The 480,942-nt window shown below is 42.0% G+C and overlaps 1 long non-coding RNA gene across 1 annotated transcript; it reads right to left on the bottom strand.

Annotated features, from left to right (window-relative positions):
• Positions 1-139,475: 139,475 nt before the first annotated feature.
• LOC122812174 lies at positions 139,476-411,784 on the bottom strand. Its single transcript, XR_006366347.1, has 3 exons — positions 411,711-411,784; positions 290,224-290,350; positions 139,476-140,005 (listed from the first exon to the last, which is right to left on the bottom strand). It is a non-coding gene; the product is annotated as an uncharacterized LOC122812174 (long non-coding RNA).
• Positions 411,785-480,942: the final 69,158 nt, after the last annotated feature.

The following is a 480,942-nucleotide window of genomic DNA, read 5'->3' as shown; positions in this document are numbered from 1 at the left end:
GCACATTTATGACTGTGGTCTAGCCAGAACTATTTATATTACATGTGCGACAAGCCTCAAAGCTTATAGCCTATGCATGTGGCCAGGCCATCATGCATGACAAGCAGCTCCTTGTTACAGATACAGCACAGACCCATGACCAAATCATGATAGATCACCCCTTGTCCAGATTAAAATATAAACACCTGAGGTAAACAGCAAATGTGCATAAGCATCTGTGGCAGTCATTGCAAGTTCACACTCACATACAGGAAAATTACACTGACAATATTTATGTAATGTGGAGTAATATATCATCAGAGAAATATTTAATGCAAGAGAAAATCTGAGGGATGGCTAAAGGTGCTGTAGAGGTTTCACTGAAGCAACATAAACCATTCTGAATGAGAAAAGAGTGCAAAGGGAAATGCCCAGCAAAGCAGGGCAGCAAAACTCAATGTAGAGCATGGTATGACAATACTTGACTGTAGAATAATGTGAAAAGTACACAGGAGAGGTGTGATACAAAAAAAGTAATGGGGATTTACCAGCCTGCACCAGTTTAGAAAACATCAGAGTATGAGCAGTGATTGTCATGAAAAAAGGAAAATATGACATCTTAAGGGAGTCAATTCGTCATTTCAGTCCACATGCCAGTATATCCTCAATTCCATCACAGCAGGATTCACTGAAGCAGTCAGAATAAAAGTGAGGTCATAAAAGAAGCATACCAAGGAACTGTAGAAAAACAAGCAGGCTGCAAACTAAACAGTGTGCACCAATATATAATATAACCCTTAAGGTGTCTGAACATACCACCCTTTGTTGGCATGTGTGTGATGGGTTTAGTTTTTGACAGAAATAAAGGTTGGAAATAGGAGTACAGAAAAGAGAATGCAAGTATCGGGTAGAACACAGATAAAGAATGAGCAGGATGGAGGTAAGGTATGAGCATATCTCTGAACTTCTCAGATCAATAATGCCAGACAAATCCATACATAGATTTGGTTAGATATGCCCAAATGGATTTAAACTCCTGTCTTTGTAAGTGATATTCTATATACCAGTACATTAGCAAGGTATGCCACAGCAGCACTTATTAGAATGGGTTCTGAAAAGAACATTTCAGGGCAATGGGATTCATGATAGCAAGAAAAGAGAAATGCAGTTAAATGTATTTGAAACCCTGCCTTTATCAATGATATTCCCTGAACCAGAGCATTAGCAAGACATGCCATAGATGCACTCATAGGAAAGATTTCGATCATATGGTCTCAACCATATGAATTTTGAGTTTTTGAGTTTCTGAAAACTTGATAAACTGAAAGTGATCCATGTGTTTGTGCGCGCACGCGCGCGCGTGTGTGTGTGTGTGTGTGCGCGTGTGTGTGTGTGTGTGTGTGTGTGTGTGTGTGTGTGTATATAAATATATATATATATATATATATATATATATATATATATATATAAATATATATATATATATATCCATATATCCATATATCCATATTTATAAACATGCTGATCACACAATTAAATATGTCCAGCACAGATGATAGATAAGACAGAGAATTCAACTGTATATTGTGTAACAGTCATCAAACCTATCTATGGATTTTATATATATGGACCCAGTAGTGCATTGACGAATAACCCTTAACCCATTAAGCTGTCTACTTAACAGATTAGGTCACGGCTACAATTCGTCTCCCAGAAAGCAACACAGTGTAAAGACTTCTCATATTCTCTTTGTCAAAGATTTAAAACTGTATATAGCTCATCAGATGAGGAACTAAAAACCCAACTGCAAGTAGTCAAAACTTTTTCAGATGATATAAGAATGTCATCTGGTCTTGATAAATGTGCAAAAGCAACCTTTAAAGCAGGAAAGCTGCAGCACCAAGAAAACATCAGTTTGGGACAGGAATGTGATATAAAAGAACTTGAGCTAGAGGAGCTGAATAAATATTTGGGAATTTATGAAGGATCGACAATAAAACATGAACAAATGCGAATAAAACTTAGTAAGTAATATTTTAGAAGACTTAAATTAATCCTGAAAACAGCACTGACATCTAGGAACAAAATTCAAGCTATCAACCAATTTGCTCTTCCTGTCCTAACTTATAGTTTGTAGTGACTGACTGATCCCAAAAGGTGTTGGACAGATTAGATAGGAAATCAAGAAGGATGCTTCATGCTCATCAAATGATTTATAAACATCAGTGCAAACCAAGATTATATATTTCCCATTCCAAAGGAGGTATGGGCCTCATTGAAATCGATTACATGTATAGATCTGAAATCATGGGACTGCATACATATCTGCTGACCTCAAAAGACCCAAACAAAGTGAAAGTTTTAAAACATGAGGAGAATAAATCTAAGATGACTTCCCTTCTTAGTCTAGCAGAAGCATATCGATGTCAAGCAGGAATGGAAATCAAACCAGAAGTAGATAAAAATCAGGCAGCAACTGAATGTGCCAAAAAACAAAGGAAAGGATATAAGGTGAAAGATCAGATGAGATAGCAAGAAATGTGGAAATGCATAAATATAGTTGCAAGTATAGAAAATTCCTGGAAGAACCTCTTGTTGAACAGGACCAAATGCAGGAATGATTAAGGAGAGGCAAAGTCAAACCAAAAGATGAAAGGTTAATACTGGCAGCCGAAGATAGCAGACTACATACACATTGGTTTACAAAGTCCATTGAACATGTGGGAGAAATAGACAAATGTAGGTTTTGTAAAACAGAATTGAAAACAGCTGCACACCTTGTTGTTGGTTGTGATATACTAATGGCAAAAGGACTGTATACTGAAAGGCATAATAATGTGGCAAGGCTGTTGAGTTGGGGATTGTGCAAATATTATAATACTGAAATAGCTGAAAAACACTGGAATCATGAGCCACAAAGCATGATAGAAAATAATGAAGTCTTCATCACATGGAATCACCTATTATCAACAGTTCAAAAGACAGGTGAAAAAAAAACAGATATAGTGGCCCATGAAAAAAAGACAAAAGTAGCATTGATCATTGAAATCGCTACACCCAGTAACTACCGTGTCTTGCGTAGAGAGAGACACAAAGTCATAAAATATCAGGATTTTCAGGCAGAAATTTTATTTTTATTTTATTTTTATTTTTATTTTACATTGAGAACAATGTGTAAGAAAGATACCCAGACAATTCCAGTAGTAGTAGGAGCAATGGGTCTTATAAAACAGAATCTACAATCGTATATAGATATGTTACCAATACATACTAATTGCAGAAGAAGTCATTACTGGGCACATTGCGGGTGCTGTGAAGAGAACTTCTAGCTGACATCAAAGACTGAAACAATACTAATCTCATGAATGTTAATCATACTTTGTCTTAGGAATGGGGTCCATTCCCACCATGGTAGTAGAAATCCAAAAGATTTGGAGAAATTAAAAAAGAGAGAAGGCTTGCAGAAGAGCACTTTTGACTTTGCACAATCATACTAACTTTCTTAAGCAATTATGCATAAAGGTGATACAGACTTATTTGTAATGGCTGCAACTGATACTATACAGAGACATTTCTCAACGATATATACTTACAAAAGTGCTCCTTTAAGTGCCATAGTTGGCTCCTGTGCATCTCCCTTTTCCTTTTGATCTCTACAAGAGTTAGAGATAAGAAAGGGCAAAATTAAAAATTGTTTATGGACATGCACTGGTGGGGGGTGGGTATTTGGTTAGTGAAAGGATTCTGTACTTATAGTATATAATGATGATCATGCCCTAATTTCAGCCAAGGAGATCAGATTTGCATCACTCAAGTCACTGTAGTGGTCCCAGTATTGTTATCTCGTGTGCTGGATGCCAGTAGCACAGATGTCAGCTTGGCCAAAGTATTCCAGGCATCAGTCTTATACAATGACCCAATAAAGCCCTCCTGCAGCAGTCTCTGACTGTAATGCTTATGAATAATGTCCATAAAAATCTTGGACTCCTCACACCCCATCAGTGCCCTAAAAGAAGCACTACCTCACCTTTTCCAACCATGATTGCCTCACCTTCAAAGATCTCAGGAAACATTTCAAAGAACTGGTACCAAAAACAGTTTTCACATGTCCCATCCTTTACACATTGATAGGCATGGAAGGGAATTTCATTTGTGTGATGGATGACAGACTAATAAAATAAAGGCACTGTATTATGACTCTTCCAATGGCACTTTAAGGTGCGAAACATGGCATTCCTCTATTCCTCTGTTTGCTGTTGAGAATATATACTTAATAGCAGCTCCATCTTCAGATGTTTCAAGACAGTATGATAATTCCCTCACCGCTATAATCATGGTCTTCCCATGGCTCTTTGCAGTCAGCTCCACAGGCTCAGGCATGGGTACGCATCATCTAGTAATCTTTACAGTTTTTATCAGGTTTTCTCATTGTGCAAATTGAGCGATTGAGAAACAATAGTAATATGAGCTCTAATCAGCATAAATATTGTGGCCAGCGGGGTGAATCTGCACAATATAAGCCTAAAGCATCATTGAGCTATGGAAGAAAACTACTTTGAAAGGGGTTTGAATCCTGTGAGTTCCTTTTGTCAAAAGCTTTCCTTCTTAGTCAGATATTTGCAAGTATAAGGTAAGTGTATATCACAGGCACCCACTGGCCCTGGTCTTTCAATATATTAGTACCCCACCAAGCAAGTTCTCACATTACCCAGAAATGTACTTTTTGTTTTGTTACACCTCAATAGCCACACTTGCATACTTCTCTGTGAATGATATTCAGTCCTTTAGTCCCTTCCCCTCCTGTGGAAATGATAATAACTTTGCTCTGCTCTTTGTACATTGATAACTTGAGTTGATGAACTGATGTCAGCCTATGCATGGTTAAGCACATTCTGGTGTTTATGTATGAATAATTTTTACTGTATGTACCTGCTTAGCTCTTGTACAGTTACGTTGTAATGTTATGTGCAATGTACTGCCTCTGCTTGCGTCACTGCATATTGTGTCCATCTCTGTCTGACATGGTCATCACCTTCTGCAGGGTCCTCATCTGACTCTTCATTTGTCTCAGTTACCAGTGCCTGTGGTACTGGGAACTACATTCATTGGAAGACACCACCCTGCTGTAACTGCTTCCTATCATTTCTGCAACATAACTTATGTGGTCAGTATTTTTTCACAAATGGTCAGGTCATACTGCAGAACATCACTGGATGTATCAAGACAGCAAAAGTATGACTTCAGCAGCCCAAACACATGATGTATATTTTGGTTTGTGACAGTGCACGTTTGTATCTCTGGTCAATTTGATTGTGTAGGTTGCTGATGAGTGTCGTGAGCCAAGGTTCTAGGGCATATCCAGCATCATCCACAAGATGGCTCTATGGGCAGGTCACCCCTTGCAAACTGTTGAGAAAGGTCATAGGTGTGCCATATGTGGGAGCTGTGAAACCTGCCTGGGTGGCCTACACTGACATTGTAGATGATGCTCTGTGCCTTACAAATCATCTGGCAGCTGCCCAGTTCACCAAGTAGGGTCTTTATTTTGATGTGGGTACAGTTTATGGCCACCAGAGCCTCAGGGAAACAGGCTATATCACAGAGCTCCTGTATGGTGTTTGCTCTATTTTTCTGGGATATATTCTTCTACATTTCTGAAGGTAGATGCCTGAGATACCTCCATTATGTCCCCAGTAGGTCCTTCAAAGGTCCCTGTAGCTAATATGCATAAAGCCACACATACCTTAGTATCCACTGGGGCAAGTACTCCACAACTCTCACAGGGCTGGAGATGAGGCTGACACATGTCCATGATTTTCTGTATCATGTCCATGTCCACAAGGTACAACTTTATTGACTTTGTGTCATGGAAGGATTGCAATGTAAAGAAGGTCAGACGACATGGCACCTCTGGGGGGTGATGGCACACACCATCTACTGCAGCAGCTGATATAACAACCTCTTGCAGATACACATTTATAATAGCTGTTGAAACCCCTAACATCGTACACTACTTTACTCTGCCTGAACACAAGCATAAGGCTGTGTACACATGTACTGCAAGTACAGAGTCACTGCATGGCATTTAAATATTTCTGAATTGTTTTGTGGTGTTGTTTTGCCTTATTATCATACATGGCACTTCATTATGTGGTCTTTAGCATATACCATGGCCATCTGTTTTATTTCAATTGGCCATATCATGTTGCTTGGGTTTCAGAATAGCACACACCCTGCTCCTTTTTGAAAATTCACTTACTACCTTGAGACAAAGTTTTCTGAATCTGGCCCATACTTTCCACAGTCTTGCAACATGTTGCTATAACTGTACACCATATTCCAGCATTTTCACATAAAACAATTCTGTTTTTAAAGGAGAAATACCATTACTCAACAAAGTTTCTTAAGAAAGCTTTTAAAAATATGTACTTCATAGGTTCATAGGTTCATGGGTTGGTACTAGGCTATCGGCCCCTGGGCCTATACAAGCCTAGCCATAACAATTCCCTGGCTATTTCTTCCCACACTATTTACTTCCCTGGACCCCTGTCTAGCAGGGCAACTGACGTGATCCCTGGGGTGAATTTCCTTTCTCCCATCCAGTTATCAAGGTTCCTTTTGAAGAGGGCCAAAGAGGTGCTCTGCTTGACATGTATGGGCAGTCTATTCCAGAGTCTGGGGAGTCTATGGGTCAGGAACCTATCCCTCCAGCATGTTTGGTTTATTGTGATGACAAGGTTTAGATCCCTGGAGCATGTGCTTCTGAGGGATTGGGATTTCTTTAAGTGTAGCATGTCCAACAGCTCTCGGTTTGACATGGCCTTGTATGTTAAGCAGAGATCGCCTCGGAGTAGACGATATGTGACAGAGTATAGCTGGAGGTTTTTAAGGCGGTCAGCATAGGGCATCTGCTTTAGGCCTGTGATTCTTTTAGTGAGGTATTTCTGCGGCCTTTCCAGTTGTTGCAGATGTCATGAGAGGTACATACCAAATGGGGCGTTGTTATCTATAATGGGTCTTCAAATAAAAAAAGGTGTAGGCAGGAATGAACCATGGGTTTCAGGTGACTATATTCTTGGCATGATTTCAGCACAATATTTGCCATAGTGTTCCATAAACTTTATAATTAAACATTTGTACTTCTTTTTAGTCAAGTATGACAACTTTTAGTCAAAATACAAAGTACAGAAGATTAGAATTTTTGTTTGGAAGTGTTTGCATAGGTATTTTTGTACCCCAAACAGACTTACTAAGTTAATTCTATTGACTACCAAAAATGAAATTACTACAAAATGTAAATAAAAATCTAAACCAACTGTATTTGAACTACTGTACACTGTAAAAAGAGATAAAAGAACCAGAAGTGGGATCTTTAGAAAAGAGAAGGAGTAAATATGGAATTTGTGGGAACAATACATACTGAGTAATTTTCAGGAAGAGTGAAGGTTAAAGGAAGGCAGACATTGAACAATTTATATAATGTTGGACTGAATGACAGTTGTTATAAAAAAAAAAACATACATGTAATGCATAATATATGTAAATGAAAAAAGACTAATGTGATTTGTTTTCTTTTCTATTAATGTATACGTGTCTAAGTCATGTCTGAAGAAAGATGTTTAAAAATTAGAATGTCTCTGAATCACAAAATAAAAATTTGGTTACAAAGAGAACACAAAGGCTACTCTTCATTTCAGAGTAATAACAAAAGCTGAAGTCAACAATTAATCCACCATGTGCTGCTATTCCTAATGGAAAAAGGGACACAAAAATGCTTATATTTCATAATCCTTTGTTCTGTCGTGAATTACTGCATTACAAGTGGTTGACCAGAGCAGAAGCATAGCTAGGGCAAGATGAGAGGGGCAATGGTCCCAGAAGCAAAGTGATGGGTGAGTGCAATCAGCCATTGAGCATCCTGATTACTCTTTAGTGCAATACTGGCATTGTGCATCCGGTCACCTGGTTGGTGTGCCATAGTGCCAGTAGAAGGAATGGCATTTTTTTTGCTCTTCAATTGAAGGGCTTGGGGTAGATCTAACTGGAATAAGCTGATGGCTAAATTGCCTTAATTCAGTAAACTGCTTTTTGCTCTTCACTTGAAGAGCTGACAGGGTGAGGTGCTGGTTTGTGATACCAGTAGAGAGCACAGATGGAGACAGCTACACCTCTGGACCAGAGGGATATTTTCTGTTTGGACACAACTGAGACTGCAAATGTCCATGTCTGCACTTGGAGTTTGACTGACTTCAGCCAAACATTACTTCACATGACATTATGGCCATCAGCATGAAACATGTTGTCTATACAATCTACCCAATGTGTTCAGCTAGCATCTTGGAAATGCCCCTCTCTGTTGCTGTTGTCTTCCTTTAGACAACCCAATGCCTTTTTGAATGCATCTGTTTTGCTTTCCACCACTCAATTTCACTGCCCATTCTATGAAGCCATCACCTTTTCCATTAACTAATCCTTCCTTGGTGTAAGAATGAAACCAGTACAGTCTGTTTTATAGGTCATGATCCCTGCTACTCCTCATCTTTCTTTTCTGCTGTAATTCCTCAAAGTTTACATTTATGATCTATGTATCTACATCATGTCACCTCTTCTGCGTAACTTCCAGCATGTGTTTTCTATGCTCTCCCAGATTTTCTGTATAGCTTTTTTTGTCTCTGTGTCACTTATCAGTTTTCTTCTTTCTTTTGATCCCTTTCTAATAGTGCTGCTTCCTGACCTCTCTACTGTCTTCATGACTGTATTCAGTGTCACAGCTCTGTCCATTTTGATCCATATCTATTACATGTCCCATACATGTACTCCTCTGTATGATCATTAAATCTAATTCTCTTCATTAATTATCAGGATGACAATGTCCATAGATGATAATCACTAAGTTGAGACCAAATTTGAATTAAGCAATTGCCTAGATATGGATACATTTGAATCCATTGTTTCTTTGAGCCTTGCCATTGTTACCCAGCAGCCTTTGCAAAGTTGAAGGGATGTGATAACTTTCCTCTTGAAACTTTAGGGATCCCCTTTGTAGATGGATGAATTTCATTTCTTGGAAGGGAAGGATCTGCAAGATAAAACAGAGACCTTATTCTTATTCTCCCAGTTCCAGTTAGATAGGCTAAACATGTCTGTTGTTTAATTTTTAAATTACTTTATTAATCTAAGTTTGGTAACTTTAGATTACTTACGAAGAAGTTGTTTTACAATTTATACTTACTAGCTGACAATTATTCACCATTGTTCACTTATAATTCTGAATCAAATGCCTAGCAGATTAGTAGATTACAAAGTATTGCAGACATGAAGACTTTGCAAATGTAATTTCTGATTTATAGCTAGAATACAACATTTGAAATACATTTCAATACATTTTTTTTATTTTATGACTGTTATTTTGATTTTAACTTTGTTAACATCTGAAATTACCCATATCTATTACTTTTTCAGAAGTAACTTTTTCCTTGTTCCTTCCCATGCTTGACAAATCATTAGATCTCCTGTGACCCAAATGGCGCAGTTCTTCCTCTATGGCAGCCATCAGGGTTATGTTGTTTTCCTCATCTCCCACTGACCCCTGGCAGCCTGATGCCTACAGATCCCTCAGTGCCACACAGATGATTTAGGTAGTCTTCTGTGCATGAGCTGATATGCATTTACTGCGCTGATGCACAGCTTAGTGAACATCCATGTTTTGACTCTTGTACTACCTGCTAGTCACCTGATTCTGTTAGGTGCAAGTTCTAAAGTATGCCGACCTGCCTGTCTCAGGATGACTGAAACAATGCTGGCTCACTTAAAGCCTCCCCAGCTATCTCCTCCAGCAACCAGATCAAAAACTGATCATGGATTTTCTGGGTCAGAGTCAGAGCTCCAGTCCTCTCCACTCTGCAGCCATTTGAAGTGACTGTTTAATGTAAAGAAAAAGACTTTATTTTGTATTGTTACATGTGGAGGTGTTATTAGATTTTTTATTCATGATTACTTATTTTAGTCATTTTTTTAGTTTCATCTCTAACTTCTGAAATGGAGTTTAAGACAAACATAACAATTTGAAACAAGCATTACCTTATTTTTATTTTGTCTGCTATATAGTTAGGTTATCATGGATACTCCCCTACTTATACACCTGTAAATTTGGAGAGTGTTTACTTTTTATTGTTTTAGGTCAAATATTTAAGCAATTTTCTAACTTGTATAACATTTGTAAATTAGCCCAGTGGGACACTTTAAGTTGAAAGGCCTATATAAATTAAAATAAATGGGGAAAAAAGGCAAAAAAGGATATTGAAGAAAACATAATGGAGCAGGAGGATGGGAACAGTGCAGGAGGAGGCTGGAGGAGACGGCACAGACAGTGAGAGATGGTTAAATGACTCAGGTTGTAAAGAAGGGGGCTAGTTCAGTGAGCTTTGGGGTAGCAGAAAATGTGAGGTATATAGGAAAATAGCAGAACATCAGGACTGAATATAGCAGCTAGTGGTGATAGTAAGTTGGCTACTTAGATGAAAAAGGGAAGAGATGGACACAGTTCTATGAACACGTCTGGGAGCAACAACATCTGGAAGCAGGATGTTATATGAAAAGAGGTTGAATGCAAAGTTTTAAGAGGACATGATAAAAAGTAATCAGATAAAAACAGGCAGGTGGGTCAGCAAACAGGAAATAATAGAAAGAAACGGTGCAGGAAAATAAAACAGGAAACAAGAAAGGAAGAGCAGAGGGGAAGTGGAAGAGGCTGCTAGAGAAGAGATAACAGGGAATAGGAAGCCAATATGAATGGACAAGGGTAGACAGTGGAGATGGCTGACAAAGGAATGTAGACAGAAAAATGGCCATGCAAGAAGCAAATTCTGTGCAGTAGGAGAAAAGTGGCAGGTGGAGTACTCAGAGAAATTAGGGAAAGATCAAACTGAAAATGAACATAATGGCACAACATAGTTAAGGAAAAAGGGACAAAGCTATACTGTCCACTCTAGTGACACAGGGCAGAAAGGATCAGCAGGAGGTGGAGGTGTAGGAGACAAGGAAAAGGAGAAGGGGTGGGAAGACTGCATAGAATAAGAGAAGACAAAGTCAGGAGGGAACAACAAGAGGAGGATGTGTAAGAAGAGAGCAGGGTAGACTGGAAAGTTATCAGAGACAGCACAAGGATGTAGGCAATGAGCAGGGGATGGTGTGGAAGGCTGGTTTAGTATGCACAAGGAGAAAGGGCCCATGTAGTTGGGTAGAGACAAGAGAAAGGAAGTGAAACAGGAGTGCATGACATAACAATACAAACTACAAGAAATCAGAGCTGAATTCTCTTAATATGTTGGCACTGGCATTTATAAAAAATGTAAAAATAAGAAAAAGGGAAAAGAAGAAAAAGATAAAAAAAATGAAACACAGAAACAGAAAGAGTAAAAAATAGGATAACTTTCAGCCAGAAAACACAAGAAAAAGTATAAACAAAAATAAAGAAGAAAGTAGTATTTCCAGTTATCAAATTCATGTGGCCATTAGCTTAACGGAAGAGTGGAATGTATATTCCAGCATTTATTACACAGAAAAAGGTAACAGAAAGGATTTCCAGGATGCTATAAATACACTGCTTTCTAACACTAGCAGCCAGTAAGATATTTTGTTTTTGCTATTTGTTGCTTCTGTCCATGCTGTCCAGCAGGCATCCCATTTTCCTCCAGCGTTAGGGTAAGAGTCAGCCAGACGAGGTGTCATCCAGGCAAGCATGTAAGTTCTTTGTGTCCAAAATGGCATCCCAGCAATGATGATGCTTTAGTTAGGCCCTAACCCAATGCCAGGTAGCTGATGTGTGCACCTATACCACTACTGTCATACCACTACAGGGTTCCTGTGCCCTTCACCTGCATGTGCATAACATCACCCCCATGTGACAGGGCTAGGGTCACTGGCTTGAGAACATCAAGTCCATATTCCTGGTCCTGGTCACTTTAATGCTTGCTTAATGGTACTTTGACTGAAATAACCATTCAGAGATGGGTGAACCAGCACTGCCCAGTCGGTTCCAACCTCCCTACCTAGTTCTTCTAGTGCATAAGTTGCTACTCAAACTTGGGCAATCTTGGTTGTAGTTACAGCTTCATACACCTGTGCCACAGGGCTGAGATATTTATCTGTATTTCATTAGAAAAAAAAAACGTTAAACATGTCCAACAAAAAGATCCTGTATCCAATGTCAGTTTTTGTTTCCGTATTGACTTTGACTTGGGATCTAGAGTCTATTACTCAGAGGGTGGCTAGACTAGAATTGGTGTGAGAACTGTGGTGAGGGAGAGTCTTTTGAAGACAGTGAGGGATGTCATCAAAATCAGTGACAGACTCATAGCAACCAGACTCCTCCTTAAAGCAAAGGTAGTATTCATAATTTCAGCCTGTGTTCCTCAGCAGGGTTGTGATGGTGATGAAAAGAGTGCATTCAAGCAGCCATTGCAGGACCTATTAGATAAATCAGGACAGCATGTGATGATAATGGGGGACCTGAATGCTCATACTGGGAAAGACAGAACAGTATTTGAGGACTCTGTCATTCATCTGGTCAGGATAAAACAGACGATCATTAGTAGATTCTGTTTAAGCAGCTTTATTATGTACAAACACATCAGGATTGAGGCTTAATAACTTTAATTTAGATAAACTTATAAACAAACTAGCTATCAAACTCATACATGCTCACTCTTCTGGCTGCACTCTCAAAATGGCACTGAAACTAGCATGTTGCTATTTATATGCATGTGCTGTCCTTAAAAAGCTTCTTAAAGGTACAACACGCATGCACTATTCTACATCCTCCCTCTTTGTGAAACAATCATGCAATATTGATGACATCAATTGACATGCAATTAATACAAAATAATTCTTTGCCATGCAATTATACAGAACAAAATACATACAGACAATTATGCCCAGGTTGCTGTATATTTCACACTAGGTCTGGAAATACGACCAAATCATGTGACATACAAAGTAGAACTAGTTCTAGCAACTGGGACTGTCTCTGCTGAATGTTCAACTTTGGGGACATCAGGAACAGCATCAGGAATGGAAGTAGAAGTTAAGACACGTTCTGCAACAGGAACATTGTCTGGATTGCACTGCTTCACCATTCCCTCTAACCAATAAATCATCTGCTATTATGGCACAAGGATAACCCAAAAAAATTTGCTCCCTTGCACACTGAAAGACTTCACTTGTGGAATTTATTCCAAATGGCATCATGAGGAATCTATATCTTCCAAATGGGGTACTGAAAGTAGTCAGTAGTGAAGATTTGCGATCAAGCATCACTTGCCAAAATGAACTTTTTGCATCCAAAACAGAAAAAAACAGTGGCATTCAGTATTAGGGCTGTAACTTCCTCGACTATACACATAGTATTATGAGGTCTCTTTAATGCTTTGTTCAAATTTCTTGGGTCAATGCATATTCTGATTTCGTCTGAGCCTTTTTTGTGGCCTGCTACCATGGACGACACCCATTCAGCTGGTTCTGTAACTGGACAAATTACCCCTTGCTGAACCATTTTGTCCAACTGAGCTTTGACTTTATGCTGCATAGCTAACAGAACTTTTCTTATCACTGGACTGACCTCTGGGTTTAACTTCATAGAATACACAGATGGAAGTTTGCCTAACTTGTCATCAAAAACATCAGCATACTCTGAGAAAATAGTATCACTGAAGCTGGAACTGGGACATGTGCTTATATGATAAACTTCTTTGGTAAAGGAAAGGAAATTAATTCTCAAACTGTCTCTGAGACCCAACAATTACTGCACATGTCTTTGGACTACATAGAATAGTAAGCTGTAGCAGTTCCTAGCCAAATAACATGAAAGCACTAATGAGCCTTTGGTTTGAATTTTTTCACCTCTATAAGCAATAAGTTTCGAACAATTGGCCGCATTAAGTTGCTCGCCAGCTCTCACCTTAGCAAATGTGTCTGCTGACATAACATTACACTTTGAACCAGTGTCTACTTTGAGCTCGGCGGATTTACCATTGATCTGGACAGTACAAAACACTTCATACTTTGCCAACAAATCTACTGCATCAACCTCACCAATTACTGATACACCATCTACATAGAAAGTAGGGTTGCAGCTCTCTATATGATCAACCTGCTGTTTTAAGTGACCCTTCTTTATAACTGTGTGAGATTTACTTGATTTGCAAAACTTTTGAAAATGGTTCCATCTTTTACACTTCTGGCATTGCTAACCAAATGCTAAGCACTTTTCTCTTTTAGACCCATGATTGGCACTACAGTTGAGACTGTTAACAATAAAGCTTGATTTGTGTTTTGCTGATTCACCCTTGTACTGCACTGAGTATGTCCTTCTCACTGAACAAGTCTTAGAACTTGCTAGAAAACTACGGGTTTTACCTGCCACAGTCGCAGAGGTTACAGCTGCCATATGGTCAGGCCTGATTCTGCTAGCCACATGTTGCATGCTGTCTACATTTGTTCTTTAGCCTGCTGAAACCATGCTCTTACCACTTGCAAGCATACTTGTGTGCCTTTCTGTAACTTCATGGATTTGACAAATCTCAATAGTTTTGCTCAACGTTAAATCACTGTCACGAAGCAAAATCTTTCTCACTGCAGCACTATTAATACTACACACAAGCCTGTCCTTTATTAACTCATCCTTTAAGTCACCAAACATTTTAGCTTTGTTTCTCAGGTCAGTAATATAAGCTGCAAAAGTTTCTCCTTGCTTTTGATTTCTTGTGTAAAACAAATGCCTCTCTAATGTAACATTTGCTTGTGGGTTGCACATTTCCCTGAATTTGTGTTTCAAACACTAGGGGTCCTCCCTTGATTCAGCCTGTACAACAATATGATAATTTTCCCCTTCTCCTTCATATGCTGTTGGTGCATACAGAAATGAATGCTGTCTTTTGTTGGTTTCTGACCCAGCTAGGTTTACCAAAATGAACACCCTGTTGCATGCATCCTTATTAGAATAAGCTGCTTGTATAAAAATATCATACTCTTGCTCAAATATTCTCCAATTCTCTGTAATATTCTGATCAAATACAAGTGGTGATGGTTTTCGAAACCCATCTGCAATGATAACAAATTACAGTAAAACACAATGCAACCCACGTCCACTGGTAACTACACAAACATGCACACTTATACATATGCCAGAAATTTATCCTAGTATTTGTAACTATGCCCAATAGCACAACAAGCCTTTAAATAACTGAACTTTGAGAAATAAGTCTCCTGGGCACAAGAATACTCTTGAAATCACTGTACTGAAAGAAATCATCTCTTATTAGTGTAAGAAACATTTCAAAGTAACTGCACTGTGCGAATGAACTGGGCAGAAGAAGCTCAGAGTAAAAAAACATTTCAAAGTAATTGCACTTTGCGAATAAACAGTACACAGCACACTGAAACTTTCCCAAAATTGCTGTACTTTGCTAAATAAATCTTTACACTGTAAGAAACACTCTGTAATGGCAACATTCTATGAATAGATATACACTGCACAAGAAACTTTTCAAAATGGCTGTACTTTGACTGCACTTTACAAAATAGTTGCACTTTGCTGACAAATAAACTCCGGAATAAATGTATCATAATAAACATACACTGTAAGCACTTTTACACACTTTGAGATACTTTGAATAACTCTAGTTATGCTCTGAATAGTTTCAATCAATGCAAAATAGTAATTTATGCCAAAACACAGTATCTTGCCAAAAAACATGCAATCGCCTTGCTTTATTTATGCTTAATGTGCCCTTTATTATATTCATTTTGTTAATTTAGTCTTTTTATGCCCATTATACTTTTCTTGTGCTCATTTTACTCTAAACATGCTTGCTCTTCAGTTCTGAGGTAATTCCAAACCCCTTCTGTGCTGATAATCATTTTATCAAATATCTTAATTTTAAATGTTTCATTTAATTAACAAACTTGTTATGCCTTTCACTTGCTTAATAATGCATTCTGCACCCTTGTAATGTTGTGCTTTATCTTTTTTAATAAATAAATTGTTCGTGCAAGTTTTCATTATCTTTGGTTCATTTCTGGTCCTTTTCTGTACTCGGTTCACTTAGTTTACCTTCACTGTTAACTCTGTACCTCGTAGCTTTGAAAAGCAGTCTCTAGAATCCCGATTCTGACACCATGTTGCTCTTCTGGTCAGGATAAAACAGATGAACATTCATGGTTTCTGTTTAAGCAGCTTTATTATGTACAAACACATCAGGATTGTGGCATAATAACTTTAACTTAGATAAACTTATAAACAAACTAGCTATCACACTCATACATGCTCACTCTCTGGCTGCACCCCCAAAATGGCTCTGAAGCTAGCACGTGCTTGCTATTTATATGCACATGCTGTCCTTGAAATGCTTCTTAAAGGTACAGCAGACACACACACACACACTATTCTACAGACTGCTGTAGTCCACATATGTGGGGAAGCAGGAATAAAGAAGAAGAGGCCATTCTAGACTTCTGTCTAGCAGATGGCTTGATGGTGGCCCGCACATTGTTCAGCAAGATAGCCAGTCACAAGATCACATACAGGAGAGGCTAACATATAACCCAGGTTGACTTCATCATAGTAAGGCAAGAGCACTTGGGTAGATTCAGAGGTTGCAATGTTATCCCCAGCGAAACAGTTGGCCCACAGCATAAACCACCAGTGGCCACAATCAGTTGCAAGCAGTTTCCAGAGATCATTCTATGGTCAGTAGCCACTAATATGAAGACCTGGAAGTTGATTGGAATGTAACTGCAATAATTCAAGGAAATGCTTAGGGCAATAACACTTCAAGTAGAAGAGGCAATGGGTGGAGTTGAAGTGGAATGGCATTGTCTCAAAATGGTATGTGTGAAGACTATAGTATCATAGGATCATAGGAGGTTACTAGGCTAATGGCTCTGTAGCCCTTACAAGCCTAGCCAAGAGTTTATCCCCCAAAATAAACCTCAGTCAGCACCTGTCGCCCCTGTCAATGAGGGACACAGATGGAACAACTGGTACAAATTTGGGGTTTTCCATCCACTCATCAAGGCTGCACTTGAAGAGGGTCAGTGAGGTACTCTGTTTGACGTGTATGGGAAGTCTATTCCAGAGATGGGGCAGCCTCTGGGAGACAAACCTGTCTCTCCAGCAAGTTTTGTTACTGCTGCATATCAGATTCAGGCCTTTCGAGTGGGTAATGCATGAGGAGTTAGATTTACTGATATGGAACATCTCTAGTAGGGCAGGGTCCAAGATTGCCTTGTAGGTAAGACACAGATCACCTCTGAGCAATCTGTACGATATAGAGTAGAGTGATAGTGATTTGAGCCTGTCCACATAGGACAGGTTTTGGAGGCCATGGATTCTCTTTGTGAGGTATTTCTGTGGCCTTTCCAGTTGGTGCAGATGTTTGGAGAGGTGCATACCAAACAGGGCATTATACTCAATTTTTGTTTTAATGAGAGAGGAGTATAGGAGAGGTAATAACCTCCTTTTTTCTAGATGCAATCCCTTTACCTATGACATGAACCAAGTAAAAGGCTTTTCTGACCACTGCCACTACATGATGGTCGAATGTGAGATTGTTATCAACCTGAGTACTCAGGTCTCTCACCACAGGTTGAGTGTTTAGGAGATTGTTGTTGTGGTGGTAATCAGTAGTGGCCGTGTTTCTGCTGAATTGTATGATGATACTTTTTTTTGTGTTTGGCTTAAGGCCATGACATTGGCACCAGTCGTTAGTTGCTGTGAGACCCTCTTGCAGTATGTTAACATCATTTGTGGAGTCAATGACAGCACCCAACTTGCAGTCATCTGAAAACTTGGTCAGCCACAGGCTTTTTGTCTTTGCTTGGACCACTGAGAAGTACATGCCAAACAGTAGGGTTCCCAGGACAGATCCCTGGGCAACTCCACTAGTGAGAGGTCTGCTATCTGAGGCGAAGGTGCCTGTTTTGACCTTGGGGGTCCTGTCAGTGAGCCAGTTGGCCACCCACCTGATGAGATAGGAATTTACACCAAGTTGTGTTAGCTTTTTGATGATGCCCGAGTGGGAGATTGTGTCAAAGATCTTGGCCAAGTCTAGGTAGGCTGTATGTATTGAATTTCCATCATCCAAGGCCTTGGTGACTGTTTCAAAGAAGTCAACCAGGTTCAACAGGCAAGATCTGTCCTTGATGAATCCAAACTGGGTGGAGTCAAGTGCTTGGAGATTGCCTATGTCCTTGTATATGAGGTCCATAATAATACCCTCCATGGCTTTACAAATCAGACTTGTCAACTATTGGGACAATAGTTTCTAGCATCAGTAGTGGCACCACCTTTATGCAAGGGGATGACAATGACAGTTCTCCACTCTACTGGAATGAACCCTGTACTTAGGCTGTGGTTGAAAAGGGTGCTCAATAGTGAAGCCAGATCTTGCTGGAGATGGTGCAGAATACAGCCTGGGATACTATCAGGTCCCATGGAAGCTGTGTTCTTTGCCTTGGATAGGGCCTTTAACACTTGATCTATGGAGATGTGAGGTGCAGGACAAGTATCGGGGATGTCAAAAAGGCCTTTGGAGGGGACAGGGGAGTGAAGTTTGCGCTGAACCTATCTGGAACAACTATGCATCCAAGCCAGGTATGCAAATAAGGTACATAAGGAATGCAAGTTGTAGAATGCAGAAGTCCAGGAAATTATGAAAAGAAAGAAGAAGCCCAGGAAAAAGAGAGGCAGAGAGACAGCAAAGACAGACCAAGCTATGAGGAAATACTGGTTGGCTAACACCAAGGCTAGTAATCACCTATTAACCTATAAGAGAGCAGTCACATTAGCAAAGAACAAGGCATCAGAAACATTCTATCAGCATCTGGAATATGACACAGCAGTTGGCACAAAAAATCTCTATCAGTGTGTAAGACAAAGACATAAAGATAAAGAAGATAGTCATTAGATACCGTTCAAAACCTGCTCACCAGTCCACAAGACATCAAAAGTAGTTAGATGGAGTGTTTTAAGCACATTCTGGCTGAAAAAAAAACATAGAAACTGTAGTTCCTTCTTCACAGCCCACCCTAGAAGAAGTAAGAACACACTAAGGAAAATGAAGTCAGAGAAAGTAGGAGACCCATATGAGACGACACCAGATATGATCTAGATGTTGGGTGAGTTTGGAAAGAAATGGCCCCTGAGGATGCTTATAGCTGTATAGTGAGAAAGGCTTATCCCAGATGACTGGAGAATAATCATTCTAATGCCACTGTAAAAGAACAAAGGGGGAATTTGCAACTGTTGGCAGTATAGAGATAAAAAATTCCTATAACTGCAATGAAGTGACAGAAAGAGTGATTGATAAATAAATACACAGATAATAGAAAGTAATGGGATGTGAGCAATTCAGATTAAGATCACGATGCAGTACAACTGGCTTGATATTTGCAGTGAGGCAGACAGTGGAAAAGAAGCTAGAGATGAAGAAGGGATCCAAATAAGCATTCCTAGACTTGGAGAAAGCATATGACGAGTTTCCCAAGGAAGCTGATTTGGGCAGTCCTGCTATGGTTTGAAGTCCCAACACATTTGTAGAATTAGTGCAGGTTAACCACATGACACAAATGCAAATGGTGTTTGGACTTACAGAAGGGTTTCCATTGCGAATAGTGATGCACATGGATTCAGATCTGAGCCCACTGCTGTTCATCCTAGTGATGGACTACATTAGCAAATAGGTTGGAGTGGACAGATTCACAAAGCTGCTATACGCAAATGATGTGGCATTACAAGCAGTCTCTGAAAAGGGATTTCAGCAAATGACAGACAAATGGAATGGAATGCAAAACTGAAGGCACATGGGATAAAACTGATTATAGACATGGCAGTTTTCATGGCAGAAAATCTAGCAAACTAGAAGAAGCTGGAAATTGAGACAGAAGGGAAGCTAGTAGAACAGGTTAACAGCTTCAAGTATCTGGGAAGGGTATTTGAGGAGAAGAGAACAATGAATGAGAAGGTCAAAGCTAGAGTCACAGAGGCTAAAACCAGCTGTCACAGAGTGTCAGGAGTAGTGTGTGACAGAAGAATGCCAATGAAGCTGAAAAGGAAGGTGTACAGAACAGTGGTGCTACCAGTACTACTATATGATGCAGAAACCTGGGCATAAAAGACAGCAGTTGAAACACATAGAGATGATGGAGATGAAGTGACTTAGATGTGTGGTAGGATGCTGACTGTGGGACAGACAAAGAAATTATGACATCAGAGCAGAAGCCAAAGTAGCTCCAAATACAAAGAAGGTCAAAGAGAACTGATTACGGTGGTTTGGGCACATGTGCAGGAAAGCAGAAGATGATCTGGGGAAGGAGATTTGGGACAGACAGGAAGAAGACAAGAGGAAATGATGTCCAGCAAGAAGATGGATGGATTGCAGGCGAGAAGACTTGTGGCAGTCAATCATGACTGTTGAAGAAGGTAAGACACTGGCATTGAACTGAAAGAGTTGGAGAGAGTTTACATAACACCCCAACCCCATATAGAAAATGAGAAAAAGGTGGTTGATGATTATGACGATGATTTATATCTTTAAATAAAAACTGATAATAAGGACTGAAGAAAATTGTAGTGATTTCTGGCTTGCACCTAATTTTGATGGAGCTGAAGAATTAACTGTGACAAGTTTTCTGGCAGTATAAACAAAACAATTGTTGTTTTTAATATACAGTAAGTTGATGAAGGCCTGTTATATAGTATAAAGATAAAAATTAGGAAGTCCAAGGCAACATTAATGTCTCAAAATTGTTGCTATTGAGCATGGTATTTAAGAGATCTGTCAAACATCACAATTTGACAAAGATATATCTAATAGTACTACTCCATGAAAATTAAATTGGAAATAATCAATTTGATTATTAAAAATAAGAAAAACACTAATATTTCAAAATATTATCAATATGGAAAACAGAAACATACTTACCAGATTTTAATGTATCTGTTATGGCAAGTTGGTAATATTTTAATGTTTCAGATACTGTCTGATGGTAGAAACATAGTTTGAATTTATTTGTTCTAACTCATTTATTGTATTATAAAAAGAAAAGTGAAGCAGACTTTGAGAAATTTGCTATTGCTTCTACAATATCTGTTAGGGGAATGAAAGCATTAAATGACTTGTATTTCCCATTGATAATTGTTAAGATTAGAGTCTACTCATCAGCAAAGAAAGCCAATTATTTTTACAATTATTGACTAGAATTCACCATAGTATATAAACTGAAAATATAATGATACTAGGGTAAATGAAAGAGCAAATCACTTTTCAGTTGGATAGCCGTGTTGGATTCATGTGAATAAGTATTATTCCAAACATATGTAAATATAGACATACTCGCATACACACACACACGCACACACACACACACACACATATATATATATATATATATATATATATATATATATATATATATATATATATATATATCCCATCAAACAGTAAGACTACTCCCCTGTCTACCCCATCCAACCTACCTGACAATCCTCCTTTCTCTCTACATCCTGTTTCCACCTCCTATATTTGATCTCTTCTTTATAAACTCAAACCCTGCTCTTCCTCCACAGATAATCTACCACCTACCTTCCTCAAACAAGCTGAAGACACCATAGCCTATCCAGTGTCCATACTAATCAACAGATCTATAGAAGAATTTACTGTTCCCACTCTCTGGAAATCCTTTTTCACCATTCCTCTGCACAAGGGTGGCAATTCTACTGACCTTTTATTAACTACCGACCCATAGCCATCCTATCCCCCCTCTCAAAGATTCTTGAAAAATGTGTCCACTCTCAACTACTCAACTACCTGCTCCAACATAATCTCCTCACCCCCACCCAACACGGTTTTCGTCCCCACCACAGCACAACTACTGCCCTACTATCCTTTACCCATACCATTGCAGAGGCCCTGGACAAAAATAAACTCCTATCCTGTCTCTTCCTCGACCTCTCCAAAGCCTTTGATACAGTCTCCCACCCCCTTCTGCTATCTAAACTTGCTAATCTTAACCTATCTACCTCCTCCCTTGCCTGGTTCTCTAGTTACTTAACTTGTAGGAAACAATCAGTAAGATGGCTCTCTTCCACTTCTCCTTTCATACCTGTCCCAACAGGAGTTCCCCAGGGCTCCTTCTTGGGACCCCTCCTTTTTAACATCTTTACCAATGACCTCCACACATCTTGTAAACAATCATCCCTCATCCAATATGCTGACAATTCTACCCTCATCTGCATGTCTGACAGCATCTCTGAACTTCATACTCTTACCCAACAGACCTTCCTCTTTACTGAACAGTAGCTAAGCAGTAACCTACTGATCCTCAACCCCAAAAAGACCAAACTCTTACTATTTCTTTGCCACTCTCTCTCTTATCACAAATCCACCTTTACTATCACTTCCTCAAATAACACTACTATCAAACCTGAAACTCAAACTAAACTTCTAGGGGTCATCATTGATGACGAACTGAAATTCAATACACACTTACTACACAGTATAAAAAAGACTCACTAGATACTAGGTCTTCTATATCGAAACAAAAGATATCTAACACCCAGTGCTAGACTGTCCCTTGCCCAAGCTTTTCTCCTTCACTCCCTTCTTTATGCTGCCTCTGTATTTACCCATATCCAAACTACTACCTTAAACAAATTCCAACAAACTTACCATAAGATAGCTAGATTTGTCACAAACTCTCCATATAATGCACGCCATTGCTTATCCCTTAATTCCCTACACTGGCTCGAATTCCCCCACTTATTGCAGCTATATCAACTTCAAATGCTACACTCCCTTCTCTACAAACCTTCATTCTGCCCTACCCTCTCTTCTCTCATCTCAGTCTATTCTACTCCTCGTACTCTTCATATTTCTAACCAACTGCTACTACAAACCCACCATCCCAAAAAAAAAACTATCGGCAAATACCTCTACAAATCCTCCATTGCCCAAGCCTGGAATAAACTTCCCAGGGACATCTGTTCCATCATTCACCCATCCTATTTCAAAGAAAAACTCAAGGCTCACCTAATAAACTCTAAAATCTGTCCATGCCAAGCTCCAACCTGATACCTTTCCCCATCCCCTATGTCATTTACCCCCCTTTTTTCAACCATGTTCAAATCATGCTAGTCTTTTTTCTCCCCAAATCCCTGATACCTGCACTGACAAATCAAACCAGTAATGTAAATATGTAAATATGTAATTACACTGTTACCCTGTAATATACTACAGGTATACTGCCTTTTAAATTTCTTCTTTTGTTTTGTTTAACATATCTATTGTTAAATCAGTTTTATCATACTCAACACTGTATAAATTTTCTTTAAGTAATATCATCTGTTATTGTAAACTGTGCGTTTAAAAGACCTACTTAATAATTATATAATTTCTATTGTAAATTGCTGTGTTTCATGGAGCTTTTCTCCTCGGGTCTCCACTGAAAATGGTTCCCAAGCCCAGCTGGACTAACCCGGTTAACAAATGTCAATAAATAAATAAATACATTTTATATATATATATATATATATATATATATATATATATATATATATATATATATAAATATATATATTCTACTTCTGTTAATCGAAAGCTCATTTTTCCGAATAACAGAAGTATGACCCCACTTCAGTGAAAGTGCACTTAACCAAAAGTGCACTTTTGCGAATACCGATTCACCGAACCGGACATAAACAAAAAAGCAACACTACAGACACGGTTTTGCAGGGGGGGGGCAAGCTGCCCTTCACTGCACCACTCACACCCCCGCTACTTATATATAGTAACGCCAAGATAGTACTACAGTGGGGAAAAAGGTATATTCTCTTATCCCTACTGCAGAGCGCTTCTGTGCTGCAGTGTTGCTTTTATTTTAATGTCCGGTTTAGTGAACCAGTATTTGCAAAACTGAACTTCGCGAAAGAGCACTTTCGGTTAAGTACACTTTCGCTGAAGTGGGGTCGTACTTCTGTTATTCAGAATATATATATATATATATATATATATATATATATATATATATATTATTTATTTATTTATGCATACAGTTGAGGAATTTTTAGTAGTAATATAATGAACTTGGTATATATGTGCTATTAATTATTTCAACCTCTTTAGAATCAGAGAATGTAATTGTAGTTGGAAACCTACTAGCAAAAAACATGTTCCTTTCCTCATATATTAATACAGCTCAAAACATCAATTCACATCATCAAGTCTTCCCAAGGATCACAGTCCAAACTGAGTAGGATTAATAATGTGATCTAAAACTGGTAATAACCTGGAATTGCTCATCTTGATAACTATAAGGTAGTATCTAATATAGGTACTGGCCTGAAATAGAATGGTTCACTTCTAGACTTACCCTGTTTTAACTAAAACTCTGTTCATAAACATCATTGTGATAGAAAGTATCCAGTTAAGAACTGTTAAAATCAGAGCAAACCTGAAAATTATATGGTGCCAGTTCATGAGCAAATGTTTGATGACAATTAGCTAGTTGCCAACTGAATCTTAATATTTTAATACATTTTAATAAATGAATTGTAATAACTTCTAAAAGATTTACTAGATTATATATTATATTACTTCTTTATAAGTAGCTTTTGAAAAACATTAATCAATAATATCAATATTATTGGCCCAGTTAACAAAATAATTATCTTGAAAATAATCAGGAATTCTCTGTATTATTTGTGATTCCTGGGTAATAACAATGCCACTAGTATTAAAGATATCTGGCATATGTAATATCAATGTTGTTCACATGACAAGGTTAAAGGGTTAACTTCCTTATCATGATACAAGAAATGTGTATCATTTATAAACATTTTATACCTTTCTAGAGATTGTTCTGCTATGCATTTCCCAACATTTTATTTATTTATGCATTTAGAAATGTTGACTGGGCTAGAGTGTTGATCCATGTGTGCCAATTTCAGGCTTAGCCTAGATATAAAAATGCATTATAATGAAATGTGTATAAATACAGTGTAAATAGCAAATACACATTTGATGATGACAATTAAGTGCAATGTGAACAACAGATACAGTGTAAGCAACAAGGCAGTATTATTAATATAGTTTCAGTTATGGGGAGAAAAAGGGGGAGTAACAGAGTAACATATAAAGTAAGGGTAAATTGAGATAAATATATCTTTCTTAGTGGAAACATCCAAAGTCACAATAACTGCAGAGAGATACAATTAGAAGGTAAACGCTTCTACAGAATGAGAGTCGCAAAACAGAAAGTTCATAATGAGAAGAGGAAGCAGAAATAAGATGACTTGTCCAAATATAATCATCTGATTATTCTTTCAAGTATAAATGCACTTTTAATCTTTGGAAGTGACTTACATACTGTATTGGTCCTTGATTTGCTGGGATAATTTTTTTTGTAAGACTAAATATAGTTACTCTGAAGACATCCCATTTGTCGCAATCAGAAACAGGTCTTGATAAATTACTTTGCCAACTGTCAGCTCTCTCCATCCTTAGGAAAACTTTAAACCTTGGATTCTTTGAACAGTGAAGTGAGAAAAAATCTTCTCTGTATCTAATTTCATTTTCATATATTTATGCATGAGATATAAACCAGGGATTTTAAAAAAGGACAATATTTATTTGTTATGGCACAATCACTTAAGTATGCATTTGATGACCTGTTTGTTTTAGATTTGGTATCTGATGTTATGTGCTTTGAACATTTTGGATCGACATGTAGCCATTTGATCATGTGCTCTGTTGATCATGTGATCTAGATAAAAATGTATATGGATGACATACATGTGTAGCTACATGAATATGACGTTGAAATGCCTTCTACAGATGTATCATGGATTATTTCCTCCCAATTGCTGCTATTCTTACAATGGTATACTTTGACTTATTGGGTAAGAAGAATGTAATACTGCTCTATCTCCATCACTTTAGAAATAACTACATTCTAGCCTTTTCCCTTTATTGACACTAGACAGCCCAATATTTGAAGACCATCATGTTCTCTCCACAAAAGACCATGAAAAACTAATCACAAAATATATGTGTTCTAAGTACTCATTTTTTCAGAAGTAAAAGTCCTATGTACTTCACTAGGAAATAATATATAGGATCATAGGAGGTTACTAGGTTAATGGCCCTAGGGCCCTTAGAAGCCTAGTCAAGTACAACCCCTGTTCCCAATAATATGAAGGTATTAAATGGAACTAAGTTAACAACTACTGCCCCTGTCCAAGAGGGACACAGGTGAAACTCCCAAGGTTAATTTGTAGTTTCCCATCCAATTATCCAAGTTATGCTTAAATAGGGTCAGCGGGGGGCTGTGCTTCACCTGAATTGGAAGTTTGTTCCAGAGGAGAGCAAACCTCTGTGAGACATATCTGTCTTTCCAACAAGTCCTGTTGATGTCACATACTAGGTTGGGTTCCCTAGTGCAAGTGCATCTTATACCATTTTATTTACGAATGTGCAGCATTTCCATTAGAGCAGGATCTGAGATTGCTTTATCTGCAAGGAAGAGGTCACATCTGAGTAGTCTATAAGACACAGAGTATAGTGACAGTGATTTCAGTCTGTCAATGTATGACATATGCTGAAGTCCCTGAATTTTCTTTGTAAGAAACCTTTGAGGTCTTTCCAGTTGATTATTCTTTCCATAGTCTTGCAGATTAGGCTGGTCAGGCTTATGGGGCTATAGTTCCCAGGGTCTGTGACAGCACCTCCTTTATGTAATTGGATGACGGTTGCTGTTTTCAATTCAGCAGGTACAAAACCAGTGCTTAGAGTGTGGTTAAAAAGAGTACCTAGCGGCACAGCTAGTTCCTGTTTTAATCCATTTACAATGCAGCCTGGGATATTAGGTCCCATAGATGCCATGTGTTTGGCTTTGGGAAGAGTGTTTATGCCTTTTTAATTGGTAACATACCATGGGTAAAAGTTTATTATGCTCATGTGACTAAAGCTCTGGAGCAAATTCAGAGGTTTGGTTCAGTGGAAGCTGTCAGGTATGCATTGCAGTCTTGGAAGTGTTTTGTAGTGGAATATTCTCTTTGCATTAGGTGAAGTTACTGTAATGATTTCTCAAAGTGTGACAAAGAGATAGCCTTTTAAGGACAAGACCTTGTGGCTTTAGTTCATGTGCCTTTTTCTGCTAATCTGACATTTTGGTTTATATTCACTTTCTACTGTGGGTTTTGAGGTTAATTTCTACTTATATTCTAAGTATAATAAGGGCCTATAGTACTTCCTTACTGAGTTGTCATTGCATCACATGTAAAAATCTTCCTGGGGGTTCACTAATGTTGGGTTCACATAATGTTGTAGCTAACATGACTGGCCATCTGTGTGTGATGAGTAGCATTGATAATCAAATATGCAGGAAGCTAAAGCATGGTGGATTCATGTACTAAAATGGAAATCTTGCCAGAAAACAATTATGTGGAGTTCATTAGCAAATGCATGTCTATGTATGAATGTGGACATGATTAAAATGTGATAGCAAGACCATCTTTGAAAGAGTTATCACCAAGGAGAAGCAATCAAAACACATGTATTAATTAATTACTATGTAGCAACAACTGCTGCATGCACTGCTTCATAGTATATCTGATGGAAGTGAAAAGCCTGTGTAACTATGTAGGAATTGCAGTATGTGTGTATTAGCTCATGCTGCCACACATAAACAGTTAACATACTAATGACAAAGTACACATCTGAAGGGTTTGTGACAACATTTTGTAAAATGAATAATGACCTGAGCATTGTGCAACAATTAATATCTGGATCACAGCATTCAACTTACCTTACAGACAGCTACAGCATCACATCAGGCTGTCAGTAAACTGTGGAGATTGCTAGAGTAGACATACATTTTTAGACAGTAACACTCAACAAAGCCTCGCTACCGAAAGCAAATTCTTGGCATTTTTTGCTAGAAAATGAGAAATGGTAAAGTAGTCGCTACTACTGATATTAGGGGACAGTACAGTAATTAGGGGATGAAGATCACTCAACTATCCAAAAACATACAAAAATATCAAATATTACATGTGCTGAATACGCCATTCCAGCATGTCACCAATGTCCATATTTTTGTTCTATATATTTTTAATACACTTATACAAGGTAGACAATGCCCGTTTAAATCAGTCTGTAGACTTATAAAGTTGGTGCAGATGCCACAAAAGAAGTAATGCAGTTGTAAGAAGGGATACAATTGAAGAGATAACTTGACCAGTGTGTTTGAATGCATATGGGCTGCCTTAAAAGGAGTGCATCAGCTGGGGATCAAAACACAACACCGTTGGTAATACTACCACAATGCAGCATTTAACATTTTTTCTGTTATCACTTGATTCTGAACACAGTGATACAAGTTGCACACAAGAGGTCTCAAATATCTGTCCATGTCCATCAACATTTTGTGAACCTGTGCACTAAATAATGATGCCACACAAGAAATAACACCACAGTTGTCAGAAAGTATGCAGCTGAAGGGATGACTTGAAAATGGTGATTGTATGTCAAAAGGCACAAAAACACCTTTACAATCAAAACCTGCTCCCTGCATTCATGTCACCCCTAAGTAGAACTGTACATAATCATATATGCTAAGTAAGCCAGTCCTGCCTATTAACATTTGTTTTTTGGGGGGTTTTTTGCACATTCATAGGAGGTACACACACTGCTGGATTCAAAAAACTGTATTTGTAATTCGTACAGCCTGAACACTAATAGATGTTGCTATGCAACTATTCATAATATAAATGTCAGCAAGTACACACTTGAAGTGTCTGCTTGAGCATTGTGTGAAAGTACATATGGCTTCCCTCAAAACAAAGTGCATCAAGTGGGGAACCATAACATTTTCCGTGTGTAAATGTTAACACTAAGTGAATTGTACAGATAATATCTGTGGATTAAGTCAGTCCTGCCTGCTACCATGTGGTAGTATATGTCATATTAGTTACGGTCTATAGGATGCAAACACATGCTTACTCAGGTTTACAGTGTAGTAAATGCTAACACCGCAGAAAAATGCCTATCACAGTAGTAAGAAAGCAAACATTAGAAGGGATATCTTGAGCAGGATGTTTGAATAAATATGGGATTATTTCAAAGAAAATGTAAATAAAATTGGAGGATTAAAAAACTTCCCCTGTGGTAATGTTACCCCTAAGATGAATGCCACATATCACATCTCTTGATTAAGACATTCATGTCAGTTAGTATTTACTTAGTATTGGCAGATTCAAAACCTTGTCTATCAAATTCACTTTGTATAAAACTGTGTATTAACTGCTGACACCATCAAAGAAGGCATAGCACAGTTGTCAGAAAGCACACAATAGAAAGGATACCCTGAGCAGTGTGTTTGACTGGATATGTTGCCCCTAAAAGGTGATATGATGGATCAAAATCTTGTAACCATGTAAATGTCCACACTGCGTTGAATTATCCACATTACATATGTTAAGTAAGTCAGTCCTGCCTGTCACTAATGTCTGAGACACTTACAGTTTTGTCAGACTTGAATGACTTCTTATCTAAGTCGACATTACATATAGTTGACACCACAGAAGTCATATCAAACTTGTCATAAAATACACACCAGATGGGATAACTTGAGCAGTGTGTTTGAATAGACATGGGTTCCTCAAAAGGGAGTTGATGAGATTAAAATCAGTCATGTAACTATTACAAGGAAGTCAAATTATTCATATCACTTCTGCTGATTATGCCTGTCCTGCCTGTCAGCATTTTGTTACATACTCATACTAGGTGCACATTGCTGGATTTGCACACTTGCCTATCTAAGTCTGCATTCCCTAGAACTGAGAATTAGCCACTGACACCATAGGAGAAGTCATTTCTCAGCTGCCACAAGAACACTCTCCACCCCTGGTTTGGTGGCTATCTCACTGATGGACACAGTCAATAAATCGCTCCATATATAAATCAAATTTGTGGTCACATTTGGGTTGCACAGCTAAGCTTATAAGGGCCTTAGTGGTCATTAGCCTAGTCAACCACCATGACCCTTTGAAGGGATAACTTGAGCTGTGTGTCGGACTGCATATAGCTTCCATAAAAGGAAGCTTTTCTCTCTCCCATTATAAATGTTCTCACTGTGTTGAATTCTACACATCAGGATACATTGTATAATTCACACCTATGTGTTACTATTCCTTTGCACATTCACAGTAGATACACTTTGCCAGAATTGAATATCTGCCTACCTTTGGCCATATTCTCTAGAACTGTGCACTAACTGCTAACACCACAGACAAAGTCATATCATAGTTGTCAGAAAGCACACATTAGAAAGGATAACGAGCAGTGTGTTTGAATGGATATGTTTTCCCCAAAAGGGGTTTTGGGGGATCAAAATCCTGTAGCCATGTAACTGTTATCAGTAGGTTGAATTATCAACACATCTGTTGATTAAACCAGTCCTGCCATTCAGTATTCTATTATACACTTATTATAGGTACACATTGCTGGGTAATTCTACGGTGGTACAGCGGTAGCATTGTTACCTCACAGCAAGAGGTTCTCCCGTTCGATTCTCAGCTTGGCTTGGGACTGCCTTCTGTGTGCAGTCTGCATGTCATCCCTGCAGTTGGACAGCGTTCGAAAGACATGCGTGTGTAAATGGGCATGCCTTCGTTGAAAGTTGAACGTGGAGCTGGCACCTCGGCATTTCGTAAAAATCTACTGCCAATCATTAGTGGACCGGAGTTCCGCTGTGGTGACCCCTTACCGGGAAAAATCCGAAAGACAAACAACAAAAACAACATAGGTACACATTGCTGGAACTGAACAGCTGTTTATCTGAGTCCACATTCTATAGAATTATGTATTTACTGTTGAAGTCCACGGGAGAAATCTTACTACAAGTGCCCCACAATACACATATAAAAGGTCAGCTTGAGCAGTGTATTGCAATGCATGTTTACCTTAAAAGGGAGTGCAAAAGCTGGAGGATCCCTCCCTATATGTAAATGCTACCACTAAGTGGCATCAGATCTGTTAGATGAGCCAATCCTGGCTGTCACACAGACCTGAATGTTACTATATTAAACAAACTGATACTAGATACATTGCTAGATTCAAACATCCACCTATTCAAGTCCACATTCTACAGAACTGTATATTACCCACTGGCACCACAGAAGACATTTTATTACACATGTCAGACAGCACATAGTTGTAGGTTACATGACATATGTTTAGAGGAATGGGCAATGTGATTTGAGGGACAACATCAATGTGTTGATTACGGCTCACAACATACTGTAGCGATAACTCCCAAATCACATAATTCACATTAATTGTTGTGACAGGGGAATTATACATGTATGCTACAGTAAGGAGTATTGAACAGTTAAGTGTTGGGGATAGTGACAGATGTCAAACGGGGGAGTGCCACCCAAGCATTCTTGACTGTCACTCTCCAGATCATTGCATGTAAGTCTTGTGTTTATGTATGTATCAGTGCTAAGTCTCCATGATTTGTATATAGTGTGCAAGGGAATTACAAGGCATATATGCAAAACATATGCACTGCACTCATTAACCAATCTGCAAATATGTTGTAATTCTAACAGTTCAATGGAACACACTTGGAAAGGTAATGCAAGACTGTGCCATAGTCATTTTCATACAGATGTACAAAGACTACATTACAATGGACTCCTCAGATCTGGATAAAATAAACTAATAAACCTCATACAACTGAGAGAAGCCACCAACTTCACTGTCAATCTGTCACAATCACTTACTGAAGAGCACTGCCGAGAGGCTTATTTGTGCAAATCATGGCAAAGTATTAGTGTATTAGCGAATGCATAATTATTAGTATTTTTTTTTTAGTTTTTTTACATAAGACAAAAACATGACTTGTAGTGGTCTTTGCATCTTGATGACAAGTATCTCATAAATCATGAAATCAGACATTGAGATTTCTGTTTATAAGCCATTGCTGGCCATGAGTGTGATTGTGACACTGCCAGCTCAGCTATCTGGAATTTTATAAATAATTCTATGTCATTTGTGAATATTGATATGATTCATACAGAACCGTATGCTATGCACTGAGCTTCAGGAATGTGGCCACAGTGCACCCTACTGGAAAAGAACAGAAATGTATATAAACTATATACCTGTGCAAATGTATGTTTTAATAGTAGAAGCTGGAACATACAGAGTTAACTTGCAAAACTTCAAGAAAAATAAGTTGAAATTAAAAGTGTTTTACAATGTGCTATAAAAGTTAGCTAATGCAAGGAGACAGGATGTCTATAGCTAGAAGTTTTTTCTATTCTCTTGGAGAAAAGTAATTGCTATGTTTAAAATGTAAAGTGTTTTTATTGCTCTATTACTTCCTAGCAGCTACACACTTGAGAGATATGTATTTTTGAAACAGAGATGTTAAATTCTAAGTATCTGTTTAGCCTGGAAACTGAAGTCAGGTGACAAAAAGTGATGTCATCTGAGCTAACCCAGCAGTAATGTTGATTATTAATTTAAGAACTCTCTCAGAGAAAGGCTTTGCATTTTGTATCTTGTCTTGGACCTAGCAAGAACATCCATTCAGCACTTCTGCATCTGCCTTGCTAATAGTAAGTAACTAGGGAAAAGTAATTTCTTTTAGATATAGCTAGGGATATAGTAAAGATTAGTTTAGATGTTTTCTATGTTTATTTGTGACTGTCCTGCAATGTTGTTTTATAATATTTCCTGTGATTCTGAACTCTGTAGTTTCTGTATTGTTTGAGTATTGTCTTGTTCTTTTATTATTTATTATTAAATATATTTAAACATTTTAATTGTGGCTGGTTTGTTTAGAGACATTTAAGCTCTTAGAGTACTTGGATATGTATTTGGTGACACTGTATAGGCCACTTCAATAGCCTTGCTCTTGATCACACTTACCATTTGGATAATAGTAACATTACACAGTATGATTGGGCAGCCTTTGTAAGGGCCTTAGAGTAGCTGATAAGTAGTGGTTGGTGGCAGTGATAACTACCTTATAGTCTGTGCAGAAGGAGGCATAGCTAGTAAACCTGTGCCAGCCTTCCCCAGGAGTGTCTGTATGTTTGTATATAAATCAAATCTCAAAGTATGTGTATGTCTGTGTGTCAGCTACTTGGGCAGGGACACGAAGCACTGATTGGACAGAGAGAGTGCTGGAGGTTTTGCCTTGACCACTCGGCTGAGATCTTAACCCTATAGCTGTGCCAGTGGGGAGTCTTATTGCGAATCTGGAGAAAGAGGCAGAAATCAGCCCCAGACTGACTGTGATCTCTGTGTGCTCTTAATGGAAATTGTACTTTACTGTGTGTGTACTTGTCATCCTCCAATTATGTATGTCCCTCACTGTTGCCAGTGGTGAGGATTGAGGCTCCTTGATTACTGGCCCAGTGCAGGGGTGTCACTGTTGATATATACATCTAATTTTTGACATGATTAAAACTATGAAATGGGGTTTTCAGGATAGTGTTGAAAGTAGCAGAGGATAGGATACTGGTAGAGTAATTAAGGAATAAGAAGAATGGTTGTGGTAGAGTGACATAGCTATGCACCTATTCACAAGATAAGATTGCATAATTAAAAAAAAAATCAAAATTTTACAGAAAACTGAACTCAAATACTTTCCGATCTCACTCAACATGACTGCTGCACAATCTGAGCACACCACAGAAAAAGTCACATTCAAGCTGGCAGAAGTCATACAGCTGAAGGGAGGATGACAAATGTATAGGAAGAAAAGGACAATGTGCTTTGTAGATCAGACAGTGGAGATGTGTGGATCACACTTCACAACATACTGTAGTGATAACTGAAATGTCCCATCAGGAGTACATTAGATCCTCTAACCTCTTAGACATATGCTATCAGAATGATTTTTGGTTGTTCATGGGGGGGGGGGTCCAAACAGTGTCACAAGGAGCATCATATGAATACAGCTGAAGGCAACATTTGATCAGTTTTGCCTTAGGATGGGAATTGGCAGTTACTGATAAGTAAGTATGTGTATCTGTGCTGCTTGATGACAAGTGTAACACAAATGCTGTGGACAGAAATAGAGATTTTTGTTTATGGTACATTTCTAGGCATATGAGTGATGTGTGAATCTGTTATTGACCAGATTGAAGATGTGAAATGGGGTTGATGGGATGGCAGTGAAAAAGGGGAGCAAGTAGAGGGTAGGACGCTGGGAAAGTTATTAAGGAATGAGCAGGATGGTTGTGGGAGAGCACCATATCTATCCACTTCTTTACAAGCTAAGATTGTATTTTTACCAGGAATTTATGACATTTGGATAGTCATATCATAAAGGATGTGTGATAACAACGTAATAATGTGTGACCAACTGGAGCAAATCAAATGTGTCATACACAAGTCATCTTTTTTTTGTGAGACAGATACCGAATTCCTTTTTTCTTAAGAGAGGTGAATGTTGGGGAAGGTTTTAAGAATAGGACGGGCATGTATGTACGGTGGGTTAGGTAGCAGGTGCAGACGTACAGGACATACAAGAAGGACAGATGGGGATAGTGATGGGCACAAGAGGGTGGGGTACACTATAACTGGGGGCTAGTTATGGGACTTTGGAGGCACATCCCCAATCTTGTGTGAATACAGTGGGAATCTAGTCCTTACCATCAGAACTGTCACCACTGTCTCTTGTCCTAGACAGGGCAGTACCAGATGAGGCAGCAATTGACTCCAAGAACCTTTCCATATGGCTGATGTGGGCATGGATGCCCATCTCCATAATCTCATCCACCAGTCCTGTCAGCTCCTGTTGGGTAACATAATAGCCACCTCCACTGCCAGTTCTACTGGTGGGTACCACTGTACTAGTCCCAGGGCAGAGCTATCTGATGTACATGGTACATGTATTGCAGAGGTTATGGAGGCAATACTGCATGCTTGTGCTGCCTGTGCATGGATGTCAATCCGAGCCACTTTAGCCAGTCTAACTCCCCCTACTGGTGGTCATATTGCAGCAGGATAGTTATATACATATAGACATCTATATATCTGTATATATAGCTATAGCTATAGATAAATATTATACATAAGGAGACAGAGAATGAGTGGACAGAAAACAAAGTAAAAAATATCACAAATGTCATGTTTGTGGTTTGTCAAAGTAAACAGTACTTACTGCCTCCAGACCTTCAAAACTTTAATACACAGATCCTTAGCAGGTATGCAATCATGGAGACCACAGAGGAAACTATCTCAATTTACTAAAAACCCCAGAGCACTGTCTAGCCAAGCATCCTGCTCAGAGTCATAAAATAGGCAGGTGAAGGCTTTGGGAGTCATACCAGAGACTAAACTAATATCTTGTCAACAGCTCATAGCTTCAATCCACCACACCAATCAACAAACCTTAAACTCCCAACACTCACATCATTAACTTTCTCAAGACAGTTAAAGTTCCATAAGCAAAGTCATATGCCACCCGCCCTGTCATCCAGAGTCAACAACAATCACTATTTATTTGAAGCTAAAGGTTCATAGATAGTCATCAGACAAGCAGCCAAGGAGACCACCTAAGAGAGTATCCCAGCCTGCCAAAACCCCAGTGCATTGCCTGGTCAGTTAGCTCACCGAGTCACAGAGCAGGAAGATGAAGGCTATGGAAATCAAGCCCTGGACTACAAGAAACAGCTTGCCAGTAGTTCATGGTTTCAATCCACTGCATTAACTGCCAGGCTTCATACTCTCAACACTCATTTTATTAACTTTCTTAAGACTCTTCCAAGTTCCATAAGTGAAACCATATGTTATCTGCTCTGACATCCAGAACTATTACCTACCCATGTTTATGTGAAGCCAAAGGTACTTATATAACAATATTTTACTAACCTTATCTAAATGCTTAAAGCATATACATTCTTGCTTTAATTGATATAAGAATCTTATTTGTTGGATGCTTTTTAACACTTGATCATTTATAACTACAGTGACCAGCCTTTGGTGTTATCCTAGTTGACTTTTATTTATCATATTTTTGGTGGGATCATATTGTTGAATAATAGCTGTGGGTTTTTGGGGTCATTGGTTGACACTAGGTATTTCACCCCTACACCATGATATCACCATCTCAACCCTCGTACACTCAACTCCTACTATATATCATTTGAATCACTTCCTTCACTCTGCTAACCACTGTTTACCAGTTACCAAACACCACTTACCTACACACTATTCATTCCTTACAAAAGAACATCCCCCAATACTCCAAACCCCATACCATATTTACAACTAACCCCATACAACTATTACACCACCATAATCCAGCACCTCAGACACAAGCTATGCCCATCAAATAGCCATTCCCACACCACTCTTAATTACACAAAACTCATTAACAAACTAGTCAAACTTTATGTACACCTGAAAACAGCACTAGTATGCTGCGGTGACATACACCCCAACCCAGGCCTACTCAGTCCAGATAGACCAATCCCAGACCTAAATACAACCCTCCTCCAAAGGCCCACAAACTCACTCCTCATCATAAATCTAAATATTAGAAGCATCTTAAATAAGGTCCATGACCTCCATGCCTTAATCTCCTTTTACCATCCAGATATTGTCATTCTGACAGAGACCTGGCTTAAGCCCCTAATTCAAGATAATGAAATCACAGCACCAGGCTACAATATAATCAGAAATGACAGAGTAGGAAAAAGGGGTGGAGGAGTAGCAATACTATATAAAACTTACCTTATCTTAGAAAAACTAGACATAATTATCCCAGACTTAGATAACACTGAACTCATCCTCACTAAACTGAAACTTAACTCACATAAACACATCAACATTACAGGATGCTACATCCCCCCAGGGAGCAATATTACCATCACAGAAAAACTACTAGAATGGATAACCAACACCCTTCCCCAAGAAAACATCCTATTAGGCGACCTTGATATTGACTGGGACAACTGTTCCAGTCTAAACCCTATCTCCCACATCAACCTACATGGACTAACCCAACTAATAACTTCCCCACCAGAACAGAGAAAAGAACCAAACATCAGTCTATACTAGACTGGATACTAGTATCTCATCCTTCCCAAATATCTCACACTGGCTGCCTGCCAGACAGCCTCAGCGACCACCTACCTACATTTCTAATAAGAAGCAAAACTCTCCAACTGGCCCAAGAAATTGTCAGGGAATGTAGAAATAGAAAAAACTTCAACCATCTCAACTTCAATAATGACGTAAAACTATGTAACTAGACCCCCCCCCTAAAAACTTTGGACCTTGATGAAGCAGTACTATACTTCAATACTATCTTCATTAACATACTTAGCCACCATGCCCCTCCTAGAACTGCAAGAATCAGAACTAAACGTGCACTTTGGCTAACTTTAAATACTAAAACATTACTACGAGATAGAAACAAAGCATGGACAAACTATCATAAAAACAAATCCCAAATAGGCAAACAAACATACCATCAGTTACGTAACAAAGTCAAACAACTTATTAAAATAGACAAAATCTCCTACTACCATAATATGCAGAATAAATATATTAACAACCCAAAAAAGTTCTGGGCTGCTGTCAACACTATACTACAATCAGGGAAAACAACCACTCCCACCCCAAAATAGTGAACAACCATGACAACATCCCCATTCAGCTCAACAAATTCTTCACAGAAACTATTCAAAACCTAGCCAACAACCAACTAGGCCCCAACAACCCATCCCCAACTAAAACACCCTCTTCACCCAAAACAAATCTCAGTTACCCCATCTTCATCTTCAACTCAGTGCCAACCAAAATCATACATAAATGATTCCTAAAACTTAGGCCAGCCTCTACAGCCACCAATAATCTACCTTCCAAATATCTGCAACTAGCAGCTGAAGCAATAGCCTACCCTGTCTCCATATTATTAAACATCTCAGAGTGCAAAGTACCCCATCTTTGGAAAATATCACATATTACACCACTGCACAAAGGGGGTACCTCTGTAGAACTTAGTAACTATCAACCCATAGCTATACTATCCCCCTATCAAAACTTCTAGAAAAGGTTGTCCACATGCAATTAATGAAGTACCTCTTAGAAAACAAATTACTATCCACTCAGAAACATGGTTTCAGACCCTTCCATTGCACCACCACTGCACTTACATCATTCACTAATACCGTCAATAACCACAGAAACAATGAATTGCTAGCATCTGCAACTCTCTTAGACTTATCTAAAGCCTTTGACATGGTCAACCATGAAAAACTGCTTCATACACTAACCACCCTAAATCTCAGCTTCTCTACTATTTCTTGGTTTAAGACCTACCTAAATGGTAGGCAAGACGTTGTAAAATGGCAAAATCAGCTCTCTCCCTTACTACCTGTCTCCCTAGGGGTACCCCAAGGCTCCATCCTGGGTCTTCTACTCTTCACCCAATTCACTAATCAGCTACCATCCACCATACCCAAAGCCTCAATAGTCCAATATGCAGATGATACCACCATTATCTGTGCAGCTAACTCCCTTGACCACCTCCTCTCCCTAACACAAGAATGCTTTTCCCTGGCAGAAACATGGATCACTAACCAAAATCTCATTATAAACCCAGCCAAAACTAAATTAAACCTCTTCAGCCCTCACAGAGCTCCACCCTCCTCATCTAACTTTTCAATCTCCTCTCATAACACTACCATCACACTTAGCAGTCACGCCAAACTGCTAGACCTCGAAATTGACAATAACCTTAAATTTGACATTCATATCTCCCAGACCATAAAAAGAGTCCACAGAAAAATGGGCCTACTCTATCGCAACAGTCAGTTTCTCACCAGTCACTCTAAGGTTACCACAGCCAGGACACACCTCCTATCAAACCTACTTTACGCCTCCCCCATGTTTACCAATCTCCGAAAAACTGAGCTCAACAAACTAGATAGCTGCTACAATAAAATAGCCAGATTCGCCACAGAATCACCTTCTAGAACCCTCCATTGTGAAAGCCTAAAAAACTCAACTGGCTAGAACTCCACCTGGCCCTTCAAGTCAACCAGCTAGCATTTGCTCACAAAGTACTACATCATCCAGGCAACACACCAGCCCTGCAGCAACTACTCCTGCCTTACACCACTACCAGATCCCTGAGATCAAGTATCCAACACCTCCTCAAGGTAACAAACTTTAAAAATGAGGCAGGTAGATCCATTTATAGCCACTTCATCTCTAAAATCTGGAATTCCCTTCCAGCACACATAATAAATAACAACTCCAACACCCAACTCAAAAACTACTCAAAACACACTTCCTGAATCACAGATTATGTACCTGTACTGCCCCTGGATAGTAACTCATATGTCTCTGTTTCTAGCAACTAGAGTAACAGCTTATCTACTGCTTTTGTAATGTCTGCATGGGATAATAGTATCACTGAACACTGTAAAGAAACCTAAAGGACATAGCATGTCTCTCATGTGTAGAAATGAGTTATGAAGTTATCTATTCTATCTTCCTGCTTTACCTGCTGTTAAACACCTCTATAACATGTATATATGAATGTAGCCTGTGAATGTTGGCAAATACACTCTTTGGTTAACTCACTATCTTATATGTACTATACTTCTATAAGAAGTATAAATATTGTGTACTCTATATATTGTTTATTACACCTTTTGGTTAACATGTCTTTCTCTTGTTAATGATTTTACTGCTTTGGAGCTTTTCTCCCCGGAAAATGGACATATATCCAGTTGGACTCTCCCAGTTAACAAATGTAAAATAAATAAATATAGCCTAGTTACTGCATATTCCACATACATGTTTAGAATGTTTACATCCAGATATTAACTTAATCACAAAAATTCTCTTATACTAAATATTAATCTCCATGGCTGTTACTGTTTTAAACATTATACAAAAAGTGTAACTACAGGAGAGTTTGTTTATGCAGAACATTTTATTAATTTATCTATGTTTACGTAACCATTGACTGCTGCAATACTGAAAGAGCTAATCATACAGCTCTATACAATTTGTAAATGTAGAGTATGCATAGTCATATATTTCTCTGACATACAGTTATGGATTGATATCCAAATAATTGATAACCTATTTGTAAAATCAGTGCTATAAAGAAATGCCATTTATGGATTAATATTGAGATAACTGATAATCAATTTGCAAAATTAGTGGTATTATAAAATGGAAATCAGTCATACCAGAAACCATACTTGCTCCATGCCTCTCTGAGGCATTTCAGTCTCTCCTGATGCTCAACTCTGTTTCCTTCAATCTCTGTTAAGTTACACATAACCAAAAAAAAAAACCAGAAAAAGTAATCAGAACTTGTTTGTATTGCCAAGTCATGATAATGTTTTCCCTTTTTATGGGCCAATACACTTTCACAACTGAGGTACCTCATGGTCCTGTAATATTCCTCCCGTTGGCTAAGGTGGTCCTGTTTTCACCTTTTTAAATCATGCCAGTAATGGCAGCATTGTTCATCCATGTATAGGATGCCAATTGTATGGGTGGCAGCCTTGGCTAATCTATTCCAAGCCTCAGCCTTCTACTGTGTTCTGACATACTCACTCTGTAAAAGCCTTCAACTGTAATGTTTAACAGGGAGCTCTGCAAAAAACTTTGACTCCTCTTGACAAACCTCTGATGGAACACTACCCTCACCACTGCATGCCATATCTTGTCTTAAAAGATCTCTGAAAAAATGGCAGGGAATTTGTGCCCAAATCAGATCTCCTGTGCACCAGCCTGTGCGTAATGATGGATAACATAGAGAACCACATTTGTACAAAAGAAAGCTAGAATTAAATGTATGTATGATTTCTTCAATGTCCAGTTTAGATGAGAAACATGGCAGTAATGCTTGGCTGTGTGTGCTGATCACTATAGTATATAGATGCTCCACAGGGACTCCAGCAAATGTTGCTAACTGTTAATCTCTCGGTTACATTTCAAATGATACAGTACCACCCCTGTTTATAGCATTCATATTGTTAACATTGTGACACACAAATATGAAATTGTTTCCATAATATTGTTGCTCTTTTGTGTTGTCCTTATGTACATTTTGTTTCAGTAGTACAGGATACCTTGTTGTGACATAGTTTAATAAAAGTCTGATTGCTACCACCTTGGATTCAAACCCAAGACAAAAAGCATAAACTTCTGAATTCTCTGTAGTAACTCTTAACACCACAGGGGAACTAACATTGCAAGTATGTAAGTTGAGGACTACAGATTTGTATGAAACTGGAAATATACCTACGTCTGACTATCCTGACATTATATCAATAAGGAGTAATAATTTGAGGTAAATATAATTTTCTGTGGAAAAAGTTCTTATTGCATTGATTTTTGTAATATCTTCAGTGCTGACATGTGCCAAAGCCAATCTTATTTCGTGGCTGATAGCAAAGTCTTAGCACATGCATAATTATTTTTTGAGTTTTTGCCATAATACATGAAATGCCAGTTGTTTACAGTCTTTCCAGAACAGTGACAGTACTCCATACCAACTATCATGCACAGAATAAGAAACATTACAGGTGTTCCAGAACAGTGACAGTACTCCATAACAACTATCATGCACAGAATAAGAAACATTGCAGATGTTGCTCCTTGTATGTGATGAGCTGTTGTTTTAACTGACAGATTTATGTTTTTTATGGGATAGCAAGCACTGAGGGCCACACAGAGTATATAGGAGGGGATGTCTTCCCTGGCAGCCTGCTCTACCATAATAACTCTATTCATTATAATGTCTTCCAACAGCTGCATGAAAGAACAAGTAAACCATACATTACTGGGTGTCACCATAGATGACCAGTTGAAATTCGACCATTATGTATCACATGGTTAAAAAAAAAATCACCAAAAATCAGACACATTATACAGAGTAAAAACCTACTGCACAGAAGCAAAAGATCTATAGCCTATACTTTCTTACTGCTATCTCTCCTCTATGCTGCTCCAATTGTTATTAACCTTCAAGTCTTACAACTGTCCAAAATCGAGCAATGTTATAATGAAATAGCCACATTTGCAGTAAAATTTAACTATAGAACACTAAAATCTAACTATTGCCTAGCCCTCAGTGAAACTACCATATCACATAGCTCTTTCTTATCTAACAACAGTACACAGATTTCTCTACAAACCAGAAAACTGCCAGCCCTTAATAACTTAATTCAATATTACTCTCTTGAAAAAAATTATGCTCTAGAGAAAAATCACTGATCACTATAACCAAATCATCTGATACTACAGGTGACACTTTATTCAAATATTGTAGCAATGAAATCTATTCAGAATGCAAACTCGTTTAAAAAACAACTAAAACTTCAGGTATTAAACCACTGGATCTTGTCCTGTATATCTTCAGGATAAAAGTTACTGTTATCGTCAGCTTGCCATATCATAAAACCATTTCTCTTCATTCAGAATCCTATGCCCCACAACCAGTCTTCAGAAATACCTGAATAGTTTCACTAGCATTTTCCAGCTATGTAGTGCATTGTTTTGTAACACTGCTCACCTCCACCTCTATACTCCTGATATAAACATTACAATAACCATATACATATATCTCTGAACCTGCTTTATACCCCACCTCTTAACTACAGTATTAACATTTTCTGTCCTACCTAATTCCTTTCTTCATCTCAATGTCTATGAATTTCAAAGCACTAATCCCATGATGTTATCTATCTGACAAATCCACTAATGCACCTCTACAAATGCTCAATTTTCAACATCTACTATTGCATAAGTATCATTATTATTGCAATAGTTGCCTCTATTTTGATATAAATCTACTCAGGGATTCAATAAACTTCATGTAGGCTTCGTGTGTTTACGTGTTAGTGTGATGAGCAGCAGCACTAATCGCATACTCGTGCTGTTCATCATGCTTGCATGAATACAAGCATGGTTTCATGGCCAGCAACAGTGTCACCAGCCAGGAAACTGAGCATAGAGAGGATGAATTCAAGTTTCCTTATGACCAGACTTGCTTGGCTAGTTTGCGTGGACAGCCACAATGACAAGCCACATGACAGGGGTTAAAATTCTGCAATACCAGCAGCATTAACATAGCAAAGGAAAATGTACTCAGTGCAATGAACAATAAAAAAATTATTTCAGTAATGAAATAATGGAGGGGGAGGGGGTTAAACAGGAAGGACAAATACAAGGAAATGTACACTGGGTAGGGAAAAATGTGTTGATGAAAATGGGCAGAGTCATGAATGATAGGAATGAATAAAGAATAAGAGAGCATGGTAAATATGTCACTGTCCCCAAAGTAGGATATGTTAATGTATGCACACTTCCAGAAAAATTCAGTAGCATAACATTAAGTACATATGTAGACAGCACAGTACGCATTGCTAATACCTCCTGAGTAATTGTACTATGATAAAAACGCACATTATAGTATATCTGCATACCTCTCAACTATCCAGATTTTCACAGACCACCCAGATTTTTCCCTCATATTTTTGGTGTGTTTCTCATTAAATTGTGTTTTTCTGGCGAATTATTGAGCACTGAAGTCCAAAAATAATGGTAAAGATTTGAGTTTCAGATTTAATATCCTTCATAAAATTCATTTCAGTTCAAAACCTGTTATTCTATCAGTCTTCTAGGTTTGCAAGATGAATATTTAAAAAAGTGTCCCTATTTTTGTGCCTTTGTCACCCATTATTTGTGGCTTTGTCCAGAGTTTTTGCTCTAAGAGGTTGAGAGGTATCTATATCTGTGAGGGTCACATAAGGTCACATGTCACTGGAGGTGAATGGTTGGGATATAAACATCACTGACATATTCACTGGAGAGAGCATTTAGCAAGAATGGTATGTAAATTAGGGGTATGTGCATACTCAAGATCTGCAAAATGACTTTCTTGAATATGTCTAACAAGCCACTATAACTTTCGACCAATCGGGGACACATGGCAACAGACTCTTGGATGAATGTAGACAGAAACAGGGGCAATCATGAACACTTTTACAATATTACCACCATTAATCAGTGGCATTGACAGAATACACGAGTGTAACTTTTTTATATGTTCTTCAGCAGCAGACATCTACAACTGTAATGATTGTCAGTATTCTGTAAGTACAATTCACCACCCTTTCCCCAAAATGACCAGTGTTTGGAGGAGGGAGATTGTTAAAATTGTATTTAAAATCAGGACCAATCATGAACAGTTGATAGGATTTCATGACACATAAGCCACAATCACCACCTGCAAGAATCAAACCCATGCCATCACTGTCATCATTGAGCTTTGTATTTACTAGGTACAACACAGAAAGACATATCACACAAGCATCTAGTAGAGCAACTTGAAGGGAGGTCTGCACTGTCAAATCCTAATGGGTTTACATCTCAAAGAATAGTTCTGTATGGCCTAGCAGATGTGTGGGAGCTCACTGTGCCAAATGTGATACACTTGACTAAAGCATCCCTGGTGGAGGTAGGCAGCAGCCATACAGATAAAAACACTTACAAACACCACACTATTATGAGTGGATTCCCTACACACACCTGGGTATAGCATGCATCTGACACATGTAATACTAATGGATATTGTCTAAAGCATCAGTAATTGATGTGGAATTAAGAAATGATCCATTATAATGAATGGTGCAACAGTATGTGAGAATAATGCCAATGCATCAGCTATGCCCATGTGCACAGAAAGTACAGCAGTGAAAAGTTAAGTGTCAATGATCGAGGAAGTTGTCACTGTAATATTATACACATACCAAATAATAAATAAAGCACCCTCTATAAGCACATGTCAAACCTCAAGGCATGTGCCATATGATCACTGTCCCCAGAAACTGCCAGTTAAAATGTTATATTGCCATGTAATCCTGACATACATCCATACATGTTCATGCAAACTATCAAGTGGTTTCAAAGGAAAAAACTTCAAAGACCAATTCACGTTAGGTTCAAGCAAGGCACCCTTTATTACTTGCAGCAAGGAGACAAAGCGTGTAGGCACAAGGTTTGTCATTTCAATTCATAACCTGTTATTCTATCAGCCTTCTAGGTTTGCAAGATGAATATTTAAAAAAGTATCCCTATTTTTGTGCCTTTGTCACCCATTATTTGTGGCTTTGTCCAGAGTTTTTGCTCTAAGAGGTTGAGAGGTATCTATATCTGTGATGGTCACATAAGGTCACATGTCACTGGAGGTGAATGGTTGGGATATAAACATCACTGACATACTCACTGGAGAGAGCATTTAGCAAGAATGGTATGTAAATTAGGGGTATGTGCATACTCAAGATCTGCAAAATGACTTGCTTGAATATGTCTAACAAGCCACTATAACTTTCGACCAATCGGGGACACATGGCAACAGACTCTTGGATGAATGTAGACAGAAACAGGGGCAATCATGAACACTTTTACAATATTACCACCATTAATCTGTGGCATTGACAGAATACACGAGTGTAACTTTTTTATATGTTCTTCAGCAGCAGACATCTACAACTGTAATGATTGTCAGTATTCTGTAAGTACAATTCACCACCCCTTCCCCAAAATGACCAGTGTTTGGAGGAGGGAGATTGTTAAAATTGTATTTAAAATCAGGACCAATCATGAACAGTTGATAGGATTTCATGACACATAAGCCACAATCACCACCTGCAAGAATCAAACCCATGCCATCACTGTCATCATTGAGCTTTGTATTTACTAGGTACAACACAGAAAGACATATCACACAAGCATCTAGTAGAGCAACTTGAAGGGAGGTCTGCACTGTCAAATCCTAATGGGTTTACATCTCAAAGAATAGTTCTGTATGGCCTAGCAGATGTGTGGGAGCTCACTGTGCCAAATGTGATACACTTGACTAAAGCATCCCTGGTGGAGGTAGGCAGCAGCCATACAGATAACAACACTTACAAACACCACACTATTATGAGTGGATTCCCTACACACACCTGGGTATAGCATGCATCTGACACATGTAATACTAATGGATATTGTCTAAAGCATCAGTAATTGATGTGGAATTAAGAAATGATCCATTATAATGAATGGTACAGCAGTATGTGAGAATAATGCCAATGCATCAGCTATGCCCATGTGCACAGAAAGTACAGCAGTGAAAAGTCAATGATCGAGGAAGTTGTCACTGTAATATTATACACATACCAAATAATAAATAGAGCACCCTCTATAAGCACATGTCAAACCTCAAGGCATATGTCATATGATCACTGTCCCCAGAAACTGCCAGTTAAAATGTTATACTGCCATGTAATCCTGACATACATCCATACATGTTCATGCAAACTATCAAGTGGTGTCAAAGGAAAAAACTTCAAAGACCAATTCATGTTAGGTTCAAGCAAGGCACCCTTTATTACTTGCAGCAAGGAGACAAAGCATGTAGGCACAAGGTTTGTCTAAATGATTAATGACTAGTAGGTTATACTTATACTGTTCTCTTCCTGTCACATAGAAAATGTCACATTCTATTGCTGACATAGTTAGACACAGCTTTCTGTATGTTCTACAGAAAATATTGTTAGACTTATTGCTGACCAAGTTAAAATATCTGTCATTCTGCAAAAACATTTTGAGAAAAACAACCTGGCCTTGGGTTTATGTCAGTCCATTTCAGCATTTCAATTCTTCTATTGTACTGTTCTAATACGTGTTACATTTTACCTAGATTCAAGGTACATTTCTAGCTTTAGTACAAGTAATGCTGACTACGGTTTAAACTTTCAAGCATCTATTGTTTTCTTTATCAATAGCTTCTAGCAGCTGCATGTTTTCTCATGGCATAAGCAGAAATCAATATCCCTTTGTTAATTTTCATGACATCAGCAGAAATGAATTACATCTTGTTATTTGCTGACATTAGCAGAAAATAGAATGCTTCTTGTTAAGTTTCTAATGGCTGTGCAGATTCCTGCAGTGTGAACAGAATAAATGTATTAACCCTTTTAAATCTCGAATGCACTAAATGCACTAAGCATGCATATTACTATTACATATTTTTCTAACAAGTAGTAATACTGATATGATGTAATGGCACATCCATGATGCAGTACAGTCAGACTATAGCTGTACTGGGGCTATAATTGCACTTCATATGTTCATAGGTTAATATGACAGTATTAGACTAAGGCTCAAGAGTCCATACAAGCCTAGACAGATTTAACACAAGTTTAACAATTTTCAATAAGTATGTGAATAAAGTTCGCAGAGATATGAGCCTATGCTATGGTATGTAATACCAACTGCCTCTGTCCATAAGTGACATGGGGCCCACCCCAGGAGTAAATTTTTGATTACACATCCACTGACTTAGGCTGCACTTGAAGAGAATCAGGGAAGGGTTTTGCTTTACATGAATGGGAAGCTTGTTCCAGAGAAGGGTTAATGTCTGAGAGATGTATCTATGTCTCCAACATGATTTATGTATGTCACAGGCTAGGTTAAGATCCTTGGAATGACTGATCCCTTGTGCAGTTTGTTTTACAAATGTCACATTTCCAGCAAGGCCTGATGGTACACTGCCCTGTAGGACAGACACAGATCTCCCCTTAGTAGTCTGTAGGAGACAGAATACAGTGATAGTGCTTTCAATAATTCTGTGTAGGACTTGTTTTTATAACTTGTATCTTCCAGGTGAAAACTCTGGGTTTGCTCCAGCTGTTGCAGATGTCTGGTGATGTACATGCAAAAGTGTACACTGGACTCAAATACTGGTGTGATGAGGGCTGAGTACAATGGAATTATAATGTCCTTTGATCTGGATGCCATGCCCTTACTTAGGAGTTGTGTCACACAGAAGGAATTTCTCACCACTGTTGACACAGGGTGGTCGAAGTTCAAATTGGTCTCAACATAAGTAACCACATCACGTACCACTACTCTTGGGAGGGGGTGTTCCTGTCTATATTGTAATTAGGTGGGGTATTTGCTTGACAAAAGGGAATAATTATGTTTTTTTTTCGTTTATTTTCTCTGCATGGCTCTGGCAACAATCATTTGTGTGTGTTAATCCTTTCTGCAGTATATCAGTATTGTTCTTGGACTCCATGATTGACCCCAATTTGCAGTCAGATGCAGACTTGGTCAGACAAAGACTGTCTATGATTTCATTGATTTTTGAGAAATAAGTACCGAACAGGAAAGGGCCTAGAACAGAAACCTGTGGTACACCCCTGTGACCGGCCTCTTACTAGAGGTGAATTCATCAACTTTGACAGTATGTGTCCTGTTGGTGATCCATTTGACTATCCACCTGCTGATGTACAGGTTTATGCCCAGTTGAGAGAGTTTCTCTATAATACCTATGTGGGGAATTGTGTCACATGTCCTCGCCAGGTCATGTTAGGCAGGATAAAACAGTCTTTCCCTCATCCATGGCTTTGGTGACCTTCTCGAGGAAGTCATCCAGATTTAACAGACATGATCTACCCTTAACCAATCCAAACTGGTTTGGTTCAGAGTTGTGAGATTACCCATTGTCCTTGTTGATAAGGTCCATGATGATTATGTCCATGGTCTTAATGATGAGGCTCTTCAGGCTTATGTGTCTGTAATTCCCTGGTTATGCTGATGAACCCCCTTGTGTAGAGGGATGGCTGTTGCTGTTCACCATTCTGCTGGAACATAGCTTGTTTGGAGGTTGTTGTTAAATAGGGATCCAAGTGGGTCTGCTAGGTCATGTTTGGAGTTATTTATATTCAACATGGGATGTTGTCAGAGCCCAGTGATGCCATGTTTTAGCCTTAGAGAGGTCAGAAACTATGTGTTCTCATGAGATAGGGTGAGGAATGGTGGCAGTTATACTTTGGGTGATGACTGGTGGGGAAAGGAGGTTGAATTTCATATAAATCTGTCAGCTAGCAGGTTGTCTATTTCCTGTGGTTGAATATGGGTGGTGCCATCCACAACCAGCTCTCTATGCATATCTGGGTATTCCCCTTAAGATTCCAGATGTAGTTACAAAATGCTTTGTGACCTCCAAATATAACATTGTGTATGAATCACATGCAACACAGTGGAATTGTTAACACGGTCGTACAACTCATTTAATGCCATTACATCTCTTGTACATCATATGATTATATGTTTATCAGTGGAAATGTGTGGGTGGGGGCCCTAACACCATATATGGACACATTACAACTGATGTGGATGTGATTCATGTAGAAAAGATGACACAAATGCTGACAGTCCCCCAGTGCTACTGTGTAACACCTGAATAATCCTTTTGAATAGCAAAATAATTGTGCATACAATGAATTCCTCAAGGTTGCAAGTGAATCTGAACATGTCATATGTTTCTGTATATGACAGCATGACAACATGTGGATGAACCCAGGTGTATGTGCCCATGTAATCAGTATGATGTAATATTGCTATATATCAGATAACATTTCCAGGTGCTAAATATACACATGCACGCCTGTGCCATACTGCAGATGTCACTGTGATGGTTAAATGTTAACTGTGTAGAATGTTGATATACTCCACTATACAAACACATGCCTTAGTAAGGCAACAATATACATAGCATCATCCCATGTCAACAGTCCTCAAGAGGCATATTAATGCAGCTATTATGGAAGGAACATGTAACCAAATGGCAGCAGCAGCCATCAATACAGTAGCTCAAATCCCAGATTGGAACACACTGTTTTAGGGCTACAGTACATCCACATCTCAACACAGCACATGTAGATGACAACATGGATATATGCAATCTACAGAGGGTCATAAGGCATTACCAGATTAATGGTCAAGAGCACATAAAATCCTAGCCATTATGATTTAATTTAAATTAAAATAGCTATGTCTATGTGGGGGAAGACAGAAGTTGTATGTGCATATATGTGTATGTTTTTTTGATTTTATTACAGACTGCATTTGTCCATGCATAACATGTGCACCACTCTATGACAAAATTAGCAATCACACATCCAGTGGTCTGCAGATGTCTTGCACAGGGTAATATAGGTGCTGTGCTTCACAATTTATTTATGCATCTTTGAGATGATGACATCCTCGATGTTCCATAGAAAGGCTGCCATGTGGACAGAGGAAACAGGGGCCGTTGGATATATAAAATTTTCTCCTGGGCTGAAGTCAAATGAAAAGGGGTTCAAAACACCATAGAGTGACTGTAATATACCAATAACCACACACCGCAGCAAACTGAGGTCAGATTCAAATAGAGCACCTGTGTAGATATACAAACTTGATTTCATACAATGAAAGACTAGCACTACTACAGATATCTTACTTTAACAGTCTCAGAGTGCACTTTATATTGAATGACAGCATCATTGTATACTGAGAAGAAAATGTTAGAAGGATTGTGTGACATAAGACTCACATCCCATTGTACAATTTTCCAGACTGGCAGTCGAATGAGCACACAATCAAGTTGACTGTTGTGAAATTAGAACCCTTACTTTTCTAGTTACACAAGCTACAGAACACAGCATGTAATGCTAGAGACAACACAGATAACTGAGTTTAACATGGTCAGAGTGCACGTTATAGGGGATGACATCATCAATGTATGCTGAGAAGATGTTGGGAGGGCTGTATGACATAGATCTCCTGGTGTACAATTTTCTTTAGACTGATAGCTGAAGGAACACACACTCAAGGTGACTACTGTGAGGTTAGAACCACTACCTAACTAGTTATACAACATAGAAGTCATAGTACTTAACACTAGCTCCAACACAGACACCTGAGTTTAATACTGTCAGAGTGCACTTTATAGGGAATGACATCATCAGTGTATTCTGAGAAGATGATGTTGGCTGTAGGAAATTGCTATGGAGTCATGTACCAGTGTAAAAGTATTTTCTGAATGATACTTGAGTGAGGGCAGCAGGACCTTGAGTCAAGTTCTTTTGACTATGCACACACGCACACACACACACACACACACACACACACACACACACACACACACACACACACACACACACACACACACACACACACACACACACACACACACACACACACACACATACATACAGACACACAAAAGTTGACTGTTGTGTGATTTGATCCCATACCTACACACTCATGCCATCACAGATGTCTGATTTTATTATTGTCACAGTGCTCTTTATAGAAGATAGCCTCATCATAGTGCTGCAGGTAACACATACAGTTATGAGACTTGTGTGCAAAGGCAGGACTTGGGATATGAGTGCAGGTTTGCAAAAGTACATTTAAATACATCCTGGTAACTTATTTGAAAGAAGCTGTCATGAATGCATCTTACAGAACTGAGCCATACATGTACCTATTTCTCAGGATGTTGTTTAGATAACACACTCACAGACACACACAGACACACACTTTGGAAACACCAATACTGCACGAGTGGTAGTATGTGTCTTCATATTCAGATGAAGTGGTGTCCACAGTAATAGAATTTACTGACAATATCAAAGTAATATAATCATAGATGACCAATGTCTAGTGTCAGTATAAACTCATACCAAATGTAACAATGCAATTATACTCTGTATTTCTGTAGTCTACTTGACAATGGCACAAGTATTACTACATCAGTTGCAAGTGAATTGCTGCAGGGGCACATAGGTTCATAGGAGGTTACCAGGCTAGTGACCCTAGAGTCTTTAATTATGAACACAGCAGGTCTGTGATCAACACTGGCTACTCCTGTCCATGAGGGACATGGGTGCCACTCCAGGGATGAATTTGAGGTCCCCCATCCAATTATCTAGGCTGCATTTGAATAGGGTCAGTGAGGAGCTCTGTTTTATGTGAATAGGGAGTCTATTCCAATGAAGCAGTAGTCTCTGGGAGACATATCGGTCTCTCTAGCATGATCTGTTAATGTCACAAGCTAGGTTGAGATCACTAGAGCGAGTAACTCTTGAGCCATTTGACTTGCGGATATGCAGCATTTCCATTAGGGCAGGGTTGGAAATTGTCTTATAGACCAGGCACAAGTCATCTCTCAGCAGCCTGTAAGATACAGAGTCCCTATATTTTTTTATTGAGAAACCTACTGCAGGTGTCTAGTGAGGTACATGCAAAAGGGTGAATTATACTCTACTAGTGGTCTGACGAGAGTCAAATACAGTGGGGTTATAACATCCCTTGACCTGGATGCTATGCACTTGCTACACAACAGGCTTTCCTTACCACTGTGGAAACTTGGTGGTCAAAGTTCATATGGTATCAACTTGTGTTCCCAAGCCTTGCACCACTGGGTTGGAACTCAGGGGGGGGGGGGTGCTGTCGTCAATATTGTAATTCGCAGGGAATTCCATTTTGCCAAAGGGAATAACAATAGATTTTTTTTTGCATTTAGTTTTAGACCATGGCTTTGGCACCAATCATTTGTTTGTGTTTGCATTTTTTTGTAATATGTTGACATCATTGGGAGACCCAATGATTGCTCCCAGTTTGCAATCATCAGCGAATCTGGTGAGCCAAAGGCTGTCTACTTTGGCCTGGACTTCTGAGATATAGATACCAAACAGTAAGAGGCCAAGCACAAACCCCTGTGATACTCCACTGTTGATGAGTCTACTGGTGGAGGTGGAATCACCAATTTTGACAGAGTGTGTTCTGTCAGTGAGCTAATTGGCTACAAATCTAGAAACGTAAGGGTTAATTCCTATCTGGGAGAATTTCTCAATGATGCCAGAGTAGGGAATTGTGTTGAAAGCCTTGACAAGGTCGAGACAGGCTGTGTGCACTGTCTCACCTTCATCCATGGCTTTGGTGACAATCTGAAAGAAGTCTACTAGGTTTAATAAGCATGATCTACCCTTAATGAAGCCAAACTGGGTTGGATCCAGCTTTTGGAGGTTGCCTATGTCCTTGTTGATAGGTTCCATGATAATTATTTCCATGGTCTTACAGGTAAGGCTGGTTAGACTAATGGGTCTGTAGTTCCCAGGGTCAGTTGATGCCCCCCCTTTGTGCAGGGGATTACTGTTGCTGTTCTCCATTCTGCAGGGACATAGCCAGTTCTCAAGCTATGATTAAAGAGAATGTCAAGTGGGTCCACTAGGTCTTGTTTTAAATTGTTTTGTAAACAATCTGGGATATTTTCTGGTACCATTGAGGCCATGTTTTTTGACCTTGGTGAGCACAGAGATGACCTGTTCTCTAGAGATACTAGGCAGAGGACTGATGCCAGGTATACTTTGGGACATGGTAGGTTGGGATATGGGGGTAAAGTTTGCACTGAATCTGTCAGCTAGCAGGTTGCCAATATCTTCCAGTGTAGAATGAGTGATCCCATCTACAATCAGTTCGGCACATAGCTGGGCATTTCCTTTTAGACTTTGGATGTAGTTAAAAATGCCTTATGATTATCCTTGGCTAGGGATGTGATTTTAGTTTTGTACTTTGCTTTAGAAGACTACAAAATTTCTGATTTTCCTGTTTAGGCTTAGGAGTGAACTCTTCCTCTGCAGAGTGATATCCCTCTTGCTTTTGGACTACAGTTTCTTTCTCTTGTATCCGTTTATACTTGAAGTCCACCATGATGGCTTGTTTTAATGGAAATACCTGGTTTTGATCCAGTCGGGTACAGTAGAGTTTATGCAGTCACTTAAGTGTTTGCACGAGTGGCAGAAAGTATGTGTTCAATGAAACACACATGTCCCAGTCCTTCTCTTGTGTTTATGAATGCCTTTCCATGTAATAATGGAAAAAAATAACAGCCCAGCAACCACAGTAAGGCATGGTAAACACCACTTTACAAAATGCATTGCCGAGAAACTGCTTTATTTGAATGATGGCAAAGTATTTGTGCATGAATAATTTGAATTTCACGAATTAAACTTGAACTTGTCAAGTAGTTTGCATGATATGTTACAGGGAAAATCTCTGTCAGATACTATGAAATTCATGCTGTAGTCTATGTCTGAAATGTTGTGGCCAAAGTTTTATGACATTAATAACTGTTGCCATTGTCTTCCCTGTTTGTGTGACGTTAAGCATGAAGCAAACGCAGCTCTATTCTTAAGGAAAAAAGTGTAAGATTTTTGGTTCACCTTCCTTCACATAAACATGCTCAGCAGTGAAGGATGGCCATCAGCACTCGGGATTGTACTGAGTGTGGAAAATACACCTGCTGCCTAGCTTTCTCTGTGACACAATGTGTAAGAGCAATAAGCTTCTGGTCAAAGTGCAGGTGAGCCAGGGTTCAAATCCACATTGTCCTTTTTTTTTTCTTTTTTTTTTTACAAATAGTTTCAGGATGGAATTAGCTGAGTAAATGTGATCAGAACTGCAAGTGTGACTGTCAATGACTACACTAAAGTACGTGTCTTCCCCAAATTTTATCTGTAATGCCTACCTCAATACATTTGTACAACTAATGGCTGTTTTGCAGGCCTCACTACAAATCACAATTTTATTGCGTGTACAGCTTCCTAGAAATAATAAGTGGTGTTACATTTTTTGAAATGATTATTATGACTCAGCAGATATTCAAACTATTTGTGTATGGCCAGATATCCTGAAGTGGGTTCAGTATGCTTCTTCGCATTAAGGACAGTTTCCACATAACATTAGATGAACATTTCATCCATCATCACCTGAACATAACACAAAGGGAATCCTACAGCAGATTTTATAAAACCTTGCACTACAACAGCGCTGATAAATTACTGAATCAAGGTAACGTTTGTATTATCCATCAGCAAGATGTCAATATGCAGAAACCATGAGATGAACTTTACATCCATCAGCCTAATAGATACACACACATAAAGAGGGGTGGGAATGAATGGATGACTACAAGGAGAGATGAACATACACATAACAAGGATTGGTTTAATGGAACATTCATGGACAGGTTTTTGGTCTGTTCTCATTATTAAGCTGCCATGCTGTGTGCATGAAGTGACTGACATAAGGGTAAAGAACAGTTAGGAGAGAGACAACAGGCTAATGACAAATAAACCAAGGTTTGATAAATATGTAATAGTTGTGGGGATGGGTGTCACTTCAAATACTCATTTTGGCCAGTATTCCATACATCTCTATGAGGACTCATAACTGTGGAATATGTTAAGATGTGAGTAATTACACATATCATACACATATAACCTCATACTAAGAAATGATGTGTGATGCATGTGGAATTGAACCCTTGATGCTATTGGCAAAAAAAAAAAAAAAAACTTCAGTCAAATGAGTTATGCCGAGATTCCAAATAGGAAGGTGCATTTTGTTACATTCAGCAGTCTAAATAACTGTCAGAGTTAACTGATTTGAAGCTGGTTTAACTCTGTGTTCCTTTAGCGCAGCGAGTGCAAGCAAAATTGCACAGAGATAACCAGACTAGTAAGACTGAAGGCAAAAACTCACCAGGTTTTGATGTAGGATGTACAGCGCCATTCACTGCCACATGGCATTGGTGCACAATGCAAACTATGCGCAAATGCGGAGAACAAAAATGTGAAGGCTTTTTTTTATGGGCCATTTCTGGCCATGTTAGTGGTGTGCAATTCTATTTTGTGACCAGATTAAAGGTGTGAAAATGGGGTTAATGGAAAGTGGTGAAATGGGGGCAAGCAGAGGGAAGAACAAAGGAGAAGAAATAAAGGAATATGAAGGAGGGCATTATGAAAGAACCATAGATATCCACTTCTTCAACACCATAATGTAAACATGTATAGAAAATTGGATGAATATGGATTGTCACTACAACAAAGATGGGTGACAACAACACAACAATGTTGTATGGCCAGTTGGACCAAATCAAGTGTATTGAGAAGACACATATGTAAAGTGGAGAGCTATGCATGGGACAGATTTTTTTTTGGCTTAGGAATGGGAGGATCAGGTAGGTAGGGTAGGTGATGAAGCAGGTGCAGAAAAACAGGACAAACAAAACAGACACAGGAATGGTGATGGGCACAAAAGATTTAGAGACATCATGACTGGGGATAGATAGGGGACATCAAAGGCACATGCCCATCAAGCATGGGAACAGTGAGAATCTAGTTCTCATCTTCAGAAATGTCATCACTGTCCCCTTCCTCAGTTCCCTATGAGACTGCTTGATGTGGGATAATGAGCAACCTATCCAGGTGACTGATATGGACAACAAGAACAGTTTCTATGACATCATGTATCATCTCTGGTATCTCCTGGCAGGTGACATAATCACCACCTCCACCAATACTCCAGGAGGGTACCAATGCACCAGCAGCCAGGGCACTATTACCTGATATGGATGGGTCAGGTAGTTCAGGGGCTGCAGAGACAGTACTGCCAGGTTCCATCCCAGAGGTGCTGGGTGTTGGTGTGGTAGCTGGTAGAGGTTTGGCAGGCTGAGCTGCAGTGAATGGCCTACCTACCTCCCTCTGTCGAAAAGCATTTGATTTGTTGGCAGAAAGGTATGACATCAGAATGGTGTGTTTCCATTTCAAAAAATGAGCGACAAGGGGTGGGATGAGATAAAAAAAAAGAGAGAGATGATTAGAATTATTATATGTCACATTCATGCCTTATTACAATAAATATACTTTTATTATTATATTAGCTACACAGTTTCCCAATCCCAGAAATGGTTGTGAATTGTTACAAGTAATTCTTGGAATATGCAAATATTTCATATTTGCTTTAAAAGATATTACAGATTAACTTAACAACATGACATTAAAGCCTATATTGCTGCAAGTAAAATTTAAAAATATTTGTTGAATGTGAAGGTATAGGTTAGTTGTGGGAATTGAACCCACCTAAATGAATACAGTACAAGACTTGCCTAATACAATTACCAACAGCCACAGAAGAAAGCATGCATGGTTGCTGTTACAGTTAAGATCTGCATGCTTAAGTTGCTACTGATCTATAGAATCCCAATATATTTAATACAGTCATGTTCATTTGTGCTGCACACATACCCCTTGCCTCTCTGAGTCTTTCCAATATCTCAGCAAGTGCCTCCTTGCCTGCTGAAATTATCTGTGCAGCTGTAAAATAAAGAGAGACAAAAAAGAAACATGAAAGCATTACACATACTAGTCTTGCCTATCTACACTATTCCATATCATTTTCATTTGTTTTATCTGTATACTTGCACAACTATGAGATGTCAGCAGTTCTAAACTCATCCAGCCACTGGTCGAGTTGTGCCTGCTTGTGCTATTTCGGGTCACTGTAATGGTGCCTGCACTGCTCCCCAGTGCACAGTATAGTTTCATAGTTTCATAGTTTAGTACTAGGCTATCTGCCCTGGGGCATTTGTAAGCCTAGCCATAGTGATGTGGCTTTCGCCACCCCATGAAATGGTACAAAAATGCACAGAATAGATTTAGAATACTGTGCCTCTGTCTAGTAGTGACACAGTGAAGGTCCCCTTATATAATAGAATTAGTTTACTGTGCCCCTGTCTAGTAGTGACACAGATGTGACCCCTGGGGTAAACTTACGATCTCCCATCCACTCATCAAGATTTCTCTTGAAGAGAGTCAGTGAGGGGCTCTGCCTAACATGAACTGGGATCTTGTTCTAGAGCATGGGAAGCCTCTGGGTTATGAATCTATCCCTCCAGCATGTCCTATTCATACTTGTGCGAGGTTTAAGTCTTTAGCTCTCGTGGTCCTGATGGATTTGGATTTTTGAGGTGGAGCATGTCCATCAGTTCCTGATTGGACATGGCCTTGTCGTCAGGCAGAGATCACCTCTGAGCAGGCGGTATGCTACTGAATAGAGCTGGAGTTTCTTTAGTCTGGCAGAATAAGACATATGTTGGAGACCCTTAATCCTCTTGGTGAGGTACTTTTGTGGTCTCTCCAGCTGTTGCAAATGCCGGGTGAGGTACATACCAAATGGGGCATTGTACTCAATCATGGGTCTGATGAGGGAGGGGTATAGGGTACAATGACATCCTTGGATCTGGATGTGAATCCCTTCATTATAAGGTGTGCAAGGTAGAATGTTTTTCTAACCACTTTGGCAACGTGGGTGTCAAATGAGAGGTCGCTGTCGACTTGGGTCCCTAGGTCTCTGATTACTTTTTCCGTACTCAGTGGGTTGCTGTCTATGTGATAATTTGTGGGTACTTTGTTTTTCCCAAAGGGATGACTATACATTTTTTGGCATTTAGTTTAAGGCCATGACTCTGGCACCAGTTGTCCATTTCTGTGAGGCCTTTTTGTAGGATGTATGTGTCCGCTGGTGTATTGACTATGGCGCCTAGTTTGCAGTCATCTGCGAACTTTGTCAGCCACAACCCTCCCATGTTTGCTTTAACATCTGAGAAGTAAATGCTGAACAAGAGGGGTCCCAGGACAGATCCCTGTGGGACACCACTTGTGACTGGCTTTGAGTCTGACATTGCTCCAGCGATTTTAACTTTATGGGTTCTGTCCTTTAGCCAGTTTGCAACCCATCTAGTGACATAAGGGTTTACGTTTAAGCTGTTGAGCTTATCTATGATGCCTGAGTAGGGTATTATGTCGAAGGCCTTAGCCAAGTCCAGGTAGGCTGTATGGACTGCTTTGCCCTCATCAATGGCTCTACTGACTGTTTCGAAAAAGTCAACCAGGTTCAATCTGCCCTTTACAAAGACGAACTGGGTGGGGTCAAGCATCTGTAGGTCGCCAATGTCTCTGTTTATGAGTTCCATAATAATTCTTTCCATAGCTTTGCAGACCAGGCTGGTTAAGCTTATGGGGCGGTAGTTCCCAGGGTCTGTAGAGGTACCCCCTTTGTGGAGTGGGACCACTGTTGCTGTACGCCAGTGTTCAGGTACATATCCTGTAGTAAGGCGAAGGTTAAATAGCATTTTTATGTGAGGGTTTAGCTCCTCTTGGAGTTCACATAGAACACAACCCGGGATACCGTCAGGTCCCATTGATGCTGTGTTTTTAGTTTTGTTGAGGGCGGCTCTCACTTGGATATCTGAGATGACAGGGAGATTACATTCAGCTGGGATAAGTATTTCTTCTTTTGGGGGTGAGGGAGGGGAGAAATTTGCACTGAACCTGTCAGCCAGAATGTTGGCAATATCTGTGGGTTCAGTGTATTTTTTGTTGTTGTGAACTAACTCTGAGCATATCTGAGGGTTTCCGCCCACGTTTCTAAGATAGCTGAAGAAGGCTTTGTGGTTATCTTTAGTGTCCTTAGCGATTTTTCTCTCAAAGTTGGCCTTGGATGTTTTTATGAGAGAACGTAGTTTTCTGCTAGTGTTGATCAGAGATGTCTTCCCTTTATGGGATTTTGCTCTGTCGTGCAGTAGCTTCCTTCTTTTGTTATACAATTTATTAATGGCTGAGGTCCACCAGACAGGACGCTTGCCTTTGGTGGAGAGGGACTTGGATTTATTTGAGATTGCATGATCCATGCATTCTTGGAGATGTCCATAGAAAGCATTTGTGAAGGATTCAGCATTGTGGGATGTGGTATCCACTGGCCCAGTGGGCTTAAAGGATACCATCTCAGTCTTAAGAAGAGTGAAGTCTGCTTTTGAGAAGTTTTTCACTGTGGTCTTTTGTGCTGGGGGTGGAGGTGGGATATGTATATCCAGGGTGATTAGTTTGTGGTCAGATCTCACTATTGAGGGGTATACCTCCAGTGTGGAGCATTTTGTCCCCATGTTTGTGATGATCAGGTTCCCTAGTGGGAGAGGTGACTAGTTGTTCCAGTGCATTTGAATTTATGAATTCCAGGAACCTTTGGGCTAGGGTGTTAGGGCTAGAATAATGTACCCAATCTATGTTTGGGTAGTTGAAGTCTCCCAGTATGATGGTATTTTGTGATACATTCATATCCTCCAATGTCTTCAGGAAGGCTGAGTGGGGTTCCTGAGATTGGGAGGGTGGTCTGTAACATGCTACCAGTTGTATAGCAGTTTTGCCTATGCTTAGTTGCACCTGTATGGTCTCCGATGCTTCATGTGTTGCTACTAACCTGGAGGTGTGGGTGTCCTTGATGAATATGGACACTCCCCTCCCTTTGTGGTTCGGCCTGGGTTTTGGGGCCGAAAAGTATGATACGAGGTATAGCCTGGTAGCGCTGGGGTGCTCTCAGGAGCCTTGAACCAGGTTTCAGTTACTGCACAGACGATGTTCTCCATACTGAGGAGTGCATCGAGTGCCTGCATCTTGAGATTTAGACTTCTGGCGTTGAGCAGCATTACCCTTAGTTTTTTCCATTTTGTTTTCTAAGGAGGTGGGTTTGTCTTTTGAGCCTTGCCTAAAAAAGGCACTATAGGGGTGGCAAGAGCCTTAGCCAATATCCGGAAGCCCAGTGGTGACAGGTGCAAGCCATCCCTTGCGAAGCAGCGTGGCTTGTCCAACATGTCATCCCAGGCAGACAGACATTGGATCCCCTTGGAATGACACCAGTACTTGAGCCAATTATTAAAGCTGATCATCTTGTCTTTGTATTGTGGCATCATTCTTGGTGAGGGCAAGATGCTGCTCAGGGTCAGGGTCAGGGTCATACCAGCCTGGGCTACATAATCAGAGAGCTCCTCTATGTCTCTTTTCATGTAGTCCAGGGAGGTACGTCTCAGGTCATTCACGCCAGCATGGACAATGACGGAGTCATATTTGTACTTGCTTTGGAGTGATCTGAGTGCGTGTGTTATGTGGCGGATCCTAGCTCCCGATAGGCAGCTCACAGTCACCCTCTCCTTGTTCAGCCTGGTAAGCGGGACATCAGTGTGTCTGACTATAGAGTCACCTATTACTAGTGTATCAGGCATGGTGTTCGGCCTTAAGGGCTGTGATTGATTGACACACTGATTTATTGAAGTATGTGTTGCATGTGTTTTGTTTTGAGGTGGTGGATTTTTGGATGTCTGCTTTGGGAGCCTCTGTTGTTTTGGTAAGTTTTTTATTAGAGCCTCCGAATATGTCTTTGTGTTTTTATGTGTTTGGTTTGCAGTTGTGGTAGGTCTATGTGGGACTGGGTTTGTTGTGTGTGTGGTTACTATCTCCTCCTGTCTGGTCATGCCAGCCTTGAGTTGAGAGAGTTCAGCCTCCAGTTTGGCTTTATAGTTGCATCTCTCACATGTATTTGTGTTTGTTGGGAGGAGGAGAGGGTTGTCTGTGTACATGAGACAATTGTAGCATTGTCTTAAGATACCCAGATTAACCAGCTGAACTGGAGAGGACGCCAGTAATCTGCCACTCGACATGCTAGAACAGTATAAGGGAGTGCTGTGCCTTTAAGGGAAGTGGATATTCACAGGGGTGGTAGGTGGATGTAGTGCTTACTTAGTACGAGAGTGCTTACTTAGTAGAGAAGTTTTGAGAACAAGTGCTAGGCTTATAATATAGTGAGTAGTCTGATTACACTAAGAGTATACACTGGAGACAACCATGGCTAGGATGTTCCAAGCCTCGTTCTTATACCGAGACTTAGTATAGTCCCCCTGGAGCAGCCTTCAGCAGTAGAACATCACGAGGAGTGCAACAAATATTTTTGACCCCGCCACACCCCACCTCTGTGTCCTGAATTTGGCACCATCCTTCTCATCTCCTGCCATGTCTGCAAAGTTCCTCCAACAACAGTATAAGTGTTTTCCTGCCAATTTATGATATTGCATTTTATGACCAGTGTAACAAACATGCACAACCATACTAACCACATTTGCTCGATGGTAAGTAAGCAGAAACAACGCCAAAAAAGAGGAAGGGAGTGTATGAAACAGCAATGTTAATCTGAGTCACGGCATGCATGCTTCTATATCTGGCTGTACTTTGTTCAGTTCTCAACACTGAAATACTAAATGATTTGACTTGAATTTGCAGGAATCAATGGGATGACTTGACACATATTTTGTTGGAATTACACACTGTTAAAAGTAATTTGTACAATGTGGGACTCAAATCAATGTAAAAAAAAAAGACAAAGCATACATTTCCACATAGGTGATTTTTCTTCATTCCAGAAAAAGTGTTTGGCAGTCATGGTCATCACAGATATACAGTTTAAAGACTGACTGGTGTTATAGTTCCATTAAGACTGTGTGTGATATTACAATGAACTGGCTTATGCATTCTCATCAGTGATACAGGACTAATGTTGATAATATACTGCAAATGGATACAATTTTATTACTTTAGTAATAAATTTGTGTTTTGTGGTACATACCTCACATAACATTCTGTTCTACAGCTATCCCTGCGTTATGGGAGGGTTTTAGATGATTGTCAGTAAACTATTCTGTCTATTCTGTCTATCACATATGTTCAACTGCATCTTTTTTTACATAATCATCATCGGCATGATAAGCTAGTTACCACATAATATATATGATGCCTACAAAAATATGTCTATGCTCAATAAAAGTGCTATGCATAGCTATTGGTATGTAGTATTACCTTTATAATCACATTTTTTTGAAAAATTGCAGTGGGACACCATAACAAAAAAGTGGATTGTACTGGATTAGAACACTGGCTCACCTGTGTTCTGAACATGAACTCATTGCACTTACACTTAGTGCCATGGAAACCTAGGCACCAGGTGTATTTTCCACACTCATTACTGTCCAGAGTGCTGACAGACATGCATCTACGCTTAGCCTGTTTGTGTGAAAGAAGGCAAATTAAATTTTATTTTTCACTTGTTTCCTTAAGCATTGAACCATGTTTGCACACAGGTAGGCAATGTGCAAATATAAAAAAGGCAATAGCTAACATATATTCTCTGTGTACTCATTATGAGCCTTCCTTAGTAAAAATAACTACTGTCAGACTCCAACCCTGATTTACCTATCGTCTCTCTTCTTTTGACGTAGTTGCACCTTCTGCTAGACAGACAGTCAGCTAACAGGTGGAATGTCTACAGTCATTACCATCCATGTTGCTGACTGCCACTTAATGCCACTGAGCATGTTTGCATTTCATAAGGCAACAGACATTAAATTTTCAATTTTTAGGCAGTTAACCATGTTGCGCTAAGCCACATGCTGAAAAAATGGTAAAAAAAAAAAAAAAAAAACCCAGAAAAGATAAAAAGAGAAACAAAGGTTAAACAATTAGATCTAAATTTGAACCATCAGAGTATTGCACTTACAAAACACAGTATAGCAGGATATCTCTCTTTGCCACAGTCACAGCTTGCTTTGCATTGCCAATAAAATCATGTGCATACAAGCAATTTACATTTCATCTCTAGTATTAACAGTTCATACACTTGGACATTCTCAGTTGAATGGACATGTGTTACTAACACATTTAGTGCAATGAGTGATCACATAAGCATTTATGAATATGTTTTCAGAAATGCAACTCTGTCTTCTCTTTGTATTCTAGTCATTCTTCCCTTATCTCTGCTTTATTATCAGACATGCCGTCTGTAGTGCATTTTCTATCATTTTGCTTTCAAGGTATGATAAAAATACATAACAGTGAACAACAGTTTTCATCAAAGGCAGGAGCTTTGTGCCATTATGGACAAAAATTATACACGTGTGGTGTTTTGCTTTATTTAAAAACTCACTGATGTTATCTCCACACTTTGTAAGTGTACCTTCACTGACACACCCACTGCAGGGAGGGGTGTCTGAATTGCTGTTGTGTTTTCCTTCACTCACACTAATCATCCACAGTTGCAAGCCATTAGCACCTAACAATGGTGTAGATGCTACAATATCTTTACATCTACTACATAAAGTCAAAAGTTTGATATTCAGCAATTCTAATGAGTTCACACCTCATTTGTATCTTCACAGTGCTCAGAGGGCTGAATAAACACTATAAAAAGGTAACAAGTGTAGGTAGGGAACTTGAAGGTTTGAAGCTGAGATAGCTTGTATATTCGTACAAAACATAAGATTAATATTTCTTTGAAGGTGATTTCTCTGCAGAGAAGCACGTATTTTCCTAAAGCATGCTTCTATTACTCAAGGACATTTTACATTTTGTAAACTTTTAGAAATGCATTTATATAGCCAGGAGAAAAATGCAGTTTTATCTACATGCTCTTCTTATAATTAATTGTTGGCATAGCCAGTTTTGGCAGGCATTTACATTTGTGAGATAGACAGGATATACTTTCTGCACAACTATGCTCTTAATATTTTCTTTTGCAATTTTATATGCTATTGGAGAGAAATGTAATGTACATGTAGCTGACACTGGTGTTATGCTTATCATATTGCCCAAGGCAAGATCCACTGGAGATTTGGGCAAAGTGCAAACTGACTGGCATTCATAAATCGACTTTTTTACTATTTAACTGTGACAACTTTCATCCAGTAATCAGTGATGTAACTTTTCAATCTTCACTATATGAATGTTGACAGTATGTTTGCTTCTACAGACCCTTACATTTTTTGTTGAAGTGTGTAGAGGTGCAACATACTATTTTGTTGTCCTAAAGTGTGTTTCAAGTGCTTTTCTGCTGAAAATGTATAGACAGCCTGATAATTTTGTGGAAAACATATACACATTGCTTAAGTGGTATTCATTGTTTTTTTAGAAACATTTATTTATTTGTGTGTGTGTGTGTGTGTGTGTGTGTGTGTGTGTGTGTGTGTGTGTGTGTGTGTGTGTGTGTGTGTGTGTGTGTGTGTCTGTGTGTGTGTCTGTGTGTGTGACTGTGTTTCAAGTGCTTTTCTGCTGATAATGTGTAGAAAACCTGATACGTTTGCTGAAATTATATACATTACTTATGTGGTATTCATTGGTTTGTATAAATCTTCATTTGTGTGAGAGGGGAAGGTGGGAGAGCCAAATGCCATTCTGTTGCACTAAATGAGAAGTGTGTTTCAAGTGTTTTATGTTGACGAAGGGTACACAGATTGATTATTTTTGTGAAGAAATATATTCCTTATGTGATACTAATGTGTTTTATCCTTTTCTGTTTTATGTCTCATAGGATTATGGCTCCCAAGCCTACAAGTCAGAGAAAACCTCCTTTATGTGTCTCTGAGAATTAGGTCATCATTCAGGCTCTGAGATGGCATGCAGCTTTCCATATTGAAAGAGTCTAGAGAGACATGGCTACCTGAAAGGAAATTTGGAAGCAAGCAGTTAGTTGCCAATGTGAACACATTTGGTGATCATGGCTGCAATTATGATCAGGTGCACCACTGGGCCACTGATATAATTTCAAAAGCATGGAAGAGGGTGGTGGCAGTTGCCTGAAAACAGATGGCTACAAGGGGATGGTCCTGCTACTGAGCCACCACTGACACCAAATGAGGAGTTCCTGTCCACTGTCAGAAATCCCAACAGCTTAGGGGAGCCTGTGCACCATGTGCTTGATGTTGGTGCTGATGTGAATGGGAGGCCAAGTGTGTCCCAGGAGCAGCTTCCAGGTAAGCTTACATATGGCAACATTTTATTGGCTTGTAGACAAAAATATAATTTGGCTGCTACTGCTTGTGATACACGTTTTCTCTAGCTGCACCTATTGATACAGTTATACAGCAGAGTTGTTCAGTAGACATGGATGTGGGTGGATGGCTCAGATAGGTTTCAGTCAGAGCTATTTCTTACAGGGCATAGAGGCAATTTTGTATTCCCTGTCCCTGTGTTATTCCTATTGTGATGATTATCTTTTCATTGCTTCATTTCTTCCAGGCCCATTCTACCTACAAAGTGTTGAAACATCTACACATGGCAAGCAATTTGTTTTGGTTTTATTCTTACTAAGCATTATTTAGATATATATTATCTGTATGTGTGAAAAATGTATAATGAGTGCCTGTATTGCTGTAGCATTTGTAATTTTGAAAGCAGTGTTACATTTTGTTCAGATATTTTGTGTTAATATTTATGGGAGTAGTAATTTTGTTCCTGTGTTATTTTCTTATTATCACAGGTGATCCTGACAGTGGAAGTGAAGGACTCCTACCACCTGATGTTGGAGTATCAGTAGGCTCTGATAATGATGGTGCCCAAAGAGAGGCACAGTCAGGGGTGGAGAGGTTGAATCTGACACTGAAGCTGTGACTCACATATCTCCTGGATTTCCTTCAGACACAGACAGTATACCTATGCATACCTATTCCACTAAGCCCACAGATAGTGGACAGTTTGAGGGTGGCAAAGTTGATCAGGTTAGTGTAGTTACTGCAGTTTTATTGCCAGTTGACTCTGGCCATAGCCAAAGTGTGGGTGAGGTGCCATGTAAGAGTGTTGGTAGGGGTGCTCAAAGGAGGTCTGTTGTCAGCCCTCCAGCTGATGCTGGTGTGTCATTATGTGCCATTCAACATATGTTTAGGGCCATCATGGAGCTACAGGCACATTCCACTAGGGCCTCTGAGGGCATGCTTAAGGTTCTAGATGTGGCACAAGCTGATGTGCATGACTACCTCCATCTTGTGGCTGATTCAATGGATTGGATGAATGCCACACAATGGAATAGGCAATGTCTGTGATGGAATGTCTGTTGTGAAGGGGGCAGCATCCATGTGGCTGAAGTGTGGCAACTTCATCTGGTGTTGCCCAATGTGGCCATGCCCAATCCCACTCACATAACTGCCTCCACTGCTCCATCAGTGGTTGCGGACCTGGGCATAGTTGTAAGGAGGGCTTGTCCAGCAGACATTGCTCGTGTTCAGGTAGCACCACCACATGCCACTGCAACTCCTGACAGAGATAGTTCTCATGGTCGAGGTCAACATCGATGAACTGATACCTCTACCATTCATGGTTCACACCTGTCTGACATGCCAGGTTGTAGTGCTAGCACAGAGCTTAGTGTTTTCATGCAGACACCCACATACATTTTGCATACAATGCCCATACAGACATCCAAACATATCAGCTACATGAGGCATTAATAAGGGTTGCAGGTCATTCTATCTCAGTGTCCATTTGATATTATCAACATTTCTGCCTACCTGTGTGTGTCTTACTCAAACACACTCACTACTTTGCTGTCAGCCTTAGTCTCATGTCCTGCCAGCCCCCCACCCTGTGCAAATGATGATAACTGTGTCATAACCTTGTTTCTATCCTTTTGATTCAGGGTTGCATATGTATATTGTCTGGTGAACAAGGTGAATAACTAAATGAGTGCTTAGGATATGTGTTAGTGATATTTGGATATGTTTTCAATTTTATTACAGCATTTTAGTGTTGTAATTCCTACCTTGAAATCCTTGATAACAGCAGTCATGTTTATTGCTCCACTTGTGAGAATGTAGGGATAAGTAGAGTTCAGACTGATTTTTCTATACTGGGTATTTTAGATGCATGAGTCATAGTTATTTTAGCTGATAAACTGCATAAATATATATTACATAAGTCAGTCATGTCACATACACACGCATTCTACTTTGGTATATTTTCACGTATATTTTCAAGTAACATTATGCAGGTATCTGCCATTCATTCATGTTCTTAAAAATTGTTTTTCTTTTAAACTTTCAGCACTTACTTGATAGTCCTGCAGTTACCAACGTTGTCAATCAGGGAAGACGCTGTCTGATGGAGCAGTACACAGCCATTACATGGATAACGGTTGTGAGTGTTGCTTGGCATCAGTTTTACTGTATGTATGTGTATAGGATGAAAGTTGTACCCCTTAGGTGGTCAACATGATGCTATCCATTGCCTCTTGACTAGGGCATGGACATATTGTGCATGCCTACATCTACTTACATCCACAGCAGCTGGTGGCACCCCCTCTGACTTCTCACCTGAGTGTGGCTGTGCTGACCTTGCCAGTGGTGGTAGAATGCTTGTTCCTAGCCACTGATGTTCTTGTTGCAGCTGTTTTCGCAGGATAATATTGTGTAGTATAGCAGATATTGTGATAATTTCGGCACAAGTACTGGTATTGTACTGCAGAGCACCTCTAGATGTATCTAGGCACTGAAGCAATGATTTCAGCAGCCCAAACACACTCTCTACAATATTTCTTGTTTGAGTGTGCCTCATTATAGCATTACTCTGTGGATGTGGGTGCATTTCTGATAGGCATCATCAACCTTGGTTCAAGTGCAACCCCTGCATCCTCCAGTAAATGGCCTTGTGGGATATCACCCCCTAGAAAACCTGTGGTAGAGCTCTGAGTTGTGCTAGCTATGAGAATTGTGGTAACTGCTGGGGGTTGCCAGCAGACACAGTCAGGATGAGTTAGAATTACACATGACCTGGCAGTTAATGGAGCGGAACTCTTTTCTGTTTCTGTATACCCTTTCCTGTTTCCTGGGTGGTGCTTTTATCTTAATGTGTGTGCAGTCTGTGGCAGGCAAGACTTCAGGAAAGTATGCTACAGGGTAGAAATCCTGCATAGTTTTAGCTCTGTCGTCAGGGGTATGGGGAAATGTATGCAGTCACATGCTGTAAAAAGTGAAAGTCAAAGTTAAAATGAACTTTATTGTCATTTAGACTACGCAAGGGTAACCTAAATGAAACTGCATGCATCAGGCTCAATACTGAGATGGCAATTACATGCATACAAATTATATATACCACATGCAACCTACATAGCATTAAGTTAGATTGCTATTTTTACTACATACTACTATAAATTACCATGTCTACATTTTTTTGCAGCTGAGTGATTGACTATTTAACATTTATTTATTGCATACTTATTTTCTGATGTGTTAGAATAGCTAGCAGATAAATATTGCACTTGGTTGACATTGTAAACAGATAACTATGAGCGAGCATCTCATAATTTCCATTGCACCATAATGGTTTGCCCTACACAAGACCTTGTCAATGACTAACATTCCTGAGATTGCTTCCAGAGTTTAAGAACCTAATTATCTGTGGGAAGAAACTGTTTCTGAAGCTGGTTGTTTTACAGCGCATGCTGAGTGTCGTCTGCCAGTCAACAAGCTTCTAAACAGACCATAGGCAGGGTGTGTAGGATCACTGGTTATTTTCATGGCCCAGTTGCAGCAACATGTCATATATAGGTCTATATTAGATAAACGAACGCTTAAATGTTCAAATTTCTAAAGGTCGACCTTTAGAGATCGAACAGTTAAGTGTTTGAATATCTACTTAAATATACCAACTCCAAGATCGCGCTACAGTGTAGGGAATGGGAAATTTTCTGTTTCCGCTCTGCCGTGCACTGAAGTGCGATCTCAGAGTTGGTATATTTAAGTAGGGGGGGTGTGGGGGTGCAGGGGTGCTTGCCTCCCTGCTAAAACCCTTTCAGTTTGCCTTTTTTTTGTTTTTTCTTTGTTTTATTACATTTTCGAACACTTGAATGTTCGATCTCAAAAGGTCAAGCTTTAGAGATTCGAACATTTAAGCATTTGTCAATGTAATACAGACCCCATATATAGACCATGTATCACTGGAAAATTGGAACCTGTTATTCTCTCAGCGGCCTTCACCACTCTCTGTAGGGCTTTTTGATCTGCAACTGAACAACCCTTGTACCACACCATGAATTTGCTTGTTAGGATGCTTTCTATGGCCCCTCTGTAGAAGGTGATAAGGAAAGAGTGTGGTAGCTTTCCTTAACCTCCATAGAAAATGCAGGGGTTGGTGGGCTTTCTTGACTATGTGACTGGTGTTTAAGGACCAGGATAAGTTTTCTGCAATGTGGACTCCCAGGAATTTTGTGCTGTTTCTTGAGGAATTCTTGTCCGCACATACTTTTTGTGGTATTTCAATCAAAAAGTCCAGTATTCAGTTGCACATGTGGTTACTGATGCCTAGATAGACATAGCATGTCCATCTAGGCATCAGATGTATTCTAGCATTCAGGAATTTGTGTAGGATCCTGAATGCTGATGCCTAAGACAACCCCAGCATGGCCCCTTTTTTGTCTCTGAAATGTTCCTGCAGCTAATATTGCAAGTGCTATACATACCTTGATCTCCACAAGTACTGGGTCTCCTCAGTTTGCCCTTTATCTCAGATGAGAACAACAGAGGTTTCAGAGTTCCTGGAGTTTATCTCTATCCACCTTGTAGAGTTCTACTATTTCCACCTCATGCAGGCCATGAAAAGTTAAACAGAATGTAAATACCCTTCTCCTCCTTCCCCAAGGTTTATCATCATCATCAGCAGCATAGACTTGAGCCTATTGTACATACGCATGAAGAAGATCAGCAGCAGGCCCTAACATTCTTTCCTTCCAATGTAGTTTCTGTAGCTGTATTCCAATAAGTTTTGGAATGCAAGGCAAAATGCTACACTAAATGTACGCAATTGCTTTATAGTTTGTTGAATAGCTCTACCATCTTGGATTGTTTGATAAGCATAGAATTCAGCTGTTTATGCAGTAATTAGCATGCCACAATGTTTAATGTGTTTGGGCAGCTCTACACATTGTGTATGGCCGCTTACTGAATACAAAACAGCCTACTATTGTGTGCGCTGCACACAGTTTTAGCAGCCATGTAGGGCTTATTGAATCCTGCTTCTGTTCATTTATATTATTTAATGTCTGTTGATGTATATTACTAAATGTCTTTCTAAGCATGTTTGTAATATGTTGGAGTTTTTCTCCTCAGGCCTCCTTTAAGAAGGTTTTTTTTTTGACTAAACACAGTCAGACAAACCCAATAAACAAATTCAAAATAAAGTAAAATAAATAAATACCATAGTCCAAGACAATGTACACTTGATCATTATAAAGATAAGCCACTGAAGCTGTGTTCGCACATTTTGAAAGCTATGTTGTTGTAATCTTCATATTGAACTAATTTATTATCTTGCTGATTTTATTACCTAATGGTATTGCACGTGTCACTTATTCCTCATCATGCATATACAACTGGGTTATTACTATAATTAGTAATGTGAGCAATGCAGGCGACACAGGTTACATTATCAGGTTTGCAGCAATAGTACATAATTATATTCAAACATTAACATTATTCATTGCATGTGTATTTTAAAATACAAAAATAAAATAATGAGCACATATATTATGCCATATAACAGAATTATATCCCTAATGTATATTCAAACCCTGAACCTCTTCCACTATTATTCAGAACATGTTTTATTAACATGTGGATCCATTCAGGAAGTTATACGATATTTATAATTTTCTGCATTCAGTACTGTCCAAATTGGCAAGTAAGTCACACCATTACCAGTCTAATTTGCATGACTAATAGGTTTTTGCACATGCAAAATTAAATTTTCATTTTCTGTCATAGGATGGGATCTGTCATTCTCTAAAGGCCATTGATGACAGGCACTTGCACAATACCAACCATCATACAAAGGATGCAGCCAAAAAAAATAAATAAAAAGTGTCATTCGTTAATCAGCTTAATGATTTCTCAACTATGTGGGTTTATACAAGTAAAATCTGTAAAGGTAGGATTCCTATTTTCACACAGATGGTACATTCACAAGATTTGAACACTGCACCTATGGCATTGATTGCACTGAGACATTGACAACATGAACAAGTTGTGCCACCTGAACATATAACTTTAAAAGCAGAATGTCAAGGTCTTGTATTTAGCATTGTACTTCTGAAATTTACATTCATTCTGCACTATGCTCATGCTATCAGACTGTTATTTTTCCTGTCAGAGTACAACATGTGACTGTGATCATTGGAGAAGTGAGGATAATAAAGGATGTGAGGTTACAAACAACTGTCTGCCAAATGCAAGAGTTTCTGATAGCAATTGTGCATTACTTCATTATATTACCTTTGAACATGGAAAGTCTGAAAGGTTTCCATAAATAAAAGCATTTATTTTTACATTGTATATATATATATATATATATATATATATATATATATATATATATATATATATATATGTATATACACTTTAGGTTTCAGCAACTTTGCTTGCAGTATTCAGTCCCTCTGTGAACAGGCACCTCATCCTTTTACAAAATGTTAACAAAAATGTGTATCAAAGTTCACCTTAACTCAGTAAATATAGCTTAATCCTTTTTGTAAGCCTTTTTTTTTCTTGGACACTGTCTCTCTAAGTGTACTTAATATTGGCAGGAATGCTGAGCAAATCATTGACCAATCAGTACTGCTAACGAGACAGACTTGCAATGCATTACCTAGCCAAAACTCCTAATACCAGCACTTATACTGCTCAGGCATGCACACATCATCATGTAGGAACATACACCATATTTACCTGCACAGCACATAAAGCAAATTGAGTGATTCAGAAATGATAATGAGTTGAGACTTAATTAACAAATTCCATATGCCCAGAGGGTTACACTGCACCAGATAAGCAAGATATGGGGCTATGGAACTTCCATCATGCTAGGGAAGACTGCTTGGTTCCAAAGTGCTGCCAAACAAGGCAGATGTTCTTTCCAGTGCCACCTGTAACCTCTGCCAACAATGTTGAGTAGCCATTTGTTAGAAACCATTGGTGGCCAGGCCACCTTGTTGAGAGCTAACTTTCATAACAGAGAACCTGAAGGGGAACTTAGGAATGAGGGGTGTCATGCCTCAGGACAGTCATAGTATGGAGGATTATCCTTTTTGGAAAAGGAACCCTTCTTGTTAGCCTACCATTCCTTTTGGTGGCTTTTTTGTTTGGCTGAGAATTCTGTTTGTTGGGCCTCCAAAATTATCTTGCTTATTGGAGGAAAACTTGGAAATATGAACCATTTTAGACACCTTTTGTAGCAGTTTACTTCTTTCATCCTAGTGTTTAATAAGGATCTGATAAACTGTTGCATCACGCACAATCAGCATCAAGTGTGTTTAAGGATCTCATAAGCTGCTGTACTAAACACACAATCAGCACAATGTGGAGCATTCAAATCCCTGTTTTTTAACTCATCAGAAAAGTTTTGGTTGTGCAACTAAGCATGCCTCCTTACCTCAGCTGAAGTCACTGTACTTCTAGAAACAGTATTGGCCCCATCTAAGGCACTCTTTAAAGCATGTTTAGACACTTGTGAAACATTAGAAACAGTCTCTTTAACATGCTCTTTCTGCTCCACAGGAAAATATGCAGTGAACTTGTAGAAAATATTCAAACACCTCAACACCAACTTCCACATAAACACTAGTAATTAAACACCTTAGAAGTTACTATACTGGACTGTGCCAGCTTTTTTCCCCTGAGACTGTAGCCACTTACCTAGTTTATCTTAATAGACTTGGTTTAATGAAGATAGTCTTTTTATTGCAGAAGGTCACTGGGGACACAGAAGCAAGTTCTACAGATAAGGGAACATTAAAGGAGTACAACGGGTTTCTATAATGCATTCCTCAACTTTTCGTCCCTTTTGCTTCCTATTTACAGTTCCCTCTATAAAGGAACAACAATACACCGTTTAAAATAAATCTAATTCACCTTACTTCTCTAACCGAAGCCTACCTTAGCGTACTGTGATGGCTTCACTTTCAAAAAGATTTTCTCGCATTTTATTAAAGTTTGCTGGAGTCACCCAATTACTTACATCATCGCGGCCAGGCAGTGCAGGTAATTTTTCTCACCAGTTCCCTCCCCCAAAGTGACATCACCACAGCCGGCCTCTGTTTCTAATTAAAACAATGAAACCCACCCATCCTGTGATCGCACAGCTCCCTTGTCCTTCCCTCCACCCTTTGAGTGCTCAAACACAGCTGCAGAAGGTAGGGAAGTTCTTTTTACTGGTTTTGTTTCCAGTACGCCGTGTTTTCTGATTGGAACTTGTTGTGCGAGTCTCTCTCTAGAATAGCTTCTTTTGTGGATTATTAAAGGAGTACCGCACCCACAGACTCAAAAAACATGTTTAAAACATCATGGCATGATGTTTCCTACACTTTAACAGCACATGACGCATATCTCTTGATCTATTTCTGTTTTTTTTTTTTTTTTTTTTTGGGTGCACAAGGGGTAGACTGGCAGGGCATCATATCCAAGTCTATCAAGTCAGGGACAAAAAACTAGCCAAAGCAATACCAAAGAATGCCTGCATGATCAGCCCAGTAAAATGGAAAAATCCCACTACCCTCCCTCTAAATAGCAATCCGAAGTTTATTTCTGTAGGGATATTATTTTGAAGACTGCACTGAATAAAAAGACAGTAGATTCAGTAACACAGTTTAAAGCAGAAAATACATGTCACCAAAGTCCCCCAATTTTAATAAAAAAAGATAGCTTCAGCCCTAAATAATCACAAACAGCATAAAAAGGTTAGGTACTCACCATAGCATTCCATCTGTGTTGTCCATTTTCATTCTTCCTCAACTGTTACTCGGCCCCTTCTTCCAGATCATAGAACACTGAAACTGTCAAACTCCTCCCTTTATACAGAATGCCCTAGTCACCCTACGTACCCCAGATCTTGTTTGCTGCCCATAGACCTACACAGTAGTAGAGAATCAAATAACAGAATTTGGGACTCAAACAAAGGAATAACAACTCCTCCAATATCCTTTAATCTTTCCAGGAGTAAAGCAAAGGAGGGGGTTGATGGAGGGAAGTTGAGGAAGAATGAAAATAGACAACACAGATGGAATTAAGTACATAACCTTTTTTATCTCATGTTGTCGTTTTCATTCATGCCTCAACTGTTGGGACACAATCTCCAGCTATCTGAATCCTGTGAAGACTCTAAGGAATGATACTTCTAAGCACAGCTGAGCCAAAGGCAGCTCTTCCTCTAGAGACCAGATCCAATTTGTAATGAGCAATAAATGGATGAGAATCAGCCCAAGTTGTAGCTGCACCAATATCATTCAAGGAAGTTCTACATAAAAAGGCTGAAGAAGTTGCCATAGATATGGTGGAATGAGTGTTGGTGGTTTTGTTAAAGGCAAACCCATATTTTTTTTTTATAAACAAAGGTAATACAATCAATCAACCATTTGGCTAAAGTCACTTTAGAAACTAGCTTGCCTAATTTTGATTCAGAAATAAAAACAAAAAATGTTTCTGATTTCCTCAAATCTTTCATTCTGTTCTGTGACAACTGGAGTAAGAAGCTCCAAGCTTGAATTAGTTGATGCCTGGATGGAGTGTTCAGATATGGAAACACTCGGAATCTCTGCGGTCTCAAGTGAGCTGCAACTACTGCCATACACTTGGTAAACACTTTTGGGGCTGTGGTGAGATTAAAGGACAGTGTTCTGAATTGGTAATGACTGGCTCCCAGCTGGAAGTGTAGATATCTCCTGGATCTTCTGTTCATTTTTACATGATAGGACACATCCTGAAGATCTATCGAGCACATCCAGTTGTCCTTGTGCAGAAAGGGCAGAATGGACTGAACCATGACCATCCAGAACTTTATATACTGAACTGATTGATTTAGTTTGCTGAGATCCAAGATTGGTCTCCAGTCTCCTGTCTTTTTTGGAACTAAAAGGAATCTTGAATAAGTTCCAGACTCTTTCTGGCCTGGGAGGACCTCCTGGATGACTTTTTTTCTAGCACCTTGTTTATTTCTAGTGCTGCTGCTTCCCTCTGACTGGGTGTAGCATCAGGGATTTTGTTTGATATTGGGGGATGGGAAAATGGTATTACATAACCTCTGGATATTCTTCGCACCCATGTATCTTTTGTAATTTCTAGCCAGGGTCCCTGGTGCAGGGATAAATGAACCCCAACTGCCTCCAGAGATGGACAGTTGGGCCTCCTTTTAGGAGCGCTGATAGGATCTGTCAGAGAAAGTATCCCTAGATCCTTAGTTATGTGAACCACCTCTGCAGTGGGGTCACCATCTTCCATTTAAGTTCCTCCCTACATCCCTAGGGGAACTGTCTCCACGTGGATCTTGGAAGGGACCTTTGGATTTTCTGAACCACATTTTCTGTCTGCCTCACTGGTTCCTAGAAAAGGTCTGTTAAGAGGTTGAAAAATGTACACCCACAACAGACACACCTGCTCACACCTAGACAGTGTGTCTTTTACTTTGGGGCCAAATAAGGAAGTTCTGTCAAAGGCAGCACTAATGAAAGAAGATGTGAAGGGTTCTGCAAAGTCACATAAGTGTATCCAGGCTCGTCTCCTGATGGAAATGCTTGAATTCGCTGCCCGTGAGATACCTTCAGCCACATAGGAGATAAGCCTCATGGATGAATTTGAAATACACTGAAGGGTAGCCAACTACAAGGAAATAATGCTTTCTATCTCAGAGGATATGGTCCCAGAGAGGGATTTGGAAAGTTCCTTGATCAAATCCCTCTGGAGACTTGTAAAATGTGCCAAATAATTCAGTGACCCGAGGGCGAAGGTCACTGAAGCACAGACACACTTCCCAAACCTGTCCAGCTCCCCAGACTCCCTGTTGTGGTGGACAGAGGAATTTTGCTCTGTCAATTCCTTCTTAGTGGCTGTTGCTATGACCCTGGCATCAATGAGTACTCTTTTACTCCAGTGTGAGCTATCCTTAGGTGGTGCCTGGATCCAATCTGGTCTCTTTGGGATTAGCTCAGTCATGTCAGGCTCCTTCCACACCCAACGAGAGACTAAATCAATGAGCTCATCAATGGGCAGAGTTGACGAGGAGGTGGATGGGCCAGCTTCAAAAACCTCCAGGAACATTGACTCCTCTAGGGAAGGGTTATTGGGTGACCAATTACCCCTTTGTTTTAGGAATTCTAAGATGTCCCTAAATGAGACATCATTAGGTTGTGATCTGGGAGACCCTTCCCCTTCATCAAAGTCAGTGTCCTTGGTGACAGACTCTTATGGAAAGTCTAAGTGCCTCCTTTTGCACTTCCTCTTCCGAGGAACCTTTTCAGTGGAATGCTCCGGGGAGGTATTGGAACAGATAACTATACCCTGCTGGGTGGACTGAAGATTGGTTCAGGCTGACTTTTTCTATGGAAGGGATGACTGAGCCTCTGGATGCAGAATCAAATGGGAATGGAGGGTCTGAACCAAACAGTGTAGAGTGGTCTGTACTGTTGGAATAGAGAAGGCTATTCCTACTACCTCAAAGGCAGAATGCCTGGGAGAAAGGGAAAATGATGGATCCAACAAGGCAGGCTTATGGACCATCAGCTTCCTTTGCCCCGCAGGCAAACTACTCAAGGAGGGAGTCAGAGCCGACTTGTCTAGCTCTGAAGCTCTGAAGGGTAGAGTTGGCTCCTATAACTTCAGAGTTGAATCCAACACCCCAGAGCCAGCACTGACATTACAGCTCAGATACACCATCAGAGTTGAAGATGTGAAGGAGTTAATATTGAAGGTGTGGTACTAACAAGGGTCTCCAGACCCAATGGGGTGGAGCCAGTAAAACTCTCATTTGTATCTGCATACTGAGAAACTTCCTCATCATCCTGTCCACATCAGCTTTGGATAAACACCTGGAAGACTGAAGGGATGATGCTGTGGATGAGGGCCTTGAGTGGTGATAAGGAAATGCCAAAAAGGGAGATGGGGGCTGACAGATAATTGGGTCTGACAACAACTGAGGTGAATGGATCCAGGGTGATTTGTAGGTCTCAGTGCTTAAACAGTCAGATCTGACTTTTTAATTTGTTTGATATGAGGCTCTGAGGACGGAGACTAAGCAGCAGCCATTGTCAGATCTGGAGATCTCGTATGAGATTCTTTTGAATGAGAATCTCCTTTTTTCCTAACCTTTTAGGGTTTGAGCCCCAGAGGCCACAGATGGAGGTTTAGCGAGCAGCAAGCCCCTAAGAATTAAATTAATTAAGGCATGGGAATTAAATCCCTTACAAATGTTGCAGTCGGAGTCAAAATGTGAAGGTCCTAAACAATATATGGACCTTGAATGTGTGTCAGAATTAGGAATTTTGTGGCCAGAGGCCATACATTTTTTTAAACCCTGAAGGTTTATCAGACATCATAAAGAAGATAAGAAGAAAGGTTATGGCAGCAAAATCCCCTTTTTTTTAAATATTACAAAAGTTAAAGGGAAAAAATAACAAACATCATAAGCCTTAGAGATGAAGTACTGAAACATACTAAGAGGGATACAGGATACCAGCAATGGTAATTAAAAGCTACTCTAAGAGTAGAAGGATATAAATATAAGTATAGATATAACAGCGTAAAGGGAAGAAGAAACTAGAAGATATAAAGCACTATAAGGATTATAGGAAAAAAGGTCTAACTCACAAAAAAGCAAATCTCACTCAACAGTTTTGCAACCTACATTCAGATGCTATGGCGGTAAATGAGATCTGAGGTATGTAGGGTGACTAGGGCATTATGGGTAAAGGGAGAAGCTTGAGAGTTTCTACAAACTGGAAGAAGTGGCCGAGTCAGATCTGAGGGTTGGATCCAAACCCAACTGATGAGGAATGAATGAAAATAACAACATCAGATGTAGCCTTAGGCAAGAAATAAAGCAAAAATTATGAAAAACTCCTGTCAGAAATGTTTAGCATACAAAATGGTGAGAAAAATCACACTTTAAACCAAAAAATGTTTAAAATGCTGTAAACCTGCTCAGTCACCTCAAATATTCATAACGCAAAGGAAAGAAAATGCAAAATCAGCAAGTTTTCCTGTCAAAACTTTCAAATGAAGTTCATAATAAACTGTATAATCCTTATACTGCAGGTAAAGTAAAACCTCAGGCACGTACAATTTTTGCAACCAGAAAAAACTGTCAAAGTAGCAAATTATACTATTCAAGCACTGAGAGAAAAAAAGACAGAGGAAGGGAATGAAAAAAAAAAGGGTTTCTTTATTTGAGCTCCATGGCTGAAGAGATCTAGACTAAGGAACAGTCTTCAAAGAGAATCTTCTGTTACTATGGCACTAGAAAGCTGAAAGAGTCCTGATGATGGTTTTGTAAGGCAATTCCTGTACTGCCGGGTGACTGGTCCATCACACTCACAGACAGGCAGTGGGAGGGACTTCAAGCTTTAGAAGACTGCCAGGGGAGAGTAGTAGGGACACTATTACTTGAACGCCAGAAAGGCAGTGTGTTTATTGAGCATCCTGGCAGTTTTGTTGAGATAACCTTTCTATTATTGTTGTCTTACTTGCTTTTCATGAGAGACAGGCAACATAACAACATTCATATGGCATGAGTTCTCTTCAGTAATACTGTAACGTTGTTATAAGTTCAGAAAGGTGTCTGATTTATATGAGTTATGTACGTTTTTTTTTTACATCAACTACCATTTCTCTGCTTATACTGTTTATTTGTTTAGTAGTTGTATATATTCTTGTATGTTCTATAGTTTGTTGTCTTCTGTAGTTTATGATTTTTATCCTTTAGGGGGTTAATGCATTTGGGATATTGCATTGCTGTTTAGACTTTCTATGATGATTTGAAGACTCCATACTGATACATGCTGCTCTATACGTATAACATGTTCCATTCCCTGGTGCATTGTGTTTGCCTAATATAAATGCTTTTTTTCTATCACAACAGAGATGGGGCTCCAAAATCCAAATCTAAGGGGTCATCCTCACTGAAACCTCCCTTCTCAGATGCTGAGAATAAGGTCATAATACAGGTACTCCATCTCCATGGGGCACGGCCCCTAAATATATGTGGGTGCAGTTTATGTCATTCCATACCTCAGGGATATGGGCTATGGCATAGAAATTTTACATGGTGGTAGCTCTCTCCTCTGGAGTATGTGGAAACCAGATATGCTCCCATATATGTTGAAGCATTACATTAGGGAACTGGTGGAGTACTCTTAAATGCAGACACCTTTGAAACCCAACTGTGTCCCCTGTAGGTCTCTGAAAAGTCCCTGTAGCTAAAATATACAAAATTGCATATACTAAATTATTGAATGAGACGGCTTCTCCATGACTCTTATGGAGCATCAGAAGGAGCTGGCAGATGTCCATGATTTCCAGTATGGTGTCCCTCTCTACCCTGAAGTGCTCTAGTATTTCAATTTCATGTTGTCCACAGTAGGTCAAACATCATCTAAACACTCTCTACCTTCTAGAGCAATGTCTGGCAGCAGCAGCAGTGGTTGCATCTTGTATGGCACCGTGTGGCTGATTCAGGTTTATAATGACTGTGGCAACCCCTAATATATCTGAAGTATTCCTGTGTCTGTATTATAGCATATGTTACAATTCTGAGCTACTCCACAATAATTTTTTACTTCAGTAGCATACAGCATTGCTGATTATGTAGTCATTAGCATATTATTCTGCTAACTTTGTTTTGAAGTGATAACTGGAACACCAACAGTAAAAGATCTATACAAATAACAAAGTTCCAACGTCAAGTTCACTTTATTAATAAAGCAAAGCTTTCGGGAAAACACCCTTTCTCAATGCTAACACACTTCCGAAAATACTTTCAGCTTTTTAAATGAGAGCACAAAGTATATCATGACCACAGCCAGCATATCACATGACACCAACAATTAAAATTTTCACACATTAAAATATTCTAAAGATTTTGCTGCTGTATTTTCACCAATACAGGTTTAATGGTGACAGTACTACTGAGACCTGGTTCTGTGTCTGCAGATAACCTGACTTTGTGCTCTCATTTAAAAAACTGAAAGTATTTTTAGAAGTGTGTTAGCATTGAGAAAGGATGTTTTCCCGAAAGCTTTGCTTTTATTAATAAAGTGAACTTGACGTTGGAACCTTGTTATTTGTACAGAACTTTGTTTTGCAGCCAGCCACAACATGTGCTGCTGTATTCTGATTTGCAAATTGCTCGGTCATTGCTGCTTATCACTCACATAAGCTTAGCGAAAATTGCAAGCATTCATGAATCCAGGCCATTATTTATTTCTCCTGAATATACAAGCATTTTGTGTATGTATCTTTAAAGCTGGAATGACCAGCTGTGTGCATAATTTATCTGATGGTCATGATATATTATTCTGCCATATGCAGTAATGCTTTGTATGGTTATTGAGAAAAAAAGAAGTTATGTACTTACCATAATGTTCCATCTGTGTTGTCGGTCTTCATTTATCCTTGACCTTTGTGACACAGTTCCAATCCTCGGAACTGGCATGGCCGTTACACAGCTTGCCCAAGCCAAAAACTTTTAGTTATGTACTTACCATAACTTCGGATGTATGGGATCCATCTCGCCTACATTCATGACAGATGGGTTCAGAGCCGATCCATCGGCTCCGACTCGGCAACTAATACACTAGCACGAAGTCTCTCATTGGCTGGGCTACTCCCTATCCCAGGATGCACTACACCTGCTTCCCCAGATCTTGTTTGTTCGCTTTCATACACCCATGCAAACACAGAAAAAACTAGTAGTCACTATAACCAACTAAAGTTCTTCAAGAAAGAACGCCAAGAAAAAGTGACTACAGCTCCTCTAAATCCAAATGGAAGGGGGAAGGAGGGTGGGTACTTATGAATGGCGAGATGGATCCCATACATCCGAAGTTATGGTAAGTACATAACTAAAAGATGTAATGGGATCCTATCTCGCCTACATTCATGACAGATGGGACAGCGTCCCTAGCACCTACATCCCGGGTGGCTCATTGGAAAACACTCCTGAGAACTGTGGAACCAAAGGAAGCTCTGCCTCGAGAAACCACATCCAATTTGTAATGAGAAATGAAAGTGTGCGGAGAAGTCCAGGTTGCTGCAGCACAAATATCATCTATTGATAACTTGGAGTGAAAAGCTACGGAAGTAGCCATTGCCCTGGTAGAATGAGCCTTGACTGGAAAGGGAAGGTCTTTATTGGCCTGTGAATAAATAAAATGATACAATCTTTAATCCATTTAGATATGGAGGCTTTTGTTACTGGTTGACCCAATTTGTTCACTGCAAAGGAAACAAACAATTGATTTGATTTCCGCGTTTGAGCGGTTCTATTCAAATAAAAACGTAGTTGTCTATGTACGTCCAATTGATGCAAAGTATATTCTGCGTTATTGGAGAATTCTGGGAAAAAGACAGGGAGTTCTATAGTTTGTTGCATACAGAAAGAGGAGGCCACTTTTGGTATAAATGCAGGGTTTAATTTCAATGAAACTCTATGCTTGTGAAAAATCAAATAGGGAGGATCAGAACAAAGAGCTTGAAGTTCTGAAACTCACCTAGCAGATGTTATGGCTACTAAAAAGGCCGTTTTCCAAGACAGAAATTTTAAATCACAAGTAGCAGCTGGTTCGAAAGGACGGGCAGTTAGGGCAGCAAGAACCATATTCAAATCCCAAGGGGGGACAGGCTGAGATAAAGGAGGCCTAAGGAGCCAAGCCCCTTTAAGGAAAGCCTTACAAAGTTTGTGAGACATCAATGAAGGTTCAAAGGAAGCATGAAAATTAGAGATCGCTGCTAACTGAACCTTAATGGTAGAATCTGAAGAGCCCGACTGAAAAAGGGAGGCCAGAAAATTCAGAACCTCCGATACAGGTGCAGTGAGAGGATCTATACCCCGTTCTTGAGCCCAAAAGGCAAACCTTTTCCATTTACTGGAATAAAGTTTGATGGTGGAAGGTTTATGAGAAGAAGACAGTATGTGGACCACGTCCGCGAAGAGCATTGTCTCGGACTAAGGATGGAAGTGGAGTAACCATGCTGCCAACTTCAAGGACCTGAGAGATGGATGACGCCGTCCTGACTGATGAGTCAACAGGTCTGGCACCGGATCCAGAAACCATGGACCTTCTATCGCATGCCTCTGTAGGAAGGGAAACCAAACTTGACGAGGCCAGTGCGGGGCAATCAAAATCATCTCGCTCTCCAAGTAAATGGCCTTCTGTATCACCCTCGGTAGGAGGGGGAACGGAGGGAAGGCGTAGAGAAGACCGGGGGGCCAAATGTGAGTCAGAGCGTCCCTGGGAATCTGTCCCTGAGAAGGAAACAGTGTTAAGAACTCTCTGCATTTCGTATTGTGAGGGCTGGCAAACAGGTCGCAGCAAGGAAGACCCCATCTGTCGAAGATCTTCGCAGCTATACTCTGTTTGAGGGACCACTCGTGGGGTAAAAGAATGGTCCTGCTTAATCTGTCCGCAATCACATTGGACTTTCCCGGTATGTGCATTGCCATTAGAAAGCGGTTGGTAGCTACCGCCCAGTGCCAAAGTCTCATGGCTTCTCTGCATAGTGGGTAAGACCTGGTTCCACCTTGCTTGTTTATGTACCACACCACCGACATGTTGTCGGATAGGATAGTAATCGGGCCCTGTGGGAGAGCGTGATGGAGAGCTTGGAGTACCAATAGTACCGCTCTCATCTCCAGGACATTGATATGCAAATGCGTTTCCTGGATCTGCCATGTTCCTTGGACCGACCTGTCCAGGTAATGACCCCCCCCACCCTACCTGGGAGGCGTCCGTAGTCACAGTGGCAATGGGACGTTGAGGTATAAAGGGTCGCCCCTGGTCGAGATTTGATTGGAGAAGCCACCAATGTAGATCTCGACGGCAACTTTCCGTGATTATGATTAAGTGGTTCAAGGGAAGTTCCTGATAGGACCATTGAACCGACAGTAGCCATTGTAAAATTCGCATGTGAAGTCTGGTCAAGGGAACTAAAAGTATGGTCGACGCCATCGAGCCCAACAGTTGTAGGATACGATGGGCCGGGGCTCTTTGTAGGGGGATACAGGATTTGACCTGATCTTGTAAGACCTGAATTCTTGCTGCCGGTAAATAGGCGCGCATTCTTTTTGTGTCTAAGTCTGCGCCTATGAAAATAATACGCTGAGATGGCTGTAGTACAGATTTTTGCAAATTGAACGTGATCCCCAAGAAACGGCCCAAGGTGAACGTGGCTCTGAGCGCTTGGAGTAGTAGATGCTCGGAGGTGGCAGTAAGGAGCCAGTCGTCTAGATAAGGAAACACCTGGAATCCCAGACTTCTCAGGTGAGCAGTTACCACTGCCAGACATTTGGTGAACACCCTGGGGGCTGTGGTGAGACCAAAGGGCAGTGCTCGGAATTGAAAATGACTGGCTCCGAGGCGGAAGCGTAAATGTCTCCTGGACTCTTGAGCTATGGGAATGTGATAGTAAGCGTCCTGGAGATCTATGGAGCACATCCATGCATCTTTTCCAGCAAAGGAAGAATAGATTGAAGAGTGACCATTCGGAATTTGGACTTCTTTACGAAATGATTCAATGAACTGAGGTCCAAAATGGGCCTGAAGTCCCCTGTCTTTTTTGGTACCAAAATAATTTTGAGTAAGTTCCTGATCCGATCTGGTCGATGGGGACAGGCTGGATGGCTCTTTCTAGCAGCTTTGAAACCTCTAACGCTGCCTGATCCCGCTGACTGGGTGGTACGTCCGGGATTTCCCTTAAAGAAAGGGGGTTTGTTGAAGGGGATGATATATCCTCCGGTAATAATGCGAAGCACCCACCGATCGCTTGTTATGGATTCCCAAGCTTGTGGAGTGCGCCGCAAAGCGACCCCCGACTGGCTCCGGAGTTGCACAGTCGGGCAACAACTCAGGAACGCTTGTTGTATGAAGAACCACGAAAGGAATCGCGGTCTCCAGAGTTACGTGGGCCTTTGCCACCTCTGGGGCGGCGTCTCCCACAATCCCCCCCCCCCTGCCTCTGGAGGGGGAATCACTGGGTGGAGTAGAGAAAGACTTTTGGGATTTTTAAACCACATTTTCCCTCCTCTCCCAGCCTTGGGATAAGGCCTGGAAGGAGCGGAAAAACAGGCCCCAACGGCAGTCAAAGTCTTGCCCTCCTGCTCGCACCGAGTTAGTGTGTCCTTCACCTTGGGTCCAAACAAAGATGACCCATCAAAGGGGGCGTGAAGGAAGACTTGAAGGCCTCCGTAACGAACACAAGCGTAACCAGGCTTGTCTCCTAAGGGCAACGCCTGTTCCGCTGCTCTACTCGCCTTCGGCCGCATACTGAAATGAGCCTCATGGACGAGTTAACAATAGAAAAGAGGGTAGTCATCTGTGCGCCAACAGTCGGGGCCAGCGCCTCAGGTAGATTACCAACAAGAGAGTCATTTAGCTCTTTGAGAAGATCCCTTTGGAGCCTCGTAAAATGACATAAGTAGTTCAGCGACCGTAAGGTAAAGGCCGCTGAGGACAGGGTACGCTTCCCGTACCTATCCATACTCCTAGAATCCTTATTAGGAGGATGAATAGACGTCGAAGCCTCTGCCACGTCCTGCTGTGTGGCAGAAGCCACCACCAAAGCATCTACAGGCACACCCTTTGTGAGAAATTCTTTCTGGGGGGGGGGCTGACAAGAATTTATTGGGCCTCGCAAACACCGGTTCCACAGAATCAGGGTGTTCCCACACCCTTCGAGAAACCAAATCAAGGAGTTCATCGAAGGGCAGAGACACCCAGGAGGCAGAGGGCTGGGCCCCAAAGGCCTTGAGGAAGACTGACTCCTCAGCTGAAGGGGTTTTGGCTTGCCAGTCACCTCTCTGTCTCAAAATCTCCAAGATATCTGAGAAGGAGATATCATCTGAAGATGATTTGGGGGACCCTTCTGCGTCATCGAGGTCAGTATCCGATGTAATAGACTCATCTTGGGAGTCTACGTGCTTCCTCTTACACAATTTCTTCCGTGGGGGTTCGTCCGAAGCAGTCTCGGACAGACCACCCGGAAGAAGGGAACCCCCGATGGGGGTATCCTCAGGCCCTGGGGCCCCGCTGCCGGAGGGCTGCAACACAACAGAGGCACCAGTCTCCAAATCTAGGGACGGTGAGGTAGAATCTAGTTGAACCGGCAAAGGCATGGCCAGCTCGCTCCTCATGGCCTCAAAGGCCGGACCTCCAGAATCCAAGGAAGTCACTGGTCTAGAGGCCACGATGGCACTGGGAATTCCAACAGCCGATGCTCCGAGAGGAAGACTAGGCACCGAAGCACCTAATCCCAAAGTATTCCCCTCGGGCCCGGCTGAAGAGGTCGCAGTACCAAACCCTGAACCGGAGGACAGGGTAGGAAGCATAGTCGGAGCCGAAAGGCCTGTAAGGGGTCTCTGCTCCGACCGTATGGCTCCACATTGCTCCACCACCACCGGCTCCAACGGCTCCGAAGAGGTTGGAGGAGGAATCAAATGCGTTGGAGGGGGGATCGGCTCTGAAGCAAACTGTGCTGGAGCCGAGACCATTTTAGTAAACACTGGAGACTGGAAAAGCCTCTGTAAAACCCTATCCAGGTCCGAATCTGACAGTCTCGAGGATTTAGAGGAGGTAGACACTTGAGAAGATTTTCTTCTCGGCTCCGAGAGAGAAGGGGACCGGCTCCGATACGGCTCCAAAACTATCGGCGCCGACTCCACCACATCATGGACCACCATCGGCACCGAAGGAGCCTTCTTCGGAGCCGAGGGGGAAGAGTCTGAGCTGCACACTTCCACCGGCTCCGAAGCCATTGGAACCGATGGAGGTGATTCACCTCTCGATACTCCAACTTGCGGCTCCGAAGGCAATGGAGCCGAAGTAGGAGGTATCGAGGCAGACCCTTCGACCCTCGGCCCCGAAGTCAGTGGAGCCGAGGAAGAAGAGGTCAATTTAGTCTTTTTAGAAGTCGGCTCCGACGGACTTGTCGGTGCCGACGATCTTTTCTTTTGGAAGCAACAGGAGGATTTAAAGCTTCCTCAAAGGAGGGTTTAATAAGCCCTTTCAAAATCAGCTTGTTCTTGCGTTCTTGAAGAACCCTAGCGGAAAAAGCATGACAGACACTACATGTCTCCTGCAGATGTTTCGGCCCCAAACAATAAACGCAAACTGAATGGCTGCCTGTGATGGACATTTTGTAACTGCACCGAGTGCATTTTTTAAAGCCTGACTTCTGCTCCTTTGACATAATACAGGCACTCAACAAGCAATAAGACTATCACAAAAAAGCGCCAATAAAGAGCGCGAGACACAATGGCGCGAGTACTGAGGAAATTTTACCTCAAAAAAGAACACAGTGAACTGACACAGACAATACAACTTCAATGACCCTAAGCCCTCTAATTTAAACGGGCCTAGCCCGAAGAACAACTAACCACAACTTAAGTAGCAGTTAAACAGCAGTCAAAGGTAGGGCAAAGGCCCTCTAACTTAAACGGGCCTTGCCCAACTGAAAAATATAAAGTACTAGAAATCACTCAACACAGACACGAGATATACAAATTACAAAGAATAGCTGTTAAAACAGCTGTTTGGTTAATATATAGAGAAAAACCCCAAGGTCAAAGACCAGTAAAAGGTAAAAAAGAACCACTTAGCTCCAGCCAAGTCGAGACCACGTCCAGTTTGTAAAGCGGCAAACGAGATCTGGGGAAGCAGGTGTAGTGCATCCTGGGATAGGGAGTAGCCCAGCCAATGAGAGACTTCGTGCTAGTGTATTAGTTGCCGAGTCGGAGCCGATGGATCGGCTCCGAACCCATCTGTCATGAATGTAGGCGAGATAGGATCCCATTACATCTCTCAAGCTAAGACTGTACCCACAATACCCCTCCTCAGATTAGCTCAGATTGAGTTTGCAGCTACAGAGAAAGAAGAATATATATATATATATGGAAACTAAGAGGCTATATCCAAAGTCAAACCTGATAAAGTTACCAGGACAAGTGTCCGATCTTCCAAAAAGTCTGCAGCAGGGGGAAGGAAGGTGGGATGCTGAGGATAAATGAAGATCAACAATATGGATGGAACGTTATGGTAAATACATAACTTCTTTATCTGATGTTGTCAATTTTCATTTATCCTTGACCTATGGGACAGAGTCCCCAGCTACTTTAGATCTTGGGTGGCCTAATGGAAGGATATTCCTGAGAACCACACAGCCAAAGGATGCTCTTCACCTGGAGACCAGATCCAATTTGTAATGAGTGATAAAGGTATGTGTAGTAGTCCATGCTGCTGCTGCACATATTTCATCCATGGAAGCCTTGGAATGGAAAACAGCAGATGTGGCTATTGCCCAAGTAGAATGTGCTCTCACTGGCGCTGGTAATTGGAGATTCTTTTTATTTTATATGAAAGTAGTACAATCTCTTAACCACCTTGAGAAGGTGACTTTTGAAACAGATTTCCCCAGAGATGGACTAGAAAAGGAGATAAATAACTGATTCGATTTTCTAAGTTCTTTAGTTCTGTTGAGGTAGAAATGCAATTGTCTGTGAACATCCAGCAAATGTAATTAATGTTCACCTTTGTTGGAAAAATTTGGAAAGAAAACAGGTAAGTCAATGGTTTGATTAATATTAGTTTCTGAGACTACTTTAGGAAGAAAATATGGGTTGGTTCTCAGAGAAACCCTATCCTTATGAAAAATCAAATATGGAGGGTTTGAAGTTAATGCTTGTATTTCAGAAATTCTTCTGACAAAGGTAAAGGCTATCAGAAAAATGGTCTTCCATGAAAGAAACTTTAAGTGACAGGTAGATGCTGGTTCAAAGGGGGAAGTACCAAAGACTGCAAAACTATAGTCAGATCCCAAGGAGCTAGAGGGTCTTTAAATGGTGGTTTCAACCGCAAGGCTCCCTTCATGAACACTTTACACAGTCTATGGGAAATTAGTGAATCGTCTTCAAAGCCATTGTGGAAATTGGAAACAGCAGCTAGTTGGACCTTAATTGAAGAAGGAGCTGCTCTTTGTCTGAAAGGCATAGCTAAAGATTGCAATACCTTTTTAGCTGGTGCAGAAAATGGATTAAGTCCATTATTGTACACCCAAATAGAAAATATTTTCCACTTGCTGTGGTAAAGTTTCCTGGTGGAAGGTCTATTGGAAGCCAGTAACATTTTTTGGACTGAAGAAGATAATTTTTTCTGCCTGGCTACTAATGGAATTGGAGAAGCCAAGCTGTAAGCTTGAGGTTATGAAGACTGGGATGCACCAGTCACTGTGGATGAGCCAGAAGATCCGAAACTGGATCCAGAATCCATGGACAGTGAATTAGATGAGGCCACAGAAAGGGGAACCAGATTTGTCAAGGTGAAAAGGGTGCAATGAGGATCACCTTGCTTCTTAACCTGCTGGCTTGGAATCAGTGGGAAGGGGAAAGGCATAGAGTAGTCCTGAGGGCCAGTTGTGAAATAGATGGCCTCTTGGGGACTCCCCCCTGAGGGGGGGGGGGGGTTAGGGCAAAGTAGCTGCTGCACCTGTTGTTCAGGGATGATGCAAAAACATCACAGCAAGGCTGGCCACAGTGATGAAAAATCTCCTTCTCCACTCTGGGATTGAAAGACCAATCATGAGGCAGGAGAATGCATCTGCTCAGTTTGTCTGCTATCACATTCAAGCTCCACAAGATGTGTGTTGCTATCAAAAGTGGTCAGAGGATATTGCCCATTGCCACACTCTGAGAGCTTCTCAACACAGAGGGCAAGACTTGGTTCTGCCCTGTTTGTTGATGTACCAGATTACTGACATGTCTGATTGAATTGCAATCATTCCTAGAGAGAGGACAGTTTGGAAGGCTTTCAACACTAAGAGCACTGCCTTCAGCAGATTGATATGCAGATTGGACTCCATTGGAGACCAAGTGTCTTGGACCGTTCTTCCCAGATAATGCCCCCCACCCCACCTGGAAGGCATTTGTGGTCACTTTTACCTTGGGTTTAGGTGAAACGAAGGGATGTCCTAATAGAATTTCCTCAGATTCCATCCACCAGGATAAGTCCTTCTTGCAACAACTGGTGACTAGAATGGAATGAGTCACTGGATGGGTCAGGATAGACCATTGGGATGCCAAAATCCACTGTAGTAGTCTCCTGTGAAATCTTGCTGGTGGAACTAAGGTAATGGTAGCTGCCATGGACCCTAAAGCTTGAAGGACTAAGAGTGCAGTTATCTTGTTTTTGGAGAGAATGGCTTGTACTTGGGATCTTATCTTTTGTAGCCTGTGTACAGGAAGAGAAGCTGTACAAGTAGTGGTATTAGGCAGGCTCTTTTGACCTCTAGATCTTAAATCGGACTTAGATGAGATTTTGAGTAGTTCACTGTAATGCCCAGGCAAGTAAACAGACAAAGAATGAAGCCTGTTGCTTGAAGCAGTAGATGCCTGGTGGGAGCAGTGATGATCCAGGCATCTAGCTATGCAAACACCCAGAATCCATGCAGTCTCAAGTGAGCTGTCATTGCTGTCAAACACTTGGTGAACACCCTAGGGGCTGTGGTGAGGCCAAAGGGAAGCACTCTGAACTGAAAATGATGGGCTCCTAGCCAAAAGAGGATGAACCTTCTGGAGCACTTGCCCATTTTTATGTGGTAATATGCATCCTGAAGATCTATAGAGCACATCCAATTGTCTTCTTCTAAGAAGGTTAGGATAGACTGAACCATAACCATCTGGAATTTTGTTTGCTGAACAAACTTGTATAAAAAGCTGAGGTCCAAAATTGGTCTTAAGTCCCCTGTCTTTTTTGGCACCAAAAAGAACCTTGAGCAAAATCTGGATTCTATCTGGTCTGGTGGGACATATTGGATGAATCTTTTTTCTAGCAGCTTTTGAATTTCCAGAGCTGCTTGATTGTTCTGATTAGGTGGAACACTGAGGAGTCCTCTTCTTGATCTTGGAATAAGATTGAAGGGAATGTGGTAATCTCTGGCAATAATCCTTTGCACCCAAGTATCTGTTGTCATTTGCCACCAGGCCCTCGAGTGCAAAGAGAATCTTCCCCTGACTGCCTCCAGAGGTAAGCAATCAGGCCCCCTTGCAGGAGCACTGGTAGGGTTTCCCAGAGAAAGACTCTCTGGAACCCTGATTTTCTGGGCCACCACTGCTGCGGGGTCAGTGTCTTCCTTTGGAGCTACCCCACTGCCTCGAGGGAGACATCACCACGTGGGTACTGAAAAGGCCCTTGGGATTTCTTGAACCACATCTTCCTGCTCCTCTAGTTCCTAGAATAGGACCGTTGTGGAGCAGAAAAATGTATGCCCACTGCAGATAAGGTCTTTCCATCTTTCTCGCACCTGGCTAATGTTTCTTTGACTTTGGGGCTGAATAAGGAAGATCTGTCAAAAGGAGCATTGACAAAAGAAGGCGTAAATGGCTCCACAAACTCACACAAGCGCATCCAGGTGTGACACCTTATGGGATCGCCAGAACCCACTGCCCTCATCATCCCTTCGGCTGCTGGGAGGCCACTTTATCTTGGACCTCCTCAGACACAGCTCCTGCTAAGGTATCTGATAATTCCTTGAACAGATCCCTCTGGAGTCTAGTAAAGTGTATCATAAAATTCAAGGACCTTAAAGCGAAGGACAATGATGCATACTCTTGATTAGGGGATGAACAGTGGAACTCTCTTCCACCAGTTCTTGTTGGCCACCGCAACCACCATGGTATCTACCACTAACCCCTTAGCTCAGTACTGGTGGACCTCTCAAGCTGAGAGAATTTTGTCTGGTCTCCTGGGAATTGGATCTATGGAGTCAGGGGCCTTCCAAGCTCACTGTGTGATTAATTTAATAAGATCATCAGCAGAAGGGATCACCTAAGAAGTAGATGCTCGAGCACCAAAATCCTACAGATACACCAACTCCTCAGAGGTAGGGTCTTTGGGCTTCCCATTACCCCTTTGTTTCATGATTTCTAAGATGTCTCCAAAAAAGGCATCTTTCAGGGGTGACCAGAGGGAACCCTCCCCATCATCGAAGTACATGTCTTCTGTGACAGATTCCTCAGGGGAATCTGAATGTTTCCTCTTACATGTCTTTTTCTGGGGTGGCTACTCAGAGGGTATCTCTGAGGAGGACTTGGAAGAACAGGGGCCCTGCATAGAGGTTTCCTGCAGTTTTGGTGCTTGCTGCCCAGGCATGGAGGTTGGTGGCAGATCTGGGCGAGAGGGGGTCCCAAGATAAAGCTCTGATACGGAAGAGGCCAGCTGAGAACCTGCAGAAGCCAATGCCCTCTCCATTACCTGGAAGGCAGGTCCCCCTGAAGAGGGATGGGAGCTCAGAACCAAGAAGGACAACCTCAGAACTGAGGTCACACCCCACTCAGAGAAACCTACCCCAGAAGTAGGAGCTGAGGAAGAGCCCACGTCAGCCAAAGCTCCAAGAGTCAAGGGTGACCTCGGAGAAAAAACTGGGGCCGATCCAGGAGGTTACAGGAGGAAGTTTTGGTGGAGTCCTGGGAGAAAAAGCCCCATCTCTAGAAGGGAGTGGGGAATAGGAAGAGACAGAAAGACTCCTAGCCACTAGGAGTTGATCCACCAACCTCATGACGTCAACTTCAGTCAGACTCCTCAAGAAATGGACAGAGAAGCCTGAGGGGTATTTTGGTCTAAGAATGGACTTGGGTGCTGTCCCACAAAGGGATCAATAAAAGGTGAATACCTTGTCCTGGGTACATCAATTATATTTATTTGTTTTTGGCACTGAGGGTGGTATGAGTTCCAAAATTTCTGGAAGCGTTACAGGTGGAGCAGGTACTGATGGGGAAGACAGAGGTGACCAGTACTGAAATCTGCTGTGCCAAGGTAGCTATGGCAGATGGTGCTGAGGAAGTTGGTTCCATAAGTTTTTTGATTTTAGTCTTGATTTCCACTGGAGCTGTGGGAGCTGAAGGTTTGTGCTTTTTGGCTGCCAGAGCCAAAGGGGACGCTGGCACCAAGTGCCTCCTCTTATGCCCAAGTTCAGATTTAGAGGTAGAGGAAGATGAGGATGTGTCAGACTTGGGCAGAGCCTCCTCAAAAGAGGACTTAATTAGACCTTTTAGAATTAATTTGTTTTTTCTTTCCACTAGGGCCTGGTGACTGAATGCTTGACAAATCATACAGTCTTGCTGAAGATGTGCTGGTGCCAAGCAGTACACACAAGAAGAATGCCCATCAGAGTTGGGCATATTCCTTCCACAACTCTGGCATTGTTTAAAGCCTGTGGTCCCTTTACATTAATATGCCATGTTGACTATGGCACAAAAAACAGAGTCAACAGACAGCAGTCTCTCACACACACACACACACACACACACACACACACACACACACACACACACACACACACACACACACACACACACGACACACACACACGCAACATACACACACACACACACACACACACACACACACACACACACACACACACACACACACACACACACACACACACACATGCACGCACACACAAGAAAAAGGAAAGCTACCAACAATGGTAGGCCTAAACTACCCAAACAAGTGTAGGGAGAGGGAAAGTACTACCAATGATGGCAGGGAAAGACTACTGCAAAGTAAAAACAGCACACTCACTCTTTGAAAGAAAGTAAGAAAGGAACTAGCTGAGGAAGAAACAAACTACCAGTGATGGTAGAAAAGAACATCAAAGTGTGAAGGAGAGGGATAAACAAGGGGAAAGGCTAAGTGGGTAGAAGGAACCTCCAAAAAAAAAAGCAGGAAAATATTAGAGAGAAAATATGAAAACTATGAAATTTATACTTAGCTTGAAAGAGAATCTGGCTGATGCATATTGCGACAAGAGTGGAAAATGAGATCTGAGGTAATCTTGACAGGGGTATTCTGGGTACAGTCTTAGCTTGAGAGTTTTTGGCTTGCATATGCCGTGTAACAGCCAAGCAGGTTTTGAGGATTGGAACCATGTCCCAAAGGTCAAGGATACATGAAGATTGACAACATCAGATTTATATATTTATAGCCATTTAGTTATTTAAAGCAGATTTTTCCTCACAAGAAGAAACTGAACATAAAACATTCCTTGTACTTTTACAATTTGCCAGAACAAACTTTAACATATGAACCTGACAGTTCCAAATTCTGAAAATCAAAGTTACAGAAGTATACACCTTTTCCCATACCTATCAGTAATTTTTCCAACCTTATTAGAAAGAGTTAGATTGAAATTAACTAGGTGCACAGCAGCAGTGGGATCAACTAGAGCTTTAGCTGCTGGGTTAGGTTTGTGAATAATGTATAAAAATGTAAAAGACTAAGGAACTTTATACATCCTAGTTGCCGTTTTTGGGGCAGCTGGCTGACTAACAGGAAAGTTACAAGCAGTAACACACATTCTCTAAACCAGACAAAGCAGGAGAAATGGGTGTAGGTTCTGGAAAACCCTTCTGTAACAACTCATAGTATTTTCCGAGAAAATGAGAAACCTTCATTGTTCTCCCACTGAAAACACTTGCACATTCTAGCAATAGTCACAGAGAAAGAGAACCCCCTCACATGGAGAATCAGAAACTGAGCTCTCTTCTGAGTTTGAATCAGAAATCCAAGAGAAAATGCTGTATCTGTCCCTTCCTCATTCTGTTCAGATTCAGAATCTTGAATTCTGCAGGAAAAGAGGTATCCCTTTTTTCCTAGAAACTACTTCATAAGAAGGATCGAAGTCTGAATTAAACCCTGAGCCAGACCCAGCAGATTACTCCTGTCCAAGTAAATTTGAGAATGAGTGGATACATGTTTTACTTTCTGCTTTTTTTGACAATAAAAAATGGGGTCAAAATTGTTACTGGCAGCAGCAGCAGTTCTATAGGGATGAGCACAACATTCTGACAAAACAGGGAAGCCTAACCTGCTCTCTTTCCCTAAGACTGACAACAGTGGCTCTCCCTTGCTGAATGAGGGGATCCCAACAGCTTCAGAGGGTGTGACTAACCCCCAGGTCCATAGTGGCTGTAGATGTTACACCAGAGGGATCTGGGGTAAAAGATGAGTGGTCTAAGGTACAGCTAATGGTTGTAGCAGTGTCACCCACCTGCAAATGAATCAAATTGCTAGCTTGCTGTGGTCGCAAAGGCTGCTTGTTTAACTTATTCTTTTTTGTGGCTGGAAGACAGAACAACAGTGGGATCAACTGTTTGTTCTATGGTCAAGCCAAAAATTGTCCCCCTTTCCCTGGGGAAAACAAGCAGCAAAAGCCAGTAAAAATGTAAAGTCTTTAAAAGCCACCTTTTTCACGCAAAAGTACAGTAAAATCATTTAAGTACACTTTGCTAGCCCTAAAAGTGAAAAAAAAAACACACTTTGTCCACAGAAAAATGTTTTAAAATACTTTAAACAACTTTCAATTTGTCAGAAGAAAAGAAAGCTCTCTTTTAAAAGTAAAATACAGTCTCATGACAAGCCATTAAAACAGAAACTCCTAACTTTAAAATAACTTTCTTGAACAATTTTTAAAATGGAAGTTTTCCCCAAAGGGTGTTTATCAGCCTAGCAAAGGACATCACAATCCAACTGTCGATCCTCAAAAACCTCAGAGGCAGGGAAGTTCTGAAGGTCTTGGATCCCAAACCTTTTAGTCAACTCAGCTTGAAATGACTGATGATTTTGGTATGTGGAAGATGCCCTGAAACTTTGGAAACTGGCTGGCTGTTATATCATTGGCAGGATATACCTTATCCAGTTAAGGCTACTGCAGCAGTGATCAATATGATGAACATCATAGCTAATTGAGAGAGATTAGAGTATTTATAACTGGCAACTTTTTTTAAGTTTATTTGTTTTGGTCAATCTTTTCTATTCCAAAGACTTTTAATTTTTATCACCATAGTCACTGCTCCCCAAGCAATGTCTGAAGTGTCTAGTTTAACCGACCATGCTTGAGTAGGGAAGGAGGGAGAATGGAAGACCTGGATTCAAACAAATTTGATGCGTCCATCACAAAATTACAAGTTATGTACTCACTATAAGTAGGCATCTGTATTGTCCATTTTTATTCTTCCCAAATGAATGGATTACAGATCTGACTCAGCCTTATACTATAGACTTTGGATCCAACTCTTCAGCTCCTCTCTCTACCCATCATGTCCTAGTCCATCCTCAATATCTCAGATTGAGTTTGTCACCATAAAATCCCCATTAATTAGATAGAGAAAGGGATAGCTGAAAGAATGGGGCTCAAACCCAGAACTACAATTTCCAATAAACAAACCAACAGGATTCTCCAGAAGATTTTAGGAAGGGGGGTAGATGGGGGGAAATTGAGGAAGAATGAAAATGGACAACATAGATGCCTAGTTATGGAGAGTATATACCTTTTAAAACTGATGTTGTCCTTTTCATTTTTCCTCAATGAATGGGACAGAGTCCCCACCTATGTTAATCTTAGGTAGCCCTAACGGAAGGATATTCTGGAGAACCACTTACCCAAAGGCAGCTCTGCTTCTGGATATTAGATCCAATTTGCAATGAATAACAATGGCATGATAATTGGAGCACGTGGCTGCTGTGCAAATATCATTAATAGAGGTTCTTGACCAGAAAGCAGATGAAGTGGCCTATCTAGATGAATGGGCTTTAGGTGGTTTTGGTAGGGAGATGCCTTGTTGAGAATAGATCCAAGAAATGCAATATGTAATCCATTTAGTTAATGTAACTTTGGAAACTGAATAACCCATTCTTTTTGGTGAGAATAAAACAAATAGCTGATCTGATTTCCTGATTTGTTTTGTTCTGTGTAGATAAAAATGTAATTGTCTGTGCACATCTAGGAGATATAGCATGTATTCTCCTTTGTTTAAAAATTTTGTACAGAAAACTGGTAAATGAATGGATTGGTTAATGTTAGACTCTGAAGCCACTTTAGGTAAAAAAGAATGGTTTGTTCATAAAGCAAATCTATCCTTAGGGAAAATAATGTAGGGAGTCTTTGTTTAGACAACCTGGAGTTCAGAAATTCTTTTTGCCAAAGTGAAAGCTACTAAGAAGGCTGTTTCCCATAAGAGAAATTTTAGATCATTTTTTGATGAATGATCAAAGGATTTCTTGAGTCACTCTTTGCTGCATGACAATCAGATCTCAGGGAGGTAAATGATCCTTTATTGGTGGCCTATGGAAAAAAATTGGAAGAAGCCAAACAATACTTTCTGTCACCTGTATGAAAATTTGAAATGGCTGTTAATTGCAGTTTAATCATAGAAAAAGTAGCTCCTTCTTTGAAAAAAAAGACAGCCAAAAATTCAAGAACAGCACAAACCAGGGCAGAAAAAGAGTCAACATAATTTTTCAATGCCCAAAGGGAGAATCTTTTTCACTTGCTCTTATAAACTTTCTTGGTGGAATCTTTTCACAAGGAAAATACAATGGTGCATACTGGGAAAGAAAGCCTGGGCTGTCTGACAATTACTGGAAGTGGAGAAACCATGCATTCAGTTTGAGGGCCTGGATTTTGGGATGACTCATCCCTGAGGGGGGGGGTGATAGGAGATCTGGGGTTGGGTCCAGTAACCATGGAGGATAATGAAGATGAGACCAAAGGAAGGGGAACTACACTTGTTGAGGCTAGTAGTGAGCAATGGGGATGACTGAGCTCTTCAACCTAGTTGCTTTCTGTAAAAATGTTGGAATCAAGGGAAGTGGGGGATTTGCATAAAGGAGACAGGATGGATAAATGTGGACTAGAGCATCTCTCAGTAACTCCCCCTGAGAGGGGGAATTAGGGAAAAATACCTGCTGCACTTGTTGTTGTGTGGGGATGCAAAGAGTTTGCAGCAAAGTTGGCCCCAATGACAGAAAATCTCTTCTGCCACAGAATGAATGACAGACCACTCATGAGGCATCAGAATGGACATGCTTAATTTGTCTATTAACATTTTGGTTTTCCTGGGATGTACATTGCAAGTAGAAAAGAGTTTGTGAAGATTGCCCATTACAAGACTCTCATATCCTCTCTGCAGAGAAGGTAAGATCGGGTTCCTCCTTGTTTGTTGATCTATCAGACAACAGACATGTTGTCAGTCTGAATTGCAATAGTCCCTAGAGGAAGAGCATCTTGGAATGCCTGCAATGCTAAAAGGACTACTCTCATCTCCAGTACATTGATGTGAGAATTGGTCTCTTGGGGGACCACTTGCCCTGGACTGTCCTTCCAAAGAAATGCCGTCCCACCCCAATTGGGATACATCTGTACTTACTATGGTCACTGGAGGTGGTAAAATAAAGGGACAACCTAGATAAAAGTCATCCAAGTGGCTCCACCAATGGATGTGATGTTTGCAAATCTGTGTACGCTTGACTGGAAAGGATAGGGGTAATCAAAGAATAGACCACTGAACAGCTAGAGTCCATTGAAGAACATGTATATAACATCATACTAAGGGAAGTAATACTACTACTACTGCTGCTGCCATAGATCCCAGTATTTGAAGAATGAATCTGGCTGGAGGAGATGGATGGGAAAGGATCTCTGATGAACCTGAGAACTGAGAATGTCTATGTGATGAGCTGGTAAGGATGCAGTTTGTGTTGCTGTGTTCAGATGTGCACCAATAAACTTCAGGCTCTGAATTGGTGTCAGCTTTGATTTGGTATAACTGATTGTTATTCCCAGTGACTGATAAATCTGGAGCAAATAGTCCCTGGGTTGTTGAAGGAGATTCATGGAGGGGGTGGTGAGGATCCAGTCATCTAGACATGGACACACTCAGAATATTTTGAGTTTCAAATGAGCTGCCACCACTGACATACATTTGGTAAACACCCTAGGCGCTGTGATGAATCCAAAGGACAGGACTCTGAATTGGCAGCAACTGGCTCCCAGCGGAATTTTGATGTGATATTATGCATCATGAAGATCTATACAGCACATCCAAACATCTTTGCAAAGAAATGGCAAAATGGGCTGTACCATAATGATTTGGAAATTTGACTTTTTCATGTAATGATTCAATTTGATCAGATTCAAAATTGGTCTGAGGTCCCCTGTCTTTTTGGGCACTAAAAAGTGTGAGTAAGGTATATATCCTATTTGGCCTGGTGGGACCTCTTGTATGACTCTTGTCTAGCAGCTTTTAATTTCTTTTGATGCTGCCTTTCGCTGACTGGGTGGAACAGCAAGAAAATGGAAAATGGAATGGAATAACCCCTGGATGTTATTCTTAGCACCCACGAGTCTTCTGTTATATTTGCCTAGGTGTCTGGGTGCAAGGGCAATCATCCCCTGACCGCCTCCAGAGGTGGACAGTCAGACAGCATTTCAGGAGTGCTGGAAGGGTCTATTCATTAAGGAATTACAGAAACCCTGATCTTGTGGGCCTCCTCTGCCTGTGGGTGATGTCTACCATTGAAACTGCCTCCTGTGCCTCTGAGGAGTTGTCCCCACATGGATCTTGGCAAGGTCCCTGAGATTTGTGGAATCACATTTTCTTACCACCTCTTTGATTACTAGTAAAAGTTTGTTGAGGTAAATTGATTCCCACAGCACAGTCTTCCCTTCTTGTTCACTGTGGGTAAGCGTTTATTTTACCGATGGACCGAATAAGAATGTACCATCAAAGGAAGCAGTGATGAAAGGCATCTTGAAAGGCTCTGCACCAGGCATGTCTCCTTATGGAAATGCCTGAACTAGCAACCCATGAGGTGCCTTCATCTGCGTGAGAGATCAACCTCATGGATACCTAGTCTTCCCCCTTTATAATTAGTACCCTTTCTTACCGTGCTTACAAAATGACCTGTAATGTATGTATATAACTTCATATACCTACCACATGATTATTGAACCATTTAATGGAAAACGATGCTACTCAACTTTTGTTTCTTTTACAATTAACTCTATGCATACTATACCAATATTTGTATACAATGTCTCTATATCTAATTGCTGTTCTGTACTTTTTGTGTATAATTGTACTATGCTTTACAAATGTACCACTGGAGCTTTTCTCCTCGGGTCTCCACTGAAAATGGGCCACAAGCCCAGCTGGACAAACCCGGTCAACAAATGGCAATAAATAAATAAATAAATAAATAAAATAAATAAATGGAAGTGTTGGAAATTGACAAAAGAGTGGCCAGTTGAGAGGATGATCTTTTGAAATCCTTTGCACACATGGACTCAGATAATTTGATAGTTTCCTTAGTCATATCTCTCTGTGGCCTTGTGAAATGTGCCAGGTAGATAAGAGACCTTTAGGCAAAGGTCACTGAGGCAAAAACTCACTTTCTAAATCTCTTCAGCAACTTAGATTCTCTGGCAGATGGACAGAAGAGCTCTATTCTATAGCTCTTTTTTATTGGCTAACCTCACCATCATAGCATCTACTGGGACTTCTTTGCTCCAGTGAGGTCTATCTTTAGAAGGAGCTATGAGTTTGTCAGGCCACTTCAGAATGGGTTCAACAGTATCTGTCTCCTTCCATACCCATTGGTAAACTAAATCAAAGAGTTCATCCACTGGGGGTGGGGCAACCCAAGACGGAGATGGGCCAGAACCGAAATCATCAAAAAATACTGATACCTCTGGAGAAGGATTGTTGGAAGACCAACCACCTTTCTGCCTGAGAAGCTCTAATATGTCTACACAGGACACATCATCTGATGATGATCTGGGGGACCGTTCTCCTTCATCAAAATCAGTATCCTCCATGAGAGATTCCAGCAGGGAATCTATGGGCCTCCTCTTGCACGTCCTCTTCTGACAAATCTCCTCCGGGGAATGTTCAGGTAGGGTATCTGAAGAAATGGGGAGTTCTTCTATGGGAAATGATTGGAAGCTAGCTGGAATTGGCTGTCCCTCTAGAGTAGGCCTAATCAACTCAGAGCTCGGAACCAAGGAGGGAAGACGGAGTGGATCTGAGGGGTGGGAGACTGGTTCTCTAGGAAGAGAAAAGGCCCTTTCCACAACCTTGAAGGCAGACAGTCCCAGAAAAGTCATGGCCACCCACACTGGAGTCAAGACTTCCAGTACAGATTCATCATGACTCCTACTGGATCTGTGCCTCGAGGACAGAACCAGACCCAAGCTGTCCAGTGATGAAGCTCCAAGGGTCAAGGACAGATCTGATAACATAGGAGTAGATCCGGGCCCTACGGACCCAATGCTGACACTTCAGCTTCAGAACCTATTCCAATTAGAAGGTATAGGAGTGGAACTCATCAAGGATGCTGCTGGAGTTGGAGAAGTGATTTTCTTCGGCTCCAACTCCGGACCTTTCAGGGCTGTTGGATCCTGAGGCTCTGAAATTGTAGGCTAGATCATAGAAGGAGACAGTATCATGTGAGAAGTGGTTAGAAGACTCATAGATCCAATAGGGATGGAGCAGGTATGACCCCCATCTGGCTTTGAGCTCTGAGAAATTTTTGAATCATTCTATTCACATCCGCTTCTGAGACACTTCTGGATGACTTGGAGTATATGGTGGACTGTGGCCTGGAATGCTTCTTGTGAGTCTACATGAAGGGAGACTGCAGTGTAGGAGAGATCAGATCCAGGATGAATTCTGCTGAGCAAATTCCTTGGTTGTGTGAACTGCCAGGTTTAGTATCCAAAGGCCTGGGATGGAAGGTTGGAGCCATAGGACTGGCCAATATGATGACTGGATACAAAGCTTTGTGATCTGATGATTTTGGATCTGAAGATTGAACCTTCAGATCTGAGGACATCAGATCTAAAGATTTGAAAAATTTTTGTGGTGGTTCTGATGAAGTTCTAGGGGACTTCAACAGAGAGCATTTTCTATGTTCCAAAGGAATAGATTTATAGTTTTGCCAGTTGTTTGAGCCTCAGAAGTAGAGAAGACCATTTAAAATAGGTTTACTGCATCTGTCAGCCAACGCCCTGGAATTGAAAGCAGCACAAATATTGCATTTAGTATCCAGATGGTCGGCTCCGAGACAATAAACCCACTCCTTATGGGCACCTGAGTTATGGACTTTATGACCACAAGAACTGCATTTTTTGAATCCTGTAGGTTTATCAGCCATGACAGGCAGTAGAGATTAGCATTCCTACAATAAAAGGGAACTTGGTAAGAAAACAAATAACTAAAGTATGATAGGAAAGATTTTTGTATAAGGTTAGAAAAGTGCTAGAAGTAAAGGAAAGAAGAATTACCAACAATGGTAATCAAGAATTACCTGAGTTAATGGATCAGGTAGAGAATACCAACTACAGTAAAAAGTAAATAAAATGCTATGTAAAAATGGTAAGAAACCTGATGCTGCATCAAAAAACTAAAAGGGAGGTTGAGAAATAAGGGGAAAAATATTTACTCAAAGAGAACAAAAAATGTCTTATAAATTACTGATGTAATCGCTCAAGAAATGGACCCTACATTTCAGCACAATGGCAGCAAACAAGATCTGAGGTAATGAGGATGGACTAGGGCATTATAGGTAGAAGGAGGAGCTTAAGAGTTGAATCCAAATTCTATGTCGCCAAGTCGGATCAAAGTATCAGATCAGTAACCCATTCACTGAGGAAGACAGAATAGGACATCAGATTCTCCATTTTTACAAGCCCCTAAACTGAAATCTAGAAATTCAGGGGATGCTGATGTTGAAAACACTGAGATTTAAGTTACTACTGGATTCTTCTCAAGTGGAGTGTTGCAAGATGTATCATGAGAATCATAGAAGCCAAAAGACCCAAAATTCTGAGAAATTCCCTGGCAAAGACCTCAATCAGAATGTAAAAACTCAGGAATAGATTTAGTTTCATATCTACTTTCACTTGTGAAAGAAAAGCTCTTTGAACTAAGGTTTCCAGTAGATACCCCAGGAAAACAATCTTATGAGAAGGAGTCAGACAAAACGTTCTAAGTCCTACTACAACCCCAGTCTGTGCATGAGATCTCTTACTCAGCTGAGAAATTTGACACTTTGAAAAAAAACTCTGCAAAAATAAGTGTGTTGTAGAAATATGGAAAATGTAACTACCTTGCAGTCTGCAGTAAGTTATCACAGGAGCTAAACACATGAATAACCTTGGAGCAGTGGATAATGCAAGGGGTAATGCAAAGAACAGATAATATGATACAACCACAGAAACTCTTAAGAAACATCTGAAATATGAACCTATAGGAATGTGATGATATGCATCTTTTAAATTTAAGGTCCCCAGAAAACTCAAATGGGGAATAAGGGGTAACAAGATGTGAAGGGATAACATTTTGAAGTTGGAAACTACCACAGACAAATTTAGAAAGAAAAGATCCCAAGCTGGTCTCCAAATATCTTGCTGCTTTGCACCAGAACATTCTTGAAAAAAATCTGTCTCCCTTTTTAGAATACATTTTATTCAAGAATAGTTTAATATAGTTTAATAATAAGTGAACAAGATAAACAATAGAAAATATAAACAACAATTGTAAAACAAGAGCTAAAACAATAGCTAAATACTATCTATGGCAACAACAGCCTTTTGAGATGAACTAAATAAACTTTCAATGAAAAGTTGCCTCTTTTGAGTTTAATGAAAAACAATGAGGTTGGAGAGGTGTTAATAGTATACATTATAATAAAAGCTTAGAACTAATTCCCAAGCTTTAAGTATGATGTTTGGCTTAGGATTAAATCTGGTGATTAAGGGCAGTGTAATATTTAATAGATATTTTAAAACAATTTAGGGCAGTTTATTGTTGTAAGAGAATTTCACTCAGTTGTAATAAATTACTTTATCATGAAGAAATAGATAGTAAGTGATTTTAATTTAAGTGAATTAACATTCTGTGGAGGTAAATGGAGAATGGCAAAGTGCTAAGACTGGGGTTGTAATTCTGGTAATACTGTTTGGGTTTTATCTTGTGCAGTTAACCAAAGGTTTATAGTAAAGCTGCAATTCCAAAATATGTGCAGAATATCAGCATTCGGTGACCTACATGCAGTACAGGTACTGAAAAATGAAGATTTAAAATGGGAAATATTAAGTGGGGTACAACAGGAATTGTTATAAATCATGAATTGAGTATAACAGAATTTTTTAAAAGAAATATTATTAATACTGAGGGTTATAATCAGTTTTAGAAGATCTTATTTAATAGCAATGTATACTAGTTTTGTCAAAGGAGTTAAATAAATAAGCATCTTGGAATTTAACATGTAAGAAGGTTTTACAAGATAAACAGGTAGATTTCAATGCTAATAAAGCTTGAACCAGTTGGTGATAATAGTTGGCTTTATTATTCTTTATTAAAGTTGAATTTTGTTTTAAAGTTTAGGACATTTACATGGTGTATAAGATCTGCAGTTGAATTAGTTTCACTTCCAATAAAGTCACAGACTAAGCAATGTTTTAATAATGTAACATTACATATAGCTATTAGTTTTTTTTATTGCAAATATTAGTGTTGTTAGGAATACACTGAAATAAGTAAAAAGAAGTTATGTCTTACCATAACATTCCATCTGTATTGTTGATTCTCGTTCAGTCATTACGTATGGATATCGGTTCCGACCTCGGAATCAAGCCGGCCATTTTCCAAGCTCGCGTCAGCTTCAAACTCTTGAGCTAAACTCTTACCCACAATCCCCCTCTCCCTGTTACCTCAGATTGAGTTTGCAAGTCAAAGAAGGTAGAGGCTTCCTCTGATCAAATAACCTAAGAGAACCGGATGGTGAGATGCAGTAGAAACTACAGGAGGGGGAAGGAGGGAGGGTCGTAATGACTGAACGAGGATCAACAATACAGATGGAATGTTATGGTAAGACATAACTTCTTTATCTGATATTGTTAATCTTCGTTCATTCCTTACGTATGGGACAGAGTCCCCAGCTACCTCTATTCCTGGGAGGCTCTCATGGAAGGACATTCCTGAGCACCATAGAACCGAAAGATGCTCTTCCCCTAGAGGCCAAATCCAATTTGTAATGATTGATGAAGGTATGAGGCGTAGCCCAAGTTGCAGCTGCACAGATGTCATGTAAGGAAGCTGTGGCATGGAAGGCAGCAGAAGTTGCCACCGACCTTGTTGAATGAGCTTTCATGGTAGTAGGCAACGAGATATTACATTGTGTATAAATGAGGTCACACAGTCCTTCAACCATCTAGCTAATGTGATCTTAGCAACAGTAGATCCTAATTTAGGTCCAGAAAAGGCCAAAAATAACTGGTCAGATTTACGAAAGGACCTAGTCCTGTTTAAGTAAAAATGGATTTGCCTGTGGATATCTAGGGTATGTAAGCAACACTCTCCTCTGTTTGAATGATTGGGAAAGAAAACTGGCAATTCAATGGTTTGATTAATAGACATTTCAGAGATCACTTTTGGCAGAAATGATGGATTAGTTCTCAGAGACACTCTATCTCTATGAAAAATCAAGTATGGACTCTTGATACATAAAGCATGAAGCTCAGAAATACGTCTGGTAGAAGTAATGGCGACCAAAAACAAGGTTTTCCATGACAAATGCTTGAGGTCGCGAGAAGAGGCTGGTTCGAAAGGTGGCATTGTCAGAGCTTGTAGAACTAATGATAAATCCCATGGTTGAATAGGTTCTCTAAAAGGTGGCTTCAGATGATTCACACCTTTTATGAAGGTCTTGCACAATTTGTGGGACACAAGAGAGGACTCTTGGACACCCTCATGAAAATTAGAAACTGCAGCCAAATGAACTCTAATGGTAGAAGCCGACAGACCTGATTGGAAGAGGTCGGCCAGATAGTCTAGTATTATCGACACTGGTGCTGAGAAGGAATCTACTTGTTTATCTTTCAGACAACAGGTAAATCTTTTCCATTTGCTCAGATAAGTAATTCTAGTGGAAGACTTATGAGATGCAATGTGAATGTCATGTACTGGTAAAGAAAGATCATTCTGCCTGGCAATCAAGGGAATTGGAGTAGCCAAACGGTGAGCTTCAGGCTGTTCAAGTTGGGATGAATCAGGTTCTGTAGATGGGAGTTCAACTCCGGGGTTGGATGGAGAATCCATGGTCGATCTAGTAGGTGAGGCCAAAGGAAGGGGAACCAAATCTGTCGATGCCAATATGGAGCTATGAGGATTACCTTGCTCTTCAACCGACGGGCTTTCTTCAGAAACTGGGGAAAGGGTGGGAATGCATAAAGAAGACCCGAGGGCCAATTGTGAACTAGAGCGTCCCTGGGTGACTGTCCCAGAGGGGGAATCAGGGCGAAGTAGTTACTGCATTTGTAGTTGGTCGGGGATGCAAAGAGGTCGCAGCAAGGACGTCCCCAGCGGTGGAAGATCTCCGCCACTATCAAGGGATTCAGGGACCACTCTTGAGGTTGAAGAATGCACCTGCTGAGTCTGTCTGCTATCACATTGGAACTCCTGGGAATATGCATTGCTAGAAGAAAACGGTTTGTAGCCATCACCCATTGCCATATCCTCACGGCCTCTTGACAAAGGGGGTAAAATTTGGTTCCACCTTGTTTGTTGATGTACCAGACCACCACCATGTTGTCTGATTGAATCGAAATTGTCCCCGACGGCAGCAGGGGATGGAATGCTTGCAACGCCAGAAGCACCGCCCTCAGCTCTAGAACATTTATATGCAGATGAGCCTCCAGTTCGGACCAAGTGCCTTGGACTGTCTGTCCCTGACATAGCCCCCCCACCCCATCAGGGAGGTGTCCGTGGTCACTGTGGCCTTGGGTTGATGGGGGAAAAAAGGGCGAGGCCATTGTGACAGATTGTGTGTCATCCACCAATTTAAATCCTGCTTGCACCCGTGGGTTACTTGAATCATGGCTGAAAGAGGATGCTGAAAGGGATACCATTGGGTGGGCAGTAGCCATTGCAGAAGCTTCATGTGAAACCTGGCCAGGGGGACAATGGTGATGGAGGCTGCCATGGAACCCAACAGCTGTAGAATCGAGTGAGCCGTGGATTTCTTCCTTGAAAGAATTGGAATCAGTTGTTGCTTTATCCTTAAAATTCTGTGCTCTGGAATGGCAGCTCTGCAGTTCTTTGTGTCCAAGATAATCCCTACGAATTCTGTCAACTGAGATGGGGTGTAATTGGATTTTTGCCAGTTTATAGTTATGCCTAGCCTTTGTGCAGTGAGGAGAGAGTATGCTAGGGCTTCTTCTAATAAATGTCTGGTGGGGGCGGAAATGAGGCAGTCATATAGGTATGGAAACACCTGGAATCCTTAAAGTCGCAAGTGAGCTGTGACAACTGCCATGCACTTTGTGAACACTCTGGGGGCTGTAGAGAGTCTGAAGGGCAGTACTTTGAACTGGTAGTGACTGGCTCCTGCACAGAAGCACAGAAATCTTCTTGATGGCCTGTCCACTTTTATGTGGTAGTACGCATCTTGAAGATCTATCAAGCACATCCAATCATCTTTCTCCAAAAGCAGGAGGATAGACTGTATTGTGACCATCCAAAATTTGTGTACTCTCACAAAGTTGTTCAGTACACTGAGATCCAAAATTGGTCTCCAGTCCCCGGTTTTCTTTGGCACCAAAAATAGTCTAGGGTAGAATCCGGATCCTATCTGGTCTGGAGGGACTATATGGATGACTCTCTTTCTTAGCAGCTTTTCTATCTCTAGTGCTGCTTCTTCCCTTTGACTGGGTGGAATGTCGGGAAGGTTTTTTGAAGGGACGGGACAAAGATCGAAGGGGATATGATAACCTCTGGTTATATTCCTTTATATCCCAAGAACTGGTGGTGAAGGTCAGCCAGGCAGAAGGGTACAAGGAGAAACTTCCCCCAACCACCTCCAGAGGAAAGGAGTTGGGCCGCTCTTCAGGAGCACTGGTAGGATTGGCCAAGGAAAGAATCCCTGGAACCCTGGTTATGTGGACCCGCTCTGCTCCAAAAGCAGCATCTTCCCTGAGAGTTTCCCTCTCTGCCTCTAGGGGAGAACTCAGCCTGTGTGTCAGGGAAAGGACCCTGAGATTTCTTTAACCATATCTTCCCACTCTTTTGGTTTCGGGCGAAAGCACGTTGAGGGGAAGAATAATGGACACCTATGGCAGAAAGGATCTTACCATCCTGTTCACATCTGGCCAGTGTGCTTTTAACTTTGGGTCCAAACAATGAGGAGGGCTCAATGGAAGCATTAAGAAAGGAAGCCTTAAAGGGTTCCGCGAAATTGCACAAGCGCATCCATGCATGTCGTCTTAAGACCGCAGCTGAACCCATTGCTCTAGCTGCTCCTTCTGATGTGTGAGATATCAGTCGCATAGAGGAGTTAGATATTGACTCAATGGTAGCCACCTGAGAGGCCACTTTGTGAGGGACCTCATCAGACATGGCACCAGCCAAGGTTTCAGAGGGCTCAGAAATCAGATCCCTTTGAAGCCTGGTAAAGTGTGCCATATAATTCAGGGACCTGACAGTAAACATCGCTGATGCAAAGGTGTGCTTCCCTATCCTGTCCAGGGCCCGGGACTCTTTGTTAGGCGGATGGACAGTCTGGCTTTCTTCTTCTGCCAGATCCTTTTTTGTTGCGGCTGCCAACACCAAAGCATCCAGAGAAAGACCTTTTGACCAATGGGGATCCATAGCAGGAGGGGACAAAATCTTATCTGGCCTCCGGGGAATATCTTTGACGGTGTCAGGAGCCTTCCACGCACACTGCACGATAAGCTGGACAAGTTCATCGGCAGGTGGAGTAACCCAGGAGGTAGGGGGCCGAGAACAAAAGGCCTGCAGGAACACAGATTCCTCAGAGGTCAGATTAGAGGACTGCCAGTCACTGCTCTGTTTCAGGATTTCAAGGATATCACCAAAGGATACCTCAAAGGGTGACCGAGGGGATCCTTCCCCCTCATCAAAATCTGTGTCTTCAGTGAGGGACTCCTCTGTGGAGTCCATGTGCTTCCTCTTACATAAACTTTTCTGGTGAACTTCCTCAGCAGGAGAAGCTGAGGAAGACAGCAGAAAAGGAGTTTCCTGTGGGAATATGTCCTGAGGCCCTTGCACCTGGTGTCCGCTTGGTGCGACTTGTGAAACCAGTGTATCAGAGGAGGGTGGAGGGATAGACAGTCCATTATCACCAGCAGCAGCAAAAGCCTTCTCCACCAGTTGGAAGGCTGGTCCACCTGAAGAGGAGTGAATGTCTAGGACAGGGGTCACTCCTCCCCTAAGTGGCTCAACCTGCCGACCCGGAGTCCCTGGATGGCTGTGGAGCAGCAAACTATGTGTGTCACAACTGACATCTTGGGTCTTAGCAAAACTTTCCTGCCACAAAGGCAACTGCGGTTCCTTAGTGAGATTCATAAAAGGAACCGCAGAAGGGGAAGACTGTGCTATATCCATGGACTTCAAAGGCAATGAAGGAGGAGAATAAGAAGGGGTCTTTGGAGATGGGTGATCACCTCCCAAGGATAGTTCCAGGGGGGGTGGGATACCTCTGGCCAAGAGTACCTGGTCCACAAGACACAACACATCATGTTCGGAAAGGCTTCTAGTGGACCTCACGGAAACTGAGGGAGAAACAGGCCTGTCCACAGAAGAGGTAAACTCAGTGCCCATCTCACCAGTCCGCACCGAGAACAACGGTGCTGAGAGAGACTGGACTACGGGAGTCTAAACCAAAAAAGTAATCGGTGTCGAGGTCATGGTCTGCACCAACACAGGGATCGGTGCCGAAGTGGTTGTCGGTACTGAAGATGGAACTGACAAAACTGGAGTCAACAATAAAGTTGTCAGTTCCGCGGAAGATCTCAGAGCCGACGTGGTCAGGGTCTGTGCCGACTGAATGGTCAGTGCCGATACAGTGGTAATAGTCTGAACCGGGGTGCCCCTCAGTGCCGATATAGTGAAGGCTGCAGGAGAAGACGGAGCCGAGATCACTAATGGAGCCAAAGGCCTTGGTGCCAAAGGTCTAGGCACCGAAAGCACTGGGGCTGACTGAGTGAGCTCCGGAGCTGAAACTTTAGCCTTTTTAGGTTTTGGTTGGTGGGGACGAAGGCAAAGATTTAGCCTTGGTAGGAAAATCCAAGATTTTCTTATGGGCTCTAGGAGGGGTTGAGGCCTCCAACCCAGAAATAGCCTCTGAAAAGGGAGATTTAAAAAGTCCCTTCAGTAACAGCTTGTTTTTCCTTTCCAACAAGGTATTTGAAAAATTCTCACAATTAGTACAGGGCGGCTCAACAGACAAATGGGATGCCCCCAAACAATAAATGCACAAAGAGTGTGCATCAGAAGTAGATAGTTTGTGTCCACAATCAGAACATCGTTTAAACCCCGGACTACCTTTCTTATCTGCCATAATAGCTAAAATAGAAAGCAGAAAAGGGTACCAGCAATGGTACAAAAGAATACCCTAAGGTATGAGAAAAAGGGAAGAATTACCAACGATGGTAATGGGAATTTACCTCATGGTAAAAAGATAGACAAAAGAGAAGAAAAACCTGAAGAAAGTATGACCGCTAGATGCGATAGGGTAAGAGACAATGAAATAGAAACTTTTCTGACAGAAACGTAAAATAAATGGTTATTAAACAACAAACAACTGTACTTAGCTCAAGAGAAGCTTGACACGACCGAATGGCAATGCGGCAAATTAAATCTGAGGTAATAGGGAGAGGGGGATTGTGGGTAAGAGTTTAGCTCGAGAGTTTGAAGCTGACGCGAGCTTGGAAAATGGACGGCTCGGTTCCAAGGTCGGAACTGATACCCATACGTAAGGAATGAACGAGGATTAACAATATCAGATGCAGTGTTTCCAGGTGCAAAAGGTTTATTAATTTCTGAAAGTGGTCAATGTGATTTTTCATAATGTTGTCTCTTTTGAGTTTCTTAATACATTGGGGGTGTAGAAAAGGAAAGTCATACAGATTGCAATTATACATTTTTATTATTTTATGCCAAACGGTTAGCCAGGCTGGGCTCCAGTGATTACTACTAAGTTTAATATTGATAATCTTTAAGAGATAAGAAGTTCCTGTGATTAAATAATAAGCATAAAAATCTGTAAAGCTCATACCTTCTTTTTTTTGGGACATGTCAATGTACTGTATGATAGTCTAGTCGATTTAGGATGACAAATTAATTTGCCAAGTTGGGTATGAATAAGACTGAATAACTTTTTAGGTTTTGTAGATGTAATAAAGAATAAAATCCTCAGCTAAAATATTCATTTTTATAATTGCACATTTAAATAGGAATGAGAAATAAATAAGTTCATACCTTTTGATATCTGATATGATGTTTAGCCATGTTTTGCATATGTTGTTTTGATAGTTGCATGCAGGAGAAGAAAAAAAACAAATTCCTAAATAGTTTATGGAGTAATTGATAGAAAAAACATTATGTTGGAAAAACAATGGAGTAATTGCTTATAACTGATACTGGAAATAGTGATTATTTTTATATGTTTAATATATAATTAGCAAAGTGTGAAAATTGTCAGATAGCATCAAGAATTTTGGGAATGTCAGTATTTGGGCAACTCAGGTAAATAGTAACCTCATCAGGGAATGCTGTGATTGGGATTTTTAAAGTTGCAGGGATTAGTGGCATAAAAGATGGTTAACTCTATTAAAGAGAGAAATAAGACTTCCATATAAATATTAAATAGGTAGGGAGAAAGAGGGCACCCTTGATAAACTCCATTTATAAGGAAAATGGAAGAAGAAATGTTTTTTTTTTATTATAAGGTTAGTTAAATGGTTAGAATAAAGAATCTTTAAGCATCGATACATTCAGGGGAACATCCAAATTTAGTTAAGACTGTAAAGAGAAAGATGACACTTATTTTATCAAAAGCTTTGGAGGTGTCTAGAGGCAATGCATAAATATTGGCATTGTAATTGGTTTAAAAAGGTGAAAGGTCTCAAATGTAATTGTTGGGGCTGATGCTTGTCTTCTTTGTAAAAAGACCAAAGAGGAGAAATTAAAGTAGACATGACAGGATTCAATTTATTAGGAAAAACAGAAGCATACATTTTGAGATCTAAATTGATAAGAGTGATAGATCTGTAATAACTGATTTTGCAGTTTTCATTTTGATTGCTAGGAATTAGTATTGTTCTGGCCCAATTAGGATACAGATCAGATATCACATTGGTTCTTATATAAAGACCTGAAGTAAAATATTTAGCAAGTGATCCTGGAAAAATTTATAGAACTCAGATGTGCAAACATATGGGCCTGACACAGATCCATTCTTTAGGCTCTAAATAGCTTGTTTAATTTCTTAGATTTGAATTGGTTTAGAAAGTATTTTTTATGTTGTGGGATTATCTGGGGAAATTTTAATTGATGCAGATATGTTGGTACAGATTCATATATATTTCAGTAAAAATCTTAAAATATAAAAATTATTTCAGGGGTAGAATGGCAAGAGGCATTTTCCTCTTATACTTCATATATAAAAGGAAGAGTATTTTGGTTTAAAAATAGTTTAGCTATGGGTTTTGATGGTGTCTGTGGCCATTCCAGGTATTTGGCTAGAGTATAGTTTTCATACCATATTTGTTGTAAGGAATAGAGGAGGACAAGATCTTTGTAAGTGCTGTTTGATTTGGAGTTCAATTGAGGGTTGAAATTTTGTCTAAGCTTTTCTCCAGCTGCTGTAATTTAATTTGTATACTAATTTCATCTTGTATTTGTATTTTTTAAATAAGTGGCTTTAATATTTAAAAGGCCATGTCACTGAACTTTAAATGCAGCCGATATGATGTTAAGTTTTGTACTGTTAGAGGATATGTTATTTATAAAATTATTGAGAAAGATTTTCACCTCCTGTACTGATTCATGATTGTATTGTAAAAGAGGGTTGAAGTTCCAGTTATTTAAAAAAAGATGGGTTATTTGCAGATAAAGAAAGTTTTACTGAAATTTGGATTTTAGAATGGTCCAATATGGCAAGGGGTTCTGCTAAAATATATAGTTACATTTCTTTGCAGAATAGATGGTATAAGAGAAAAGACAATATGTGACCATAATTTCAAACAGGCAGAATAGAAAGTGAACTTGTTGTCCACGGGAGCAGCAAATCTTACTAGATCAGCAAGCTCAAATTCAGTTTGGTGATCTAAAATTACTTGAGATACTTGGGTTGGAATTTTGGTATGAACTAAAGCTATCTGAGTTTGGATCAATCACTATATTCTAATCTTCCACTGTAAGGCATAAGTGATGCTTGAATTTTTTACTATTTGCTGTAAATGTTATACAGAAAATATAAGTAGTAGTTAAGCTGAATTAAATGTTTTGTTTCTCATTAAATTGAAAAAAGAAATAATTGCAAATATTCACCACTTAAGATAGTGAAAGTTCGTGAGAAGGAAGTTGGCCGAGTTAAATCTGATCAAAAGTCAAGAGTTCTTCCTATGTAGCTGCACAATCTGTGCTTCAACATGACAGCTACCTGTCTTAGATCCTCACCAGTCAAAGTGACTAGACATTTACAAGAAAGAGGAGCATCACATATACAAGGAGCTGTAACTTAATATCCCAGCATCCGAATTTCCAAAATAAGTAAGAAAATAGCTTGATCAATCCAAGCCAAGTAAAAAGAGAGTATTTGTTGGAATCAGAGCTTTAACAGAAGTTAGTTTAGTGCAACACATTGGTTTCAGTATGTTACAAAGCTAAGACGCTAACTAAATACCGGTTTGGCTTCTTCTTGAGAATTTTAGGAGTATTTGATGCCTTGACATATGATTGATAATTTGGCTGGGACTTGCATTAGGAATTTAATGTTGTTTTGGATTAAGTGCAGTAACAGACTTTCTGCCTACTGATTTTATATTCAAATGGAAGGTCTTTAGTGATTGTTATTTTGTGTTCATGTGACATTATGTATTTCTTGTTTTTTTGGCAGACTTAAGAATTACATCCATATCTTGCCAGTTAAGAAACTGTATATAAACTTGTCGGATAATTTGATTGAGATGAGTGAAGAGTCTGATGAGTCCATTCAATACTATATTAGAAACGGTTATCATGTTACCAAGCAGAATGGTTAAATATCTTTGGCTTTGGTTGATAAGTCAGTTTTATCTTGTGTTTCAGGAATTACTCGGAAGAGAAGGTTGTTAAGATGGCTTTTTGATTCTAAGTCTAGGAGTTGTCTTTCAGTGAGGGTATATCTTTATTCAATTGAGACGGGTCTTTTGGATTGAGATTAATTGGTTGTCACATTCACAGATTCTGGTTTATGGGTGGTCGAGCCTTTCGGTAAAGTCATTTAGTGTAGTATTAATCAATGTTAACTGACTCAAAATGTTGATTGCTGACTGAACTGGTTGGAGTGCAATCTTGAGGTCATCTAGTACAAAACTTTGTTCCAATTTAGTCTTGGAAGATGATAGTCTTTTTCTTTTTTGCAGCACTTCTGAGCCTCTTGTTAGCTGCATCTTTTTCTGAAGTGATTAAAGTAGATAGTTTAGTTTTAGAAATAAAAGTTTCCATTGTGTTCACTTCCTGTTGTTGCAACATACTGCATGTTTGAGAAAAGTAGTTGAAAAGAGCGAGTTTTTGTCACGAAGGTTTTTTTTATTTATTTGGCTTTTCTTTGTAGATTGTACAAATTGTTGCTAGTTCTGGGCTGCCCACCATGTGGTTCTAGCGGTTCCCTATTAGATGAACGAACGCTTAAAATGTTGAGTATGACATGCTCAACAGCTTTTAAGCAAACATTCATCTAACCGAAACCTAAAAATGTTGAAACAAGGAGTTTCAAAAAGTTATAGTTGGCCAGCCGTCAGGAAGCCAGCGGCTGATGTAAGAAGATTCACCTTGTCTAGCCATTCTTACAGTCCTCCACTGTGGTGCGGTCTCGTCGTTTACCCTGTGTAATGTTATGACAATCCTCCACTGTGGTGCGATCTCGGAGTTGATATATTTAAGTAGGATGGTGTGGGGGGTGCAGCCCCCCACTTTATTTTGTTTGTTGATTTTTTTTGGGGGGGGGTTAATGGTGTACAGTACATTTTAGCATTTCAGCCGTCAGCCGTTGGCTTCCTGATGGCTGGCCAACTAAAGGTTTTTGAAACTCTTTGTTTTGACATTATGGGGTTTCGCTTAGATGAACCTTCACTTAAAAGCTGTCGAGTATGTTGTACTCAACATTTTAAGTGTTCGTTAATCTAATATAGACCCAGTTCTAGCTTGACTGTCTTTCTTCAAGGTGTGGTATTTATAATTAGCTTGATTTTTGAAGGCTTCAACCCAGAAAATGAAAAATTTTGTTTGTTGGTTGAAGTGGAGCTCCTAGTTAATTTTTTGGTGTAGAGATGGAAATATAAGCGGATCAGTTGTGTAAGTCAGAGTTCTAGAGAAACAGGTGTTTACTCCATGGCAGTCATCTTTCAAATAAACCCTTTCTCCTAACTGAAGAGGAAGGACCATCTCTATTACCCCAAGACAGCTGATACTGAATGACAGGAAGGAAAAGAGGAGTTTGGTTTGGCCAATGAAGAATCCCTCAAAAAAGCAGGGAGAGATTTTTTCTGCCATCCGTAACTATGATGGATTAGTTTCAGAACACAGCTGTCTGAAACTGTTGCCAAAGAGAGAAATGGATTTTCAGACTTTCTGGAAGGATTAAGGGTTTTCCAGGGTGGGAGGGGAAGGGGGTCCTGTATATAGCCATCCAGACATAGTCTGATATTTATTCTGGGGGGGGGTCCTGTTTTCTGTTTGGAACCTCCCTGCAACTGCTTTTTAAACATCTTCTTATTGGCAGCTTGCTGGAACTGTTTATTTTGCTTTCTAAAGAAGACAGTAGGGATAGCATTACCCCCTTGTCTACCTTGGAGAAGGTAGGCTGAAATATATGACAGATCCCATAAAAAGGTTTACTTTTCACATCATAATTTTAATGGTCTTTATAGGTTCATAGGTGTTTACTAGGCTAATGACCACAAGGGCCTTTTTAAGCCTAGCCATGCATCCCAAATCTCTGACAAGTTCTGATACCCTTAACAAGTGTAAGCATGGGCCTGGGAGATGAAACATTTACAGGCTACTTGTGTCCATTAGAGGCATAGGTGCCAAATCAGGGATTAATTTCTGGTTTCCCATCCAGTTGTCCAAGTTTCACTTGAATTGGGTTAGGGAGGAACTCTGATTCACATGAATGGAGAGTCTGTTCCATAGACGTGGTAGTCTCTGGGATACATACCTATCTCACCAGCAGGTCTTATTTATAACACAGGCAAGGTTTAAGTCTTTAGAATAGGTAATTCTGATGCTATTTGTTTTGTGGATATGCAGGAGGTCTATCAGAGTGGGGTCTGACAATGCCCTGTATGCCAGGCATAGATCTCACCTCAAAAGACTGTAGGAGACAGAATACAAGAATAGGGCCTTGAGGTGGTCTGCATAGCACATTTTACTTATGCCCTGTATTCTTTTAGTGAGAAACCTCTGTGGACATTAGAATTGTTGGATATGCCTGGTTAGGTACACACCAAAGGGGGCATTGTACTCAATGATAGGTCTGATGAATGCTGAATACAGTGGAACAATGACTTCCTTGGACTTAGATGCCATACCTTGTTTATAAGTTGTGCACATAGAATGATTTCCTCACTACTGCAGACACATGATGGTCAAAGGCTAGATTAGTAATCTATGTGTGTCCCTAATTCCCTGACTACTGGGTCAACTATAAGTGGTGTATTGTTAATATGATAGTTACAAGGGATGGATGACTTCTCAAGGATACTATTATGCATTTCTTGGCATTTAGTTTTAGTCTATGGCTCTGACAACAGTTGTTTGTCTGTGTCAGCCCCTGCTAGAGAACATTTGTGTCAGTGTGAGATTCAATGACAGCTCCTAATTTGCAATCATCTGCATATTTAGTCAGCCAGAGACCACTGACACTGGCCTTGACTTCTGAGAAGTAAATGCCAAAAAGGAGCAGTCCAAGGACTGATCCCTATGGGACTCCACTTGTGACTGTCCTCTTTGTAGAGGTGTACTCCCCAAGTCTAACTTCCTGGGTCCTGTCTGTGAGTCAGTTGGCTATCCACTGGGTGACAAATGGGTTTGTATCTAACCTCTTGGTTTGAAAACAATGCCCGAGTGGGGTATTGTGTCAAATACCTTGGCCAGGTCAAGGAGGCAGTGTGAACGATTTTGCCCTCATACATTGCTTTGGTGACCTTCTCAAAGTCCACCAGGTTAAGTAGGCATGATTTGCCTTTGACAAAACCAAACTGGGTTGGGTCCAGCATCTGGTGATTTACTATATCTCTATTGAACATCTCCATGATAATTCTTTCCATGGATTTACATATAAGACCAGTGAGACTTATGAGTTTGTAGTTTCCAGGGTCTGTCGATGGCCCACATTTGTGCAGAGGGATGACTGTTGTATTTCTCCATTCATGAGGCACAAAACTTGTTTGGAGGTTACAGTTAAACAGTAATTTCAGAGGCCATATGTCATGTTTCATGCTATTTAAAAGGCATCCTGGGATATTGTCTGGGTCCAATGATGCAGTGTTCTTGGTCTTAGAGAGAACATTAAGGACCTGTTCCCTAGTGATAGTAGGGGGAGTTATATTTAATGATATTTCCTGAGGGGAGCAGGAAATATAGCAGCAAATAGCCCAAAAACTAAATATCTATCCAAGGGAAAATTCAAAATTTCATTTTTGACATCTTGACTACAAACAAGCAGCCCTCAAAAGTGGCTTCAGCACAGCCATTAGCCAATTTCAAACAGAAGCAATCAAATTACACATAGCAGATGTTTTTCCTCAGAAAAGGAACAAATGCCATACTATTCCTCATATTCTTGAAGAAGACAAGCATAAACTTTAACAAGTGAGCTTTACAATTGAGAAATCTAAAAAAAGAAGTTATGTCTTACCATAACGTTCCATCTGTATTGTTGATCCTCATTCAGTCATTACGTATGGGTATCGGTTCCGACCTCGGAACCGAGCCGGCCATCTTCCAAGCTCATGCCAGCTACACACTCTTGAACTAAACTCTTACCCAGAATTTCCCTCTCTGTTATCTCAGATTGAGTTTGCAAGTCAAAAGAAGGTAGCGGCTATCTCTGGTCAAATGACCCAAAAGAACCGGATGGTGAGATCCACTAGAAGCAACAGGAGGGGGAAGGAGGGAGGGTCGTAATGATGCTTGGCAATCAAGGGAATTGGAAGAGCCAAGCTGTGAGCTTCAATCTGTCCAAGCTGGGATGAATCAGGTTCTGCGGATGTGAGATCAACTCCGGGGTTGGATGGAGAATCCATGGTTGATCAAGCAGGTGAGTCCAAAGGAAGGGGAACCAAATCTGACAAGGCCAATATGTTGCTATGAGGATCACCTTGCTCTTCAACCGACAGGCTTTCTTCAGAAACTGGGGAATGAGGGGGATAGGTGGGAATGCATAAATAAGACCCGAGGGCCAATCGTGGACTAGAGTCCCTGGGTGACTGTCCCGGAGGGGGAATCAGGGCGAAGTAGTTCTGCATTTGTAGTTGGTCAGGGATGCAAAGAGGTCGCAGCAAGGACGGCCCCAGCGGTGGAAGATCTCCGTCGCTATCAAGGGATTCAAGGACCACTCGTGAGGTTGTAGTATGCACCTACTGAGTCTGTCTGCTATCACGTTGGAACTCCCGGGAATGTGCGTTGCTAGAAGAAAACAGTTGGTAGCCATCGGCCATTGCCATATCCTCATGGCCTCTCGACAAAGGGAGTAAGATTTGGTTCCACCTTGTTTGATGATATACCAGACCACCGCCATGTTGTCTGATTGTATCGCAATCGTCCTAGATAGCAGCAGGGGATGGAATGCTTGCAACGCCAGAAGCAGCGCCCTCAGCTCTAGAACATTTATATGCAGTTGGGCCTCCAATTTGGACCAAGTGCCTCGGACTGTCAGTCCCTGACATAGCCCCCCCCACCCCATCAAGGAGGTGTCCGTGGTCACTATAGCTTTGGGCTGCTGGGGGGAGAAGGGGCGAGACCATTGTGATGGGTTGTGGGTCATCCACCAATTTAAATCCTGTTTGCACCTGTGGGTTACTCGAAACTTGGCTGAAAGAGGATGTTGAAAAGGATACCATTGGGTGAGCAGTAGCCATTGTAGAAGCCTCATATGAAACCTGGCCAGGGGGACAATGGTGATGGAAGCTGCCATGGAACCCAACAGCTGTAGGACAGAGTGAGCTGTGGATTTTTCCCCTTGAAAGGATTGGTATTAGTTGTTGCTTTATCCTTAGAATTCTGTGCACTGGAATGGATGCTCTGCAATTCTTTGTATTCAATATGACCCCTATGAATTCTGTGGACTGAGATGGGGTGAGATTGGATTTTTGCCAGTTTATGGTTATGCCTAGCCTTTGTGCAGCGAGGAGAGAGTATGCCAGGGCTTCTTCCAATAGATGTCTGGTGGGGGGGTGGGGGTGGAGATGAGCCAGTCGTCTAGGTATGGAAACACCTGGAATCCTTGTAGTTGCAAGTGAGCTGTGACGACTGCCATGCACTTTGTGAACACTCTAGGGGCTGTAGAGAGTCCGAAGGGCAGTACTCTGAACTGGTAGCGACTGGGTCCCATACGGAAACGCAGAAATCTTCTTGATGGCCTGTCCACTTTTATATGGTAGTACGCATCTTGAAGATCTATCGAGCATATCCAATCGTCTTTTTCCAAAAGCAGGAGGATAGACTGTATTGTGACCATCCGGAATTTTTGTACTTTTACAAACTTGTTCAATACACTGAGATCCAAAATTGGTCTCCAGTCCCCGGTTTTCTTTGGCACCAAAAATAGTCTTGAGTAGAATCCAGATCCTATCTGATCTGGAGGGACTATTTGGATGACTCTTTTTCTTAGCTGCTTTTCTATCTCTAGTGCTGCTTCTTCCCTTTGACTGGGTGGAATGTCGGGAAGGTTTTTTGAAGGGACAGGACAAAGATCGAAGGGGATTTGATAACCTCTGGTTATAATCCTTTGTACCCAAGAATCGGTGGTGATGGTTAGCCAGGCAGAAGGGTACAAGGAGAAACGACCCCCAACCACCTCCAGAGGAAAGGAGTTGGGCCACTCTTCAGGAGCGCTAGTAGGATTGGCCAGGAAAAGAGTCCCTGGAAACCTGGTTACGTGGACCCCCTCTGCCCCGAAAGGGGCGTCTTCCCTGTGAGTTTCCCCCTCTGCCTCTAGGGGAGAACTTGGCCTTTGTGTTATGGAAAGGACCCTGAGACTTCTTGAACCATATCTTCCCACTCTTTTGGTTTTGGGAGAAAGCACGTTGAGGGGAAGAATAACGGACACCTATGGCAGAAAGGGTCTTACCGTCCTGTTCACATCTGGCCAGTGTGCTTTTAACTTTGGGTCCATACAACGAGGAGGCTTCAATGGGAGCGTTACAAAAGGAAGCCTTAAAGGGTTCCGTGAAATTGCACAAGCGCATCCAGGCTTGTCGTCTCAAGACCACTGCTGAACCCGCCACTCTAGCTACTCCTTTTGATGCGTGAGATATCAGTCACATGGAGGAGTTAGATATTGACTCAATGGTGGCCAGCTGAGAGGCCACTTTGTCATGGACCTCTTCAGACATGGCACCAGCCAAGGTTTCAGAGAGCTCGGAAATTAAATCCCTTTGAAGCCTGGAAAAATGTGCCATATAATTCAGGGACCTGATAGCAAAGGTCGCTGATGCAAAGGTGCGCTTCCCTATCCTATCCAGGGCCCAGGACTCTTTATTGGGTGGATGGACAGTCTGGCTTTCTTCTTCCGCCAGATCATTTTTGGTTGTGGCCACTGCCACCAGAGCATCCACAGGAAGACCTTTAGACCAATGGGGATCCATAGCAGGAGGGGACAAAATCTTATCTGGCCTCCGGGAAATAGCCTTGACCGTGTCAGGAGCCTTCCACGCACGCTGCACGATGAACCAGACAAGTTCATCGGCAGGTGGAGTAACCCAGGAGGTAGGGGGCCGGGCGCGAAAGGCCTGCAGGAACCCAGACTCCTCAGAGGTTGGATTAGAGGGCTGCCAGTCACCTCTCTGTTTAAGGATTTCGAGGATATCACCAAAGGATACCTCAGAGGGTGACCAAGGGGATCCTTCCCCATCATCAAAGTCTGTGTCTTCAGTGAGGGACTCCTCTATGGAGTCCATGTGCTCACTCTTGCACAATGTTTTCCGGTGAACTTCCTCAGAGGGGGAAGCTGGGGAAGACAATGGAAAGGGGGTTACCTGTGGGAATATGTCCTGAGGCCCTTGCGCCCAGTGTCTGCTAGGTGCGACTTGTTAACATAGCGGTCCAGAGGAGGGCAGGGAGATAGACAGACAAGTATCGCCAGCAGAAACCAGAGCCTTCTCCATCAGTTGGAAGGCTGGTCCACCTGAAGAGGGGTGAGTGTCCAGGACAGGGGTTACCCCTCCCCTAAGTGGCTCAGACTGCCGACCTGGAGTCCCTGGATGGCTGTGAAATAACAAATTACGCGTGTCACAACTATCATCCTGGGTCATAGCAAAACTCTCCTGCCACGAAGGCAACTGCGGTTCCTTAGTGAGGTCCATTAAGGGAACTGTAGAGGGGGAAGACTGTGCTATATCAATGGACTTCAAAGGCAATGAAGGAGGAGAATAAGAAGGGGTCTTTGGCGATGGGTGATCACCTCCCAAGGAAGGATAAGTCCTGGAGGGGCGGGATACCTCTGGCCAGAAGCACTTGATCCACAAGACGTAATATGTCATGTTCAGAGAGGCTTCTAGTGGACCTCACGGAGACAGATGAGGGAGAAACAAGTCTGTCCACAGAAGAGACAAGCTTGGTGCCCACTTCACCAGTCTGCACTGAGAACAACGGTGCAGAGAGAGACTGGACTACGGGTGTCTGCACTTAGGAAATCATTGGTGCCGATGTCACGGTCTGCACTGACAAAGGGATTGGTGCTGAAGTGGTTGGTACCAAAGCTGGAACCGACAAAATTGGTGCCAATAACTGAGACGTCGGTTCCGAGTAAGATGTCGGAGCTGACGTGGTCAAGGTCTGTGCCGGCTGAACAGTCGGTGCCGATGTAGTAGTCGCAGAAGTCTGAACCGAGGAGCCCCTCGGTACTGATATAGTAAAGGCTACAGTAGATGGAGTCAAAATCACTGATGGCACCGAAGGCCTTGGTGCAGAAGGTCTAGGCACCGAAAGCGCTGGGGCCGACTGAGTAAGCTCCAAAGCAGAAACTTTAGCCTTTGTAGGTCTTGGTTGGCGAGAGTCCCCAGCCGGGGACAAAGGCAAAGACTTTGCCTATGTAGGATCATCCAATATTTTCTTATGGGCTCTAGGAGGGGTTGAAGCCTCCGATTCAGAAATAGCCTCTGAAAAAGGAGATTTAAGAAGTCCCTTCAGCAACAACTTATTTTTCCTCTCAATCAAAGTTCTATTGGAAAAATTTTTACAAATACCACAGGGCGGGTCAACAGATAAGTGAGACACACCCAAGCAATAAACACACAAAGAATGTGAATCTGATGTAGGTAATTTGTGTCCACAATCTGAACACCTTTTAAATCCTGGGCTACCTTTTTTATCTGCCATGATAGAAAAGGAGACAGAAGAAAGGGTACCAGCAATGGTATGAAAGAATACCCAAAGGTAATGAAGAAAAAAGAGGGTTTACCAATGATGGTAAGGGAGAAAATACTTTGCAGTAAAAGGTGCAGAGTAAAGAGCAGGAAACTTAAAAAGATATAGTCGTTAAATGCGATAGGGTAAGAGACAACAAATTAGAAACTTTTCTGACAGAAAAGGTTATATTAGACTAGTCTGAGAACAAATATCTATACTTAGCTCAAAAGAAGCAGCTTGACACGACCGAATGCCGACGCGGTAAACGAAATCTGAGGTAACAGGGAGAGGGGAATTCTGGGTAAGAGTTTAGCTCGAGAGTTTGTAGCTGACGCGAGCTTGGAAGATGGCCGGCTTGGTTCCAAGGTCGGAACCGATACCCATACGTAAGGAATGAACAAGGATTAACAATATTAGATCAAGTGTTGCAGAAGAATACATTTTCCCAAAAATCTATCAAATGCTTTCCATTACTTGTCAGAAGGACAGGAATTGGTATAAACTAGATGTTCAGCAGCGGCTGGGTTCACTACTGCTGGATCTGATCAGGAATGAGTGTATAACAACTTATAAGACTGACAAATGTAATACAATCTATCTGCTTTCCTGAGGACAGCAGGATGGCTGTCAAGCAAGTTACAAGTATAAAAACATCTTCCGGTGCTGAAGGAGCAAGAGGAACTGCTGTTGGTTCTGGAGATTCCAGCTATAATAAATAATACTTTTTTCATTGACTGCAGAATATCATTACATTCCTACTGAAACAACTGATTCATTCTGGAAATAGTTTTACACAAAGAGAATTCTTGACAGGAACTGGCTGAAGCCACAGCCTCCTCAGAATCTGAGGTGACAAAACAGCATCTGTCCCTTCACAGTCATTTTGTGGTTTAAACACTTGAAGCTCTTCAGAAAATGAGGACTCTCTTTTTCATTTACCAGAAATAGTTACATTCGAAGGGTCAAGATCCTGAAAAAAACATGAACTAAGTCCAATAAATTATTCCTGTTCAAAGTGACTGAGACTGGAGAATAAACATATCTACATTTTTGCTTCATTTTGACAGGAATTTCTGAAGAAACAGACCCACTTGTGCCAGGAAAAAAAAATCCTAGTGTTAGCCATAGCATTCTAGCAAGATAGAATAACATTCCAAACCCTTTTTCCAAGACCAACATCACTGGCTCTCACTTGTCCAACAAGGGTACTCCAACAGCCAGAGAAGATGTATCTAACCATCCAATCAGTCCATTGCAGTTGTAGGGACTACAGCAGAGGGCTCCAGGGGAAAAAGATGAATGGTGTGAGGAACTAGTAATAGCAATAACACAGTCACCAATCTGCAGTCAAGGCACTATAGCAACCTGCTGTGACAGCAAAGGCTGTTTACTAATTTTATTCTTTGCGTGGCTGGAAGAATGAAGAACTGAGGAACTGGGAGGATGTTCCATATAAGTTGAAAAAGAGACCTGATTCCCAGGGAAGCCTAGCAGCACTAGCTGGTAAAACAAATAAGTTGTAAAAAAAAGCCACTTCTGCCCCATAAAAACACATTAGAAAGCACTTTAAACACTTATTCCTACCCTGAAGTGTAAAATAGCACATTTTTACCAGTGACTAAATAGTTTTTAATTAGTTTTAACAACTTTTTACCACAAAAGTTCCAAACAACTACTGAACAGAATAACACATAGAACGTTGACAGTCCCAGTGTCTTGAGATGAAACTCACCAAAAAACGGCAATTCAGCAGCTGAAAAGTGTGAACGAAAGCCAGTGGAACAGATGAAACAAATGGCTACAAAAACCAGCGATATCCACAGCCAAACTCTCAGCAGTTAGATAAACTTTTAGAAAGCCAGTGGAACAGATGAAACAAATGAAATAAATTTCTTCAAAAACCAACGGTATCCTCAGCCAAACTGTAATTTTATTAAACGAAACACAGAATAATCCAACAGGTTAAGCACTTTCACTTGCTAAATGGCAAGCTTCTTCAGAACAAGTTGAAACAAACCTCTCAACACTTAAATAAACTTTTTGGCGCCAAAATGCAAAATACACAATGCTTCATATTAAAGGTATAGGACACCTAAAAATACACATAGTGGCAAAACCTATTATTATAAAAATCCTATCTATGCTAACGCACAACGTGAACAAATACAATGTATAATATATATTATAAAATATAAATCTAAACCTTAAAATATTTTAATATTAAATATTAGTATGTAAAATGCCTGGGTAATACAGAACAAATGATTACATATCCATCCAAACTGTCCTATAAAAACTATAAGAATCTAAACAACAATACAATAAACAATTACCAAAATACATATCTTGTCCTAAATCTACCTATCTATAAAAATATTGTAACAAAATTGTACCATCAATATGATGTGAATATTTGAATATAAATATATATAAATATAAAATTTGGTATGCCTGTTTGTGCCTTATAATCACAAATTAACTGTTGCATATGCCACTAAACCCAAATTCAACCCATAGCCAGCAAAGGTTTAATAGAAATAATGTCATTGAGTCCTGGTGGAGTTGAAGCATCCAATAAAACCTGCCACCAATACTCTTTGTTTGATAACAGGCCCTTGAAGTCTCCCCCCATATCAAGTTGAACACTGTCAATAATAGCAAACTTGAAATAGTGCCTGTCTCCACATTTTTTGATATGTCTAAAAAGAGCGTTCTTTTCATCTTTTGTCCTGATACTATATAAATGAGAATATATCCATTTATTAAATTTCCTCTCAGTTTTTCCTATATAAAATCCTGAGCATGCCATGCATTTAGCCATATATACAATCATCTTAGTGCAACAATTACCTTGTTTGAATATTATTTTTGTATTATTTATATTTTCCAATGTTATACTTTTTTCCTGAAGAATGTGATTGCACCGTTTACAACTACCACATTTTTTAGTATAAGAGTCATAAAAATAGAAGTTATGTCCTTACCATAACGTTCCATGTGGAGTGTTCATCTCGCCTTTGTTCTTACACATGGGTTCGGAGTCGATCCTCGGCTCCGTGCCGGCCTCTTGCAAGCTCTGCATCGAGAAGAAGCTCGAGACAATCTAATACCCACAATCTCCCTCTGCCTTTACCTCAGATCTAGTTTGCAAGCAAACCAATCTACAGAATAGCACATTCATGCTTATACACGTATGTATAGAAAGAATTTACAGAAAACTATATATATATATCTAAACAGACACATATATATATATATATATATATATATGCCAACTATGTACACAATGTCGTAACAGTAGCAGAATGCTCCTGGCCAGGCATCAAAGAACATTCTTCCTAAGGGTGGGAGGGTGGGACTGTAAGAACAAAGGCGAGATGAACACTCCACATGGAACGTTATGGTAAGGACATAACTTCTATATGTGATAGTGTTCAATCTCGCCGTTTATTCTTACACATGGGTAGCGTCCCTAGCTCCTTGATCCTGAGGAACTCACGGGAGGACGTTCTTGAGCACAGTGGAACCAAAGGTTGCCCTGTCCCTAGAAACCTTGTCTACTTTATAATGAGAAATAAATGTATGTGGCTTAGACCAAGTAGCAGCCGCACAAATAGCGTCCAGTGGTAGGCGAGCTGCATGAGCCAAAGACGTAGACACTGACCTTGTGGAATGTCCTTTGGGTTTATGTAAAAGGGGTTGATTAGAAGAATCGTAGACATAGATTATACAATCCGTTAACCATTTAGAAAGAGTTCTTTTGGTAACTGCAAGTCCTTTCCTGCTATCAGCAAAAGCCACAAAGAGTTGATCTGTTTTTCTGTGATCTTTTGTTCTATCCAAATAAAATCTTAGCTGTCTGTGAACATCCAATTTGTGTAACATATACTCCATTTTATTGGAGTGGTTTTTGAAGAAAGTGGGTAATTCAATGGACTGATTAATATTGTTAATAGAACACACTTTAGGGAGGAAGGATGAATTGGTTCGAAGAGAAACTCTGTCAGAGTGAAAGATCAAATAAGGGTGCTTGATGGAGAGAGCCTGAAGTTCAGATACTCGTCTAGCGGAAGTAATGGCTACCAGAAAGAGAGTTTTCCAGGACAAAAATTTTAATGGGCAAGAAGAGGCGGGTTCAAAAGGGGACAACATTAATTTAGATAACAATAAATTCAGACTCCAAGGTGACGTCGGAGATCTGACCGGTGGTTTAATATGAAAAACTCCTTTTAAAAAGGCTTTACAAAGTCTGTGAGCCATAACAGGAGCTCCACATTCTTCAACATGGAAATTCGAAATGGCAGCCAATTGAACTCTTAGAGTAGCAGGAGAAGCACCCTGATGAAATAAGTCCGTTAAGAACTCTAATATCTTATTCAAAGGAGCTATAAAGGGATCCACATGGTGTGTATTCGCCCAGAATACAAATCGCTTCCATTTGCTAGTATATGTTTTAGTAGTGGAAGCTTTATGCGAAGCCACCAATATATCCTGGACTGCTGGTGACAAAAGATCAGACCTGGCTAAGTTGGGAATTGGAGCAGCCAAGCTGCTAGATGGAGTGACCAGAGCGCGGGATGGGGAACCCCTGACGAGTGAGTCAATAGATCTGGCTCTGGGTCCAGAATCCAGGGTCCCCGAATGCAGTGTATCTTCAGGAAGGGAAACCAAATTTGACGAGGCCAGAATGGAGCAATGAGGATTATCGTCCTGTGTAGGTTCCTGGCTTTCTGGAGAAACTTTGATATCAGAGGAAATGGAGGAAATGCGTACAGGAGTCCCGGGGCCAATCGTAAACCAGTGCGTCCCTGGGGACTTCCCCTGGAGGGGGTAATAGGGCAAAGTAGCTCCTGCATTTGGCGTTCATTGGAGACGCAAACAGGTCGCAGGAAGGCTGGCCCCACGTGCGCAAAATCCTTTTCGCCACTCACTGTTTTAGAGGCCACTCGTGGGGTAACAGAATTGCTCTGCTCAGGCTGTCGGCTATGAAGTTGGATGACCCGGGATGTGCGTTGCTATTAGAAAGCGACCCGTGGACTCCGCCCACTGCCAAATTCTCATGGCCTCTCTGCATAGTTGATAGGACTTGGTTCCCCCTTGCTTGTTTATGTACCAGACTACAGACATGTTGTCCGTCTGAACTGCAATAGTCCCTAGAGGAAGAAGGGGAGCAAAGTGTTGCAACGCTAGAAACACTGCCCTCAACTCTAGAACATTGATGTGCAGATTGTACTCCAAATTGGTCCATTCGCCTTGGACTGTCTGTCCCTGAAAGATGCCCCCCCACCCTATCAGGGAAGCGTCCGTGGTCACCGTAACTGTGGGCGTGGGTAGCACAAACGGCCTCCCTTGGAAAGGTTGCGTTTGAAGCCACCAGTTTAGATCTGTTTTGCAAGTCTTTGTTATAAGAATCTCGTGTGTTAGAGGTAGTTGTTGAAACGACCATTGTGCAAACAGTAGCCATTGTAGGACTCTCATGTGCAGCCTTCCCAGGGAATTGCAATAAGGAGGCTGACATGAGGCCCAACACCTTTAGTACTAGTTTTGCAGGAGATTTCCTTGACAAGAGTAGAAGACGATGTGAGTCTGAAGTGATAATATCCTTTCTGGGGGAAGCCTCAGAATCAACTGACGTGTGTTTAACTCTGCTCCTATGAACAAGATATTTTGTGATGGCTGAAGTAAGGATTTTCCGAAGTTTACGGAGATCCCTAGGTGAACACACAGTTGAAGAACAAAGTCTCTGGCCTGCAGTAGTTGGCCGGTGGTGGCCGAAAGGAGCCAGTCGTCCAGATACGGAAACACCTGGAATCCCTGGTGTCTCAAGTGAGACGCTACCACTGCCATGCATTTGGTGAAGACCCTGGGGCTGAGGTCAGACCAAAGGGCAGGGCTCGAAATTGAAAGTGACTGGCTCCCAGCCGGCGCAAATGATCTCTGGATGCCCTGGCCATTTTGATGTGGTAGTATGCATCCTCTAGATCTATTGAGCACATCCACTCGTCCTTCTGTAAGAATGGAAGGATCGATTGAAGCGTGACCATTGAACTTTTCTTTCTTGACGAAAGTATTGAGGTAGCTTAGGTCTAGAATGGGCCTCCAGTCCCCTGTTTTCTTTGGAACTAAAAGAACCTTGAGTAAGTCCCGAATCCTTGCTGGTCCACTGGGACTGGCTGGATGACTCTTTTCTAGCAGCTTTGCAATTTCTAAAGCCGCTGGCTCTCGCAGATGGGGCGGTACATCTGGGAGTCTTTTCTTTGGGATGGGATGGGATAGGAAGGGTATGTTGTAACCTCTGGTAACCACGCTTTTACCCACTTGTCTGTAGTTATATTTTGCCAGGCCTGAGGGTATAAAGCTAGCGACCCCGACTGCCTCCAGAGCAGGACAGTCGGGCCTCCTCTCAGGAGTGCTGGAAAGGTTTACCAGGAGTGTTTCCCTGTCACCTTGATGTTGCGGACCCCTCTGCCGCCAGGCGGCGTCTTCCACCTCTGCCCCTCCTCTGCCTCTAGAGGGGCATCACCCTGTGTGCCTGAGAAAGACCCTTGGGGTTTTGAAACCACATTTTCCACCGCGTTGCCCTTTGGGTGCGGTCTGGTTGGGGTGGAAAACGGACTCCGACAGCAGACAGAGTCTTTCCCTCTTGTTCACACCGGGTAAGGGTCTCCTTTACCTTGGGGCCAAAGAGAGTGGCACCGTCAAATGGGGCGTTTGTAAAGGAAGACTTGAAGGCTTCCGCAAAGGAGCATAAGCGCATCCAGGATTGTCTACGAAGAGCAATCGCTGAAGCTGCTGCCCTACTCGAACCTTCGGCTGCATAGGAAATCAGCCTCATGGACGAGTTAACAATCGATGTTAGGGTATTAAGTTGCGCTGTCACTTTCTCTGAGACAGCTGCATCTGTAGCACCCTGGAGGGTATCTCCCAACTCTTTGACTAGATCCCTCTGTAGACGTGTAAAATGGGTCAAATAGTTCAGGGACCGCATGGAAAAAGCCGCTGAACTAAAAATGCGCTTCCCGTATCTATCCATCGTCCTAGAGTCTTTATTAGGAGGATGGACAGACGAAGAAGACTCCGACATCTCCTTTTTCGTGGCTGCTGCCACCACCATAGCGTCTACTGGAACTCCTTTTGTAAGGTAGGACTTGTCCTGAGGTGCTGTGATGTATTTGTTAGGTTTCCTTGGAACAGGTTCCACTGTGTCAGGAGCCTCCCACGCCCTTCGAGCAATTAGTTCCATTAATTCGTCGAAGGGCGGAGTGACCCAGGAGGAGGAAGGGCGAGCACCAAATGCCTTCAGCAGAACTGACTCATCCTCAGAAGGGGGAAGGGACTGCCAGTCACCTCTCTGCTTCAGGATCTCCAATATGTCGAAAAGAGACATCTTCTGAAGGTGACTTTGGGGACTCCTCTGACTCATCTAAGTCAGTATCAGATGTCAAGGATTCCTGTGGAGAATCCAAGTGTCTCCTCTTACACAATCTCTTCCTAGGGACTTCCTCGTGGGGAGCATCTGAAGAAGCCTCGGAGGAAGAGGGGCACCCTCCAGGGTCGCTGAGACACTGGTGCCCGGCGCTTGGATGTGGCCGTGGGTGCAGATGAAGACAAAGGCCCTTTATGGGGAGGAGAAACTGCTTCCACTGATGTGGTTGTCTGGGTAGACAACACCTTCCTCATCAGGTCGAACGCTCCCGGGTCCCGCATCGAAGAATCCCCCGGTTCCGAAGAAATGGGAAGAATCCCCGACACAGGCACCGAAGGCATCGACCCCGAGGACGGAGCCGAATCGATCCGCGCCGAGGCCCCGAGGGGGAGAGTCGGAACCGACGCGTCGGTTCGACTCTCGGCCCCGGAACCAAGAACAGACCGTCGGCTCCGAGACTCCGGTACCAGGTCCGACGGAGTCGAGGTGAGGGGAACAGACTGAGAAAAGGACGGTTCTGGACCCGAGGGCTCCACAATCAGTAGATCAGCCTCTTCCGGCTCCAAAGACTGAATCGGTCTCGGAGGAGGAATGGATGGAGATACAGGGAGGCCTTCAAGTTTCGACACCAACTGGGTGGAAACCGAAATAAGTTTGGAGAGGGCCGAATGCTCCAATAACTTCTGCACCACGCGATCCACATCGACATCCGAAAGTTTGGAGGAAGAACGGGTCGAAGGAACCGAAGACGGAGCCGACCTCAATATGGTCGAAGGAGGGAGCTCCATCACCGGTTCCAAGACTCGAGGCTTAGGAACCGATACCAGTTGAACACTCGGCCCCGAAATCTGTGGAACCGGTGATCTAACCTTTGAAGAAGAGCTCGGAGCCGATGACTTAGGCTCCAACGTCTTCGACTCCTTAGAGGACTTCGATGCCTGGTCAGAAGCATCCAGAGCCTCTTGGAAAGCAGGTTTCAATAGACCTCTGTCCATTAGTTTCCTGCGCCTATCTGTCATGACCCTCCCACTAAAAGAGTGACAGATGGAGCAATCCTCTTGTAAGTGGAGAGGGCCAAGGCAGTAGAAGCAGGAACTATGGTTGTCAGTGACCGACATTTTCTGGCCACACTGACAACGCTTGAAACCAGACTTTACCTTCTCAGACATTATAGGGAAGAAAGACAAATCCAGTAAAAACAGTCAAGTCCGATAAAGTTAGTCAAAACCGATGAAATTGTCAAATCCGGTAAAATTTTCCTTAACTAGGTAAAATATGAAGGGTGTAGGCCCCGACAAATATTTAACCGATAATTAAAGTTAACGGTACCAATAAATTAACGGAACCACAACACAATCACACAGTTAACACTGAAAAATATCAATAGACTAGAATCCTAATAAAATATAACAAAAAAAGTTATATCTTAGCTTAGAAACTCTCGAGCTAGCTCCCAACGATGCGTATGCAGCAGCGGCAAACTAGATCTGAGGTAAAGGCAGAGGGGGATTGTGGGTATTAGATTGTCTCGAGCTTCTTCTCGATGCAGAGCTTGCAAGAGGCCGGCACGGAGCCGAGGATCGGCTCCGAACCCATGTGTAAGAACAAACGGCGAGATTGAACACTATCACATTATTGGTTTTAAATTCCTTTTCTCTAAATATTTCTTTATGTTGTACCCCATCTTATACGCAAATCTGGGTCCAGTCCCTAAAATACTAACCAATTCCTCATCAATAGCAATGATATTCTAATTAGTAGTCAAGATGTTCTTAACTTTACCTATATATGGTCCATATTCCAACACACAATATTTCCCATATGATGGACTATTTTCTAGGGAATGTACTGGTGGCTCATCAGTCAGCCCTGATGCATAATATAAGCCCAACAATGGTTTATATTTAAATGTCCATCCTTGAATAGTTTGCTGACTAACCCTAGCCATCATCTTGTCATCATACCCTCTTTCCTGGAACATATTTGTGATATGTGCCACTTCCTCTATCATGTCTTTGTATACAGAAGTCATTCGGATGGCACGTATGATCTGTCCTTTATAAATGTTGATAAACTTGTTCCTGGGATGATAACTGGAAAATTCTAAATAACTGTTGGAAAAGGTATTTTTTCTATAAATTCTTGACTTAAACCCAGATCCCATTTTAGAAACACATGTGTCTAAGTAGGGTACACCAAAATCATTGCTGTACGAAGTGAATTTTAAAAAGTTGCTACTCTGATTGAGATATATCAAAAACTGGTTCAATCTGTCCGAATTCCCTTCCCATAATATATATATATATCATCTAAATAACGTGAATAATATTTAATATATTGCATAAACTGGCTCTTAAACATCTTAGTCTCTTCCCAATCTAACATAACCAGGTTAGCGAAGATGGGAGCAGATGCTGCTCCCATAGCAACGCCCCTGGTTTGTCTAAAGAATTCACCCTCGAATTGAATGTAATTATGTTCAAGGACAATTGACATCATGTCCATTAATAAGCATGCTTTGTCCCATTCAAGGCCTGCATATTTATGTATGCTGTTAGCAAATGCCTCTAATCCATCAATTTTAGGGATACAAGAGAAAAGGTCTACAACATCTATGGTTACAAATAACAAATTATTACTTCTCAAATATGTAGGATATTTCTTCAAAAATTCCCATGAATCTTTCATCATATGTGGAATTTTGTTGTAAATATGTTTCAAGTGAAAGTCAATAACTGAACCCATAGGGAATGTTTTAGAATGACTACCCAAAATAATAGGTCTAAATGGGGGGTCTATTGTATCTTTATGGACTTTAGGGATTCCCACTATAGAAGCTAACTTGGGATGTTCCACTTTAATAAAATTATAAGTGTCTATAGTGATTCTGTTATCTAACAGGAATTCTTCTATATGTAAGTCAATCCTACTGTAAGCAATGTTAATCTCATTCAAAGATACAGTTTCATAATTTCCCAACATGTGTAATAAATCATATATTTTTGAAGAATATACCATGCTGTCAAAAAAGACAATACCACCCCCTTTGTCGGGTTTCATTATTCTAATGCTGTCATAATTTCTTAAGTCAGTAAGGACTTTTTGTTCTTCCAAGGATAAATTATAATTAATCTTTTTACCACCAATATGATTTTGTAGTCTATATACTTGTGTTACGGATTTGTCATAAATTGAAATAATCGGATACATAGGGGGCACACACGTGCTCTTCTTTTTTAACCCTTTGCACTTGTAGTCTTGCTTACTAGAATCCTTTGTTGTGTCTTTAAACATGACACTTAAATTAAGTTTTCTTATATATCTTTTTATTTCACTGATGCAGTCAACAAGTCTAAATTTAGTAGCGGGGATGAAATTCATCCCTTTAGAAAATAAATCAAAGTGTACCGTTTGTAATGGGTAAATGGGTACTCAGTGTAGTTATAAATCTTAAAATTCTTATAATTGTATACTGCACCTTCCTGTGTAATCTTTGCTTTATTGTTGTTAGACAAATCCTTGTTGTTCGTCTGTAAGACCATTGGCCCTTGTTTACTTAAATTCTCTTGTACTTGACATTCCACTACTGTACCTAATATTCCTGTTGTTGTCTTCTCCAATTCCCTCCCCATTTCCAGTCTCTTTGTCTTCTCCTGTTCTCTATGTGAAAAGAATTATAATCTTGATTATTCCTTTGATGCCCATATGAATAATGAACATTGTCAAATTCTTCACTTGAAACTTTTTTAGAATATTTATAATCCACTTTATATTTGTCCCATATATATGCCCTTCCCTTCTTATATTGTTCCATGTCTCTACAAAACTTCTTATTTTTGCGAAAATATATTGGTTTGGTAGCATTGTCAGCTACATTAAACTGTTTAACATACAGTTTTTCCCATTGCGGGAACACTAAATCATTCCTGATAATCTCATTCAATTCCTCCACTTCCTGCATGTCTCACTAATTTCTCATCGTTATATTTAATTAACATTTGCATATATTTAAAACCACATTGATCAAAAAATGTGTTAAACTGTTGTATAATGTTGTCAGTCAAATCAATTCCCATAGGGCATTTAAAAAATCTAAGTCCCATAGGGACTATATTATGTTCCATACATTTGTTAAAATATGCATTGTCTAATTTAATATTGTTAATATTGTTCAACTTCTTACCCAGGTCATATATAATGTCCTTTAAGGTTTCTTTAGGAACCGAAGAATTAACATTGTCTACTACTGGGTTATTATTGTCAAATACACAGTTTTTGTCCAAAAATGTTTTCAAAAGGTGGTTGGAATTACCACCTTCTCTGTTAGTCATATTAACGGACTCCACAACATTCCCAGTCCTTTTTTCATTACCAACACTTGGTTCTTGATGTATGTAGGTCTTTTGGGAAATTACATTCTTCGGTCTAGTACCCACGCACTTTGCTTCCAAATCCAGGTCCGCAAAGGACCAGTCAAAGGTGAAGTCCGATATACCCAGCTTGGTACTGTTCTTTTTATTGATTGAATGACAAGTAGCTGGTAAATCTATCAATTTCGAACAGTCATTACCATTCCCCTGGCCGTTTGGTATACCTGGTGAAAGTGCTTAACCTGTTGGATTATTCTGTGTTTCGTTTAATAAAATTACAGTTTGGCTGAGGATACCGTTGGTTTTTGAGAAATTTATATCATTTGTTTCATCTGTTCCACTGGCTTTCTAAAAGTTTATCTAACTGCTGAGAGTTTGGCTGTGGATATCGCTGGTTTTTGTAGCCATTTGTTTCATTTGTTCCACTGGCTTTCGTACACACTTTTCAGCTGCTGAATTGCAGTTTTTTTGGTGAGTTTCATCTCAAGACACTGGGACTGTCAACGTTCTATGTGTTATTCTGTTTACCACAAAAGTGAAAAAAGTGACACTCCCATTTAAAAGTAATTAAAACTCACGTCAGTTATTTCAAAACACTTTTTCATAGATTTGAAATTATACTTTTACAGAAAAGGTACAATTTCTTACATGAAAAGTAAAGTGGAAGGCTTTTCCCTGAAGAGAACCTCCCAGCACTTCAACAGCATTCACTGACTGTCAAGCCTCGAAAGCCCACAAGAGGAGTGCTTTTTCCTAGCAGGAAAGCTCAGAAGGGATTGGTGCCCAAACCTGAAATTTTAGTCACTTCATGGTTTGGCCATGAAAAAGGTGTCTTGTAAGCTTTGGAAGCAGGCCAGCTAAAATCCTTAGCAGGCTATAACCAAATAGGTAAGGTTACTGTGGTGGTGATCCATATACAGAACATATGCCAGTCACTGCATATACTTTTTTACCCCTAATGCTTGCATTTTGCAAATTGTAAGTAGCAATCCAGGTTTCTGTTACTTTTTATCTGGATTCCAGTCAAATAAACATTACATTTTCAGCACCACTTATAAGTAACATATTTTATCATCCTTATATTCTGCAGCAGTACAGCATTATCTCTACACGTAGTTTACCTATATCCTTTTTAAACATAAGGTTATAAAATAATTTAATTCATTATTGATTGCAGTATGCTGTTGACTTGCACAACATTTAATTATTTTAGTGTTATATCAGGTTTGACTTTTTAATCTACTTTCATTGTACCCTGGTGTACATGGTGTAAGTGTCTTTAATTATTTATTTGAATTTGTTGACTGTGGTAGAGCACTGATCAAAACGATCAATTTGTCTCAGCCAGAAATTCTAACTCAGTTTTTGGGCCTGATTGTCACTGGAACTGGCCCATCTTAGGTCACTGCATTTGCTTATCGAAGAAATACACAAATACATTACTACTAGAATGGAAACATTGTAGTTAGGGACACTGTTTGAACAAGTAGTGAGATCAAGCATAACCAGCCTGATGTATTTGCATTCATTTGAAGGCATCCTGCAGTTGACTGATTATTTGATACTGGGGTTAGTCATGTTAAAGTCTTTTATCTTAGCTGAGAGGAAATGTAAAATTGAAAATGCAGCATCATGCTAGCAATATATATACTATGTGGGTCTAGACTGAAGAGTATATATTCACTTCATCAATTATTCAATACATGAAACCCGTAAATGTCAAAAGTCACATTCACATCAAGCACTCATTGAAACTAGAAAAAAAAAGACAAAATTATTTTTTGCAGGGAGGGGATGCACCTCCCCCATACCTATAACTTTAAATATACTAGCTCTGAGTTTACACAGCACTGGAGAAAAAGGAAGATATCCTTATCCCACTGTTTGTGATTTCACACAGAAAACTAATGGAACTGCTAAGGATTGTAAGTGAATATGAGAGATTCACTAATACTGCTAAAACTAAACAGGATGTAGATGGTCACTTAGTCTACATCCATCTTACTGTATTTCTTCACTTGTCATACTGCAAGCTAGGAAAGCAGTCATCTGATCACTTAAAGGTACACAGAAAAATAAGTCAACAAAAACACTGTCTTTTTCAACTACAAAACAATATAATTGCTGTTCAGATCATAAAATGTTCCTTGATATATAGCCCAGAAAGGATAAAGAAGAATACAAGGCAAAATATCTTTGTGATAACAGCCATGTTTTAATTTCTGTTGTGTCAGCTATTTAACTGTCTAGTACACTATTTATATAATTTTCTAAACAGTATAAACTTTAATCATTTTAGTCGTTCTGTATCCATAAAATGTAATTGTTTTAAAATTATAGTTATGTACTCACCATAACTCTGCATCTGTGTTGTCTCTTTTCATCCTTCCTCAACTGAAGGTCTCGGATTTGTCCTTGGCCACTCAACAGATTTTAGGCTCCATAGCTCAAGCTCCTCCCCTTACCCATAATCCCCCAACTACTCTTGAGATACCTCAGATCGAGTTTGCCCTCTGTTTAGTTAATCACAACGTAAAGCTGGAAAAAGCAGCTAACAGTAATCTCTGAGTTAAAGAATCCAGAAGATGAAAAGGTGGGAAACAGGGGAAGAATCAGGAAAAGAGAACTCTGAAGCCCACACAGCAGAAACTAATCAGGAATATCCCTTGGGTCATACTAGGATCCAGACAAAATGGAAGGGGGAATGGTGGATGGGCGGTTGAGGAAGGAGAAAAACAGGCAGCATAGATGCTTGTTATGGTGTACATGACTATAGTATCTGATGTTGTCTTTTTCATTCTTTCTCAACTGATGGGACAGAGTCCCCAGCTACAGTAATCTTGGGTAGTCCTCAAGGGAAGATATTCAGGAGTATAGTGGAGCCTATCTGGATAAAATGTCTAATTTGTAATGAGTGCACTGGAACATTTAGCAACTGTACAGATATTATCTAAAGATGCTTTAGACCAAAAAGCAGATTATGTGGCCATAGACCTGGTGGAGTGTACTTTAGGACATTTGGGTAATGACAGACCTTTGCTCCTGTAAATATAGGTAATGTTGTTCTGACTTCCTTAGGTCCTTGGTTTTGTGAATGTAAAATCTGAGTTATTTATGGACATCCAGTAAATGCATTTATTCTCCCTTACTGGAAAATGTGGGAAAGAAGACTGGTTGATTAACTGATTGGTTGAGGTTAGTTTCTGACACCACTTTAGGTGGAAAGGATTAACTACTCTGAAGTGAAAATTTCAACTCTGTCCTTGCTGTGGGTTTGAAGGGGGCATGAGTAAGGGCCTGAAGAATTAGTGTGAGGTCCCATGGAGGTGCAGGATCCTTAGTCTAAGCAGCAAGGTATCCTTAAGAAAGCCTTTGCAATATTTTAAGGAAGCTAAGAATTAACAATCTACATCCAGGTGAAAATTTGAGATGGTAGCCAAATGCCCCTATACAGTCGAATAATTAGCTCCAACATTAGAAATAGCTGGAATCAATGAGGAAAAGGGGTCTAAGTGTCTCTGAAGGGACCAAATTGATAATCTTTTCCATTTACTTTTATAAAGTTTCCTGGTAGAGGTTTGTTGGGATGATATTAGAATGTATCACACATGTGAGGAAAGCCTAGAACTTCCAGCCATCACTGGAAATGCAAACCATGCAGTCAGTTTGAGGGATAGCATGTCTGGGTGAGGCAGTCCAGACAGGTGAGACAGAAGGTAGTAAACAGGATACAACACCCAGGCAGGGTGAAGTAGGTGAGGCCAAGGGATGAGGAACCATGCTTAGCGAGTCCAGAATGGAGCAATGAGGATCACCTTGCTCTTCCACTGGAAAGCTTTCTGAATAAACTTGGGAATGACAGGAGTAGGAGGAAAGGTGTATAATAGACTGTATGGCCAAAGGTGAATTACAACATCTCTCGGTAACTCTTCTTCCATGGGGGATCAAGGAAAAGACATCACAGCACAGTTGGCCCCATTGGTAAAATACCATGTCCATCATTGACTGGTTGAGAGAACACTCATGAGAGAGTACAATGGACTTGCTCAGCTTGTCTGCTAGCATATTGGTTTTCCCCTGGAATATGCATTGTCAAGAGAAAGTGGTCAGAAGATATCACCCGTTGCCAAACTCTCATTGCCTCCTTGCAGAGTGGATAAGATCTGGTTCCCCCTTGTTTGATGATGAACCACACCACTGACATGTTGTCTGAACTGTAACTATTCCTACAGGGAGAACATCTTGCAACACCTACAATGTATATAGGACTGCTCTCATTTCTAGGACATTGATGTGAAGACTGGCCTCTGTCAGGGACCACATGCCTTGGATTGGCCTTCCCCAGTATTCCCCCCACCCCCACCCCAGCTGGGAGGCATCCAAAGTCACTGTGGCCTAGGAAGAAGGAAGAATGAAAGGACCACTGCACTGCTACAGTCCACTGTAGAACTCTCATGTGGAAGCATGCCAAGGGATCTAATACTATGGAGACTGCCATCAAACCTAGCAGTTGGAGAAATAACTTGGCTGGAGATGAATGAAAAGTAAGGACATGTAATGCCTGCTTCATTAATGCATCCAATCTTGTTTGAGGTTTGATGTAGCCTGTGAGGGTTGTAAACCAATTCTCCCTGCTCCACTCTCAAGGTAGAAGTCGGAGCCAAACTGTTCAGCACTGAAGTTTGTAACTGATCCCAACCAACTGGATCCAGCACTGATGCTACTGCTCTGAGATGCTTCTGGATCCAGTAAAGTTGGATCCATCCAGATCAGAGAAAGTATTGGAGTTGAAGAAAGGCAAGTCTTCAGATCCAACACAGACACACTTGGAAGTCTTGGGTCCAAAAAACTCCCAAACCATTTGATAGATCAGAGTAGGAGTTAAAGCTTGGAGCTGAATGGTGGAGAAGCGCACGAGGCTGATGGGAGCTGGGGCCAGTAAAACACCCAACTGAATCTGGGTTCTGATAAATTTTCTCATCATCCTATCCACATCCACTTCTGATAAGCTCCTGGATTACCTGATAGAAGATGGAGTTGATGAGGGATGGGAAGCTCTTCAAGGTGTGTCCTGAATGAAGAGGGGATGAAGCCTTGAAGACACAGGTTTTGGAGAAAAACTTTGTGACTTAGAGCTGGATCCAGTTGGCTCTAGATGAGAAGGTGGATCCAAAGGTTTTGTTTTTGCTGAAGTGGATCCATTGGAGGTGTTCGGATCTGATAAGTTAGATGTTTTCTTAGGTTGAGCTAAGCCTGAAGAAGCTGAGAAAGTACAGCAGTCAGAGGAATGCTTTCTCGTCTCCTTGGGTCTTTCTGCTGTGTCCTGTCAGAGGATTCCTTAAAGGAAGATGGGGCTTCAGACATAAAAGAAGCAGAGGATGGAAGGAGACCTCTCAGGATTAATTAAATTTTCCTCTTGACCAAAACCCTGTTTTTGAAACTGGAGTATATGTCGCAAGAAACATTAAGATCCCCTGGGCTCAAACAGTATGCACATTGTGAATGGCTGTCAGAATTTGAAATTGTATGTCCGCAAGCAGAGCACTTTTTAAAACCAGTAGGTTTTTCTGACATTGCTGAAATTACAAGAAAATTCAAGAAAATACAGACAATAACTAAACATGGAAGATTTACCATAAGAAAGCAAAAGAAAAGAGCAAAGGCTTAAGGCCCAAATGCCAAAACTAATGAGGAAATTCTGAGTATATAACTTATTTTTCTCTTTTTTTCATATATATATATATATATATATATATATATATATATATAAAGGGGGGGATAAAAGTGAGGATTAAGAAGAGGAGTATGGAAATAACAAATGCACTTATCTAATGACCCATCTTATTGATGAAGTGGCAAATGAGATCTGAGGTTTCTGAACAGTAGTTGGGGGATTATGTGTAAGGGGTGGATCTCAAGCTATGGAGCGTAAAGTCTATCGAGTGGCCCAGAACTGATTCAAGGTCAGGTTTGAGACCCATCAGTTGAGGAATGGATGAAAAAAGACATCAGATATAATATTTATTAATATTTTCCAATGAAAGTAAACTAAATCTGCATAGTGTCTGATTTACAAAATGGCAATAAATAAAGTAAGTATATTATCATTGCACTTAATGGGCTACATACATTGTTTCAAAGTAAAGAAGAAAAGCAGCAAAATAAACTTCTATGAACAAATATTCTTTCTTTTTAGTGAGTCAGTTTTTCCTTTTAATCCCCAATGATGTTTTTCTTCATGTTTCATGCTCTGCTCAACAGGATGTTTAGAGGGTCTGTAGCTTGATTCATGTCTTCTTTGGTCTATGCCTGAAAAATTAACACACAGCCATGATACATAAATGAAGATAAGTTTTATACAAGAAAAATGGCTGTGTGATAGCTGATCATAAAACAGCAGATGCACAAAATAGAATTATTACTACAGGATTTAATATATGTATGAAAGGTCTGTAGATGGCAGATCTTACTACATAGCTAAATTCTTTATCACCTGGATGTCCCATAGTAAAGGACAGTGCAGTCTGTAGCCATGGTCATTAGGAGGCAGGTAGATCAGGTATATAATGAAGCAATTTATTCACATACTTTTATTATTTTTTGCCTCTAAGTTTAAGAAGGACTGAATAAACAAATAATACTGTAGCCAGCTAAAAAGCTAGGATATTAGAAACAGGAAATATATATTCACACAGGCAATATGGTATAATCCAAATATAAAGGAAAGCCGGCTATTTCTGTACAGAAAACAATATTCAAATATTTTTTGCATGAAGACTAAAACTCCAATTTTATATATATATATATATATATATATATATATATATATATATATATATATATATATGTGTGTGTGTGTGTGTGTGTGTGTGCTTGTGTGCAAGCTCTACTTCTGTAAGTTAAAAAGGTCACGCAGATGGATTACACAATAACAGATATATTGGTTTTCAGACCCAGTATACACATAATACCAGGGGGCAGAGGAAGGATACCTTTCTTATAATCCTATTATTTGTGCTATGATGAGTTCTTATACAACTGCAATGTGCTTTGCTGCAGAATTCAGTGAATGTGAGATTACAAACTACTACAGTTTAAAGGTTCTGTAGGAGTTGGATGGTTTATCATATTCTCTGAAGTACTGTTGTAGCAAAGCCTTCGTTACTTATGGATGGAAAAATCCAGTAAGTAATGCTTTGAAAATATGTGGACAAATGATGATGTGGGAAACCTGCAGATACTTTTAGCAGAAATATTTCTGTAGAAAAATGAAGTTCATAGGTTTATAGGAGGTTACTAGGTTAACGGCCCTACACCCCTTACACACCTATTCATATTTATCACTGAGTTGCCACAATTGTCAGTACACATGGGCACCACCCCAGGAGTGAATTTATGGTCACTCATCCATTGATATAGGATGTGTTTGAAGAGGTTCAGGGAGGGGCTCTGCTTCACATGAATGGGAAGCTTTTTCCAGAGAATGGGTAGTCTCTGGGAGATGTATCTATCTCTCCAGTATGATCTGTTCATATCAGAGACTAGGTTAAGATCCCTGAAGTAAGTGACCCTCATGCAGTTTGATTTATGAATGTGCAGCATTTCCATCAGGGCCGGATCACATACTGCCCTGTAAGTCAGGAACAGCTCTCCGCTTAGCAGATTGTAGGAGACAGAATACACTGACAGGGCTTTCTGTCTTTCCGCATCAGACTTTTTTCGTGTACCCTGCATTTTCTTGGTGAGAAACCTCTGTGGTCTCTCCAGCTGTTGTAGGTGTCTGGTGAGATACATGCAAAAGGGGGCATTTTATTAATTTACTGGTCTGATGAGGGCCAAGTACACTTGAATTATATCATCCTTAGATCTAGAGGTGATGCCTTTACTTATGAGATGTGCCACACAGGAAGATCTTTCTTACTACTGTGGATACGTGGTGGTTGAAGTTCAGATTGCTATCAAACAGAGTATCCAGATCACGTACCACTGGGTCTACACTTAGGGGGTGCTGTTTATTATGTAATTAACAGGGATGTTAGCTTTCTCAAAGGAAATAATAGTGCATTTTTTGCATTTAGATTTAATCTGTGGCTTTGGCACCAATCATTTGTCTGCATTAACCCTCTCTGCTGCATGTTAGCATCGCTGGGGGGAATCGATTTGCTCCCAATTTGGAATCGTCAGTGACCTTGGTCAGCCATAGGCTGGATAGTTGCTAACATGGTAGAGTAATCCCTAACATGTCTAGTTGATACTGTTCTGTACTTGACATTCTAGAAAATAACACAGTTAGTTAACCACTTGGAGAATGCCTGATTAGATGCGAACAGTCCTATTTCTCTTAGATGAAATAAACAACTGACCTGTCTGTTGTCTATCTACTGAGTTCTGCCATTTGTATATAATACCTTAGAGCCTTGTCAATATCTGCACAGTGATATTTTTTTTTTTTTGTTTTCCTGTTTGAGATAAAAAGCTGGAAACTGAACAGATTAATACACAGTATATTCACAGACCACCTTATCCTGAAAAGGATTTTTTATTAGAATAATCATTCTTTGTGAAGAGAACATAAGTCTCCTTGTACATTACGGCACATGATTCAGAATATCTTCTTGTTGAAGTAACAGCCATTACAAACAAAAAAACCTTGCAGGACAAATGTTTAAGTTCAGCAGACTTGATCATTTTAAATGGAGGTTAAATCCATTACTTTATTACAAAAATTAAAATCCTAAACTGGATCCACTGGATGTCTAGGAGGTCTCAGAGTAAGCTACATTTAAAAGTTGTTTAAGAGTACTGCATATGGAAAATGAGCATCCATCATCAGACAGGATAGTGCTGCAAAAAGACATACTTTAGCCGATAAGCAAGCACACCCTAAATTAATTAAATACATTAAATGAAGTAATACTTGAGAAACTAAAACAATATACTCAGTAAAAAGAATGTTTTTTATGCCAGACATAAAATGCAGTCCACTTAGAGAGAGAAAACCTTCTAGTACTGGAGTTAATCTTTTTCAAAATAGACAATGCCTAATCAGAGAGAGCAAATAACTGCTACGGATTAACTGGAGATGTTCCATGGTGTTTCACTGACAGGTCTGAAGGTGGGATGAAGAGCTTCCCTTACTTAGGGATCTTGACCTTCCCTCCTTTTAGCTGCATTGCTACTGCCTTATCAAGAATTTTGGCTTCTCGGGAAAACAATAACATTGGCTGTTAAGATTCCACCTTATATTTGGGTCCAAGTTTAGGCAGTGAATGATATTTTTTGCTTTGTAAAGTTCAGGTGTTAGATTCCACATGGGAGTTACGATATGTCTTAGTGGCTCAATATAAAAGTAATATAGGCATGTAGGAATTTGGGGTACAGACTATCAGAAAGAGCAAGGCCAACACTTATTTATTTTTACAACTGAATTTGGGCAGAAAAAAATGATTAAAAAGTGTTCTAGCACCTTGGCATATGCCTTGAAAGGAGATAGATATTTAAATATATAGAAAGCATTCTTTTTAAAGCAGTAAAAAATCCACTTTTATCTTTCCTGATAATAAGAACTTCTGTGCTTGAAAATTCTTCAACACATAACAAATGCTACTCTCTTATTCATGCTATCATTTAACTGTGTCTCTGATTGGGATGGCATCATGGTATAGCTGTTAGTGTTTGGTCATCTAGTTTGGTTCCTCAGTTGAGTGCCTTCTGTGAAACCTGCATGCTCTCCACGTGTTCATGTGGGTTATTCCTGGGTATTCTGGTTTCTTCCCACAGCCAAAAGATATACACAGGTGAATTGGTGTTGCACAAAAACAAGTTTAGGTGTGAGTACAGTGTTAGAGTGATTGTATATGCACATCCTGAAAGGGATTGCGGTCTGTTCAAAATAAGCATTTTATGCCATGTGCCCAGTGAGTGCCAAGCAGGCTCTGGCTCCCTTGTGGCCCTGTACTGGATTAAGCAGGAAAACAGAATGAATGAATGAATGAATGAATCTGAATCTGCTGAGGTGAAAATACAGCAATACTGCGAATGAAAGGCTTAAAGAATTAATGCACAACGCCGTGCTTATCTTTTATCATTATAACTTTTTTCACAGAACAAAATACATTAATTTGTATGTATTTAACATTGTATTGTATTCTTTTACGACAGACTTTGTTTATAATACCTTAAATAATCCAGTTCCTTCTCAAGAATGTCAAACCCAGCAATTATTCATAAATTAAGTCATTTTATTATGTGCTGCCAAGAAATAACTCAAAACATTTTTAAGGTTCTTGTTGCATAATTTCATAAAATAGCCTCAAAAACTGCAAAATAAATGGCAACAGTATACATATAAGTAAGGCACCAAACTCCTCACAACCCCTTTCTGAGGACTACATTCAATGAAATAAACAACAAATCAAAAAGAGAGCAATGAGCATATGATACAATCATGTAATCATGCCAGTGAACATTGCATGCCACTCTATATCCTCCAGAGTTTCCTTATTACACAAGGTTCTTCTTAGAACCTGCTTCATACCATGATTGGTCTTCTGATAAAAAATACCAAAAACAGCTGCTCAATCAAGCTAGTGTTTAAAACAGAGCAATTTATTAAATCAAGTCGCTTGGGAGCCACCTGCTTTTGTATCTCACCAACTCTATCATCTTATAAATTCAAAAAGACTGGATTTAATCAGAACAAACTTTTTTTAAAATCAATAAATGGTTATAGCTTTACGACAAAATATTACTATAAAGCACTTATGTCAATCTGAAACTTTTCTTCCAAGCCTCCCTGGGGGGTTACAATATTATCCCAGTAAAAAATGTAAAAAGGCAAACTCTTTAATGTTAAGCACTTTTGTCCTGATTAAGTGGACTTCATTAGAATAAAAACAGTACACACTTACATGCTTTATATACCCTATCCAATCATTAAATTCCCTTCATTACTCGTTAAACAGCCCCTTAAAGGTATATATCAGATGAATACATCCTAACAAGAAGAAACCCTTTAATTATAAAAGATATTTAAACAATACATACAAAATAAATGTACATAGATGTAATAATTCAAATCCATTACAACTTCATAGATCACAGTTTTAAAATCTGTTTATAGAGATATTACCATTTAAGCCAGGGAATAAAGTTGCCTAGTAATTGCCACCATAATTCCTTATATTCCAAATATGTTTGCCAGTTATCCCCTTTTGCATATGGAGAGATGTTTTCTAATATAAAAGACCTCAAATGAACTGAAATTAATACAAAGCAAAGAATGTTTAAAGAGGGCATTATTGGTACCACCCCCCCCTTATACAATAAAGATGTTCACATAGTCTGTGTTTTACAGATCTCTCCATTTTACCCACATAAAATGCCTGACATGACTGACTACATTTTTAAGATTCAAACATGATATATCTAAGGATCAGATTATGTTCCTTGATGTAAAATTAAAGAAGGATGAGCAGGGTATAGTATATACAGAACTATACAGAAAGGAGGTTAAGTGTAATAGTTGGGTCTATATTAGAACAGCGAACATTCAAAATGTCGAGTGTTCTAATATCAACCTGTTTTCAGCGAAAATATCGAAGAAACAGAAACCAAATTTTTTCCTAGGGAAATAATTTGGTTGTCCGTTTCTGTTGCTTCGGTATTTTCAGCTCTATGGTGGAAAGTTACGGGTCAGGTTCAGGTAAGTGTGCGACTGTGTGGACATGAGGTTTAGGGCGGGTTAGGTGAGTTAGGGCATGGGTCAGGTAAGTGTGCGATTGTATGGATGTGAGTGTTAGGGCGGGGTAGGTGAGTTAGGGTTAGGGCACGGGTGACGTGACTGTGCGATAGTGACGGACCTTAGGGTTAGGGTTAAGGTAAGTGGATAGTTAATGGTGTTATGTATAGTTTAGTGTAGGGTTAGGTGTAAGAGTTTAGGTGTATGTGTGTGGATTGCTGTTTGTTTGGTGTGCTTGTGTTGTGTGTATGTGTTTTGGAACAGCGACTTTTTTCCCTAGGAAAAAATTAGCTGTTCTGAATGTTTGATGATTTTAATTTTCGATTGATACGGTTCGATATTAGAACACTCGACATTTTGAATGTTCAGTGTTCTAATATAGACCCTAATAGTTACTTGTATCATAATAGCATGCATCCTCCATTTATGTTTGGAAATATAATTACAAACCAGATGCAACAAGTAGTTAGATTAAATACTGTACATGACAGGATGTCCGAACAACTGGATGTTGTGGTCTCTGACTTTCTAAACAGGGGTTACTCAGAGTCTGAAGTCCGTGTTGCTAGTAGGAGCACACACCAGCAAAGACAAAGCAGACGGCTTCAGCCCTATTTTGGTAGTGTGAGTCAGGACAGAGCTAGAGCGGGACCGCAAGTAAATAAAATGAGGTGCATGCTTACCTATAACAGGAACACTGAAGCAGTAAGGAATATTATTAGGCAACATTGGTCAATTTTAAGGGACGTTCCGGCATTAAAGGAAATAGTAGGGGATCCACCTGCTTTTGGGTACAAAAGGAAGAACATTTTGAAACAGATGTTATGTTATAAGGAGCAACGCAAGGAATTATTTAAATTAGGAAAAGTGAAACAAGGTACTTTTAAATGTGGGATTTGTGTTTACTGTAAGCATATGTTCACACAGAAGTCCATTACACATCCAATGACAGGTAGAGAACTTGTTTTACATGCATATGGGAATTGCAACACAAGCAATTTAATATATTTAGCTAAGTGTGATATCTGTGATGCTTTTTATGTGGGAATGACAAACAGGAAATTTAAAGAGTGTATAGCTTGCCATCTCAGTGATATTAGACATACAGTTGTCACAAATGCTCTTAGTAAACACATTATAGACAAAGGTGATCAACATAATTTTAAGTTTATGATTTTAAAAGTAGTTTATAGACCATTGTGGGGTGGGAATATAAAACTTTTGACTGAAAATGAAGAGATGAGATGGATTTTAAGAATGAGAGCATTTGTAACACCTGGTCTTAATGACAGTTTTACTTTAAAGCCTTATTTAAATATGTTGCATCAGAATGTGTAATTAGAGTCATGTGACTTTTTAAAATGTATTTAAATTATGTTTTTTAATTGATAGTATTTATTTCACCTGAAGAAGCCTTGAAGGTGAAAGTGTCTACTTGCAAACTTGAACTTGGATTAAATATTTGTTGTTTTAGAGTGTTTCCAATTTTCTTTTTCTTTTTGGACTTAATTTTGTCACTAACAATATACAGACAATAAGGGCAAGCTCCATGTGTTTCCATAATACCATTCTCACTGCTGTCAGAACTGTTACCTTCAAGAATATTTCTGAGGTTTTTACCCCTTTTAAAACAAAATCCATACCCTTAACTAACTTCATTAATGGTTTGTGTGCAATAACCAACACCTTCCAGATTCCTAGCATAATTTCTTTAATTATGTCGTTCCTGAGACTAAAAGGTAAACCATCTCTTTATTGAACACAATACTGAGGGTATCAGTCTCTTCATTCCTTAAATTTTCCCTTTTCAAATTGGTTAAAAATTTGTTGCTGTCTTAATAATGACATCTCTCACTACCTCTTCACATAATCTTACTGGATAGCCCTCTCAAATAAGATCCTTTTAATAAACCTAATTCTTCCAAACATTTCTTTCCTCTGAAATCATCTATGACAATCTTACCATCTGTCCTTGAACTAAACCATATTTTTACCTAAAGGGGTGATAGCTACTATATAAAAGATAGGAATTGTAAAAAGTGGATTTATGGTAGATAGTGGATTCAAATGTCTCCTTACTCATGTCATGTCTTTATATAATTCAACATCTAAATAATTGATAGTCGTATCATTAAAACTATGGGTAAAAGTTAAAAAATCAGTTGATGCATTAATATATATTATAAACTAGTTCAAACTCTCCAATGAACTTTTCCAAATTAAAAAAAAATGTTATCCAAAAATCTGGAATAAAATTTAATATTTTCCATAAAATTAGATTCAAAGAGTACTTGTTTCTCCCATACCCACATTACAATGTTGACATAAACAGGTGCCGCCCCCATAGCTGCTCCCTTGATCTGTTTAAAAAGCTCTCCTTCAAAGAAAAAAATAATTATTGTGGAGAACAAGTTCCATCATTAAGGAGATATTCCTAACTTCCCTATCAGTCAGCTCTTTGAAGGAGACCAATGCTTGTCTAAGCCAGTATCATGTAGTATGGTCGAGAATAAATCTTTCACATCAGTGGTAACTAATATAGTATTAGTCTAAAAATCAACATTACAAATCAAATCTAAAAAGTTCCAGAAATCTTTAAAAAAAAGACTTTAGTTTGAAATCAATATATTTAGCCAAAGGTTCAATTTTAGATCCAGCTGAGGCTACTATAGGTCTTAATGGTGAGTCATTTAAACATTTATGCATCTTAGGGATACCAAAAAAAGGAGGAACTAACTGATACATGTGCCACCATACAGTCATATTCCTCTCTCTATAAATCACCTGTCATCAGTAGGTCATATACAGTAGCATCTATAGCTTTAAAAGTGAGTTCAACCTCCTGATTTGAAACCGTTATGTAGGTATCAGTATCCCACAGTAACTGAAGAACTTACTGATTATAGACCATAAGGACCACTCTATCCTCTTTGGCTGATTTCATAACTGTAATTGTCCTGTCCTTCCTCAACTTATTTAATAATACTTTCTGTTGAGTTAAATTATAGTATTTTTTCACTCATACTCAAATAAATTTCTAAATTCAGCTTTGATAATAATTTAGATTGATTTAAAACAGGATTCACCAGGAAGTTAAATAAACTTTTTCTCTTCAAACCCCCTCTGTGTCCTCTCCTCCCCCTTTCAAAAATCAATTCCAAATTCATTTTTCAAAAAAAAATTCTCAGTTCAGTCAATAAATCATACCACACAAATATCCCTGGCTGGTACAAAAATAAATCCTTTGTTAAATAAACTGCATCACCAGTTAAATTACTATAATTATAAATTTTAAAACCTTTAAAAGAAAAAACATTGTTGCTCATAACTGGAACATTTAGTGACTTCTCCCCCTGGATCTGTTCCTCTTGGACATGTTCCAATCCCCCCTCCTGTATTCAGATGCGTTGGGATAATTGTTGCATTGTGCTATCCATTCTGAACTCCTCTCGGGGGGGGGGGGGTCACAAAAAATCATTGATACCTAAAAAAAAAAAAGAAGTTATTTCTTACCATAACGTTCCATCTGTGTTGTCGATCTTCACTAATCCTTGACTGTGGGCTCAGAACCGACTCAACTGCTTTTCAGTTCGTGCCTCCCAAACTCTCGAGCTAGGCTCTACCCATAATTCTCCTGACTAAATTACCTCAGATTGAGTTTGCCTATAATAGTGATAGACAGACAAGTAGTAATAAATAAGAGACCATATCTGTGTCCCTATTAAGAAGCCAGTCTTTGGGGCTATTCGGTCTAGTAAGAATCTTAGACAGGGGGAAGGAGGGAGGAAATGTCAAGGATTAGTGAAGATCGGCAACACAGATGGAATGTTATGGTAAGACATAACTTCTTTATCTGATGTTGTCAATCTTCACAGAATACTCCCTAGCTACCGGAATCTTGGGAGGTCTCATGAAAGAATATTCCTGAGTACCATCGAACCAAATGATGCACATCCCCTAGAGACCTGATCCAGTTTGTAATGGGTAATAAAAGTATGAGGAGATGCCCATGTAGCTGCTGCACAAATGTCATCTACAGAAACTCTAGCATGAAAAACTGCAGAAGCTGCTATAGCTCTAGTTGAATGGGTTTTCATGGGCTGTGGCGGGTGAAATCCCTTTGAGTGATAAATAAATGTGATACAATCCCTAAGCCATTTAGCTAAGGTAACCTTAGAAACTGGGTTACCTAAGAAAAGTGAGGAAAAGGAAATGAACAGTTGGTAGGATTTTCTGATGCCCTTTGTACTGTGGAGGTAAAAGCATAATTGCCAGCGGACATCCAATAAGTGTAGACAGTACTCTCCTTTATTGGAGGAAATTAGGGAAAAAGACTGGTAGAGGTAAGGTTTGATTAATACTTGACTCTGAAACAACCTTAGGTGAAAAGGATGGATTAGTCCTCAGGGAAACCGTGTCCTTATGAAATACTAAATAGGGGGGCTTGCAGGACAAGGCTTGAATCTTCAATATTTTTCTGGCTGAAGTGATAGGTATTAAAAAAAAAAGAAATTATGTACTCACCATAATGTTCCATGTGTGTTGTCCATCTCCCCCTCATTCTTAGCTGGTTGTGTTCGGAACTGATCCTTGGTTCCGACTCAGCCTTATAAAAAGCTAAAGGTCTTCCACTAGCTTGTGGCTAAAACCCTGTCCCATCATGCACCACTAGAGCTCCCCAGATCTTGTTTGCTGATATAGCTAAATAAAGGTCACTGAATACCTAATAAAGCAATCAAGAAGGTCAGAGAACATTAAACAGCCAATTGCATCAGCTCGGTCTTCCAGGAGCAAAGGGCTGGGGGAAGGAGGGTGGGATGTAAGAATGAAGGCGAGATGGACAACACACATGAACGTTATGGTGAGTACATAACTTCTTTATGTGATGTTGTCCTATTTTGCCTTCATTCTTAGCATGTTGGTACAGAGTCCCCAGCACCATCTTTCTTGGGTGGCTCAAGAGAGAATATTCTTCAGAACAGTGGACCAAAAGGAGGCACTGTTCCTGGAGGCGAGATCAACTTTGTAATGAGTGATAAAAGTATGAGGCCTTTCCCCTGTTGCTGCAACACAAATGGTATCAATAGGTAGTCTAGCTTGAAAGGCAGAAGAGGTTGCAATGGCTCTTGTACCATGACTTTTTACTTTATGGGGAAGTTTTTTTGTTTTGTGATTGGTAAGCAAAGGTAATACAATCTGATAGCCATTTTGAAAATGTGACCTTAGACACAGGAGCTCCCTTCTTTGAGTCTGAGAAGGATACAAATAATTGGTCAGACTTTCTGAAATCTTTTGTCCATGTAAGTAGAAATGTAACTGTCTATGTACATCCAGTTGATGTACGATATATTCTGCCTTGTTGTCATAGTTAGGGAAAAAATGCTAGCTCTATGGATTGGTTCAGGTTAAATTCTGAGCATACTTTGTGTAGAAAGGATGGGTTTGTTCATAGGGATACTCTGTCTTTGTGGAAAAGCATGTAAGGAGGCTTTATTGACAATACTTCTAGCTCTGAAACTCTTCTAGCAGAAGTAATAGCTATCAAAAGAATCATTTTCCAAGTCAAATACTTGAGATCGCAGGATGGTGTAGGTTTGAAAGGGGGAAGAATCAAATGGAATAAGACAAAATTCAAGACCCATGGTGGTGGAGGGACCTTAACAGTTGGTCTTAATAAAAGAGTACCTTTGAGAAAGGCTTTGCAAAGTCTGTGGGACATCACATTGGGACCTGTTTCTCCTAAATGGAAATTAGATATGGCTGCTAACTGAACTCGAATAGTAGCTGCAGTTGCCCCTTCATTAAACAGCTTTGCTAGGAATTCAAGAATGGAAACTATTGGGGCAGAGAAGGGATCAATGTGGTTATTCAAGGCCCATGAAGAAAATCTTTTCCATCTGCTTCTATATAACTTTCTCGTCGAAGCCTTACGAGATAAGATCAGGATATGCTTTACTGACAGAGAATAGAGAATCTGAAGGGAAGGGTTGAGTGTCCCTGAAGCATGAGTCAGGAGGTCTGGAACTGGGTCCAGAAACCATGGCTCCTCCTGGAGGTGAGGCCATAGGAAGGGGAACTATATTTGACAAGGCCAGTATGGGGCAAATTCCTTCCCAAGTGACTGGCTTTCTGAAGGACTTGGGGTACTAATGGAAAGGGAAGAAATGCGTAAAGGAGACCTGAGGGCCAATCGTGGACAAGTGCATCCCTTGGTGACTCCCCCAAAGGGGGGAAATCAGGGCAAAGTAGCTACTGCATTTGGTGTTTATGGATGTGGCAAAAAGGCTGCAGCAAGGCTAGCCCCATTTGTAGAAAATCTTCTCTGCCACTTCCTGTTTTAGGGACTACTCATGAGGCATTAAAATAGCTCTGTTGAGTTTGTCTGCTATCACTTCCTTTTCCCTGGGATGTGCGTTGCTACTAGAAAGCGTTGGTACGTGGTCGCCCACTGCCATACTCTCAGGGCCTCCCGGCAAAGGGGGTAAGATCTGGTTCCACCTTATTTATGTACCATACAACTGACATGTTATCTGCCTGTATTGCAATAGTTCCTAGCAGGAGAGAGTCCTGGAATTACTGCAATGCTAAAAGCACTGCTCTCATCTCTAGAACACTGAAGTGCAAATGGGACTCATGGTCCTGCCAAGTGCCTTGGACTGTCCTTCCCAGATAATGGCCCCCCCCACCCTATCTGGGAAGTGTCCGTGGTCACTATGGCTAATGGCTGGGGAAGAATAAAGGGTTGACCTAATGTGACATGAGTGGAGTAAAGTCACCAATGAAGGTCTTTCTTGCAAGATTCCATTAACAAAATTTGGTTGGACATGGGTAGTTCCTGCACAGACCACTGAGTGAACAGTAAACACTGTAGAAGTCTCATGTGCAGACATGTTAATGGAATTAGAGTTATCGCTGCTGCCATGGTTCCCAAGACTTTGAGGACTGTTCTTGCTAGTACTTTTTTCTTGGAAAGAAGGTTTAGGACCTGACGTCTTAGGACTTGAACCCTTTCGGAGGGAAGTTTTGCCATCATGTTTGTTGTATCTAGATCTGCTCCTATAAAAATGATATGCTGAGATGGCAACAAGGCAGATTTTTTTGTTGTTTATTGTGATTCCTAGGTGAGAGCAGAGGTGCAAGGTGGTGTCTCTAGCTTTGGATAGTAGATGCTCAGTGCTGGTGGTTAGGAGCCAGTCCTCTAGGTAGGGAAACACTCAGAATCCTAGGCTTCTGAAGTGAGACGCTACTACTGCCATACACTTGGCGAACACTCTGGGGGCTGTAGTGAGGCCAAAGGGCAGAGCTTGGAACTGGTAGTGACTGTCTCCCAGCCAAAAGTGCAAATGACTCCTGGATCGCCTGTTCATTTTTATGTGGTAGTATGCATCCTGGAGGTCTATAGAGCAGATCTAGTCATCTTGTCCCAGAAAAGGGAGGATTGACTGCAGTGTCACCATCTGGAACTTTGACTTTCTTACTGATTTGTTTAATTTGCTGAGATCCAGGATGGGTCTCCGGTCCCCTGTTTTCTTTGGAACTAAAAAGAACCTTGAGTAAGTTCCGTATCCTATTTGGTCTGCGGGGACTCTTTGGATGACTCTTTTGTCTAGTAACTTTTGTATTTCTAGAGTTGCCTGTTCCCTTTGACTGGGTGGAACATCTGGGATGTCTTTTGTGTTTGGGATGGGGAAGGAAAGGGGTATGGAGTAACCTCTGTATACGATGCTTTGCACCCATTTTTCTTTTGTTATTGTTAGCCAGGCTACTGGGTACAAAGACAAGTGTCCCCCGACTGCCTCCAGAGGTGGACAAGTGGGCCTCCTTTCAGGAGTGCTGAAAGGGCTTAGCAAGGAAAGATTCCCTGTTGCCCTGATTCTGAGGACCCCATCTGCTGCGTGTTCAGCGTCTTCCATTAGCACTTCCCCCTCTGCCCCTGGGGGAAGAATCACCACGTGTGTCCTGGAAAGCTCTCTGCAATTATTGAAACCACATTTTTTCCTCCTTTCTGACCCTTTGGATAAGGTCTAGTAGGTAGGGAAAACAGACTTCTACAGCAGAGAGTCTTTCCTTCTTGTTCACACCTGGTTAGTAGGTTGTTGATTTTTGGCCTGAACAAAGATGAGCCATTGAAAGGGGCATTTACAAAAGAATATTTAAATGGGAAATTCCTGAATCTGCTGCCCTGCTCGCTCCATCCGCTGCATAAGAAATGAGCCTTATGGAGGACTTGATGACTATTAAGGTGGAGAGCTGAGAGGAAACCTTTTTGATACCCCTTCAGCTACTGAACCTTGGAGGGTATCTCCTAGCTCTTTCAGGAAATCTCTCTCTGAAGCCTAGTAAAGTGAGTCAGATAATTCAGCCATCTAAGCACAAAAGATGCTGAAGAGAAGATGTGCTTTCTATATCTGTCCATCGTACAAGACTCTTTGTTCAGCAGATGTACAGAAGAGGACGTCTCTGAAAGCTTCTTTTTGGTGGCTGCCGTCACCACCATAGCATCTACTGAGACTCCTTTGGTTAGAAAATGTTTGTCTGTAGGTGATATGATGAATTTGTTTTGCCTCCAAGGAACAGGTTCCACTGAGTCTGGAGACTCCCATGCCTTTCGACAAACTAAGTCTATCAGCTTGTCGAAAGGCAGAGACACCTAAGTGGCAGAAGGGTTAGACCCAAAGACCTTTTATTTAGATTCCCCCTAGGAAGAGTTGATGGGCTTCCAGCTGCCTCTCTGTTTTAGTATTTCCAGGATGTCTGCGAAAGAAACATTCTCAAACGGTGACCATGGGGACTCCTCTGAATCAACAAGGTCTGTATCTGATGTGATGGACTCCTCTGGTTAGTCCAAATGCTTCCTCTTAGATAGCCTCTTTTGAGGGACATCTTCAGAAGGGTATTCTGGAAAGGTTTTGGAAGACAAGGGGTTACCCAATGGGGCATCCTCAGGCCTAGGGTCTCTGCGTCTCTGTGGATGCAGTGGTACCAAGATAGACACCGATGCCTTTGAGGGAAGAATGTCCCGACCCGAGAGTGGACCTGTCTGTGGAGACAGCACTCTCTTCGTCACCTCAAAAGCCCCCCGACCCTGGACTGAGGAAACTCTCTGCTTCGAAGAAGCAGAAGAAATCCCTGGAACCAAGGGGGTTGGCTCTGAGGCTGAGGTAGGAGCCAAGCTCATCTGAGCAGACGCCTCGAGAGGCAAGTTCTGAACTGACAACTGCCTGATCTGACTCCCCTCCCCGGACCTGATGACTCCTCTAGTTTGAATGGAACCAAGGAAGTTAGAGCAATAGCCAGACCCAAAGATCCTGTGATAGGTCTCAGTTACGACGGTTCCACTATAATCAGTCAGACATTCTGGCTCCGATGTCCGAGATCGGATCAGAGAAGGACTCAGCGGTGAAAGGGTAGCTTTTGTCAGTTCTGAAGCCCTATGGGTTGGATCCAGCAATAGTTTGGCAAGTCCTGGTGTCCTCAAGAGCCTCTGCACCACACATCCACATCATCATCGGACAGGCTCCTGGAAGATCGAGTGGAGGGAGCAGGAGATTTAGAGGACTGCAACAATGGAGACCTTAGAGTGGGAGTTAAACAGTTCCAATTCAGGGGACTGGTTCTGCAAATGAAATTCCAATGGCACTGAAATTGAAGGAGCCAAGGTAGAAGGCTTCTTGGGCCTGATGGCCTTTGGGTCCGAAGAAGAAACTTTAGATAATTTTTTAGATGGCTCCGACTGAGCACTCAAAGATAAGGACCTTTTCCCTAACTTGTCTGATTTTGAAGAAGGGGATTGGCCCGACTTTGAAGGACCCTGACCTTCTTTGATTGCTTCAGAAAAGGGGGTCTTCAACAAGCTTCTCAGAATGAGCTTGTTCTTTCTTTCTAATAATACCCTGTGACTAAAGGAGTGACAGATGGCACAGTACTCTTGAAGGTGTAGCGCTCCAAGACAGTACACACAAATGGCATGTCCATCAGTTATAGACATTATTTGGCTGCATTTGACATATTTTTTTAAACCCAAAGGGTTTTGCTTCCTTAGAATCTTTAGAAGACATGACAAATCAGGAACAACAACAGGAAAGCAGCCAACAAACTACAGAGAAAATATAGTATACTACTGCTTTTTTATTTTTATTTTTTTTTTAACAAGCACAAAAAAACGATCACACCAAAACCACCAAGGGAAAGGCCATCTAGCTTAACTGGGCAAAGGCAGCCCTCTAACTTAAATGAGCTAGCTTCAAAGAATTTAAGGAGGAAAAACAAAGGGTAAAGCCCTCTAAGTTAAACGGGCTAAGGCAGCTCTCTAATTTAAACAAACTAGCCTACACTTAAGGGAGGAAAAAGAGGAAAAAGAAAAAAAAGAAAAACCCTCTAACTAAAACAGGCTTTCTAGAAATTAGTTTAAAGCAGGGATAGGGGAAGAAAGGCCTTGCACAAAGGATGACAGCCAACAGCAATAAAAACAGAAGAAAAGGTGAAACACAGACAATTTACTTAGTCAAAAATTAGCTAGAATAAAACAGTTGGAAAAAAGCTAACAATTTTACAAAATATGCAGCTGAAAATCTATTTAGCCAGAGCCAGTAGGAAGAGCACCCGATCTTGTTTAGCAGCAAATGAGATATGGGGAGCTCTAGTGGTCTATGATGGGATACGGTTTTAGCCATGAGCTAGTGGAAGACCTCGAGCTTTTGTATAGGGCCGAGTCGGAACCGAGGATCGGTTCTGAACCCAACCTGCTAAGAATGAAGGTGAGGGCATCACATCAAAGTTTTCCAGGTCAAGAACTTTAAATCACAAATTGCAGAAGGTTCAAAGGGGAAAAAATGAGAGATTGTAGCATGGAACAATGGGTTCTTTAAATGGAGGCCTTAACATTATGGTTCCTTTCAAAAATGTTTTGCAAAATTTATGAGACATTAATTACGATCCATCAAACCCAATATGGAAATTAGATATCACAGCGAGATGGACTCTAATGGTAGAAGCTGAGGAACTAGAGTGATAAAGAGAGGCTAGAAAATCTAAAACTTCATCCACAGGAGCTACGTAGGGGTCAGTATTACTGTCAAGCCACCATCTAGTAAATTGTATCCATTTGTTATGGTACAGCTTTCTAGTTGAAGGTTTGTGGTGGGCCAAAATGATCTGTTGGACCACGGAAGTGAGGGAGAAATGCCTGGAAATCATGGGAACTGGAGAAGCCATACAATGAGCTTGAGGTGGTGGAGATTTGGAAGAACCATTCCCTCTGGATGGGATAACAAGTCTGGAGCTGGGTCCAGAATCCAAGGTTTCCAAAGCAGGTGAGACCAAAGGAAGGGAAGGCAGACCTGTCGAGGCCAGAATGGAGCAATGATGATTATTTTGTTCTTCGACCTCTTGTCTTTCTTTAGAAACTGACACATTACAGGAGTGGGAGGAAAGACATACTGAAGACCGGGAAGCCAATCGTGGAGAAGAGCATCTCTGGGTGACTCCCCCAGATGGGGTATCAGGGCATAGTAACTGCTGCACTTGTTGTTCAGAGGGTATGCAAACAGACTGCAGAAAGGGTGACCCCAGTGGTGGAATATCTTTGGAGATTCTACTATATATCTGTTCCTGGGAACATCTTTTCCACCACCACTGAACTGAGAGACCACTCATGAGGCACTTCTCTGCAATCACGTTGGAGTTCCCCGGACAGTGCGTCACCATTAGAAAGTGGTTGGAAGAAATCACCCATTGCCATACTCTGAGGGTTTCTCGACAAAGAGGGTAAGACTTGGTTCCCCTTGTTTGTTGATGTACCAGACTACTGACATGTTGTCTGTTTGTATTGCCACTGTTCCAAAGGGGAGGGCATCTTGAAATGCTTGCAACAATAAGAGCACCACCCTCATATCCAGAACATTGATATGCAAATTGGCCTCCATCTAGGACCAAGTGCCTTGGACTGTCCTTCTCAGATAATGCCCACCAACCCTATCTGAGAAGCATCCTTGGCCACTATGTCTTGCGACTGAGGAAGGACAAAGGGAAGGCCCAACATGATTTTATTGGAATGGAGCCACCAAGACAGATCTTGTTTGCAACAACTGGTGATCAAAATTTGATGAGACATCTGTTCGAGTAGTTAATGATCATTGGGAGGCCAGAAGCCATTGAAGAATCTGTATGTGATATCTGGCCATGGAAACTAGGGTAAGAGAGGCTGTCATTAACCCTAGAGCCTATAGCATACGTCTTGCATATGATTTACTTGTGATCTGATCCTTTGAAGCCTTTCTAATGGTAGTGATGCAAATCCAGTGACTATGTCTAGTATAGCTCCAATGAATTCCAGTTGTTGTGTGGGTTCCAGATGAGATTTTTTGTAATTTATTGTGATTCCTAAAGTGGTACAAAGATGAAAGGTGTAATTTCTTGCCTTTACTAGCTGATGCCTGGTGGTAGCTGTAAGGAGCCAGTCATCGAGATATGGAAATACTCGGGATCCTAGCAGTCTGACATGCGCTGCTACCACTGCCATGCATTTGGTAAATACCTTGGGGGCGGTGGTGAGACCAAAAGGCAGTGCCATGAAATGATGGCGACTGGCTCCCAGCTGGAAGCACAGCAGTCGCCTGGAGTGCTTGTCCATTTTTATGTGGTAATACGCATCCTGAGGATCTACTGAGCACATCCAGTCATCTTTTTCCAAGAATGGAAGTATTGCCTGTACTGAGACCATCCGGAACTTGGTTTGTTGGACTGACTTGTTCAGCTGGCTGAGATCCAAAATGGGTCTCCAGTCCCCTGTTTCTTGGGCACTAAAACGAACCTTGAGTCAAGCAGTTTTTGAATTTTTATGACTTCTGCTTCCTTTTGACTAGGTGGAACATCTGAGATTCTTTTTTTGTCTTTTTGGATTCATAGAAAAGGGAATGATGCACCCTCTAGAAATAATTCCTTGTATCCATTTGTCCATTGTCATTTGTAGCCAGGCATGTTGGTGCAGGGACAATTGCCCCCGACTGCCTCCAGAGGAAGGCAATCGGACCTCCATTCAGAAGCGCTGGTAGGAGTTACCTGAGAAGGCATCTCTGGAACCCTGATTTGGTGGGCCATCTCTGCCTCTAGAATGGCATCTTCCATTATTACTTCTCCCTCTGCCCCGGGAGAAGTCTTTTCCACGTGAGTCCTGGAAAGGTCCTTGGGTCTTTTTGAACCATAGCTTCCCACTTCTCTGGTTCCTAGAGTAGGGCTGTTGAGGTGTGCAGAAGTGTACGCCCATGGAAGAAAGCATCTTCCCATCTTTCTCACATCTGGCTAGTGTGTCTTTAACATTGGGCTCAAACAGGGATTATCCATCAAATGGAACATTGATGAAAGAAGATTTAAATGGCTCAGCAAGGTCACACAAGTGCATCCAGCAATGTTTCCTTACGGAAATTCCTGAACCCACTGCTCTTGTTGTCCTTCAGCTGCATAAGCAATTAACCTCATGGACAAACTGGAAATCGATTCAAGGGTTGCGAGCTGAGAGGTAACCTTATCTCGGACCCCTTCAGCTCCTGCTCCTGCAAGAGTGTCTGAAAGTTCTTTGTTCAGATCTCTCTGGAACCTAGTGAAGTGTGCCATATAATTCAAGGACCAGAGAGCAAAGGTCAATGAAGCATATACTCACTTCCCAAACCTATCCATAGTCCTAGACTCCTTGTTAGGAGGATGGATAGTAGGACTCTCTTCTGCAAATTCCTTTTTGGTGGCTGCCGCTATCTCCATGGCATCTACAAGAATACCCTTGGCCTAAGGTTGCTCTTCCTTAGGGGGAAGACAGATACGGTCAGATCTTTTGGGAATCAATTCAATGGAGTAAGGAGTTTTCCAGACCCGCTGAGCAATCAGTTTAATAAGCTCATCAGCAGGCAGAGAAATCCAAGATGTAGAGGGCTGCAAACGAAAAACCTCTAATTATAACAATTCCTCTAAGAAAGGTTGCAGGGAAGTCCAGCCACCCCCTCTGCTTCAGGATTTCAAGGATATCCCCGAAGGAAACATCATCAGGGGGTTACCTGGGGGAACCCTCCCCTTCATCAAAATCAGTATCTTCTGTAAAAGACTCCTCCGGGGGGGGTGGGTCCAAGTGCTTCCACTTGCACTTTTTCTTCGCAGGTACTTCTCTGGTAGGATGCTCTGGAGAGGTATCCAAAGAAGAAATCACCATGGTGGATTGCTCCTGAGGATTTTGTGCCCTCTGTCCCATGGATGAGGCTGAAGGAAGCTCATGTTGAGGGGACGGACAAGATACTTGGCCTGACAGGGATGGCAAGGACTGTGAATCCACAACAGACAAAGCCTACTCCATAATTTGAAAGGCAAGCCCCCTGCAGAGGGATGAGAACCTGGAACCAAAATAGACTCCTTTGGAGCTATGGTTCCACCCTGCACCAAGGAAGCTGACTCCAAAGCAGAAGCCAGGGTCGAGCTTATGAATACCGAGGCACCAAAAGGCATGGAAGGCTCTGAAAGGATCAAAGTCGAACCCTGCAAAGAGCTGAAGGCAATCATCGATGTCAGAGAAGAAACTCTAACCAGCACCGAGGCAGTCGGAGCTGAGCAAGTTGATGGTAGGAGCTCCTAACACTCAGCTGAAATCGGAGGAGGAATCTGAGAGGGTGCCGAGGTAGGACTGGTTCCAGAGCCCAGCTGGTTGAGAACCAAGGGTGGAGGCAATCCACTCGCCATCAGAAACTGGCTGACCTGTCTCATTATGTCTGATTTGGAAAGACTCTCAGTTGACTGAATAGAGGAAGCTGAAGGGGACCTAGGTGGTCTCAGTTCCAGGAAAGGACTGGGTGGGCAGTCAGCAAAACGGTCTGCTGATGGCAAATAGGAGGTCCTTGGTAAGGAAATAAGGCTATTCTGCTTTGGCACCAATAAACCCACTGGTACCGAAGCTCCTGCTCTGAGATCTGACTTGACGTCGAATCATCCTTACCTACCAGTGCCAAAGATGCAGTTGACACCATAGGTGGTTTTGTCAATTTAGAAGGTAGTTCAGAGGAACTTCTTGGAACTGAATGTGCTTGGCTTTTTTTGATGACGAAGAGTAGGAACAGCTGGCTTAAGTTCTTGGACCAGAAATGGCCTCTTCAAAATCGCCCTTTAATAGCCCCTTCGAAATAAGTTTGTTTCTCCACTCAGTCAAAGTTCTGGTGGAGAAACCATGGCAACTTGCACAATCCTCCTGGAGATGCACAGCACCTAAACAATATACACAGAAAACATGCCCATCTGAGTTGGGCATCTTCCTATCACATTTTTTGCACCTCTTAAAGCAAGAGGTGCCCTTAGTTGACTTATTGGCCATGCTAACAAAAGAAAGGCCTAACACTTTGACACACACACACACACACACACACACACACACACACACACACACAGCGGAAAAGAGAAACAGAGAGAAAAGAGTCTCTTTTTTTTTTTAAAGGACAGGAAAGGGAGAAAAAAATACCAATGATGGTAATGAAGACTACTCTGAGGAAAAGAAGGCAGAAAGATATAGTACCAATGATGATCTGTTAAACTACATAATGGTAGAAGGAAAGGTAAAGCAAGAAATACTTACACGCGCACAAACAAAAAGGAGAAGAGTAGTGGGTAGAAATAAATAGAAAATATATAGAAAATACAGAAAAATACAGAAAAGACTTACAGTATAATAATGCCAAAGCTCGAGAGATAGGCCAGATGCGTCTGACACCATGAAGTGAAAAACGAGACCTAAGGTAATTTAGTGAGGAGCAATTATGGGTAGAGCCTAGCTCGAGAGTTTTGGAGGTGTGAGCTGAAAAACAGCCGAGTCGGTTCCGAGGCTCGGAATCAAGCCCACAGTCAAGGATTACATGAAGATTGACAACATCAGATTCACTGTTAGCAGAAACATCAACATTGTCAACCTGAATATCCTCACTCTCATTTGAAGGAGATACATTCCAAAAATCATAATTTAAATTATTTCTACCTAACTTATGGTTTAAAGGACAAGCATTCCTCATCTCATAATCTTTTAAGTCTCTCAACAATTTCTTACAGTTCCGGTCATAATTTATCTTACATTCGGTTTTAACCTTTTTAAATAATGTCACTGAATTTAAAAGATTTACTTTCAAAGAATAAGTCATTGGTAATAAATACCTCCAAGTCCTTAATTTCTTTCAACAAGATGTCCATGGTTCGAATGTTGTCCTTAATAATTAAGGAATTAATTCTAAACCAGATCAGTTGAAAAGTTCCACCAAATCTGGTAAAGCATTGATCATTTGATAATGCCATTCAGGAATTTGAAAAGACATAGTCCCTTAGGAACTCTTAGATTATTAATGCATTCATGTTGGAATACATTATCAAGTTGCAACGTTTTAAATTTCTTTAACTTCTTTTCAAATTTGATAAAACAAGTCATCTAGGGAGGTATGTGCATTTGCATTATCTCTTCTTCTGGTATTGTTGAACAAAAATAATTGGTTCAACGAATTTTGGAAACTCATACCTCCTTCGTGGTTCAAGTAGTTCATTGGATCACCAGAGTGTCTGTTACTGGCAGCAGTAGCTCCTCTGTTCCTTTCCATTAAAATCACCTCAGCTGCTGGAATATTACTTGGCTGTCTCACTGGAATACCCTGCAAACTAAATGTAAAGTTATAATTTAATTGGCTTAACAGCCTAATAGCCATGTTCAAAGCCGCAGTACCAATATTCTCTGTCACTAAAGCTCTATCCTGCATCATAGTACAGTCTCTCAAAGAAGAAGTAGCCTTCTCCATTATGGTGACCATGGTAATGTAAAATATAAACTAAAACCAAAGGAACATAATTGTGGATTGGTGTAACTAAACCAACAAACAAAAAGGACTAAAATACATCTGAAATCTTTGACAACTGGAATATGATGGTAGGCATCTTTTAAATCCAAAGTTACTAGAAAACTGAGAGGTAGAATGTGGGTAACAGACTGCAGAGAGAGCATTTTGAATTTTGAAATTTTGATGTGAGGGTTTATAAAAGAGGTCTAGTACATGTCTCCAGCTTCTTTCTTTTTTTAACACCAGAAAGATTCCTGAAAAAAAATATTTTCCCTCTTTGATAAGGGAGAACAGGTTCTATAACTAGGATAGGAGGGAACAAGAAAGTTTGATTGGGCAAATGTGGAAAAATCCATTGAGAAAGAGGAAGGGGATCCTACAGCCTGTTATAGCCTTTCAGAATGATACTCAGTACCCAAGTGTCTGAAGTTATTTGATGCTAAAAAGGAGTGAAGACCTAGGCTCTGAGGTTAATATAAAGGATTGCAAGGGTGGGAATGAGATACCTGAGACAGCATACAGTCAATTTGTTTAGATTGTCCTTGGTACTGGAAGGACCCTCCTTTCTTCTTTGAACCTCCCTGCACTGCTTTTTGAAATTTTGTTTGCCTGTGCCTTGTTGAGAATGCTTATTCTGTTTCATAAAAGAGGAACCTGAACTATAAGAAAAATGTCTTTCATATTTTGGAATGGAGGACTGACAACATCTATGTGACTCATAGAAATGTTTCCTCTTTTGTCAAACTTTTTAAGGATCTCAAAAGAGGAAGGCCCAAATAGCAGATCTTTATCCAGTGGCATTCAGGATCTCAGCTTTGACATCCCTTGGTAAATTGTGAGTATGTATTGAGGCAAATCTTCTCATCAGAGAACCAGTGGCAGCCACTCTGGGCACAGCATTAGCAGTGCCATAAATGAATTTTAAAAGAGGTTACCTCATATTGTCAAAATAAGACAACAGAAATTTAGACATATGAGTCTGGCAATTTACTATTCTGAAGGCCAGGATGTAAGAGAAATAAACTTTCTTTCCAATCTTATTAAAGGCTTTTCCCAATTTCTCCGAAGGGATAGGGTTTGCTGACATAAGAAGTTTGGCAGAAGCTGACTTTAGCAGAGAAATTACTGCAAAATATGACCAGGGTTTAGAAACAATCAATTTATGTGACTGGGGCACCTTATACAGCTTATCAGACTTTCTCGGAGCAGGTAGCTGACTGCCAGGTAAACTACAGGCTGTCAAAAAAGCATCCACTGAGGCTGGCAACATAGGAGAAACAGCTACAGGTTGAGGAAAATCTACCTTTAACAAATCGTAATATTTTTGATGAAATTCTGATTATATACATTTATTCCCACTCAAACTACTCTTTCATTCAAGCAATAGTATCAGAAGAAAAACTCCTCAGGAGGGAAATCTGAATACAAACTTTCCTTAGAGTTAGATTCTCCATTCTGTGGAGAGGTAACTTGAAATAACAGGTCTAATTCCTGTCTCTCAGACTGGGAATCAGTATGTTAGAGAGAAGAAAATTGTTTCCTTCTTCTGTGAAGATAAGATTCAGAAACTTAAAGACTGAAAGGCACAAAATAAACCCATAGGAAAGCCTAGCCAATCTTCCTTGTCTGCTTTAAGAGAGGAAAATGTCACTTTTATGTTTCTTTTTTCTGGGAGATGCCCCAGAAAAAAAAGATTTGCTTACAGGATGACCCCTTTCCTGGGAATGAAGTTCTTTAGGGGGGTTTAGTGAAGGAACATCCCCGGCCTTTTCCCCACTACCAACAAGGGCAGCTCTCCCTTATCCAAAAAGGGGCAGCTGAATAGCTGCAGAGGATGTGCCTTCCTCCTGGTCCTTAGTGGTTTCTCAAAGAGCACAAACAGAGAAGAGACAGAGATAAGAGGTCTGAGGAACAACTGATGGCCACACAGGAATCACCCACTGGTGCCTGAGGTGAAGAAGAAGCCAGCGTGAAGACAGTACAGTTGTGCAAATAAACATATCATAACAGTAGATGTTAGAATGATCACTGATGCAGTAGCCTTGGCTACAAGGGTTATGTCCTGCTAAAGATATAACAAACAGACAGACAGCTTCCAAAGCTACAGGGCACCTTCCATGCACTCAAACTGTAAACCAGCTCAAGTTGAGTGGACTAGAAATTCAAGTTTGGGTGCCAAGCTTTTCAGAGCTTTCATGTCAACAGAGAGAGAGGGATGCTACAGCCCAGACAAGGACAATGCCATGAAAACAAAAATAAAGGCCCTCACTGTCAACAAAAACATACAAAACTAACGTGTGTAGAAGATAAAGTGGCTAGTGCTGCTATAATCATTTGAACATCTTCTTTTGTGATAAATTTACTTTATTTATTAATTTAACATTTGTTTACTGGGAAAGTCTGACTTGGAACAATGCCAATTTTCAGCAGCAGCCCAGGGAGAAATGCTCCAGATGTATATCTTTGTAACTTAAACTTTTAGTTTAAAACTTAAAACAACTGCATTATGTTCATCATATGGATCATTACTGCCATTGTCTTAGCTATATGGGTAGACTACCACAGCTTAGACTGACAGGTAGGAGGAAGGATGAGGGTACAGAAGCCTCTAGAGAATGGTCCTAACACAGCTTGTCCTAGACATGGAGAAGGAATCTAGTTTATAGTGCTTTGTAAAAGTGTGCATAGAGGATCAAATTGTGGCTTCTAAAATACTTCTACTATCCAACCCTTTCCTAAGAAAACAAAGATGAAGCAAAGGCCCTGGTACAAAGAGCCTTGACACTGCCTTGTCTTGCTGAGGTGGATATAACAAAAGGTAATAGCATGAGACAATCACTTGGAAATAGTTTGCTTTGACAGAGATTGTCCTTTTTTTCTTACCTTCACAAGAAATGAACAACTGATCAAGGTATGGAGTATCCTTTATCCCTCATTTTAGGTTACGGAAATAAGACAGGGATATGGATAGCTTGACTCAAAGTAAACTTATATACAACTTTAGGTATAAATGAAGGATTAGTTCTTAAGGAAACCATCTCTTTGTGGACAATGACATAAGGTTGACCTAGCACAAGAGCTTGCAACTCAGCTACTCTTCTTGCAGAGGTCAGAGCAATCAGAAAAAAATGTTTTCCATGTTTAGATGCTCAAGTCAGCCAAATGAGCTGGGTCAAATAGTTCAATTGTTAGCTTCCCTAACACAAAATTAAAATCCTAAGGAGGAGCCACCAGTTTTGTGGAAGCCTTCTTATGTAAAAACCCTTTAAAAAACATTTTCACATGAGACTACATTGAAAGAGGGGGAAACATAGGCAGATGTGCTAAAATGACTAACAAATGAACCTTGATAAGAGTAATGAGACATAGGATAGTAACTCACACAAATACTATAAAACCAGAAAAACACTTGCCCTGAATGTGTGCTGTGTTTTTGGCAACAAATAGAAGACCTTCTCCATTTGCTAATATATTTCTAGCAGCAGCCTTTCTTGTCTCCATTAATACCTGTTAAATGTCTTCAAAAAACAGGTGTCTAAAAGTTATTAAGACCCTATCATCTAGGAATTTAGTTGCAGTTGTGTGGGGTTAGGATGTATCACACATCTACATCTTGTGTGAGTAAATCCAGTCTATGAGGAAGCCTGTGGTAATTGACCCTAGCCAATTTCAAAAGAAGGGAGAGCTGCAGTTGCCTGGGCCAGTCACCACAATGATCTTTGGGTTGTCTTTCTCAAACTTCAGAAGTACCCTGGATATCAGTATAAATGGTGGAAAAGCATTAAGGAATATTCCCAAGGAAAGGAAAAGGCATCTGTCTTCCAGGCTTTCTTGCATGTTATCCTGGAACAGAATTTTTCCAGTTTATTGTTTAGAGAGAAGGCAAAAAGTCTGCCTGAGGAATTCCCCACAGATTGATTAAATCTTGGAAGATCCCCGGGTAGCTCAGTCAGTAGAGCATCAGACTCTTAATCTGAAGGTCCAGGGTTCAAGCCCCTGCTTGGCCGTATACTTCTTTAGGTGGGAGGTTGACATAATGGTTAAGGTGTTTACCTTACAGACACAAGGTGCAGGGTTTGATTCTCACATGGGGTAATTGGCTAGGCTTAAAATGGCCCACAGACTAGTACTAGGCAGTTAGCCTAGTACTAATCTGTGAATCTATGAGGGTCTGCCCTAGTCCTACATGGCTTGTCTGCCACACAATTTTGCTATGTCAGATGCTCATGCAGTGAGATTGTACTGTAGAGCTATGTCCTATGCTAATATGGCTAGTTAGTATAGGGAGTAAAATCTGGTTTCCCCTTGTCTGTTTATGTATCACATCACTCTGGTATTGTCTGTGACTAACTGAAGAAATCCCAGTTACCACAGATAATGCAGAAAACTGACAGCCTTTATCAAAGTGTTATCAGCATCCCTTATGTCTGTGTTTTGTTCCACCATTCTTGTCCCAAAGACCTTGCACTTATTCCTGTTGACACTGCTCTCCAATCAAAGTCTGAGGTGTTTGTTGTGACTGACTGATTAAAGTTCATGAAATTAGTATTGTTTCAGTCTTTGATGTCAGCCAGAAGTGTTCTTCACAGCACCTACAATGTGTCCAGTAACCTTCTGCAATTCGCATGGAGTTACATGTATTGTGAACATATGTAAATACAATTGTAGATTCTTTTTTATAAGACCCATTGCTCTTACTACTATTGGAACTGTCTGGGTATCTTTCTTCCACATTGCTCTTGTTTCTGCCTGCAGATCCTGATATTTTATGACTTTGTGTCTCTCTTTATGCAAGACAATGTAGTCACTGGGTGTGGCAATTTCAATAATCAATGCTACTCTTGTGTTCATTTCTTGGATTATATCCGGTTTTCTAGCATCTGTCTTTTGAACTGTTGGTAATGGATGATCCCATGTGATGTAAACTTCTTCATTTTCTATGATGCTTTGTGGCTCATGTTTCCAGTGTTTTTCGGCCACTTCAATACCGTAGTGTTTGCACAATCCCCAGTGCAACAGTCTCACCACATTATTATGCTTTTCAGTATACAGTCCTTCTGCCATTAGTATGTCGCAACCAGCAATGAGGTGTGCAACTGTTTCCAATTCAGTTTTAGAAAACTTACATTTGTCTGTTTCTCCCACAGGGTTGGGAGGGTGGCCTAATGGTTAAGGTGTTTGCCTTACAAACACAGGGTACAGGGTTTGAATCTCACAGGGGATAACTGGCTAGGCTTAAAATGGCTCGCAAGGGTAGTTAGCCTAGTACTAACCTATGAACCTATGTTCAATGGACTTTATAAACCAATGTGTACACAGCCCACTATCTTGGGGTGCCAATATTAATCTTTCTTCTCTTGATTTGAATTCACCTCTCCTTAGCCATTCCTGTGTTTGTTCCTGATCAACATGAGGTTCTTCTAGAAGTTTTCTATATTTGCAACTATACTTATGCTTTTTCCACATTTCTTGCCTTCTCATCTGATCTTTCACCTTATATTCTTTCTTTTGTTTTTTGGCACATTCAGTTGCTGCCTGATTTTTATCTACTTCTGGTTTGATTTCCATTCCTGCTTGATGCCAATACGTTTCTGCTAGATTAAGCAGAAAAGTCATCTTGGATTTATTCTCCTCATGTTTCAAAACTTTCACTATGTGATGTCAGCAGATATGTGTGGAGTCCCATAATTGCTGATTTATACATATAATCAATTTCAAGGAGGCCCATCCATCCTTCGGAAAGGGGAATATATATATATATATATATATATATATATATATATATATATATATATATGTATATAAAAACCTAAACCTTGTCATCACAATGAAGAAAACATGCTGGAGAGAAAGGTTCCTGACCCAGAGACTCCCCATACTCCTCATACTCTGGAATAGACTGCCCATACATGTTAAGCAGAGTGCCTCCTTGGCCCACTTCAAAAGAACCTTGACGATTGGATGGGAGGCAGGAAATTCACCCCAGGGATCACGTCAGTCACCCTGCTAGACAGGGGTCCAGGGAAGTAAATATTGTAGGAAGAAATATCCAGGGAATTGTTATGGCTAGGCTTGTATAGGCCCTAGGGCCGATAGCCTAGTACCAACCTATGAGCCTATATAAATATATATATATATATATATATATATATATATATATATATATATATATATATTTATACATATATAGACTCCTGTCTAGAATAAGTGATGCAGAAGAAGATCAATGTTTTGTTTTCTGTTTCTTTTGACAGGAATTTATGAAAAAAAAAACTGTATTACCAAGAACAGATTCCTCAGGCATGGACACAACATTCTGGCTAAGCAGGGGCACATTCCTTGCCCCTAATGCCATGACCAACAAGAGTGTCCCTGAAAACTCATTTTACCGAAAATAGTACAGGCAGTGTATATGCCCTTTTTCCCACTGTAGTGCGACCCTGGAGTCAGAATATATAAGTAGGGGGGGCGGGGGGCATAGCCCCCACCTAGCTTAAGTTTTATATGGTCCAGTTCCTATTAACTAGGTAAGTTAGTAGTTTATAACAACATTAGGTGGGGGGCTACGCCCCCACACCCATCCTACTTATATATACTAACTCCAGGGTCGCACTACAGTGGGGAAAAGGGCATATACACTGCCTGTACTATTTTCGGTGAAATGAGTTTTCGGCGAAATGAGTTTTCAGCGATTTGGTCTTGGTGAAATGAGTTTCGGTGAAATGGCCTTTCGGCGATCTGATAGGAACCCATATATATATATATATATATATATATATATATATATATATATATATATATATATAAGTATAGATCTAGTTTGAAAGATGGAAAGGCCAGATTACTGAATGTGATTTTCTCCAGATGAGGATAAGTAAACACTTGTCCAAAATTGCACGGAAACACATTGCAGTATGTAAAACCCAACACCTCTCGCAACCCCCCCACTATATATATACCAACTCCGGGATTGCACTACAGTGGGGAAAAGGGCATATTTCCTTATGCTGGCCAAGTGTTTACTTATCCTGGTAAAACGTTTGCATTCAGGAAATCTAGGTTTCAGTGTTGGCGTCTCATGAAAATCACATTCTGTAATCTGGACTTTTCAGCTTTCAAAGTAGATCTATATATATATATATATATATATATATATATATATATATATATATATATATATTATATATATATAATCTGTAAATAAGGTATGAAACTACTGAGAAAAGACTTAAGAATATAGAGCCTAGCTAGACCTAAATCGGAAGAACAGTTGTGTCCTAATAGTCTCTCGTTCTTCCAGAAGCGAAATAAGAAAAGGATGGAGGTTGGTGGGTGGGAAGTTGAGGAAGAAAGAAAATAGACAACACAGATGGAACGTTATGGTGAGGACATAACTTCTTGATCTGATGTTGTCAATTTTCTTTCATTCCTCAACAATTGTGACAGGGTCCCCAGCTACTTAAATTCACGTGTGGACTCTAAGGAAGGATGTTCCTGAGCACAGTTGAGCCAAATGCTACTCTTCCTCCTGAGACTAGATCCAATTTGTAATGACTGATAAAAGTATGAGGATTCGTCCAGGTTGCAGCTGTGCATATAGCATGCATGGAAGCTCTAAGAAATACCGTGGAAGTTGCCATAGACCTTATCAAATGTGCTCTTACAGGTTTTGGTAAGGTTAGGCTCAGCTTGTTGTAAATAAACATTATGCAATCCATCAGCCATCTGGCTAAAGTGATCTTTGCAACTGGTTTGCCCAATTTTGAATCTGCAACGGATACAATTGATTGGTCTGTTTTTCTGATTTCTTTTGTTCTATGTAAATAAAAGCATGATTGTCTGTGAACATCTAATACATGCAACATATATTCACCTTTTTTTTTGAAAATTTAGGAAAGAAACTGGTAAATTAATTGACTGATTGATAATGGATTCTGACACCACCTTAGGAAGGAAAGAAGCTTTGGTACAAGTCATTCTATCCTTATGAAAAATCAAGTAAGGAAGTTTAGATGATAAAGTCTAAAGTTCTGAGATTCTTCTAGCAGATATCATGGCCACTAGAAAAATAGTTTTCAAGGTCAAGAATTTCAGTTATTTAGCTGCTTGTTCAAACAGGGACTGAATTAAACTTTGCAAGTCCCATGGTAGAGTAGGATCTTTGTATGGTGGTCTAAACAGGAGGGTGTCTTTTAAAAAGACTACAGAGTTTAATGAAGCCAAGGAGGAACTGTCAACTCCAGTGTGAAAATTAAAAATTGCTGATAACTGAACATTAACTATTGAGGAGCTAGCTCCTTCATTAAAACTTGTTGCCCAAAATTCCAGGACACTTTGTAAAGAAGATGAAAAGGGGTGAATGTGTTTTTCTGCTGTGCCCAAAAAACAAATCTTTTCCTTTTGCATCTGTAAAATTTTTTTGTGGAAGCTTTATGTGAAGATAAAAGTATATGGTGAACAGGAGAAGACAGCATTGGTTGTCTGGCTATCAAGGGAATTGGAGAAACTGGGTGGCTATTAAATCAGCGAATGCTTAAAATAGCGAATGCTGTTTTATCGACCCTGTTTACTCAAAATGGTGAAATCCCAAAAGCACGGAACAGCAATTTTTTTTCCAGGAAAAAAAAAATTACTGGGCTGTTTTTGGGACTTTGCCATTTCCTCCACTGTGGTGTGATCTCGGAGTTGGTATATTTAAGTAGGGATGTGTGTTTACAGAGCAGCGATTTTTTTCCCTGGGAAAAAAAATCACTGTTCCGTGTGTTCGGCACTTTGATGTTTCGACATATTATAGGTTCATAGGTAGGTACTAGGCTATTGGTCCTAGGCCCTATATAAGCCTAGCCAAAAAATGTACCCTGGCTTTCGCCACCCAAGAAAATTTTTTTCCTGTGCCCCTGTCGAGCAGAGCCACAGAAGTGATCACTGGGGTGAATTTCCCATTTTCCATCCAATCATCAAGATTTTTCTTGAAGAGTGCTAATGAGGAGCTCTGTTTGACATAGATAGGTAGTCTGTTCCAGAGTATGGGAAGTCTCTGGGACAGGAATCTATCCCTCCAGCATGCTCTGTTTATTGTGGTGACAAGGTTTAGGTCCCTACAGCGTGCAGCTCAGAGGGATTGGGATTTCTTTAAGTGGAGCATGTACAACAGCTCTGGGTTTGACATAGCTTTGTATGTTAGGCAGAGATCGCCCCTGAGTAGGCGATATGCGATGGAGTAAAGCTGCAGTTTTTTGAGACGGTCTGCGTAGGGCATCTGTTTGAGGCCAGTAATCCTCTTTGTGAGGTATTTCTGTGGTCTTTCCAGTTGTTGTAGATGTCTTGTGAGGTACATACCAAAAGGGACGTTGTACTCTATAATGGGTCTAATGAGTGATGAGTAGAGGGGAAAAATGACCTTTTTTTCTGGATGAGAATCCTTTTGTGATGAGATGAGCCACGTAGAAGGATTTCCTGACCACTGTGGCGATGTGATTATCAAAGGAGAGACTACTGTCCACCTGTGTCCCAAGGTCTCATCACATTTTCGGCATTAAGTAGACTACCAGCTATGTGGTAGTTCATGGGTACAGAGTTTTTACCAAAGGGGATGACAATACACTTTTTGGCATTGAGATTCAGGCCATAGCTTTGACACCACGTATCTGTCTCAGTGAGACCCTTTTGTAGTTTGTCCACATCGTTAGGAGTTTCGATTATGGCTCCTATTTTGCAGTCATCTGCAAACTTTGTTAGCCAAAGACCTTCTGTGTTAGCCTGCACTTCAGAGAAGTAGATACCAAACAGGAGAGGACCCAGGACTGAACCCTGTGGTACTCCACTTGTCACTGGTCTGAAGTCGGATTTGGAATCCGCTACTTTCACAGTGTGGGTTCTATCCGTGAGCCAGTTGGCAACCCATCTTGTGACATAGGGATTTATACCTAGTTTAGTGAGCTTATCTATAATTCCAGAGTGGGGGATTGTGTCGAAAGCCTTGGCGAGATCTAGATAAGCTGTGTGAACCATTTTACCCTAATCTATGGCTTTGGTGACTGCTTCAAAGAAGTCAATCAGGTTTAGGAGACATGATCTGCCTTTTACAAATCCAAACTGGGTAGGGTCCACAGTTTGGAGATTACCAATGTCTTTGTTTATGAGTTACACGATGATACGTTCCATGGCCTTGCAGACCAGGCTCGTCAGGCTAATGGGGCGGTAGTTCCCGGGGTCCGTCGTGGCTCCCTCTTTGTGGAGTGGGATAACCGCCGCAGTGCGCCATTCAGTGGGTACAAAGCCTGAGGTGAGGCTATGATTGAACATGGTACTTAGGTAGGGTGCCAGTTCATGCTGTAGTTCGTGTAGAACGCAGCCTGGGATATTGTCAGGTCCCATGGATGCTGTGTTCTTGGCTTTGGAGAGTGTGTTTTTTACCTGTGTAGCCGTGATTATAGGAACTTTGCATTCTTCCGGTATAGAGATGGGCCCTCTAGGGGGTGAGAGGGGGGTAAAGTTAGCACTGAACCTATCTGCTAGGATGTTGGCAATATCAGTTGGTTCTGTATATTTAGTGCCATTGTGCTGTAACTCAGAGCAGATCTGAGTGTTCTCATTGAGATTCTTGACATAGCTATAGAATGCTTTGTGGTTGTCTTTAGAGTCAGTGGCAATTTTGTTTTCGTAACTAGCTTTGGAGGATTTTATGAGGGATCTCAGCTTCTTACTGAGTTTGACCAGGGAGTTCCTCCAGTCATGGGATTTTACTCTTTTTTGCAACAGTTTCTTTCTTCTGTTGTAGAGTTTGTTTATGGCAGAGGACCTCCAGATTGGCTTCCTTTTTTGGAAGATAACATCTTGGTACTATTAGGGATAGCATGATCCATGCACTTGTGTAAGTGCTTATAAAGTGTATTTGTGTAGGATTCAGCAGTCATACCTCTATTGTCCGTCTGCATGGGTGTCATGAAGTTTGCCACTTCTGTCTTAAGAAGTATGAAGTTGGCTTTGGAGAAGTTTTTTACGATGGTTTCCCTAATTGGGGGTGGGGGTGGGATGTGGATGTCTAGGCTGATTAGCTTGTGGTCGGATCTGACCAACGAGGAATTGACCTCTGGTGTGGAACACTGGTTTCCCATGTTGGTAATGACCAGGTCTAGGATACTGCTGCCCCTGGTGGGGTTGTGAATAAGTTGATCCAAGGCGTTGGAATTTATGAATTCTAGAAAACGTTGAGCAAAAGAGTTGGTACATGAGTAGTTTTCCCAGTTAATGGTGGGGTAGTTGAAATCGTCCATTATTAGGGTGTTGGGTTGTACCCTAGTACTTTCCAGTGTACCAAGAAATGAGGAGTGGGAATCCTGGGGCATGGTGGGGGGTCTGTAGCAAGCTACAATTTGGATTGCGGTCTTGCTCAGAGTTAGTTGCACTTGGATAATCTCGGATGCATTATGCTGTGCAACTAGCCTGGAGGTGTGGATATCCTTAATGAATATGGACAAGCCTCCACCTTTAGTGCTTCGTTCTGGGTTAGGTGACCGAAAGGTGTGGTATGAATTGTAGCCTGGTAATGCAGGGGTGCTCTCTGGAGCTTTGAACCAGGTCTCTGTCACTGCACAGATGTCAATGTTCTCCATTTTAAGGAGTGCCTCGAGTGAGTGCATTTTGAGGTCTAGACTTCTAGCATTGAATAGCATTACCCTCAGATTTTGTTTGCTTGTACCTGTTACGGTGGTGAATTTGTCATTTGAACCTTGCCTAAAAAAGGCACTATAGGGGTGGCAAGAGCCTAAGGGTGACAGGTGCAGGCCATCTCTGGCAAAGCATCGTGGTCTGTCGATCATGTCGTCCCAGGCAGACAAATACTGGATCCCCTTAGAATGACACCAGAAGCTTAGCCAATTGTTGAAGTCAATCATTTTGTCCTTGTACTGTGGTATCATTCTGGGTGATACCCAGGTCGATTATACAGTGTTCGCTATTTTAAGCATTCGCTGATATAATATAGACTCGAGAAACCACTCTGTTAGCTTGAGGTTTGAAATATCCACATGTGTTATACCTGTTGGGTGTGAAAGGAGGTCTGGAACTGGATCCAGAATCCAAGCTGAGTAGAGAAGATGAGGCCAAAGGAAGGGGAACCAAATCTGTCGAGGCCAGTAAGGTGCAAAGAGGATAACTTTGTTCTTCAATGGGGCAGCTTTCTGTAGAAATTTTGGAATTATGGGAATTGGTGGATACCGAGAGAGAAGACCGGGGAGCCAATCGTGGAATAAAGCATCTCTCATTGATTCCCCCTGTAGGACGATAAGGGCAAAGAAGCTGCTGCACTTGTTTAGGGGAGATGCAAAAAGACTGCAGCAAGGCTGGCCCCATTGATTGAAAATCATATCTGTCACTATCTTGTTGAGAGACTACTCATGAGGTAGTACAACTGACCTGCTCAGTTTGTCTGCTGTCACACTGGACTTCCCCAGAATGTGTGTTGCTATTAGAAAGTGGTTGGAAGTGATTGCACACTGCCAACCCGAGGGCTTCTTGACACAAGGGGTAAGACCTTGTTCCCCCTTGTTTGTTGATGTACCAAACCACTGATATGCTGTTTGTTTGAATCACAATTGTCCAGAAAGGGAGACAACCTTGGAATGCTTGCAAGGCTAAGAGCACTGCTCTCATTTCCAGAACACTGATATGCATTTTGGCCTCTTTGGGGGAAGTTGCCTTGCACTGTTTTTCCAAGGAAGTACCCCACTCACCCAATCTGAGATGAGTCCATGGTCATTACAGCCTTGGATTGAGGGAAAATGAAGGGATGACCTTGTAAAAGTTGATCTGATTGAATTTACCACCAAAGGTATTTTTTGCATGCATGGGTTATTTTTATTTGGGCTGACATGAGGTGATAAAAAACTGATCATTGTGTTGACAGTATACACTGAAGAATTCTCATATGAAATCTTGCAAGGGGAACTAGATTTACAGGTGCTGACATTGACCCTAAGGCTTGTAGAATCAATTGCGCTGAAACTGTGGTACTGAAGATTAATATCAAGACCTGGAATCTGATAGTTAGTACTCCTGAGAGAGGAAGATAAGCTGTGATTGATTCCTATAAATTCAGTCTTTGAGATGGTTCCAAATGAGACTTGTTGAGGTTTATAGTTATCCCCTGGTTGGAGCAAGTCTGGAGGACCTGATCCAGCGCTTTTAGTAGTAGATGCCTGGGCAGGGCAGCAATAAGTGAGTCATCTAAGTATGGAAACACTTGGAATCCCCATAGTCTCAAGTGAGTTGATATCACTGCCATGAATTTGCTAAACACCCTGGGGGCTGTGGTGAGGCCAAAGGGCAGTGCCCTGAACTGATAGTGACTGGCTTTCAGCCAGAAGAGTACATACTTTTTGGATTGTCTGTTCATTGTTATATGATAGTATGCATCCTGAAGGTCTAATGAGCACATCCAATTATCCTTGCTCAAAAAGAGCAGAATGGACTGAACCATGACTATATGAAACTTTGTGTGTTAAACTGACTTGTTCAAGACACTGAGATCCAAAGTTGGTCTCAAGTGTCCTGTTTTCTTTAGTACTGAAACGAATCTTGAGTAAGTTATAGATTATATTTGGTCTGGTGGGACTTCTTGGATGACTCTTTGTTCTAGCAGCTTTGAATTTCTATTGCTGCTGATATCCTCTGACTGGGTGATACATCAGGAAGGTTGTATAGAGGTGGAGGTGGAAGGGAAAAGGGAATTATATAACCTCTGGATATAATCTTCTGCACCCATGTATCTTTTTTGATTTCTAGCCAGGTTCTCTGGTGCAGAGAAAAATTAGAAGTTATGTACCTACCATAACGTTCCATGTTAGTTGTCTTCTCTCGCCTTCTTTCTTGCTGGATGGGTTTGGAGCCGATCCTCGGCTCCGACTCGGCACTTGCTAAGCTCGAGAGCTAATTTTACCAGCTCGAGGCAACCCTATATCCCATGATGCAAGGCGGAGATTACTCAGATCTCGTTTGGTAGCTAAAGAAATAGCAGTATTTTCTTTCAACTTAAGAGGAGGAAGAAAATAAGGATACTAAATAACATCATAACCCTCTAGAAAGGATCAACATAATCTAGTGACACTAGGAGTTGAACAGCTAGAAAAAGGTAATAACCTCTTAATAGAAGATGTATAATCTTCCCGGTCTGACCAGGCTAGGGGATGGAGGCGGGGCCTTAAGAAAGAAGCGAGAAGACAACTAACATGGAGCGTTATGGTAGGTACATAACTTTTAAATGTTAAGTTGTCAATCTGCGCTTCATTCTTGCTGGATGGGACAGCGTCCTAGCACCTCTATCCTGGGTGGCTCAATGGAACAGACTCTTGAGAACGGTGGAACCAAAATTTGCTCTGTCTCTGGAGACCAAATCTAATTTGTAATGTGAAACAAAGGTATGAGGATAGGCCCATGTGGCTACTGCACAAATAGTGTCTATTGGAAGTCTAGCTTGAAAAGCTGTAGATGTAGCTAGAGCTCTGGTAGAATGGGCTTTTGGGTTAGAAAACAACTCTTTGCCTCTGAGCTGATAAATGTAAGTGATCACAGAAGACAGCCACCTAGATAAAGTTACCTTAGAAACTGGAAGGCCTTTCCTGTTCTATGCATAGGATAGAAATAGTTGATCAGATTTCCTAAAAATTTTTGTCTTATCCAGATAATATCTGAGCTGGCGGTGAACATCGAGATAATGTAACTTTTGTTCAGCTCTATCAGAATAGTTCGGAAAAAATACTGGAAGATCAATGGATTGATTTAGGTTAGTTTGTGATGCTACCTTTGGTAAGAAAGAAGGATTAGTTCTTAGGGATACCCTGTCTTTGTGGAATATTAGATAGGGAGGGCGAACACAGAGAGCATGAAGCTCAGATACTCTTCTGGCAGATGTAATGGCAACTAGAAAAAGTGTCTTCCAAGAAAGCAATTTCAAAGAACAGGCAGCTGCAGGTTCGAACGGGGGAAGAATCAAGGATGTTAAAATTAAATTTAGATCCCACTGTGGTGGGGGGTCTCTAATCGGAGGTTTCAGTAAAAAGATACCTCGAAGGAATGCCTTGCAAAGTTTATGTGACATAATGTTGTGGTCCAAAAAGCCTATATGAAAATTTGAAATGGCTGTCAGTTGAACTTTCACTGTGGAAGAAGAGGATCCTGAATGAAAAATGTCAGCTAAGAAGTCCAATACCGAATGAATTGGAGCAGTATAGGGGTCTATGTTCCTAGCTTTTGCCCAGAAAGAGAAACGTCGCCATTTACTAGTGTAAATCTTTCTGGTAGAAGATTTTAGGGAAGCTACTATGATATCCCGTACAGGATTAGAAATCATAGGAAGCCTGGCTAAGGATGGAAGTGGAGCAACCAAGCAGTGAGGTTGAGAGAGGGTATGGATTGGTGCAGTTGACCCGACTGGTGGGTCAGAAGATCTGGAACCGGGTCCAGATGCCATGGCTGTACCAAGAGGTAATGATGTAGGAACGGAAACCATATCTGTTGAGGTCAATAAGGGGCAATGAGAATCAACTTGGCTCTCAAAGCGGTCACTTTCTGAATTAGCTGAGGTATCAGCGGAAAAGGTGGAAAGGCATAAAGAAGTCCCCGGGGCCAATCTTGGTTTAGAGCGTCTCTGGGGGGATGGCCTGGAAGGGGGAAGAGAGAGAAGAAGTCTGGGCATTTGCTGTTTTGAGGTGTAGCGAAAAGGTCGCAGCAAGGAAGACCCCACTTCTGAAAAATCTCTTCCGTCACTGACTGTTTGAGAGACCACTCGTGAGGCATGAGAATAGCTCTGCTCAATCTGTCCGCTATGATGCTGGATTTCCCGGGGATGTGCGTTGCTATCAGAAACCGGTGAGAGGAGATTGCCCATTGCCAAAGTCTGAGAGCCTCTCGACACAGTGGATAGGACTTGGTTCCGCCCTGCTTGTTTATATACCATACTACGGACATATTGTCCGTTTGGACTGCAATAGTTCCCAGGGGAAGAGAGTCGTTGATGGCTTGCAACGTTAAAAGCACTGCTCTCATCTCCAGAACATTTATGTGCAGATGGTACTCGAAAGGTTGCCAAGTGCCATGGACCATTCTGCCCTGATAATGCCCCCCCACCCGATCAGGGAGGCGTCCGATGTAACCGTGGCAACCAGGGCAAGAGGAACAAATGGTCTGCCTTGATGGATTTGAGGGGATGATATCCACCAAGTCAGATGTCTTTTGCAAGTTGGAGTTACTATGATCTCGTGACGCATGGGAAGTTGTTGAAAGGACCATTGGGTGAATAGCATCCATTGTAGAAGCCGCATGTAAAAGCGGGCGAGGGGAAGAAGTGTTATGGCAGCCGCCATAAGACCCAGTACTTTCAGAGCAAATCTGGCCTGAATTTTGTTGCTGAATAGAATCACTTGGACGTGTCTTTGAATGTCCAAGATCCTTTGGTCTGTCAACCTTGCTGAAAGTTGTACGGTGTCCAATCTTGCGCCTATAAAAGTAATATATTGACAAGGCGACAAGGCAGATTTTTTGAAATTTATAGAAATTCCTAGCCCTCTGCAAGTGTGAATGATGTAATTTCTGGCTTGGAGAAGCTGATGCCTGGTGGTGGCAGTGAGGAGCCAGTCGTCTAGATATAGAAACACCTGGAATCCTTGACGTCTCAGGTGAGCCGTAACCACTGCCATGCATTTGGTGAACATTCTGGGGGCTGTAGTGAGTCCAAAGGGCAGGGTTCTGAATTGGAAGTGACTGGTCCCCAGCCGGAAGCGGAGAAATCTTCTGGAGCGTCTGTGAATTTTTATGTGGTAGTACGCATCTTGAAGATCTATCGAGCACATCCAATTGTCCTTGCCCAGAAAGGGCACAATGGACTGAAGCGTGACCATCTGTAATCTTGATTTCTTTACAAACTTGTTGAGTTTGCTGAGATCTAATATTGGTCTCCAGTCTCCTGTCTTTTTTGGAACTAAAAAGAACCTTGAGTAGATTCCGGATTCTATTTGGTCCGCTGGGACTGGCTGGATGGCTCTTTTTACTAGCAGTTTTGATATTTCTAGTACTGCTAATTCCCTTAGACCGGGTGGAACGTCTGGAAGGGTTCCCTTTTGTTGAATTGGGGTTTGAATAAAGGGAATTTTGTAACCCTCGTTTATAATTGACTGTACCCATTTGTCTTGAGAAAGGGAAAGCCAGGCTATTGAGTACAGCGATAGTTTTCCCCCGACTGCCTCCGAAGGCGGACAGTCGGGCAACATCTCAGGGATGCTGGAAGGGTTTGTCAGAAAGAGGCTCTCTGCTACCCTGATTCTGCGGACCACCTCTGCCCCTAGGGCGGCGTCTATTATTGTTACCCCCTCTGCCTCTGGGGGTAAACTGACTTCGTGCGTCAGGCGTGACTCCTTGAGATTTGCGGAACCACATTTTCCCTCCCTTCTGTCCTTTGGGGTAAGGTCTAGAAAGGGTGGAGAAACGGACTCCTACGGCAGAATGAGTCTTGCCATCTTGTTCGCATCTAGTCAAAGTGTCTTTCACTTGAGGACCGAACAAGGTCGAGCCATCAAAGGGGGAGTTTGTGAAAGACGCCTTGAAGGGGTCTGCAAAATTACAAAGGCGCATCCAGGACTGACGCCTTAAAGCCACTCCTGTGCCTGCGGCCCTACTCGCTCCATCGGCTGCATGGAGTTAAGGATTCCTAGCTGTGAGCTAATCTTATCCTGAGACCCAGCAGCTGATGGATCCTGTAAAACTTCTCCCAACTCTTTAAGAACATCTCTGAAGGCGGGTGAAGTGGCATAAATAGTTTAGCAATCTCATAGCAAAAGTCGCTGAAGAAAAAATCCGCTTACCGTACCTGTCCATAGTCCTAGAATCTTTATTAGGAGGATGGACAGGTACTGAAGGATCAGCTAATTCCTTCTTGGTGGCAGCAGCCACCACCATGGCATCAACTGGGACACCCTTTGTCAAATATTGTCTATCTTGTGGGGCAGTAATAAATTTTGAAGGTCTCCTAGGGATAGGTTCCACCGAATCTGGAGCCATCCACGCCTTTTGAGCCACTACCTCCATGAGAGGGTCGAAAGGCGGAGACACCTATGAGGTGGCGGGTCGAGATCCGAACGCCTCCAGGTATACTGACTCATCCTCGGAGGGATTAAGGGAGGGCCAGTTCCCCCTCTGTTTAAGGATTTCAAGGATGTCTGAAAATGAGACATCCTCAGAGGAGGACCTTGGGGATCCCTCTGACTCATCCAAGTCAGTATCTGATGTAGTAGACTCAGGGGAGTCTAAATGTTTCCTCTTACATGTCCTCTTACGCGGGGGTTCTCCTGACGGATCAGGAGAAGCCTTGGAAGAGGAAGATATTCCCAATGGGGAAACCTGAGGCGTTGGATCTCTGGGTCCGGGAGCAAGAGAGTGGGAAGAGACGTCAGCAGGCACTGTAGTGGGAGGAGCTGATGGAACTGTCCGTTGACTAAGCCCAGGGGCTAGTACACTCCTCATCACCTCGAAGGCTCCCCCATCAGAGAGACCAGAAAGTTCCCTCTCCGAAGAGATAGGAACCCCAGGCCTCACCGAGAGGGAAGGCTCCGAGGCAGATGTCGGGGCCGAGCTCACCAACGCCGAAGCTCCGAGAGGGAGAACGGGGTCGGACAAGGGTCCGATGCCACTCACCCCCTCGGAGCCGACGAGAGACTAGGCGCCGGATCCCTCCAATGAAGGTCTCAAGGAGGAAATCGGGCCGAGGGCAGCCGGGCGAAAGGGGTGGTATCGGCTCCGAAGTCACAATGGTACCGGTTCCGAGGAGCTCCGGCTCCGAACTCTGTAAGAGAGTCGGAGGAGGAATGCTCGGTGGATGTGATATAGCTACCATCTGTTGAGATGGGCTATGGAGTATTTGGGCCAATGCCTGAGACTTTAATAGTCTACTCACCACTCTCTCAAGGTCGTGATCAGATAGCCTGGATGACCGAGAAGATCGGCTCCGATGGCTCCGCTCCGAGAGCAAAGGTGATCTCGGAGCCGAATGTATGGATTCCACTGAAGGGGATCAAGATCTCTTTTTTGAGATCAATGGAGCCATCGGAGCCGAAAATACGTCGGCTCCAGCCGGAGCCGACACTAAGTGTATGAATCTGGTAGTATCGGCGCCGGATGGAGCCAATACTGAGACTGGCATGGAAAGATCGGCTCCGGCCGGAGCCGATCTCGAGCCTGGTGAGGAAGGACCTGAAGCCGACGGCTTGGAAGCTTGAGCCGAAGGCTTAACAGGTTTCGAGGGCTTCCCCGGCACTGACTTAGTCGGGGAGCTCTCGGGCTTTAATAAGCCCCTTAATATGAGTTTATTTTTTCGTTCCTGCAGGACTCTAGGGCTGAAAGCATGACAGATAGCACAAGAGTCCTGCAGGTGCGAAGGTCCCAGGCAATAAACACAAGAAGTGTGACTGTCTGTCAGAGACATCTTCTGACAGCACGAGTCACACTTCTTGAAGCCTGAGACCTTAGTGTCCTTCGACATAACTGTGTCGATGAACAACAGTAATACAATCACACACAAAAAACACGCAGTCCAACAAATTAAATTAAATTAATTAAATTAAATTAAATTAACCAGGGAAAACACACAGTCACACACAAACAATCCCTGATAGGAAAAAATTTAGGGAGGGGAAGGCCTAAGGCCTGACTAGGGACAAGGGAATATTTAGTCAAAAAGAAGGGAACACTGACGGGAATAGGGCTAAGGTGAGTCGATAATTAACAAAATATAATATATATATATATAAAGATAAAAGGGGGGTAGACGAAAAGTCTCTGAAAAGTTCACTTACCAAGAGCTGGTAAAAGAAGGCACCTCGTTAGCGAAGCGGCAAACGAGATCTGAGTAATCTCCGCCTTGCATCATGGGATATAGGGTTGCCTCGAGCTGGTAAAATTAGCTCTCGAGCTTAGCAAGTGCCGAGTCGGAGCCGAGGATCGGCTCCGAACCCATCCAGCAAGAATGAAGGTGAGATTGACAACTTAACATTAACCCTTGATTGCCTCCAGAGGGGAACAATTAGGCCTTCCTTCAGTAGCGCTGATAGGGTCTATCAGAAAAATAAACTCTAGACCATCGGTTCTGTGGGTCTCCTCTGCCATGCGGGCGGTATCTTGCATTTGAGTTCCCCCCTCTGCCCCTGGGGGAATTATCTCCATGTGGATCTTGGAAAGGACCCTGGGACTTCCTGAACCACATTTTTCAGAAGGTTCTCTGAGGAGCTGAAAAATGTACTCCCCACTGCAGAGAGGGCCTTTCCATCTTTCTCGCACCTTGAATGTGTGTCCTTCACTTCTGGGCCAAACAGAGAACTGCTGTCAAAAGGAGCATTGACAAATGAGGACTTGAAGGGCTCTGCAAAATCACCAAAAAGCATCCAGGGATGCCTGAACCCACCGCCCTTGAGGTACCTTCAGCCACATGTGAGATAAACCTCATGGATAAGTTAGAAATCAATAATAGGGTAGCCAACTGAGATGCACAGAAGGCTGAGCCTCAGCAGTGGTGGTTCCTGAAAGAGAATTTGACAGTTCTTTTATCAAATCCCTTTGAAGCCGTGTAAAATGGGCCAGGTAGTTCAGCAATCTGAGAGCAAATGTTGCTGAAGCATACACATGCTTCCCAAATCTGTCCAGTACCATAGACTCCCTGTTAGGGGGATGGACACAGGAACTCTGTTCCATGAGTTCTTTCTTAGTGGCTGCCACCACGACCATGGTATCTCCGGGTACTCCCTTGCTCCAAAATTCCTTGCTTACAGGAAGTGCCAGAATCTGATCCAGTCTCTTGGGGATTGCCTCAACTGTGTCAGGCTTATTCTATGCCCATATGGGGCAAATATGCAAATTAATGAGCACATCAGCAGGCAGAGTTACCCAAGAGGTAGACGGGCCAGACCCAATTGCCGCAGGAAGACTGACTCCTCCGAGGAAGGGTTTGGGCTGACCAATCACCCCTTTGCTTTAGCATTTCAAGGATGTCTTCAAAGGAGACATCTTCAGTGGTGATCTTGGAGACCCTTCCCCTTCAGAGAAATCAGCGTCTTTGGTGAAAGATTCCTGAGGGGAATCTAAGTGCATCCTCTTGCAGTTCCTCTTCCTACGGACCTCTTTGGTGGGATGTTCCAGAGAGGTATTGGAAGAAATGGTAATACCCTGCTGGGTATCCTGGAGACTTTTGGTAGGCGGTCCCTGTGGTCCAGGAGCATTAGACTCAATGTGTAAAGACATGTGGAACCCATATGGATCATCCAAGTGAGGAGGAACCATCTGTCTTGCTGGAGCAGAAAACACCCTCTCGACTACCACTCCAGGGAGATGGAAGCTGATGTAGATGAGAAGTCAAACTTTCAACCCCTTTGCTCCCTCTGTCCTGAAGGTGACCCACCCGAGGCAGAGGTTGGAGCTGAGCTATCAAGTGCCAAAGCTCTGAGGAGTAGAGACAGCTCTGAAAACTTTGGAGTTGACTCTAATATCTTGGATACGACAGGGACACCTCAGTTCTGAAAGTTGCCCGGATCCAAAACTATAGGAGCCAGGGCTCTCAGAGTAAGATTTGGATCCAAAGAAACTACGATCTTCGGATCTGAAGTCGGTGGTTGCAGAAGACTTGGATCCAAGGGCACAGAAATGACTCGTTGGATCAATGAAGGAGCCAAAAAAGGTGGTGCACTGCTTATAAAGGCTTCATGACCCGATGTGGTAGGAGCCAGAATAACTATCATCTGTATTTGCGCGGAGAGAAACCTCCTCATCATCCTGTCCACATCTGCCTTGGTTAGACTCCTGGAAGAATGAGAAGATGCCAGTGACAGGGAAATTGAGCATCAATGTATTTCTAGGAAGGGAGAAAGTATGCAGGATGATACTGGATTCAAGAAAGGGTAGCATGTTGTTCCTTGTAATGACTTCAGATCTGATAAAGTTGGATCTGACGAAGCCAACTTACTGTCAGATGCCAATGCAGAACCAGCTTTTGGATTCAATTTCTTGGCCTTTTTCTGGGTGGTTCAATGATAGGCTCTGAGGATGGGGTAGAGGATCAAGAAGGCTTGGAAGACTCTTTTGCCTTGTGTTTGGGGGGGGTGTTGAACCCCACATAATGCTTCAGAAAAGGAAGAAGGAAGTAATCCTTTTAATATTAATTTGTTCTTCCTGTCAGCCAAGACTCAAGGATTAAATCCCCGACAAATCTTACATTCAACATTTAGGTGTAGAGGGCCTAAACAATACATGCATAGAGAACGAGAGTCAGAAACTGGAATTTTCTGTCTGCATTCTGTATATTTTTTAAAGTTACATCAAAGGAATTCCCCCTGCACGAAAGGCAATTGCACGGCTCTGGTATTGTAAAATCCAAAAAACAAAAAATCGAGCCAGCAAACTATGAGATTGTAAAAATATTTATTCAATGAAAAAAACAAACCGGCTTCGGCTGGTATACACCACAGCCTTCCTCAGTGTAACTAGTATATGTTGAAAGTGGTCTTTTATAGAAGTAATTGAATTAAATCAAACCTGTGATTGGGTAATCAAAATTGTTCATTTAAACCAGGTGGGAATAAACCCCCAATTTAACAATCCACTTATTTTCTTTACAATCAAGAATGGAATGCCATCCTGCTTTATTGGATTTATTTACAGAACAAAAAGTCTGGTCATAAATAATAAAATAAAACTAGTTAGTCAATCCTGGGGTCAAATGGAAATCTGAAGGTAGGGCATGTCACAAACAATAGTAGATAACCCCTATCCAGCACCTGGCATCCAATATTGTAAAAAAGAAAAAGAAAAAACAAAAATTTAAGTCTTTATAGTCTGGGCGACATCCAACAAACATATAAATATTTACTGCCAGTATCCACTTAGATAGATACCAAGAGTTTGATCTTTTCACCAATTTAAATATTAAACCTTGACCCACATTGGCAATGTATTTGCCTGTATCTAAAATTTTTTTTATAGAAATGTGTTAGTCTATATAAGTGCTGTTGTTATCAAGCTGACATATTAATATAAAAAACTGACATTTGGTATAATAAGTAATATAACACTTGAGTGCACAAATATATAAGAGAAAAAAACAATATCGGACTCCTTACATGTTATCTAACAATGAACTAAACCAGCTAACAAGAAATAATCATCACATATACGCATGCCCATAGGGCAATAAAATTGCTATGAACAATATGTATATTGTGTTACAAAACAGTACATTAGAATAAGACGCATTTGTTCTCATGATTCCACTTTTCAGGAATATAGACAGGATCTGACTCGTAGATTCAGGGACAGGGGATATCAGATGGGACATGTCCTACAGGCTAACAACTGGGCCAATACATTCAACAGAGAAGAACTTTTGGAATACAAACATGAGCAGCATAGGCCATCACCTATTAGGTTAGTGACTACATATGGCAGGAATTCCGATTTATTAATCAACATTGTGCAAAGACACTGGAATATTCTACAAAGTGATCACAACCTAACTAATGTTCTACCAGATAGATGTTACTTCTCATTTCATAAGGGCAGAAATTTGGCTTCATACTTCAACCATTACAAACATACATATTCCAGAACATCCTCTTATAATGTACAAACCACATTAAAGGGTGAGGTGCTTACAGGTTGCCACCCATGTGGTCATTGTACTCATTGGAATAAGGTGTTTAAGTCCAAACAATTCATAAGTAAAAACTGTGGCACAGTCTATGACATTAACTTTTTTGCCAGTTGTAGCAGTGAATGGCTGATTTATTTAGCTACATGTAGCTGTGGCGCCTTTTATATAGGTCAAACCACATCCATTTAGACTGAGAATTTCTGAACACACTAGTGATATGAGGAATAAAAAAACAAGCAGCGCTTTAAAACATTCATCTGCCAAGTTTAGTTTTATGGTTATTGACATTATTAAAGGAAATAAATCCAATAAAGCAGGATGGCATTCCATTCTTGATTCTAAAGAAAAGAAGTGGATTGTTAAATTGGGGGGTTTATTCCCACCTGGTTTAAATGAACAATTTTGATTACCCAATCACAGGTTTGATTTAATTCAATTACTTCTATAAAAGACTACTTTCAATGTACACTAGTTACACTGAGGAAGGCTATGGTGTATACCAGCCGAAACCCGTTTGTTTTTTCATTGAATACATATTTTTACAGTCTCACATTTGCTGGCTCGATTTTTTATTTTTTATATTTTTTACAGCCCAAGGGGATTTCTAAGACATTTTTGTATGCTAATTACAAAGAAGAAAGTAAGCTTTTTTTTTTTTTATGAAAGAAAAAAATACCAATGATGGTAAGAAGATTACCTTAAAAACGGGTATAAAAGACAGAACTACCAGCAATGGAAAGACAGGTACACTCAAAACTGTAGAAAGGGAGGTAAAGAGAATAAAGGACAGAACTGTCACTCATCTTGGTTTACAACTGAAGATGAACAGGCAGGATAGTTTGTTTATACGCTTTATTACACAGAAACACATCAGGATAGATAGCAGCAGTACAAAATATAAACAAACTGATGAACTGACAGACTACACAGACATGCATGCTTACATCTCAACAGCTTACTACAAAATGGCAGTCAGGCTTGCACATACTCAGTATTTATACACTTGTGCAAGCCCACAGAAAGCTTCTAAAAGGCATATGTACATACTGATCTACATCCTCCCTCTTTAGTGAATTGCCCACAATAAAATGACATCATCTGAAAAAGACATACAATTATACAAACACCGAGAAATAAACACAGCGTTCATGCCCAAGTTGCCGCGTATCTGGAACATGGTCTGGAAATGCGACCTGATCTAGTGATACAGCAATAAGGACTGGGTTTAGCAACAGGGACAGTTACTGGTGAACAATCAGTTTGAGGAGTTTTGGGAATCTTCTCAGGAACAGGGATATTTGCTGGAATGTCCTCTGGAACTGGAACACTAAATAACTCACTCTGAAATCTACAGTCTTATTCACAGGTATGACACTGCAATACAGGCTCAGACACCGGTACTAAATGTTTCCGATTCTGCCTAAATTCAACTCCTTGTGATTCCACAATGTACGATCTCGGCTCTGGACATGCACTTTAAACGACTCTCAAATCCTTTGGATGTCTGCATTCTCACTATTTCCCCTTCTCGTAATGGATTGAGCAGTTTGCTGGTCTTATTATAACAGGACTTCTGGGATAAGCGCTTCTTCAACATATGGGCTTTTACTGATCTGTTGATCTTGACACATGGAACCAATAGATTACTGCTTGTTGGTAGTGTGGTTCTGGCTTGTCTCAACAGAAGTCTCTGTGCAGGTGAAACAAGATGTTTATCACGAGGAATATTTCTGAGATTCAAGAGATTCAGAAAAACATTGCTATTGTCTCATTTCAACTTCTCTAATAACTTGTTTCACACTTTGAACTGCACGTTCTGCCAAACCATTTGACTGTGGGTACTCAGGGCTACTAGTAACATGAATAAAATCCCACTCTTCAGCAATTCTCTTGAACTGCAGGCTTGTAAACTGTGTACCATTGTCAGTAATAACTGTGTGGACTACCATGGACTTCAGAATGACACTTCAACTTATCAATGACAGTACTGGACTCTAGATTAGGAAGCAGGTCAGTCTTGAACCAGTTTGAATAAGAGCCTTCTAACACCAAGTAATGATGACCATTCCATTTGAAAATGTCTGTAGCTACTGTTGACCAAGGTAGTTCAGGAATCTGGTTTAGCTGAAGTGGGTCTTTCTGTTGATGCGGTTTAGTACTATTACATACTGAACAAGATGAAAGTACCCTTTCTATATCTTTTGACATAGAAGGCTAAAACACTAGTTCTCTTGCCCTTCTTTTGGTAGAATCAGTTACTGGGTGGCCACAACGCAAAATGGTAATGTACACTTGTTGTAAGGATTTTGGAGCAATCACTTTTGGACGTTCCATAATACCATTGTCAAACAAAATCTCATCTCTGTAAAGAAAATAAGGTTGTAGATCATGAGGTAAACAGGACTGCTTTGACGGTCATCCTCGACTGATAAAGTGGTTGAGCTCTGAAGAACTGGTTCTGAAGCTGTATGACTTCTAAGCTCATCAAGACGTGTGGAAGAAAAATTTCCCACTTCCATGACTTCAAAATCAAGTTGCTCATTTTCATGCTGTTCAGTGGTATTTCTGTGCGATCTGGATAAAGTATCAGTAGGAAAGAAGTTTGCCTTTTGTGTAGACAAGATTGAAATGATACTTTTGCAATTTCAAGATCATGCATTGCAATCTGGCAGGAGCTATATGCATAGGCTTTCTCAAAATAGTGACTAGAGTTTGGTGATCTCTTTCAATTTGACTAGATCGGCCATAAATATAATCATGGAACTTTGAACATGCAAACACAATTGCCAAGAGTTATTTCTCTATCCAAGCATACTGCATCTCAGTTTGGGTTAGAGTTCTGGATGCATAGGCTACTAGTCTACCCTTTTGAAGAATAACTGCACTAGGACCAAACTTCAAAGCATCACAAGAGTTACTGGTTTGTGAACATCATAGTATCTGAGAGTTGGTGGACATTCTTTGGTGTTGTTCTAACCATGACCAGGATACATCTTTGCATGTCAGGTCTCTAAGCGGTCCTGAAAGTTGAAAAGTCTGGAATGAACTTGCTTAGGTAGTTAACTATGAAAGAAAATGTTGTAAAACTTGAATATTTTCTGGAGCTGGTATCTCAAGAATTGTTGTTTGCTTATAAAGATCTGGTTGCAAGCTTAAACTAGTAAACAAATGACCACCAGCCTGAATTTGCACTTCTGAGGATTCAGCTTAAGATTCACTTAACATGCTCTTTCCAGAACTTTCTTGAGGTTTCTGTCATGCTTGGCTTCACCATTACTGCCTCTACTAGACTATCATCTACTTTAACAGCACACGGATACCCAGAAAAAATCTGTTCCACTGCACGCTGGAAAACTTCACTTGCAAAATTTATCTCAAATGGCATTCTCAAAAATCTGTACCTGCCAAAAGGAGTACTGAAAGTGGTAAGCAATGAAGAAGCTATAGTACCTGGAATTTGTTTCTAGCCTGTTTTGCAAGTTGTACGTTCAGTAGGAATGATCCATTCCTCTATATTCCTCCAACATTAACTGAGTGCCTCTTGGTCTTAAATATGGATCCCACTTCTGAACCATGTCAGTCGTCTTGGTTTACAATTGGACATGAACAGGTGGGGTAATGTGTTTATATGCTTTATTACACAGAAACACATTAGGATGGATAGCAGCAGTACAAAATATAAACAAACTGATTAACTGACAGACTACACAGCTATGCATGCTTACATCTCAACAGCTTAGTACAAAATGGCAGTCAGGCTCACACGTTCTCAGTATTTATACACATGTGCAAGCCCATAGAAAGCTTCTTAAAGGCATACATACATACTGATCTACAATAATATTAAAGAAATATATGAAATATTCACTTATCATTGAATTCAAAGAAAGTTATCTAGCCCGAGAGCTAAAGGTGAACACATCTTCATGCTAAAGCCAAAAATTAGGTCTAAAGACTGTTAGGGTTGGTATGGGACAGGTGAGAAAGTGAGGAGCTTGAGAGTTTTTGGTGGCCAGGCTGATCCGAGGATCGGATCCGAACCCAACTGTTGAGGAATGAATGAAAATTGACAACATCAGATATAATGTTTTCTTCCTGTGATTCTTTTTAAATTATCTAAGTTCAAATTTTTTATTTTATGCTACATGATTTTTTCATCAAGTTTAAAAAAAAAAACACTACTTTTTTCATATTTTTCTATCCTGACCGGCAAGGAGAGCAACACAATTATGTTGCCATCTTGCTGGATATCAGGCCTTACTGTAAATGATGACTAATACCACAGGAAGTAGGCAGAATCTATGTAAAAATAAAATACATTATGTCAGTGTACTTACCATAAGAGTAGATCTTCGACAGTTAGATTCCTGTAGGAAATATTTATAACATGGATGCTAACTCACCATTATTTGTAATGTAACCCGAATTTCTTTGGAGACAAACATACCATTGTGTGCAAGTGTAGGTCTTGTTCTGTAGCTATATAACTGTAAAGTAACACAGTCCCTCTTTAAAAGCAGCATTAATACTTGGTGCAGTCACTGAAACCTCCCAAGATATTAATATTCTCCAAGAAGGACTGACTCAGACAAATAATTGATTCTAGAGCTACCATCTAAAACTCTGTGCCAAGAAATGCATAATAGTATCCTTTAGGAAGTCATCTACCCCTGGAAACTACCTCACTGATAACACATCGCTAAGAGTAGATCCACTTGTCAGGGATTTGGGGATGCTTACATACAGTAACCTTGCCTTTGATCATCATGTCTCTATGGTAGTAAAGAAATCATTCAATATTGTGCAACTTATAAGAAAGGGTATGGCATCCAGATCCAAAGAAGTCATTGTTTCATGATATTTTACCCTCATCAAACCAACAATTGAGTACAATGTCCCCTTCTGTATGAACCTGACCAGGCATATGCAACAACTCAGGCATCCACAGAGATTCCTCACAAAAAGGATAGAGGGCATAAACAACATGTGTTATGTTGATCACCTCAAAGCCCTATCCATATACTTAGAGATCTACAGATTGTTGTGGGGCAATCTACTCCAGGCATACAAGGCATCCTTGGATCCCACTCTAATGAACCTTCTACACATCTGCAAAACAAACAGAATTAGAATTACACAGTCAAGGGACTTAAACATTGCTTGTGTCATAAATAAGACATGTTGGAGGGACAGCAACGTATCTCAGACACTATCCCTTCTCTGGAACAATTTTCCCATCAGTCTGAAGCAGAGTTCTCACCTAACCCAGTTCAAACATAATTTGCACTATTCACCCCTGATCTGGCACCTATGTCCCTAATGGACAGAGGCAGACTGAAAATGTTTGACCACCTAAATCAAAGCCTACATATATACCTTAGAATAATCTTAAGGGCCAGATACATCTGGAATGCATGGATAGGCTTAAAACTGCCCCTGTGGTCATTAGTATTTACCTATGAAGTTATAAGGAGCAATTACTTTTTTTTTTTTTTTTTTTAGGTAACCTTAAGGGAAACTTTAATTGATACTTACTGTAAGCAAGAATGAGCACCACAATCAATCTGTAAGTACACCCTAGTTTTATTCTTGTTGTACTATTTAAGGTTGTGCATTTTTGTAGCAATCCAGATTCTTATCCATAACCAATAAGTGGTGGTAGGTGGGAACTCACTCTGCTACAGAAATCTATTCCTTGAAGATGATGCAGTCATTTATCATACTTACAATTACAGAAGACTGAAGTACCTGTCTTTCTGGAAGCACACATAAAATATGCAAGTTTAGGTCAGCTCTCCTGGCCTTATACAGTCAGAATCAGAAAGCACTACATGAAAGCCTCATAATTTCCACCAAAAGACTCAAATATGATAATAATTCCGAAAAGGTAGTTTCATCCAATTGAGAAGATATGTTAGGATACTCTCTACCACCTCCCTAGATATAGTGGTAAGTGGAGAAGTTGTATCTTTGTTAAACACACACACACACACACACGCGCACATACACACACCACAAAAAAAAAAAAAATCAATGGTTTGTGACACAAGACTCCACAATAACCAATATGACTGAATTTGAGCTGTATGCTCAGAACTATATATGTAGTAAAACAGGCACAGCCATCACACTTAGTCTCCTGATCCAGATAAAATGGCTACTGCTCCATCATGTCATGATGGCTGAACACAGGTAAGACAGAGCTATAAAGGCATCAGTCACCATTAACACAACACAGCCAGCACATACTGCCTCTTGCATTTAATTTTTTTCTTTTGGAACGAGCTTATCTAACTACACAGCTGTGACAACTTAACATAGGTCATTATAACTACACAGCTGTGGCAATTTAACATACGTCATAACTCAACGAATGTTACCATCTATCAGATCTGCTATCAAATGCGACACTAAGATTCTCTCTATACAGAGCATAGATATCAGGAAGAAAAGAAAATGGGGGAATAGGAAGGGGAAATACACTGTGAAAATGGGCACCCTTTAGATATCTGTTGCTATAGTATGTACCTGATAAAGCTATGCTATGATATTTCATCGTCCTTCTCTTCACAGTGCCAATGGATAATAATTCCAAGCTATGTTTCAAGACGTTGGAGGGAGACACTAACAAGCTTCCCTTGGAAAAGTGCTGTAACAAATCCATGGTGAGTTGAACATTAAATCCATTGTGTAATGTTGCATAAATATGTAGGCTGTAGTAGGGGCATAACTAGGATGGGGCAAAAGTGCATCTATTCAGGATGCAAAATGACGGGTTCATATTCAATAGTTGTCAACTGGTCTTTAGTGCAATTCAGTCCATTACTGGTATTGAGAAATCAATGCAGGTATTGTACTTTCAGTCAGAACTGATGTATTTTAGCACTCTGTGTTTAGAATAAGCAGTAGCGGCTGCATGCTAAAATTTTAACAAGCACTTTGCTACAGTTTAAAAGAAAAGAAAAGCCTTTTTTTTTCACTCTCCAGGCCTGATAGGAATAGACTTTTTTTCTTTCTTTCTTTTTTTTTGCTCCTCAGCTTAAAGCTGAGGTGGAATCAGACTGGGAGATGGAACTGGATGCCAGAATAGCAAGCTATACATCTGGATTGTAAGTATTAACACCTGCCTCACAGCTGGCTTTGGATAACACTCCAGTAAAGAAGACAGCAGAAGGATCTCTTGTACAGTGAGACCTGATAGCTCTTTGTACATGTTTTACTATTTGAATGTTAATAGAATCCTGTATAGGCAATTCTAAAACTGGAAATGGTGTACCTTTACAGTGGGCCACTCAGTTTCATATATGCAACTGAAAGAAAGATTTGGACAGGCATTGCTGAAATTTTTGTTTCTGGAAATATATACAAACAACTGTTTTCTGAAGTCCATCTTACAAATATACACAACCTCTGCATTCACTGGATGAAGATATAAGAAGGAAGATGTGAATGGCAGCTTTAGAGCAATTTTGACATGTTCTCAAGTATAAAATAACTGGTAACCAGATCAACCCTATTCTTTCTTAAAATAAAGTAAGACTTAGCACTGTGATGCCCCAACACTGGTCCAATAATCAAGGAGCCTCAATCCTCACCACTGGCAATAGTGGGGAACGTACACACTGGGAGGATAACAAGTACACACACCGTAAAGTGCAATTTCCCTTAGGAGCATACAGAGACCACAGTCAGTCTGGGACTGGTTTCTTCCTCTTTCTCCAGATCCTCAATAAGACTCCCCACTGGCACAGCTATAGAGTTGAGTCCTTAGCCAGGGTTCCAAGTCAAGTCCTCCAACACTCTCTTTGTCCAACCAGTGCTTCATGTCCCTGCCCAAGTAGCTACTTTAGTCCTTAACAAAGGGTGTCCAAACCTACTGTGTAATGTTACTATTAATCCAAAAGGTAGTTTGACCAAGAGCAAGGCTGTTAGGAGTGGCCTGCATAGTGTCACCAAACAGATATGCAAGTACTCTAAGAGCTTAAATAGGTCTCACAAATATCCGTCACAAAGATATGGTTAAATATATTTAATAATAAAAAATAAAATAACAAGACAATACTAAATATGTCTTCACAGTGACATCAGAGTTCAAAATCACAGGAAACATTTAAAACAACGTTGCAGGACAGTCTCAAATAAAAACAGAAAATTTCTACACTAATCTTTACTAAATTACTTAAATGATTCTAAAAGAAATTACTGTACCCTAGTTACCTTACTTACAGCAAGACGAGACAAATGTGGTGAGTTGATGTTTCCATCTAATGCTGCCAGGTCAAAGACAAAATACAAAATGCATACTCACTCTCTCAGAGAGTTCTTAAATTAATATCAAATATTACTGCTGGGATACTTGCAGTAAGACATCACTTTTTGTCACCTGACTTTAGCTCCCAAGCTAAACCCCCATTGTCAGAAACTACCAGCATTTAGCATCTCCTCAGATCTTTGCAGTTGCTGGGAGACATAAAACAATAAAACACTTACAAGACAATGCAGAAGGCTCCCTAGTTTTAGACATCATGTCTCCTTGCTGCATTGAAACTAACTTTTATGGCGCAGTTATACAACAATTTAATTTCAACCATTTTTCTGAAGTTTTGCAAGTTAATCTTCTATGTTCCAGTTTCCACTGTTTATAAATATTTACACAATTGCAACAGTGTATACACATTTCTGTTCTTTTCCAGTAGGGTACACTGTGGATACATCTTTAAGCTTAGTACTTTACACACACTTCTGTACCAGCAGTTTGATATACATATAACATACAGTTCTAATTCACTGGTAACACAAGCATATGAATCATGTTGATATTCACAAATGACACAGAATTATTTACAAAATTCTAACGAGCTGGGCTGGCAATACTTCTTTTTGTGAAAAGCACATAACAATCTGAAGCGCCAGTGCCCTTCTACCCAACCTTCCCAACATACTAACACAAGAAATCTGGGGAAAGACAAAAATAATGGGGGAACAAAGACATTAAACCAGGGGCATATTTTAATTATTACTCATAAACTTACAAAGTTGTCAGACTAACAGGTTTTTCATTTGCATGCATTTTCTGAAGAATATGAAAACAGAAAACTTACACTTGGACTAACCCCTGTGCCACTAATGGACAATGGCTGCCCCTAATTACTTTATCATATGCATGGGTCTCCTCAAATTATCTATGGCATGATCCCAGTTATCCTCACTAGGGGTAATATATAATTATTGACCATGGGATGGATAAGGTCGATCTAACATCAAACAGGATAAGTTAATTCAAGAACCAAAACAGAGCTTGGCTAGGCTTAAAATGGCCCACAACTGCAACTAGATTTGCTAGAAAACTATAATTTTATGGGGAAGAGGCCCTAACAATGAGGCAAAAATCTGGGCATTCTGCAAAAATCTGGATAATTGAAAGCTATGTTTCTACCCAATGAGTTTGACAACAACAGAGGTGTCTTCCATGAAGAGGATTTCAGTAGAACTTATATATCAGCTTAGAGGTATGATTTATCAGTCAACACTAGCAGTGTCTACTAAAGAAAGCTCACAGGAAACAATACATCCTGAAGGATACATAAGACAGACCCTTAGACAGCAAAAGGAAACATCATTTAGGACTTATGGCATTTGCAGCTTGAGCAATAGTCCTCTACATTGTTTGCAGAAGTTATAAACTTTCTAACACTTTGTCAGATATGAGTAAAAAGCTTTATCATCTTGTCCAGTATATGGGATGCGAAGAACTCAGTGCTAGAAATCAAATCTGGGGATCCACACTACAAGAAGTGGATCCAGTCCCAGATGTAGCATCCTGCCTTGTTTCTGATTAAGAAGGTCCTCCTTGAGACGGGACTTCAAATAGTGGCTCACCATTCCATCAAATGATAAAGACATCAGTTAGGCTGCAAGTGCACAGTTAGAAACAATGGAGCATTTTTTTCTTATTTGCAGATGCCTGTAAATAACAGGAACTGGCAGGAATGCACAATACAGTTTAACTTCACAAGCTCTTGACAGGGCAGCTGAGCAGTGTTACAGCCTTCACTCTTGTCTCTTTAGAATAGTAACTTGTGAGTTTATGTCTAGTTTGGAGACTCTGTTTTGGGCACTGTTCATAGCAATCTACAGGTTAACCTCTTCCTCTAGGGTGGGGGGTACAGTGTTTTGGCTGAGTAAAAGTCTTTGCCTGGAACATACTGTTGGGGGATGCTAAAACCAGATTAGGGAACAAAATATCAAAATAAATATTAATAACACAAAAAATGTGAATTGGGGATTATATAACACATTTCATGATTATGAAAGTCAGTCAATAAATGCCTTTAAAACAATTAAAAGTAACCTTCATCTGTATATATTTATTGTATAACTGCTGTTACATCTAAAGGCAGCATTAGTGAAGCTACTGATAACTGGGACCTTGCATTCTCTTCAATGTTGTTGAGACCCTGGGCTAAGTGTTTCTGAGGGGAGGCTATACCTCTAATCTTCCCGTGTGCAGCGCTGTGCTCCATAATCCTTCTTAACTAAATATAACCAGATCCAGGGTAAATCTAATACAGAGAAGGATGATGCCATGATCAACAGGGACTTTTGCTAAAGCTGCTTTGTGATAAAACAATATGCCTAGTAGTCATATATATATATATATATATATATATATATATATATATATATATATATATACATACATACATACATACACACATACTTAGTATATACAAAGAGAGAGGGAATCCTGCATTTTGTCAGACTGCAGTCCCTCAATTAATTTTACACTGAAAACTTTAAATTGATGGTGCATTCCATCAAAAAATAACAGTGTAAATAAAGGATAATGGAGGGTTTCTATCCTTCACTTACATTGTCACAGAAAGTACAGTTGTATAAGTAAGCTTACCATAACAGTAGATGTTTTAATGATACTGCTGCAGTAGCCTAAGCTATGTGGGTTATATCCTGTAAGGATTTAACAAATGTCCAGCTTCCAAACCTTCAGGGTATCTTTCACACTCCCAAACAGTCAGTCAGAGTGAGCTGAGCTGAATAAAAAGACAGGTTTGGGTGCTAAGCCCTTCAGAACTTTCATGCCAACAAAGAAAGGAAGGCTGAGCCTTGAAAGGAGAACTCTATGCACAAAACAAAAAAATAAACATTCATACCCTGGCATAAAAAAAAAACACACAAAAAATGGGAGTGGGGTGGAGGGTGGAGGGAAGAAGCAGCTACTACAACAGTTATCATTTGAACATCTACTGTTATGGTAAGTTTACTTACACAGTTGTACTACGTTTGGCATATTGATTGATCACTGCTGTAGTAGCCTTATCTATATGGGTAGATTACCTTAGCTTACTACATCTAAGTGGTAGAACAATAAGGGTTCTGGAGTCGAAGGAGAATGGTCATAGCAAAGCCAGATCTAGACTTAGAGAAGGAATCAAGCTTGTAAAGCCTGGCAAAGGTATGTATAGGTGACCAAGTTGCTGCTTCTAGAATACTTCTACAATCCAACCTTTTCCAAAAAGCTATAGATGAAGCCAATGTTCTGGTAGAGTGGGCCTTAACCCTGCTTAAAACAGTTTTGTTGTGGTGAGCATAAGAAAAGATAATAGCCTTAGACAACCATTTCAAAATAGTCTGCTTTGACACAGGTTGTTCCTTCACCTTACTTTCACAAGAAATGAACACCTGATCAGAAGATATGAAAGATTTAGTTTTGTCAACAAAAGTACCTGATAGTACCCGAGTTGCAAATGGACATCCAAGGTAAGGAATATCCATTTTTCTTCATTTTTAGTTTCAGGAAAGAAAACATTTAGAGGTGGGTTGTTTGGCTTAGAGTAAACTCATATACCGCTTTAGGCATAAAAGGATTAGTTCATAAGGAACCGGGTTAGCGGGTTCAAATAAATAACCAGGCCACCAGCACTCCAGAAGTATGCAGGCACAATGCTGGTTGACCAAAAAACTTTAATAATACATAAAAAATAAAGAGAACCTGGTTCAAATAGATCCAGTGATAGGTTCTGTAACACAAAATTAATACCCCAAGGAGGGGCCACTGGTTTTCTTGGAAGGCTCTTATGCAAAACCACTTTCAAAAACATTTTGACATAAGAATGCACTGAAAAAGGAGGATCCTTGGGTAGACATATTAAAACGGCCTATAAATTAATCTTGATGGAAAATGAAAAAGGCCATGAGATAGTAACTCACACAAATAATATAAAACTAAAGAACAACTAGCACTGAATGGATGATAGTTATGTTGTTGTCATCAACTAGTAATCTTTTTCATTTGGTAATATATGATTTTCTAGGAGCAGGCTTTCTTAGCTCAAGCAAAAAACAAACTGATAAGCTGCTAGTTAACTAGTACTTAACAAGGCTTCCTCAGGCGAATACATCTTAGTAGGAATTTGTCAACAATTTGCGGTTTATGTAGAGCGTATGCTTTATGTAGCGCATATAGCTGGTCATCTTAGTGACATAAAACGCAAATTGTTGTCAAATGCACTCAGTAAACACATTTTGGATAGAGGTGAAGAACATGTGTTTAAATTCATGATATTGAAAGTAATTTATAAACCACTTAGAAGGGGGATATAAAAATGTTAACTGAGAGTGAGGAAATGAAATGGATTTTATGGATGAAGTCCCATTTACCACCAGGACTGAATGATTGTTTTACTTTAAAACCTTATTTAAAGGAATTACATCAATTTGTTTGAAATTACACCATGTGACTCAAATGATTATTTTACTGTTGATTCCTAATGCTAACATGTATTCGCCTGAGGAAGCCCTATGGTGAAAGTTTTATCTCTAAAGAGAGGTTTTAACTTGCGATTTTTAATAAAAGAATCTGAGTGTATCCAGTGCTTTCTTATTTTTTTACAGGCTTTCTTGCCCCAGTAAAGAGATGCCTAAAGAAAATTAAGACCTTATTATCAAGGCAGTCAGCTGAAGATGACTGCAATCAGGGTGTATCGGATATATCTCTCAACCTCTAAGAGCAAGAAATCTGGACAAAGCCATAAATAAGAGTGGGACAAAGGCCCAAAAATAGGGACTTTTTTAATATCGCTCTAAGAAACTTAGAAAGTTGATAGAATAACAGGTTTTGCATTAGCATTAATTTTCAGAAGGATATGAGGTGTGAAACTCAAATGTCTGTCATTATTTTCTAACTGGAATCTGCAATGATTTACCACTAATCTGCCAGAAAATCACAAGTATATGAAAAATGGATCAAAAATATGAGGTCAAAACTGGGATAGTCTGCAAAATTTGTACAGTTGAGAGGTATGGTCAGACACACCTGATCTTGTGTGAGTAGATCCATTCTGTGGGGAAGCGTGTGGTAATTGCCCCTGGCCATTTCCAAAAAAGGAAGCACTACTTTTGCCATAAGGGAGTCACCACATTCATCTTGGGGGATTCCTTCTGAATCTTCAGAGGTACCCTGGATATCAGTGATAATGGCAGATAAACATAGAGGAACATTCCAGACTAAGGAAAAGAAAAGGCATCTGTCTTACAAACCATCTTGCATGAAGTCTTGGATCAGAATTTTATCAGCTGTTTGTTCAGAGAGGAGAGAAACAGGTCTAATTAAGGAACTCCCCACAGATGGTTCATATCTTGGAAGACCACCTGCTCTAGTTTTCATTCATTAGGGCCAAGTCTTGTCCTGGTCAACTTGTCTGCCCCACAGTTTTGTTTTGGAGGAATGCAGAATAAAAGTACAGTATGAGATTGTAATGTAAAGCTATATGTCAAGCTAAAATTACTAGTCTGTAAAGAGGGTATGACCTGGTCCCTCCTTGCGTACTGATGTATCACATGGTTGTGATTTTGTCTGTAACAACTTGAAGAAGTCCCTGGAAGAAACAATGATTCAGAGAGTCAAGTTTCTTGCTCAGGGCAAGCATCTGTTTTATATTTATGTGCTTGCATCTGTCCTTACTGTCCCATGCACCTTGCATGTTTATTCCTCTTGAAACTGCACCCCAAGCAAAGTCTAAGACATCGGTGGTGACTGACTGCTTTGAGACAGGGAGGGAGAAAGGGGCACACAGATTTAGAGTTATTTGCTGTCTCCACCAAGCATATCTCTCAACTGTACAGATTTTCGCCTCATATTTTTGATCTGTTCCTCATAAAAACTGTGTTTTTTTGACAAATCACTGGGATGCTCTAAGAACTAAAGTCACTAAATAATGAAATCCATTTGAGTTTCAGATTTCATATCCTTCAGAAATTAATGATAACACAAATCCTGCTATTCTAGCAACTTTCTAAGCTTATATGACCAATATTTAAAATGGGTCCCTATTTTTGTGCCTTTGCCCCCCCCCCCCATTATGTTGGGTTTTGTCCATATGACTTGTGCTGAGAGGTTGAGAGGTATGTTACCAAGTGTTTTCTCTATTGACAAATCCCAGCACTGGGATTTGAAAAGGCAAGGAATGTTGGTGCTGGGATCAGAGAGACTTCAGATACCACTGAATCCTTATCATTTGGAGTCTTGTAAGGGGTATCATGAGAATCATTGATGTCATGAAATGGAATATTCTGAGGTTTTCCCTTAAAGTGAGCAAAGTCTGAGTGAAAAACATTAGAGATAGATCTAAATATGGAACTACTTTTTTTTATCTTGTGGAAAAAAAGCTCTTTGAAATGAGGTGTCTAGCTGATGTCCCAGGAACACAATCCTGTGTGAAGGAGTCAAAAAGACTTTTGAATGTTCTATTGGCACCCCAGCTTGTGTAAGAAATCTCTCACCCAAGTGAGATATTACTGACACTTTGAAAAAGACACTGCAAAGATAAGCAAGTTGTCTAAATGTGGAAAAAATGTGGATACTTTGTAGCCTACTTTGTAGCCTGCAATGAGCTGAACACTCCTGGTGCAGCAGATTGTCCAAAGGGTAAGGTAGAGAACTGATAATGTGATCCAGGCACAGAAAACCTTAAGAAATGCCAGAAATCTGGGTGAAAAGGGATGTGATGATAAGCATCTTTTAAATCTAGTGCTAATGAGGAAGGAGAGGTAGCAATTTGTGAAATTATAGCATTCTGAACTTTGGTACCATCACAAACAAGTTTGGGAAAGAAAGATCCAAATCTGGCCTCTGAGAATTTTCTTTTTTTCTTTGGCATTAAAAACATCTTTACTTAAAATCCTTTCCAAATCTGGGATGGAGGAACTGATTCTATCACTCACTGGGACATGTGATGAAAGAGAGGAGAAAATAAAAGAGTCTGAACTGATGGATGAGGAATAACACCCCCCCCCGAAAAGGAGGAATTCCTTCTCACTGCCATCTGTAACCTTGACGGGTAATCTTCATAATCCATTTGTCTGAAATTATCTGTTGCCAAAGGGAAAAGTGCAAATTCAGACTTTCAGATAGGGAAAAGGGAAAGCCAAGGTGGGAAGAGGGAACAAGGTCCTTTATATAGTCATTCTGACTTGCTGCACTATTTCTGGTTTGGTGGGAGGGTTCCTCGATTCTTTGTGGAACCCCTTGCCATTTCTTCTTAAAGTCTGATAACATGCATTTTGTTGAGTCTGTTTATTCTGTGTGGGTTTTTTTTGCCAAAATTGGATGAAGGGTTAGAGAATCCCTTAGAAAATTTGAAAAAGGAGGTCTGAAAAATCTTAAGTGGTTCTTTGCACAAAATCTTAAGAGATTCTTTGCACCATCTTACCCCCTTTCATCACACTTTTGGTAAAGTCTGCAGCAGGAGGACCAAAAACTAAATCTCTATCCAAAGGAAATTTTAAAATCACATCATCTATGAGGTTCTGAGAACACAGCCAAACAAACTTCCTAAAACAGTACCAGTGGCCATAGACCTGGAAGAAGTATCAACCGAGTCATACACACACTGTAAACAATGAACCTATACAATGGAAGAAACTAAATTATTTAAAGCAGATTTTACTTCACAATAACAAGCTGCAGACAAAATATCCCCATGCTTTCACAATTACTTAGAATAAACTTTAATATACGAGCTCGTTATAATTCTGAAAATCAAAGTTGCAGAAGCATATGTTTTACCATACTTATCAATATTCTTCCCATCATTATCAGAATAGGAATTGGGATTAGCTAAATCTTTAGCAGCAGAAGGAATAATGAAAGCTATAGCTGCTGGGTCAGGTGCTTTATACATGTTGTCTTTTTAGGGGCAGCTGGTTGACTATTAGGAAAATTGAAGGCAGTGACACATACATCCTCCAAAACTGACAGAGCTAGAGAGAAGGCTGGTGGTTCTGGACATTCCTTCTATAACAGCTCATAGTATTTTCTGTGGGACTGAGATAACCAGGTGTTCTCCCACAGAAACACTGGCACACTCTGGAAATAGTCCCAGAGGAAGATAAACCCTTACAGGGAGAACCAGCAACAGATCTCTCTTCTCTGAGTGTGAATCAGAAAACTGAGCAGAAAACCCTGTATCTATCTCTTCATCATCCAGTCCAGATTCGAAATCTTGAATCTTTTCAGGAATGAGATATCTCTCTTTCATTTACCAGAAACAACCCTATAAAAAGGATCAATAGGTTGACCAAGTAGACCATTCCTTTCTAAGGCAATTTGAGGAATAGTACATAAATGTTTAATTTTCTGTTTCTTTTTGAGAGGGAAAATGGGGCTAGTAGCATTATTAGTGGTAGCAGTAGATTCCCTAGTGATGTTCACAACATTCTGAGATAACAGGGAAGTATCTCCTATTTCCTTTCTCAGTATTAACTACAGTGGTTGTCCCTTGCCCACTGTGGGGACCCCAACAGCCATGGAGGATGTAGCTAACCCCTGGTCCAAAGTGTCTGTAGCTCCAACGCCAGAGAGAAGGGTAACAGATGAGTTGTCTGAGGAACACACAATGGCCACAAAAGAGTCCTCCACCTGTGGATGAGATAAACTGCTAGCCTGCTATAGTGGCAAAGGTTGTTTGCTTAATATTTTCTTTTTGTGGCTGGAAGGACTGACCATGGTCAAGCCAAAAATGTGCCTCTTTCCCAGAGAAAACAAGCAGCAAAAGCCAGTAAAAATTGAAAGTTTTTAAAAGTCACTTTTATCAAACAAAAACATATTAAAAACATTTTGAAACACTTTGCTAGCCCCCAAAAGTAAAATAAACACAATTTCGCCACATAAAAAATGGTCTGAAATTACTTTAAACAATTTTTAAACTGACAGTAATAAACTGCGCTCTCATTTAAAGTAAAATACAGTCTTGTGACATTCTCCTAAACATAACGCCTACATTTAAAATAGCTTTCCTTAACAAGAAAGTATTAATAAACAAGCATTTTTTTTTTAAATTAAAGTTTTTAAGTAACAGCACAAGCTGCAAGACGACAATACTCTTTTGTGGCAGGAAAGCTCTGGAAGGCTTGGTGCCCAAACCTATATTTTTAGTCAGTTCAGCTCAGCTCGATCTGACTGATGGTTTGGGCATGTGGAAGGTGCCCAGAAGCTTTGAAATCTGTCTGACTATTATATTCTTAGTAGGATTTAACCCATATATCTAAGGCTACAGCAGCAGTTATCAATATGATGCACATCAGTAAATAAAACTTGAGCCAATGAATTCATGTGCATAAAAGCAATGCAACTGATAACTAAGTGGAAGGTAGACATCATCTAGAGCTACACTGTAGATGCTGCTGGTAAATTGACAGCACCAAAGAACAAAGCAAAAAATAGATAGGAACACCAATATTGTGTGTAAAAGGTATGCATATGTTGAAACACTTCAGCTCTAAATAAGATAGTGTCTATAAATGTGCTATCTGAAAAATGTGTGCCTTGAAAGGGCATACCATAATATCATTACTGCAATCTTTGGAAATAGATAAAAAAGGATGGACAAAATATCATGTTTATGTCTTCTCCTCTTGCAAAAAAAAGCTGCAATCTACCTCATTGCAAGATAAATAATGTATGCATGATAAGTAAAACTTCCCTGCAAGAAATGCAACTAAAAGTGCCAAACTGGTCTTTTAAACACATGGGTCCTGTTGCATTTTCCTTCAAGTAGATTAGTTTTCAGTGATGATCTACTTTACTTTTAATCACAGTCCTGACTGAAACTGTCCATAAAAAATATATACAAGGTACAAATAATGTTATTTTCCTGACTGCCTTTGTAGATGTATGTATGACTTCTGCTGCTCATAATTATTAGTCTTGCAGTTTATTTCTGCATCAACATGACTAATGCCTTGCACACCTCTTCTGATGGAATATCATGCTAGCTCATTTCATTGAATGCATGACACGTCTTCATTCTGGGACACACACCTCTTTATACATCAGAGATTTATGTTCTACAGTTAGTAATCTGATATTTCCTGTGTATAAACCTTCAGGTTAAGCCAGCTGTCATCACAACTGTCTTGTTTTTTTTTTTTTCCTTTTTACAGTTTGGTACCACAGTAACTGTATGGTAATGTTACTGTGCCAAGTGTAACATGAAGTCACAAAATGTAGAAACAACAGATGAAAGGTTGTTATGCAGAGTACTGAAACAGGCACATATGTTGCAGTATGTGTGAAACAAGGCATATAAAGGATCATAAGCTGATTTGACTGAGCCTGGACATGAATTTATATACTGAAATGGTGTGCCATTGTTTCAGCAAGCACTTTTATTTTGAGCAGGACATGAGTAAATTCCTTTCATAATTATGGAAACTATTATAAAAATAATAGCATTTCTAAAGCTCTGGTTTTGTTTCTATCAAGCTATATGATATTTTTAAAATATTTCTGTAGTGGTTAGTCCTGACAGACATAGGCAATAATTTCAAACACTTGTACTGCTCAAATAACCATGGGAAAGCTGCCTAATGAAGAGTTTTCTATGTTAATCCAAGTATTGTTCCAGGGAGGTCTGCTGTATTTTAATATTATTTGGAAAGATGCCAGTGAATCAGCACTCACATACAGATCCCATATTCTTACTAACAAATTAGTCCATTAATGGCAGGGAAAAATAGGAAAGTGGTTTGGTCATTCTTTCCAAAATCAACTTGATTTTGGCTGCTACAAGGAAAGACAAGCTCTTCTGAATTTATACATTTTCCCAGGGGGTTTGTGCTGACTGATTTGTGTTGCACAAGAAATAAAATGGTAAATTTCATTATGATGTAAATGTCAGCAACGGTGGTATGTTTTCTGAAAAATATATGCTTTTAGTAGCATGATAAAGCCTACTCTTATTCCCTGATGTATTGCTTATGGGTCACCTCAGTGAAGAATATGGATAAATTGCTGAGATCAAATCATATTTTTAATAGACAGCTGTGGGGATCACTGTCAGAGTTTCTTGCTCTATATCTTGAGCATACGTGTGTATATATCTGTATATATTAATTCATGTGTATATTCCTAAATTGAAGTCGCTGAAATTTTGAAGTGTTTTGATCTAATATGCACTTTATATGCGCAGCGAGGGGGAGCCTTGGGAAAACCTGGATTCAGCAAGGGAACCGAGAATCAAAAAAGTTTGGGAACCACTGCCATAAATAATGAAATATCATGGATTGTGAAAATTACTTTAATAAACCTTCCAATAAGTTAACTGGTTCAAATTTTATAAACTTAACATTTAAATCTTTAATAATTAAAAAAAAAACACTATTTTAATAATTATGTTTTTCACTATCTTTCCAACAGCCTTTACAAAGGAAATTTATGAAAGCAAAACAATTCTGCAGATGTCAGAATTGAAATTTAATAATCTTGCATATTGGTTTCAGTTTTGAAATGGCACTAATAGTTTAACAGTAGACATGACAGTTTAGCTCATACAAATTGTTTATTAATACAGAAATTTAAGACAAGTTTAGAGACTAACATGAATTCAATGCCATTGTGGTAAAAATCAATTATTCAAAACATTTTTAATATTTTTCAATAATAGGATCATAGGATTATAGAAAGTTACTAGACTAATGGTCCTAAGGCCCTTACAAGCATAGCAAGTTCTACCCTTATTTCCATGATCTGCACCTATTGCCCCTGTCCAAGAGGGACAAAGGAGGAATCCCCAGGTGAATTTACAGTTATCCATCCAATCATCCAGATTGTGTCTGAAGAGGAAAATGAGGTGCCCTGTTTGACATGCAGGTGTGGTAACCTCTGGGAGAAAAAAATTGTCTCTCCAGTGGGTTCTATTAATGTCACATGCCAGGTTAAGGTAGAACGAGTAACTTGTGTACTATTTGACTTGCGGATATGCAGCATTTCCAATAAAGAAGGGTCAGAGATTTCCTTATATGCAAGGCAGAGATCACCTCTGAGTAGTCTGTATGAAACAAAATTAAGTGACAGTGATTTCTGATCATCCACATAGGACAGATGCTGAAGACCTAGAATTTTCATTGTGAGGAACCTTTGGGGTCTCCTCAATTGCTTCAGGTGCTTGGAAAGGTACATACCAAAAGGGGTGTTGTACTCAATTATTGGCCTGATGAGGGAGGAGTACAGGGAAGTTATAACTTCTGTTTTTTCTTGAGGCAATCTCTGCTTAACGTACAAAGCCATGTCAAACCCAGAGCTGTTGGACATGCTACACTTAAAGAAATCCCAATCCCTCAGAGCCACACACTTCAGGGATCTAAACCTTGTCATCACAGTAAATAAAACATGCTGGAGGGATAGGTTCCTGACCCAGAGACTCCCCAGACTCTGGAAAAGACTGCCCATACATGTCAAGCAGAGCACATCTTTGGCCCTCTTCAAAAGGAACCTTGATGATTGGATGGGAGATAGGAAATTCACCCTGGGGATCACGTCAGTTGCTCTGCTAGATAGGGGTTCAGGGAAGTAAATATTGTGGGAAGAAATAGCCAGGGAATTGTTATGGCTAGGCTTGTATAGGCCCTAGGCCTAGTACCAACCTATGAACCTATGTACCTTACTTATGAGGTGAGCAATATAGAATGCCCTTCTTACCAGTATGGAGACATGGTGCTCAAAAGTAAGGTTGCTGTCAACCTGTGTGCCCAGGTCTCTCACCATTGAGTGTGTACTTAGGGTGTTGTTACTGATGTGGTAGTTAGCAGAAACATTGCTCTTACCAAAAGGGATGATAATACATTGTTTTGCACTGAGCTTAAGGCCATGACTTTGGCACCAATAATTTGTTTGTGTAAGACCTTCTTGTAGGACATTGACATCGTTTGGAGATTCTATAACTGCTCCAGTTTGCAGTCATCAGCAAACTTTGTCAATCACAGACCTTTAGTTTTTGCGTTTACTTCAGAGTAGAGGTCCCAGGACTGATCTTTGTGGAACACCACTGATTACAGGTCTGCTGTTAGAGGTGTATTCCCCTATTTTGACTATATGGGTTCTATCAGTGAGCCAGTTAATGACCCATCTAAGGCATCTTAGGCTTGATACCTAGCTGGGTGAGTCTGTCAATGATGCCTGAGTAGGAGGATAATGTCAAAAGCCTTGGCTAAGTCTAGGTAGTCTGTATGCACAGATTTTCCTCTCATCCAGGGCCTTGGTGACTGTCTTGAAGACGTCCACCAGGTTTAACAGGCATGATCTCCCTTGAAAAAAATCCAAACTCGGTAGGGTCAAGTCTTTGGAGATTACCAATATCATTGTTGATAAAGTCCATGTTGATTCACTCCATGACCTTGCAGATAAGGCTAGTCAGGCTAATAGGGCTATAGTTCCTGGGGTCAGTGGAAGCACCACCTTTGTGCAAGGGGATAACAGTGGCCATTTTCCATTCAGCTTGGACAAAGCTAGTACTTAGACTATGATTGAAAAGAGTACCCAATGGTGTTGCTAATTCTTGCTGGTGTCCATGTAGGATGCAGCCTGAGATGTTATCAGGTCCCATAGCTTCTGTGTTTTTGGCCTAAGAGAGGGCGTTTAGAATCTGCTCTTTAGAGATACAAGGTAGGGGACAGGTGGTAGGGATGTCATGGGGTATGTGAGGTGGGAACAGGGGAGTGAAGTTTTCACAGAACTTGGTGGCTAACATGTTAGCTATGTCCGCAGGCTCAGTATATGTAGTATTATTAACTACCAGTTCAGCACAAATCTGGGCCTTTTCTTTTAGGCTACAGATGTAACTAAAGTATGCCTTATGGTTGTCCTTAGTTGAGGAAGCCAATTTGGATTTGTAGTTTGCTTTGCAGGACATCATAAGAAGTCTTATTTGCCTGTTTAAGCTGAGGAGGGAGTGTTTCCAGTTTAGGGCTCTCTCCCTCTTACTCTTAGACGATAATTTTTTCCAATGTCTGTCAAGGGCAGTTTTCCACCAGGCAGGTATGCTCTTCTTTGAGGAGCTTGTTTTGGTCCTGTCAGGAATGGCCAAGCCAATGCAGTTATTCAGGTGTTTGTCTAAAGCATTGGTCTAGAACTCAGCATAGTTGCCAGTTCCATCTGAGGGAGGGGGTGCAGTGAAGCTATTTATACCATCCTGTAAGAGGTTATAATCTGCTTTGGAGAAGTTTTTTAGTTTAGTTGCTGCCGGGAGGGGGGGGTGTCAAGTGTGATAGTTATTTTTAATGAGACTGATCTGTGATCAGATCTCACCAGGGAAGATCTCACAGTAGGGGTACTACAGTGGTCCTCCATATTGGTAAGCACCAAATCGAGAATGTTGGCACCCCTTATGGGAGTGTCAACCACCTGGTCCAGGGCAATGGAGTTAACATGGAGGTATCATTAACTACCAGTTGAGCACAAATCTGGGCCTTTTCTTTTAGGCTATGGATGTAAATAAAGAACGCCTTACGGGTGTCCTTAGTTGGGGAAGCTAATTTGGATTTGTAGTTTGCTTTGGATGACTTCACAAGCAGTCTTATTTGCTTGTTTAAGCTGAGGAGGGAGTGTTTCTAGTTTAGGGCTCCCTTCTTCTTACTCTAAGACAGCAATTTCTTCCTCTTATTGTAAAGCCTGTTAATGGCAGATGTCCACCAAGCAGGTTTGCTCTTCCTTGAGGAGCTTGTTTTGGTCCTATTGGGTACAGCCAAGTCAATGCAGTTATACAGGTGTTTGTATAAAGCATTGGTGCAGAACTTGGCATAGTTACCAGTTCCATCTGAGGGGGGAGGTGCAGTGAAGCTATTTATACCATCCAGTAAAAGGTTATAATCCGTTTTGGAGAAGTATTTTTAGTTTAGTTGTGCTGGGGGGGGGGGTTCAGGTATGATAGTTACTTTGAATGAGAATGATTTGTTGTCAGAAAATCTCACAGTGGGGGTGCAACACTGGTCCCCCATATTGGTAAGCATCAGGTCCAGGATGCTGGCACCCCTTGTGGGGGTGTCAACCAGCTGTTCCGGGCATTGGAGTTAAAGTCGAGAAACCTTTGGGCAAGTGAGTTTGAGCATTATCTAGTCAATGCATGGGTAGTTAAAGTTGCCCAAAACTATTGTATTTGGCTGTATCTTGACAGACTCAAGTAGATCCAAACAGGCAGAGTGGGTGCCCTGATTCATGGAGGGGATCCTGTAGATGGCAATGACAATTAATTAGTGGAAAAGGAGATTTAAAACTGTCTATTTCTAAATTAAATACATTAATGTATTGTTTAGAAATGAAAATTAATTATACATTTTTAAAAACCTTTTTTGAATTACCACTTGTGAGATAGGTAAACATACATTTATATAAAAGCAATCAGACCATTTTAACAAGTTTACATTTACAAGTACTATACATCATGTTTATTGTTGTATTTCATATAATTTAAGAAGTATTATATAAATTATTCAATGACTGCTTTCTCTTAAACCTCATTTCTCCTCCAAACCATTTGTCTGCATGAATTATTCCAAAGGTTTCCATTTTTTAACCAAAAAACATCTTTATTAAATTATCACTTATGACATAGGGCAGGATTCACGAAGCCTCCGTGTAAGAGTTATAACTCTTACACGGAGGCTGCAGTTAAACGGAGTGATGTCAGCATGCTTTGCATATTCATGAGAGCATGCTGAATCACACCTAAGTCTAACACGGTCCGTGTAAGACAGTAGGGGGCGTGTCCGTAGGCCGAGCCCTGCAAGCGGACACGCCCCCAGAAGAGTAAAAGTGCCCAAAGTAAACACCCACGACAGAGTCCACGGAAATGTGAATAAACACAACACAACACATGCCCCCACAGACTATGAACAGAAAATATATAAATGAACATGTTATATATTTTTTTTAAATTGCAAAGATGTTTGCCCGTGAGTGCGCTCGTTTGCGCGGGCGTGCCCGTAGCGCAGCTACAGTTAGCAGTCAGTGGGAAAGCATATAAGAACTAAATATGCAAAGTAAGCCAACAATCAATAGCGTTCCGGTAGAGATGTCAGCTGAAGAGCAGGCATTCATGGTTCGAGCCCCCATACCACCAACTTTTATTTTTAGCAAAATAAGCACGAAACAAGTCCCTGACAAACATGTACACATATAAAATCACATTTTATGTAATGTAATGAAATAGTCCATTTATTTTGAAGAAATGTGAGGTAACACAACAATAAAAAAATGCCAGATGTGCCTATAGCTGAGCTACAGTTTAACAAGGTGAGTGCATCTGCCCGTAGGTGAGCAGTGGTTTAACAGGTGCAAAATGAGTGCCCGTAGCTGAGCAGTGGTTTCACACGCTCAAACTGTGTGCCCATTGCTGAGCTGAGCGTACTATACGTGCTGACAGCCAAATGAGGCGTAAGCCAGTGCACCCCGTTTGTGCGGAGCTGCGCATCGCGCTATCAAGCTAACCGGCGGGCAAGTTGAGCAAGCTGTAACAAAACTGCCTTTACACAGACACACCCCCTAGCCTGTCTAGACAGTCATAAAATATAAAAAGCATTGGCCAGGTTCGAACCCAGGATACCATGCATCATAGTCAAGGTACTGAACCACTAAGCTACGACAGCTGTACTCAGAAATGCAGTAATAGCAAATATATAGGAATGAATAGAAAGTGGAGCATGACAAAGCAGGTTTTGTGAAGTGGATACAATTCCAAAATGGCCAATCACAGATAAGTAAGGGAAAAACGGCATATATAAGCCCCATAGGCGGGAATACACAGCATAAACGATTGTAGAACTGACTTGCAGCCAGAATGTCAGGTGTAGGTGAGGGTAGTTGCTTTCGAGCACAGAGGTGGGGCGTTGAGGAGTCCAGATACATGGTCTGGCTCCTAGTCCACAATCATGAGGCCCAACTCATGCAGGGCCAGGTCCTGTGGGGAGCATATAGGGCTGAGGCGTGGGACTGGTTGGCTCATGATCTTACCAGTGCCACAGGGATTCCAAGGACTGGTGAGCAGGTCCGTCACCACCATGCGGACCTGAAGAGATGCAAGCAGGACCAATTTAACCTTTGGATCCAGGAGGCCCGGCAAATGCCCAACGCCCCACTACTGAGTAAGTTACATTTAATTATGTATGTAAGAAATTAAATTAGCTGATATTATGGAGATGTGTATTCCAATATTACTTCCTTTATATTACAGCTGCAGGTGTCCGTTCTGCGAACCGACGAGCCTATGGCGATAGGCTGGTGCGGTTGCGCCACCAGGCAGGTCAGTAATCCACTCCCAGTAACTGTAAAGAAATATAAAAGTATGACAGTTAGCAAAAGAGTGCAGTGTAGCCACTAAGTAATAAAATGTGCAAGTAACAGTGTAAAAGTGTTTGCAAGTATTGCTTGATTACAAAAGTGTGTTGCAGTCTGAAATCCAAACAGAAAAATGAAAATGTCTGAAATAAATTCTGAAGTAAAGATGCCCCACCTATAATATCATAGTGCACAACCTGCAGCAGGCTGAAAAGTACAGCTGCAGAAGATGAGCAACTCACATGTGTGAAATATATCCCTGTTGAAATACTGAAACATGACAGAAGTGAGACTGCTGGAAAGGATTGTAATAACTACAGGTAAAACATGTCAATAAAGCCTAGAAGTAAGTACCATCCTGAATAGTAAAATGAAAACAAGTGAGAGGGTGTGAGAAAGAGTTATGAATCCACCAATAAAGTAGTAATAACCCCTGTATAAAGTATACTGCAGTCAGTACAGAATGAAATGAATGTGACGAGTAGAACCAAACTGTGAAATGTGTCCAAAGTGTTGCTGCAGCTGGAATGTGTACCCCAAAATCTGGATACGTTGCTCTCAGTCTGCAATATGCAGATAGTATGATTGTCTGAAATATCAAACATCCACAGTTGTCTATAGCTATATAAAGCAAATGTAGCAGGATGATGTAGCTGAACAAAGCCAGATATGAACGTGTATGAATAACAATAAAATGTATATTGATGTAGCAGTAACAGTCCTATCACCAAAGTGAAGTAGTTATCATATAGGAAACTGTAGTTAGAACAGTAGTGTGTATATATCTGTAGCTATTAGAAATGTACAGCATATGTATTGGTATTCAAAGATGTTAATAATATTTTCTTCACCCCACCCTATAACCACATATAATCCATTCCACGTGAAAATGGTATGTGCAATCACAATTAACACCCCTGGACATTTGTCCTGATGGGTCCTAAATATTTGCATGTCCGTTGATGCATCTGCCCTGTTCATACATCCAAACCTGATGGCCTGTTGCCATCAATCAACCCTGCATGTTGTTGGACTGTGTATTGCTGTTCAAATTATGCATGTGTTATGCTCGCTGTTCAGTGGTGTGAATATCTGGGTGTTTGGTTAATGGGAATACTAATGCATGCTGTTACAACTAATTGCGAATGGTATTGTATGTTACTAACCCAAACTGTCATGACATAATGCAAAACATAGAACGACAGGGAAGGCGGGTTCCAGCGGACCCACCTCTCCCACCTCAGCTGGTGAGTGCACCTGGCACTAGTGCCCAGTCTGGACCCTCCTCCGGTGGCCCTGTGCCACCTGCGGGTGGAAGCGCTGCAGGGGATGGGGCCCGTCCCCCCTCTGCAAGCGTGGCCGGAGCAGAACCACCACTCACCCTCCGTAGCGTCTGGACTGTGGTGCGTAGGGAGATCCAGGACTCTGTTCTCGAGCCCCTATGCCAGCTTGAGGCACAGGTGGCACAACTTACGGGCATGCCTGTTGCCGGCCTACACAGCCCCCAGCACAGCCCCGTCCTGGGCAGTGAAGGAACAGTGGCAACTGCCCATGAGTGGGGATATCAGTTCCACTGTTGCCATCTGTGGGCTCATGGGCTCTGGATATCCAAACCTCCGTCCCCGTCAATTGTGTAACCCCCCCACACGTGTCATACACCGCCCATGTATGCGTCTTGTTTGTCTTGTCTGTTGACCTACCCAACCTACCTCCCCAGCTATACCGACTTCCCTCACCTGACATACCACTCTCACCTGAAAAAAAAAAAAAAAAAAAGGGCACTCTGTACCCACAAAAAAATTACGCCCCATACATAGCTGCCCATTCCGCACATATGTCTACCAGACATGGAAACTATCAATTACAATTTGCTGTACAACATGTATTACTGTTGTCCTTACACCTCTCTCAGGGGTGGAAGGTATCAAATGTCACACCAAATTACAAACATATGCACAGCTGTTGCTGATGAAGGAATGGACAGCTATGGGCCTTACCTACATCCCTCCTGCAAAACCCAAGCTTGTTTCCCTACTGTCTTACCCTCTTTGTGACCCCTTTTTCACCACTTAACTGTCTCCCCATTTTCATTTCTTTCAAAGAAAATAGCGTGGGTGTGCGCAAGAGTAAGCACATTTAAGCGGTTGTAAGCGGGTGTGCGCTTGTGTGCGTGGAGCTAAACGCTAGTGCGCATGCGTGAGCTCCGCGCAAACCAGCGCTAACCCGGTTACAACTGCTTAAATGTGCCTTAGTCACTTTGATTGACAGGTCCTGTAGTCAGTTCAGAAGCAAAATAAAATCCCACTGGCAGTCCCGAACCCAGGACCTTGGAAACAGTAGTCTGCATGACTTACCACTAAACCATGACTCTTATACAAGAACATTGTGCTAGAATAAATATATCATGTAATAGTAGGAATGAATGTAAAGGGAATATAGGATGTGTAGTACACAAAGCATGTCATTTAGAATTACTGTCAAAACTAGTGGATTTCCATAATAGTAGTGTGTGAACAGAAACCGCCATGCTAGTTGGTAGCTAGTACGTAATAATGTCACTGTAGCACCTTGCAAGCCACACACATACTCACAGCAGGATAATCACTGCCCATACCCCACAACCTCTTACAGGAACACATCCGGACCAAGTAATAAAATATGTGGAGCAAAGGCCCAAAACCAGGGACACATTACAAATAATGTTACAACAAACGCAGACAGTTCAGAGAGTAACAGGGTCTGCATTTTGTGGGATGTTTGGAAGGGTATGAAGTCTGAAACTTGAATGTTTGTCACTATATTCTGACTTGAGCCCAGAGTGATTTGCCAGAAAAAGCTGTGCATGAGATATTGACCAAAGTATGTGGCAGAAATGTGGACAACCTGCAAATATTTGTACACGTGAGAGGTCTGACACCACCATATTTGAATAGTTAAGTGCCTAGACATAGCAACAGTGAATGACTTACAGGGATGCCCCACAGACTCCATGTGAAATGTACAAACAGTAGGCAGAAAGGTGTAACAACACATGCAATGGTAACTATGGAGTCCTGAAAGTATTCACCACTTGCATGGCAGAATAAGTGTAGTAATACATATGCTCATGCTAACCCACAGTCACAACTGCAGCATACCAGACAATTTAATGGGTGTACCCCACTGATATGTACCATTCCATGAGGCAGATAACAGATGAACCTGAGAGTCTCTGGGGCTTGCTCAGCAGCATACTCAAATACCCTAATAGATGTCAAGGCCCACACCATGGCCAGACCACACTGCATGCTGTAACACCCTAGCAGATATAGCAAGCATTCCAAGGTGTGAATGTACATGGAAAATAGGAAAGCTACAGCAGCACACTACAATCAGGACACCTAGCATGCATACAAGTAGTGACTGTAAAGGGCAAATATTGAAGCCTTAGCAACAAAGTGCAAGCAAAAGTGAATGGAAAGCACACACACATACATTAACAGTATTAGTAGTTGTAGGTGTCAGTGTACATACACAGTTAGTACAGGAAACTGGAGAAATGAATGGAGGAATGTTAATTTACAACACAGCTGGAAATATGAGAGAGATACCAACCTTTACACTCACAGAACATTGTCCACAGCATACCAGCATGGTCCCTGCCCTTAAAATCTGAAAGGGCTACAACTATCTCACATACCTTTTTATAGCACTGTTCTGAAATCACAGTGAGAACTGCAATCAGTACACAACTGGCTGCATGCAATTAGCAAATGCTGGCTAACAATTGGTGCAGAGGCCATCACATGGGCATATGCAAATACCTACAAAAGTATGCTGTACTCTCAGTCCACACATGCAATACTTTCATTGCACCCTGAGGAGGACGTGAGAGACAGACAGACAGACAGACAGACAGAGAGACAGAGACAGAGAAAATTGAAATTAAGCAGACACAAACAAAACTGTTCAGCAACAGCCACCTGAAAGCTGACAATTGGGAAGTGGAGCAGCAGGACAGAAAACCAGACGGCAACACAAGCAGCTGTGACAAACACAGGTAATGTAAAGTAATACTATAAAGGTCTACATACTTTGAACCCTCCATATGTGTCATTGGTCTGTATCCATATGTATATGAAGATGTGTAAAGGGCAGGGGACATACAGCAACTATCAGTGAAGGCTGTACATACATTTGTATGTGAGAGCATCTATGTGCACATATCAATGTAGGTTGACTGTAGGTTGTAGTGCAATGTACAAAGTAGGTTTCACAGTTATGTATGTTTAGCAGTATGTTAGTGTGTGTATACAGTATGGTAGACAAACATGTTGATATACCTGTCTATCATATGGATACGTATGTATGTCAAAATATGTATGTATGTATGTATATATATATATATATATATATATATATATATATATATATATATATATATATGATATGCATATATGTATACATACATAGAGAGAGATGTAGGAATACATAGACAGATGTAGATAGATAGAATATGTACAAACATATATATGTAATGCACACATACAGATATAGATATATGTAGATACATATACATAGACAGACTGATCTGACTATCTACAGGTATGACTGTATATGACGACCTCAACACCCCTGTCCCACCCCTCTGTCACTCTCATCCCCTCTGTCCCCCTCCACATCTATAGCAATATATGTACATCAAAATATATATGTGAAAATGTATACAGACATATAAATAAATAAATATATATATACATATATATATATATATATATATATATATATATATATATATATATATATATATATAGAGAGAGAGAGATATGTATATATATTCTGAGTGAGGCACATGTGTACAGATGTATTGCAACAGGTGCCTGGTGACAAAGGCATGGAGTGAACACCAGTGTCAAAACGAGTACCATACCCCATTTCAAATCACCTACACCAGTAACCACCAGATATGTGATTGGCTGCCCACCACTGCATGTGTCAGGGGTGAACAGGGTCATAAATGTGTACAATAGTGGCCCCAATGATATTCACAGTGGCACACTATTCCTGGAATACCTGCACATGGTATGTGTCAGCAGACATGGTGTGTCAGCTATGGACATGTAGGTTGGTGTACCCTCCACACCACATAATGGATGCCATGGTATGGACCTCACATGACAGCTACAGATATGGAGAAGGACACAGTGACATGTACAACACTGTGACAATGCACTCAAACACATTACCAATGCACAGTGACTGACAACACCACAGAGTACACACATACTACCCACATAGAGGTTACCACTCCCGGATTTACATACGTAAGTCACACCCATGACAGATGTCCAACAACCATAGTAACACCTCACACCATCCACAACCTAAATTACTGCTGTGTGTCGTCCATGCCACTGCAATAGAGAGCACATGTGTAGATAAAAGTTCCTACCCACAGATAAGACATACCCTGCAATAAACCACACAGTGTTAAGAAGCAAGACTCCCCATGAGTACATGTCACACATACCCCTGCTGAATGTTAGTCAGATAGGTAAAATGCCATATGAGTCACCCTGTGTAACTGTGTGACAGCAGCAGGTACCATCACACCACATGTGTCACAATGGTCAGGGTAGCAGAACAGTATGCTGCTGTAGTCCCAGGGGCAATAGCATATTGTATAGTATTGTATTGTAATGTAATGTATTGTGTTGTATTGTATTGGTATGTTGAGGTGCCTCCTTCATGGAGTGGAACCACTGCTGCTGTGCGCCAGTGTACAGGTACATATCCTCTATTCAGGCTAGTGTTACATAGCACTTCTATATGTGTGTTTAGCTCCTGTCAGAGTTTATGTAGCATGAAACTGGGGATACCATCAGGTCCCAGTCATGTTGTGTATTCTGCTTTCATGAGGGCGGCTCTCACCTGGACATCTGTGATGACAGGGAGGTTACAGTCAGCTGGGATAACTATATCTTATTTTGGGGGAGAGGGCGGGGTGACACCTGCACTGAACCTGTCTGCCACAATGTTGTCAATATCTGTGGTTTCAGTGAAATATTTGTTGTTGTGTACTAACTATGGGCATAGAGGATGGATTCTGACCAGGTTGCCAACATAACTGAAGAAGGCCTTCTGGTTATCTGTAGTGTCCCTCTTGATTTCCCTCTCAAAGTTGCCCATGGATGTTTGTATGATGGAAAATAGATCCTTACTAGTGCTGCTCAGACATGCCTTCCCTTTATGGAATTATGCTCTGTCTTGCAGTAGCTTCCATCTTTTGTAATACAATCTGTCTATGGCTGGGGTCCACCAGAAAGGATGCTGTCCCTTTGTGGAGAGTGTCTTGGTCATATATGGGATTGCATGATCCATGCATTCTCGGAGATGTCTGTAGAAAGCATTTGTGTAGGGGTCAGCATTGTGGGTTGTATCTGCCACTGGCCCAGTGGGCTGAAAGGATACCATGTCACTGTTACAAAGTGTAAAGTTTGCATCTGCAATGTTATTCACTATAGTCGTTTGTGCTGGTGGTGGAGGTGGGATATGTATATCCAGGAGAATTAGTGTGTGGTCAGCTCACAGTAGTTGATGATGTAGGCCATACAGTACCTAGATACAAACCCCCAGAGTGAGGAGGTGCTCTTGACCTGAATCAGTGTTCTGACTGCTGGGGTTTGGTAGTATGTCGTATGGAGTGTGCCAGGTACTGTTGCACAGCTGCTGGCTGAGCACTGATACCTGGCCATTTACATGTGTATCCACCAATAGACAGACAGATGCTATATATGTGAGATATGATGTATCATAACAGTCGAGTAGCATGTGTAGTATGTGTGCCAAATTCTGCTGACATATATTGCTGATATCAGGTTATTTTCTTTTTCAGGTACATGGCTCACCCGCGGAATCCCGCTTACTCCACAGCTGAGGATGAGGAGATACACCAGAGCCTGGTGCGTGATTATGCAATACTCTTTTCCCGCACCAGCCAGAATCAGCAGGAGAGGGCTGCACTGTGGCAAGACCTGGTCCGTCGGGTAAATGACATAGGCACGCATAATAGGACATATGAGCAGGTACGACATCACTGCAGTGATTTAATCAGAAATGTCCGTCAGCATGCGTCGGATATCCACAGGCAACAGGTCGCCACAGGTGGTGGGGTGGCTACACATCCCCCACTCACCAGAGTGGAGGGACTACTCATGAGTGTAGTGGCTCCAGTCCGCCAGCAACAACAACAGCAGCAGACATGCATTATGATGGAGGCTGGAGCCACGCAGCAGCAAGACTGTGAGCGTGCAGGTAATATGCCATATGTATAGTTGACTGTTGTGTACACTGGTAGTTAATGCATGTGTGAGGTGTGTCCTTGGTTTGTAGCTGTCACCATAGTATTTAATGTGCAAGTGTGATATCCTCAATATTAGCAGCTGATCTGTGAAAGGCGACTGTTGTACTACTGACCTGTATCATACTCAGTAACAATGGCACAGTTGTGCCCACTGACATTAGTTTCTTCACGTCTGCAGGTCCCTCCGGTGTAACAGCAATGCAGCCTATCCATGCTGGTGAGTGTGTATTAACAATACCTGTAATAGTCTTGATAGTAATAGTAATATTAGGCTCACTTAGTAGTGCTCTTTGTATGCATGTAGGTGTGTCTGTGTGTTGATATCACGCATACTGAGTACTGTACAATTGTGTGAAACTGTGTGCATGTGTACATGTGCATGTGTGCACCTGTGCATGTGTGCATGTGTGCACCTGTGCATGTGAGCATGTGTGCATGTGCGCATGTGTGCACGTGTGCATGTATGCACGTGTGCACATGTGCACGTGTGCATGTGCACATGTGTGCACCTGTGCATGTGTGCATGTGCGCGTGTGTGCATGTGTGCACCTGTGCATGTGTGCATGTCTGGACCTGTGCATGTGTGGATGTGTGCATCACTGCTAATGTGTAGACATTGTAAACTGTGTTTCCTGTTTCCCTCCCACAGGTTCTGGTGCTGCTCTGGTGTCATGTAGCAGGGAACCTGAATCAGGTGTCATGGGTACTGATAATGATGACATCTGTGTAATGGCACAGGAAGGTATGCCAGGGTCTGCCATTGGTCAGCTGATTGACAGTACACAGCTGTCGACCCCATCAATGCGCACAGTTATCCTGCCAATACACCCTTTGTCACCAATGTCCCTAGGTGATGGACAGCATACAGTGGGCATTGACCAGGGTAATGTGGTATCTGTGGCACATGCCTCCCCACACAGCAGCCATGGGCATGGCCCAGAGATGGTACCACACAGACAGATGTCCAGGGGTTCTCGTGGGAGCATCCGTGGGCGTACTGCCCCTGTCAGACGTGCCCACAGAGGTCTTACAACCTCAGCTATGTTTTGGGCTGTCATGCAGGCACAGTCACGTATGGAACGGTACACCAGACAGGGTCTGAGGGAGCTGACAGCATGTCGCACAGCCATGACTGACAGTATGCGTGACATTGCAGCTGCCATCCGTAATTTCACCGATGTCATAGACAGACATTGTGGGGACATATTAGACCGGTTTCAGAACTACATGTCCATGAGCCAGGGCGATGGTGGACGGTTGAGGCGTCGATGTGGGCGTTTGCCAGCAACAGCAGCAGCTGGCAGTCGTCGCGGACGACAACAGGGCCGCGGCCGCCCCCATAGTGCCAGCAGCAGCCCCAGCAATGCTGGGTCTGTGCTGTCATCAGACCGCCCCAGGAGACCACGTGCACGTGGCTCTGGCCAGGCCCGACAGGGATCTGTGCCCAGTCAACGAACACCTGCTTCTGATGACAGTACCCAGTCTGGGTTGGTACCGGATACGGTCCGTAGCACTCCTGCAAGGCACAGGTACCGTGTCCGTGGCCAGAGACACTGATCTGTATGACCTGGCAGGTACAGTCTGTGGCTGTCCACAAACACCAGTATATGGCAGCCATGAGGTGGAACTGTGTGCATCCATACACACATGCGAATTGACAACACCTAGGGCTACCGCATACACGCACACACTGCATCAACATTGCCCCACCTTCTACTGCTGTCCCTCACCAACACACATACACATACATGTCAATCGGTGGTATCGGTGGCTGACTCAGGCATACCAAGTTCACACCCTGTGCATATGATGAAACTGTGCCACCTCTGCAATCTGTAACAACTGTGCAGGTACAGGTTAACATGTTGCTGATGCACAGGGTGACCACATAGACGTGTAGTAATAGTATCATGTTGTTAACAGTACTGTGTGCTGAATTAATTGTGGGTATATCACAGCATGCCTGATGCAGTAAGGGTGTGATTGTCATGTACTGTTGTCTACACCCATGGTAAGTACCATAGTGTATCATCTGCACATGTTGGCATACTGGTGGTAAGGATGTCAACAGAAGGCTAGATACATAGGTAGCACAGGGGATAAGGTAATGAACGTAGTAATATGCAATGATGGACATGTAAACTGCAAGTGGCATGTTGCCCACACTGGACTCTGCAATGCGGATGTTTGAGGATGTTGATATGTGTGCAGTACTACACGACTGGTACAGGACACACAGGAGCACCCTAGCACTGCAAGCTCACATCTCATACCATGCTAGACAGCCCCAACACACAAAACTAACTGTCACAGGAGGGAGAGTCCCCATATATGTCAGGGATACTGTGGTGGCAGGCCAGGTAGCATACATCCTACTAAGTATGGAACCACTGAGTGAAGGCTCAGTGTCTGTTATTTGACATGCGTATTACTGCAGGTATAAGCACATGGGTTTCCATCCAGTTATTGTACATCCTGACAGTACATGGTCTGTACACTTGTGTGCGCTGAGACTGGACCCTAGCCATCTGACCCGTGTATTTCCATGTACATGTGTATAGTGCCTGCATATTTGCAGTGTTACCTACTGGAAGTGGTATAGCTTGTTTGTTGTACAATGGACTACATGCAGCCCTGTTTACTGTAGCTTTGTTTGCATGCATGTTTGCTTGCAATTACCCTGGAATACTGATCCCACCTGCAATGCATAGTTATAGAGCTTCTGTGGACTCCTAGTGCCATCTGCATAGCTTAATATATGTATGTCCATGTCTCACTTGACAGAATGTCACTGTTTGTCCTGTTCACATGTACGTTGCCTGTGACACACTGCATATGACTTACCTGGCATGTGTCCACGTGAGCAGTCATATATGCTACTGCTAACTAATCACAGGCACTACACCCTCACATATTCATCTTCTGTTGAACCACCTGCTTCGCTAGGGACGGCCTGCACCTGTCACCCCTAGGCTTTCAGATATTGGCAAAGGCTCTAGTGCCTATGTTAGGCAAGGCTCAAATGACAAACCCACCTTCATAGGTATCACAAGGGATAAGAAACTAAGAGTAATGCTACCCAATGCCAGAAGTCTAAACCTCAAGATGCATGCACCCGAAACTCTCCTTGGCATGGAGAACATCAATATCTGTGCAGTAACAGATGCCTGGTTCAGGGCTACTGAGAGCACACCAGCACTACCAGGTTTAACCTCATACCATGCTTTTCAGCCCCAAAACTTGGAACGAACCACAAATGGAGGGGGAGTATTGATATTCATCAAAGATACCCACACCTCCAGGTTGGTGGCAAAGCACCAAGCATCAGAGACTATCCATGTGCAACTAACAATGGGTGAAACTGCCTTCCAGGTTATAGCCTGCTACAGACCACCCTCCCAAACCCAAGAACTGCACTCAGCCATCCTGTGAACAGTGGCAATATGAAGGTCTCTCCAAACACCATTATATTGGGCGTCAACTACCCAAACATGGACTGGGAGCATGACTCTAGCTCCAACACCCTAGGCCAAAGATTCCTAGAATATATGAGCTCAAATGCTATGGAACAACTTGTTACCACTCCCACAAGAAGGGGAAACATACTGGACCTGATCATCACCAACATGGGGACTCTATGCTCCAGACCAGAAGTGTATCCCTCACTGGTAAGATTGGACCATAAACTAATCTCACTGGATATTCACATCCCGACCCCACCCCCTGCCCAGAACACCACAGTGAACAACTTCTCTAAAGCAAATTCACACTCCTCAAAACTGAGGTGGAAACCTTCAAAGCCCCCGGGCCTGTGGAAACTATAGACCAGACCGCAGATTCCTCTATAAACGCATTCTATGGACACCTTCAGGAATGCATGGATCATGTGATCCCGAATAAAACCAAGACCCAATCCTCCAAAGGCAGACGTCCTGTCTGGTGGACCCCAGCCATAATCAAACTACACAATAGAAGGAGGAAGCTACTAAATGATACAGCAAATTCCCAAATAGGGAAGGCATCACTGATCAGTATTAGCAAATAACTACAGGCACTCATAAGGTCAGCTTTGAGAGAAATTGCACAGGACACTAAGGATAATCACAAGGCTTTCTTTAGTTATGTTAGGAACCTGGGTGGTAATTCCCAGATATGCTCAGAGGTAGTCCAAAATGTCAATAGAAACACCAAACCCACAGACATTGCCAACATTCTAGCTGACAGGTTCAGTGCAAATTTCTCACCCCCTTCCACACTGAAAGGGCAAATATGTATCCCAGCAGAGTGCTGCCCCCCTGACATCTCAGATGCTCAGGTAAGAGCCGCCCTCTCCAAAGCAATACACACTGCATCAATGGGATGAGACAGTGTCCCGGGCTGTGTCCTACATGACCTCCAAGACGTGCTACTACCAAACATAAACCTACTGTTTAATCCCAGCCTTACTACAGGATATGTGTCCAAAGTGTGGCGTACAGCAACAGTGGTCCCTCTACAGAAAGGTGGTGCCTCAACAGATCCTGGACACTATCACCCCATAAGCCACACTAGCTTGGTCTGCAGAGCTATGGAAAGGATCATTATGGACCACATAAATATAGATATTGCAGACCTACAGACACTGGTTCATACCCAGTTTGGATTTGTTAAGGGAAGATCCTGCCTCTCAAACCTGGTTGATTTCTTTGAAACAGTCACTAAGGCCATTGACGAGGGGAAGCTGGTTCACACAGCCTACCTGGACCTCGCAAAAGCCTTCAAAACAATACCCCACTCAGGCATTCTAGAGAAGCTCACCAGCTTAAATATAAGCCCCTATGTCACTAGATGGATTGCACACTGGCTCAAGGACAGAACCCACATGGTTAGAATTGCTGGAGCCATGCCAGACTCCAAACCAGTTACGAGTGGTGTCCCACAAGGCTCAGTCCTGGGACCTCTCTTGTTTGGTATATATTTATCGGAGGTACAGGCCAACACAGAAGGACTGTGGCTGACCAAATATGCAGATGACTGCAAACTGGCCGCCATAATCGACTCTCCAGCCGACACAAGCATCTTCCAAAGGGGCATCATAGAAACAGACAACTTGTGCCAGAGCCATGGCCTCCAGCTGAATGCAAAAGTGTGTATAGTCATCCCCTTTGGCAAAAACAAAGTGCCCACAAAGTACCACATAGGTGGTACTCCATTACGTACAGAAGAAGTAATTAGGGACCTGGGGACCCAAGTTGATAGCAATCTCTCATTTGACAACCACATGGCCAAAGTGGTTAGAAAGACATTGTATATAGCCCACCCCATCATGAAGGGATTCACATCTACATCAGGGAGGACATCGTGCCTCTTTACTCATCCCTCATCAGGCCCATAATTGAGTACAATCCCCCTGTCGGGATGTACCTTACCAGACACCTGCAGCAACTGGAAAGACCCCACAAGTACCTCACCAAGAGGATCAAAGGGCTCAAACAGATGCCATATGCTGACCGGTTAAATAAACCCCAGCTCTACTCAGTGGCATACCGCCTGTTCAGAGGCGATCTGTGCCTAATGTATAACACCATGTCGAACCCGGAATTAATGGGCATGCTGCACCTGAGAATATCCAAATCCCATCGAGATACACGCTTGAGAGACCTGAGCCTCAGCACTGAAATAAATAGGACATGCTGGAGGGACGGATTCATAACCCAGAGGCCCACTTCACTCTGGAATAAAATCCCAGTCCAGGTTAGGCAGAGTCCCTCAATGACTCTCTTCAAGAGGAATCTTGATGAGTGGATGGGACATTGTAGGTTTACCCCGGGTATCACTTCTGTGTCACTGTTAGACAGAGGCACAGTATACTAACCTCGGAAAAGGGCATGGCAAGATATATTTACAATGGATGGCGACAGCCAAACACATTCTGGCTAGGTTCTTAAATGCCGTAGGGCAGATTGCCTAGTATGACGCTATGAACCTATGAATCTTGTTCCCCATTGGCCCTATGTGCTGTTAATCACCATGGCAATCACAATACTATGGTAGCATGTTCAAAGGTCAGTTGTCAGTCACCTCTATGCTACAGTTGTGGAATATGTGGGTCATGTGGCAATGTCACAGCTGCCACATGTACACAGTCAACCCTTTCCCCTACACATGGACGTACAACACATGTATGAGATGGAACCACATAGCCAAACTGGGGACTAAGCACTCTGAACCCAGTACTGGCATAACCTGTCAGGTGGCATGCAATACTACAGTGACTACAATACCAGTCTGATGTAGACCTACACTGACAGCAATACAAGCACGTGAACACACTGGGCCATTCGTGGAGCCTTAGAATAGCATCCTGCCTGAGCGGCACACACCTCTGCAGCTGGCACACAGGCATACGTTATGCCTGAACACATCACACATAACACATAGCACACAAATCCTGTGTGCCAGTCACAGCCTGTACAGCTAGACAACACACCTGCCACAGTTGTGTTAGCTACCTTTATTGTCCGGTACAGTGTGGTCACGCTCACCAGGCTGGACAAGGTGAAGGTCACAGTGATATGCTGTGGGGCACTATGGTCCACCACATAACACAAGCATACAGGTCAGTCAGAGGAATGGACACATATGACTCAGTCATTGTCCATGCCACATACCTTCTCCTGCTATACTTGTAGGGTGCTGACATCATCAGTGTTTAGAAAGGGGAATGTGGATCCTGTAGTCTGTTCTCCTAGTTGCCAAAAGGGACTTTTCCCTCACACAAAATTGCACACACACTAACCCCCCTCAGCCAAACACACACACTTGCCATTTGCAGGATTTAAACCCCTACCTAACTATGTTATGACACTCAAGACGGACGCATTAGCAGAGAGCGCTATTCGCATTACTGGGAGGTTTCCCTTCTCCTGCTGTACTTATAGGGTGCTGACATCATCAGTGTTTAGAAAGGGGAATGTGCATCCTGTAGTCTGTTCTCCTAGTTGCCAAAAGGGACATTTCCCTCACACACAATTGCACACACACTAACCCCCCCTCAGCCAAACACACACACTTGCCATTTGCAGGATTCAAACCCCTACCTATGTTATGACACTCAAGACGGACGCATTAGCAGAGCGCGCTATTCGCATTACTGGGAGGTTTCCCTTCTCCTGCTGTACTTATAGGGTGCTGACATCATCAGTGTTTAGAAAGGGGAATGTGCATCCTGTAGTCTGTTCTCCTAGTTGCCAAAAGGGACATTTCCCTCACACACTAACCCTCCTCAGCCAAACACACACTCTTGCCATTTGCAGGATTCAAACCCCTACCTAACTATGTTATGACACTCGAGACGGATGCATTAGCAGAGCGCACTATTCGCATTACTGGGAGGTTTCCCTTCTCCTGCTGTACTTATAGGGTGCTGACATCATCAGTGTTTAGAAAGGGGAATGTGCATCCTGTAGTCTGTTCTCCTAGTTGCCAAAAGGGACATTTCCCTCACACACAATTGCACACACACTAACCCCCCTCAGCCAAACACACACACTTGCAGGATTCAAACCCCTACCTAACTATGTTATGACACTCGAGACAGACGCATTAGCAGAGTGCGCTATTCGCATTACTGGGAGGTTTCCCTTCTCCTGCTGTACTTATAGGGTGCTGACATCATCAGTGTTTAGAAAGGGGAATGTGCATCCTGTAGTCTGTTCTCCTAGTTGCCAAAAGGGACATTTCCCTCACACACAATTGCACACACACCAACCCTACTCACACACAACCACAGACACACACACTGAGCATTTGCAGGATTCAAACCCCTACCTATGTTATGACACTTGAGATGGACGCATTAGCGGAGCACGCTATTCGCATTACTGGGAGGTTTCTCTTCTCCTGCTGTACTTATAGGGTGCTGACATCATCTGTGTTTAGAAAGGGGAATGTGCATCCTGTGGGGAGGCAGACGCCAAGCACACTCTGGCTAAGCTTTCATTCCCTAGGGCAAACAGCCTAGTGTTGACCTCTACACCCATATGTTTAATTGTCAAATGCACATTATTTGTTGCTGATAGACTGTTTGCACATCTTTATTGCCATAGCATTCCCTGTTTGTATGAACAACTTGTGTATCTGTGGAAGATGTTTGCATATGGGAGGGATCCACTATATCACGTATGTCTCTGTAGTCATTTAACTGTGTGCACTGGGCAGATTGCTGTAATGTGGTTGGTTCCTGGAATAACACATAAAAATACCAGATATGTGTGGCCAACTGCTGGGCAGATTGCTGTAATGTGGTTGGTTCCTGGAATAACACGTAAAAATACCAGATATGTGTGGCCAACTGCTAAACTGAGATTTGGCCTAAGTGTGTGAGCATGCCCAGTTCAGCCTTCCCATGGCATGTTGTCTGACATATGTCTCATTTATCAAAGTGTGTGAGCATGCCCAGTGTGAGCATTCCATATGTTGAACTCTGCAGCCCACCACATTTGTGGATGAGTGTGAACTTCAACAAATATCTCCCGTTTATGGTTGTGTGTTGTGTGTCATGTTGTGTAGTTACTGTACAACTGCTTTGTGTGTGAACACAACAGGATTATACTGTGCCTGCAGGGTTTGCATGGGATACTTTGCATACAGTTGTCACACTGACCTAACACTGTAGTACTGTATAGTGTACTGGTTCAGTACTTTGACTGTGGTGGACAGTATCCTGGGCTTTAGTCCTATCACTGCTTTACATTTCCATAGTGAGCACAACAGCCTGGTTAGGGGCCAGTTGTGCACATCTGACCATGTTGCATTATGTTCAGATATGAACTACAGCTAAAGCTACCATCTCCCATCCACTCATCAAGATTCCTCTTGAGGAGAATCGATAAGTGACTCTATGGGTAGCCTGTACTGGGAGTTTACTCATGGGTGGGGGTGGCTTCTGTGTTATGGATCATGCAGTACAGCTTGTCCTATGTAAGTCAGTGCTGGGGTTCAGGTCTCTCATGTGCATAGCTCACTGCCATTCAGATTGTACAAGGTGCAGCATGTTTATTGATACCAGCTTGGACTTGGCTTTATACATCAGGCACAGCTTGCCTCTGGGTGGGCAGTATGGCAGTGTGTGTAGCTGCAGTTTGTTTAATCAGGCAACACATGGCATCTGTGCAAGCTCTTTGATACTCCTGGTGAGGTACTGTTGGGGACTTTACAGTTGATGGAGGTGTCTGCTGACGTACATCCCACAGGGGCTATTGTAGTTAATTGTAACGCTGATGAAGGATGACTGCAGAGCCACAATGACCTCCCCTTATCTAGATCTGACAACCTTCATGATTAGGTGGGTATATAGTATGTTTCTGTAAACACTACAGCACATGTTTGTCCAATGCAGGATATCTATCACCTTGTGTACCCAGGTCTCTCATTACATGTTAAGTACATAATGGGTTAACACCTATGTGGTAATTGGTGGGCACTTACTGTATATCCACGGGGGTTGACTATACACTTTTCTGCAATTAGCTTGCTGACATGGCTATGGCACCAGTTGTCTGTTTCTATGTGGCCCTTTTGTGGGATGCTTGTGTCAGCTGGTGGATCATATATGGTGAGCAGTTTGTAGTCCTCTGCAAACATGTTAAGACATAGCCCTTCCATGTTGGCCTGTACCTATGGGACATATATACCAGACGAGGGAGATCCCAGGACCAAGCCTTGTGGGATAGGTTAGGTTCATAGGTTAGTACAAGGCTAACTGCTCTTGCGAGCCATTGTAAGCCTAGCCAATTATCCCTTGTGAGACACAAACCCTGCACCTTGTGTTTGTAAGGCAAACACCTTAACCATTAGGCCACCATCCTAACCCCACCCAGGATGCCAGTTATATCTGGTTTGTAGTCTGACATGGCTGCAGCATGTCTGACCATGTCTGTTCTGTCCTTGGTCTGGTTTGCAACCCCTCTACTGACATAGGGGTTTATATTTAAGCTGGTGAGCATATCTATAATGAACACGTAGGGTATTTTATAGAAGCCTTTGCAAGGTCCAGCTACGCTGTGTGGACCACATTGCCCTCATCAATGACCTTAATGACTGTTTCAATTGAGTCAACCATGTTTAGGGGCAGGATCTGCACTTAAGAAAGCCACACTGGGTAGGGTCCGGTGTCAGTAGGTCCCCAATATCTTTATGTCTGCGGTACATGCTGATCCTTTCCATAGCTGTGCAGACCGAGCTTCTCAGGATTCTGGGGTGGTAGTTTTCAGTATCCATTCAGGCAACACCTTTGTTGAGAAGGACCACTGTTGTTGTACACTGCTCTTTGGGTACATATCCTGTGGTAAGGCTGACATTGAGCAGTAGTGTGATTTGGCATTCCATTCGTCTTGGAGTCCATGTTGGACTCAGCCCAGGACACCATCTCATACCATTGCTGCTGTGTGTTTTGCTTTGTAGATGCTGGCTGTTACCTCAGCATCTGCAATGTCAGGGGCCAGCAGTCTGCTGGGATAGATATTTTGCATTCAGGGGGTTTGCACTGCACCTGTCAGGATGTATGTTGGCAATATGTGTGTGTGTTTGGTATGTTGTTTGTGATATTTGTGTGATTCAGAGCATATCTGTGAATTCCCAACACGGTTCCTACCATCAGTTGTGAAAGCCTTGGGATTATCCTTAGTGTCCTGTACAATTTGTATCTTCATAGGTTCATAGGTTCATACTAGGCTATCCACCCTAGGGCATTTGTTAGCCTAGCCAGAGTGTGTGTGGCTTTCGCCACCCCTTGCTATGTGAATATTATGGCCATTTATGATTTGCTTTGCTGTGCCTCTGTCTGGACATGACACAGTGAAGACCCCCAGTGTAACTCTACGATCATCCATCCACTTGGCAAGATTCCTGTTGAAGAGTGTCAGTGAGGGGCTCTGCCTAACATGGAGTGGGATTCTGGTCCAGGGTGTGGGGAGCCTCTGTATTATGTATCTGTCCCTCCAGCACATCCGATTTCATTATGTGTTGAGGTTGACATCTCTCACTCTCACAGCTCCGATGGCTTTGAGTTTTCTGGGGTGGAGCATGTCCATTACTCCTGTGTTGGGCATGGCCTTGTACAACAGGCATGCAATGCCTCTGTGTAGGCAGTATGTGACTGCATTCAGCTGGGGTGTCTACAGCCAGGCAGCATATGACATATATTTGAGACCCTTTATCCTCTTGGTGAGGTACCTTTGAGGTCTTTCTAACTGCTGCAGGTGTCAGGTAAGGTACATCCCATATGAGGCATTGTACTAGATTATGGGTGTGATAAGAGAACAGTATAGGGGCACAATGACCTCTGTTGACGTGGATGTGAATCCTTTCATGATACGGTGTCCAATGTAGACAGTCTTCCTAGCCACATTGGCAATGTGAGTGTCACATAACAGGTTACTGTCCACTTGTGTCCCTAGGTCCCTGATTACTCCTTCCATACATAATGGTTTACCACCTATGTGGTAATTTGTGGTACCTTGTTTGGTATTTGGTGGGACATTCATACTGTCCAGTGTCTTCAGGACGGCTGGGTGGGGTTCCTGTGTGTGAGAGTGTGGTCTGTAGCATGCTACAGACTGTACAGCAGTCTTGCCTACAGTTAGTTGCACATGGGTGGACTCCAATGCCTTGTGCATTGTCAGTTACCTGGACGTATGGGTGTCTGTGCTGAATATGGATACTCAGCCTCCTTTTATGTTTTGTTCCAGGTTTTGGGGCCATGACATATGATATGTGGTATAACCTGGTAGTGCTGGTGTGCTGTCAGGAGGCTTGCAGCAGGTTTCTGTCACTGCATAGACATCGATGTTCTCCATACTGGGGATGGCCTCGGGAGCATGCATATTGGGGTTTACACATCTGGCATTGGTCAGCATTACCCTTATGTTTCTTTCCACTTATGTTTTCTAGGGTGGTGGGTTAGTCTTTTCAGCCTTGCCTACGAAAGGCTCTATGGAGGTGGCAAAAGCCTTATCCAATATCCAGACGCCCAGGGGTAACAGGTGCAAGCCATCCCTGGAACAGCTGCGTGGCTTGTCAAGCATGACATCCCAAGCAGACAGACATTGGATCCCCTTGGAATGACACCAGTAAGTGTGCCACTTGTTATAACTGATCATTCCATGTTTGTACTGTTGCATCATTCTTGGTAAGGGTAGGATGCTGCAAATGGTGAGTGTCATACCGGCCTGGACTACATAATCAGAGAGCTCATCTATGTCTCTTTTCATGTAGTCTAGGGAGGTACATCTCAGGTCATTCACACCAGCATGGACTATGACTGCATCATATTTCTACTTGCTTTGGGGTGACCTGCATACTTGTGTTATGTGGCGTATTGTGGCAGCCTACAGGCAGCTTACTGTACCCTTTCCCTTGTTCAGTCTGGTGTACTGGACAGCAGTGTGTCTCGCTATGGAGTCACCTATTACAACAGTATCAGGCATGTTGTTTCTCCTTCTGGCCTGTGACTGTTTGGCACACCAGCTTTGTGTACTATGTGTTGCATGTGCTATGTTTGGAAGTTGTTTGACTGGGTGTCTGCTTTAGAGGCCTCTGTTGGTGTGCTGTGTTTGTAATTTGTGCCTCCGGGAATGTTTTTCTGTGTTTATGTCTTTGGTTTGCAGTTGTGATAGGTCTATGTGGGACTGTGTTTGTGGTGTGTGTGGCTACCTTCTCCTCCTGACTAGTTTTGGGAGTACTGAGTTGAGGGAGCTCAGCCTCCAGTTTGGATAGATGGTTGCATCTCTCACATATATTTGTATTTCTTTGGGGGAGTTGGGGTTGTCTGTGTACTTGGGGCAGGTGTAACATTGCCTCAAGATTCACAGATTCAACTTGTTGTGGCTGGTCTTAGTGGATTGTATGTGTGGACATATTTTATTGCCATACTACTGATCAGTGATTACTTCATTGTTTATGTTTGCTCTATCATGTAGTAGCTTCCTCATTCTCTTGCATGGTTTGGTTATGGCTGGTGTCCACCATGCCAGATGCCTCGTGTATGGCATTGTGTCTTGTTTTAATTTAGGATTGCATAATCCAAGCATTCCTGGCAGTGTTCATGGAATGGCTGTATTACAGGTTCTGAGGTGTGGCCCATATTTTGCACCTGCACAGGACCTTTAATGGATTCCACATCAGTTTGGAGGAGTGCAAATATTGCTTTACACGTTTTCCACTGTGGTTTTCTGGCCAGGGACTGTGGTCAGGATTTGTATATCCAATGTGATTACTCTATGGTCTGGTTTTACCAGTGAGCAATACACTTCTCATCTTGCCATCCAGTACCCATGTTGCTGATTATCACATCCAGTATGCTTACCCCTCTTGTGGGAGTAGTACGTTGTTCCTGGGCATTTTGGTTTACGGATTCTATGAACTTTTGTCCTACAGTGTTGGAGCTAGTATAATGCTTCCAGTCTATGTCTGGGTATTTTCAGTCACCCAATATAATGTGGTTTGGAGGACTTGATATATTCATGTATTCCAGCATAGGCCAGGTGCAGTTCCTGGTGTTGGGACAGTAGTCTGTAGCAGGCTATAAACTGGGGGGCAGTTTTAGCCACTGTTACTTGACCATGGCTAGTCCATGCTGCTTCTTGTTGTGGTACCAACATGGGGGTGTGGTTATCCTTGACAATTATTGCTAGTCACCCTCCTTTTGTAGCTTGTTCCATGTTTTGAGGCTGTACAGCACAGTATGAGGTGTAACCTGGTAGTGTTAGGGTGCTGTTGTGAGCCTTGACCCACTTTTCTGTTACAGCACAGATATCAACATTCTCCATACTGGGTGAGTTTAGACTGCATGCATCTTGCTGTTTCGACTTATCCCTTAACTTATTCTTATCCCTTCTGATACCTATGGAGGTAGGTTTGTGTTTTGAGCCTTACCTATTCAGGGCACGCTGTGGGTAACAACAGCCTTTGCCAGTATCCATACGGCCTGCACTGATAGGTGCACGCCATTCCTAGCAGGTGGAGCATCATGTCATGCTCAGCATGTCATCCCAGGCTGGCACACATTGGATCCCCTTTGACTAACTGCGATACTTCAGTCAATTATTGCACTTGATCATCTCATTGTCATATTGTGGCATGATGCTTGGTGAGGGTAGGATGTTAGTCAGGGTCCTCAGGTGTGCATATAGTACATGGTGTTACATTACTTAACACATGGCATTCATGCCTCAGGTGGTGCTGCAGGGCTGCCTCTGTCGGATGCACATATTACACTCCCTGTACATTTGTGAGCAGGTCATGTCATTTTAGGCATCCCTGTTATTATTTGAGTGAGTCAGAGGGAGTATCATTCCCAGGGTTCCTACTGAGCCAGTGTATGTGCTATGCGTTGCCTCTTTGCCAAGGCCAGGGCATACTGGGCACGTCTCCTTCTGCCTACTGGGGCAGGCTCAGGTTGTTCCTCCTCCGAGTCACGCTCTGCCTGTGATGGCCTTGGCAATGGTGGGGGGCTGTTTGGCCCGGCCCTATGCTGGTTCTGCTGCAGCTGTTTTCGCAAGATCATATTATGTAGCATTGCACATACCATGACAATTTGGGTACATGTAGTTGGTGTGTACTGCAAGGCTCCACCAGATGTGTCCAGACACCGGAACCGTGACTTGAGCAGCCCAAACACACGCTCTATTACATTACGTGTTTGTGCGTGTGCCTCATTATGGCGTTCCTGTTCAGGTGTGTGTGCGTTTCTGATGGGTGTCATCAGCCAAGGCTCCAGTGCATAACCTGCATCCCCCACTAGGTGTCCGTGCAGGATGTCCCCATTGGCAAATGTCTGGTACAGCTGCGTCAAATGCCAGATGTGGGAATCATGGTAGCTCCCAGGGCAGCCAGCACACACATTCATTATTATGCCCTGGGCATCACACACGACCTGGCAGTTGATGGAGGGGAAGCCGTTGCAGTTAATGTAGGCCCTACCCCGCTCACCGGCTGGTGCTTTGATGCGTATGTGCGTGCAGTCTATTGCACCCACTACCTCAGGGTATTCCGCTATTTGCTGGAAGAGACGCATATTGCTGGCCAATACCTCACGGGCATTGGGGAAATATACATGATCACCGACATGTGCTGACATGGCATCCAGGAACTGGTGCAGTACCCTGGAGGCTGATGCCTGTGATATCCCCATCATATCACCAGTTGGTCTCTGGAAGGTACCTGTTGCTAGTATTCTTAGGCCAACACATACCTTGGTTTCCACTGGGATGGGTTCCCCTCTGTTGGTTCTGTGTGTGAGGCGCGGCCTGCACAGCTCCACTATTTGCTGCAGGAGGTCTCTGTCCTCTCTATAGCGCTCTACTATCTCCAGCTCATGTAACCCGTGGTAGGTGACCCTGGGCCTGTTCACTCTTCTCCGTCTCCTCACTGTGGGTTGTCTGGCACCATCTGCATTGTCACCACCCTCAGTAAGTCGCCTATGTCTCATTATGACAGCTATGGCAGCCCCTAACATTTCTGCTCTGAGTTCAGCTTTTTCAGTTTTCACTTCTAATAGCTTACTCCTGTCTTGCAGTGTCTCTTGAGAGAAACATCTTGCACTGCTGTTTGCAGATTTTTAAGTGTTGGGCTGAGCTACTATTCTGCCTGTGTAATTGCCTGCTTCTAATTGTTTTCACCTGCTAGCTCCAGCAGTATTCCCTGCTAGCTTCCTACTAATTCTGTTGCTTCCTTTTTCCTTTCTGTTTCCTCACGGGGGAGCAGCGTGTATACTAGCAGAAACACGCTCACAGTGGCCTACACGCGCGCACACGTGCTTACACGGTTCAGAATCTGCTTATTTGGGTTAAAACTCGCGCACACCCGCGCAAACAGTGTTAAATATCTCCCAACACGCTCCCACATGCTCAGTCTGCCTTACAAGCGCGCACACTGTCCTACTCGAACTTCATGGCGTGCACACGTGCGCATGCACGCCCAGCAAGAAACTTTGGTGTAGGCAACAGTGTACACCTTCCATTTCTTGACTTTCCCATGCTTATGTTGTGGCACTCCTCTTTCCATGATATGTGTCTGACATCTGTCATGTAACTCTGACCTCCAATGAACTGCATTTCTTTCTGCCATTCCCCCCTGTGATGTCACCTATCTCCTACTCTGTTCCTCCCCCCTTCTGTAACTCTTACACTACTCAGAATGTGCTCATTTGCTATGTGACAGTGGAATTCAGTATCCTAACACTCATTTGCATCAGATTGCCTACTAATGTTTAGTTACATCTCTTAGACTCAGCTTCCCCCCTTAGCAACCACTACACGGTGGCCATGTTGTTTTTGGTCTGCTGGTCCCTGCATTGTAAATCCATGTATTGCATAAAACCCACATTTGTGGGTTTATAACCTTCGTTTTTATGTTTTATACAGCGCAGCCCATTTGCGCGGGGCTGCGCTGGGTTTAAAAATCGGTGACTGCCGAAAAAAAATATATATATTTTTATTACTTTTGCATCAGGTTACCTTGCCAATGGCCACATATTTGGCCATTTGCATGCTGCCTGACACATATGCACCCTTTATTTGGAGCTGACATGGCTTCATTGTGGTTTTTGCAGAAACGTACTCAGTTGTCAACTGAGTACATTTCTGCAGCTAAAACGGCTCTTACACGGGCTGTTCTGGGCTTCCTGGATGGCTAATCATCCTCATTTGCATGCTATTCGGCTGCAAGTGAGGTGATTAGCTTATCCACGCCCACTCCGTGTAAGAGACATTTTAGCTTGTCTCTTACACGGACTTTGGACTGTTCCTGGATCGCGAAGGCTGCATGGAGTCTTACACTACTCTTAGACTCCGTGCAAGCCTTCGTGAATCCTGCCCATAATCAATCATACATGTATATATATATAAATATAAATATATATTTATATAAATGAAAACAAACCATATTGACATATTTGTAGTTGCAAACATTATACATAACTTATACTCTATCCATTCATTGTAAGTCAAACATTACATAGCTCATTTAAATCCTGCATTCTTTTAAACCACATTCCTCCTCTAAAACATTATTATGCATTTTCTGATGTGTCTTCAGTATTTATAGTAACAGCTGCATTCAAATTGCTGGAACCTGTGTTCTGAGAGACTGCCTTACAGATTATCTGCAAATATACAGAGCTGAGTATATATTTTTTGGTTACAGTTTGTTAATTGTTGCTTAGATCTCTGTTGAAACTGTTGTCTCACTGTTCTGAGAGACTGATCGGCAAATATACAGAGCTGAGAATATTTTTTTTGTTTTAAAGTTTGTACTGTTAGTTGTTGCTTAAATCTCTGTTGAAACTGTTGTGTCCCACCCACTCTCCCTATTTTTGGTTTGTAGTTTAAATTTGGTGGCTTTTGTAGAAGCATGGAGGTGTTTAGGTGAAATGGCAGTGGAGTTTTTAACCAGATTGTTTAATGAAATCTTAGAAAGTGAGAGGATGCCTGAGGAATGGAGAAAAAGTGTTTTGGTACCGATTTTTAAGAATAAGGGTGATGTGCAGAGCTGTAGTAACTACAGAGGGATTAAATTGATCAGTCACAGCATGAAGTTATGGGAAAGAGTAGTGGAAGCTAGGTTAAGAAGGGACGTGATGATTAGTGAACAGCAGTATGGTTTCATGCCAGGAAAGAGCACTACAGATGCGATGTTTGCTCTGAGAGTGTTGATGGAGAAGTACAGAGAATGTCAGAAGGAGTTGCATTGTGTTTTTGTACACTTACAGAAAGCATATGGCAGGGTGTCTAGAGAGGAGTTGTGGTATTGTATGAGGAAGTCAGGAGTGTCAGAGAAGTATGTAAGAGTGGTACAGGATATGTACGAGGGTAGTGTGACAGCGGTGAGGTCTGCGGTGGGAGTGACGGATGCATTTAAGGTGGAGGTGGGGTTACATCAAGGATCGGCTCTGAGCCCTTTCTTATTTGCAATGATGATGGACAGGTTGACAGACGAGATCAGACAGGAGTCCCCATGGACTATGATGTTTGCAGATGACATTGTGATCTGTAGTGAGAGTAGGGAACAGGTGGAGGACACACTGGAGAGATGCAGATATGCTCTAGAGAGAAGAGGAATGAAGGTCAGCAGGACTAAGACAGAATATATGTGTGTGAATGAGAGGGAGGATAGAGGAATGGTGAGGACGCAAGGAGTAGAGCTGGTGAAGGTGGATGAGTTTAAATACTTGGGGTCAATAGTTCAGAGTAACGGTGCGTGTGGAAGAGAGGTGAAGAAGAGAGTACAGGCAGGATGGAGTGGGTGGAGAAGAGTGTCAGGAGTGATTTGTGATAGACGAGTACCCGTAAGAGTGAAAGGGAAGGTCTACAAGAGGGTAGTGAGACCAGCTATGTTATATGGGTTGGAGACAGTGGCATTGACAAAAAGGCAGGAGTTTGAGCTGGATGTGGCAGAGTTAAAGATGTTAAGATTTGCACTGGGTGTGACGAGGGTGGACAAGATTAGGAATAAGTATATTAAAGGGTCAGCCCAGGTTGGAAGGTTTGGAGATAAAGCCAGAGAGGCAAGATTACATTGGTTTGGACATGTGCTGAGGAGGGATGCTGAGTATATTGGGAAAAAGATGCTAAGGATGAAGCTACCAGGTAACAGGAAAAGAGGAAGCCTAATATAAGGTTTATGGATGTGGTGAGAGAGGACATTCAGGTGGTTGGTGTGTCAGAGCAAGATGCAGAGGACAGGAAGAAATGGAAACAGGTGATCTGCTGTGGCAACCCCTAACGGGAACAGCCGAAAGAAGATGATGAGTTTAAATTTGGTGGCTTTTGCAGTTGCCCGCCCCACTGTAGATTTGCTTTGGGACACTCCCCCAGTCCCATCTCTTCACCACATTCTACCTAATAAACTCTTTCTGCACTTGCTTTTAGTCCTTTTTAATTTAATTGCATTTTTTAAACTGTGTTTGGTCTAATATTTCTGCATACTCATGTGCTAGCTTGCACTGCATTGGAATTGTTTTTACTACTGTTTTTGCTACTTTTCTGTAAAAAAAAACAAAAAAAACTGTAAGCCTGTTTCCTACCGTTCCTGTAACTAGTGTTCCAGATACAAATTTGCTGTATCCAGGACTGTATGTAAGCTTCTGAGCCACCCAAGCCTTTCTGTGTTGGAGGGAAGCCTTCTAGCCTATCAGTGGGAGTGGTAAGCACTAGGTAACCTGTCTACCACATAAGGAGTGGTTCTGGCCCAGAAATTGTAGTTATTGGTCGTTTGGGCAATCTTCCATCTCTCTCAACTTTCTGATTTGAAAGCCTGCATTTGCACTTGTTTTTGTCCTGTAACTCGTCTAGTGCAGCTACAGATTTTTAGTTTTAGCACTTAAATTTGCTTATTCATGCTCAGCACTTGTTCAGAACTTGTAAGCACTAAATAAGCTACTAATTACTATAGCACTCAGTCTTCCTCATTACCTAGAGTAAAACAGTTTTTGTACTTACTTTTCTCACTTGCTTAGAGAAAAACAGCTCTTGTACTCACTTTCCTCACTTATCTAGAGGAAAATAGTTTTTTATTCAGGCATGTCCAAGGGTCAGCTCCCAGTGTTCTCTCCTGTCTATCTTATGAATCTGGGCATCTTGATGCAATGTAGAAATTGCCTCATGTACACAGACAACCCTCTCCTCCTACCACCCAACACTACAACCTGTGTGAGATGCACTTATCTAGCTAAACTGGAGGTAAAGCTCTCTCCAACCAAGACTGGACTTGACAGTCATGAGGAGAAGGTAAACAGTTGCACCACACCACACTCATCACATAGTCTCACTAAATCTACACCACCAAAACCCACACATAGTAACACAAAAACATTCGCGGAGGCTCTCAGTAATAATCTGTCTAAGCAACAGAGACCTCCAAAGCAGAAACGCAAGCAACCTCCATCCCTCAACACAACCCAAATAACACATAGCCCACAGACTCAGTGTGCCACTCAACCACAGCCAATAAGGCAAAACAACGTACCCAACACACTAGTCATAGGTGACTCTATAGTCAGGCACACTGATGTCCCACTCACCAGGCTAAACAAGGAGAAGGTTACTGTCAGCTGCCTGTCAGGTGCCAGGATCCGCCAAATAACCCACGCACTCAGGTCACTCCACAACAAGTATAAATATGACTCTGTCATTGTCCATGTTGGTGTGAATGACCTGAGACGTACCGCCCTGGACTACATGAAAAGAGACATGGAAGAGCTCTCCGATCTTGTAGCCCAGGCAGGTATGACCCTAGCCCTGAGTAGCATTCTGCTATTACCCAGAATGATACCACAGTACAAGGACAAAATGATTGACTTAAACAATTGGCTAAGCTTCTGGTGTCATTCTAAGGGGATCCAGTATTTGTCTGCTTGGGATGACATGGTCGACAGACCACGATGCTTTGCCACAGATGGCCTGCACCTGTCGCCCCTGGGATTCCGGATACTGGCTAAGGCTCTTGCTGCCCCTATAGTGCCTTTTTTAGGCAGGGTTCAAATAACAAATTCATCACCATAACAGGAACAGGCAAGCAAAAATTGAGGGTAATGCTACTCAATGCTAGAAGTCTAAATCTCAAAATGCACTCACTCGAGGCACTCCTTAAAATGGAGAACATTGATATCTGTGCAGTGACTGAGACTTGGTTCAAGGCTCCAGAGAGCACCCCTGCACTACCAGGCTATAACTCATACCACACTTTTCGGCCATGTAACCTGGACCGAAACACCAAAGGCGGAGGTGTGTCCATATTCATTAAAGATATCCACACCTCCAGGCTAGTTGCTCAGCATAATGCATCCGAGGTTATCCAAGTGCAACTAACTCTGGGCAAAACTGCAATCCAAATTGTAGCTTGCTACAAATCCCCCACCATGCCCCAGGATTCCCACTCCTCTTTTCTTGATGTACTGGAAAATATTAGGGTTCAACCAAACGCCCTAATAATGGGCGACTTCAACTACCCCACCATTAACTGGGAAAATGACTTGTGTACCAACTCCTTAGCTCAACGCTTTGTGGAATTCATAAACTCCAATGCCCTAGATCAACTTATCCACACTCCCACCAGGGGCAACAATATCCTAGACCTAGTCATTACCAGCATGAGTGACCGGTGTTCCACACCTGAAGTCAATTCCTCATTGGTCCGATCTGAGCATAAGCTAATCACCCTTGATATCCACATCCCGCCCCACCCCCCATTAAGGAAACCACGGTAAAAAATTTCTCCAAAGCCAACTTCATGCTTCTTAAGACAGAAGTGGTGAACTTCATGACACCCATGCAGATGGACAATACAGTTACAACTGCTGAATCCTACACAAATGCACTCTACAAGCACTTACACAAGTGCATGGATCGTGCTATCCCAAACAGAACCAAGACGCTATCCTCCAAAAAAGGAAGCCAATCTGGTGGTCCCCTGCCATAAACAAACTGTATAACAGAAGGAAGAAATTGCTGCAAAAGAGAGTAAAATCCCATGAGTGGAGGAGTTCCCTGGTTAGCTTCAGAAAGAAGCTGAGATCCCTTATAAGATCCTCCAAAGCTAGCTACGAAAACAAAATTGCCACTAAATCCAAGGACAACCACAAAGCATTCTATAGCTATGTCAAGAATCTAGATGGCAACACCCAGATCTGCTCTGAGTTACAGCACAAAGGCACGAAAATTACAGAACCAACTGATATTGCCAACATACTGGCAGATAGGTTCAGTGCTAATTTTACCCCCTCTCACCCCCTAAAGGGCCAATATCTATACAGGAAGAATGCAGAGTCCCTGCAATCACAACTATGCAGGTAAAAGCTGCACTCTCTAAAGCCAAAAACACAGCATCCATGGGACCGGACAACATCTCGGGCTGCGTATTACACGAACTTCAGAACGAACTGGCTCCCCACTTAAGCACCATGTTCAATAATAGCCTCGCATCAGGCTTTGTGCCCACTGAATGGTGCACAGCAACAGTTATCCCACTCCACAAAGGGGGAGCCACCACTGATCCCGGGAACTATCAACCTATTAGCCTGACGAGCCTGGTCTGCAAGGCCATGGAACGTATCATCATGGAACTCATAAACAAAGACATTGGTAACCTCCAAACTCTGGATCCTACCCAGTTTGGGTTTGTGAAAGGCAGATCATGCCTCCTGAACCTGATTGACTTCTTTGAGGCAGTCACCAAAGCCGTGGATGAGGGTAAGGTGGTTCACACAGCCTATCTTGACCTCGCCAAAGCTTTCAACACCATCCCCCATTCTGGAATTATAGCTAAACTCACTAAACTAGGTATAAATCCCAACGTCACAAGATGGGTTGCCAGCTGGCTCACTGACAGAACCCACACTGTAAAAGTTGCAGACTCCAAATCTGACCTCAAAGCAGTGACAAGTGGAGTACCACAGGGTTCCGTCCTGGGACCTCTCCTGTTTGGTATCTACTTCTCTGAAGTACAGCCTAACACAGAAGGCCTCTGGCTAACGAAGTTCGCACGTGACTGCAAACTAGGAGCCATAGTCAAGTCCCCAAATGATGTGGACATCCTACAGAAGGGCCTCACTGAGACAGATGCCTGCTGTCAGAGTCATGGCCTCAATCTCAATGCCAAAAAGTGCAGTGTCATCCCCTTTGGTAAAAACTCTGTACCCATAAACTACCACATAGGCAGCAATCTACTTAACACTGAATGCGTGATAAGAGACCTTGGGACCCAGGTGGACAGTAGTCTCTCCTTTGATAGTCACATCACCACAGTAGTCAGGAAGTCCTTCTACGTGGTACACCTCATCATAAAAGGGTTCTCATCCAGGAAAAAAGAGGTCATTGTTCCCCTCTACTCGTCACTCATTAGACCCATTATAGAGTACAACGCCCCTTTTGGACTGTACCTCACAAGACATCTGCAGCAGCTGGAAAGCCCACAGAAGTACCTCACAAGGAAGATTACTGGCCTCAAACAAATGCCCTACACTGACCACCTCAAAAAACTCCAGCTTTACTCCATAGCATATCGCCTACTCCGGGGTGATCTCTGCCTAACATATAAAGCTATGTCAAACCCAGAGCTGTTGGACATGCTACACCTAAAGAAATCCCAATCCCTCCGAGCTACACGCTCTAGGGACCTAAACCTTGTCACCACAATAAACAGGACATGCTGGAGGGATAGATTCCTGTCCCAGAGACTTCCTATACTCTGGAACAAGCTACCCATCTATGTCAAGCAAAGTTCTTCATTAGCACTCTTTAAGAAAAATCGTGATGAGTGGATGGGAAATAGGAAATACACCCCGGGGATCACGTCTGTGTCTCTGCTGGACAGTGGCACAGGAAATTAACTTTCTTGGGTGGTGTAAGCTATGGAACCTTACTGGCTAGGCTTACGTATGCCCTTGGGCCGATAGCCTAGTACCTACCTATGAACCTATGTATTGTTCTCACAATTCTCATTTTTTTTCTATTTAATTTGCTCCTACACATTTTCAGTTGTTTTATATCTGTTAATATATTCGCTGCTTCTAGCACAGTTGGTATAGGCTTTGATTTCCATTTTTTAGTAATAGCTTTTTTGGCAGCCACCATAATTAGATTCAGCAAGGCCTTACCATGTCTAGGCAAGTATGATTCTTTATCACAACTCAAAAATCATTTCCTTAGTTATATCCATTTGCTCACCCAGTATTTTTGATGAGTAGTCTGCAGGGAATTTTTAAAATCTGCCAACTCATTACACTCTACAAAAATATGTTCCCAATTACCTCTTTCTTCCCCATCACACCTCCAACATTGGTTACCTCCCAAGGAAAAACTCTTTGGAGTCTACTTGGGGTATAAAAATACCTGTCAATACTTTCAAGCAAAGATCCTAAATCTTCTAGACTTTGTTGCATGTTTGGGAGTCATACAGATATATCCCCCATTGTTTCTTTGTGAATTGCTTATCTAATCTCTCTTTTCAGTCCTTTCTAACCTCCCTTGATTGATTCTCATAGTTATCATGCTTAGAATTTTGTTACTCAATATAATCTTTATGAAACTGATAATAATTCTAAAGATATAATGTTATCTTCAGTATGATCAACTTCTTCTTATATATTCTATAGAATGTGTATCTGGAAAATTCTTCCAGAGTTGTTATTACTCCATATAAGGTATCAATAATTTATAAAACTAATGAAATTGTTTACTGGAGATGTAAAAAATAATTGAAGGCTGATGGCTGTCATATCTTTCTTTCAAGTGAAAAGAGTAATTTTGGGATGATTTCAAAATCGTTTTAAAAGCTTTGCGGTCTGACAGATGTGAAACATCTGGCACTCTTTTATTATCTCATGCTCTGATTTCCTCATGTATTAAAAAAGCAATCCTTATTATTGTGGATCTTGTTCGTAATTGCTACAAAGATTATTACAATGAACTGGAAAAGTGCACCATCACCAAATAGGTTCATAGGTTGGTACTAGGCTATCGGCTCTAGGCCTATATAAGCCTAGCCATAACAATTCCCTGGCTATTTCTTCCCACACTATTTACTTCCCTGGACCCCTGTCTAGCAGGGTGACTGATGTGATCCCCGGGGTGAATTTCCTTTCTCCCATACAATCATCAAGGTTCCCTTTGAAGAGGGCCAAAGAGGTGCTCTGCTTGACATGTATGGGCAGTTTATTCCAGAGTCTGGGGAGTCTCTGGGTCAGGAACCTATCCCTCCAGCATGTTTTGTTTATTGTGATGACAAGGTTTAGATCCCTGGAGTGTATGGCTCTGAGGGATTGAGATTTCTTTAAGTGTAGCATGTCCAATTTCATTCAGTTTATAAATGTGACCACTGTTGTTTGCCAAAGAGAAATGTTATTATTACAAGAAGATGCAAAATGAAAACACTGAAGTATAATTGTTGCCAAAATGTATTACTGTTATTAGGAAAGTACAACAACTAACCAACTGTATCATTAGTTGATACCAATACACAATTTTCTTAACTTTATTTCTTGAAGTTTCTTTTTATTGTAAATGTTGTCAAAACTGTGTCTACTTTCTTATCTGTTATTATTAAAAATAAAACTATTTTGAAAAATGCTGTGTAATGTCTCTTTCACCACTATTTTAGATATTACTTTAGTTACACTACTTTTCAAAAATGTTTATCACTGATGAATTGTTCATTATTTAAGATCATGGTAGAGATTAAGGCTATTAAACAGATGTAAGACTTTTGCTTTTGGGGGGATACCTGTCAATCACAGTCTACAGATATCACATAAAAACACACAGACACACACACAGACACACACACACACACACACACACACACACACACACACACACACACACACACACACACACACACACACACACACATCTCAGGGTAATGTGGATGATTACCAGTTCACATGCCTTTACGTTACTGGAAGAAAAATGTAGACTTTGGCAAGAAAACAATGTGAACACAAAAAAGGTTTGCAGACACTGCATATAAGACAAACCAGCCAGGAAATAAGCTAGAAGACTGTATTATGGCTATGTAAACTTTAATTTTTCTATGTTAACTCTGCATTCATTATTTATAATAAACTAATCTTATTAGCAGGATGTGATAGATTTAAAACAAGGCTGTGATGATCACTCTTGGAATGATGTCCTCAGCAAAACATCTTAGAATGACATTTGCTCAGCAGCACCCTCAAATTGTTGTCAACTTTTAGATTCCTGTACTCTGGAGGAAAGAAAAGGTATCATAAACAGCAATCATCTCCCATCTGCTCAGCCAAGTGTGTATTACTGCACACTTTGCATAAACTAAATTTCCCCCTTTAAATATTATATGAACTATGTTATTTTATTGTCACTTCCTCCAACCTTTTACATAATAAATTGCATGTCTCACAGTGTTCTATTATCAGTTTTTGTTTTCAGTGTTGTTTCTCACTATAGCTTTGGTTGAAAAAACTTACTTTCTTGGCTCCATGAGTAAGCCCATTAATTTAAGTTGTATACTGGGTCAGGTTATGACTGATGTTTTCCAAAGGTAGACTTTTAATTGTGTTTATGGTTAACTATTGAATGGAACATTCAGCGAATGACCATTCATCGTACATAGACCAACGAAAGTTCTCTTTATCAAAAGGCCAAATGACTGTAAAAAATTACATCGAATGATCATAGATGGCCACCATAAAGGGAACAGAACATAGTACCTACTTAATGGTAATGGAGGGTAAGGAAACCTGTCCTTTGCCCATTGTAGTGTGATCTCGGAGATGGTATATATAATTAGTGGGGGGTGCAGCCCCCCACATAAGGAGGGTGCGGTATTCACTGAATCCTCCTCACACCCCCCACATACCCCACTAATTATATATACCATCTCCGAGATCGCACTTGGGGAAAGGGCAGGTTTCCTTAACCTCTGTTACCAGTAATTAGGTACTATATTACATTCCCTTTATGTTGGCCAGCTATGATATGATCTTTCAATGTAATTTTTTAATGATAATTTGGCCTTTTGATAAAGGGAACTTTTGCTGGTCTGTGTACAATGAACGGCCATTCTCTGAACGTTTCATTTGATCGTTAAGTATAGACCCCTTTTAATTGCCAAATGAATAAGGTTATGAATATTTCTAATGAAATCACCTAATATATGAGGGACTTTTTCAAATACCTCAGTCATTCTGAGTTCCCATAATAATCATAATAATATCAGCAAAAACATTTTAAGGAGGCCCATTCTTCTGCATTGCATCTGCTAATGTTGAGCTCCTGAAAACTTGCTTTGTTGACCTACGGACTACAGCTGAAGAAAGTACAGTTGTGTAAGTAAACTTACCATAACAGCAGATGTTCGAATGATCACTGCTGCAGTAGTCTAAGCTATATGGGTTATATTCTGCAAGGATATAAAATCTATCCAGCTTCAAAAGCTTCAGGGCACCTTCCATGCCCCCAAACCATTAGTCATCTCAAGCTGAACTGACTAAAAAGCAGGTCTGGGTGCCAAACTTTTCAGACTTTTCAGGTCAACAGAGAGAGGAGGACAGCCCTTAAAGGACTATGCTAGGAACAACAAAAAATAAAAGTCTACACCCTGGCAAAAAATAAAACACCAAAAAAACAAGTAGGATGGAGAGAGGAAGCGCCTACTGCAGCAGTAATCATTTGAACATCTATTGTTATCGTAAGTTTACTTATACGACTGTACTATGGTCTTCATATTGAACATTGCTGAAGTCGCCTAAACTATATGGGTAGATTGCCATAGTTTTGCGAGGTGAAAGGAGCAGAGACCAGGAGCTCCTGGAGAATGGTCCTAGTAAGCCTGATACAGACCTAGAGAAGGAATAAAGCCTGCAGTGCCTTGTAAATGTAAGTACAGAGAACCAAACTGCTGCCTATAATCTGTTTCAAGAATCCAATCCTTTCCAAAAAGCCACAAATGAAACCAAGGCCTTGGTAAAGTGGGTCTTGACCCTGCCTGGAATAGTTTTTTTTTTTTTTTGTGAGTAAAACCGTTTGGAAATAGTCTACTTTGACACGGGTGGTCCCTTTTTCTTGCCTTCACAAGAGATGGACAACTGATATGAAGATCTGAAAGATTTAGTTCTTTCAAGATAATAACTGAGCTGTTTGTGGACTTTCAAGGTGTGAAACATCCTTTCTCCCTTCTTTTTTGGTTCAGGAAAGAAAACAGGGAGATGGGCAGTCTGGCTTAAAGAAAACTCAGATACGATTCATTTTCAAAGAAACCCTATTCCTGCAGAAAATGTGGTACAACTGACTCATTGTAAGAGCTGGCAACTCACATACCCTTCTTGAAGAGGTCAGAGCAATCAGTAAAGCTGTTTTCTATGTTAAGAACCTCAAGTCAGACAAGCTAGCTGGTTCAAATGTTGCAAGTGTTAACTTCTCTATCATAAAACTAACATCCCATGGAGGGGTCACCATTTTTAGGGGACCAATTATGTAAAACCACTTTCAAAAACATTTTAATGTGAAAATGCATTGAAAGAGGAGGAGTTACGGGCAGACATGCTGAAATGGCTGATACATGAACCTTGATGAAGAAATAAGAAAGGCCATAGGATAGTAACTCAAGCAAATATTGTAAAACCAGAGAACAACAAGCCTTGAATGGGTGCTGGTTATATTGTTGGTTGTTGTTGTTTTTCTTTCGGCTTTTCCCGGTTAGGGGTCGCCACAGCGGAACTCCGGTCCGCTAATGATTGGCAGACGATTTTTATGGTGCCGAGGTGCCAGCCCGACGCCCAACCTTCAACGAAGGCACGCCTATTCTCACATGTCTTTCGAACACAACTCGACCGCGGGGAGGACATGCAGACTCCACACAGAAGATGCTCCAGCCGAGAATTGAACGGGAGAACCTCTTGCTGTGAGGCGACAACGCTACCACTGCACCACCACGGCTTCCTCGCTGGTTATATTGTTGGCACCGTCTAGAAAACCTTTTTCAATTGCTAATACATTACTTTCCAGTAGCAGGCTTTCCTGACTCCATTAGCACCTGCTGCACACCCTCAGTAAACAGGTATCTAAAGGGAATTAAGACCTTATCCTCCAGGCAGTCAAATGAAGTTGACTGGGTTCAGTGTATATCAAATACCTCTGATCTTGTGTGAGCAGATCCAGTGTGTGAGGAAGCTTGTGGTAACTGCCCCAGACCATTTATAAAAGAAAAGAGAACCACTGTTGCTCTTCCCAGAACAGAGTCACCACAATGATCTACAGGGATTCTTTTTGAATCTTCAGAAGTACCCTGGAAATCAGCGGAAAGGGTGGAAAAGCATACAGGAATTTTCCTATATAAAGACAAGAAAATACATCTGTCTTCCAGGCCTTCTTGCATTGAGTCCTGGAGCAGAATCTTGCCACCTGATTGTTCAGGCAAATAGGTCTACTTGAGGATCTCCTCAATGATGGATCAAATCTTTGAAGACCCCCAATCTAGTTTCCATTTGTAAGGGTCTGTCCTTGTCTTGCTTAGCTTGTCTGCCACACAATTTCTTGCTCTGATGGAATGTAGGATGCCTGCAGGGTGAGATCAAGCTATGAATCTATATCTCAAGCTAACATGACTAGTCTGCAAAGGGGGTACAACCTGCTTCCCCCTTGATTGCTGATGTACCACTTGACTGTGGTATTGTATCTAACAACTTGAAGAGGTTCTTCTGACCAAACATGATTCAGATTGTTGAGTGCCTTGATCAGGATAAGCATCTTTTTTATATTTCTGTGCTTGTGTCTGCCCTTGATGATGCAAACACCTCCAGCTGTTATCCCTCCTCAAACTGCTCCTTAAGCAAAGTCTGAGGTGTTTGCGATAACTGACTGCTTTGGAATAAGGAGGGAGAAGGGTAGATCTGGATTTGAGGGTATTGGCTGTCTCCAGCAAGTGATTTTTCTTCTAACAAAGCCTGGCAGTGGGATTTGAAGAGACAAAGGATGTTGCTGCTGGGACCAAAAGAGATTTCAGATACCACTGTATCGTTCATGTGAAGTATTGCCGGGGGTATCACAAGAAACAGAGATTCCATGACACCCAAAATCCTGAGGTATTCTCTCTCAGTGGCCAAAGTCTGAGAGGAAAACCTTAGAAACATATGTAGCTATACATCTTTTTTTCCTGTGGAAGAAAAGGTCTTTGAACTGAGGTGTCTAGCTGACACTCCAGAAACACTATACTACTGAATGAGTCTAAAAAGAGTTTTAAATATTCTCTTGGAATCCCAGCTTGTGTAAGAAATCTCTCACCCAAGTGAGATTCCTGATACTTTGAAAAAGACTGCAAAGATAAGCAAGTCATGTAAATATGGAAAAATGTGGATACTCTGCAGCCTGTAATGAGTTATAATTGGAGCTAGACACTTTGAGAACACTCTTGGTGCAGTGGATAGTCCAAATAGTAGATAACTGATAAAGAGATCCAGACACACAGAACCTTAAGAAACACATGGAAGTCTGGATGAATAGGGATGTGATGATAAACATCTTTTAAACCTAAAGATACTAGGAAACTTGAATGAGGAAGAAGAGGTAACAGGTTGAGAAGTGACAACATTTTGAACTTGAGCACTATCACAAGCAGGTTTAGGAAAGAAATATCCAGAACTGGTCTCCAAGCATTTTCTTTCTATACCACTAAAAATATCCTTGACGAAAGACATTTCCCACCTGGGAAATTGGTTCTGTCACTCTTTGGAATGGCATGCAATGAAGGACAGGTGGAAATAAATGACTCTGTTCCGGAGGATGAGAACGTACCACCCTGGAAAGGAGTAATTTCCTCCCACTGCCATTTGTAACCTTGACGAATGATATTCAGAACTCATTTGTCTGAAACTGTTGCCAAGTAGAAAAATGGAAATTCAGACTTTCTGTCAGGGACTGCCAAATGGGAGTGGGGGGGGGGGGGGGCAATGTCCATTGAATAGTCATTCTGACTTCTTGGATTCTTGGTTTAGGGAGGTTCTGAATTCTTTCTGGAACCCCCTTGCCATTTCTTCTTAAATGTTTACCTGCATTTTGTCAGACTGTTTATTCATCTGGGAGGTTCTGAGAATGCAGCCATGCAAACCTCCTCAACACATTACAAGTGGCCAAAGTTCTTGAAGAAGTATCAACTGAATCACACACACACTGTAAGCAATGACTAGTGATTTATACAATAGAATAAACTAAATTATTTAAAACAGATTTTTCCTCAGAAGAAACTGCAGACAAAATATTATTCATACTTTCACAATAAGTGAGAACAAACTTTAACACATGAGCCTGACAATTCAAAATTCTGAAAAGACAAAAAGAATGCTGAATGTCTACGTAAGTTAGCGTTTTTTTTTTGGACAAGGCACTGCCTATAAGGCAGGATGTACGCAAGAGCAGGTCCAGAAGTCACAGGAGATGGGGAAGGATAGAATCCAACCCCACATCTTAGAGCAGAGGGCCGAACACACAGGCTTGCAGATAAATGACTTGGTCTTTAACCTATCTTCTGTTGCTCTCACCAAAGAGGAACTCTCAGTCTTGAATAAAGGACTATCCTTCATACCAGCTTGTGGCATGAATTTAGTTGATACCATTCTAGACATTAATTTGTTTGCCAGGAATAGAATGTTGAAAGTTATCTATGATGATAATAATGGGAATAATGTTGACAGATGCATTTTTAAGAAACTAAGTTGCTTTATTCCTAATAATTCCCCTGCTATGAATGCTTTTGTAAAAATGTGTGAAGATGACCTTAGGAAAATGGCTACTTTGAAATCTAGTAATAGTTTTTACAATTTGACTATTAAAGAGAATGAGGCTCTACGAACACTAATTAATACAGAATTTTTAGTTATTAGACTTGCAGACAAGGGGGGTGGAATTGCTGTGTTTGATACTGAAAATTATATGGATAGGATGTTTAGCATGCTTCATGATGAAAAAGTGTACATCATATTACAGAAATGTCAGGTTAATGGTATTATCAACAGACTGAATTTCTATTTATATGATTTGCTCATGAATAACCAAATAGACTACAATCTTTTCAACTATTTTAGTGTAGAACATCCGACTATACCAACAATTTATGGTCTTCCAAAAGTGCATAAAGATCCACAAAATCCCCCACTTCGACCTATTGTATCAGGAAGAGGTTGGCTCAAAGAGCCAATGTCTGTATATGTAGAAAAACAGCTAAGATTTGTGTTGAATAAGGTAACTACTGTCCACAGTGACAGCAAACAGTTCTTAGAACATCTTTATGACTGGGCTGAAACTCAATTGGACGTGAACTCTTTGTTCACGGTTATCCCCAACGATGAAGGGATTGAGAATGTCAGGCAGTTTCTTACCAAGGAGAGCAACTTCAGCAATACCAAAACCAATATATGTGCCCTTCTAGACTTGATTCTAGAGAATAATGTTTTTTTGTTTGAAAGAGAGTTTTTTCTTCAGAAAGTGGGAGTTGTTATGGGCATGGCATGTGCCAACACATATGCCAATATTGTTTTGGCACAATGGGCGAAATAAATGTTTTTTACCTCTGACATGTACAAGCAGCACATTACGTTTTATAAACGTTTTGTGGATGATATCGTCTTTGCTTGGCATGGTGATGAGACACAATTAGATACATATGTTAGGTTCCTTGATAACACAACTGGGTACCTATCCTTCTCCCTTAGTCACTCCAAAGGTGAAATCAGCTTTCTGGATGTAACTGTGAGTAAAAATATGTTTGGTAATATCTTAACCAGAATACACAGGAAGGATTGTAGGAAGAACAACATTCTTCACCACTCCAGTATGCATCCTAGACACATTACTAAGACTATAGTTAAGAACCAAGTCTTATGCTGCAAGAGATTACATACAGACAGGGAAGAATTAATGAAAGCCATGAGTCGTCTCACTACAGAGTTTGTTGAGAGAGGATATAAGAAGTCTGATACTGACAGAGCGATAGTGGAAGTAGATTCATATGAAAGTTACAAAACCAAACCCTACTATTCAGATGAGCATCTAGTGAATGCACTCCCAGAAAGGCAGATCTCAACATCTGTGAATAGGCTATGTCTTACTTTTTCTAATGATGTCAACAAGACATGTGATATCATTAAAAAGAACTGGCCCATTCTCCTTACTGACCCTGAAATTAGTCGTGTTGTTGGTTCTATACTCAGTTTTAGTTTCAAATATGGCAAGAATTTGAAAAAGAAACTTTGTTACAAACAGAAGAAAATATGAGCGTAGAGGGACTTTTTCTTGTAGAAATTGCAGAATTTGTAATAGTATTTGGTCTACTTGCATGATTTTATACCCTGTGCATCAGAAGCCTGTAGAGTTTTTATTTTATGCAGATTGCTCTACTAAAAATATTGTATATTTTGCTAAGTGTAATCTCTGTAGTGCATTCTACATTGGTAAAACCAACAGAACTTTAAAGGAAAGGGTAATGGAACATCTTAATGATATTAGGAACAGCAAGCTTACTAATGCACTAGCCAAGCATGTTTTAGATTGTGGGGACCAGCACAATTTTAAATTTTTGGTTTTGCAGAAAATTAATGTGAATTTTAGAGAAGGTGACATTAGCAATGAAACTGAATATGCTGAATTAAGGTGGATAATGGACTTTAAGGCATACGTATCACCTGGCCTTAACAGTGCTGTGTCCTTAAAACCTCTCTTGAAAAAAAGAGGGTTGCTTCACTGATTTTTAAAGAATTTTTATTGGTTGTTGGTTTTATTTAAACCGTGTGTGTTAATTTATTTGTCTATTAAGGTCTGATGAAGAGGATTGCCTCAAAAGCGCTTACCTAACTTTGTGTTTTGGAATAAATTTCAAGTATTTTATTCTGCAGCCTACAAGTCTCTTTACTCATACTTATGTTTTACCATACTTACCAATAATCATCTCATCCTTATTAGAAATGGGTCTATATTAGAACATTGAAGTTTCAAAACTTCGAATGTTCTAATATTGAACCCTATTCAGCGAAAGCTGAAAACATCGAACATGCAGAACAGCGAATATTTTCCTAGGGAAAAAAATTGCTGTTTCAAAACACATACACACAACACAAGCACACCAAACAAACAGCAATTCACACACATACACCTAAAATCTTACACCTAACCCTACACTAAACTATACATACACCACTAACTATTCACTTACCTTAACCCAAACCCTAACCCTAAGGTAAGTCACTATCGCACACTCACCTCACCCACACCCTAACCCTAACTCACCTACCCCACCCTAACCCTTACATCCACACAATCGCATACTTACCTGACCCGCGCCCTAACCCTAACTCACCTAACCCGCCCTAACCCTCATATCCACACAATCACACACATAACTAACCCATGCCCTAACCCTAACTCACCTAACCCGCCTTAACCCTCACGTCCACACAATTGCACACATACCTAACCCGCACCCTAACACTAACTAACCTAACCCGCACTCAATCGCACACTTACCTGAATCCGACCTATAATAATAAAAGAACTGTTACTGATGAACCTACACTGTTTGCAATTTCTGCATGCAAATGTGCCCTTCTTAGTCCTGCCTAATCTCATACTACTAATGTCTTTCTTAGTTCCGAATTCTAACATGGATTTGATGTTTAATTCCTTCTTGTAAGTGAATTTAGGTTTGTGGCCTATTATGGCTACTAACTGTTTGTTACCTAATAAAATTTTCCAATTATTTTCTATAATCTCCTTAATAAACCACATTTCATTTACTATATAGGTAAAACAGGATGTAAAGAACCACTTTGGCAGTTATTTTTAGGGGCGGACAACGCACCAGGACTCAATGAGTCTATAAACCTCAAATGTTTTTTTATTAAATAAATAATTTTATATGTATAGTTACACACACACACACACACACATATATATATATATATATATATATATATATATATATATATATATATAAATGAATGTTTGTATTGTGTTTTAAAACTTTTTAAATTTATGATTGTTAATTAATGAAGTCATTTCCTGTCAGTTTTGGATGACTTGATATAAAAGGAAATAAGGGTGGGATAAACTTTTTTTTCTGAAGAAGTTCACGGAATAAACAGTGAATGAAAGCGCTAAAACATTTGTTTCTAAGTGGTCATTGGATTTGCACCAAGAACTGTTTTTTTGAGTTTCGTTTCTTAGTTGGTTCCAGTGTCGTTTTAATTAGTTTCTTGGTTTTGGGTGTTTCCATGGTTTCTGAAACATCTAGTCAAGACAATTTGTTTAATTTGTCTATCCACCCAGTTCCAGAGAGTGGTGTTCCCTCTAAATCTATTCATGAAGATGAATTTATAACTATTATCGTAAGGATAGTTAAAGAAAATTTGGATAACCGTGTTTCCCAGCAAGAAATGGTTGGTTCCGTATTAGAGAATGGTCAGAAGTTACTTCATCATGTTGACGGAGACGCTACTGCAGCCGGTAATTTTGGATTAACGAACACAAATTCTAAAGAGTCGACTTCTTCTAGTGAAGTAAGCGTTTGGGACTATGTTTGCAAGTCTACAGAGAACCCGTTTTCTTTTATAGAAGTTACCAATTCCAATGACAACGTAAGTAATCTATTGAATGAAAACATTTACGTGGACAGTATGAACTGTAAAAAATCCATATATGAATTAGAAAGATTGGTATTCAAACATGTGACATTGGATCTGGAGATTCAATATTTTGAAGAGTGTATTAGTAGAAAAGTGGTGCCCCAGGGCTTGCGTACAGCTAAATTTCCGAACTGTGTTGTATCGGGAGATGAACTCAGCAAGCTCCTAATAGAATTATACAATGACACAGGTCTCAGTATGATGCGCATTTTAATGGCGCATTATCGGAAAGAAATTTTAACAATCAAGGACAAAATCAAGTCTCTAGATGAGCGAATTAAAAACTATAAGTGTTTCAAAGACTTTTTAGTCCTATACAACAGTGTAGAGGCGAAGGCCGACAGGCACAGGGCTACAATAGTGTCAAGGAAACAATCAAAGCTCAAAAGAGACATTATGGCATATCAAGCCAATCGGGCTTATATAGTTCAGAAAAAGGTTGTTGAAACACTGAGAACCAATCTTGCTGATGCAGGTTGTAACATAATTTCTGAGCAAACACTTGATACTAATATAGGTAATAAAGACAGGTTAGCCTTGGACAAAAACAAAGTGGGTGACGTTAATCAAAATACAGATAAGGGTTGTAAAGAAAAGACCATTACAACAAGTGTGGATTTGAGAACGGATAAACCGGACAATGATAATCGGGCTAGTTATGCACAGGCGGCTTCATATTCTCATCAAGGACATAATCAGGGTCCTTTTCCTCTGGACAATTCACACAACAAACAGACTTGGAAGTGGTACAATACCACCCAATACAAGGGGAAGGGGAAAGGGAAAGGGAAAAATTACAACAAAAAAAACAAGTGGTAAATGAAGAACATGTGAAAGATTACTGTATGGATGTGATTAATTTGTCTGACTTTTCTTTATCTAGTGATTTAGAAAATGTTTTAAAGTAAGGTTTTTCTTTCATACCTGCAAATAAAATGAACATAGGGAGATTATTAATTGACTTCAGATTATATCTGAGGAAGTTAAATTTAATTTACATCATGCAAGATGTGTTGAAAAAAAACACTGTTTTAAATGGATTTGCAGATAAGAAACCAAAAAAGCCTAGTACTTTTAATCCTCCCCTTCATTCTACCCTTCAGGCTTTTCAAAGCATATGTGAGGGAGAATTCAGGAAAATAAGCCATTATGGTTATCCAGAAAATCTTACTAAAGAAGAAATGATTGCATTAAATGACCTGTGTAGAAACGCTGAGATTAGGGCTATGAAAGCAGACAAGGGTGGCAAAATTGTGGTCATGAACTCTAAGGATTATGATAGTTCTTTGAAAACAATGTTAGAAGACACTAATACTTACAGAAAGGTCAATGTAGGGGAAGTAAAGTGTAGTTATCAAAAAATTGATGTAGCACTTTTTGATATGTTCAGTCAAGGTGAATTGGACCATGAGTTATAACTATTTATTAGTGGAACATCCAAAAATGGCATCTTTTTTTGGTATACCAAAAATTCAGATGAATCAAAAAAATCCACCTTTCAGGCCTATAATTTCAGCAAAACACTCAAAAACAGAAAATATATCTGTTTGGCTAGATTACATTCTTAATCCTGTAGTTCAAAAATCTAAATATAACTTAAGAGATTCATGGCACCTATTGGAGGTTTTAAGGAATTTAGACATCCCACTGGGACCTATTAGTTTTGGTTCATTGGATGTCAGGTCTTTATACACTTCAATAAATCAAAAAGAAGGTGTTGAATATCTTAGAAGATACTTGACTGAACATACAAATTTTAATAGTACTAAGGTTAATACAATCTGTAGCTTAATGGAATTAGTTTTGGATAACAATTTATTTAAATTTAACAAAAACCTATATAAACAAACTTCTGGAGTTGCTATGGGGGCAAGGGTGGCTCCAGCCTTTGCAAATCTGGTTATGGCCAACTGGGGGTTGAAGTTTTTAACTAGACACTCTAGTTATTCCAAAGTGCAGGCTTACTATAGACACATTGATGATTTGTTTTTCTATGGAAGGGTACACCTGATGAGTTTTCAAATATGGTGGAAGACCTAAACTCAACCACTGATTTTTTAGAATTTAAAGTCAGTGGGTTTGGTGAATTTATTACTTATTTGGATTTACATCTAAGTATGAACAAAGAAAAGAACAGTTTCATCAGTAGGATTTATAGAAAGCCAGTTTTTGCAAATCTTTTAGTTATGTACTCACCATAACTTCAGATGTTTGGGATCCATCTCGCCTACATTCTGACTGATGGGTTCGGAGCCGATCCTCGGCTCCGACTCGGCACGCTTATGCCAAAGAACGAAGTCTCTTATTGGCTGAGCTTACTATATCCCAGGATGCACCACTACCAGTCCCCCAGATCTAGTTTGTCCGCATACATGCACACACGCATGCACTGCTTATATAACATTGACAGATGATACAAGATAAAACAGTAGAACTCAAACCGCTCAATCTCTTCTGATCTCCAAGGCAGGGGAAGGAGGGTATTAGGAATGTAGGCGAGATGGATCCCAAACATCTGAAGTTATGGTGAGTACATAACTAAAAGATGTTATGTGATCCTATCTCGCCTACATTCTGACTGATGGGACAGCGTCCTAGCACCTAAATCCTGGGTGGCTCACTGGAAAACACTCCTGAGTACTGTGGAACCAAATGATGCTCGCCCTTTAGATGCCACATCCAATTTATAGTGGGAAATGAAAGTGTGCGGGTTGGACCAAGTAGCCGCAGCACAAATCTCAGAAATAGCGAGCTTGGAATGGAATGCAATAGAGGTAGCCATAGCTCTAGTAGAGTGAGCTTTGACAGAAGTTGTAAGTTGTTTATTTGAAGAGGAATAAGCCTGAGTTATGCAATCTCTGATCCATTTGGCAATAGTAGCTTTAGTGATGGTTTTACCCAGTTTATTATCTGAAAAGGACACAAACAATTGATCTGTTTTTCGAATTTGTTGAGTCCTATCTAGATAGAAGCGCAATTGCCTGTGAACATCCAATGTATGGAAGGTGTATTCCGCTTTGTTTGAAAATTTTGGAAAGAAAACTGGTAGCTCTAAAGACTGTTGGAGACAGAGATTGGAACAAACTTTTGGGACAAAAGATGGATTACTCCTAAGTGATACTCTATCCTTGTGAAAAATCAAGTACGGTGGTTTGATAGATACGGCTTGAAGTTCTGAAACTCTTCTTGCAGAGGTAATTGCAATTAAGAAGGCCGTTTTCCAAGACAGATATTTCAAATCACATGTAGCAGCCGGTTCAAAGGGGGAAGATGTTAAGGCACGAAGTATCAAATCAAGATCCCACGGAGGCGCAGGATGGAAAACTGGGGGTCTTAAAAGCACAGCACCTTTCATGAAAGTTTTATATAATCTGCTGCTCATCAACGGTGGGTCTATGGAATCGTGAAATTTGGAGATAGCTGCTAGTTGGACTTTAATAGTAGAGACTGAAGATCCTTGATTAAACAAGGATGTTAAAAATTTCAAGACCTCTGGTATCGGGGCAGTAATAGGGTCTAAGCCTCTGAGTTGAGCCCAGATAGCAAACCTCTTCCACTTACTGTGATACAATTTCTTAGTGGTGGGTTTGTGGGCTGAAGACAGAATGTGAATAACTTCCGGGTCCAAGGTGTGATTTCTGACTATAGTCGGAAGAGGAGGAGCCAAGCTGTTAATTTCAAAGTGTGAAGGGACTGGTGCTGTTGTCCCGACTGATGAACCAGAAGGTCCGGAATTAGATCCAAGAACCAAGGACCGTCCAGGGTATATTTCTGTAGGTAGGGGAACCATACCTAACGAGGTCAGTACGGGGCAATTAGAATCATTGTGGACCCCAATTGGGAAGCTTTCTGGATGACTTTGGGGAGGAGTGGAATCGGAGGGAAAGCATAAAGCAGTCCTGTAGGCCAAGGTTGGACTAGAGCATCCGTAGCTGTCTCCCCTTGACGCGGGGTCAAGGAAAAGAACCTTTTGCACTTCGTGTTTCGTGGTGTTGCAAACAGGTCGCAGCACGGAGTCCCCCACCTTTTGAAAATCTGAGCTGCTACTGTTTCGTTCAGAGACCACTCATGAGGAGAGAGAATAGTCCTGCTCAGTCTGTCTGCTAATACATTGGATTTTCCTGGAATGTGGGTCGCTACCAGGAAGCGCTTGGTAGCCACTGCCCATTCCCACACCCTCATGGCCTCTCTGCAAAGGGGGTAAGATCTGGTCCATCCCTGTTTGTTTAGATACCAGACCACCGACATGTTGTCTGTGTGGATGGCGATAATGCCTTGAGGGAGAAACTTGTGGAGGGCTTGTAGGGACAGAAGTACAGCCCTCATTTCCAACACATTGATATGGAGAAATGTTTCGTTTGGAAGCCAAGAACCCTGAACTGACCTGCCCAGACAATGCCCCCCCCCCCACCCCGTCTGGGAGGCATCCGTTGTCAAGGTGGCCACCGGAGGGGGTATAACAAAGGGTCTTCCCTGATTCAGATTGGATGGCAGAAGCCACCAGCGGAGGTCCCGTTTGCATGTTTCTGTAATCAGTATGTGATGATTGAGGGGGAGATCCTGAAAAGACCATTGTGTCGATAATAGCCACTGGAGAATCCTCATGTGCAACCTTGCCAGAGGAACTAGGAGAACCGTGGCAGACATTGAACCTAAAAGTTGCAGGACCATCCTGGCTGGGGCTTTGGATCTTAGAAGCAGGGCTTGGACTTGATCTTGTAATGTTTGTATCCTTTCAGTAGGAAGGAAGATTCACATTAATTTTGAGTCTATCTCTGCTCCTATGAATCTTATGCGCTGAGAAGGCAGCAAGACAGACTTTGACCAGTTGAATGTAATTCCCAGGAAGCACCCAGGGAGATGGTGGCTTGTAGGTTCTCTAGTAGTAGATGCCTGGTGGTGGCAGTCAGGAGCCAGTCGTCCAGATAGGGAAACACTTGGAATCCGAGACTCCTCAGGTGAGCAGTCACTACTGCCAAACACTTGGTGAACACCCTGGGGCTGTGGTGAGACCAAAGGGCAGTGCACAAAATTGGAAATGACTGTCTCCCAGGCTGAAGCGCAGATACCTCCTGGACGCCTGATGTATCGGTATGTGATAATAGGCGCCCTTGAGATCTATGGAGCACATCCAAACATCTTTCTCCAACAATGGGAGAATGGATTGTAAAGTGACCATTCGGAATTTGGACTTCATGACGGACTGGTTTAGTTTGCTGAGATCCAAAATGGGTCTCAGGTCCCCTGTCTTTTTTGGCACTAAAAAGAACCTTAAGTAATTTCCGGATCCGATCTGGTCTGTGGGGACCGTTGGATGACTCCTTTTCTAGCAGCTTTGAAGCTTCTACGGCTGCAATTTCCCTTTGACTGGGTGGTGGGTCCAGGATTTTTGGACGGTGGGGTGGGTGTGTGAAGGGAATGGTGTAACCTCCGGCAATAATCCAAGCACCCAGCTGTCCTGAGTAATAGACTCCCAGGCTTTTAGGTGCTTGGAAAACAGCACCCGACTGGCTCCGAGCAGCACAGCCGGGCAATCCCTCATGGAGTGTGGGAGGCTGAAGAGCCACAAAAGGACTCGGTCTCCAGTGTTGCGGGGGCCTCTGCCGCCTCTGGGACGGGCGTCTCCCAGAAAAATTTCCCCTCCTCTGCCTCTGGAAGGGGAATCTTCCTGCTGTTGAGGAAAGAATTTCTGTGATTTATGGAACCACATCTTCCTCCTCTTTAGCCTTGGGATAAGGCCGAAAGGGAGTGGAAAATCGTGCTCCTACGGCAGATAAAGTCTTTCCCTCCTGCTCACAGCGGGTAAGAGTGTCTTTTACCTTGGGTCCAAACAAAGAGGACCCATCAAAGGGAGCGTCAGCAAAGGAAGACTTGAAGGCCTCCGCGAAATGACTCAAACGGAGCCAGGCTTGTCTTCAGAGCCACGCCTGTGCCTGCCGCTCTGCCCGCCTTCGGCCGCATATGAAATGAGCCTCATGGACGAGTTAGAAATCGAGGTAAGGGTAGCCAACTGAGAGCCAACCGACTGGGCTAGCTGCTCAGGTAGGTTACCTGAGAGGGAGTCTGAGAGCTCCTTAACCAGATCCCTCTGTAGTCTGGTGAAATGTGCCAAATAATTCAGGGACCTCAGAGTAAAGGCCGCTGAACTCAGGGTGTGCTTCCCGTACCAGTCCATGCTCCTAGACTCCTTATTAGGAGGATGGACGGACGTCGAAGCCTCTGCCACGTCCTGCTGGGTAGCAGATGCCACCACCATGGCATCTACAGCCACGCCTTTCGTTAAGAACTCCTTCTCGGGTGGGGCAGACAAAAATTTGTTAGGGCGAGAAGGCACTGGTTCCACAGTATCTGGATGTTCCCACGCCCTCCGACAAACCAAATCTAGGAGCTCGTCGAAGGGCGGATACACCCAGGAGGCGGAGGGCTGAGCCCCGAAGGCCTTGAGGAACACCGACTCATCAGCGGAGGGGGGTTTGGAATTCCAGCCGCCTCGTTGCTTGAGGATCTCTAGAATGTCTGCAAATGAGACATCATCCGAGGACGACTTTGGGGACCCCTCCGCATCATCAAGATCAGTGTCCGATGTAAGAGACTCATCGGGGGAGTCTACGTGCTTCCTCTTGCACGATCTCTTCCTTGGGGGCTCCTCCGAAGACAACTCCGAAAGACCCTCAGGAGGAGGGGAACCCCCAGTGGGGGTAACCTCAGGCCCCGGGGCTCCGCTGCCTAGAGACAGGGGAACTGCCAAAGACCCAGTCTCCATGCCCAGGGAAGGTGCCGGTAAAGCCGTAGAGATGGCCAAGGCACTCCTCATAGCTCTGAAGGCCGGACCCCCAGAATCCTGGGAGGGTCCAGTCTCCGGAGCCATGATAGCAGACGGAAGTCCCACGGCTGAAGCACCGAGAGGGAGGCTTGGAACCGACTGCATTGGTCCCGAAACGTCACCCCCGGGCCCGGCCGAAGAAGTCCGTGTGCTAAACTCCGACCCAAAGGCTGGGGTTGGAGTAAGGGTCAGAGCCGACCCTAGGATCTCCACTGGCTCCATCAGCACCTGCTCCGACGGAGCCGAAGCGGTCGGAGGAGGAATGGCAATGGAATGGGCTATCGGCTCCGAAGCCAATTGGGTCGGAGCCGAAACTAATTTCTGAAAGACTGGGGACTGGAAAAGTCTTTGGAGTACCCTGTCTATGTCCGAATCTGACATCCTTGATGACCTGGAAGAGACCGAACGGGTCCAAGTAGGCCTCTCCAACGGCTCCAAGGGACTAGGGGACCGGCTCCGAATCGACTCAATAATTATCGGCGCCGAAGGAGTGTCCAAACCAATTTCCATCGGTGCGAAGAGGGCTCCGCGCCGAGGAGGAAGTGTCTGAGGAACCTTCATCGGCTCCAAGATCAGTGGAGCCGATGAAGGTGACCCGCCTCGAGGCCCCAGCCGCCGGCACCGAACCCAGAGGAGTCGAGGCTGGAGGCATCGAGGCAGACCGTTCGCCTCGGCTCCAAGTCCGTGGAGCCAAGGAGAAGCCTGCCTATGTCTTTTGGCGGTCGGTTCGACGGGCTGGTCGGAGCCGCCTTTTCTTCTTTGCAGGAGAAGGAGAGGAAGCTAATGCCTCTTCAAATGAGGGTTTAATAAGGCCTTTTAAAATAAGTTTATTTTTCCTCTCTTGGAGGATCCTCGAGGAAAACGCGTGGCACACGCTACAGGACTCCGGCAAATGTTTGGCGCCCAAACAGTACACACAGAGAGAATGGTCATCTGTTATTGACATTTTGAAACTGCACTTAGTGCACTTCTTAAAACCTGAAGGCCTAGGAGCCTGTGACATTATGGCAACCAATCTAGTGAACAATCAAAAACAAAACACACTAACTATCACAGAAAAATTTTTTTTTTTTTTTTTTTTTTTTTAACCAAAGACTGTCACAATAGAAAAATAACTAAAAGGATCCAAGAACCCTAAAATAAAACGGGACTTGAATGACAACTGACTGACAGGGGAAGGCCCTTCAACTCAAAGGGGACCGCTAGTCAGAAAATACGCAATCACCACACAAATATTTTACAAAAAATATTCACTCATACACAAAAACACGAGATAGCTGTTAAAACAGCTTTTTGTTGAAATTTTAGGAAATCCCTGATAGGAAAGTAAGTGAAAAAAAACACTACTTAGCTCAGCCAAGCTCGAGACCACGTCTTTGCTTGTTAGCGGCAAACGAGATCTGATGGACTGGTAGTGGTGCATCCTGGGATATAGTAAGCTCAGCCAATAAGAGACTTCGTTCTTTGGCATAAGCGTGATGGAGCCGAGGATCGGCTCCGAACCCATCAGTCAGAATGTAGGCGAGATAGGATCACATAACATCAATATTTACACAAGGACAGTTTACATCCACAGCATATGAAGAAATGAGTTGTAAAAGGTCAAATAATATGACTAAGTAGATTAACTACAGATGATGACACATTCATTAGGGAAGTTTCATTCCTGAGAACAGTATTTCTTTCCAGAGGATACAGCATAGATTGGCTGAAGAAAATTGAAAAGGAAGTTATGGTAAGAAAGGGAGTGGCTTCACCCATTTTATCCTCCAGTGACATTTTTGTCAGTCCAGTATTAGAAGTTTCTACCACTGTCTTTAATTTTAACACTGCATTTTCAATACCTATAGTAAATGAAATGTGGTTTATTAAGGAGATTATAGAAAATAATTGGAAAATTTTATTAGGTAACAAAGAGTTAGTAGCCATAATAGGCCACAAACCTAAATTCACTTACAAGAAGGAATTAAACATCAAATCCATGTTAGAATTCGGAACTAAGAAAGACATTAGTACTATGAGATTAGGCAGCACTAAGAAGGGCACATTTGCATGCAGAAATTGCAAACAGTGTAGGTTTATCAGTAACAGTTCTTTTATTATTTTAGGTCACCTAAATTACACTTTATGGGCCAAGTATTATTATAACTGCAATACTGAATTTGTAGTTTATATTGCTAATTGTGTATAATGTGATCATTATTATATAGGGAAAACAATAAGAGCGTTACAATGCAGGATATACGAACACAATTTGGCTATCAAAAACAAAGATAAAACTAATTCTTTGGCAAAACATGCCTCTATTTGTCCTGAATTTAAAAGGTTTGATTTTTTTTGTTTTGGAAAAGATCAAAAAGGGTATGTTTGTAGGTGATTTAAATAATATTTTAGAATGTAAAGAAACACTTTGGCAGTTATTTTTAGGGGTGGACAATGCACCAGGACTCAATGAGTCTATAAACCTCAAATGTTTTTATTAAATAGATAATTTTATATGTATAGTTATACACACACACACACACACACACATATATATATATATATATATATATATATATATATATATATATATATATATATATATACATATATATATAAATGAATGTTTGTATTGTGTTTTAAAACTTTTTAAATTTATGATTGTTAATTAATGAAGTCATTTCCTGTCAGTTTTGGGTGACAATATAAAAGGAACTAAAGGTGGGATAAACATTTTTCTGAAGAAGTTCATGGAATAAACAGTGAATGAAAGCGCTAAAACATTTGTTTCTAAGTGGTCATTGGATTTGCACCAAAAACTGTTTTTTGAGTTTTGTTTCTTAGTTGGTTCCAGTGTCGTTTTAAGAGAGAAATTAGAGGAAAGAAAAATAGTTCCACAAGAAAAACTGTCAAAAGCTTCAAACAAAAATTTGTGTTCGCTAATACCACAGATTTGTGAAAAACAATATATAAACTAAGAAACTTTGATATGTTTGGAAAAAAAAGTATCTGAGGAAGTGCGAAAATATAAATGACAAAACCCAGAGATTTTTGAAAAGTATAAAAAAGAAATATGGACATGAGAAAGAAAGAGAGATTTGATATGGTGCAATATTTATGCAAAGTCGAAAGCCAAATTAATCAATCAAAAAAGGCAGCCCCAAAGATATTCTAAGGGAAATCCAGGCAAAGGCATCCAAATATGAAACATTTCACAATAAAAAATAATATCACAAAAAGAGAATTTAGAAAAGAAGATTAGTAAAGTAGAAGTTACAAAAAGAAGTTGAAATTATGGAATGCCTTCGAAGTGAAGGATTTGGTGTAAAAGGTTTAACACAGATTACATCACAGCATGATGGAAAAGTCCCCAAAGCAAGGAGAAACAGGAAGATCAGGAGACATCTGAAGAAAAATATAGATATGGGAAAGAAAAAGAGATTTAATATGGTGCAACATTTATGCAAAGGAGAAAGCAAAACTAATCAATACAAAAAGAGCAGCATGAAAGATATTTGAAGAGAAATACAGGCAAAGAAATCCAGACATGGAAAGCTTTACAGTACAAAAAATAAAAAGACAGAGGAAAAGTAGAAAAGAAGATTAGTAATGGAGAAGTTAAAGAAACAGAAGCCGATGTTATGGAGTGCCTGCAAAATGAAGGATTCAGTGTAGAAAATCTAACTCAGAAAGCACCACAGCAGGATACAGCAATGGACATCCAAATTAAGGAGAAACCAGTGTAACAGGAAGCAACTGGTCAATTGTCATATGAAGATATTTTGGAGCCTTTCACAGGAAACCAGTATAAATGTTCACTTGAAGCTGGACAGCAAGGGAAGGAACAGGAAACTGTGGCAACTCTGAAGCACTCAATTTTGAGGAGTGATAGGACAGTGAGTTCCCATATGACAAAGCAATGGATGACACAGGATGAAATTGGAGAGAATGTGCCACAGGAGGATGCTACAGAACTTTCTACAGAATGCCCACAGGAAATGGAGAACATAAAAATGTGCCCTCAGTTTAGAAGAAAATAAGCTAAGAGAAGAGTTGCTTGATTTAATATATAAATATTAAGATCAATGAAAGAAATATACCTCAGTAGGTCAATAAAACTCAAAAAGTCGGAAGTCTGATAAAACACATGAACACAGTAATTAGAAATGTGCATAGAGATCCATGCAATATAACAGAAGTAAAGAGAGTATATTACTGTGCAGCTAAATTAATAACAAATAAAATTCTACCACAAGAACACAGGGTAGTAAGGGAAATTAAGGGGAGCAATTGAATACCATCATGGAAGTATCGAATAGAGAGAACTATTAAACAATTAAGAGAAGACGTGCCACTGTTAGAAGAGTATAGAAGAGAGAACAGATCAACAAAAATACTCAGACAGACAGACATGATAAAAGCAATGTGCAGTATTATAACAGATCAGGATCTATCTTGCACTAGTGCAAATAAACTAAAAATCGCAGCATAGGCAGAAAAACTTGGAAGATACACAGATAAATATAAAGGAAAAGTACAAAATAAGCAATTTATTGATGACCCCAAAAAGTTCTATACAGAACTGGGAAACAAATCAAAAGGAATTGAAAGATCACCCAAAAAGAAGAAATAGATACCTTTTGGAGAAATATCTATGAAGATCCTGTGGAACATAACAAAGATGTTAAATGGATAGAAGAAGTAAAAGAAAAAATAAGGAGTTCAAACGTACAAGATATAAAATAGGATGAAGTAATGGCCAGAGAGATTGAAATAAAGTTAAGTAAAGCCTCCAAATGGAAAACCCCAGGCCCGGATGCAGTACCTAACTTCTACTAAAAGTATTAGCATCATTGCATGAAGATTTAGCCATTAGTAAGAACTATTTATGCGCACACCCTAAACAGACACTGACCTGGTTAACAACAGGAGAAACAATGCTCCAGCTTAAGAGTGAACCTGCAAGTTATCCTAAAAATTATAGACCAATAACTTGCCTTCTGATGATGTATAAACTATACACTGGAATTGATGCCAACAGAGTTTATAGTCATTTAGAAGAAAATTCAATCATGGTAATAGAACAAATGGGTAATAAAAGAAAGTCATATGGAACAAAGGATCATTTGTTGCTAAATAAAGATGTTATGTGATCCTATCTCGCCTACATTCTGAATGATGGGTTCGGAGCCGATCCCTCGGCTCGACTGCACGCTTTATGCCAAAGAGCGAAGTCTCTTATTGGCTGAGCTTACTATATCCCAGGATGCACCACTACCAGTCCCCCAGATCTCGTTTGCCGCTTCCCTGCGAAGACGTGGTCTCGAGCTGGCTGGGCTGAGTAGTTTTTATTAACTAACTTTTCTGTCAGTTTTTTGCTGTTTTTGGTCACAAAAGCTGTTTTAACTATCGCTCTTTTGTGTACGTTTGGATTGTAAAAAATTGTTGTGTGTGATTGGGTTGAGTTTGTTTTCGGCCCCCCTCCATCCAGGGCCTTCCCGGACTGTCAACCTTTAAAACTTTACAGGGTCTCAAGTAAATCTACAGTTGTTTAGAGTTCCCTGTCATTTACAGGAAGTGTTTGCTAAGCTATAACTGTAAGCTTAGGTTTATCATCAGTAAATCTATAGTTGTTTACTTTCCTGTCAAAGTTACTAGAATTGTTTAACATCATGTCTCAAACCCCTAGGCCTTGGGCTTTAAAAATGTTCAAATGTGGTTTTAAAATGTCTATCACAGACGATCATTCGCTCTGTGTATATTGTCTAGGGCAAAGCACTTGCAGGAGTCATGCAGCGTATGTCACGCTTTTTCCTCAAGGGTCCTCCAGGAGAGGAAAAATAAATTGATTCTTAAGTGGTTAATTAAACCTTCCTTTGAAGAAGCCTTGGCATCCTCTCCTGCTCCGACCAAAAGAAAAGGGCTTCGTTCGACCAGTCCGTCGGATCCGACTGCCAAGAGACTTAGGCAGGCCTCTCCTTGGCTCCAAAGACTTGGAGCCGAGGTTGAACGGTCTGCCTCGATGCCACCAGTATCGACTCCTCTGGCTTCGAGCCGATGGCTGGGGCATCGAGAGGCGGGTCACCTTCGCCGGCTCCGCTGCTCGGAGCCGACAAGGGTCGCCCGCTCAGACACTTCCTCCTCGGCGAAGTCTACCTCGGCACCGATGGAATCTGCTGTGAGTATTCCTCGGCGCCGATACTCATCGAGTCGCCTCGAGCCGGTCCCCTAGCCCTTTGGGGCCGATGGAGAGGCCTTCTCGAACCCGTTCTGTTTCCTCTCGGTCTTCGAGAATGTCGGATTCTGATATAGACAGGGTGCTCCAAAGACTGTTCCAGTCCCCAGTCTTCCAAAAATTTGTTTCGGTTCCGACCCAGTTGGCTTGGAACCGATGACCTTGGCCCACCCATTGCCATTCCTCCTCCGACTGCTTGGCTCCGGAGCAGGTGCTGTTGAGCCGGTGGAGATCTCAGGGTCGGCTCCGACCCTTACTCCAACCGGCCTTCGGGTCCGAGTTTGGTACGCGGACTTCTTCGGCTGGACCCGGGGTGATGTTTGGGACCTATGCTTTCGGTCCCGAGGCTCCCTCGGTGCTTCGCTGCGGGACTTCCGTCGGCTATCACGGCTCGAGACCGGACACTCCCAGGATTCTGGGGTCCGGCTTTCAGGCCATGAGGAGTGCCTTGGCCAAGTCCTCTTCGGCCATCTCTCCGGCTTTACCGACACCTTCCCTGGGCGTGGAGACTGGGTCTTTGGCAGTTCCCCTGTCCATAGCCAGCGGAGCCCCGAGGCCTGAGGTTACCCCAGTGGGGTTCCCTCCTCCTGAGGGTTCTTCGGAGTTGTCTTCAGAGGAACCCCAAGGAAGAGATCGTGCAAGAGGAAGCACGTGGACTCCCCGAGTCTATTACATCGACACTGATATGGATGATGCAGAGGGGTCCCAGTCGTCCTCGGATGATGTCTCATTTGCAGACATCTTAGAGATCCTCAAACAACGAGGCGGCTGGATATCCAAACCCCCTCTGCGGACGAGTCAGTGCTCCTCAAGGCCTTTGGGCTCAGCCCTCCGCCTCCTGGGTGTCTCCGCCTTGACGAGCTTCTGGATTTAGTTTGTCAAAGGCGTGGGAACATCCAGATACCGTGGAACCAGTCCCTTCTCGTCCAAATAAATTTTGTCTGCTCCCCGAGAAGGAGTTCCTTACTAAAGGCGTGACTGTAGATGCCATGGTGGTGCCATCTGCTACACAACAGGACGTGGCAGAGGCTTCAACGTCCATCCCTCCTCCTAATAAGGAGTCTAGGAGTATGGACAGGCACGGAAGCGCACCCTGACTTCAGCGGCCTTTACCTTAAGGTCTCTGAATTATTTGGCACATTTTACCAGGCTTCAGAGGGATCTGGTCAAGGAGTTGTCAGATTCCCTCTCGGTAACCTACCTGAGCAGCTAGCCCAGTCGGTTAGCTCTCAGTTGGCTATCCTTACGTCAATTTCTAACTCGTCCATGAGGCTCATTTCCTATGCGGCCGAAGGGCGGTAGAGCGGCAGGCACAGGCGTGGCTCTCGAGACAAGCCTGGCTCCGCTTGTGTCAGTTTGGAGGCCTTCAAGTCTTCCTTCGCCGACGCTCCCTTTGATGGGTCCTCATTGTTTGGACCCAAGGTGAAAGACACCCTTACCCGCTGTGAGCAAGAGGGAAAAACTTTATCTGCCGTAGGTGCCCGTTATTCCACTCCCTTTCGGCCTTACCCCAAGGCTAAAGGAGGGGGGAAAATGTGGTTCCACAAATCTCGCAAGTTTTTCTCCCAACAGCAGGAAGATTCCCCCAGAGGCAGAGGACGGGAAATTTTTCAGGGAGACGCCGTCCCAGAGGCGGCAGAGGGCCCGCAATTCTGGAGACCGCGAGTCCTTTCGTGGCTCTTCAGCCTCCCACACGCCATGAGGGATTGCCCGGCTGTGCTGCTCGAGCCAGTCGGGTGTCGCTTTGCCAAGCACCTAAAAGCCTGGGAGTCAATCACTCAGGACAGATGGGTGCTTCGGATCATTGCCGGAGGTTACACCATTCCATTCACATACTCACCCCACCGTCCAAGAGAATCCGGACCCACCACCCAGTCAAGGAAATAGCAGCCGCAGAAGCTTTAAAGCTGCTAGAAAAGGAGTCATCCAACCGGTCCCCACAGACCAGATCGGATCAGGAAATTACTCCAGGTTCTTTTAGTGCCAAAAGACAGGGGACCTGAGGCCAATATTGGATCTCAGCAAACTGAACCAATCCGTCCACGAAATCCAAATTCGAATGGTCACGTTACAATCCATTCTCCCATTATTGGAGAAGGATGTTTGGATGTGCTCCATAGACCTCAAGGACACCTATTATCACATACCGATACATCAGGCGTCCAGAAGGTATCTGCGCTTCAGCCTGGGAGTCAGTCATTACCAATTTTGCGCTCTGCCCTTTGGTCTCACCACAGCCCCCAGGGTGTTCACCAAGTGTTTGGCAGTAGTGACGGCTCACCTGAGAAGTCTTGGATTCCAAGTGTTTCCCTATCTCGACGACTGGCTCCTGACTGCCACCACCAGGCATCTACTAATGGACAACCTCAAAGCCACCATCTCTCTGGGTGTTTCCCTGGGGATTACCTTCAATTGGTCAAAGTCTGTCTTGCTGCCCTCTCAACGCATAAAGTTTATAGGAGCAGAGATAGACTCAAGATTGATGCGCGTCTTTCTTCCTGCCGAAAGGATCCGAACTTTACAGGGCCAAGTTCAAGCTCTGATCTCGAGATCCAAAGCCCCAGCCAGGATGGTTCTACAGGTTTTAGGCTCAATGTCTGCCACGGTTCTTTTAGTTCCTCTAGCAAGATTACACATGAGGATTCTTCAGTGGCTCTTGTCAACTCAATGGTCCTTTCAGGATCTTCCCTCAATCATCACATCATGATTACGGAAATATGCAAAGGGACCTTCGCTGGTGGCTTCAGACATCCAACTTGGATCAAGGAAAACCCTTTGTTCTCCCTCCAGTGGTTACCCTGACGACAGATGCCTCCCAGATAGGGTGGGGGGCATTGTCTGGGCAGGCTAGTTCAGGGCTCCTGGCTTCCAGATCAAGCTCTTCTCCACATCAACGTGTTGGAGATGAGGGCTGTACTTCTATCCCTACAGGCCTTACACAAGTTTCTTCCTCAGGGCATCATCGCCATCCACACAGACAACATGTCGGTGGTCTGGTATCTGAACAAACAAGGAGGGACCAGATCGTACCCCTTTGCAGAGAGGCCATGAGAGTGTGGGAATGGGCTGTAGCTACCAACCGCTTCTTGGTAGCGACCCACATCCGGGAAAGTTAAATGTATTGGCGGACAAATTAAGCAGGACAATTCTCTCTCCTCACGAATGGTCTCTAAACCGCACAGTAGCAGCCCAGGTTTTCAAGAGATGGGGACGCCGTGCTGCGACCTATTTGCAACTCCACAAAACACCAAGTGCCAAAGGTTCTTCTCCTTGATCCCACATCAGGAAGTACCAGCCATGGATGCTCTAGCACAACCTTGGCCAACAGGGCTACTTTATGCCTTTCCTCCAATTCCACTTCTTCCCAAAGTTATTCAAAAGCTTCTCAACTGGGGTCTTCAATGATTCTGATTGCCCCATACTGGCCTCGTCAGATATGGTTTCCTTACCTGAAGAAGCATGCAGTGGACGATCCGTGGACCTTAGACCTGATTCCGGACTTGCTAATCCATCAGTCGGGACATTGGCATCAGTCCCTTCAATCTTTGAAATTGACAGCTTGGCTCCTCCACTTCCGACCTTAGTTAGAAGGCACACACTAGACCCAGAAGTTGTTCACATTCTATCTTCGGCCCACAAACCCACCACTAACAAATTGTACCTCAGTAAGTGGAAGAGGTTTGCTATCTGGGCTCAACTCAAGGGCTTAGACCCTATCACTGCTCCTGTCCCAGAGGTTTTGAAATTCTTAACATCCCTGTTTAATCAGGGATCTTCTGTCTCAACTATTAAAGTCCAACTAGCGGCTATCTCTAAATTCCACGAATCCACGGATCCTCCTTTGATGAGCAGCAGACTATGCAAAACGTTCATTAAAGGTGCGAGTCTATTAAGACCACCAGTTTTTCATCCTGCACCTCCGTGGGATCTTGATTTGGTGCTTCGCGCATTAACATCTCCCCTTTTCGAACCGGCTGCTACATGCGAGTTAAAATATCTGTCTTGGAAAACGGCATTCTTAGTGGCTATTACTTCTGCAAGAAGAGTCTCAGAGCTTCAAGCCCTGTCTATTAAGCCACCGTACTTGATTTTCCACAAGGATAGAGTATCACTTAGGCCTAATCCGTCCTTTGTCCCAAAGGTCTGTTCTAGTTTCTGTCTTCAACAATCTCTAGAGCTACCAGTTTTCTTTCCAAAATTCTCTAATGAAGCAGAATACACTCTCCATAAATTGGATGTTCACAGGCAATTACGCTTCTATTTAGACAGGACTCAGCAACTTCGTAAGTCAGATCAGTTGTTTGTGTCCTTCTCAGATAATAAATTGGGCCAAACCATCACAAAAGCTACTATCTCAAAATGGATCAGAGATTGCATAACTCAGGCCTATTCTTCTTCGAATAAGCAACTTACATCATCTATCAAAGCTCATTCTACCAGAGCTATGGCTACTTCTATAGCCTTTCATTCCAAGCTCGCTATTTCGGAAATTTGTGCTGCGGCTACTTGGTCCAACCCGCACACTTTCATTTCCCACTACAAATTGGATGTGGCATCTAAAGGACGAGCATCATTTGGTTCCACGGTACTCAGGAGTGTTTTCCAGTGAGCCACCCAGGATTCAGGTGCTAGGACGCTGTCCCATCATTCAGAATGTAGGCGAGATAGGATCACATAACATCTTTTAGTTATGTACTCACCATAACTTCAGATGTTTGGGATCCATCTCGCCACATTCCTAATATCCACCCTCCTTCCCCTGCCTTGCAGATCAGAAGAGATTGAACGGTTTTGAGTTCAACTGTTTTATCTTGTTTCATCTGACGATGTTATATAAGCAGGGTATGCGTGTGTGCATGTATGCGGACAAACTAGATCTGGGGGACTGGTAGTGGTGCATCCTGGGATATAGTAAGCTCAGCCAATAAGAGACTTCGCTCTTTGGCATAAGCGTGCCGAGTCGGAGCCGAGGGATCGGCTCCGAACCCATCATTCAGAATGTAGGCGAGATGGATCCCAAACATCTGAAGTTATGGTGAGTACATAACTAAAAGTTATACCTGTAAAGAGGGGAAGAATCTAAGTATGGTATAGATTGACTACAAAAAAGCATTTGACAGTATCCCACATCCAGGGATAAAAGAGTGCTTAAAATGTATAAGATACACCCTACACTGATCAATTACCTTACAGTGACCATAAAACAATGGCAGACCACTTTGCAATTAAGCCATGATAAAGGACAACTTATTATTCCTGGGATAAACATTCAAAGGGAGATATTCCAGGGTAACTACCTGTCACCGCTGCTATTCTGTCTTGCCCTTATCCCATTAATCCGTGTACTTAACAGATTACGCCATGGCTATAATTTGGCTCCTAGAAAACACAAAGTGTAAAGACTTCTCATCTTCTCTTTGTTGATGATTTAAAACTGTATAGTTCATCAGATGAGGAACTGAAAGCACAGCTGCAAGTAGTCAAAACTTTTTCAGATGATCTAAGAATGACATTTGACCTTGATAAATGTGCAAAAGCAACCTTTAAAGCAGGAAAGCTGCAGCACCAAGAAAACATCAGCTTGGGACAAGAAAGTAATATAAAAGAACTTGAGCAAGAGGGAGTGTATAAATATTTGAGAATTGAGGAAGGATCAACAATAAAACATGAACAAATGTGAATAAAACTTAGTAAGGAATATTTTAGAAAAGTTAAATAAATGAATCCTGAAAACAGTGTTGACATCTTGGAACAAAATTCAAGCTATAAACCAACTGGCTCTTCCTGTCCTAACTTACAGTTTTGGAGTGACTGACTGTCCCCAAAGGGTATTGGATAAATTAGATAGGAAAACAAGAAGGATGCTTCATGCTCATCAAATGATTTATAAAAATTTGTGCATACCAAGATTATATATTCCTCATTCCGAAGTAGGTATGGCCGTCCCTGAAATTGATTACATGTACAGATTTTTAATCATGGGACTGCACACATATCTGCTGACCTCACAAGATGCAAATATAGTGAAAGTTTTGAAGCATGAGGAGAGTAAATCTAAGATGACTTTCCTGCTTAGTATAGCAGAAGCTTATTGGCATCAAACAGGAATGGAAATCAAACTAGAAGCACATAAAAAACAGGCAGCAAATGAATGTGCCAAAAAGGAAAAGAAAGAATATAAGGTGAGGGATCAGATGAGAAGACAAGAAATGTGGAAAATGCATAAATATAGAGCTGTTTACTGAAAGGCATAATAAAGTGGCAAGACTGTTGCATTGGGGATTATGCAAACAGTATGGCATTGAAGTGGCTGAAAAAACACTGTAAACATGAGTCAAAAAGCATCATAGAAAATGATGAAACCTGGATCACATGGGATCAACCATTACCAACAGTTCAAAAGACAGATGTGAGAAACAAAGATACCATGAAATAAAGACAAAAGTAGCATTGATCACTACTTTCAAGATGGCTGCACACTGACCAACAGCTTGTTTCTAGCTTTCCCAGTATGAAAACAAAAACTCAGTAGAGAAGGCGAGCAGACTTGTGTTTATGGGTACATTTCAGTAATTGACTAGTAAGTGCACTGCCTGGATGCCACGAATAAAGAAATACAGAAGACCTGGAAAAAATCATCTATAAAAAGTGAGGAAGAAACACTGACTGAGGAAAGTTCTTTAGCTGTTCAGCAAAAAGCAATTTAACCTTCCGACATGACTTCCAATAACCTACAGGAAGATATAGGACAACTGCATACAGACCTGGCTAAAATAAACAAAACACTGATAGAGTATATCAACATAAACAACAAAAGGTTGGAAAAATGGAAGAAGCTTTAAACAGATATTCAGTTGAGATGATAAACCTGCAAAAAAATCAAGAGGTCGAAATGAAGAAAAGGCTGGCTGAATATGAGATTGCTCAGGAAGAGATGTTTAAAAAAATAATAGAATTAAGAGTACAGAGCACGTAGGGAAAACCTAAGATTTTCAGTTATACCAGAGAAGCTGGAAGGAACAGACTGCATTAATTTTATGAAAGTACACATAAGCAACTGGACTGGTATTCCACAGCAGAAGCTGTTAGTTGAAAGGGTGCATGATGTGCATGCTCCAAACCTAGCTATAAGAAATCAACCTAGACCTTTAATAGTAAGAATACAATCTTACCAGCAGAAGGCGTTGATTCTGACAAAATATTAAAAGTGGGAGACAGCAGAGTGTTTGTGGAGAATGATTACTCATTGTACACCAGAGAAAGAGAAGTAAATTCATTCCATTCTTCAGAGAATGTTGAGACGCAGGTGTGAGATTCAAACTGCTGTATCCAGCTGTCTTCACGGTATTCTTCCCTGGAGGGACAAAATCATTTTTTGATGAAGTGCATGCTAAGGAAGAAATACAAACAATTTGTCCAACAAAAAGTGAGATGTGAAACAAAAGGACATTCTGCTTCTTGTTCCTCTGGTAATAAAGATCACAGAGAGAATGTACCTGTGAAACCTTTTCCAGTATTTCAATGGAAAATGTTGGAGAGAAGGAAGGGAGCATGAGAGTTGACTAGAAGAATCAAGAGTATGTTGTAAATGAAGCAAAGACAGAATTTGGGCGATGAAGAACAATAATAAAACCAGTAACTTAATGTGGGATTACAATACAATAATTATATTTGTGAAATATGACAGAACAAGAAAATCTGGAGATATTGGACTTTTTTCAACATGTGTTGGATTTGTGGGGACTCTAAAGTATATGTCCTACTTCAAGCCATTAATGTTCGGAAAAATGCTTTGGGGAGGGGACGAGAGGGGAGAAGGCTAACTGTAAGTAAAGAAAACACTTTCTTTTCTTAATAGTACTGTAATTGTGGTGCATGGTTTTCTTTGCATGCTATTTTTAAGTGTAATGTGGATTGTAAACAGGTGTCGCTGTTTTTCCTTTTCGTTCCTCTTCTTTCTTTCTTCTTGTACAGTTTTGAGAAATATAAGCAATGCAGAAAAAAAGAGCCTGGTTAAAAAGGCATGACAAAGTTAAAATTAATGTGTTGTTTTCATTCTTGCATGGGGAATGACTGATTAATTTGTATCTTACAGGAACAGGTACATTTAATTGAAGTTCTTGAAATGCACCCAATAACTATTTCAGATCATGTGCCAATAATAACTAAAATAAAAACGCAAGGTAATGAAATAAAAATGAGACACTGGCACTTTCCCACCTATCGGTTGAAAAGAGATGGACTTAAGGAATGGGTTTAGAATTAATTCAGGAGCTATTAGAGAATATAGAATTTTCTTCTGAAAACATAGCTAGGGAGTGGGGATCAAATTAAAGTGGAGTTTAAAACTAGAGTTGAAATAAAAGAAAGGGAGATATGGTTAAGATGTAACAAGAATTATTTAGAGGGACTGACAAATGTTAAAGTATTGTGAAATAGGGGAATCCCTCATAACAAGAAAAGGAGCAGCTGTAGTATGCCAGACAGAAAATAAGGGATTACCTTGATAATATGCACAAGTTTAGAAAGATTGTTGTTAAGCAACTGTTTTTTGATAATAGTTCTAGAGCACAAAAACTTTTAGCACAACAACTCAGGCAGCAGAAAGTAAAAAGGGCTGTCACCAAGCTTAGGGAGCCTATAACAAGGAAGATAACAAGAGATCATGTAGAAGTATTAGAAATAGTTCAGAATTTTTATAAAAGTTTCTATAAAGCAGAGAAATATGTAAATCAAGAAAAGGTACAAATGGAAATGTTTACAGAAGAATTAGATATGCCAAGTGTTTATGTCTATAATGGCTAAAAGAATGTTAAAAGTAATACCAAAATTGATGGATATGGATCAGTGTGGTTTTGTGGAGGAGAGACAAACATTTGACAATATTAACAGAACATTGATGATCCAGAGGGAGCAGAATGTAAGAAAATGAGAAGTTATGTACCTACCATAACGTTCCATGTTAGTTGTCTTCTTCTCGCCTTCTTTCTTGCTGGATGGGGATCGGCTCCGACTCGGCCTATACTAAAGCTCGAGAGCTGATTTTACCGGCTCAAGGTACCCTATATCCCATAATGCTAGGCGCCAATTACCCAGATCTCGTTTGGTAGTTGAAAAACCTTAGCAATTCTAGCCCCTAAAAATGAGGGGAGAAGAGGAAGGAAAACCTTCCTAGTGTAACTAAGTGAACTCACAGCTACCCAAAAAGGATAACAAAAAATAGGCTTCAAACTGTGTAAGGTGAAGACCCCCCAAGAAAAAAAGGGGGATCCTTTTGGTCTGTCCAGGCTAGGGGGATGGCGGGTGGGACGCAAGAAAGAAGGCGAGAAGAAGACAACTAACATGGAACGTTATGGTAGTACATAACTTCTCAATGTTAAGTTGTCAATCTCGCCTTCATTCTTGCTGGATGGGACCGTGTCCCTAGCACCTTCATCCTGGGTGGCTCATCGGAACAGACTCTTGAGAACGGTGGAACCAAAATTTGCCCTGTTTCTGGAGGCCATGTCTAATTTGTAGTGTGAGATAAAAGTATGAGGAGAAGCCCATGTGGCTGCCGCACAAATAGAATCTATTGGCAGACTAGCTTGAAAGGCTATTGATGTAGCTAGTGCTCTGGTTGAATGGGCTCTTGGCCTAGAAGGTAATTCTTGATGTCTGAGCTTATAGATAAGGGTAATCACAGAGGACAGCCATCTAGAAAGGGTTACTTTGGATACTGGAAGGCCCTTCTTACCTTCCGCATAGGACAGAAATAGTTGTTCAGATTTCCTGGTTTGTTTAGTTCTGTCCAGATAGTAATGGAGTTGACGATGAACGTCCAGACAATGCAATTTTTGCTCCGCCCTGTTGGAGTAGTTAGGGAAGAAAACTGGGAGATTAATAGTTTGATTTAAATTTGCCTCAGAAGCTACCTTGGGTAAAAAGGATGGGTTAGTCCTGAGAGAGACTCTGTCTTTGAGGAAAACTAGATAAGGGGGACGAATGCAAAGGGCATGAAGTTCTGAAACTCTCCTAGCAGATGTTATGGCGACTAGGAAGAGAGTTTTCCAAGAGAGCAATTTCAAAGGACAAGAAGCCACAGGTTCAAAGGGAGGGAGAATAAAGGATGTTAAGACTAAATTTAAGTCCCACTGCGGTGGGGGATCTCTGATTGGTGGTTTGAGTAAAAAGATTCCTTTAAGGAAGGCTTTACAAAGCTTATGGGACATGATGCTGGAGTCCGATAAGCCTATGTGAAAGTTTGAAATAGCCGCTAACTGAACTTTGACTGTGGAGGATGAAGAGCCTGAATGAAAAAGTTCGGCTAGGAAATCTAGAACTGACTGAATAGGAGCAGTAAAGGGATTTATATTCCTAGCCCTTGCCCAGAAGGAAAAACGCTTCCACTTACTAGTATAAATCCTTCTGGTAGAGGACTTAAGGGAAGCTATAATAATGTCATGCACAGAACTGGAAATAAGGGGAAGCCTGGCTAGGGTTGGAAGTGGAACAACCAAGCTGTGAGGTTGAGAGATTGAAGGGATTGGTGCAGCTGTCCCGACTGGTGGACCAAAAGATCTGGCACTGGGTCCAGATGCCAAGGCTGCTCCAAAAGATAACGATGCAGGAACGGAAACCATATTTGTCGAGGCCAATAAGGGGCAATGAGGATCATCTTGGCTCTCAGGGCAGTAGCTTTCTGAATCAACTGAGTGATTAATGGAAAGGGGGGAAAAGCGTATAGAAGTCCCCGAGGCCAATCGTGGACTACAGTATCTCTGGGGGGATGGCCTGGAAGGGGAAATAGAGTGAAAAAGTCGTGGCATTTGCTGTTCAGAGGTGTTGCAAAAAGATCGCAGCAAGGTAGACCCCACTTCTGAAAAATCTCCTCTGTTACTGACTGCTTGAGAGACCACTCGTGTGGCATGAGAATAGCTCTGCTCAACCTGTCCGCTATGATGTTGGACTTCCCGGGGATATGCGTTGCTATCAGAAACCGCTGAGAAGAGATCGCCCACTGCCAAAGTCTGAGTGCCTCTCGACATAGGGGATAGGACTTGGTTCCGCCCTGCTTGTTGATATACCACGCTACGGACATATTGTCCGTTTGAATCGCAATCGTCCTGAAGGGAAGAGAGTCTTGGAGGGCTTGCAACGCCAAAAGCACTGCTCTCATCTCCAGGACATTTATGTGCAGGTGGCATTCGAGAGATTGCCATGTGCCCTTGACCGTCCTGCCCTGAAAATGCCCCCCACACCCGATCAGGGAGGCGTCCGTTGTGACCGTGGCAACCAGGGGGGAAGGAACAAATGGTCTGCCCTGAAGGACTTGAGGGGAGACCATCCACCAGGATAGGTGTTTTTTGCAAGACAGAGTTATTAAGATGTTGTGTGTCAAAGGAAGCTGTTGGAAGGACCACTGGGAGAATAGCATCCACTGAAGGAGCCGCATGTAGAAACGAGCAAGGGGGAGTAGCGTGATGGCCGCTGCCATGAGACCTAACACTTTTAGGACAAACCTGGCCTGGATCCTCTTGCTCTGAAGGAGGATGCGCACATGATTCCGAATATCCAAAACTCTTTGGTCTGTTAACTTTGCTGAGAGCTGTATGGTGTCCAAAGTGGCGCCTATGAAAGTAATAGACTGACAAGGCGACAAGGCAGACTTTTCGAAATGTATGGAGATACCTAGCCCTTTGCAAAGTCTGAATGGTGTAATCTCTGGCAAGAAGAAGCTGATGCCTGGTGGTGGCAGTAAGGAGCCAGTCGTCTAGATATGGAAACACCTGGAATCCTTGACGTCTCAGGTGAGCCGTAACCACTGCCATGCATTTGGTGAACACTTGGGGGGCTGTAGTGAGACCAAAGGGCAGGGCTCTGAATTGATAGTGACTGGTCCCTAGCCGGAAGCGGAGAAACTTTCTGGAGCGCCTGTGCATCTTGATGTGATAGTATGCATCCTGAAGGTCCACTGAGCACATCCAATTGTCCTGACCCAGAAAGGGTAGAATGGACTGTAGCGTGACCATCCGGAACTTCGTTCTTTTCACAGACTTGTTTAGTCTGCTGAGATCCAATATTGGCCTCCAGTTCCGTGTTTTTTTTGGTACCAAAAATAACTTTGAGTAGATTCCAGATCCTAGTTGGTCTGCTGGGACTGGCTGGATGGCTCTTTTTGTTAGCAGTTTTGATATTTCTAGTACTGCTTGTTCCCTTAGACTGGGTGGAACGTCTGGGAGGGGTCCTTTTGGCTGAGTTGGGGTGTGGATAAAAGGGATTTTGTAACCCTCGGATATAATCGACTGCACCCATTTGTCTTGTGTGAGAGAAAGCCAGGCTTTTGGGTACAGCGATAATCTTCCCCCGACTGCCTCCGAAGATGGACAGTCGGGCAGCTTCTCAGGGATGCTGGAAGGATTTATCAGAGAGAGGCTTTCTGCTACCCTGGTTCTGCGGACCTCCTCTGTCTCTAGGGCGGCATCTGTTGTTGTTCCCCCCCCTGCCTCTAGGGGGGAACTGACCTCTTGCATCAGGCGTGACTCCCTGTGATTTGCGGAACCACATTTTTCCACCCTTTTGACCCTTAGGATATGGTCTAGACAGGGTGGAAAAACGGACTCCCACGGCAGAGAGAGTCTTGCCATCCTGTTCGCATCTGGTCAAAGTATCCTTCACTTGAGGTCCAAACAACGCTGAACCATCAAAGGGGGAGTTAGCGAATGACGCCTTGAAGGGGTCTGCAAAGTTGCAAAGCCGCATCCAGACATGACGCCTTAAGGCCACACCCGTGCCTGCGGCTCTACTCGCTCCATCGGCTGCATACGAAATAAGCCGCATAGAGGAGTTGACAATCGAATTTAGGGTTCCTAGCTGGGAGTTGATTTTGTCTTGGGACCCCGTAGCTGTTGGATCCTGTAGGGCATCACCCATTTCTTTGAGAATGTCTCTTTGAAGGCGGGTGAAATGGCACAAGTAAATTCAGCCATCGCATGGCGAAAGTCGCTGAAGAGAACATCCGCTTGCCGTACCTATCCATAGTCCTAGATTCCTTATTAGGAGGATGGATAGGTACTGAAGGATCAGCCAGTTCCTTCTTAGTAGCTGCAGCCACCACCATGGCATCAACTGGGACACCTTTAGCTAAAAACTGTTTATCTGACGGGGCTGTGATAAATTTGGAAGGCCTCCGTGGGGTAGGTTCCATCGTATCAAGGGCCGTCCACGCCTTCCGCCCCACCACTTCCATAAGGGGGTCAAAGGGCGGAGACACCCAGGAGGTGGAAGGGCGAGAACCAAACGGATCATCTTGGATCTCAGAGAGGCACTCAGACTTTGGCAGTGGGCGATCTCTTCTCAGCGGTTTCGGATAGCAACGCATTTCCCCTTCCCGACTAGTCCTCGGAAGGATTGAGGTAGACCAGTTTCCCCTCTGTTTGAGGATTTCAAGGATGTCAGAAAAGGAGACATCCACAGAGGGGGACCGTGGGGACCCTTCTGACTCATCCAAGTCGGTATCAGATGTGATGGACTCAGGGGAGTCCACATGCTTCCTTTTACATGTCCTCTTTCGAGGGGGTTCACCTGATGGATCAGGGGAAACCTCGGAAGAAGAGGATATTCCCAATGGGGAAACCTGAGGCGTTGGATCTCTACGGTTGGGAACGAGAGAGTGGGCAGAGACCACAGCAGGCACTACAGTGGGAGGAGCTGATGGAGCCGACCGTGGAGCAGGCACTGGGGCCAGTACGCTCCTCATGACCTCAAAGGCGCCCCTATCGGGCAGGACAGAGGGCTCCCCAGCCGGCACCGAAAGCCGATGTCGGGGCCGAACTCACCAATGCCGACGCTCCAAGAGGGAGAATGGGGTCGGACAAGGGTCAGATGCCACTCGCCCCCTCGGAGCCGACGTGGATGTCCAAGCGCCCGGATCCTTCCAAGGAAGGGACCATGGAAGAGATCGGAGCAGACGACAGAGCCAAAGGAGGAGGTATCGGCTCCGACGTCTCGACAGTCACGGCTCCAAGAAGCTCTGGCTCCGAGCTCAGAGGTAGAGTCGGAGGAGGAATCAAAGATGGTATGGGTATAGCCACTGTCTGTTGGGAAGGGCTACGAAGCATTTGGGCTGGTGCCTGAGACTTTAGGAGTCTGCTAACCACCCTCTTGAGGTCATGGTCCAATAGCCTGGATGCCCGAGAGGAATGGCTCCGATGGCTCCGCTCCGAGAGCAAGGGCGATCTCGGAGCTGAGTGAATGGACTCCAGGGATGGAGACCGTGATCTCTTACGGCTGGAAGATGGCACCGAGACCACTAACGGTGCCGATGGAGCCATAGACACATCGGCTCCAGCTGGAGCCGATTTGGAAGACAAAGTCTTGGAAGCATTGGCTCCAGCCAGAGCCGATGTAGAAGACTGTGACATAGCAGTATCGGCTCCAGCCGGAGCTGATAGTGAAGCAGTCGGTGAGCCACCAGCCGAAGGCTTGGAGCACGAAGCCAACGGTTTGGATGGCTTCGAAGGTTTCCCCGGCAAGGGCTTGGCCGGGGAACCTTTGGGCTTTAATAAGCCCCTCAAAATCAACTTATTCCTGCGCTCCTGCAGGACTCTTGGACTGAATGCATGGCAGACAGAACAAGAGTCCTGCAGGCACAGGGGTCCCAGGCAGTAAACACAAGAAGTGTGACCGTCTGTCAGCGACATTTTCTGACAGCACGAGTCACACTTCTTGAAGCCTGAGACCTTAGTGTCTTTAGACATTAAGCTGTCGAAGGAAAGATAAATTCCTAAGGGAATGTCTAGACACACACACGCTCACACATGAACAATTAAAGGTCAAGGATAACCCAGACACACAAAAATAATTGTCCCAAAAGGGAAACTGAAAAAAAAAACGGAAAGGCCTATGGCTTAGCCTTCAAAAGGGAAGGATAAACTCTAGGGATTATAGGGATTAAAGGGAGGACCCACAGAATAGTGGTATACTAAGGGGGGTCTAAGTAACTAATCTACTGAAAAAGTGAAGAGAAATCCTAAAAAAAATTGACAATTTTCACTGAACTGTAGAGCCGGTAAAAAAAAGCACCTCGCTAGCGAAAGCGGCAAACGAGATCTGGGTAATTGGCGCCTAGCATTATAGGATATAGGGTACCTCGAGCTGGTAAAATCAGCTCTCGAGCTTTAGTATAGGCCGAGTCGGAGCCGAGGATCGGCTCTGAACCCATCCAGCAAGAATGAAGATGAGATTGACAACTTAACATTACCATTTTTATTGGTGGGTCTTGATGCAGAGAAAGCATTTGACAGAGTTGACTGGGGCTTCCTGAGCAGTGCAATGGAAGCATTTGATTTCCTTGATACAATTATAAGATTGATTAGAAGTATATATTGAGAGATTGGAGGCGGAAATTAAAGTTGCTGGAGTCCTCTCTGATAACTTCTGCTTGAGTGGAGGAACTAGGCAGGGTTTCCCGCTTTCCCCTTTTTTGTTTGCATTATTTTTAGAACCACTGGCAAAAAAAATGAGGAACTCAGAAATTCAAGGATATAATTGGTATGGTAGTCAGGAAAAGCTGACAGTATTTGCGGATAATATCATTTTATTCATGACAAAACCAGAAAGGGACATTATAGTGTTGTGGAACATTTTAAGACAGTTTTAAATCTTCTTGGGATACAAAATTAAAGAAGCTAAAACAAAGGCAATAGAGGTAAATTATGTACCCACACACAAATTGGTCCATCAATATCCATATTTATGGGGACATGATAAAACAAAGTATTTAGGAGTATAGGTTAGAAGTGACTCTGTTGTGGAAGCTAAGGATATGTGGGAAGAGACTAAACAGAAGATAATACAAAAATTGAGAAACTGAAAGCTTTGTTATATTCATATGGATACTAAGATATAAGCCATTAAAATGTTTTTACTCCCTTTAGTCTTATACACAGGTCAGGCATATTTTTATCAACCAGAGGAGAAGCTGTGGATAGCAATTAAAAAAGAGTTGAAGGAGTTTATCTGGGAAGGGAAGGGAAGGCAGCAAGGGTCAAGTCGGATAAGCTGATTCTTCCAATAGAACAAGGCAGACTAGGAGTACCCAATTTGAGGGGGTATTTTACAGCAACACAGTTAAGGCTCTTATACATATCACAGCAGAAAACTATAATTCAAAGTGGAAAGGAATGATGATGATACAGGCAGGAAGCTCAAGAAATAAGGAGAGATTGGGATTTTGGATGCAGACTCTTAAGGAGAACAAAAATCATACAGAGTATTGTAGTCATAAAATAGTAGGGAGTATTCTGAGAACTAAACCAGCATGAGAATGGAGAAAAGAGATTTTGCTAAAAGGGATGACTGAGGTCAGGGATACAGATAACAGGCAAGAGGAGGCTGGAATTTATTGGAGAAAACTGGCAAAGGAACCAAGGTATTGGGAGCAAATAACTAGAAAGGGAAAGGTAATAGAATGGGAAGAGGCCATGAATTTATTTGAACTGCAAGTTAGAGACTGCCTTCCCTATCAAGGATTGATATCAGAGTATAGGCAAAGAGAAAGAAATAGGGGGCTCCTGAATGAAAGACCAGCACTGGTAGAGTTTTTAATACAATCTAGAACAGAAGCTACCATTAAAAAAGGAATAATTTGTAAAGCATATAAAATACCGCATGATAATTATAAGAATCAATCAGAGGAGCTTAGAAAGGATTGGGAAGAAAAGATTGGATAAGCAATTCACAAAGAGACAATGGAGGGTATATGTACATCTCCCAAATATGCAACAAAGTCTAGAAGATTTAGGATCTTTGCCTGGAAGTGTTTATATATGTATTTTTATACCTCAAGTAGACTCCAAAGAGTTTTTCCTCAGGTGGATAGCAAATGTTGGTGGTGTGATGGGCAAGAAAGAGGTACTAGGAACATATTTTTTGGGAGTGTAATGAGCTGGCAGATTTTAGGGATTCCCTGCAGACCGCTCTGTTAGAGATGCTGGGTGAGCAGATTAGATTGATTGGGCAGATGATTTTTTCAACTATTATACAGAATCGGAATTGTCTAGACATAGTAAAGCCTTGCTGAGTCTAATTATGGTGGATGCCAAAAAAGCAATTACTAAAAAATGGAAATCAATGTCTAGACCAACTTTACTAGAAGTAGTGAATATAGTAATAAAGATAAAACAACTGGAATTGGGATCTTTAGAAAAGGGAAGAAGCAAATTACATAGGAAAAAATGGAAACTGTGGGAACAATATATACAGAGAACGAATGAGGTTTAAGAGGCAGGATTTGAAAGAGCCATATAATGCTTAACTGACAATGACTGGATACATTATAAGTGATGTATAATGTTTGCAACGACAGTTGTTTCAATGGTTTCTATGATGTATAATGTTTGCAACTACAGCTGTTTCAATGGTTTCTGTGATGTATAATGTTTGCAACTAAAGTGGTGCCATTTTGTTTGTTTTTCATTTATATAAATGTAAGACTGGCTATGTGAAAATTTAATAAAGATGTTTGTTGAAAACAAAAAAAAGTAGCATTGCTGATTGAAATCACCACACAAACACTATACCCAGTGACTACACTGTCTTGCATACAGACAGACATACAGTCATATAATATCAGGATTTGCAGACAGAAATGAGAGCAATGTGGAAGAAAGATACCAAGACAGTTCCAATAGTAGTAGGAGCAATGGGTCTTACAAAAAATAATCTATAATCGTATTTAGATATGTTACCAATACATGTAACTCCATATGAACTGAAGAAGGAGTCATTAATGGGCACACTGTGGGTGCTGCGAAGAGCACTTCTGGCTGACATGAAAGACTGAAACAATACTAATTTCATGAACTTTAAGCGTACGTTGACTTAGGAATGGGGTCCATTCCCATCATGGTATTAAAAACCCAAAATACTTGGAGAAATTAAAAAAGGGAGAAACAGTACGATTGGAATTAACTAAATGTTTAGCAGCAGTTGAATTAACTAAAGCTATAGCTGCTGCGTCAAGTATGGGAAGTGTGTATAAAAACTTAAAAAGACTGAGAAACTTCATTCATCCTATCTGCCTTTTTAGGGGCAGCTGGCTAACTATCAGGAAAATTACAGGTAGTAACAGACATATCCTCTAAAGCTGACAGAACTGGAGGAATAGATAAAGGTTCTGGAAATTTATTCAAAAGGATTCTAAAGATCATTGTGGTGAATCCCTTCTGGCCCAGACAATACTGGTTATCTCTGTCAATTTGAGGGACATCAGACTGGGGTGAAAACCCTCTATCGGGTGACAAAGGAGGTCCTGTTTGGGTTCCAGAATCTAAGGAGGATATTTCACGTGAGACCAGAGGAAGGGGAACCAAATCTGATGAAATCAATAGTTGGCAATGAGAATTACAGAGGACTTCAGATGCTTTGCTTTCTGGAGAAACTTTGGAATCAAGGGTAGTGGGGATAAGCGTAGAGGAGATGGGAAGGGGGCCAATCATGAACCAGAGCTTCCCTCGGGGACTCCCTTGGAGGGGGGGGGGGAATCAGAACCAAATACTTGTTGCCCTTATTGTTTTGGGAGGATGCAAATAGGTCAAAGCAAGGTTAACCCCAAAGGCTTAAGATCTGCTACTGACTGATTGCAGGACCACTTATAAGGGGTCAGAATGGACCTACTGAGCTTGTCTGCCAGGACATTGGATTTCCCCAGTATGAGAGCTACAAGCAGAAGATGGTCTGTAGACATCGCCCATTCCGAAACCCTAATGGCCTCATGGCCTCTTTGCACAACGGGTAAGAGAGGGTTCCTCCTTGTTTGTTGATGTACCACACCACCAACATGCTGTCTGTGTGAATTACAATCATTCCTAGAAGGAGGTTGTCCTGAAAGGCTTGAAACATGAGGAGGACTGCTCTCATCTTTAGAACATTGATATGCAATCTGGTCTCTATGTGTGATCACATGCTTTGGACCTTCTTTCCCTTGAAATGCTCCCCACCCCAACTGGGAAGCATCTGGGGTACCATGATTGAGGGGGAAGAAAGGAGGAAGGGTCTGCCTATCGTCAGGTCGTCCGACAGCAACCACCATTGTAGATGCTTTCTGCAAACCGAAGTCAGCTTGATAGGAATAGATAGAGGCTGGTAGAGTTAGTGCTTACTGAAACAGACGTATGACTTCGCAATGATCATGTCTGACTGCATATATATATACAGTCATTATAGTGACATCTCACCTTTACTTAAATTGTATTGCAAGACGTTCAGTCTCCATATTCTAATATTGCTTGGTAAAATATCTATACTCTGCATCTCCATGTCCAGCCCTTTCCCAGTTTCTGTCTGCTGGAACAAGCAAGAGCGTCAAATGTTATGATGTAATTCTGAATACAGGCTAAGCTATACAGTGACGGTGGTTGTGCTCAGTTTTATGGAATGTATCACTTTGTTACACTTATGAACAGGACCAACAGTTACGTAGCATGACTATTATATATTATATACTGTTATTAAAAATGGCTATCAAATAAATAATTTGCTCTCCCTATGAAAATGCACCCTACCCTGTATATGTAACTTGTGATACGGTTGCACTAAGGGATGAGCACAGCATTCTAAGCTAAAGCAAGAAATTGGCAAAACACCAGCTGCAGTCACATCATAAATGGAAATGTTTCTTTTTTTTCAGTTTTTGAATTATTTGCTTTCCCTCCAACTGCTGTAGTAGGTCAGACAGTCAGGTTTTACTGAGTTGGCATATATGCAGATGAGTGTTCTTTAATTATAATAAACATTATTGCTTATCTTATCTTACATAAAAACACAATTATTTCTTGATTTGAAACTGATCGGTGGCACTGTTTTCTTGTGCACCAAACTTGATCTATGTTTTGTGTACCACGAACTGAAGGAAAAGGCAAATTTACGTAAATCAGAGAAATGAGCAACTTCACCAACACAAACGAACTCACACCGCTTATACTCCAATGCCAATCACCACTCCTTCCACGTACTGAATAGCACACCTCCGTGGACACAAAACAGTCCTTGTTCAATAGTTGGTCGAAAGAATTTATTGTTTAAAATTTTAAAAGACTTTAAATGCGCTTATTTAAACATACATTTTTCGTCGGGACCTCTGTCCCAACTTCATCAGAAGTACAAACCTCCCCCACTCTACGCTCCACTAATATATCTAATCCACCCAGCTGATCTGTTAATTAATTAACTCCAATCAATGTTTAGAATTACTGTCTTAGAACCAGTTTTAAAGTGACTATGTGCTAGATTATTTGGTTACCATGAATCTCTTACTTCAAATGTTCTTTTGTGTACACAAATTTTTGTTTTTCTATTTGTTTTTTCCGTTTATCCTGCTTATTTTTTGTTCTTTCTTCCATCTTTTAATTTTAAGATGAAATAAGAATAGAAATAGAATATGGTTACTGTTGATATCCGAACTATTTACAAAAATCTATATCTATATAATATTAGTTAATATTATTAATATTTATGTTTATATTTGATATTGTGATTTGGAAACACATCTATATGTCTAGCTAAAGCATTTTCCATTCTTTTTGCATTTATGTTGTAAATGTGTTCTTTAATTCTTTCTACTATTTCTGTTTCCAAATCACAAATTTAATTTCAGGGTCATAGATCAAATAGTGTCCGACAATAGAGGAGGGAATGATAGCCTTGCCTTAGAAAGAAGGGAGCTATTGTGGCAATTGAGAACAAATGCATGTAGGGCCCCAGGCATTAATGAAGTGTGTTCACTAAAATGTATTTTGAGATTGAAAAACCAGGATAGATAAATATAAATATAAACATAAATATTAATTTAAATGTAAATGTAAATTAGAAATTGCCTAGTTTTTAAAAACTATTTAGTACGTTACAGGTTACAATTTATAATTGAAATAATTTTATAAATTGCTTTTAAAGAAATTGTTTGAAAGTAATAAAATCTTTCTTAAAAGAAAATTGCAAAAGGCACATTTTATATATTTTATACATTTTATATATTTTATATATTTATACATTATATTAATTAGATTTATATAGATATAGATTTTTGTAAATAGTTCGGATATCAACAGTAACCATATTCTATTTCTATTCTTATTTCATCTTAAAATTAAAAGATGGAAGAAAGAACAAAAAATAAGCAGGATAAACGGAAAAAACAAATAGAAAAACAAAAATTTGTGTACACAAAAGAACATTTGAAGTAAGAGATTCATGGTAACCAAATAATCTAGCACATAGTCACTTTAAAACTGGTTCTAAGACAGTAATTCTAAACATTGATTGGAGTTAATTAATTAACAGATCAGCTGGGTGGATTAGATATATTAGTGGAGGGGGAGGTTTGTACTTCTGATGAAGTTGGGACAGAGGTCCCAAATGTATGTTTAAATTTAAAGTCTTTTAAAATTTTAAACAATAAATTCTTTCGACCAACTATTGAACAAGGACTGTTTTGTGTCCACGGAGGTGTGCTATTCAGTACGTGGAAGGAGTGGTGATTGGCATTGGAGTATAAGCGGTGTGAGTTCGTTTGAAAAGGCAAATTTACCACAAAGTTTGCAACACCCTGACACTCATCCCTTTTAATCTGTAATCGCCATCATGTTATATTCCCAAAGGATGAATGCATTCATCTTACCTTCTAAGAAGTCTTGCAAGGACTGGCTGAATGTTTGTAACTGTCGATCTCTTATTCTACCCCTGGTTCATAGAAATTTCAACAAAAAGGTTACAGCTGCAGAGATCTCTGGTGCCACTGGATTAAGGGAATAAAGTGCAGGGAAGATGTTTTTTTTTCTAGTTCCGGTGTTCTTGTACAACAGCTTCTTGCGATCTTTTGGTCATTTGTTTTGCATACTACTGGTCAGGCTTGCATGGGTAACTTATTCACAGTTATTCAGGCTGAAGTCTATGATTACACTTCATTTGGTGGAAAAGTTTCAAATGATGTGAAGTATACAGATAATATCTGACCCCCCTCCCCCTCCAGTCTCCAAGTCTGACTGAGAGGAAGTCAGGCACTGCCTCATTAACCTGGCATCAGCCATAACTTGAAATTTTAAATAAAAATAATAAAAAAAACAAAAAACATCTGGAATGGAAGGGGTCACTCGGAAATTCGTGGCACCCCATTATTTTACCCTCAAAACTGGTAAATACCGTGGAATTTGGTATGGTTGAGAGGTATGATGTGCTGTTTAGTTATTTATGACCTACATTTATTTTGGGGCTATATTGTATGACCTGCTTTCATTTCAGAGATGCTTACTACTACTGATGCATTTAGCTTCTTTTCATTAGAACTGCTACCTGTTTTTTTCTATCATCAGGTTGTGCTCACTGTGATGTGACACAAAGCCTTGTGTGCTTTGATACTTTATTAGCTATTTTGTTGAATCACAACAAGAAATTCTATTGTTCAGTTCTTGGCTGGGGTGCCTTCTGTGCACAATCTACATGTTTCTCTGTAGGTTTTCTCCTGGTGCACCATTCACCCAGATCTATAAGACATGCAGTAAAAGAATTAGTGACTCTAAATATGCATCTGTGTTTACATGCACATGTAGATGTCACTATATATATGTGTGTATGTGTTATAGGTAAACACTAATCTTTCAATCTACAGACTATTACAAGCCTAGCTAATAAAAAGAGGTCAGAATCAAGCCCTGAACTTTGTACCTGTGAGATTAAAACCTTAGCCATTATTCCAAAGGAGCTGACAATTTACTTCTGTTCCCTATTTGCCTAATAAAATCTGTGGATGTATCAGCTGTTTATGGGGTGAACAAAGGAGTCAAATTCAAGTTGACAGCATTGGATGAATGGATGTATGAATGGATCTTATGTTGCTGTTACAAAAGAGCATCAGGAAAATTGGGATTTACCCGGTAAAGTAAACATGAAATTAAATGAAATAAAGTACAATAAAGAAAACATATCGTATGGGGTGCACTCGTAATTACCTAAAAGGATCAAAGAAGAATGTCAAAGAACATCGAGCAGACTTTGTTTACTGAACTGTTTATCACATTTCATTCAGGACATAACTTGGAAATGTGTCTTACCTTCTTTTTCTATGTAATCTGGCACTCTGAAGATTCCTACATACGTCATGATAAAGTAAGCAGGACTCATAATCGCAATAGTCCAAGAAAGAATGACACAAATAGCTATTATATTATTGCCAATCACCTAAAAAATAAATACGCAACATTTAACACAATCATGTCTTTTTAGTTCTGCTTTGTGAACTGTAACAATTTTCTTTAGTAATTCCTGCAGGGAATGTACATTTGTCTGCAAGCATACTTATTACCATAACAACAGATCTTTGACGCAAGGTTATATCAACCTTAGTAGAATCTTTTTTCCCTTCCAGAGGTTCAAAAAAATGTTTCTTTCCTCTGAGGTACCACTGTAGGTCCTACCTTGAATAAATAGGGAGTTAGGCAGATACGACCGCTTTAGATATCCCACATTGTTGCACATTCTCTTGGTTTCTCTGAGTCATTTTGCACAGGCAGAAAAGACACAGCAGGCAAATATTCCTTCCCATTTGTGACTCAAGGATGGCTTAATGGTTAAGGTGTTTACCTTACTGACACAAAGTGCAGAGTATGATTCTCATGTGGGGCCTAATTGGCTAGGCTTAAAATGGCCCACAAAGGCAGTTAGTACTAATTTATGAACACATAAATACCTAATATTAGATTTGTCCATATAGGTTCCTCACTAAAATGTACTATGCAAACCACCTCAAGGCCCTATCCCTGCATTCTATCTCCTACAGGCTGTTGAGGGGGAGATCTGTGATCTATGCCTAGCATTCAGAGCATTGTTAGATGCCACTCTAATTTACCTCCTGCATATCTACAAAACAAACAGCACCAGAATTACCTGTTCTAATCTTGGCACCTGTCTCTCTAATGGACATAAGCACTCTGTAAAGGGTTCATCTCCCAGACCCCTGCTAAACTTATCAAGGGTACCAGAACTTGTCAGAGATTTGGGATGCATGGCTAGGCTTGAAAAGGCCCTTGTGGTTGTTAGCCTAGTAAACACCTATGAACCTGTATGATATCATATTCAATATGGTGACTACAAATGCTGGCAAATGTACCAATTATAAGAGAAAATAATCAAAAAGCTATGCTGAAACAGATGGTATAAACAGCTTAAGGACAGGAAATAGAACACTTTATAGCTAGAGTATAAATTGTTAATCAAACTAGAGTACATCACCTGCAGAATCGTTAAACTTAGCACAGCAAATACAGTAAATCAATTCCAATTCACAGAAATAGTAAAGCAACATGCAGATGTTGAAATAAGAACTTCTTCATTCAAATGACAAAGTATGTTTGGACAAAAGTCTACCCTAAAATATTACTGCTGTGGCTAGACATGAAGGGATCATGGCATAATAAAATAAAGGCATGAGACAGGGAAAATAGTGCATGAAAGAATACTAAACATAAACCTTAAATAAAGGGAATGCCCCTTAAATTTAGCTAACTAGAAAGCTCTGTTTACTTGCCAGCACTGAAACTTAGCAGCAACACAGTCAATAGTGATCAATTTGTTACAGCAAAAGAAGTGAATGTTTTAGTTGCAGCTTATAGAAAATAAAATTAGTAATAACTGTACTATGTAGGCCCATATACTACAAGTAAGATTTAACATCTTGACATTGCAGATACGATAAAATAAGAATATAAGATTTAAATAACAGATTGCCTAAAATAAGCTCTGTAGTAATAATCCATCCATTCACAGCCCCCTTTTTTCCCCAAATTTTTGCACATGAGACTAAGGTGTTACATTAACAGTGACTATCATCTAGAGCCAATTTTCACACTGTCAAGTTTTTCTTCCATATCACACAGACACATGCACAAATGCTCACATTTCTGATCAATTTAGAGTGCCCAATCCACCTACTGCATGTCTGTAATATGACAGTAAACCAGAGCAAACCCACATGAACACAAGGAGGATAAACAGACTACACTGAAGGCATCTCAGTCAAGAAACACATCAGAAAACCTCTTACTGGGAGGTAACAAAGCTATCTGCTGTTCCACTGTTCTGCCAAACTGCTGTCATAATAATATAATGATAATAATAATAATAATAATAATAATAATATTAACAACAAAAAGTCAGCATTTAGAAATCAGTTCTGGCATAGCATTTTTGGTTAGAACTGAAGCTTGCTGGCATAAATTGTGGCAGTTGCTTGCTACATTTACAAGGAAAGAAGGTCTTTTTTTGCCCTTCACTGCTTTTTAAGTATGGGAAAAGCTTCTGAGTTTTTTTTTTTTTGCTCCAACTTAAAGTTAAGGGGAGCATCAGTGCTGCCCTTCTCATCTGTTGTCCCTCCTCAACTTTAAGTTAGAACAAAAAGAAATTAACTTAAAGTTGAGGGGGCAGCACTGGGTGCCTGATAACTAGCTAGCTACAGCTCTCAGAATATACGACCAAAATTGGCAAGGTTTATATGTTAAGAACAACAGAACCATGTAAACAGCCTCTTAAATGATGTTTGCCATGAGAGTAGTGAGGGAATATAATATTTTCACACAAAATAGAAACATTGAGAGTATAGCTTTACTGTTACGGTGATGACTCTTCAAAGGGCCTACTGTTATGGTAACTGCAGTTGTACATAACTAGACTGTCTTTGCTGGTAAGGTTTACTGAAACAATAAATCATTATACTTAGGTTGATTTGAAAGAAGAAACGTATTCTATCTTAGAAGTGGACAAGTGAAGCAAGGATGATCAGAGACCCTACTGAACATCCTTCCACATTGTTCTACTTCTACTTCTGGCAGTCAGTGCAGAGGGTTAAGGCTGTCAGCTGTAGTTTCAGTATACACGGTATGATTCTTTTTGCCCTCATTTGCCTACTACATGACATGAACAAGCCACTTGACCAGACATTGCTCCCGGCTGAAAAGGGAGTGCATGTCCAGTGGGTCTACATAGTTAAAAAATGGTTATTATTGCTTTCAAATATAGCTGTTAAACATAGCTGAATCAATGCAACACTATAGTATCCTGGCAAGAAAAGCATCTGATTTATGCACCACAACAATCACATGCTTTTTTAAAATTAATTAATTAATTAATTAATATTTGGTATCTCTTGGGACTTCATATTACCATCTCCAGGCCACAGTGTCCTTTAGCCACACCGGGTCTACCAGTTTGTCTCCTACTCCCTCTACTCGTATGTCCCTAGCATCAGTGGGGCTAATTGTGGATCCTAAGGGGATTTTGGGGATCAGTCATTTCCACTTCTATCCTGGGGGGGTCTTTATTTTTCCCTATCCACCTCCCTACCCTGCTTACCATACTTGTTGCTTTTATGTTCAACAGCAATTCCCCTGTTTGAACCATGTCTCCCCAAGGAAGCATCAGCAACAAACACCCATTCTCCCCTGCTCTGTCAGTTGCCAGAATTGCTAACTGAACAAAGGTTGACTGGGCCTAAATCAGAGCTTTATACCTCTATGCCACAGAAGCAGCCCACAGAAATCATGTTAATATATTACTACAAAACAGTAAGCCATTATATATGTGTTATCTATACGTACCTAAGTAGGACCTAGTATTAACACAGGTATGGAATACTCAACTCTAATTCTGACTAAAATCAATCCCAAAGACTTTACAGAAGTGGCTGAAATGTTCTCTTCTGGCAACTTTCAGACATTGAAATACAAGGGTAATCAAGTACTTCATTGCTAAGTGCAGAAAAGTACAGTGGTGTATGTTTACTTACTGTAACAGTAGATGGCCAAATAGATCACTATTGCAGTAACCATTATGGGACATAATCCTGCCAAGGATACTGCACATCTGAAAAGTCTACAAAACTTCAAGTTCCTTCCCATAAATCTACTTTTAGCATGAGAGTACATGCTGGTATAACAGTGATGCATGGGTGCTCCAAAACACATGGATCTCTTGCCCCAAATTGGGAGGTTGAGGTCTAAGGTTTGAAGGGAAGTCAAATCAGAAGAGAAATAGAAATAATAATAATAATGGTAATAATAATAATAAAATCTGTTCTACAGCAGATAGGAAGGCAAATGCAACAAATGTCTTACAAGCAAGTAGTGATTGTCCTATTGAATTGAAATTGAACAATTAATGAACTGATTGATTGTGCTGTGTAAATGAATGGGATATGCTTTATTATTGTTTGTCTGCTCTGCTTAGAAGGCTGTAGGACCAAAGTGACAAGAGACTTTAAAACTGAATAAATGTTACATTTTTAACACACAAAGGTCTATGCTTAATATTCAGATTTTTGTCTTTGTCTTTTAGTTTTCTGTTAAAATTAGAGAGTTTGCAGAGTTAGTAAGGGCAACGTTACTATGTATATATTTACAAAAAGGTTGTGTATATTGCTGCTATGATTTCTTGACAGCATTAAAGATAGTAAGAAGAATTTTGGTACTTTAGAAAATGACATTTTATACTTGTTTTGGGGACTTGCTTGAACAGTAGTATGATCTGCAGTGGAACAGGATGATTGATAGGGGATTACAGAAAAAATAATAATCAAAACCCAGTTACTTGCCACAAAAAGGTGGACAAAAGCTTTCCAAAACCACAAACAAATCATTTGACATACAAAAGAAAACCAATAAATACTTAAACCGTACAAATCAGTTTACAGATGAAATTATTCTGCCAGTAAATAATGATACGAAACACTAAAAGCAGTGAGAACTGAGGAACGCTGCCAGCAATGTTGTTGTTTTATACCAATCAAGAAACCATGGAACATTAGCATGAGGATAGCACTAGTTTTGGTAAAGATGTGGGTACTCTTTGTGAACAGTTTTGCAAGAGAGATAAAAGACACATACAGTGGGTAAAAAAATATATGATTTACTGTTATGGTGACTTTCTAGGGAAGAAGGTCTTTGCCTTATTGATGAGATAATAGAACTTTCTGTAATTGTAACTTTGAAGGTGGATGTGTGGCTAGTTGCATCCAAAGACAGAACCATGCGTTCATCAGGCAGAAGCAGTCATGAGATTAGTACTGTCTTGCCTTGTTTTGAGTAGGACCTCTTCAATCATGGGAAAAGGAGGAAAGACATACATTGGTTCCTAAATCTATATGAAAGAGAAAGTGTCTTAGTTCTACACAGTGTTGTCCACAGGTAGGATGCTTGGGGCATTTTGAAGTTGTCTAAACCGGTGTCTTCTTCAACTTAAAGCTGAGAAACACAAAAAAACAAAAAGGTCTTCTCTAACCCGAAAAAAAGTTGTTTGTTACATTTATCAACACACACACTGAGTGCTTCAGACATGTAGTATTACCATTTATTTATGAAGCCACAATATCCTTGTGGGTTTGTAAATCAATGCAGGTGCTGTATTCTCACACCATCAGCATCTGCTATCTGTCTGGTTCAATCTCAGATCCCACTCCCTAAAAGCTTTCATCTAGGTAGTTGTCTCCTTATTCCCACCCTACTTACAGCACTGAGTAGACTGGTAGCTGTTTCATTGAGAAGAGTGGCAAACAAGTCCACTTTGAGTAAGCAACACAGATACATCACTTGTTGAAAAGTAAGATTATTTGATTACACATAAGCCAGGGAATTCTGTCTGCTGAAGGATGCTGCCTAAACATTTTGACATCTGGAAAGGTAAACTGCAGCAAATTTTAATGTTATGTTGAACTGCCCCTCTCAAATCTGGAGAACTCCATTACATAACGTACAGCATTTGGTATCCTCTTGTTTGTTGATGTACTGTATCACTGTTGCATTGTGGGTGATGATCTACTGTGCTCTTGGGAAGAATACACCCTAAAAAAGCTGCCCCTAAGTTTAACCTGAAGAGTCTCTTAAATGCTATGTTATAGTAGGAAGTGTTAAAGACGTTCCCATTTGTAGATGGAAATTATTTTTCCAGCAAATGTATTCATCTTCATTGATCTGGGAATGGAAATCATGTCAAAAACTATATTGCCTAGGTCCAAATATTCTTTAATGCCTATTGTATTCTCATGTGTAATTTGGCTCTAGGAGCCATAAGGACACAACAGCACTTGCCAAAGATTGAACCAGACAGATAGCTCCCAAAGCTTTAGGGTGATTTCCACACACCCTAGCTACTGATTTTGTAATGCTCTCCCTGAGCTGTACAGTGGCTAGGGTACATAAAAAGTAAACTAAAGCTTTGGAAGCTGGCCAACTAGTGTGATCCTTAACAGGCTATCACATACAGCTTAGGCTACTGCAAAAGTACTCATACTAAACAGGGCTGCTGTCATGGGCTTTATAAACCAAACCCATGATGAAGATCAGCTGTTCCTCAAGGCTACAACTGGTGCTAAACCTTTGGTAATTATTGCTGGGACTGTGGAGTGACCAAATGAGGGAAAGAAAAGTGTAAATGAGCAACCCTGAATCTCAGATATTTGCTTTGGGAAGGCCTTGTAGGGATGAATGGATCTGCATCCTCCATATCTAGGAATACAAATAAATATTCATTTTCTAGGAAAGGCAGTACTGTCTTTAGGGTAACTACTTACACTTCTTGGTCATGGCAGACTGATTTAGGCTGCATAAATTCAGTACTGGTTTCCCTGTTTTGTATGTCTTTTGACAGCAGAAAAAGTCTGGAGTACAAGCCTTCTTTCTTGTTAGTCTGGGACCAACTGCATTGCTCTTTAAGTGACAGTTGTTTCAAGATCAAAGCCTCTCAAATCTGCTGTGTGGGTATCTGTGGTATGTGTTTATATTCTGTATTATAACCTTACTTATCCGCAAATCCATATACCTGGGGTACTAGTCTGTGAAAAACTGTTACCTAAGGATACTGAGGAAGAGGTGGAAATTATGTCTAGACAGGTGTCAGTGGGACCTTCTCTAATGCTGCATTATCATGCATCCAGATGCAGGAAAGATGGGCATTGTCTTCTTCTATAGTGCCTTTTTTGTATGTTTTTTATTCCTCTCACTGTTTGCTGACCATCAGCCCTTCATGTTCAATCAGCCCATCTGTTCCTCTTGATGTGAAAGCTGATCTTGGAATCATCATTCATGCAAACGTCCATGTTTTTTCTATTAAGCTCCAGCTCAGCCTTTTTGTGGCTAATGCTGGCATCCACATCACAATGAGGGCCTTTCTGTGGTTTACCTTTGCAGCTGAATGCTCCCGCCCACATGCTAATGAGGGCTGCTGTCATGTGATTTGTAAGCCAAGCCCATGTCTCTGGTTATGGAAGTTTCATCTGCTAGCTTCTTCTTGCATGCATAAAACAGCCACCAAACTATCAGTCCCTTCCTCCAGAGCAGGTGAGCTGGAATCACACTACTGAACTGTCCAGAATTTCACAGAAAGTCCAGATTCCCTGTATTCTAACAACACTGCCAAGACTTGAAACTCCCTACCACTACAAATCAGAGTGCAACCTAATAAAACCATCTTCAAAGAACAGCATATTTCCCACCTAAACAACTTCTGGACATGCAACTGCCTAGCACCTGACTGACATATTCTAACTCCTTTCCCCTACCCACTATCCAACCTCCTCTTTAAAACTCCCCACAGATGCACTATATATTATCACACGTTACTTACCAACTCACTGCCGCCTACTCCCTACTGCCCCATCTATACCACCTAACTCTCCCCTAGACTAAGTTGAAAAGCTTTCCTTGAAAATGTCAATGCACCTCATATGAACTTGTCTATATTCTCCTCCTTTTTAAATTTTTCCTTTCTTGTCTTATCTTCAGTACATCTTCAAGATTATCTGTCCTAAACATACTGTATGAACAACAATCAAATGTTACTACCTGCTATACTTTTAAATGTATGTCTAAACCACTATGCTTATGTAAATATCTTATGCAATCATATGTTATTGTCTGCTATATTTTTATAACTGAATGTGTAAATATCTTATGTATAGAATGTTAGCAATTGTTCTGGAGCTTTTCTCCCCAGGCCTCTGCTGAAAACAGACAGGTCTGTCCAGTCAGACCTTCCCAGTAAACAAATGTAAAATAAAATAAATAAATAATTTTTATGTTACATTTTTGGTCTGTTCCTCATAAAAATTAAAATTATGTACTCACCATAACTATATATCTATGTTGTACATTTTCATTCTTCCTCAACTGTTGGGTATCTGATCCAACCTCAGATCAGCCAAATTTACCAGACTCTCAGATCCTACTCTCAAGCTCCTCCCTTTACCCATAATGGCCATGTCAATCTGCTACACCTCAGATCAAGTTTGCTGCCTTATAAGATATAGGATAAACTAACTCTAGGTTAAGACAAAGTAAAAAAAAAAAAAAACTAGTAGTAGCAAAAGTGGGGGGTCAAACCTGTAACCTATGTTCCACAACAGCCATAAGGTCGCTCCAGAAGATAATAGGAAGGGGGTCGGAGGGTGGGGAGTTGAGGAAGAATGAAAATGGACAACACAGATACATAGATATGAAAAGTACATAACTTTAATATATGATGCTGTCCTTTTCATTTGCTCCTTAACTGTTGGGACACAGTCCCCAGCTACATGTACCTTGGGTGGCCCTCATGGAAGGATATTCTGCAGTACTGCATAACCAAAGGCAGCCCTGCTACTGGACGTCAAATCCAATTTGTAATGAACATTAAAGGTATGCACATTAGACCAGGTAGCTGCTGCACAAATGTTGTCAACAGAAGTTCAAGGCCAAAATGTGGAAGATGTAACCATGTGCCTATGTACATCCAAAAGATGTATTCTCCTTTGTTAGCGAAGTTGAGAAAGAAAACAAGCAAATTAATGACTTGATTAATATTTGTTTCGGAGGCTGCTTTAGGTAAAAAAGATGGACAGGTCTGAAAAGTAACAATGTCTTTGTGAAACATGAAATAAGGAGATTTGGAAGAGAGAACCTGGAGTTCAGAAACTCATCTTGCAGATATAATGGCCACTAGAAAGACAGTTTTCCAGGATAAAAATTTCAAGTCAGATTTAACTGATGGCACAAAGGTTTTCTGAGTTAACCCTTGAGGTGCAGCTGATAATCTCAGAGACAGGTGGGGTCCTTCACTTTGGGCCTAAGGATGAAAATACCTTTGAGGAACACCTTGTACAATTTTGAAGAAGCTAATGAAGAAGCATGTTCACCTGAATAAAAATAAGAAATGGCTGCCAACTGCACTTTAACAGTAGAGAAACTAGCTTCTTCTTGAAATATAGATAAGAACTCTAGGACAGCAGAGGTAAGAGTAGTGAAAGGGTTCAATTCTCTCTGTAGAGCCCAAATTGAAAATATTTTCCATTTACTTTTGTAGATCTTTCTAGTACAGTCCTTGTGACAAGAGAGAAATATCTGTCAGACTGGTGAGAAAACTCTATGCTGTCTAACCAGTGGAATTGGAAAAACATGCAATCAACTTGAGGCCTATAATGTCCAGATGATGTATTCCTCTTGGATAAAAGAAAGAAGGGCTGGACTGTGGTCTGGCATCTATGGTGCATAGTGAAAGTGAGACCAAATGGAGGCACACTTGCTGAGGCCAAAAGGGGGTTAATGAGGGTAATCGTGCTCTTCAACTGAAGTATCTTCTGTAAGTATTTGGGAATTATAGGTATTGGGGAATAATGGTAAAGGAGACCAGAGGGCCAAATGTGGACTACAGCATCTCTCAGTAACTCCCCTGGAGAGGGGGACTAGGGCAAAGAACCTTCTGCACTTGCTGTTGAGGGGAGATGCAAAGTGACTGCAGCAAGGCTGACCCTGTCGATGGAAAGTCTTCTCTGCCATTGATTTATTGAGAGCCTACTCATGAGGCATCAGAATGGACCTGCCAAGACTGTTCTCTAGCATGTTGGATTTCCCCAGCATGTGCATTACCAAAAGAAAGCAGTATGAGGATACTGCCCACTGTCACACTCTCACTGCCTCTCAACATAGGGGATAAGATTGGATCCCTCCATTTGCTGATGTACCAAACCACACACATGTTGTCAGTTTGTATTGCAATTGTCCTAAGAGGAAGGGTGTCTTGGAAGGCTTGGAATGTTAGGATGACCACTCTCATCTGTATGACATTGATGTGTGAAATGGTCTTTTCTGGTGACCATGTGCCTTGGATTATCTATCCCAAAAAAGACTCCCACACCCCAGTTGGGAGGCATCCATGGTTACCATGGCTACTAGGAGTGGAAGTACAAGAGGGCAGCCTTGGGAAACCTCATCCGACTGAATCCACCAACATAGACAGTCTTTGCATACTTGAGTGAGTTTGATCAGAAAGAAAATGAAGTTATGTACCTACCATAACGTTCCATGTTAGTTGTCTTCATCTCGCCTTCTTTCTTGCTGGTTGGGATCGGAGCCGATCCTCGGCTCCAACTCGGCCATCTTCTATAGCTCGAGATCTGTTTACTGGCTCGAGGCTACCCCTTATCCCATGATGCCTAGCGATAGCTACCCAGATCTCATTTGAAATAGCTAACCCCAGACATAGCTAGAGAATAAACCTGTCCTAACAAATAGGTTGAGTATACCTGACATATTCTCTAAGTCAGCAGAGGAAACAAACCAGAAAAACACTCAGCCAGTGAAACCAGAACTCCTCTCAGTCCAATAGGACAGGGGGACGGACGGTGGGACGCAAGAGAGAAGGCGAGATGAAGACAACTAACATGGAACATTATGGTAGGTACATAACTTCTCTATGTTAAGTTGTCTATCTCGCCTTCATTCTTGCTTGTTGGGACAGAGTCCCTAGCACCTACAGTCCTGGGTGGCTCATTGGAACAGACTCAACTAAAGTCAGCTCTGCTCCTGGAGACCATATCTAGCTTGTAATGAGAAATAAAGGTATGAGGACTTGCCCACGTAGCAGCTGCACAGATAGAATCCATGGGCAACCTAGATTGGAAGGCTACAGAGGTGGCCAAGGCCCTAGTAGAATGACCTTTTGGTTTGATAGGTAACTCTTTGTTCCTTAATTGATAAATGAAAGTAATAGTGTGAGACAACCACCTGGATAAGGTCACCTTGGAAACTGGGAGACCTTGTTTGCCTAGAGCATAGGAAAGGAATAGTTGGTCCGACTTCCTTATTTCCTTAGTCCTGTGCAGGTAAAAATGCAATTGTCTATGAACATCCAATTGGTGTAATTTGTACTCTGCCTTGTTGGTGTGGTTAGGGAAAAACACAGGAAGGTCTATAGATTGGTTTAAATTAGTTTCTGAGCAGACTTTCGGAAGAAATGAAAAATTAGTCCTCAGAGCAACCCTGTCCTTATGAAAAACCAAGTATGTAGGACGGACACATAGTGCCTGAAGTTCAGAGACGCGTCTGACTGAAGTAATAGCTACCAGAACGAGTGTCTTTCAAGACAGAAACTTAATGGAGCAGGACGCTGCTGGTTCAAAAGGGGACAGAGTTAAGGAAGTTAGTACCAGATTAAGGTCCCAAGGAGGAGGGGGATCTCTCAATGGAGGCCTAAGGAGAGTGGTCCCTTTCAAAAAAGCTTTACAGAGCTTATGAGACATAATGTTTGAATTTGACAAACCAACATGAAAGTTAGAAATGGCCGCTAATTGAAACCTGACTGTAGCAGAAGCAGACCCGGAATGAAAAAGTTGTGCTAGGAATTCCAGAATTTCGTGGACTGGGGCTGAAAAGGGATCTACATTCCTAGCCTCTGCCCAACAAGAAAAATGTTTCCATTTACTAGCATAAGTTTTTCTGTTTGTGGACTTGTGAGAGGGGACAATAATCTCACGTACAGCCGGGGAAATGCTGGGAAGCCTGGCTAAGGTTGGAAGTGGAGCAACCAAGCTGTGAGCTGGAGAGTTTGGAGGGATTGATGCAACCCGCCTAACTGATGAATCAGTAGGTCTGGAATCGGATCCAGAGTCCAGGGCTGATCGAGAAGGTAATGGTGCAGGAATGGGAACCATATCTGTCGAGGCCAGTAGGGGGCAATGAGGATCATTTTGCAACCCAACGATATTGCTTTCTGTATGAGTTTGGAATCAGGGGAAATGGAGGAAAGGCATAAAGAAGTCCTTGAGGCCAATCGTGGACTACAGCGTCTCTGGGTGAGTGACCTGGAAGCGGAAGAAGGGAGAAGTAGTTGTTGCATTTGCTGTTGAAGGGGGTGGCAAAAAGATTGCAACAAGGCCATCCCCATTTGCGATAGGTAAGATCCGCAACTTCCTGATTCAGAGACCACTCGTGAGGCATGAGGATAGCCCTGCTGAGCCTGTCCGCTATGACGTTGGACCTCCCAGGGATGTGCATCGCAATCAGAAAACATTGGGAGGAAATCGCCCACTGCCACAGTCTGAGTCCTTCTCGACACAGGGGGTAGGACCTGGTTCCGCCCTGCTTGTTGATGTACCACACCACTGACATGTTGTCTGTTTGAATTGCAATGGTCCCAGAAGGAAGAGAGTCCTGAAGGGCTTGCAATGCAAGGAGCACGGCTCTCATTTCTAAGACGTTTATGAGCAGATGGTACTCGTGAGGCTGCCAAGTGCCTTGGACTGTCTTGCCTAATGCCCCCCCCCACCATATCAGGGAGATGTCTGTGGTCACTGTGGCTACCGGAGGGGGCTGAATGAAGGGTCTGCCCTGAGTCACTACTGGGGAGACCATCCACCAGGAAAGGTGCCTTTTGCATGCTTCTGTAATCATGATCATGTGAGACATGGGCAGCTGTTGGAAAGACCACTGTGTGAACAGAAGCCACTGAAGGATCCTCATGTGAAAGCGGACCAGTGGGATTAAAACAATGGCTGCTGCCATGCAACCCAGAGTTTGAAGGACGAACCTAACTTAGATTCTTTTGCTCTGCATCAGAATTTGTACTTGCTGATGAATTGTAGACACCCTTTCTGGCGGTAGCCTTGCGGACATGTTCCTTGTGTCTAAGTCTGCGCCTATGTAGGTGATAGATTGACAGGGCAACAAGGCAGATTTTTCGAAGTTTACTGTAATGCCTAACTGGGAGCAGATTGTGATTGTGTAGTCCCTGGCTTGAAGAAGTTGATGCCTGGTAGTAGCAGTGAAGAGCCGGTCGTCTAGATATGGAAACACCTGGAATCCTCGACGTCTCAGGTGAGCCGTGACCACTGCCATATATTTGGTGAACACCCTGGGGGCTGTGGTGAGACCAAAGGGCAGAGCTCTGAATTGGTAATGACTGTCTCCCAGCCAGAAGCGAAGAAATCTCGTGGAGCACCTATCCATCTTGATATGGTAGTACGCATCCTGAAGATCTATCGAGCACATCCAATTGTCCTGACCCAGAAAGGGTAGAATGGGCTGTAGCGTGACCATCCGAAACTTTGTTCTTTGTACAGACCTGTTTAGTCTGCTGAAATCCAGAATCGGTCTCCAGTCCCCTGTCTTTTTTGGTACCAAAAAGAACCTTGAATAAGTTCCGGATCCGTGCTGGTCTGCCGGGACATTCTGGATGACTCCTTTTTCTAGCAGTTTTGAAACTTCTATTACTGCTTGGTCCTTCAGATTGGGTGGAACATCTGGAAGGGATTTCCTTGACGATAAGGGGGGTTTTCATAAGGGAATTTTGTAACTTCAGGATATAATGGACCGCACCCATCTGTCTTGCATTAAATCTTGCCAGGCTTTTGGGTACAGTGAAAGTCTTCCCCCGACTGCCTCCAGAGGTGAGCAGCCGGGCAACCCTTCAGGGATGCTGAAAGGGCTTATCAGAGAAAGATTCTCTGTTGCCCTGGTTCTGCGGACCCCCTCTGCCACAAGGGCGGCGTCTGTTGTTATTGTTTCCCCCTCTGCCCCTGGAGGAAAAATCATTACACGTGTCAGGCAAAGCTCCCTGGGATTTTCGGAACCACATTTTGCCACTCTTCTGACCTTTGGGGTACGGTCTAGAAGGAGTGGAAAAATGGACTCCCACGGCAGAGAGAGTCTTGCCTTCTTGCTCACACCTAGTCAAAGTGTCTTTCACCTGTGGTCCAAAAAGAAAGGAACCATCAAAGGGGGTGATGGTGAATGACGTTCGAAAGGGTTCCGCAAAATTACACAGCCGCATCCATGCATGCCTCCTAAGGGCCACTCCCATACCTGCGGCACCACTCGCACCATCGGCTGCATAGGAAATGAGCCTCATGGAGGAGTTAACTACAGAATTAAGCGTCGCCAGCTGGGAAGCTACTTTAGCTTGAGCCCCCTCAGCTGATGGATCTTGAAGGGCATCTCTGAGCTCTTTAAGGAGATCCCTCTGAAGCTGGGTAAAATGACATAAGTAGTTCATTGACCTCATAGAAAAGGTCGCTGAAGCGAACATTCACTTCCCATATCTGTCCATGGTCCTAGATTCCTTGTGGCTGCTGCTACCACCATGGCATCAACAGGAACACCTTTGGTAAGGAACTGCTTATCCTGGGGTGCTGTGATGAATTTGCCAGGTCTCCTCGGAGTTGGTTCCACTGTATCCGGAGCTGACCAAGCCTTTCGAGCCACCACTGCCATAAGTAGATCGAAAGGCGGAGAAACCCAGGAGGTGGAAGGTCGGGAACCGAACGCATCCAGAAATACAGACTCATCCTCGGTAGGGGCTAGGGGATTCCAGTTCCCCCTCTGCTTAAGCATTACTAGGATGTCCGAGAAGGAAACATCTTCAGAGGGGGATCTCGGGGACCCTTCCGATTCATCTAAGTCTGTATCAGAAGTGACAGACTCAGGGGAGTCAATGTGCTTCTTCTTGCACTTCTTCTTATGAGGGGGGGGTCCTCTGAATGATCAGGGGAGGCCTCGGAAGAAGAGGAAACACCCAATGGGGTGCCCTGGAGCACTGGTTCCCTACGCTTGGGGTCTGGAGGAGGAGCAGAGGTTGGCACAGGCACTACAGGGGACGGAGCCAGCGGGGCCAATAATGGAGCTGACTCAGTGGCCAGCACACTCCTCATGACATCGAAGGCATCCCTGCCACGATGCAGAGAAAGCTCCGGTTCCGAGGAAATCGGAATCCTTCTCCGCACCGATGGAGACAGCTCTGAGGCCGATGTAGAAGCCGAGCTCACCTGCGCCGAAGCTCCAAGAGGGAGAACGGGGTCAGACAAGGGTCCGATGCCACTCGCCCCCTCGGAGCCAACAAGGGTGCCCCGGCGCCCAGATCCCTCGACGAACGGCACCACCGAGGGGATCGGAGTCGACGATGAACGAACGGGTTCCACTTCCCAACGAACCCAACTCCGGCGAACTCATTGGAGTCGGAGGAGGAACATCGACAGAAGTGGACAGAGTCGACACCTGTTGAGGAGGGCTAGACAACATCTTGGCAAGTGCCTGCGACTTTAGCAACCTACTGACCACTCTCTCCACATCGTGATCCGACAGCTTAGAGGATCGAGAGGTGAGGAATGGGAACCATATCTGTCGAAGCCAGTAGGGGGCAACAGGGAGATATTTCTGTATGAGTTTGGAATCAGGGAAATGGAGGACAGTCCTTGTGGCCTCGTGGAGTCTCCGGGTTTCTGATGGAGCCGGGGGAGATAGTCTTCTTATGGTGCCAGCTGGAACTGAAGTAGAGTGGTAGAGTCTGAACAAGGCCATCCCCAAACTTTGTTAGATTTAGGGGATTTCACAGGCTGAGGTGTCTTGGCCGGTGAATCCTGGGGCTTTAAAAGACCCCTAAGAATAAGCTTATTCTTATGCTCCTACAGGACTCTTGGACTAAATGCATGGCAGATAGAACAAGAGTCCTGCAGGTGCACAGTGCCTAAACAATAGATGCAAGAAGTGTGCCCATCTATCAGAGACATTTTCTGACAGCATGAGTCACACTTTTGAATCCAGACACTTTGGATTCGTTTGACATCCTGAAAGAAGGAAACAACAAATACCACAACAGCTACCAAAGCAAAATACAGTCTACACAAAAAACACACTGTACTAGGAGACTAAGCTAAAGGATTTTTTTTTTAATAGGAAAGCCTCTAACTTAAACGGCTAGCCTATGAAAGAAAGGTAGAAGGAAAGCCTCTAACCTAAACGGCTAACCTGACAAGAAGAGATAGGGGGGGAGGGGTGGGGGAGAACTCTCTAAGTTAAACGAGTTCTACAAGGAAATGAAGGGATACTACAATTAAACACTAGCTATCACAAAAAACAAGACTAAATGTTAACAATAAAACACTGAAAAAATACAATTCTAGAGTAAGAAAGTTATACGAAAAAACTTTATAGAAGCCTGAGCCAGAAAAACGACTCCTCGCAGCTGAAGCGGCAAACAAGATCTGGGTAGCTATCACTAGGCATCATGGGATAAGGGGTGGGCTTGAGCCAGTAAACAGCTCTCGAGCTATAGAAGATGGTCAAGTCAGAGCCGAGGATCGGCTCCGATCCCAAACAGCAAGAACGAAGGTGAGACAGACAACTTAACATCAAGGGTTGGCAAATAATTGACCACTGGACAGCTAGGGTCCACTGAAGAATGCACATAAAAAATGGGCTATAGGAACTAAGGTTATGGTAGCTTCCATTGACCCTAGGGCCTGAAGAGTAAGTCTGGCTGGAGGAGAAGGGTGTGCTATAATCTTCTCCACTTGGAACCTGATGGTCTGTACTCGATGTGGTGGAAGAGAGGATATCTGACTGACTGAGTTCAACTGAGCACCTATGAATCCAGGTTCTGAACAGGCTTTAGATGAGACTTGCAGATGTTGATTGAGATTCTTAGAAATTGACATAACTGGTGTAAGTAGTCTCTGGATTTTTCTGGAAGATGGCTGGTTGGGGTGGTGAGGAGCCAGTCATCTAGATATGGAAATACACAAAATCCCAGCAGTCTCAAGTGAAATGCTACCACTGCCACACATCTGGGGGCTGTGGTAGGACCAAAGGGAAAAGCTCTGAATTGGTAATGAGTGTCCACCAGCCAAGCATGCGAAAATCTTCAGGGTCATCAGCTCATCTTGATGTGATAGCATGTATCCTGAATATTGATGAAGCACATCCAATCATCCTTGTGTAGAAATGGCAGAATGGACTGAACCATGACCATCTGAAACTTTGACTTCTTCATAAATTGATTCAGTTTGCTTAGGCCTAGAACTGGTCTCAGGTCCTCGGTTTTCTTTGGCTCTAAAAAGAATCTTGAGTAAGCTCTGAATCCTTTCTGGTTTGGTGGGACCTTCTGGATGACTCTTTTGTCTAGCAACATTTACATTTCTTGAGTTATTGCCTCTCTATGACTGGATGGGACATTGGGAAGCCTTTTTCTTTTGGTTGGGGGAATCTGGGAAAATGGTATGAAATACCCTCTGGATATGATCTTTAGCACCCAAGAATCTTTTGTTATTGATGCATAGACTTCTGGGTGCAAAGGCAAACACCCCTAACTGCTTCCAGAGGTGGGCAGTCGGGCAATCTTTGAGGAAAGCTGAAAAGGTTTCTCTGAATAGGAATTTCAGAAAACCTAGTTCTGCGGGCTTCCTCTGACACAAGGACAGTATTTTCCATTTGAACTCCCCCCTCTGCCTTTGGGAGAGATATCATCATGTGAATCCTTTGAAGGACCATGGGATTTATGGAACCACATCTTCTTGCCTCCACTTTGATTCCTGTAAAATGATCGTTGAGGACTAGAAAAGCATACCCCTTTGGCAGACAGGGTCTTTCCATCCTGTTTACTCTGGAAAAACATTTCATTAACAGTAGGGCCAAACAAATATGTTCCATCAAAGGAAGCATTGATGAAAGAAGACTTGAAAGTCTCTACAAAAGTTGCGCAAGTGCATCCAGGTATGTCCCCTAAGGGCTATGCCTGAGCCTGATGCCCATGAAGTACCCTCCGCAGCATGGGGAATTAGCCCCATGGACACATATGAGAGAGATAAGAGAGTGGTCAGTTGTGAAGAAGACTTCTTGCAGTCCTCCATGGACATGGACTCAAAAAGGGATATGGGAAGTTCCTTAGTTGAATCCCACTGTAGTCTTCTGAAATGTGGCAAGTAATTCAGAGACCATAAGGCAAAGGTTGCTGAGGCAAGAATGTGCTTTCAGAATCTGTTAAACTCCAAGGACTCTCTGTTAGGGGGATGGACAAAGGAACTCTGCTCAGCCAGCTCCTTCTTTGTGGCTGCTGCCGCAATCATTTCATCAACAGGAAACCCCTTACTCCAGTCTAGCCTGTTTTTAGTGGGGGGGCAAGAAATTTATCAGGGCAATGGGGGATGGATTCTACAGTATCTGATTCCTTCCATGTCCAGTGAGAGACTACTTCTATAAGCTCATCTGCCAGGGGAGTCACCCAAGATGTAGAAAGGCCAGACACAAAAGCTTCCAGAAATAGTGACTCCTCTTGGGAGGGAGAATCAGAGGACCAATCACCTTTTATGAGAATTCTTAAGATGTACCCATATGAGATGTTATCCAGTGGAGATATGGGGGACCCTCTTGAAGAATTAATTACTATTAGGCTGCTCACAAATAAAATAACAAATACACTTTGCAGCACTGTACTATATCAACCTGAGCACAGAGTTACTAATAAAATAACTTATCTATATAACAGACAGCACATTCTATACTGTTACAGCTACAGCTTTTAATGTTCAAAGTTAGCTTCTCAACACAGATATAAATTACAACTTTCCATTCTCCATTTACCTCGGAACAAATCTGTTCCTACAAATAACAGATCTAACAAACAGATCAGATCTTTTACATGTTTAATACTGCTGTAATTTGCCTGATGTAGTGCAGTTTGTTGGGAACTTTCAGTCAGTACTTTGGTATTTGTCTGATGTCATACAGTCTGCTGATAAGCTGCATTTTGTTCTGTTTCAAGGTAAACTTTCTGTCTCCGGTCACCCTTGCACCTGGATCCTTATCTGTATTTCTCCTTGAAACTGTGTCAGTTACAGAATATTCTGTATCACACACAGTAGGATGGCAAACTATTTCCTACTTTTTTACTTATTCTCAGCTAAGAAGATTTTAACCCTTTAATATGGATACACTAGCAAACAGAACTGTGCATGCATTACAGAACTGTACATGCATTATCGTAAGTGTTCAAATGTATATGTTTTACTATATATTTTAACAAGCACAAGTGTACATCCACTATTGCAAGTGTTTAAATACATACATTCTAAAAGTTCTCCCTTTTTGTTTTAAAAACACTCAAACAGTTTACATTGATATACATTCTTTGGTCAGATTATGGTTTTCATCATGATTTGCAGACAACACATTAGGAAACAAAACCTTTAGCTTTATTTTGGTACAACAAGTCAAAATGCAATTTCACACTGTCAATACAATAATAATAAACATTACTACCAGAAGTGGGTGTATAATCCATTCTAATAGTTTTTTTTCCCTTTTGCAGACTATCCTGTGAAACTATCCACTAATTATGGGCTATGTCTGCTTTAGTTTTTTTTGTCTAACTTGATAGCTTATTTTTTTTACAATTACAGAATTTAATTTATGGCTTAGAACTGTTTTATTAACCTTTTGTAACTTTTGAATTAACTGTTTACTTTTGTTAATTACCTCATACAAATAATTTAGAAACAGACTACTTCAGGATTTTATTTAAAAGACACAGACATTTTACTTTTTGGAGTAAACATGTTAAGTTTTGTTATGGCACACTAAATGAGTGATATTACTAAGACATCCCAAAAAGGGTGTCTGTTTAAGAAAAACTCATATTTTACAATAAAAGCAAACTGAGGAGCATTTTCTGTGAACATTTTAAAACTTGACAGCAAAATTGTCTATTTGCACAGATTTACAGAATGTTGTAAAAACATGGTTTATACACTGGAGAATGCTTTTTATATATTAAACTATTTACTGTATAGCATACACAAAAATATTTATTATTAACTGTCAGTTTTGCTTGCACAGATTTTTTTTGCATTTGTACATACATGGCCTGTGATGTACACTTAGTTCAGTTTACAAACTTACTGACATTAATATCAAACTGAAGCCTGATAATCAAAGATTTATTAAAAGGTTGCAGAAATTTGTTTCTAAGTTAACATGCTCTTTGTTTTCTGCAGCCAGTATTGTCAGAAGGGAATGAGATATTTTTCTCCCGTAGCTCTATTTTAGACCCTTCTGCGGTACTGTTTACACAGTCAGTATAAAATTAAAAGAATGCCCTTTTTTCTTGTAGTATGCAGCATTTTATGGCAATATTGTTTTGCAAAGATACATCTGCTTTATGCTGTAAGAGCTGACCATATGCTTGCCTCTGGCTGTTTTTTAGACTGTGCCACTCTGGTCTAAAGAAAGGTTTCCAACATGACATTTTTCTCCATCTGGACAAGAGAAATTACCTTGAATTTTATTTGTAGTATTATTTACCCAGTACAACTTTATATTAGTAATACTACTTCTGTATATGCTTTTGCTGGAGTCTCTGCTATTTCTGGTGCTATTATACAATTACAAAAGATTGTAGCAAACAAAACAGATATTGGTCTAGCTAGCACATGCTTAAAAACAAATATATTTATATTATTTACATTTGCTGTTTTCTGCCTTTTGCTTTTGTGCATTTCAAACAGATGCAGTTTAGGCAGCTTCATTTTTATTCTCTGAAAAGAAGATTCATAGGTGTGTACTAGGCTAATGGCCCTGGAGCCTTTACAAGCCTAGCCCATAGAAGTACCCTGGCATCGTGCCGCCCAATGTTAGTTCCCAGTGCCTCTATCAAGTAGAGCCACTCGAGTGATCCACGGGGTGAACTTTCTATTACCCATCCACTCATCAAGTCTTCTCTTGAAGAGGGACAGCGAGGTGATCTGCTTGACATGTATGGGAAGTCTATTTCCAGAGCATGGACAGTCCCTGGGTGAGGAAACTGTCCCTCCAGCATGTTCTGTTGATTGTGGTAATGAGGTTGAGGTCTCTGGAGCATGTGGTGAGGAGGGATTTGGATTTCTTTAGATGTAGCATTTCTAACAGAGCTGGCTCAAACATGGCTTTGTAAGTCAAGCAGAGATCACCTCTAAGTAGGCGATATGAGATAGAGAATAGCTGGAGTCTTGAGTCTGTCCATGTAGGGTATGTGTTTAATGCCTAGGATCCTCTTTGTGAAGTACTTCTGTGGCCTCTCCAGCTGTTGCAGGTGTCTAGTGAGGTACATGCCAAATGGGGCATTATACTCGATAATTGGTCTAATGAGGTAAGAGAAGAGAGAGACGATGACTTCTTTCTTCCTGGATGCAAAACCTTTGGTAATGTGATGTGCCACATAGAAGGATTTTCTGTGGTGGTTGAAGGACAGGTTGCTGTCAACCTGCATCCCCAGATCTCTTATAACGCTTTCAGTGTTCAGTGGGCTCCCATAGATGTGGTAATTAGTGGGAACTGAGTTTTTACTAAAGGGGATGACGACGCATTTTTTGGCATTAAGCTTAAAGCCATGGTTTCAACACCAATCATTGGTCTCGGTGATGATTTCTGTAGGATGTCTGCATCACTTGGGGAGTTAATAATGGCTCCCTGCTTGCAGTCATCTGTGAATCTGGTCAGCCAGAGTCCCTTTGTATTGGCCTGGACATCTGAGAAGTAAATGCTGAACAGAAGAGGACCAAGGACCAATCCCTGTGGGACTCCACTCGTGACTTTTCAGCAGTCTGACTTGGAATCTGCTTCTTTCACACTGTGTGTTCTATCTGTTAGCCAATTTGCAATCCACCTAGTGATATAGAGGTTGATGCCTAGTTTGGTGAGTTTATCAATAATTTCCGAGTGAGGAATGGTATCAAAGGCCTTGGCCAGATCGAGGTAGGCTGTATGCATTGCCTTACTTTCATGCACAGCCCTGGTGACTGACTCGAAGAAGTCAACCAGGTTGAGCAGGCATGATCTCCCTTTCACAAAGCCAAATTACGTGGGGTCTAGAGAATGGAGATTTCCTATATCTTTATTAATCAAATTGATGATGATGCACTCTATAGCTTTACATATCAGACTCATCAGGCTAATGGGGTGATAATTCCCAGGGTCTGTAGTCACTCCCCCTTTATGAAGGGGGATGACTGTAGCAGTGCACCATTCGGTAGGGACAAAGCCTGAGGTGAGGCTGTGACTAAACAGGGCACACAGATGAGGTGCCAGTTCGCTTTGTAGTTCATGTAGAACACAGCCAGGGATATTATCGGGTCCCATGGAAGCTGTATTCTTGGCCTTGGGCAATGCAGCTTTAACCTGTGCTGCAGTAATGCTGGGTGCCTGGCATTCTTCTGGTATTGTGATTGGTCCTTTAGGGGGGAGAGAGGGGTAAAGTTGGCACTGAATCTTTCGGCCAGTATGATGGCACTATCTGTTGGCTCAGTATAGGAGGTACCATTGTGCAGCAACTCCGAGCAAATCTGGGTATTGCCGTGGAGGCTCTTGATATAAATACAGAAGGCTTTGTGATTGTTTTTAGTGTCTGCCAAATTTCTGCCTTCATAGTTGGCTTTGGAGGATTTGATGAGGAATCTCAACTTTTTGTTGAGGCTAATAAAGGAGTTTTTCCAGTCTTGGAGCATCACCTTTTTCTGCAACAGTTCCTTCCTTCTGTTGTAGAGTTTATTAATGGCAAAGGACTACTAGATTGGATTCCTTTTTTTGGAGGAGAGCATCTTGGTTCTGTTGCGTATGGCTAGTTCCATGCATTTATGTACATGTTCGTACAGTGCATTGGTGTATGATTTGGCAGTCATGCAGCTATATTCCATTGGCATGGGTGCCGTGAAGTTAGCCACCTATGTTTGTATGAGCTCAAGGTCAGCTTTGGAGAAGTTTTTCAAGGTAATTACCTTCGCGGGGGGTGTGGGTGAGATGTGGATTTCTATGTTGATTAGTTTATAGTTGGATCTGACCAGTGAGGGATTGACTATTGGTGTAGAACAATGGTTGCCCATGTTAGTAATAACCAGGTCAATGATTTTGCTTCTTCTAGTGAGGGTCAGAATGAGCTGGTCCAGGGCATTGGAACAACACACCAGGAAGTGTTGGGCCAGTGTATTGGTGCTTGAGTACTTTCCCATTTGATGGAGGGATAGTTGAAGTCTCCTAGTATGAGAGTGTTGGGTTGGACCTTGACAGATTCCAGGGTGCTTAGGAACGTGGAGTGAGAGTTTATGGACATGGTTGGGGACCTATAGCACGCTACAACCTGGATCGCTGTCTTACCCAAAGTTAGTTGTACCTGAAGTATCTCAGATGCATTATAGGTGCGCATATCCTTTATGAATATGGAGACACCACCGCCTTTGGCGCCTCAGTCCATGTTTCGGGGCCGAAAGGTATGGAATGAGTTATAGCCTGGTAGCACAGGGGTGCTGTTGCTTTAAAGCAGATCTCCGTTGCAGTACAAATGTCAGTGTTCTCCATTTTGAGGAGTGCTTTGAGCGAGTGCATCTTGAGATTTAGACTTCTAGCATTGAGCAGCATAACCCTCAGATTGCATTTATTTATAGCTGTTACTGTGGTAATTTGGTCTTTGGAACACCACCTAAAAAAAGCACTATAGGGGTGGCAAGAGCCTTAACCAGTACCCGAAAACCCAGGGGTGACAGATGCAGATCCCTTTAGAATGACACCAGAAACTTAGCCAATTGCTGAAGTCAATCATTTCTTGTCTGTACTACGGTATCATTCTGGGTGAAGGTAGGATACTGCTCAGGGCTTGGGTCATACCTGCCTGGGCCACATAATCTGAGAGCTCCACCGTGTCTCTTTTCATGCAGTCCAGAGAGGTGTATCTCAGGTCATTCACACCCACATGGACAATGACAGAGTCATACTTTTACTTTTTGTGGAATGACCTGAGTGCATGTATTATGTGTCGGATTCTGGCACCTGATAGACAGCTGACTGTTACCTTCTCCTTATTCAACCTAGTGAGTGGGACATCTGTGTGCCTCACTATTGAGTCACCTATTATTAGTGTATTGGGCAAGGTGTTTAGCCTTAGGGGCTTAGGTTGAGGGGCACACTGTGGAGGTGAGCTATGTGTCCTGTGGTTTGTGATGTGTTGTGGTGGTCAAGTGCGTTTCTGTCTTGGAGGTCTCTGCTGTTTGGGTAAATTTCTATTGAGAGCCTCCATGAAGGTGGGTGTGTGGTTTGTGTCTTTATGTGAGAGCTGTGATGGCAGGTGTTCTGGAGGGCTATCTGTTCCATGTGGTGTGGTGCAGGTGTTGACCTTCTCCTCTTGATCAGCTAGTCCGGTCTTGGCTGGAGAGTGCATAGCTTCCAATTTGGTGATATAAGTGAATCTCTCACAAGTCTGAGTGTTGGGAGGTAAGAGGAGAGGGTTGTGTATGTACATAAGGCAGTTGTGAGTGTCAGTTTTTTGTGACTCTGTCTCTTTACTGCTTTTGATTGCTCTCATTTGATCTCTATGCATTAGAACTGTTCTGTTTTTTTTTACCTTTTGACAGATTATCAGGAACACTAACTTAAAATGGTCAGCTTACTTTATTAATTTATCTGAGATGGTGATTCTGAACCTATCTAACAGCTTAGCTGTGAGCGGCTGTCCCTGTTTGTATGCCATGAGAACAGCTGTCATACATCCTGCTTTACTGTCTAAATTATAAGCATTTTTATTTAACTGGATGACAGTTTTAAAACATTTGGGAATAAAAATCCAAAAGCATTTAACTAAGGCATCTGTTCATACATCAGATCTTGCTGTGTATGCTATCCATTTTTTTTAAATGTAAGCATGTTGTAAAATACACCGTTTTTTTGTACATAGCTGTAGTTCTCTGCTCTTTTGCAATTTTTCCTTAAGCTGGTTTTGTAAATTATTTTCTGTCAGCTCAGCTAACTGCTGTTTGTCTGGAATTTCTTTTTTTTAACTCTTTACTAACCTGATTTTTGTTGTCTTGTAACTGCTGCTTAAGAATTGTAATTTCTTCCTCCAATTCTGCACGGGCTGTCTGATATTTCTCAGTGATCTGTTCTGCTGACTCTAAAGCTACTATGCATTTCTGAAGAAGTGTTTGTATATCTTGTCTAAACTTTCTTTTCTGTCTTTTAGAAGTTTAATAAATTATTTTGTTAGTTCACCATGAACCTTGTTTTGTGCTGTGCAGTGGCTTGATTCCACTTTTGTACATATTCTCTAAAGGATGTACTAAGATCTACAAGAGATTCTGTTAATAACTGATTTGACTGATGTTTTAACTCTGAGATTAATGTTTCACATGTAGTGACAGGACATAACTGTTTAACATAGAAAGCAGTTTCATATGACTCACACAATAAACATTTACTGTCATACCATACATTTGTTGTTGTATAGATACCAGTCAAATGTTGTGACCAATTTACATAATGCATGTATATCAACTTAACCTAGTAAGGTTTTACATTTGCGAATATGTTGCTTATACCAACTCTGCAGTCTGTCCTAAATTTTATCTGGTCACTCTGACACATTAAGAGTAAAACTTTGTTTACATTTTTTAATACACTCCCTGACAGCATCCATACTGTATGTGACACAGAAAGATTTCTTACCAGTCAACAAACAGGCAGGTGGCCAAGAGGCTTACTGCAGATGGTGGGAAAGTTCATGTAGTCACTTGAAAAGCTGGCGAAACAAAACTGGCACTTGGAGATTTTAAATCTTGAAACTCACTGTCTTGGAGAATTTATGGCACTGCGGCTGTACTGAACTACAGTCTCACTTTGTCAGATGTCTGAAAAATGTACTGCTGCAAACTGTATAAAACTGAAGTGCTCCTATTCAGGATTTACTCATAAATTTTAGTTACTGTGCCTTTACCGGAGTGAATATATACAAGGCACCAGGCCCCCTGTGTTTGGATATAGGCTAAGCACCCCACTGAAAAATTAATTACTATTAAGCTGCTCATTAATAAAATAACAAATATACTTTGAAGCACTGTACTTTATCAACTTGAGTGCAGTTACTAATAAAATAACTTATCTACATAACAGACGACATGTACTATACTGTTACAGCTACAGCTTTTAATATTCATGGTTAGCTTCTCAACACAGATATAGATGATAACTTTCCATTCTCCTCGGACAAATGTGTTCCTACAAATACCAGATCTAACAAAAAGATCAGATCTTTTATATGTTTAATACTGTTGGAATTTGCTTGATGTAATGCAGTCTGTTGGGAACTTTCAAAGTCAACTTTCAAAGTCAGTACTTTGGTATTTGCCTGATGTCATACAGTCTGCTGATAAGCTGCATTTTGTTCTGTTTCAAGGTAAACTTGGGGAGTTGTTTCTGTCTGCGGTCACCCTTGGACCTGGATCCTTATCTATATTTCTCCTGGAAACTGTATCAATCACAGAACATTCTGTATCACACACAGTAGGATGCCAAACTATTTTCCTACCTTTGTTACTTATTCTCAGCTAAGATTTTAACCCTTTAACATGTAGAAACTAACAATCAGAAATGTATATGCATTATTGTAAGTGTTTAAATGTATATGTTTACTATATATTTTAACAAGCAGAAGTGTACATGCGCTATTGCAAGTGTTTAAATACATACATTCTAACACCTCCCCTTCATCAAAGTCTGTGTCTTCAGTAAGAGACTCCCGAGGGGAGACTATGTGTCTCCTCTTACACATTCTCTTTTGGGAACCTCTTCAGTGGGATGACTTGAAGAGAGGGGAAAGTCCTCGAGGGGAACTGTCTGGATACTCAATGGGGCCATCTGTCCCTGTGAAAATAGGCCTAAGAGGATCAGAGCTCAGACCCAAATACGGCAGGGCTGTAGGATCCAAACAAGAAAGAGGAGTCAAATCTCTCAGATGAGATAAGACCCTCTCCACCACCTTGAAAGCAAAAGGATCATGAGATGCCATAGCTGATTGCAATGGAGCTGAAGCTTACAATGTCAACATGCCCTGACCTTGCCCTGACTAATGCTTTGAAGGGGGGAGTAAGACCCAAACTGTCCAATGCCAAAGCTTTAGTGAGCATGACAGCTCTAGTAACCTCGGAGTGGAACCCAGCCCCCCGGACCTGAGGCAGACACTTCAGCTCCAAGACTTGTCCTGGTCCAAAGGAAATGGTGCAGAACAAGTCAAAGAAACAGTTGGAGTAGAAGATCTAGCTGTCTTGGGATCTACTGTCGACAATCTTGGGTCTCTCAAATCTGAGGGCTCTGAATTCATCGGTTGGATAGGAGAAGGAGAAATCATTGCAAGGGAAGTAGAAGAATGGCTAATGGATCCAATGGGAGATGGAGCCGGGATAACCTCCATGTGAATTTGAGCTCTGAGGAACTTCCTCATCATCTTATCCACCTCAGCTTCTGAAAGGCTCCTGGAGGATTTGACGGAGAAAGTAGTGGACTGGGCCTAGACTGTCTCCTCTGGGTCTCCTGGAGGAAAGGAGAATGGAGTCAAGGAGAAACAGGCTTTGCTGAGAACCCTGGGATGGGTCCTTGAAGACCTAGTTAGAGAATTTGGAACCAAGCATGTGGATCTGACTGCTTTCGCTTCAGATCAGAGGAAGTTGGATCCAATTTATTTTGAATTTTTGTAGTAGGCTTCAAAGATTGAGTGGGTTGGTGACCACTTTTTCATTTCACCTCCAAAGAGGCTTTTCAGGGGTTTGAGCCCCTGTAGCAGAAGAAGATCAAGAGGAAGAAGCTGTCAGCAAGCCCATTAGAGTTAACTTGTTCCGACAGTCAATAACAGCCCTGGAATTAAAAGCTGCACAGATGAAGTAGTCCATGTTTAAGTGAGAAGCTCCTAAACAGTAAATGCAATCCCTATGGCTATCAGAGTTAGGGATCCTGTGCCCACAGGAAGTGCATTTCTTAAAACCTGTCAGTTTTTCAGACATGTCTAAAGAAAGGGAAAAAAAGAAAGTGTGTGTTTTTTAATGGCGTATCAGCAATGGTAGGGTAAAGAGGATATCCTCTACAGGGTAGTTAAAAAAAAGAAGACAAAAGGAGGAAAGGTACCAACAATGGTACTGACAGCTACCTTAAGGTTGAAGAGAAACTGGGAAGTGAAAGTAATGCAAGAAAACTTGAAAAAACTAGTTAAAGGAGGTGGGCAATGTGAGAAAAAGAAGTTTAAAAAACTTTTAAGAGAAAGAAATTTGAAACAGGACTTACAGAAGAGAAATATAACAATCAAAAAGCTCACTGAGAAGGATCCATGTGTGTAGTGATATGGCAGCAAACAAGATCTGAGATATAGCAGGTTGTCCGAGGCATTATGGGTAATGGGAGGAGCTCGACAGCAGGATCTAAGAGTCTGGTAAATGCAGCCAAGTCAAATCTGAGGTCAGATCAGATACCCAACAGTTGAGAAACACATGAAAAGGACAACATCACATCTTGTGGTTTCCTGATAAATCAGTGAGCACTGAAGTCATTAAATAATGACAGACATTTGAGTTTCAGATTTCATATTCTTCAGAAAATACATGTTAATTAAAATAAAGTACAGTTGTGTAAGTAAAACATACCGTAACAGTAGGTGTTCGAATGATCACTGTTGCAATAACCTTAGCTATATGGGTTATATCCTGCCAAGGATATAACAGCTGGCAGCTTCCAAAGCTTCATGGCACCTTCCATGCACCCAAACTGTCAGGCAGCTCAACCTGAGCTGACTACAAGTCAAGTTTTGACACAAAGCCCTTCAGAGCTTTCCTGCCAGCAGACAGAGGGAGGCTAAGCCTTGAAAGGATGATGCTAGCATTAACAAAAAATAAATGTCAACACCTTGGCATAAAAAACACACCAAAAAACAAAGTGGCTGGTGGGAGAGAGAGGCTATTGCAGCAGTGATCATTTGAACATCTACTGTTATGGTATGTTCAACTTACACAACTGTACTATGTTCTTAATATTGATCACTCCTGCAGTAGCCTTAGCTATATGGGCAGATTAGCATAGCTTAACTACACTTGGGAGGATAAAGGAGAAAGGTCCTGGAGCCATTGGAGAATGATCCTAACAAAACATGATCTATACCTAGAGAAGAAATTAAGCTTACAGTACCAACCCTTATCATAAAGTCATAGATGAAGCCAAGGCCCTGGTAGAGTGGTCCTTGACCCTGCTGGAATAGTGTTGTTATTGTGAGTAAATCAAAAGGCAATAACCTTAGACAACTATTTGGAAATATTCTGCTTTGACACAGGTCTTCTCTTCACAAGAAACAAACAATTAATTTGAAGTTCTGAAAGATTTAGTCCTATTAAGACAGTACCTGAGTTGTCTGTCCAAAGTATGGAGTATCATTTCTCCCTCATTTTTAAGTTCAGGAAAGACAACAGGGCAATGGATACTTTGGCTTAATGTAAACTTGAATAGCACTTTAGGCATAAAAGAAGGATTAGGTCTCAAAGAAACCCTATCCCTATGGAAAATTAGATAGGGTTGACTCAGAATAAAAGCTTGCAACTTAGATACCCTTCTTGCAGAGGTCAAAGCAATCACTAAAACTGTTTTCTATGTTAAGAACCTCAAGTCAGCAATATTAACTGCTTGAAATGGATCAAGTGTTAGCTTTTCTCACACAAAATTACGATCCCAAGGAGGGTCCACTGGTTTACTTGGAGACCTCTTATGCAAAACCCTTTCAAGTACATTTTGTCATGAGACCGCCTTGAAAGAGGAGGATTCATAGGCAGACATGCTAACATGGCTGATAAATGAACCTTGACAGAGGAATAACAAAGGTCCTAGAATACTTACTCACACAAATACTGTAAAATCACAGAACAACTAGCCCTGAATGGGTGATGGTTATGTTGGTGGCACCAGATGGAGAACCTTTATCATTTGCTAATATATGATTTTCTAGTAGCAGACTTTCTTACGTCCATTAGTACCTGCTGCACATCCTCAGAAAACAAGTGTCTAAAAGAAATTAAGATCCTATCATCCAGGCAATCAACCGATGATAATTGATGGGGTGGTGTATCAAACACCCCTGCTCTTTTATGAATAGATCTATTCGGTTAGGAAGCTTGTGGTAATTAACCTTAGCCATTTCCAAAAGAAGACAGAATCACAATTGCCTGGGCCAGAATGACACAATGACCACAATGATCTTGGGGGATTCCTTCTGAATCTTCAGAAGTACACTGGATATTAGTGGAAAAGGCAGAAAGACATACAGGAACATTTTTGTCCAAGGAAAAGTAAAGGCATCTGTCTTCCAGGCCTTTCTGCATGGAGCCATGAAACAGACTTTTGCCAGTTGACTGTTGAGAGAGGAGAGGAAGAGAAATTTGAGGAACTCCATACACATGAATCAAATCATGGAGGACCCAATATTCTACTTTCCATTTGTAAGGCTCTGCCCTGGTCATGCTCAGCCTGTCTGCCATTCAGTTTTGCTCTGATGGAATATCCCTGTAGAATGAGATTATGCTGTGAAGCTATATCCCAAGCAAACATGGTTAGTCTGCAAAGGGGATATGACCTAGTTCCCCCTTGCTTGTAGATAAACCACATAACTGTGGTATTGTCTGTAACCACCTGAAGATGTCCTGTGGACCAAAGATGGTTCAGAGAGTTTAGTGCCTTGATCAGGGAAAGTACCTCCTTGATATTTATGTCCTTACATCTGTCCGTGGTGTCCCACATTCTCTGCACTTTTATCCCTCCCAAAACTGCTCCCCAAATGAAATCTGAACTGTCTGTGGTGACTGACTGCTTTGGAACAGGGATGGAGAAGGGGAGACCTGGATTTAATGATATCTGTTGTCTCCACCCAAACATTTCTCTTCTGACAACCCTCAGTACTGCTATCCGAAAAGATAAAGGGTGTTGATGCTGGGACCAAAGAGATTTCAGACAACATTGTTTCTTTCTTATGTGGAGTCTTACCAGGGGTATCAACATAATCATAGATGCCATGAGACCCAACATTCTGAGGTATTCCCTTGCAATGACCAAAATCCGAGTGGAAAACTATTTTTTTTCCTGAGGAAGAAAAGGTGTTTGAACTGAGGTGTCCAATTGACATCCCAGGAACACAATCATGTGTGAGGGAGTCATGAAAGACTTCTGAATGTTCTCTTGGAAACCCAGGTTGTGCATTACCGCAGAGAGAGACTCCTGACATTTTGAAAAATACTCTGCAAAAATAAGCAATTCATCTAAATATGGAAAATGTGGATACCCTGTAGCCTGCAAAGAGCTATAATTGGAGCCAGACAACTTGTCAACACTCTTGGTACAGTGGATAGTCCAAAGGGTAAGGCAGAGAACTGCAAATGTGATTCAGACACACACAACTATAAGAAACTCCTTTTGACTGGATGAATAGGGATGTAATGCTAAGCATTTTTTAAGTCTAATGTTTCTAGGAAACCTGAAAGAGGAAGAAGAAGTAACAAATTGTGAAGTAAAATAATTTTGAATTTGGGCACTATCACAAACAGGTTTAGGAGAGAAAGACCAAGAAAGAGTGACCCGGTCCCCAAGCATTTTCTTTTCTTTCTTTTTTTTGGCACTAAGAACATCCTTGAATAAAACCCCTTCTGCAAATGGGACGAATAAACTGGTTCTATCACTCATTGCATGTGAAGAAGAACAGGAGGAAACAAAACAGTCTGATCTGTGGAATGAGGAATGACTCCCTGGAAAGAAGGAATTTCCTCTCACTGCTATCTGTAACTCAGTTGAACGATTTTCAGAACCCATTTGTCTGAAACAATCTGTTGCCAAAGAGAAAAATGGAGAATAGGGGCCAGGGTGGGAGGCTGTTGCAAGGTCTTTTAAATAGTCATTTAGGCTTGTTTGACTGTCCCTGGTTCTTGGGAGACTTCCTTTTGGATCCCCTTGTCATTTTTCCATAAATGTCTGTTCACCTGAATTATGTTGACACTGTTCTTTCTCTTTTGTTTTTGCCAAATTTGGATGAGGAGAAAGAAAATCCTTTGGACAATTTGGAAAAGGAGGGATGAAAAATCTTAAGAGATTTCCTGGACCAGCTTGCCCCTTTCATCACACTTTTTGGTGACTCTGCAGGAGATGGGCCAAACACTAAACCTCTATCTAACTGAGAAATTAAAATTTCATTTTTTAAATAATCTGTGAGGTTCTGAGAATGCAGCCAAGCAAACATCCTTAAAATAGCAACAGTGGCCACAGCCCTGGAAGAAGTATCAACAGAGTCATATATGCACTGCAAACAATGAGCAGGGAGCTATGCCATAGAAGAAACTAAGTTATTTAAAATAGTTTTTTCTGCATAAGAAGAAACTGTGAATAAAATATTCCTCATACATTCACAGAACAAACTTTAACATACGAGACTGACAAGTTCAAATTCTGAAAATCAAAGTTGCTGCCTTATACACTTTTCCCTATACCTATCAAAACATTTTCTCATCCTTATTAGAGAGTCAGATTGGAATTAGCTAAGTGCTTAGCACCAGTGGAGTCAACTAAGGCTATAGCTGCTGGGTCAGGTTTGGGAATAGTGTATAAGCATTTAAAAAACAGAGGAATGTCATATATCCTATCTGCCTTTTTTAGGAGCAGCTGGCTATCAGGAAATTTGCAGGCAGTAAGACACACATCCTCTAAAGCAGACAGGACAGGAAGAATGGGTGTAGGTTCTAGAAAATCCTTCCGTAATAATTCAGTTTTTTCCAAGGGGCTGAGAAACTTCAGTGTTCTCCAACTGAAAACAAGGGGACATTCTAGCAATAGTCTCAGAGAAACAGAAACCCCCACAGGAAGAACAGAATCTGAACTCTCCTCCAATCTGAATCAGAAATCTGAGAACAAAACCCTGAATCCGTCCATGCATCTTCCTGCTCAGATTCAGAATCCTGAATCTCTTTAGGAAAAGAGGCATCCCTCTTTCTTTTACTCATAACTACCTTACAAGGTTGCCACACACACAAAAATATTTGCCTTTGAGCAAAATAATCCTATCCAAAGGAATTTGAGGAGGAGTAGATACATGTTGGATTTTATGTTTCTTTTTGACAAGAAAATGGGGCCACCCATGTTACTGATGGCAGCCTCTGCTTCCCCAGGGATGGGCACAGTGTTCTCACATAACAGGGAAACATTCCCTTTTCCCTTTCCTGGGACAAGCAAGAGTGTTTCTCCCATGCCCACTGAGGGGACTCAACAGCTGCAGAGGAAGTGCCTAACCCCAGGTCCATAGTGGCTGTAGGTGCTACACCAGTGGGATTTGGAGGAAGGGATGAGTAGTCTGAGGTACAACAAATGGCCACAGGACAGTCACCCACTTGCGGATGAGGCAAATTACTAGCCTGCTGTGGTGGCAAAAGCTGTTTGGTTAACTTTTTCTTTTTCTGGCTGGAGGAAGGTCTGACCTTGGAACTGACAATCTGTTCCATGGTCAGCCAGGAACAGTGCCTCTTTCCCTGGGAAGACAAACATCAAATGCCGGTAAAACTACCAGTTCACAGAATTTACTTTTTTGCCAAAAAAAAAACACAATAAAAAGCACTTTCAAACACTATGGCAGCCCCACAACAAGCTGCTTGATAGTTTGGGCACACAGAAAGTGTCCTGAAGCTTTGACGCTGCCTGGCTGATATATATCCTTCGCAGGATATAGCCCATATGGCTAAGGCTATTGCAGCAGTGATCAATATAAAGTACACATTTTGTTTCAGATGTAATATCTTTCACAAAATACATGCTAATGAACACTTAGTCATTCTAATAGATTTTTTTATAATCTTCTTCTTTTGGCTTTTCCCAGTTAGAGGTCACCACAGTGGATCACCTGTCCACTCATGATTGGCAGTGGAGTTTTACAGTGTCGAGTTGCCAGCACGGCGCCCAACCTTCCACAGTAGGCACACACACACTCACACCTAGGGCCAATGTAGAGCATCCAATCCACCTACAGCATGTCTTTGGGATGTGGGAGGAAACCAGAGCACCTGGAGGAAACCCATGTGACCAACAGGGAGGACATGCAGACTCCGCACAGAAGGCACCCCAGTCAAGGAACGAACCGGTGAACCACTTGCTGTGAAGCAGCAATGCTAACCGCTGTACCACCGCGGCCATCCTAATAGATTTTTAAGAATACAAGAACCATATTTAAACTCTCTCTTCCTGATTTTGGATCATTTTCCTCCACTGTTTTTTTGGCATTGTCTGTGATTGTTAAGCTAAGAGGTTGAGAGATCTATCTACATTCTTCACAAACTGACATTAGTGGTACAGAAAAGGTAGATATCTTTTGGATGGGAAGCAGACTGTGTGTGCAACTACAGGGCATTTGTACAAACTGTGCTAAATGTTCAAAGATGTATGGGATGCCCAAGAAAGGGGACAATGTATGTGTCTGTGAACAGCAAGTTAAAATATACTACTACTATATCATTACTACATTTCACTTTTTTCACAATCAGACCAAATAAGCATATGCAGAAAGTAACTGTCTTTTTTTTTTGGGAGTGGAGGGCAGGTGGGAGAATCCTCTTTCAAGCTGGTATCTCAAAGGCAAATATTGTGTGAGTGTGTGTGTGTGTGTGTGTGTGTGTGTGTGTGTGTGTGTGTGATCTCAACTATTTTTCAGAAACCTCAGGCTTGCCGACCTCTGTTTCTTTACATATTGATGTGTGTGTGTGTGTGTGTGTGTGTGTGTGTGTGTGTGTGTGTGTGTGTGTGTATATGTATATATATATATATATATATATATATATATATATATATATATATATATATATGTGTGTGTGTGTGTGTGTGTGTGAGGGGGGGTTTCCTTGCTTCCAAACTCACTGATACAGGCCTAACTACCTTTGGTGTGGAGGCCACTGAAGGTACAGATTTGGCCATTTTCTCTAGAGAATCTAACGTCAGTGACTTTTTTTTCTGTTTAACAGTATGTTTATCCTTTATAGTGGGAGACATTCCAGGTCAACTACTTCTAGATAAAAAACTATTTTATAATTTGTTTAACTAACTCTATTTTTGTGATCTCTTTCCTTCAAATCAGACATACTGCCATTTCCCATGAGTGTCCAAAAAGAGCTCAGCTATAGCCCTCTTCTTGCCATGCTTTCATCTTTGAATGATTATGTCTGGCAGTTTGCTTAGAGAATTAAGGAGCTGTTAATGAGCTGTTTCCTTTGGTGCAAGGTTAAATTCCCCCCAGCTTCCATTGCCTAACTGTGTGACGTTGAGCAAGTCACTTAACCAGACACCGCTCCCGGGCTGAGTCTGAAAAATGTCCATGGAGATCAGTGCTCTACCCCAGAAAACAAATACCAATAAAATAAAAATAAATAAAATAAACAGACATGGAAATATTTACATTTTGTACGGGTAACATCTTTTTATATGAAACTCAAGCTGAAAAAGCATTTGGAATGAAAATCTTCTGGTCTAGTTTCTTTAACAGAAAGTAGAGTTGTGTAAGTCCATTTTACCCGTAACAGTACATGTTTGAATTCTCACCATCTTAGTGGTATTTTGGTTTATCTGCCAAAGTAACCCAATACTGGCTAGCTTAAAAAAGCTCAGACTCCTCTACCTCTCTCTTCCTGTGATGGCTGATTTGATGAGCATACCATGACAGGGAAGTCATCATCTGTCACAGGAAGTGAGTGTTTAGGCTTTTTTTACTTCCACAAAGAAGGGGAGGAAAGTGCCTGATTGCAGAATCATCTAACAAAAATAAATTTTCAGCCAATCACATTACCATATAAAAAACAAATCCAGCAACAACCCAATCAAAGAGGTTGAAACCCAATTGAACTATGCACAATTTGGAAGATGGAGGGTGGGTGGTGCCACTGAGACAGTGAAGAAATCATCATTCCCATTGTCTCAGTGGGATTCTAGGTAGATTTTTAAAGATTACCTTAACTGAGAAGTGAAGGGATAAGGATCCAGGAGCACCTGGAGAGTGATCAAAGCAAATTTTGCTCCGGACCTTGAAAAGGAATCCAGTTTGTAGTGCTTTGTGAAGGTATGAATGCTTCTAGAGTCTACCCTTTTCCAATGGCCATCAAAGAGGATAATGCCTTAGATCATTAACCTTGCCTGGAAGAGATTTACCATGGTGGTAGTAAAAGAAAATAACAGCAGAGGAAAATTATCATGCAGTAGCTTGTTTAGAGACAGGTTGACCTATCTTAGCCCCCAAATAGGAGAAAACAGCTGTTCAGCATTCCTAAAGGACTTTGTTCTGTCAAGATAGTACCTGACCTGCCTGTGCATATCCAAATCATTTGTCCTTTGTTATTTGGATTAAGATAAAGCACTTGGACATTAATGGCTTAATTCAAGGTAATTTCAAAGCAACTTTAGGCATGAATGATGGATTAGTGCATAACACAACCTTGTCCTTGGGAAAGATCAAATAGGGTTAGCCCACCATGAGGGCTTGCACGTCAGAGACTCACCCTACATATGTCAGAGCAAAGAGTAAAAGAGTCCTCCAAGTAATGAACTGTACATTAGCCTGAAAGGCAGGTTCAAAAAGAGGAAAGGTCAATTTTTCAAGAACAAAGTTGAGATACCAGGGAGGAGGAATTTGCTTTTGAGGGTGTCTTATGTGCCACACTCCTTTCATAAACTGTTGAACCACATAAAGAGTTGAAAGAAGGGTTTCCATGGCAGAAGCTGAGATGACTGTAAGAAGCACTTTGACAGACGCATAAGATAAACCATCTCTAAGTAGCTCACTTAAATATTTTAAAACCAGAGAGGATGAAAACCTTTCCGGTCCTCTGTTATTGGCTAGGCACTACCTAAAAATCCTCTTCCGCTTGTAATGTAAGATATTCTACTTGCACGTATTCTTGCTTTCTTAAATACCCACTGCACATCCTCATGGAAAAAGTGGGTGGCTAAAAGGTATCGAAAGTAGAATAATCCAGGCAAATTGCTCTAAGGTGGGCTGTACCATTCACCCCTGATGCTGTGTGAGCAGATCCAGTCTGTGAGAATTCTTGTAGTAATCGCCATTGGCCAAGTCTATTAAAAGAGCGGATCAACTTTGCTTGGGCTAAAAGGGGGTTACCACAATGATCTTTGGTAATTTTTTCTGAATCTTTATAAGTACCTTAGGAATCATTGGAAAGGATGGGTATGCATCTAGGAACATTCCTGACAATGGGAATGACACAGTGTCTGTCTTCCAAGCTAGGCTGCAAGGATGAATTGAACAAAATAGTTTCAGTTCTGTCTTGAAAGAAGGTGAACAGATATAGTTGAAATGTTCCCCACATCTGGATCAGGTCCTGGAGGACCTCTACATGGAGCTACCACTCATGAGGGTCTGTCTAGGATCTGCTTAGTCTGCCTGCCACTGTGTTTTGCTCTGACAGAATGTACAAGGCTTGAAGAGTCAGACAATGCTGTACAGCCAGTTCCTAGGCCATCACTGCCAACTGTCAAAGAGGGAATGGCCTTGTACCCCTTTGCTTGTTCAGGTACCACCTTGTGGCAGTGTTGTCTGTGACTACTAGAAGAGGACCAGGAGTCCAAAAGTGGTGAAGAATCTTTAAGGCATGAATTACTGCCAACATCTCTTTTACATTTATGTGCTTTGGTGTATCCTGAGGACCCCAAAAGCCTGGCACTTGAACTCCTATGGACAATGCTCACCATGCAAAGTCGGAAGAGTCTATCTGGATAGATTGGACTGGGGTCTGAAGACAGAAAGGGAGTCCTGGATTCAAAGACAATTCATCCCTCCACCACTGCAGTTCATGTTTTACAAATCCCAGTACTGGTACCTGTAAATCCAATGAGACTGAAGGTGCTGAGTCCAACTCTTCAAGCACCACTGAATTTTTCTCATGTATAGACCTTGTCTAAGGACTCTAGCTGCATAAATCAGCAAGTCATCTAAATAATTAAAAAACATGGATGCCTAGGGTTCTGCAATAGGAAATCACTGTGGTCAGACACTTTCTATACACTTGAGGTACAGTAGATAGCCCAAAGGGTAATGCAGAAAACTGATGAGGTAAGCCAGACACAGCAAATCTCAAAAAATTCCTGAACTTGTGAGCAATGGCAATATGATGACAAGCATCCATGAAATCTAGAGTCACCATGAAACAGTGGTCTGGATGCAATGCTAGGACTGACTGTAAAGTGAGCAATTTGAATTTCAGAACTTTTACAAAGGTATTTAGAAATGGCAAATCTAGGATGGGTCTCCAGGAGTGCAACTTTGTTGGTACCAAAAAGATTCTGGAGTAAACTTGTTTGCCTTTGTGTATCACAGGCACTTGTTCTATGACTCCTGCTTCTACTATGTGTTGGTGCACTGAAGGAAACAGCTCTTTCTGGTCTGGTGGGTGTGGGGTGGCATTCCACTGAAAGTTGGAGGATTTTCTATCCACTGCCAAGTGGATCCTCTCTGAATTATTCTCAGAACCCATTTGTCTGAGACTAGCTGAGGCCAGACTGCAGGGTTGAGAGAAAGACTGCAGTATGGAGGAAGAGAGGGAAGGGCAGGAGAGAGGTGGGGTGGGGTAGAGGTACTTTGTGAATCAGCATATACATTTCTTTGCAGGGCGTTGATCATTTTTCAGGAAGAAACTTATCTTATTTGGTTTTGAAGAATTATCTTCCTGTAGCGCATCCACAGGTGTAGCTGAATAGTGTATGGGTTCCTTCCTACCTGACTCTGGTGACACCCTATTTACACCCAACACACCAAGGTTGCAAGTAATAACAGATTTTATTCTAGATGGAAACTAATCTTAACAGGCAACAGCCCAGTAGCAAACAACTTATTTCAGCAGCAGAAAATTTAGCAATAAGGCAATATGAGGTATACATACAGTGAAATCATACACCTACGGAACTCAATAAGAGAGGTCTTGTCATTTAAATACGAGCAAAAATGCAATGTCATTGAGCATTAAAGATTCTATAATGCAGCAACACTAACAGCAGCTATAACATTGATCAGTTCTAATTAGACCAAACTGTGAAAACAGTCTGTTATAACCTGTTCACTGGCCAGTGACTACTTACAGTCTTAATGCCGGCATGATGGGGCCCAAAGTTGAAGCTCATATGAAACCCGGGTATTTGTAATATACAAATCAGCTAATCCATAGTCCCACCAGGGGCTCCAATATCCTAGACCTGGTCATTACCAACATGGAAAATCGATGCTCCACACCTATGGTCACCCCCTCTTTGGTCAGGTCAGACCATAAGCTAATCACCCTTAACATCTACATCCCAACCCCACCCCCTAATAAGGAAACCTCCATAAAAAACCTCTCCAAAGCCAACTTCATGCTACTCAAGTCAGAAGTTACAAACTTCATGACATCCATGCAGACGGGAACTGAAAGTTCGACTGCTGAGTCCTACACTAAGGCACTGTATGAGCATATCCACTCATGCATGAATCGTACCATCCCAAATAGAACCAAGATGCTCTCCTCCAAAAAAGGAAGCCAATCTGGTGGTCCCCTGCCATAATCTTTACAACAAAAGGAAGAAACTGTTGCAGAAAAGGGGAAAATCCCAGGATGCATAAACCTCCCTTACCAGCCTCAGTAAGAAGCTGAGATCCCTCATAAAATCCTCCAAAGCTAGTTACGAAAATAAAATTGCCAAAGATTCCAAAGACAACCACAAAGCATTCTATAACTATGTCAAGAATCTAAATGGCAATGCTCAGATCTGCTCTGAGCTACAACAGAATGGCATTAAATATACTGATCCCAAGGATATTGCCAATATCGTGGCAGATCGATTCAGTGCCAACTTCACCCCCATCTCACCCCCTAAATGGCCAATCTCAATACTGGAAGATTGCCAAATTCCGGTAATAACGGCCACACAGGTAAAAGACGCACTCTCTAAAGCTCAGAATACAGCATCCATGGGACGAGATGACATCCCGGGCTGTGTACTACATGAACTACAAAATGAACTTGCGCCTCACCTAAGTGTCATGTTTAATAAAACTCTCACCTCAGACTTCCTGCCCACTGACTGGCGCACAGCTATAGTTATCCCACTCCATAAGGGGGGATCCACCTTGGATCCCGGGAACTACCGCTCCATCAGTCTGACGAGCCTGATCTGCAAGGCCATGGAACATATTATCATGGAACTTATAAACAAAGACATTGGCAACCTTAAAACACTGGACCTCACCCAGTTTGGATTCGTGAAGGGCCGATCTTGTCTCCTGAATCTGACTGACATCTTCAAATCAGTCTCCAGAGCCGTGGATGAGGGTAAGGCAGTCCACACAGCCTATCTGGACCTCGCCAAGGCCTTTGACACCATCCCCCACTCTGGAGTTATAAATAAACTTACTAAGCATTAATCCCTACATCACTCGATGGGTTGCCAACTGGCTTACTGACAGAACCCACACTGTAAAAGTAGCTGACTCCAAATCTAGCTCCAGACAAGTGACAAGTGCAGTACCTCAGGGTTCAGTCCTGGGACCTTTCTTGTTTGACATCTACTTCTCTGAAGTACAGGCCAACACTAAGGGACTCTGGCTAACAAAGTTCGCGTGTGACTGCAAACTGGGAGCCATTACTGAATTCCCAAATGATGTGGATACTCTACAAAAGGGCCTTACAGAAACAGATGCTTGGTGCCAGAGTCATGGGCTCAAGCTCAATGCCAAGAAATGTATAGTTAGCCCCTTTGGGAAAAAACATGTAACCGTGAATTACTACATAGGTGGCAGTACACTAAACACCTAAAGTGTGATAAGAGACTTAGGGACACAGGTGTACAGTGGTCTCACCTTCAATAACCACATCGCCACAACAGTCAGGAAATCCTTCTATGTGAAACACCTCATCACTAAAGGCTTTTCATTCAGAAAAAAGGAGGTCATTGTCCCACTGTACTCATCCCTCAATAGACCCATTATAGACTACAACGCCCCATTTGGTATGTACCTCTCAAGACATCTGCAACAACTGGAAAGGCTGCAGAAATACCTCACTAAAAGAATCAAAGGCCTAAAGCAGATGCCCTATGCTGACCGCCTTAAAAAACTCCAGCTATACTTTGTCGCATAACAAAAAGCTCCGAGGCGATCTCTGCTTAACATACAAGGCCATGTCAAACCCAGAGCTGTTGGACATGCTATACTTAAAGAAATCCCAATCCCTCAGAGCCACATGCTCCAGGGATCTAAACCTTGTCATCACAATAAACAAAACATGCTGGAGGGATAGGTTCCTGACCCAGAGACTCCCCAGACTCTGAAATAGACTGCCCATACATGTCAAGCACAGCGCCTCTTTGGCCCTCTTCAATAGGAACCTTGAGGATTGGATGGGAGAAAGGAAATTTACCCCGGGGATCACGTCAGTCGTCCTGCGAGACAGGGGTTCAAGGAAGTAAATAGTGTGGGAAGAAATAGCCATGGAATTGTTATGGCTAGGCTTGTATAGGCCCTAGGGCCGATAGCCTAGTACCAACCTATGAACCTATAAACTTATGAACAAAGCATTAAAAGGGAAATCCACACTGAGGGGTGAGTAACATGAGATGCACAGAATGACAGCCAGTACTATTTTGAGATAAAGCTAAACAGTTTCAGTTCTGAAAAGGAAAAGGAAAAACCTAGGCATACAGTCCCAGACGAAGCTATAGCACAATCCTATGAAAGTATAAAATGGCGGCGAAGCTTCTCACCACTCCATCGATAATATTCTAGATGTCAGGCACTGCAGTTCCACTGATGAGAAGTGTCGAGATCACCCGACAGCCGTCTGGTAATCAAAAATGGCATCTTTATAATACGCCCAACAGTATTGCTGTCCTTGCTGATCAGATGCAGACGTGGGACTACTGGTTCCAGACTTCCCTCCTGATTCCACAGATCACCATCGACCAGGTTTTCAGAGGAAGACAGACATGATCTACAACTTCACTTCCCTGTCCTAGATACTAGAAAAATCCGGTTTTGATGCAAGCCCCTTATTCCTTCACCCTGTGTTTTAGTCTCTCCTCTTTCACTTTCATTTCTCTCTCTTATATCAAATGAAAAGGAAAACTGGAGTCTGTTAACCATACAGTGAAACACGTTGAGAGCTACATTCCTGCCATTTCCTTTTCGATCCCTGACTTTTGTTTGGCTGGCATTTTTGTTTGTTCTGCCCCTTGAAGGAGAAATTGAGTACATGAATCATATTAGATGCCACTTGCATTAATTTGTCTCTACCATTGCACTGTTTGACAATCGCTGTAAGAGATGGCCCAAACAACAGTTCCAAATTTAAAAGTGCATTCAAAATTTCAGCTTTTAAATCATAAGAGAAGTTCTGATTATGTAACTAAGCATGCCATCTTAATACTACTGAAGAAGCAGCATTTATTGAGACTGTAGCTGCACATTCAAGTACACCTCTCAAAGCATGCTTTGAATCCTAAGTCAAATTTGAAATTATTTCATTCATATAAGAATTTTACTCTGCAGGTAAGGATACAGCAAAATCATTAAAACTGTACGCACACTGTAAAATAAATTTCTACATACAGCACTAGAAAGAGACATCCTTTTGCCCTGAAGATCTAATCATTTTCCCTCTTTATTGGGGGTGCTGGATTAGATGAAGCCAAGGACTTTTCATATGAGCAGACAGCTGGAGAGACTGCAGCTGGGTCAGCAGTCAAATGATAAAAGAGACCTGTCATGTTCAAGGAGACCCTACAGTGTCTCTAATCCTTTTTAGAGACTGCTACAAAAGATACTGGTGTCCTGCAGGCTGCTTTATAAACATCTTCCAAGGCAGGTAGGAGAGGGGTGATAGCCACAGAATTGGTCATGTCGCTTTCTATAAGGTCATATATTCTGACTAGCTCTGAGGTAGTTTCCAACTGCTCCTGTGCAAAAAAATCATTAAATCTAGCAATCATCTAAGGAAAAATGAACGCTTCTTTGATCTAAGATTAATTTCGCCTTCCAAAGAATCAAAATGACTGGACTCTGTGTCAACTAGGAAATCACCATTGTCTTCAACAGATTCCGCATTATTCTCTGAAACAACAAAAAGATCTTTAGACAAACTAGTACTACAGTCATGTACAGGAAACCAACCACCAGAATTAGCTGTCTACAGAACATTCTTAGGCCAAGGAAACCACATCAGCCTTATAAACAGCTATATTTTGATTTTCAGCTGTATGATGAGCTTCTGTTTCTTTTTCTTGTGAACTTCACTACTAAATAAAATATCTAGGGGCAGAGTATTACATCTGGCAAGGGGTCTCTTACCCCAGACTACTCCTGTACCTAAAAGGTTTGCCTCTCCTATATCTGCGTCAGGCACTGCAACAGCTCTGAAGGATGTATCTAAAACCCATTCTATAGTGTCTGGCAGAGCTACTCTAGAGGAAGACTGAGCAAAAGTTAAATTGTCTGCTGGCAAAGTAGTGGCTATAACAAAATCACTAACTGTAGGCTGAAGCATACTTTTATTTTTTTCTTTTCAGGTGTGAGTAGATTTGAGGAATGGGGGCTATCTATCAAGTCGGGACAAAACAGCAGCCAGAAATAATGTATTACAATAAGCACTTAAATTTTCTAGCAATAGCATGTCCTCACACAAATAAATTCTGCCAAACTATGTTATTATCACAAAAACAGTTTGAAATATGTTTAGAATTCTTTTACAATGGACAGAAGTTAAAGAATTTGCAGTACATGAAGTCCAAACACCAAAGCAACCAATGTGCCAAACCAGAGTTAAAAATTAGCTACTCACATACACACACACACACACACACACACACACACACACACACACACACACACACGCATGTGCGCGCACACACACACACATATACACATGCGTGCGCACACATGCATACACACACAAACTCTTTAACAATGTTAAACTGCCATAAAATAATGTTTATAAGTTCACAGGTTTATATTAGGCTGACGACCACTATGACCTTTATAAATCTACCCACACAACCCAGCCCAGTTGTGTCCATATGTACATCTGTTCGAAGAGGTATGTTATTTAGGAGATAGCTAAGGGTTTTGTGGGGAGGAATGTTAGGCAGCATTTACTTACTCTCAGCCTCTGTCCATTAGAGACGTGGCGGTCAGACCAGGGGTGAATTTACAATTTCCTATCCAATAGTCAACGTTACCTTTGAATAGGGTCAGGGATGAACTCTGTTACACATGGATGGGAAGCCTATTGCACAGTGTGGGGATCTTTTGAGGCACATATTAGTCTCACCAGCATGTTCTATTTATGTTGCAAGCAAAGTTTAAATCCCTGGATGTGGGGTTTCTGTTGTTCGTTTTTCCGATGTGCAAAAGATCCATCAGAGCTAGATCTGAGGATGCCTTATGTGCAAGGCACAGACCACTTCTCAGTAACCCGTAGAAGACTGAACACAGGGATAAGACCTTAAGGCAATCTGTGTAGGACAGTGTGTTAATACCCTGGATTCACTACATGAGGAACCTCTCTGGGGGTTCCAACTGTTGCAAATGCCTGGTCAGGTAGTGCTGAAGAAGGACACTGTATAAATGTGGTTCTGATGAGGGCCAAGTAAAGGTGTACTATAACTTCCTTGGACCTGGATACCATACCCTTACTTATAAGTTGGGTGACACAGAATGGCTTTGTTACTATATTGGCCATATATTCTTTGAAGGCCAGATTAATGTTTACATATGTATCCCTAACTACCCTGTCAACTCTTAGGGGTGTCTTATTGATGGAATAATTAACTTCAGTGGAAGTCTTCCCAAATGGCACTGCAATGCACTTCTTGACATTGAGTTTTAATCCATGGCTTTGGCACCAGTCATTTGTTTGTGTTAGACCCTCTTGCAGGATGTTAAGTGTATTAGACGTTCGATAGCTATTTTAACTATACTTTGTTGTGTGAATGAGTACTCCACAGTACATTCAAATAACTTAATTTGCAGTAAAATCATGATCCAATGATAAAAATGCAGAGAGCAGAGTCACACATATAGTAAATATTGTAAAAATACTGAAAAGTCCATGATATGCAATATTTTCCTGTCAAAAGATGAAAAATAAGCAGAGTAATAACAGTAAATAGAGGCGTGATCAACTTACGGTTCTGACTGCACAGGTCAACCAATGGTGTCTAACAGCAAACATACACACTATACTTCCGAGTGAAATACTGAACATTTCCACAGAAACAGTAAAAAAAAAAAACAGTATTTGCCAAAGACAGAAACCAAATAAACACTGATAGAAGCAGAAATTCCCACAAGAATTAGTGTAAACACTGGCAGAAGTAAAATATTTAAATATTTTTAAATAAACATAAAAATGGAATCAGAATAATAAAAAGAGGAAGGGGTCCCCAAATGTAGCTTATCTGAGCAGTAAGCATAGGTCTCAACCTGCTAAGAGGCCAGTGTGGAACACAGACCATAGCAATGTGTGACTAACAGCCAAAATGTGGAACACCCTATTTTTGCATTGCGTGGAACGCATACCTTGACCATGGTCGTGGCCTTTCAACTAAAATATACCCTATGTAAGTATTTAATAATACACACACTCTCTTGCAGACACAATCATTTACACACACATGCATGCACACACACACACACACACACACACACACACACACACACACACACACACACACACACACACACACACACACACACACACACACACACACAGAAGCAAAAAGACAGTGACTCAGTCATATAGACAAACTCAAACACGAGCCTGCAACCGCTGGATACAGATAGTGACACACAAAGATGCAAAGGTACAGATACACAGATGACCCACCACATATCCAGTCACAGAAAAGTATCCAGCAATTAGTGCCACTTTATTGACCCAGTACTCCTCAGATGTTTCATTCTGATTCACTGAAGGAAGAAATGCATACATTGTGTCAACACCGAAGTCACTGTTGTCAGACACATACAGTCCAAAGCATTACATCTCCACTGCCCCTCCTCATGCATAAACATAAGATGTTCTCAACTATCCTTGACTTTGCTGAATGTCCCTGATTTTTTTCTCATATTGCTGTCTGCTCTTCAGACATTTTTCACATATTGAGGACTGCAGCCTGGGTAAATAAATACATAAACAAATAAATACACAGAGACACACACACATACCTACCTATATATGTATGTATACATATTTTATATATATATATATATATATATATATATATATATATATATATATCTATACACATACACATACATACATACTCATACACACGTACATCCACGTGTTGTGCAAATATATGCATATATGTAGCACCAAACTCTACATAGTTCATAGTCCCACAGATACCCCAGATTGTAAAAACTAACTTTTGACTGTTAATGAGGATTAGAGAAGACATGCACCAAATGCGTAATAAATAACAAAACAACCTTATAATAAACAGGTCTTAGTTCATGTACATGTTGGGATAAGACAAACTATTACCAATAAACTACAACTTGAATTCTTTACTAGCCTGAGAAACCACAAGCTGGCATCATTACATTAAACAACTGCTGTCCTTTCAAACTCAACAGTAAAACAACCAAAGATGACAAGGAGTAAGTCAGATGAATTCCATGTCCTAAAAAGAAGACTAAACAGATTACAGAGATATTAAATCAAAAGTGCAGACAATAAATGAGAATAAACTCTTATCTTTTCTCAATATCATAGCTGGCAGTAGGCCAGTCTCTCTGCAGCAGCCTGAGCAACAGGTATATCTGATTTAAAACACTGGCTATTTAAGGCACAGGACAGAAACCAGACCAATTATCTAAACAATAACAGATGCAGGAATACCATGGCTAGATAAAACCAGTTCTGTAAACTTTCTCTCACTGAGAAAATAGTTAGGCCTCTAGACAAAGGATTTCACTACAAAATGAGGTCAACACTAAGAGATATTCACCTATATCACACAACAAAAAGGAGAGTAAAAACAGTTGTACAGATTACAGAGATATTAAATCAAAAGAGCAGACAATAAATGAGAATAAACTCTTATCTTTTCTCAGCCTGTTGCGCAGGCTGCTGCAGGGAGACTGACCTACTGCCAGCTGTGATATTGAGAAAAGATAAGAGTTTATTCTCATTTATTGTCTGCACTTTTGATTTAATATCTCTATAATCTGTACAACTTTTTTTACTCTCCTTCTTGTTGTGTGATATAGCTGAATATCTCTTAGTGCTGACCTCGGTTTGAAGTGAAATCCTTTATCTAGAGGCTTGTTTTCTTAGTGAGAGACAGTTTACATAACTGGTTTTATCTAGCTTTCGTAGTGAGAGAAAGTTTACAGAACTGGTTTTATCTAGCCAAAGTATTCTTGCATCTGTTATTGTTTAGATAATTGGTCTGGTTTCTGTCCTGTGCCTTAAATAGCCAGTGTTTTAAATCAGATATACATGTTGCTCAGGCTGCTGCAGAGAGACTGACCTACTGCCAGCCGTGATATTGACAAAAGATAAGAGTTTGTTCTCATTTATTGTCTGCACTTTTGATTTAATATCTCTATAATCTGTACAACTGTTTTTACTCTCCTTCTTGTTGTGCGATATAGCTGACTAATGGTCAAAAGTTAGTTTTTACAATCTGGGGTACCTGTGGGACTACGAACCAAGACTGTGCTAGACAGTCAAGATGAGAAGGTTAACACCTGCACTACACCTCAAGCAACACATAGCCCTTAAAAACTCATGCTACCAACATCCACACATAGTAACACTAAACCCACTTATGCAGAGGCCATTAACATTAACCTGCCCAAGCAACAAGGACCTCCGAAGCTGAAATGCAAACAAACACCAATCACAACCAAAGTGTCACACAGCTCACAACACCAGTGTGCCACCCAACAACAGCCCCGAAGGCAAGACAACGTACCCAACACTTTAGTCATAGGTGACTCTATAGTCAGGCACACTGATGTCCCACTCACCAGGCTGAACAAGGAGAAAATTACAGTCAGCTGTCTGTCGGCTGCCAGGATCCACCACATCACGCATGCATTCAAGTCACTCCACAAGTACAAATATGACTCTGTCATTGTCCATGTTGGAGTGAATGACTTGAAATGCACCTTCCTGGACTATATGAAAAGAGACATGGAAGAGTTCTCAGATCATGTGTCCCAGGCAGGTTTGACCCCATCCTGAGTAGCATTTTGCCTTCGCCCAGAATGATACCACAGTATAAGGACAAAATGATTGACTTCAACAATTGGCTAAGTTTCTAGTGTCATTCAAAGGGGATCCAGTATCTATCTGCCTGGGATGACATGAATAAAAAACCACAATGCTTTGCCAGAGATGGTCTGCACCTGTCACCCCTGGGATTCAGGTTACTGGTTAAGGATCTTGTCACCCCTATAGTGCCTTTTTTAGGCAAGGTTCAAAGGACAAAACTACCACTTTAACAGATATAAGCATGCAAAATCTGAAGGTAATGCTACTCCATACTAGAATTCTAAACCTCGAAATCCATCCTCTCGAGCCACTCCTAAAAATGGAGAACATTGATATCTGTGCAGTATCTGAGACCTGGTTCAAGACTCCAGAGAGCACACCTACAATACCAGGCTACATCTCTTACCACACTTTTCGGCCATCAAACCAGGACCGAAACACTAAAGGTGGAAGAGTGTCCATATTCACTAAGGATATTCACACTTCCAGGCTAGTTGCCCAACACAATGCATCTGAAATTCTACAGATGCAACTAACACTAGGTAAGACTGCAATCCAAATTGTAGCTTGCTATAGATTCCCCCACCACACCCTAAGATTCTCACTACACCTTTCTAAACATACTGGAAAATATTAAGATACAACCAAACACCCAATACTGGGTAATTTCAACTACCCTGCTATTAATTGGGAAAACTACTCGGGTACCAACACCTTTGCCCAACGGTTCTTGGAATTCATAAATTCCAAAGCCCTGGATCAGCAAATCCATAGTCCCATCAGGGGATCAAATATCCTAGACCTGGTCATTACCAACATGGGAAATCAATGCTCCACACCAGTGGTCACCCCCTCGTTGGTCAGGTCTGACCAGAAGCTAATCACCCTTGACGTTCATATTCCATCCACACCCCCCAGTAGGGAAACCTCCGTAAAAAACTTCCAAGTCAGAAATGACAAACTTCATGACATCTATGCAGACGGGAAATTAAAGTTCAACTGCTGAATCCTACACTACGGCACTGTACGAGCACATCCTCTCGTGCATGAATTGTGCCATTCCAAATAGAACCAAGATGCTCTCCTCTAAAAAAAGGAAGCCAATCTGGTGGTCCACTGTCATAAACAAACAATACAACAGAAGGAAGAAACTGTTGCAGAAAAGAGGAAAGTCCCAGGATGCAAAATACTCCCTTAACAGCCTCAGTAAGAAGCTGAGATTCCTCATAAAATCCTCCAAAGCTAGTTACGAAAATAAAATTGCCAAAGATTCCAAGGACAACCACAAGGCATTCTATATTTATGTCAAGAATCTAAATAGCAATGCTCAGATCTGCTCTGAGCTACAACAAAATGGCATTAAATATACTGATCCCAAGGATAGTGTCAATATACTGGCAGATCGATTCAGTGCCAACTTCACTGCCCTCTCACCCCCTAAACAGCCCATCTCAATACCAAAAGATTGCCAAATTCCGGTAATCACAGTCACACAGGTAAAAAATGCACTCTCCAAAGCTAAGAATACAGCATGCATGGGACCAGACGACATCCTGGGCTGTGTACTACGTGAACTACAAAATGAACTGGCACCTCACCCAAGAGTCATGTTTAATAACAGCCTCACCTCAGGCTTTGTGCCCAATGAGTGGCACACAGCTACAGTTATCCCACTCCACAAGAGGGGATCCACCTTGGATCCCAGGAACTATCATTCCATCAGTCTGACCAACCTGACCTGCAAAGCCATGGAACGCATTATCATGAAATTATAAACAAAGATATTGGCAACCTTCAAACACTGGACCCCACCCAGTTTGGTTTTGTAAAGGGCCAGTCTTGTCTCCTCAACCTGATTGACTTCTTCGAATCAGTCTCCAGAGCCATGGATGAGGGCAAGGCGGTCCACACAGCCTATCTGGACCTCGCCAAGGCTTTCGACTCCATCCCCCACTCAGGAATCCTAGATAAACTTACTAAGCTGGGCATTAATCCCTATGTCACACAATGGATTGCTAACTGGCTTGCTGACAGAACCCATACTGTAAAAGTAGCCGACTCAAAATCCAGCTCCAGATAAGTGACAAGTGGAGTATCTCAGGGTTCAGTCCTGGGACCGCTCTTATTTGGCATCTACTTCTCTGAAGTACAGACCAGCACAAAGGGACTCTGGCTAACAAAGTTCGCAGATGACTGCAAAGTGGGAGCCATTATTGAATACTCAAACGATGTGGATATTCTACAAAAGGGCTTTACAGAAACAGATGTTTGGTGCCAGAGCCATGGGCTCAAGCTCAATGCCAAGAAATGTATAGTTATCCCCTTTGGGAAAAAACATGTACCCATGAATTACCACATAAGTGGCAGTACATTAAACACCGAAAGTGTGATAAGGGACTTAGGGACTCAGGTGGACAGTGGTCTCACCTTCGATAACCACATTGCCACAACAGTCAGGAAATCCTTCTATGTGGCACACCTCATCACTAAGGGCTTTTCATCCAGAAAAAAGGAGGTCATTGTCCCACTGTACTCATCCCTCATTAGACCCATTATAGAGTACAATGCCTCATTTGGTATGTACCTCACAAAACATCTGCAACAACTGGAAAGGGCACAAACATACCTCACTAAAAGAATCACAAGCCTAAAGCAGATGCCCTATGCTGACCGTTTAAAAAAACTCCAGCTATAATCTGTTGCATATCGCCTACTCAGAGGCGATCTCTGCTTAACATACAAGGCCATGTCAAACCCAGAGCTGTTGGACATGCTCCACTTAAAGAAATCCCAATTCCTTAGAGCCACACGCTCCAGGGATCTAAACCTGGACATCACAATGAACAAAACATGCTGGATGGATAGGTTCCTGACCCAGGGACTGCCCATATATGTCAAACTGAGCGCCTCTTTGGCCCTCTTCAAAAGGAAGCTTGATGATTGGATGGGAGACAGGAAATTCACCCCGGGGATCACATCAGTCGCCCTGCTAGACAGGGGACCAGGGGAGTAAATATTCTGGGAAGAAACAGCCAGGGAATTGTTATGGCTAGGCTTGTATAGGCCCTAGGGCCAATAGCCTAGTACCAACCTATGAACCTATAAAAAAGATACCAGATATTGCTCTACAGATAAAGCTTTGTCCACAGCAGTGATGCAGCTGTCGAAAATTAGCTCTCCTCCACCATGCCCATGGAAACTAACCCCATGATACACATGGTACATACCTCCCAAAAATGACACTTACGAAGATACACTTTTTTAAACCTGACTCAAAATGTTCAGTTCAACTGCTTATAATTACAGCTTAAACACAATCCCAGCCACAATCAAATGATGTTAACACATAATGGAAGCATAATAATTAGCCACTGGATACATTTACAAACAAGGTGATCAAACACGCTCCACCTTCGCAAACTGACACTTAGAGAGGTGTATGCATGCTGAGGTATGTCTCACCCTTCTCTCAAGAATTAAGTTACAGCACATCTATCCAGTCCCAGAATGCCACCCATTAGCACAGAATGAAATTTTGCAAATCCTTTTAGACAGTGAATTGTATCTTACTGGCTCTTTGTACCTGTTCAGGACTGAGACCTTTCCTGCCACCACTGCTAGCCATGTTGTTACTACCACTAGCGGCCATGTCGCTCCTAATTCATTCAAGCTACTACTTCCCTAAGTAATCACCTCACTGTTCCTTTTAATGTTTGATACGTTTAGCTAATCATTTATATTTTTCTCTGGGGAAAACAGATGAAATAAAACATACAGGCTACTGGGTGAGGTAAACCCACTGGAAACAGATTTAACTAAAACCTCATCCTTCAAAAAGATGAAAAGATTACACTTTGTTATAAGCTTTGATTTAAGCAATGCAGGAATATGAGTTCCGTTTTCCAAAGCAGTACCAAAGTAAATAACTGCTAGTATTGCAGTCATTTTCCACAACCATTCTGGGTATGCGAATGGTCTCATATTTAGGAGCTCTCATAGGCTCCCGTCCTCAGGAACAGTTACTTGATTGGTTGTATACCACAATGGTGACTGACTGTAATAGCAGTATACGAGCCAATCAAAAACTGTGTAGCACAGCCAACTCTGTTTAATGTGGAACAGTGGAGCAGCTATTTGACTGGTTTGTATACTGCAATGCCGACTGGCAGTAATTGCGGTATATGAACCAATCAATAGCTGTTTCAGAACAGTGGATTCAGTTATTGTCAAATGTGGAACATTCCACATAATCCAGAGCACTTGGCTGGTCAGGCAGTAAGTTAGAAAAATTAGCACTAGTCCTGTCAACAGTCAAAGTACTTCCTTCTTTGAATGGCAGAAAAAGACTGAGCACTCAACGTCCTGTGAAAATGAAGGTTTTCCTCTCAGTGTTTGCTAATCCAATCAGCTGTCAGAAGAAGAGAGATGGAGGGCTGTTTAAGCTTTGAAAGCTGCCCAGCACTGGGTTACCTAGACAGATAACCCAAAAAGCCATGGTCACTTAGGCAGATAAGCAGGCAAGACAGTGGGAATAATGAACACAGATATTTATTAGCTGACTTCAGTAGGCACCTCATTGTGCTAACAGTTTAACATTTTGATAGTAGTTTATAATGAAAATTGTAGCAGTACAGTCAAAACAACACTGAAATGTACAGTCATCTAAAACAATATTGAAATATGTATTTTCTTTTCCAGCTGACTGACAGACTAAAGACCAATAATGAAAGATGGAGTAGTTGTGAAGAAGAAACGCATTCCTGCTTTATTCCTTATTATTGTCTTACAATCCAAAAAGTTAAAACATATACTTATTAAACAAAGGCAGATCTTTTGTTGGGGGTTACACTTATTTTAAGTTTCAACATTTAGAAAGCCTACCCCAAGATGCAAAACTTATATAGTATCGCTGATTATAACCTGAGAAATAAATTAAACGCAGGGCACATACTGCACACTCCCAGAATTAATCTTAACTGTACAAAACATGACTTTTCTAATGTAGACCCTCAAATCTGGGAATGCCATCCTGCCAACCTCAAAGATCTTACCACTTTTTCAAAATTCTGTTGTCAGTTTAGACACATTTAGACAAGAAAGTACAATGAAACTATCTCATTTCAAGATAAATTGCATAGTTCTTCAATAACCATTGTAGTCTACCTACTTAAGCCACAGTACCTACTTCACTGTTATACTTTTGTGCCGTGTATCTGTGCTCTCCACTCTCTCTGCACTGCTCAAATATACCTTTCACTTCTCCTTTCTGTACAAGAGCATTCTGTTGTACATATAGAGGATTATGACCAGGTCTCTAATCTTAACCAAGTAATAATGTGTTTGAGAAATGAGCACTGAAAAATTCAGACTTGATGCCAAGGCTCAAGTGCTGAATCTGGACATCCATGTCAAGAACAAATAACAGAGGTAGGGGTAACGTGTGCCTGCCTCTGGTGGGATGTCATTGACAGACCTGATTATAATTCATTGTAGTGCATTCAGCTTTACGTGCTTCATGTACTATCAGTTATAAAAAAAAAACAAAAGCCAGTGAAACACTTTAGCACTGTCAGACAGGCATCAGAGAGAAATAAGGTACTTCTCTGTGGAACTAATGGCTTTAAGTACTTGATTCTGCCACACTTTCTGTTGCTTTCTGTCACACTTTCTGTTTGAAGTTCTAACAGCTTTTAAAAGCTGTTTTACCTTCTGCCAGCCATCAGTTTCTGCTGTCAGTCCTTAGCCCGAGACCTGATCTTAACAGCGTTTATGTGTCTTTAACAAGCTTTTGGTAGACACTCCTAAGCAAAAACAAGATTGAGTCTTGTACTTGGGAAGTACCTAACAAGTTTATCTTTTTCTCAGTTAAGGAGTGCAAGTGAGGCACTCCATATGTCTTGAGCCAGAATTGTTTTACACTGTTGCATTTTGTACTGGTATAACTCTGTTCACATTTGCTTGTATTATTTTACTGATTGTATGTATTTTATTTGCCCTGGTCTGAGTCCGAAAATGGTCTACATGGATCACTGCCCAACCCTAGCAAAAATTTAGAAATAAGAATAAAACAGAATTACCATTGGTTGTATAAGAGAATAATGGAAATGAGTCCTTGAAATGTAGAAATTTTTTGGGATTCACAGATAGCTGCAAAGCAGTGCAACTCATGTTGCTTGGATAGGGTAATTACTCCATAATAACAGCTTCATAGGTAAGTACTAGGTTATCTGCCCTTGTGGAACATTTTAAGCCTAGCCAGTTTCCCTTTTTTGTGCTCAAAATAACCTATCCCATTTGGTTATAGACTGGCTTTACCAATCCCATGGTCGATAAATACATATTACCATACGCATGGAAAGAATGGCAAAAATATAAAACACCACAATTATCTTGAACACTTCCGAATGCTTCACAATCATATTGAAAAGCAAATTAATGAAGACAAAAACTATACTATAATAAGTTTCAGACTAATAGTAAACACAAACCTAAAAAATTCTGGACAGCCACTAAGGAAATCTTGTATAGTGGCCATAAATTTAACCCTGAACTTTCTCCCAATAACTCATCACTCAAAACCACAATAAAATTCAACTCTTATTTCATACATAGTATAGCATCTCTAACCAAGGATTCCTCAGCATCTAATCCTAATCCTGCCCAGCAGCCACATATCACCACATTCACTTTCACCTTCAGATCTGTGCCCACATCCTATATAAGACTACTCTTAAACAAATTCATGTTATACTCTACTTAGCTGATGACCTTCCAAGCTAGTACCTTAAAACAGCAGCTGACAGCATTGCCTACCCTGTCTCAATCATTATAAATATGTAAATCAAGGAATCCCATGTTCCCCCCTCTGTAAAAGTTACACATTATCCCTCTCTGCACAAATAAGGAAATTCAACAGGCATTACTAACTTTTAGTCCTATAGCAATCTTATCCCTCCTCTCCAAAATACTTTAAAAATGTATTCAAAAACAATTGCTATACTATCTCTTGCAGGAAGAGCTCTTATCCCCCACACATCTTCCTTCTTTCCATAATACTAACAATGCACTTCTAACCTCTATAAATACTGTCATTAACTAGAGAGAATGGCAAGTTAGTCTCCTTATTTATAGACTTGTCTAAAGCCTTCAACACATTTTGTCACGGCAAACTTCTGCTTCAAATTTCCTCATTAGGTCTCTCTCAGCCCACCCTTCTATGGCCAAAAAGCTACATATTCAATTGCTATCAGTCAGTAAAATGGCATTCCTCCCTTTCTCCATACCTGACAGTCACCACTGGTGTACCGCAAGGCTCTATCCTTGGTCCCCTCCTGTTTAACATTCTCATCAACACCGTCCACGCATTCACACAACAGGCCTCCCTAATACTGTACACAGATGTCTCCACACTGATTTGCACATCTTACAACTTGGCACACCTCCAACAATTATTCAGGAAGCTTTAACAGTAACTGAAATGTGGCTTTTTAACTCACAAGTCATGCTCAATCCTAAAGAAAACAAACTAGTACTTTTTTCCCCTAAATCCCTCTCCCATGAAAAAAATAAATTTAAAGTCCCCTCTCTTGATAATACAATCACTAAAGTCACTTCTCATAGCAAATTATTAGGGATGATAGTGGATGATAATTTTAAATTCAAGATGCATATACAAATTTGCATAAGAAAAACTCATCAAAAGCTAGGGATGCTTTATAGAGCCAAAAACTTTCTCAGCATTGCAACTAAAACTACACTTGCGAGTATTATTCTCCTTCCCACACTTCTTTATGGAGCTCCCATCCTGTCTAACCTTTAGGCATCACAAAAATCGCAACCTGAACAATTCCATAACAAAGTTGTTAAATTTACAACAAATACCCCTTTCAGAACTTCCCAAAGTATAGCACTAAAAAGCCTAACCTGGTTAGAACTACCTCATCAATAAACATATGCACAGCCACCTCTAAAATTATCCAAAATCCATCTGCTTGTTCAGCACTAAATAACATTCTATACAACTGTTCCCAGTCGGTCATTATAATCCAATGACCAAAAACTCCTGTCTGTCCAAGTCGCTTGTTCATCTCTAACACATATAACAAGAAGGCTTGGGGTTTCATCCAGATGCTTTAATACAGACAAACACATCAGAATGGTTAGCAGCATCATGAAATACGAATGAACTACTTAATAAACAGAGCTTACATACATAAATGCTTACACCTCAACAGCTAACTACAAAATGGCAAACAGATTCGCACGTGCTCAGTATTTATACACTTGTGCAAGCCCTTGGATAGCTTCTTAAAGGTATATACGCACATATTGATCTACATCCTCCCTCTTAATAAGATTGCCTTTATGCAAAACAATGTCAGAGCTACACATGCATTACTATTTACATTAGGAACAAAATACAATGCTCATGCCCAGGTTGCTTCATATCTGCTACAGGGTTTAGAGATTCAACCATATCTCATAACATAACGGTTGGGACCAAATTTAGCAACAGGGACAGTCTGCGGTGCACAACTCCTTTCAGGATCTTCTGGATTTGTCATAGGAACAGGAATGTCCTCTGGAACTTCCTCAGGAATTGGAACACCAGACAACTCATTCTGAGATGAAGAGTCTTTCTCACATGTTATCTGCTGTGGTATAGGCTTGGACACCAGTCTGAAATGCTTTTAATTCCACCTAAAAGTTCCTCCCTCTTATTCTATAATGTACAATCTCGACTCTGGACCAATATTCTTCACGACACCAATCCGATCATAAACTCTGGACATTTGCCTCCTTACCACTTCTCATAATGGATTGAGAAATTTGCTCGTCTTATCGTAGTAGGACTTTTGGGATAACCACTTCTTCAACAGATGGGTTTTACTGATCTGTTGTTCTTGACACTTGGAACCAACAATTGACTACTGATTAGTAATGTGGTTATGGTTTTTCTCGACACACATCTCTGAGCAGGTGAACCAAGATGTTTATCAGGAGGAACATTTCTGAGATTCAAGAGATTCAGGAAACATCACTATTATCTCGTTTTGACTTTGCTAGTAACTGTTTTGCACTTTGGACTGGGCGTTCTGCCAAACCATTTGACTGTGGGTACTCTGGACTATTTGTGATATGACTAAAGTCCCATTCTTTAGCAAATCTTTTGAACTGTTGGCTTGTAAACTGTGTGCCATTGTCAGAAATAACTTTGTGCGGACTCCCATGTACTGCAAAATTATGCTTCATCTTTGTAATGACTGTACTGGATGCTAGGTTGGGAAGTAGGTCAATCTCGAACAAACTGGAGTAAGAGTCTACTAGCACCAAATAATGTTGACCATTCCACTTGAAGATATCTGTGGCTACTGTTGACCAAGGTAGTTCTGGAAGATGGTTAAACTGAAGTGGTTCCTTCTGTTGATGTGGCTTAGTACTATTACATGCTGAACAAGATAAAAGTGCTCTCTCAATGTCTTGTGACATAGAAGGCCAAAATACTACTTCTCTTGACCTTCTTTTGGTAGATTCAGTTCCTGGGTGACCACGATGCAAAATACTAATGTACTCTTGTTGCAAGAACTTTGGAACAATTACTTTCGGACCTTTCATAATGATACCTTTGCCAGTCAAAATCTCATCTCTGTATGGAAAATAAGGTTGCACCTCTTGAGGTAAACTAGATTGCTTTTATGGCCATCCTTGATTGATAAAGTGGTTGAGCCTTTGTAAAACTGGGATCTATGGTTGTGTGTTCTCTCAGCTCATCAAGACGTGTGGAAGAAAAACTTCTCACTTCCATGACTTTAAAATCAAGGTTCTCATTCTCATGTTATTCTGTGGTATTTCTGGGTGATCTGGCTAAGGTATCAGCAAGATAAAGAAGTTTGCCTTATTTGTAGACAAAATTGAAATTGTAAATTTGTAATCTCAGCATCATATGTTGCAATCTGTCTGGTGCTGAATGGATGGTTTTCTCAGTATAATGACTAATGGTTGGTGGTCTGTTTTGATCTGGATAGGTCTCCCATAAACATAATCATGAAACTTCGAACATGCAGACACAACTACCAAAAGCTCTTTCTCTATCTGGGCATAATGCATCTCAGTTTGGGTAAGAGTTCTCGATGCATAGGCAACAGGTTGATCCTCTTGTGGAATGACTGCACCAAGACCAAATTTTGAAGCATCACAGGAAAGTGTAATTGGTTTGTGAACATCATAGTATCTGAAAGTTGGTGGATTAGCAATTCTCTGTTTCAGGACATCAAATGCTGTTTGGTGTTGCTCTAACCATGACCAGGATATATCTTTATGTGTCAGCTCTCTGAGTGGTGCTGAAAGTTGGCTCAAGTCTGGAATGAACTTGCCTAGGTAGTTGACCATGCCAAGAAAATGTTGCAGGGCTTGAACATTGTCTGCAGTTGGCATCTTGGGAATGGCTGTTTGCTTTGAAGGGTCTGATTGTAAGCCAGTAAATGTAAATAAATGACCAACATAAGTAACTTCTTGTAGGACAAACTTGCATTTGTGTGGGCCGAGCTTAAGATTCACTTGGCATGCCCTTTCTAGAACTTTTCTGAGGTTTCTGTCATGTTCTGCTTTATTACGACCTCATACCAGTATGTCACCTACTATGATAGCACAAGGATACCCAGAAAAAATTTGCTCTATTGCACGCTGAAAAAAAAGAAGTTATGTACCTACCATAACATTCCATGTTAGTTGTCTTTATCTCGCCTTCTATCTTGCTTGTTGGGATCGGAGCCGACCCTCGGCTCCGACTCAGCCATCTTCTATAGCTCGAGAGCTGTTTACTGGCTTGAGGCTACCCCTATATCCCATGATGCCTAGCGCTAGCTACCCAGATCTCGTTTGTAATAGCTAACCCCAGACATAGCAAGAGTAGTCTAACCAAACTAACAGGTTGGGCATATCTGTTATACTCTCTAAGTCAGTAGAGGAAACAAACCAGAAAATACTCAGCCGGTGAAACCTAAACTCCTCTCGGTCCAATAGGACAGGGGGATGGAGGGTGGGACGCAAGAAAGAAGGCGTGATGAAGACAACTAACATGGAACGTTATGGTAGGTACATAACTTCTTTATGTTAAGTTGTCTATCTCGCCTTCGTTTCTTGCTTGTTGGGACAGCGTCCCTAGCACCTATGATCCTGGGTGGCTCATTGGAACAGACTCTTCAGAACAGTGGAACCAAAGTTAGCTCTATTCCTGGAGGCCATGTCTAACTTGTAATGAGAAATAAAGGTATGAGGATTTGCCCATGTGGCCACGGCACAAATAGAGTCCATGGGCAACCTAGACTGGAAGGTTACAGAAGTGGCCAAAGCCCTAGTAGAATGGCCTTTCTGTTTGGCAGACAATTCTTTGTTTCTTAGTTGATAAATGAAGGTGATAATGTGAGACAACCACCTGGACAGGGTCACTTTGGAAACTGGGAGACCTTGTTTGCCCCTAGCATACAAAAGGAAGAGCTGGTCCGACTTCCTTATATCCTTCGTTCTATGCAGGTAAAAACGCAGTTTCTTATGAACATCCAAAAGGTGTAACTTGTATTCTGCCTTGTTGGTATAGTTAGGGAAGAATACTGGAAGGTCTATGAATTGGTTTAGATTATTTTCTGAGCACACTTTAGGAAGGAAGGATGGATTAGTTCTCAGTGCTACCCTATCCTTGTGAAAGACTAAGTAAGGAGAACGAACGCTTAGTGCTTGAAGTTCCGATACACGTCTGGCTGAGGTAATAGCTACCAGAAAGAGAGTTTTCCAAGATAGAAACTTAAGGGAGCAGGGAGCTGCTGGTTCAAAAGGGGGCATAATCAAGGAGGTTAGTACCAAATTAAGGTCCCAAGGAGGAGGGGGATCTCTCACTGGGGGCCTAAGGAGAGTAGTCCCTCTAAGAAAGGCTTTACACAACTTATGAGACATGATATTTAGATTAAAAAAGCCAACATGATAGTTAAATATGACCGCTGGTTGAACCCTGATTGTGGCAGAAGCGGAAACAGAGTGAAAAAGCTCAGTTAGGAATTCCAAGATCTCGTGAACTGGGGCTGAAAAGGGATCTATGTTCCTAGCCTCTGCCTAATAAGAGTAACGTTTCCATTTGCTAGCATATGTCTTCCTAGTAGCCGATTTGTGAGAGGATACAATAATTTCACGCACAGCCGAGGAAATGCTGGGAAGCCTGGCTAGGGTTGAAAATGGATCAACCAAGCTGTGAGCTGGAGTGTCTGGAGGGATCGATGCAGCTCTCCTGATTGATGAAACCAAATCTGTCGAGGCCAGTAAGGAGCAATGAGTATCATTTTGCAACCCAACAATATTGCTTTCTGTATGCGTTTGGGTATAAGAGGAAAAGGCGGGAAGGCATAAAAAAGTCCCTGAGGCCAATCGTGGACTAGAGCATCTCTGGGAGGATGACCGGGAAGAGGTAGAAGGGAGAAATAGTTGCTGCATTTGGTGTTGAAGGGGGAAGCAAACAGATCGCAGCAAGGCTGTCCCCATTTGCGGAAGATGAGATCCGCAACTACCGGATTCAGAGACCACTCGTGAGGCATGAGAATAGCTCTGCTGAGCCTGTCCGCTATGACGCTGGACTTCCCAGGGATGTGCGTTGCAATCAGAAATCGTTGGGAGGAAATCGCCCACTGCCAGTGTCTGAGTGCTTCTCGACATAGGGGGTAAGACCTGATTCCACCCTGCTTGTTGATGTACCACACTACTGACATGTTGTCCATCTGAATTGCAATGGTCCCAGGAGGGAGGGAGTCCTGAAGTGCTTGCAACGCTAGTAGCATGGCTCTCATCTCCAAGACATTTATGTGCAGATGGTACTCGTGAGGTTGCCATATGCTTTGGACTGTCCTGCCCTGATAATGCCCCCCCCCCCCAATCAGTGAGGCGTCCGTGGTCACTGTGGCAACCGGAGGGGGTTGGATGAATGGTCTGCCCTGAGACACTAGCGGGGAGACGATCCACCAGGAAAGGTGTCTTTTGCAAGTTTCTGTAATCATGATCATGTGAGACATGCAGAGTTGTTGAAAGGACCACGGTGTGAAGAGGAGCCACTGAAGGATTCTCATCTGAAAGTGGGCTAGAGGTATCAAAAGAATTGCCGCCACCATAGAACCCAGAGTTTGAAGGACCAACCGGACTTGTACCTTTTTGCATTGCATGAGGATATGAACTTGCTGCCGAATCGTGGCCACCCTGTCTGGCGGTAGTCTTGCGGACATACTTTTTGTATCTAGATCTGCTCCTATATAGGTAATAGATTGGCAGGGCAACAAGGCAGATTTTTCAAAATTTATGGTAATGCCTAACTGGGCACAGATTGCGATTGTATAGTCCCTGGCTTGAAGAAGTTGATACCTGGTAGTAGCAGTAAGGAGCCAGTCATCTAGATAAGGAAACACCTGGAATCCTTGATGTCTCAGGTGAGCCGTGACCACTGCCATACATTTGGTGAACACCCTGGGGGCTGTGGTGAGACCAAAGGGCAGAGCTCTGAACTGATAATGATTGGCTCCCAGTCAGAAGCGAAGGAATCTCCTGGAGTGCCTGTCCATCTTGATGTGATAGTACGCATCCTGGAGATCTACTGAGCACATCCAATTGTCCTGACCCAAAAAGGGTAGTATGGACTGAAGCGTGACCATCTGAAACCTTGTTCTTTGAACAGACTTGTTTAGTCTGCTGAGATCCAAAATTGGTCTCCAGTCCCCTGTCTTTTTTGGGACCCAAAAGAACCTTGAGTAAGTTCCGGATCCGAGTTGGTCTGCTGGGACTTCCTGGATGACTCTTTTTTCTAGCAGTCTTGAAATTTCTATGACTGCTTGGGCCCTCAGACTGGGTGGAACATCTGGGGGGGGGGATTTGCTTGACGAAAGGGGAGATTGGAAGAAGGGAATTACATAGCCTCCGGATATGATTGAGTGTACCCATTTGTCTCGCGTAATGTCTTGCCAGGCTTTTGGGTACAGTGAAAGTCTTCCCCCGACTGCCTCCAGAGGCGGGCAGTCGGGCAACCCTTCAGGGATGCTGGAAGGGCTTGTCAGAGAAAGATTCTCTGCTGCCCTGGTTCTGCGGACCCCCTCTGCCTCGAGGGCGGCATCTGTTGTTATTTCCTCCTCTGCCCCTGGAGGAAAAGTCACTACGTGTATCAGTCGAGGCTCCCTGGGATTTCCGAAACCACATTTTTCTACTCTTCTGACCTTTGGGATATGGTCTGGAAGGAGTGGAAAAACAGACTCCCACGACAGAGAGAGTCTTGCCTTCCTGTTCACACCTAGTGAGAGTGTCCTTCACCTGTGGTCCAAAGAGAAATGAACCGTCAAAAGGGGTGTTGGTGAATGAAGCTCTAAAGGGCTCCGCAAAATTACACAGCCGCATCCATGTGTGTCTCCTAAGGGCCACGCCTGTGCCTGTGGCTCTACTCGCACCATCGGCTGCATAGGAAATGAGCCTTATGGAGGAGTTAACCACTGAATTAAGGGTTGCCAGCTGAGAAGCTACTTTAGCTTGAACCCCTTCAGCTGATGGATCCTGGGGGGTATCTCCAAGCTCTTTTAGGAGATCCCTCTGAAGCCTGGTAAAATGGCATAAGTAATTCAGTGACCTTATGGAAAAGTTCTCTGAAGCAAACATTCGCTTCCCATATCTGTCCATAGTCCTAGACTCCTTGTTAGGAGGATGGACAGAGGAAGAAGTGTCCGTTAATTCCTTTTTAGTGGCCGCTGCTACTACCATGGCATCCACGGGAACACCCTTGGTAAGGAACTGTTTGTCAGGGGGTGCAGTGATATACTTGGTGGGCCTCCTCGGGGTTGGTTCCACTGTATCCAGGGCTGAACAAGCCCTTCGAGCCACCACAGACATTAGTGGATTGAAGGGCAGAGACACCCAGGAGGTGGAAGGGCGGGAACCAAACGCATCCAGGAATATGGATTCGTCCTCAGTAGGGGCTAGGGCAGTCCAGTTCCCCCTCTGCCTAAGCATTTCTAGGATGTCCGAAAAGGAAACATCTTCAGAGGGGGATCTCAGGGACCCTTCCGATTCATACAAATCCGTATTCGAAGTGACAGACTCAGGGGAGTCAATGTGCTTCCTCTTGCACTTCCTCTTCCGAGGGGCCTCCTCTGAATGGTCAGGGGAGGCCTCGGAAGAAGAGGAAACACCCAATGGGGTGCTCTGAAGCATCAGTTCCCCACGCTTGGGGTCTGGAGGGGGGACAGAGGTTGACGCAGGTACTACAGGGGATGGAGTCAGTGGGGTCGAACGTGGTGCTGACTCAGGGGCCAGTACACTCCTCATGACATTGAAGGCATCCCTGCCATGACGCAAAGAAGGCTCCAGCTCCGAGGAAACCGGAATCCTTCTCAGCACCAAGGGGGACGGCTCCAAGGCCGATGTAGGAGCCAAGCTCATCTGCGCCGAAGCTCCGAGGGAGAATGGGGTCGGACAAGGGTCCGATGCCACTTGCCCCCTCGGAGCCGACGAGGGAGTCTCGGTGCCCAGATCCCTCGACAGAAGGCACCATCGAGGGGATCGGAGCTGATGACGGAACCAAAGGGGAAATAGTTATCGGTGCCAACGGATCCACGATTCGAACCCCAAAAAACTTCGGCTCCGAGCTCAGAGGAGCCAGAGGAGGAACATCGATGGAAGCGGGCAGAGCTGACACCTGTTGAGGAGGGCTGGATAACATTTTGTCCAGTGCCTGCGACTTCAACAACCTACTGACCACTCTCTCCATGTCGTGGTCCGAGAGTCTAGAGGACCGAGAGGAGTGGGAGGATCTGTGACTGCGGTCACTCTGCAACAGGGGAGACCGAGGGGCCGAATGTATCGATTCTAGAGACGGGGACCTCGGTCTCTTGTGGGTCAGAGACGGCTCCGAAGATGCTGGTGGAGCCGACTGGGAAGCAGCCTCCTCGGTTCCAGCCGGAACCGAGGTAGTCGGTAATGTTTGGGCCAATGACGGCTCCGAGCTGGGAGCCGACGATTTGGTCGGTTTAGGAGATTTCACCGGCTGAGCCTTGGCCAGTGAATCCTGGGGCTTAAGGAAACCCCTTAATATCAGCTTATTTTTGCATTCCTGCAGAACCCTTGGGCTGAATGTGTGGCATACAGAACAAGAGTCCTGCAGGTGCACTGCGCCTAAGCAATAGACGCAAAAAGTGTGCCCATCTGTCAGAGACATTTTCTGACAGCATGAGTCATACTTCTTGAATCCAGACACTTTGAATTCTTTAGACATATCTAGTCCTACACAGAAAGTCTTTGGCCAAAGGCCCAACAACAAAAAACTATAAACACTAATTTACCAAAAATGCAATAACTACAGTCAAGTTTTTTTTTTTTTTTTTTTTTTTTTTTTTTGTTAATAGGGAGACTCTAACTTAAACGGCTACCTATGAAGTAAAAGAGAAGACTAAAACTAAATATAAAATGCTACAATAAGTAGAGATAGCAAAGGGGAAGGGGGGAGGGGAAGAACTGTCTAACTTAAATGAGTTGTAAGGGAAAAATAGAATAACACTAAAACTACAACAAGCTAATAAAAGATAATGTTGAAAGACTAAACTATCAAAAAATAACCCCTAAATCGCTAGAAAAAGTATTAAACTAACTTACAAGAGCCTGAGTCAGTAAGAACGAACCTCGCAGCTGAAGCGGCAAATGAGATCTGGGTAGCTAGCGCTAGGCATCATGGGATATAGGGGTAGCCTCGAGCCAGTAAACAGCTCTTGAGCTATAGAAGATGGCCGAGTCGGAGCCGAGGGTCAGCTCCGATCCCAACAAGCAAGAAACAAAGGCAAGATAGACAGCTTAACATCTTCACTTACATAATTTATCCCAAATGGCATTCTCAAAAATTTGTACCTGCCAAATGGAGTACTGAAAGTAGTGAGCAATGAGGATTTCTTGTCAAGTTGAATTTGCCAAAATGAACTTTTTGCATCTAAGACAGAAAAAATAGCAGCACCTGACATCAAGGCTGTAACTTATTCGACTGTGCACATTGGATGATGCGGTCTTTTAAGTACTTTGTTCAAATCTCGTGTATCAATACATATTCTCATGTCATCTGAGCTTTTCTTATGAGCTACCACCATGGAAGATACCTATTCAGCTGGAGTTTCAACTGGACACATCACACCTTGTAGCACCATTTTATCTAACTCTGCTTTGACTCTGTCCTGCATGGCTACTGGAACTTTTCGTGCTGGCTTGATAACTGGAATGACCTCTGGGTCTAACTTCATGGAGTACACATCTGGAAATTTGCCCTCAAAAAGATCAACATAGGTAGAAAAAAATGTGCTGGGTAAAATTAGCGTAGTGGCCTTTTAAGCTAACATAGTGGACTTCCTTATTAAATGAAAGCAGTCCCATTTTCAAACTGTCTCTGAACCCTAATAATGATGAACGTGCCTCTTGACCACATAAAATAACAAGTCCTAGCTTCTTCCAGCAGAGGAACATGAAAGCACTACTGAGCCTTTGGTTTGAACTTCTTCACCTCCATAAGCAACAAGTTTCGCATACCTTGCCAAATCAAGCCTTTCACCTTTACACACGCAAGCAAATGTTTCTGCTGATATAACATTGCACTTGGAACCTGTATCAACTCTGAGCTCTGTGGGATTGCCATTTATCTGAACAGTACAAAATACTTCATTCTTTGCCCTTACATCTCCTGCATTGACTGCTTCATGAAGCACTGACACACTATCAACATAAAGAGTATGCTTGCCACAGTCTAACTGATCAACTCATTTCTTAAAATGTTCCCTTTTAATAAAAGAACGTGGGCCTTTTGATTTACAAAATATTTTGAAACAATTCTATTTATTACATATGTGGCATTGCTGACCAAAAGCTAAACATTTCTCCCTATTAGATTCATGGCTTCTGTGATGCCCCAGCACTGGTCCAGTAATCAAGGCGCCTCAATCCTCATCACTGGCAACAGCGGGGGATGTACACACTGGGAGGATGACAAGCCCACACACAATAAAATGCAATTTCCCTTACGACCACACAGAGACCACAGTCAGTCTGGGGCTGGTTTCTCCCTCTTTCTCCAGATCCCCAGTAAGACTCCCCACTGGCACAGCTACAGGGTTGAGATCTCAGCTGAGTGGCCAAGCCAAGACCTCCAGTACTCGCTTTGTCCAACCAGTGCTTTGTATCCCTGCCCAAGTAGTTGACACACACACTTTGAGGTTTGATTTACACACACACACACACACACACACACGCACACATAGGTTTACTAGGTATGCCTCCTTCTGCCCAGACTATAAGGTAATTTTCATGGCCACCAGCCACTACTTATCAGCTACCTTAATGCCCTTAGCAAAGGATGTCCAATCTCAGTGTGTAATGTTACTATTAATCCAGATGGTAGTTTGACCAAGAGAAAGGCTATTAGGAGTGGTCTGTACAGTGTCACCAAATATATATGCAAGTACTCTAAAAGCTTAACTATCTCTAGATAGACCAGCCACAATTGAAAAGTTTAAATATATTTAATAATAAATAATAAAAGGACAAGAAAATACTCAGTAAATAAACACAGTTACTTCAGAGTTCAAAATCAAAGGAAATATTTAAAACAACACTGTAGGACAGTCTCAAATAAATAAAGAAAACAACTAAGCTATACTTCACTATATTTCTAACTATATCTAGGAGAAATTACTGTATCCTAGACTTACTTACTCATAGCAAGGCAAGACAGATGTGGGGAGTGGGTTTTCCAGCTGATGCTGTCAGGTCAAAGACAAAATACAAAATACACTACCTCTCTCAGAGAGTTCTTAAATTAATATCTCAAATATTGCTGCTGGGATACTTGCAGCATGACAGCACTTCTTGTCATCTGACTATCCCAGGTGAAAAACATTGATGCAGCTGTATTATTTAGCATCTATCTGTGAAAAAACATAGACTACAGATCTTTTGGCAAATGATGGAAGTCATAAAATAATTTACATTCCTCCGCAGTTAAAGACAATACAAAAAAAACTCTAGTTCTAGACATTGTGTCAGTTACTGCACTGAAACTGAGATAACATTTTGTTTATGGCCCAGCTATAAAGTAACTTAACCTCAGCCATTCTTCTGAAGTTTTTCAAGTTAATCTCCTGTGTTTTAGTATCCCCTGTTAAACAGTTACAACAGTGTAAAAATATGACATACAGTAACACAGGCATATGAATCATGTTGCTATTCACAAATGACATACAACCACTTACAAAATTCCAGATAGCTGGGCTGGCAGTATCTTGTTTTGTTACATTTCTATATAAATCAGATTAATGTTCACAAATGACATATAATTATTTACATAATTCCAGCTAGCTTGGCTGGCAGTATCTCCTTTTGTTACCCCCCCCCACCCCCCTGAAAACTCATGCTAGTTTTTCAAGTGACCCTTGAGAAACACTGCTTGAGAAGGTTGAGCATATCTGGGAGTACACTAACCCATACCCTGTCTTGAGAGTATAGCTGCGTTGGGACTGCTAACCCCAGTGTGGTGCTGCACTGTCATGTCATATACCTGCAACCCTAGGATCCACCTTAGTAACTTGGCATTTTGCTGGTTGGCTTGAGGTAGCCATGTTAAGGGATTGTGGTCTGTAACTACAGTGAATTTCCTTCCATACAGATAAGGCTGAAGTTTCTGCAGTGTCCACACTATGGTTAGACATTCCTTTTCTACAGCTGCATAGCATTCCTCCCTGGGTTGGAGCCTACGACTGAGATATACCACTGGGTGCTCTTTTCCCTCTGAGGAAACCTAGATGAGTACAGCCCCCACCCCATGGTTTGAAGCATCTACCTGCACAACAAATTATTTGCTGTAATCTGGACTGGCTAACACAGGGGGGGTGGGTCCTCCCAAAACTACTTTAAGCTTCTGGAATGCCTGCTCATATGCTGGGGTCCACACTACCACATCTGGCCTGTTTTTCCTTGTCAGGTCTGTGAGGGGAGCAGCTATGGTACTATAATTGAGGACAAACTTTCTGCAGTACCCTGCTGTCCCTAAGAATACCCTCACCTGATTTTTGGTAACTGGGGCAGGCCATACCTGAATGACATCCACTTAAGCAGGTTCTGGCCTGATCTTACCACTCCCTACTCTATGTCCCTGGTAGGAGACCTCTACCATACCCACCTGACATTTACTGGGCTTACTGGTCAGCCCTGCCCTTTGTAGTCTTCCCAGCACCTCCCTAACATGCTGAAGGTGCTCTTGCCAGGAATGGATGCAGATGGCAATATCATCCAAGTAAGCAAGGGCAAAATCTCCTGCTAGGATATGATCTACCACCCTCTGGAAAGTCACTAGGGCATTTTTCATCCAAAAGGTCATCTTCCTGAACTCATACAAGCTGAAAGGAATAATAAAGGCTGACTTCTCTCTAAAGTTGGGAGTCAAAGGCAGCTGCCAGTAGCACTTGGTAAGATCAATAGTGGTAAGATACTTAGCCCCATCCAGCTGCTCTAGGGCTTCATCTGTCCTAGGCATGGGGTAAGCATCTGACTCTGTGTTAATATTCAATTTCCTGTAGTCCACACAGAGCCTGTTGCTGCCATCCTTCTTTGGTAACAGCACCACTGGGGAGGCCCAGAGACTGCTAGACTCCTGGATTATCCCTAGTTCCAACATTTCCAGTATCTCCACCTTCAAAGTCTGTTTGACTCTCTCAGGCACCCTATAAGGGGCCTGCTTAAAAGGCCTTTGGGGTCCTGTATCCACATGGTGCTGCACTAGGTGGGTGCACCCTGGTTTCCAAGTGAAAATGTCACCAAACTCCTGTAACACTGCTCAGATTTCTTGAACCTGGGTAGGGGATAGCTCCTGGGACATTGCTACCCCTTCCAGTGAGGTGTCAATCCGAGCCTCACTGAGGAGATCATTCACCAAATCCCCATTAGACTCCTCCTAACATCTACTGCAAATACTCAGCACAAGGGCCTCTCTATCATGGTAAGGTTTCATCGTGTTAACATGGTACGTTTGTGCCCCTGCCTTCGGCCTAGCAGTTCTACCATGTAGTTAACATCACTGACCTTCTTTATCACTTTATGGGGTCCCTCCCAAGCTGCCTGCAGCTTGTGTCTGACAGGAAAGAGAACGATTACCTGCTGCCCCACAGCATACTCGCTAGCTCAAGCATTCCTGTCATACCAGACCTTTTTCTGTTGTTGGGCTTCTGCCAGGTTCTCGAACCTTGTCCTGAAGTTTAGGACATATGCCACAACAGACTCCTAGTTGGATTCACACTCATCCTCCCACTCATCTCAAATCAAATCTACAGGTCCCCTAATCCTATGCCCATACAGCAACTCAAAGGGCGGAAAACCTGTGGATTGCTGGGCCAACTCACTGTAAGCAAAGAACAGATGGGGCAAATATTTGTCCCACTCCCTCTAGAACTGGTCTGCAAATGCCTGTAGCATGGTCTTGAATGCAGAGTTTAACCTCTCAACAAGACCATTAGTCTGAGGATGGTAAGGGGTGGTCTTTAGGTGCTTCATCCTACAGTGCTTCCACAGACAAGCCAGCAGGTCTGACGTGAAATTGGCACCTCTGTCAGTCGGTACTTCTTTTGGGAAACTTACCCTGCTGAAAATCTCTAACAAAGCATTTGACACATTTTTTGCCTCAATGGAGGACTCAGCCACTGCATCAGGGAATCTGGTACATAATCTATTACCACTAGGATATACTTTTTCCCTGTAGAACTCTGAGTACTCAGAGGCCCCACAATATCCATAGCTACCCTCTGAAATGGCTCCTCAATCACAGGCAAAGGCATCAAAGGAGACTTAACCCTGTCTCCTGCCTTGTCAGCCTTTTGGCACTGCTCATCAGTTCTGCAGTGCCTTATGTTATCTCTGGAAATTTCAGGCCAATAAAAGTTCTCCATAATACGTCTCTTGATATGCTTTATGCCCATATGACCTGCAAAGGGAATATCATAGGCTATGGCTAGAAATGCCAGATGGTAAGCTTTGGGCACTATGAATATTCTCTCACCCTTTAGCTCTCTGTCAGGGGTCGACTCTTTATACAGTAACCCCTTGCCCCAGTATACAGATTTCCCCCTTCCTTAGAGAATCAGGTGCCTCACTGGCTACCTCCCTCAGGCCTTGTAATGTAGGGTCTGAGAGCTGAGCCTGTCTCACCTCTCTTTGTAACCCTTTCTAGCTCCCCTTCCACAGGAAATCCGGTATTCTGACAGCACTGCCTCACTGTGAGCCTAGGTACTACTACTCACTTGCAGTCACTCTGTACAAGGGAACAACGGTACCCACAAGCAGCTGTGGCTCACCTTCAGTCTCACTGCTGCAGGGTAGCTCCCTCTCTGATGTAACCACCACACCAGTCCTGGATTTAAGTCTGTGGTCTGTCTGGGTCCCCCTAGGCTACCAGACCCACATGCTTGTCTCCAAACCTGACTGCATGTCACTGTACACACACACACACACACACACACACACACACACACACACACACACACACACACACACACACACACACACACAGTACTGCATTATCAAAACAATTCCTTATCAGGACATCTGCAGAGATATCCTCAAACACACCTACTTGTTGGCTTCCTTTTCCACCCTCCCAGTCAAGGTGAACCCTAACCAAAAGTATTTGGAATGGGGTCTCTCCTAAAGCCCTGTCTGGAGTAGACTGCCCAGGCAAGTAGTGTTCATCTTTAACCATTTCAGGCTTCACAATTGTTAGGTCAGAGGCTGTGTCTCTCTTATCAGTGGCCTCTTTCCCATTTACTAAGATAGGATATAACCTCTTGTGGTAGTTTGGCACCCTTGTTGTCTCCAGACAACTTACTGCTGGCATTCTGTCATTCCTAGTTACTGGCTCTCCCACATTTTTTCCCCACCTTGCCTTCATGGACATCTATATGGTACATGGCCACACTGGATCCATTTAAAACATTTAACCCTTGGTCCTACATGTGTACTTGGACTAGTGGCTTCCCCTGCTACTGGCGGACTCTGTTGGGGGGGGGTCTAGGCTGCCCACCATGGGTTCCCTTAGATCTGTGAGCAGCACTGGTTATCCCTTTCCTGTACAATGATGCCCTGCTTGCTAGGTATAAGGTCTCCTTTCTTCCCCAACTCATCTGCAGTATTGCATTGCCTATCTGCTAACCAGATGCTCATGTCCTCAGGCAAAGTGCTAAGGGCTTGTTTCCTCACCAAAAGGTCTGCCAGCCATTTAAAAGTGGTGACCTGACACCCACTCACCCATCTATGAAAATAAGAGCTTAGTTCAGCAGCATATTCACACACACTTTCATCTGCCTTGCGTCTATGCTCAAGAAACTTTTTCCTATAAGCTTCAGGTGTTACACTAAAACACTCTAACAGACAATTTTAACAGTATTATAATTTAAGCAATCAGTATCAGACAATTTAGAAATAGCAGTTACAGCTTTACCATGGAGTAAGGGGGTCAGGAACTGTACCCAGAGCCCTTGGTCAACATTATACTGTTTACATACCCTTTCAAATATATGAATAAAACTATTAAAATTATCCCCCTCTGTAAATTGTGGAAGAAATATACTGACCTTTGTTGCTTCTGGGGTTAGGTTACTCCCTTCCCCATTACCTCCATGACTATGGTGAAGAGTCTGCATCTCCTTTTCATGTTGCCTCTGCCTCTCATTCTCTTCAGCTTCCAGATGTCTCAGTCTCTCTGCTGCTTCTAATTCCATTTGTTTCTCCTGCCGCAATCTCTCTGCTGATTCCAGTTCCAAACATTTGGCCTCCAGTTCAAGTCTCTAACTCCAGATGAATTTTTAAGTCCTCTGTGGAAAGGTTGAACTGTCCATTTTCTGAGAGTTGTACATCTCCAAGGCCAGCCCAGTTGTCCTCCTGACTGCTGGTCTGTGATGCAGCTGTGCCCAAGGCTGCAATAATTTCTGCTTTAGTCAGGTTGGCATGCACCAGTCCTTTGGCTAGGCACATCGCAGCCAAATGGCTATTTGTCAGCTTGCCATACTCCTCTGCTGACATCCTTGCCTGCTCTCTCTGACTAACTAAGCTAACAAAAAAAAATAAAACAATTGTGAAATGGAATTCTGAATGTTCACTGTGTCTCTGATTGAGAGTACAAACACCTTCTTCAGTAACCACCATTTACAGGCTACAGGAATTCAATATCCACACCACTATTCTAATATGTGGATATCCCACCACTGCCAAGCAATTTAATATGTGATATGGATATCCCACACTGCCTGCCATTTAATATGTGACACTCCAGCACTGGCCCATTAATCGAGGAGCCTCAATCGTCACCACCAGCAACAGTCGGGAATATACACACTGGAAGGATGAAAGGCACACACACAGTAAAGTGAAATTTCCCTTAAGAGCACACAGAGACCACAGTCAGTCTGGAGCTGGTTTCTCCCTCTTTCTCCAGATCCCCAATAAGACTCCCACTGGCACAGCTATAGGGTTACGATCTCAGCCAAGTGGCCAAGCCAAGACCTCCAGCAACCACTCTGTCCAAGCAGTGCTTCGTGTCCCTGCCCAAGTAGCTCACACACATACACACACACACACACACACACACACACACACACACACACACACACACACACACACACACACACTCACCTGGGAAAAGCTGGCACAGTTTGATAAACTATACCCCCTTCTGCCCAGACTATAAGGTAGTTTTGACTGCCACCAACCACTGCTTATCAGCTACTTTAAGGCCCTTAGCAAAGGGTGTCCAATCTTACTGTGTAATGTTACTATTAATCCAAATGGTAGTTTGACCAAGAGTAAGGCTATTAGGAGTGGCCTGCACAGTGTCAGCAAATAGATATGCAAGTACTCTAAGTGCTTAAATATCTCTAGACAGACCAGCCACAATTGTAAGGTTTAAATGTATTTAATAATAAATAATAAAAGGACAAGAAAATACTCAGTAAATAAACACAGTTACTTCAGAGTTCAAAATCACAGCAAATATTTAAAACAACAGTGCAGGACAGTCTCAAATAAATAAAGAAAACAACTAAGTTATACTTCACTATACTCCTAACTGTATTCTTTAATGAAATTACTGCACCCTAGACTTACTCATAGCAAGGCAAGAAAATGTGGGGATTGGGTTTTTTAGCTGATGCTGTCTGGTCAAAGACAAAATACAAAATGCACTACCTCTCTGAGAGTTCTTAAATTAAAATCTTAAATATTGCTGCTGGGATACTTGCAGCATGACACCACTTCCTGTCATCTGACTATCCCATGTGAAAACCATTGATGCAGCTGTAGCATTTAGCATCTACCTGCAAAAACACAAAGACCTTAGAAGATATTTTGGCAAATGGTGGAAGTTGTAAAATAATTTACATTCCTCTACAGTTAAAGACAATACAAAAAACGTCTAGTTCTAGACATTATGTCAGTAATGGCAATGAAACTGAGAGATAACATATTTTGTTTATGGCCCAGGTATAAAGTAACACCTCAACCACTCTTCCGAAGTTTTGCAAGTTAATCTCCTGTGTTTTAGTCTCCCCTGTTAAACAGTTACAATTCTTCTTCTTCTTTCGGCTTTTCCCAGTTAGGGGTCGCCACAGCAGATCACCTGTCTGCTCATGATTGGTAGTAGAGGTTAACGGTGTCGAGTTGCTAGCCTGGCGCCCAACCTTCCACAGAAGGTACACACATGCACGCACTCATGCCTAGGGCCAATTTAGAGTGTCCAATCCACCTACAGCATGTCTTTAGGATGTGGGAGGAAATCGGAGCACCCGGAGGAAACCCACGCGACCACAGGGGGGACATGCAGACTGTATAAAAAAATCTCTCTTCAGCACACGTCTATACAACATGACATGCAGTTCTAATACATCTGTAACACAGGCATATGAATCGTGTTGATATTCATAAATGACACACAATCACTTACAAAATTTCAGATAGCTGGGCTGGCAGTATCTCCTTTTGTTACATTTCTATATAAATCATATTAAAATTCACACATGACATATAATTATTTACAAATTTCCAGCTAGCTGGGCTGGCATGTTCTCCTTTTGTTACAGCATCTACCACAATTACGACAGTTAGGAATGAAAGTGGGTGGGGGTCCATACTTTGAGTTTGATGATTCACTCTTATGCTTCACTGAGACTGTGCGCAATCTGGAATTTGCTAGAAAGTTCTGTGGTTTACCAGAGAGTGCTGCAGGGGTTACAGTTACTGCCATGTCCTTGGGCCTGTTTCTTTTAATAGCGTACTACATACTATCAACATGAGCTTTGTCACTGTGCCTTCTAGAGCTATTCTCATTCATAAGCATAATTGTGTGCTTTTCTGAGAGTTCATATACCTGACAAATTTCAGTGGCGTTATTCAAAGTTAAGTCACTGTCACGAAAAAAAATCTTTCTCAAACCATCATCTTTTATACACACACAAGTCTGTCCTTTATCAGCTCATCCCTTAAACCACCAAATCTGCATGTTTTAGCTATATTTCTCAAGTCAGTTATATATGCTGCAAAAGTCCTTGTGTACAATAAGTGCCTTTCCACTGCAACATTTGTCTGAGGGTTACACATTTCTCTAAATATACGTTTTAAGCACTCTTGAGTCCTCCCTTGAATCAGCCTGTACAACAATATGATGGTTTCCCCCCTCTCCAGCATAGATAGCAGGTGCATACACAAATCAGTATTCCCTTTCTATGGCTTCAGACCCAACTAAAGTAAGTAGAATAAATGCCTTTGTATGGTCATTTTTTTTCAGAAAAAGCAGCCTCTATGAAAATGGCATACTCTTGCTCAAAAACTCTCCAGTTCTCAGCAATATTACTGTCAAACACAAGTGCACTGTTCCTTTGAAATCCGTCTACCATGCCCACATAGTATACATAAACACACTGAAAATAATGCCCCTTATAATCATGTACAAATAAACAGTTATGTGAGCTTGTAACAACATTCAAATGCACAATAAACTCTTTGAAATACTGCACTTTGCAAAATATGTGCGAAATATGCCCTGTAATGGCTGTATGTTTGCGAAACAGCTTTACTGTAACACTACACAAACATGCAAACACTTTATACAGTTCTCATAACATATCTTTGCTTAATACAAAATACATATGCTTTGTGAAAATGCTATCCTTTCCCCTTATTTTATTTGTTTTATGCAATTCAGACTTTATTTCAAACATTTTCCATAGTAATTTGAATATTTTATCAATATTGTACATATTGGTTTATGTGAATATTATTTAGAACGTTCTGTATGCCTGGTTTCATATTATGTGAAAAAGAAAGAGTGGTGAGCAAGTTTTAATACCTGAAATTTGTTTCTGACCTGTTTTACGAAGGTTGCACATTTAGGAATGATCTGCTCCTGTATATTCCACCAGCATTTAAACAAGTGCCTTAAATCGTTTTCGCCAAGCCATTTCTGACTTCATGCCCCTTCGGTATGCTTCTTCTAACTCCATGTCCTTTTAGATATCCTGTTTCTGGCACCATGTAGATCATTCATCTCTAACACATATAATAACAAGGCTTGGGGTTTTGTTCAGATGCTTTAATACATACAAATACATCAGAATGGATAGCAGCATCATTAAATACAGGCAAACTAGTTAACAAACAGAGCTTACATACACACATGCTTACATCTCAACAGCTAACTACAAAAATCCAGTCAGGCTTGCATGTGCTCAGTATTTATACACTTGTGCAAGCCCTTGGATAGCTTCTTAAAGATATATATACACATATTGATCTACAGTCCACAAACCTATCAAATCTGCTGTGCTCTGTCTGTAGTCATATTCATGTTGCTAAGTCCTGGAACTCCTTATCTATATGCATCAGGTCAATACCCTCCCTCCCTTCCTTCAAAACCATTCTGAAAGACTACCTAGCCAAATGCTAGCTCTGTTCTTGTTCAATACCAGGATAAACTCAACCCCTAAATATGAACAAATACCTGCTCATACCTTACATCTCCTTATTCTCCGTTCTTCACTAACTTCCTTACTTTGATCAATTTCTCTCCCCTGGCTTTTTCGCTAAATATACCATAAGCTTGCTTTTCTCTCATTTTGTATTGCAATTCCTGTTTGTATTATACTACCCTACCTTTAATTTCTCTATAAATTGGCTAGAATTTCTCTATCTATTAAATCATTATCATATAACTTTTATCTGTTCTTAGCCAGTGTTTTCATATTACATCTGATATGGTAGAATTATTTAAACTGTAGCTGTTTTTGTATTATTTTTAAAGACTGTAAAATTATTGTTCTTAAAATGTTTTGTTAATACTTTGGAGTTTTTCTAACTGAACCTCCACTGAAAATGGGCTCCTACCCAGTTGGACTTTCCCAGTAATCAGATGTCAATAAAATAAATAAATAAAAAAGAAGTTATGTTCTTACCATAACACTCCATCTGTGTTGTTGATCTTCATTCATTCATTACTGATGGGTGTTGTTTCCATCCTCGGGACCGAGTCGACCGTTATAACAAGCTCGCTCCAGCCAAAAAACTCTTCAGCTAAGTCTTACCCACAGTGCCCCTTTCTATATTACCTCAGATCATGTTTGCCTATAAGGAAGAAAGAAAGGAAGAAAGCGGAGGCTATATCTGAGCAACTTCCCTATCATAGGCTAGGACCATATCTGAACTTCCAGGAGTTGTTCAGAGGGGGGTGGCAGGTGGGTTGTAATGCATGAATCAAGCTCAACAACACAGTTGGAAGGTTATGGTAAGAACATAACTTCATTATCTGATGTTGCTGATCTTCATTCATTCTTTACTGGTGGGACAAAGTCCCTAGCTACCTTATTTCCTGGGAGGCCCTACGGAAGAATATTCCTGAGTACCATTGAACCAAAGGAAGCTCTCCCCCTGGATACCATATCCAATTTGTAATGCATGATAAAGGTATGAAGAGTGGCCATGTTGCTGCTGCACAAATGACATTCATGGAAGCTCTGGCATGAAAGGCAACAGACAATGCAACTGATCTGGTTGAATGCGCTCTTACCTTAGATGGTAGAGAAGCTTTGTTCTATAGATAAATAAAGCAAATGCAATCTCTCAACCATTTAGATAAAGTAACTTTGAAAACAGATTTTCCCAATTTTGGTCCTGAGAATAATACAAATAATTGGTCAGATTTTCGTAATGATTTAGGTCTGCTAAGATAAAAAAAGTCTGAAATAACTTTGGATAAAAAAGAGGAGTTAGTCCGCAGTGATACTCTGTCCTTATGGAACACTATGTAAGGACGTTTTATACATAAAGCTTGCAACTCAGAAATTTGTCTTGTTGAGGTAATGGCCACCAAGAATAAAGTCTTCCAGGATAAGAATTTCATATCACAACTGGCAGCAGATTCAGACAGAGGGTGAGTCAAGGATTGTATAACTAAAGTTAAATTCCAGGGCTCAATCGATTTGAAGGGAGGCCGAATGTATGCAACTCCTTTCAAAAATGTTTTACAGCGACGGAGTGAAATCAACGAGCAGTCCTTGAAACAATTATGAAAATTGGAGAGTGCCACCAAGTGTACTCAAATAGTTGAAGCTGCAGCTCCTGAGTGAAGAAGGTTAAATAAGTAATCTAGCACCATAGAAAGCGGGTCCGAAAAAGGGTTTGCTCCATTTTTATGAGACCAAATTATTAATCTTTTCTACTTTCTTAGATAAAGTTTCCTGGTGAATGGTTTATGGGAAGCCAGAAGAATGTGGGGGACAGGGGAGGACAAGTTGCTTTGCCTGGCAATTACTGGAAGTGGAGGAGACACGTTGTCAGCTTGAGGCTCAATATGTTCAGATATATCCACCCCTGTGTTTGCAATAGCAATTCCGGAGTTGGAAAGAATCCATGGTTGATGCACTAGGTGAGGCCAAAGAAAGGGAAAACAAATTTGTCGGGGCCAGTAGGGTGCAATGAGGATTACTCTGCATTTCAACCGAAGAGCCTTCTTCAAAAATTGTGGGATCAGAGGAAGGGGAGGGTATGCATAAAGATGTCCTGTGGGCCAATCGTGCACCAGAGCATCCCACGGGCACTTAAGTAGCTGCTGCATTTGTGATTTGAGGGGGATGCAAACCGACTGCAGCAAGGCTGACCCCAGCGACTGAAGATTTTCCCCACTATGACATGATTGAGGGACCACTTGTGAGGCAGGAGAATGCATCTGCTAAATTTGTCTGCAATTATGTTGGAATCCCCAGGAATGTGCATTGCTATCAGAAAGCGGTTGGAAGCTATCGTCCATTGCCAAATTCTCATGGCCTCTCACACAACGGGTAGGACTTGGTTCCCCCTTGTTTGTTGATGTACCAGACTGCTGACATGTTGTCAGGCTGGATGGCAATTGTTTCTGAAGGGAGAACAGGTTGAAATGCTTGCAATGATAGAAGCACTGCTCTCACTTTTAGGCCATTGATATATATGCAAGTTGGCCTCCAGGGGTGACCAAGTGCCTTGGACTGTCCTTTCCTGGTAATGCTCCCCGACCCCATCAGGGAGGCATCCATGGTCACTAATGCACTGGGCTGAGAGGAGGAGAAAGGGCAACTCCATAGGTGGTCCTCTGGCTTCATCCACCAAATTAAATCTTGTTTGCATTGATTTGCTATCCTGATTTGAAAGGACATAATTTGAGTCAAAGTGGATTATTATTCCAGGGATAAAAATCCAAAGGGGGATATTCCAGGGTGACTCTCTGTCACTGTTGCTATTCTGCCTTGCCATTAATCGATTAAGCTGTTTCCTTAACAGCTTAGGCCATGGCTACAATTTGGCTTCTAAAAAACAACAAAGTTTAATGACTTCTCATCTTCTCTTTGTCAATGATTTAAAACTGTATATCTCATCAGATGAGGAACTGAAAGCACAGCTGCAGGTTGTCAAAACCTTTTCAGGTGATATTGGAATATCATTTGGTCTTGCTAAATGTGCAAAAGCAACCTTTAAAAAACAAAAACTGCAGCACCAGGAATTCGGAATTGATGAAGGAGCAGCAATAAAACATGAACAAATGTGAATAAAGCTCAGTAAAGAGTACTTTAGAAGACTTAAATTAACCCCAAAAACAGCACTGACATCTAGAAACAAGATCCAAGCCATAAATCAATTTGCACTTCCTGTCCTAACTTATAATTCTGGAGTGATTGAATGGCCTCAAAAACGTGTTGGATAAATTGGATATTAAAACAAGAAGGATGCTTAATGCTCACCAAATGATTTATAAAAATCAGTGTATACCAAGATTATATATTCCCCGTTACGAAGGAGGGATTACATGTATAGATCTGCAATTGTGGTACTCCACACATATCTGCTGACCTCACAGGATCCAAATGTAGTGAATGTTTTGAAACATGAGGAGAATAAATCTAAGATGACATCTCTGCTTAATTAGGGTTACTATATTTGTATGTATGTAAAAGAGGACGAAAAGATATGTGCTGCTAGAAGCACATATTATTTCATGCTGTTAGGGCTGAAGAGCAAAAATAAAAAAAAGGTCTGTGTTTGGGGATTTTTGATTGGCCCGTATGCTGGTATACAAGCCAATCAAAACCTCACACAGCGGACCCTCTTATGTTCAATGCGGTACATCAAGCAGTTCCGCACTGAACAGAGCTCTGTTTTTTGATTAGCTCGTATACCGGTATATGAGCCAATCAAAAATAAAAAAAAACAAAGCAGAGGAAAGATTCCGAAATAGGGATGTCTGTTTTTTGAAAATTCTGTGATTTGTCTGGGTTTTAAAACCCGGACAAATCGTAGAATTTTCAAAAAACGCTCGGACAGGAGCCCAAAAAAGAGGACGTGTCCGGGGAAACCCGGACGTATGGTAACCTTATGCTTAATTTAGCAGAAGCATATCGACGTCAAGCAGGAAATGAAATGAAACCAGAAGTAGATAAAAACCAGGCAGCAACTGAATGTGCTAAAAAACAAAAGAAAGAATATAAGGTGAAGGACCAGATGAGAAGGCAAGAAATGTGGAAAAAACATAAATATAGTTGCAAGTATAGAAAACTTCTGGAAGAGCCTCATGTTGATCAAGAACACATGCAGGAATGGTTAAGGAGAGGTGAATTCACATCAAGAAATGAAAGGTTAATATTGGCAGCCCAAGATAGTGGACTATGAACATGCTGGTTTACAAAGTTCATTGAACATGTGGGAGAAACAGACATATGTAGGTTTTGCAAAACTGAAATGGAAACAGTCACACACCTTGTTGCTGGTTGCGACGCACTAATGGCAGAAAGACTGTAAATGAAAGGTATAATAATGTGGCGAGACTATTACACTGGAGATTGTGCAAACATTATGGTATCGAAGTGGCTGAAAAACACTGGAAACATGAGCCACAAAGAATCATAGAAAATGACGAAATTTATATCACATGGGATCACCCAATACCAACAGTTCAAAAGATGTATGCTAGAAAACTGGATATAGTGGTCCAAGAAAAGAAGACAAAAGTAGCATTGATCATTGAAATCGCCACACCTAGTGAATACAGTGTCTTGCGTACACAGAGACCAAAGTCATAAAATACCTTGATCTGCATGCAGAAATGAGAGCCATGCGGAAGAAAGATACCCAGACGGTTCCAATAGTAGCAGGAGCAACTGGTCTTATAAAAAATAATTTACAATCGTATTTAGATATGTCACCAATTCATGTAACAGCATACAAACTGCAGAAGGAGTCATTACTGGGCACACTGCTGGTGCTGTGAACAGCACTTTTGGCTAACATCAAAGAGTGAAATAAAAAGAAGTTATGTTCTTACCATAACGTTCCATGTGGAGTGTTCATCTTGCCTTTGTTCTTACACACGGGTTCAGAGCCGATCCTCGGCTCCGAGTCGGCCGCATAGCAAAGCTCTGCATCTTAGAGAAGCTCGAGACCAGGCTATATCCCACAATCCTCCCTGCCATTACTCAGATCTAGTTTGCAAGCAAACCAGACCAACCATAAACCTCAGGTGCTAAGGCTACACACAGCCACAAAAATCAGAGACACTATCACACTGACAAATTAACTAAAGGGGAGCGAAATATACCCCATGAGGTAAGAAACAATATACCCGGAAGGGGTTAAGGCATGTGGACCAGACCCTAGTCCTACTCGTTCTTCCAAACACGTGAGGGAGGGAAGGGAGGGAATGTAAGAACAAAGGCGAGATGAACACTCCACATGGAACGTTATGGTAAGAACATAACTTCTTTATGTGAGAGTGTTCAATCTCGCCGTTTGTTCTTACACACGGGTAGCGTCCCTAGCTCCGTCACCCCGAGTGACTCATGGAAGAACGTTCCTAAGCACAGTGGAACCAAAAGATGTCCTGTCTTTGGAGGCTTTGTCAACCCTATAATGAGCGATGAAAGTATGTGGTTTAGACCACGTGGCTGCTGCACAAATTGTGTCCAAAGGCAGACGAGCTGCATGAGCCAAGGAAGTGGAAACGGATCTGGTAGAATGGCCCTTAGGTTTGGTGAGCAAGGCCTGATTCGACTTAGAATATACAAAGGCTATACAATCAGTAAGCCATTTAGAAAGTGTACGTTTTGTAACTGCCATGCCCTTTTTATTGTCTGCAAACGCGACAAAAAGCTGATCTGTTTTCCTGTAATCTTTAGTCCTGTCCAAATAAAATCTTAGTTGTCTGTGGACATCTAACTTGTGCAGCATATATTCCAACTTGCTGGTATGGTTTTTGAAAAAGGTAGGGAGTTCTATGGACTGATTAATATTTGTGACAGAATATACCTTAGGAAGGAAAGACGTTTTTGTTCGCAAGGAGACTCTATCTGGGTGGAAAATTAAGTAAGGTAGTTTGACTGATAGTGCTTGCAGCTCTGCAGCTCTGAAACTCTTCGAGCTGAAGTAACAGCTACAAGAAAAAGTGTCTTCCATGACAAAAACTTCAGGAGGCAAGAAGAGGCTGGTTCAAAGGGTGGCAACATTAGTTGCGACAATAACAAATTTAAATTCCATGGGAATAAAGGGTCTCTGACGGGCGGTCGAAGATGGAAGGATCCTTTCATAAAAGCCTTACAAAGCCTGTGGGACATAATAGGAGAACCGTCCTCACCAACATGGTAGTTGGATATGGCCACCAACTGTACTCTTAGTGTGGAAGTAGAGGCTCCTTTGTGAAAAAGGATGGATAGAAATTCTAGAACTTTATGTAAAGGAGCTACCAGGGGGTCCAAGTGTTGGCTAGATGCCCAGTATACAAAGAGTTTCCATTTACTCCTGTAGAGTTTTGTAGTGGAAGCCTTATGAGAGGCAACCAGAATGCGTTGAACTGCCAGAGAAAGTAGATCAGACCTGGCTAGGCAGGGAAGTGGAGCAGCCAAGCTGCTAGTTTGAGGGATAGAAGAGATGGGTGAGGAACTCCCGACGAATGGGTCAGTAGATCTGGTACTGGGTCCAGGATTCACGGTTCCTCTGTTTGATGGGCTTGAAGAAAGGGGAACCATATCTGTCGAGGCCAGAATGGGGCTATGAGTATAATTGTCCTTTCCAGGTTCCTGGCTTTCTGAAGAAATTTGGGAATCAAGGGGGTAGGTGGAAATGCATATAGGAGACCCGGGGGCCAATCGTGTATCAGTGCGTCCCTGGGGGCATCCCCCGGAGGGGGTAGAAGGGCAAAATAGCTTCTGCATTTGGTATTCATTGGGGAGGCAAATAGATCGCAGCAAGGCTGGCCCCATCTGTGGAAAATTCTTTCCGCCACCTGTAGCCTGAGGGACCACTCGTGAGGTAACAGGATGGCTCTGCTCAACCTGTCCGCAATGACGTTGGATGACCCCGGGATGTGCGTTGCTATCAGAAAGCGACCCGTGGACTCTGCCCATTGCCAAATTCTCATGGCCTCTCTGCATAATGGGTAAGATCTGGTTCCCCCCTGTTTGTTTATGTACCAGACTACAGACATGCTGTCTGTCTGAACTGCTACTGTTCCTAGAGGTAGGAGGGTTTGAAAGTGTTGCAACGCCAGGAACACCGCCCTCATTTCCAGAACATTTATGTGCAAGTTGTACTCCATGTTGGACCATTCCCCTTGGACTGTTCTTCCCTGAAATAGTCCCCCCCACCCTATCAGAGAAGCGTCCGTGGTTATCGTGGCCGTCGGATTGGGTAGAACAAATGGACGACCCATAGTGAGATCTTGACTGTACATCCACCATGAGAGGTCTCGTTTGCAAGAATCTGTTATCAGAATCTCATGCGCTAGGGGTAACTGCTGGAATGACCACTGCGTGAACAGCAGCCATTGGAGGAGCCTCATGCGCAATCTCCCCATAGGGACTGCAATCAGGGACGCTGCCATGAGTCCCAAAACCTTCAAGACTAGTTTGGCCGGGGCTTTCCTGCTTCGCAGTAGAAGAAAAACCTGTTCCTTGAGGGATGAAGCCCTTATTGGAGGGAGCTTTACCACTGTTAAACGTGTATCTAGGTCTGCTCCGATGAATGAAATATGCTGTGAGGGCAGTAAGGCAGATTTTTCGAAGTTTATGGAAACCCCTAAGTGGGAACAAAGGTTGACTGTGTAGTCTCTGGCTTGTATAAGGCGACACTCGGTGGTGGCGGTGAGGAGCAAATCGTCCAGATAGGGAAACACCCGGAATCCTAGACGTCTCAAGTGAGACGCTACCACTGCCATGCATTTGGTGAATATCCTGGGGGCTGAGGTGAGCCCAAAGGGCAGGGCTCGAAATTGAAAGTGACTGGCTCCCAGCCAGAAGCGCAGGTGATCTCTGGACGGTCTGGCCATCTTGATGTGGTAGTACGCGTTCTTGAGATCTATCGAGCACATCCAGTCGTCCTTCTGTAAAAATGGAAGGATCGATTGAAGCGTGACCATCCGGAACTTTTCCTTCTTCACGAAGGTATTGAGATTACTGAGATCCAAAATCGGTCTCCAGTCCCCTGTCTTTTTTGGAACTAAAAAGAACCTTGAGTAAGTTCTGGATCCTTTTTGGTCCGCCGGGACTGGCTGAATGACTCTTTTTTTCGAGCAGCTTTGAAATTTCTATTGCTGCTGGGCCTCGCAGATGGGGTGGCACATCTGGAAACCTTCTTTGTTGGGGTGGAGTTGACATGAAGGGGATTTTGTATCCTCTGGTTACAATGCTTTTTACCCAAGAGTCTGAGGTGAGAGTTAGCCAGGCCTGTGGGTATAAAGCCAAGCGACCCCCGACTGCCTCCAGAGCAGGACAGTTGGGCCCTCGTTCAGGAGTGCTGGAAAGGCTTACCAGGGATAGAATCCCTGTCGCCTTGGTTCTGCGGATCCCCTCTGCCGCCGGGGCGACGTCTTCCATTTCTGCCCCCCCCCTCTGCCTCTGGGGGGGGGTGTCACACTGTGTGGCCTGGAAAGATCCCTGAGTTTTACGGAACCACATTTTTCCGCCTCGTTGCCCTTTGGGGTACGGTCTAGTTGGAGTGGAAAAACGGACTCCGACAGCAGACAGAGTCTTTCCTTCTTGCTCACACCGAGTTAGTGTCTCTTTCACTTTGAGCCCAAAAAGAGTGGCACAATCAAAGGGGGCGTTGGCGAAGGAAGACTTGAAGGCTTCCGCAAATGAGCACAGCCGCATCCAGGATTGTCTTCGTAGAGCAATCGCTGAAGCTGCAGGTCTACTCGATCCTTCAGCTGCATACGAGATGAGCCTCATGGATGAGTTCACTATGGAGGTAAGGGTGTTAAGCTGTGCTGTTACCTTATCTGAAACAGCAGCATCTGTGTTACCCTGGAGGGTATCTCCCAGCTCCTTGATGAGATCCCTCTGCAGACGTGTAAAATGTGTCAAATAGTTTAGCGAACGCATGGAAAAAGTCGCTGAACTAAAAACGCGCTTCCCATATCTGTCCATAGTCCTAGAATCCTTATTAGGAGGATGAACAGAAGAGGAAGACTCAGACATCTCCTTTTTAGTGGCTGCAGCCACCACCATAGCGTCGACCGGGACTCCCTTGGTGAGATAAGCCTTGTCCTGGGGAGTGGTGATAAACTTGCTTGATTTTCGAGGGACTGGTTCCACTGTGTCCGGTGTCTCCCACGCCCTTCGAGCAATTAAATCCATTAATTCATCGAAGGGCGGAGTAACCCAGGAGGTAGAAGGTTGAGCACCAAAAGCCTTCAGCAACACCGACTCGTCCTCAGTGGGGGCTAGGGACTGCCAATCACCCCTCTGTTTTAAGATCTCCAAGATGTCCGCAAATGAGACATCCTCAGAGGGGGATTTTGGGGACCCCTCTGCCTCATCCAAGTCAGTGTCAGATGTTAGAGATTCCTGCGGGGAATCCAAGTGCCTCCTCTTGCACAGTCTTTTCCTCGGAACCTCATCGGAGGGGGCTTCCAGTGAGGCCTCAGAGGAACAGGGGGCACCCTCTGGGGGTGGCTGAGGCAATGGTGCTCTACGCTTTGGATGGGTCGTGGGGGCAGAAACAGAGAGCGGCCCCTTAGGGGAGGGAGAAGACGCCTCCGATGAAGTGGTTGTCTGTGTAGACAAAACCTTCCTCATAAGGTCAAAAACCCCTGAACCCCGGGCCGAGGACTCCTCCGGTTCCGAAGAACATGGAAGAATCCCAGACATGGGGCCCGTGGGCCTCGAGCCCAAGGACGGAGCCTAGCCAATCTGCGCCGAGGCCCCGAGAGGGAGAGTCGGCACCGAAAGGACGGTACGACTCTCGGTCCCGGAACCGAGGAGAGATCGTCGACTCTGCGACTCACCTACAGGTTCCGAAGGAGTCGAAGTCAATGGTGTCGATCGTGCAATGGACGGTTTTGGCACCAAGGGCTCCACTATCATCGGCTCATCCTCTCCCAGCTCCGAAGACTGGATGGGTCTCGAAGGAGGACCTGTTGGAGATAAAGGGAGGCCTTCTAGTTTCGACACCAGTTGGGAGGAAACTGTAATCAACTTGGAAAGGGCCGTGTTCTCCATAAGTTTCTGCATGACAAGATCCACATCTGTATCGGATAACGGTCTGGAAGATCGGGTCGAAGGGGCCGAAGATGGCACCGACCGAAGAATGGAAGGTGGCAGTAGCTCCGACACCGGTTCCAAGACCTGGGGCTCAGTGAAAGATAAACGTTCGACGCTCGGCCCCGAAGTCTGTGGAACCGGCGAACGAACTTTCAAAGATGAACTCGGAGCCAATGACATGGGTTCCGACATCTTCGACCCCTTCGAGGACTTAGAAGCCTGGTCCGACTTATCCAAAGCCTCCTGGAAGGCAGGCTTAAGTAGTCCCCTATCTATAAGTTTCCTGCGTCTATCTGTCATGACCCTCCCACTGAAGGAATGGCATATAGAGCAATCCTCTTGCAGGTGGAGAGGGCCAAGACAGTAGACGCAGGAAGTGTGGTTGTCAGTGATGGACATTTTCTGTCCACACTGACATCTTTTAAAACCGGATTTGGCTTTTTCTGACATAACCGGTAGTAAGACACTTTACTATGAAAAATTTTAAAACACTAGCTATAACAAGTAATAACTATAAGAAAATATTTATATTGCTATAAGTGATAAGAAGAGGTAGGCCACAAAAGGGAACCTATGAAAAAATGACAGGACTAATTACAATAACACACACACACACACACTAGTACTAATCAAAAACTAACTTCTCAAGAACTATAAGAACTTTTTAAAGTAGAAAGATAACAATCTTATCTGAATATAACAAAATTTTCTCTGGTCCGAGCTCTCGTCGATGTGATCCGTTGCAGCGGCAAACTAGATCTGAGTAATGGCAGGGAGGATTGTGGGATATAGCCTGGTCTCGAGCTTCTCTAAGATGCAGAGCTTTGCTATGCGGCCGACTCGGAGCCGAGGATCGGCTCCGAACCCGTGTGTAAGAACAAACGGCGAGATTGAACACTCTCACATTACTAATTTCATAAACTTTAATCGTATTTTGACTTAGGAATGGGGTCCATTCCCATCATGGTATTAGAAACTCAAAAGACTTAGGGAAATTAAAAACGGCAGAGACCACTGCGTTAGTAAAAGCCATTGCAGTAGTCTCATGTGTAGTCTTGCTAGTGGAACTATTGTTAATGAAGTTGCCATTGACCCTAATAGGCAGAGGACTGCCCGAGCCAGAGTTTTGTGTTGACAGAGTATCACCTGGAGTTGAGATCTGAGTCTTTCCAGTCTGTAGAGTGGGATGGAGACTAGGCAAGACTGAGTGTCAAAATCTGCTCCTATGAACTCCACTCCTCAAGAAAGAGCAAGTTGCATTTGTCTTTGTTTACTGTTATCCCTAAGTGTTCCAGTAGTTGTAGAGTATAATGAGTGACTGAAACCAGTAGATGCTTGGTTGGGGCAGTGAAGAGCCAATCGTCTAAATAGAGAAACAATCGGAATCCTTGCAGTCTCAAGTGAGCTGTTACCACTGCCATGCATTTGGTGAATACTCTGGGGGCAGTAGAGAGACCAAATGGCAGTGCCCAGAATTGGTAGTGATTGGCTCTCAGCCAGAAGTGGAGGAATCTTCTAAAGCATTTGTCCATTTTTATGTAGTAATACGCATACTGAAGATCTATCGAACACATAAAATCGTCTTTATCTAGAAAAGGAAGTATAGACTGAACCGTGACCATCCGGAATTTCGTTTGTTTGACAAATTTGTTTAGGATGCAGAGGTCCAGAACTGGCCTCTAGCTCTCTGTCTTTTTTGGCACTAAAAAGAACCTCAAGTAGAATCCGGATCCTATCTGGTCTGGTGGGACTGTTCGGATGGCCCTTTTTTGAAGCAACTTTTGGATTTCTTGAGCTGCTACTTCCCTCTGACTGGGTGGAACATTGGGAATATGCGCTAGCTGACTTGGGTAAAGGTTGAAAGGGATGAGGTAACCTCTGGCAATTATCGTCTGCACCCAAAGATCTGTAGTTATCATTTGCCAGGCAAGGTGGTGCAGAGAAAATCATCCCCCAACTGCTTCCAGAGGTAAGCAATTGGGCTGCTTTTTAGGAACGCTGATAGGGTTGTCCAGAAAAAGAATCTCTGGATCCCTGATTACGCAGACCCCCTCTGCCTCTGAAGGGGCGTCTTCCAGTTGAGTTCCCCCCTCTGCCCCGGGGGGAAAACTCACCACGTGTGTCACGGAAAGGGCCCTGGGAGTTTTATACCACATTTTCCACTCTTCTGATACTTCAGACAAGGTCTTACTGTCCTTTTCACACCTGGCTATAGTGTCTTTTACCTCACGGCCTAAAAGAAAAGAGGCCTCTACGGAGGTATTCAGAAAGGAAGACTTAAAAGGTTCCGCAAAATCACATAAGGGCATCCAGGTATGATGTCTCATGACAACGCCTACACCCGCTGCTCTAGCCGCACCTTCAGTAGTGTCTAAAATCAACTGCATGAAGGAGTTAGAGATAGATTCCAGAGTGGCAAGCTGTGAGGCAATTCTGTCACGTACGTCAGTTTGGTAAGTGTTCTCGATACATAGTCAACAGGTTGATCCTCTTGTAGAATGACTGCAACAAAACCAAATTTTGAAGGATCACAGGAAAGTGTAACTGGTTTGTGAACATCATAGTATCTGAGAGTTGGTGGATTAGCACTTCTCTGTTTCAGGACATCAAATGCTGTTTGGTGTTGCTCTAACCAAGACCAGGATATATCTTTATGTGTCAGCTTTCTGGGTGGTGCTGAAAGTTGGCTCAAGTCTGGAATGAACTTGCCTAGATAGTTGACCATGCCAAGAAAACATTGCTGGGCTTGAACACGGTCTGCAGTTGGCATATTGAGAATGGCTGTCTGCTTTGAAGGGTCTGGTCGTAAGCCTGTACTTGTAAATAAATGACCAACATAAGTAACTTCTTGTAGGCTAAACTTGCATTTGTGTGGGCTGAGCTTAAGATTCACTTGGCATGCCCTTTCTAGAACTTTTCTGAGGTTTCTGTCATGTTCTGCTTCATTATGACCTCATACCAGTATGTCATCTACTATAATAGCAAAAGGTTACCAAGAAAAAAATTGCTCTATTGCATGCTGAAAAACTTCACTTACATAATTTATCGCAAATGGCATTCTCAAAAATTTGCACCTGCCAAACGGAGTACTGAAAGCTGAAAATGTTGAAACACAAGTGCCCAGTAGGAAGGTAGCTGGAATAAAGAAGCTGAACCACGACAAAGTAAAATCTTCTTTTTTAATACAAAATGGTGAGCGCTTTCACAATGGTAACCATTGCTTCATCAGACAGTTCTTTCAAACAGCAGCAGAACTTAAATACTTTAATTAATTACTAGAACAACCAATCCTACCACTCAAAATTAATTCAGCACTCAGCAATCAGTTAATTACTATGGTTACGTTTTGCCCTTAGTTAATTGCTGAAGTCATAAAAATTCTGTTTAAAAACCACATACACAAAATGTAAAGACATGGACATGTGGATAAATGTAAATAAAATACATAAAAGGTCATTGAATAAATACATATACTCATGTTCCCCATTTAGTAACTACTTATGTGCATAAATAAACATAAAAATATATATAAAAAATATAAGCAGTACACACTCAACAGCTTAATGAATACATATATTCTGCCTAATAAATGCACATGTTGCCCACCTAGTAAATACATATGCTTTAATACATACATCTCAACAAATGCTTGTTTTTAATGATATCTATGCTAAAAACAGCTCAAGAAATACTGTCATATTGACCCAAAGCCTTGCATGTGTTTATGTGGTCTTCTCTTATTAAAATGGTATTATTATTTTTTATTTTATTTTAACGTTCTAGATTTTAGCACTGGCTTCAATGAAACACTATCGTTCAAACCAAAACCTCTGTGTGCTCCTAAATGCAAAATCCATTTTACTTCCATATTTTCAGTAGTATTGACTATGTCCCCCATCCTATTGCTGACATTCTGGATGTGTAAAACCTGAAACAAAAATATATGGTTATCCGCCTTATCCAATGTATGCTTAACCAAAGCACTATACAGTTGCCCTTTTCTAGTGCAGTAAAGGTGGTCCCTTATCCGTTCCCTAAGGTGATGGTTAGTTTTGCCAACATAGAAATAGAAACATGTTGTGCAGTGAGCTACATACACTACATTCTTAGTATTGCAATTAGCAGAATTCCTTAGCTCCCACAGACGCCCTGTTTCAGGGTGCTTAAAAAACCTTGATTCATCTATATGAATGCACTGTGTACATTTTCCACATCTATGGGCATCAGAGTAGTATGGGCTTAGCTTTACCTTTTCTAAGTCCTACTAGTCTGATAGAGTAGGTAATGACAGGGTAGGTATTAGGAATAGTGCATTACCATACATTCCGATGGTTTTATCATATACAAAGGATGTGAAAAGGTTTGAAACCATCATACGACAAAATTGGCATATGTTGTTAATAGATGAGGATACTACCAATATAGTGGGTGGACAACCACATTTTGCATTTAGAAATAAGAAAAATCTGAAACAGCAGCTTTGTTATCCAGGGACATCTGCTCTGATGAATAACACAGTAAATGGTACCCATAGATGTGGAAAATGTACACAGTGCATTTATATAGATGAATCAAGGCTTTTTAAGTACCCTGAAACAGGGCATCTGTGGGAGCTAAGGAATTCTGCTGATTGCAATACTAAGAATGTAGTGTATGTAGCTCACTGCACAACATGTTTCAATTTCTCTGTTGGCACAACTAACCGTCACCTTAGGGAACGGATAAAGGACCACCTTTACTGCACTAGAAAAGGGCAACTGTATAGTGCTTTGGCTAAGCATACATTGGATAAGGGGGGGGATGACCATATATTTTTGTTTCAGGTTTTAAACATCCAGAATGTCAGCAATAGGATGGGGGACATAGTCAATACTACTGAAAATATGGAAGTAAAATGGATTTTGCGTTTAGGAGCACACAGAGGTTTGGGTTTGAATAATAGTGTTCCGTTGAAGCCAGTGCTAAAATCTAGAAGGTTAAAATAAAATAAAAAATAATAACACCATTTTAATAAGAGAAAACCACATAAGCACATGCAGGGCTTTGGGTCAATATGACAGTATTTCTTGAGCTGTTTTTAGCATAGATATCATTAAAGACAAGCATTTGTTGAGATGTATGTATTAAAGCATATGTATTTACTAGGTGGGCAACATGTGCATTTATTAGGCAGAATATATGTATTCATTAAGCTGTTGAGTGTGTACTGCTTATATTTTTTATACATATTATGTTTATTTATGCACATAAGTAGTTACTAAATGGGGAACATGAGTATATGTATTTATTCATTGACTTTTTATGTATTTTATTTACATTTATCCACATATCCTTGTCTTTACATTTTGTGTTCTGACTTCAGCAATTAACTAAGGGCAAAATGTAACCATAGTAATTAACTGATTGCTGAGTGCTGAATTAATTTTGAGTGGTAGGATTGTTTTTTCTAGTAATGAATTAAAGTATTTAAGTGCTGTTGCTGTTTGAATGAACTGTCTGATGAAGCAATGGTTACCATTGCAAAAGTGCTCACCATTTTGTATTAAAAAAGATTTTACTTTGTTGTGGTTCAGCTTCTTTATTCCAGCTACCTTCCTACTGGGCACCTGTGTTTCAACATTTTCAAATTTTGGGCTGGTTTGGATTTATTTGTTTGCTGCTGGAGTACTGAAAGTAGTGAGCAATGAGGATTTCTTGTCAAGCTGAATTTGCCAAAATGAACTTTTTGCATCGAAGACAGAAAAAATAGTAGCATTTGGCATCAAGGCTGTGACTTCGACTGTGCACATTGGATGATGAGGTCTTTTAAATGCTTTGATGTAATGTGATCCTATCTCGCCTACATTCAATACTGATGGGCTTGGAGCCGAGAATCGGCTCCGACTCGGCCATTCTGACTAGCACAAAGTCTCTCATTGGCTGGGCCAACCCTATATCCCAGGATGCACCACGCCCAAAACCCCAGATCTCGTTTGCCGCTCCTGGAGTATCAACGTGGTCTCAACTTGCTGTGGCTAAGTACCCTCTTTTGTGATCTTTGATATCTCGTGGATCAATACATATTCTGATGTCATCTGAGCTTTTCTTATGAACTACCACCATGGAAGATACCTATTCAGTTGGAGTTTTAACTGGACAAATCACACCTTGTAGCACCACTTTAACTAACTTGGCTTTGACTCTGTCCTGCATGGCTACTGGAACTTTTTGTGCTGGCCTGATAACTGGACTGACCTCTGGGTCTAACATCATGGAGTACACAACTGGAAGTTTGCCCTCAAAAAGGTCAGCATAGGTAGAAAAAAATGTGCTAGGCAAAATTAGTGTAGTGGCCTTTTAAGCTAACATGGTGGACTTCCTTATTAAATGAAAACAGTCCCATTTTCAAAGTGTCTCTGAGCCCCAGTAATGATGGACATGCCTCTTGACCACATAAAATAACAAGTCTTAGCTTCCTCCAGCAGAGGAACATGAAAGCACTACTGAGCCTTTGGTATGAATTTCTTCACCTCCACAAGCAACAAGTTTCATACACCTTGCCAAATCAAGCCTTTCACCTTTACACACCCTAGCAAATGTTTCTGCTGATATAACATTGCACTTGGAACCTGTATCAACTCTGAGCTCTGTGGGATTGCCATTTATCTGAACAGTACAAAATACTTCACTCTATGCCCTTACATCTCCAGCATTGACTGCTTCATGAAGCACTGACACACCATCAACATAAAGAGTAGGCCTGCCACAGTCTAACTGATCAACTCATTTCTTAAAATGTTCCCTTTCAATAAAAGAATGTGGGCCTTTTGATATACAAAATATTTTGAAATGATTCCATTTATTACATATGTGGCATTGTTGACCAAAAGCTAAACATTTCTCCCTTTTAGATTCATGCCTTCTGTGATGTCCCAGCACTGGCCCAGTAATCAAGGAGCCTCAATTCTCACCACTGGCAACAGCAGGGGTTGTACACACTGGGAGGATGACAAGCACACATACAGTAAAGTGCAATTTCCCTTAAAACCATACAGAGACCACAGACAGTCTAGGGCTGGTTTCTCCCTCTTTCTCCATATCCCCAGTAAGACTCCCCATTGGCACAGCTACAGGGTAGAGATCTCAGCTGAGTGGCCAAGCCAGGACCTCCAGCACTCTCTCTGTCCAACCAGTGCTTTGTGTCCTTGCCCAAGTAGTTGACACACACACACACACACACACACACACACACACACACACACACACTTTGAGGTTTGATTTACACACACACACACACACACACACACACACACACACACACACGTTTACTAGCAATGCCCCCTTCTGCCCAGACTATAAGGTAGTTTTCATTGCCACCAGCCACTATTTATCAGCTACTATAAGGCCTTTAGCAAAGGGTGTCCAGTCTTACTGTGTAATGTTACTATTAATCCAAATGGTAGTTTGATCAAGATCAAGGCTATTAGGAGTGGCCTGCACAGTGTCACCAAACAGATATGCAAGTACACTAGGTTTATGTCCATAGATGTGTAGTAGGCTAATGGTCCTGGGGTCTTTACAGGCCTAGCCATAGGATTACCCTGGCATAGTGCCAGCCGACCTTAGTTCCCAGTGCATCTGTTGAGTAGAGCCACTGGAGTTATTCCCAGGGTGAATTTTCTGTTTCCCATCCACTCATCAAGATTTCTCTTGAAGAGGGTTAGCGAGGTGCTCTGCTTGACATGTATGGAAAGTCTATTCTAGAGCAAGTGCAGTCTCTGCGTTGTGAACCTGTCCCTCCAGCATGTTCTGTTAATTGTGGTAATGAGGTTGAGGTCTCTGGAGCATGTGGTGCGGAGGGATTGGGATTTCTTTAGATGTACCATTTTTAACAGAGCTGGGTCAGACATAGCTTTGTAAGTCAAGCAGAGATCGCCTCTAAGCAGGCGATATGAGACAGAGAATTGTTGGAGTTTTTTGAGTCTGTCCATATAGGACAAGTGTTTAAGGCCTAAGAGCCTCTTTGTGAGGTACTTTTGCGGCCTCTCCAGTTGTTGCAGGTGTCTAGTGAGGTACATGCCAAATGGGGCATTGTACTCAATGACTGGCCTAATGAGAGAAGAGTAGAGGGAGACAATGACCTCTTTCTTCCTAGATGCAAAACCCTTATTAATGAGATGTGCCACATTGAAGGACTTTCTGACCACAGCGGCAATGTGGTGATCAAAATAGACGTTGCTGTCAACCTGTGTTCCCAGATCTCTTATAATGTCTTCTGTGTTCAGTGGAGTAACATCAATGTGATAATTCATGGGAACCAGGTTTTTCCCAAAGGGGGATGATGACATATTTTTTGGCATTGAGCTTAAGGCCATGGTTCTGACACCAGTTGTTGGTCTCAGTGAGGCCATTCTGTAGGATGTCAACGTCACTTGGGGAGTTAATAATAGCTCCCAACTTGCAAACATTTGCAAACTTTGTCAGCCAGAGTCCCTTTGTGTTGGTCTGGACTTCAGAGAAGTAGATATGAAACAGGAGAGGACCCAGGACCGAACCCTGTGGGATTCGACTAGTGACTAGTCAGCAGTCTGACTTGGAGTCTGCTACTTTCACACTGTGGGTTCTATCTGTGACCAGTTTGCAACCCACATAGTGATATAGGGGTTGATGCCTAGCTTAGTGAGTTTTTCTATGATTCCTGAGTGAGGAATGGTATCAAAAGCCTTGGGCAGATCAAGGTAGGCTGTATGAACCACCTTGCCTTCATCCACAGCTCTGGTGACTGACTCAAATAAGTCAACCAAGTTGAGCAGGCATGATCTACCCTTCATAAAACCAAACTCTGTGGGATCCAGAGTTTGGAGATTCCTTATATCCTTGTTTATTAGGTCCATGATGATGCATTCCTTAGCTTTGCATATCAGGCTCGTCAGGCTAATGGGGCAATAGTTCCCAGGGTCTGTAGTCGCTCCTCCTTTGTGGAGAGGGATGACTGTAGCAGTGCGCCATTTGGTAGGGACAAAGCCTGAGGTGAGGCTGTGACTGAACAGGGCACACAGGTGAGGTGCCAGTTCACTCTGTAGGTCATGTAGAACACAGCAAGGGATATTGTCAGGTCCCATAGAAGCTGTATTCTTGGCCTTGGATAGTGCTGTTTTAACCTGTGCAGCAGTAATACTGGGTGCCTGGCAATCTACTGGTATTGTGATTAGTCCTTGGGGGGGAGGGGTAAAGTTGACCCTGAATCTGTCGGCCAGTATACTGGCAATATCTGTTGGCTCATTATAGGAGGTACCATTGTGCAGTAACTCAGAGCAAATCTGGGTATTGCCATGGAGATTCTTTACATAACTATGGAAGGCCTTGTGGTTGTCTTTCTATCTGCTGCAATTCTATTTTCATAGCTAGCTTTAAAGGATTTTATGAGGGATCTCAACTTTTTGTTGAGGCAGATAAGGGAGTTTTTCCAGTCTTGGGACTTCACTTTATTCTGCATCAGTTTCCTCCTTCTGTTGTAGAGTTTGTTTATGGCAGGGGACCACCACACTGGCTTTCTTTTTTTGGAGGAGAGCATCTTGGTTCTGTTGGGTATGGCGAGATCCATGCATTTGTAAACATGTTCATACAGTGCACTGGTGTATAATTCGGCGGTCATACAACTGCACTCCATTTGCATGGATGCCGTGAAGTTAGCCACCTCTGTTTTTAGGAGCCCAAAGTTAGCTTTGGAGAAGGTTTTCATGGTGGTTACCTTTGCGAGGGGTGGGGGTGGAGGGATGTGGATTTCCAAGGTGATTAGTTAGTGGTCGGATCTAACCAGGGAGGAGCTGACTATTGATGTAGAGCAACGGTCACCCATGTTAGTAATGACCAGGTCAAGGATGTTGCTACCTCTAGTGGGGGTATGAATGAGCTGGTCCAGGGCACTGGAATTAATGTTGGGCAAGTGTATTGGTACATGAGTAGTTTTCCCAGTTGATAGAGAGGTAGTTGAAGTCGCTTAGTAAGAGAGTGTTAGCTTGGACCCTAATATTCTCCAGGGTGCTTAGGAATGTGGAGTGTGAGTCTTGGGACATGGTTGGGGACCTATAGCAGGCTACAACCTGAATCGCTGTCTTACCCAATGTTAGCTGCACCTGAAGTATCTCTGATGCATTATGTTGGGCTACCAGTCTGGAGGTGTGAGCATCCTTTATGAATATGGAAATGCCACTGCCTTTGGAGCTTTGGTCCAAGTTCTGGGGCCGAAAGGTGTGGAATGAGTTATAGCCTGGTGGTGCAGGGGTGCTTTCTGCTGCCTTGAACCATGTCTCTGTTACAGCACAAATGTTGATGTTCTCCATTTTAAATAGTGCTTCGAGCAAGTGCATTTTGAGATTTAGACTTCTAGCATTGAGCAGCATGACCCTCAGATTGCATTTGTATGTAGCTGTTACAGTGGCAATTTGGTCTTTGGAACACCGCCTAAAAAAGGCACTATAGGGGTGGCAAGAGCCTTGGCCAGTATCCGGAAGCCCAGGGGTGACAAATGCAGGCCATCTCTGGCAAAGCATCGAGGTCTGTCAGTTATATCATCCCAGGTAGACAGATACTGGATCCCCTTAGAATGACACCAGAAACTTAGGCAATTGTTGAAATCAATCATTTTCTGCTTGTACTGTGGTATCATTCTGGGTGATAGTAGGATGCTGCTCAGGGCTAGATTCATACCCACCTGGGCTACATAATCCGAGAGCTCCTCCATGTCCCTTTTCATGTAGTCCAGGGAGGTACGTCTCAGATCATTCACACCCACATGTACAATGACAAAGTCATATTTGTACCTATTGTTGAGAGACCTGAGTGCATGCGTTACGTGATAGATCACGGCACCTGACAGGCAGCTGACTGTTACTTTCTCCTTATTCAACCTAGTGAGTGGGACATCAGTGTGCCTCACTATCGAGTCACCTATGACTAGTGTGTTGGGCATGCTGTTCTGCCTCAGGGGATTTGGTTGAGTGGCACACTGTTTAGGAGAGTTATGTGTCTCGTGATTAGTCTTGTGTTGTGGTGGTCGAATGTGTTTCTGCCTTGGAGGTGTCTGCTGCTTGGGTAGATTTTTATTGAGAGCCTCTGCGAAGGTGGGTGTGTGGTTTGTGTTTTTAGGTGAAGGCAGTGCTGGTGTGTGTTCTGGAGGCTACGTGTTCCATGTGGTGTGGTGCAAATGTTGACCTTCTCTTCTTGACCAGCTATTCCAGTCTTCACTGGAGAGTGTGTGGTTTCCAATTTGGATATAAAAGTGCATCTCTCGCAAGTCTGAGTGTTGGGAGGTAAGAGGAGAGGGTTGTCGGTGTACATGAGGCAGTTGCTACATTGCCTCAGGATGCCCAAGTTCACCAAGTTAATAGGAGAAAGCACAGGGAACTGACCTTTAGACATGCCTGGAGGGGTGGGCATTGATAATAAGTACTGGTGCTGTTTCCTTGTAGAAGGTTTAGTGCTGGTAGCACTTTTGTTGTTGTTGTTTGTCTTTCGGCTTTTCCCAGTAAGGGGTCACCACAGCGGAACTCCGGTCCGTTAATGACTGGCAGTAGATTTTTATGAAACGCCGAGGTGCCAGCTCAACGCCCAACCTTCAACAAAGGCACTCCCATTTACGCACGCATGTCTTTCGAACACTACCCAACCGTGGGGAGGACTTTGTGCTACAATATTTTCTACAAGAAGTCTGGTAAAGTGCTACACTAATAAGCTAGTATAAGTGCAGGACAGGAGAGAACTAGTAGATCTAAGAGACAAATTGTCGAGCAGACTTTGGCACCACTAAGGAGCTTACAAACGTCCTGGATACAGCAAGTCTGTATCTGGACTAGACCATTTACAGGAAAGGTGGGAAACAAGCGCAAATGTGGGCTTTTAAAAAAGAAAGTTGAGAGAGATGGAAAAACTACCCAAACTGCCAATAAACTACAATTTCTGGGCCAGAAAGCACTACTCTTGTGGTAGATAGGCTACCTAGTGCTTACCATTCCCACTGATAAGCTAGAAGGCTTCCCTCTAACACAGAAAGGCTTTGGGGGCTCAGAAGCGTACAAACAGTCCTGGATACAGCAAATATGTGGGTCTATATCAGAACACCGAAAGTTCATACTTTTGAATGTTCTTACATCGACCCCTATTCAGCGAACACTGAAAATAGCGAAACGACAGATAACTGAATTTTTTCCTAGGGAAAGAATTTGGTTGTCCATTTCTGTCGTTTCGCTATTTTCAGCGCTGTGGTGGAAAGTTACGGGTCGGGTTCAGGTAAGTGTGAGATTGGGCGTGGGTTAGGTGAGTTAGGGTTAGGGCACGAGGGAGGTATGTGTGCGATTGTATGGAAGTGAGGGTTAGGGCAGGTTAGGTGAGTTAGGGTTAGGGCGTGGGTGAGGTGAGTGTGCAATAGTGACAGACTTCAGGGTTAGGGTTTGGGTAAGGTAAGTGGATAGTTAGTGGTGTTTGTACAGTTTAGTGTAGGGTTACCTGTAAGATTTTGGGTGTATGTGTGTGGATTGCTGTTTGTTTGGTGTGCTTGTGTTGTGTGTACGTGTTTTGGAACAGCAAATTGTTTCACTAAGAAAAAATTTGCTGTTCTGACTGTTTGATGTTGTCAGCATTCACTGATTAGCGGTCGATGTAAGAACATTCGAAAATGTGAACTTTCGGTGTTCTGATATAGACCTCAACTATGTATCTGGACTAGACTAGTTACAGGAAAGGGGGGAAACAAGCGCAAACGTGGGCTTTTAAACCAGAAAGTTGAAAGAAATCGAAAAAATTGCCCAAACAGCCAATAAACCACAATTTCTAGGCCAGAAACCACTCCTCTTGTGGTAGATAGGGTACCTAGTGCTTACCACTCTCACTGGTAAGCTAGAAGGCTTTCCTCCAACACAGAAAGGCTTGGGGGGCTCAGAAGCTTACAAACAGTCTTGGATACAGGAAATCTGTATCTGGATTAGACCTGTTACAGGCAGGAAACAAGCTCAAATACAGGCTTTTACACCAGAAAAGTTGAAAGAGATGAAAAAACTGCCCAAACGGCCAATAAATAGAAGTTATGTCCTTACCATAACGTTCCATGTGGAGTGTTCATCTCGCCTTTGTTCTTACACATGGGTTCGGAGCCGATCCTCGGCTCCGTGCCGGCCTCTTGCAAGCTCTGCATCGAGAAGAAGCTCGAGACAATCTAATACCCACAATCCCCCTCTGCCTTTACCTCAGATCTAGTTTGCAAGCAAACCAATCTCCAGAGAGAGCACATTCATGCTTACATCACATATGCACAGAAATAAGAGTCTATACATAACTATATATATAAAAGAAGAAATAGACATATATATATATATATATATATATATATATGTCAACTATGTACATAACATCTGCCAGCAGTAGCAGGATGCTCCCGGCCAGGCATCAAAAGAACGTTCTTCTTAAGGGCGGGAGGGTGGGAATGTAAGAACAAAGGCGAGATGAACACTCCACATGGAACGTTATGGTAAGGACATAACTTCTATATGTGATAGTGTTCAATCTCGCCGTTTGTTCTTACACATGGGTAGCGTCCCTAGCTCCTTGTTCCTGAGGAACTCACAGAAGGACGTTCTTGAGCACAGTGGAACCAAAGGTTGCCCTGTCCCTAGAAGCCTTGTCTACCTTATAATGAGAAATGAATGTATGTGGCTTAGACCAAATAGCAGCCGCACAAATAGCGTCTAGTGGTAGGCGGGCTGCATGAGCCAGAGATGTAGACACTGACCTTGTGGAATGTCCCTTGGGTTTGTGTAAGAGAGTTAGATTTGAGGAATCATAGACATAGATTATACAATCCGTTAGCCACTTAGAAAGAGTTCTTTTGGTAACCGCTAGTCCTTTCCTGCTATCAGCAAAGGCCACAAAAAGTTGATCAGTTTTTCTGTGATCTTTTGTTCTATCCAAGTAAAATCTTAGTTGTCTGTGAACATCTAATTTGTGCAACATATACTCCATTTTGTTGGAGTGATTTTTGAAGAAGGTGGGTAATTCAATGGACTGATTAATATTGTTAATAGAACACACTTTAGGGAGGAAGGATGAATTTGTTCGAAGAGAAACTCTGTCAGAGTGAAAGATCAAATAAGGGTGCTTGATGGAGAGAGCCTGAAGTTCAGATACTCGCCTAGCAGAAGTAATGGCTACCAAAAAGAGAGTCTTCCAGGACAAAAATTTTAATGGGCAAGAAGAGGCAGGTTCAAAGGGGGGCAACATTAATTTGGATAACAACAAGTTTAGACTCCAAGGTGACTAGAACAAGAAAATCCAATAAAATATAACAAAATAAGTTATATCTTAACTTTAGATGCTCGAGCTAGCTCCCAGCGATGCGAACGCAGCAGCAGCAAACTAGATCTGAGGTAAAGGCAGAGGGGGATTGTGGGTATTAGATTGTCTCGAGCTTCTTCTCGATGCAGAGCTTGCAAGAGGCCGGCACGGAGCCGAGGATCGGCTCCGAACCCATGTGTAAGAACAAACGGCGAGATTGAACACTATCACATCTACAATTTCTGGGCCAGAAACCACTCCTCTTGTGGTAGATAGGCTACTTAGTGCTTACAACTCCCACTGATAAGCTGGAAGGCTTCCTTCCAGCACAGAAAGGCTTGGGGGGCTCAGAAGCTTACAAGCAGTCCTGGATACAGCAAATCTGTATCTGGACTACACTAGTTACAGGAAAGAAGAGGAAACAAGTGCAAATGCGGGCTTTTAAATCAGAAAGTTGAGAGAGATGGAAAAACTGCACAAACGGCCAACAACTACAACTTCTGGGCCAGAAACCACTCCTTATGTTGTAGATAGGCTACCTAGTGCTTACCACTCCCACTGATAAGCTAGAAGGCTTCCCTCCAACACAGAAGATAATTCAAGGTTAAGAACCTAAGTGGGTTGGCCTTCTCAAATGTTCTGTCTGTATTAGGTAGAATGAGCTAATGACACTAGACTGGGAGTTGTGTTCCAGATCAGATTTACAGTATGGGCGGGCAACTGCAAAGCCAAGTATAAGAACAAGACACCAATAGGGAGAGTGGGTGGGAAACTATTACAGCTACTAGCTGTAGCCACTAAATGAAAGGTTTAAACAGATAAATGAGCAAGGAGACTCTAGAGAATGCTTTTAACTGCAAACAAATCAGTTATATAATACCTGACTAGAACACAGAAACCTCACAAAAAAGCACAAATGCACAGAAAAGCACAGATAGAGCACTCACAAACAGAAAATACAATCTCAGTATGAAAAAGCAGTTTACAGTTAAGTAATTCAGTAAAATGCAATTAGAGTAATGAAACAGTATCTAGCAATGAAAAATACAGTTAAAATTGTATAAAACAGTACATAAATGCAGTGAAACAGTAAAAAAAGCTTTATAACAGTGCAAAATGTAGTAGATTAGCTGTATACCACAATTATAAATGTTAAAGAAGTGCAATTCAATGAAATAAGTGCAAAAAATAACTTATTCTGCTCTTGGAATCTTAAGTGATTTCTGCTTAGTCCCAGTGATGAATGACCAATTCCACACCCTGGTAAATACAAGCTTCAATATCTCTGAAAGGTTTAGATATATTTAATAAGAAATAATAAAAGAACAAGAAAATACTCAGTAAATGAACACAGTTACTTCAGAGTTCAAAATCACAGGAAATATTTAAAACAACATTGCAGGACAGTCTCAAATAAATAAAGAAAACAACTAAGCTATACCTCATTATATTCCTAACTGTATGAAGGAGAAATTACTGTACCCTAGACTTACTTACTCATAGCAAGGCAAGACAGATGTGGGGAGTGGGTTTTCCAGCTGATGCTGTCAGGTCAAAGACAAAATACAAAATACACTACCTCTCTCAGAGAGTTTTTAAATTAATATCTCAGATATTGCTGCTGGAATACCTGCAGCATGACATCACTTCTTGTCATCTGACTATCCCAGGTGAAAAACATTGATGCAGCTGTAGCATTTAACATCTATCTGCGAAAACACATAGACCACAGATCTTTTGGCAAATGGTGGAAGTCTTAAAATAACTTACATTCACCCTCAGTTAAAGATAATACAAAAAAACCTCTAGTTCTAGACATTATGTCTGTTATGACACTGAAACTGAGAGATAACATATTTTGTTTATGGCCCAGGTATAAAGTAACTTAACCTCAACCATTCTTCTGATGTTTTGCAAGTTAATCTCCTGTGTTTCAGTCTCCCCTGTTAAACAGTTACAATACTGTATAAAAACATCTCTCTTTAGCACATGTCTATACAATATGATATACAGTTCTAATACATTTGTAACACAGGCATATGAATCATGTTGATATTCACAAATGACACACAACCACTTACAAAATTTCAGATAGCTGGGTTGGCAGTATCTCCTTTTGTTACATTTCTATATAAATCATATTAATATTCACAAATGACATATAATTGTTTACATAATTCCAGCTACCTGGGCTGACAGTATCTCCTTTTGTTACAGCGTCTACCACAATTACGACAGTTGGGAATGAAAGTGGGTGGGGGTCCATGCTTTGAGTTTGATGATTCACTCTTATGCTTCACTGAGACTGTGCAAAGTCTGGAATTTGCTAGAAAGTTCTGTGGTTTACCAGTGAGTGGTGCAGGGGTTATAGTTACTGCCATGTGCTTGGGCCTGTTTCTTTTAATAACATGCTACATACTATCAACATGAGCTTTGTCATTGTGCCTTCTAGAGCTATTCTCATTCATAAGCATACTTGTGTGCTTTTCTGTGAGTTCATATACCTGACAAATTTCAATGGCCTTATTTAAAGTTAAGTCACTGTCACGAAGCAAAATCTTTCTCAATGCATCATCTTTTATACACACACAAGTCTGTCCTTTATCAGCTCATCCCTTAAACCACCAAATCTGCACGTTTTAGCTTTATTTTTCAAGTCAGTTATATATGCTACAAACGTCTCACCAGACTTTTGATCCCTTGTGTAAAACAAGTGCCTTTCCATCGTAACATTTGTATGGGTTTTACACATTTCTCTAAATTTATGTTTTAAGCACTCTGAGTACTCCCTTGACTCAGCCTGTACAACAATATGACGGTTTTCCCCCTCTCTAGTACAGATAGCAGGTACACAAATGAGCATTCCCTTTCTATGGCTTCTGATCCGCGTTTATATCATATTATTGAAAGATGAAAATAGCGAACGCTATTTCATCGGCCCCAAAACATCTAAACATGAAAATATCGAACATTCAGAACAGCAAATTTTTTCCCATAGAAATAATTTGCTGCTCTGAAACACATACACACAACACAAGCACATCAAATAAACAGCAACCATACACATACACATACACTTAAATTCCTACATCTAATGCTACACTAAACTAAACATACACTACTATCTACCCACTTACCTTAATCCAAACCCTAACCCTAAGGTCCGTCACTATCGCACACTCACCTAACCCACACCCTAACCCTAACTCACTTAAACCGCCCCTAACCCTAAAGTCTGTCACTATCGCACACACGCCTAACCCGCGCCCTAACCCTAACTCACTTAACCCGCCCCTACCCCTAATGTACAAACAATCGCACACTTACCTGAACCCAACCCGTAACCTTCCATCACATTGCTAAGAATAGCGAAGCCACAGAAACGGCCAACCAAAGTCTTTCCTAAGGAAAGAATTTGCTGTTCTGCAGCTTCACTGTTCTTAGCGTTCGCTGAATAGTGTTTGATATCAGAACATTCGAAGTTTTAATACTTCGATGTTCTGATATAGACCCTCTGACCCAGCCAAAGTTAGTAGAATAAATGCCTTTGTATGGTCATCTTTTTCAGAAAAAGCAGCTTGCATGAAAATGTCATACTCTTGCTCAAAAACTCTCCAGTTCTCAGCAATATGACTGTCAAACACAAGTGCACTGGGCTTTCGAAATCCATCTGCCATGCCCACAAAGTATACATAAACACACTGAAAATATGCCCCTTATAATCATGTACAAATAAACAGTTCTGTGGGCTTGTAACAACATTCAAATGCACAATAAACTCTTTGAAATACTGCACTTTGCAAAATATGCAGTGTAATGGCTGTACTTTTGCGAAATATGCTCTCTAATGGCTGTACTTTTGTGAAACAGCTTTAATGTAACACTGCACAAACATGCGAACACTTTATACAGTTCTGATACCTCAGATATCTTTACTTCATTTGAATTACATGTGCTTTGTGAAAATTCTATCCTTTCCCCTTATTTTATTCATTTTATGCAATTCGGACTAATCTGAATATTTTATCAATATCGTACATATTGGTTTATGCGAATATTATTTAGAACGTTCTGTATGCCTGGTTTCATATTATGTGAAAAGAAATAGTGCTGAGTAAGTTTTAGTAGCTAAAATTGATTTTTGACCTGTTTTACGAAGTTTGCATATTTAGGAATGATCTGCTCCTGTATATTCCACATGCATTTAAACAAGTACCTTAAATCATTTTAGCCAAGCCATTTCTGACTTCATGCCCCTTCAGTATGCATCTTCTAACTCCATGTCCTTTTAGATATGCCGCTTCTGACACCATGTCGATCATTCATCTATAACACATATAACAACAAGGCTTGGGGTTTTGTTCAGATGCTTTAATACATACAAACACATCAGAATGGATAGCAGCATCATTAAATACGAACAAACTAGTTAACAAACAGAGCTTACATACATACATGCTTACATCTCAACAGCTAACTACAAAATGGCAGTCAGGCTCACATGTGCTCAGTATTTATACACTTGTGCAAGCCCTTGGATAGCTTCTTAAAGGTATATACACACATATTAATCTACAGTCCACAAACCTATCAAATCTGCATGGTCGTACCATGTTGCTAAATCTTGGAACTCCTTATCTCTATGCATCAGGTTAATACCCTCCCTCCCTTCCTTCAAAACCATTCTGAAAGACTACCTAGCCAAAAGCTGGCTCTGTTCTTGTTCAACACCAGGATAAACTAAACCCCTAAATATGAACAAATACCTGCTCATACCTTACATCTCCTTATTCTTCCGTCTTCACTAACTTCCTCACTTTGATCAATTTCTCTCCCCTGGCTTTTTCTCTAAATATACCATAAGCTTGCTTTTCTCTCACTTTGTATTGCAATTCCTGTTTGTATTATACTAACGTACCTTTAATTTCTCTATAAACTAACTACAATTTCTCTAACTATTAAATCATTATCATATAACTTTTATCTGTTCTTAGCTAATGTTTTCATATTACACCTGAACTGTAGCTGTTTCTGTATTATTTTTAAAGACTGTACAATTATTGTTCTTAAAATGTTTTGTTAATATTTTGGAGTTTTTCTAACTGGGCCTCCACTGAAAATGGGCTCCTACCCAGTTGGACTTTCCCAGTAATCAGATGTCAATAAAATAAATAAATAAATAAATAAAGTCATGGTCTTACCATAACTCTCCATCTGTATTGTTAATCTTCATTCATTCATTACTGATGGGTGTCGGTTCCATCCGCGGAACTGAATCGGCCATTATAACAAGCTCGCTCCAGCCAAAAAACTCTCGAGCTAAATCTTACCCATAGTGTCCCTCTCTATATTACCTCAGATCGAGATTACCTATAAGGATAAAAGAAAGGAAGAAAGCAGAGGCTTTATCTGAGCAACTTCCCTATCATAGGCTAGGCCCATATCTGAACCTCCAGGAGTCTTTTGGAGTGTGATGGTGGGTGGGTTGTAATGAATGAATGACCATCAACAACACAGATGGAATGTTACGTTAAGAATATAACTTCTTTATCTGATGTTGTTAATCTTCATTCATTCCTTACTGATGGTACAGAGTCCTTAGCTACCTTATTTCCTGGGAGGCCCTATGGAAGAATATTCCTCAGTACCATTAAACCAAAGGAAGCTCTCCCCCTGGAGACCATATCCAGTTTGTAATGTGTGATAAAGGTAGGAGGAGTGGCCATGTTGCTGCTGCACAAATGTCATCTATGGAAGCTCTTGCATGGAAGGCAACAGATTATGCAACTGATCTGGTTGAATGCGCTTTGACCTTAGATGGTAGAGAAGGTTTGTTCCATTGATAAATAAAGCACATGCAATCTCTCAACCATTTAGGTAGAGTAACTTTGAAAACAGATCTTCCCAATTTTGGTCCTGAGAATGATACAAATAATTGGTCAGATTTTCTTAATGATTTAGTTCCGTTAAGATAAAAATGCAATTGTCTATGCACGTCAAGTAAATGTAGTGAATATTCTCCTTTGTTAGAAAAATTTGGAAAGAAGAGTGGTAGATCAATCGTTTGATTAATAGTCAAGTCTGAAATAACTTTGGGTAAAAAAGAGGGGTTAGTCCGGAGTGATACTCCGTCCTTAGGGAACACTATGTAAGGACGTTTTATGCACAAAGCTTGTAATTCAAAAATTTGTCTTGTTGAGGTAATGGCCACCAAGAATAAAGTCTTCCAGCATAAGAATTTCAGATCGGATTTGGCAGTAGATTCAAAGGGAGGGTGAGTCAAGGACTGTAGATTTAAAGTTAAATTCCAGGGCTCGATTGGTTGTTTGATGGGAGGCCTAATGTGTGTAACTCCTTTCAAAAATGTTTTACAGAGGCGGTGTTAAATCAAGGAACAGTCCTTGAAACCATTATGAAAATTGGAGATTGCCGCCAAGTATACTCAAATAGTTGAAGCTGCAGCTCCTGAGTGAAGAAGGTTAGATAAGTAATCTTTTATTATTATTATTATTTCTATTATTTTTATGAGACCAAGTTATGAATCTTTTCCACTTGCTTAGATAAAGTTTCCTGGTGGATGGTTTATGGCAAGCCAGAAGAATGTGGCGGACAGAGGAGGACAGGTTGCTTTGCCTGGCAATTACTGAAAGTGAAGGAGCCAAGCTGTCAGCTTGATGCTCAGTATGTTCGGCTGTATCAACCCCTGTGGTTACGAAAGCAATTTTGGAGTTGGAAACAGAATCCATGGTTGATGTACTAGGTGAGGCAAAAGAAAGGGAAAACAAATTTGTCGGGGCCAGTAGGGTGCAATGAGGATTACTCTGCTTTTCAACCGAAGAGCCTTCTTCAAAAATTGAGGGATCAGAGGAAGGGGAGGGTATGCATAAAGATGTTCTGTGGGCCAATCGTGCACCAGAGCATCCCTTGGGAATGCCCCCTGTAGGGGAATGAAGTAGCTGCTGCATTTGTGATTTGTGGGGGAAGCAAACTGATCGCAGCAAGGCTGTCTCCAGCAAATGAAGATTTCCACCGCTACGACATGACTGAGGGACCATTCGTGAGGCAGGAGAACGTATCTGTTCAATTTGTCTACAATTATGCTGGAATCTCCAGGAATGTGCGTTGCTATCAGAAAGCGGTTGGAAGCTATCGCCCATTGCCAAATTCTCATGGCCTTTTGACACAACGGGTAGGACTTGGTTGCCTCTTGTTTGTTTATGTACCAGACTACTGACATGTTGTCAGACTGAATGGCAATCATTCCTGAGGGAGAACAGGTTGAAATGCTTGCAATGCTAGAAGCACTGCTCTCAGTTTTAGGACATTGATATATATGCAGGTTGGCCTCCAAGGGAGACCAAGTGCCTTGGACTGTCCTTCCCTGGAAATGCCCCTCCCCCACCCCATCAGGGAGGTGTCCGTGGTCACTAGGGGTATGGGCTGAGAGGGGGAGAAAGGGTGACTTCATAGGTGGTCCTCTGGCTTCATCCACCAAATTAAATCTTGTTTGCACCGATTTGTTATCCTGATTTGAAAGGACATAGGGTGAGTCAAAGTGGGCCATATCCGAACCTCCAGCATTGACATCTAGGAACAAGATCAAAGCCATAATCAATTTTCTCTTCCTGTCCTAACTTATAGTTTTGGAGCGATTGACTGGCCCCAAAAAGTGTTGGATAGACTGGATATTAAAACAAGAAGTATGCTTCATGCTCACCAAATGATTTATAAAAATCAGTATATACCAAGATTATATATTCTGTGTTCTGGAGGAGGGATGGGCCTCCTTGAAATTGATTATATGTATAGATCTGCAGTCGTGGGACTCCACACATACCTACTGACCTCATAAGATCCAAATGTAGTGAAAGTTTTGAAACATGAGGAGAAAAAAATCTAAGATGACATTTCTGCTTAATTTAGCAGAAGCATATCGACGTCAAGCAGGAATGGAAATCATACCAGAAGTAGATAAAACCAGGCAGCAACTGAATGTGCTAAAAAAACAAAAGAAAGAATATAAGGTGAAGGACTAGATGAGAAGGCAAGAAATGTGGAATAAACATAAATATAGTTGCAAGTATAGAAAACGTCTGGAAGAGCCTCATGTTGATCAAGAATGAACGCAGGAATGGTTAAGGAGAGGTGAATTCACATCAAGAAATGAAAGGTTAATATTGACAGCCCAAGATAGTGGCTATGTACATGCTGCTTTAAAGTCCACTGAACATGTGGGAGAAACAAGACATATGTATGTTTTGTAAAATTGAATTGGAAACAGGCACTCACCTTGTTGCTGGTTGCGACACACTAATGGCAGAGGGACTGTATACTGAAAGGCATAATAATGTGGTGAGACTGTTACACTGGAGATTGTGCAAACATTATGGTATCGAAGTGGCTGAAAAGCGAAACATGACCCACACAGAATCATAGAAAATGATGAAGTTTATATCACATGGGATCACACAATACCAACAGTTCAAAAGATAGATGCTAGAAAACTGGATATAGTGGTCCAAGAAAAGAAGACAAAAGTAGCATTGATCATTTAAATTGCCACACCCAGTGACTACAGGGTCTTTCATACAGAGAGACACAAAGTCATAAAATACCTGGATCTGCAGGAAGAAATGACAGCCATGTGGAAGAAAGATACCTAGACAGTTCCAATAGTAGTAGGAGCAACGAGTCTTATAAAAAACAATTTACAATCGTATTTAGATATGTTACCAATTCATGTAACACCGTACGAATGGCAGAAGGAGTAATTACTGGGCACATTGCAGGTGCTGCCAAGAGCACTTTTGGCTGACATCAAAGAGTAAAACAATACTAATTTCATGAACTTTAATCGTACTTTGACTTAGTAATGGGGTCCATTCCCATCATGGTATTAGAAACCCAAAAGACTTGGAGATATTAAAAAAGAGCAAGACCACTGCATTAGTAAAAGCCACTGCAGTAGTCTCATATGTAGTCTTGCTAGTGGAACTATTGTTATCACTGCTGCCATTGACCCTAATAGTTGGAGGACTACCCGATCTGGAGCTTTTTCTTGACAGAGTATCACACGGAGTTGAGATCGGAGTCTTTCCAGTCTGTGGAGTAGGACGGAGACTAAGCAAGACTGAGTGACAAAATTTGCTCCTATGAACTCCAATCTTTGAGAAGGAGCCAAGTTGCATTTGTCTTTGTTTACTGTTATCCCTAAGTGTTCCAGTAGTTGTAGAGTGTAATGAGTGGCTGAAACCAGTAGATGCTTGGTTGGGGCGGTGAGGAGCCAATCGTCTAAATATGGAAACACCCAGAATCCTTGCAGTCTCAAGTGAGCTGTTACCACTGCCATGCATTTGGTGAAGACTCTGGGGGCAGTAGAGAGGCCAAACACCAGCACTTGGAATTGGTAATGATTGGCTCGCAGCCAGAAGTGGAGGAATCTTCTGGAGCATTTGTCCAGTTTTATCTAGTAATATGTGTCCAGAAGATCTATCGAACACATCCAATCGTCTTTTTCTAGAAAAGGAAGTATAGACTGAACCGTGACCATCCGGATTTTCATTTGTTTGACACATTTGTTTAGGATACTGTGGTCCACAATTGGCCTCCATTCCCCCTGTCTTCTTCAGCACTAAAAAGAACCTCGAGTAGAATCCGGATCCTATCTGGTCTGGTGGGACTGTTCGAATGGCCCTTTTTTGAAGCAGCTTTTGGATTTCTTGAGCTGCTACTTCCCTTTGACTGGATGGAACACTGGGAATATGCGTTAGGTGACTTGGGTAAAGGTCGAAAGGGATGTGGTAACCTCTGACAATTATTTTCTGCACCCAAAGATCTGTGGTTATTATTTGCCAGGCAAGGTGGTGGAGAGAAAATCATCCCCTGACTGCTTTCAGAGGTAAGCAATAGGGCCGCTTTTTAGGAATGCTGATAGAGTTGTCCAGAAAAGGAATCTCTGGATCCCTGATTACGCAAACCCCCTCTGCCTCTGAAAGGGCATCTTCCGGGTTGAGTTCCTTCCTCTGACCTGGGGGGGGAAACTCACCATGTGTGTCACGGAGGGGACCCTGGGATTTTTTACACCATATTTTTCCACTCCTCTGATTCCTAGAATAGAAACATTGGGGGGTGGAAAAATGTACGCCTACCGCAGACAAGGTCTTACCATCCTTTTCACACCTGGCTAAAGTGTCTTTTATCTTAGGTTCAAAAAGAGGAGAGGCCTCTACGGGGGCATTCAGGAAGGAAGACTTAAAGGGATCCGCAAAATCACGTAAGTGCATCCAGGCATGATGTCTGGTGACAACTCCTGCACCAGCTGCTCTAGCCTCACCTTCAGTAGAATGAGAAGCTGTGAGGCAACTTTGTCATGTACCCCATACGCAACTGCTCCTCTGAGAGTTCTGAGATTAGATTTCTCTGAAGCTGGGTGAAATGTGCCAGATAGTTCAGGGACTGAAAGGCGAAGGTTGCTGAAGAGTACACCTGCTTCCCAAGTCTATCTCCCGAGACTCCCTGTTAGGGGGATGGACAGTAGAGCTCTGCTCGGCTAGCTCTTTCTTAGTGGCCGCTGCCACACCTATAGTATCTACTGGCAGGCACTTGGACCAGGGTGGACTGTCCTCTGGAGGAGAAAGAATATTGTCTGGTCTCCAGGGGATAGGTTCAATGGTATCTGGATTCTTCCAGGCGCACTGCAGTATGAGCTGAACCAGGTCATCTGCAGGCGGGGTCACCCAGGAAGTAGAGGGCCAGGCACGGAAAGCCTGCAAGAATACAGACTTCTCCGAGGAAGGGGTGGTGGACTGAGAGATCCACATGGGGTGACCGTGGGGACCGTTCCCCTTCATCGTAGTCTGTATCTTCGGTGAGGGATTCTTCAGGGGAATCCATGTGCTTCCTCTTGCATGATCTCTTGTGAGGTACCTCCTTGGGGGCATCTGAGGAGGACTCTGCAGAGTGGGTACCTTGTGGAAGAATGTCTTGAGATTCCCGTGCCCGATGTCCTTGAGTAGTGGGCTGTGTCAACTACGGCTCAGAGGAAAGGTATATATGGGTCTCCAGGGCGAAGGTACCAGCTGGGAACCTGCCAAGGTAAGCGCCCTCTCCATCACCTGGAAAGCAGGTCTGCCCGAAAAGGTATGGGAGCTTGGAACGGAGAAAGACAACCTCAGGACCAGGGTCACACCCTGCTCTGACGAACCTACTCCCAGGGAAGGAACCACTGGAGGACCTGGTTCTGCCAAAGCAACCAGAACCGTAGTAGACGGCATCGCGGAAAAAACAGGTGCTGCACTAGGGATCACGGTGCTGACAGACTAGTGTTTATCCCAAGGATGGCCCGGCTCTGAATGAGTCAAATGCCAAAGGGTAGGCTCCGGAGCCATGGTAAGGTCTACCAATGGAGCCAAAGAAGCTGGAACCCGCGTTGGAGTCAGTGTCAAAGGCTCCCATTGGAGTCAGTGTCAAAGGCTCTCATAACTCCAGGGAGATCGAAGGAGGAAAGTATGTAGGAGTCTGTAGAGAAAAACCCTTGGCTCCTGGTGGGTGAGAAGATTTGGAGGGTGTTGGAAAGCCTCTGGCCGCCAGGAGCTGATCCACAAGTCTCACTACGTCCAGTTCCGAGAGGCTCCTTGAGGAGTGAGTGAATATCCCCGATGGGGAATCAGGACGCTCTAGGAAGGGGCTACATTTCTGACCAATAAACGGATCCACCAAAGGGGAATATCGGGTCCGAGGGGTTATTTCACCTTTTGGCACCGAGGTCGAAGGACCAGCATGATGTACAGGTAGGGGGGAAGTGACCGGTGTTGGGATGACTATTTTTGGTGCCAAAAGGGAAGTCGATATTGCTGTCTGAATCAGTGTCAAAGTCTGAGGAATAGGTGCCAAGGGCAGCACCGCAGTCAGCTGCTGAGGTGCTGGAACCGAAGATGGCACCATGGAGGGGGTTTAGGCCCTCGTTCCAAGGATGTAGGTGCCAATTTAGAGATTTGGATTCACTCATGTGAGGAGAGGAGGGTAAGGATTTACTCCTCTTTTTATGCTCTTTCTTTGGAGGGGATGAACCCTACACCTCAAAGATAGCCTCCGCAAAAGGAGATTTAAGAACACCTTTTAACATAAGCTCATTTTTATGTTCCGCCAGTGTGGGGGAGCTAAAAGCTTTACAAATCTCACAATGGGGTTTCACAGATAGGTGTGACATCCTGAGACAGTAGACACAGAATGTATGGTTTTCCACATTAGGCATCTTCCTGTTGCACTGATCACAGCGCTTAAAACCAGTTGTACCCTTTTTCTTAGACATATTGGCACAAACAAAGTATACAATTCAACCACAAAAGCTAAAACGATCAAACGCAGAAAGAAAACACACTCTCAACAACAAGGTAGAAGAAAGGAGTTTTTTTTTTTTTTTTTTTTTTTTTTACAGAAGAGGAGGAAGGAAAAAGGGGAATACCAACAGTGGTAATGGGAAATACCTTAGAGGTAAGGGAGGGCCTGTACCAACAATGGTACAAAGAGTACTAAACTTGGTAAAAGGAAGAAAGAAAGAGAGAGACACTCACACAGATAAGCAAAAGTATGCCATTAACAATAGGCTAACAACTTATATAGAAATAACCAAAAGGAAGATTTAACAAGAGACAATTTTCAAAAAAATCTTTAAAAGACGTAGCTGAGAGCTGGCTTGACACATCTTGATTCGTACATGGCAAATGAGATCTGGGGTAATATAGAGAGAGACACTATAGGTAAGACTTAGTTTGTGAATTTTTTGGCTGGTGCGAGCTTGTTATAATGGCCAACTCGGTTCCGAGGACGGAACTGACACCCATCAGTAAGAAATGAATGAAGATTAACAACATCAGATTAAATATTACCCCCTAATAAGAATAACTGGGATCATACCATAAATAATTTGAGAGGACCTGTGTATGGGATAAAGCATTTAGGAGCTGCCACTGTCCATTAGTAGTACGGGGGCAGTCCTGGGGTAAATATTCTGTTTTCCATCCATAGATCTAAGCTGTGCTTGAAAATGGGCATGGATTAACTTTGTTTGATGTGGACGGGGAGTCTATTTCACAGCAGCGGTATCCTTGTGAAATATACTTGCCCATCTAAAATGTATGTTGCAGAAGAGGCTTGGATCCCTAGACTGAGTATTTCTGATGCCATTTGACTAACTGATGTACAGTAGATTAATCAGCACTGGGTCAAAGGATATCTTGCATGCCAGACATAGATCAACTCTTAGCAGTCCATAGGATACTGAGTACAGTGACAGAGCTTTGAGTCAGTCCATGTAGGGCATGTTGTTTAGGCCTTGTATCCTTTTAGTCAGGTATCTCTGTGGGCTTTCCAGTTGTTGCATGTGTCTAGACAGAATAATAATGTAATTATACATAGTAATTATTAAATTATGTGGAGTCTGCATGTCCTCCCCATGGTTGGGTGGGCATTCAAAAGACTTGCGTAAATGGGCGTGCCTTCGTTGAAGTTTGAACGTCGAGCTGGCACCTCGGCGTTCGTGAAAATCTACTGCCAATCATTAGTGGACCGGAGTGCAGCTGTGGCGACCCCTAACCGGGAAAAGTCGAAAGACAAACAACATTATACAAATTAAAAAAGTTATGTACTTTCCATAACATTCCATCTGTGTTGTCCATTTTCATTCTTCCTCAACTGTTGGGTTTGGATCTGATCCTTGGATCTGACTTGGCTGCTTCTTCCAGCTCATGGAACAATGAAACTCTCGAGCTCCTTCCTCACCCATAATGCCCTAGACACCTAACATACTTGAGATCTTGTTTGCAGTCCCTTAAACCTGCAAGACAATAGGAAAAGAAGAAACAACAGAATCTGGGCCTGAAACAAAGGCACAGTAGTTCCTCCAGCATCTTTCACTACTTCCAAAAGTCAAAATGGAGGGGGTTGGAGGGAGGGAAGTTGAGGAAGAATGAAAATAGGCAACAAAGATGGAATGTTATGATGAGTACATAACTTTTTTTTAACTAATGTCACTTTCATTCATTCCTCAGATGTTGGGACAAAGTCCCCAGCTACCTAAATCCTGGAGGACTCTAAGGAAGCATATTCTTGAGTACTGCTGAACCAAAAGCTGCTCTTCCCCTAGAGACCAGATCTAATTTGTAATGAGCAATAAAAGTATGAGGATTAGCCCAAGTTGTGGCTGCACAAATTAAATCCATTGAAGATCTAGATAGAAAGGCTGAAGTAGTTGCCATATATCTGATGGAATATGCTTTTGGTGTTTTTTTGTAAAGACAAGCCCAAATTTTCATAAACAAAGATAATACAATCAGTTAACCATTTGGCTAAAGTCACTTTAGAAACTGGTTTACCTAATTCTGATTCTGAAAAGGAGACACATAATTGTTCTGATTTTCTGAAATGTTTGATTCTATGTAGATAAAACTGAAATTGTCTGTGGACATTCAAAAGGTGTAACATATACTCTTCTTTATTTGAGAAATTTGGAAAAATGACTGGAAGGTTGATAAGTTTGCTTAATATTGAATTCTGACACCACCTTAAGGTGAAAGGAAGGATTGGTCTATAAGGATACTCCGTTCTTATGAAAAATCAAATAAGGAGGTTTTGATGACAGGGCTTGTAATTCTGACACTCTTCTGGCAGACGTAATTGCCACTAAAAAGATAGTTTTCCAGGTCAAGAATTTTAGTTCATACTTAGCTGATGGGTCAAACGGAGACTGTATCAAAGTTTGCAAAACAACGTTCAAATTCCAAGGAGGAGTGGGATCTTTTAATGGGGTCTAAGAAAAGTTCTCTTTAAAGAAGATTTACAAAGTTTGGAAGATACTAAAGATGAGTTACTTACTCCTATGTTAAAATTAGAAATAGCAGCTAGTTGTACTTTTGCAGCAGAAAAGCTAACACATCCATTAAAAATTGTAGCTAAAAATTCAAGAACTTTAAGAATCTGTGCTAAAAAGGGGTCCAGAGACTTTTGCTGTGCCCAAATGACAAATCTTTATCATTTACTTTTGTAAAGTTTCCTAGTAGAAGCTTTGTGGGATGATAAAAGAATGAGGTGTTCAGGGGAGGACAGCCTGGACTGTCTAGTGATCAATGGAATATGAGAAACCATGAGGTTAATTTTAGGCCTAGAATGTCTAGATGGATCATGTCTGTTAGGTGAGACAGTAGGTCTGGAGTTGGATCCAGAATCCATAGAGGACAAAGGAGATGAGGCTAAGAAAGGGAAACCAAATCTGAAGGCCAGCAAGGGGCAATGAGGATAACTGTGCTCTTTAATTGAGATACTTTCTGAAGAAATATGGGGATTTGGGGTAATGGGGGTAAGCGTAAAGGATACTGGGGGGGCCAATTGTGAAGCAGAACATCCCTCAGTGACTCCCCTGGTGGAGGGATCAGGGCAAAAAACCTTCTGCACTTGTTATTGAGGGGAGATGCAAATAGATCAGAGCAAGGCTGCCCCCATAGGTGGAAAAACCTTTTCACAACCTGCATGTTGAGGGATCACTTGTGAGGCATTACAATAGACCTGCTTAACTTGTCTGCAATGATGTTGGATTTCCCCGGAATGTACACTACTAACAGAAATCGACTGGATGAGATTGCCCATTGCCACACTGTCATAGCTTCTCTACAAAGGGGGTAAGATTTTGTTCCCCCTTGTTTGTTGATGTACCAGACCAATGACATATTGTCCATCTGGATCACAACAGTCCCATTGGGGAGAGTGTCTTGAAAGGCGTGCAATGCTAGGAGGACAGCTGTCATTTCCTGGACATTGATATGCATGTTGACCTCTTCGGGACACCATGTGCCTTGGACTGTCTTTCCCAAGAAACCCCCACACCTGATCTAGGAGGTGTCTGTGCTGACTATGGCCTTGGGTTGGGGGAGAACAAAAGGACAACCTTCTTGCACTTGATTAAAGTGTACTGACCAGAGAAGATAATTTTTGCAAGCCCGTGTTATTTTCATCTGACTGGATAATGGTTGATGGAGAATAGACCATTGAGTTGCTAGTGCCCACTGAAGAATCCTCATATTGTACCTTGCCAATGGCACCAGAATGATTGTCGCTAGCATGCATTATAAAAGCTAGGAAGATGAGTCGAGCTGAAAGGCAAGAATTTTGAATGATCTTCCTGACCTGGAACTGAATAGTGTGAACTCTTGACAGAGGAAGAGAGGCTGTTTGAGTAACTGTATTGAGCAAGGCTCCTATGAATTCCAATATCTGTGCTGGTTCACGATGACATTTGTTGTAACTGATTGAAATCCCCAGGTGTGAACATAACTAGAATATGTACTTTCAAGCTAGAATCAGATGATGCCTGGTCGAAGCAGTCATTTTTATTTATTTAACATTTGTTGACTGGGAAAGTCCGACTAGGACGGAGACTATTTTCAGCAGAGGCCCAGGGAGAAATGCTCCAGATGCATGTTTTTGGAATGTGAGAGGAAACCTACATGATGCAGGGAGGACATGCAGACTCTGCACAGAAGGCACCCCAGCCAAGAATCAAACCACAGAACCTCTTGCTGTGAGGTGACAACGTTAACCGCTGCACCACTGTGCTGGCCGGTATGAGCCAATCATCCAAATATGGAAACACCTGGAATCCCTACAGTCTCAAGTCAGCTGCTGCTACTGCCATACACTTGGTAAACACCTTGGTGGATGTGGTGAGACAAAGGGCAAGCAGATCTCTAAATTGATAATGACTGGCTCCCAATTGGAAGCGTAGATATCTCTTGGATTGTCTGTTCATTTTGATATGGTAGTATGCATCCTGAAGATCTATCAAGCATATCCAGTCATCCTTGTGCAGAAAAGGCAGAATGGACTGAACCATGACCATCCGGAACTTTGTGTACTGAACCAATTGATTTAGATTGCTGAGATCCAAAGCTGGTCACCAGTCCCCTGTTTTCTTTGGCACTAAAAAAGAATCTTGATAGGTTCCGGATACTTTCTGTTCTGATGGGACTTCTTGGATGACTCTTTTTTCTAGCAGTTTATTTCTAGTGCTACTGCTTCCTTTGATTGGGTGGAATATTGAGGATTTTGATTGCTACCAGCTGGGGTGGATGGGAAAATGGTATTATATAACCTCTGGATGGTATCCTCCACACATATGAATCTTTTGTAATTTCTAGCCAGGATATCTGGTGCAGGGAAAAATTACTCCTGACTGCCTCCAGAGATGGACAAGTTGGGCTTCTTTTCGGGAGCACTGATAGGATCTGTCAGAGAAGATATCTCTGGATACCTGTTTAAGCAGACCACCACTGTGTCAGGGATGGCATCTTCTATTAGAGTTTCCCCCTTCTGCCCCTGGGGGAACTATCTCCATGAGGATCTTGGAAGGGACTCTGGGATTTTTTGAACCACATTTTCTATCCACCCCACTGGTTCCTACAGAAGGTTCATCATGGGGTCAAAAAATGTGCACCCACAGCAGACAGGATTTTCCTTCCTGTTCACACCTTGAGAGCGTGTCTTTTCCTTTGGGTCCAAATAAGGAACTCCTGTTAAAAGAAGCACTGATGAAGGGAGATTTGAATGGTTCTGCAAAGTTGCACAACCACATCCAAGCATGTCTTCTAATGGAAATGCCTGAACCTGTCACCTGTGAAGTACCTTCAGTTGCATGGGAGATAAGCATCATGGATGAGCTTGAAATGGACTGAAAGGTAGCCAGCTGCAAGGCAATAGTGCTCTCTACCTTGGAGGATATGGGCCCAGAGAAGGATTTGGAAAGTTCCTTAATCCAATCCCTCTAGAGTCCTGTGAAGTGTATGAAAAGGACAAAGGTCACTGAACCATAGACTCGATTCTCAAATCTATCCAGCATCCTAGACTCCCTGTTAGGGGGGTGGACAGGGGAACTTTGCTCCACTAGTTCCTTCTTTGTGGCTGCCCCTATGACCATGGCATCATCTGGTACTCCCTTGCTCAATGTTCTGTCCTTTGGTGGTGCCAGGATCTTATCTGGTCAGTTAGGGATAGACGTTATGGTTCAGGTTCCTTCCACTACTAGTCAAGACCACATCAATGAGTTCATTGGTGGGTGGAGTCACCCAGGAGGTAGACAGGCCAGCTCCAAAAGCCTCCAGGAATACAGACTCCACTTGGAAAGGGTTGTTGGGAGACCAACCACCCCTTTGTTTTAGGAGTTCTAGGATATCTCCAAATGAGTCGTTGTCAGGTTGTGATCTTGGGGACTTTCCCCCCTCATCAAAGTTGGTATCTTCTGCGACAGACTCTTGTGGAAAGTCCAAATGCCTCCTTCTACACTTTCTCTTCCTGAGAGCTTTTTCAGTGGGATACTCCGGATAAGTGTCAAAGAAATTAGTATACCCTGCTGGGTGTTCCTGAAACTAGTTTGGGCTGGCTGTCTCATTGGCACAGCAGATTGAGACTCTAGATGCAGAGTCAAATGGAGTTAGGTAGTCGGAGGAGAAGAAGGAACAGAAGTCTGAACTCTTGGAACAGAGAAAGCTCTCTCCAATACCTCAAGTGCAGAATGCCTTGGAGAGAAGGAGACTGACAGCTCCAGGAAAATATGACCCCAAAAGCAGACTACTCCAAGAGGGAGTCGGAGCTGAGCCATCTTGCGCAGAGACTCGGAGGGGCAGAGACAGCTCCAACAGCTTTGGAGTTGACTCCAACACACTGGATCTGATGCAGACACTATGGTTCTGAGAGTCATCCAACTCCAAAATGTTCAGCACCGGGGCACTCAGAGTTGCCACTGGAGTGGAAGATACCAATATCTTTGGATCTGATGCTGATGACTCCAGAATCTTCGGATCCGACGGCTCCTAAACCAACGGTTCGATCAGAGAAGGAGCCAATAATGGTGGAGTAGTACTAATAAGGGTCTCCAGAACTGATGGGGTCAGAGCTGCATCTAGAGGAATTTCCTCATCATCCTGTTGATGTCAGCTTAGGTCAGATTCGTGGAAGATTGAACAGAAGTTGTTGTAGATGATGGTCTGGAATGTTGTCTGGGTGACCACTCCAAAAAAAGGGGAGGGGAGCCGAGAGAGAAAGAATCTGAGACCAGTTGCGGGATCGGATCTGAGGGGATTTCTCTGGTTAAGATTTTGGATTTGAAGAGGTCAGATCTGAAACTTTAGCCATCTTATTGCAAGGTTCGGGTACTGGACCCGAGGAAGTAGATGGATCTGGTGAATATTTTTTAAGATTCTTTATGAAGTGATTCTCCCTTCTTGTCAGCTTTTTTGGGAGTTTGAGCCCCAGAAGATGTTGAAGCAGATTTACAGGGCAGCAAACCTTAAAATCAGCTTGTTTTTCTATCAGTCAAGGTCCTAATATTAAAGGCCTTACAAATATCACAATTTCAGTTGAGGTGAGCTGAGCCCAAACAATAAACACACTTTGAATGTGCATCAAACAACAAAATTTTATGGCCAGAGGCCACTCACTTTTTGAAACCAAAAGGTTTCTTAGACATGCTTACAAAGAAAAGGAGTAATTAATAGAAAGAAAGTTTTTTTTTTTTTACTGAAGGAAGATCAGAGGGGAAAATACCAAGTATGGTAAAACAAGAAGTACTAAAAAGTATAATAAGAGGAATACCAACAATGCTATTCAGGAGATACTCTACTACATAGAAATGGGATAGAAATCTTTAGAATAATGTAGTAAGGGAGGAAGTGCTTTGTTATAAAGTTATAAAGATGTAAAACTACAAAAGTATAAAGATATAAGTTATAACTCACAGAAAAAAATCACTAAGCTGAAGAGCACACAGTGACCATGTCCATACGCTAATGGCGGCAAACGAGATCTGAAGTATGTTAGGTGACTAGAACATAATGTGTAAGGGAGGAGCTTGAGAGTTTCAGTGGCCCACGGGCTGGAAGCAATGTCGGAGTCAGATCCTAGGATCAGATCCAAACCCAACAGTTGAGGACTTAATGAAAACAACACCATCAGATTTATAATTATATCTGTAATTATTACAAAAATAATAATGTAATAATGTAATCTATGATCTGAATGTTTGTGACTTTTTCATTTAACCAGTTTAGATGTTTGTCCAGGTAGGTACCCTACCAAACTGTGCAAGTCTGTTGTACAATCATGCACACACATATATGTATACAAACTGAAAGAAACACTGGCATACACGCATGCACATTCTCGTAGTTAGCAACACATATGCTCACAATTCCCAATGACATCTCACCAAGACAGGCACACATGTACCCCTACACACACACACACACACACACACACACACAGATTCAGACATACTGTGTAAGTCGACTTACCCAGAGCAATTATCTCTGCAGTGTACAGCAGAGTACTGCCCTTCTTAGATATGCCTTCTTACAACAGAAGGTATATATGACTGATGGACATGTTGTACCGTTGAAGATCTTCTGGGATTTTGAGTAATTCAATTGTCTGTGACTCGGTGTACTGCACAATGTTTGAGTCAACAAACTGAACTGTGAAGCTCTGGAACCTGCTTTACATAGGCTGCACCCACAGACTGCTGCATTTGCCGGTAACTCTACAGACCTGAGCCACAGTCTTTCTGAATCCTGCTTTGCCTGATACACAAAGTATTTCTGAATCATGCTTTGCTTGCATACTGCAGGACTACCCTGTGTGACACTGTGTAGTACAAAAGAAGACTATGAACTCTAACCTCATTCAAAGATATTTGTCCTGGCATGCCAATGGAAACACCACCATGAGGGATCTACATTGGCTCATGTATGGGGATATTACTGGTAAAGAAAACTTGCAGTGATCCATCCCGCTCCGAGTACACTCAAAAATTATCATTACTGCCAAAATGATTCCCGGTTAGAGTCAACTAAAGTCTGGTTTGGGCAACCTATTTTTTTATGACATAATAATATTCTCACATAATACAATATAAATATGTTACCTTGGTGTTACCTCCAATGTCTCCTTCTCCTGCAAAGAATCCAGCAAATAGTAATCCCCAAAATCCTCCTGCAAGGTAAACTGAAAAAAAAAAAAAAAAACAGAAAGCTAAGCAGCCATTAAGATTATGAGTACCATTATCATGTAATTAGTATGATTTTAATGCATTTGTTTGTAAAAGTAGCCTCACAACTAAAATTCTCACTTATTATTTTTTCCGTTTCATTCCAGTTCATTCATTACAGGCATAACACGTTAGGGTACTTTGACTCAAATACAGCTCAAAGTAGTTGCACTTAACAAGCTGCCCTCAGTTTTATGTGATGGTAAGGGAAGAAAATTGCTACATGTGCAATACATGACAGCAAACAGATGGAACACAACCGGAAAACAGTAATTAGTGCAAATACAAAATGGAAGAATATATTTAGAGAGAGGAAAAGAGTAAACCATCATTTTAATAATGAATTTTGTTTCTGTATTGGCTTTGGAGTGACAGACAAGCAACAAACACACTGATTTATTTTCTGGTAATACTCTCAAGTGTTCAGGCCGCGGTGGTCGCCTCACAGCAAGAGGTTCACCAGTTCGACTCGCGGCTGGAGTGCCTTCTGTGTGGAGTCTGCATGTCCTCCCCGCGGTCGAGTAATGTTTAAAGACATGCAGGTAGGTACGTGCATGAATGGGTGTGCCTTCGTTGAAGGTTGGGCGTTGGCCTGGCACCTTAGCACCATAAAAATCTACTGCCAATCATAAGTGGACTGGAGTCCCGCTGTGGAGACCCCTAACTGGGAAAAGCCGAAAGACATTACTTTTACTCTCAAGTGTTCATGTGGCACTTTCAGGGACACATAAATGTTTGCCTGGGGGGGGTATCACCTCAGTCATGGGATGGAGGGGGTCTTCACTGCCTTACTCATGTGTACTAACCATTACTCTACATTACATTACTAAAAACCCTTAACACTATACAAGGCAAAATGATGCAGAACACTCAACACCAAATATGTACAACACTAAATATATCACCTAAGCTATTTACTCTAACCATAAGTAGTGAATACTCGCACATACATACTAACCATAATAACACAATCTTGAACATCTTCACTACCTTTTTAGTCATTCATTTTCTTGCACTCTCCTATTTACCTTCTCTGTATAAAACAAATTCAGCCACAAAGAATCACACAAATGAGGATTTACTCATTTAAGCAATCATTCTTTTTTACACCCACATAAATATTTCTAGTAAATGAGCATTATACCTTTTGCATTACAACTCCTTCAGACATATCAGTGCATGACACATAGGATCATGCAGATATAGCACCTCTTATCCACTATGTATATAATTTTGTTGGGTTTATTTTTTTTCCCATTGCAAACAGATCTACATTTTTACTGTCTTGCAGTGCCTTCTGCGGATTGTATAAGATATGCAAATATTTCAGTAATGAGTCTTTAAGTGCCATAGTGATGTGGCTGCCAAATGGTGAGCCAGAGTTGCTACTCACCCACCCCACCCAGGTTGGGTGAGTGAGCAGCTGGTTACACCACAGCCGAAGCCACGTTTGTTGTGGCACCCTGAATCCCCAGAGACCTCTTGTCTCAATGAGGAAGTTGGACCCAAGCTGTCCAACACCAAGGCTCCAAGGAGCAAGGACAGCTTTGACAGCTTTGGAGTCAACCCTAATCCCCTGAAGGGGTCAGAACCAGGCAATTCAGGAACATGGTTGGAGTGGAAGAACGACCTGTCTTCAGATCTGACAAGGGCAATTTTGAACATCTCAGATCCAAGGGCTCCAAAACCACAGGCTGAATTGGAGAAGGAGGTATCACTTAAGGCTGGGTGGAGGGCAGGCTCACAGGTCCAAGGGGAGATGGAGACAGGATCACTGATATCTGGATCTCCGCTTTGAGGAACTTCCTCATCATTCTATCCACCTCTGCTTTGGATAGACTCCTAGAGGACCTAAGGGAGGAGCTGGCTGAAGGTGGTCTGGAGAGTCTCCTCAATGTTTCCTGTAGGAAAGGGGAATGGAATCAAGAAAATACAGGCAATTTGCTCTGGAGCTTTAACAGTGTGAAAATGTGAGTTTTTGTGGGGTGGGATCTTTGACAGGGGGTCAGGGAAGGAAGGTACCTTTGAGGAAAGCTTTACAAAATTTATGAGAGGCCAGACAGGAGTCATTCTCACCAATGTGACCTCATAAATAAGCATATAGGTGACATACAAATCCTGGATCCATCCCAGTTCAGTTTTGTCAAGGGCAGGTTATGCCTGCTAAACCTGGTGGAATTCTTCAAGAACATGACCAGAGTCACAGACGACGACAAAGCTGTGCATACAGTCTATCTTGATTTGGCTAAAGCCTTTGACACTATCCCACATTTGGGCATCATTGACAAACTAACCCAGTTGAATAGCAACCCCTATGTTGTCAGGTGGGTTGCAAACTGGCTCACAAATCAACAACACGCAGTCAAAGTGGGAAACTTTTCCTCTACCAGCAGACCTGTCACCAGTGGAGTCCCACAAGGGTCGTCAGTGCTGGGCCCCCTCTTGTTTGGCATATACTTGTCAGAAGTCCAGGCCAAAACGGAGGGGCTGTGGCTAACCAAGTTTGTGGATGACTGCAAATTAGTTACTACCTTTGAATTCCCTAGCAATGTCAGCATTCTTCAAAAGGGGTTTACACAGACCAATGATTGGTGCCAAAGCCATGGTCTTAAACTAAATGCTAAAAAATGCATCATCTTTCCTTTCGGTAAAAACAATGCCCCTGCTGATTATAAAATAAATAATAATACCCTGATTACCAATTCAGTATTGACAGGCCTGGGAACACAAGTTGATTGTGACCTCAGCTTTGACCACCATGTGTCTACTGTGGTGAGGAAGGCATTCTACGTCACTCACCTGATTAGCAAAGCCATTACCTCAAGAACAAAACAGGTTATAATTTCATTGTACTCATCTCTCATTAGGCCTGCTATTGAATATAATGCTCTCTTTGGGATGTACCATACCACACACCTGCAGCAACTTGAAAGACCTTAGAGATTTCTACCTAAGAAAATTCAAGGTCTCCAGCACATCTTATACTGACAGACTGAAGTCACTGTCACTATACTCAGTACTGTATAGACTACTTAGAGGCCACTTATGTCTGGTTTACAGGGTTATCTCTGACCCAAATCTAATGGAAATGCTGCACATCTGTAAGTCAAATGGAACTACAGTCACCCATTCCAGAGACCTCAATCTAGCCTGTGAAATAAACAGGACATGCTGGAGAGACAGATACATCTCTCAGAGGTTGCCAATCCTTTGGAAAAGGTTTCCAATCCATATCAAGCACAGCACCTCCATGACCCTGTTTATGTGCAATCTGGATGACTGGATGGAAAACTGTACATTTCTGCTGGGGATTGCCACAGCTTCTTTCCTGGACATGGGTGGTCCTTGCTAGAAAAACCTTGGGCATAGACAATATCTCTCATCTAGTATTATACTGGGATTTAAAGGCTAGGCTTGTAGAGACCCTCAGATCAATAGCCTAGTAACATCCTATGAACCTATGTGGAAATTGAATATCACAGCTAACTATACTATTATCATGGAGCAAGTAACTCCATCATGAAACACTGTAGTCAGGAAGTCTAAAACACCTGACATATGGACTGAAAAGGGGTCTAAAAAAGAAGTTATGTACTTACCATAACGTTCCATGTGTGTTGTCCATCTTGACCTTTATTCTCACTGATGGTTTGGATCCAATGTATCAGATATATCACAGCCTTTCCAAAGGCTCAAGGTCTTCAGCAAAGCTCGTGGGCATCCTTCCATACTCATAATGCAGTTCCTTAACTTCCTCGGGTCTTGTTTGCTTCCATCAACTCATATGAATGAAAACATCCCTTAATATGTGTATATACATAAAAGCAGATATATATATATATATATATGTATGTATATATATATATATATATATATATATATATATATATATATATATATATCTGTATATAAATAGACCAAGGCAGTATTTCTGAGGCTATAGAGAACTGCAAACTCCATAACTACTCGGTCTCCAAGGCGTATAGGAAGGAGGTATGGAGGCTGGGTTGTGAGAATAAAGGTCGAGATGGACAACACACATGGAAGGTTATGGTAAGTACATAATTTCTTATGTGTTGTTGTCAATCTCGCTTTTATTCTCACTGATGGGACCACGTCCCAAGCAACCTGACTCTTGGGTGTCTCGTGGGAGTATATTCCTTAGAACCACAGGACCAAAAGAGACTCTACTCCTAGAGGTCAAATTCACTTTGTAATGAGTAATAAAGGTATGAGGTTTCACCCATGTAGCTGCAGCACAGATGTTACCCAAAGGTAACCTTGCTTGGAAAGCTGAAGATGTAGTCATCGACCTGGTGTAATGAGCTTTAACAGGGAATAGAAGAGCTCTATTCTTAGAGTTGAAGATGTAGGATATACAGAATGTGAGCCATCTAGATAAGGTAACTTTTGAAACTGGTTGACCTTTTCTAATGTCAGAGTAAGATATAAAGAGCTGATCTGATTTCCTAAATTCTGAAGTTCAGTGTAAGTAGAAATGTAATTGTCTATGAACGTCTAGAAGATGTAGTGAATATTCTCCCTTGTTTTGGAAATTTGGGAAGAAAACTGTCAGCTCAATAGATTGGTTGAGGTTACTTTCTGACACAACCTTTGGAAGAAAGGAGGGATTAGTGCATAAAGAAACTCTGTCCTTATGAAAAACTAGGTATGGGGGCTTGACAGACAAAGCTTTCAACTCTGAAACACTTCTAGCTGAAGTAATATTCACTAAAAAGAGTGTTTTCAAAGATAGAAATTTCAAATCACATGTGACCAAAGGTACATTTCAAACCCCTATAAACCCTGACAACACTTCTGCATATGCAGAACTGTTCCCAGAAGCCCTGTACGAGCATGTTAATAACTGCAAAGAGGCAGCTGTACCCACCAGGAAGAAGTACAGAACTAACTCAAAAAACAAGCTACCATGGTGGAATCACACAAAAATCATGGCAAAAATTAGGAGGTGCAGCACCCAGCAGGATAAAAGCACTCTCATTAAACTAAACAAACAACACAGAGGACAAATAAAGTCTACCAAAGCCAAATTTGAGACAAGTCTGGCCTCCCAGGCCAAGGGAAACCACAAAGCATTCTTTAGCTATGTCCTCAACCTCAAAGGCAATACACAATTGTGTGCAGAGCTCATTGTAAATGGAGCCACCTATACTGAGCCAGGCAATATAGCAAACCTCCTGGCTGATAAATTTCAGCTCCAACTTTACTCCCCTCTCTCCCCCCAACCTTCCCTCAGGAAATATCATAAAATATAACTCCCTCTACTATCACTAGGGAACAGGTCCTTAATAGGTTCATAGGTTCATACTAGGCTATCTGCCCTTGGGCATTTATAAGCCTAGCCAGAGTGTGTTTGGCTTTCGCCACCCATTTTAAAATAATTTTGCTATGCCCTTTTTCGAGGTTAGTATACTGTGCCTCTGTCTGACAGTGACACAGAAGTGATACCCGGGGTAAACCTACGGTCTCCCATCCACTCATCAAGATTCCTCTTGAAGAGAGTCAATGAGGGACTCTGCCTAACCTGGACTGGGATTTTATTCCAGAGTGAAGGGAGCCTCTGGGTTATGAATCTGTCCCTCCAGCATGTCCTATTTATTTCAGTGCTGAGGTTCAAGTCTCTCGAGCGCGTAGCTCGATGGGATTTGGATTTTCTGAGGTGCAGCATGTCCATTAATTCCGGGTTGGACATGGCTTTATACGTCAGGCACAGATCGCCTCTGAGCAGGCGGTATGCCACTGAGTAGAGCTGGAGTTTCTTTAACCGGGCAGCATATGGCATCTGTTTGAGCCCTTTGATCCTCTTGGTGAGGTACTTTGGGGGCCTTCCAGTTGCTGCAGGTGTCTGGTAAGGTACATCCCAAAAGGGGCATTGTACTCAATTATGGGCCTGATGAGGGATGAGTAAAGAGGCATGATGACCTCCCCTGATCTAGATGTGATTCCCTTCATGATTAGGTGGGCTATATAAAATGTTTTTCTAACCACTTTAGCCACGTGGTTGTCAAATGAGAGATTGCTATCAACTTGGGTCCCCAGGTCCCTAATTACTTCTTTTGTACTTAATGGATTACTACCTATGTGGTACTTTGTGGGCACTTTGTTTTTGCCAAAGGGGATGACTATACACTTTTTGGCGTTTAACTTAAGGCCATGGCTCTGGCACCAGTTGTCTGTTTCTATGAGGCCCTTTTGGAGGATGCTTGTGTCGGCTGGAGTGTCGATTATGGCGCCCAGTTTGCAGTCATCTGCAAACTTGGTCAGCCACAGTCCTTCCGTGTTGGCCTGTACCTCCGAGAAATATATACCGAACAAGAGAGGTTCCAGGACTGAGCCTTGTGGGACGCCACTTGTAACTGGTTTGGAGTCTGACATGGCTCCAGCAATTCTAACTATGTGGGTTCTGTCCTTGAGCCAGTTTGCAACCCATCTAGTGACATAGGGGTTTATATTTAAGCTGGTGAGCTTATCTATAATGCCTGAGTGGGGTATTGTATCGAAGGCTTTTGCGAAGTCCAGGTAGGCTGTGTGGACCACCTTCCCCTCGTCAATGGCCTTAGTGACTGTTTCAAAGAAATCAACCAGGTTTAAGAGGCAGGATCTGCCCTTAACAAAGCCAAACTGGGTAGGATCCAGTGTCTGTAGGTCCCCAATATCTTTATTTATGAGGTCCATGATGATCCTTTCCATAGCTTTGCAGACCAAGCTAGTCAGGCTTATGGGGCGATAGTTTCCAGGATCCGTTGAGGCACCACCTTTGTGGAGAAGGACCACTGTTGCTGTACACCACTCTTTGGGTACATATTCTGTAGTAAGGCTGAGATTGAACAGTAGTTTTATGTTTGGGTTTAACTCTTCTTGGAGTTCATGTAGGACGCAGCCCAGGACACCGTCTGGTCCCATTGATGCTGTGTTTTTTGCTTTGGAGAGGGCAGCTCTTACCTGAGCATCTGAGATGTCAGGGGGGCAGCACTCTGCTGGGATAGATATTTGCCCTTTTGGTGGTGGGAGGGGGGGGAGTTTGCGCTGAACCTGTCAGCTAGGATATTGGCAATGTCTGTGGGTTTGGTGTATTTTTTGTCATTTTGGACAAATTCTGAGCATATCTGGGAATTCCCACCCAGGTTCCTAACATAACTAAAGAAAGCCTTGTGATTATCCTTAGTGTCCTGTGCAATTTTTCTCTCAAAGCTGGCCTTAGACGATTTTATGAGTGCCAGTAGTTTTTTTGCTAATACTGATCAGAGATGCCTTCCCTTTTTGGGATTTTGCTCTATCATGTAGTAGCTTCCTCCTTCTATTGTATAGTTTGTTTATGGCTGGGGTCCACCAGACAGGACATCTGCCTTTGGAGGATTGGGACTTGGTTTAATTTGGGATTGCATGATCCATGCATTCCTGAAGGTGTTCATAGAATGCGTTTATAAAGGATTCTGCGGTCTGGGCCGTATTTTCCACAGGCTCGAGGGCTTTGAAGGATTCCACCTCGGTTTTGAGGAGTGTGAAATTTGCATTAGAGAAGTTTTTCACTGTGGTTTTCAGGGCAGGGGGTGGAGTCGGGATGTGAATATCCAGTGAGATTAGTTTATGGCCTGATCTTACCAATGATGGATACACTTCTGGTCTGGAGCATAGAGTCCCCATGTTGGTGATGATCAGGTCCAGTATGTTTTCCCCTCTTGTGGGAGTGGTAACAAGTTGTTCCATAGCATTTGAGTTTATAAATTCTAGGAACCTTTGGGCTAGGGTGTTGGAGCTAGAGTAATGCTCCCAGTCTATGTTTGGGTAGTTGAAGTCGCCCAATATAATGGTGTTTGGAGAGACCTTCATATTTTCCAGTGTTCTCAGGAAGGCCGAGTGGGGTTCCTCTGTAAGAACAAGAAGACTTCATCAATGGGCCCAGACAATATCACGGGATGTCTTCTTAATAGTGTGAAAAAAGAAGTTATGTACCTACCATAACGTTCCATGTTAGTTGTCTTCATCTCGCCTTCCTTCTTGCTGTTTGGGTTCGGAGCCGATCTTCGGCTCCGACTCGGCCATCTTCTATAGCTCGAGAGCTATTTACTGGCTCGAGGCTACCCCTTATCCCAGAATGCCCAGTGTCAGCTACCCATATCTCATTTGTGATAGCGCATACTACACAGTAGAATAACCAGTTAATAAAACTGGTTGTCCAATACACCTAAACAAGGAAAGAGTTATAGATTTACCTGGCATGTGAAATAATAAAAGATGCTCAGCCAGTGAAAAACAAAAGGGAACTCCTCACAATCCTCTAGGAAGGGGGAAGGAGGGAGGGACGCAAGAAGGAAGGCAAGATGAAGACAACTAACATGGAGCGTTATGGCAGGTAAATAACTTCTTTATGTTAAGTTGTCTATCTCGCCTTCGTTCTTGCTGTTTGGGACAGCGTCCCTAGCACCTAAAATCCCGGGTGGCTCACTGGAAAAAACTCTTCAGAACAGTAGAACCAAAGGAAGCTCTGCTCCGGGAGACCATATCTACCTTGTAATGAGAGATAAAAGCGTGGGGGCTTGCCCAAGTGGCAGCTGCACAGATTGAGTCTATGGGCAACCTAGACTGAAACACTACAGAGGTGGCTAATGCTCTAGTAGAATGACCTTTTGGTTTAGCTGGTAACTGATAAATAAAGGCAATAGTATCAGATAACCATCTGGATAAGGTCACTTTGGAAACTGGAAGGTCTTGTTTGTTGAAAGCATAAGAAAGAAATAACTGGTCTGACTTTCTTAGTTCCTTAGTTCTATGGAGGTAAAACACAATTGTCTGTGTACATCCAATTGGTGGAGCTTGTATTCTTCCTTGTTGCTGTGATTAGGAAAGAAAACTGGAAGATCTATGGATTGATTTAAATTGTTCTCTGAGCAGACTTTAGGAATAAAGGATGGCTTGGTCCTCAGAGAAACTCTGTCCTTATGAAACACCAGGTAAGGAGGACGAACACATAGTGCTTGAAGTTCTGAGACATATCTAGCTGAAGTAATAGCAACCGGAAAAAGTGTCTTCCAAGAAAGAAATTTTAAAGAGCATGATGCTGCCGGTTCAAAGGGAGGCAAAATTAAGGAGGCTAAAACTAAACTGAGATCCCAAGGAGGGGGAGGATCTCTAACTGGGGGTCTGAGAAGAGATGTTCCTTTCATAAAGGCTTTGCAGAGCTTATGAGACATTATGCTAGAATTAAGCATATCTATATGAAAATTTGAAATGGCAGCTAGTTGTACTCTAATGGTAGCGGAAACCGCACCAGACTGAAAAAGCTGTGTTAGAAATTCAACAATCTCATGCATTGGGGCTGAGAAAGGATCCAAATTTCTAGATTCTGCCCAGTAAGAAAAGCGTTTCCATTTACTAGCATATGTTTTCCTCGTAGTAGACTTATGTGAGGAAACAATAATATCACGGACTGCTGGGGAGATATTGGAATGCCTGGCTAAGGTTGGAAGTGGAGCAACCAAGCTGTGAGCTGGAGAGTTTGAAGGGATTGGTGCAACCTGTCTGATTGGTGAATCAGAAGATCTGGAACCGGGTCCAGGATCCATGGTTGATCCAGATGGTGGAGGCGTAGGAATGGGAACCATATTTGTCGAGGCCAGTATGGGGCAATGAGGATCATTTTGCAACCCAACGATTTTGCTTTCTGTATGAGTCTTGGAATTAGGGGGAAAGGGGTGAAAAGCGTAAAGGATTTCTTGGAATTAGGGGGAAAGGGGTGAAAAGCGTAAAGGATTCCCCGAGGCCAATCGTGGACTAGACCATCTCTGGGTATATGACCTGGAAGAGGAAGAAGGGAGAAGTAGCTGCTGCATTTGTTGTTGAGAGGAGTGGCAAATAGGTCGCAGCAAGGCTGTCCCCATTTGCGGAAGATAAGATCTGCACCTTCCTGATTCAGAGACCACTCGTGAGGCATGAGGATAGCTCTGCTGAGCCTGTCCGCTATTACGTTGGATTTCCCAGGGATGTGCATTGCTATCAGAAAACGTTGGGAGGAAATCGCCCATTGCCACAGTCTGAGTGCTTCTCGACACAAGGGGTAAGACCGGGTCCCGTCCTGTTTGTTGATGTACCACACCACTGACATGTTGTCCATTTGGATTGTAATGGTCCGGGAAGGAAGAGAGTCTTGAAGGGCTTGCAACGCTAGGAGAACCGCTCTCATTTCTAGGACATTGATATGCAGATGGTACTCGTGAGGTTGCCAAGCGCCTTGGACTGTCCTGCCTAGTTAATGCCCCCCCCCCACCCTATCAGGGAGGCGTCTGTGGTCACTGTGGCTACCGGAGGGGGTTGTATGAAAGGTCTGCCCTGAATTACTAGTGGGGAGACCATCCACCAAGAAAGGTGCCTTTTGCATGTTTCTGTGATCAGGATCATGTGAGACATGGGTAGTTCCTGGAAAGACCACTGCGTGAAAAGAAGCCACTGAAGGATTCTCATTTGGAAACGCGCTAATGGGACAAGAAGAACTGCAGCTGCCATGGAGCCTAGAGCTTGGAGGACATGTCTGACTTGAAGCCTTTTGCTCTGCATTAGAATTGACACTTGTTGACAAATAGTGGAAACTCTTTCCTGTGGTAATCTTGCAAACATTTCTTTTCTGTTTAATTCTGCTCCTATGTATGTAATAGACTGACAGGGCAACAAGGCAGATTTTTTGAAATTTACTGTAATGCCTAGTTGAGTGCATGATGTGATTGTATAATCCCGTGCCTCTAAGAGTTGATGCCTGGTGGTAGCAGTCAGGAGCCAGTCATCTAAATAGGGAAACACCTGGAATCCTTGACACCTCAGGTGAGCCGTGACTACTGCCATACACTTGGTGAACATCCTGGAGGCTGAGCTGAGACCAAAGGGCAGAGCTCTGAACTGGTAATGACTGGCCCCTACCTGGAAGCGAAGAAATCTCCTGGAGAGTCTGTCCATCTTGATATGGTAGTACGCATCCTGAAGATCTATGGAGCACATCCAATTGTCCTGACCCAGAAAAGGGAAAATGGACTGCAGTGTCACCATCTGGAAGTTTTCTTTTTGTACAGATTTGTTCAATCTGCTGAGATCCAGTATCGGTCTCCAGTCCCCTGTCTTTTTTGGTACTAAAAAGAATCTTGAGTAAGTTCCGGATCCTAGTTGGTCTGCGGGGACTTCTTGAATGGCTCTTTTTTCTAGCAGTCTTGAAACCTCTGTGACTGCTTGTTCTCTTAAATTGGGTGGGACATCTGGGATGGGCTTTTTCGATTCTATGGGGGATTGATGGAAGGGAATTTTGTAACCTCTGGATATGATGGATAGTGCTCATCTGTCTCTTGTTATATTTTGCCAGGCTCTTAGGTACAACAAAAGTCTTCTTCCGACTGCCTCCAGAGGTGAGCAGTCGGGCAACCCTTCAGGGATGCTGGAAGGGTTTGGCAGAGAAAGTTTCTCTGTCACCCTGGTTTTGCGGTCCCCCTCTGCCATGAGGGCGGCGTCTGTTATTGTTGTTTCCCCCTCTGCCCCTGGGGGAAAAAATCACCACGTGTGTCAGGCAAGGGTCCCTGGGATTTTCGGAACCACATCTTCCCGTTCTTCTGACCTTTGAGATAAGGTCTGAAAGGAGTGGAAAAATGGACTCCCACAGCAGAGAGAGTCTTGCCTTCCTGCTCACACCTGGTCAATGTGTCTTCCACCTGAGGCCCAAAGAGAAAAGAGCCATCAAAGGGAGTACTGGTGAAGGACACTCGAATGGGTTCTGCAAACTGACACAGCCGCATCCAAGCATGTCTCCTAAGAGCCACACCTGTCCCTGCGGCCCTGCTCGCTCCATCAGCTGCATAGGAAATCAGCCTCATGGAGGAGTTAACTATGGAATTAAGAGTCGCAAGCTGAGAAGCTACTCTGGCTGGTGCTCCCTCAGCTGTAGGATCTTGAAGGGTATCTCCAAGCTCTTTCAGGAGATCCCTTTGAAGACGTGTAAAATGGCATAAATTATTCAGGGACCTCATTGAAAAGGTCGCTGAAGCAAACATTCGCTTTCCATATCTGTCCATCATCCGAGACTCTTTGTTCGGAGGATGAATAGATGAAGAGGTCTCTGCTAACTCCTTCTTGGTGGCTGCTGCAACTACCATGGCATCAACGGGCACACCTTTGGAAAGGAATTGCTTGTCCTGGGGGGGCTGTAATAAATTAATTTGGTCTCCTCGGAGTAGGTTCCACAGAATCTGGAGCTGACCAAGCCTTTCGAGCCACTACGGACATGAGTGGATCAAAAGGAAGAGATACCAAGGAGGTGGAAGGTCGGGAACTGAATGCATCCAGGAATACAGACTCATCCTTGGTAGGGGCTAGTGAAGTCCAGTCCCTCCTCTGCCTAAGCATTTCAAGGATGTCCGAAAAGGAAACATCTTCAGAGGGAGACCTTGGGGACCCTTCCGATTCATCCATGTCTGTATCTGAAGTGACAGACTCAGGGGAGTCTATGTGCTTCCTCTTGCACTTCTTCTTCCGGGGAGGCTCCTCCGAGTGATCAGGGGAGGCTTTGGAAGAAGTGGGATCACCCAATGGGGTGTCCTGGGGCATAGGTTCCCTACGCTTGGGGTCTGGAGGAGGAGTAGAGGTTGGCACAGACACCATGGGGGGAGGAGCTGATGGAGCTGGCAGTACAGCTATCTCGGGGGCAGCACACTCTGCATGACCTCGAAGGCGTCCCGACATCTAGGCAGAGAAAGCTCCGGCTCTGAAGAAACCGGAGTCTTTCTCCGCGTCGAGGGTGATGGCTCCGAGGCTAATGTTGGAGCCAAACTCACCTGCGCCGAAGCTCCGAGGGGGAGAACGGGGTCGGGCAAGGGTCCGATGCCACTCCCCCCTCGGAGCCGACGAGAGAGCCTCACCGCCCAGATCCCTCGATAAAAGGTACAATCGAGGTAATCGGCACCGACGCCGGAACCGAAGGAAAATGATTATCAGTGCTGACGGTCCTACTGCCTGCGGATCCATGGTCTCCGGCTCCGAGCTAAATATAGTCGGAGGAGGAATAGAAACAGAGGCAGTTGGAGCTGATACCTGTTGAGGTGGGCTGGACAGAATTATTGCCAGTGCCTGTGACTTAAGCAACCTACTTACTACTCTCTCCACATCATGATCCGATAATCTAGAGGATCGAGAGGAGTGGGAAGAATGATGGCTAAGTTCACTCTGTAATAAAGGTGACTATGGTGCAGAGTGAATGGACTCTAAGGATGGCGACCTCAGTCTCTTATGGCTCCGAGACAGCTCCGAAATAGCAGATGGAGCCGACAGAGGAGTTGTCTTGTCGGTGCCAGTCGGTACCGACATACTTGGTTGGTCAAGAAAAGGAGTTGGCTCCAAAGGTGGAGCTGACGGCTTGACAGACTTAGGGGATTTCGCTGGCTGAGTACTTTTAGCCGGAGAATCCTGAGGCTTCAATAATCCCCGAAGGATCAATTTGTTTTTGCGCTCCTGCAGGACCCTTGGACTAAAAGCATGACATATAGAACAGGAGTCCTGCAGGTGAACAGCGCCCAAACAGTAAACACAACTAGTGTGCCCATCTGTCAGAGACATTTTCTGACAGCATGAGTCACACTTTTTGAAGTCAGATACCTTAGTCTCTTTAGACATTATAGTGCCAACAACCACACAACAAATAATGAAAAACTATACTATAAAAACAATAGAGTTTTTTTTTTTTTTTTTTTTTTTTTTACAGTTAAAGAAAGGAAGGAAAGCCTCTAACTTAAACGGCTATCCTAGGGAGGGGAGGGGGGGGACTCTTTAATTTAAATGAGTTAAAGGGAACAGAAGGCCTGAGAGTTATGGAGTGACAGCCAACAAAGCTAAAATACACAGAAATGCGAAAAGGGGTAAAGGAATAATATCTATGTACTAAAAAGACAATTATTTGACAAACTTTCAAGAAAACAACAATATATATAATATCAAAAAGATTATACTAAGCCTGAGCCAGTAAGGAAGCAACCTCGCAGCTGAAGCGGCAAACAAGATCTGGGTAGCTGACGCTGGGCATTCTGGGATAAGGGGTAGCCTTGAGCCAGTAAATGGCTCTCGAGCTATAGAAGATGGCCGAGTTGGAACCGAGGATCGGCTCCGAACCCAAACAGCAAGAACGAAGGCGAGATAGACAACTTAACATCATGTCTTATCAGGGCCTCTGGAATTACTATTTAACTGTAGCCTCCAAACAGGCTTCATGCCTCATTAATGGCAAAAGGCAACAGTCATCCCTCTGCACAAAGCTGGGCCATCTACAGACACATAAGTCTCACTAGTCTTATATGTAAAGCCATGGAAAGAGTTATCATGGAGATGATCAAAAGAGATATAGTAAACCTTCAGACACTGGACCCAACCCAGTTTGGTTTTGTCAAGGGCAGATCATGCCTATTCAACCTGGTGGACTTCTTGAGAAGGTCACCAAAGCAATGGATGATGGCAAGATCCTTCACACTGCCTACCTTGACTTGGCCACAGCATTTGACACGATACCCCACTCGGGCATTGTTGACAAACTCAAGAGGTTAGGTACAAACCTGTATGTCACCCAGTGGATAGCCAACTGGCTTACAGACCGGACCCAGGAAGTTAGAATTGGGGAGTCCACCTCTAAAAAGAGGCCAGTCACAAGTGGAGTCCCCTCAGGAATCAGTGCTTGGACCGCTCCTTTTTGGCACTTACTTCTCAGAAGTCATGGCCAATGTCAGTGGTCTTTGGCTGACTACATTTGCAGATGGCTGCATATTAGGAGCTGTCACTGAATCTCACACTGACACAAATGTTCTCCAGGAGGTGCTGACGCAGACAAACAACTGGTGTCAGAGTCATGGACTATAAATGCCAAGAAATGCATAATAGTATCCTTTGGGAAGTCATCCATCCCTGGTAACTATCATATTGACAACTCACCACTTAGAGTTGACCCGGTAATCAGGGACTTAGGGACACACATAGATAGTAATCTAGTCTTTGATCATTATGTGTCTACATTGGTGAGGAAACCTTTCTATGTTGTGCAACTTATAAACAAAGGTATGGCTTCTAAGTCCAAGGAAGTCATTGTTCCACTGTATTCAGCATTCATCAGACCTATCATTAAGTACAATGCCCCCTTTGGTATGTACCTAACCAGGCATATGCAATAACTGGAACATCCACAGAGTTTCCTCACTAAAAGAATACAGGGTGTAAGTAATATGTCCTATGAAGACCACCTCAAGGCCCTATCCCTGTATTCTGTCTCCTACAGGCTTTTGAGGGGAGATCTATGCCTGGCATACAGGGCATTGTCAGGCCCCACTCTGATGGACCTCCTGCATATCCACAAAGCAAACAGTACCAAAATTACCTGTTCTAAAGACTTAAACTTTGCCTGTAATATAAATAGGACCTGTTGGAGAGATAGGTATGTATCCCAGAGACTACCGCATCTATGGAACAGGCTCCCCATCCATGTGAAGCAGAGTTCCTCCCCAATGCATTTCAAGTGCAACTTGGACAATTGGATGGGAAAACGGAAATTCATCCCTGGTTTGGCACCTATGTCTCTGATGCAAACAGGTAACTTGTAAATGGTTCATCTCCCAGGCCCATGCTTACACTTATCAAAGGTATCAGAACTTGTCAGAGATTTGGGATGCATGGCTATACTTAAAAAGGCCCTTGTGGTCATTAACCTAAGAAACACCTATGAATCTAGCTTAGTTACTACCCAATCCCTCTCCATAGATTTGTGCTAAAGAGACAAAGTAAACCAATACACAACAGTTATCCAGTAAACCCTAAGGCTTCTCTCTCTTTTATTGCATTTACCAACTATTCCCACTGATTGGTTTCCTTGAACACTGCTGCTTCTATAGACTGTGCTATGCCACCTGCTGGCACAGGAAAGGTAGTTAACCTTGATTCTGCGGCATTCCAACACTCCCGCCCCACAATGCATTGAGGCAAGTAAAAGCCACACTTAGGCTTTTGTGCCATCTCTTCTCCATCCTGTCAACCCCCAACACGGTGGTGTAACAAGCTGACCAGGTATGTACTCTACTTGGTGAAAATGCAATGTAAAATGTACATGCTGATTTAAATTGCCAAGCCAACAAAAGTTGACTTTAAATTTTCATTTGATGCATCCCTGTCGCCTGTACAGTGTTTTCATTTATGTTTGAACTGGTGCTCACTACGTAGTTTGTCTGCCTGAGTCAGGCTTTGAAGTTATTTGTATTGCGTTTTGATAAGAGTAGCAGCGACACATGTCTTTCAACAAGCCTTACTGGATAGGATCTGGAACACGTGTATATCCACAATAATACTGCGGCTATATAAGTTAGCGTCTTACTAAACTGGCTGCATTTCATATGACAAAGATCTTGCAAAGTGTTTTAACCTGCTTTGACATATTGAGTCAGGCTTTAATGTTATCCGCATCACGTTTTTGATACAAGTTGTAGTTCTATATCTATTTCAATAAGCTTTACCCTGTTTTGGAACTTTCTTAACTTTTAACTGCTGGAAAGGATCTGGAAATGTGGATGTCCACATAAGATGTATGCGATAGCGTTTTACTAAATTGGCGGCATTTTCAATGCCAAATATCTTGTAAAGTGTTTTTAAACTACTCTGCAATATATGTCCACTATAATGCACCGAAAAGATGTATGTGATAGCGTTTTACTAAATTGGTGGCATTTGCAATGTCAGCTATCTTGTAAAGTGCTTTTAAACTACTCTGCAATGTTCAGCCGCTGACTATTGCTATTTTTTATATGATTAAATCATATAGTCTATGTCACTATCTTCAGCGTTGCCAGGCTAATAATTACACACTCAGATTAACTGTGATGCCTAAGTCAAGATCTTAGTCGCCGACTGCTGCCAAGATATCTTGTTACTTTGCATGCAAGGCATATAATCGTGTACATTGTTATATGACAAAGCTTGCATGGCTTAGTGTTACTTATATGTTTTACTCAGCACTAGCAGGCCCAATAACCCTAAGTAGTCTGACTGTACTTGTAGAGTTAATACCTAGCTGCTGATTGATGTTAGCTGTACTGGTGGGGCCATTATTTAGCTGCTTGATGGACATTAATTGTATTCCTAACTGCTTCTATTTTATTTAATTTAACAATTTGCTAGTCGCTACACCTTACTACCCAGCTGTGACTAGACTGTTCTCTTTAGCATTGTCAGGTCACGGATTTTCACTTTGTTAAATTGAGCCTAGCATTAGACAAACTAACAGAACTTGTTGCTCCTAGTATGCATACAATTATCATTTGGAAACAGATTGCCTAAACCGAGCCTATATTAATAAGAAGCTAAGTGTGTTGTTAACTGCATTTACAGTATTACTCCAGCTGCTCAACTCTTTTACCAATCGACAGTCTCAACTACTCTGACTCTCTCTCTACCTTCTGTTTCTCTCCACACTGTTCTTTTCTTAGACAACATTTCTCTCCTACTCTCCTCATTCTCTCCGCCTTTTCTCATTCTTACATTACTGTACCCTATACTCTGCTTTATCCCTCCACTCCCTCACCCTTTAATTAACTCTTCTGCTGTCTTATCATAGGTAACTCTGTCCTCTTGGTCCTTATCTTCCCTCCTCATCTCTACTGACTTATCTAGCAAACACTGCTGTTATTTATCTCATCCTTATCCTCTTCTCTATCTCTGTTTTACAGGTCACAGACACCTAAATTATGCTTTGTCTAACCCCAGCAAAAATTGAAGACCACCCACTCCCTTTAAGAGTGTTGCTTTATCAGAGGAATTCATCTCCAGCAACAGTGCAGTTATTGAATAATGTATGTGATATTGTATACATATGTAACCCTGTCCTTACTGGCCTTCTTTGGGCCTCTTTAAGTTATTGCTCCTGGTCAGCTACAGAACATCACTGTGTTCCTCTCATCCCACTACCTCGGTTCTCTCAGGCCATTAAGCTGGTCTCCTCCCTACCTACCTTCATACCTAGCATCTCTCTCTGCTACCTCTTTCCCTTTCTCGTCTATCTCCTTTTGTAACTGCTCCTTAAAACCTCTACCTATTTCTGTCATCTGGCCTGTAACTGACTTCTTTCACTCATACAGCTTCTCAACTAGCAACTCCAAACCCAGTGTCTCCCCTTTTCCTACCAGACTCTCCATTCTCACCTCTCTAGACTAGCCCCTATCTTAGTTACTACCCAATCCCTCCCCATAGATTTGTGCTAAAGAAACAAAGTAGACCAGTATACAAGTTATCCAGTAAACCCTAAGGCTTAACTCCCTTTTATTGCATTTACCAACTATGCCCACTGATTGGTTTCCTTGACAACTGCTGCTTCTATAGACTGTGTTGCTCCACTCACTCTGCTCCTTTACCCTACCCCCATTCTCACCCACCCCATATCACTCAAACTTATAGTTACAAACCACACCTGCCACTAATTAACACTCCCAACCACCTAATCATTCAAAACCTACCATCCCCCATACAAAACTCTTCACCACACCCTGAACACTACACCCTTCAACAACTCCCAACCTCAACAGCTATAAATACTACTCCTCCACAGCTATACGTCCTACTCCTATACATACCCCACTCTATCTAAACTTAAAAGATGTACTCCCCACAGTATACCCAACTTCTAAAACTAGCTTTATACTTACTAGCTACCTTATCTCTACTCTTGCTCTCCATCCTCTCCTCCTAACACACAAAACTTTATATCAGCACCGCAACACAATGGCAAACAGAATCCACAGCCAATTCAATAAAACTAAGAAATTTCCCTATATCACCATCCAACCTCACCTCCTCCCAATCTCTTTCACACTTTTATAATAAACCATCAAATAAAACTAACCCTCACTCTTCCCAAAAACAAACCAGAATACTACACAAACTTAATAAACTTTGCCTAACCTACTCCAAAAACTCTCCTACTGTGAAGACATACACCCTAATCCAGGTCCCAACTCATCAAGCACAACTAATTTAAATCAGACAAATGCTCTATACTTGAAACCTACCTCTTCTCTCCTCCTCTTAAACATAAATGTAAGAAGTATTCTTAACAAAATTCACGACCTGCATGCCCTGCTAGCCTTATACAAACTGGAGATAGCCGTGTTAACTGAAATGTGGCTTAAGCCAGAACATCACAATAATGAGATTACTCCACCTGGATATAATATTATACGCAATGACAGAGCAGGGAAAAAGGAGGCAGTGTAGCCATAGTTTTCCAAAATCATCTCACTATAGAACAATTTGAGTGCAATTCTCAAGAAATCAAAGATATAGAACTAATATTTGCTAAACTAAAACTAAACTCCAGAAAAGATATAATTATTGCAGGTGGCTATATCCCACCAGGCAATAACATTACTACACTGGAAAGCCTGCTATACTGGATGTCTACCTCCCTTCCACAGGAAACCATACTACTAGGAGACTTTAATATTGACTGGGCTGACTGCTCCAGTCACAACCCCTCCACCCATATCAGCCTACATGGGTTTACCCAAATTATATCTACCCCCACTAGAATTGACAAGACATCCAAACGACAGTCCATCTTAAACTGGATATTGCTATCAGACCCCAATCTTATACAACAGTCAGGCTGTCTCCCAGACAGTCTGAGTGACCATCAAGCAACCTACCTTATTAGGAACAGATCCCACCACACCACCCACCCCACTCTAAGGGTAGTACGGAACAAAAAGAACTTCAAAGCTAATGTCCTAATCAATGCACTAAAATTCAGTAACTGGACTCCCCTAACTCACCTACCTCTAGATGAAGCCGTGCAATATTTTAACTCAACTTTCCTTAAAATCCTAAATGAGCATGCACCACCCAGAACCATTAGAGTCAAAACTAACTATGCCCCTTTGCTAACAAAAGAGACAAAAACTATAATGAAAGATAGGGGCAAATCCTGGTTACAATTTCATAAACACAAAACTACTTCCTTGAAACAAAACTATTTAGAACACCGCAACAAAGCCAAAAAAACAGATTAAACTAGATAAAGCTAATTACTATAAAATCATGCAAGAAAAATTTGCTCATAACCCTCAAAAATTCTGGGCCACAATAAATATTTTACTGTACCCTGGAATATCTACCACCCCTACCCCTGTATTACCAAATAACCATGATAACACCCCCACACAATTCAACAAATTCTTTACCGAAACAATCCAAACCCTAGCCAACACCCAAAATTGTACTACCAACCCTATACCAAAACTCACCCATACCCACCTCAATGAACAAAACAATTCCTATAGCTTTTCCCCTGCACCCAGTGTCTACTAAAACTATTACTAAACTTCTAAAAAAACTTAAACCAACCATACTAGCAGCAGACAAACTTCCAGCTGACTTCCTTCAGATAACAGTTGAGGCCATAACCTATCCCATATCCATTCTCATAAATAGGTCAATATCTGAATGCACAGTACCCACCTTGTGGAAAATATCACATATTATTCCACTCCACAAAGGAGGTAAATCCCTAGAGTTCACCAACTATCACCCAATAGCAAGTCTATCACCTTTATCAAAAATACTAGACAGAACAGTTCACTCTCAACTAATGCAGTACCTCCTGAAAAATAACCTATCTAATTCTCAGCACGGCTTTAGACCTTCCCATAGCACCACCACAGCACTACTTTCATTTACCAACATAGTCAATCACCATAGAAACAAGGGACTATTCATATCCTGCATATTCCTAGACTTATCTAAAGCCTTCAACATGGTAAACCACAGCATGCTTCTCAAAACGCTATCTACCCTTAAAATAATCTCATCCACTATATCATGGTTTAGTAACTACCTATCAGGCCGTCAGCAAGCAGTGCTATGGCAAGACCAATTGTCCTCCCTATTACCAGTATCCATAGGTGTCCCTCAAGGATCTATTATTGGTCCTTTGCTGTTCTCCCTATTTACAAACCAGATAGCTGCGTCCTCACTCTCTGCCACAGTAGTGCAATACGCAGACGACACCACCACCATTATATGTGTTGCCCCTACCGTAAATGAACTACAAACCATAACTCAAAAGAACTTTGCTTTATCTGAAGCATGGTTCACCAACGTCAAACTTCTTCTTAATCTCCCCCCCCAAAAAAACCTAATTCTATTTGGCCCTGGTAGACCTCCTCATCTAAGCATTGATTTCACCATAATGTCCAAACATAATATCAAAATCACCCCAACAACCCACACAAAACTGGTAGGGGTAGTAATCGATAACCTCAGATTTGACATTCACATAGCCCAAACAACCAAGAAAGTAAGCAAAAAGCTGGGTCTCCTTTATAGAAGCAAACAGTTCATGACCAAGAATACCAAATCCACAATTGCAAGAACTCATCTCTTATCCATCCTTCTTTATGCCTCCCCTCCTATACTGACAAATCTTCGCCACACTGAACTTAACAAAATGGAATCTTGTTACAACAAGATTGCCAAGTTTGCATCTGAGGTTTCTCATAGATACCATCACTGTCTTACCCTGAAGCAGCTCAACTGGCTTGAGCTGCCCCAACTACTGCTACTTAATCAACTCTCAACAGCACACAAACTTTACTACTTGCCTGACAAAACCCCATCACTACAGTATCTAATTCAGCCCTACACAACCACCAGAACCTTAAAATCTAGTAACCAAAACCTTATAAATGTTGTTAAACACAAAAATGATGCCAGTAAGTCTCTTTTTGCCTGCACTATAGCCAGAATTTGGAACCAACTCCCAAACCACATACCTTCTACAACCTCTGCTATCCAATTTAAAAAACTCAAAACCCACTATTCAAACAACTGGCTTTGCTCTTGTGTCTCCCCAGGTTAAACCACACCACTGCTCTGCTGCATGAATTCTTCTGCTAAGGATCACCTGTTTCTTCCTCTAGTTACCCATGTAGACCTGTTCTACCCCAAACATAAGGGCTTTTCAGAAAGAACTCCTATCAAAACTTTTGTACTTTTTTTCTCAAATATTGTACTATTTTTAATCTTATAATGTACTGCATATAATCCTTACAACAATAAATGGTTAAACCCTATTACATGCTGAAATGTAGTCTTGTAATGTACTGTATATATTCCTGTCAGCAACAAGTTGTTAATATCTGCATATTGCATGCTGAAATGCATTCTTAGATGTAAGCTCAAATCCTCACTTATCTACTGCACTGTATTTGGAACTTTTCTCCCCAGGCCTCCGCTGAAAATGGACCTGTGTCCAGTCGGACTTTCCCGGTTATCAAATGTAAAATAAAATAAAATAAAAAATAAAACCCATGACAGATGATATTTGTCAAGATGAAGTTCAGATCCCAGGGATGAGTTGGATTTTTGTATGGAGATCTTATCATTGTAGTGCCTTTCAAAAAGGCTTTACAAAGCCTGTGAGACATACTCGCAGCACCATTTTCTCCTACATGGAAATTTGTAATTGCTGCCAACTGAACTCTAACAGTGGAAGCAGCATTTTCTTCATGGAAAAGTTTTGCAAAAATTTCTAGAACTGAATGTATGGGCATAGAAAAGGGATCTATCTGATTATCATTGGCCCATGTTACAAACCTCTTCCATTTACTATTGTACAATCTTCGTGTAGATGTTTTATGGGAAGATAACAAAATATGTTTGACAGGAGAGGAAACCTGGTGATCAGTGGAATTGGAGCAGACAAGCTGTCAGTTTAAGAGTATGTAGGCTGGGATGTACCATTCCCGATGAGTGAGTCAGAAGGTCTGGAGCAGGGTCCAGAATCCACGTTTGTCCCGAAGATGAGGCTGAAGGAAGGGAAACCAGATCTGATGAGGCCAATAGGTGGCAATCAGGATTATTGTAGTCTCCAACAAACTTGCTTTCTGTATCAACTTGGGAATCAGAGGGATTGGAGGGAAAGTATAGGGGAGTTCTGGAGGCAAATTGTGAACAAGTGCATCCCTTAGTGACTCCCCCACTGGAGGGATCAGGGCAAAGTAGTTGCTGCATTTGGCATTGGTGGGTGATGCAAAGAGAATGCAGCAATGCCGGTCTCATTTCCGGAAAATCTCTTCTGCAACTGTTTGATTGAGGGACCACTCATGCAGCCATAAGATGGCTCTGCTCAATTTGTCTGCAATCACACTGGATTTCCCCAGGATATGCCTTGCAATCACAAAACAGTTGGAGGCTGTTGCTCATTACCAATCCTTTACAGCTTCTCAACACAGGGGGTAAGATCTGGTTCCTCATTGTTTATGTACCAGACTACATCGTCTGACTGGATTGCTATCGTTTCCAGAGGGAGGGTGTCCTGAAATGCTTGCAATGCTAGGATTACCGCTCTCATCTCTAGGATGTTTATGTGCAAATGAGCCTTGTGATCCTGCCAGATGCCTTGAACTGTCTTCCTGAGATAATGCCCCCCCCCCCCCAACTGGGAAGTGTCTGTGGTCAACATGGCTTGGGGTTGAGGAGGAATCAAGGGATAGCCTTGAGATACTAAGGGAGAGTGAATCCATCATTGGAGATCCTTTTTGCATGAGTTGGTTATGAGGATTCTGTGTGACATTGGAAGATCTAGGCTTGACCATTGTGCAGAAAGTAACCACTGAAGTGTTCTCATATGCAGACAAGCTAGGGGAATTACTACGATACATGCTGCCATCTTCCCCAGTACCTGAAGAACTAGTTTTGCAGAAGGTCATGTCTTCCTGATTAATCATTTTACATGAAGGCGGAGATTGTGGACCCTGTCTTAAGGGAGCCTTGCTATCAATGTAGTTGTATTTATTTCTATTCCTATGAATATTAAATTTTGACATGGATCTAGAGCAGATTTGTCGTAATTTATGGTAATGCCTAGGGAGGAACAAAGCTAAAGAGCATAATCCCTGGCTTGTAGCAGAAGATGCCTGGTCAGGGAGGTTATGAGCCAGTTGTGCACATATGGAAACACCTGGAATCCTCGGCATTTCATGTGAGCCGCCGCCATGCATTTGGTGAACACTCTGGGGACTGTAGTGAGGCCAAAGGGCAGAGCTCAAAACTGGAAGTGACTGACTCCCAGCTGGAAGTGCAAGTACCTTCTGGAGCACCTTTCCATTTGAATGTGGTAGTAGCATTCGGAAGGTCTGTAGAGCACATCCAACTGTCTTTTTCCAGGAATGGAAGAATCGAAAGCAGTGTCACCATCCAGAACTTGGTCTTTTTGATGGATGTGTTCAGATTGCTGAGTTCCAAAATGGGTCTCCAATCCCCTATTTTCTTTGGAAATAAAAAGAATCTTGAGTAACTTCTGGATCCTCTCTGGTCTGTGGGAACTTCTTAGATGACCCTTTTTATTAGCAACTTTTGAATCTCTAGTGTTGCTTATTCCTTTTGACTGGGTGGAACGTCGGAACTGATTTGTTTTCAGGAGCGGGAAAGGAGAAAGGAATAATGTATCCTCTGGATATTATGTCCTGCACCCAATTGTTTTTTGTTAAGTTTTGCCAGGTTTTGCAGTGCAGAGACAAATGGCCCCATGATTGCCTCCAGAGACAAGCAGTTGGGCACTCCTTCAGGACTGCTGGAAGGCTCTGCCAAAGAAAGATTCTTTGCAGGCCTCCCCTGCCGTGAAGGCAGCTTCTTAAATTATTGTTCTCCCCATCTTCCTCTGGGGAAACTTCCATCTTGTGTGTCCTGGAAAGTCCTCTGTGATTTTCTGAACCACATTTTCCCACTACCTCTCTGACCCTTAGGGAATGGTCTGGTAGGTGTGGAAAAATGTACTCTAACAGCAGATAAGGTCTTACCTTCCTGTTCACACCTGGTAAGCATTTCTTTAACTTTAGGCCCAAAGAGAGATGAGCCATCAAAGGGGGCATTAACGAAGGAAGACTTGAAAGGCTCAGTGAAATCTCAAAGGTCATCCAGGCTTGCCTCCTAATAGAGATGCCCGAACCCAAAACCCTACTCGTTCCATCTGCTACATATGAAATGAGTCTCATGGATGAGTTGACAACAGAATTGTGGAAGGCGAGCTGCACATTGACTTTATCTGCCACCGCATCAGCTACAGCTCCTTGGAGGGAGTGCGAAAGTTCTTTTAACAAGTCATTCTGTAGTCTCATGAAATGGGTAATGTAGTTCAGTGACCACAAGGTAACAGTCATTGACAAAAAGATGTGCTTCCCATACCTATCCATGGTCCTGGAATCCTTATTCGGAGGATGGATAAAGGAATGATCTTGGATAGAGTCTTTTTTGTGGCCACCACCATGACCACAGCATCAACTGCTACACCTTTTGTTAAAAATGCCTTATTCTTTGGAGTTGTGATGTATTTATTTGGCCTTCTAAGAGTATGTTATATAGAAACTGGGGTCTCCCAAGCCTTCTGAGAGATTTAATCAATAAGCTCATCAGAAGGAAGGGTTACCCAAGAGGTTGAAGGGAGAGATGCAAAGGCCTTCAGGTATACTGATTCGTTGGCCGAAGGGGAGGTGGACTGCCAGACACCTCCCTGCTTTAACATTTCCAGGATGTCTCCAAAAGAGACATCTTCAGGAGATGACCATGGAGATCCTTCTGCTTCACCGAGGTCAGTATCAGATGTGACTGACCCATCTGGGGAGTCAAGACGCTTCTTACTGCATGTCCTCTTCCAAAGGACTTCCTCAGTAGGGTACTCTGGGAAGGTTTTGGAAGAAGGTCGTCCCTTGAGGGACATTCTGAGGCCTGGAATCTCTGCGGTCCTGTGGATAGGTGTGAGAAGGCAAAGACACCTGCACAGAGGTGGAAGGAAGACCCAAGAAAGACTGTGTCTTGGACTGGCAAGTAGTCATCACCCTCCTCATGACTTCAAAGGCAGTCTGCCCCTGTTCTGACGAACTCCTCCAACTGACAAATGAGTTATCGGAGTTGATGGACTCTCCAGAGCAGAGGACAGATGCTCAAAAGCCAAGGTAGGAGCCAAACCCATCAAGGCCAAGGGCCCCAGAGGCAGGGTCAGATCTGGAGAGATCCGAGCCGGCTTTAAGGACCCTACCAGAGAGTGTTGGTTCCCAGAGATCTCCTGCTTCAACTGGGTGGAAATGCTCCAGTCAAATACTGGATCCAAGGAGCCAACAGGTCCCAGACCCAATACAGACACAAGCTGGATGTCAGAATCTTCTGGCTCTGAAACTGAGAGATGGATTGGAGGAGGAGCTGAAGGGGAAGACTGTGTCTAATTCAGTTCCTTTGGGTTTGACTCCAATAATAACTTGGCCAAAGCAGATATCTTTAACAGCCTCTGCACCACCCTATCCACATCTTCATCGGAGAGACTCCTGGCTGACCAGGTAGCAAGGGTAGGAGTTCTGGATCTTGTTAGGAATGCAGAAGGGAGCCGAGAAGGGATTGGCTCCAATATCAGAACTCAGAGGGCAAAGAAGACTTTGGAACCAAAGGCTCAGATGATGTTGACTTCGGAGCAAAAGGCTCTGTTTGCTCCAACACAGTCTTGGATTCAGTAATTGCTGACTACTCTGACGGTTCTGTCGGAATCCATAGTTTACGCTGTTTCTGTTTCAGCTCAGAAGCTGATTTCAGAGCCGAAGAAGGACGTTTCATTGATTTCTCGGATTTCTCTGATTTTGAAGAAGAGGATGTGGGAGATACAGCCTCAGAAAAAAGGTGTTTTTAACAACTCCTTTAGAATCAACTTGTTCTTGCATTCCATTAGCACTCTCTGATTAAAGGCATGACAAATTGAACAGGATTCCTGCAGATGAAGAAGCCCTAAGCGGTACACACATAAAGTGTCCAAGTCACTAAGAGGCATCTTTTTACCACATTGCCCACATTTTTAAAGCCAAGATGCCCCCCTTCTTTTTGACACATTCTAAACTACTAGTAAAGAATGGTACACACTCTCTAATACAAAAGATAAAAGTAGTCCTCTAAATTTAAAGGAATCAGGAAAGAAAGAAGAAAACTTTTTTTTTTTTAATGACTGAAGGGAAAGAATGGGGGGGGTGCTCTCTAACTTAAATGGACGTTAGTTAGATGGCCTCTAACTTAAACGGATGTTACCAGGGACACACAGAAACAAACACTCACTCTAAAGCTTATAATAAAATTTAAGTAAGAAAGAAAAAGGTAAGTGGAAGGCAGAGAAAGGAAAAAAATGCCCTCTAACTAAAACGGGCATATGTTAGACGTCCTCTAACTTAAACGGATGCTGACAAAGGGCATTAAATAGGGAACTAAAAGGAAAAACTACACTGAAACAGGCAGGTAAGGTAGGGATAGATATCTAAGAAGAAATATCTAATGTAAAACACATTTAACTATAAAAGTAAAAATAGCAATACATAACACACACAGCCCAGAGTTGCAAACGAACCTCCTCGTAGTGTGGCAAATGAGATCTGAGGAAATTAGGGAAATACATTATAGGTAGGGAAGGATGCCCACACGTTTTGCTGAAGACCTTGAGCTTTTGGAAAGGCCGAGACTGATCCAATACATTGGATCCGACCCATCACTGAGAATAAAGGCGGGATTGACAACAGCACATCATCTTTTAGAGGCCAAATTGAAAAATCTTTTCCATTTAATTTTACAGATTTTTCTTGTTAAAGCTTTCTGAGAAGACATGAAAATACATATTACTTGGGAGGAAAGCCTGGACTGCCTAGCCATCATTGGAAATGGAGAAACCATGCGGTCAATCTGAGGGCTCAAATATCTGGAAGAGACATTATGGATGGATGTCACAGAAGATCTGGAAGAGGATCCAGCACCGAAGGAAGATGTCTCAAGCGAGGCCAGAGGAAGATGAACCATACCTGCTGAGGCCAGAAAAGGGCAATGAGGATGCCATTGTTCTTCCACTGTGATGCTTTTTGTAGGAATTAATAGTGTTGGTGTATATGCGTAAAGCAGACCAGGGGGCCAATCATGGATCAAGGCATCTCTCAGTGAACCCCCCCCCCCCCCAAAGGATCAGGGCAAAAACAAAATGCTGCATTTGGAATTGATACCAGAGGCAAAGAGACTGTAGCATTGTTGGCTTCACTGACAAAAAATCTAGTTTGCAAGTGTTGGATTGATAGACCACTCATGACCTGTCTACTAACATGGTGGACTTCCCCAATATGTGTGCTGCTAACAGAAAGCAACTAGAAGAGATTGCCCATTACCACTCTCATTATTTCTTGACACAAGAGGTAGGAGCATGTTCCCCTTGTTTGCTGATGTGCCAGACCACCGACATATTGTCCGTCTGTATAGAGATCACCCCTAGAAGGAAGACATCCTGAAATGCCTGCAGCACTAGGGGGCTGACCTCATTTCTAGGACATTAATGTGAAGATTGGCCTCTAAAGGTGAACAGTCTTCTCCATGTAATGCTCCCCCACCCCATCAGGGAAGCATCTGGAAGAATGTAACCTGGAAGAAACAAGCTCTGGGGAAAATCCCTATGAGAAGGAGTTCTGGAAAAGACAGTGGATGAATCTGAAATAGCAGCTGGATCAAAAGTCTTAGTCAGCTTTGGTGGAACAGCCAAAGAAGGAGAGTGGTCAGGGGATGGCTTCCTTGGACTTTACTTTGCATTTCTCACTCTTCCATCCTTTTTCTTTATCTGAGGACTTCCTCCCGGACTGGGATGCTCCAGAAGCAGATAAAATAGATGACTGGAGAGTAAGACCCTTCAGGATGTGTTTGTTATGATGCTCAACAACTGCTTGATAGCCAAAAGACATACAGATGGTACAATCCTCCTCCAAATAAGCTGCCCCTAAGCAATTGCCACATTTAGTATGAGTGTCATTACTTGGCATTTTATTGCACAAGAAACACATTTTTAAACCCAGTTGGTTTATCCACCATGATGAACAAAAACAACCACAAGCATACAACAAAAACAACAGCAGAACTTTCAGCTTTTCAATATGAAGAAAAATACCAACAACAGTAACTAAGAAAATGCCCACTCAAAAGTGAAGGTAAAGAGACAATTACCAACAACAGTAATAAACTACTAGCTAAAAAGTAAAGGAGTGACAAGGTGCTGAAAAGGCCAAAAAAAAACACAGGACAAAAAAGGAATATCTGGTTATCTATCTATCTATCTAAATATATATCAGGAAGGGGAGGAAGCAAAAGGAATAGGTGTTAAACAATAGTCAATAAAGGGCAAATGAAAATTACAAATAAGAACACACAGAGTTTACACTATCTGACAGCCTGAGCCAATGAAACCATATCTGAACACAAAGAGCAGCAAAAAAAGATATAGGATAATGTTGGGGTTTGGAGGGGACTGTAGGTAAGGGGAGGAGCCTGAATTATGGATCCTAAGAAAATGGCCGATGTTGGATCTGAGGACAGATCCGAGACCCATCAGTTGAGGAATAGACAGAAAAGATAATAAGAAGTTATGTACTCACCATAACGTTCCATCTGAGTAGGTAGCTTCATTTGTCTGCAACCTGTGGGTCTTGGATCCGATATCGGATCTGAGCTGGCAACTTGTTTCAAGCTAATGGATCCGAGCTCCTAGCTCCTCCCCTCACCCATAATCCCCTGCCAACCCTCCATGACCTCAGACAGAGTTTGCCCCTCAATATGTACCCAAAAAGGGTATCCAACTAACATAGATCCGCTGAAGGCCAGGGGGAAGGAGGGGGGGATGGTTGCAGACAAATGAAGCTACCTACTCAGATGGAACGTTATGGTGAGTACATAACTTCTTAATCTGAAGTAGGGACTTCATTTGTCAGCAACCTGTGGGACAGAGTCCCCAGCTACCTGAATCTTGGGTGGCCATCATGGAAGGATATTGCGGAGCACCGCAGAGCCAAAGGATGCTCTCCCTCTAGAAATCACGTCCAGTTTGTAGTGGTTAATAAAGGTATGAGATGAGGCCCAAGTGGCTGCCGAACAAATATCATCCAATGGAACTCTAGACTTGAAGGCCGCAGAAGTAGAGATGGAACGAGTGGAATGTGCGCGAATTCCTTCAGGTGCGGGTCTCCCAGAGGCTTGGTACGCTAATAGGATACATTGTGAAATCCAGCGTGATAGAGATACTTTTGATATTGCTTTCCCCAAATTAAATTTGGCAAAGGAAAACGAACAGCTGGTCGGATTGTCTATGACCAGCTGTTCTATGAGTATAAAAACGTAGCTGCCTATGAACATCTAATAAGTGCAGCTTGTACTCTCCTTTATTCTGATATTTAGGGAAGAAAAACGGTAAATTTATGGATTGATTTATATTGGTTTCTGATGCTATTTTGGGAAGGAAAGAGGGATTGATCCTGAGGTACACTCTGTCCGGATGAAAGATCAAATAAGGAGGCTTCACAGAAAGAGCTTGAAGCTCCGAAACTCTTTTCGCAGAAGTAATGGCTACAAGGAATGCTGTTTTCCAGGACAAGAATTTGAGATCTACTGAAGCAGCAGGTTCAAAAGGTGGAGCAGTCAAGGCTTGAAGAACTAGTGAAAGATCCCAAGGTGGTACGGCTTCTTTTATAGGGGGTCTAAGCAAAAAGGTGCCCTTGAGAAAGGTTTTACACAACTTGGCTGACATCAAAGGCCCTGTATCATGTCCCACATGGTAATGGGAGATGGCAGCCAATTGCACTTTGACAGTTGAGCAACTAGCGCCTTCCTGAAAAAGTTTGGTTAGGAAGTCTAATATGGATGGAAGAGGAACCGTAAAGGGATCTAGATTATGATGCTCCGCCCAGATGGAGAAACGTTTCCATTTACTGCGGTACACTTTCCTGGTGGAGGGCTTATGCGCTGCCACAAGGATGGCTTTGACTGGTGAAGAGATATCGGGAGTCCTAACTAGGAGTGGAACTGGAGCAACCAAGCTGTCAGCTTCAGATTGTCCAGATTTGGGGTCGGTAAGTCCGACGGATGGGAGATTAGATCCGGACTGGGATCCAGAATCCAAGGAGGATTCACTAGGTGAGACCACAGGTAAGGGAACCAAATTTGCGGAGGCCAGAATGGGGCAATGAGTATCATCCTGCTCCCCAACCGTGAGGCTTTCTGTAAGAGTTGCAGCATCGGGGGTAGAGGAGGATAGGCATAAAGTAGACCAGGTGGCCAAGCATGCACCACAGCGTCTCTTGGAGCTTCCCCTGGAGGGGGAATCAGAGCGAAGAAATTGACGCATTTGGTGTTTGAGGGAGAGGCAAAAAGATCGCAGCAGGGTTGCCCCCATATTGCGAATATCTGCTTCACTACTAGTGGGTTGAGAGACCACTCGTACGGGGTAAGAAGGATGCGACTGAGTTTGTCCACTAGGATGTTGGTCCGCCCCGGAATATGCGTTGCAATCAGAAAGCGGTTGGTGGAGATCGCCCAATCCCACATTCTCATGGCTTCGCGGCATAGAGGGTAAGACCTGGTCCCCCCCTGTTTGTTGATGTACCAGACAACCGACATGTTGTCCGACTGAATTGCAATCGTTCCTACGGGGAGGATATTCTGAAGTGCTTGCAACGCGTACAGCACCGCTCTCATCTCCAGAACGTTGATATGCAGGGAGTTCTCTGTATCGTTCCACGTGCCTTGGACTGTCCTGCCTGAATAATGCCCCCCCCCACCCGAGGCATGAGGCGTCCGTGGTCACCGTGGCGAGAGGGGGAGAGGTGCAGAAGGGTCGGCCCGTATGGAGGTCTGGAGCATGGAGCCACCATAATAGAGCCCTCCTGCAAGCCTTGCTGATAGCAATGGGGTGATGAAGAGGAAAAGACAGAAAGGACCATTGTACTAGAAGGGTCCATTGCAGTACCCGCATGTTCAGACGGGCGCATGGAAGGAGCGTTATCGCTGCCGACATGGAGCCCAGCGCCCTCAGGACCAATTCCGCTGGTGGGGTCTCTGATTGGAGGATAGCCCGCACATGGAGTTGCAAATTCCGAAGTCGTTCGGTCGTTAGAAAGGCTCGTAGCTCTCTGGTGTCTATTCTGGCTCCTATGAATTCTATGGCTTGTGTCGGGGCCAGAAAGGATTTGTCGGCATTGATGGTGATGCCTAACTGTGGGGCTAGGCGGAGAAAGAAATCTCTGGCTGAGCAAAGTAGATGCCTTGTTGGGGCGGTCAGGAGCCAGTCCTCCAGGTACGGAAAGACCTGTATTCCCTGGAGTCTCAGGTGGGCCGCAATCACTGCTAATACCTTTGTGAACACCCTGGGGGCTGTGGTGAGGCCAAAGGGAAGGACCCTGAACTGGTAGTGACTGGCTCCCAGCCGGAAGCGGAGGAACCTCCTGGATCGTCTGTCCATTAGAATGTGGTAGTACGCATCCTTGAGGTCTATAGAGCACATCCAATCGTTCTCCCTTAGAAGGGGGAGAACAGATTGAAGAGTGACCATTCGGAATTTTTCCTTGGTTACCGACAGGTTCAAGCGGGACAGGTCTAAAATCGGTCTCAAGTACCCTGTCTTTTTTGGCACCAAAAAGAACCTGGAGTAGAACCGTAATCCGAGCTGGTCTTGGGGGACGGACTGGATGGCTCTTTTTCCTAGCAGCTGCTGAATTTCTGCGGCTGCAGCCTCCCTCTGATCGGGTGGTACATTGGGGAGGTTCTTGAATTTGGGGACATGAAGTAATGGTATTTTGTACCCTCTGGATATAATTCGAAGCACCCAGCGGTCTGTCGTGATGGACTGCCATGCCACTAGGTGCTCCGAGAAGCACCCCCCCGACTGCCTCCAGAGTGGAGCAGTCGGGCAACCCTTCAGGGCTGCTGCGTGGGCCGGTCAGAGAAAGGTTCTCTGGACCCAAAGTTTCTCGGAGCCCCTCTGCCCCTGGGGCGGCGTCCTCCCTGTCCTCCTCTGCCACAGAAGGACTGGTTGTCCGGAGCGGGTTGGGAATGTTGCGATTTCCGGAACCACATCTTCTTCTGACCCTTTTGGTTCTTCGAAAAGGACCGCTGGAGCGCAGAGAAGCGGACTCCGACGGCAGACAACGTCTTCCCGTCCTTCTCGCTCTGGACAAGTGTCTCGCGAACCATTTTGCCAAACAGGGCAGAACCATCGAAAGGGGCGTTCGCAAAAGGCGCTTTAAAGGGCTCCACAAAGTCACAATGACGGAGCCAGGCCTGACGTCTCATGACTAGGCCCGCTCCGCTAGCCCTAGCAGCTCTCTTGGTGGCGTGGGACAATAGCCACATAGAGGTATTTGAAATGGATCTCAGAGTGGCCATTCGGGTGGAGTACAATTGTTTGTCCTCCGCCGACATGGACTCATGGGGGGAGGCAGCGTATTCTTTGATAAGATCACGCTGCATCCTGATCACATGTGCCATATAGTTCAGAGACCTTACCGAGAAGGTCGCTGAACTAAAAACTCACTTCCCTAAGTGGTCCATCGAGCGGGACTCCTTGCTCGGTGGATGGACTGAGGGGCTCTCCTGAGCTAGTTCCCTCTTCGTGGCTGCCGCCATCAACATGGCATCTACGGGGGGACCCTTGCTCCAGTGCGACCGGTCTGAGGGGGGGGCTTAGTATCCTGTCCGGGCGTTTGGGTATTGGCTCCACGGTGTCTGGATCCTTCCACGCCCTGGTGGTAATAAGTTCCACCAAGGGGTCGGCCGGAGGGGACACCCAAGAGGTAGATTGGCCTGCTTCGAATGCCTCCAGAAACACGGACTCGTCGGAGGAAGACTTGGGGGCAGACCACCCACCTCTAATCCTCAGCATCTCCATGATGTCTTCAAAGGAGACATCCTCAGGAGGTGATCTTGGGGAGCCTTCCCCTTCATCCAAGTCCGTGTCCTCAGTTAAGGACTCAGGGGAGTCCACGTGCCTCCTCTTGCACTTATGCTTGCGGGGCACTTCCTCGGGGGGGCTGTCCAAGGAGGCCTCGCCAGCAACATCCTATTCCAATGGAACTACCTGGGACATTGAAGCAGGCTGTTCCTTTGGCCGGGTGATGGAAGCCTGGCCCAGCAGAGAGGGAGTGCAGGGTGGAGCCGAGACAAGGGCCGGGGGTCCGGATGCTCTCAACAGAGCCCTCTCCACTACACTGAAGGCCGAGGGGGAACCACTCTCTCTGGGCTCCGAGAGTCGGCTCCCACTCGGATCCAATGAAGGGATCGGAACCGGCACCGAGACCATTGGATCCGAAGGACCAGTGCGCTCCGACCTGGACGGAGCCGGAGGCACACTGAATCCCTCGGATCCGAAGTTTGGGCCACAGCTCCGAGAGGTCGGATCCGACAGGCTCGAGGGCAGGGTCAGATCCGAAGTACCAAGTACTGTCGGCGCCGACCCACCCCCAGCTCCAACGCTGCTTGGCTCCGAACGCTCCGAACCCGGGTAGCGGGTCGGAGAAGGAGCAATTGGATGGAAAAAAGGTGTCGAGCTCCCCCCCGAAGGGGGGGGAGGCAAGAGCACTCCCATCTGCAGCTGGGCCTGGATGAATCTTCGCATCATCCGGTCCAAGTCTGCATCAGACATGTTGAACGTAGATCTCGAAGAGGCCACCGAGGCCGGCCTGGAATGCCACCTCGATGACCTCGATGGAGATCGGGCCTCCTCCTCCTCGGGCCCTGGGGAGAAACAAGGGGATCGGAGCCGAGGAGGAGGAGACCTAGAAGCAGTGGAGGGAGAAGCCCGCTTAGCTGGCGGGGCCGAAGCGGAGGCCTTGGCCCGTCGTTTGTGGTGCTTCTCCCTCCGTTTCTCCCTCCTAGCCTCCCTGTCCTCCGGCGCTTTAGCGGGAGTTTGAGTCCCGGCTGAAGGAAGGGGGGCAGGAGTGGCAACAACCACAGCCTGTGGTAGTGCCATGGGAGTAGCGGAGCTGGAGCCGAGTCCGGGGGTAAAAGTCCTGCCAAGACCAGCTTCGACCTCCGCTCTTTCAGTGCCCTGGGGTTGAACGCTGCACAAATGGTACAGCCTGAGGTGAGGTGTTCAACCCCAAGGCACCGAACGCACCGAGTGTGGCCATCAGCCGGGGAGAGCTTATGGCCACACTCGGTACATTTAGAAAAAATGGCTTTTGGGGCCTCAGCCATACTTAAAAGAAAAAGGTAGTGCTACACAAACACACAGGCCCCAAAAACACAACACACACACACACACTCACTAACGACCAGCGAAGGGAGGGAAAAAACTAATTAAAAGAAATATATTTTTACACTACAGGGTACCTAACACTTACACACTTTATATTTTTTAAAAAAGGAAGAGAGTTTGACAGAAAAACACACTTAACTGACGATTTACTTGTTGAGCTCAATGGAATCCAGCTATCCACAAGCGCGGCAAACTAGATCTGGGGTCATGGAGGGTTGGCAGGGGATTATGGGTGAGGGGAGGAGCTAAGAGCTCGGATCCATTAGCTTGAAACAAGTTGCCGGCTCGGATCCGATATCGGATCCAAGACCCACAGGTTGCTGACAAATGAAGTCCCTACTTCAGATCATCAGATATAACATTTAATAATAATTTAGAGTGTATTTTATTAGCAGAGAGTAAAATCTCCTCAGTACATCCAAATAACTTAATTTGTGTTAAAATCACGATCTGATGTTAAAAACACTCTGAGCAGAGTTATACATACAGTAAATAATGTATAAATGCTTAAAAAAATCTGCATACTGCAATGCTTTCCTGTCAAAAGATGAAAAGGAAGCACAGCAACAGCAGTAAAAGCAGATGTTACTACTTAGTGGATCTGACTGCATGACGCATAAGGTCATACACATATGCACAGTACTTGAAAGAAATGCTGAATAATTCCTCAGAAACAGTAAAAACAGGCATTTGTCAAAGACAGAAGCTAAATAAACACTACTACAAACAGAAATTCCTACAGGAATTAATGTAAACACTGACAAAAATAAAATATGAAAATACATACATATTGTTTTAAATAAACATAAAAACAGAAAGAGAATAATACATTAATAATAATATGAGAGGAAAGAGGTCCCCAAATGGGGCTTATCAGAGCACAGACCTGGTAAAAACAGCACTGGAGTCTGAGAACAGCCAGAGGAATTTCTTTTTCACATAGCAGAAAAATACTGTACACCCATTTCCTGTGATAGCTACAGGCTTCCCTCTCAGGATATGCTCAGCCCATCAGCTATCACAGCAAGAAAGAGGGAGGGGAGTCTGAACTTTTGAAAGCTGCCTAGTAATGGGTTACCTTTGCAGATAACCCAATATGCCACTGAGGCAGTGGGAATGATGAACATCCATAGGAAAGAAAATCTGTTTGGTTCAGAAAGTAGGGGAGATTCTTGTGAAAGGAGGTTTTGGTGTCCTGTGCTATCTGTAACCCTCCTGCACCACTTTTGATACCCAAGAGTCTGAAAACATCTGTTTCCAAAGGGGAATGCAAACAGACAGTTTCTGGGACATATTTTGAGAGTTTATGTGGATGAGGGAAGGGGGACTGAATGCTGGCATACTCATTCTGTAGAATTAGACTGTGTTTTTTTTTTTTTTTTGGAAAGGATCCTTGTTTCTTATTATTCCCCTACTGCTAGCATTTTTTACTACCTTTTGGCCTGGGAAGGCTGGAATTGCTTGTTGATTAAAAATCTCTGATTAACAAACTCTGTGAATTCATCAAATTATTTGAGGGCATGGTTAGTAGATTGCTGAAACAAAACCTCATTATCCAAAGATGAATTTAAAATTTCTGACTTTGTTTCACTATCAAACTTTTGGTTACATATCTGTGCATGGCTCCCCAATATAACAGCAGTAACAAAGGCTTAAGACACAGTATCTGCACAATCATACACACTCTTCAATGCATGACTGGATACTTAAAAGAGATCAGAATTAATGGGAATCAGATAGAAACCACCTTGTCATGGAATCATACCTCTCACCTGTACAGATTTTCGCAGAATGTCCATATTTTTGTCTCATATTTTGGAGTGTTCCTCCTAAAATCTGTACTTTTCTGGCAAATAGCTGAGGATTGAAGTCATCACATACTGACAAACATTTGAGTTTAAGACTCCACATCCTTCAGAAAATTTATGCTAATGCAAAACCTATTATTCTATCAACTTTTTAGGTTTGTATTAGCAATATTTAACATCTGTCCCTATTTGTCCCCCCCTTCATTTTAGGCTTTGTCCAGATGTTTTGCTCTAAGAGGTTGAGAGGTATGCCTGGAATTGTGGCAAATAATTACTTCAAACTGAATGCATAATACACAATAAACTTCCACCTGCATGCCAGTTAAGAATTATGAAAGCCAAAGTGGAAGAAGAAAAAGTATTTTCTTACCCAATCTGCCCAATACCTTGCCTTCCTTGTCCACAGGGAAACAGATGGTAGGAACCAGTAGTCTATTCCCAGCTAGCAAAGATGTAGAAATGGAAGCAGGGATAAACCTGAGATGAGAGAACACATATTTTAGTTTGAGGGACTTTATAAAACAATCTATCTACCTAATTGTGAACTGAAGGCTGAGAAATGGAATTATTACAGACAACATTTAATACATCCTAAAAGGCTGGGAAATAGAAGGTATGGTGGTAGAATGGGATAAACCCACTTGTAAAATATCTCCACAGTTCATGGGGAATGTCCACTAGTTTCTACAAAAACACCTCATTCATCTTGGCTTTTGTCTGACAGAAAGAAAATTCATGTAGAGAAGGGGGAAATGGTCATGTTCTCATCATCAGAGTAATGAAGTTGGGAATCTAAAGGAGAATAAGCCCTGTTTCTGTCTACATCATTTCTCTGACAAACTTCTTCATGAATTTCTTACTGACACTGCTCTCAGTTAAGGATTTTTGAGCATCAAAATTGACAACCTTCAATATTTGCCTGGCTAAGGTACGAAAATCATATTTTTTAACAGATGCCATTACTTTATATAAAAATGCGTGACCTCTTTTTTGACAGAAAAACCTTTGACTGAAAACTGATCCACAGAAGGCACTTCTGATCTGTCTAGATGTCTCTTTCCCTGGTTATCCAGAGCAACATTTCCTGGAGTGTCTCCCAGACCCAGAAAAGATTGTTCTTCCATGCCCATTCTGGATAATGGAACAGCTGAAAAGGATGTCATTCACAGTAGCTGAAAGGACTATATCAGAGGAAGCTGGAGAAGCAAGTGAGTGGCCTCGGGTACAACAAATGGCCAGCCACTACAGATTTGCACACCATCAGCTGAGGCATTGACTGAGCCCACAGTGTCAGTAAGAGCTCATTAGTAAATTGTGTTTTTTCTTTCTGGGTACAGCAGAAGAGGAATAAGCAGGTGTCAGAAAGTATCTATGCTGTAACTGAGGAGGAGATCACAAAAGCCATAAGCATTGCTCAGATGAGTAAGTAGAAAGGTAAGTTGTCAAAAACTATTCACAAGTACCACACTGACAGTTAATACTCCATACACAGCCTCATTTTAAAAGCAATGCACAAGCAGTACACAAAAATCCTGCTTGAAGTGACAAAACAAAGGTTCACTGACAGAAAATAGGAAAGATAAGTCATCATGAATTGTATACACGTACTAAAATACAGTAGACAATCTCTTACCCATATAAAAACTTCATGATACTAAACTTTCAATAAATAAAAGAAACATTTACAAAAGCAGTAATTTCCCATAAAAATTAGTCCCTAAATCTAAAAATAAGCCAAAAAACTAAAAATAGTGGTCCCTGACAGGAAGCTTCCAATATTTATAAAGAATACTGGGTTTCTTAATAGGGAAATACTGCAAAAATCTCAAAGTAAAAAAAAATAAGCAATATTTTCATGAAAGGGGTAACAATTCTGCATGAGAGAGTTCTCCAAAAGGGACTTATCTACCAGAAATGAAGCTTGAAACTGACTGCTGCTCCTGTGAAGCATGAGAAAAAGAAGTTATGTACCTAGCATAACGTTCCATGTTAGTTGTCTTCATCTCGCCTTCCTTCTTGGTGGTTGGGTTCGGAGCCGATCTTTGGCTCCGACTCGGCCATCTTCAACAGCTCGAGATCTGTTTACTGGCTCGAGGCTACCCCTTATCCCATAATGCCTAGCGATAGCTACCCAGATCTCGTTTGAAATAGCTAACTCCAGACATAACAACATAATAAAACAGTCAAGAATCAGCTGACTATACCTGCCATATTCTTTTAAGTCAATAAAGGAAACAAGAGAACACACAGCCAGTGAAACAGAAAAAAACTCCTCTCGATCCACTAGGACAGGGGGATGGAGGGTGGGACGCAAGAAGGAAGGCGAGATGAAGACAACTAACATGGAACGTTATGGTAGGTACATAACTTCTTTATGTTAAGTTGTCTATTTCACCTTCATTCTTGCTGGTTTGGACAGCGTCCCTAGCACCTAAAAACCTGGGTGGCTCAGTGGAACAGACTCTTCAGAACAGTGGAAAATTCGGCTCTGCTCCTGGAGACCATATCCAACTTGTAATGAGAAATAAAGGTATGAGGGTTTGCCCAAGTGGCAGCTGCACAGATGGAGTCCACGGGCAACCTAGACTGGAAGGCTACAGAGGTGGCCAAGGCCCTAGTAGAATGACCTTTCGGTTTAATAGGTAATTGTTTGTTCCTTAACTGATAAATGAAAGAAATAGTGTGTAACAACCATCTGGACAAGGTTACCTTGGAAACTGGGAGACCTTGTTTGCCCAAGGCGTAAGAGAGGAATAGTTGGTCCGACTTCCTTACTTCTGTGCAGGTAAAAACGCAATTGCCTATGAATGTCCAATTGGTGTAGTTTGTATTCTGCCTTGTTGGTATGATTAGGGAAAAACACAGGAAGATCTATAGATTGGTTTAAATTACTTTCTGAGCAGACTTTAGGGAGAAACGAGGGATTAGTCCTCAGAGCAACCCTGTCCTTATGAAAAACCAAGTATGGAGGATGAACAAATAGCGCCTGAAGTTCGGAGACATGTCTGGCTGAAGTAATAGCTACCAGAAAGAGTGTCTTCCAAGATAGGAACTTGATAGAGCAGGATGCTGCTGGTTCAAAAGGGGGCAGAATTAAGGAGGTTAGGACTAAATTAAGGTCCCAAGGAGGAGGGGGATCTCTCACTGGAGGCCTAAGAAGAGTTGTCCCTCTCAAAAAAGCTTTACATAGCTTATGAGACATAATGTTAGAGTTCGAAAAACCAATATGAAAGTTAGAAATGGCCGCCATTTGTACCCTGATAGTAGAAGAAGCGGACCCGGAATGAAAAAGTTGAGCTAGGAATTCCAAGATTTCGTGGACTGGGGCTGAAAAGGGATCCACATTCCTAGTCTTTGCCCAATAAGAAAAACGTTTCTATTTGCTAGCATAAGTTTTCCTCGTTGTAGACTTGTGAGAGGAGACAATAATGTCATGGACTGCTGGGGGAAATGCTGGGAAGCCTGGCTAAGGATGGAAGTGGAGCAACCAAGCTGTGAGCTGGAGAGTTTTGAGGGATTGATGCAACCCGCCTGATTGATGAACCAGGAGGTCTGGAATTGGGTCCAGAGTCCAGGGTTGATTGAGAAGGTAATGGTGCAGGAACAGGAACCATATCTGTCGAGGCCAGTAGGGAGCAATGAGGATCATTTTGCAACCCAACAATATTGCTTTCTGTATAAGTTTGGGTATCAGAGGGAAAGGAGGAAAGGCATAAAGAAGTCCCTGGGGCCAATCGTGGACTAGAGCATCTCTGGGTGTGTGACCCGGAAGTGGGAGAAGGGAGAAGTAGTTAAAGGGGGTGGCAAAGAGATTGCAGCAAGGCTGTCCCCATTTGCGGAAAACAAGATTCGCAACTTCCTGATTCAGAGACCACTCGTGAGGCATGAGAATAGCTCTGCTGTGCCTGTCCGCTATGACGTTGGATCTCCCGGGGATGTGCGTCATAATCAGAAAACGGGAGGAAATCGCCCACTGCCAAAGTCTGAGTGCTTCTCGACACAGGGGGTAGGACCTGGTTCCGCCCTGTTTGTTGATGTACCACACCACTGACATGCTGTCCTTTTGGATAGCAATGGTCCCAGAAGGCAGAGAGTCTTGAAGGGCTTGCAATGCCAGAAGCACGGCTCTCATTTCTAGAACATTTATATGCAGATAGTACTCGTGAGGTTGCCAAGTGCCTTGGACTGCCCTGCCCAGATAAGGCCCCCCCCCACCCTATCAGGGAGGCGTCTGTCATCACTGTGGCTACCGGAGGGGTTGTATGAAAGATCTGCCCTGAGTAACTAGTGGGGAGACCATCTACCAAGAAAGATGTCTTTTGCATGCATCCGTGATCATGATCTTGTAAGTCATGGGTAGCTCTTGGAAAAACCACTGCGTAAATAGAAGCCACTGAAGAATCCTCATATGAAAGCACGCCAGTGGGATTAGGAGAATGGCTGCTGCCATGGAACCCAGAGTTTGAAGGACGAACCTGACTTGGATCCTTTTGCTCTGCATCAGAACTTGTACCTGCTGAAGAATTGCGTACACCCTTTCTGGTGGTAGCCTTGCAAGCATATAACTTGTGTCTAAGTTTGCTCCTATGTAAGTGATAGACTGACAGGGCAACAAGGCAGATTTTTTTGAAATTTATTGTGATGCCGAGCTCTGAGCAGACTGTGATTGTGTAGTCCCGTGCTTGTATGAGTTGATGCCTGGTGGTAGCAGTAAGGAGCCAGTTGTCTAGATACGGAAACACCTGGAATCCTTGACGCCTCAGGTGAGCCGTGACCACTGCCATACATTTGGTGAACACCCTGGGGGCTGTGGTGAGACCAAAGGGCAGAGCTCTGAACTGATAATGACTGGCCCCCAGCCGGAAGCGAAGATATCTCCTGGAGTGCCTGTCCATGTTTATATGGTAGTATGCGTCCTGAAGATCTATAGAGCACATCCAATTGTCCTGACCCAGAAAGGGTAGAATGGACTGTAGCGTGACCATCCGAAACTTCATTCTTTGCACAGACCTGTTTAGTCTGCTGAGATCCAGAATCGGTCTCCAGTCCCCTGTCTTTTTTGGTACTAAAAAGAACCTTGAGTAAGTTCTGGATCCGTGCTGGTCTGCCGGAACTTCCTGGATGGCTCTTTTTTCTAGCAGTTTTGAAACTTCTATTACTGCTTGTTCTTTCAGATTGGGTGGAACATCTGGAAGGGTCTTCCTTGACTGTAAAGGGGGCTGATGGAAGGGGAATTTTGTAACCTCTGGATATAACGGACCATACCCATCTGTCTTGTGTTAAACTTCGCCAGGCTTTTGGGTACAGCGAAAGTCTTCCCCCGACTGCCTCCAGAGTTGAGCAGCCGGGCAACCCTTCAGGGATGCTGGAAGGGCTTATCAGAGAAGGATTCTCTGTTGCCCTGGTTCTGCAGACCCCCTCTGCCATTAGGGCGGCGTCTATTATTATTATTGTTTCCCCCTCTGCCTCTGGAGGAAAAATCACTACGTGTGTCAGGCAAGTCTCCCTGAGATTTACAGAACCACATCTTCCCACTCTTCTGACCTGTGGTCCAAAAAGAAAAGAACCATCAAAGGGGGTGTTGGTGAAGGACGCTCGAAAGGGTTCCGTAAAGTTACACAGCCACATCCAGGCATGTCTCCTAAGGGCAACCCCGGTACCAGCGGCTCTACTCGCCCGATCGGCTGCATAGGAAATGAGCCTCATGGAGGAGTTAACAACAGAATTAAGCGGCGCTAGCTGGGAAGCTACCTTGGCTTGCACCCCCTCAGCTGTTAGATCTTGGAGGGTACCTCTGAGCTCTTTAAGGAGATCCCTTTGAGGTCGGGTAAAATGACACAGGTAGTTCAGTGACCTCATAGAGAAGGTCGCTGAAGCAAACATTCGCTTCCCATATCTGTCCATTGTCCTAGACTCCTTGTTAGGGGGATGGACAGATGAAGAGGTCTCCGCTAACTCTTTTCTGGTGGCTGCTGCTACCACCATAGCATCAACAGGGACACCTTTCAAAAGGAACTGCTTATCCTGGGGTGGTGTAATAAATTTACTAGGTCTCCTCAGAGTAGGTTCCACTGTATCTGGAGCTGACCAAGCCTTTCGTGCCACCACTGTCATAAGTGGATGGAAAGGCGGAAACACCCAGGAGGTGGAAGGTTGGGAACCGAAGGCATCCAGAAATACAGGCTCATCCTCAGAAGGGGCTAGGGGATTCCAGTTCCCCCTCTGCTTAAGCATTTCTAGGATGTCTGAGAAGGAAACATCTTCACAGGGGGATGTCAGGGACCCTTCCGAATCATCTAAGTCTGTATCAGAAGTGACAGACTCGGGGGAGTCAATGTGTTTCCTCTTACACTTCTTCTTCCGTGGGGGCTCTTCTGAGTGATCAGGAGAGGCCTCAGAAGAGGAGGAAACACCCAATGGGGTGTCCTGGAGCATCGGTTCCCTACGCTTAGGGTCTGGAGGAGGAACAGAGATTGGCACAGGCACTACAGGGGACGGAGCTGGCAGGTCTGATAGTGGAGCTGACTCAGGGGACAGTACACTCCGCATGACATCAAAGACATCCCTGCCACGATGCAGTGAAAGCTCCGGTTCTGAAGAATTAGGAATCTTTCTCTGCACCAAGGCAGATGGCGCCGAGGCCGATGTAGGAGTCGAGCTCACCTGTGCCGAAGCTCCGAGATGGAGAACGGGGTCGGACAAGGGTCCAATGCCACTTGCTCCCTCGGAGCCAACGAGAGAGCCCCGGCACCCAGATCCCTCGATGGAAGGCACCACCGAGGGAATCGGAGCCGACATTGGAACCGAAGGAGATAGAGTTATCGGAGCCGACGGTTCCACTACTCGAACCCCAACGAACTCCGGCTCCGAACTCATTGGAGTCAGAGGAGGAACATCGAGAGAAGTGGATGGAGCCGATACCTGTTGAGGAGGGCTGGACAACAATTTGGCTAGTACCTGTGATTTAGCAACCTACTGACCACTCTCTCCACATCGTGATCCGACAGCCTAGAGGATCGAGAGGAGTGAGAGGATCGGTGACTACGCTTGCTCTGGAGTACAGGAGACCAAGGAGCCGAATGCACCGATTCTAGTGAAGGGGACCTCAGCCTCTTGTGACTCCGTGATGGCTCCAAAGCCTCTGATGGAGCCGACGGGGAGATTGTCTTGTTGGTGCCAGCTGGAACCAACATAGAAGGTAATTCCTTAACCAAAGACGGTTCCAAACTTGGAGCCGATGGCTTAGTGGATTTAGGGGATTTTACAAGCTGTAAGCTCTTGGCCGGTGAATCCTGGGGTTTTAAAAGACCCCTAAGAATAAGCTTATTCTTACACTCCTGCAGGACTCTTGGCCAAAAGGCATGGCAAATAGAACAAGAGTCCTGCAGGTGCACAGCGCCTAAACAATAGACACAAGGAGTGTGCCCATCTGTCAAAGACATTTTCTGACAGCATGAGTCACACTACTTGAACCCAGAAACCTTGGATTCCTTTGACATCCTTAAAAGTAGAAAGAAAAACAATTATAACAATAACAACCAGAAGCAATATACAGCCTACAAAAAACACACTACTACAAAGACTATAGCTAAAGGATTTTTTTTTTTTATTAGATAATAGGAAAGCCTCTAACTTAAACGGCTAGCCTATAAGACAAAGGCAGAAGGAAAGCCTCTAACTTAAACGGCTAACCTGACAAGAAGAGGTAGGAGGGGAGGGGTGGGGGAGAACTCTCTAAGTTAAACGAGATCTACAAGAAAAGGGAGGGATACTATAAGCTAAACAACTACCTATCACAAAAAACAAACTATCGGTAATAATAAAATACTAGAAGGGTTGAATTCTAGTGAAGAAAGTTATACAAAAAACGTATACAAGCCTGAGCCAGAAAAACAACACCTCGCAGCTGAAGCGGCAAACGAGATCTGGGTAGCTATCGCTAGGCATTATGGGATAAGGGGTAGCCTCGAGCCAGTAAACAGCTCTCGAGCTATTGAGGATGGCTGAGTCGAAGCCGAGGATCGGCTCCGAACCCAACCAGCAAGAACGAAGGTGAGATAGACAACTTAACATCTGCTTTTTCTTGAGACAGCAAGAAAGTACTGAAGAAATCATCACACTGAATGCTGATTTCCTTCCACAGGACTGCCCAATAAGCAATCAGAGTGAAGGTGAGGGAGAGCCATTGCTTTGTGAAGATGGCCAGTTGTTGCATCCTGGTACTACACAAACCATAGCATAAAGGCTACTGCAGCAGTGGGAATGATGAACATCTCATAATATAGTTGGTGGGTTTCAGACATTTTTTTATTCTCACATGAATAAATCTTTCATTCTGCCACTGGTGACATAAAAAGATCATTCTTCAGCTGGTGAATCTAAAATATATATTCCCTCAGATTTAGATTCCCAGTAATTTGTGCACAAACTTGGGAGGCATAATCCAAGCTTGCTTCCTGCATGTCGATTCTGAATCAGAATATGAAGGAGAGGGGATATTTTCATTTTAGATTATTGGGAAGATTTAGATTGTAACCAATGAAAAGTTTAAAATAAGCCTTTGGCAAAGGCAGATCATTCTTCCTTCACTTCCTTAGATGAAGGGGTTGAAGAAGTGGAAGTATGTTTATGTTTGGGCATCCTTTTTCTTGGAGTGTCTTTTTAAAAGAAGTGCTCTTATATATGTACATCTCCCCAGGAATAATGATTTCTCCAAACAGTTCTGAAAGGGAATAATTTCCACTCCATCTTTCATTCCCAGCAGGAAAGGTTCTCTCCTGCTCAAAGTAGATGTACAGGTGGCTTTGAAGAGTGTGGTTGTCTCTTGGCTCTTAGTGGTTTCACAAGGAGGAACAGCAAAGTGGTCAAGAGAAGCTGATAATGACCCAAGGACTCTGGGATGGCTCTTGCAGAATTACCTACCAAAGACCAAGACAAAGAGGAAGCCAAAATGGAAACAAAATTCTTTCTGGATACTTTTCTCTTCTTGAGGAATGGAGGGAGGAAAATCTGAGGAAGCAGAATCCTGCTCTATGACTCTTCAGGTAAGACCCTTTTGGTTTCCTAAATGCAATAGGAAGAAATTATTATTGCTTCTAAGAATTTGGGAGTAAAGGACATACCAAGTGAATGGGAATCAATGTTGTGTTCCTTCCCTAAGCAAAAAAGACAGGACATGTAACAATCTTTCTGAGGCATCTGGTGACCACACAAACACTTCTTTCTCTTCAACATAAATTCAGAGAAAAACAAAAACACGTTTCTCACAACACATGCAAGGAAGTCCTCAACATGCTTATCTGACCATGTGATAAAAACTGACTGACAAGTCCACTACTGAATACTGTGAAAAAAACTTCCATAGACTTTTTTTTAATTCCCCTACAGGAACAGCTGATACCAAACTTTTGAAGCTGCAGAAGAGAGCAAGACTTGCTGGCTGCTTCAATGGCAAGAAAAAAGAAGTTATGTATTCACCATAACGTTCCATCTGTGTTGTCCATTTTCATTCTTCCTCAACTTATGGGTTTGGATCTGATCCCTCGGATCTGACTCGGCTGTTGCAAAAGCTTGTGGCAACCAGAAAAACTCTTCAGCTACTCGCTTACCTACAATGCACCAACCCCAAGTACCTCAGAACTTCTTTGCTAATAACAGAAAAAGAAATATTGCAGTTTCATGGAGGGAAGACTATATCTGGAGCTACGTACCAAGGAAGTGGCATACTTAAAAACACTCACTCTTCCAGGAGTATTTGGGGCAGGGGATTGGGTAGAGGGGAGTTGAGGAAGAATGAAAATGGACAACACAGATGAAATGTTATGGTGAGTACATAACTTCTTTATCCGATGTTGTCAATTTTCATTCTGCCCTCAACTTAAAGAAGGATACTGCTGAGCACCACTGAACTAAATGATGCCCTACCCATGAAGACCATATCCAATATGTAGTGAGTAACAAAAGTATGAGGAGTAGTCCAAGTTGCACAAATGTTGTCCATGGAAGCTCTAGACTGGAAAAAGGATGAAGTAGCCATAGCTCTAGCTAAATGAGCCTGTAATAGTTTTGATAAGGTAATGCATAATTTGTTATTTTATATATATATATATATATATATATATATATATATATATATATATATATATAAGAAAGACAGTCAGTCAGCCATCTGGCTAGAGTTATTTTGGCAACAAGCTTTCCTAGTTTATGTCAGAAAAAGAGATACATAACTGCTCAGTCTTCCTGATATTTTCCATTCTGTGCAGATAAAAACGTAATTGCCTATGGACATCCAATAAATGTAACATGTATTCACCTTTGTTAGTAAATTTGGGGAAGAATACAGGTAAAAAAATAGACTGATTAATATTAGCCTCTGAAACCACTTTAGGGAGAAAGGAAATGTTAGTTCGTAAAGTGACCGTGTCTTTGTGAAAGACCAAGTAAGGCAATTTTGAAGACAAGGTCTGAATCTCAGAAATTCTTCTGACAGAAGTAATGTCTACTAGAAAAATAGTTTTTCCAAGAAAGATACTTAAGGTCACATTTAGCTGCAGGTTCAAAGGGGGATTAAGTAAGTTGCTGCAGTACCAGTTTCAGGTCCCATGGAGGAGTAGGGTCCCTAAAAGGAGGCCTCAGAAGAAGAGTGCCTCGCAAAAAGGTTTTGCAGAGTCTATGGGAGACAACAGAAGCACCTTCAAATCCCATTTGAAAATTTGATATCGCTGCCAAGTGGACTTTCACCGTGCAGGGGCAAGCTCCTTCTTTAAATGGTAAGGCTAAAAATTTAAGGATACTATGCAAAGGAGCTGAAAAGGGATCACCATTATTTTGACAAGGTCCAGTAAGCAAATCTTTTCCATTTACTGCAGTAGAGTTTATGTGTAGATGGTTTATGGGAAGATAAAAGTATCTGATGGATTGGGGAAGACAGCATAGGTTGTCTGGCTATTATTGGAATTGGATAGGCCAGGCAGTCAGCCTGAAGTTCGGTATGTCTGGATGGATCATGTCTGTCAGATGAGACAGGAGGTCTGGAGTTGGATCAAGAATCCACGGTCAGTGGAGTAAGTGAGGCCAAAGGAAGGGGAACCAAATCTGTCGAGGCTAGTAAGGTATAATGAGGATGACTTTGTCTTCAACATGGCAGCTTTCTGTAGGAATTTTGGAATTAAAGTGGATTGGTGAGTAAGCATAAAGTAGACCAGGGGGACAATCATGAAGTACAGCATCCCTTGGCGATTCTCCCTGTGGGGGGGGGGGATCAGGGCAAAGAATCTTCTGCATTTGTTGCTTAGGGGAGAAGCAAAAAGATTGCAGTATGGCTGGCCCCACTGATGAAAAATCATATCCATCATGTTCTTGTTGAGAGGCCATTTGTCAGGTAGAAGAATGCACCTGCTCAGTTTGTCTACTATCACACTGGACTTCCCTTCTTTAATTTCTCGAAATCTTTTGAGTTTCTAATACCATGACAGGAATGGACCCCATTCCTAAGTCAAAATACAATAAAAGTTCATGAAATTAGTATTGGTTCAATCTTTGGTGGCAGACAGAAGTGCTCTTCGGAGCACCGGCATTGTGCCCAGTAATGACTCCTTTTGCAATTCGTATGGGGTTACATGCATTGGTAACATATCTAAATATGATTGTAGATTCTTTTTTATAAGATCCGTTGCTCCTACTACTATTGGAACTGTCTGGGTATCTTTCTTCCACATTGCTCTCGTTTCTGCCTGCAAATCCTGACATTTTATGACTGTCTTTCTGTACGCAAGATTCTGTAGTCACTGGGTGTGGCAATTTCAATGATCAATGCTACTTTTGTCTTCTGTAGACTTCATCATTTTCTCTGATGCTTTGTGGCTCATGCTTCCAGTGTTTTTCAGCCACTTCAGTACCATAATGTTTGCACAATCTCCAGTGCAACAGCCTTGCCACATTATTATGCCTTTCAGTATACAGTCCTTCTGCCATTAGTATGTCACAACGAGCAACGAGATGCGCAACTGTTCCAATTCTGTTTTAAAAAACCCATGTTTGTCTGTTTCTCCCACATGTTCAATGGACTTTGTAAACCAATGTGTACGTAGCCCAGTGTCTTGGGCCGCCAATATTAACCTTTCATCTCTTGGTTTGAATTTGCTGCTCCTTAACCATTCCTCCGTTAGATCCTGATCGACATGAGGTTCTTCCAGAAGTTTTCTACACTTGCAACTATATTTATGCATTTTCCACATTTCTTGCCTTCTCATCTGGTCCTTCATCTTATATTCTTTCTTTTGTTTTTGGCACATTCAGTTGGTGCCTGATTTTTATCTACTTCTGGTTAGATTTTCATTCTTGCTTGACACCGATATGCTTCTGCTAGACTAAGCAGAGAAGTCATCTTAGATTTATTCTCCTCATGTTTCAAAACTTTCACTATGTTTGGGTCTTGTGAAGTCAACAGATTATGTGTGCAGTCCCACGATTGCAGATCTATACATGTAATCAATTTCAAGGAGGTCCACCCCTCCTTCAGAACGGGGAATATATATAATCTTGGTATGCATGGATTTTTATAAATCATTTGGTGAACATGAAGCATCCTTCTTTTCCTGTCTAATCTGTCCAACACATTTTGGGGCCAGTCAATCACTCCAAAACTGTAAGCTAGCAAAGGAAGAGCAAATTGGTTTATAGCTTGAATTTTGTTTCTAGATGCAACTTCCCCGGAATGTGTGTTGTGATGAGAAAGCCACACAGTGAGTGCTTCTCGACACAAGGAATAAGATCTAGTCCCTCCTTGTTTGCTGATGTATCAAACTACTGACATGTTGTCTGTTTAAACTGCAACTGTCCCTGAGGAGAGAGCTTCTTGAAAGGCCTGCAATGCTAAAAGCACTGCTCTCATCTCTAGGCCACTGACATGCAAACTGGTCTGTTTGAGGGACCAAGTGCTTGGACTGTTTTCCCCAGGTAATGTCCCCCCCTTACTGGGAAGCCTTTGTGGTCACTATGGCCTTGGGATCAGGGGGAATGAATGGATGGCCTTGTAGAACCTGCTCTGATTGAATACACTCCCTGAGATCTCTCTTGCAAGTCTAAGTAATATGTATAAGGGTTGACATAGGCTGATAAAAGTATTGACCAATGCGTTGCCAGCATCCACTGTAGAACCTTCATGTAAAATTTGGCTAAATGTACTAGACTTATTGCTGCTGCCATTGATCCTAGAGCCTGAAGAACCACGCAGGTTGAAACCTTGGTGGTGCAGATTATTTTCTTGACCTGTGTTCTTAAGGTCTGAAGTTTTAGAGGAGGCAATGAAGCTATCATTGACTTTGTGTTGAACAGTGCTTCCAAATTTTGAATAGGTTCCAAATTAGACATTTCATAGATTACAGCTATCCCCAGACGACAACATGTCTGAAGAACCTGATCTCTTGAGTCTATACTTGCTGCCTGGTCAGGGTGGTAATGAGCCAGTCATATAAATATGGAAACGTCTGGAATCCTTGCAGTCTCAAGTGAGCTGCTATTACTGCCATACATTTGGTGAATACCCTGGGTACTGTGGTGAGACCAAAGGGCAGAACTCTGAATTGGTAATGACTGGCTCTCAGCCAGAAGCAAGTAGCTTCTGGATCACCTGCTCATCTTTATGTGATAATATGCATCCTGAAGGTCGACCGAGCACATCCAATTGTTCTCTCCCAGAAATAGGAGAATGGACTGAACCATGACCATCAGAAACTTGGTGCGTTGAAAGGATATGTTTAAGGTGCTGAGATCCAAAATTGGTCTCCAGTCCCCTGTTTATTCTGGCACTAAAAAGCATCTTGAGTAAGTTTCGGATTCTATCCAGTCTGGTGGGACCTCTTGGATGACTCTTTTTTATCTAGCAGCTTTTGTATTTGAAGTGCTGCTTGTTCCCTCTGACTGGGTGGAACATCAGGGATTTTTCTTGAGATTGGAGCTGAAAGGGGAAAGGGTATTATATAACCTCTGGAAATTATCCTCTGCACCCAAGTATCTGTTATCTCTAGCCAGGCTCTCTGGTGCAGGGATAAATGACCCCTGATTGCCTTCAGAGGGTGACAATCTGGCCTCCTTTCAGGAGTGCTGGAAGGATGTATTGAAAAGTGAATCTCTGGACCCTTGGTTTTACAGGCCACCTCTGCCGCTAGGGTGGTGTCTACCATTGGAGTTCCCCCCTCTAACTCTGGGGGAACCTCCTCCACATGTGTCCTGGAAAGGGCCCTGGGACTTCTTGAACCACATTTTCAGAGTATTTCATTGATTCCTGGGGAGGAATCTTTGAGGTGTGGAAAAATGTATGCCCACAGCAGACAAGGTCTTTCCATCCTTTTCACACCTGGAAAACATACCTTTAACTTTGGGGCCAAACAAAGACATACCATCAAAGGGAGCTTTGATGAACAAAGACTTGAAGGGTAATGCAAAATCACACAAGTGCATCCAGGCATGCCTCCTTATGGAAACACCGGAACCCGCTTCCCTTGAGGTTCCTTCGGCCATGTGTGAAATTAGCCTTATAGAAGAATTGGAAATTGATTGGAGGGTATCCAACTGAGAAGTCACAAATGCCTGTACCTCATCAGAAATAGATGCTGAAAGGGTATCAGAGAGTTCCTTAATTAGGTCTCTTTGTAAGTTCCTTAATTAGGTCTCGTTGTAACCTGGTGAAATGTGCCAAATAGTTCAGAGACCTTAAGACAAAGGTCACTGAAGCATAGACATGCTTCCCAAACCTATCCATCGCCCGAGACTCCTTGTTTGGTGGATGGACAGTGGAACTATCTTCAGCAAGTTCCTTTTTAGTGGCTGTAGCCACAACCATGTCATCAGTAAGACTCCTTTTGCCCAAAACTGTTCGTCTTCTGGTGCTGTCATAATTTTGTCCAGTCTTCTGGGGATTGGTTTAATGGTGTCTGGGGCCTTCTATGCCTGCCAAAAGATCAACTCTATGTGCTCAATGGTGGGCGGAGTCACCAAGGAGGTAGATGGGCCAGTACCGAACACCTCCAGGAATACAGTCTCCTCAGACAAAGGGTTGCTGAACTTCCAGCAACCTCTCTGCTTCAGGATTTCAAGGATGTCTCTGAACTGGACATCTTCAGGAGGTGACTGTGGGGAGCCTTCACCTTCATCAAAGTCTGTATCTTCTGTGACTGACTCCTCTAGGGAGACTAAGTGCTTCCTCTTAAATGTTCTCTTCTTAGTTACCTCCTCAGTATGATGCTCTGTGGAGGTATCAAAAGAGGTCAGAACACTGCTGGGAAGCCTGGGATTTTGGTACCAGCTGTCCCTGTGAAGAGGATAGATGAGACTCCAAGTGAAGAGATGGCAAGTCTGCACACTGAGGATCCAAGGAGAAGGGGACCATCTTTGTCGTGGAAGCAGACAAGGCTCTCTCAAAAACCTTAAAGGCAGACCCCCAGAGAGGAAATAGGACCCCGGATCCGCAAAGGCAAGCCTTTGGGTCACAGTCCCTCCCTGCTCCAGGAGAACTTCCCAAGGCCAAAGTCAAAGCTGAACTACCCATGCTGAGGCCCTGAGTTGTAGATATGGCTCCAAAAACTTTGGAGTCCACTGTGACACCCCAGATGGACAGGGTAGCCCCAGCTAGAACAGCTTTCTGGATCTGATGGAAATGAAGAGCTCAGAGCAGGCTTCTGATCAGAGGATAAAGAAATTCTCAGATCCAATGCAGATGGACCCAGATGACTAAGGTCTGAAAACTCCAAGATTGAGTAGGGAGTCTGAGGAGAAACTTGCAAAGAGTTGTAGTGAAAGGTCAGATCTCTTGACCAAGAGGGATGGGAGCCGACAGGATGCTTGACATGCTCTGTGATGAGACAATCTTTCTCACTAACCTCTCCACGTTCTCTTCCCTAAGGCTCCTGGAAGAGCGAGTGGAAACTACTGATGGGGATTTTGGTATCTTCAAAAAAGGAGAATGGACCCTAGAGGGAACTGGGTCCACTGATAGACAGCATCTGGTTCTCAGAAGACAGGTAATGCCAGATGTCAAATCTGATGCTTTCTGTGTCGGATCCAAAGAACTCTGATCCAAAATATCCCTAGTCATTTTGACTTTTGGATCAAATGGTGAGGTTGGATCCGAGGAGTCTTTTCTTTTCAGTTTAGGATCCGTGGTTGAGGTCGGATCAGATGTTTCAACTTTTTTTCTTTTCAAAGTCTGAAGAAGCTGTCGGACCCACTAAAGGCCTCTCTTTAGATTTCTCAGAAGATTTAGAAGATGCCGAAGAAGTACTTGGAGAAGATAATGATAATGTCTTAGTTTTCTCAGGGGAAGCTCCAGATAGTGCCTCACTAAATGAAGAAGGAAGTATTTCCTTCAGAATTAGCTCATTCTTGCATTCAACCAGAGCTCTTGGGTTGAAGGCATGACAGATACAACAGTCCTCTTGAAGGTGGAGTGGTCCTAGACAGTATACACAAAGGGTGCAGGCATCTGAAAAAGGAATTCTGTGCCCACACATTGCGCATTTTTTAAACCCATCCTAGCCTTTGTTTTTGTCAGCCATAGTAAATACAAATCGCAAGATACACCTGCTATTAGGGAACATGGAAAACAGGAATTAACCGCACTCTACAACAAGAAAACAAAAAATGTTTTTTTTTTTTTTTTTTTTTGGCAGTAAAGACAGAAGAAAAGAGATACCAACAATGGTATTTAAAGAACTACTGCAGTTGTAGTCAGACTAGGAGAATGTATATTACAGAGTAGAAAAAAGTACCACAAAGTAAATGGAAGGGAAGTGAGACAAATGATCAAGAGTTTTAACTAGTTCTAAAAGTATAGAGATTTTAGTAGGGAAAAACAAGTTTTTATATGAAAATAACACTTAGCTGCTTCAGAGTAGCTGTCAACCCATTCTTTTGCTTTCAAGCAGCAAATGAGATCTGATGTACAGGAAAGTGCAGTGGTGCAGCAGTAGTATTGTTGCCTCATAGCAAGAGGTTCTCCGGTTCGATTCTCGGCTGGAGTGCCTTCTGTGTGGAGTATGTATGTCCCCCGCGTTCGTGTGGGTTTCCTCCAGGTGCTCCGGTTTCCTCCCACGTTACAAAGACATGCATCTGGAGCATTTCTCCCCGGGCCTCTGCTGAAAATTGGCTTTGTTCCAAGTCAGACTTTCCCGGTTAACAAATGATAAATAAATAAATAAATCAATGCAAATAAATAAATAAATGTACTTGGGGTTGGTGCATTGTGGGTAAGGGAGAAGCTTGAGGGTTTTTCTGGTGACCACGAGCTTTTGCAATGGCCGAGTCGGATCCGAGAGATCGGATCCCAAGCCATAAGTTGAGGACAGAATGAAAATTGACAATATCAGATGTTAGGATTTTTGGCACCTATACAACTGCTTTTATATCACCCTACCCTGCAGCTCTAGTAGTGATCCGGGTGTGTGGAAGGTGTATATATCTGATATAGCATAAGCTACTGTAGCTGTGATCTAAAGATGAGCATCTATACAATACGTGAAAAAAAACACCCACACAACAGCTTCTAAGTGAACACTCTTTAAATGTATAAAAACTCTGCAGTACAAGATAAAACAATGAAACAATAATAACAGTAAAGGTGAAAAAAAGAAACAGGAAAATATATATCATACAGAAATGACTCGAAGAAAAAAAAAAGAAAGAAGTAAAAAGTGATTGTATCAAAAAAATTCTGAGAAACGCATTTGTGATCCATGAAATACTGGTACTGAAAATAGAAAACTAGAAATACATATGAAGTCTGAGACTGCAGCATCTCAAACTATACCCTGAGTGCAGCAATCTGAGAGTCAGTACATATAAATATCAGGTATGTGACTTGCCCACCCCCCATATAAAGTGCATATGCCCCTTAAAAATAAATCAGTACATTATAATGACCATCAATATTTGCTAAATATCAGCATTTGACATACAGGATGATACTTATAGTCAGAGATAAAACAAGTATGAAAAGGAGATCAGTGAACAGCAATGCTACACAGATTTGTAAATGTGGTATGTTCAAAGTGGCACAGTTTTTCACGTGTGCAGCTTATTATGATCTCCCTACCTAAAATGTGCAGAGCTGAAACTGCGCAAGTAAAATAAAGTATGTAGGAGAATTCCTGATCTGTGAAAGTCAGCTTTAACTTCATAAGTTTACTAAGTGAGAAATGAAACACAGTCTTGCACAGATGTCACAAGATTCGCCTGCGGGATGTAGAAAGTGCACTGGCATAATATCACTGGCATGCAGATAAATCCACTGCAGCAGCAGTCTTAACCTGAAGGTGTCTATTGATGGACACCAGCTTATTTTATATGGGTGGAAAGGGGTTGACAGACAAGTCCGAAAAGGAGAGATAGAAATGGATAAACAAGAGGAATGATTAGGAGGAGATGGAAAAGGGGGGCGTTTTTTTATTTTTTGTTGTGGGGAAAGGTCCCCCTTTCTCTACAGTATTAGACTGAAAATGGAGAAAGGTAGGGGTGGGTGGTGTAATGGTTAAGGTGCTTACCTTAGAAACACAAGGTGCAGGGTTCGATTCTCACAGGGGGTAATTGGCTAGGCTTAAAAATGGTCCATGGGGACAGTTAGCCTAGTAATAATCTATGAATCTATGAAACAAGTGTAGAGGATGTCAATAAAAGAAGCTACAAAAGTAAAGACAAAATATGTGTGTGTGTGTGTGTGTGTGTGTATATATATATATATATATATATATATATATATATATATATATATATATATATATATAAAACGACTGACAAATAAGGATGGATGATCACACAGCATGTAGGGTTCACAAATGGAGGGCCGACAAACAGACAGAGGATGGACAGCTGCTGATGGAGAGGATATGGGACAACGCATCAAGGGTGGATATGACACAACTGTATGGGTTACAGAGTATGGGGGATAGAAGGGGTACACAGGGATAGGTGCATGCCTAAACTGGCCCAGAGACTAGTTGTCTGATACCTGCCTCGGGAAGTAAGAGGAGGGCAGTCCCAGAGGTGGCTGAACAGCTAGTTTCTGGTGGCTCAATGGTCACAGCTTGCCAGTTATGGACATCTTCCAGCCCACTGCAGGAACCCTACTGCCTCTCCAGTGCCCTTTCTATCGCAGTCTTTACCACTAGCTATAGTTTGGCCTGCTCAGGGAGGGGTGCATATCCCATGCTACCTACTGGAAAGGAGCCTTAACTTCTCCGAATGAGGTACTCCTATGGCACACAACAGGTGGGGACTGATTACAAGCTGCAACAAGGACGGGCTGCAGCACAGGTACCCTTGGCTTTTTCAGACTTAAAGAGGGAGAAAAAATGGGAAGAAAACAAACACTGAGAACACATTAAATGTTAAAATTATGAAATATTAAATGGAAACTGAGGTGTAACAGGCCAGACACATACCAAGTCTTGGGGCCAGGTGCTATATATAACCTCTTGTGGAACATGTATCCATGGTGGGAAAAAATAAGAAGTTATGTACCTACCATAACGTTCCATGTTAGTTGTCTTCTTCTCGCCTTCTTTCTTGCTGGATGGGTTCGGAGCCGACCCTCGGCTCTGACTCGGCCAATACTAAAGCTCAAGAGCTTATTCCACCCGATCGAGGCTCCCCTATATCCCACAATGCTAGGCGGTAACTACTCAGATCTCGTTTGATAGCTAAAACCAAGCAGTTCTGGTCTCCATAGAATGGAGAAGAGAGAAAAAGAACCCACCTCTATATATAAAACTCTAGGTAAACTACCACAAACATAAAAAGGGAGAACAGAGGTGGTAGAACATGTGGGAAGGAAAAAATTCCAATGGAAGATCCCATATATTCCTATCGGTCTGTCCAGGCTAGGGGGAAGGAGGGTGGGATGCAAGAAAGAAGGCGAGAAGAAGACAACTAACATGGAACGTTATGGTAGGTACATAACTTCTTAATGTTAAGTTGTCAATCTCGCCTTCATTTGCTGGATGGGACCGCGTCCCTAGCACCTTACCCCGGGTGGCCTATCGGAACAGACTCTTGAGAACAGTGGAACCAAAGTTGGCACGGTTTCTGGAGACCATATCCAATTTGTAATGCAAAATAAAGGTATGAGGAGAAGCCCATGTGGCTGCTGCACAAATGGAATCTATTGGTAGCCTGTCCTGAAAAGCTACAGATGTAGCTAATGCCCTAGTTGAATGAGCTCTAGGTCTTGAAGGAAGTTTTTGATGTCTGATTTCATAGATGAAGGTAATTATAGATGTAAGCCATCTTGAAAGGGACACTTTAGTAACTGGAAGGCCCAATTTCCCTTCTGCATAAGACAGGAAAAGCTGATCAGATTTCCTGAACTGTTTAGTCCTGTCTAAATAATATCTAAGTTGGCGGTGAACATCTAGAAAATGTAACTTTTGTTCCGACCTATTGGAATAATCAGGGAAGAAGACGGGGAGAGCAATCGTCTGGTTTAGGTTTGCCTCAGAGGAAACCTTAGGCAAGAAGGACGGATTAGTCCGGAGGGACACCCTGTCTTTATGGAAAACTAAGTAAGGAGGACAACTGCAAAGAGCATGAAGTTCAGATACCCTTCTAGCTGATGTTATGGCTACTAGAAAAAGTGTTTTCCATGAGAGCAACTTAAGAGGCATGAAGCCGCTGGTTCGAAGGGGGGGAGAATCAAGGATGCTAGGACCAAATTCAAGTCCCATTGAGGTGGGGATCTTTGATTGGGGGCTTGAGCAGAAAAATACCTCTTAAAAAGGCTTTACAGAGTTTATGGGACATGATACTGGAGTCCGAGACACCTACATGAAAGTTAGATATAGCAGCTAGTTGTACTCTAATGGTAGATGAGGAAGAGCCTAAATGAAAGAGCTCTGCCAGAAATTTAGGATAGACTGGATAGGTGCAGTGAAGGGGTCTATATTCTTTGATGCTGCCCAGAAGGAAAAACATTTCCACTTACTATTATAAATCCTCCTGGTAGAAGACTTGTGAGAGGATGTTATGGACCGAATGAGAAATTAAGGGAAGCCTGGCTAGGGTAGGAATCGGAGAAACCACGCTGTGAGGTTGAGAGATTGAAGGGAGTGGTGCAGCTGGCCTGACTGGTGGGTCAAAAGATCTGGCACCGGGTCCAGATGCCAAGGCTGCTCCAACAGGTAATGATGGAGGAACGGAAACCATATCTGTCGAGGCCAGTAAGGGGCAATGAGGATCATGGTGACTCTCAAGGCGATAGCTTTCTGAATTAATTGAGAGATCAGTGGAAATGGGGGGAAAGCATACAGAAGTCCCCGGGGCCAATCGTGGACTAGAGCGTCTCTGGTGGGATGGCCTGGTAACGGGAAGAGAGTGAAGAAGTCGTGACACTTGCTGTTTTGGGGAGTAGCAAAAAGATCGCAGCAAGGCCGGCCCCATTTTTGAAAGATTTCTTCCAGCACTGATTTTTTTAGAGACCACTCGTGAGGCATGAGAATGGCCCTGCTCAACTTGTCCGCAATCACGTTGGACTTCCCGGGAATGTGCGTTGCTATCAGAAACCGCTGAGAAGAAATTGCCCACTGCCAAAGTCTGAGTGCCTCTCGACATAAGGGGTAGGACTTGGTCTCTGGTGGGATGGCCTGGTAACGGGAAGAGAGTGAAGAAGTCGTGACACTTGCTGTTTTGGGGAGTAGCAAAAAGATCGCAGCAAGGCCGGCCCCATTTTTGAAAGATTTCTTCCAGCACTGATTTTTTTAGAGACCACTCGTGAGGCATGAGAATGGCCCTGCTCAACTTGTCCGCAATCACGTTGGACTTCCCGGGAATGTGCGTTGCTATCAGAAACCGCTGAGAAGAAATTGCCCACTGCCAAAGTCTGAGTGCCTCTCGACATAAGGGGTAGGACTTGGTTCCACCCTGTTTGTTGATGTACCACACTACGGACATGTTGTCCATCTGAATTGCAATAGTCCCTGTGGGAAGAGAGTCCTGAAGGGCTTGCAATGCTAAAAGCACTGCTCTCATCTCTAAGACATTTATGTGCAAGTGGCACTCGAAAGGTTGCCACGTGCCCTGGACTGTCCTGCCCTGATAATGCCCCCCCACCCGATCAGGGAGGCGTCCGTTGTCACCGTGGCGATTGGGGGGGGAAGAATGAAGGGTCTGCCCTGGAGAACTTGAGGTGATGTGATCCACCAAGACAGGTGATTCTTGCATGATTGAGTTAGTAGGATGATGTGAGACATCGGGAGCTGTTGAAAGGACCATTGAGTAAACAGCATCCACTGGAGGATCCACATGTGAAAACGAGCTAAGGGGAGAAGTGTAATAGTAGCTGCCATGAGTCCTAACACCTTCAAGACTACTCTGGCTTTGACCTTGTTGCATTGAAGTAGAAGGTAAACTTGTTTGCGGATATCTAATACTCTTTGCTCTGTAAGTCTGGCGGAAAGATGGACTGTGTCTAAGGTGGAGCCTATAAAGGTAATAGATTGACAAGGCGACAAGGCAGATTTTTCGAAATTTATTGAAATGCCTAGAGCTTGGCAAGTTTGGATGGTGAAGTCTCTGGATAGAAGCAGTTGATGTCTGGTGGTGGCGGTAAGGAGCCAGTCATCCAAATATGGAAACACCTGGAATCCTTGACATCTCAAGTGAGCCGCAACCACTGCCATGCATTTGGTAAACACTTGGGGGGGCTGTAGTGAGACCAAAGGGCAGGGCTCTGAACTGGTAGTGACTGGCTCCCAGCCTGAAGCGGAGAAACCTCCTGGAGCGTCTGTGCATTTTGATATGGTAGTACGCATCCTGAAGGTCTATCGAGCACATCCAACTGTCCTGTCCCAAGAAGGGTAGAATGGACTGTAGCGTGACCATCCGGAATTTTGTTTTTTTGATATAATTGTTTAACTTGCTGAGATCCAGTATTGGTCTCCAGTCCCCTGTTTTTTTGGAACCAAAAAGAATTTGGAGTAGATTCCGGATCCTTGCTGGTCTGCTGGGACTGGTTGGATAGCTCTTTTTGAGAGCAGCTTTGAAATTTCTAGTGCTGCTTGTTCCCTTAGACTGGGTGGAATGTCTGGAAGGGATCCTTTGGGTTGGGATGGGATGTGAATAAAGGGAATTTTGTAACCCTCGGATATGATTGACTGTACCCATTTGTCTTGAGTGAGGGAAAGCCAGGCTTTTGGGTACAGTGATAATCTTCCCCCGACTGCCTCCGAAGGTGGACAGCCGGGCAGCTCCTCAGGGATGCTGAAAGGGTTTATCAGAGAAAGTTTCTCTGCTACCCTGGTTTTGCGGACCACCTCTGCCCCTAGGGCGGCGTCTATTGTTATTCCCCCCTCTGCCTCTAGAGGGGAATCGACCTTGTGCGTCAGATGAGACTCCCTGTGGTTTGTGGAACCACATTTTTCCTCCCCTCTGACCTTTTGGATAAGGTCTAGAAGGGGTAGAAAAACGGACTCCCACGGCAGAGAGAGTCTTACCTTCCTGCTCACACCTAGTCAATGTATCCTTCACCTGAGGTCCAAACAACGTTGAGCCATGAAAGGGGGGATTGGTGAAGGACGCCTTAAAAGTGTCCGCAAAATTGCAAAGCCGCATCCAGGCGTGACGTCGTAAAGCTACACCTGTGCCTGCGGCCCTACTCGCCCCATCAGCCGCATATGAGATAAGCCGCATGGAGGAGTTGACAATCGAATTCAGGGTTGCCAACTGGGAGTTCATTTTGTCTTGGAACCCCTCAGCTGTTGGATCCTGCATGGCCTCACCCATATCCTTGAGCAAATCCCTCTGGAGACGGGTGAAGTGACACAAGTAGTTCAGCGACCGCATGGAAAAGGTCGCTGATGAAAACATCCGCTTACCGTACCTGTCCATGGTCCTAGACTCTTTATTAGGAGGATGGACAGATACCGAAGGATCGGCTAACTCCTTCTTAGTGGCTGCGGCCACCACCATGGCATCAACAGAGACACCTTTAGATAGAAACTCTTTCTCTTTAGGGGCAGTAATAAATTTTGATGGCCTCCTTGGGGTAGGTTCCACTGAATTAGGGGCCGTCCAAGCCTTCCTTGCCACCACTTCCATAAGGGGGTCAAAGGGAGGGGACACCCAGGAGGTGGAAGGGCGAGAGCCAAACACCTCAAGGTAAACCGACTCGTCCTCTGAAGGGTTAAGGGCGGGCCAGTTCTCCCTCTGTTTCAGAATTTCAAGGATGTCAGCAAAAGAGACATCCTCAGAGGGGGACCGAGGGGAACCTTCAGATTCCTCCAAGTCAATTTCAGAGGTGATAGACTCAGGGGAGTCAATGTGCTTCCTCTTGCACTGTCTCTTCCGAGGGGGTTCTCCTACCGGATCAGGAGAGGCCTCGGAAGAGGAGGATATTCCCAATGGGGAAGCCTGAGGAGCCGGCTCTCTACGGTCTGTAACAAGGGGGTGGGTAGAAACCACCGCAGGCACTGAATAGGGAGGAGCTGACGGAGCCGACTGTGGGGTAGACACTGGGTCTAGCACGCTCCGCATGACCTCGAAGGCGCTCCTATCAACCAAGGCCGGAGGTCCCCGGTCCGAGGAGACAAGGACCCCCCGGCACCGACAGGGTCGGCTCCGAGGCCGATGTCAGAGCCGAACTCACCAGCGCTGACGCCCCGAGAGGGAGAATGGGGTCGGACAAGGGTCCGATGCCACTCGCCCCTTTAGAGCCGACGAGGGAAGCTTGGCACCGAGATCCCTCCAAGGAGGAAATCGGAGCAGACGACGGAGCCGAAAGGGAAGGTATCGGCTCCGAAGCACCGACAGCCACGGCTCCGATGAGCCCTGGCTCCGAACTCAAAGGAGTCGGAGGAGGAATAGAATCAGGGATGGGAATAGCCACTGACTGTTGAGTAGGGCTATGCAGCATTTGGGCCAGTGCCTCGGACTTGAGAAGTCTACTCACCACCCTTTGTAAGTCATGGTCGGACAGCCTGGAGGACCGAGAGGAATGAGACCTATGGCTCCGCTCCAACAGAAGAGAGGATCCCGGAGCCGAGTGGATGGAGCCGATGGAAGGGGACCTAGACCTCTTCTTTGAAGGTGGCTCCGATAAGCCTATCGGAGCCAACTGAGTCTTGACAACCTCGGCTCCGGCCGGAGCTGAGGTAACAGTATGAGACTTCGAAACATCGACTCCAGCCGGAGCCGATGTCGAAGCAGCTTTAATGCTCCCAGGAGATGGCTCTGAAGCTGGAGCCGACGGCCTGGAAGTCTTAGAAGGCTTTCCCGATGCAGACTGGGTCGGGGGGGCCTTCAGGCTTTTAACAAGCCTCGAAGTATGAGCTTGTTTTTGCATTCCTGCAGGACTCTAGGGCTGAATGCATGGCAAACAGCACATGAGTCCTGCAGGTGCAAAGTTCCCAGGCAATAGACACAAGAAGTGTGACCGTCTGTCAGAGACATTTTCTGACAGCACGAATCACACTTCTTGAAGCCTGAGACCTTGGAGTCTTTAGACATCCTGAAAAAGGCTGTATGAAAAAAACACAAACACAACACACAGACACACCCTTTAACCAATAAAAATCCAGTCACACTGAAAGGACAGGGAAAAAAAGGGAGTGGGCCAAAGGCCTAAAAGTTAAAAAGGAAATAAAATGGGAATTCAAACACAAGGGGGACCTGATTTAAACTAAAGGGATACTCTGTATAGAAACTAAACTAAATAGAAAAAATAGGGGTAGAAATTTGAAGTTTTTTTAATAAGAAAACTTACTAACCTGCCAGAGCCAGTAGAGAAAGTACCTCGTCAGCTAAGCGGCAAACGAGATCTGAGTAGTTACCGCCTAGCATTGTGGGATATAGGGGAGCCTCGAGCCGGTGGAATAAGCTCTCGAGCTTTAGTATTGGCCGAGTCGGAGCCGAGGGTCGGCTCCGAACCCATCCAGCAAGAATGAAGGCGAGATTGACAACTTAACATACACTGTTAACACAGCAGAGATATTGTCAAAAATTATGGAGATAATATTTTATTACTCCAAGCAAACAGATGTCCTATAATCCTGCATTCTTAGCTGCAGCAACTCTGTGATCTTTGTCAATGGCGTGAATAAAATAAACAACAAACAGACATTACCGATTCAATGTTATGCTGTTTTCCTCCCCCTCAAAGAGCCTCTTGACTTCTTGTCCTTACTATCCCAGACAATGGCACCAGTGGATAGCAAGCTGGCTTACAGACAGGACCCATGAAGTTAGAATTGGGGGGATCCACCTCTACAGAGAAGCCAGTCACAAGCACAGTCCCTCAGGGATCGGTCCTGGGACTGGTGCTTTTTGACACTTACTTCTTTAAAGTCTAGGTCAATGTCAATGGTCTCTGTTTGACTAAAACTGTAGATGATTTAGGAGCTGTCATTGAATCACCCACTAATGCAAATGTTTTCCAAGAAGGGATGACACAGACAAACAACTGGTCCCAGAGCCATGGACTAAATGCCAAAAAATGCATAATAGTGTTCTTTGGAAAACCATACACCTCTGGTAACTATCATATTGACAACACACCCTTAAGAGTTGACTGTAGTCAAGGATTTGGGGACACACATAGACAGTAATCTAGCTTTTGACCATCATGTGTCTACAGTAGTGAGGAAATCATTCTATGGTGTGCAACTTATAAACAAAGATATGACATCTAGATCCAAGGAAGTCATTGTTCCACTATATTTGTCATCCATCAGACTTATTATTGAGTACAGTGCCCCCTTTTGTATGTACCTAACCAGGCATACCCAACAATTGGAATGTCCACAGAGGTTCCTCACTAAAAGAATATAGGGTGTAACTAACATGTCTAATGCAGACCACCTCAAGTTCCTATCCCTGTATTCTGTCTTCTACAGGCTGTTGAGGGGAGCTTTATGCCTGGAATACAAGGTATTGTCAGACTCCACTCTGATGGACATCCTGCATATCAGCAAAACAAACAGCACCAGAATTACCTGTTCTAAAGATTTAAACATTGCTTTGATATAAATAGGACCTGCTGGACAGACAGGTATGTATCCCAGAGACTGCCCCTCTTTGGAATATGCTCCCCATCCATGTGAAGCAGAGTTCCTCCCTAACCCAATTCAACTGTAACTTGGACAACTGGATGCGGAACAGGAAATTCATCCCTGGTTTGGCACCTATGTCTCTGATGGACACAGATAGCCTGTAAATGGTTCCTCTCCCAGGCCCCTTCTTGTAAAATGTTTCACCTCCCAAGGCCCTGCTTACACTTATCAAGGGTACCAGAACTTGTCAGAGATTTGGGATGCATGGCTAGGATTAAAAAGGCCCATGTGGTCGTTAGCCTAGTAAGCACCTATGAACCTATAACAACAACCATATTATTCCTTTTGTAACAAAGTAAAATACTTAGGCATAACCCTAGACTCTTCTTTAAGCTTTACAACCCACACTGATATCATTAATAAAGTAATCTAACAAGGTAAACCCTGCTATAGGATATTACATCTTCTGTATTGTACAGCCCACAAAGCACTGGACAAAAATGCCCTTCCCCTAAGCTAGAATATTGTTTTCCTGTACTCTCTTTACACTCTGCTTAAAACACTCAAGACTACAAGTCACTGAGAATAAAATGGACAGACTCAGCTATGTCCAAAGCTATCATAGTTAGCCTGTACTGTGGTGTTGCCTGTAATCATTTGATGAAGTCCTGAGGATCATAGATGATGAAGAGTCTTATGTGAGTAGATCCAGTCTGTGATGAAGCTTGTGGTAATTGCCCCTGGCCAAATCCAAAAGAAGGGGGAACCATTACTGCGTGGGCCAGAAGGAACTCACTAAAAATGCTCTTGTGCCATTCCTTCTGAATTTTCAGAAACAGCCTAATCATTAGTGGAAAGGCATATAGGACTTTCCTGCAAGAAAAAAAATGCATCTATCTTCTAGGTCTTCTTGAATGGAGTCCTGTAACAGAATTTGGCCAATTGATTGTTCAGAGAGGAGGTAAAGAGGTCTACTTGAAGAATTCCCCACTGATGGAATAAATCTTGGAAGACACCCCAATCTAGTTTCTATTCATGAAGGTCTGCTCTGCTCCTGCTCAGCTTGTCTGCCACACAGTTTTGCTTTAAAAAATGATGGATGTCTGTAGAGTGAGATTATGCTGTGAAGCTATATCCCAATCTAATGTGGCCAGTCTGCAAAGAGGATGCAACCTAGTTCCCCTTGCTTGTTGATGTACCATATGACTGTAATATTAGAGGTCCCGGGGACCAACAATAGTTTAGAGAGTTGAGTGTCTTGATCAGGACAAGCATCTCTTTGATATTTATGTGCTTACATCTTTCCTTGGTATCCTATACCCCCTGATCTTTTATGCCTACTGAAACTGCTCTCCAAAGTCTGAAGCATCTGTGGTGACTGATTACTTTGTAACATGGACAAGGAAAGGGAGACCTAGATTTAAGGGTATCTGTTGTCTCCACCAAAAGATTTCTCTGCAGACAAAACCCAGCAGTGTGATCTGAAAAGATAAAAGGTACTGGTGCAGGGACCAAAGAGATTTCAGATATTATTGTATCCTTCTCATGTAGAGTCTTGACAGGAGGATCATAAGAATCATAGATGCCATAAAACCCAAAATCCTGAAGTATTCCCTCACAGTGACTGAAGTCTGAGAGAAAAAACTTATTTTTTGTTCAGGTGGAAGAAAAGGTCTTTGAAACGAGGTGTGTAGTTGACATCCCAGGAACACAATCCTAAGCGGAAAACAGCCAAACTGGACCACCACAGCAAAGTGAATAAAAACTTTAATAAGTAAATAAAAAACATGGAAGATTAGCTCTTTCAGGTGAAGACCCTTCACCAGATCTAAAACCATAAAAACATCTCTACAATTAAAAATCAGCTACAACCAATCAAAATCAAAAGAAGGGCCTACGCCCCTTTGCACAGGTTTGAGTGGTAAGACATCATTTAGTGCAGGAAAGGTATCCACTCTCATTTCTGCAATCCATTTTGTTTCATTCAACTCTATTAAATTACATAAATTCCCACCCCGTAAACTTGGAGATTGTATTTGTAGCATCATAAAAACAAACTCATGTCCAAAGTTGACATTAATATGTTGAAAAAGTGCATTGTGTCTAACCCCACATCTTATGTCACTCGGATGCTGAAGAATCTGTTCCTTCAGCATTCGATTCATCTTCCTGACATAGAAGCACTGACAACATTTACAGGTGGCAATATATGTTAAATTTTTACTATGGCAACTGGCATATAAATAAGGTTTAAATATTCTACTTTGCCGTGGTGGTCTGGTTTGGTTGTTTTTTGCTTTGGCTGGTTTTTTCAAGCTCAGACCTTTAGTACTCGTTGGATTACTTTTTGTGGAAGGAACACAATCCTGTGTGAGGAGACAAGAAAGGCTTTTGAATATTCTCTTGGAATCCCAGGTTACGGAAGAGATCTCTCACCCAAGGCAGAAATTCCTGACACCTTGAAAAAAAGACTGCAATGATAAGCAAGTCATCTAAATATGGAATAATGTTGCTACCCAAAGCCTACATTGAGCTATAATTGGAGCTAGACACTTTGTGAACACTCCTGGCTCAGTGGATAGTCCAAATGATACGACAGGGAACAGATAATGTGATTCAGACACACAAAACTGTAAGAAACATCAGAAGTCTGGATGAATAGGGATGTGAAGATAAGCATTTTTTAAGTCTAGTGCTACTGGGAAACTTGAAAGAGGAAGAAGAGGTAACAGGTTGTGAAGTGACAACATTTTGAATTTAGGCACTATCACAAACAGGTTTAAGAAAAAGAAAGATCCAGAATTGGTTTCAAGCATTTTCTTACTTTGGTACGAGGAACATCATTGAATAAAACCCCTTCTCCACCTGGGAAGAGGAACTGGTTCTGTCACTCACTGGGACAGCATATGATGAAGAACAGGTGGAAAAAAACAGTCTGATCTGCAGGATGAGGAATGACCTCATGGAAAGGAGGAATTTTCTGCCACCATCACCAGTAAACTTGATGAATGATTTTCAGAACCCATTTGTCTGAAACAAACTGTTGCCAAACAGAAAATTGGAGATTCACACATTCTGGAAGAAAAAAGCAGCCAGGGTGGGAAGAAGTCACGAGATCTCTTGAATAGTCATTCAGACTTGTTGGACTGTCCTTGGTTTTGTTAATTTTGAAACTTCCTTTTGGAACCCCCTTTCTTCTTAAATATCTGTTTACCTGAATTCTGTTGAGACTGTTTATTCTTTTTTTGTTTTTGACAAAACTGGATGAGGAGAAAGTAAATCTCTTGGAAAATTAGGAAAAGGAAGGCAGAAAAATCCTAGAGATTCCCTGGATCATCTTGTCCCTTTCATCACACTTTTTGATGACCTCTGCAGCAGAGGGACCAACCACTAAATCTCTATCTAAAGGTGAATTTAAAATCTAATTTTTTTACATCATCTTGGAAGTTCTGAAAATGCAGCAAGCAAACCTCCTTAAACTAGTACCAGTGGCCATAACCCTAGAAGAAGAATCGATAGAGTCATACACGTATTGCAAACAATGAGTGGTGATCTGTGCAATAGAAAAACTAAGCTATTTAAATCTTCCTCATACTTTCACAATTTCTCAGAAGAAATGTTAACATATGAGCCTAACAACTAAAAATTCCAAAAGTCAAACTTACAGAAGTATATACTTTTTCCCCATACCTGTTAATAATCTCCTATCCTTATTAGAAAGAGTAGGATTGGAATTAACTAAGTGCTCTGCAGCAGTGGAATCAACTAATGCTACAACTGCTGGGTCAGGTTTGAGAACAGTGTATACAAATTTAAAAGACTGAGAACTTTATGCAACCTATCTGTCTTTTTAGGGTCAGCTGGCTGACTATCAGGAAAATTGCAGGCAGTAAGACACACATCCTCTAAAGGAGACAGGACAGGAGAAATGGATGTAGGTTCTGAAAAATCCTTCTGTTAGAACAGTATTTTCTGAGGAACTGAGAAACCTCAGTGTTCTCCCACTGTACACACTAGGACTTTCTAGCAATAGTCACAGAGAAAGAGAAACCCCCACACGAAGCTTCAGAAACTGAGCTCTCCTCTGATTTTGAATCATGACAAAACCCTTAATCTGTCCCTGCATATTTCTTTTCAGATTCAGAATCCTGAATCTCTTCAGGAAAAGAAGAATGTTATCTTTATTTTACTAGAAACTACTTTACAAGAAGGATCAATAGCCTGAATGAAAACCAGAGCCAGTCCCAATAAACTGCGCCTATCCAAAGAAAATTGAGGAGAAGTAGATAAGTGCTTGGTTTTCTGTTTTTTTTTAAACAGGAAAAATGGTGCCAGTTGTGTTGCTAATGGCAACAGTTGCTATCTCAGGGATGGACATAGCATTCTGATACATCACTGAAACCTTCCCTCTTCCTTCTCCCAAGACTGACAACAGTGTATCTCCCTTGCCCATTGAGGGGGACTATAACAGCCACCTGACTATAAGTGCTACACAAGAGGGATCTGAGGTAAAAGATGAGTGGTCTCAGGTACACAACAAATGGCCACAGCACAGTCATACACCTGCAGCTGAGGCAAAGTGGTAGCCTGCTGTTTTGGCAAAGACTGCTTGCTTAACTTTTACTTTTTTTTAAACAAGAAACATCTTTATTAAATTATCACTTATGACATAGGCAATCGTACGTTTATGTAAATGAAAACAAACCATATTGACATAATCCCTGCTGCAAGGATTTCACATCACAAACTATATTGACACAATCCTAGTTGCAAACATTATACATCACATATAATCTACCCAATTATTGTCAGTCAAACATTACATACCTCATTCAAGTCAGTCTGCCTTCTTTAAATCTCATTCTCTGCTGTATGTACTGTCCCCACAATTCCCATTTTCCCTATGTAATTTGCTCCTACCCTTTTTCAAGATCCCAAGTACAGTTTTATCTCTATTACTATAATCACTATTTCTAGTACAACTGGTTTAGACTTTGATTTCCATTTTCTAGTAAATGCTTTTTTAGCAGCCACCATAATTAGACTCAGCAAGGCCTTACTATGTCTAGGCAATTCAGATCCTGTATCATAGCTCAGAAAAATCATTTCCCTAATTACACCAATTTGTTTACCCAGTA

Source organism: Protopterus annectens, chromosome 9.part0 (genome assembly GCF_019279795.1).
Source record: "Protopterus annectens isolate FY-2018-M chromosome 9.part0, PAN1.0, whole genome shotgun sequence".
Classification (NCBI taxonomy): domain Eukaryota; kingdom Metazoa; phylum Chordata; order Ceratodontiformes; family Protopteridae; genus Protopterus; species Protopterus annectens.
This window is presented reverse-complemented; position numbering and strand designations above follow the sequence as displayed.